Source organism: Podarcis raffonei, chromosome 15, assembly GCF_027172205.1.
Source record: "Podarcis raffonei isolate rPodRaf1 chromosome 15, rPodRaf1.pri, whole genome shotgun sequence".
Taxonomy (NCBI): Eukaryota; Metazoa; Chordata; class Lepidosauria; order Squamata; family Lacertidae; genus Podarcis; species Podarcis raffonei.
This window is the reverse complement of record NC_070616.1, coordinates 7,554,266-8,051,703: the sequence shown is the minus strand read 5'-3', so window position 1 is coordinate 8,051,703 and position 497,438 is coordinate 7,554,266. Positions and strand designations below refer to the sequence as shown.

General features: G+C 44.0%; 1 protein-coding gene and 3 long non-coding RNA genes across 32 annotated transcripts; 2 read left to right on the top strand and 2 right to left on the bottom strand.

The window, feature by feature from the left end:
- Positions 1–31,974: 31,974 nt before the first annotated feature.
- On the top strand, positions 31,975–41,591 carry LOC128402462 (uncharacterized). Its single transcript, XR_008327703.1, has 3 exons — positions 31,975–32,119; positions 38,780–38,935; positions 41,283–41,591. It is a non-coding gene; the product is annotated as an uncharacterized LOC128402462 (long non-coding RNA).
- LOC128402461 (uncharacterized) lies at positions 32,467–42,555 on the bottom strand. The gene is made up of 3 exons (XR_008327702.1): positions 42,459–42,555; positions 39,593–39,723; positions 32,467–33,064 (listed from the first exon to the last, which is right to left on the bottom strand). It is a non-coding gene; the product is annotated as an uncharacterized LOC128402461 (long non-coding RNA).
- MSI2 (musashi RNA binding protein 2) lies at positions 42,076–440,687 on the top strand. 29 transcript variants are annotated; one of them, XM_053366583.1, is made up of 17 exons: positions 42,077–42,236; positions 42,722–42,762; positions 43,328–43,409; positions 44,082–44,166; positions 48,485–48,526; positions 160,169–160,261; positions 254,592–254,640; positions 334,793–334,875; positions 352,156–352,270; positions 366,296–366,370; positions 384,382–384,420; positions 391,287–391,310; positions 393,702–393,761; positions 414,281–414,457; positions 426,831–427,039; positions 429,597–429,674; positions 435,240–440,687. In XM_053366583.1, the coding sequence occupies exons 1-16, from the start codon at positions 42,175–42,177 to the stop codon at positions 429,636–429,638; spliced, it is 1,278 nt and encodes a 425-aa protein (XP_053222558.1). In that variant the 5' UTR covers positions 42,077–42,174; the 3' UTR covers positions 429,639–429,674; positions 435,240–440,687. The 29 variants fall into 29 exon arrangements, with proteins under 29 accessions (XP_053222554.1, XP_053222558.1, XP_053222557.1 ...); XM_053366582.1 differs by having other exon boundaries at positions 393,702–393,818; positions 426,885–427,039; XM_053366578.1 differs by having other exon boundaries at positions 393,702–393,818.
- LOC128402463 (uncharacterized) lies at positions 165,683–171,675 on the bottom strand. Its single transcript, XR_008327704.1, has 3 exons — positions 171,434–171,675; positions 170,190–170,274; positions 165,683–165,931 (listed from the first exon to the last, which is right to left on the bottom strand). It is a non-coding gene; the product is annotated as an uncharacterized LOC128402463 (long non-coding RNA).
- Positions 440,688–497,438: the final 56,751 nt, after the last annotated feature.

Below are 497,438 nucleotides of genomic sequence, written 5' to 3'. Positions count from 1 at the left end.
CGCACAGAAATGCCATTTACCTTCCCGCTGGAGCAGTACCTATTTATCTACTTGCACTTTGATGTGCTTTTGAACTGCTAGGTTGGCAGAAGCAGGGACCGAGCAACGGGAGCTCACCCCGTCACGGGGATTTGAACCGCCAACCTTTTGATCAGCAAGTCCTAGGCTCTGTGGTTTAACCCTCAGCGCCACCCGCGTCCCTCCGTCCTGCACTTTACCTCTCCCTAAATGGTTGGACCAGCTAGACCTGAGGTCCTAACTGACCAACAGGCAGAAGATGATTGCACCTGATTGAATGAGTTATTCACTATACTAAGCAGGTAACATTTTGTTATCTGGTCCTTGACGTTTTCAGAACCGTATCTCCCAAATTTCACTCCTGTCCTGTTTTTATCCTTCATTCCATGTGATTTCCTTCTCCAAGCCTTTTCCCATCTCCCAACGATGCATCAGAAACCGCAGAATTTTCATCTCCCCGGTACTTGTATTTTAATAAGCAAAAGCCACATCAGCCCAGCCAATTTTGCAATTCAGCACATTATTGCAATTTGAACGACAGAGGTATAAAAATGATTGGCAGTCTGGCATTCCACTAAATCTTGGGCCACCTGCTTCCTGTTGCATTGTAACATATTTTTCCTTAAAAATGAGAAATGTGTGTATATATTTACCTTTATCACTTTGCTGGGAGCAGCTATTTCATCATCACCTTTGACTTGCAGATTCCACAAACTCAAAATGGCAAGTCCTTGTCGCTCCTGATGGACACTTCGTCTTCTTCTTTTTTGCTTCCTACTGAAAAGAAGTCATTAACTGTTTCAGAATACATAATGTGCTGGTGGTTGCTTGGCTTAAACTCCAGCCAAATAACCCTGCATTTTACTAGTCTTGCAAATTCTCTTTTTGGGAGAGCAACTCCCCCCTCCCCCGTTGATAAAATAAATAAGACAGCCCCTTAAGGTTGTATCCAGCAAAGTTCTGCTCATAGTAAAACCACAGAAATGAATGAGCCTAAGATAGTCTTGTTGCTTTAAATTAAATTAAATTTATTTAAAAGGCTTTTTTAATATACTGCTGTTTCATGAAACAGCAACATTAAAAAAGCATTTTTTAAAAATACAGAATAATAATCAAAATGACTGGCTAATCAAGAACATTTTATGCAACTGCACAGGCCTGTCTTCAAGAGACACTGGAAAGCCAAAATCCAGGGTGCCTACCAAATCTCTGCTGAAAGAGTGTTCCATTGCACAAGACCAGCAACTGCAGATATCTGGCTTCTGGTTGAGGCCAGTTGGGCCTCTATAACACAGGGGACAACTAAGAGCACTCCTCCAGATGATCTCAGTGATCAAGCTGGGACAAAAGGGCTCAGGTGGTCCTTCAGGTTTCCTGTTGTTCAGGACTTTGTGTATTAACACATAAACTACCCCATAGCAGGTAGGCAGCTAGTGCAAAGCCATTGCCAGTCACTGTCAACAATAATGATGCAGAGGTGTATTGTTCCAGAGTCCTGGGGTTTTTAGACTTCTTACTATTTCTACAGCAGGGTCCCAGCAGGGAGCCTGCCTCCTGCCTCCTAGAGCCACCCAATCTGCATGAAAGGGGATCATTTCAGCCACAGAAAAGGAGTCTTCCCACCCTCTGTGCTGATTGGAGCCCATCGGAGTGAAAGTAGGTGAGTTGGATACTGAGGATGGGCTCCTAGAATCACTCTGGAGGAGGCATGAGGGTAGAACACCAAGAAGGAGTTGTTCTCCCTGCTTCAGAGCTAAACATTTAGGGACACTGAAAGCACAAGGTACTTCCATTCCAAGATGACGGGGTGTAATTTCTGTTATGTACGATGGGACTTCAAAGAAAACGCAACTGAAGTCACTGCAGAATAAGATATTGGAACTCTCCAAATACAGTGGTACCTCGGCTTAAGTACTTAATTCATTCCGGAGGATCGTACTTAACCTTTAACTGTTCTTAACCTGAAGCACCACTTTAGCTAATGGGGCCTCCTGCTGCTGCGCCGCCGGAGCTCGATTTCTGTTCCCATCCTGAAGCAAAGTTCTTAACCTGAAGCACTATTTCTGGGTTAGCAGAGTCTGTAACCTGAAGCGTCTGTAACCCGAGGTACCACTGTAATCTGCTTGTTTGCACAGAAGACAGAAGATATAGTTGAAAGGTAACACACAGAGATCTGCGTTGATCACTACAATGCACCACTAATTATACAATAATCTTATAAAATAATTATAATCTTAGAAGTGGGCATGGTTGTGAGAGTGTGTGGCTGGACTTTCATGAATGGAACCTGCGTTTCTGAATTTGCCACACTACTGGCTTGATGACGCCAGTGGTGTCCCGATAACATCATGAGCACAGATCATGAATGCACAATATAAAGCACATGCCTGTTTCCTTCTGAACCACGAAGCTAACAAGCTGCAGAACCAACTGGGAGTGGAAAGTTAGTGGAAATCCTCATGCATTGTCTCTCTGGTTGCCTCCTGGCGTAATCCAAGCCCTTTGGCCTCCCTCCACCTGCGGAAGGGATTAGAAGCTTCCTAACATCCTCAGAAAAGCTTAAGTGTTCCTGTTTTAGCCTGGGAACAGTTCTTGATGAGGAGCTGCCTGACGGCAGTTGTGCCAGATTTAAGTACTGATGGAGTTTACTGCCTTATTTCTTCTGCAAGTCTGGTCATTTGGGGTTTGCTCTCTTCTTCTTCTTTCTTTCAGTCTTTCATACCTGGTGCTGGCAGGATGTGGAGGCAGAACTTTTGACTATTTTTCAGGCAGAGCCAGAAATGCTTTTAGTCTGTTATAAATGACAGAGTTGAAAGGGAGTTGCCAAACTCTTCTTTTAGAAGTTAGAATTGCGACAATATTATAGCGTAGAATTTAGTTTTGTTCCCACTCCCAGAAACATGAATTGAACACAATAACCTGTTCCTATGGTGGCAAAGCATTTTAGTGCAGTTATTTTTGCAAAGCAATTTTCTATTACATACTTTTTTTGGTTTGTAATCTTCACTAATATATATATATTTTATTGCATATTTTACCTTAGTGTACACATTTAGTACCCTATACTTGACTTACGTGGCTGGAGAACTGCATTACAACATTTTGATAATTTCAAAATTCAATTGATGGCTGTGTTTTAGTTCTTGGAAAGGGTGAATAAGGTAGGTTTGCCTCTAAAGGTGAACTGGATTGAATTTCTTCCCATCCCTAGCTCTTTTGGGTGACTGGATGGGTATGTGCTGTAGAGCAGTATTCCAATGCTCCAGCCATCTGCCATTTTCATTTCTCCAGAATGCCTCTGGACTGGTGCGACCACTGTCAATTGTTTCTTGCTGTCCAGCATCCTTTTTGCCCTCCACTCCCCCAGGCTGTGGGTTCACCAGCTCTGATCCCAAAGTTCACATTTAATGGTACCACTATTGCAAATATTAATATTGCACATTGAAGCAAATGGATGGATAAAAGCAGACTCCTTTTGGACTCCAGCCCTGTAAGTATTGTTCAAAATTTTACTTGCAGAACTTCCTTCTAAGCAGAACATCAACGACAGTGATACATCCAAAATAGTTGCTTACAATATATTGTGCATGTCCAGCATAGGCTCAGCTTCTTACAAAATATGCAATAATTCCAATAGACCAAAAATCAGAGGTCTGTCTCTCCACTAGCCTGCAATACAGCCTAAGGCTGTTCCACTTCTTGAGAGCCATTATCTCATCCTTTTGTTCTCTGTGGCATCCAGAGAAAGACTTTCAGGCAACTCCCTTTATGATGGTGATTTGTAGCTGAATACTTTAATCATGTGGTATAAGGTTAAACACTCACATGTTAGAGAAAAGAACATTCTCAGTTAATCATTAACTTAGTTAAAGCTCAGAGAGCTCTTAATATGCTGCCATGAAGAATCCCCAGTGTTAGCAATACACACCCAGGCATTGTCCATTTCAGTGTCAATTGAACAATTATACTTAAGAACCACTGTATGTATTCTTAAATCCAGTTCAGTGGACACCAGTGTGTGGCCTGGTCTCTTGTGTAAAAAGAATGGAGATTAGTTTTCTGTTCTGCTGCTGTTCCCCTTCTGTCAAAAACCATGTTATTCGTCCTACTCTCCACTGTCATAAAGTTATGGAACTTACGTTATTTATGTTATTAATAATGTCAATTACATTATTCCATCCCATTCATTTCAGTGCAAAGGAGACAATGCAAATGGGGGGAACATAATCAATTGCTTTTCGTTTGCAGACTAAAAGTAATAACAACAGTGAATGCCGATTGTATTCACCGGATTGATGAATAAGCAAACACCAGCAATTTGCCCTCCATTTTTGTCTGAATTTTCTGACATCCCTAGTTATAAAAATCTCTTCCGTTAGATTTCTCAAACAGATTAAACCTAAAGTGGGACATCAGCTTTGTCTGTTTACCCTGATGAGAGGAAGAGAGGAGAGACGCAGAAATTCTACTGATGCCAAGTCAAGCCTGGACTTCAGCAGGCCTGAAATATGTCCTTCCTACAGGTGGGAAAAATACATTTTCACCAGACACATTGGCTTTAAAGCCCCAAAACAGATGAGAAGTGAAAGCACCCAACAAAGGCTCACTATAACACAAGTCTTCTTTAATACAATATCCTTCGTTCTGAGAGTGAGAGGAAAGGAGATGAAGAGAATCAAATGGCTTGGCTGGAAAAGGCTTGACTTTTGAGAAAAGAGTTATAGTCTCAAGTTCATAGCCTCACATCCTGATTCCAGTTCAGTAGCAACGAATGTGGGCAAATAGGTCAATTCTGGTCTCTCATTCTTCCACTCTTAGTTCCATTCTCCACATATCCGTATAATGTCATAAGAATTTAGCAGCATTTCAGTGCCGGTTTCTCCTAATACCATATAGAAATCTTTGGATGCAATTTTGCCAAAATACAATTTTTTTGCAAAGTAGGTTTCCCCTACCGTAATTCATTTTGTATGGTATTTTCACTGACATATGTTTTTATATTCACACTTTACACTTAGCGTATGCGTATTTGTTGTTGTATGTGTTACTTGGCTGAAGAACTGCAGCTCAAAAGTGTGAATTGTTTCAGTTCACTTCAAATTAGTTCAAATTAGGTAGTCAAAATAGACAGTTGGATTTCTCCCACATCCCTAGCAATCAGTGGGTGGTCAGGGTTCTTGTGTAAACAGAATTGAGGGAGGTTCAGTCATATTACCTCAGAAAACTCTGTGGTGATCCTGGGACTGCCATTAATGGAATCTCTCCCCAGTTGAACCTAAAATATTCCAGTCAATTTAACTGGATGAGAGGCACAGAAATAAAAGCTTCTTCTTGCTTAGAGCACCAGTACAAAAGAGGCCCTTTGTGTCAAATCCCACAAGCCCTTTCTTTCTTTGGGTGGTTCTTCATCATTCTGTCCCTCACGCCCACTTGGAAATTCTGGAAGAATCCCTGATGAAGACTTCCATCGACCCACATCCATAGAAACCCGCTTTGCAGCACTGTCATCGTGAGGCGGCTCAAGTCTGGGATACGACACTAAGCACTTCTGTGAACCGGTGGAATGGGCAAACAAATTAAGCCTAAAATAATTACCCAGATATGAGAGAAAAAGTGAGAGACGTAAAGGTCATTTTTTACCTGGAGCACCAATAAAAATTAAAATCATCTCACCTACACTCTAATCTCACTGCTAAAGTAATATCATTCTCTCCTGCTCCACCACCACTTTATATGTGAATGAGGGATGGACTGAGGATTGAATTTCCTCACTTGTGGAGGCCAAATGAGATGTGGAATTATTTATGCCATTTAGGAACTGCTCCCTACAAAACATCCCAACGCGGTTTGACAATTAAAACAACATATGCAGAAAGTACAGATACAGACTAGTCACTAGGGTATAACTCCTCACTTTGAAGGCTTGTTGGAAAGGGGAGAGTCCCCCCCCTCAGCAGGTGCCACAAACACAGTAATGTTGGCAACTTTCTGATATCTAGTGGATGGGAGTTCCAAAGGTAAGGCCTGATTTCTACATTGTATGGATTTGACCTGGTGAGAAGGTATCAGAATGCAATGAACAATAAAAAGATTTCTGGTGTATCAAGGCCCATCTAGTCTAGCTTCTGTTCTCACAATGGGCCACCGGATGTCTCCGGAAAGCCCTTAAGCACAACACAAATGTAGCAGCTCATGATCCCGGCAACTGGGATTCATAGGTATGCTGTCTCTGACACTGGAGGTAGTAGTACATTGGCATCATGACCAGTAGCCCCTAATCCTCCAGGAATTTATCTTAATTCTCTTTTTCAAGCTGTCCAAGCTAGTTGCCATCACCACATCTTGGGATAGCAGTTCCACTATGTGCTATGAGAAGGACATCCTCTTGTTGGTTCCCAATCTACCATTCAGCTTGAATGCCTCTGAGTTCATATTAGGAAGGAGAAAAACTTCTCTCTCTCTCTCTCCGCTTTCTACACACCCTGCGTAATTTTTATACACCTCTTATTGTAATGATGGCAACTTTCTGATATCTAGTGGATGGGAGTTCCAAAGGTAAGGCCTGATTTCTACACTGTATGGATTTGATCTCCTGGTGAGAAGGTATCAGAATGCAACGAACAATAAGAAGATTCCTGGTGGATCAAGGCGAAGGCCCATCTAGTCTAGCTAGTCTCCTCTTGCTCGCCTTTTCTCTAAACTAAAGGTTGATGCCTAAAGAGCTGGAGCTCCATCCTTTAAATTCAGCCAGCCAAAGGCTAAAGCCTGGGTACTCAGCAGTCCCAGACTCTGTTATCCATCTTTAAAATGGGAAGAGTAAAACCGCATCAGTTAAGAGGGGGAAGAATGTTCCTTGGTGCTTTACATGCAGGCTCAATCCCTGTTATGTCCAGGTGTAACTGGGCGTGTCCTCACCCTGAAACCTTGGAGAACTGCTGCCAGTCATTGTAGGCAGTACTAAGCTAGATGGGTCAATGGTCTGACTCAATATATGAAGTTGTTTCTAAGAGGTAATGCATGAGTTGCTGGAATGGCAGCAACCCATTGCAGATGGGGCACACAGGGCCAACAAGAGAGCAGAGAAAGCCAGTACAAATTACCAGCTCCCAGCAGTCCGGAAAGGACGCCGGCGCCCGACTGTCTTCCATATGTTTTTGTCTTTCTCGGTGGTATCATTATTGCTCAATTGTTTTCATGTTCAACGCACACACAATTCTGAATAACAGCTTGCGAACCAGTGCTATGAACTGAGCATTTCCAGTATTTCAGACTCCAAACGAACACTCACTTCTGTGCTTTGACGGGATGATGGTGCAGTCTCATCTTATTATGCTAATGCGACAGTGGAACAGTCTCCCTCGGGAGGTTGTGGACTCCCTTTCCTTGGAGATTTTAAGCAGAGGTTGGATGGTCACCCATCATAGATACTTTAGCTGAGATTCCTGAGTTGCAGGGGGTTGGACTAGATGACCCTCGGGGTCCCTTTCCAACCACAATTTTATGATTCTTTGTGAAATCACATGTGCATGTTTTCTTAAGTGAACACCATGCGGATACAACAAAGTTGTGTGATACACATTGTGATGTGTTACACGTACAAGTTTGACATGTAAAGTGTACGGATAGTTCAGCAACGATCGTGTGGGTGCCTATATTATTGATATTAGTCATTAGGGTTTTAACATTCTTAATATTCTCAACAGGTATGAATATTTTATTCACATAAAAGGTATTTTAAAATTCACATAAAAGGCATTTTAGTAACATAAAAACAAGATCATGCATTTATTTTATATACAGTGTAAATATTTTTAGCTGGTCCACCCTTGCTGGGGGGGGGTCCAATTCCCACCCCCCCAGGCCCAAACCTACTCTCAGTGACTCTGGATGCACAGGGCCAGGTAGAACGGAGGAATAAATGCCGCGCAAGTCCTGTCACTGCAGGCTTTAGCGAGGAGGCGCAGAGGCAACTTCCAATCTGCCTTTATGGTTTGTATGCAGCATAAATTCAACATGGTAATAAAAAGGAGTCTAAATCTTTACTGAATAATTCATTTTCATGCATAAGGAAGGAATAATGGCTTACATTATATCCCATCTCTCACTTAGTAAGTTCTTGAGATTGATTGGCTGCTGTGTCTCCAGAGTCCCGCCGGTCGTCAGTTCAGAGCTGCTGCCTGCCTGCTCTCGCACTCAGCTGCAGTTTGCACCTGACAAATGTTCAGTGAGTGCTGTTATTAAGGGGAAGTGCAGCCAGGAGCTGCGTGGAAAATAGAAGGGGGGTATTTTTGTTTTATTAAATGCCATGATTATTTTTGGGAGCAATTGGTCATGCTGATGTAGGTAATGGAGACTCCAGAGTTGGATGCAACACGACTCCATTTGTGGCAGGGGAGAAAACCAAAAACCTTTATCCAGGGTGGGGTGGGGACTGGGTAGCAGAAGAATTAGAGGGTGCATTTGGCCTATCCTGGTGTTTTCCTCCAGAAAAGTTTTAGAACTGGTGCACCTGTTTCTAGCTTCATCGCAATCCTCTCCTTACCTGAGTTCTGCAAGGGCAATGCATTACCTTTCCCGCCCCGACCTGGCCACAGTGATCCATGCAACGGTCACCTCCAGGCTTGACTACTGTAATTTGCTCTACGCGGGGCTGCCCTTGAAGCTGTCCCAGAAACTCCAGCGGGTGCAGAATGCTGCAGCGAGGTTCCTCACAGGGTCTCTGCCATGGGAGCATGTTCACCCAGTGCTTTTCCAGCTGCACTGGCTCCCGGTGGAGTACAGGGTCAGATTTAAGGTGCTGCTTTTGACCTTTAAAGCCCTTCACGGCCTAGGACCCTCGTACCTACGGGACCGCCTCTCCCGGTATGTCCCACGGAGAGCCTCAAGGTCCATAAATAGCAACAACCTAGTGGTCCTGGGCCCTAAGGAAGTTAGATTAGCTTCAACCAGAGCCAGGGCCTTTTCAACACTGGCTCCGGCCTGGTGGAACGCTCTGCCTCATGAGACCAGGGCCCTGCAGGATCTGATTTCTTTCCGCAGGGTCTGTAAGACAGAGTTGTTCCACCTGGCCTTTGGCTTGGAGCTAATATGATTCCCTCCCCCTCTTTCTTTTTCCTTTTTCCTTTCTCCTCCTGTGATGAGGCTGCATTTTAATATTTTAATGTTTCAATATTCTAATTGTTGTATTTTAATCTTGTTTTTTAAGTTGTATTCATTCAACTTGTTTTTATTATTGCTTGTTAGCTGCCCTGAGGCTGGCCTTGGCTGGGGAGGGCGGGGTATAAATAAAAATTATTATTAAAGAGGAGGAGGAATGTGACAGGCAGTCCAACCCCCTGGGCTAGATGGAAGTAGGCAGGTAGGCAGGTGGGGGCTGGCCGAGGACAGACTGAAGCTGGTGGGACAAAGCCCCGTTCACCATAGTGGACCAGCTTCCTCTTCACCCATCCATGATTTTGTTTATTTTATTGTTAGTTTGTATATTGCCCTTCATCTGAAGCTCTCAGAGCGGTTCACAGCATAAAAATACAAGAGGAAAACACTAAATACGTAATAAAACAAGAACAAAAACAAACAAACCATCAACCCACCCCAAAAACACATTTAAAAGGCCATAGAATATCAATCAGCCAAAGGTTGAAGAGGAACATTTCTGCCTGGTGCCTAAAGGTGTATAATGAAGGTACCAGGCGAACCTTCCTGGGGAGAACGTTCCACAAATAGGGAGCCACCACAGAAAAGACCCATTCTTGTGTTGCCACCCTCCAGACCTCTTGTGGAGGAGGCACACAAAGGAGGGCCTCAGAAGATGATCTCAGGGTCTGGGTAGGTTCATATGGAAAGAGGCGGTCCTTGAGATATTGTGGTCCAGAGCTGTTTAAGGCTTTCTAGGGCAAAACCAGCACTTTCAATTAGGCCCAGAAACTAATTGGCAGCCAGTGCAGTCAGGCCAATGTGATATGATCAAACCATCTGGCCCCAGTGAGCAACCTGGCCACCAAATTCTGCAGCAGCTGAAGTTGCATGGTATATCATGTCATATCATGATACATGACATGGCAGTGTTGACTTCAGTGGCATTAGCTAACTGATTGTTGGCTTGGGTTGTTGTCTATAGGACAATATTGTGTGTTACAGAAAGCACAAAGACACATTTTTAAAATGATGCATTCTGTAGTTTAACTATGAGCTGCGTGAAGGACTATCTTTTATCAGTCCTGAATCTTCAGCTTCATTGGATGCCTATGAGTCACAGTGTTATGAGAGACGGAGCAAAGCTTTTCTTTTTCCGTTTTCTCCATGCACAATTTTATAAATTTTTATCCTTACAGGAAAGTTGCTCTATCCCCTTGATGGTTTTGGTTGCCCTTTCCCGAACTTTTTCCAACTCTACAATATCCTTTTTGAGGTGAGGCAGCCAGAACTGTTAAATTGTTCTTAGCACATGACTAAAAATTTAAATACATGCTGCAAATATACCATGTGACTCAGCACTAAGAAATCAAGGTTATATCCTCTGGAAAGCAGTTGAGCTGTTGGCAGCTTTCAAAGGTAGCCCAGTGGGAATACTATAGCTTGACCTCCTTATTAAAACACACACCTGGATTTCTGCATTAGTAACAGGAATCTATTAAAGTTCTCTTTAATTGAGAGAATCCATTTCATGGTAGATGGCTGTTGGGTTTTTTTAAGATCTGTTTAGTGCTGCTGTATTCTTGTCACACATTCTTTTTAATGTGCTTCTGAATTGCATTTTAATTTGGTTTTATCCTTGGCTTTGTGACCCCGCCCCCTTTTTTGCAAGCTGTTTCAGCTAGATGGAAAGGAAGGATAACAAAATAATTTTAAATAAATCTTACTTTCAACTGTTGCTCAGAGAAGCAACATTTTATAAGGCTAATGGTCTTAGGCCTGGTCTACCTCTGCAGGAGAATGAGGTGATAGAACAAACTAGTTCAGACTGCTGGTGAGAGATGCTAATTCTGAATGCTCCTTCAGTCTCTGGACTTAGAACTGGGCCAAATAGCTCTTGCTAACTTGCTGGCTGGGGCTGATGTGAGTTATTTTCATTTATTTTATTTATTAGTCACTCCCCCTCCCCTGCCACCACCAAATGAACTCAAAGCACCTTATAAACACTAAAACAGATATAAAAACAACCTGAAATACAATAAGACGCCTAAAAGAGAAAATTTAAATCCATCACACGCCTCTAAAAATATGGTGAGAGTTAAGCTCCAAAAACGTTTTTGCCTGGCACCTAAAAACAGACAGTGATGGGATGGCAGCAGGCCTTCCTCCCTGGGGAGAACATTGCACAAATGGGGAGCCACCACTGAGAAGCCCAATTCTCATGTCACCATGCTTCATACTATGAAGAAAAGTTGTAGCGTTTGGCAGTTTTTATTTTAAGGACAAGGAAGAAGTGACGTAATAGAAGTTTATAAAATTAGGCACACCACGGAGAAAGTGGATGGAGAAAAGTTTTTCTCTGTCTCTCACAACGCTAGAACTGATGGACATCCACTGAAGATTCAGGACAGTTTTGTTTTTTGAGATTCTTAACAGTTACAAATTGCCGAAGAATTGATGCTTTTGAATTATGGTGCTGGAGGAGACTCTTGAGAGTCCCATGGACTGCAAGAAGATCAAACCTCTCCATTCTTAAGGAAATCAGCCCTGAGTGCTCACTGGAAGGACAGATCCTGAAGCTGAGGCTCCAAGACTTTGGCCACCTCATGATAGGCAAAGACTCCCTGGAAAAGACCCTGATGTTGGGAAAGATGGAGGGCACAAGGAGAAGGGGACGACAGAGGACGAGATGGTGGGACAGTGTTCTTGAAGCTACAAACATGAGTTTGACCAAACTGCGGGAGGCAGTGGAAGACAGGAGTGCCTGGCGTGCTCTGGTCCATGGGGTCACGAAGAGTTGGACACGACTAAATGACTAAACAACAACAACAAAAACAGTTACAAAAGGGATTCAGCAGCATGCTCCTATTAGCAACTACTGGCAGCCATTGACTTGTTTCCTTAAGAAATGTATATCTGCCTTTTCTTAGAAAGGTGTTCTGCAGCTCTATTTTTAATTGACTGTTGTGGTTATGTTTGCTGTTTTTTAAAATAGCTGTAAGCTGCCTTAAGTGTGTACAGTATTGTGTAGGAAGACATTCTGGAATAAATAAGCACAAACATCCAAGATAAATTGCAGAAATGAAAAGTGTTAGGTTGACACCTAAATATCCAGCCCCTCTTACCTTTCTGCAGGCACTCTAGCAATGGATTTGCAGCAGGGGGCTTAGACTGAAATGACTTTCCAGGTCTAATTCTGACTCACTGGTTCTGTGTGAATCAGGCTTTTCAGGCCCAATCCACTGTGTCCTCTGTCTGGCCAACACCTGCCTAGGGTCGGCGAATCTGTCAATTTCAGTTTATAATTTCTCCTAGATTAGGTTTAGCTCTCCACATTTCCACATCAGCTTGCACTTTTGGTTTGTTTGCTTAAAGGCCTTGTGCAAATTCACCAGCATTTCAAGCTTAATTTCTTCTAAATTTTGTATGCACTTTTGCCTAATGTACATATTTTTTTGCAAGGCCATTTTCCTTAGTAGAATTCATTTACACATAAGAAGAAGAAGAAGAAGAGTTTGGATTTGATATCCCGCCTTTCACTCCCCTTCAGGAGTCTCAAAGCGGCTAACATTCTCCTTTCCCTTCCTCCCCCACAACAAACACTCTGTGAGGTGAGTGGGGCTGAGAGACTTCAAAGAAGTGTGACTGGCCCAAGGTCACCCAGCAGCTGCATGTGGAGGAGCGGGGAAGCGAACCCGGTTCCCCAGATTACGAGACTACCGCTCTTAACCACTACACCACACTGACTCACATGTTGCTTTGACGAATATTCAAACTTCACCGCTTAGTATATGCATTTTTGCACGCATGATTTGGCTGGACAACCATGCTGCAAAATTCAGAGAAGCACAAGTTTCAAAAGATGGCTGCTTTTCAAGTCCCCTTGAGTCCCATCAGGGAAAAAGGTTGGGTATAAATAAATTAATAATAATAATCAGTTCACATATTTTTTTCTGGAAAGTGTGGGTATGGTGGGTTTGCCTTTAAATGCGAACTGAATTGAGTTTGTCCCACATCAGTCCTCACCCCTCTTCATCTTTGCTTCTACCATCCTGAGTCAAACTACATATTCAGAAGGAGCTGTGTAGTGCAGGACCATATCACTTCAGGAAAGTTGCAAGTTGAAATGCTCCTCTGTGTGTAAGTAGGTAAATTAAACAAATCCCTGGAGATATTTCCTTGACAGGCTAGTTTTTAACAGACGGGGGGTTTTCAATCCAGCTCTATCCAGAATTGGCCTGAATATGCCCAGGGGAGGCTGCTTCCCTCGGATTCCTTTCCTGTATTAATACCGCTCCTTTCATTGCTTCCAATCCATTATGATGATAAAACTAAGCTGGAACACCCCCAAAATAAAGACGGATGGTGTTTGCACTCCCAGACTGGGCGATGTGCATGGCATTGAGAATCTGTGGCTTCCTTCGTGATGCATTTGTTTTCTCTCCACAGACAGGTTTTCTTTTTAAAAAACGTGCTGGGTAAAATGGATAGTGTGGATATAACCTGGCATGGATTCCTTGACGAAGCTCCATCTCAATTATCCCCTTTGTGATGGAGTTTAAAAATAGATAGCAGTGAGTTTTACTTTTCCTGCTAAGCCCATATTAGGAAAAGTAGAAATTTGCTTGCCCTACCATTTTGTCAAAACCATTCCATCTCTCCTATCTCAATAGTACTTTATAGATGACCTGTGCTTGTCCTGTACCAGCCTGGATGAGGCTAGCATTGGTGCTGGATCAAGTTGAGGACAATGACCTTAATAGTAGCAAATAGCAGCGTCTAAGCATTAGGTTATAGCTTACAGCAGGCAGGCAGTAGGTTACTATTACCAGGGAGTCATGGGTAGAGTTTTCAGGACCTTGGAGAGATCCCAAGAAGCACAGATGTTGCTCCAATATCAGCTGGACCTCACCACCTAGCATAACTCCTGGTTTCTGGTTCCTCAGCCCCCAACAGCTGCCCATGGGTATGCTCTGAGAGAAATGCTCAGGCTGAGGGCAATAGGTTAGATATGACAGGTAACCCAGAAGACTGGGCACACAGACGGGAGGACCATGTGTCGTCCTCCAGCTAAGAGGTGCCTAGACTGAAGAATGTCAGCATGTTTGCAATCCTTGATACCTCTTGGTAGCATATGATTAGCCATTTGGCATCAGCTGACTTCATGGAACAGGGGGATCAGATCATGGGTCGCTTTAACAGTGTCCCATCTAAAGCAGCCTATAATTTTCTTCCCTTGCTGGAGTAAGCGGCTGAGAAAAACCACAAAGAAGTTGATGGATCTAGGCCCAGGAAGATGGGTGGCCTTTCTGAGTCGTGAGTTTGGTTTCTCTTTCACCTTTTCCTCCTTGCTTCTGCTGCAACCCATAAGAGCTGATATTGTGAACTAAAGGATCCAGTTTAAGCTCGAGGTGAGACAAAAGCCTACTCTGCAACATCCCTGACCGGCAGCCCATCCTTGAGCCATAGCACTCTGGGTTTAAGCCTTGCCAACATATGGCAGGACCACATCTTATTATATAGGTTTACTTTCCTGGCCTTGGGGGCAGAGCCTCCCTCTAAGGCACAGCTCCCTGTGCCTTGGTCAGTCTCATGGGGTGGAGTCCTGAGTCAGATTCATGCACCTCAAGGTCATGCTCATGCACCTCCGAGAGGCTGGGTTGTGGCAATTTGGCCAAGCCAATAATGTTGACTATGAGAGCCAGTGTGGTGTAGTGGTTAAGAGCAGTGGACTCGTAATCTGATGAACCGGGTTCGATTCCCCGCTCCTCCACATGCAGCTGCTGGGTGACCTTGGGCTGGTCGCACTTCTCTGAAGTCTCTCAGCCTCACTCACCTCACAGAGTGTTTGTTGTGGGGGAAGAAGGGAAAGGAGATTGTTAGCTGCTTTGAGACTCCTTAGGGTAGTGATAAAAGCAGGATATCAAATCCAAACTCTTCTTCTTCTTCCTTGCTTTGGTAAGAAGGCCACCCAATCAATTTAAATTGCACCCATTAATCAGTGACTCACAGCATAAATAACCGAACAGTTGGGGTGAAGCCACTGACAAAACACTATTTTAGAATTTTGAGCTTGGGCACTGTTAAGACGCTGATTATTTCCCCCAGGTTGAAAATGATGTCTCATTACTTGCTTGGCTCTCCCGCCTTGCATTGTAAGATCCTCAGGGCAGGCTCTTCAGCTGGAGGTGCTTTGCATTCAGGGAAGGACTCCTCCCGCTGAATGCTATGCAAATGACAACTCATAATTGCCGGTGTTTATTGACTGACCTTGGAGAGTTGAGTGGTTTTGTTTACTTTCCTTTTGTTAATTAAATGCTTCCATGCAGGTTTTTATGTTGTTTGCTGATCTCCAATGCTTTCCTGCTACCGGGCTATGTGTTCTCCCGCCAACAAAATCTGCAGAGGGGGAATCGCTGGTAATGGCTATGATGTTGGGACCCCCGGTGTCGTCATCACAAGAATTGCTTCCATGCAGAGGGAAAGGGGTTCTGTGCCCGGACACTGAGCCACATCAGCAATAGATAACCCACACCCCATACAGGGTTCCATCTACAACCCACAGGAATCAGCAATTTTGTGGCGAGCTACTGACGCGGGTGGCACTGTGGGTTAAACCACAGAGCCTAGGACTTGCCGATCAGAAGGTTGGCGGTTTGAGTCCCTGCGACGGGGTGAGCTCCTGCTTCTCTGTCCCTGCTCCTGCCAACCTAGCAGTTCGAAAGCACGTCAAAGTGCAAGTAGATAAATAGGTAGTGCTCCAGCGGGAAGGTAAACGGCATTTCCGTGCGCTGCTCTGGTTCACCAGAAGCGGCTTAGTCATGCTGGCCACAGGACCCGGAAGCTGTACACCGGCTCCCTCGGCCAATAAAGCGAGATGAGCCCCGCAACCCCAGAGTTGGTCACGACTGGACCTAATGGTCAGGGGTCCCCTTTACCTTTACCTTTACCTTACTGATCCTAGTGTGATGTTAGTTGTAAAAGAACAAGGGGCAATGAGTGGCACAATGCATGAAGGTTAGAGCTTGTTGCTAGCGTGTTTTGCCCTTCCTAACATGGTGTGCTGGCTCTCTGTTAATTCTACATGGTGTCAGCAGTGGGATCTGAACCCCTACCTCCATATGCAACTAGAAGCCCATGGATCTGTGTGGTGCTGCCTTATGTGGTGAGCCACCAGGGCCACAGGTCAAAGTGCTTCTTAAGTGCTAAAGAGTTTCTGAGCTTTAGGGTGACTCTGCCCACCTAAGCCTGCCATTGGCCTCTCCCTAAAGGAAGGTAAAAACTTCCTGTTCAGACTTTGTGTTGCATCCAGCTAAGGTTTACTTGGAGTAGACCACTGAAACCAATGGACCTAAGTTAGCTACGTCCATTGATTTTAACTACTCCAAATATGACTAATGTCGGTGGCAACCCTTTGTCTGGATAACAACAGTATTCATAGTAGCCCAGTTCAGGGCATAATGATCCCATTTCAGCATGTATATCCAGTGGTGTCTTATTGAACCAAGAGCAAACATTGTGCTCACATGCTCCATCTTCCCATCTTCCTTTGCTTTTCTTTCACACTGTAAAGGAAAACTTCTAGGGCTTGTTGAACCCGTTTCCTGTTACATCCAAAGCACGGCTTGCTGTCAGAGGTTAGGCAACGTGTACCCTGTATGCTAGCTGTGTCTGCACGGTGATCTGCTAGAACCACTGTACTGTCCAGTGGATGGTCTGAGGATCTGCTTTGGGTGAAACAAGTGGGCACTGCACATAGCATTGCAGCATGGAGTGTTGCTCTTCAGGAAACCCCCCTTGCAGTGGGTTGGACTAGATGACCCTTGGGTTCCTTTCAACTCTAAGAGTCCATGATTCCCTACCCTCAGTTTTCCAAATCACCAACCCTCATTGGTCTGTTTTGGGAACTTCCACCCTTCCTCGGGTTTCATATATAATTCCCCCCTCCCACCGCATACCTTGGGGCACCTCTGAGCCTCCTATTCCTTCTTGGATACTGCTGTTTTGGCTGCACAAGTTTTCTATGCACCCATAGAATTACAATCACCATGGGTATATACAATCATCTTGCAACTTACGTGTGTTTAGCTTATGCGATTTCAACTTTACGTGGTTGAAATTGCACAAATTAAATGCACAGGAGGCTGAGAGCTTAAAAGCTCTTTTTGCGCAGGGTTTTCCCAGCATGGAAAGAGCTTTTAAGCTCGCTGCCTTGCTTACCGGGCTCTGGGAGGCTCTCACAAGATCTTGGGTGGCCTCGTGAGATCTTGCAAGAGCCTCCCAGAGCCACAGTAAGCAAGGCGGAGAGCTTAAAAGCTCCCTGCCTTGCTTGTGGGGAAGACCAATTTGGCATGCTGGGTCTGGAAAGGAAGATCGCTTGCATGGGGGCCATTCCAAGGGGTGGTTTGACTACATGGTTTTTTTTGTATACGCGCCATCTACAGAATGTAATCCACGCGTAAGATGTGGATCGACTGCATTGCATTGATAACAGCAAGCAAGGGAGGGTGAGATAACAAAAGTTAGTCAATAAGGGGTTTCCATGGACTCCCCTGCCAAAATGGAGGGGGAAAGCTCTTCCTTTTAACACCACCTTGCAAGGTGTATTGAAGTGCCAGCTGACATCAGGTGATTTGACAGTCAAATCTGGTAGGTAAGGAGGTAAAGGATCCCTGGACGGTTAAGTCCGGTCAAAGGCTTTCAGGCCGAGGGAGCCAGCATTTGTCCACAGACAGCTTTCCAGGTCATGTGGCCAGCATGACTAAACTGCTTCTGGCGCAATGGAACACCGTGACGGAAACCAGAGTGCACAGAAATGCCGTTTACCTTCCTGCCGCAGCGGTACCTATTTATCTACTTGCACTGGTGTATTTTCAAACTGCTAGGTTGGCTGGAGCTCGGACAGAGCAACGAGAGCTCACTCTGTCGCAGGGATTCGAACTGCCAACCTTCCGATCGGCAAGCCCAAGACCGGTTTAGACCACAGCGCCACCCACGTCCCTGTTGTCAAATTTGGTGCACAAAGCTCATCCTGCAGAGCCAAAAAGGTCCCCCATCTCTGAGTTAGAGAGATATATTCTAGTTTGCAGGGTATTGATCCAAATCTCCCTAAGTGGAGATGCCAGTGTGATTATTTTGATCAGAAAAAAAAGCTATGGCACAGTGCATTAATGGAGAATAGGTCTATGCATTGGCTACTAGTCGCAATGGCTGTATGGAACCTGGCAATTCTGACACTATATTCCTCTGAGTACCAGTTGTTGGGAAACGCAGTTTCGTTGCTGCTCTGCTACTGATCTTCTCATGGTTTTTGATTGGCTAGTACTGAAGAAAGAGAAAGTTGGACTAGAGAAGCCTTTGGCCTTATCTAGCAGGACTTTTCTTATTCAGGCATTGAATAAGAGGTTCAAATGAATCAGGAATTGAGGTTTTCCCAACAGTCCACACCCAGAAGAGTTTTACCTGCTGGGGTTTGGCCTGCTTTGCAGTTGTGAAAGGGATAGGCACCCTATAGTTTGAAGATGGCACGACTGCATGGCAGCATCACAGAACCGTAGAGGTAGAAGGGACCTTGAGGGCTATCTAGTCCAAACCCCTGCAATGCAGGAATCGCAACTGAAAAATCCCTGACAGGTGGCCATTCCTCCAAAGGGCAGCCTTTTAAATTTCCCCCCTCCCCAAGCTGACCCCAATTCACAGACCCATCTATGAGTGATAAAGGGCTGTGAGAAATTTCATCGTTCTGAACATGCAATGCTGTCTGGTTTGGTTGTGTAGCTTTCCAGCATGGGATGGGGAGGAGAGAGAAAGCAATCCCTTAAAACTCTCCAGAAGAGCAGCTTACCTCCTGCGTGCAAGAGGCAGTCGCTCACACAAGGCAGACCTCGCAGCCTGAATAAGGAACTAAGGTTGCTGTTGCTATTTTGATTATGTTTTTTGTTGTTTTACATTTTGATTTTATTCCATGAACCGCCCTGCGAGACTTCCGGGGTATCGAGCGGTATATAAATTCAACGAATGAATGATAATATAAAATAAATAAATAAAGTTTCTATGCCTCTGCATCCTGTAAGAAGCTTTGGGCTTCCCCACATCTCCAGTCCTCTTCAAGATGCTGCAGGCTTCTTCCCTGGGCTAAAGCATGGTTTCTGCAGAACCAGCAGCTTCAGCACATGAATCCCCCAGGCTTTACCTGGGAATAAGGAACTGAGAACAAAGACTGAGCCATCAGCCTCCTTCTCATCACTGAGTGTGAATCTGGCCCAACCTCCTCCCCTTTTTAAAACCTTTAGCCACAGGTGAGGCACATTCAGAGAGCATGGGAAAGGCTGCCGAAGGGTCCATAAAGCCAGGAGGGTTTGTGCAACCACAAGCCATTTATTTTAAATGCCAGCACTATGTAACTCAAGATGAAATGTGCCCAGTAAATGCATTCGTAACTAGATTAAAAAACACACACCATAATTTAATTTTAACTGCATCATTAGGAAAATGGAGATTAGATAAGCAATGGGAACTCTGCTGAGGGGGAAAAAACACCCTCAATGTTGTTTGCCCACCACAGCCCTGCTTGCTGTGCTTCATTCATTGGGGATTCCAGGCTCTGTAGAGACCAAGCTTTGGCACGGGGCCTCGCAGCACCCAAAGAGGCATAATCCAGTTTCACGCCTTAAGAATGCCAAGGATTTCTGCCAACCTCCCTGCTCCCCGCCACTTTTGCAGCCTTGATCTGAAGTGCACACCCCACTTCCTCACTGCCTTCCCCCCCCCATGAGAGCTGAACAGCAGCTTGGTATGCATTTGCTATCTTAAAATGGGGCAGATTAGCGGCTTCCTTGCACACTATCCTTTAATTAGTACCTTGTGAGAGTGTGGGGAGGGGGGTGGAGTGCAACCAAGCAGTGCTCTGGCTTTGGGGTTTGGCGGGTCTTTCAGGAAGAAGGCGTCAATGGGGACTCCTCCATTGATGCCGAGTCGACTCTCTCAATGCCGTCATCTGCAATTTGGCAACTGTATCTTACCCTTCAAAGAGCGGCAATTCCCAGCAGCCAGGGCTTCTTCCCCCAGCAGGAACTCAGGGGAACTCAGTCCCGGCACCTCTCAGATGGGTACCATTGCCATTCTAAGAGAACAAGCCAGTTCCAGCACCTCTTTTTCTAGAAAAATAGCACTGCTGGCAGCCTTAACAAATGAGTTCCTAGGATTTTTGGTGTGTGTGTGTTTTAAATGTGTGGTGTCTTCTCAGCCTCGTTGGTTTATGCCCAACATTTTCAGGTAGGGCCATTACTGTAAAGACTCCTGCCTGAAACTCTGGAGAGCCACTGCCAGTCAGTGTAGACAGTATTGAACTCTATGGACCAATGGTCCAACTCAGTTTTCCTTTCCGCCTGTTTGCTTGCCAGACAAAGCCAAGGAGCAGACAGGCAGTGGCATCTTACTGCCCACCACACATTGTTTGTTTGCTCATTCGTTTTTGGCCATATCAAAAGGTAGGTGAATAGGGAGGTTGTCCAGCTCCTGCTGGATGAAGGACTTGATCTTAGATCTCATTTTCTACTATAGTCTTTACTGCCTAGTAGAAAAGTAAAGCAAGGATTATCAGCACCATCAGTGCAGGGCATGACTGGGAGAGCTAAGATGTTGGTCCAACAGTTGATGTGCCCCCTGGGCTTGTTATAAAAGACAGGGGTGGGCATGGCTGCAAACTAGTGGCAAGCTGGATGCAGCTTGGGTTTGCACCTGCAGATGGGAACACTGACTTCAGCTGGGTCTGGGCTGTCTATTCATGTTGGTGCTGGCATCTTTGTGTCCGAGACAGTGGAGGAGGTGACAGATAGGTAACTTCAGGTTAACAGTTACATAACTGTAGACTCTGGACTTAATGGTCTCACATGAACACTCCCCCATCTTTAGTAATAATAATAGTAATAATAATAATAATAATAATAATAATAATAATAATAATAATAATAAATAATAATAATATATTATTTATACCCTGCCCATCTGGCTGGGTTTCCCCGGCCACTCTGGGCGGCTTCCAGCAAAATATTAAAATACAATAATTCATCAAATGTTAAAAGCTTCCCTAAACAGCGCTGCCTTCAGATGTCTTCTAAAAGTCAGATAGTTGTTTATTTATTATTTTCTCATTTAGATGGTCATTTGCATTCATGGATGTCTGCAGGAGTTTTTCCAGGGGTTCCAGGAGCAAAATCAAAGTCTGAAATGGAGAGCAGGTTTGGTTTCTCACAAAAACTGAGGCTGAATGCACATGGCTTCCCCCAAAGAATCCTGGGAGCTGTAGTTTATCCCTCACAGAGCCGCAGCTTCCAGCATCATTAACAAACTACAGTTTCCATGATTCTTTGGGGGGAAGACATGTGCTTTAAATGCACACCATGGATGGCAGCCTGAGAAGAGTAGTACAGGTATATTTTGCCTCCCATCTCAGAGTCTACAAAAGCTATAAGTTTATATTCTCTTTTTAAATGAAAGCTGGGGATCTGATCTGGAGGTTATGGTTCACTGCGCCCTCCCAGTGGACGCCTATTCCACTAGACCTGCTAATTTTGGGAGGGACCCTCTGCTCATTCTGCTGCGTGGGGCTCTGTTCATCTGTTGGGATGACCTGAGACCTCCGTTTGTCTCAGCCAGAGGTGTAGTGCTCCAGGGTCACGAGGGGCCAAACACCCATCACTAGTTCTGCAGCAGGGTCCCCTTCTCCAGAGTCCTAAAGCCTCCCGATCAGCATGAAAGGGGAGCTTTTTAGCCACTGAGAATAAGCCCCCTCACGCTTTCTGTTGGTTGGAGCCAATAAGAGTGAAAGGGGGTGAGTCAGGCGCTGAGGATTGGCTTCTGGGATCACTCTGGAAAAGGTACTTGGGTTGAACACCGCAGAGGTTCTTTTGTATGCTCCAAGCTAAGCATTTAGGGACACTGAAAAAACAAGGTTTTCACTTCCAATAGAATGGTGTGTAAGTATGTACAGTGGAACTTCAAGAAAAGCACAATTAAGTTGCTCCCAAAAAGAGAGAGGAGATATTGGAGCACTCCCAATCATTTGTACACCTGTATGGAAAACAGAAGATTTAGCTAAAAGGAGATCTGCATTGTTTCTCTCATTATAATTATTGTATAATTATAAGATTATTGTAACATGAGTTTGACCAAAATGCGGGAGCCAGTGGAAGACAGGAGTGCCTGGCGTGCTCTGGTCCATGGGTCATGAAGAGTCAGACACGACTAAACGACTAAACAACAACAAGAAGATTCTTGTATAACCTTAGAAGATTGTAGAATGTTAGAAGAGAGCGGGCCTGTGAGGGGGGCATGGCTGTAACTATCATGAAGGAACACTGCACATCTGAATTTGCCCCTACACTACTGGTCTCGACATGGTTAAAATTCCGGGCAGCAGAAAATTACAATTTGGAGATCTAGTTTTGGGAATAGTCAGACTCTGGAGTAAACTGGACAGTTCAATCAGAATGATGGAGGCATTCCCTCTTAAGTTTGATTGTGACAGAGACAACATTAGTCCTTGCTGCATCTTGTGAAAAGGAAAAAGGAAAGGAAAAAAAGGACACAGAACTTTTATGAAGATTTATTTCTTTCATATTGTTTTATGAAATTAAATAGAAAAAACATCAGTCTCAAGAAAGGGAAGATGTGTAGCAGTAATTTAGATGTAAACACAATTAAACCACTGGGCACCAGCATATTTTTCCCCATCTAGGCAAGAGTTCAGACAGAAGTCACCACAAGTTTTAAAAGACAAATCTACTCTAAGATGTGAACTAAAAAAAGGAAAGTTCTTCTTTTGGAAAATAACTGTTGCATATGAAATAATGGAGAGAAAACCAAACCATAATCAAATACAGGTACAGTGAAAAAGAGGTATGGATGGTAGCTAGATAAAGGTAAAGGTAAAGGGACCCCTGACCATTAGGTCGAGTCGCGGACGACTCTGGGGTTGCGGCGCTCATCTCGCTTTATTGGCCGAGGGAGCCGGCATACAGCTTCCGGGTCATGTGGCCAGCATGACTAAGCCACTTCTGGCGAACCAGAGCAGCGCACCGAAACACCATTTACCTTCCTGCCGGAGCGGTACCTATTTATCTACTTGCACTTTGAGGTGCTTTCAGACTGCTAGGTTGGCAGGAGCAGGGACCAAGCAGCAGGAGCTCACCCTATCGTGGGGATTCAAACCACCGACCTTCTGATCAGCAAGCCCTAGGCTCTGTGGTTTAACCCACAGCGCCACCCGCGTCCCACAAGTAGCTAGATAATTGCATTTAATACAAGTGCAGATGACAAGTATCTTCTTAAAGGAGGGAAAGGCAGCCATGTTGGCTCATAAGGACAATTCCAAAATCTGTTTCAGTGACATACCATTAGTAGCCCACAAAAATATTATGAAACAGTATGTACACTTTCAACTTCCCCAGAACTCTTCAGGCAGATCCATACCATACATTTAAAGCACATTCAATGAACATTTAAAGCCCCTGTTTTCCCCAAAGCATGTGGGGAATTGTCATTTCCCCATCACAGAGCCATTATTCCCAGAAGCCCTTATAAACTACGGTTCCCGGTATGTAGAAGCCAATCAGTTGTTATTTTTGGATAGCCTTGCTTTGCTTCCAGACTGATAGGCACTCAGCCACTTGAGCTTGCTATTAGAGGGAATTAATGATTATTAAAAAAAATCCAATTCATTTTGTAGTGGACAGCAGGTGGAACTGTGGAAAGGACACAACTCAGATTTGGAATCCAAACCTTCACGGTGAATCTGCCAAGACTTGAGCTTGCTAAATTGAAACTGGCCTGCAATTGATGCATGTTCTGTTGTTCACAAGACCATGATGCACTCGTCAACCTGGGGTCAGTGCCCAAGGTGATCTTATGGTGATGGGTAGGAAGGAAAACGAGGTGCATATCCACCGCAGGCCTTGAAATTCCTGTGCTCACCGGTGGTTATCCTTGAACTTTCTTCTTAATCAATGAAACTTTGACAAAGAAAAGAGACAACCAATTTTGAAAGTTTTTTCCTGATTATAAATCGAAATGGACGGAGTCTCCTGGATGCATTTTTCCTGGCCAGGGCCATTTTGGCGTCATACATCATTAAAGCTCCATCGCTCTGGTGATGTATTAGCGCCATACATCCTCGGAACAATGCTATCCTGATGATACATCACTCTTTTCCACATAATGTCAGCCTCTCTCTATCGTAACATCAACCAACAAGAACACACTGAGGACAGGCAATACGTTTTAATTTATGATTTCTTTTTTGCATCCATCCTCCCCCCGACCCCTTTCCCCAATTGACTTTTGGAAACTTCTGCTTATTTCCAAATGGGGTGATAAATTTTCCCCTCCTTTGGTTTTACAGGAGCTCAAGATCCTTGAAAGGCTCCAGGTAATACCTTCTCCATGCATTTGTCCGGATTGTGACTGACTCAGATCCTAGGGAGACCTCCTCTGAGGAAGAGGCCTGGGAACCCATGGATAAGAACGCAAGATTTAAGAATCTGCTGGATCAGACCAAAGGCCTTTTTAGTCCAGCAACCTGTTCCCAACAGTGGCCAACCAGATGTCTCTTCGAAAGCCTATAAGCAAGGCATGAGAACAGTAGCCCTCTCTCACTTTTGCTCCCCAGTGACATGTATTCTGGGGGCATGCTATCTCTGATCCTGACATAGTGATTGTTCAGCCCTGAACAGGTATGGAGTCCTCAGAGAATGAACCAGACACCCCACAGGTTGAGGATCTTGAAGAGAAGGCAGGACCCCCTGAGTCCAAGGCTGAAGATCCCCTTGAGGAGTCCTCTAGGTTGAGAGTTGATGGAGAACCCCTGTAACTGTCAGAGGAGGCAGCGCCCACCCCTAGCCAGTCCTCAAGAGCACTGATGGCAAAAGCTTCAGGACCAGGCCAAGAGCAGTGACACAGTATGTGTCAAGAACCCCAGAGTTGCTGGTTTACTTGTAAGCATTCTTTAAGACGCCACTGCCAGCAGCTGTAGCTAGAGCATGGTTTAGGAGGCCAGAGTATATAAGGCCTCCGTCTTCAGCCTTCCAGTTGTTGGAAACTAACACAGGTCTCCTGCTAGTTCCTGTTTTGCTGTGATGGACCCGAACTCCTGAGATAGACCACAGACTGCCATCTGACTTTGCCTCTGGATCACATTTGGCTCTAGACCTGCTTCTTTGTGCTTGACTTGTTTGGCTTGCGTTGTATCTGCAACCCTGTCCTCGTTGGTGAGTCTGTTGAGGAAGGTGTCTGTCTTCCGTAACTGGGGCCCTAAGCCCCTGAGAACATCCCCTGACGTGGTCATTGATATGGTGTGATGCAGGATTGGTTTCTAATACAGTGGTACCTTGGGTTACATAGGCTTCAGGTTACATACGCTTCAGGCTACAGACTCCGCTAACCCAGAAATAGTGCTTCAGGTTAAAAACTTTGTTTCAGGATGAGAACAGAAACCATGCTCTGGCGGTGCAGCAGCAGCAGGAGGCCCCATTAGCTTAAGTGGTGCTTCAGGTTAAGAACAGTTTCAGGTTAAGAACGGACCTCCGGAATGAATTAAGTACTTAACCCAAGGTACCACTGTATAGCCCTACAGAGGTGCAGGTGTTTTTGCCTTTTGCTGTTTGACTACTGCATCTTCCGCCTTGTACCCATTTGTAGAAAGTGGAAGGTCCTAGTGGTCGAGGGGATGGCTTGCATACAGCAGCTACCCACAAAGACCTTTACATGATAAAAAGAAAGGCCTTGAGAAGTAGGATCTCAGTACTACAGACATGTAATTAGGACTCTAGCCACTGTTCTGCAATATTTCTCCTTCTCCTTCGTAGTTCTTATGAAAGAAGGCATGTGCATCTTACGACAAATTTTGTTTCTTCTTGGGGTGAACCAGGTGTCAAGATGATTGTACCTTACATAAGCACTTCCGCGTACGTGTGTGTATGTGTATACAAACACACACAGCACTATTATATAACATACATGGCAGGGCTCTCCTTTCTTTATTAGATTGCCTAGCATTTCTTCATAATGCCTTTCCTTTTAATACCTTCTATCATAAGACATCGCCGCAAATAACAGACCCCGATTGCCTGCATCAATGCCCCTGTTGCTGCCAGCCTAGCTTTGTGTCCCTGGCGTCAGGATTAGAAGAAACAGGGCAGTCAGAGGTATCTCTCTCTCTCTCTCTCCCTCTCTCTTTGTGGTGTGTGTGTGTGTGTGTGTATGTAAGTCTCAATCAGCAAAGGAGTTAAGCCAGCAATATATTATTTCAGCACGAAAGAACAGGGGAGAGAGGGTGCTATTTCAGAGTATGTTCAATAGAGGGCAGCAGTCTCTACCTGCACACACTGGATTGTTTAATAATGGGTTGCATTCTGCCCTGGCTAATGTTACAGCTCTTTGATGAAATCAGTTCAGGGTTTTTCTTTATGAGATTAAACTCAACTTTAAGATTGCTTTGAGGAGCATCTATCACCATTTAATAGTTATATTTTTGTTTATCTCCTCAGGCTTATTATTATTATTTTTTTGTTATTAAATTATATACTATATAACTGTTTTTAAAAACTTGTGTAAAAAAAAACCCCAACCTCAGCTAATTTTAGTGACACATCATATGGCCTTTTATTTATTTAGGAAATTGGTACTCTAGTCCTTTTCTCCATATGGAGAACTCTCATCAAGGCAGCTTACAAAGTAAATTAAAATAATCGAAATGGAATAACACGATTAACAATAGGATCAACAGTGGTACCGGAATTAAAGCAATAAGCCACCGTGAGCGGACAAGGTCCAGAAAGGTAGCTTATAAATATTTTAAATAGATGAAAACAAATCCAGCAAATCAAGATTAACATAGCTTGCCAAGGAGGCCCAAGCTCAGTGGAAGACTTGGCCTCTCCCAGGTTAAACGGAGCTCGGGTAATAGGCTTGGGAAAAGGTTCTCCCTGAGGCCTTACTGAACTGCTGCCAATCAGGGTAGACAATACTGGGCTGGATGGGAAGGTCACGTTCAGATAATCGTATCTTGGCTTAACAAGATACGAATGAGCATTGCAGCTTGTATGCTGCCAGCCCCTTCACTCCTTCCTTCATGGGAGCAAACCAACACACTGGGAAGTCTTCCGTTAACTACAAAGTCCTTTATGGCTCAGGACCCCAGCTCCTGTGGCGCATGACACGGGCCTAGAGTTTTCCTGCACGTTTTCCTCTACTGGGGAAAATACCGTCATTTCCTCAGGCACTGGCTGCTCTTCTTGCATGTTCACATGCACCTCCAAATCCCCCTGGCGGAGCGTAGGGCAACGCAGCCTGGGGCGCAGTGGCAGGAAATGCCCCCAAGTGCCTGACCCAGGGTGGAGCTGCCACGTCCGATGCACCACAGCTGAGGAGAGTGTGCGGAGTGTGTCTCTCCGCCTGTGGGTCATGCTTGACCCTGGGGGTGCAGCTCCCTTGGCCGGTGTGCCACAGCCGAGAATGGGCAGCAGCGTTGCTTGATCTGCTGACCTTGGAGTTTCTTGTTATGGGGAATGTTATTGTGGGTGTCTTAGCATTACTGCCTTTATAATGTGTTGAGTTTCAGTGTATTCTAATTGTAACCAGACCCTGGGATTGTACTCAGCAGTGAGGAGGGGCCCACAAGCGTTTTAAATAAGTAATAAACAAGTTGAGTAATAGGGAAGCATTGGCAATATAGTCTTTCACAGCTGGACTTTTAAGTTTAGTCATACTGTACCTGGAAGTACCAATTAGCTCATGTCTCTTAAGGCAGTTTCTTTTTCTTTTTCTTTTACCTAAAATGCCTCTCCATGTTGTAACAAGCAAGGATTTTAAGCCAATTTCAAAAACATGGACGGTTTTATTGGCTCACACAGAAAGACGAGGAAAAGGCCTGTTCTCATCGCCATCAGGCTCATTTATATCTCAGCTTATTAATAAGCTGAGATAGGATCACACAACCATGGCCAAAGTCTGTCTAAAGGAGCCTCGTAGATTCTGGTTAATATTTAGGTAGGCACCTTGCTAATGCAGGCTGTGTATGTACCATGCATGTAAAGCACATGACTCTTGCCCGCCCCGAATCCTGGGAAATGTAGTTTGTTAAGGAATTATAGCTCTCTGAGGAGTAAACTACACTTCCCAGAATTCTTTAGGGGAAAGCCATGTGCTTTAAATGTAGGGTTGCTTACACAGCCTCAGACTGCTGAACGCTTGCATGCAGAAAGCCCCAGGTTCAATCCCTAGCATCTCTGCTTCGGATCTTGCAGAAGCAACTGTCCTGTGTTGTGGAACGCAAGGTGTTACACCCATCCTGGCATTGACCGGTCCCAGCCCTGCTTAGCTAGCAAGGTGGTTGCCTCATGTGCTGTCAGAGGTCAGAAGGAACTACATTAGTCTCGGCCACTGTACCAAATCGGACTGCATACCCTCCAAGTGCCCCTAGTTCCCTCACCAGCTCCACTGCCGAGCTGGGGGAGGAAGAGGAGCTGGCGCTTGTTGTGAGTTGCGGGCAGTGGCAGCTGCGAGAGACCATCCTGTTGCCTCTCCATGGCCATTTATGCCAGCCTCCTCCCTTGAGCAGCTTGTGGCGGCTGCTGGAGTGCAATTGAGGAGGAGAGGCTGCTGCCACTGAGGCCCAGCTTCGTGTGACACGCCAGTTCTGAGGTGCAGACAGGGCAGGGCTGCCCTTGGCTGGAAGAAAGGGGGAGTGGAGCGGAACACAAGGAGTCTTGATTTTTTGTACTTTTAAATAATGCTTTGTGCATCTGCGTCTAATCTTGCCCCTTTCTAAAAATTTATTTGTTGGTGTGCGTTTTTCTTTTTGTAAATCCGCAGAAGAAAAAAGTAAAATAAAACCGTGATTAGGGGGTTTTCTCAAGACAGTGGAGGGTTTGTGTGCTGTGTCCTATTGTTTTCAGTGGTGATGGTGCTCACCCTTCTATTGATAAGTGTTCTGCAGGAGTAGGGAACAGAAAATAGGGGACTGAGAAAGGTCAGCAGGGGGCAAGAGTGAATAATGGCCCTATTTGCATCTGAGGAATGTTGGAGGGTATGGGACTTCAATTTTACTTATTTACATAACTCGTATTTCACAGGGCTGGGCTTATCCCATTGTTTCCACAGGAACATGGACATTACTAAGCAACAATATTCAGCTTCTTGGAAATCTCAAGTTTCACATTTTATTTGAAAGAAAGCAAGTCTCTAGGCCTTATAGATGTGAAGTGGCCTGAAAGTGAAATAGGAATGTTTGTTTAAATCTCAGAAGCCAGAAGGGTGGCTGAAGATTTCCAGGTGTTCAGGAACAAGGATTCCCACAACCTAACAAAACCAGGATAGATCATGCCAGATAGAATCAGAGTAGAATAATTTATGCAAAAGAAGAGGATGCTGATGCAGATTTGGACAGCTTATAAAAATAGTATAAATCAGGTACAGAGCAAAGATGGATTTTAGCTGTTTGTTTACTTGAATTTGTTGTTTTGGGGGCTGATGTTTTGTGAGAGTTGCTTTCTGTGTGTGGCAATTTTATTGTGGATATGTTTTTACATAATGTATTTTTCATGCTGTATGCTGCTTTGAATTTACTTTCGATTTTCAAAAAAGGCAAGATAAGATAAATAAAGTTGTACATAATGGATGCAGAATTTAGCACATGCTTTGGTAAAGTGCGAACAATTCCAGGCTACTTATTGCAACCTGTAGGAGCACAGTTTTCTGTGACTAGTAGATAAACTAGCCTGGGACTAAGCTAAGCACAGATCTTGGGGCATATTCTACTTCCATTGCTCCCACTCCCTTCACTTTCTGTTCTCAACCTCCCACCCCACATCCTGTTGCAAAGGAGGGGGTTAGGAGCACTACTGAATATCTGCCCCTACTGCAACATGCTTCCTGGGGGTGATTGTCTTCTGGTGAACAGAGACCCCACCCACAATGCAATAGCCTCCCACCCCAAGTGCCAGGCCGTTGGTGAAAGGGGTGCCATATTTCGCTTTGATGTGGTGACGGGTGAAAGCCAAAGGGAGGGAAAACACAGCTGCATCACCATGGTGATTTATATTTGTGTTCAATTTACATCCTGCCCATCAATTTAATTGACTTTGACTGAGCATTAGGAAAAATGTATTGATGGTAAAAGCAGTTTACTCCGGTGGAACTGATTGCCTAGAGGGGTAACTGGCTCCCTTATGGGGGGTCTTAAATTAGAGCAGGGATGGGGAAACTCAAGCCTTGTGGCTGAATATGGCCCTCCAGACATCTCTATCAGGCCCTTGAAACTCTTTCCCAGGCTACACCCCTGCTTCATATCTTCCTTGAGTGTTTTTACTGATAATGTTCTCTGATAATGCCTTTAATGAATGATAGAGAGTGCTGCTAGAAACTAGCCTACTGTACAGAGGTGAAATTTGCATTTGTGGCTCCACCCACTTCTGCCTCTGGCTCTGCCTACTGCCGCCATGTGACCCTGTGGCTGAAAAAGGCTCCCCAACCCTGAGGTAAAGGCTGCACATCTGTCTGTGAGAGTCTCCACCTCTGAGGAGCAGGTTGGATGAGATGACCTTTAGATTACCTTACAACCCCCTGCAATGCAGGAATCTCAGCTAAAGCATCCATGACTGATGGCTATCCAACCTCTGCTTATAAACCTCCATGGAAGGAGAGTCCACAACCTTGGAAGGGAGACAATTCCACTGTCCAACAGCTCTTACTGTCAGAAAGTTATTTCTGATGTTTAGTCAGAATCTTCTTTCTTGTAACTTGAAGCCATTGCCTCAAGTCCTACCTTCCAGAGCAGGAGAAAACAAGCTTGCTCCGTCTTCCATGTGACACCCCTTCAGATATCTGAAGGTAGCTACCCCATCTCCTCTCAGTCTCCTGTTTCCCAGGCTAAACATACCCAACTCCCGCAACTGTTCCTCATCAGGCTTGGCTTCCTGAGCCTTGATCATCTTGGTTGCCCTCCTCTGCACATGTTCCAGGTTGTCCACGTCCTTCTTAAATTGTGGTGCCCAGAATTAGACACAGTATTCCAAGTTGGTCTGACTAAGGCAGAATAGAGTGGTACTGTTACTTCCCTTGATCAGAAACTAGACTTCTGTTGATGCAGCCTAGAATAGCACCAGCTTTTTATGCTGCTGCATCACACAGTTGACTCATGGTAAGCTTGTGGTCCGCTAAGACCTCTAGATCCTTTTCACAAGTACTACTAGAAAGCCAGGTGTCCTGCATCTTAGATTTGTGCATCTGGTTCTTCCTGCCTATGTGGAGAATCTTACATTCCTCCCTATTGAAATTAATTCTGTTAGCTTGGGACTGTTCTCCTATCCATTAAGGTCATCTTGAATCCTGATTCTGTCTTCTGCAGAACGAAAACTGTTTCTTAAGAAGTCCTTTTAAAGGGCAAAAGAAAAAAGAAGAAAAATGCGAGAGATCTAGTGTGTGTGTAGTAAATAGGAAAAAAGTAGTAGTTGGTCTCCATTGATTCTAGAATAAAAAGTTGTGTGTACTCATCCTAAAGGTCCATCCGGGGTGCAGTCAAGGCATCACTTGGGGGCTGAGGTCCATGGCCCCACTTAGCAGAATGAGCTGGAGGTGGCACATATTGCTTTACTAAGACCGCATCTGGCCCTGCCTTGATTCCTAGGGTTCCTAGGAGACTATTAACTGTGAAATTGTGTGCATGTTTGCATATATTCAAAGCAGTGCCTTTATTTTGAGATATTTAAGATCAAACCAAATAAAGCAATGAAAGGGTATCTTCCCCCAAATGAAAACGTTTAGTTATTGGCTTTTTTTCCATGTCGTGCCTCTTTCTCCTGCAGGAGGCTTCTTCCAAAGACGTTGAAGTGTTTACTTGGCTCATACTTGGTATGAATGAATATTTCTGCAAAATGTAGGCCACAGTGCCTCAAGCGACAGGATGTGCCACAGGGTGGGTACTTTGCATTCATATTCAACAGCTCTTCCATTTCTTGTTTGCTTCCTTATGTAATCATTCTAATACGATAAATATGTATAGAATCCCATAAAGCCTCCCACTGGAGAGAAACAAACGTGGCAGAGGCGAGTGGGCAAAAGGAGAGCGCGCCTGAGAAAAAGGTCGGAGCAACGGGAGGCTGCGCATGTGCCCAAACGGATGCGCAGTGAATCATCACCCCCAAGGTTTTTAAATTTTTTTAGTGTTCAGTTAGACACAAAATGTAGAGTCGGGGTGCGTGCGGATTTGTGCAGTTGGAAAGCTGATAATATTCATTTTGAATAATGGGGAAATTAGACATGTTAGAAGTATGTGTTTATTAAGCACTTGAATGACAGGCCATGTCAGGAACAGCATGCACGCAAATTATAGAAGGGTTGGAATGCATTCAATTTCCATACTTAAAACGAACTGTCCAAACCATATTAAAGGACCTAATTCTTTTAGCTGGAGTCGTGTCTTCCACACCTTCATCTTTAGGCAGTTTAATGCCTAGTTGCATCCTTGTAAATATTTTTGTACCTGTTCGTTATTGAACTAAGGCAGATTAAAATATGAAATGTTGCCGGGTGGTAGATAAGGCTCCTGTGGAGTACCCCTGATGCAGGCTGTAAACAAGGAGCAAAGCACGCTTTTGTGTTCATTCGCCTATTTCTTTTTCTGTGTCTGACAGGGCCTTCGTGCAGTTGGCAAATCTGTTTAAAAAACCCTGATTACCCCACCAGGGTTCAGTGTGTGCAGTTGAACCAGTGTTCTGCACAGGGCTGAGCGGCAGTCAGTCTTTGCGATTGATTGGACATTGTTTTGGCTGGAAATAACACTGGTGGTACCTTTACAGTTAGCGCTTGTTGGCAGGGCAGAGGTCTCGGCAAGGCTTAAAAGTCTGCTTTGGAATATAGTCTGATTTAAATGGGAAAAGAAAAGAAAGAAAAAAGGGCATTGAATGTTCAAAACATTATAAGATGAGCTCTTATAATAATATGGGAATGTTAACAATACAAGCAGTCAAATCTCTCCCAGGATGAGGGGAAAAGGAGACAAAAGACGTCAAAGGATCATGAAGGACTCTATAAATGCCTGTTTCTGGGACAGTCGACTGGGTCTCTTAAAAGAGATAGCTAAGCCAAACTTTGCGATGTTCTTATAGCCAACGTGGTGCCCTTCAGCTGTTGTGGGCCCCAACTTCCATTGGCCACAGCCAATGGAGCACAAACATCTGAAAGGCACTAGGTTGCCTACAACCAATACGAAGCCGGATGTGGAATATTCAGGACAGACAAAAGCAAGTAATTATTCATGCAGTGCCTGGTTAAACTAAAGAATTCATTCCCACAGGATGTAGCAATTGGTGGCCAACTTGGATAAGTTTGAAAAAGGAGTAGACAAATTCATGGAGATAAGGCAATCAATGGCTGCCCGCCTCAGTGGCTATGTCCTACCTGCACTTTTGGAGGCTATATGTCTCTGAATACCAGTTGATCAGATTCACAAGTGGGGCTATTGGATCTATTGCAGGCTTCCCAAAGTCATCTGGTTGGACACTGTGAAGAAAGGATGCTGGAGATGGGCTTTTGGCCTGATCCACCAGGGCTTATCTTATGATCTTTAGATTGGCCACTGCTGTGACTCTGTAAGGCTGGTTTTTATGCTCATAGATGTTTGCCCTCCAGCAAAATAATTTAGTTATTTATTATATTTATATCCCACCTTTCCCCCCCAAGGAGCTCAAGGAGGCATGCATGAAAGACAGATCAAACATTATAGTTCAAAATGATGCTTGATAACAGTCGCCACCGTGACCTGAAATATTGATGCTTCGGTTGGATAATTACATATCTTCTGTTCTGTGGTCTCAACACTGAATAGACCCACTGAAATTAATGGGCATGAGTAACATTGGTCGATTAATTTCAATGGGTCTAATCTGAGCATGACTAATGTTGGGTATAACCTATAGCATTATCCTGCATTGTGTTGTCCTTATTTTTGGGGGGTGGTGGGGGTGAGAAATGTACTTGCCTTTGAGTCCAGCTTGGCTGCTTATACGTCCTTACTAGGGCTGCAGCTGGATTTTAGCTGATCAATCATGAGGTGTGTGTTGTTGTTTTTTAAAAAATCATTGTTATTAAATAAAAATACTGCCCCATATAATAAATTATAGCAGAAGAAAGAAGAGGAAAAAGGACATAATCGTATCATTTGTATTCTAACATATTATAAATATATACTTTCCCATAAATCTATTTATCTTACATTCCTAAGAAACATCTTAAATTATCTATATGTATAATAAAGGGAAATAGTAGTACCACTCCTATTCTGCCTTAGTCAGACCCTGCCTGGAGTACTGTGTCCAGTTCTGGGCTTCACAGTTTAAGAAGTATACTGTACAGCCAAACTGGAATTCCTGCAGATGAAGATGGCCAAGATGATCAAGAAGATGGAGCAAGCTTGTTTTCTGCTGCTCTAGCAGGTAGTACCCAAACCAATGCATTCAAGTTACAAGAAAGGAGAGTCCAACCAAAGATTAGAATGAACTTTCTGATGGTAAGAGCTGTTCAGCAGTGGAACAGACTGTCTTGCAAGGAGGTGGGTTCTTCTTCATTGGGGGCTTTTAAACGGAGTTCAGATGGCCATCTGTCAGGCCTTCTTTAGCTGTGATTCCATTTCCTACATTGCAGCAGGTTGGACTAGATGCCTCTTGGCATCCCTTCCAAACCTATGATTCTATGATTATGTGAAATACAAACACAGAGGGTTTAAAGGTTGAACCATATTAGTTTTATTCTGTTTCTCAAATCATCTACCCATTAAATTTCTGCATAGGTACTAACAATAGTTTTGAACAAGAAGCGTATTTCCTTTTTCTTTTTAGAATATGTGTGCTTTTAGACTGGGCTTTTAGAGATGGCTGATTGCCTTTCCTAATGTAGTTTTTTTTTCTGGCTTTCTGACTGCCCATTAATTGTTCCTTTTCATGTTATTTGTAATGCTTTTGTGTCTGTTTTAATTACCAACTGTTAGCCCCACTGAATTTTTGTTTTCTAAAGAAAGGCAGGCTATACAGTTTAAATAATAGTCATAATAATTTTTAAGCATGGTGTGAAAACACTTTTGATCCCCCCCCCCCGTATCTCCACCCTATTCATTAAACACCGGAAAGATCTTCTGTTTGGTGCTCATTGCCTTGTGGCCCAATCTTAAACATATATTCAGCAGGCCTTCACCTTCCTCCTTAGTTAGTTTTGCATATGATTCATAGTTGAGAAAGGGTATCTTGCCATGCCATGACCACCTTTGGATGCCATGGCTAGCTTAGGGTTTAACCATGGTTTCAGGCTGAGCACCAAGGCTAACCCCCACCCTCCCACATCATACGTATGCAATGCTCTCAAGAAAAAGAATTATGAATCAAGGACAAATTACTGAGTGCTATTCATTTTGATTGTAAACTGCTTTCAGGAGTCTTTGTTGGAAAGTTGATTGACTGGACCAGATTACCGTGGCCTAGTTAATTTCACTCCTAAAGTCAACTTTAAAAAGATTGCTTTTATGGCAAGGAAGTGAAGAGGGGGAGAGGGAGTTTGCATGAGGGAATATGTAAACCTGTCCTTCCGTATACCTTTTTTGAAAACACCAAACCTTTTTTTTTCTTTTTTAAATGGTCAACAACTTTCTTAGGCGCTGGGAGGGGACGGTAGCCTATGCATTGTGGGCACTATCCAACAGGCACATCTGCTGGCTATCATGCTGAGGGCAGGCAGGTATTCCCATCCAGCCCAGCATCCTGTTCTCACAGTAGCCAACCAGATGCGTATGGGGAAGCAGGATCTGAACGCTATTGTGCTTTCCCCTCCTGCAGTTTCCAGCAAGCTGGTACTCAGAAGCATACTGGAGGTAGAACATATCCATCAGGGTTAGTAGCCACTGATAGCCTTATCCTCCATGAATTTGTCTAATCCTCTTTTAAAGTCATCAAGTGTCCATTGTAGGATAGCTCAATTGGTAGGGCATGAGGCTCTTAATCTCAGGCTCATGGGTTCAAGCCCCACGTTGGACAAGAAGTTCTTGCATTGCAGGAGTTTGGACTAGATGACAACCTTCATGGTGCCTTTCAACTCTAAGGTTCTACAATGCAGCAAGAGGACATACACATATGAATTTTTTTAAAAAATGTTTTATTTTGTTCTTAAGGGGAGGGGTCAGGGCTGCCTGGGAGTGGGGTCCCAGCCAACAAATTGGCTGGGGCAGGTTCCACGGGGGGGATGCAATGGAACAACCGATCTCAGTGATCACTGGTAGGAGGAGGAATTACGCTAAGACCAGATCATGTCATTACCCAGCAGGCAGATTTAGTCATTGTTTGAGGACTATCCCTGCCTCCGGGTCTGGTTTTAACCGGACGGATACTGGAATCAGCAAGGGATACCCACATGACCTGAAGGTGCTGCTGTGCATTGCCAGGTCAATGATTCATAAGATCACTGCCATCCATGACTTGATCATGGATGGAGGACTTGACCTGGCATGTGTAACAGAGACTTGGTTGGATGAAGCAGATGGGCCTGTCCTTGCCGCTGCTTGTCCACCAGGTTTCTCTTACGCACAGCAACCCAGGCCTTGTGGGCAGGGAGGGGAGGGGTTGCAGTGATTTTTAGGAAGTCATTAGTTTGTACCAGGCGTCCTATTGGGAAGACCCAGTTATCTGAGTGCATGTTCTGGAAGTTGGGCAATAGGGGCAGTACAGGATTCCTTTTGGTTTACCGACCTCCCCGCTGCACCAAGGATTCCCTGCCCGAGCTGCTTCAGGTTGTGGCAGATGTTCTCCTGGGGAAACCTAGTTTGGTTGTCCTAGGGATTTTTAACATCCATGCCGACACGACCTTACAAGGGGTCACTTGGGACTTCGTGGAAAGCATGGCCTCCATGGGGCTGTCCCTGAATAAGTCTGGCCCAACTCATAACCGCAGACATGCCTTGGACCTGGTGTTCACCTCTATGGATGTTGGTGATCTGACACTAAGTAAAAGTGAAACTGACCTGGAGGCACAGGTCAACTCTGTGTCCAGGGCAGCTGTTTATCAGTTCCATCTGGTACGCAGGCTGAGACCCTACCTGCCCGCGGACTGTCTCGCCAGAGTGGTGCATGTTCTAGTTATCTCCCGCTTGGACTACTGCAATGCGCTCTATGTAGGGCTACCTTTGAAGGTGACCCGGAAACTACAACTAATCCAGAATGCGGCAGCTAGACTGGTGACTGGGAGTAGCCGCCGAGACCACATAACACTGGTCTTGAAAGACCTACACTGGCTCCCAGTACGTTTCTGAGCACAATTCAAAGTGTTGGTGCTGACCTTTAAAGCCCTAAACGGCCTCAGTCCAGTATACCTGAAGAAGCATCTCCACCCCCATCGTTCTGCCCGGACACTGAGGTCCAGTGCCGAGGGCCTTCTGGCGGTTCCCTCATTGCGAGAAGCCAAGTTACAGGGAATCAAGCAGAGGGCCTTCTCGGTAGTGGCACCCACCCTGTGGAACGCCCTCCCATCAGATGTCAAAGAGAAAAATAACTACCAGACTTTTAGAAGACATCTGAAGGCAGCCCTGTTTACGGGAGCTTTTAATGTTTAATAGACTATTGTATTTTAATATTCTGTTGGAAGCCGCCCAATTGCTATTTTAATAGCAATAACAGCACTAGATATCCCTTGCTGTCCTTCCTCTGGCAGGTGGAGAACCACTTTATTCCAACAGGCTTTTGAGAACTGGCTGTTTTTAATAGTTCTGTGCTGTTTTTACAATATATTTGTTTTTATATTGTTTTAATTGTATTATAGTTTAATTACTTGTAAACATTGTTTATTTTTTTTTAAAATATGCTTTCAGCTTTTCATATTTTGTCCATGTTGTTTTGATTCTGGTAAGCAGCCTTGAGTCTGGGGGAAATGTGAGATATAAAGAAATATAATGACACCATGTGGGAGCAGGAAGCAAACAGAGAATACTGGAGAGAAGTTGAAGAGGCGTAAATCCAAAGATGGATGTGAGATGCGCTAGAATCATCATCATCATCATCATCATCATCATCATCCCCATATTTATGAAGGCTGGAGGTGTCCAAAATCTTTGCATGGGAGTCTTCCATAAACTGGGAGGATTGTGACACATTTTAAAAAATCCTCTCTTGACCTTGAAATGGCACCACATTGTAAGACATTATAAACAGCTCCTCCTTTTCCTGCCTTTGCTCATTTGGAGCGAATTGTCCCTATCCTACCAAGTAGTAGCAGTGTTCTTATTATTTTTGAGGAAGGTGGGGAAATACAATTAGATTTTTTTTTTAAAAGAGAAGGCAAAAATAAGAATTCTGATTAAAAGCACAGTCTCTTTCAAGTTTCCTTCATTTGCAGAATCACCTGCAAGCAAAATTGCCCCTGCGGAGAATAAAGTGAGGAGTCCCACCGAGTGGCATATGGGATCAGGCCTTTTGGGGGACATTTTTTACGGTTGTGATCCGCTACCAACCACTCCAGCCAATGTGATTATATTTAAACCAGGAACCGGAGAGAAGTTGATCGGCATAATGCAATTTGTGGGATTACTTTCTGTCTGTTCCAGGGGCACAAGGGAAGAAGATATGAATAAGGAGAGGTGGAAGATGATGAACGGGATGGAGACCCCCTCCCCAAGGCCTTTATTCAGTGTGCCTTCTGAATGTCTTTTCCAGAATGGGTCGCTGCCAGTCATGTAAGCCAAAGCACAGATTTCATGCAGGTATTTTTATTTTCTTATACCCTACTGTTCCTCCCGTTTTGAGCTACCAGCTCCCATTTGTTGCCAAGGAGCAAACGATATGTTACGGTGCAGTCACGTTCAACAACAAATCCCCAAGGGCCCCCACTTTCTTCCCTACCAAAATAGCCTTGGGGAGGTTATGACTTGCTTTGCAGAAAGAGAGGAGATGGAAGGGGTTCTTAGCCCTGTCCCTGCAATCAGTTTCCCCTCCCCAAAACTCTTCCCCCGGCTGCTTCTGTCAAGGTGCATGTTTATAAGAGAAACACAGCCCCCAAACACACACAGTACCAGCGAAAAGTGAAATTCAGCTGAAGGGTTAAGCACGTTCTGCCTTTCCCTGTGTTCCTTCTCCCCTTCAAAAGCAAACCTTCCCATGGGCACCTTGTAAGGAAGGCTAGAGCCACTGGTGCTATCCTATAATAATCAGATTGTCCCATATTCCCTCTTTAAAAGAAGCAGATTGCTGCTCCAGCCAAATTTTGAGTACCACCCTCACCCTAAGCTGCATTAGAATAAAAATGAAAACATCAGTAGACATCATCGCAGATCTCCCACTAAATGCACTTGTTTACAAGTAGGCAAAATAAATGCAACATTATCAATGTACAAGAGGGCAGGACCCACCCACCCCACAACGATCTAAAATTCAGCACAGGGGAAACCTGGGCTCAGTGGGATCTGCTCTGCATGCAGAAGGTCCCAAGTTCAATCCCTGGCATCTTCTGGCAGGGCTAGGAAAGCTCCTTGTCCAAAATTCTGATAAGCTCCTGGCGAGAAGTTAAGATAATGCTGAGCGATAGGGGCCAATGTTCTGACTTGGTTTAAGGCTGCTTCCTATGTTTTAAGAGGAAGGGCCATAGCCCTATGGTAGAACATCTGCTTTGCATGCAGAAGGTCTAAACTTCAGTCCCCAATGGGGGAGTGCTTAATCATTCCAATTTATTTAACTATGCCTGGCATAGCCTCTGAGCAAACATGCATAGGATTGGGCTCTACATCTTGTACTGGAATCTCAGGATAATCCTTTGCAATAAGGAAAGGCTGCAGCTCAGGGGTGGAGCAGCTGCTTTGCATGCAGGTCCTGGGTTCAAACCTCAATAGCATCTCCAGTGGAGCTGGGAGAGATGTCTGAAACCCTGGAGCGCTGCTGCCTGCCAGTGTGTGGATGACACTGAGCTAGGTGGACTAGGGATCCGATCCAGTATATAAGGAAGGTTTTGTATGCTCGTCAACGGTGTAGCCAGCCCCCACTGGGGACTCAAGCCTGGGGGGGGGGCAGGCAAAAATAACCTGTAAGGATGTGGAGTACATGCTGCACATGTGTGTGGCAACACGATGCCACTATTGTGGCGAGATCAAACGCAGGGGAAGCTTCCCCTCCATCTTGCACTGCGACACAAAGGCGTTGCAAATTTTCTTGCCCTTCCTCCTCACCTTACCCTTACTCAGGACGCTTCAAGTACTTGGGTCACGTAAATTGTAGTAATTTCTAATGTGGCTATTGTGGTGGCTATTTTTTGTATGCATGTGTGCCAATACAGCTCCTTTCCAATGGTGCAAGGGACCCTAGGCACGCCTGTGGCGTCTGTGGGCCTTTTTTCGTTTGCCCTCTATTTGGGAGGTCCGCAGAGGGTGCATTTGGCAACGTGAGAACAGGCCTTTTCAGGGGTCGCTCTCTGCCTGTGCTCTCCCTTGCGAGGCTCTCCTGGCACCTTCATTACATAACTTTAGGAGCCAGGCAAAAACATTTCTTTTCTGCCAGGCCCTTAATCATCTGTGACTTCCTTGACTGGGTGGGACATTTTTTAAAAACAGGACCGTCTTTCAGGCTTTTCCCTCTATGGCTGTTTCAATGAATGGGTTTGTTTGTTTATACAGTGGTACTCGGGTTACATACGCTTCAGGTTACACATTCCGCTAACCCAGAAATAGTGCTTCAGGTTAAGAACTTTGCTTCAAGATAAGAACAGAAATCGGGCTCCTGCGGCGCGGCAGCAGCAGGAGGCCCCATTAGCTAAAGTGGTGCTTCAGGTTAAGAACAGTTTCAGGTTAAGAACAGACCTCCGGAACAAATAAAGTACTTAACCCGAGGTACCACTGTATATTGAGTTACTTTGGTAAAGAAGCAACCAATACGTTAATAATAATAATAATTTGTATACTGCCTTTCATCTGAAGATCCCAGGGCACTTCAGAACAGAACAACAACAATAATAATTACGTGTGTGTTGTGCTGGAGAAGCCCTCCTGCTCATTTTTGCTGACAAGGGACCCTGGGCCGATGCCCCAAGTCCTGCCCTGACAGCACCCGCGTTTTCTCCCTTAGGATCTAAAAAGCACGGCTAACCTGCTCCCACCACGGGAGAGACCCGGGGAGGGGACTGCAAGGTTGTGGGGCTGTCCGGCTCGCCATTCCGTGAGAGAGAGCGAGAGCGCTGTTTTGCCAGGCGCAGGCGGCGCATGTCAGATCAGCCCCAAAGGATCCAGGTCACGGTCAAGCCAGGCTGCCGGGCGGAATCCGGCTGCCTGCGTCCGCCCGGCTCCTTGCGCTTGGAGCGCCAGCGGTGGGCGGGTGTCGGGGCCAAGAGAAGCGGGAGCCGGGGAAGGGGGCGGGGCCTCGGCGGGGCTCGTGACGTCTCCCGAATCGGTTACTGTACGTTCTGAGAACTCCGCCCCACGTGCGTCCCCGGGAGGGGGAGGAGGCGGAGGGGGAGGAGGGGTGGATGGGAGGGAGCAAGGCTGGCTGGCTGGCTGGCTCTGGAAGGGGAGGATGGCCGTGCGCGGAAGGGAGCGAGAGAGGAGAGGGGGGAGGAGGGAGAGAAAGCAAGGAGCTTGAGCTGAGCTAAGCTAAGCTGATCCCACGTGTGAAAGGATCTGGCTGGTTCCCCGGCTTCTCTCTCTCTCTCTCTCCCTCTCCTCCCCTCCAGCCAGTAATATTCGCCGGTAGCAGGAAAAGAAAAGAAAAAGAGGAGAGAGGGGGGGGAAGGGGGGGAGAAAAGAGAGAGGGAGAGAGAGAGAGAGAGAGGGAGAAAGAGGGAAAAGAAAGATAAAAGGAAGAGAAGTGATCAGAGAAAGGGGGCAAAAAGGGGGGGTGGAGAAAGAAAGAGCCAGGGGGGAGGGTGGGGGGTTTCTACAGGGTGGGGGCTATTTTCTCTCTTTCCCCCTCTCTTTCTCTTTCTCTCTCTCCACGGGGTTGAGCCTTCTTCTCGTTTGCAGCCATGGAGGCGGAAGGGAGCCAAGCGATATCTGGGAGCCCCAATGACTCTCAGCACGACCCCGGGTGAGTTGGATCGTCCGCGCGCCCCCTCCCCTCCGCGTGTGTCCTCCTCCTCTCGCATTGCCACTTTAGACTGCTCTCCTGCCCTCCCCCGCCACCTTTTTAACAAAACTGGGTTAATGGGGTGGGTGGGGGGTTGAGAGCGCGCGCGTGAGAAGCCCCCAATGGCTGATCCGGTGCCGGCTCTTTCTGGCTCGCTTTCCCCCCTCTTTCTGAGTTACTCACCTTGGGTGGGTTGCACTGATCTGCCCCCCTCCTCTTCCCCGCTCGTTCCCGGCTTCACCCCTTCTTTTGCTTCTCCACCTCCTTTTCTTCTTCTCTCTTCCCCCCACCCCCCTTGGCCAGACCAGGCTCCCGCTTCCCTCGGCGCCCCCCCCAGCCACCCACCCCCCTTTCCACCTCTGCCTTCCTTTTCGCTTTTGTAAGTTACACGTCAAAATGGCCGATCTGACATCTGTGCTTAACTCTGTTATGTTTTCTTCTTCCAGTAAAATGTTTATTGGCGGCCTGAGTTGGCAAACATCACCAGGTAAGACGGGGGTGAGGGTGCGTGTGCCGTGTGGGGAGAGGTGGGGGGCGCCCCCATCTCCCACTCCCCCCCATCCCTCCAGCCCTGTCTCCTTTGATAGGTCTTTGTTGTTATCCCAGGTCAGTTTCATCGGGTTCTTGCCCCCCTCCTTCCCCTCCAGAACCCCCCCTCCTTTCCAACACTCTCACACAGTCACAGACAGACACACGTTTTTTGTTTTTGTTTTCCCCTTCCACAAGGTTAAGGAGATGCGATATTTTATTTGCTCCAAATAACAGATCCATTTCTCGAGTCCTCTATTCGACCTTAAATTTGCGTGCGCGCACTTTTAAGGGATGGCAGGCTGGGGGGCAAGGGAGGGGGCAGAGCAAAAGAAGCTTCCTTGTGCCACCAAAGAATCCTTTCCCATCTTCTGTGAAAGAAAATAATAGGTCATTCTCTCCCCTCCCCAGTGGCTGGTTTTAAATAATGTATTATTATTTTTATGTTTACGTTTGCTTCTGTGTTTTTTTCCCCTTCCCCCATCTCCTCCTCTCTCTCACTCTCTCTTTCTCCCATCCCACAGACAACCTTAGAGATTATTTTAGTAAATTTGGAGACATTAGAGAATGTATGGTCATGCGAGACCCGACTACGAAGCGCTCCAGGTAAGTCATCTTTCAAATCAAAGTTTTCTTCCTATGGATACTCCTCTCTTTCTCTCTCTGTCTCTATGTGTATTTTATGGAAGCCTGAATATTCTGTCTATGAAGCAAGTGTCAATATATTTAAGAATATATATATACACACACAGTATATATGATTCCTTGGAAGTTTATATATCTTTTTTTTTTAAAACTTCTGGACTACTCCTAGTTCTGACTTATAGTTCTGAGTCTTGTTTGTAAATGCTGATGGACACTGCTTAATTTTTGCTGGTGGGAACTTGTTAAATTATATCCCACTTTATCTCTTGGAGAAACTTGCTTCTGCTGTTAGGTGTTTTGTTTTTTAAAAAATAGTCTCTTTGGCTTATTTACCCTCTTTTTAATAAAGAGGTCACATCCCATCACTTCTGCATAAAGTAAAGCGGAAAGGTCTCTTTATGGGGAGGGGGAGGAATGATTAAAAGAACGGTATATAAAGTCTTCCCCTTCCCTTCCTCGGAACCAAAGTGTATATTTTAAATGAGAGGGTGGTAGCTTCTTGAAAGAGGGCAAGAGAGGATGAAACTCTGTCCATATTTTTTTTATATATTTTTGCCGCTTCTTTTCCAGTGCTGAGTTCACGCTGTGTCCCATTTCCCTCTCCACCTTCTCTTGTTCTTTGTCTCATTTCAGAGGCTTTGGTTTCGTTACATTTGCTGATCCGGCAAGCGTAGATAAAGTATTAGCTCAACCCCACCACGAATTAGATTCCAAGACGGTATGTTATATGATGTGATGGAATTGGTGTTTGTGTGTGTGCGGCGTTTTAATGTCTCCTTTATTTCCTGCAATATTATGACTGTGACAGGCTTATTTAAAGAGACAGTGCCCCTTTTTTGTTGTTGTCGAGTCTGCCGGAGGTTTCTCGTTCAGTTTTTTTTACTCTCTAAAAGAAGCACCAGTCTGTTACTAAGCCTGGAAGTTCTTTCTGGCTTTATGAAATCTCCTAAAATGTTAAATAACTTGCTAGCCACTTCAGTTTTAAACCAGTTTGTTGTGCTTAGTTGTTTTCTGCTAATTGCTACTCAGCTTAAAAGAACTGCATTCTGGTACAACAACAAAATAAGCTTTCTGTTATGTCAGAAAAATGTTAGTTTTGCTCAGTGTTGGTTTTTTTTTAAAAAAAAGTTTTGTTATTATTCTTACCACAAAACTTCAAAATCCTCTTCTTAATGCCCTTCCAGATATTTGAAAGTTATGCTCCCCCTTTTTTTTAACCTAAGAAGGTGTGTTCTGTGGATCTGCAACTAATAAGTTTCAATGGGATCGTAGTCATTGTTTAGTTCTTGTTGATGTTATTCAAAGTCCGTCCATTGTACCGGACTTAAAAAGGCTTGAAGAGTTAAATGCTAGTTTTATTTAAGAGCGTAAGAGTTTCCTGCCATCACCACCTTTCCCAGTACAAGTCCTAACTCATCTGTCGTACCAGAAAAAAGGGAAGTTTGTGCCCTGTTATCTTCATTAGTAATCTTTGAGCAAAATTATAATTAAAGGACACTGGGAAAGGTCACCTCTGCTACAGCAGTTCTCTGTATAGAGTGGGGGCCTCCCCCTTTTTCTTTTGAGGAGGGAGACATCTGATGCAGTTGTCTGATGTACACCCATGACATTTATAAAATTAATGTGAATGTTTTTCTTCAACATTAATAGCGCACAGTCCATTTTGTAAAAGGTGTGTGTGTCTATGTGTCTGGTTCTTTGACGCAACATATGTACTAATGTTACCAAGATCTGTTTTGTAATGGATTCCTTTTAAAACAAAACAAAAAAAGATTTGGAATCAAACTGGGGTTTTTTCCTTCCAATTTCTAGTAATGTGCTTGCATGAAAGCAGGTGGAAATATTTTCGAGCTGTTAATAACTTTTATGTACAAATTCTGCTGGGCTTGCCTGAGCATGTAAGCTGTGCTCAAGTATTTCATAATTTTGGGGATTATTTATTTATTTGGTGGGGTGGTAGCATTTCATGAGATTCGGCTACGCTCCTGGGAAATTGTCTCCTTATGTTTATACAAATTTATTTATTTAGGTGTAAAAATCCAGGCAGGGAAAAAACCTTTTGTAAACGTGGGTTGTACAAGGAATGTACACTGCTTTGGTCATCCTTCCACCTATTGACCATTAATCCCGAGAGTGTATTAATTACCGTTGTCGTTTATACAGTGCCATTAACTATGTGGCATTTTACAGAGGAACGAGAGAGAGAGAGAGAGAGAGAGAGATCTTTGTCCCCAAGGAGCTTACAGTCTAAAACTCACAGTGGGAAATATGGAGGGGAAGGAGAGAAGAGGCTAGCAAAAGATAGGAGAAATTGCTTTTTACATGTATGTAAAAGGCCTGGCAGCCCCAGCCACTTTCTCATAGGGTGGTGTTGGGATGGGGAATCGTATTAAGCAGTTGGTTGCGGTGCATCCACATCACTTAGTTTGTGATGTAAGCAAGGCCAAAACTGCATTTATTTGACTATGATGTCGCCCAAGCACACTCGGATTGGCATGGGGTTACCTGCCCCGAAATCTGTGTTTCTCCAGAGTTAAAAAGAGAGAAAGCTAAGATGGGGTTTCGCTTTATAGCTGCTGACTTCTTAGACCTCTGATAGTATCTTGTCCTGCATAGCATTTGACTCTGTTTCAACGTTCAGCACAGGAAGCAGCTCGGTTGGGTATTGACATGGAAGGCGCCGCTCTTGTTTACAGTTACGTTAAAAGCTTGGTTTAGGTAATGGCCATTCATATCAGAAATAGTACTATTATTATTAGTCATTTCCTAGAGGACTTGTAGATACAGTAAGTAGCATTGTATCTATCTAACTAACTAATTTTTATTTTTAGTAGCCTTTTTTTCTGTCGGCTGTTCTTTTAAATAGTTGACAGGGATACGCAACAGGTATGGATTTGCCGTGTGGGTCATGCTTTAAATCTCCTGGTTGCTTTAGGCTGACATTTCCCCCATTTTGGAGCAGTCAAAAGAGTCACTGTACGAAAGACACCCAACCTTTTGAGTTTAACCTACTCTTTAGAGCTTGATGACTTACATCAACTCTCCCAAACATTATAGTTATATAATAATGGTAGGCCTGTTCTCTGCCCCCCACCCTCCGTCCCCAGACTTTTAGATCACTCAATGGGAAATCTGCACCTGTTGTATTTCTCTGGTAGAAAAGTATCTAGCCAGTGCTGAATATATATGTGTATATATATGTAGACAATGTTAATCTCTATGAAAGGGTTAGCTTTGTAGATTAAGGATTTTATGAGTTTTCTCTTCATGCTTCACGAACTGTTACAGTGGTGTATAGTCACTCATTTCTCAGGTATATGGTTTTTCTTTTCTTGCTTTTTAATTATTATTTTTTTAAAGTTTTTATCGTAAGTGGAGTGTGGTGTGATGACACATGCCAGCTAAGGGACACAAGTTGAATGAAAGCAGGTTGAAAATATCCCTGTTTTATGCAGGCTGTGAATAGGTATTCTTAACCTGCTGAAAGTGACTCTGAGCCAAGGTTTCTCTTAAAGACTCGCCCCTGGTTTGCAAGCAGAACTTAGGCTTTAAAGTGATACGAGTAGCCTGCAGTGAGTAAATCAGCTGACAAAGCTGGGGAGTAAGTTGTGAAAATTATTTTCAGGCCTGCAGTCTTGTAGCCACTTTTGGGGTATGTGTGTGTGAGCCCTGTTGACCTCAGTAGGAAATAGGATTGTGCTTTGTGCATCCTATTAACTTGGTTAATGGAACCTGTACCCCATATCTGCAACATGCTTATTCATGTCTAAGGTTAATTCTTTCATAGGCAGTTTATTAAGAAGCTGTGTCAGTCGGAATCTCTTCTCTGCCCTGTTCTGTCCTCCACCCAAGTTTGCTATGCAGAGGTTCATAAAGGTGTACATGACATTTTTTTAATTAAATCAAGTGATTCAGAAATACTGTATTTTGAGCAGTGTCTAGAACCAAAGGAGATTCGAGACCAATAACATTACCCTGTACAAATTTACTTGAGCGGGGGAGTTAATTCACTGTGGAACTTGCTTCCTAGTGAGTGAGTTTAAGACCGCAGCTTTAGGAATCTGTTTTATTACCTTTTTTTGAGATACCCGTTGACAAGTCACCGTTTTTATTATTTACGTGGCAGCTATAAATCTGTGGTTTTAGCACCTTGGAAGACAGGAGTCCATTGTCAGTTAAAGATATAGCCTTAAAAAATTCTATGGTTTGGTTCAGAGTTTTATTACCTGATTTATTATTTTATTCTCATTTTTTTAGAAGGGTGGGATTGGATGTTATTGAATTAAATTAGCTTTAAAAAATCAAATCTGCCTTAAACAGATACTGATTTTCATATAGTTAGCCTTGGATGTTCAAGACTGTATGTTAGTTGTGGTTGTGGCTTTTTCTTAAAGGAAGTTTTTTCACAGTTAGCGTCCTTTCAGGGTGACCTGCTAAAAGTGAAATTGGGGATATGCAGTTTGGGGTGGAAAAAGCTTTCCTTTCAGGCATTCCAGCTGATTTTTTTTTTAAGCTGGCAGTTGCTGTTTTTGTTCTTTCTTTTAAATAGTTTTCTTAAACTGCAGAGGCTTTAAGAATCCAAAAGAAAACAAACACAAACGGCACGAAGATTGTGTGCATTGAAAGTCAGAATGGTTTGCATTCCCCTCCCAATTGCTCATATTTTTAAATGCATGCAATCTGCAGAATATGCAAATTGAGTCTAGCATCCAGGATTTGATGGTCAAATTAGCAACAGGGAACTCCTTCCTCTACTTAGCTCAAAATCTTTTTTTTAAACAGTACTGTATTTTGTTGATAGCTCATAGAACACATTGTTGGTTCACTTTCTGTGTGTTCTTCCCCCCCCATACGATCATCCCCCCTTATACCTCTGCACCCCGTTAGTAACCCTGCAAAACTCAATGTACCTGAGAAATGAAGGCTTAATCATTCAGTACCGTATCTTTTTGTTTTTGTTTTTTGCCTCTCTGAAGAATCTGCGCAAATTATGTTGCTTTTCATTTTTCTTTTCTCTCCTCCCTGCTCCCTCACAGATTGACCCTAAAGTTGCATTTCCTCGACGAGCTCAACCTAAGGTAAGAAAGATCAGTAATGGGGGGATTCAAGTCATCCTGAGAATCTCACATTGCTGAGCAATGTAGAGTTCAAAGTAGAGAGGAATGGACCATGTTGAGGGGTTGGGCGGGGAGAAGCTAGCAGAATTTGCAACAAAGACTTTTAAGGCTGGAATACCTGGTGTCTGAAGGTTCTCTGAAAACTACCTGGTTTGTGTGAAGGAAGGCCCGTCTCTTGCAGATCCATCTCCTTGTGTCATTGTGTGTTTGGTACAAGTAGCCTTTCATGTCTACCTTGGATCTTAATAATAAAATGACAACGATGTTGAGCGCCTGTGGTATATTGACAAAGTAAAGGGCTCGTCTGTTTCTCTGTCTGCTTTTTGGTGCCTCTATGTGGGGCAGTTCCCTCCTGTTTCGTTTTGCTTCTTCCCAACGTGCCCCCCCCCCTTTTTCCTAGTGCATAACTTTGAGAAGTGCTAGTTCACTCACAAGCTTTTGAGCCAGGGAGTCTCTGGCTGGTATTGGAAGGCCTGAGCTCCTCTGAGCATTGCCTGCGGAAGAAGCGTTGGAACAAAGAGCCTTAAGTTTGATTGGATAAGTGACCTGTTCTCCACCCCCCACCCCCCACTTTATTCAGGGCCGCCTTGTTGTAATGCATTTGGTTGCTTGCAAGGACATGTCAGTCACGTTCAAAAGAGCTTTTGTCCGAAGGCTACCTCCAAAACAAAACTCAGAACCAAGACTGCTCTTGGGGCCAGCTTTTCAGGGTTGGCTCTGTTAGTTCGCAAGGTGGTGGCAGTGGTGCTGCATTCATCCTCTTAATGTGGAGGAAATACTTTCGGCATAGGCGATGTTTTTCTTTCTTTTAAAAAAATGCAAGCTGAAATAGTCCTTCTCAACCAGTACTGGAACATGTAGCGTCAACGGCACGTCCCCTGGAGTGTTCCTGCAGTTGGGTCCCGTTAGTTCTTTCTCCTTGGACAGAAACTCATGGCTGGAATCCCTCTGGTCTGTGTTCTTGGAAGAGGGGGAAAGGTGGACTCAAATCTGTCTGTAAGAGAAAGACGGTATGTCTTGTGCCCATTCTGGTTAGGGAGGGGTTAATGAAATAGTTGCACAGCGCAGGCATGAAGTGGTTAGCACAGTAAGTACAGTGTAAGTTAGTAAGTACGGGGTAGGTTTGGTCTGCCCAAGGTGGAACACACAGCATTACTTTCTTAGAATTTATGAGTACAACTATGAAATTGGTATGTTTGCTACAGTTTGCTGGGCTAGTAGGAAGCCCAGGTTTCTACAGAGTTCTCTTTGACTCTGCTTCTCCGCTGCCCCCCTCTTTTGACTCGGAGGAATCTCAGTTGCCGAACCTTTTTAATTCACGTGGTTTCCACAGCTAATTTATACTGAATTCTCTTGGAACTGATTCTCTCCCTGCCTCGGCACCATTCTGCCCATTTGTTAAGAGGAAGGATGTCTTGAGTGTGATACTGCAGGCACAAGCCAGCAAGGGAATATGTGTCAGAATTGGACCGGGAGAAGCTGTTCAAATGGAACACTTGTTCGTGGCATGCAACTCCTGGCGAGGGAAGGAACTTAAGTCTTGTGCAACAGTGGTGTAAAATATAAAAGGGTGTCTAGAGAAGAACAGCGTGCAGCTCTTTAGAAATAGCAATAGTGGACTACCACCCGATGATGTTGGATTTTAAAACTGTCGGATGACGTTTTGGTGGTAATAGCAGGGAAGGAACCCAAAAGCTGTGGGAGTCCTCTTTCCAGATCTAAATATGTATGTTCCTGAGATAGTGAGATGCAAATATATATATATATATATAAAACCTTTTTGCAAGGGGTTCCTGGAATATGTAGCTGCTTAACAAAATATTGACCCAGACTATTTGATGTATTCAACTTTTAAGTCACATATGAAAATAGATTTGCACCACCCTTCTAAAGCACAGTGGGACGTGGGTGGCACTGTGGGTTAAACCACAGAGCCTAGGGCTTGCCGATCAGAAGGTCAGCAGTTCGAATCCCCGCGACGGGGTGAGCTCCCGTTGCTTGGTCCCTGCTCCTGCCAGCCTAGCAGTTCGAAAGCATGTCAAAGTGCAAGTAGATAAATAGGTACCGCTCTGGCGGGAAGGTAAACAGCCTTTCCGTGCGCTGCTCTGGTTCGCCAGAAGTGGCTTAGTCATGCTAGCCACATGACCCGGAAGCTGTACGCCGGCTCCCTTGGCCAATAAAGCGAGATGAGCGCTGCCACCCCAGAGTCGGCCACGACTGGACCTAATGGTGGTCTAAAGCACAGTAATGAAACTGCTTGGTGGGCCTCCCTAAGGAGGGAATTCTGCAGGTGCAGCTCAATAGCTGAGAAGGCCCTACTCTCTGCTTCCACAGAACAAACTGCCCTGGGTGTGTGCAGAGCTCTTCTGTGGGCTGATAAGGCAGAAGCATAAATAATTTTGTAAACCGCTTCTGCTTATTGGCCTCCCTTCTGCCGGGCAGCTTAAGCAGTGTCTCAGTTTCAGGTACCAAACAATATCTTCCCAACCCCACTCCCCCAGGAAGAGACAGAGGAATATGTTTTTATGCACCTTTTTGCAAGAGTTTGAGGCTCAGCAGCTTGGGACATCCCCACCCACCTTTGTTTGGGCTAACCATGGTCTGAGCTTGCAGTGGGAAAACCATAGCACAGAGTGGCTTGTCTGCTTTAGTGTTCTTGGGCATATATGCTTCTGTCTTCATGGTGCAAATGGCCTCTGGAGTGGAGCCGTGGCCAAACCTGGCGTTTGTTAATTCAGATGTTGTGCCAATCTAAGATGCTTCAAACCTGCTTCAAACTATGGTTTGTCAGTTCAGGCAGAATGCCCAAACCATTGTTAAGCACCCATAATTGTGGTTTGGCATGAACTAAGCTAACGAGTTTGCCCAGATGGAATTATCTGCAAGGCTGATGCGGTACATAAGTTTTTTTTTTAAAGAGAGTCATCTCTGCATTCTATAGCATTGGCTAGAAAAGTTGATGGGCAAAACTTATAAGGATAAATTCTGTCTTTTTTCTGTCTTAATTTTCATGTAAAATCCCAACTGCATATTGGAAATGGTTTCTTCACATACAGGTCCTGAACGTTTCACATTGTAGAGTTTTTGCTCTAGGCTGCACTACAACATCATTTATAAGGTTGTATTCAGGGGGGACTCATTGAAATCAAACTATTATATTCAGTGTTAGCTGTACTCTGAGTAGACCCATTGAAATGAATGAACATAGCTAGCTTAGGCCTATTGATTGAACTTGATTGCATCTGAACCAAGTTCGTCAAGATTACTCTGAATGCGACTTACTCTGATGCTAAAGTGCATAGATCCCCCCCCCCCCGTTCTTGCACATTGTTTTCAGTCCACATTGGATTTCACAGGTTTGAGCATGGTTACAGGAAATGGACTGGCATATATGCATGTCCGATGTGGTAGGAAAAAAGAGTTGAGAAGTGCAAGTGTGTCAATTGCATGCTCTTGCACAATGTGCATAGATATAAGTGTGATAACTCAGTTAACACTTTCTGATACAGAACGAAAGTGAAGTAGATTCCTTAAAAGCATGGTGAATATTTTGTACGACCGCCCAGGTTCTCTGAACAGGATTCAAAATTGCCTGAACAGCAATATGTCATACAAATGCCGCCATATTTTCCAAATTTAGGAGGCTGTACGATTGTATTTCAGGGGCACAGTCCAGCCAAAGTTAAGCACTTTTTAAGTTCCTGATTTTTAATGAAGAGAATTAAGAACCCATTTCATGTTTGTGCCCTACGGATTTCATTGGAAAAGTGCTTAACTTATGATTGGATCTTGTCCAAAAGGTGCCTTTCTCAAAGCTCTGGAATACTCTATTTATACACAAAGCAAGGCACTGCTGTCATCTTCTTTCCTTTTATAAAAGTATCTGGATCATTTGTTTTTTACTCATTGCCTTCATTTGCTGAGGTTCACCAAAATTATCTCGACTTTTCAGGATACCTTGCGATAGCTATTAAAACTTCTTTCCTTGCAGTGACTTCTCTGTAGCTTGGTACAAACTTCTTTTTTTAAGGCTCAAATCGGAAGGTCTGGAGTTTTAGTAACACGAGAATTTCTCGTAAAGGCACGCAACCTAAATCCCCCTTATTTAGAGGTTGGTGTTTCTTCACCCACCCTTCCTTAGTGAGTGTCTCAAAGGTGCAGTGAAAATATTAAAACATATGCTGGCTTCTGTGTTGAGCATGTGGTTCCCCCAGGTGGAAAGCTTGTATTTTTGCCTCGCACCTGCTTTTTTGGATGTTCCTCCCTATTAATCCATTCTAATTTGTTGAGGTTTGGTGTTTTTTAAAAAGGGGCTTGCAATGGGCAGGATGTGTAAAATGATATCAAAGGCGGGCAAAAATCTTCCAAGCCGGAATGGACTTGCAACGTCCGTGCTGTTGCGATCCTCCCTGTGTGGGTTTTTCTTAGCTTCCTTTCTCCCACGAGGCTTCTAAACTGAAAAGTTAATTTTTCACAGTTAAATGGCCAGTGTTTGCCTTTAAATGCAGACGTTCAGCTGAGCTAGTTGACAGTTCTTTCTGCAGAAATGAGTTACTCATGAAATACCTCTTCCGGTGTAAGCAAAGGACTTTAGGACTTGCAGCCGTAGCATCTATCCCCGCTTTGAGCACGGTGGTGATCTTTAACTCCAAGGTTGTTGGCTGTTTTGTGTATGTGTTGATTTGCAATAAAACTTAACTTCCTCTGATGAAGTGGAGCAGGGTCAACGACCGTAGCAAGGTAGCCATCCTTTAAAGTGCCCCGCAACTAAGGATGCCAGAGAATTCAGTCAGAAATTGTTGGGAGTGGAAGTTGCCGCATTTTCATCCAAGGTCAGGAACAGAAATCACACAAGCGAATAAGAGCGGTATTTGCTTTTCACTCCAAAAAACACTATGTTATTTTCTGTCGTCGTTTTTGATACTTCTTTTCCATTTAAATGCATTGAAATTAATTACATAATTATGTTATTTTCATCTGTAGTGGATAGCGTGATAGACATAGGTTTTTGCTGAAGCTGAACTGCAGTGGAACAGAAACCGTGCTGATTGTGATTGTTTAATAAAGGATAATAAATTTCTATACTGCCCTTTAGCCGAAGATCACAGGATGGTTTACAATATAAAGTGATGAATCCAGCAAAGCACGGAAATTGCTGCCTCCTTACATCCCTGCCTAAGATTCTTGGTTGTCTTTTCCGCAAATTGCAATAAAGCTCTTGTTGATACAAAACATACAGTGGAGGGATGCTTCTGTCCCCAAATCTCCCATTCTTGTCTAGGCTTCTTCCCCCCCCTTTTTTTTAACTATCTGAGAAGGCAGCTGTTAGAATTTTTCTGGCCTTTGCTTTGTTCATCTGCAGGAATGCTTGCTTCTTCCTGAAGTGCGAAATCATTCTTTTTGTGCATTTAGTCCCTAACTTGTAGCTGTGAACTGTTTCATGTTTAGTGCAGCCTTGCAAATTAGCCCACAGAAGTTCCTAGCAAGCCTGCAACATGTTCCAAAGCATAGGTGCCAGGGTTTTCATGGGGGCTTTGTGATCTGATCATATAACTTTGATTTTGTATCATCTTCCTTTGTTACCTGTTTTGTTTCTTGGCTCGATTCAAAGTGCTGGAAGGAAGGTGGGGACTCTCGGAGGTTTTATAGCAGAGGTTGGATGGCCATCTGTCATGGATGCGTTAATTGAGATTCCAGCATTGCAGGGGGGTTGGCTAGATGACCCAGGGAGTCCCTTCCAACTCTGTGCTTCTTTAAATTCCTGCATTGCCTAGGATCAGATACCTTAAGAGCTGTTTTCTGCAATATGTACCTACCAGAACCTTAAGTCTGTTTTCAGTGGTACTGATCTGTGTCCCTTTCCTATTAGGAAAACTTGAGAGAATGGGTTTTCCAGCCCTGTTGACTGTGTTTGGACAATCATAGATTAGCTTAATAGCTGGAGACATGACTGAGCCTTGCACACAACCACTTTGTCCCCTTTGTGTGTGTAAGTGAAGAAGCTAGCGAGCCTCATTAAATAAACTCTGTTTTCCCATTATGTTCAGACCAGGAAACTATGGTTAACAGCTTCCAAATGAACCCACCTGTGAAGCCATGTTTTAAAGTTGGCTTAATATCCTGGTGTGTTTGAATGCCATTGACCATAGTTTCCCAGTCCAGACCCACGTGAATGGCCATTAGCAATGGAGGTTAAACATCAACGCTGCATAGTGGTTAGGGTGTTGGATGAGGACTAGGAAGGCCTTGGTTTAAAACCCCACTTGGCCATGAAACTCAATGAGTGACCTTGGGGTCAGTTGATGTTCCTCACCTTACTTAAAGGGTTGTTAAGAGGATAAAATGGAGGAGGCAGGGTGAGAGGAAGCCCGCCTTGAGCTCCTTGGAGGAGAGGCAGGATATAAATTTAATCAGCTGTGTTCCTGGGTTCTGTGTGCATGGCTTAGGAAATAGGAGGCCAAAGCAAAGTGTCAAAAAGATCCCTGCATTGTTAGGGGTTCTTGATTACCTCTTTGCTTCACCTTGGGCCAAGTGACTAACGTCAATGAATCTTCGTCTTTGGTGTGTACAGGTGTGTGGAGTTCAGAATTCGACTGAGAGTGAATTGGTTTAGTGAAGAAGAGCAAGCAGCATAAAGGCAAGGGAATTTGCCTTTTTTGAAAGCGTCAGATTACTGATTCAGAATAGCAACTGTGAATCACTAACCTATGCTATCCTTGATCATTTGGAACGATGAAGTAGCCTCATTTTGAGTCATATTGAGTCATGTCCATGTAGCCCAATCCGTCTAACTGGAGATGCCAGGAATTGACCTTGGGACCATGTACTGAGCTATGAGCCTTTCCAGGAGGTCTTGTAAGCTAGCTCTCTTAACGGCTGCAGAAATACATTTCGCGGCTTTCGTTGGCCCATTGCAGATTTAACAGTGATGAAATGGTCAAGCGATTGGTAGTGGGAGCTTTGCAGCTGTTCATCCTGTGCCATCAGCATCTGGATTCCCCTGTGCCAGTGCAAAGCGATTCAAAGGGGGAAAGATGCAGGTTATAATGACTTGAAAGCCCTTGTGGATCTCTTTTCCTTAAGGTAACCTTAGCCCGGGTCTCCACAGTTGCTTGCTTACAGCAGGTCACATCATTTGTAATCCTAAACTACTTTTGTTGTCTGAGACGACTTATAACGGTGCGCTTCAATAAACTCTGGTTCTCATGGCTTATTGGCAGATGGGTGGGGAATACCTGCAGTATTAGCTTTCACCTGCAGTTACTTGCATGATGCAGAAAGAAAGAGAGAAAGAGAGAAAGAAAGAAAGAAAGAAAGAAAGAAAGAAAGAAAGAAAGAAAGAAAGAAAGACTCTTAATGCCTTCTAAATTTTGTACCAAAGCATTTCTTTGTCTTGCGGAACATTGAGAGCTTTAACGAGTTCTAGTGATAAAATGCATGTGTGAGAGAACACAGACCAAATCCGTTGTGTTTGTATTTCTTCATTTGGACAGGAGTTTCACACTCTGAGCCAACAGAGGAAATGCATCTCTAATTCGGTGAATGTTGCCAGTCTCGGAAGATGTTGTTTTTCTAAATGGTTATAGAGTCTTGGACCTCTTCCTCTTTGAGAGAGGAGAAAGGCTGCTGCCTCATCTCTCTCTCTGTTGTCTGTCTTTTAAAACCAAGATTAACTTTTACCGATGATCTTTCATGATAGCTATTGAGGAATTCCAACAGCAGTTATCTTCATAATCAACTTAGTTTCTCTGCCCATTTTGGCTGCTGTGCAACAGTCTCTGCACTTGGTAGAGTTGAGCCTTCTTGGTGGTGATCCCCTCGTCATGAAACACCCTCCAGAGATACATTTGCCCAGAGCCAACACTTTGACACTGGGTTACTTGAAAAAGGCAGGGTGGATTTTTAAAACTAAATACATACAGTGTTAAGGCTTCCTAGGGACAGTGTTGATTTGTTATGGTGGAAGAGTCTTAGGCATCTTTGCAAGTTTGGGTAAGGGAGAAGGAGGACATGTAAATAAACTTAAGGATGGTTATACATATTAAGTCTGAATCTGTGTTTCCTTTATTATGTTAGTGTTTAAAGCTCTAAATGGTTTGAGCTCTTAATATTTGAAAGAACACCTTTCCTATCAGTGTTAAGATCAGCATCGGGGGCCTTTATAGTTCCACTACCCTCAGATGTTCAGGGTGTTGGTGGTGGCCCAAGTGACGGCATTCTCCGCAGCAGATCCTAGCTTGTGGAATTCCCTCCTTACAGAGGTGTGTCTGGCACCTATGCTATACAGCTTTTGGAGTATGCTGAAGAAGCATCTCAGGGCGGTGGGTTCATTCCCCACGTTGGGCAAAAGATTCCTGCATTGCAGGGGGTTGGACTAGATGACCCTTGTGGTCCCTTCCAACTTGACCATTCTTCAATTCTCTGTGTGTTTTGGGGACCCACTGTGATTTGTTTTTAAAGGCTGAATTTTAAATTGTTGTAACCTGCCGTAGACCCGCTGGCGAACAGTAACTTGAAAAACACTAATTAATTAATTAATAATGGCCCAATTTGGGATAGGCACAGATGATTTGTGTTTTGTTATTCTCTTCTCCTCCGTTCCCCTTTGTTACAGGACAGGGTTATATTTCACCCCCTCTCTAATAGGTAGGGGAGGATATCAAATGTATATTAAGAGGGCTGGGTGAAGATTGGCCTTTGGCCCTGCTGGCCTTTGGCTGTTGTGATGTAGGGCAGGAAGGGGTCCTTTCAGTGCTTCTCTCTGCTTGCCCAACTTTTGGAGCATCTCTGCCTACTGAGCAGCCGTTTTCAGCCTAGGGGTTGGTCTGCTAATGACTGATCTAAAACCATCAAATTCATTTATTTGTCACTGCCACTGACAGCCCAGTTAATGATAATAGATTCTTTTTTTAGCCGGTCGCCTTGTCTGATTCCTTCTCTCTCTCTCTCTCTCTCTCTCTCTCTCTCTCTCTCTCTCTCTCTCCCTGTTCCCGCCCCCTGATATGCTGAGAATCGGCATTACTGAGAAAACGCAGGTCTTATTTTTAGCAAGAGATGCTGGAAATAGCATAACTCACACAGCATGTGCCTTAGATATAGCTTATGTGGATGGGAGTGGAATTGAGCGTCGTGTGTTTCTAGGTGCCATCTCAAATCCTGGCATTCTGCTGGTACTTCCAGGGGCAGATGTGTGAAAGTGCAAGATAGGTGGTAGCTGTGGGAGGAGCACCCTGAAAAGGGTCCATGTGCCAGCTTCCAGCCTGGCTGTGTGTGGCTGTGTGCGCCAGATGCTGCCCCAAACATGCCTTGGCAAGTGCTCAAAGTTGCAGTGAAGATGGTGTGCTAGATGCTGAATTCAGCACATGGCAGAAGGGGTGGGGAACCTTTGGCCCTCCAGATGTTGCTGAGCTCTAACTCCCATCATCCCTGGCCATTGACCACTCTTGCTAGGGCTGATGGGAGTTGTAGATCAGCATCATCTGGAGTGCCAAAGGTTCCCCGCGCCTGATGTATTTATTTATTTATTTTCTATACTGCTTTATATTTTTAATAAAAATCTCAAAGCGGTTTACAGCATATTAAATCAATCAAGCAATAAAACAATAGCTGGGCGATGTTCCTCCGGCCCCGTAAGTTGCCTCTTCAGTAGGGCTGGGTGAGTGTGGGCCTTACCGCCTAGGGCAGGTGGAAAGGGCCTTGTGGGGAGTGGCCGTCATGCCTCACAGCCGGGCGATATTCCTCTGGCCTCAGTGATGTACACCATTAGCTGACTGTGATTTAAGAACATCAAGGGAAAGGTGTGGCTTACAAAATCCAATAGCTTCATCCTGTAATTCCTCCATCTTTGTCAAACTGGCTCCTTCCAGCCTTCTAAAAACACATGCAGGAAGTCAGCTGGGTTCCATCTGTAGCCTGAACACTCCATGTTGGTTCCATGCTTTTGGGCTTCTTGGCCAGAAGGCCTTTTCACTCCTTTCGCTGCTGCTTATTCACTCGTCTTCTCCCTCCAAGGCTGACGATGTTGCTCCCTACCGCCAGCCATGCAAAATACATGAACTGAGCACCATGACCTCTTCACATCAAAGCAACAGCAGACAACTCGCACGCACATGCACACAGCCTCTGGGTGCACAGTGACTACTCAAAAGTACTTGCAGGAGGGTTTTTTTTTAACAGTGATTGTGCATGCACAGTGTGAGTTGTGTGTGGTTTGTGTGAGCTTTCTGCTCTTGCTTTGACCTGAATAGGCCATGGTGTTGAGTTCAAATACTTCAGTTGCAATTGACTGCCCATCTGTTGGGTTGCCCTTGACTCCTCACTTTTACCTTTCCATTCTTGAGCACCACACAATAGTGCTTGGTGCCCGTTGGGATTGGTGGGGCAGAGGAAAGGGAAACTTAAGTTGTTTTAAATTGTTTTTAATACAGTACTGTGTTTTGATGCTGTAACCCGTCCTTGGACCTCAGGGCAGTGTTTGAAATTAGCCAGGCGCAAGGTGCATTTTGCACCTGATTATTGGCCATTTGTGACCAAGTGAAGATTCCTAGCCACCAGAAGGGTGCCTGATATCTCTGCCATCTGGAGGTACATGCCTGGGAATCCTTGGATCTGGACTGTTTTCATACACTGATACCACAGCCTAGGCAGAATTCTATCAGTTATAATTTATCTGCATAATTGGAATGAATTTCAGGAACCAAAATGCTTTTTCTGTGCAGCCTGAGCAGGAGTGGTGAACAACGTTACAGTGGATTGTTGTAGCTTGTCTTTGCTTACCCCTCCCCACCCCACTGCCCTGTTCACAGTTGCGAAGAATATTCTTACATTATGAATGGTCTGTGTCCATTAAGAAAAAGAGGTAGGAATAGGCCAATATATATGTGGGCTGTCCATGGATAAAGTGACCTTTCTTCTTTTAAGTTTTCAAAGTTCTTAACCTAGCTCTAGGTTTCCACTTGAACTAGCCAGATGTTTAACTGAGAACCAATCACAGTTAGTCCATCATTTGAAAAATAAGACTTGAGAGCCATCTTGCCCCAAAATGGCAACTAGAAATTCCGTTTTGGCGGCTGTAACCTTGGTTTAAGGAGCCATTTGGCGCCTAGCTTATATATCCGAGTTTCTAACGCTGCCTCAGGGAGAAGGGCGGGTAGTTAAATAAATAGTAACTAATGATAGGTGGGGCTGAAGAATTACAGGAGCCAGAGACAACTCATTATGGCTTTGTCCCCATTCTTCTCCTGTGCAAAAGACAATATAGACATGAAAGTAGTACATGATTACATGGGAGTAAGTCCTTTTGAACTCACTTGGTTCTAAGAAGACCTACTTTGACTTGGTTCTAAGAAGACCTACATAGGATTGCTTTGCATAGATTCTCCACTATCTGCCTCTCTTGACACACACGATGAATGAAAGCAGGACATGGTGACGCCGATGCCGAGCCAGGAATTAGAGAGCAGAGAATGAGTTTAGTATAGCCAGGTGGGTTGAGGAGAGGAAGGCTGTGCTCAAGTTTTGGACGTGGCCCAAGTTGCCCATAGCAAAAAGCCTTCCTTGTTGCCATGTTTATCTTAAAAGGACTGATCACGCATGGTTGTAGAGCAAGTAGTAGCTGGACTTGAGCAGCACGGCTGTCTATCACTAAAGCCAGCAATGTTCATTTGAAATTGAAATTGCCCTCAAGCAAGTTCTGCAGTAAATATGGTTGGGCTGAACTTGTGTGTTGGGGGAAAAACATGCCTGCTTCACTGTACTTCTAAATTTTATTTAAGTTTAAGCTGTCCTCTTTGGATCCACCCCACACATGTTTTCAACACGTCAATTATGGTTCTGGCAGCTCGTTGGGTTCTCTATGAGGTTTTTTACGTGAGAAACCTTAAAAATCTTGTTCCAGAAATGGATCTGGAAGGGAAAGCCATTAGCGATCTAATTCTGCTCTCTTCTCTTTTTCTGGAAGCCCTACCTAAAAATTATAAGGTTTCCTCACAGGAGAAATTGGGTTTTAGACAGGGCAGGTTTCACACAGTATGTTTTGCACCTTGCTGCTGGACCGTGTTATGATTCATCTGCATCTAAAGGTGAATCATCAGTGCGGCATGTTTCTCAGTCTTGAATCTGTGGTATTTAAAGTAGATTTGCTAACCAATGCTTTGAAGATCCTATAGGCTGCCCTGTGGATGTAGGTTTCTCTTCTCTCCTACCACCCTCCATAAGTAAGCAGACCAGATGGCATTTAAAGTGAAGTGTGTGTCCACTAAAAGTAAACTAAGGTTGTTCAGAAAGGTATAAATCCTTGGCCTTAATGCATTTCCCTTAATTCCTGATTTGGACTCATGGTGGAATGTCAACCCACCTCTTCCCTAATGAGAACAATGTCCTATACCTGTGATGATTGACGGCACGGCAAATCCACAAGGCAACCCCTTCTTCTCTTCTGCCCACACACAAACACAACACATTTCTTTTTCTTTTTTTAAGCCTTCTTAAAAGTGCAGTTTCTGTTTGGAATTCTCTCTGCCCTTGGGCAAGGATGACAGTAAATGCTGCTAGTTGAGCTGTCTTTCCGCCTTCATGATGCCCAAATAGTGTGCTGTTTTTCTTGACTTAGGGAGGTCATTATAAAATGAGTTTGCAAACCTTTGCTGTCAATCCAGTTCGTCCCTATTCTTTGGTAAAGTGAGCATCTTGGTTGTAGTCCTGTGATACAGCAGGAGCTGTGTGTGTTGGGTGCCTTCTGACGCAGCATTGCACCCTTTCCCCCCTTCTAGGTGATGCCAAATGCTTTTCTACTGGTCATCATGAGGACTGGTGCCATGGCATGGCAGTGGCATTATGGATTCTGTTCACTGTGGACTTGCTCTGCTTTATTTGTTAGATGATTAGGTTTTTAAAAATATTGTCGAATAGGTCACTGGTCACATGAGGTTGCATAGGAGAGGACTAGGAAGGGAAACCTAGGAATATAGGAAGCTGTCTTGGTTTATCGAGCTCAGTGTTGTCTGTTCTCACAGCGGTCTGCTCAGATACAAAGGACTTTGCCTGTTGTCCATCAATCAAAACATCGGAAAGAGGGTCAGGTGGGGAGCACCTGGCCTCTGATTATCTTAATTGACAGATGGGGTCATCCTGTTGGAGCTGGTGGTCCTTTGAGTGGCTGCAAGCTATAGAGGTCTTTCAAGGTTAAAACATTTAGAATTGTGCATGAAAATGCATAAGAAGTCCGCAAAACTGTTTTCAAACTAGTGAGATATCTTGCGACCAACAGATTCTGGTCAGTAATGTGGCTGTCATATGCCGACCATATGCACAGCCACGCGCCGTGTCTGGAGTTTCTCTGTGTCTTTCTAGCCTTCCTCTTTGCAACCAGTGACCTTGAACTGCCTTGCAGTGTCCTTGATGTTTCTCTCCTTGTATTCTTCAAGAGTTCCCTGCATCTCTTATCTAGTTGCTGCTAGAAACCGTCATGGTGCTTTGCCAAGCGAAGGAGTGGGAAGCTCTGGCTACTTCAGGCTGGCCTTATTCTTTCATGAGACTGAACAACTTCTGGGAAAGGTAACTTTGAGAATGTTCCCTTTTCTTAGAACAGATGCATCCTTGGCTTTGCAGAACATAACAGCCTACATCCTTTGGACTCCTAGTTCGCACTTCTTTTCAAAAGGTAATCCTAGCTGGTACAAGTTGCGATAAAACATTGCTTTCAGAATTTTTTTTAAATTAAAAGAGCACGTCGCGGTTTGTTTATTTTTAAAATCCTGCTTTTCAGGCTCCCTCTATAAATCCCAGTGATAAAGACAGTCCCAGCCTTCAGGCTTACAATCTAAAAGACACAACACAAAAGGAAAAGGGATGAAGAGGGATGAAGGGCAAAAGCAAGAAAATTTAGGCGTCATTTCTTGCCTACAAAGTTAGTATTATTTTGATTTATTTCCCACCCTTCGCCCTGAGGTCCCAGAGCAGGCCACAACAATTAAAAATATCCAGCTGGAATGAAGAGATTAGAGCCAAAAACGGCAGGTCTTTCAGTATAGCTGAATCCAACATTTTCATCCTTCGGAATCCAAAAGATTTCTGTCCATTCATCCAAATGTATTCAGCGTGAAAGGGCACTCATATGTGGCTGACTAGATGTTGGGGAGACATGTTGCTTGCCTGTAAAAGTTGGGATCTCAGAGGCAAACAGCACATGAATTTGTGTAATAAGACAACTTAAAAAGAAAAGCAACCACTGAAGGCTTTGATCTGAGTGCCATGGGGAGGGGCTGATTCTTTTGGTTACTTTCCTGCTCAAAAACTCCCCCAAGCCGCTTCTCTCTCCTCACCTGCCCAATCGAGACGTTCTACATTGATATTTACCTTTGTAAAGCTCTGTTGCTTCTTGACTTCAATTGGAGCTTCCGAGTCTGCTTTTCATGCAAAATGAAACCACCAGGCTTTATTGTACAAATTTGCATCTGCTGTGTGCGTTGACCTTCAGGTTTTGACCCTGAGTTTAGTATTTAACAGGAGAAAGAGGGGCATGCATTCTGAAATATTGGATGGACTACTTAATGAGTGTCACCCGCCAGCATTGGGCTGCAGGTAGCAAAAACGCTATAAGCAGACAATTCAAGTAGTGCAAAATGGCAGCTCCTAATAAAGTTGAGTTTAAGAGGCCACTGGCGTACTTTGGTGATTGGAAGGCTGCGTACAAGGAGGTGATGCCTGAAGAATGAAATGAGCTGTGACTTCGTCTTGAACTGAAAGAGCTCAGCTAATACCCAGTTCTTGACGCACAGCATGGTATACCTGCTTCGCCACTGGACTTGCAACAGACTTCAAATCCATGCTCACCTGCAAAGTTCACTGGACGGCTTTCAGCCAGGTACTAACTCTCATTCTCTCAGCATAACCCACCTCTCAATGCTGCAGGGAGGGGAGAGAACCGTGTGTGCCAGCCAGAACTATTTGGAGAAATACAAAGAAATAACACGAGTTGTGAATGCCAGGGCTCAGCCCCCGTCATCTAACTTGGCATGCCTCTGAGCATGCGCAGGGTGCTCTGCTTGTTTGCTCATTACTGAGAACCGCGGACACATCGTGTGATGGAGGAGATATAATCTCCAGGGCACCGCCTGCCATTTCACAGTTCATTTCTCTTTTGAGCAAATCTTGGCACCTGATTTTTACAGGAGGGCTACTTTGGGGAGGGCCCACCACAGACACTATTCCTACCTGGGTAACTGGGTAACTTGAAGGGTCCACCTGGTGGTCCTCAGAGCTGGATTTGGCCCTGTGCTTGATGGCTTAAAAGATGCTGGGTGCCAGTTCCTTTTCTCTTACTGGACAGCTGCTTCATGTTTTCTTAATAACCTCTAATTTAGGTTAATGCATATCACTGGAATCCGCGTCTCTTTTGAAAATTAGGCTCTGCACCCCATGTTGGGAGCTTGCATGCAATAGCAAGCTCCTTTAACACAGGAGAGATCAAAGGAACTTTTGCTCTTTCATAATGTTCTTAAAACTGTTTGGCAGGTGCAGCTCTCCTCTTGTTGTGGGTGACTTCTTTTTAGATTTGCTTCTATGGAACCTAACCAAAAAAGAAAAAGAAAAAAAGAGAGGTAGAAGCAGATAACATCACACCACCTGCTTGTTTTTACCTTTTGGCTCTACCTGAGTAGGAATAATTGGAAACGGAGGCAGTTAAATGCCCTTGAAGTGAGCACAGGCTGAGTGCAGGCAGGCGGAAAAGGTAAAACTCCTTAATCCAGCCATGAGAGAATATAAAATTCTGTGTGTTCCTGTTTGCTGCCTGTTGAATCTCAAACTATGTCTGGCTTCTTCCCCACGTTGAGACTCATATTGCTGTTAAAACACAAAAAGCAGAGTCTGTGGGCTCCTTAAAGACTAGCAAATTATTTACAGCATAATAGGCTATTGTGGGCTGGTCTTGTTATGGGGAGGCTTTTTTTGACCCATAAAAGTGTCATGGTGAGGCCTCCATGTAAAATACAGGGCTGTAACTTGGTGGTAGAGATTATGCTTTGTATGCAGAAGGTCCCAGGTTCATTGCACCGTATTGCAAGCTAGAAGATCTCTAGTAGTAATGCTCCAAGACCTTAGATAGTCACTGCCAATCAGAGCAGACATTACTGGGGCCCGATGTACCACTTACCTGACTAGGTATAAGTCTGTGTTCATATTCACCTATTCCTGGACTGTACTATTTCCAGGCTGTTGGAGGGGTTGCATGTCTGAAGACTTATTGGTAGTTTTTTGTTTTGTTAAAAGCGCCTCCTTGCGTGTGGAAAACTTCATTTTCCTAATGTGCTATTTTTCTACCTGAAAGCATCCTTCCAAAACCAAAAGTAGCTATCAGCTACTTTTATTCCCAAGTGGTTTTGTCCATCAACGTTTTGACCATATGATGAATCATTTGTCCAGACTAGGTCTGCATGCAGACAGTCCCTGGTATCTCCTGCTAAAATTAATTCGGGTGGCAGAGCTGGGGAATACCCCGGCCTGTGACCCTGGGGAACAGGCGCTAGAGTGGAAAAATAAATCTTCAAACGTCTCAAACCCAAGAGTGATCTTCAGCCTAAGCATGCATTTCTCAGTTTCCTCTGATGTATTTATGTGATGGTAGTAGTGCTGTTCTTGCAACCCGTCTTGAACAATAGAGGGTCCCGATTGAAGACCAGCTTTCCCCAATTCGGTGCCTTCCAGAAGTTGCTGAACTCCAACTTCCGTCACCCTTTACTCCTGACCATTCAACCTGAGGATGGTGGGTGTTGCATGTGCAGATAACACCTGTAGGGCTACAGCTTCACCATCCCTGTTCTACACACATTGGTTGGGCTTCTTTTTGCAGGTTTGGCCGAAAGTCTCCCCCCACTTTCTTTTCTCCTTTCTCCTTCATTGGAGCTTTCCTGATCTAGATCAGTCTGTTAGGAGCAGGGAGATGGGCGTTGCTCATTCATGTTCCCTCCTGCATAATAATTCCAATGCTAAAATTAGTGCTGGTCTCCCTGGGCCATAATTCTTTCCTGAGATTATGGAGAATTGCGTGACCCAGTGATTTATAGTTTTTCTGGGTCTGGATTCCCCCCACTCTTTTCTTCTTTTATATAACCTTGAGTCCTCAGGTCACAGTCCTTAACCTTTCTTCTCCTTCTTTGTATCTTTCTCCTTCTTTCTTTCATGGTCTTCCCATTCTTTGCCCTTGTTCCTTCCCCATCCAGTCGCTCTTGTATGGGGGTGAACACTTTAGCCATCTTCCGTATTTTTGCCTGTTTAAGCCTCTGTCACTGCGGGCAGATGGCTTCCTTGGGAGCTCTTCTGAAGGTTTTGTAATTGAGTCTTTTACCAGGGCGACAGGATATTATTAACCTTCGCTAAAGCAATTTATTTCATACTCCTTTGTGGGGCTAAGCTTTCTCTCTTTCTACCCCCCTCCCTCCATTTCTTTTTCCCAAGAAAATATGTACGTGGAAAAAAGGTTTTACAAAAGGGAATAACCAAGCCTGAAGCATTAAACTCTCTCTCTGTGTGTGTATTTTTAAATTTGCACGGAGGAAAAAAGGTGTCTGCTGCCTGTTTTTAAAACAACTCTCGTTGGTCCCTTAAAAATGTTTTTAATGTGTGTTTGCATGCTTGAGGGGAAGAAAAAAGCAGCCCTTTCGACTATAAGTAGCTCGTAAAAGGGGGGTCCCATTTCATTTGATGTTTTAATATCCCTTGCTACTTAAAGCAATACAGCATCTTGTTTTCATCTCCTCAATTGCTCCTAAATCTAACTTGGGAAGGACGGGGGAGAGAGGGGAGGGAAGTCTTAGTGTGGTCCATTGGATGGAACTGAGGGAGACACGACTGACCTTGTTTCAATTCCCAGCCCAGTTTGGACTTGCTGGGTGGCCCCGGGCTGGTGGTTCTCTTGTCATTCTTCGTTTCCCTGTCTGCAACACTCCAGTAGGTATTGCGAACTGACTTGAGAGCTTGCAGGGAAGCGCATTTTCATGTAAAAGTGCTGAAGAGATCCCTAATAATGAATTAAACTTCCCTGAAATTTTGCGGCGGCTGTTCTTTGGGGAAGAGGGGTAGGCAGGGAGCTAGCTCTTCTTTAGTGTTGCCCTCCTCTCATTCAGGGATGCTGTTGCAGGGTGGGAGAAGAAGTGGTTCCCCCCCCCCATGTTTTGGGCTATCCCTAAGGAGCAGCAATGTCGCCACTTGCTTGTTCTACACACTGAATGCCATAAATAGACCTGCCTACTAGCTCTATATGCCAAAGGCACCGGTTCTAATGTGCAGATGTGCGTGTGTGATTGGCCTTTGTCGATAACGCTGCTGTAGTTGTGAATACTACGCACCTGCCTTATTTATTTTGTTTCATTTATGAATCGCTTCCTACGAATAATCTCAAAATCATTTCACGATACTGTAAAAAACATATGCAAAACAACTTGAGTCCGCAGGAACAATTAAAGCCAGTGCATATTTGGTAATGACGACAAAAAAGAAAAGAAGTTTAAAAATTAAATAACCATACATAGGAAAATAACTGCGTGTATGAATCAATTTCAAATAAATTCAGATACTGATTTGGATAAAATGCTTGACTTAGAAGGCTTGCTGAAAGGAGGAGAGGCTTCAACAGACAATAAGGTACCTGCCTGAAAGGTAACAGGAAGGAATTCCAAAGGGTTGGGACCACCACTCTGTTGGCCCTGTTCCAACTTCATGTGGAACAGATCTCCTGATAAGATGGTATCTGCAGGTTGCCCTCTCCCACAGTGATCAGTTGGGTGTATAACGGACATGGGTGTAGCCAGGATTTTTTGGGGGGAGGGGAGGACTTTTTGGGGAGGAGCAGAACCAACATGATTGGTCAGTTAGTTAAATATTTCTATTGTTTTACTTGATCTAAGGGGAGGCAGCTGCCCCCCTGCTCCCCTTTGGCTACGCCCATGATAATGGATGAGGCGAACTTTTATCAGGCCATTGGTCCATCAGACCCATCAGTCTACTCTGATTGGCAGCAGCTCTCTGGCAGAGAGGGGGATTCCCCAGCCTCATTAATTGGAAACAACTGACTTCAGAAAAGAAAAGAAAAGAAAAGCAGCAGTTCTGGGTGAGCAGAGAAGTGGCAAGGGGAGCAAGGAATATGCTGTGCACAAATGCTAATATCCAGTGACTGAAAGCTGGGGGAGCCAATGGGATAGACGGAAGTGGGTTTGGGGGGCGGGGAAGCTTCGGGTAATTCCTGACTGGAGATGCCTGGGGTTGTACTTGGGATCTTCCGGGTGAGACACTATGGGGCTCTGTGCCAAGCTATGGACCTTGTGTGTTCTCCTCCCCCTCAGAACTGTAACCACAACTAATGTGCAGTTTAACCTTGAATATATCCAAACTTGTGAACCACTTGTTTATAAATGGGGCTGAAATGGGCATGTGTATTTGGACCACCTGGATACTCAGAATTGGTCCTTTATCTCTCTCCTCTCTGCCCCTACCCCAAGTGGTTGGATGAGATTCCAACCCTTGGATGAGATTCCAACCTCTGCAAAAGAAAATTCATGCACTGTCATGGACCAGATCATGCATGTTAAATAAATTTAGGCAGATATGTACTAATTGGGTCGTTTGAGCATGTAGCTGCTCGATCAAGGAAGGAAATTTCCCTGGTTATTTTCTCCCTTTGGAAATGTGTGTATGTGTATACACTATTTAAAGATTTTATTATTGTTTCTGTTATTATTTATTAAATTTGTATACCGCCCTTCATCCGAAGATCGCAGGGTGCTTCACAATGTAAAAATACAAAATGAGAACACAAAATACATAACAAAGCAAAAACAAAACAAACTTCGTACAAACACATTTAAAAGGCCTTATTTATTTTTTTTAGAATGCATTTGCTTTATTTTAATTCATGACATTTGACAAATTTGTGGAAAACTAGACATTTTAACACACAAGGCATTTGCAATCAGTTCTTTACAGTACTGAGTAATCAATATTTAAGCAGTCTTTATTATCATTCCTTAACAACACATCAACATTACATTTGTCAAGTGCTCAGTTTTAAAACTTCATGTCTATTTTACTCGTCTGTTACCCACCCACACCTTGCTTAGTGAAACATCAGTTTTTGCGCTCAAACTCTTCCAGGTTAAGAGATTTGCTCAAGAAATCAAAACTTCAGAAGAAGAGAATCTAAGTTCTCTTTATTTCCTTCTGTTGTAAAAATAATGAGAGGAGAGCTCAGATCTATTGGCTGTCCCGCTGACAAGAGACCATTTCCAAATGCAGATGCATTTTTTACAGTCTGAACTGTGCTCGGTTTGTTATTTGTTGTGTCACTCTTCCCTTGCGCTAAAGATGCAAGTGGTGTGTGGGGCAATTTGCTCATTCTGGCAGGACTAGAAGTATTTAGAGGAATTTGTGGAGAACATCCCCGCGATCGGCTGCCTAGAATGTTTCTGAAATGAAGGTGGCCGTGGGGAGAGTGGACTCTCTCACACACATTAAGTCTCTCTCCTAACTTCCTTTGGGGTTTGATCCATCACTATTCCTTTCTCAAGGAGTTTCAGTTTTGATTTAGATTCTTGCACAATTTTTTCTACAGCCTCTGTCTTTCGCTCTTCCAGCTGGCGACCGTTGTTCCTTTTCGCTTTGCTTCCAGTTTGTATCTGGATTGCTATCCGGTGAGCTTCCTTAAAAATCTCCACAAATTTCTCCTCAGAAACGGGGCTCCGTGTTAGTTCATCCGCAAGTGGTGATGGAGGAATTGTGTCTTTCGCTGCTTCAAGAGCTGTCGCAATGCATTTTTCTTTATGGCCCATGGGCCCGACAAAAACTTCATCCTCATTTTCACTTAAAGGAGACAGCGAAAGTTCAAAGTCAAATTTTTCATCAGACAGGTGGCGGAAATCATTATTCACACACTCATTGGGTTTGGCTTCTGTCATTTTACATTCTGAATGCAAGGTTGTTTTCCCTTTGTCATCCATGATACGACTGGCTGAAGCGACACTCTTAAGAGGAATGAGTCCGCCATTTAAAAGGCCTTATAATGTTAATCAGCCAAAGGCTTGGTTATAGAGAAACGTTTTTGCCTGGTGCCTAAATATACAGTATGCAATGAGTGCGCCAGGTGAGTCTCTCTGGGAAGAATATTCTGGGGAGCCCCTGCAGGAAAGGTCTGTTCTCATGTTGTCACGCTCTGGACCTCTTGTGGAGGAGGCACATGAAGAAGAACCTCAGAGGATGATAACAGGATCTGGGTTTATATGGGGACCATGATATTGTAGTCCTGAGCCATTTTAAGACTTTATAGGTCAAAACCTGCATTTTGAATTTGGCCTGGAAACTGATTGGCAGCCAGTGCGGTCGGACCAGGACCGATGTAATATGCTTTCAACCTGTCTTGTCTCCGAATTTAAAAATACACAAGTTAAAAAGCAGTTTAAAATAATTTAAAACAATTTTAACAGCACTACTAACAGCAACAGAACCCCCCCCCCAAGTTGCCTAAACAATACCCCAAACCAAGAGTCTGTTTTAGAATTGCTTACATGTTGTAATGTTTCTTACATTCTCGAAAGCCCTTGTTTGATGCATTAGCTGTTCCCATACCTGCTCTCCTGGCCTTTCAGCAATAACACAGTGTTATAGCTGCGAGATGAAAACTGAAAATGGCTTCTTTTTAAAATGTACCTTAATGTGTTAGTGTTGCAAGATGAAATACTTCTAAATTAAGGGACATTATGGAGCACCGTGTGCCATATCTTTGGCTCTGTAGGTGGTCTGGAGTACAAAATGTTTGTTGCTCTAACTCAGTGACATTTTCTATCCTGTCCATTCCTGGTGAATTTACAGTGTGGTTTTCTACTCCAGCCTAATCTTTCAGCAGACTGTTTGAATATATATATATATTTATTTATGTGTACTCTGCAGTTCCCAGCACAATTTAGACTCCAGCACTTATTGCAGAGGTTGCCATTCTGAGAATCTTTTTGCTTAATGGACATTATCCTTCGTTGTTCTTCATTGTTTTTTTTCCTTTATGCAAGTTGGTAGTTCTCATGGTTCTTGAGAGGAGAGTGGAACGTATGGAAGTTGTCTGAGGTTTCATTAAACCCAAGAACACAGAAGAAGAATAGGATTGTGCTGTTTGTACCATTGAGTTAAATGGGACTTACTCCCATATAATTGTGTACAGGATGGCAGCCTTAATCAGGATTGGACCTTTGTTGTCTCCCCCTCCTACCACTGTGCTATTTCCTGTGCTGTTTCCCATTTCGATCTAACCTGCATACCCCATATTTGCTTGTTGTTCACCACTGTTCAGTGTTAATCCCTGAAACTTGAAAGCAGAATTAATTATCCAAAAGAGATACATTCAAGTGTAATTACAGTTTATAATTCTGGGTACAGAATTTGGAGATTCAAAGTGCAAAAATAAAGCTCTCACATACTGTAGGATTTTAGTATAGTTTATACTCGCACACGCACACTCACTCTCTCTCTGCTAATTTAATATCTTATGCTAGGAATTATTTTGCACATGCAAGAGGTAGTGCAATACCAGTGCAATTAGCCTGATGTTTACTGCTGGTGTGATTCAGTACCTCTTAAGTTCCTTTGCAACATTGCCCTCCCTAAACCGAATCATTGGGAAACTGCATGGAAAGGTTGCTTGCCTTTGAGGAAATACAGCAGGAAATACAGCAATCTTCGCCAGTGTTGCCCATTTAAAGTTGGAGCCGTAGTGTGTGAACTGTGTCCTGAGCTTCCTTGGAAGCTTATCAGGAGTTCTTTGAGAAGGATCACTAGTGATGGGTAAGCACCTTTCAAGGCACCCTGTCCAACATTATTGATCATGAGCAGCTACAGTGCTGTCTTTCGCCTACCATTCCTTTGGCCTACCAGCAGCTCTGCCTCCAGAATCCTCTGCAGTCTGCCCTGGGTTCATTGACTAGATACTGTCATGCAAAACATACCCTCCAACATTTATTTAAGATATTTGCAGCCTGATTTTCTGCCTGATAAGAAGACTTCAAGGCAGATAACTTCACTTTTTGTCAATACAGTATATAGGAAATGTAGCATTATTTTTAAAGGCAGTGGTGCCTTATTAATGCTCTGCAGAGACAGTGGTGGAAAGCGCCTATTGCCCAAGCGTTAGAGCAGGGGTCAGCAAACTTTTTCAGCAGGGGGCCGGTACACTGTCCCTCAGACCTTGTGGGGGGCTGGACTATATTTTGGGGGGAAAATAAGAATGAAATTCAATGCCCCACAGATAACCCAGAGATGCATTTTAAATAAAAGCACACATTCTGCTCATGTAAAAACACGCTGATTCCCCGGACCGTCCGCAGGCTGGATTTGGACGGCGATTGGGCCGGATCCGGCCCCCGGGCCTTAGTTTGCCTACCCATGCCTTAGAGCTTCTCCTGGTGTGGTGGTTCTGGGGTGACCCTAGGAGAGAATACAAAGACCAAGGAGACCATATGTTGTCTCTGGGATTCAAAGTATCTCCCCGCCCAGGCAGCTGGACAGTCTGTAACATCTGGCCTGATGAAGATCTGGTGGGACGATGCAGGAAAATATCCACTCCCCCAACTTAGATGAGGGATGTGGAACCTATGGCATTCCAGATGTTGTTGAACTCCCATCAGCCCAAGCCAGCATGGCCAGCGGTTTGGGGTGGTGGGAGTTGGGAGTCCAACACCAGGAAGGCTCCAGGCTCCCCATCCCTGCTCCAGATGCTGCTGGTGGTTGTGTGGCTGTTTCAGTGTTCACATATGGAAAAAAAGGACATTCTAGTAATACCCCACAAGGATTATCGCCCATGCACTTCCTCGGCTGATAACATATTGTTAAAGTCTCTGTACTTTAGTGTAACAGTTTACTTTGCAATAGCACAGTGGTTCTCAAAGGGTGTGGTGTGCCACACTGGTGTGGCAGGAGAGGATGGGAAGTGTGACGGGGGAGATTCAAGGACGATCAGTATTATATTTTGGGAATGATTCATGTTCTTATGTAGCTGCATTATTTGATAATTTCTGGATGTCCCATGATCATATTATAAAGTAGTTGTGTTCTATGTTATAAACCAAGCAGTGCTAGGAGATCCCCCCCCCATGTATTTCTTATCAATAAAATAAAAATAAAAATCGGTGTGGTGCAAGCAGATTTTTGTTCTGAAAATGTGGCCCAGTGAAAAAGGTTTGAGAACCACTGCAATAGCCATTCCTGCTTTGTTTTTTTAACTCCCTCCCTCCCTCCCGCCCTGTGTGTGTGTTAGTGAATATTTATTAGAAAAATGCAGTTGTCTTCCAATCTGTTTTCAACACTTCAAAATGAAATGCATGTGAAAAGGCAGGCTGTGTGCCACATTGTATCTTAATGTTAATGTGTGAGCATTCACATTAATTGCAGGATGTATCTTTCTGCTAACAGAGATTTAACTTCTGTACATGTGGCTATGGTTTTTTTTAATAAAAAAACATTTACTGCATTTATGTCCCACCTTTTTCCTCCAAGGAGACTGACCTGGTTCTCCCCCTCCTCATTTAATCCCCAGAACAACCCTGTAAAATACTTTAGGCTGAGAGGCAGTGATTGGCCCAAGGTCACCTCGTGAGCTTCATAGCAGAGTGGGGATTTTCAAATATACTTGGGGCATATTTTAACCCTGGGCTAAAATATACCCCAAGATAATCTTCAAAAGGGAGGGGGAACAAAGTAATAAAACAACAAAAGTTTCCTCTCCCTTTAATTTTTTTCACTCCTCAAACTACTCTTGTCTTCCCAGAAATATTGCAAAAGGTGGTCACTGAAAATGAGAAACCTGTTGAATAGAAAGGGACCCTTATTTGCCTTCACATAGCTTTCCGTCACCATAGAGATGAAAAAACGCTCAAAATTGCAGTCTCCTCCTGCCTCCCCCCTCCCACTGATTGCTACCAATGGGATGTGGCTACAGGTAGCAGCTGTACTGAAACTGGTTGGGGCCCTTTGGCACTTGTGGGATTGCTGGGAGATAGATGCAGCCAGTTGCTTTGCTGAAAAGGCTCCCAGAGTGTCAATTAAAGCAGGATAGTGCCTGCCTGTGGGCTTATAGTCTTTACAACAAGGCACACAAAGTGAAAGGGGGCAGCAGTGCGGGAAAGGGGGGGAAAGCGAAGTCAGACTTTATCAGGTAATAACAACTGGGCCTAGCGTCATCATGGCAAAACCAATGTCAAATAACTTATCTAGGTTCTCGGGATGTCAGACTTGTGGCCCTTTCTCCGTGCAGGGATGGTCGTGTTGGGTGAATGGAAAACAGAAGCAGCAAAACTGCTCCATGTCAGGGTTTGGCAAGTGTGTGTCTGGGAGTTCATGCTGTGATTTAGGTGCTGAGCCAGGGATGGGGGACCTGCAGCCCTCCAGATGTTGGATTGCAATTCCTGTCACCATGTCAAGTGTTGTTTGGAGTTTGTAGTCCGGCAACATCTGAAGGGCCACAGGTTCCCGCCAACCTTCTTTTAAACTGTGGTTTGGCATGGTGTCTGAATGGAGCTATAACTTCTCTAGCTTCCTGGTGCATTGTGAGGGGAGGGGGGGAGAGCCTAATTGGTTTTTAAAATAAGTGGGTTAGACTTTTGTGTGTGCGCAAGTAACCCCTCTGGAAGCAAAGGGATTAGCAAACTATAAATATAAAGTGTGTGCTAAAATTCCTGTGATAGTTTCGAAGAGGCAGCCACACAGAATGAAAGCGATTTTTCTCTTTCATGGCGCTGGCAGATTGTTATGTTTGGGTTGTATCCAACCGAGTTTTGCTCAGAAATGACCCGCTGAAATTAATGAACGCAAGTTAGTCCTGTCTTTTATTTTTAATAGGTCTGTTCTGGGTAGGGCTACCACTGGATACAACCCATTACAGCCACTTCTTTAGTTAGAACTGTTTCTGTCCCACCTCCTCAGCAGAGTAATCCTGAACACCTTTCCCATGCCATTTTCAGTTCAGTGTGGCCTAACTTCCTAGTAAGTGTGATTAGGATTTTGGTCTAGGAAGAATGAATCACTTCTGACACATGGCCACTTGGCACCTCTGCCCGCCCTCCATTTAAAGCCAGTGCTGGATGGATATCTTCTGTTGGTCCTCTGGCACCTCCCCACCAGACTTAACTATGGGCAGCAGAGAGTGGTGGTGGGGCTGAAAGGAGGGGTAGCTCCAGCCCCATAATGCTTCTCAAAGCCATAGAGTGACACTACATAGGTAAAACATATTAAATTCTCCAAGCAATTTTGCACCAGACTGTTGGCCACTTGTGACCAAGTGAAGATGCCCTGGTGCCCGGATGATGCCTGATGTCTCTACCATCCGGAGATGCGTGCCTGGGGATCCTTTGATCTCATCCTATAGAATTCTATTGGCTATATTTTATCTGCACAATCAGAATGAATTTCTGGAACCAAAAAGTTGTATTGAAAAAATTTGACTTTTGAGCCATCTGCCCCCAAAATGGCAACTAGGTATTCTGTTTTTGCAACGGTAACCCTGGTTTAAGGAGCACATTTGGTGCCTGGCTTATATACCTGAGTTTCTAACACTGTACATAGGAACCAGAGGCATTGTGGGGGATTTCAGATGGTGGCAGGTTCAGCTACCCAGTCTGGGGTCAGTACTCTTAGTGCGGGAACCTAACTTTAAATTTGTTTTTTAAAAATTAAAAAATTAAAGAGGTGCTAGTGTCACCTAGACTCTGTGGGTCCAGGAGATACCCAATGTTCAAGCCTCGTTTAGCCTCCCCTTCCGTGTCTTTGACATGCCTATCTACCTGGCAGACCTTTTGTACCAGTGACTGAGATAATGTATATTGGTGGCTTTACAGCTCTTGGGAGTGTGCTAGGTCAGTGCTAGACTGTGTTTTCAGCTGGGCAGTTTTGTCCTTCGTCCTAGGTCTGCCTTTATAGTGCTCTGGCAGAATATAGCAGCCCTTTTTTTTAACATGAATTTTGCTGAGACAGGTTAACAATTATGCAAAGCCTTTTCATGGTAGAAATTAAGGAAATACATTAAACCAAAGATGAGTAAATAATGATGGTTTGCTGTATTTATATTGTGGTGTCCCGTTGCTTTCATCAATAAAATTTTATTCATTCGTTCAACAAATCAAGATGAGTAAATAGTGACAGACGTGGTGGAAAGTGCCTTTTCCCATGAGGAAAATATGGGGTACTCGCCCCCTCACACTCCTGTAAGGTTAGGCTCTGGCATTGTGTGGCACAAACTGGATCAAACTGATCCTATGTTGGTGGCAGAGTGAAATTCTTTAACTCTTGTAGTTCTGGAAGGTGGTGTTTTTCTTTCCTCCCCATGCCTTAGAAACAGGCTCTGTCTCTGTGTACTTTCGCCCTTGTCTTTTTTCCTTGAGTGTCACTAATAAGGCCTGCTGGCCTAAATCAGTGTTTCTGGGAACCATCGATTTGCTAATTGCTGATAATCAAGTCTTTGCTGCCCGCCTCACACTGAGAGGGCTCTTGTTTTCTGCCGTTCTGCTAAGAATTAGGGGAGAATTTGCCAGTTTTGTAGTCTCCAAAGGAGTGTGTGTATGTATGGGGGGGGAGGAGAGAGAGATTTTCTTCCCTTTTAAAGCTCTCTAATTTCTTTGAGGTAAGCGTCTGCTACATTTTTTGGCCTCCATCAACAAGGGGCTATTATACTGCTGACCTTTCCCGCCAAAATGAAAGGCAAGACTTGAAAGCTGAGATGCAAGGGGAGAGGGAGGGAAAGAGTTGAGGTGGCTTTAAATTCCTTAGAGTCTATTTCAGGTTTGTACCACTTATGGACTAGCCAGGCAATATATTCCCATTTTTTTAAATTTGGAAGGACCTCCTCTGCTTAATATTGGGGTTCAGTCTAGCAATGATTTGAGTCCCTTTTGTGTTTGCTGCTCAGGTGCTTCAGCTATATGTTGCTGCATGTGTGCTCCCAGTGGTCATTCTTCCTCTGGCCACTGCGGTCGAGACAGGACCCGAATGTCTGTCTCCAGGCACTGCAATCGTCTGCAAGGAATTCCCATATGGTGGGGTTAATGCTGATAGCCTTCATGCCCAGGTTTTTGTTGAACACCGATATCGGGCCATTCATGAATTGCCTTGCTTACGGTTGTTCTGCTGTATTTTACTGTATTTCTTTTTCTACATTGCATTGTTTGATGTGTTTTATCTGATTTTTATCCTGCCCTGGGATTTATTTTTATTTTTATGAAGGGCTGAATAAAAATATTTTAAATTAAAAACAACTGTGCGTATTTTCAGGTGCTTTGTCCAAGGCATTGAGGCAAGCTGGGCAGCTTCCTAGGTGCCAGAATTTCAGAGCTGCTTAGCTCAGTTATGTAATTGCCTCGGCAAGACAGAGATACTGGCCAAGTTCTCGCATAATTCAAAGCCAGGGGGTCACCAACCTTTGGAAGCCGGTGGTCACGTTTGGAATTTCGGGGGGGTGCTGTGGGTGCCATTCACAAAATGGCTGCTGTGGGAGTATGGCAGAACACAAAATGGCTGCTGTGGGGGCAGGTATGAGAGGCCAATCCCACGCAGAGAAAACTGTCTCTCAGGCATTGTGGATTTTTACATTGTGAAATTACTGAGGCTTTGACAGGAGCCTTGGGATGTTTACTGGTGGGCAAACTTGGTGCCCATAGGTGCGGCACTGGCAATTCTTGTGCTAAGCACTGTGTGTGTGAACAGAGCCCCGGGTTGATGCAGTTCCTCCTCCCTTCTGGTTCTTTTCAAAACCAGCCACCTTAAAACCATGGGCTATGAAGCTGGCTAACGTAACTACAACTGAAGCTTGCTTCAGACCACAGTCTCTGTTTGTACAATGTGACAACTAAACACTAGCAAAGTCCTTCTCCCAGCTGTGCAGAGCAAGTGAGGAACACACGAACCCGGAGGTTTCCTTGCTTGTGCAAGTAGGGATAAGCCATGGTTATTATTATGTGCAAACCACAGTTCTGCAGTTCTGCAGGAAGAGCACCGTGAACTGGGTTGCCTGACAATAAAGCATTTTAAAATGTGCATCAGTTCTTTTTAATTTGTGGTAGGGGATTATAATGTTGGTATCAGGTGGGCCAAGATAGGTAAATAGGTAAGCTTTTGGGATAAGCTTAAAAATGTTAGGAGATGCTGGAGGTTGGGCAGGAGGAGTGGGGTTGCTTTTTACCAGGAGCCTGCGCTGTGTTTGAGCTTGGCTGCTGGTCACACTGCCTCTTTAAAACAAAGCAGGAGGAACAGATGATGGCTGGGCAGCTTAGGTTACATAATCTCTTTCAGGTTTAGCACTGGGGCTTCCTGAACCAATGGAGGCGTAGACATTTTATCCTATCGGATGCCAGCATTTTCCCATCTAGCTCATAACACTTCTGACCTTGCATTTTTTTAAAAAACAACCCACAAAACTTTTCTTGCTGAGCTCTATTGATGTGCCGAGTTAAGGGGTAGCTAGTGTCTTGTTTGTTTGTTGTTTGTGTGTGCGTGTAATAGTCTCCATCTCAAAATCTTCACTTAGCATGTGTCGACTATGATAACTTCAGCAATGGTGTTTTTCTCTGTTGCTGTCTGTGCATTTCATTGATAAGAGAGAGAAGGGCTTTGTGTGTCTTTCTAAATTTGTGATTCCCGCCTCCCCCCTCCTGAATGATTCCTGCTATTCCTCACGTGCGTATGGCTGTGTTGGAAGCAGAGATTCTGCTTGAGGGGGGTGGGGGAAGACCTGTTGCCAAAAAACATCCTTTTGGATTTCAAATCCTGTTTTTGAAACAGTAGCTGTGGAGGAGTACTGGAGACAGGGAAACTTGTTCCTCTGATCCTTGCTATTGCTCTTAACATTTTTCGTTGGTGTAGCAGAAATAGACTATCCTGGGTGTCCACCGCCCCCACTTGGCTTTCAGAGCAGAGAATTGAGAGCCAGCTTTTGAGTCCTGTGAAATTTGGAGAAGGGAGTACTTCCTGAGCCTTGCAGCCTCTGGAAATCCTCAGATTTTGTGTTTCTTGAGAATCTCTTGTATTTTCACACAGATTTCATATGTGTGCAGGAGTGGAGAAAATCTGCACGGTTTAAGAGGCAAAGGAGAGAGGGCGGCAGCTTAATTAGCACAAAGGGAAAAAAGCCCTTCCTGAACTCGAGTCTCATGACTAGTTTTACATTTTTAGTTCCATGATGCAGTAAACATAAATTTGCATATGCTCGTATTGCATTCATGACCATGGCACTTGTAACACTAATACTACAGTGTTTTTAGGAGGGGGTCCGTTCATATGCTTAAAACTTGAGGAGAAGATAGCCTTCCATTTTTGAGAGTTATTTTTTTCAGTCATTATTTTAGGCTCTTTGCAAGTTCCAAGTTTCCATTCATATTTTTAAGTGCTGTGTTTATTCCTGTGTCTGGAGAACATGGGTCTGGAAATGTAACATTTAAAAAAAAGTCTGTGCTTGAACTGCGAGGGTGGGGACAGAGGAGAATGGTTGGGAGGGAAACTCTGCCCCCTCCTAATTCTAGCCCCATAGCCTTCTAAAAGCTGTCACTCAGGGAGCCATCACAAAAGTTAAGGCAGCCAGGCCTCCTCTCAGCTCCCATGTAATTTGAGCACTGAGAAGAGCCTATGACTTGGACCAAAGGGCATTGGAACTGGTGTGCAGACTTGCAACACATGTGTTGTCCACATGTCTGTTAGCCAAGAGCCACTTCATGTGTGTTGCTTATCTTCTGCATGTCTGTGGCATGGAAGAAACACTGGACTGATAGTTTACACAGTCACCCGTGAGATCCATGTGTGTCTCTATTTTGCCACAATTGCCTGTACTTGGAAGGCACTGCCGTTTGATTTTATATGCAAGGAAGCAGCAGGAAATCCAGAAAGAGATGCCAGCACCATGTGGCCAAGTAGTTCTCTGCAGATCTGACTCTTATTCTGTGCCAGCTTGTAACCTGCTGCTCTAGTAGCTTTGCTTCTGCGCAGTCTTTATCTCTGATCTCAGTACAGTTTGCTTCTCTTAAAAATTAAGAAGACATAACTGGATCAAAGGAGTAAGTTGCAAAGAAAGAGCTTTCCATCTAATGCATAATATTTCCCCCCTCTTTAAGTTGCAGTTTTAGATACGACTTGATACCTCTGCTCTCAAACTCTTCCTCGTCCAAACTACAGCCAGAGTGTGAGCTGGAAGCACTGGGGACCTTCCTTGTTGGCTCTCTGTGCTCATTCAGCGCACCTGATCCTTCCAAGCCACTCTGCACCTGGTGCACATCCTGGGCTGATCATCCTGTTCACCTGCGTACATGGGAATTGTTTACAGGCAGCATAATCCATGTGGGAGAAGGGCCAGGGCTGGCGTGCACTGCCTTGTGCAGCATCACACTTTTCGCTCTAGGTGTGCATGTGTGTGTTGAACCTGGAACCCACGTCTCTGATTTTGCACAGTGCTCCCATGTGGACGTGCCCTTCTGTTCTTCTTTCGAGGCCATATTATGAATGCAACGCTGCACATACAGGAAAGAAGCTTGCTTACCTGTGGGGCATTCCTCATAAAACCTATATCTCATTTAGATAGTGTTCCCGTCTCTGTGCATACTGTGTTAGCATACTAGGGACTGTGGCTAGGGGCTGTGGCTGTGCTGCTGTGCCCATATTTTGCTGTGTGCATGGGTTCATGGAGGAGGAGAAGTCGATTATCCATGGTGGCTAAATGGAATCTGTCTTCAGAGCAACAATGGCAGACGACTACTTTCTTAATGCTGTGCTAGTGGGCTTTTCATAAGCAAGATGCTGGGGAAAGGCTGTAGCTCAGTGGTAGAGCATCTGTCTTGCACGCTGAAGGTCCCAGGTTCAATCTCTGCCATCTCCAGGTATATCTGGGAAATATTCCCTGCCTGAAACCCTGGAGAGCTGCTGCCAGCCAGCATAGACAATACTCAGCTGGATGGATCAATGGTCTGACTCAATAACACAGCAAGTTGTCTTCTACCATGTAGATGGACTTTTTGGTCTTTCCTAGCAGTGCTCTTATGCTTGAATTGGGCCTGTGTGATACTGGGCCATCGCCTTTTGCTATCCGCACCTGAATCTGGAGAAAATAATAAACGTAAATATAAGTAGAGATGAATGGGTGGTCTGAGGGTGTATTTGGAAAACCCACTCTTCCTACTGGAATCCTGAAAGTCCACAGAACGCCCTGTTGACTGCTAAATATTATGTTGAGCATTTTATTCTGCCTTGGGAAGGTTGCTGAGCTGTAAATAGGACTGTGAGCCCCAAATGATTTGTTTTGGAAGCTCTGTGAGATCATGGTGGTTGGGTATGAGCCCTTCCTCTTTGACAGCTCCTTGGCTTGAATGAGATCAAAGCAAACTTTCCTGTACTTCCTCTTTTCATGCCCCTCTGAGTCCTACTAAAGGGTTGCCACAAATAGGGTTGACCCCTTACAAAGTGCTGAAAGGAAGGAATACATAATCTTGAGAGGGCTATTGTGTTTATGTCCTGCTTGTGAGCTTCCCAGAATCATCTGGTTGACCACTGTGAGAACAGGATGCTGGACTAGATGGGCCTTTGGACAGGTTCAGCAGCCAGGCTCTTGCGTTCTCTGAGGACTGTAGTCTGTAACGTAGGACACGCAGCCACTCTAGTGACAAAAAGAAATGCATCCCAGATTTAGAACGTGTGTGTGCTATCTCGGTGCAGCTGGTGACATTATACGACAGAGGTGGGGCAACATTTGGCTCTCCAGATGTTGGTGAACTACAACTCCCATGAATGGGAACTCCAGCATGCATGGCCAATGGCAAGGGATGATGGGAGTTGTAGTTCAGTAACATGTGGAGAGCAGAACTTTCCCCATATTTGTCATAGGGGAAAGCTATGGAAATAGACCATTGATGGGTGGTTTTGACGTATTTAAAAAGGGATCAATTCTCAGGCAGAGAGACTGGAACTGAATTCAGGTTCTCCTTTGGCTAATCCCATCCTAGCAGGTTATTGGTGTGTCTGCCAGTCCTGAAAGCCAGCAAGAATTATTTTTTTACTTACTTATTTTGTATACATGATCTCTCCCTCCAGAGGAGGCAACCTAATTCATTGTGATGTTATTATTGGGGGGGGGGTAACTCAGTGAAATGAGTGACCTAAAGTTAACTGAGAAGCCTAGCGCATTCACTGGGTCCAGGTATCGCAAGATCAAGGCTAATTGTAGCTAGATACTGGCACACACCAAAAGCTAGCAACTGCAGTTGTCTACAGTATACCCCAACCCCTGTGGTACACCGCTTTTTCTGGCCAAGATACCGTTTTTGCATTGATCTTACCACACTGAATCAGCTGTGAGGTGTGAGGTTAGCTGGGTGATAAGGACCCACCCTCCTTGTATATTGGAAGGTCTCCTAGCACTAATGAAGCCTGAGCAATAAATAACCTGGAGGAGATTAGCAGCCGCCTCTTGTAGCAAATTATATTTGATTTATTGCACATTTAATTAAACCGCTTGCACCTGTATATATAAACACAGGACCTTTTAAAGTAGTAAAGAATACCCTCCTCTCTGCAGCACAACAGCTTCTAATTCCTTAATAGGGTTTTAATGAAATAAGTACGGCACACAGCCTTTAGCATATTCAGGAGGGGGAGAAAGACGTATGGCTTCTCTGTAAACATAATGCCACTCTGAGTCGATGCATGCCATAACAAAGTCCGATTTAATATCTTGCTGCTAGTTATGCCCTCTCTGGAGCATCGTGTAATGGCAGCTTCAATAAAACAGCTTGCTTATCTTGTTGTGTTTGTGGCTGTCCCATCTGTGCAGTGTGAAGACTTCAAGGCAGGGCAGCTATGAAAGCTCGAATTGGAAGGGCTCTGGAGTTCCAGTAAATACAAAAGGGGCTCGGGCATCCTGAGTAGGAGTTACCCTAGAAAAGAGTCTTGGTCTCTCTAGACCAAGAGGAATGAAGAGGAAGCTTTTTCAAACCTAATTGCACACTGGGGTGGGCGAGAAAGAGATATTGCCCTTGAAGGGGGAAATGCAAAATCTTTTAACTTGGCAGGACAATTTTTCAAAATGGGGATGGGGGTGGGTTTCAGTCAGTGTTTGAAAAATGGGTAGGGATGAAGCAGATACACATCTGTGTGTGAGAGAGAATCATGTGCAGAGGACTAAGATGGATAAGGGGTAAGTTAAGAATGCAATCATAAAGACATAATTCTGGATTGATTTAGAATAGATATATGATACTCCACAGTCAGGTTAAGTGTTTTGCAAGGAGGCAGCAATGGTAAGGCAAGAACAGGGGCAAGTGCTGTGGGATGTTCCTGAATTAGGTCTCTTTGCCATGTGGAAATGGGTGGTTGTTGTAGTGACAACTGCACTTAACGGGACCTTTAAATGGTGGAAGGCAAGTTTTTCAGAATCCTTGTTCAGGCATAGGTCTTTAGAACTTTTCTTTACAAAAGGGGGGGGGGGAGAGAAATTGATGTTTCATTTCAAGGCCAACACATATTTAGTTGAAGTTTCTTTGATGGTGGTGGAAATGGCCAGTAAAATAAATATTCTGAATGCTGGACATTTCATAGAAGTTGGCAGAAGATGGCTTGATATGCGGTGCTTTTCTTCCCAGCTAATCAGGATGCAGAGTGAACGCCTTTTCCTCCTTGTAATGGGGGTGGTGGAGGAAGATGGCTCTGTGATAACTTCGCTGCTATTACTATATTATTTGTTGAAGCAGAAGGAAAGGTTCACATAGCTGACTAACAAATTTTCCACAAGCTTCCCCCCACCCCCAGCTGTTGCTTTGGCTTGCAACAAAGGGGAATCTCTTTGGCCGGCTGCAATATGTCCTCGAATAGTTCTCCTATTTCTGCTGTGGGGCATTTCTGCGGGTGCATGATGTGGCCTGTCCATTTTTCTGCACCCCAACTTTCCCTTGACATAACCCGTCCTCCTCCAGGAACCTTTTCCATCTGAGGGTGGGTGGCAACAGAGGAGAAGGTTTCTTCCCTAGTTGGATAGTGTGTGGTGCTGATAATTCAAAGGTTGAAGGTTTGAGCCCCATAAGGGACAGCTCCATAAAAGAGCTGCTGCCAGTCAGTGTAGACAATACTGAGCTAGATGGACCTGTACTCAGACTTGATACAGGGTTGCTTCCTATGTTCCTACCTTGCTGCCTTTTGGGACACATGGTTTTTCATTTCCCCAGGCTTTTTAAGAGCTGTCTTAATCATTGTTTTATGACTGTGGTGTTCTTATTCCCTCTTTTCTTGTAGTAGCATGGGTTTTATTGATGGATTGCTGTGTGTTTTTATAAGCCATCCTGGAAATGCTGTTGAAGGGGTGCTGTAGAAATCTGGCAAACAAATACATAAATTTCAGACTCGGAACTACTTTTGGGTAGGGTTTTCCCCCTAAAAAAATAAAAAAGATGTGGTTTTATCTGAGCTGAGGACATTTAAAGGTTTGGGCATCACTGACACAAATCAAATATCTGTTTAACCTTTTTTCCCTTCTTCTTCTATTCTTAACACTGGGCAAGAGTCCAGCTGCTGACTTTTGTCGTAAATCTCAGCTATGTGTTTGCTTTGGTACAGCGTTTCATTTAGTCACAGTTAGGGCTTCCGGTTTTGGGGCTTTAGCAGTTTTTGGCAGAAGCCTCCCGGGAAGCCATGTGTTTTGGGAGACAGCAAGAATTATCGACATGTTTTGCCATTGGAGGATTGGACGGGGCTCTTTGTGTGCAGCGCAGCCTGTGCTTGCTCGATGACCCTTGCATCGTAAATGGATTATGACATGGGAACTGGCACTGGGCCCCAGAATGTGAGTCTGGTTTCCTGAGCTGAACTCTGTGGAGGAGCACCTTGCAATTTGGGCTCTGGGGGAAAATCTTTCCAAATATCCAAATGCGTGTGTGCGCATGCACGCAGGAGAGTATTGATTTCTGCACCACTTTGAGGGTGGTGCACTTGTAGGATTGTTTTTCTTGCTTGGCTTAAATTGGGTTCTCCTGTCTCAGAAAGCACCACGCTTTCTCTGTGCAGTGCAAAGTCCATGCCTTTAGCATGTTCAGAATTAAGCCACTCATGTGATCTTGGCCATTGCAAGAGGGTCATGACTGACCCTAGTAGATTTTCACATCATGGACGAGGAGAGTTGCCAGAGAGGAGTGGCTGTTTGCCAAGGCCAAGGCAGGCAGAGCCACTATTGATCCATCAACAAGGGAGCAGGGCAACTCTATCAAACCTCCTCCTTTTGAGGAGATTCCCACTGCCATCGTGCCAGCTGTCTGAGGAAAGAACTATGTGTTGCCCGAGGGTTTGCTTTCGTAGACTATCAGACAAAGCTCTATATGTTGCAAGATAAGAGTAAGAACAGACGCCTGAGGTTGCTTTTCCTTTCCTCCCTCACACACCCTTTTCCTTGTGTGCCATGCCTCTGTTTAGAGCGGGGCAGTCAACCTTTTTATACCTACCGCCCACTAATGCATCTTTCTTGATGGTAAAATTTCCTTAATGCCCACCAGTGCTCGATGGAAGGAGGATTCAGCTTGTGCCATGGAACCCCCTGCCGCCCACCTAGAATCCTGAAATGCCCACTAGTGGGTGGTAGGGACCAGGTTGACAACCCCTGGTTTAGATTGTAAGCCTAAGAAGAGGGAAAGTCTTACTATTCAACTTGGGAGAATGGTCTCGAAGCCTTCTTTTTTTGACTAAAGGATGGGGAACAAATACTTTAGCAAACCTTCCGAATACAGAGTTGTGTTTGCTGAAGCCCATTTGAAAACGATTCTTTTGCATCTTGCATAAAGAAGCTTGCATTCTGAAAGTCTGTGTTTTGAAAGGCAAGGAAGGGAACAGCGCCAGTGAAGCACTTCAAACAGGAGGTCAGGGGGTCACATCTGCCCAGCATCCGGGGAGCGTAATTTTCACGACTGATCTCCCCCTGCGCCAGACTGTCTTCCAAAGCGGAAGTGTCAAAAGTAGAGAAGAAAATATTGCATGGATATAAACGTGATCTACCTGGGATATGACTCAGGCAGTGTGGTGACTTTTCTCCAGAGAAGAGAGATGTTGGAGGTTGTCTAAGGACAACCAGTTCTCCATCTCTGAAGCAAGCAACCGGCCCAGTAATTGGGCACAAATAAGGATCCACTCCCCCTGTGGGATAAACCACAGAGCCTAGGGCTTGCTGATCAGAAGGTTGGTGGTTCAAATCCCCGCAACGGGGTGAGCTCCCGTTGCTCGGTCCCAGCTCCTGCCAACCTAGACGTTCGAAAGCATGCTAGTGCAAGTAGATAAATAGGTACTGCACCAGCGGGAAGGTAAATGGTGTTTCTGTGTGCTGCTCTGGTTTGCCAGTCATGCTGGCCACATGACCCGGAAGCTGTACGCTGGCTCCCTCGGCCAATAAAGCAAGATGAGCGCCGCAACCCCAGAGTCGTCCGTGACTAGACCTAATGGTCAGGGGTCCCTTTACCTTTACCTTTAAGGATCCACCCAGACCTGGTGTGAAGTTTTGAAGCACAAGAGAGAAGATGAATGCATTTCTGGGGAATTTCTCAGTATGTCTGCATGGCTTTTGCAGCTTCATAACTTCATAGTTCTTGAAGGGGGAATTTGTGCAGTAGAAAGCTAAACAGGCATATAACCCCCATCAATAAAAAAAATCCAAGAACGGCTTTTAGAGTGGATGAGAGTACTCTTAATGACTCTGTTTACAGAGGGAGGATAAAAGATTTGGCCAAGTAGAGCTGGCCAGGATCCCCAATAGGAGCACCTGCGCCTGGCTTCATTGGGTGGCATTTGGGTTGTGTGCCCAGAGCATAATAGACTAGACCTGTTGACTGTGCTGTGAACCCATGGGAAAGAGAGAGGCTCTGAGAGAGTGACGTTGAGCAATGCAGGTACAATTTGTGAGCAAGAGGATGAGTGGGCTCAGTCGTGAATGAATAGAAAAGCTAGGCTTGGCACGCAAAGAAGCAGGGGACCTGTAGTTGAATGGTCTTATTTTGGTGAGAGTACTCACCAGTACAGAATATTGTCATCTCTCTCTCTCCTGCCTCCCTGCCTGTAGCAGCCATTTTGTGTTGATAATCACAACACTTTTACCAATAGATAAGCACCTGTACCTCTTTTTTTTTTTTTACCCCCGAAAGCACTGAGGAGAACACAGGCTTTTGCATGCAGAAGGCCCCGGGTTCAATTAAAGGATCTTCTTGAGCATCAGGTGGTGGTGAGATCTCTGCCTAAGATCTTGTTCAAGCTTGGTCAAAGCAAAGGTCTCCAGTGTGGAATACAACGCTCTAGTTTCTGCCCTCATTTATTTTTGCTGTTTATTTATTGCATTCTATATCTTGCCTTTATTCCATGGTGGAACTCAAGGAAGCACACATTGGGGTTCTTAAGAACAGAAGGCAAACCTGCTGGATCAGGCCAGCAGCCCATCTAGTCCAGCATCCTGTTCTTACAATGGCTGACTGGATGCCTGTGGGAAGCCTGAATGCGCTGCCTGAGCGTAGCAGCCGCTTGGCCCACCAGCAATTCACTGGCAACTGGTATTCAGTAGCAGGCAGTCTCTCAGCCAGGCATTGACTGGGCCCAGTCCTGCTTTGCTTTATCAAGGTGACTCCATAATGTCATCTTTCCTTTCTATCTACGACACGACTGTCCTGTAATTCATTCAAGGGAACTCAGGGAAGTGTTTGAAGGGTGTTCTCCACCCCCCCCCATTTTGTTCTCGCACAAGTGTTGTGGACTAGATTCAGAGACTGTGACTGGCCGAAGGCCACTCTCTGAACTCGGATTTGAGCCTGGGCTGCCTTAGCTAGCCATTGCATCACCATGGCTTTTAATTTCAAGGTGGGTGATTGGTTATTTTGCTTCCATAGTTGGCTCTGAACCCATATAGGTGAATTTTCACCTCTTAAGAATTTTAGGACAGTTTTAATTTCTTCTAATCTCCCAATTTGCCCCCGCCTCCCACTCTTTGTCCTGATCAAAGTTGTCTGCTGACTGAATGCATTGGTTTATTTCACTTTTTATCCCTTTGCATTTTCATCAAAGTTAATTTGTTTCCTTCAGTCTGGTAATAAATTGGAGAAGTTAATAGTGCATGGCTGAGAAGAACTTCCATTTAAAACTAAGGTAGGGGAAGGATTTGGGATGTGGTGCTGGATATTGCCTGTGTTTTTCCTTTATAATTCTGTAGATCTAGCCCCCACCCCCTGGCCCCCAGTAAGTGCCTTAAATTTATTTCCTAAGTTTTAAGATCCTGCTCTGCTTTTGATATTAACTGTGCCAGACATACTCTTGCCATCCAATTTTCTTGATTAATGATACAAGTTACAGTCTATTTAAATCTGCATATGAACAAAAAGTAATCCTGTGCAAGTTTACACGGAAGTCAGTCTCAAGGCCTTCAGTGGCATTTGCTCCCAGTGTGCATAGGACTGCAGCCTGTAGTTCCCAAGCACCAACTAGTTAAGAGTTTTCTTGCCCCAGTGAGATTTTTATGCAACAGTCCCTCATTTTTCTGGCCAGAATGTTTGTTTTTTATGCTGTTTTTTATGTTACGGATGTGTTTTTATAAGCTTCCCTGAGCAGTGCTTAGCCTTACATGTTGCCATGGGCATGTGTGGCAATGCGCATGGATGCTTTGGAATGATGGGAAATGTAGTTCCCCCGGGTCCTGTCCACTCTGTTGGATGCTGCTATATGTGCTCTTGGCAACATTCTGGGTTCCAGACTCGGAGTCTACTGCGCAGGGTGAACTCTGGGACCGTGGCCAGCTGCCTCTCAGTGAGCCTGGAATAGTGTGGGCTGTTGGTGACGCTTTCATGGGGCACACATTGCTGATATGGATCCATTTCAAGTTGGCCTGGACTCAAGCTGGCCTAGATCCACTCCAGCATATATCTGGGGAGAGAGGGCTCCAAGACACCTGGTGCTTGACGACCCCATCCATATTTGTGGATTCTGCTTCCTTCCCTATTAAGAAGAGACGATGGGCAGAAACTCCTTTCACGCATAGTCAGCCAGGCTGCCCCTTTTGCCAACAATGCAGAAGTTCCAATGTGCTGGGGAAGACTAGGCAAAGGAATGGAGGCCAAAGATTCAGAGGGAGGAAAAATAGAGAGAGGCCCATAAAACAGAAAGACTGCATGAGTCTTCAAAGCTCCCGAGTTCATAAATCGCATAAATTGCAGAACTTTTGAGATTACACACAAGAATTTTGTTGGAATCCAGAATGGATTATTAGCGGCCATAATATTTTCCTCACTGTGCCACATGTTCTGCTGGGAGAAAATAAGCCAAGTGGCTTTTTATTCCCCCATACTGATGTATTAACTTGAAGTTTTAAAAAATGGTGGGTGGGTGTTTGCTAGCAGTGCTACGGAAAAGCCATATTGACATTTTGGTTGGTTTGCAGAAGGATGCAGTGAACAAAAGAACTTGCAAGAGATATTTTGTAGAAAACTTTGCTGTGGGTTTCAGAACACTCTTCATTTGCCAAAGCAGGGATCATACAAAAAAAGTGTGACCCTTCCTGCAGACGACAACAACAACGATAATAATAATAATACTTTTATTATTTACATGCAGCCCATCTGACTGGGTTGCCCCAGCCACTCTGGGCGGCTCCCAACAAAATGCTAAAAACACAATAAAACACCAAACATTAAAAACTTTCCTATAGTGTACAGGGCTGCCTTTAGATGTCTTCTAAAAGTCAAATAGTTGTTTATTTCCTTGAAATATGAAAGTAGCCCCTGCTCACAAGTGCCAATGAATGGTGTGTATCAAGGTTTTCTCCATCACTGACCTGGGCAATGCAGAAAATTAAATGGCAGGAATGCATATGCCTCTTGATCTTGGTGCGCGCACAAGTTGCTTCTAATTTTCCTTTATTTTTGAGGGCTGCCACAGGCCTCTGTGGGAGAGGCCCCATCTACGCATGTGGCGCTAAACTCTTGATTGTTGTGAAGCCTGCGTCTTTTCTTTTATCCTCCCGGAAGAGCCCGCTCACCTGGAGGCTCTTTCAGGTTCCTCTAAACAAACAGCCACACTGGCGGAGTTAATAAATTAATCTTCAGGGAGAGATCCTGCTTGGCAACGGAGCCAGGCTTCTCATGGTCCCACCGGAGGGCTTGGCAAATGGGAAAGACTCGAGCTTTCTTAGAGAGACTTTCTGCAGTCTAATTGAAGCTGTGTTGGCTGTGGGGAAATAATTAAGCAGTGTGTGTTTGACACACGATAAGTATAAAAGTCTCTCTCTCCCCCCCCCATCCCCTCCCCGCAGATAGCAGAGTGCCTGTTAATATTTGTGCAGGTTAGTGTGACTGCAGTTGTTAGGCACTACAGAAAATGGCCTGAGTATTGTGGCAAAGTGCGTGGCAGAGAGGGCGACTGTAAGGGACACTGCAAGACCAAATGTTCTTCTGGGATAGCTCAGTCGGCATGGGTTTAACCCCATGTTGGACGAAAGATTCCTGCATAGCAGGTGGGTTTACTAGATAACCTGTGTGTGGTCCCTTCCAACTTTACAATTCCATAATTCTTGAGTCTCATGGACCAGTCACTTTAATTGCCGCCATGATTGAGCATAGAGATGCTGCCACTCATCCTTCCTGATTCCTCTACCTTTTCAAGCCAGGGTGTACAGCTGTGACAGGCAGAACCTGTCACAGGATAGAACCCAGGATAGAACCTGTTGGGTCACAGGTTGACATATAGTTTGGCAAATCAGACATATGTGATCAGGACAGAATTGGGCAGGCAATGATTTTGTTTGACATAGTTAGTACCTCGCCCTTAAGTTCCAAAGAACACCCAGGGAAACTGGCAATTAGTTCGAACAATCAAAATAACCGCTGTGTATTTATAAAAATATCTAGCCATCTCTAGGGAGGTCACAGGTTCCCCAAACTAGTTCAGTGCATGTATCTTGGGTTACCCAAATGAGACTCAAAAAACTCCATTGATCTGCCCTAGATGAGCATATTAAGGCTTCATAAAACAGCAAAATTCCCTTTAGATCAGCACTCTCTCCTCCCCAGTGCTGATGTAACTCCTGGGACACCCCCCTGGAAAAATGAAATCTACCTGTGCATCAGCTTTCTTTTGTTGCTTCAAGTAGCTATTCCAGATTTCAGTCTATTGAGGTAACCTTTTGCTCTAGGGTAGCAGCTGATTCCCCCACTTCTTCCTTCTTTGCTGCGCACACTTTCTATATTCAGTGCTAGGTACTGAAGAGTAAACATTTCTTGCTTTCCCCCTGCCTCCCAGTATTGTAGCACTTTTAAAAGAGAGTGAAAATAAATTTTAATTGGTACAAGCTGCCTGCCAGCTAATATTTCCCCAGTTTCTGATCGGGTTCCAAAGTGGTTGTAAACAATTTGATTCCTGCCCGTGTTTTACAGTGCTGGCAGTTAACCTCACAGGGGCTTTACTCTATTAATATATGTTTAAATGAAGATCACCAAGATAAAAGTCAACTGGGTTTGTCTGCTCCAGAATTTAAACCAGGAACTTAATCATTGGACGGCTCTTGGTGGTTGCCTGTGGCAGAAATCTTTATTCTTGGGAGGGCTGGCCATGTGGCCGTGCCTTTTTACTTGTACAAACTAACTCCTCCATATATAGTCAGGCTCCACAGTAAGGTTGGCTCCACCTAGCAAGGGTTGTAGGTCAGTGATTGAGCAAATGCCATGTCCCAGGTTTAGTTCCCAGAATTTCCAGGGAAAGGAATCTTTTGTAGCCGGGCTGAGGTCACATCCACAGCAAAAAATTAAAAGCATTATTGTACCACATTAAGTCATGGAGAATCTTGGGAACTGTGCTGACTCCACAAAGCTACAATACTCAGCACCCTTAACAAACTGCGGCTCCCAGGATTCTCCATGACTGTTAAAGTGGCATAAGAGTGCTTCAAATGCATGGTGTAAATGCAACCTGAGTGAGAGCTGTTCCCAAGAGCTACTCCCTGTTGGTGAAGGCAACACTTGAGCTGGATGAGTCATAGTTCAGCGGTAGAGCACATAGTTTGCATAGATAAAAAGTCCCTGTTTCAGTTCTTGAGTGTCCTAGATTACACAGGGTTTGGAGAACGATTGGCAGCCAGGCAAGGATTGTCAACTTGCAGTCCGAAAACATCTGGAGGGAAGCAACTCTCATCATCCCAAGCCAGCATGGCCAGTGATTGGGGTGATACTTATTTACTCATTTACTCACTATTTTTCTTTCACTTATTTACCCCCCCCCCATTCTTCCAGGGTGGTGTGCATGAGGTTTCCAGGCCCTCACCAGGAAGGTAGAGCACCTTCTTTTCATGCAGAAGGTCCCAGGTTCTGTCCCCAGCAAGTATTTCTTGGTAGGGCTGGGAGAGAACCCAGCCTCAAACCCTGGAGAGCCACCGCTAGTCAGTGCAGACAATACTGAGCTAGATGGACCAGTGGTCTTAGTATAAGGCAGAGCTACCTATGTGAGCTTTCCAGGCATTGATCAGAGCCAAATTGGCCTCATGTGCCTGGGAGTTGTAGACCAACAGCTTCTGGAGAGCACTGTGTTGGCTACTGTGGTTGGCAATATTGGGCTTAATGCACCTGTGAATGGGCTCAGTGTAAGGCAGCTACACATGTTTTAGAATAAGAGAATTGCAGAGTTGGAAGGGATCCCGAGGGTCACCTAGTACAACCCCCTGCAATGCAGGAATCTCAACACATAACTTTCTAGTACCAAAGACTTCACAGTTATAGAGCAAGTGGCGCTCAAGCACATCACGAAGTGCAAGTATTTACACACTGCAGATATGTTGCATAAAAACCCCAAAAGAGAAATGCAGTGTTAATGTGTGCAGTCTCTCTCTCTCTCTTTCTTGCTGGTACAAGTGTTCCTGTGCTTTTTACCGTACTTTGATTTGAAATTTGGTGGGGCTGCTAAGAGTCAGATTAAATTTCCTCAAGAGGTCTTGACACAGGCTGCTAGATGGCCATCCCTAGCCTAGGGCAACAATTAGCAGGGAGTGGCAACTACAGATGGGAGGTGCCATTTTAACTTTTTGTTGTTATTATTTGCTGAGGATTCCTAATTTGAGCTTGTTTGGTACAGAGCAATCTTAGATATGGTAGCCGGTTTCTTGTCAATACCCATTTCCAGTGTAAGTCAACACAGTTACTGCAAGCTGAGTGACAGAGTACCTATTTTACCAATGCCCAGTCACTGGCATCTCCAGTTAAAAGGATGCCATTTGCTGGGAGGGTTGAGTTGTCAGTAACCTGAGGGTACCGCAGACCCTTTCCGGGCAGCACGAAATGTGTTGTCAGACCACATGTCGCTCACAGGCTGTTGGGTGTGCAACCCTGCTCTCTAAGAGCAATGCACATATCAGTGGAGCCTTGCTGGATCTGACCAAAGGCCCACGTACCCCAACGTCCTGTTCACACAGTGGGCAGCTGGATGCCTATGGGAAGCCTGAAAGCAGAACCTGAGTTGCAGCAGCAACTCTCCTATCCTGCAGTTCCTAGCAACTGGTATTCAGAACCATACTGCTTTTGACAGCAAAGGTATTGTCTTCGACATGATGCATTGACAGGTATGATGGTGGCATAACCATGGATAGCCTTATCCACCATGAATTGGTCCAATACTCTTTTAAAGCCATTCAGGCTGGTGGCTGTTCCTGCCTCTTGTTGGAGTGAATTCTATAACCGAGGTATTCACTGTACTTTCTTTTGTCTGCCCTGACTTTTCTAAATGTTCCAGGGTTATGAAACGGGGAGCTGGTCAGCATGCTCAGGAAAAGTACATGCTACACAGCCCTTCTGGGGCTGTGTGAACCAGAAAAGGTCTGATTTGGGACATTGCACATTTAAAGGCACTGGCCAATCCACATCTCATGTTGTCAGAGACCAGTGGTGCTCACATGCACGCACACACGTCAGATTGCTAGAGTGCTAAGTTAATGTATGAGTAGGCCAGTTGCATGTGGGAACTTGATTTCAGTGTGAACAGGCACACGTGGAAAACTTAATGCAGGTATCCCACGTCCAGTATAAGTCAGGCTTGATGTTGTTGAATGACGCTGTCCATCTAAAATGCCACTTGCAGAGTTCACTAACCATTCACCCATAATAGTCTGCTTCCTGCAAAAACTACGACAGAGTTTTGCAGGATGGTGACAGGATTGCATTAACCTCTTGCCAAGAGCAAATCACAACAGTTGGGAATGAGGCACAGTATAACCATAAATATTTTATTGACATGTTCCAAGCATATTGGGTACAAATTGCGCGATGCGAGCATCTGTTTGGGTGCAAAGCTTTCCTTGGTTGCTCCTCGCACTTGCCTGCACGCTGGTTCATCAACTTGGACAAAAGTCAGCATTTAGTGGTTGGTGGAAGGAACAAAACAGGCTTGTCCCGCACGGCTGAAAGTCCCCTGCAAAGAGTAGCTGCAAAAGCAGGCAGGGGTTGGTGGGTGTTGAAGGCCCCACTTGTAATTGATGTGGATGGAGTATGCCTCAGAATCCTTCAGTGACTGAAGACCTGACATAGAAAACCACCCCCCAAAGTAGAATGTTTTTAAATGCCAGTAGTGTACATGTGAAGCCGATCCTTTATACTGATTTTTGCTCCATCTAGCTCAGCATTAGGTACGTGACCTAGCAGCATCTCTTGAGGATTTCAGATAGTAGTCTTACTTGGTTCTACCTAGAGCTGCTGCTGATTGAACCTGGGACCGCTACATGTGCATTGCTAAGTTACAGCCCTTCCCCCGAGTCCTACCAATTGGCAGTTCGTGGTTGAGACCTCATAGGTGATTTGCATTGTTCAGTCTCTTCTTCATCACCACAAGTTATCTTCTGCCTGGTCCTGTTAATGTTTGCGTGGAAGCAGCTCTCAACTGAGATCAACAGAGCTTCTTCGAATCATAGAATTGTAGAGTTGGAAGGGACCCTGAGGGTTTCTTAACACGAGGTCCCCCACACATTTTGAAACCATACCAGACCGTGCTTAGCTTTGCAAATGTGCTAGTTGTTTTATTGCTGTACTAACCAGGTTCCAGTAGAGAGGCACCAGTCTGGAAGACGGCAAGTAAGTAGTACTACCATCCGTGCTGAAAGGATTGTGAATGCCTTCCTCTGATTTGGAGAGGACCTGCAGAGTGCCTTTCCATTGCTGCTAATTGCAACCAGCCCCCACACATCTGAGGTTAGGTTAACTTTCAGGGCAGAGGGTGTGATTTCAAGATAGACAGGAGCCCCAGGGCCTCTCACTTCAGAAATTAAATGCTGTCACACTTCAAAGAGGTGCAACCCGAACTGAACAGAAGCGGTTGTCTGCCAGTACCTACACATTTCCAGATGTTTTTGGTCTCCATTTGGCAGGTCAGCTAAGGGCTGAAGAGCTTCAAACCACCACAGATCCATGTTAAGTGCAGGCAGGACAGTCCTTGGTTTGCATGGAAATGTAAAAAGAGCTTCACTGGATTCAACCCAAGCCCTGTGTGTTCTTGCGTCCTGTTCTCCATACTGGCCAACTAGAAGCCTCTGCAATGCCCACAAGCAGGGCATATGGGCAATCACTATTCCTGTTTTCTCCCAGCAGCTGGTTTTCAGAGTCCTGCTGCCTCTCAGCTCTCATGACTAATAGCCGCTGATAAGCCTTGTCACCCATGAGTTGGTCTATTCCCCTTTTAAAACCATCAAAGGCTTGGAGGGTGGTGACAAGGGACAGTGGAGCATTTTCAGTTGTGGAATGCTTTCCTAAGTGAGGTCTGCCTGCTGCCTTCATTGACATCTTTTCAGCTCCGTGTGAGTACTTTTCTTTCTCTCCCAGGCTTTTGATACACTGATGTTGTTTTGCTGCTTCTATGGTTCAAAAGCTCCCAGTGGCTGTTCATGGGAGTCGCTTTGTTCTGTTTGTATGGGTTTTCAATGCGTTGTAAGTCACATAGAGACCTTCAGGTTACAAGGGACTAACGAGTCCAATAAATGCTACAACTACTAGGGCTTTGCCTCTTGGCTGCCTCTGTGACTCCGACCTCGGGTGATGCGTTCAAGCATGGCAACGAAGCTGCTTCGCCACAGCGTAACACCTGGTCTAGTTAAAATTCAGGTAGTGATGTTTTGCGAGATGTAAATTTTCCTAATGTTTACTGAATTGTCACAGGAGGAAGATGAGGAATCTGGATCAATTTGTCTCCCACACTTCATTTACTGGCACGCCAGGCATTGAAAGTACCTGTGTCAGCATTGTGTGCTCGTGTAATACATATTCAGGCGACATCTGGAGTTCCCTGACAATATGTCTTCCGTGCATTTTTGTTATTTATTTGTTTATTGCCTATCCCTCGTCATCTTCGGAAGCCATGGTGATGTTTGTTGTTGTTGTTTCAGACAAGCTTTCGTCTCTTGGCTCATTTGGTTATGGAAATGTCCATAAACGGAGATGCTAATTTACTGCATCGTTGCAATCATGCTACCAATCATGGAAATTGGCTTCTGCCATGGTAACCTGCAAACGGAGAGATCCTTCCCACCAAGATTGCTGAGAATATGAGCTTTCGCATTTAGAGATCAAGTTTCTAGCCTTCATGGTAGTGGAGATAAGCAGAAAATGAGAACGCTTTTAGTGACGTGTGCCAAAAGCTCTATTCTCTCCTCCAAAAAAACACCACCACCCCCTCTCAGAGATGAGAGAACATGGTGTGTGGGGGGGAGCAGATTCCGTGGGTCTTGGAATTGCTCAGCATCTAGATAAATAACATGTATCAGGAAGCAATAATGGCATGTGAGTCTCTACTTGCAGTTCCCCCTACTTGTAGCATCAGAGGTAGCGTGCTTCTGATTGCCAGTTGCTGGGGAACAGCTGTGGGAGAGATGGTTGCGCTGTTTGTACTCTTCCCATAGGAATCTGGCTGGCCACGGTGGAAAGAGGCATTCTTGAGATAGTCACATCCACACCACACATTTAAAGTGTGTTGCCTTTCCCAAAAAATTCTGGGAACTGCCATTTGTTAAGGGTGCTGGGAATTGTAGCTCTGCAAGGGGTAAACGGCCGTGACCTTCACTAAGCCTTGGGTCTGTTCCAAGCAGGGCTCTTACATCATTCTCTCCTCAACCTTCCATGTATGAATAGGTTTTATTCCAGAAGAAGGGGGAAGAAGACCCAAACAATAGTTTCTTGGGACTTAGTTCTAAAGTTGAAGTGGTTTCCAGCTTTCAACTTCCGGTGCGTGTTTTCATCATTACAATGCCAGAGAATAGAGGGCTGCCATTTTGTGCCCATTGAGAATCATTGCCGGTGGCCACATGCAGTGATACTCTGGTCTCTTTCTATCTTTGTGTGGCAGCATAAAGATTTAAAGTCCCCCACCCTTCCTGAGCATGCAGCATGTGATTCGGGATGAATTTGGCCAAGGCGTCTAAATGTCCCTATCGCATTTAGTTAGAGTATTTTGAAGTTGTGCTAACTCCATCATTGTGCCTGGATATACATAGGATTCAGTCAGATCAAATCAGAACAATCCTGCCTATATGCAGCTATTCAGAACAGCGTGGCTTAAGCTTTGGAGAAAGCGAGGAGCGTTTGCTTTCTGTTCGGCAAAATGAAACTTCCTAAATCGTGTCAGAATTCAGCCCTCATGAGTCTAGAGTTTCAGCTGATGCTGTACTCTTTGGTCCATTTATGCCCTAATGTTGGGTATGCTCTGGGTAACCTGTTCCCAGACTGCAACTCTCACAGTTCTTACAGTTTTTAATCTACCAACAAAAGTGATTTGTGTGCTTTTGGCCAATTTTCTATTTGGAGGGGTGTGGGGAGGGGGCTCAAATTGAAAGATCAAAAGCAACTCCGGGCTCTTGTAATCTCCTGATGCTCAAGTGCCTCTTCTTAAATATTAGTTATGGAAATATCCCTTTCATTAGTTGAGAGAATAGCAATCCTGCGGGAGCCATGTGTCTGATCTCTGATCCTAGGCTGGACAAAAGGAAGGGAGGTTTTGTTTTCCCTTCTTAGATGTGGCAAAACCTGCTTTCATCCTGAGCCTGAGCTCACTGGTCTCTGATCTGCACCCTTTGCAAAGGCTGGAGAGAAAGTGTGAATAGCAAGTGTGGAGGGTATGCTGCGAAAGGTAAGGAAGTGGCAAGAGGACCAAGGCAATACAATCTCTGCAGTCTAAATTTTGGCTAAAAGCCCTTTAGGGAAAGGGGAATGCTGTCCTGCTCTGTGGCATGGCAAGGCTCAACAAGGATGTAGGGCAAGGCGAGGTGCAGCCTAGACACTGGGAAACAAAGAACTGTGCAGTTGCACTAGCAAGGACTGAGCCAAGCCCTTATAAAGCAATAGCACCAGGTGCAGCCTGGTTGTTAGCACCACCTGTTCTGCAAGATGCTGCTGGACTTAAAGGAGCCCAGCGTTCTCTAGTATTCTCCTACTGCGACAGAGAAGTGAGGATCAGGTCTCTTCAGGATCTTTTGCAGTGGAGTCCTTGGAGTCAGCAGTGCTACATCCTCAGGCCAGGGGTGTATGTCCTTCCATGTCAGGTTCAGAGCCCTCATTTCCATCACCTGACGAAGAGGAGTTTGACTCCTGCCCCCCCTCCATTTCCTGCTTCCAGTTGCCCAAAAATCAGAGTTTGTTTCCAAGGCTATGGCAGACTTCCTTGATTTAAAACTGTTGCTTTGAAAACGCACAGAGCCGTCTTTATACTCTTATCAACAGCTTTTTAAAACATGATAGCTAAATGGAACTTAAATGTACAGTAGCTGGAGATAAGCAGGGAGGGCTGTTGCCTCCAGGCCCTCCTTGCGGACTTCCTGGTGGCATTTGATTGGCTGTTGTGGGAAGCAGGAATTTGGACTAAATGAACCCTTATTCAGCAGGGCTCTTACATTCTCACTGCTTTGTAGTGGAAGAAAAAGTGTGAATCAGGCTACCACTTTATTTTAAGGATAAACTGAGATCAGGTTACAAGTATGGGAGCAAAAGGCTCATTCTTTCTTGCCTCCGAGAGTCCTCCTCATGGTTAGCATACAAAAGAGTCTGCTAGTCTTCCCCTTTGCACATGTTTTAACCATCTGGCCTTGATGCACCCTGTGTGTTAAGGTAGTCATCCAATGAAAGAAACATTAGAATCCTATACATGTGTACTTGGAGGTAATTTCCACTGTGTCCAACTTGCTTCCTGGAAAGTGAGTTTAGGAATGGAGTTGGTTGACTTACATTGCAATCCCATACATGTCTATTCAGAAGCAAGTCCCTTTCAGTTCTGTTGGGATTACTCCCAGGTACGTTGTATAGGATTGCAGACTCAAATTTAGTTCAGATGTTAATAATTTACAGTGAATATATTCATATGCATAAATGTGTATATGAGAAAAAAATAGTTTTAAACCTTTTTTTATGTGGCCACAACAGACATTTGCAGAAGAGGAAAGTGGTGCTGCAAAGTAATCTATACATTTTAATAGATTAATCAAACAGATCTAAACATTGTTGCCCCAACATGTAATATAATGTATACTATATAAGAACATGTTGAAGCTTTATTATGTAGCTGCTGGGCTTTTTGTTGGTGACTACTGAATTTTATCATGTTGTTTTTATTGCAAATTGAATTGTGTGTTTTGGTGCTTTGTTACTGATAACATTGTATACAGTATTTCCTATTAATGTAAGCCACATGGGAAGATTATAGTCTTGAAAGACTGTGTAGGAATATTGCAAATACATAAAATATACTAATATTTATTTCTAGCATACTGTTGGTTGTTTTTTCCTTCTTCCTTATCCATGTTGATTTTGAGGAATAAAAAGGCTGCTTGCATGAGCGGCTAGAATTTTCTGGTGTGTTCCAGGTGAAATCTCTTCTAATGCACTTTCGAAGGTGGGGGCTGCTCCAGTGTGCTGTTTGTCACTTGGCTACATGCCAGGTTAATGAGCCTCAAAGTACATCCTCCAGACTTTGATTCTCTCTCTCTCTCTCCCTGCCCAGTCTCTGATCCAAGCTTTCTTTTTCTCTCTTGCACCCAGAAGAGACTAGCTGCACACGTAGCCTTGACCAGGCTGTCGTCATTAGGGCGATACCTGCTCATCATCTTTGAGCTAACTCTAATGAAGTGTGACAGGAGTTCAAATGCTGGCTGTTGGTAGGAGCTGTTTTGTTGTTTTTTTTAGTTTGTCACATGCACACTGTGTGTGTGTGTGTGTGTGTGTGTGTGTATTCATCTAGGTAAGGATTAGATTGATGCTCGACCTAGTTAACGAATGTCTTCAATTTTTCCAAAAAACAAACCAGCCTACATGGGGAGTGTTTTTAGGTGGCTTTTACAAAGCTAAAGATGGTTCACCAGGCTGAATTTCATTTTTTGGGTGTGGGTGTGTGATGGGTTGTTTAAAGAAACTAGTTTGTTTTTTGCTCCCTGCTCCCCACCACAAATCCCACTCCTGTCTGCACCCGCAGAAAGAGAACCCTGTAGTGTTCTCTTGAAACTCTGCTCTCCGGTTTCCAAAATTTCAAACAGCTTGGCATGCAATGGACTTTCCAAGCTAGAGATGTCTGCGTCTGAAATTGCCTCCACCCCCCCTCCTGCTGCCGGTTGTTATCTAGCCATGACGCGGCCTCCTAGTTTTCCAGGCCATCAGGCTTTGACAGCGCAAAGATCCCTTTCTCATCAGCGCGGATTGCATACAAAGCTGCCTCCCCACCACCAAACTGCTTGGTTTTTTTATGGGAAAGGGTGAAGCAGAACGTGTTTAACTGGTCCCCTGATCAAAGGAAATCTAAAAACGCCAGTCGAATGCTACCCTGTGCCCCACCCTGCTCTCCCTACCTTTTTTAAAAATTGGGATGCCAGCTGGGACTTATTAACTTAAATCCAGATTTCTCATCTTGTTGACCAGCTGCCTCTGGGGGCCCGGCATGTCGAGAAGCTGTCAGGTTTGTCAGTAAGAGACTTAGCTATAACTTACGCCTCATCTAATATTACTCATTCTGTGTGGGTGTGCTGGCTGGAACGTTCCAGTTTCCCCATCCAGTTTCCCCATCCCTCCCCCTCTAAAATTTTTCCTTTTTGAACTCTTTTGGAGCACTCTGTGGAAATGCCTAGCCTGGCAGTGTTTTGGGGGACAGGTTGGTAAACACTGGAGGGACATAAACAGAAAAGGGCTTGGGAGGAAAGAGGTGGTTTGCCCTCCACATGTTTGCATGAGCTTGACACGGGATATTTGGGGTCACGTGACTGTTTTGAGTTGTTGCTCCCTCGCTTCCCCAAGGGTGAGATGTTACATGGGCCCTGCTACTCACTTTGGATCCCTGGAGGCCCCCCCTCTTCAGGCCAAACATGCAGCAATAAATGGGTCTGTCCACCAGCCCCTCCCCCCGAAGACTCTCCACCAATTGAAGACATTTGGATGCTCAAGATTTCCAGTTCAGGAGGACAGGTGATGAACACCGGACTCTGCAAAGTAGGGCATGTGGCAAAGAAAGAAACGGTGAAAAGAGGCAGAAGTTTCTGCTGCATGGCTAGCAGAGCTGAGATGCTGTTGACAGGTTCCAAACAACGTTTATCAGATATGGGACACGTTCCCGAATCTCCCCAGATTTGCACAACCACAAGCACTTTTGAATAGCTGGGGTGGCAAGGGTGGGGGAATATGCATTTACAGGCAAAGTGTATTTCAGGCAGGGCTTTTTTTCCAGCTGGAACTTGCTGGAGCTCAGCTCCGGCACCCCTCAGATGGGTACCATTGCCATTATAAGAGAACAAGGGAGGATAAAAATATATCTCAAATAAAATTTAAATAAATGAATGGAAAAAGCAAGTGGACCAAGGTTGCTCAATGACTAAGAAGTGCTGCCTAGATTCAGTTCCCATCCAGTCTTTAACTGTGAAGGGGGTGTGCTGGGAGTGGAGAGCAGTCTCAAGAGCGGTCTTGGTTTCCCTGTCATCCGAGTCCTGGGCAAGACTAACAGATGGTGATGCATGGAAAAGCTTTAAATCCCTGGCTGCCCCACCCTCTTCTCCCTGGCCTGTGGCACAAGTTTTGGGAGGGGAGTAATTTGTTCACCATGCCCACTGCAAAGACAAGCCCGGGGTGGTTCTGTTGCTCCTCCCCAGCTAGAGCATCATTATTTGCCTGTCATCTAATACTGTTTTCTCCTCCCACCTTCTGTTCCCTAACAAGGGTGCCTCAAGCTCGGGGAGTATAATGTAATATGCAGGTCATTAAAAGCAGCTCAGCCAGTTGAAATGCAGCTTAATTATGCACGTGAGGCTCTTTCTCTGTAGTTCAACCACTTTGCTGTGTGTTTGAAATAATAAACGACTCATCCCTTTACTCCCCCAGAAGAGAATGGGCTCCATTGTGGCTGTGAAAATGGCATGCAGTGTGTAAATACTCTTGCTTCCAGGCCTTGTGACACTTTTGTCTTCACACACTGAAATATCCGAGTCTGGCCCATCATGATGCAAGGCCCTTAACGGGTGGTTCAGTGTGTTAAAGATTCTCTGAGAATGGGTTGAGGCAAGGCCATCGTTCGCCTTCGGCATGGCTGCTTTATCGGAACAATATTTTTCTCGGCACTGAAAATCCTTCATAGCTCTCTTGTAACATCAGGAAAAGATAAGGTTTCCAATAATTTCCCAGCCTGTTTGTTATTAACCCTCCTGCACTTGGAGAAAGCACTTTACTAATCTGGTATTGGGGTCAGGTAGGCGCCAATTAAGTTGCAGTTTAATACATGCGCATTCACATAGCAGTGTCCAACAAATTCATGTAAAAATATCATGAAATGGTATTAAGGATTATTGTTTTGTAGAATACTGTTAAATTTCTAAGGAGGTTTTACGGGCCCCGAACCTTTACTCATGCGTTTTCCCTCCAACTCAAAAGATTGTGGACGACAATGGCAATAATCCAAATGAATGGTTAATTCCTCATCTCGACTGCTGCAAAAACATAAAGTCACTATTCCCTATAAGGAAATACACAATATTTATGTTTTTGTTTTGTTTTTGTTTACAGAACTAAAGTGTGTTTTGTTCCCTAGTAAAATCATTTTGAAAATGGAGTATTGCAGTTAACACTGAAACATAGTTGGCATTTTTTGGGGAGGGGGGGTAGAAAGAAATTGTGTGTGTGTGTGTGTGTGTGTGTGTGTGTGTGTGTGTGTGTGATAGACTCATTTAACCTTTGAAGGCCTCCTGGCTCTATGGCCCTTGGAGACGGGCGCCGCATGGAAAATGTTCTAAAAATAGTGCTCATTTGTTGTTGAATAATAACTTCAGAGGGTTGGATGCGAAGAGTTTCCAGTTCCTTGTAGGCAGCAAACTCCGCAGGAAGCTCACACTGTAAATAAAATGCTCACAGCTGACTGTTCCTGTGTAGTATCCTGTCATTTGGTACAATGATTAATGCATGGGATTGATCCGGTAGAGTTAAATCTCCACCCCACCCTGGTAGTAAATGTTTCAGGACTGCAATATATATGTATGAAAAGGAAGCGTCAATACAGCGCAAGTGGAAGTATCTGCTTTCTTGGTGTGATGCCAGTGCCAAAGGGATATTAACTTTGGCGTCACCTGCTTACTTAACAAGACCTGGCTGCCATAAAAGCAGATGAGGTGGTACACACGGGCCTAGGGAATACCACTGTAGGTAAGGGCTCCTTTCTATTAAAAAAAACTTCCCTTCACATAAAATTCTGGCATGTCAAGGAGAAGGGCACTTGTCTCTTATCCTTGCTGACATAATTTTCTATACGAGGAAACGTGGCTTTTGTAGAGGTTGTTTGTTTGCATTGCCTCCTGTAAGTCCCCACCTGCACTGTGCGAGTGGACTAGCTCCAGACACAAACTGTAGAGCTGCACCTGACATGTGGGAAAGCTGGGTCTACATGCCGGCAACCAGTGTTTAGTCCCATGATTTTGGCTTAGGGGTGCTGTTTGGTGACTTGGGAGTCTATTTATGTGTGTGTGTATTTGTCCTATCCCATCCTCTTGTCTCAGTCAAGATGTACCTATTGCAGGAACTACCTGCATTTAGGTGGCAGAGAGAGAGAGAGAGAGAGAAGTAAAATACACAGCCTGTCAGGACCCCTGAATCTAGCAGTGATCCAGTGATGGAGTTAGAGGCTGCTGGGGCACCAGATAGGAAGCTGTGTCACAATCAGGGCTCAGAATGGACTAGTGAAGATAGGGAGGCCTGAGCTTGTTGGACAGGAGCCTCCCCCTTCCGCCCAAGGAACCATCCAGACCACTGATCCTATTAGCTAGGAATTGTAGTCCCAAACATCTGGAGGGCCAGAGTTTGTCTATGCCTGATCCAGACCACCAGGGCCTCCAGTCCAGTTTACTTCTTCATTTCCCCCTCTCTTTACCCCCACTTTTGACGATTCAGTCCAGCAATATATACCACGAGTGGAGAACAGGAATGACACTCCAGATGCCCAGACAGACAAGATGAGCCTGCGTTTATTTCTGCATTTTGATCCTGCCTTTTGGCTTTTATAATAGAGCCCCCAAGGTGGTTTGCGACTATAATAGAACAGCCAGATATTTGTAGGGTTGGGAAAGGTTCAGAAAAGGGCATCTAAAACAATCAAGGGGAAGGAGCAACTTCCCTGTGAGAAAAGGCTACATAGAGCAATTGCTGCTTTTCAGCTTAGAGAAAAGGCGAGTAAGAAGAGAAACGATAAAATTATGCATTCCTGGTGAGGGGAAAGTGAAGGAATGCCCCTCCACTTAAACTGGGGATGGGGAACATCTGTGGCCCTTGGGAGACCAATGACTTCCAAGTCCCGTCAGCCCCAGCCAGCATGGCCTGTGGTCGGGGACATGCACATGTGTAAATCTCACAAATAACTTTAAAAGAAAATGGAATGGTATATAAAAGGTGAATTGAACAGGAATGAATGCAAAGGACTGAATGCTTCACAGCACCCTCTTACTTATTTATTATAAATTAATTAGGTACTTTTCAGCTAAAACAGTTCTCAAGGAAAACAGCCTCACAGCGATGAAAATGTGCTATTATAAGTGTTTACATGGATTAATATTAAGGTTAGTTAATAACGTTATTTCTGAGGTGAAAGCAGTTTGGTCCTGTAGAAAGTAAAAAAACAACGACCAACAACCTGGAGTTGTCCGGTCGCTAGCAGTTAACCAAGCTAAGCATATTATTGATGTATGTTTGGAGCTTAACTGCTTTTTCTTTGGTCTTTTTTATTTCTGGTTTCATTACTCATTTTCCCTTCAATTTCCATCCATCTCTGAGGCTAGAAGTTCTTTTTATTCCTCATCACTTTGACCCAAATGAGGTGTATTATGAGGGTAGTCAGGCGCAATTGCTTCTAAAGCGTTGATGTCTTGTAGAGAGGACTTGGGAGACTCACATGATTGGGAGAAGAGGATCTTTACATTTGGGGGAGTTGAAGTGTGAGAGAAATGTAGGATGTTATTGGCAGCTGAATAAGCCAACAGCAGCTGGAGTTGGCAGTGCCTGTCAGTGGGGACTGTAAAGTGGGTTCGACTGTCTGGCTTGCTGTTAGGTACCCCTAGATGGCTTTCTTTGCTGGGCAGCAGTGTATCTTGTAGAGCAGTGGTTCCCAATTAGCTAAGCACTGCAGACCTCCTGCTTTTCAAAAGCCAAACCATAGAAGCGCCCCCCCCCCCGCTTTTAAAAATCTTGATATCTCTGTGGTAGTTTTAGTTATGTGAATGGTACCACCCTACCCGCCAGCATCTCCCAGTGTAAAACCGAGATGCATGTCTTCCAGGCTATACTCCTGTGCAAGTCACATGACCCATGCGAGAACACGACACCCAAAAATACATGCTTAGAGGCACCATGATCTCGAACGAGACGTGCATCCGGCTGCAGTCTCGGGTGTTTTGCTCTTGCACAAAAGGGGATGTCCCAAAGAGTTGATGGGTGTAGGCCACAGACCCCTGGGTGAGTTATGTGGACCCCCTCAGGTCCACAGGCCACGGTCGGGAACCACTGTTGTAAAAGTTTCTGCCCTTCTTATTGCTAGACTAGTGCATGCTCTTGAGCAGAGCAGCATCATTGGCAAAACTATTACAGCAGTGTTGGGAAATATACAAAGTGCAGTCAACAAGCTCTGAACGCCTTCTGGAAGAGAACCACCTTTGCTTAGTGCTTAAAAGGCAGCAAGGAGGGAATGAGACTCATCAGCCCTCTTGGTCCAAGTCATGAGAAGGTCCCAACCAAGTATAATTGCCCACCAATCCTCAGATGGTGAGAATGCACGTTGGAGGACTGTTCAGAAGATGGTAACGTTCAGTGTGGAAGAAGGCAGTCCTAGGATAATTGAGCCTCATATTTCACCATTCAAAGCGGGAGGGAGCTGCTGCTGCGTGTTCCTTACTCCATCGGTATTTTATCGATTTGTTTTTATATACAGATTTATATTCTCCCTTTCTGGTGCCTGCACGCTACTCAGGGCAGCAAACAACAAGTAAACCAACCAGAAAGAACAATACAATAAAGGTAAAATGGCAAGACTGAGGGCTTGTGGTTGAGCGGTTCAGGCGTTAAGTCAGTTGCCTGCTCTGGACAGGATGGCATTCTGCTGAAGAATCAGGTACATAGACTGGGCAAACTTCTTGATCTATTATTGCCGCTTGAGGCTCAAGTTTGCCTCAGTGGCAAAAAATGCCTGCCTCTGCTGAGACAACTGCAGTGACTGCCTCAGTAGGCTGCCAGGCCACACTTAAGGTTTTGTTGTTGGTATACCAAACTCCTAATGTGGAATTTGAAACTTTCCCAGCTGCTGCACACTGGGTCAACATCTTCATTAAACTATCCACTGCTACACCAAGGTCTTGTTCCTGGTCAGCCACTGCCGGTTCAGGCTCCTGCTAGTGTACATGTGAAATTAGGACTTTTGGCCTCCGTGTGCATTACCTTACACTTGCTTATAGTGAAATGCTTTTAAAAAACCCCCACTATCTAATAATACAAAGGCCTGCCTAAACAGGAAGCTTCTTGCTATATGGTAAAACGTCATGTAGTATGTTGGTTAACTGAGCCTCTTGGTGCCTAGAGTTCCACAGTTTAGGTGCAGCCGCAAAGAAGGCATTTCCTCTAGTCATCTGAGTCTGCACCATAGATCAGGACATAGAGAAGGGAGCTCTCCATCAGCTCTTCAGGCTTAAGCAGGCTGTTGTGGAAGGAGGGCGTTCCTGGACCTAAGCCAATCATGAGTTTAAAGTTAACGCGTAATAAGCAAATTGGTAACTAATGCAACCCTTGCAGGACAGGTGTAATGTGATCTTGTGTAAACAAGTGCCAGCCAGCATCCCTGTTGCTGCCTTCTGGACCAGTTGCAGTTTGTGAAGACTCTTCAAAGGTTCAAATCCATGCGGAGATGAAATCTGCAGTCCCTTTGCTGTGGGCATATGTTTCAGGTGTGCTGATTCTTCAAGTCTGCTCTGCAAAACAAATTAAGCCAGAAATTCAAGCAACTGTGGGCTGTTTCAAGCCCTGCTGGCTTCAGTAGGACGTCAACCTACGTCCAATTACTTTGTTGTAAATGCTTTGTGGATTGATTGTCTTGCTGTTTTGGTGGGTTTGAGCGGACTTGCATTGGTTCACCCTCTGTCTGGCTTCGTGTACATTCCCGGGCTTGCTTTCATCCAGAGAGTGTTGAATGAAGCACTAGAGATCTGTTATGCAAAAGCAGGCTTTGCAACAAGCATTCATTTCTGTGTTGTTGTTGCTGCCTGTGGAAGAGTTCTAATCAGGTTTTCCCTCGGAAGTGGCTGTCTATGCAAGTCTGTAACGCTCTTCGCTAGCATATGATACTGTAGTAGCATGACATTTCAGATTTATTACGGTTTTTTTGGTGTCTCTTTAAAGCCAGTCAGAATCTGGAATTACAAGAACGCTTTCTTCTCCTTAGCTGCATTGAAACCTCTTCGAGCTGGCATAAATCAAAAATATATTAAAAGGGCCAGCAAAACAGAATAAGGAACTTTTGAAAGGCTCGTGGGCTATAATTTAATGCTTGGCAGAGAAGATGAATTGGCTGTACTTATTTCTCTCTCCTTTTTGGCTGTATTTATAGTTGGAGAATACAGTGTGTTTAGCCTTGGTTTGAAGTTAAATCTGCATTTAGGTATGTTGAAGTTCAGTAATTCAGGGGCTGATTGGGAAATACCCCAGTCCTCTTTCAGATGAATGGCCATTCCTTTATATTGCATAAAAGAGTCATAGGGGTGTGTGTGTGTGTGTGTGTGTGTGTGAGAGAGAGAGAGCTGCTTTCTGGTTGTTTTCTGTGGGAATGCACTTCCATGTCTGTTAAGGAGGGCCTCAAAAGTGGACACTCAGTTGATTGACCTCAACTGGGATGAAATTGAAAGCTGCCTTCGATGGCATAGATGTTGTTAAGTTCCCATCAATCCCAGGCAAGATGGCAAATGATCGGAGTTAATGGAAATTGTCCTACTATATCATCAAGAGGACAGCAGGTTGTCCTCATGTTGTCCTGCTGCGTTGCGAAGCCCTGAACAACTTAGACTCGTGGTACCTTAGGAACCCCCTGAACTCAATATCCCAGCTTGACCCAGATCACCTGCAGCAGTTTCATTGGTCACTCTCCGAGTTGGTGAGGCTCATTTGACACTGATACAAAACTGAGCCTTCGTTGTCATGCTCTTCCAGTAGAGATTCAGCAGGTGTACTAACTTTCAAACATTAGCTGTAAACTTATCTTTGCTGCCAAGCTTGTGCATGCACTTAAGAGAACGTGGGTGGCACTGTGGTCTAAACCACAGAGCCTAGGGCTTGCTGATCAGAAGGTTGGTGGTTCAAATCCCCGCGTCGGGGTGAGCTCCTGTTGTTCGGTCCCAGCTCCTGCCCACCTAGCAGTTCGAAAGCACGTCAAGTGCAAGTAGATAAATAGGTACCACTCTGGGAAGGTAAACAGCGTTTCCGTGCGCTGCTGTGGTTCATGAGAAGCGGCTTAGTCATGCTGGCCACATGACCTGGAAGCTGTCTGCGGACAAACGCCGGCTCCCTCGGCCTATAGAGCGAGATGAGCGTGCAGTCCCAGAGTCGTCTGCGACTGTACCTAACGGTCAGGGGTACCTTTACTTTTACCTTTTAAGAAAACATCTTCTTCAATAGCTAGCTGATGGTCCGTGACTTTAGATTTTTGCATTTTTAAAAAATTGTATAGCTATAATTGTAAATGCTTTGGGATATATATATATATTTAAAATGAAATTGTGGTTTGCATGTATAGTACACATAGCCACATCCTCCATGACATCTATCTATCAGTGGCTACTATTTATTATTGGAGTGTACTGCCTCCAGTATTGGAATCAATATGCTCCTGAATACCAGTTGCTGGAAGTCACAAGTAAGGAGGATGCTGTTGTGCTCAGGTCCTGTTTTTCAGCTTCCCAGAAGCTGGTTGGCCACTGCAAGAAAGATCCTCTCACCCCTTATGGGACCCTACCTAACTGATCACTGTGCTCTGCAAGTGAGGGCTTCTTGCAGATCCCATCTTATCAGGAGGTTTGCTCTCTGTCGTCTTTTCCAAGTCTGCTGGAGATCTCTCTCTTCTAGCAAGCCTTTTAAGTGGAGTTCTCTCCCATTCTGCATTGCAATTGTATTCAGATCTTTTTAATTGTTTTACCTCTTGTGTGTTTGCCACACTGGGCTCCTTTGGGAGGAATATGAATCTAATTAACAGCCAGAAGAAGAAAACAGGGTTGCTCTTAGCTTGCACCTTGCTGCAGTTGACCATTCTCTCCTAAAACGTCTCTTTTTCTGTAGGTGGGTGGGCTGAGGAGTTGCTGGGTGCTCAAGAGCAGAGAAGGCAGGTCTCCCTTTTCCAGCCCGAGTAGGGGGTGGGGAGGGGTTGTTAACTCAGGTTGTGTCCCACCACTTGAAAAGACTGGAGCACTGTACTTCCCAGGGCTGTCAATGTGGCTTTTCTTATGAATACTCTCCAACTTGCACAAAAGAACACATTGTGAATCTGGGCTCTGGTTCCATCTCCCCCCCCCTCTCTCTGCTCCAGCTATTTCCCTAGGTACAATAGTTTTCATAATGTTCCGAGTTGTTACGTCCCTGCTGTGAATGGCGCGACTCGAAGCTACATGTAAACAGCTTTGTTGGCTACTTCTGGCTTCCCTTGCTTATATTGTACACCTTTTAAAAATGTGCTATCTCCCCCCTCCCCCCCAATTCTTTCTCTCTCTCTTTTTCTTTCTCTCTCTTTGGATAATGGCAAAAATCCCTCCTTATGGGAAACGCTGTTGATAATACAAAAAGCTCTTTGAAAAGAGCTTTATCAGAGTACAAAGTACTTGGAATTGAAAACCCCTAGAGGGTTGCTTTTCTTTCTTTGCCCCCCCCTTGATTCACCCCCCCCCCCAAAATCATTCAAAAACTTGCAGTGGCTCAGGATCCGGGCAGCACCCTGCCCTATTTTCAGCTGATTTGCATGTTAGAGAGAAAGGAGTAATTGGTGTTTAACCAGAACAAAAGAGGATCTGTTTGCTAAAAAGAAAAAGGAATTCTTGAAGTAGACCCTAATGCATATACTGCCTTTGTCTCTGCTCTCATTAGGCATTGAATAGGATGCCCTAGTAATTAGAATGAGGAAGGCATTGCTTTGGTTTGAATGCTTCCCACCCCCCAGTCCCGCTCGCCCAAGCTAATTGGTTTGAAAATTATATTTGATGTGGTTCTCTGAGAGATGTTGGCACAACACCTCATTGGACACGGACATCTTGCACCTCCCCATTTAGCCAGGAGAAAATGGGCAGCTCCTTTCTCCCACCCACTACCACCACCTCCACTTTCTTGGTCTCGTTTCCTAACCCTGTTTGTTTTCCCAGCTGAATGCACATGGCAACTGTCAGACGCACTGGAAACTGCCGCCGCTTCTCACCACTGTTAAAGGTGCTTTTAAAAGAGAGAGAGAGAGAATAGTGAACCCAGCCCTAGCCGTTTTTCCTCCAGCCTGTAATCTTTCTAAGAACTTCATGCTTGAGCTGCATTTTGTGTGCATGTTTTGTTTTAGGGGTCAGAACCACACTGGCAGAGGCTGCACAAGGAACACCTAAAGCCCGATGAGTGTATAATGCTTTACTGCAGGCATGCACAACTCAAAGCACTGAGAGGGGACAATTTTTATAATATTATTATTCGAAAGGGCTGTGTATTGCCGTGTTAACACACTCTCTCTCTCTCTCGGCACAGCTTTCCCTCCCTCTTTTCATTAACTCTGTCTCTCTCTTTCTGCACCTTGTGGTTTGTACTCTCTTCTGTACCACCACAGGCCTCTGTTTTGAGACCCTGTGCTAATCCTTCCTCCTCCCCCCACTTTCCTTCCTTGCACTTCATAGCGCCTGCTCTGCAGCCAGGGGGGGATCTGGGCTCAATGGTAGGGAGCACCTCCTTTGCATGCAGAAGGCCTGTGGTTCAAACACCAGCATCTCTAAGTAGGGCTGCCTGAGACCTTGAATTGCTGCTGCCAGCCAGTGTAGACAGTACTGAGCTGGATGGACCTCATGGTGTGACTCTCACTGCAAAGAGGTTTCCTACGTTCTCATGTTCTTCGGTGGTAGAGCACCTTCTTTGCATGCTGAAGGTCCCAGGCTTAATCTCTGACATCTCCAGTTATAAAAGGATAACGGATAACAGGAAATAGATTTTTTTTTGGCCTGAGAACCCTGGAGTGTCCCTGTCAGAGTAGACAATGCAGAGTTAGATGGACAAGTCATCTGCCCTGAAATATAGCAGTTCCCTGTTTTTGTTTTCCTAACAGCTGTTTTCCCGCACAGCCGCAAATCTTTATGCACCTCATCTTTGTTACCATCTTTCCTCCCACCCCATAGATCTTTCTGCACCCCCTATCTGTTTCCCCTCTTTTCTTGCCCCTTTGTATTTCTTTCCCCCTGACCTCCCTTTATTTCTGTCTGTGGTGCCTCTGTGCGATCTATCACTCTGGCTGTGCCTTCTCCTAATAATCTCCATGGGGCTGAAGAATGGAATTGAGATATAAAATTGAATTCAATCATTCAATCCTTTTTGAGGCAGAGGCTCTGCAGGATTACGTGTGCTTACAAGTGGCTGGGCCCAGGACAGTAACTCAGGCAGAGACATAAGCAAGAGACTCTTCTCAAGTCAGATAGTTCTAATTGCTGTTACTTTAAAAACAAAACCTTTCTGGGTGGAGTGTGCTTACATTTATATATATATATATATATATATATATATATATATATATATATATATATAAATATATATATATATATATATATAAAATGGTATTCAGGAATGGGGGAGGGGGAACTATGCCTCAGCTATTAGAGGTCTGTACAAAAAATGAAGCATTAAGCTCATTTTTAAAATTGCCTCGGTGATGTCAATGAGCTGCTAAAGTCCTTTTTGAAGTGCAATCCCACTAGCTGGAACCTGTAACTGCACAATTATGAGTTGATATATGTGTGTGTGTGCGTAAAGCGGATGAATTATTCCAACTTAAATGTTGATCATTAAATTTACAGGATTAGGCTAAGAACTTAATAAAGTGTTGCTGTGTGATCCAATTATTTCTGAAGATTTCCCCGTCTGCCCGTGTGTCCCCCCCTTTTTTTCCTTCCAAGATTTTGTTTTAATTAAGAACTAGCTTAAAGGCCAGCTATGCTATAATAGGGCAGGAGGGAAGGAGAAAGAGAGAGGCTTTGCCTTGACCCCCTCGCACCACCATGGAGCACACCTGAGCACTGCACCCCCCTCCCCAAGGGAAGAACCTGGTCTAACCCCAGCCCTTGCATTGCCTGCCCCAATGGCTAATGTGCAAGAACTGAAGGTCATGTTTGAGCCACAGTGCCATTTGCACTCCTTTATGGCAATAATAGGGGGATTCAGTGTGGTTCCAGGAACCTTTATAATTGCAAGCCGCATTGGAGCTGTCCACTCCCTGCGCCGCTGCTTGTGCCGTTGCGGGGAGGTATCCTAAATGCCGCAGCCACATGGGCCTTACCTACTAAGGTGGACAGCTGATGAATGGCTTGCCCCATGCCTTCCCACCCATTGCTGGGACCTCTAGGACTCTCCTTTGTGGGCTCACACCTCCAGCCAAGCTGCAGGTTTCAATTCCTTTAAAGTGGGATACAGCAGACAGGCACCCAGAGGCCCAAACACATGTTTTAAAAAACGTAAGGAGAGCCCAGGTGTGTCACGCCAATGGCCCATCTAGTCCAGCTTCCTGTTCTCACAGTCGCTGACCAGATGCTTATGGGAAGCCAGCAAGCAGGACCTGAGCATCAGAGCACCCTGCCCTCCTGCTGGAGATTTTCTTCGTCTCTCCTTCCTCTCTTGGACATCCAATGAAGGTTGACTGCTGGACATCCAATGAAGGTTGACAAATAAAAGGAAGTACCTCTTCACACGGTGCATAGATAAAACAATGAAATCCACTCCCACACCAGGGTGGGGTGGGGTGGGGGCAGCGACGACCCTCAATCTGGATGACTTCAAAAGAGAGTTGGACAAATTCATGGCTGCCAATGGCTACCCACCATGATGGGTGCTGTGCTCTTCCTCTTCAGAGAGTAATGCTTCTGAATACCAGTTGCAGGAAACTGCAGGAGAGGAGAGGGCCCTTGTGCTCGGATCCTGCATACGAGTTTCCTACAGGCATCTGGTTGACCACAATGAGAACAGGATGCTGGACTAGATGGGTCCAGCAGGCTCTTCTTAGGTTCTTATGGGAGCACAGCCACAACTCCCTGGAACCGGCTCCTGTGTTGATAGTACTTGAATTATGGGATGAGCACAATACAGAAGCTAACATAGTTGTGTGCGCCAAGAGTTCGTGTAAAATGCAGGTCCCTTTCTGCAAGTGGCAGGGCACATGGCATGAGTCTTGTTTTGAATGTTTGTTAGAATGAACAATTGTACACAATCTGCCCCCGCTCCAGATTCCCTTTTCCTCCAGAGCCTTGCTTATTTAGAAGCTATCCAGGTTTGGTCCTGAAATTGTAAATTAACCATATGGAACTGCTTAGCTTCTAAGCAGTACACCTATTCTGATGATAGCTGTTAAGACTGTAATCCTCCTCCAAACCTGTTGTTAATGACCAGTTTGTTGTTCACTGGGGGCCTCTAGTTGCTCTAAAGCTGGCTGTTAGTTGCTTCAGAGCTACTTGGCTTGCTCTCTCTCCCATGTAAGGATACTGCTGTGACCTGTGCTTTAACGGTCTAATTGTTTTAAATGCCTTTTTATGCCTTCTCTCTCTGTTGCCTTTTCTTTTCATATGCATTGCAAACATCTCAGTTTTCCTGGTGTGTTGATGACTCGTTTCCCCCGCCCCCCATTCTTGTTTCCCCCCTTTATTTCTGTAATTTTAAGCTGATTTAAACTGTTTTTAATATTGTGTAATGTCGTGTTTTGGTATCAACGCTGCATTTTGGTTGTAATAACCTGTCCCGAGACCTTAGGCTGAAGGGCAGTTAATGAATTGTAAAAAGAACAATCCACCTTAAGCCTAAATATATGTAATGAAAGCAACAGGTAAGACTCCCTGGGGAGAGCATTCTACAAGCAGGGAGCCACCACAGAAAAGGCCTGTTCTCGTGTTGCTACCCTCCAGACTTCACATGGAGGAGGCACACGAAGGAGGGCCTCAGATGATAATCACAGGGTGTTCATATGGATAGAGAGGGTCCTTGAGATATTGTGGTCCTGAACCGTTTAAGGCTTTATAGGTAAAAACCACCACTTTGAATTGGGCCTGGAAATTAACTGGCATCCAGCACAGTCAGGCCAGGATTGGTGTAATATGCTCAAACCGTCTTGTTCCGGTGAGCGACCTGGCCACTGAATTTTGCACCAGCTGATGTTTCTGTTGTGGTAATCTAACTTGGAGGTTAGCAGAAGATCCCAATTTAAAGGAAGACCAGAAATCGTCATCTTACTGGGGAAGTGAAATTATAATCTAGATCATTTTGTAGTTCTGTTGGAGGGTGTTTCATAGTGCCCGATCTCATGGTATATACAAAATAAAAAGGATACCAAACTGCATAAGGGATTTCCTGGTTTTGATTTAGCTTGGACATTATTAGACAATTTTACATTCACCTCCTATACGCTCACTCCGTGGGGAAAAACGCAAGAGCCTGCTGCATCCGGTCACTGGCCAATCTCATCCAGCATCATGTACTCGCAGTGGCCCTCCAGTTGACTGGGGGAAACCTTCAAGCAAGACCTGAGCAAAATAGCCCTCTCCCCTCCTGTGGTTTCCAGCAACTGGTATTCAAAAGCGTTGCTACCTCTGTAGAGGAAGAACATAGCCTCCATCATGGCAAGTGATGAAAGGAGGAGAGGACAGAACAGTATCTGAAATAGGTAGATAGATACCTTGACTGTCTGTATGCCGGATCTCCCCTTTATCTGGAGAGGGACTGCGCAACTTGGCACAAGACTGAGAGCCACCCCAAATATCTCCTCACATTCAACCCAACATAAATATTGGGCTATTAACTCCTGTCTCTGGGATGTCCCTGGGAAGACATGGCATCCAAACTCTCTACACTGACTGTGAAATGGTAATAGCTAGCTTCATGGATCCCAGAGGCCATATTTTACCCATCTTGGTATTTCTTTTTAAATGAAAGTGTAAGAAATTAGAGAAAATGTATTCATAGCCCTTGCAGGGGATGGGGGGAGAAGAGGGAGGGGGGATCGTGACCTCGAGGTTAAACGCTTTACCTCCAGATCATAAACTAATTGGGGAATATTAAAGTTAGAAGCAGCACTTAGCTTCTGTTCTAATTTATTTCTCATTTACCTCCCTACATCTTTTTCTTTCTTTTTTGTGTCTTCTGAATGCAAATGTAGCAGCAGCCTGGTTTATGGCTAACACTTAAAAATAACAGTGCAGTAATTAATGGCGAATTGCTGCGGAGATCCTACTGAAGTGCCAACCATCTCCACGATAATTTCAAATAAGCTCATCGTGGTCAACGCTATTATGTTAAATACCATTGAGAGCAATAACTGAGTGAGATTAGGCCATTGCTTCAAGGTGCAGAGGTACTTGTGAGCAGGCAGCAACTGCATTGTGTTAAGAATTGCCAATACGCAGTGCCATGTTGGAAGCAGCTCAGACCTTAGCCATCATTATATGGGCTTTGTGCTAAATGGAGACTCATTTATTTATATAGAGCCTTTGTACCCTGCTTTTCAGTCCAAACGGCTCCCAGAGTGGCTTACGTATGCAGTCAATTAAAACATGGCAGTCCCTGCCTACAGGCTTACAATTTAAAATACACAACGCACAAGGCAAAGGTACAGGGAGGGAAGAGGAAAAGCAGCAGCAGCCGCCAACACAGGCACCAGTTCTTACATAGTGTTTCTTATAATGATCTATGGAAACAGTGCAGTGGTAGGGAGTGCCTTTTGGAGCTAGTCTTTCAGCAAAGTTGTTGGAATGAGGCTCTTGGAAAAGACCAGCAAGAGATCTTGGAGAGAGAGAAAATAAGGGGCTATAAAAAGCTTTAAAAATACCTAGCAGAAAAGGTTAACGGGTTTCCCCTGCTTCTCCTGCCCCCCCCCCATCTCCATCTTGCTGCTCTAGTTTATAATAAACAGCAGGACAAGGTAGGGTTTTTACTTGGCTGGGCTTCCGATCCTATTGATCTTCCACAACTGTTTAAACCTCGCCTGCAGCCGCTGGGAGGTTCTATCAGGAAAGCATGAGGAGCGGAAAGTAGATTCAGACAGCCTGTGGCTCCGGAAGAAAGGGGTCCTCTTTAAATATTTATTGCCCACGTCTCTAAACTTAATTGGTTGACACAGCAAGCAAGCGGCTTTTATTCTTTGGCGAGGGAGGACGTCCCACTGCAACACCGCCCTCTGTTTCAGGATGAAGTGAGGGCCCTCTTTGGCAAAGGCTGAAAGAGCAGTGGGGATCCGCTTCCTTTGGACACAGCTGCCACCACTGTGGGAGGTTGAGAGGTTCCTGGTTTCTTCTCCCTCTATTTATTTTTTTTAAAAAAATCCTCTGGGTGATTGTGGATGACTCCTGTGAATGACATCTGTCCCCTTAGCATTTCTCCCTGGTCACCTTGTGTTCAATAAAAAACATAATTGATGTTGTGTCGGATTCTGTGCTTCCACTCTACTAATGGTTTCGAAACGAGGTGTTATGGAACCGGGTCCTAGCAAGGTAACATTCCTTGTTTGTGGCAGAAACCTGAGCGTGAGATGCGATCAGTTCCCAGGTCATGGTTTTGATGCCCACAATACAGCCACCTTGTTGAAGCAAAGGAAGTCTGGCTCAGGTCAGTGCCTGAAGGGAGTGGTGGTGGCGGCACCTCAGCCCAAGGCGGGGCATACGCATGTCCCCTGGCTGCTCTGCAGCTGCGCACAGTGGTGGTGGCAGCGCCACATGGAGGTGCTGGTTAAGGAGCGCCATACTTTCCTTGTCCCAGGCACTAGCAATCTATGCTATGCCACTGCCTGTAGATGCCATTTTATCAGGAGGTCCATTCTGCACAATATAGCAATTGGCCTTTAGTGTCTTGGGACTGGTTCATTGGAATTCCCTCCCTGTGAATATTAGACCGGCTGTCTCTGCTGCCTTTCCATTGCCTACTGAAGACCTTTGTTTTCCTACAAGGCTTTTAAGTGGAAATCTTTCCCCGTCTGCATCTATACTGGAATTGTTTTAAAGACATTTTTATTGTTTTATCACTTGTTGGTTGCTGCTCTGGGCTCCTTTGGGAGGAAGGGCGGGATATAAATTTAATATCGAGGGAACAGGGACAATAGCAATTTGTGAATACTTTTGTTGCCGCTGCTTTTGTTAGGAGTTTTATTGAAATAATTGCTTTAACGTTCTTGCATTGTCATGTTGTTTTTGTGTTGTAAAGCACCCTGTGGCCTATTGAGAAAGGACAGTATAGAAATGTCTTAATAAAACAACAGACAAACAAATAAAAAACCACAGTGCATGCAATAGGTACAAGATACCAAAGCTACTAGTATTTAAGAAATGCTTAATCCAATGACCAATCAACCCAAAAATGTTATTTCAGAAAATGAGTGTTAGGCAGTATTTCATTATGGCAGAAGCAGTAATTTTTGCTAGATGTTGAAAGGTGCAACCACAACAAAAGCACTCTCACAAAGGGGAAAGATACCTGCACTTGTTTTTAAAATCACTGCTTATCAAAGGTCTACCACAAAATTAAATTAACCATGGTCTCCTGTAGCAATTCATATAATGAATACCAGGACTTAATACTGCAAGGTTAAACTTAATTTAGAATAATTTTTATTTATTGTTACTGCTTGTTGAATTTTATAAATTAACTTTCTTAATTTCTCTTAGCAGTCTTAATGTTTGCATCTTTAATATGTTTAATTTCTCTATTTTTTAAATAAACCTTTCTAGTTGCATAATGAAATTTGCACAATACTTCCCCCGCCCCCCAAAATGCAAGAAGGTATGTTGTCGGATATTCTCAAAAGTTCAAATGCATGTGAGATAATAACAGTTGCCAACGGTAATTGCAATAGGCGATCGCACAATCTTCTAAATTCCCCACCTTTAAAGGAAAATAAACCCTCGGACTCAGTTGAATCCTAGATGAACAGAATATAATTCTGCTGCAGTAATTGCACACCAGAGAGTCCCCTTTTGAATGCAGGGAATACACAGAATGATAATTTCAGATGCCCAATTTCAGCTGGTTGAAGGCGGGGCTGGTAGCTTAGGTCTGTGTACAGCTCTTACCTAGCAGTTGAAGGCAGCTGACTTTAATATGCCAATAGGTAAACAAAGAATGGCAGGCTAAGATGGCTGCTCCAAGCAAGACCTGCTTGCTTCTCAAGAGCCTTTTTGTTGTAAAAGATGGAGAATGTTTGAAACCACTGAAGAATCTTTATCGTGAGGCTGATGTCTTGGAAGAACCTCCTTAGAACAAAGAGAAGATCGCAAAGGCCACTTTGGTCAGGAACTAAACACATGGTTGACCAGTTGTTTGTTATTCACAACGTCATTTAAACAAGCACTTTGAAGCAGGCCTTCAGCCTGTAACAGCTGTTTCTTAAATTCCAATGCTGTGGTCACTTTTCTCTTGTTTTAGTGTTGTATCTGTATGTTGTGCATCCTTTCCTGAAATTGGATGTTGACAAAGCTGCTGGATTTGAGCTAATCGGTGTCTTCATTTGGGTCAGTAACAAACCAAGATGTGCTAGAACGTCTGAGAATTAGCTCTCACTGAGAAAATAATGCAGAGTTCGCGTATGGCGAGAGGTCAGGAGAAGAAGACGACGTCTTCAGCAGATTGGTGGAACTCCATAACTTTAACAAACAAATCTGAAAATGGCAAACCTTTGCCAAAAGTCTTTACAAATAGGTGAATTATGTGAGCATAGAACATTAGCCTTAGTTAACAACTACCACCCTCCAAGCAGACATAGTGAGACACTAATTTTTTGTTACAGTTGCCAATTGTAATGGGGCTTTCTGTTTGTATGATTATTTTTGTACGTAATTGATTTTTAATATTGAAATGCTGCTGCTGCTGCTACAAGCAAACCAAGATGAAGGAAGTTGAAGATTTGGGTTTCCCCATCTCTGAGGTGGAGAGAAGCTTCAATTTTCCACCAGCCTGCCTGGTAGCATATCAGAATATCTACCAGATCTTCATTTACTACATGCTTTGGATCCATAAGTTCCCAGGTTCAATCCCTGACACCTCCCCAGTTTAAAAGGATTTGCTAACACATAATGGGAAATACCTCTTTTCTTAACCCTGGAGAGCTCAAGGCCCATAAGGGATCTGAAACTTTAAAGTAGATCTCAATGTTAAAACAGTAGGAGTAGCTCTCCACCTTCAGAACAGGTGGGCTGTCTTGCCTCAGGAGTGGTTAGGTAACCTTGCTTAGAGGTTTCTGTGAGGGACTAGGCATGCATTTGACTGGGGTTCCTTCAGTAGACAGTGTTCTGCTTGAGAGCAGCAGTGAGGAAACCCCTGACCCACTCAGCTAATTATGCCAGGGATGTAGTTTCCTCCAAATCACACCCACCTGTCCCACACCTGATGTGGTGTCAGGTGTGGCGAGAGTAAAGATGTGGCTGCAAAGGAACAATCAGGAATCTACCCCCTCAGGCCAAAGGTCCATCTCGTCTAGCATCCTATTCTCACAATGGCCAACGAGATGCCTATGGATAGTGTTGGAAACTCAGACATATAAGCTAGGTCAGGGGTCGGCAAACTAAGGCCCGTGGGCCGGATCCGGCCCGATTGCCCTCTGGATCCGGCCTGCAAACGGTTCTGCAATAGCTGATTGGATCGGCGCGTTTGCCACTTTTTTTATAAAAAAAATTTGGGTGCCATTTTTTGCAATTTCCCCCCTCACCCCGGCACCGTCTTCTCCCTCCCTCTTCCTGACTTCTTCCCACCCTGTGGAGGAAGGGGGCTGGGCTTTGATTGGAAGCCTTGCCGCCCACCTGCCGGCCTCTCCCCATGGCTGCGCTGTGGGCTGGTGCTTGGTGCGCCTGCTGGCCCGGCGCCCGGGAAAGCTAGCCCAAAAAGGAGAGGCAGGCAGAGGCAGAGCGGCAGAGGAGGTAGGCAAGGAAAGGGGAGGGGCTGGGGGAGAGAGGGGGAGAAAGAGAAGCCCCCTCCGCCATGTGCCTGTGCGCACGCAGTCCGGCCCGCCACTAGGTCTGGGGAACAGTGAACCGGCCCTCTCCCAAAAAAGTTTGCTGACCCCTGTCCTAGGTTATGGTCGCCACAATGGCATGTTTGTGAATTCTATGATTCTATTATCTCTGCCACATTGCCCGACCGTAGCTAAATCTTACAACAATTCACTTGTCCCAGTATGCAAGAAGGAGAAACACACACAGAGTAGAAATGGAAATGATGTTAACTATGGGCTAAGGCAGAAGTTTTTGAACTGTGTCTTGTTAGCTCCATTGGGGTGGCCTGTGGAAAGGTTGCAGCACAGCCCAATATATCTGTCCTTTGCCCTGCACTTACTTTCCTTGATGTGATGATGATGGACCGCGTGCGAGTCAGCTGGCTCGATGGAGATGTCAGTTGCCAACCTGGTGCCCAGAAAACTGCGCAGCCGCAGTTGGACCCATGCCAGTAGCAAAACACACCCAGTGCCCGGGGAATTTCGATCACGGTTGGGAAGCCCACAAGCAGGACTTGAGCACAACAGCACTCTCTCCACTTGTGATTCCCAAAAACCGGCATCAGTGAAGGTGTCTGGAAGAATGTTGGTTCTCGCGAGAAGTTTCAAAGGAAGTGGAGGCTCGCCAGTGGCTCCAGTCCCAGTCTCAGCACTGTCAGAGTGGGCTTTGAAATTGTCTCCTGATGTCATAATGATGTCCGGTGATTGACAGTTGGGTGGCCTCTCCTGCCTGTTGAAAATGGCCGGCAGATGGTAGGCCAGGTCTTGATCTGAGTCCACCCCTGTGTCAGAGCAAAAGGCCAAACTGGATGGATGTGTGAGGTCTTTTCTGACACTATTTCCTTTACTACCTCTGCTGTTTTTAAACTCTCCAGATCTGAGTGGGTCTTTAAAAGGCTGAGTCATCTTTACTAACACTTGTTCTGTGTCCCAGATAAAGCACCATTGAGTGCTGCTTTTTAGTTAGCTGAAGTTATTTTTCAAAGGCACACCTCCGTATTGTGGAAACCACAAGTAACCGGGCATGTTGGTGGTTTGCTTTTGTATTTTTTGCTTTTTGCGAACACCTGTTTTTATTTTTGTTTGTGGACTCCTGTTCACTTAAAAGGATGGTGGTTTAGGCAAATTGGCTAGTTGGTTTTTTGTTTAAAATGAAAATGAATGAAATTGATTTCAACTTCTCAGAGGCCGGTGGGATAGGATAGATAATAAATGGCCCATGTATTATGGCTTTTAAAAAAATCAAGATGTTCTAGTTTGGGCCTGACTCCCTGCTGTCCTTCCTTTAACTTTGAAAGTAAGTGAGTGTGCCCTCCTGTAAAACTCCTCCTTGTAATATGGACCGTTAAGGAAGAGGCATTAAAAATAAAATCAGGCTGTGCCAAAGGAAGGAGAAGAGCTTGTCAGATTAAATTTGGACTCTGCAGTGATGGCAGCAGATGTGTTTGAGTTGTACAAAAGGGTCATTATTAATGCTGCCACCTTCCGAGGACAGACGTTTGCAAAAAAAAAAAAAGCTCTGTTCACTTTTATTGTGTTTTTGAACATGGGTTTGAAAAATGCAGGGTTGAGAGCGTTAAGGAGGGTTTCAGGGCTGGCTGACAACCGTGGAAGATGCAGTGTTGATTTGAGAGCTATGCTAGTGAATCTGTGATGCCCAGGTGGCCTGATGAAATAGAGTCTGTCGGGGGAGGTTTCAGAATAGAGCTCTATGGTGGTGCATCTGGTTTGCATGCAGAAGGTCCCAGGCTCAATCCTTGGCATTTCCAGGATGGGCTAGGAAAGATTCTCTGCCTGAAAACCTGGAGTGCTGCTGCCAGGCAGTGTAGACAGTTTTGAGCTAGATACTTGCATTCTGACTTGGTGTAAGGCAGCTTCCTATGTTCCTATGATAGCCTCAACTTCTGTTTGTTTACGCCTAAAGATGAGTGCTACTCAAATGGTATAGTGATCAGGAGACCTGTGTTAGAACTGACGCTGTCAAAATGGGCAAAATGGCAATTTGGTCTAAGAGCCTCTGCTTATACGATAGGATAAAAGGCAACGTCTCCTTTCCAGCTTCCTTGGAGATAAGAAATTAAGAAGAGTTTGCTGGATCTGACCAGTTGCCCATGTAGTACCGCATCCTGTTCTTGCAGTAGGCAACCTGATGCCTGCGGAAAACCTGCAAGCAGAGCCCAAGCGCCAGAACACTCACTCCAGTTATATTTTCCAGCAACTGGTATTCCGGAACATACTGCCTCCAAAAGTTTGGTTCAGTGAGAAAAAGATGAATGAGCTAAGATTTACTTCTAAGGATGCTCCTGATGAAGGTATTTCTCCGAAATGTGTTGGGCTGTTTGTGGCACTCCTGAGAACTCTCTCTTGGTTTTGCTAGTAGCCATTGATAGCCTTGCCCTTCATGATTTTGTCCAAAACCTCTTTTTAAGATATCCAACTTGGTGGCCATCCAGGCCTCCTGTTGGAGGGACTTCCAAAATAAACTTGCGCACTGCCTGAATAAGTTTTCATCTGTCCTGGATCTTCCAGCATTCAGCTTTGTTAGATGTGCATGAGTTCTAGTGTTATGAGAGAAAAACTCTCCTCTACCTTCTTTCTGCATGCCATGCGTAATTTTATATCATGACAAACTGTTAACCCCACTACTCCAAGCCTTCTATAGAAATAGGTTTCTGCTTCTTTCCTCTTCCCTTCTTTGTCTGTGGCTTGCAAAGCAGAGAAGGCCTCCCTGCTGCTTCCTTTCCTTCAGAGCCACTTGCAATGCACCTGGGCTTAATCCTCCACAGGTGGTGAGGGTGGAAAGGCAAGCAGCTTCACAGGGCCTGCAGCCTCGCCTCACAATTCTTTGAAAAATAAAGGAGTTAGAGAACCTTATCCACAACCGCTTGTTCCAGAGGGCCTCTTGAAACGGTGAGTGAAAGGTGGTGGAGCATCTTCTAATGTGGCTTCTTGGCCACTTTTTTCACGACAGGTCCCGGTCCATAATAGACTCGGTAGGCCTAGGTCGCAGCTTCGTGGTGGAGCACCTATTCTGTATAAAGAAACTCCCAGGTTCCTGGTATCTCCAGGTACTGCTGGAAAAGACATTTGTCTGAAACCCTGGAGACAGTCTCCGCAATTAGTCTAGACCAAGGTTTCCAAAACTTCTTCAGTTCAGTACTCTTTGGGTTGCATCAAACGTTAGTCATACTCAGAGTAGACCCACTGAAGTTAATAAACATGACGAAGTTAGGTCCATTGATTTCAGTGAGTCTGAACTTCTTTGGGTGCAACCTCTCATCTTTCATGGTCCATGTAATAGCTCTGGGTTGTTATTCTTCCTGTTTTACAGATGAAGAACAGAGCATGAGTCTAGGTTGCCCAGTGCCTCTTACAATATATTCCTGTATGTGTTTACACAGAAGTAAGTCCCACTGTGCTCCTAAGTGTGCATAGGATTGCAGCCTTAGTCATTTTTTAATTTTTATTTTTAGATTAAAAAGACTGAAAGAGGATTTGAACATGCATATCACAAGTCTAGACTTTGGCTAAGTTTGATGTGAAGCGAATAACAAACTTTGGCTTCATGTTAGGATTTGTTTGGAGCGAGACAAACCACAATCCCCAGTTGGGATGTAAAGGCAAACGGGGCTCTGTGGGTTGTTGCTCCTGAGGGTAAGACGGATGCATTCAAGTAGGAGCCTTCTGTGCATGCACGGTAAACCGTTAATTGTGGTTTACTGTGACAAGCAGCCGCCGCCTTTTATACTTTGACATGATGAATGAATAGACCGTCTGCATCCGGTGTTCTGCCTTGGTTGGTGCAAAGGCTCGTGTGCCAGCAGATGTGCAGTGCTGTGCAACAGAGGAACCCAGTGCTACAGTTGCACTAGTGGAAATTCATTGTGCAGCAGGTTGCACAAAGTTGACAACATTCCACTAGCGCAAACCATTTTGCCGGCGGAGTAAGCAGACCGCTAAGGGATTTTCACATTGGATACAAACGCTTAACTTGAATTATTTTACTCCTCACATTGGAGGCTGGGTCTTCCGTGTCAAATTTTAGACATTTTGGACTTTGGGAGCCTGACAATTCACTAAACTGAAATGTGTACTCATTCCACTGTAAAATACCCTCCCCTGTATTTAACACCTTCATCTCCTTGCTTGCTACTCTGAGAGCACCTTTCTTTCCTCTTTGGATGTTAAAATGCCTAGTCATGTGGAAATGAAATATATTCCTGCATGCTGCCCTCCCCCTCCTCCCTAAGCTCTGTTTAATTTTTAAATACTCCCCTTTATTGCTGCAGCATAAAGGAGAAATTTTTAGACTATGGAGAGAAGTGAATGTGACATTCTGTTCCGTATTAAAAGTTAATTTAGGGCAGGATTGAAAGTCAGGACATGGTCCTGTCTCTGTTGCTTCCCCTTCTTGTAATATAATTGACCCCTTCTGCGTGATTGGCAGTTCTACCATGGAGGGCTAAGTACATCGGGGCACCTGCAGCAAGAACAGGAGACGCCGTTCATTACGGGCATGAACTTTATCTGCTTGGGAGAGTGCGCCCAGAAATCTTGTCCTGATTGGGGCTTGTCTTCGTTTGTCCTCCGTGTTGCACTTTGGCACACCTGTGCAACCGTCTCTTGCACTGCTTGGCATTTTGGCCTTGCTTTGCACAAAAAACAAAGCCAACACACCACCTTCTTCTTCATTCTCTTCTCTCTGTACTCTTAAGACAAGCGCTGCTGCATCAGACAAATGGTCCGCACATCCCTCTTCCAGGAAGGCTCTTGTCCCTCAGCACCTTGTTTTCAGAGATACACTGTCTGTGAACATGGAGGCTCTGTTTAGCCAAAATGGATGAAGCCTGAGAATTCTTCTTCTTCCTGAAGAATTCCCTTTTACAGCCTTCTGTAGGTAACTAAGGTGCGTGTGCGTACCCCATCCACTTGGATTTAAGGAAAGGGCCATGCACATATTTGCATGCAGAAGGTCTTAGGTTCAATCAAGAGCATCTCCAGGTAGGTATTGGGCAGACCCTGCTGGAAAACCTGGAGAGATGCTGCCAGTCAGTGTAAACAGTATTGGTCTCACTCAGCATAAGCCAGCTCCCTGTGAAAACGAGGAGCTTAGCACAGAGTTTGCCAGTGTGGTAGCTGAGGGTACACATGACCATTGCTTTAGCTGAGATTACTCCATTTCAGAGGGTTGGACACAGGGTCTCTCCCCTCTAAAGAAGATTTAGGTTTGAAAGAAGCATTGTATTATAACCAGTAGGGGAAATTTGTTTTGTGTACAGTGGCAGTGGGGTGTGTGTGTGTTCCCCATGACCTCTGATTTGCAAATGTGCCCATGACTCTACAGAGTTTCCCTCCTCTTCTTGCTGGCTGCTAATAAAAGTTTTTTTATAGTTTTGACCCTGCCTTCCAGAAAAGGTGTTAACTCCTCTGCTGGCCACGAACACCCCAATTGCCAGCTGCCTCTCCCCTTCAGAAAAGGCATATTATGGGTCATCCTGGCAGATGTAAGAAGAGTCCTGCTGGATTAGGCCAGGGGCATATCCTGTCCTCAAAGTGGCCAACCAGATGCCTGCAAGGAGCCCGCAAGCAGGACTTGAGCACAACAGGACTCTCCCCTCCTGCCATTTCTGCCAGCTGGTATTCAGAAGCATTACTGCCTCTTCAGTCTTTGATGTTTCAAAGTAGTTATGCTGAAATGATGGTTCCTTGGAGAGTGTTACCAGGTTCTGTATTGTTTCGTTCAGTATGACTGTAAATCCATTTTGTACCGTATGATACAAGATGAAGCCATTCCTGTACTTGCAAGGCCAAAATACATTATTTTTAGGAACTTGCTGAAACACATTATTGGTTTGGAGAGGTTTATATTACCTCAGCAGTAAACCTTGTATGGTATTCTTTTTTAAAAAAAAAAAACCAACAAACCCCACATACCTTTGATGGCGCTTTTTTGCAGACAGCCAACTCCTCTGTTTTTTCAGCAAAGGATTATGCATGTTAAACCCTACATAAATATACCAGCAGGTTACTACTTGTTGGAAGTGCAATATCTGGCATCAACTAGTTTTTAATCTAAGGGTTAATTCTGTTAACTATGAAGACAGCTACCCAAGAGTGGGCTGATCTTTGCCAAGGTAGTGCATCCTCTGATTGGCTATGTAGTTCTGAGGGAGTTGTCCTCTGTATGTTTAGTTGTATGTCTCCCTGCTTTGTTCAAGGCCTGAACTAAAAGACATAACTTTTCTGTTCCTTTCTTGTCAGATTAGACACTCTTTTTTGTTCAGTCTGCTTAGTGAAGTGTTATCAGGTATTTTCTCTCCGGACTCCAGCTGCATTACTTAAGTGACTTCGCTAACATTGCTGCCAGTGGTAAGATGCTTTGTTTTGTTTTAAATTTATTCTCGGAAGTAACTACAACTGCACCTGCTTCAGGGCACGTCGTGGTTTTCCTTCAACGAACTTTGCAGATAAATACGACACAGTTTACCAGCCCACGCACTTGCCTTGCCAGCATGTCCTGGAGGAATAATTATCCCGCGAGTGACTAAGGGTGTGAAGGTAGATGCATAATTCAAAGGGTAGCCGCTGTAGAGTCTTCACAACCAATGTGAGCACAGCTTTGCAACCTGGGTTACAAGCAGGTGCACCCCCTCATTCTGCAGTGAAGCGCTTAGAAATCCCCTTTTGCCAAAGGGATGTGTCAGTCCTCAAGTCTTGTTTCTGCAGGAACAGAGGAAGTGGTCTCATGCTGAGTCAGACCATTGGTTCATCTTAGTGTTGACTACACTGACAGACAGCAGCTTTGCAGGATTTCAGGCGGGGCTCTCTCCCAGTACTTCCTGGCAATGCCAGGAATTGAACCCCAGACACCCTGCATGTAAAGCAGACGCTCCACCACGGAGAGAGCAACCTTCCTATTGCCACTCAGCCTTCTTTAATTTTAAAGCCGCACGTTTGCACTTGCATCTTATTTATTTATTAGAGCACCTGCACTTTACCTTCTAGCAGGAATGCACTACTCGGTGTGGCTGTGCAATTTGATAAAAGTTGCAGTTTCATAAAAATGGAACAAAGCAATTACAAAAGGAAAGGGGTCAGCAGTTTAAAAAATCCCATATAAATGAATACATGTATGCTGTAACTCAGAAGAAAAAAGACATTTACAGCCATTTTAATATTTGCGTAATTGCTCTGGAGATCGTAGCAGAGTGGAGGAAGAGAAGCAACCTGGTCATGCCAGGGGGGTGGCCGAGAAGCACCCACCACTCCCTGAAACTCCAAAAAGCCTCTGCCAGTTAGTGTGGAATAATGTTCTGGTTGTGTATATGGCTTAAGCCATGTGTAGTCATTCCCCCTGCCCCACTGAATAGTTTTGTTTTTTTCCTGCTTGCTTGAGACTGCAAAACTAGGGTGGTGTGAATGGGTTATCCAGGATCTGGTGGGCTGCACCTGGCTTGGGGTATTACAGGTTGCCAAGGGTTCAACCTGGGGCCTTCTGCATGCATAGCATGTGCCCCGCCATTTAGCTACAGCCCTGCATTTTTACATTGCTGTTCCACCATTGCATTTTTATGAAGAGATGTGGGGTAGGGGTGAAGGCAAGCCAGTTTTCTTGGGGAGTGGGGGGGGAGAGAAAAAAAATCAGGCATAATTTTTGCCATAACTGTGGAAACGTGGCGAGATCAAACACAGCAGGTGGCGAAGGAACTCAATCTGGGCAAAGCAGCGGTGCTTTCAGCGCAATCAAAGTTAAGTGCAGAAATTTAATTAAATGGAAGCAAAGCTGGCTGAAACTTTCTAGAAGCAGAAGTGCATTGTCAGATTCGACAATTATTTCAAGGAGCACAATCTGCAGATGGTGTCTAATTGATAAATTAAGGTTCTTGGGCTCTAATCTGCCGCTGTATGTGTTAAGGCTTGTGTGTTGTTTTCTTCGAAATCTTTATCCTTTAAGTCGGCATCTGTCTTGGGGGAAACAGTTTTGGATCAAAACCTGGTGCCCTGATCCACATTTGCAGCTCTGCATGAGCAGGGGGCTGGGGGACGTGCATCAGGCCAGGGCATAGCAACATACTTGGCTATTTCCGTGGAGAGGGAACCCATGAGGACCTCCAGTGTGTAGCCTTTCTCAAGCTTAGCTGCACATCCAAGGTTCTGCTCCATGTCCTCTTGACGTCTGAATTTTGGCAGACAGAAATGAGAAGCGGAGGGCATTTGTGGTCTCCAATTCTCTCCCTAGGGAGGCCCACTGGGCTTCTTAATTGCTCAGTTTTCACCGTATGGTGAAAGCCCCCTTTTCTTTTTTTTAGGAAGGCCTTTGGAGAATTTGGCAAGCTGACTGTCTGGTATTACTGCTACACTTTCTTCACTGCTTGGCTTATTTGGGTTACATTGATGTGTTGGCTTTAAAGAAGGTGCATTGTTTTGTCGGATACCGTGCTTTGTTTCAGTTTCTGTTAGCTGCCTTGGCTTTCTTCAGCATCAAAGACAGGATATAAATATGCTGTTATTATTAGTGGCTTTAAGCTGTAGCGGCACTTGCGTAAATGATAATAACAATGAAAATAAGAATAATACTTCTGGCATTGGTGTTAGCAATTGTGCATTGAGTGCTTAAGGGTCCATTGCTGTTTTGACACTTGTGCACCCAATTCTGCATATGGATGTGTTTGGCCCTGCAGAGCCAGCATCTTCCATGCAACCTACCGCATTTTTTGCTCTATAAGACTTACTTTTTCCCTCCTAAAAAGTAAGGGGAAATGTGTGTGCGTCTTATGGAGCGAGTGCAGGCTGCGCCGGTATCCCAGAAGCCAGAACAGCAAGAGGGATTGCTGCTTTCACTGCGCAGCGATCCCTCTTGCTGTTCAGGCTTCTGGGATTCAGAATATTTTTTTTCTTGTTTTCCTCCTCCAAAAACTAGGTGCGTCTTGTGGTCTGGTGCGTCTTATACGTGAAAAATATGGTACTTGAAAAGTGATCAGAACATTTAAAAAGAAAAACGCCCCAGTGAATCTCAGGTATTGTTTTATGTGTTCGTTTGGGATTCTCCTCTCACCAATGGGCAATCTAGATCTACCATTCAAATACTATAGGAACAGTCTGCAAGCTCCGCCCCCCCCGCCCCCGCATACCTGCCATACATTCAAAGCACATTGCCTCCCCCTGACCCAAAGAATTCTGGGAACTTAGTCTGCCCCTCACACAGCTACAAGCCCCAGCACCCTTAACAAACCACAGATCCAGGGTGTTCTTTAAATGTATGGTGTGTACAAGACACTTAAAACCACATCTTCTTAAGGGCAAAAGCAGATAGGCTATTGGCTTGATCCAACAGGTTATCTAGTTCAGCATTGGCTACCCATCACGCACTTGCTGGGAACCCGTTAGCAGGATCCAAGCACAGGAGCGTTCTCCCCTATGTGGTTTCCAGCATCTGGCCTTCAGAAGCATTACAGTGGTACCTCAGGTTAAGAACTTAATTCATTCTGGAGGTCCGTTCTTAACCTGAAACTGTTCTTAACCTGAGGTACCACTTTAGCCAATGGGGCCTCCCGCTGCCGCCGCAGCACAATTTCTGTTCTCATCCTGAAGCAAAGTTCTTAACCTGAGGTACTATACTTAACCTGAGGTACTATACTATACTCCAACCAAGGAGACACAGAGCATGGCCTCCATGGATAACCTTATCTTCCATGAATTTTTGTCTTTTAAAGCCATCCAGGTCGGTGGCCATCACTGCCTCCTTGTCTTACTCCTCCTGTCCCATAGCTCCCCATCCACCCCACACATCTGGAATGCTTGTAATGTCTAGCTCTGTTTATGACACTCAAGAAATACTTAAAAAACAACAACTGACAGACACAGCTCAGTTCAGTAAAAATGAGTAATGCATATTTTTATACTTTTACAAGTGTCCATAAGGCCAGAAGAAGAGGGTGTGTCTATGGGGGAGCGGGGGAGAGAGGGAGATTATGCAGAGCGGGGGAATTAGACGCTCTGTGTGGGAGAGTGAGGAAGTCCTGGGAACAGAGGCAAGCAAAAAGTCCCAGACATCATAATCAGGCCACAAGGGCAGTGGGCAGAGTGGACGGGAGTAAAGGAGGGAGAAATTAAGCTCCATGGGAGGTCAAGTAAAAAGAGAGGAGTGGAGAGAACAAGGAATTGCGCCCGTTAACCATGTTCCTGAATTATTGTGCTGGAGAAGCAATCATCACACTTCATTCATCCAATACCGGCTCCTCCCACCCTGTCACCAGCTATTACAGCATTGCTCACCCCCACTTTCTCCATGATGTGTAACAAACTTTATGAATGATATATAGAGGCGACTGCGGGGATGAAAGCATTGAGCAGCACTTCAGACAAGTTTGTTCTGGCAGGATGCCGTTAATCCCTAAAACCACCTATTTATTATGGTGGCTAACAAAACAGAAATATCAAACTATTGCAGGAAGCTGTTTTGGCTTCTGATAAAATGGCGCCCATCATAGAGCTCTGAGGCGCTCAGTTGTTCCCAAGACCTGTCAAAGTTGGTCCGTGGGGTAGGGATTCTAGAACCGAGGGCATGGGAACCTCTGGCCCTTCGGATGTTGCTGCACTCCAGCTCCCATCAGCTGCAGCCATCCTGGCCCTATGGTCAGGGATGATGGGAGCTGCGGCCAAGCATCACCTGCAGGGCTAGAGGAACCATTCTCCTAAAGGCAGTATGCAATTGCAAATATTTGCAGTTACAGGAAGTGGAGAGTGGGAGGCTGTTGGCTTCATTCCCAGTTTCTGGGCATCCCAGAGGCATCTGGTTGGCCGCTGTGAGAAACAGGACCCTGGGCTAGATGGGCCATATATCTTGTGATCCATTGTTGTCCAACAGCAGGTCTCTAACAGGGTTCATGCTCCACCATGCTGGCTGAGATCATTTTCGCTGGAGATGCCAGGGATTGAGCCTTCTGCCTGTAGAGCATGTGACCTTCCGCAGAGCTAAATCATATGAGCATATGTGTATCATGGTGCCTTAATATATATATATTATTCAACTGCACCATTGGGGCAATTGGGTAGGCATTCAGGGCCCAGCAGAATGAGCAGGAAGGCCCTCAGAGGACTGACATACCACATTTTGATCTCGGTGAGGCATTGCGTTTCATGCCGTCTAATGCGGGGGCTTCCATTAAGTCTAAAATTACCTAAGTGCAACACTACTCCTGCTGGACCCGATCATTGGTCCTTAGGCTCAGGTTGGTCTCCTCTTGGCTAGCACCTGTCTCCAGAGTCTTCGCCAGGGATACTTCCCGAGATCTTCATAACCTTGCTGGGGATGGAGCCAGGGACCATTGATGTATAGAAAGGTGTCCTTCCTTCCTCTCTCTCCAACCTAAAACTGCAAATGGATATCTGTCTGAGATAATGTTCATATGGAGTGTGAGATGGGTGGGGATGAAGACCCTGCTGGAGGCGATGCCACTTAACTTTTTTATTATTTACCATTGCTAACAATAGCCTTTGTGTTTTTATATTTTTAGTTCAAACGTACAACAGTGTCCTCCTCCTTATCTTTCTCATTCCCCCACCCACCCACCCACCCTCCATTTTTCTTCGTTCCCTCCCTCAGGTCTAAATATATCCAACCAGTCAATCAAGTCTGGCAGGCATCAGTGCTATAGCTGTCAGCTTGAGTTAGCTCTGGCTGAGCTAAACTCCTGGCTTGTTTTCTGAGCCTGGAAATGTATTCGAACAGTGGGATGGAAAATGAGACTTGCAAATAAACTACATTCTAGTCATGGGTCCTTCTATATCTATACAGAAAGAGTGACACAGCTTTTTTTTTTAAGCTGTGCCTCAACCCCTTCCTGTGTTTTCCCTTAGAAATAATAAAATACCCACTGAAGTCTATGACTGCTTGCTTAGTGAACACAGATGTGCTTGGATTTTCATTAATCTGGCTTTTCTTTCTGCTTCTGCCACCCTGCATTGGCATAAACACAGTAGAAAAAAGTGGAAAATTAAATAATGCCATGTTGAAGACCTTGCAACGGAGGTGGAGGATTAAAAATGATTCTGCTTAGATCTTGCATTCTCTTAGGTTTTATTATCCCTATGCAAGGAGAAACAAGAGGGAATGCATTATTATTTGTTTTTGTTGTTGTTACTACGGCCTGTTCCCATGTAGGAACAACTCCCCCCCCCCCTTTCAACGCTGGCTGTGTGATGGCATAGCTATTTCTGGTGCAACCTGTCAGGGTAGAAGAGACTGGCTTTCCGGCTAGAGTAACAGCAAGAACAGATGGGGTGGACGACAAGATTTCTGTGGTGGCGTTTTGGGTTCCAAAGCTTCCTTAGTGGGGGATTTTACAATGTTTCTTTAAATTTGTTTTACTGTTTTGCAATGGGCATGGTGTTGCACTTTCCGTAACAGCCAGCCTGAACCGCATGAGAGCAGCAGGAAACTTTTTAGTGGGGAGGAACGGTTTCACCCAGCGCTGAAATGGAGCAGCCCCTGGGAAGTGCATCTCTTGTTTTCTGTTTACCGCAGAGCCTGGCTGATAATATCTGGGGATGTGCCTGGCACCGCCGTGGGAATTCAGTGTCGCAGGAAGCTGCCTGTTTTGAGGCTCTGTGAATAATGGCACTCAAGGGCGATGGATGCTATAGGTGCCACTTGGCACGATTCGAGAATTTGAGTTGTCTTTTTTTACCCAGTTCTGGTGTTAAGGGGGGGGGGAGAGCTGTGACTGGTGGAAATGCAATAGCTGGGGTGGGGGGAGAATTGCTTTGTTGGGAGCTGGAGGAATATCGAACCATAGAGTTGGAAGAGACATAAATATCATCTAGTCCAACCCTCCAATGCAGGATAGTCGGGAGTCCCTGAATTTTTGACAGTGAGAGTTGGCGGGAGACTTGCTTCGACCTTTACCTCTCCCCCCACCCAAGCTGTTTTAGACAGAAGAGAGTTGGTTGACTTAAATGTTGCTGCTGTGGTCCAGGGTGTTGCCCCATGTGCTCATTCCCTCTTTGCTTGTTTTTATTTTTTCCTCTTTTTTAAAAAAATGGCTGTACCTGCTACATTGAGAGAGATCTGGGCACTCAACTTTTTTTGAGAAGCAGATTAACGTGTTGGCTCCTTGTTATGAAGGCTACATTTCTTCCAGTACAAACAACTCCCCGTTTCTGCTCAATCTACTTGCACATGACAGCGCACACGCGCAGTGCTGGGAAGCCGGAAGTGACGAGTGGCAAGCCAGAAAACCCTCCCCAGAGCCCAAAGAGGATGTCCCCTTTGGGCTCCGGGGAGGGTTTCCTTGCCAGCCACAAGGACTCTCCAGGGTGCTCCCTACTTACTTGCATTTCACTTATGAATGCGGGACCCCAGAACATAATCCCTGTGTAAGTGGAGAGTCGCCACATAGCTCTCAATTCCGGTTGGCGGATATCATAAATAGGAGAGTGCTCTTGCTCTCATATCCTGCTTCCAGGGTTGCTTCCATTCTGATGCAGAGGGTACAAATCATGGAGTGAAGACTTGAAGCCAGGGTAGTCTTTCTTTTCTTCTCGGAGGTGGAGAGGTGAGGGTGGTGGCATCTCTCCTGTCTTAGCTAATTCTTGGGATAAAACCAAGTGCTCACTCTTCTCTGTCTGTCAATGAACTTAATTACCAGCCCCCAATTAAATAATGTCTGCCATAATATGCTAATACCATACTGAACTCATGTTAATGTATAGGATCCACTTTCAAATCCCAAAACATAACAGGGTGACTCTGTCTCCTCACCAACCTTGTTTGGGCAGAGTTTGTAAGTTTTATTATCCTTAGTGTGGCCCAGATTTTCAGCAACCATTGAGAAGTTATTGGTACAGTACTTCCTTCTTTTTACAGTTATAGCTAATACATATTCTTGAGGCTGCTAGAAGAGAGATAACAATTTCTTGGTCTTCCTTTAAAATTATGCTTCTTATATGACCAAAAAAGGATCTCTCACAGACCTAATGGAAATTTCTCTATCTATCCACCCATTTTTATCTATTATGTGTGTGATTATATGTTTGCACATATATGAGACAGAAAATGTCCAAAATCCATTGACTATTGACGCTCACATGTGAATGTCTGAAAAATCAGACGTTGTCACCTAAATGTCACAGTCAAAACATTCGCTGGTATATGTCTGAAAAGTGAGGAAATAGATATATCTAATTTCAGAATCCATCTGGGATCGTCAGCGTTCACATGGGAACGTCAACATTCATCAGATTTTGGGCATTCACTGTAACATTAAGAGGGGGGAAAATCACATACATAACCATGGAGTGTCTGTTTTGCTCAAAAGTTCACCAACAAGGTGTCATTTTAAAACGTGAGAAGTATTGACATCGAAGAGGAGTCTGGAGTTTGCATATGTTGCTCATGGACCATGAAATTCAGTTTCTAAAGTCTGAAAAGCTTTGCGAGCCCTAAGCCAGGGCCAGAAAGCCTCTTTATGACATCAGAAAAATGAAAGCTTCCATGATACTGCCAGTATTCTAATAACCCAAATCTTTTAATATTCCATGCTGCGTCCACACTGGGAGTACTTAGTAGACTTCTGGTTGTTCCATCTTGAAAAGTATATTGTTAAGCATTTCTGCCACTGTCTTGATATATAAACCCTATATTTTGTGGTTGTATTTGTTCATTTGACGTTTCAAAAGGGTATTATCATCACCATCAACAACATCATCCCACCCTAGGACCTTAGAGTGAAGAGCAGGTTAATGATGGTGATGGTGAAGATGATGATGAAAGGCAGTTTTAAAGTCTTTAGTGAATAAATATATATAAAAAATAAAAAGCTAGAAGTAGTTCTGGAAAGAAATTGGATCGCCTTGAAGCTATTCCCATTTTCTTGGGAGTAAACCTAATTGAACTCAGCGGGATTACTTCTGAGCAGAGGATTGCAGTGTGAATGGGGAACAGGAGAAAGGTTTATTAAAGCTATGCGTGGTGTAGAGAGAGAAGCTCTCCCCACCTTCCATCTGTCTAATGATGCCAGAGCTCATCCGGATGAAGATTCGGGGCAGACGAGAGAAGCTGTTTATTGACACAGTGAACAGGGCTGGATTAACCATTATTCTAAAATGGCTGTAGCCCGAGGCCCTAAGCTCTCCAGCTCAGCCAGAAATTCCTTGGGTGAACTTAAGCCAGTCACACTCTCTTAGCTTTACTTACTGTTGGGAGGATAAGGGGGAAGCAGAATGAGTCCACCTTGAGTCATTTGGAGGATTGACATTCAGCCAAAGCCAGGAAAACAAGAAAGAAGTTGGGTGATTTTGCATTTTGTTTGACTTCATGATTCTTCTTCTTGCAATATATGATACATGGGATTTAGGCCATTCCCGCCTGTTGGCTTTCAGACCTCACACCTTTAATCTAGGCCTAAAAGTGTGTGGTTTAATTGACTGGAATTTGCTGTTAAATTATGCAGGGTCAAACCCACAACACACATTTAAAATCTTTTACATGAACGGTGAGGGTGTGGCCACAGTGCTGGCAGGGGCTGGCGGGAGTTGTAGTCCCAGACATTTGGAGGGCACCAGGTTGTCGGAGGTGGGCTTAGATTGCATTAAAATTGGGCAAATTCATGGAGGAGGAGAGAGATCTGTCGGTGGGTAGCAGCTGTGGTAGCTAAATGGAGTCTCTCTCTCTCTCTCTGAAAGTCAGTTTTATTTTCATTTATACCTCACATTTTTCTTCCCAAGGAGCTCAAGGCTGAAGTGGTTCTCCTCATTTCATCCCCACATCAACGCTGTGAGGTATGTTAGGCTGAGAGGGAGAGTGCCTGGCCCAAGGTCACCCAGGGAGCTTCATCCCAGAATAGGGATGTGAACCCTGGTCTCCCAGGGCCTAGTCCAACACTCTTACCTACTACATCTTAGTGGTTTACAGTAGCTGAGGCAGGGGGCATTGCCAGTGTGGTGTAGTGGTTAAGAGCGGTAGACTCGTAATCTGGTGAACTGAGTTCGCGTCTCTGCTCCTCCACATGCAGCTGCTGGGTGACCTTGGGCTAGTCACACTTCTCTGAAGTCTCTCAGCCTCACTCACCTCACAGAGTGTTTGTTGTGGGGGAGGAAGGGAAAGGGGAATGTTAGCCGCTTTGAGACTCCTTAGGATAGTGATAAAGCGGGATATCAAATCCAAACTCTTCTCTTCTTCTTCTTCTGCTATATCCTTAGGAAAACAGGAAGTTGCCTTATACTGAATCAGACCATTGGTCCATCTAGCTTAATACTGTCTATACTGACTGGCAGCTGCCCTCTAAGGTTTCAGGGCAGGGGACTGGAGATACAACTGAGGACTGAACTGGGTACGTTCTGCAAGCAAAGCAGATACACTTAGTTGAGCCATAGTCCTTCCTCTTAGTCTTGAAGCACTGAGTGGGTGAACATTTGGGAAGCTGGCTGCTGGACTAGATAGGACTTTTTTGTGATCCAGCAGGGATCTTACCAGAGCAGCCGAGCCAACAGAACTGAGAGAACTGAGAGAGGCTGTGGCAGTTCTTCAATCTCAGGCCTACCCTTGCCTATGCAGAAAAAATGTGCAAGAAACATTTTGGGGGAAGTGGCTGATAATTATTCTTTCTTTCCTCTGTTCCATTATCCCCTCTTGCTGCTGCTGTCCTTGGGTTTATCTTCTGGGAGAGTTCTTATTAGAAGCTCTCTCCCGTTAACTGGGGAAGAATGAAAACAAATGCATGTTGGCTCTTTATTCTCTGAAAATCAAAGTGCCAAGATTCTTTTGAACTGCTCAGATGAAAGGCGCTATGGAAATGCAAAATACCATTTAGTATGTTTATCAGCAGCCATAGGGGGGCGTTCATGCTGAAGGTTGGGCTTCATGCTTTCATAAGTATCTGCAATTCGGATATAGGATTAGACAAATCCATGGAGGCTATCAATGGCAACTAGTCATGATGGCTATGCTTTGCCTACATAGCTGCAAGGCAGTAATGCTTCTGAATATCCGTTGCTGGAAACGGTAGGAGACGTGAGTGCTGTTGCACTTGGGTCCTGCATGCAAACTTCCCATTTGAGGCATCCAGTTGGCTACTGTGACAACAGGATGCTGGACCAGATGGGCCATTGGCCTGATCCAGACAGACTCTTCTTATGTTCTTATAGTGTCCTGAATTGACCTGACCAGTCCCAGTGCAAATACTGAGTCCATGCAAGTCTGTTATTTAAATTGTGTGGGTGCCAGGGCTCTGACAAGTTTGTGGCAGAGGGAAGGGGGCCAGAGACTGACCCAGCGATTTAAGGGGTTTGGTGCCACCCATGCGGCAGGAGCCGGGGGGAGGGGAGAGGAAGGGTTGGAGCATTAGGATGGAGGTGGGGGCTCAGGACATGTTGGAAGTGGAGGAAGATGCTGTTCAGGTGAGGGGCAGTCTAGTCAAATCCACGCCATCCCCACTGTCTCCTGGAGCCAGGAGGGGCTTGAAGAGGAAAGATCAGCAACAACTTCATGCAGGAGAAGTCTCAGGTTATGTGAGCACACTCTGGCATATGAGGGTACATAAGCCTAGGAGCAGGGCATGGTCCCACTGCTGCTTCCATCACTCCATAGGGCATGAACCTGGAAAAGTTAAGGTCAGCTAAGTGGGCGCTAAAGGCCTGTGTCTGTCCAGAGCAGCTTAGGAGCTGCTGTAAGTGCATGCATTTGTCAATAAAGAATTTACCACCAGCCAGTTGCCTTCCTTGGCTAGGTGGGTGCAGGATAACAGAAAGCCTAGATGAGCGTGAACACTTTCCCCTAAATCATGCAAGGCAGAATTTGCAAGGGATGCTGCCTTCCATCATCTAGGTTTTAAGCTATGGCTAGTACAAGACATGGCTTGGTGTGATGTTTGTCTTAACCCATTGCCTTGGCCCAAAGGTGGAGAACCTCTGGCACTACAGATGTTGATGGACTCCCAACTCCCATCAACCCAGGCAGCATAAAAGGGCTGAAACACAGCAATGATTTCTGCACAACCACACATTCGCCCCGGCCCCGGCATTGAGAGAATGATGACTCCTCTAAGTCCATCTGCTGAGTTCAGGGTAGAAGTGTAATTTGAACCAGGCGCAAGGGTCAATGCAGCTCAGCCTTTAACTGCTCTGCAGCACTGTGCTCTCTGTTGCAGTTGGAGTGGAGAAAACTGGTATGTAGTTTTTAACAATTGCCAAAGCAGACAAAAGACCAAATGTTACCTTGTGTACACAGCTGCCGCAGTATCTCTTTATATACATATTCTCTTAAACAAAATGTTGCCTTGGGAGGTTCCTCCTCCTTACATCTATTAATATGTTTTCATCTTCTCTTAATGAGCAGTATGGCTCTTAATTTTATTTTAGCTTTTTTAGGGCAATATTTGGCATGGTTTCTTAAGTTTGTCGAATACCCCATTTGAGCAGCGACATACTGAGCACCAAAACATTAACTATGGAACACTGAGGGCTTGCAACTTGACTAAAAAACAAAATAAAACCTGTCTGAGATGTGTTTTTCCCACCCTCTTAGCAAACATGCAAGATGCAGACCACTTTACTGAATATTATTAAGCAATCTGAGAGCTTTAAAAAATTTTTTTATCAAGGGAATCTTTCAACAAATATTTTCAGCAAATAAATAAACACCATGTTGTATTTGTATGCATCCTTGAGCATTTTAATGCTCTAAATTGGCCTTTGACAACCTGCTACATTCCAGTTGTTTTGGATGACAGCTAGAGTTCAGAAACATCTAGAGGGCACCAGGTTGGAGAATACTGTCCTAAATAAATAAAAGTCAGGCACAATATTAAATACCTTTTCTTTAAAGGGTATGGGTTTGCCGTTTGATTGTTTGTTTTTTAAATGCTAGAATCACATCTTGGGATTTTTTTCCAGATTTTTTTAGTCTTACCTTTTTCTCCCTCCTCCCCCTTTCCCCTGTACAGATGAGCCCTGAAAAGCGTCTTTATTCAGTTTGACTGTTGCTATTATGTGGCTAGGCATTCAATAATAGTTGTGATTTATGATATGTGTGTGGCCTTTGTTGTTCTTTCTTCTGCCATCTATCAGAGAGGGAGAAGCCTGGCTTGATAATTCTTGGCAAATAGCTTTTTCAGTTTAGAATGTCAGCTGTCACGCTGTCGGGAGAGGTTATTTCTCGTGTGTGTGTGTGTGTGTGTGTGTGTATATATATATATATATATATATATATATATATATATATATGGCAGCGATCCTGTTTTTTTACTGTGGCTGGTTGATAAGGAGTACTTGCTGCGCTTCCTGGAAAAGTGTGTTGTACGGTAACCCCGCTTGGAGGATGTGCTTTTAAAGCTCGACTGGAATTGTGCTTCCAGTGGTGTAATATCACTCTATTCAGGTAGGATAGAGCCCTTCTTCACGAAGGCCACATCGGCACTACACATTTAAATACCTCTTCTACCACTTGTAAGAGTCATGCTGTCCCTGCCCCAGCAAAGGATCCTGGGAAGTGTATTTTGTTAAGGGTGCTGAGAGATGTTAGAGAACCCTTCAAAGAACTTAACAACAACTTGTTGCTGGTAACCCCAGCCACTCTGGGCAGTTTCTAACATAAAGAGACAAAACAAAACATCAAACATTAGCAGGGCTTCCTTCAGATGTCTACGGAAAGTTGTATAATTGTTTAACTCTTTGACATCTGATCAGAGGGCATTCCACAGGGTGGGTACCATTACCAAGAAGGCCCTCTCCCTGGTTCCCTGTAACTTCACTTCTCATAATGATGGAAGCTCCAGAAGGCCCTTGGAACTTGGACCTCACTATCCAGGTTGAATGACGTGGGCTGAAATGCACCTATACAAATACTGAAATACTTATGGATGAATGCAGTTAATATTGTATGCAAACATTTTTAAAATAAAATATTTAATGAAATGCTCCTTCAGTTATACAATTTCCCAGGATTCCTTGGATGGGGGAGAGAATCCATGACATAATAGGCTGGAACTCTTCTATTCTGCTATCTACTGACCTGTGTTCAGAGAATGTGTGATGCAATCCCCCCTACATCCAGTCTGAAGTGGGACAGTCCAGGACAGGTTTTCCACTGGATCAGCTCCTAAGGCAAAACCTTACGGTTTCCTGCTGTTTTTCTTTTCCAGCCAACCCTGCTCCCTGCTTAGGTATCTCCCCCCCCCCAGTCCACGTTTTCTCTTGGTTTGAAAAAAGCAGAACAAATCTCCCAAACATTGCCCTGCTGTTTTGCAAAGTATGTGCTTATTAGATAAACTTTGGGTACAATAAAAAGCTGCTTTCATATTTTTTTTGGAAGCTTGAGAGCCTAATTGAAGACAGACCATTAGTCCCAAATGAGACTAAGAGTATTGGCAGGAGAGGAGAGCAATTATGCTAAAGGTTGGTGTGGCCTGTCCCTCCCTTCTGCTTCTCCCCTCCTTATTAGCTATTTGTGGTAACGTATCAAAAACTCATTTGGATGTGGCATGCATTTCTGACATGCACTTGTGCTCTGCATGCTAAACGATTAGTTCTGCTGCAGACGGAGAAGGCACCATCCTTCGGTTATTCCCCTGGGTCTGTATAAGGCCACATCTGCACTATCCATTTAAAGCACTGTGATACCACTTCAAACAGTCACAGCTTCCCCCCCCCCAAAGAATCCTGGAAACTGTAGTTTAATTAAGGGTGCTGAGAGTTGTAAAGATACCCCCTGTTTCCCTCACAGAGCTACAATTCCCAGAGCAAGCTAACAATCAATCCCTCTTCCCAGGGAACTCTTGAGAACTGTATTTCCATGAGGGGAATAGAGGGGGTCTCCTAACAACTTTCAGCACCCTTAATGAAACTGTAGTTCCCTGGATTCTTTGGGGGAAGCAACAACTGTTACAATGGCGTAAGAGCTTTAAATATGGGCTCTGCAAATATGGACTCTTGTTTCCTGACGCTGCCTCTCTCTGAACCACTTCATCTTCCAGCTTTCTTTTCTTGATCTCTCTCATTGCTCAGCCACTACCCTTGTTGGCCAGCTGCCTTTTCCAGGGCCTTCCCTCCTCTTTCCCATTAGTTATTAGGATCTGAGCAACTCAGCCACAGCCTGTGGCAGCTTCCTACGTTCCATTTTGAGAACTGGACCATATCGGCACCATGTATTTAAAGCACTTTGATCCTACTTCAACCATCATGGCTTCCCCCAAGGAGTCCTGGGATCTGTAGTTTGTTAAGGGTGCTGAGAATTGTTAGGAGACCCCCTCCCCAGCTATGATTCCCAGAGTTTCCGAGGAAGAGGGACTGACATGTCAAATCAACATGTCCCAAACTTTTGTATGGCTTTGAGTATGTGGATGAATTGAGTTTTGTGGCCTTGTAGATACATAGGTAATTGTTCCATCTAGCTCAGTATTTCCTGCACTGGCTGGCAGCAACTCTCCAACTTTCCATACAGGGGACAATCTCAACCCTAGTTGGAGATTCTGAGAATTGAGGCCTGGAGCTTCTCCGTGCAAAGTTAGAGACGCTTTATCAGTGAGCTATGGCCCTTCCCTTAGGAACATAGGTAGCTGCTGCCTTGTACCAAGTCAAGACCACTGGTGTATCTAGTTCTGTATTGACACTGGCTAGCAGAGGCTCTCCAACATTTCAGGTAAGCATCTTTCCTATGTCCTTTGTACCTGGAGATTTTGGGGATTGACCTCGGGACCTTCTGCATGCAAAGGCAGGTGTTCTACCGCTGAGCTCCCGCTCTCCCCAGCTGTGACTGTGCTACTGACATCCTTAAAGTACGCTGTGATTTCAGGCGAAAGACTGAAGTGACACCACTCAGCAGCTCCTGGAGCGCTGCAGGTTTAATAGCTCTGGGTACGGGAGAGTGGTGACGAGACCCGGCAGTGCGACAGCAATTGACTTTTAATCCACTCCTCCGTACCAGCTTTCCTTTCCGATTCCTCTCGGGTTCAGCAGGATGCCAGCACGTGTTAGATTAGACAGAGACATGGTGCAGAAGCCTCTTCTGTTGCCATGTGACTTGGAAGCTTTCGAATGCCGACTTGAGGCGGGCAGGTAAGCAGGCCCACAATCTTCTGAGAGGCTGCATTCCCTGAGAAGGTCCACTTGGTTTGCGAGGAGGGCAAATAGGTTGTATAGCCTTTGAATGGGGAGAGAGCCTTTTTTTTTGCTATAAAGTGCAAGGCTGGGAAGATTACGCTGTTGTGGTGTAGTGGTTAAGAGTGCCGGCTCCACCATGAAGCTCAGTGAGTGTCCTTGGGCTCTTGGAGAAGAGCCACGTAGAATAATATAGTTGTAGAGTTGGAAGAGACACCAATGGTCATCTAGTCCAACTCCCCGCAATGGGATGCGGGTGGCGCTGTGGTCTAAACCACTGAGCCTCTTGGGCTTGCCGATCAAAAGGTCGGCGGTTCGAATCCACATGATGGAGTGAGCTCCCGTTGCTCTGTCCCAGCTCCTGCCAACCTAGCAGTTTGAAAGCATACCAGTGCAAGTAGATAAATAGGTACAGCTATGGCAGGAAGGTAAATGGTGTTTCTGTGCACTCTGGCTTCTGTCCCATTGTACCAGAAGTGGTTAAGTCATGCTGGCCTCATGACCTGGAAAGCTGTCTGTGGACAAACGCCAGCTCCCTCGGCCTGAAAGCGAGATCAGCGCCGCAACCCCATAGTTGCCTTGATTGGACTTAACCACCCAGGACTCCTTTACCTTTTTACCTATTGCAAGAATCTAAACTAAAGCATCCATGCTGCCTTGAACTTTTTGGTGGAAAGGTGGGCCTGAAATGTGATAGAAGAGAAATCAATCAATCGATCAATCAATTAATTTCAGTCCAAGGGCTTCGTTACCTCTTGAGCCACCTTCCAGGGGCAGCAGGTCAGCAGTAAGGAGGGCCAGAAGTGAAAGTGAGCAGAGCAAGAAATGTACCCCTAACTTTGTACAACAGACTACATTCCAAACATGGCCAGAGGTTTGGAAGCAAGGCCGCTGCAGTAGTTTGTTTATTAAATTTATATCCTGTCCTTCGTTCAATAGGGGCACATCGTGGCAAACACATCTATAAAAATAAAACATATTTAGGACATATTTGGAAACTTTTTTTAAAAAAAATCTAAAACAAATTCAAAGCTAGATATAACCAAACCATACGTCTGAATGGGTCTGTTGAAACAGAAAACATTTTCAGCCGGTAATGGTACCTAATGTTCCAGTGTTCCAAAGTGCAGGTGCTGCTACATTAAAGGAACAACCTGTACCGAATGGACATTGCACGGCACTTGTAGAAGGGCACAATCAGCAGACTGAAGTGACTAAATTGGCCTGTATGGAGTAAGGTGATCCCTCAAGTAAATTGGTTGACGCTGCCAAGGTGCTGGAGTCCCTGCAACAGATGAAGGATGTTCTTGTGTGCTGGCCTTTGGCCTATCAGGTGCTCGAGGAAAACCAAACCAACGTAGCATGATTCCCCTGTAGTGGCCTTTCCTCTTCCCTATCAGCCACAGTGGGGCTGGTCAGTTCTGCTGCATCCTTGTGCCACCTGTGATTGGGTTGTTCAGGCAGACCTGCATTGCCCACCTGAAGGGGAAGCCGCAGTCTGTGTCTCTATGGGTGACTCATTGCTATGGACCTTACTTCTTCCAGACAGGAATTATGCCCAGGGCTGTTATGATTCACACACAAATCCAGAAGGGGGAGGGGCTTGCCTGGGCAAATATTTCCCTTATAAAACCTAATAATAAAACTTCTAAGGTGCAAGGCTGTTGCAGGGTTCCAATTTTAATTTGGAATTACAGTGGTACCTCGGGTTACATACGCTTCGGGTTACATACGCTTCAGGTTACATATGCTTCAGGTTACAGACTCCGCTAACCCAGAAATAATACCTCGGGTTAAGAACTTTGCTTCAGGATGAGAACAGAAATCGTGCTCCGGCAGCGCGGCAGCAGCAGGAGGCCCCATTAGCTAAAGTGGTGCTTCAGGTTAAGAACAGTTTCAGGTTAAGAATGGACCTCCAGAACGAATTAAGTACTTAGCCCGAGGTACCACTGTAGTGTGTATTTTTCACATGGGGAAAATCCAGACCCCAGTATGTGAAGCTTGTTTGGAGCTTCATATCTGTCAGATGTTGCTAATTTTCTTTCATCCCCAAGATGGGGATGAATTTTACATCCAAATAAATGAATCCAGGATCCTATCAACAAAGGGAGCCAGTGTGGTACCCTCTAGGAGTTGTTGGGCTCCAGTTCCCATGAACTCTAGCCAGTATGGTCAGTTGGTAGGGATGATGGGATTTGGAGTCCAACAACATCTGAAGAGCACCACCTGGGCTTCCCTAACCTATGATAATAAATACAGGAGTGATTATTTTCACCAACCAGCTTCAAACTGCTTTATGATCTTTTGTGGTCAGTCCCCAGCATTTCAAGGCTAATGAGCTGGTTCAGAAGTAGTTTAGCTAAACAAACCATAGCTTATTGTTATGCCAAAACTGTCCTGTTGTGCATTAGAACATCCATTCAGCGGTATTTTATTTAGCTGAAATCCAGCTTTTGCTGTGCAGAATATTAATGATCAGTGTGAGATTTATTTTTTACGTTTTCAAATTTGACAAATATCATTCCAGTGCTGACATTTTTTAATGCCGCAACAATGAAACTGGATTCTACCAATGAGCTCAAAGAAATAATAAAGATTCCTTGGTTTGTGACAGTCTCTTTAAACCTTAAAAAAGGGTGGGAGGAATCATCTAATACGAGCATATAAACAGAAGACTTGGACCTTTCTTTTTTTACTGTGTGCTGTTACCAAGTACTTCAGTTTACAATGCTAACAACTTTTAAAATCAATTCTTCCTGGAGATAACTGATTTATTAGATGACTACTCTTCTGCAGGCAAAGTAATCGCAATTAACAAACAAAGCGGTGTGCAGCAGCTATCGTACTGAGCAATAAATCTTCCAGCATTGGGAGACTCCTTTAATAGGCTTTGAAAGGAAAGCTGAGCGTGCAAGCTGATGTGTGCCTCAAAGAGAGAGCTGTTCAAATGTAATGGGGAAACTTGGTCTCGCATGCCCTCCACTCTGTTCTTACTTTCTTTCGTTCCTGGGAAGAGGAGATCTGTTGCACACAGCGTTTCCACTGGTATAACTGTTGTGCTGGATCACAGAGGCCTTTTGTGCAAGCGGACAAGAGAACATTGGATTCAGTCTTGTGGTTTGTTTAGGGGCAGCCAGTCTGGTGCCATAGCTCAGTGGTAGAGCATTTGCTTTGCGTGCAGAAGGTCCCAGGTTCAATCCCCAGCAGCTCCAGGTAGGACTGGGAGAAACCTCCGCCTGGAATCCTGGAGAGCCTCTGCCGGCCAGTGTAGGCAATACTGCACTAGATGGACCAGTGGTTTGATTCAGTACAAGGCAGGTTCTATGTTCCTAGCTATTGGCCACTGTATGCTTTTGAAGTTCATGTTTCTGCAGTCCGTCAGTAGGTGAACCCAAGCCATGCGCCCCTTGAGAAGTAGTGTTTTTTTAAATAAAAAGATGTGTCCATTTACAAATTATTTTCTCAGTTTACTTTTCATTTAGTCTTTTGATGGTGCAGGACAGGTGTTGAATTTATTATCTGTATGTTGGGTTAATTCATTTGTGGCAGGGGTGGTGGTGTATTATATTCTTCACGCTGCTTTTTACCTCCAGTGTAGGCTGTTTCAAGTTGGAGGACGGGGGTCTCTTGGTTCCCTTGTTGAACAACCCCATAGGTTTTGCTTCCAAGTTCCTTGCTCCCCCCTGGCTTTGTCTGTGCTCCAATAAAATCTTGCTCCAAAGGACCTGTTAGCATGGTTTTCAGCAATGGGGATTATTCCTTGCTGGGTTTTGAAAAAATGATCCGAATGGAACTGACGTTGGTATCTGTGCGCCATCTGTGACATTACACATTTACTTAGGTTTCTACAGGACTTGAGGACTGTTTTGATTGGTGGTGCTTTAACTGCCATCACTCCCCCCTCCCCACTTTCTTGCCACCCTCTTCTCTGGAAGCTGAACTTCCTTGCTGGGAGGATTTATAGGGATGTGTTTCTTAAGTGTGCAGGAAGAAAAATCTGCTACACGGAAACAGCAGTATATATTACTAATCTGATTCAAACGGTTCGAAACAGCATGTGGTACAGTCCTTTGGAGACTGCGCTGCATCGCAATGCAAGTGAGAAGTGGATCGAAAAATTGTAGAGTTGGGAAGGTACCCTGAGAATCATCTAGTCCAACCCCCTGCAGTGCAGGAACATACTTAATAAAAAGTGAAAAAATTCTACGACCTGAAGAGAAACCAGAGTATGAGCTGTGCAGGAATATGCAGCTGTCCCATGTGGGGATTGAACCTGCAACCTTGGTGTTATCAGCACCATTCTCTAACTTACTGCGCCTTTCCCTAACACTCCCTGTATGTAGAAGCCTCAAATCCTTTTCTGTGTTGCACTTAATTTATACATTCCTCAAACTTTTTTCTTAAAAAACGAACAAAAAAACCAACCAACCTTGGAGAAGATGCACACATTCAGTCTTCTCTTGCTTAGAAACATGTTCTGAAGTGGTACTGTCTTGGGAGACTATATCACATTATTTTCCTGAAAGCTTGAATCAGCTCATGGATTCTGTGTTAAAAGGAATCAGAATTAACTGTCTGGGAGTCATTATCACACGGGATGCTCAAAGGCACAGGAGCACCTGCTTCACTGCCAGACGGGGCTGTTGGCAGGGAGGCTACTCAGGAGGAAGGATCTACCCAGGAAAAGGGAGAAGACCCAGCTGCAAGCCATCATCCTGCTGCAGGCTATGACCTGGTAGAGATCGCTGTGATCTGCAAGGAAACTCTAATAACTGTATTGCAGCCCGCAGGTGCCCACCTCTCATTGGTGCTAAGAATGGCTTTCTTTGTGGTGGCCCCTAACTTGTGGACTAATCTCCCCTTGGTGATCAAGTGGGTGCCAATGGTTGGGCACTTTTGCTGGCAATGAAAAACAAAGTTATTCCCTCAATCTTTCCCAGACAGTTAATAGCTGCTCCTGGCCCCTCTGGCTACTATCTTTGATGCTGATAACTTCCACTGTTACCTTTTGTTCTGTGTTCTTGTTTTTGTTGCCATGTAAAGTGCTTTGGTATTTTATTTTTAAAAAACGAATATTGGAATACAGGTAATATTAATAAATAAGTATGCAAGCCCCGTCAGTCTCCTCTAGACTTTTGCTAGGGTGGAGGCTCCCTCCGGAGCTCATTAATTTACCTGCTTCAACTGCATTAGTTTCTTTGGCTCCAGCCTCCACGCTCAGGGCTATTGGTGGGCGTCAAGTTACTTGAAGAACCACCCCCCCCCCCAGGCGAACCTGCCCATTCTGGGTCCTAGCAGCTGTTCAGTGGTGATGCTAGGCTGTACTTTGTAAACCATAGTTTGCTTGTTTGGAGCACACACTTTGGTTTGGCGCCTGCACTACAGTTAGGACAAACCATGGCTTGGCAGTTGTGTCTAAACCAGCCTTTTTAGTAAGGTTGGGTTGTAGCCAACTAAGTTCTACTCTGAGTAGACGCATTTAAAAGAATGACCCTGTGCCAGCCATGCCCATTTATTTCCAGGTGTCTCTTCTGAGAATGACTGGTGTTAGATACAACCGGCATGCTCAGGTTATTGAGTATTTAAGCTATTATCTGATCTGCTTTCCCTATTCAGATCCTGGATATATTCCCCATTGTCTCTTGTTCAGGAGTGGAAATGAGCCTGGCTGCTGGCTGGACACGGATGGGAACTTGCAGCATGCCAGCTTGCCCAGCAGTGGTCTGGCTCAGATAGAGAACCTACATAGTAGTTGGAACCTCTGCTCCTTCCTGGCTGTCAGCTGGACCATGACAAAAGCAGGCATTTACACAGACTTTCTCCTCCTCTTGAGTAGTCCCATAAGATTAGTAGCCCAGTGCATCTAGCAAGTTACATTGCCAGCAGCGCCATAGTTCGTGTTTGGCTTTGCTGCAGTTCTGGGATCTGGCTGGGAGCCCAGGCAACTGTCATCAAATCCTCCAGAGTTGCAGCTTTTGAATGCTGGGGCCTGAAGGCTCTGCAGGAATGTTGGGTCCCTTGGGGTCATGGGCAGCGCTTGGGCTCAATAGGAAGGGAAGTGTCCCTACTTCTCTCCCTTCAGGGTCGGTTTCAAGGTCTTCTGGGTATGGCCAGAGCCTGAGAGATCGTCCCAGGCAGTGAAGAGATGCTCTGGCCAAGCCTGTTTATAAGAAATGGTGATAATAACAAAAGTGTGGAGGGAGAAAGCTTGCATCTCTGGGCCTTTTCTGAGTGCTTGTCGGGGTCTCTTCAGATGAAAAGCTCATCTTTGTGGAAAAAACCAATTGGAGTGTTGCGCAGACATTGGTTTCTCTCGGGCGATTAAGGGAAGACTTGCTCATCAGTGGCTGATTGCTGCAAGCATCTGTATTATGTAGATGAAATTAATCAAGGCTAAGGGTTAAAGTTTTTCCATTTGTTCAGGTTTTTTCTTCTTCTTTGAGAAATCATCTGGAGTAGTTTGGCAGGGAGGAAAATTGCTTTAAACGTTGTTATTTCTCTCCCCCCTCCCCCTTTCCTTCTGAAGTTTTCCAGTCTCAGTAGAACAAGGTCTAGATTCTTAGCAGCGGCGTTGATTGGACAAGGCCATTAGGAAGCTGGTCCTTGCCATTCTGATGATTAGAAGCAGCTGGGTGTTTTAACGTGTCCGGTTGCCACATTGTGCAGGTCGCCAGTGCTTCTGGTGGGGAGGGCTATGGATGTGGAAGTGGAAGAGAGGAATGCATTAGGAGCAGGATGAACATGGGAACTTATGCTGATCTTATAGCACGTCACACTATAATTATCCATCAACTCAGTATTGTCTACTCTGACTGGCAGCTCTTAAGCAGGGGTCTTTGGCATCTCTTAGTGCACTCGGCTGGGGAGAGGAACATAGGAAGGCAGATTATTGATCCATCTATCTCAGTACTGTCTACACTGACTAGCAGCAGCTCTCTAGGGCTGCAGAATATATATCTTTGCATTAGCCCTTGAACCAGAGCAGAATACAACAAAATACCTACATAAAAATTCACAAGTTGCAATTAAAATTCATCCATAAAATGTATGCATAACCCTAGAACAAACAGAACTTACAGAGCAGATAAGCATTACTGTTACAAAAAGGTGACGTCTAGAAATTGTGTCAGTGGTGCATTTTACACTCTCCATGGCACTTTATAGCAATGGAATTCAGGGTTTCATGCAGGATCCTTTTCAACCCCGCCTGGAGCAACTGGGGGTCAAACTTGGGACTTTCTACATGCAAAGCATAAGCTCTGCCACTGAGCTATTGCCAGCACCCTTCTCCTCAAGGAGCTGTGATGATGAATGGTTGGCAGTGGCAAAGTGGGCAAGACAAACATGACTTAGGAAAGTGGGGCCAATTTGGAAGGAGCAGCTTGACAGATGGCAGGAGTCTTGCTCTAGGCAGAGAGAGTGACATGGGCGAAGATGATGGAAATGGGAGTTTAGGAAAATAAACACACAGGGCCACCAGTAGAGAATCCTATCAGCTGCCTAGAGCAGAACATGGTACAAAGTAGGTACACAGGAGGGGATGCACTTGGGCACAAGGAGTTGAAGAGCTGGAACAGCAGGGGTGCGAGACCTTTTCTGGCTGGTGGGCCAGATTCTTATATTCCTGCCCCCCCTCTGGTGGGTCAGATTTGACAGGTGGGTGGGGCCACACACTAGTCACATGCTGTTGTAGGGACATTAGATGTCCCAATTGTTGGGACTTCAAAGCATAGAGTGGGGCTGTTTGAAAGCCCCTTTGCAAGAAAACTCACACTGCTTCTTCCAGCTACAAGAAGCTGAAATATGGAGATGGAGAGACAGAATATGTTTAAGGGGTCTGTGACAGTTCTTGGGGGGGAGGGAAATGCATGTTTACTAGAAGCCAAAAACATTTGTTGTCTTCTGAGACAGCAGTGTGTACATTTCAATACAATATTGATCACCAAGCTTTGACTTCTTGCCTTAGTGTGCAGGCTGAGAAGCTTCAAGAGCACCTTGCTTAGAGTCGGTTCCTAGCCTCTGTACATGTTTCAGCAGACTGACACTAAATAAAAATAAAACCGTTTTAAAGGTAGCAGTCATTGTTGCTTTCCACGGCACAGAGCATTTTGATCTCATTGGGGTCTACTGAACATCTGGAGAACTGGAAAGAAGAATGATTGGTTGCAAGCAAGCAGCAGCCAGTTCCCATTATTTTCAACTAGCACATTTAGATTATTAAAAAATGTTCTAAATGTTTTTGGATTGTTTTAAATTACTTTTAAATGTTTAAAACATGTTTTTAAATTTTTATTTCAAATAGTATTGTTTTAATGTTATGATGGTTGCCTGAATGGGGTCCTTTGGGAGGAAGGGATACAGGTTTAACAAATGGGTACAAGTGGATTTTATTTTTAAAAAATAATGGCTACTGTTAAGAATGTTATGAATATTGCCAGCAAGTTGAAGAAATTCCAGACGTTGGAAATCCTTGTCTTTTGTATTCTGCTATGAGAGCACCGGTAATTCATTTACAAGTTCACTTTTCCCATTAGGGAAGTTGTGTTTTAATCAGATGTAACGTTGTATTCTGAATGCAGAGCACAGTGGAGTATGTAATGTAACTCTGCATATACAGATGGTGATTTCTGCTCCCTTCCTCTCTCATCACTTATAAATATATTTAGAAGACACAAGCACCCATGAAGGATGAAATGTCAAAAGTTGAGATTAAATGTATGAGGCAGAATACTTCTCACTAATATTTCTCTCTCTCTCAAATATATGATCTGCATGAAGGGAAGGCATGGGGGGTGTGTGGAATTAGCTTTAGGTCTAATTAGTTTCCTCTGAAGTTTAAATTAATTTTGGCAATTTGTGATGCAGATTAAAACACTTTACACCTTTTTAGTTCTCCAGACAAGCCCTGTCAAACTGAAGTGCTGGGGAAGTGAAAGCTCAGCAAATGTCATGGATAGTGGAATTGAGATACCAGAAGCTCCCCAACTTTTTTCAGTCTTAAGTCCTTCCGTATCGGAAATGTCCTGAACTCCCCCTCACCCTTTTTGGCAGGCAAAATCAGAGTCTAGTTTGAAACTAAGTCTAAGCCAGAATCAAGGTAAGGATGGTTCAGTTCTGCAAAGTGTAGTGAGTGAGAGAAACTTCTTTTTCCAATCTCCTCCCCTGGCTCCTGAAATTAAAGGTGGATTATTTGTTTTGGCCAGCTCAAACAAAGGCAGCAAAATTTTCTCGCTCATATTTGGCTAAATAGAAATTTCAGTGAACTTTCGAGGTAGCAATACTGTACTCATCATCTTCAACCAGCACATGACGTTTTTACTTCAGTGGTTCTGAATAAACCTTGTAAACCTCTTTGTCTTTTGCGACAGGAAGGCAGTACCAATATGATATTATTTCAAAGGATTATTGAAAGATCTTTTTAACCTAATATTTCAAACTGTCAGTGGTCACCAGTGCCTTTTTTGTCTCCTTGAAGCCCAAGTCATGATTCTCACTTTGAAGTGACTATAGCTGATGAAGATTGCAGTGACTGAGGCACTGAGGTCAGAGAACAGCAGAGAAGAGATCTCAATGCCGCTGAATAAGGGCACTGATCTATTCTGACCCTGCACACAGAAAGCTAGCTCCCCCCCCGTACATGCTTCTTTTCTACATTTGGGGGGGGGAGGGAATGGGTTATTGATTGTTTTAGAGTTCCCCCTTCATTCTGAAGGAGTTCAGGCCTGGAACCAGGTTGTCTTCTGTCAATGGGACTGCCGCTCTAGGCTCGGCCTCGCTTCTCACTCTCAAGGAGGTTGTAATGTATATGGTTTGATTGATTTGTGCCGCGGCTGCAATGTTAACATGAGCAGGATCCTGTCCTCAGATGTGGGCTTGGACTCCGGGCCTATTCCAGCTGTCTGATCCCATTGTTCTCCGCATAGCGGGTTGCTAGGGGCAACCTGGAACACTGACTCCGAAATTCTGTCAGTAAGTTCCCAACTGCCAGGCGAGATGAGAGAGTTGAGCTCGGAAGCTGATGGCTGGGAGGAGTAATGTGAGTTAGCAGTGGAGATCAGGCCGTAGTTCAATGGTAGAGCGTGTGCTCTTCATGCAGAAGGTCTCGGGTTCACCCTCTGGTATTTCCAGGTAGGGTTGGGAAAGACTTGTGCCAAAAGCTTGGGAGACCAGCTGCCAGTTGGTACACACATAGCCCAGGGATGGGGGAACTTGCAGCCCTCCATGCGATCTTTGGACTCCCATCTCCCAGCGTGGCCAGGGGATGATGGGAGTTGTAGTCCAGGGCCACAGGTTCACCACCAACAGCCAATGATTTGCCTCTTGTGGCCAGAGTTGGGCCTTCTGTGCAGCAGGGCAATGCCAGCTGCTTCCTGTGATATGTTAATGGTGCATGCACATTCACCCGAGAGATCGCAGCCACAGAGATAAGAAGAGTTGTTCCGTTGCCTGGAGAGTTCACTTCCTGGTTCGCATGGAGAAGGCGTTTTCAATGGAGCCCAGTGATGGAAGTGCACAGCTATATTGTGCCCCAAACAATTTTTTCACCCGGGGAAACCGCCCCTGTGGCCACCCCACCCCTATGCTATGTCACTGGCACAGGCTGCCTGTTTTTAGAGGACTTCCAGGGTGTGTGGGTGTCCTCTTTTACAGGTGACTCTTTGATTTGGAGGTGTCTCCTCTTTGAAGGGCTGGCCAGCCCGAGTCCGGTTTAAATACAAGGGACCTTAATAAGGGAGCAGTGGCCTTGGAGTTCCCTGTCAACAGTTAGCCCCTCATTACATGACTATTTCCTGCTATGATGAAAATGTGTTGTTTAAATTACAGTGATTAATTCTAAACGTGCATCTATACTTCTAAGCATATGCAAATTTTGTGCAAAATCTGACTCTCTTATTTTTATTTTTATTTTGCATAAGCAGCCACCCGAATAAGTACGTATCTGAATGATTAAGGCTGGAATGCAAGGAAGCTGTTTCATGTGTTGACTTTATTTATAAATGAAAAAAATCACCACACTCTAGCTTGCCTTCCTGCCACCCTCCCCTCAGTTGGTGACACCTCCTTATCTCCGATTCAGAACAAAGTCAAAAGGTTGAAACGTTCAGGGAGGGCTTGGGTTTGTGGCATCACTCGGTGGCATGGTGTTGTGTGGTGGCCGTGGTTTGCACTCGGGGAAGAGGAGGAGGGCGCTGACATCTGCTTAAGCCTGTCATGGTGGAAAGAATTGCTAAGGCAACAAATGACTTTTATTCCCTCATGGAGGGGAACATGTATAACGAAGCAATTGAACTGTCTTTTCAGGAAAACATAGATTGCCACAGTGAGACTTAATTTTGTGCTTTCCGTTTTTTTGCGCCAAAGAGCTGCTTTCTGAAACAATTTCCTGCCTCGCAATGCATCTCCAAGCATTAAAATGTTGTTGCTGTGCGTTTCCTTGTCATTACTAATATTTCTTTGACCAAAGTCACTGAGGCAAAGTGATGTCCCCCCAGCTTCCCCCCTTCCTTCTCAGTTTCCGAAAGGAAGTCACTTTCCTTCCTCCCCTTCTTTCGTTTTTTGAGATGTTGCATATCAAATTGATAATTGCATATGTGTACACACACACACACACACACACACACACACACTCAAAATAATTGCCTCTCCCCCTCCTTTCCCCTGTTCTCCCCCCTCCTCTGTGACACTAAATGCTTGGCCCCATATTAAATCAAACACTGGCGTGCAAAAGGCCCCCTGACAGGCCTGCAAATGCTTTAGTTACAAGGCTGCTTCAGCCAGTTCTTATTTGTAAATGACAATTTTCTACAGCAAAATATATGCTTGGACTTCAATTGTAGAGCCGTGGATTGCAGCCAGGAGAGGAATAATTGAATTTTAATGCTGCTCGGTTTTAGGGTGATTTTATTTAAAATAGAGTGAATTAAGTCACTGAAAGATAGTTAGGCTTGCAGTTTGGGGAAAGGGGGTGAACATTTGAAATTGGACTGGTGTTTAATTTGTTCCATGCTCTGCCTAGGGTTCTTTGGGGAGGCACGGGTTGTGTATGGCAATACTGAAAATCTAAGAAGGCTTTTGATCATGGCTACATCCCAACATGCAATTGTGTCCCTCGTTGTCCAGTGGCGCCTCTTGGCATTCCCAATTCAGTATTATTATTTTTCAGATATTAGGGGTAGATGCAGTGTTAGGACTGTGAGAATGTTCTGGGGCTTGATGCTTGCTGGAATTCTTTCCCATCAATCTCAGGTGCACAGAGGCTGGCTCCGGCACTGGTTTTTGAAAGGTTCTCTGCACATGCACAGAGGCACCAACTATGTTCACACATAGTACTAGAGCAAGCTTTGGTGCTCCATGGAACTGCTGCATTGGGCTCACATGCTCCACCTTCCCCTCTCTTCCATGCAGCTCAGAGGAAAACTTCAGGTGGGGTGTGGGGAATGAATCCTTGCTTCCAATAAGCTCTGATAATAATATCAATGCACACCCCTTCTTTCCAGCCAGGGGGTCTTTGGTCCCATGGCTGCTGATGCACTTGTGCAGCTGGTGGATTTTCTGCTTCCTGTCCCCCCCTCCAACTCCCTTCCTCCAACCTCTGGTGTCCTTCAAGCTCTGTGGATGGAGGAGGGCACTTAGTCATTAAAGGGAAAGTGGTCTCTTGCATCTCCCTCTGTGTGGGTGCCTGTGCTTTGGTGGGGGGAAATCAGCCTCCTTTTCTCTCCTCTCATGCCAAAAGATCTCATGCCACAGCCTCCAGCTCCTCCTTCCACCACCAGGTCAGGATAGTATATTGTGGTACTGACTGCTGAAACTTTTGTTCTTTGTGAAATGTTTGCATCCTGGCTTCTTGTCTTTACTAGTATGTGCCTAGAGCTTACAACTTCCTTTTAATAAGCCATTGTCTTCCATGCCATCTTGGTATGTCAGCAGCTTTTTGATAAATACATGCTCTTTCCTTTCCCTAGCTCTGTCTGGGATTTTCTTTCTCTCTTTTTGGCTGCTGCACTGGAGGGGAATATGATTATGGGGACTCCCAAGAATATATAGAGGGGCCATATGGAGTTTCACTGAAGCTGTTAGCTCAGTAACTAGGGCTGTCATCTGATTTTTAAAAATCGTCTTTTAATCAATTTAAATCTGCATAAATTTGCATTAAGCTGTCTCAAGTAGGAAGGAAATAATGTTTTTAGATTGTGCATATATATTCCATAGTACGTGCCATCCTAAGAGAGGCATTCCTTCCTCGGTGAGATGGAATGAGGAATGCCTCTTCTAAGATGGTGCCTGCCATTCACAGCTTTAATTAGTATTAGTTAAATTAATAAACTTTTTTTAAAGTTGTCACCCAATTTTATTAGGGATGCCTTTTTAGTCTGTTTTGTTTGATTAATTAATTAATTCTAACCAATTAATCAGTTAAAGGTTGCAACCCTGTTCTTTCTTCCTCTTATTGAACACTATCAGTTTGCTCTGCAAGGTCAGAATTTGCCTGGAATCTTAACTGTCTGCCATTTCTTACATGGCTTTTTGGTGTACTCAGGTGTGTGTCCATCATTGGAAAATAAAGTTGCCAAGTATGACAGGTACATTTTCAGCAATTTTCACTTTACAGTATACATAAGAAGGGCCCAATTTGTAGCAAAATCAAGCTAATAAATATCCCCATGCATGGTTGCTTGTGGAAAGTAAAGGCTGGCTCCAGACAGGCAGGAAAAAATCTGTAAAAAGTCTTATGCCCCCGCCATTGAGACCATTGAAAAGCTCCTAGTGGGAACTATATAATAATACATGCTTCCTTCCTTCTTATTTTCCTGGGCTGGTAAACTTTGTAGACTTAATTGCAAGTTTGGTTTAATTGGAATTTGTTGAAAACTGCATGCATGTCTTCTCTGTATAATGTTATGTGCATTTTGAACTGGAGTATCAGAGTTGTGCCTTGGAGTAGATGTGGAGCCAGAATGCCAGGCCAAGTCATCCAGCAAAGGCTTTTATTACCCAGACAAGTTCTAGCCTAAACAGGAAGTCTTTAGAATCCTTGCTGTTGAGGAGAGCCAATGGACACTTGGAGTGTTAGGAGTCAAACCTGTTCTTGGGGATTTGTCAGTGCCCAGTGTCCATATTATAGCCTTGGAGGCTCATCACACCACAGAGCCATGGGTTCTAGGCCTTGCCGTTGCTGAGATTGGGCATGCCTGCCGATTGGACATAGAGAGTGGGGCTTCAGATCTTTGCGTACCCAGATCACAGCTGCCCTCTTGGTTTTCTTCCAGTCTGTTTCCTGTGCTGACAGGAGAACCAAACTACAAATTGCCATTCTTTTTAGATCTAAATCAGATTACATTTCTAATATTATGATAAAAGCAAAATGCATGGGTAGGTTCAAGAAAAACAGAAGAAATCTTTGGACCTGTTGATGCAGGCAATAATCCTGGGACAGCAACCTTTTGGCCCATCACTGGGTTTTTGGAGCCAAGGACAAAGGGTAGTGTGGTTTCCTCCCAGAAAGTTGAAGGTGGTGAATCAGAACCAGCGTTGCTAGTGGTATGCACCTCACCCAGCTATTGCAAATAAGCTTACAAAAGTTTAGGAACAACAACAACAACAATCTGTGGTTCCCTGCTGGTAGGCCAGGCTGAGTAAAACATTGCCTTCTAGCATGCAGATTGGCATTGGAGAGTTTAAGTGAATCCTCCTTCCCCCATGATCCAGCTTTGTATTCCTTCCTCTGTGGCTAGTAGTATGGACAACCAAGTAGGCTGGTGGAGGAGGAATGGAGACATCTGTCCCTCCTCCACCATCACATGCAGTGCCTTACATTCATAGGTGATAGGTCAGAGCTCACCCAGATCTCCATGCTCTGGTTCCTTGCAAATTTGTCAGGGTGTGACTGTGGTATGACTTGTTGTCCCTCACCTGAAAGCTCTTGCGTTCAGGACCAAGGTGCTGGGGTTACCGCATGTGTGTGTTCTCCTTGTCCTGTAAACCCTTTTCTGACTCCTGAAGTGAAGAGCATCCTCAGCTCAGCTAGGGAAAGTTTGTGAGCTTCTGTCGCAGCTAATGTCTTCTAGCAGCACTGTTTGCAGCCAAGGCGTAATTTTCCCCTTGTTGCTTCTCCTCTTGAATGCCTCCCACTCTGAGCTGCCTAAGCCACACACAACACGATCTCACTAAAATTAGTTTTTAATTGATCCTCAGAGTAACAGAATGCTCCCGCGTGCAGCGCAAGTCACAACACATTTGCTGCTGTGGCCAAAAGGCACTCCAAGTTGTTTTGGACACCTGTTAAGATTTTTTAATGCAAATCTTTTGTGATCTCGGGTGAAGTCTTTATTGTTCTTTCCAACCTGCTCTATTCTTTCCCTCCTGCCTCGCCAAGCTTGGAAGCTCTTTGTGGTCTGTGCACAGTCATGCGTGTGGCTTCTGCAGAGCGGCATTTTGGAAACGGCGGAGGCTTCAAAGAGCCATGCAGCAGCCCCTGTCCTCATCCTGTGTGCCTTGAGGGCCCTCCCCTTGGTTCTCTTTTCACCACTGTCTGAACAACATGATGAGGAACTGTCTTTAGAAGTTTTTCCTCGCCTCACAAATATTCTTCGGAAAATAATTTACCTCAGTTTTAATCCATTTCCATCTCCTGTATGTAGTCCCTTCAGAATTCAAAAGGGTGAGAGAGTGTTGGGATTAGAGAGTTGTATCCAACTATATTCTACTTTGAATAGGCCCAAGTTAGTCATGTCCATTAATTTCAGTGGGTTTAAGCTGAGTAGGACCAACACTGGAGACAACTTGGAGAGTTTCCCCTCAAAATTTATGTTTTACCTTAGCTTAATGGACCTTATCCATTGTGTCAGTAGCTATACAGGCTCCCCTCCCCCCTCTACCCCAGTGTTAGAAACCGAGATATGAAAGCTAGGAGCTAAATGGCACCTTAAACCTAGGTTATGGACGCAACAACGGAATGCCTAGGTGCACTTTTTATAGCAATAATACAAAGCTGAAAGTGAATGAACTGCAGCTAAAATATGACGTTCATTTTTCACGTGCTCTGGTCCTTCCCCTTCTCAACTCCCTAGTATTCTTAAGAGGGTCTCTTCTCCAGTCTACAGAGAGTAGCTAGAAGTGGGGAGGCCAAAAAAGGTCCTCCTTTCCTTCCACTCTGCAGTTTTAATCTGAAATCTTAGGCGCAGTACTGCGCCCAGAGCTCGGAAACTGCTCGCGCTGATAAAATTCCCTGTCGCAAAATGTGCCTAGAACAATGGGAGTTCCGAACACTGTATATCCCTCTTGTGTTTTTCAAGAGCTGCTAAAAGTATGTCTGCCCACCCATGTCCATCTTACAGGCAGTGCTCTAGGTCCCCTCTGTTGGTTAGCATTTGTGCAGCACTTTGAATATACTGACTACTTTTGACAGGGCTTTCTGCCATTTTTGGATGTCCAAGTATAAAACATGTGCAACAGGGAGAATGATCCTAATTGCTAGGATCTCTCTCTTCCCCCTCTGCCCCGGGGCAATGTGGAATATTCATTATTGTACCTGTCAGTGCATTTTACGACCTCGTTTGCACTTCATTCTACTGCATGTATAATAGACCAGCCCATTGTCAGAACTAGTAAGGTGTAGCAGTCAGTGATACGGACTGAGTTCAAATTCTTGCTCAGCCAAGAAGCTCACTGGCCATCTGCTAATGCGCTTCATAGTTGTTGTAGTAATAAAAAAAAGTGGGCACTCATGCTGATAATTCCCAGGCTGTGCGCTGGAGCACACCAATGTGACATGAGAGGGTTTGAAGTGCATGCAGAAAAATTAAACCCTTGTTCCTGTATGGGGCAAACTGTAGTCAAGTCCAGATGTTTTGGGACTGCAGCTCCCATCACCCCTGACTATTGACAATCCTGTCCCAGCAACATCTGAAGGGCCCCAGGCCCCCATCCCTACCATATCAGATGCGCCTTTTTTGAGCAGGGAATCCTATGTAGCATTGCTCTTTTCATTCCTTCAGAGTCATACCTGTACTACAGCTGACATTTCTAAGAGATTCCTAGAAGGAGATGCTGGGAGACAGAGTGAATGGTTATATCCAGCATTCTTTAAAAAAATAAAAAGTAGGCCTGGCTGTTATTACTCTGGGAGTGGATTTGAGAAACTGTGAATCTGTAGTTTAATAATTGCCATGGGCTGCCTCTGGGACCTTTTAGGCCAAAATATGGGATTTAAATGTTTTAAATTCAAAAATATATTTTATCAAGAGAGGTGTTCCTTCAGGTTTTAATCCCGGGGGGGGGGGCGTTCCAGGTATTTAAAATTGATGAGGCACCCATCCTGAGCAACTTGGGGAGCAGTTGGTACGCAAGTGTTGATTTGTTTTTAAATTATGGAAATTGTTGGAGGAGGCCAGTGTGTTTGTGTGGTGGGGAGGGGAACTTCTTTTGAGGCAGCAGCCAGGCTGCAGAAACTGTTTGAAACTTGGCTGCAACTTATTTTTGGTTTTGGTTTTTATATGGAGGTGAGGTAGTGGGGGTGAGGGAGCTTTCTCAAAATGAAAATGCTTATTAAAAGAAAATACCCAGTGGGCACTGGGGTTGGTGGCTGCCTAAACCCAGCCATCAAAGCAGTCTTAACCAAACAGCAGTACTTCATATAATTGAATTGAACGTGCATTCCTTTTCATGGGGAAAGAGATTTACCCTTAACTGGATTAAAGGGATAGCATCTGAAAGCTATGTCTATGACATGCATTGTATTTTTGTTTTTCTTTAATAATCTGGGGTAATGCTGTTTTTTTCTTTTTCTTTTCTAATTTCTTACAGATGGTCACGAGAACAAAGAAAATATTTGTAGGTGGATTATCAGCTAATACAGTAGTGGAAGATGTAAAGCAATACTTCGAACAGTTTGGCAAGGTAAGTTCCAGCATGAGTCAACATAATTTACAATCTGAATTTATTTGTGAGAAACATGGTTTTTTCTAATGATGGTCAGTTTTGTGTTAGCAGTGACGCAAGTCAACAAGTGCTGCTTTCAGTATGTTGCCAAAGAGCCTCATGCTGTTGGAGAAGTGGTGATCTTTGCGTATTTCTGCAAGCCATCAAACTAGCATGCTGTTCAGCACTACAGTGATTCCACATCAGGCACGATGATGCACTCTTTTATCTTGCGTAATGTAAGATGCGGAGGATAGGTTTTTGGTTTTTTTCATAGTAAAGTGTGTGCGTGTAAAACACTGAGTGAATGAATGAATTCGTTTTAAACTGTTCAGTTTAAAATGAATTCATTTTAATCTGCTTTCATTTTGAACTGTTCAAAGAAGGGCTGTGGCGTGTCACTGCCATAGCACACATGTTGGAGAAGTTTTTGTGAGATGACTACAGAACTGCAGAGTTAGTTTCCTTTTTCTGTAGGGGTGTGTATCATGGGGGGAGCAGTAGACATCTAGTCTAATATATGGTCCCATGACAGTCAGTAGAGCTCTTTTTGTGAAAAGGCTATATTCCTTCCCCCAAAATGTGGCTGGTCTGGTTTCTTCTGCAGGCTTTAAACGAGTGGACCATAAGAGTTGACTGGGTAGCAGGTCACAACTGTGGGCAGGACGGCATGTATAGGATGCGCTGCCAAAGAAAAACTCTCACTCCTCTCTGCTCCCCTTTTCCATAACCTGTATTCCATATATTGATGTCACCATGGCATGCTTTTCTTTGTTCTTAAAAGTGGAGGCAATGATGTGGATTGGAGGCAGAGAAGTGGATAGCATGATGGCACTTGCATATGGGGAAGTTCTGAACTAAATAGTAGAGTAGAGAACTTGACACGGGGATGCTAGTTTTGGTGCCAGGCTTGTGAACCGGATAATTTATAGCTGTTCCCTGTATGGGACCAGTCCAGTGGTAGTCTATTCCTCAGACCTTCAAACTGGTACACAAGCAGGAGGATTCATGTGATGCAGTGCAATCTTGTGGCCCTCTGAGCCTGTCCAGCTTGGATAAATGTTGAGGGCATGGCCATGCACATAACTTACAGTTGCTTGTAATTGCAAATTATATTTATGTTATACTTGCCTTTATATTTAGACATACACACATACATCTTAGCAACCTGGTGTTGGATAAGCTGATCCTCAATCAAACATTTCTTACATTCTATTGATGTTATCCAACAGACCTCAGTTCAGCCGAAAGGTCCATGTAGGTTATGCTGTGATTCTTTATTTTCAGTCCTGCAACAGCAGCTGTTGATAGAAGGATATGGAAGTATCTGGAAGCCAGATCAATTTCAACATCTTTGATTAAACAAAAGGTCTGAGGGTGGAGATGGGGTCAATTCTTTTGCATGTCTGCAGCTCTCATTCATTTTAATCATAGGTGGCTTTGCCACATTTGCTGGAGATGGTGTATTTTGGGTGCTGACAGATCTGAGCCATGGGATGAAGTTCTCTTGTGTAAGCCTTGTGAAGTATCAACTAGCATTCTTTTCCACAACTTATTTGGAGAAGTAGTGATAGAATGTGCTCCAAGTTAATGAGTGGTAAGGGGGTGCTATTATATTTTGCAGGCCAGCTCTTGATTCCCGTGGGGTCTGTTAAAGAGAAGGAAAGATTCACCACTATTTTTAATATTTATTTTGGGTGTGAGTATGTGAGCTTGGTGCTGTACAAATTACACCAAAGATGTCCCTGCCCCCAGAGGGCTTTTAGGCTGCACTTGTGCAGCTGCCATCCATCTCGGTGAAGTTTTACATGGGCAAGTTCCAGAAATTGTATCCTGTATTTTTAGGGTAGCCTTTGAATGCCTTGTTTTGTGTACACCTTCCTTTCATGGTGAGGGAACTTCTAAATAGTTATTTTGCCGGATTGATAGTTGTTTTGCAAAACCATTCATTTTATTTTTCAATGATAATCTTCGATTCCGGCAGGATGATGTTTACAGCCCGCTGAGCCCTTTATTAAAGGATTATGGCAGCGTTTGAATGTTTCTTCCCTAGTTATTGTCAAATCTGCCAAACTCCTCCATCTAGTTTTGAAGTTAATAACAGTTTTGCCGCATGCATGTTTCCCTGTTTCTCGCATGCACCCTTGAGGAATCATTTTTGTTTTGCCATCTGGTGGCTTCATGCTGAGTCTGAAAAATAGACAACCAGGCTGAGATCATCCAAGCGTTTTAGTGGGTTTTGGTGCCTCTTTGAGATTTCTCTCTGTTAGTCTCTTATAAGGCCCTTTTTCTTTTAAACCATGCCCCCCTTAAAACAACAACAAACAACACTTGTTTTATATTGCTATCCTAATAGCTGAATACATCCCATATCAGCAGACCTTTTGGAAAATACCAGTTTTCAATGCTTTGTTTATAATAAGAAGAAAGGCTGTCACCTGATTACTAATATCTCAGTCTATATATCTTACGAGTTTTTAATTTATCTGGGTTGATTTATTGTGGATCTTCTTTGCCTTTCATAGATGAACACATGTGTTGTAGCAGGCATCATATTAGAAGAGACATGCCTCCCATGAGAAAGGAGAATATATCTTTTCAGATGTGTTTGCCACCTGCCATTTTTAGAAGTAGTTTTGTAAAATGTTTTAAAATGGGTAGCATCTTTCCAATTGATAAAAATTGCTTTATACTGATTAGCCACACTGATTGGTCAGTTTCATGTAGCTGCCCCAATAAATCCTGAACACTGCTGTGTGTGAAATTCTCCCTCCCTGTGGAGCATCCAGAAGTTCACCATTTCACCTTTATTTTAGAACTTCCCCTGTATTATATGCAAAGATTGTCAATCACAGTATGTATAGAGAAAGGGCTACTCGGCTATTATCATCATCCCCTAAAGGATTCCCTCCCCCTCCCCCCCCACCCAAAAAAAAAAAAAGCAGCCAAATGAAGGGGAATGGAATGGAATATGAATACAAATGAAATTTGAATATAAGCAGGGTACACCTGCTGATTTACTGAAACCCTCTCAGAAGTTGAGGGTTGTTTAAATGCTAGCCCTACTCAGACGATATTGGACTTGACTAACAGGTCCATTAATTTCATTCAGTGTAGTGTGAGTAAAACTTAATTGGTCACAACCCTCAGTCCACAGCTCCATTAAGTATATGTAAGTCTTGCTGAAATGAGCTGGATTGTGACCTTCGAGTTGGGGCCTCTTCAGACATTCTTTTTTTATTGACTTGGAATGCCATATCTCAGGCCTAAGATCTTCGTCAGAATTATTATTATTAGCTTTTGCCAGTTTGGGAGAAAAATGAACATGAAACTGAAATGCAGCTCACCTTCCATGTTGATAAAGTAACTGGAGTAATTCTATGAACTTTAATAGGGTTGCTCATTTTATTTGAGAGCTGCAGTTTCAGATACAGCATGGGTATAGCCACAATTGTGCAAGGAATATATGGGAAGACCAGGGATAAAACTGAGAATCCCAGATTTTACTCTGACTTCTCCACTTTTACCTCTATACTTCAACTAGAATACACAGAAGCACTTAAAATTTGCATATATCCATATGTGTATGTGTGTGTAAGTAATATACTGCAATAAAAAAGTTGCCAGCCTCTCCAAACTTGATTAAAGCTTACACTTAAAACATCCTAAGACCTGAATGTTCTGCTTCTTTTAAAGCTGTAAGCTGCTGCTAATAAAAGGGATTGTTATTTTTCCTCACCCCACCCCTTTGTAGGTACCACTTGCTTTCCAGAAGTCCTGTGAAAGTAACCCAGTCCTTATTTTTGGAGACTTGCAATTTATACTTTATATGGTGAGCTGTGTAATTAGTTGGGAAGACTTATGCTTAGTCACTGGTTTATCCTAATCGGCTTTGGCTTTTCCCAACAACAAAGTGAGCTTATTTTGCTAAGCTGAAACAACTCTGCTCCCTTTGTTCCTGTCTTTTTATTGTCTCATTCCTTTCATTCTGTTTTACTGCCAAAAGTTTTGTTTCATTAGGCTTACGAGTCATTTCCAATCCAGTGGGCTGCTACAATCAGGCCTTTATATACCTCAGCTGCCCTGTTTCCCATGTCCTCCTGGGTTTGTGTCAAGATGCAGCCCTTCTTTGTGAAATGTTAACTATTTTTTAATTTTTTATTTTTGCTTCTAAGCTACTTTTTCACCTTACAAGTCCTTGGAAGTTGCTGATCTCAAGCATTGGGATGTTATACCAGAATATTTAGGTCATACATGCCATTTTGGGCAGAGAAAGGTTAAGCCACTGCACACTTGGAATGCTAAAAGTAGCTGGAGTTTCAGGGCCGTTTAATTGTTTGTTTGTTGCTCCGGTCATGCAGAATCTTATTGGAGAAGGGCTGTGTTCAGCTTTTGCAGCTGCAGTCTTCAGAATCGCAAGGTGTACGATATTATTTTTCACCATGTGTAAGCAAGATGGTGGGAATGTAAAAAGTGTGTTGTAGCTGCCTGAACTTTTCAGATCTGAGTGTCTGAGAAGTAGTGATGCATGCGTTAAGCCAACTTAGTACATCAATGCACTTTTCTGTTCTCTGTGTGTAATGGTAAAAGTAGTAATAAAATAAAATATAATAAAATACCTGTACTACATTATCTCTCTTAAAAGATCGAGGATGTTTTAATACTCAATAAAAGACTCCTTAAGCATTTGTTCTTATTCTTGGACTTCAGGCATTTCTCTTGAAAAGTAGCCAGGCAAGGCATGTTAAGTTTGCTATGTGCCTGCCTTAAAAGAGAAAAAAAACCCCTCAAGTGGACAAGGCTTTCAGTGTCTCTTCCCACCCCCCTCCTATCCCAAAGTGAGAGATTGAAGGTGGGATGAAATTTAGCACCCAGTTAAATTGTTAAAGTCTTGAGCAAAGGGTGCTTGGCCAGCAGTGCCTTAGTGTTTATTCATTATGACTTCATTCCTTCAATTGCATTTTGGTGATATACCCCCATTTTGTCATCACAGCACTGTTGGGCTGGGTGATTTGCCCAAAATGAGCTTCGTGATCAAGTAGTAGGGAATTTGAACAGAAGCCTCTTCAGTCACTTTGATATACTCTCTGCCACATAGGCTCCGTTTTTCTGTGCCCCTGGGCTGCTTGAAAAACTATTGCTTGTTTGCTAGTGTAGATCAGATCTACCTCAGTCCTCCTGGCCATAAATAGTTGAGTAGAATGTCCCTTTCAGAGGCAGATTTTTTTTCCTACTGGGTGCAAAGAAGCATGGGATAGCCTGTTCTTTTCAGCTGAGAGGCATGGCAGTGGTTGCTTCCTAATGAAGTCTCTACGGGTGAGGCGAATGCAGGAAGAGACTGTTGCTGTTAGGAGAAGTAGGTGTCTGATCACACCCGTAGATAAGGCAGGAAAGGATTGATTGATTGCACTTATATCTCACCTTTCCTCTAAGGAGCTCACACTCTTGTGTATAGTTTTCCCCTTGCCCATTTTTATCTTCACAACAGCCAGGTGAGATAAGTTAGGCTGAGAATGAGACACTGGCCCACATGGCTGAGTGGGGATTTGAACCCTGGTCTCTCTCAGATCCTAGTCCAACACACTAACCAGTGCATCATGCTGCCTCTCTAAACTTTGTCCCATTAGGTCCTTCCTGGGTGCTTTGAATCTTAAACAGAAAAGAAACAAAGGATTAAACTTGCTGTTTCTTTAGGTGTGCCTGAGCATAGCTTGGGTTTTATGTTGCAAGAATAGTAGAGTGAATGCCAAAGTGTGCTGTAATCTCCAAAGAAAATAAAAATGTACTCGCCTGTTGTTAATGTTTTTAATACATCACACATTTGAATAAAAAGCAGGGAGCCAGCAATGGCCTGTTTAACCCAGCAAATGCGCTTGTGTATTTTCAAATTGTATATATGTGCAATCCGCAAGAATCCCGGGTGTTGAGGAATGTCCCAAAAGAGTGATAGAAGTCACACTATTAGTTGCTTTTTTCAAGCCCTTCTCTTTTGACAGCTGTGGAAATATCACCCCATCCAGACAGGAGATCTCTGCCTCTTTTGGCATGGATACCTGGGTGTGAACAAGTTAATGATCCATTGGAGTATTAAACACTCCAAGGTTTATTTTTCCCTGAGGCCCCAAGGGCCTCTGAAGATGTCATGATAATAGGATTGTTAGCATGAGAAAAGGCAATATTCTCTCCATGGGTTCATTTCAGGGGGATTTGGCAGTGCAACCTCCTAACCTTGGCTTCAGCCTGATGCCAGTTGGTGAGAAGGGTTGTGATCCTCCTAGCAGTGAAGGGTTATTTATTCTAGCATGGGCAGGCAGATGGAATGGCACATTTCCTCTGCTACACATTGAAATGTAGATTTTTTTAGTAAGTAGGGTACACTGAAGCTTTTTTTTATTATTGTTCCTCTATTCAGAAATCTTTTTTTTAAAAAAAATTGACTACTTGTTAGCCAGTTACAATTTTCAGTGCTGCATTTCAAGACACTATATTTGTAAATTAGTTGCATTCAGAGTAATAGAAGGTCAGGTCTTGACTTAATCTGAATTTGTAATAATCAAGAGTACCCAAAAGATTTTAATATGCATTGGAGAAAATATGTTGGTGCATTTTTGCATGTCTGTTGCTAATCTTCCCTGTGCCTACAGAAGCCGGCTGGAGACAAAAACTTGCATCTCATTTTATTGTCCTACTTTGACTCTGGATGTATATTGTCCAGTTAACTTTGAAAAGAAACCCATTTTGAAACAAAATTATTCCAGTCTACTTTAGAAGGCAGTATTTACATATTACCTTTAAGGAATGGTTTATAACCATTTCTGCCATCACCTCCCAAATGCTTGTCCTTTGGTGGATCTTTTTAACCAGTATGAGAGGCATATTGGGATATGGGAACATAACCAGGGATGTGCCCAAGAGTGGCAGTAAGATCATGGTGGGCGAATCTAGTCTATTTCGAAGCTTAGACAGAATCAAGAGAGCTTCCTTACACGAGTAGGTCAGATGAGATGATGTGGCACTCCTTAATCCCTGAAAAAAAGCTTCATGGGTCTGAGCAACTAGGAGTCCTGTTCATTTTGGCTACAGGCTACCTTTGCCATGCTTAGCCCTGAAATTCACATGAGCCAGATGGGGCAAAAGTGACTTTGCATGGTGCTGCAAGATGTCCAGAGGCTGAGATTCCTCCTTGTCAACCAGAACTCCAGAGTTGAAGGCACTAAAATAAAATCTGATACATCCCGCTTTGAACTTTTTCAAGAAATAAGACTTTTTTTAAGGGCAGGAGGGGAAGGAAGACTCTTGTCAAATAATGCATTGTGTTGGATAATGACACAAAACATTGTTGTCACCGTACCAAAAAAATGTTAACATCCTGAGTAAAGTGCTTGTTACTGTTTTTTGGTTTTTTTTAAAGCAGACCATTTTTGGGTCTGAATACTCAGAAGAGCTGGGAAGCATTTAGAATATCCCTGAGAGATGAGTGTTCCTTGGCTGTAAGGAGAGGGGTGTGGATAAAAAGCACTGTACTGCGGGAAATGGGTATAATGACACTTTTTCCTACATGCAAGCAAATGGCCATAAATCGGTCACTTATGACCTGTTCAAGTGCCTTTCTATATACAGTCAATGCTATTGTCTAAGGCTAGAAGGCTTTTAGGCAATTGCAAACATTATCTCCTCTCTGGTAGACCTAGGATGTAGTGCATCAGCCACATGGCTCCATTTGGGGGACCAGCCAGTCTCTGGCAAATTTCATTCCCCTTTTGAGCATTTGTTGTACTTTTATGTCTCTGTCTCTTCAGTGGCTTTATGATAAGACTGTTAGGAAATGTGTCACAGCAGCACACACCACCCTCATGAGGGATTGTAAGAGAAAAGCCATGCCTAGCTAACTCTGAAGGCTCCAGTCTTGGTCACTGGGTTTCCTTCCCCAAATCTGTCAGAACAAGAAAGGCACCAACAGCCAAGAAAACCTAAGCTGCCAACATTGCTGCTGTGATGCAAGCCTTTCCTCTCTTTTATTTCTCCCTTCTGTCTTAGCGTGCCTAGGGATTTAACATTTCTCAGTGGGATGTGAGAGATGCACACAGCATATACACAGTACATACAGACCTGCAGAAAAACAGTGGGTTTGCCAAAGTTGCCACAAAATTTAGCTAAATAGAGGTGGCAGGGGGAGGAGAGAGGACTGTCGGCTAGCAGAGCAGATGCCCTGCCACTGAGCATGTGCAGAGAGGAACAGCAGCAACCTCCTCTTGCCTCTCTTTCTGGGCATTAGTGAGAGGTTGGAGAGAGAATGGCCAGTGTGAACAGTGGCAAGTACGGGGGCCCACATTTAAGGGGGATACACAAGCCCCCCATCCCAATTCTGGAACTCCACACTGCTATTACCTGTGCTAATAATCATGACAGAAATGCACGCATACCTATAATTTGCATGCTTTAAAAAAATCATGATTAATTGTATGCTGATAGGATCATTCATATGAAAAGGGAGACAAGGATAAAGTAGCTCAGGTAGAAAACTGATCAGGGTAATCTAAAGAGAAGGTGGATTAGCTTTCTCTTAATCTGAAACAAGTCTGCAATTCACACAGTCATGCTGGAGTGTCCCAGTCAGTGGATGTGGTCTTTCCTGAAGTTGCATTTGCGCTTAATAGCAGTTAACGGTGCTGGTAGATTCAAATTACTTTTGGACATGTCTCTTTTGGTTTTTGAAAGAGAGTTTTGTTCGGGAGGTGGAGTTTTGGCATATTTTATAGGCCTAAAATTCACATATCCTTTTCCTGGAAGTTGTGGATGTCTTAACATTTCTCTCCTAACTCCATGCTGAAAGAGAGGCAGGTGAGAAATGTTTGGGCTCGTATAGTGAGGTATAAGGGGACTGTGGCCCCCCTAGATGCTGCTGGACTATAACTCACAGTATTATCTGGACCCATTTCTGTCTGGTTTCAGGACTGGTCATGGCCCTGAAATGTCTCTCTGTTCCATCCAGGAGAAGTGCTGGAGGTGGTGATGAGCTGGATTAGGGCCAATAAATAGAAGCGAAATCCTGATAAGACAGGGATGTTACATGTCCTGAGTGCTCTTGACTAAGAATTGACTAAGAGCTTGGGAGATGGCAGTTCTGTGCAGGGTTGCAGTCCCCAGGAGGAGCAAGTCTGTAGTCTGGGCTACTCATGGATCCAACATTATTACTAGAGGCTCTGGTGTCTTTAGTAGCTAGGAGTGCCTATTTCCAGCTCTGGCCACTTTTGGGCAGAGATAGTTTGGCCACTATGCTCCATGCACTCTTAGCTCCCATATTGGATTATTTGCAAGGCACTCTCAGTGGGGCTGCACTTGAAAACAACTGAGAAGCATCGACTGATCAAAAAGGCAGCAGCCAGATTACTGGCTGGGATTTCATTTAGAACTCATATAACCCTCATTTTAAGAAGTTGCACTGGTATGTTGTGTGAAGAAATACTGCCTTTTGTCTTTTCTGCAGCTACTACTATCAGTCAGTTTGTATTCCTTAGGGTTCCCAGATGCATGTTTACTCTCAGGCAGGGAAAGGGCTGCTTTTCCTTAAACCCCCTCCCCTACAAGGTGCATTGCCTTGAAATAAAACAGTTTTGGAGTATGGTTACGGCATACTAGTATTTAGCTTTTTAGGGAAGCTAAATGTGCTCTTCATACAAAACAACATGACAGTTTTGTTGCTGTGTATTTTCCACCCAGATCTAGGACGTGGGGGCGGCCTGTTTGATGATGAACCAGGCTGTTTCAGAGTTCTAACTACACTGTGAAAATGGCTGGCTCCAATATCTCTGTATGCCATATACTGGAGTATATCTAAATGGAATTGTGTTGGCATCTTCAGATAAGTGATCGAAGATCGTAGAGGTTTAGCCTGAAAGTCGCTTACCTTGTGCTTATTTAAAGTATGGCTCATTGTCTTGTTTTCACAAGCTGAAGATTTGCAATAGGTTATTTTACAGTCTGCTTGATGCCTGAAAGAAATGTTCCACAGGTGAAACAATAAGAGAAGCGAAAAATCTATTCCCGCTAGCAGGGCTTTGATTTCAAAGCTGCACTAGCACAGTGAAGATCATGATTTTGTGTCAAACATGATGTTTATTTCAAAATAGACCTTGTAAGCCCCTTGATCTTGGGATGAGCTGAAGCTGATAGGGTTGTATTCTTTGCCAGAGGTGAACACTTAATTTTCTCAACAGCATGTAGTGGAATCAGCTTAAGGGTTAAGTGTTCTTTCCTTTTTTATTTTTCAAGGTACCCAACGTAAAGTAAAAAGGGACATGTGCCCTTTGCTATTGACTGTCTTGTTATTAATTGCTGATAAGATCACAGTGGGCATGATTCACCAGTGACTTCTTCTAGGGAGGCCACTGGAATTTTTTCTCAGGCAAAATGTGAAGCAAATTTGAGGGTCCTCATTGGGTGAAACATCTGCAGAAGTTCAGAAGGCACACTCCAAACGCTTGTGATATTTCATTGTAGTATTGGCTGTGTAATTAGTACACACAGAACAACATAAGCTACAGAAGCCAGGTTTTACCATCTATGTTATGACTAAAATCCACTTTAAAGAGTAGATTTAAGTAATTTGAAGCTTCCATCTCTGTCTGGATAGCATCTGAGAAATATTAATTCTTTCAGCTTCCCTAGATAAGCCTAGAGTTCTTGGGCTCAAGTGGGAGGAGGTATTGCCTCCCGACTGAACCCTATTGAATCTTATTTAAAAATAGGAAGGTTTTGAACAATTAGAAAGTACATACTGAATTTTCTTCATAAGCACACACTTTCCCCACTGTTCAGAGGGTCAACTACTTCCTTGTTTTCCAGAATGGACCCCCCAAAAAGGGCAGTGAAAACTTAAGTCCTCCACCCTCCACAACAGGTGCCTGTCGTCCATCTGAAGATAGCTGCCAACATCTGGTGCAATTGCCTCTCCAAAAGCTGTAACAAGGGGGCCTGCAGTTCAAATGCAGAGAGAGCATCGCCTCCTTAATGATAACAAGCTGTTGGCTTCCCCTCGGAGATGAATTCATCTCACAGATGTTTGCTTAGTTTTGGCAATCTTATCACTTGTAGCTTTGGTGATTATGCTCAACTGGAGACTATTACTATAAAAGAATAGTTTGAACTTACTCCATTTCTATGCTTTTTTGTTGTGTTGTTTGCTTCCAAAATATAATTTATATCAAAAACGGTAATGTTGATCCCATTAGCCAAGTACCCTTTAGGACATCTGCAGGCCAGTAGCTTCTCGACAGTAAGCGCTGGTGAATGTCTTTCATCCATGCTGACATTTTTAATGTTCCCTCTTCAGCAATTCTGTGGTTTCAACCCTTTGTTTAACACTACTTTCTAAGCAATTACTTCCAGCTCCTCCTGTGAATGATCCTTATGACCCATGGTTATATATGTGTATGTTTTTGCAACCTGTGAATCACAAAGGATGCTCTGGCATCATCCTTACAACAAGAAGGCTATTTGTGATGTTGGTAATGGTTATAAAGAACACACGCAGCTCTTTTAACATCAGAAGTTGCTTTGTTTTTTATATTGTTTGAAAACCGAGATAGCAATTTGGTGCCACCTAATAGGCCCTGTTCAGTAATCTTGCAACACTTCACTTTTGAATCTTGCTTTTCAGGGCTCCCCCTCTTACACCCCCCCCCCCATTTCAGTGCAGGCTTTTTGTTCAAGTGCCTGGGTTTTAACTCTAGTAAACAGGACCTATTTTTGGAAGCTTGTTTATGGCCTCTGGTGACTCAGATGCGGCTGAAGAATGTGTCACTGATGGCGAGGTCACCATACATGTAATTTCTTGGCCCATAAATAGATATTGATCCAAAGAGCTGGTGACACCATTTTTGCATTGTAATACATTAGGGAGGGAGAACTGCAGGCCACGGGCTTGTCCCCTGTCGCCCTTCATGTTTCTGCCTGGCCCCTCGCAAACCCCCCAAAGCCTCAATCAATTTGGTATAGTGCCATCCCTGCTGTCAGCTGCAGGAAGAGGTGTTTTATTTATTTATTTTTAAACACTTTATGTATTGCCCTTCAACCTACTAGATTTCAAGATGATTTACAAGGGTATTAGGGCATGACAATTCAACAGTGCACATCACAAACAATACTATCAGTGGATAAAATATATTAAAAAATATAACAATATCAGCCAGCCAAATCTCAATAAAAATGTGCTCTTTTTTTTGCCTGGGACCTAAAGATTAACAATGTAGGTGCCCCACAGATTTCCTTGGGGAGGACATTTATTAACTTGGGTGCCCTGGCTGAACTGTCCTCTCTGACGTTGAAACCTGTCTTATATTGGATGAGAGGCATACATGGAGAAAGGCTGTCAGTCATTATAAAGAAGAGCAAAATAGCATCTATATGTTTAGATGAAATACATTTGTGTGTGCTCAAGGCTTCGGTGCTTCACATTATCTCACTAATCCTTGCAACAATCTTGGAGGGAGGGCCTTTGCTATCGCAGTATTAAAAATGGTGGGCTTCGTCTGAGAGAGAGTGGTTTCTTGGAAGACAGTACAGCAAGTAATAATACTCCTGTGAGATTGGGGACTCAGGACCTCATCTTTTAACCACTACTACACTAAGGTAAGGCTTTCCTTCACGGAAATAATTATGATGTCATTTCGGGGGAGAACGTGAGTTTTTTCCTGAGTATAGTTTAATTGGGGAGGCTGGTACACCTCCTTTGAGCTTGCAGCATTATAATTATGGAGACGGGCTAAATGTTAATGCCCATCATAAAGAATGTGCTGCTCTGAATGTCTGTTACTGATAATTATTTCTGATGAATAAACCAAAAGGACAAGTATGTGCGAAGTTCATATTGCAGCTTTCAGGTTTTATTATATGCTTCTCCTGAAGGGGCAATCATTGTGGTGCACCAGCTGGTTGTTTCTGTGGCCCGACACTCCCAGGAGATAGTTGATGATAATGCAAACTTGAACTAGCAGAAGTGCCAATGTGTTTGTGGGTATATTTATAGATACATTGTTTATCAGGTGAAGCCACCCTCCGCAAGGGGAGGGGGACTTAGCAGCTCTGCACAGAGCCATGAGCTCGTGGAAGGCGACCAACATCCTTTGTGCTTTCCCATTAACACAGTGGGGTGTTGAGCTCCAGGTGTTGCCCTGCCTATTTCTGCTTAAAAGTGAGGAAAGCAGGGACAAGTGTGCATGCTGAAAACAGAAAGGACCTATTGACTACCAAGATCTGCTGGTGAGAAGACTTTTGCCTGCAGGGTTAAAATACATGTGCCATGTGGCATTTGGGAGGTTCTGTTTTTGTATGAGTCGTGCAAAGCCCCTTCTCTTAGGGTGGCGGGTCGTAGTTCCTTTGAACCCTCCCTGTTTCCTTTCACATGTGAACTCTCTTCCCCAGCACACACACCCAGGTCCATCATTGCCCCCAAAACACTAGTATTTTCAGTGTGAGTACTCATAAAACCTGCACCTGCCATCTTTGAAAAAGAATTCTCCCTCCTCTCACTGGAGGGAATGCCTCTTCTTAGACAAGGCCTTCTGTAACACCTGCTTGCTGGCAGCATTTTTTATTTATATACAGATATAATTCATAGAGTTAATTAGTAGAGTAAAATTCATTACAAATTTATCAGCCAAGCTCTCTTTAATCAGGTGACAGCCCTATTCAAAAACCGGGTTTTAGAGCATTCTGAGCCAGGATTATTTGTGCTCTGACATGACATCAGATAGAAGGGGTTGGAAGGGATTTACATTCAATAGTACTGAGCACAGCCCTATGGCATGGTCACTTAACCCTTTGTGGCATTGTATTTTCAGTGGGCCATGCTGGTTGTGGTCTGATAGCGCCACCCTACCTGCTGTGTGAAAATAACTTGTTGGTGGTGTTTTGGATCTATAATTTTGACAAAGGCATCATTACTTATGCCAAGCTTTAAGAGTTGCTTATGGATTCAGTTGTTTTCTATTCCAAATAGCCAAAAAAAATTCATCAGAGTATATGGGGGAAGGAAGGTTGACCGCTGGCATTTGTGAACCTCTCTGAGATCTACAGATGAAGGGCGGCATACAAATTTAGTAAATAAATAAAAATCTATGCAGCTATACAATTCCCTTACTACCCCAGAGCAAAAAACCTGGCTGCTGCTTGTTGCCAAGATTTTCCCAGATCAGGTCCTCTGATGCTTTTAGGGGAGACACATTGATGCAGTGTTTGGGAGAACAAGTCCCATAGATGTGATCATAGGTTTGTATAATTTATGTATTTATTTATGTTGGCAATTATGTACCCCACTTTTTATGCTAAGGGCATTCTCAGGATGGCATACAGCATATAAAAGTAGGGGAATTACAGTTCTGAAAAGAGCAGCAAGTTATGCACAGTACCTGTGAGAGAGCACAATAAAAAATACACCAGGAACAGGGAAATGAAAGGGGGGGCATTGTCTAGGGGGCTCTGGTTAAAGAACGTTCACCAAAATAAAATGCTCTTAAGAGCCTTCTTAAAAAGGGTAGATAAACCTGATTTTTGATGCTGTTACATAATTTAGGCAGCACAATAAAAAGCCCTCTTATCCCCATCTGCATCTTGGCTGGTGGTGGGGTGGGGTGTAAGGAGGAAAGAGACCAAGAAGGACCTAAAACTGAGTGAAGATGTTGAACAGGAAAGAGACTATTCCTGATAATTGGTTGTGGTGTTTTAGAGCGTTCAAACAAGTCACTTCTCTCACGCACACAAGGATATGTCAGCTGTTTGTCTGTCTACCTTTTAATTTGTGGGAAAGTGTGTTTTTTGTGTGTTCTTGCTCATCTCCACTTAAAACCAATGACAGCTAATTTTTGTCTGGCATAATCACGTGTATGTACTAAGTAGAACAGTATTAATGAAATAGTATCTTTACTTAATTTATGTATGGCTGGAACATGGATTATGCAATTTGAGCAGAAAATTGGATAGGTTTATATTGCTTTGCTTTGTTTTTGTGATAAAGAACTTCGCAGACAGAAAATTACTCCCTGTTAAATTTTTCAGGTTTTAACCAAAGATACGGTATGTCTTAGGAGATCCGGTATATATGTTCTTTCTTCTATTTGCATCTTATTATGGATTACTGCTGCGTGCACTTGGCAGACCCACTTTAACTCCAGGCTTAGATTTGCCCATTTATTTCTCTCTGCAGTTTAAGAAACCTTTTCCACGTAAGGCAAGTGATCTAATAATAGGCCATACTGTGGGAGTATTTGGCTGCCAGCAGTTCATAAAATCTGGATTCGTTTACTCCAATGGGTCTCCACTGGCCCCTCCTTGGCTCCCGAGGAGCTGATTGTGTCAGAGGAAGAAGAAAAAGGCAGCGAGAGATTAAATGCACCATGATTGTAGATGCAAAGTGAATCAACACAAACTAGGCAGTCACTTATTTTTATTATTTTGGTTTGGTTTCTGGCGCTCTGGAATTTGACCTTGTCTCTTAATGCTGTGAGTTCCTGACTATCAGTCACGCCTGAGACATTGTCAGGCTGAGCCGCTCCTTTCTGAGGAAGAGCGTTCCCACCACTCATGTGACCTTGTGACACTCATGCTGAAGGTTGAGCATTCCCCAGGATGCTGGTGGTCTTTCCACACAGGGAATTTCAAGGGGAGGGCGCTAAGGCTCACATTGATTCTTTTAAGTGCTCTTTCATTCATCTCTTTTTACCTTTCCTGTGGCTCAGCTATTATTAGGAGGCTCTTGTTTTTGTTTCCATTGGTTAAGTATAGTGAAACCATCCCTACTACCTTAATCTAAAATATATGAGTGGCAGAGAGAGGTGATATAATTGCTTTTGCTCTCATTAATGTTCTAAATTTTCTCTCGTGTTCATGTGTCCTTGTAATCTCCAAAGAGTAAAAATTAACCTTTGCATTTCTCCCTGAAATCTTAGAATTCTGCTGCCAAGAGAATAGTCTGTCACACCAGTAACAGTTCCAATGAAAATTTGTCTTCCTGCTGCTTTCTTTTTCTTTTTTCTAAATTATCCTAAGAGCAGCCTGTGTTTCTCAGCTGTGACACCTAAACTTCTCCTCGCTTTGACCCTGTGCATTTTCCCTGATTGCAGGAGAGGAATAGGGAATCTGCTCTCTTGAACACTGATCCTTCCTAATTAGTAAATGTGGTGGTTATTTGGCCGCAACAGCTGTCTTTGACATAAGGCTCCAGCAAGTTCCAGCTGTATTAGACTTCTTGCTTCAAGCAACTGCTGTTGAATGTGAGAGCTGCACAGAAGTAGTGCTGATCTGCTAGACTACCTGACCTCACCAGTGCATTGTTCTCATACCTGTAAAGCCATTCGTTTTAAAGATTAAGAGGCTCCCTAATTATGGTCCTGGACCCATTGCTGCAATGCAACATAAGTTCAGACGGCAGCAGTTGCAAAGCATTTCCAAGACTGTGTGACTACAGGCCGTATGTGGGGCTTTGTATCTGAAATCGTCCAGCTCTGGAGTAGTCTTACCATTTGATCCTGCTGAATGTATAAAATGGCTTCAAGTCTCAGGAGTGTACTGAGATTTACTTAACATCAAAAATGAGATTTGCTCTAGTAAGCATGAAGACTGCCTGTTAGCACATCTTGCTTTTGTTCTGTTTCCTTGTGACTTTTTGGCTTACCAGATAGTTTATTTTGTTATAACAATCAATCAATCAATCAATCAATCAATCAATCAATCAATAAATAAATAAAATAATTGTAACCTATATTTTGGCTTTTCTTGCACCATGCTGCTCATGTAGTTCCCAAGCCGCCTTTCCATCCTAGCACTGACCAGATCCAGACCTGCTTTTAGCTTCAGAAATGTTGCTGCATCATGTGCCTTTAGCCCCAGACTAGAAATATGGTTATGGAAAACAGATGTGTGTCGAATAAGCACTTTAAATGGTGTACCAGCTTTTAGTTTCATTGATAGGCAGCTCTCCATGCCTTTTTAATCAAGTGCGTTTAAATCTGCTCAAGGGATGGACAAATTTGTCAATTTATGCATTTCTGTGTGCACATATTATGCACAATTTTATAAGTAGTCCCCTCCCCTAATATTATAATGCATTTTTGTGAATTATTTTCACTGATATGCATATTTTTATATACACAATGCCTTTTTGTACTTTTTTGTTGTTGTTGTTGTTGTTGGAGAGCCGTAGCACAGAATTTGGAGAAGGGTGAATCTAGCAGACCATAGCTACATTTTGGTTCATGTATTTATTGGTTTGGGAAGCATGAATTTGTTTGGGAAGCAAACAGAACAAGTTTCTTCCCCATCTTTATTCTGCTGCATAAAGGTAAAGGGACCCCTGACCATTATTCTGCTGCACAGAGATTGGTAATTTCAAGCCACGTTTAGTACAGCAAAACCTGTTGCTTTAGCCTCCCACCCACCTACCCTGATGTGCTTATTTGACTTTCGATAGTTGAATTTGTGGGTTATCCCAGAACATGTGTACCTTTCTTCACTACAACATTTTATATCTGCTAAAACGATTACAGATTTTTTAAAAGACTCCCCTGTCAACTGTGGAGTGTTGTTGAGGGAAAGGCAGCTCTTAATTCTCTCTACTTCCCCTCGACTTTACTCCCTTCTGTGAGAAATGGCCTACTTAGTTGAGGTTCTTTTGATGCAGTTGGGTGAGGTCAGGTCAGGTCAAAACACTCGCAGTGCAAGAAATGCAGGAAACAGCTTTCTGCAGGATCTGAACTGTTTCCAGGCTGTTTTTTAAAAATGGTCTGTCTGTATATGTTAGTGTCTAAGTGGTGTGTGCGTGTGCGTGCATAAAATACATGTCCTGCTCTTCAAAAATATTTTCTCCCACAATGGCATATTTAAAAGTAAAATTAATAAAAACGCCACAACATTAAAGCTCCAAAATAAAGGCATATAGAAGCAGCAGAAAACAAATTTCAGAGGGAGTGAAACTATTGAAGGGTCGAACATTGAACCTGCCCTTTTGGGGTTTTGTGTCTATAACTCCTGTGTAGAAAAGGCTGAACCTGAAGTTACTACTTGTTCGTCTGATGTCTCCTGGATGGTGCTGCAGCTTAATGCCACTTCACTGCAATAGTCTTTTCTCATTATTAATACACATAGGGGTTTTAAAAGATACAGGAGGAAGTGAGAGACCCTGTTGTTTCTCCTCGACCTCTCAGAGACTTTTGTTATTATCCACTATGATGTTATTCTAGTTGGACTACCTGTATTATATATTGTCTGTATTAGGCATTTGTTTCAGAAGGTGGAACTGAGGCATCACAGCTGGTTCCTTGGCATGTGTGGATTTTAAGAGGGTATTATCTTGTCCTTCATTCTCTTTAACATCTGCATGAAACTACACAGTCTACTTGTGATGTGTCAGACATTTGCTGGAGGACTGTGGCATGCAGGGAGCTGTACGCTTGTTGGATCCTCTGCAAGATTTTGTAAGCAAAACTTTTGTTTAATCTTAAGGCCATTTTAACAAATTAACTTGCAGAGGATTTGAGCGCTTGCAAAAGAGTACCATTGTGATTGGTCCAGCAATTTTTTTTAAGATTTGCCAATGTTATCTTGGAAAGCACCAGCAATATGGGAATACTTCAGATGAAAGCAGAAACAAGCTTCAAGGTAGTATGTTTTAGGAGCTGTTCGGGCTTTAATTGAGAAGCTCTGGTCTTGTGCATGTCAACTGTGTGGCCAGCCACCTTGGCTACAGATGGGGTAGGTGTGGAGAACCTGTTGCTTCTTCATATGTTGCTGAAATTCAGTTCCCATCTTTCGTGGCCATTGACCATGCCTCCTGTTTAGGCTGCGTAACTAATGATAGTCTTGCCTGAGTGTTGCCATGTTCTCCAGTTCTGATCTCTTGTTTCTCAGTTCCTGGCTCCTGGTTCCCACTTGGCAGCTCCCTGTGGCTCAAAGCAGTACTGAGGAGGACTGACACAGTGGTGGTTGGCCATTGAAAGAAGGTAGAGTTGCCAATCTCTCTGCCCATTGTTGAGATACACAGAAGGGGGGCGGGTTCAAATAAGCTTGGGCATCCCAGTAAAGGTGGAATGGTCACTTTCTCCCTGTTGACTGCCTTTAATGAAACAGCAGTTCTCTGGTTAAAGCTCTCCACTCCTCTTGCACCACCTGTGCCAAGAGCCACTAACCTCTGTAGCAAACAGTCCCCTGTCCCCTCTGCCCCATCTTAGCAAAAAGATGGTGCTTGTGATAAAACACAATGGCAAGGTGTGTTTTATATCTCCCCTTGTCCCTTATCCACCACTGGTAGGATCACATGCGGTGACAAGGTCTTGTATTTCTTAGATGCAGCACAAGCCAGCCCCCCTCCCCCCCCGGCAGCGGAATTTTAATCACTTAGATGCAGAGCCTTGATAGACTGAATCAATTTAATTTCTGTTGCTTGGGACTGGAAAGAACGGGATGGTGGCACGAGAGAAGGTCAAGGCAACTTACTGAGTAAACAGTTTGGTTTATAAATGTGTCCAAGAGATTCTGTCCCACCCCCAGTCTCCCCCACTCCCACCCCTCTTTTGGTTTTTTTTTGTTCTTTTTTTTAAAAAAAGAAAATCTCATGCAGACAAAACAAACATGGCAATATCCCGAGGAACGCTGAAAGCCAGCGACATGGTTCTTTGCTGGAGGGAAAAGCTTATTAATCAAAGCACCAGCTCCGAAATGCTTGAAATGCCTTTTGAAGCAAAGGTCCTTCTCCCACTGGGGCCTATGGAGTCCTTTGATTTGCTCCCAAGGAGAGAGGCTCCTGTCCCTTTCTATAGGTGAGGGCTTTAAGGTGAACATTTTGAAAGGTTTCCACACTTTATAAATATCACTTGAAAAATACTCATTCAAGTGCCTCGGAAAGGGTTCGGCCCAGCCAAAATTCCTATTATCTAATTGTTTACTATTGTGCTGGATAGATTCTGCTTGGCAGAAAGCATTTATATTGCATTTAAGGTCCTTCTACAAAAAAAGAGAAAGGCTTTGTCCTCATAGCAACCTTGTGAGGAAAGTATCACATCCTCTTCCTAGTGAACAATCCAATGTACTGGACGTTCTTTCAGGATCTTTCAGGGCTGAGGAAGCTCAGTTTGATACTTCTGATTGGAAGAGGCCAAGGTTGGAAGAGGCCAATTACTTAGTTATTCAAACCCTGCATTCGGCAAATATAGTGGGGTTCAAACCTGGGCCTGGCAGAAATTTAGGACTGAGTGAAAATGGAGGAAGACGGGAGTTTTGCAAACACCTTGAAATGCTACAGAGAACCCCCCCTCCCTTTCATTTTTTAGAGGGCTCAAAAGGAGATGAAAGTGTGTGAAGTGGCTACACTGCCCTTGTCCCTAATACATTGCCAAGCTCTGGCAGTAGTCACAGTGCTGGAGGTAGTAGCACACTGATGGAACTGGGGACGGAGCAACCTATGGCTGCTGCAATGGAAGGCAGAACTCTTTGAGAAGTGGGTTGGTCAACCGTCTTAAAGAAGTAAGAAACAGAAGAAAAGACTCCCGGATGTATGGAGTAGGAGTGTATCATGGCTGTGTGTGTACATAAATGTATGTCCTTATCACTAACAGTGCCTGACTGTAGAGGTCAAAATAACTGTATTCATTGTATAGTTGGAAATACCTGAGGAAAGAGAGGGAAGGTAACTTGACCATAGCATGTCCCGCAGGTCATTGTCAAAGCTGGAATAGACTTGGCTTTGGAATCCAGCTTTCAATCTCATTCTGTCGTTGCATGGTTTTTTCCCCTCTGGAACTTGTAAATGTTCAGATAAATGGAATGAATTCTATGCAAATGATTTTTCTCCTTTTAAAAATGGTTATTTCACACCCAGTGTGTGTATTGATCGGCAGAGTCACGCTTTGAACTGTTGGTTTGAGGAGTCTTTACTGTGCAAAATTTATATGCAAGAAGCACTCTAGTAAGATCTCTTAATGTTGGAAGGCCTGGGGAGGCAGCCATATGGATAGCCAAGCCAACCCAGTCCCCTTGCCCTCTGGTCCAGTCCTTTTCACCTCCAGTCTCTTTCCTACAGAGGCATTTCCTCCGCCCCCCGCCAGGTTTGGGCAGGCTGGTGCAATGTTTCAGCTTCCAGATTGCTGTAATCGCCCTGATCTGATGAGCTTTTAGAAGCCTGCCTAATTCTGAAAGGCATGTATAATAGAGGAGCAATGTGAATTAATAAAGCAAACTTGGCCAGCTTTACGGCAAATTTGGTAGCCTGCCATAACCATCAGCCCCATATGTGCAGTTGTAAATAACTACTATGGTTGAATTTCTTTCAAGTTGCCCATAATGATCATAATTATACATAATGAAAGGAAGATTACCCTTCCATATAACCTTAGCCAGAAAGAAATATGGATCCTTTGCCGTTCATATCCAGGTGGATGTGCTGTGTTGCCTGAGAGCTAGCACGGAGCCCTGTCTTAGATCTCAGGCTTGCTAAACTACACCCTCTTTAATTGATGTGCACATGAACTAGTTAACTCTTGTGAGTGTTGGCTATCTAGAAAGGAAAACTATATTTTGTATGGGTAAGACGGGTTGGCTTTAAACAGGATCCAATCCTTATTTCATGTGATCATTGCCTTTGGCTGCACTCTCTTGCTTGGGAGTAAAAGAGCAAAGAGTCTTGTGACACCTTAAAGACCTAACAAATGATTGTGTAAGGTATCATAGGACTTTTTGTTGGTTTTGCTGTGGAAGCCTAACGTGATTACGTCTTTGAAATTTGAATGGAAGCATATCTGTCAATCCTGGACCTCTTTACACAAACAAAGGCATATGAGTGTTGTATAGCAATGATTTGTGAATCACTGCCTTAATTCCTTATTGTTCATGCATATATCATATGCTGATTCTTGTGTGCTCTATGCTTTTAATTTTGGTTTCTTGACAGTAATAATATTGATTGATTGATTGATTGATATATTACATGCAGTAGTGCACTCCTTCCCTTTTCCCATAAAGAGGGTCTCATTCAGTAAAGTCATCTGATGACATCTTAGAATTCTTTCCCTGCTTTCTAAGCATACCATAGCCATCCTCTTGATAATACTAAGTGGAGGATCCAGTAAGCAGTGAAGGGACCCCAGGCTGACACCATGTCAGGTACTCATTGAGGCCCCTGCAGTTGCACACTGCCCAGCCCCTGAACCTGTGACCCTCCAGATGCTTCTGAAGTATAACTCCCATTCATAGGAACAAGCACGAGGGGTATATTTCCCTGCTCACTAAAGCAAACAAAAATGAAGTTCCATTCAGGGGAAGACACCAGTTTCTCCTGCTCTCAGCTTGCTGTATTTCCAGTATGATGGAACAAGAATAAATGAATATTAGGTTTGGTTAAATAGAAGTAATTCCTAGTATGTATGTAGCTTCAGGTAGAGATGATGGACAGTGTCTACTTTGCCCAGTCCAAAATTAATTTTAAAAATAAAACACCTGATTAAGAATATGTCTGAAACACTAACCAGCTTTCTTTGGATTTAGAATAAGGAAAGTATCCCAGACCCCAGTTTCCCCCACTGTACTCATTGGAAGTACATCAAGGCCTATCCAAGGGAGATAGTGTAGAGGACACCATGTGAAATAGAAGGGAATGGAGTAAGCTTGGAGTCCTCTTAGCCCCTTAGCCCCAACATCTTTGGGTATCATAGCAGACCCTGAAGCTTCAGGGACGTCCAGAGCCATTTTATTCCTTTTATCAGGCCTATTTTGGAACCAGTTCACCCAAGCTCCCAAATGGGTGCAGTTCAACTACACCCAGCATTCAGTCCCTGCTCTGATTGAACAGTGGAGGAGTGTGGAGTGTGGTGAACCATTGTGGTGCCCTAGATCAGCATTTCTCAACCGGGGGCCATATGGCCCCCAGGATATTCCAGGGGGGCCACAGTTGAAAATTGCATAAATGGGGGCCCAAGGCACAAGACTAGGGGGCCACAGAGGGAAGTGAGAAGTGAAGAAAACAGAGAAGTGACTGAGAAAAGAAAACAGAAAATAGTGAAGAAAAGTAGAGTGAACAGAGAACTGACCGTGCTTCCCAGTGGATGGATCGCCACGCGAACTTAGCGGCAATGTCGCTTCCTCTTCCTTCTCCCTCCCACTTCCACACTCCACTGCTGCATGGACCAAGTTGTCTGCATCTTGTTTGTCAAGGGCAAGGTGTGTGGCTGCAGAGTGTTTGTGTGTTCTATTTACAAACAAAACATTTAAATAGCTAGCTTTTTACTGGTAGGAGGGGGGCACAGGGAGGAAACAAGGGCGGAAGGGGGCCACAATCAGAAAAAGGTTGAGAAACAATGCGGTGGATTAACAGTGAGGATGTGGGAAACCCTGATTCAGATCTCTGCTCAAGTCTCAGTGAGTCGCTTTTTCTTGTATCAGCATAATGTACTTCAGAGGAGGTTTGTGTTATATATATATATATATATATATATATATATATATATATATATATATATATGAAATTGCGTATATGAGGGGAAATCTCTCTCTCTCTCTCTCTCTCTCTCTCTCTCTCTCTCTCTCACACACACACACACACACACACACACTTACACTTCAAATTAGATAATGGCCCAGCAGAGAACTAAATTTGGCCAGACCCCTGCTCTATAAAGTACTTAGCATAACAGTAATTCCTGCCTTATTCTTCTATAATGGGCCTTGAGAGATTTTTCCTGCCAGTAGCAGTTGGCGCTGTGGGACAGAAAATTGAAGTGGCTGCTCTTGATGCAGGTCAGTTTCAGAACAAACCGGGCTATTTATAATGTTGGCTGAGTGCCATCGTGTTGTTTTTAATGAATGGCCAACACCGTAGACACTTGCATTTTGTATTCTCTGCTGCTTGTGTGAGGATGCTACGCCAAGAGTAATGAGACTCTCTTAATATACGCCCCACGTCAGTTTTTAACAAGAATGTGTTTTGCGGAGAATGTCTCCTTTGCCTCTGAGATTGGCATAGTGAGCTTGTAGGTTCTGTCTCCAATGTGGATTACCTTGGAGCAACTCTGGTAGGAGAGAACTCCTAGTTCCTGTCCAGCTGAAGGGCTGTGCTTGGCTTCTTGCTCATCTCTCCCCCTCCACTTCTTATGGCATGTGATGCAGAAATGCCCAGCGAGTGCGTGGGTGGCCTTCCTGCTCTGTTGCTGTCAGCTAGAACAAGGTGTAATATAAACACTTGTTTAATTGCCACATGTCTCTTTCAGGCGAGTCTTCCAATTTAGAGACAGAAGGTAACATCAGAGACCTGGTTTGTTTTGCTAGCAATTAAACAACAGCAGAAAGAAGGTGAAAAGGCAGGGGAAGCGAATGTTATGCAAAACAGGCATGCGATCAAATTAATGTATGCAAAAGTTTGTTTTTAATGAGAAGCTTCAGCTTGTCATTTGTTTTGCTGTGCGGCACTCACACGCTTGCTGAGGTCTTGCATCAGTGGTTGGGCTCGGAGGAACCTGCTTGAAGAACTGAATAATTTCTTTCCTGGATCAGGCCAGAGGTTGTTCCTTCCCAGCACTCTGTTTTTAACAGCGGTCAGTCAGTGGCTCTTGGGAAGCTCATAGGCTGGGCATGATGACTGTAGCCCACCCCTCTCTGGATCACCCTCAGAAATCGGTATCTGGAGACAAACTGCCTCTGAACATTGTAGGTCTATAGTTTTGTTCTCTTGGCTCAATAGTCCTCTTTGGCCTGGTCTACCTATGCAGAAGGAAGAGAGAAGCAGTAAAATCCTGAAGTGGCACAGCAGAATGCACCAATTCTGGCAGCAGGTTTTTTTGTGCAGTTTTGGGAGCGGTCAAATTTTTGAAGCTTTTGATTCTTGCCAGCTGTTACATACAGTTGTGTAGAGTCTTTGCCTTCCTCCCCATCACATTTGCCTTGACTCTTGAGTAAGCTCTGTAGAGACCTAGTGTTCTACTTGCCTGAGATCTAGATGGGGTTGTGCTACAGTTCAGTCTTTATGGATCTGGGTGAGGCAGCTCCAGCAAGCATTTGGCCGGGGGCAAAGGAGCTTGAATGATGCTGTGTGGGGGAAGAATGAATTGGTAACAAAGAAAGGGGATTGCCCTTCCCACACACCATTCTCCCCATCATAATTGCCTTGTTTGGAGGGTTGAAGGGGGTGTGTGCCTTGGGCAGCCATGAGAGCTGCAGGTTGCCCACATCTGTGCTAGGTGGTCCAATGGAAATTGGCCAGAGGTCCCCTAGCAGATGTCTACTTCCTGCCATCTCTCGCTATATATGTTATTCCAAGCCACCCCAATCCTCCTGCATTCCCTCTTTATGATTATTTGCTAACCTTGTATTGTTTATAACATTCTTGAAATTAGTTTCACCCTCTAAATTTGTATACTTTGGGGACTGCAAACTTTTCAGGGTCACTATCTTGGAAATAAAAAAGGGTTTTCAGCCGTTTTAAGGAAGTGATGAGGGAAGAATGTCTTTAGCCACTTTGAATCAAGAAGCGCTTGAAGGTTCCGTGCAGACGAACTGCAAGGTGTCTTTATTTGAGCAGATGAAACGAGAAGTGTACAGCTCAGGAACTGTGGTAATCAGAGGCTGTCCTAGCCTTTGTGTTAACTGCTGTGTTAACTTTTAAAAGCTGTTTGTGAGATTCCAAGTGAAGGGGTGAAAACAAACGAACTTTCCCTTTTAACATTCAGCAAAGAGTTTTGCCGAATCACCTTGTCGGAAGCTGCTTGAAAGAGGAAAGAGCCATCTGCACCAAGTTTCTGTCCTTTTGCTCCTCGGATGATGCCACGTGTCCAAAAGCAGCAGCTGTTGATATCGCCTAATGAGCCTTTAAGTCAGCTAGCTGCCTTGGCTTCTTTTGAGACACCCTCTTTTGTAGCAACCCAAGATGCTTCTGACTGAATGTACCCCAAAATGTCAGTTAAGGAGTAAGAGGAAAAGGAGCGAGAGAGAAAGAGAACCCCAGAGGGAGTATGTGGTACAGTGGGCTGGAAAAAACACTGTACATATGGTGGATCAGAAAGTGAGGGAAATTTTCTTTTGGTTCACTAACTCTGCTAGGTTGGGGGAATGATGACTTATCAGTGCACCAAATGTGTAAAGTTAAAAACTATTCTGAAAAGAAGTATTGCATGTAAGAAGAATCTGGATACAGTAATACCTCTGGTTGCAAACGCTTTGTGTTACGAGCTTCGCTAACCCGGAAGTTGCTGCTCCCAGTAGCGAACTTTGCCCTGGGATGTGAGCAGAAATTGTGTGCCAGAGGCACACGCAGCAGGAGGCCCATTCACAAAAGCGCGCCTCAGGATAAGAACGATTTCCGGTTACGAACGGACCTCTGGAACGATTTAAGTTCGTAACCGGAGGTACCACTGTACATCTCTTCCAGCATCCCACATGCCACAGTGAGCCACCAGATAGATGCCTCCAGTGTTAGAAGTTAGTCAGGCACCATGTGCATTTTGTGACCAGCTGCAACCGTGTGGAGATCTGTGGGTGCCAGGTTGGCAATTGAGATCTCTGTCTGGCAGGCCCCTCCAGCTTTCTTAAGCAGGTAAGCAGAAGAGCTTATTTACTACCTCTTCTCAGTCTGCTGCCTCTTCTCCCTCTGCCTACTCATCATTGTCCTACCATCAGTGCCCTGGCTCTGAACCCTCTTGCCTTGGGGAAGCGGCCCATGGGGGTCGTTTAACCGGCCCATGGACCCCCACCGCCTGCTCAGGGACCCCCGCTGCCCAGAAATAGTGTTTGCGCGTGTGTGCACGCACACACACTCGGGTCCACCGCTTCGTCTGCGGGACCATGAACCAGCCCAAACCACAAAAACTTTGCCGACCCCTGCTCTAGGAAGTCCACAAGCAGGGCATGAAAGCAATAGCTCATGCTTTTGCCTCCAGCAACCAGTGCTTGAAGACACACTTCCTCCAAATCAGGAGATTTCACATAGCTATCATAACAAATAGTTGTTGGTGGGCCTCTTTCCCTTCATGAATTTGCCTTAATCCCCTTCTAAGCCATCTAAACAAAAAGCCATTGTCATCAGCTCTTGTGGCGGTGAATGCCATGCATGATTTATGCATCATGTTGATCATTTGTTCTCTATGTTATTATTTTTATAATTATATACATCTGTGTGTTTAACGAGATGGCAGTTTAGAAATTCTAATAAACACCAAGAAGCACACTTTCTGATTTGTCCTGAATCTGCAGCAAATCAGTTTTGATACGTTATAAATTCTAGTGCTATGCGAGAGGGAGAAAAACACCCCTCTGCCCACTTTCCCCACAACACGCAGAATTTTATAAATGTCTGCCATGTCCCACCTTAGGTGCCTTCCCCCCCCCTTCTAAACTAAGGAGCCCTAAATGCTGTAGCCATTCCTCATATAGTAGATGATCCTGTCACTGTATTCTACTGTAATAGAATAATTAAATCATGCAGTACTGGCATTGCACATTTTGTGGAACATAAATAAATGAAAGCATGCTTCAAGGATGTCTTGCATGCGCAGTACCTTTAAACAAACAAACAAACAAAACAGCAAACCCTGCATAGGATGATGTAGCAGGATTTTTAGAAACCTGGCACTGGAGCTGCGTAAATAGGGTTTGTCCCTGCCTGCCCCTCCAGGCAACCTTGAAGCCTTCTGTTGGCACCTTCCCTCTTCTGATGTGTGGCAGAGTGGTAGAGATGGGTAGGTGAGGCTCACTGTTGTGGCTGCCGGTGGGATAACAGCCCCTTATCTTAGATCTTCTTTAACTTGGAGGCAGGAGGACTTAGTTTTGGATTGAGCTGAGGATGTGATTGAGAGAAACAGGTGTTTTTAAGAACATCTGTATAGCTTAGTAAACTATATTTTATCATAGGGGGCATTTAGAAAAGACAGTTTTGGGGAGGAGCCTGGAGGATTATTATTATTTTAATGGCAACAGAATCTAAAATGGATAGGAATTTGTAAAGAGGGTCATTCTACCCAGCACCAGATGGGGCTTATGTGGCCCTCCAGATGTTGTTGGGCTCCTGGTTCTCACCAGCTCCTGTCAGCATGCTAAATGATAGGGATGATGGGACTTGTAGATGGGCATCATCTGTAGGGCCACAGGTCCCTCGCCCCTGGGTTAATCCATCATTTGCTCCCAAATACTGTCAGCCACATACCTCTGGGCATTGACAAGCAAAACACAAAGGTGATGGAACCGTGATATGGAGGTTCCATTTAATTGTCTTGACTTTTACTTTTACAGCCATCTGAGAAAGTGTCACATTGCTTTCTGAGGACCAAGTTTGGGAAGATTTTTGGGTGCATGGTGTAATTTGTATGGCATTGCAGTGAATATAGGACAAAACAGTGATTATCAGGTTTTATGCTTAGCTACGCGCTACCTCCCACTCACATCCACCCCTTCTACCCAGTTGGTTACTTGTAGTATTCAGGATCCCCACAGGCTGCATGGTCAGGCTATGTTTGGTGCCTGTGGGTCAAGGACAATCATCTATTTGAAGGGCTGCCTGGTCCAAAACTGGTTTAAGGATGGAAAGGGAGGGGAGAGCAGAAGGGGGCGTTGAAGATGATAATAAGTACTTAACACCTGGGCAGGAGAGCAAGCAGGTACACAGGTCACAGTCTTCACTGTGATGGTTAGACATAGTCTCTGTTTATTAAAATTATAGTAAATGTTTCTATGTACAGTATATATCTATACATATACATTAGTACATATACATATACAAATTTTATGTGGATCCATGTCCCCTTTTTTCTGTGATACATTTCCTCTTTTAACCCTACCATTGTGTAAAAACATAACTATTCAGAGACGCTGCAAAAGTTGCCTGTGCGCATGAATACCTACATCAGAAAAAGCTTTGTTCCTTTGTTTCCTGCTGTATTAATGTTTATAGGGAGCTTAGATGTACAACAGGTGAGCCCTGCAAAGGCTGTATAGCTTTGTTCCACCCCAACCCACAGCATAAAAGTGTTTATGTAAGCGGATCAATTCCAGCTCTTTCCAGTCTACATGTCTACTAGTATTGTGTTTTAATTGCAAGGACTCACCTTCATTAAACCCTTGAAACACTCCATAGAGAAGGTTTCCACTTGACATGAAACCAGACAGCTTTATTTCACATAATGTATAGAGTGTGAGGGACTGATCGCTTTTCTACACACAGTTCTCAGAAAGGATGTAATTTTACATTACGGAAACAATAATGGGTGGGTGAGTTGTTGATCGCTGGAGTTTGGAAGTTGATGCTGCTTTTCCAACCCATTGATATATAAATGTAAGGGGTGAAATGCCCTAATTTTCAGTTTTCTGAGTCTTTTGTCATTTGCCATCACAACCTTCATGCTCCCTGAACACTTTAATTTTTGGAGGGGTATTCAATCAGTTACTCTTTTAAGTGGGCTTAATTGTGTAAAGATTATAATGCATAAGAGAGCCGCCTATAATTAGAATGGGGGTGGTGCTATTAGACAGTGTTTTTAGTGGAGAAAATTATAGTCTTCATAAGCAGTTTAGAGAGTGGAAGCTGCATATATTAAGATGCAACAAGTGTCATGTTATCCAAATGTAGGATTGACTAATGCTCAGTTCAATTATTGCTTCTGGGTGTTGCACCTTTATCCTTAGTAGCTTTGCTGTCAGGCTACTGATGCCCTTAAATAATGTGCAGAGATAGTGCAGGGGGTGGTGTACCTGCAATGCAAACTGCCTGGACAGGTCCACTTAAACACCCAGGGGCAGGTCTCTCTCTCTCTCTCTCTCTCTCTCTCTCTCTCTCTCTCTCTCTCTCTGTGTGTGTGTGTGTGTGTGTGTGTGTGAGAGAGAGAGAGAGAGAGAGAGAGAGAGAGAGAGAGAGACTCTTTAAAGTAACATGTACACTGATGGCATTGTATCAATCATAATTCTCTAGCAAGACTATTTTTTAATGAGTAAATGAAGAAGATGTACCTTCACAATCTACTCCTACTTCTCCTTGGAAGACAACATTAGTCTTTCTCATAAAACTTTGAGAGCATGTCATGACTTGTGTAGCAGGTGCTTGTCTATCTGGATTTCAGAAATGGAATAAAAGGTGAGGTCTCTGTGGTGCTTCTCCTCTCACCTCCAGCTTAGGTTGAAGATGCCATATAAGTGGAACTCTTAACACAATTTTGGGTTCCAGCTAGCCATGTCCTCAAAACGCCAGCATTTTGTACCTACTGACCATGCTCATTCCACACAGGATTGTCTCCCTGCACCTTTAGGATATTTTTTTCTAAACGTATTAGGCTTCAAAAAAACTTGGGAGTGGCTCTAGGCCTGCTGATACCTTCCTTTCGTTCACGAGCAATTCTGTTTCGGCTACATAAGCATTCATACTCTGTTCATGAGTTCACTGTTAGTATGATGTGGCACTTGTTCCAAATGGCTAAAATGAAATAGCACTTCCTGATTTGAAGCGTGGCTTTAGTTGTGGTGTTGCTGTGCTTCCTCTCTGTGCATAGAGAGCGTCTCTCAAACTGCCAAACACTTTCTGCTTAAACAGTCTTGAAGTGGAATTTGTCAGACAGTGTTTCCGCCCCACATGCCACTTCTGCACAATGGCCTGTATGAAATTTGGACCAGCGTCTGTTTACCCAAGATTGTCGCTGGGCCCTCAGGTAAGAAAGTAAACCACTTTGTCATCTTTAGTGTTGATTTCTGGAGCTTCCAGGGCAGTTCCCCATAAGTTCTGCTTAGCCCTACGGCTTGTGGTGACCTGATTGGGGCTTACTTTTATTACAGGCCTGCCAGATAGCTAGGTAGTTTTCCACTGAACATAAGATCTACTCTGCTAGGTCAGACCAAAGGTCCATGCACTACCACACACGTGGAGAACCTTTGACCCTCGAGTTGTTGCCAAAATCTAACTCTCACCATCCCTGGCCATTGGATATGATGGCTAAGACAGATGGGAGTTGTAGTTCAGCAACATCTGAAGGGTCATTGTTCCTGCAGTGGCCAAACAAGCCAAATTAATCTGGGAAGGCCTCAAACAGGGCATGCAGGCAGTAGCCCTTCCCTTCGCTTGCTCCTCAGCAAGTCTATCCAGTGACATTATATTGCCTCTATATATTGGGCCTGAACTTGCTGCTTGTCTGGGTGCCTCTCGGTGGCCTCATTTACGTTATCATGGTGAACTCTGTTGCTTACCTGGACTGCACTAACATGCAGGCTCCCAGAGTGGAGCTTGCACCCACTTTTCTTCTCATCTGTTCCTTTGGCGCAGCACAACACGGGAGCTAAGCCAAAGCTGGGCTTGGCACGTTGTTCAAACCCAGAATCGTGGTTAAGGTCTCCCCTCCTTAAAAACCATCTGTAATCTTAGGACAGGGACGTGGGTGGCACTGTGGTCTAAACCACTGAGCCCCTTGGGCTTGCCGATCAGAAGGTTGGCGGTTCGAATCCCCACGACAGTGTGAGCTCCCGTTGCTTGGTCCCAGCTCCTGCCAACCTAGCAGTTCGAAAGCATGCCAAAAAATGCAAGTAGATAAATAGGTACTGCTCCGGCGGGAAGGTAAACGGCGTTTCCGTGCACTGCTCTGGTTTCGGTGTTCCATTGCACCAGAACGTCTTAGTCATGCTGGCCACATGACCCGGAAAAACTGTCTGTGGACAAACGCCAGCTCCCTTGGCCTACAGAGTGAGATGAACACCACAACCCCAGAGTCATCCGCAACTGAACTTAACTGTCAGGGGTCCTTTACCTTTACCTTTTTAACCTTAGGGCAGACATTGTCTGTAGATCATGCTTAAGGAGGAGAGTACTTTCCCACAATCCCAGGCTTGGATGACATGCTAAGGCAAACCATGGTAACAGGATGCTACTCACCTGCCCCTCTTCTAGCACCAGGTCCTCTACCTTTCCATTGGAGATGCAGGAAGCTGCCTTTAGGTTCTGTGGGTTATTCTATGCTAGGGATTGAGGATTACTAGGAAATGTTCCTTATTCATTACTCTCCTGTTCCATCAGATCTCTCATCCCAGTTTCACAAAACGGGCTTCAGTTCTCAGTACCAGAATCATGGCCTTGCTTTTCATAGAATATTGGCCTAGGGCAGAGGTATTCTTTGCAGAAGAAGAGAATGAATACTGCCAGCCTGGATAGATGGACCACTGGTCTGGATCATTGGTTTATAGGATTGTTATCTGTGATTTGTCTCAGCCTCAGCCCTCCTGTATCTCTTTCAGGTCAGGTGGAGGCTTTATCTCTTTGTTGGTGTTGCCTTGCTAACAATGAAGTGGTGCAAAATAAATGAATGGCGGGGGGAGCTCCTACTTTTGCTGCCTCTGTGGGTAATTTATTAGGGACAATTAAAAGCTTTGAAAAAATCTTTCGTGATAAGAAAAGAAATGGAGGCCTTGAATGTGTGGGATAGTTTGGCAAGGGCCCAAAAGCCACTTGCATTGTGCATTTTTCAACTCTCTTCCTCCCTCCACTCCAACTCCTTGAAATAACATGACACTGGGGGAACATTGATTTCTGCTCTGAGTTGTTAATGAAAAATTCCTCGTTGGCTCCTAGTTTCTGAAACCCTTTGAGACCAGCTGCTGCATTTTAGAGGCTTCAGGAGTAAACATGCCAACCAGTGTGATGTATGACTTTGTGTGAACTTTCTAGGGACAAAAAGCTTGCCTTTTTCATTGTTTGCAAAATGAAGAGCACCTCTTAGGTCGGCAGGTTTTTCCTCCCCACCCCTCTCCGCCTTTCTTGGTCAAATCTGGCTGATTGATCTTATGTAGGGGACTTTAGCAGCACAGGAGGAAGGAAAACTCACAGGGCTTGTTAAAGCTGGATGGGAAAATAAACTTTCATAGTCTGGTAACAGGTTTAGAAATGTAGACCATACAGGAAGAGTACAGTGTTCAAAAAGCAGCTTAGACTGCTGAGTCCCATTTACAAAATGTCCTCCACACATGCAGGATCACGTCCTTGTACACTTCGTTAATTAATCTGGGGAAACTTGGTTCCGTGCCCACAATTCTGAAAGGAATTAGTTGCAATTTTGCTCATGTGTTGAAAAGGTGGTGGTAGGGAAAATCTACCCTTTAATCACTCTGATTGTGGATAGTGCTTGATCATTAAAAGGTGTTAAGGGGCTAACTAATCCACATTAAATGATCTTGAGTATATGTCTTATTAATTTCTAGTGAGATTTGGGTTCCAAAGTCTCTAAATTACTCTTGGGAGTTGTGCCCTGAAGTGCCATTTTAATGAAAGCCTGATTGGAGTGATAGGGTTGGGGTTTTTTGGGTGAGCGCTTTTGTGCATGCTACCAGCAAAATCCAGGCGCAGCCTCGCTGGTGCAGCGCTTCATTCTAGGAAAGCAGACATGGGTTTTGAGTCTGCGAGGAACTCCTCCCCTAGGGTAGCCACTTACACATCCTGAGGGGTGTAAATTTATTTGCATGTGCTGATTTACATGCATAGATGCACAAATAGAAATAATTACTATAATTTAAATGGGAGCACCATACGTCACACCACAGTGGGGAAGATTGTGGCCAGGTGATCCATGGGCCTGTGCAGACTGCTGTGTGGGTTCTAACTGTTGATGGGCAACTTCAAGATACCACCTGGTCTTTTGTGGGTCTTTAACCAGACGTAGACCAAACACAGTCCTTCGAATAGAGGAGTTCCCTCTGTAAAGCAGGCCACATGACCACCCTGCCCTCTTCTCTGCTTGGAGGCCTTTGGCTAGTGAGAGAAATGCACTCTGCACCGTCTGTTATTCTGTAGTTCCCAGAGTTGAGCCCCAGCATTGGAAGCATGCTGGGGCCGATCCTTCACCCAAAGTGAGCCATACATCTTTGGCTTGCAGTCCTTGTTGTCTTAGTCAGGTGACCTGCCTTCAACTCATGCCAGTTTGACTTCACCCTTAAAAATATCTATCAAACAACCTTCACAGATAAGAAATAGTCTAGTCACTCTGGTTGTGGGTGGGATGCAGGTTGGGAGGTTAATAAAAGAATAGTTCTTGTCCTCTCGCTTTGTGTTTAAAAAGCAAAATCTATATGCCTGCTCAATATTTCAATTTCATTTTGTATCAAATATGTATAATATACCCCGCTCTGATATGAACTTCAGCCTCCTCTTCTCGATAAATGGCATTTCTCCCCCCCCCCCCATCTACCCTAGAGTATCAGGGTGAGATTGGCGGTGTCTTCCTTCTCACCCGCCCCCATTCTCCATATGCAAATTGTACACAAATTGAAAATATGCAAATTAGCTGCAGCCCTACAGCTCATGATAGATTTCTGATGTGACCCTTGTTGTTAGATGGGCTACCCCCTTCCTGCCTTGGTTTCAGAGATACAGCAGGGCTCTGCAGCCAAAAAGGCAGCACCCGCACAGATAAAAATGTATTTTATTACCTGCCCATCAATCACTAGCATTTGCAAATTCCCCATCAAGGTGCAGGTGGCAATTAATTGAAACTTCAAGCAAAGGTCGTTTCTGCTACGGAATTGACGCTTGGCCCTCCACTAAACAGAAGACTCACTCTGTTATCTGTGTTCTCATAAGAGCATATTGGACAGAGCTGGATGGAATGCACCGTATTAAAAGCCATCCAGACAATCTCTGAATTTCTAAGAATTTAGAAAAGGGTGTTGCTTTTCTTCATTTTGTGGTGAAACTCTCATCTTAAAAGTGCAATCTTTTTTAAAACATCAAACCAATAAAATAGAACTTAAGAAAAACGGAGTTAGAAACAAGAATGGAAGACAGTTGTGTAAAGGAATGTTCATCACATTGCGATAAAGTAAATGAAAACTAGGTTAGTTTTAGCTGGGTTGTATACTGATAATACATGAAAAAAGCAGAAGGTGAAGGATCCCCTCGCATGGGACAGAATCTGCTCCCTCCTGTTCCCCAAACCTTTGCTTCTCAACAGATGCACATGCTTGGCTCCAAACTGAATGTTTTCCTGCACTCTCTTGCACACAGATCAGATGTTTTGATTTTTGCATTTCAAGTGTCTTCTTAGTTATATGCTTAAATGTTTTAGTCCTTTCCTTTCCTTAAAAAGTTTTATTATGCTGGCTTTTTTTACACTTTAAAATCTGCCTTAAAAAGAGTGGAGAATCAACATAAAGGCCAGACCGATACTGCAGTGCACAGCCCTGGTCTGAGAACAGAGGAAGTGGCTTCATGGTTGATGCAAGGGCTGGCCTATCATCATTGTGCAAATTGAGTCTCTACTTCAGGGGTTGGCAAGGTTTACCTCGCCTGGGCTGGTTCACTCCAGCGGGGAGCCCTCTGTGGGCTGGAGTGCGCGCACATGAATGCACGCAGCCGCAAATTCTGGCGTCTGTGTCTGCGCAGACACGATTTCCAGCACCGTGGAAGCGAGTCCCCACACTGCGCTGGTTTAGCACAGCGGGCGGGGACTCGCCAAGTGAGCGGCTCAGTTCGGGGGCAGCTCATGGGCTGGTTAAATGACCCCCGTGAGCCACTTGTGGCCCATGGGCCTTAGGTTGCCTACCCCTGCTCTACTGCAAAGCAGAAGATCAGTTTTCCCCATAGCCCAAACAGGGAGACAGTTATATGTGGGCCCAAAACATGGTGAGCTCCTTGTACAGCTGCTGCATTGCTGAACATATTTGCACCAGTATGCACTTCTTGAAACATTGGTGTTTATCCTTTTCTGTTTTTTGCATGTTCCCCAAAGCAGTAAGTCTTTTGTCAAGCTTATTTAGCCCACAGACTTGTGCCAGTGGTTTTATAGTTGCTTGTGTTATTGGCCTAGGTCTAGGTAGTCTTTGAAATAATTTAAAGATCATTTACCTTGTGCCTTCTAGAGGTTTTGAACTACAATGCCCATCCGTCCCAGCTAGCACAGCCATATGATGAGGCTGATGAGACATGGGTGTGCTTGCCTGAGGCTGATAGGAGTTGTAGTCCAAAACATCTGGAGGGCACCAGATTGGGAAAAGCTGGCTTGTACATAATTGCACATTTGAGCTCCAGGTCTTAGACTGGTGCTAGCTTTGAACATTCTTCCATCAAATTAGCTTCATGGTACCTACTTTCTGTAGTAAGTCCTTTGATTTCTCCATCATGGTTGAGAAACCACCTGACTACCTCTTAGCAGATTAATAGGAGTTAGTGTTGTAATTGTTGGTGTTATAAATGGCCAACATTGTCATGTGTGTGGTTGCTTCCTGATCCTATCCAGAGCAGTCAGGATGGAAGCTAGGAGGTTCAGACTAAAGAGGAGGGAGGCCTGGAAGATGGCAAATTGTGGGAATTCCTGTCCTGGGAAGAAACACCTGCCTGGCTAGCAACATTTATCCTATTTGATACATTCTTTTTTCAGTTTTAAGCAGTTAATATGAATCAAGCAAACAGTTCAAGTACTGTCCTGTCAAATTCTACTCTCAGTTTCTGGGGCACCTACCAGGGATGCTTATATTGTAGCTCCACTGCCGATGCAACTCAGCTGTTTTCAGCTACATTCTGGTGTCCTTCAAAGTGCCTGAATATAATAGAATTTTGACCACCTTCTCCCATGACCATTGCTGTAGATATGGGCTTTCCAAACGTTTTGCCTCTAATTTTAGACACGAGCCTCTTTAAAGGCTTAACACCACTTTTCCCTCATGCAAATCACTACCCCATAACCTTGAAAAACATCTCACACAGCCAGGATCCTACCCAGCCTTCTGCCTATGTTTCAGGCCAAGAGACCTGCAATGGGTTGTCACCTCCTGGACAGGAGATCTGACAATTCCCCACTTCTGTTCGGTGGCCTGTAATTCACCCTCCTTCAGGTCTTCTATGTGCCAAAGAGCTACAGAGAGAATAGATTAAGGATTGTTCTGGGTCAAGGCCTTGGCTTGTTGAGCCCTTTGAACATCCACTTGACCTGGGCAACTGCCCGGCCTTGTTGGGTGCTGGTGCCAGGCATGCTTACGATATTTGCCCAGATTTGTCATGGCTGTGTTGTTGCTGTTTTTCCTTAGGAATTAGCTTCTGGGCAGCTGCTTTTTCTTTCTGCCTGACCCCCCCCCCTTCTACAGTCAGGTGCTCACTGGCATTCTAGCTTTAAATTGAAAACATCTTTGCTCAGCAGCATTAAAATAGTTTTCATTCCAGCTCCGCCATTGTTGCCTCCTACTGCTCACTTTCCACCACCAGATTAAGAAAACAATGTGTAGACCCTTGAAAACCTATTAGGTTGGCATGGCTGCCATGGCGCCAGTGCCATGAGTATAATCCCATTAACCCCTTACAGGGTACTGGTCTTGCCAGGACTGGGATAATTAGAGTTCAGTTGTAGGGAAAGCACTGAATCAAGGTGTTTCAACTGTGTGTGGATTACAATAATCATCTGCCCTCTTCAGCTGGAGGCAGGTGCTGACTTGAAAAAAGATCTGAAACAATCACTTTGCAAATTTTGGAATCCTTCAGGCTGCAAGAGCACACATACATACCATGCTCACCACTTCCTGTGCAGCTGGTCTCTCGATCCCCCCTTTCCCAAGTCAAAAGGGCTCATCAGTTTCCTCATGTGCTGGTTTTGCATGTTGGGTAGTTGAGAATAATACATGTCTGTTCTATTAGAAAATGCTTTATTTTTCTATGAACTCCTCCACAAGCAGTAAGTTGAGAACAGAGTTTAGTTACAGCTTGTGGTTTATTAGGAACAAGACAAATCACAAGCCCAAGTTTGAAAGTAATACTAAGCCAAACCATGATTTAGCTCCTGGCAGCATAGCAGAAAGAGGAGCACTGGAGGAGTAAGTGAAGCAACCAGTTTCATCGCTGTGTGCCAGCACACTTGCTCATGCCTGTGAAACCATAGTTTTGCTTGCTGTTATGTTCAAACTAGGCCTTAGTCCCATAAGTGGCCGATGTGGAAAACACAGGAATCTAAAATTTGCTTCTACATATACCATAACAGCAGCATAAAGAATTGTCACAGCTTCCCTAAACAGTTGTGTGTTATCTGCTACGGTTTAATGCTATCCTCCAAAATGGGAACATCTGTCAGTGCAAAACCTGTGCAAGGGGGAAGGGGAGAGAGAAAAGTTGCATAAGGCAACATCAGGGTGTCAAATAGGGTAGATGTTCAGAAGGGTGCATGTAAAATGCTACTTGTCATGTTAACTTGCTGTCTTTTCCTTGCACTTGCTTGCACAGGCTGTATGTGCAATTTTAAACAGCTATTCATAGAATCATAGAGTTGGAAGAGACCACAAGGGCCATCGAGTCCAACCCCCTGCCGAGCAGGAAACACCACCAGAGCACTCCTGACATATGGTTGTCAAGCCTCTGCTTAAAGACCTCCAAAGAAGGAGACTCCACCACACTCCTTGGCAGCAAATTCCACTGTCGAACAGCTCTTACTGTCAGGAAGTTCTTCCTAATGTTTAGGTGGAATCTTCTTTCTTGTAGTTTGGATCCATTGCTCTGTGTCCGCTTCTCTGGAGCACCAGAAAACAACCTTTCTCCCTCCTCTATGTGACATCCTTTTATATATTTGAACATGGCTATCATATCACCCCTTAACCTCCTCTTCTCCAGGCTAAACATGCCCAGCTCCCTTAGCCATTCCTCATAAGGCATCGTTTCCAGGCCTTTGACCATTTTGGTTGCCCTCCTCTGGACACGTTCCAGTTTGTCAGTGTCCTTCTTGAACTGTGGTGCCCAGAACTGGACACAGTACTCCAGGTGAGGTCTGACCAGAGCAGAATGCAGTGGCACTATTACTTCCCTTGATCTAGATGCTATACTCCTATTGATGCAGCCCAGAATTGCATTGGCTTTTTTAGCTGCCGCGTCACACTGTTGGCTCATGTCAAGTTTGTGGTCCACCAAGACTCCTAGATCCTTTTCACATGTACTGCTCTCAAGCCAGGTGTCACCCATCTTGTATTTGTGCCTCTCGTTGTTTTTTTTGCCCAAGTGCAATACTTTACATTTCTCCCTGTTAAAATTCATCTTGTTTGTTTTGGCCCAGTTCTCTAATCTGTCAAGGTCGTTTTGAAGTGTGATCCTGTCCTCTGGGGTGTTAGCCACCCCTCCCAGTTTGGTGTCATCTGCAAATTTGATCAGGATGCCCTTGAGTCCATCATCCAAGTCGTTGATAAAGATGTTGAATAAGACCGGGCCCAAGACAGAACCCTGTGGCACCCCACTAGTCACTCTTCTCCAGGATGAAGAGGAACCATTGATGAGCACCCTTTGGGTTCGGTCAGTCAGCCACTTACAAATCCACTGAGTGGTAGCATAGTCAAGACCGCATTTTACCAGCTTCTTTACAAGAATATCATGGGGCACCTTGTCAAATGCCTTGCTGAAATCAAGGTAGGCTGCATCCACTGCGTTCCCTTCATCTACCAGGCTTGTAATTCTGTCAAAAAACGAGATCAGGTTAGTCTGACATGACTTATTTTTCAGAAATCCATGCTGACTATTGGTGATCACAGCATTCCTTTCTAGGTGCTCACAGACTGTTTGCTTAATGATCTGCTCCAGAATCTTCCCTGGTATTGATGTCAGACTGACTGGGCGGTAATTATTTGGGTCCTCTCTTTCCCCCTTTTTGAAAATAGGGACAACATTTGCCCTCTTCCAGTCTGTCGGGACTTCGCCTGTTCTCCAGGAATTCTCAAAGATGACTGCCAGTGGTTCTGAGATCACATCTGCCAGTTCTTTTAATACTCTTGGATGCAGTTCATCTGGCCCTGGAGACTTGAATATATCTAGACTAGCCAAGTATTCTTGTACTATCTCCTTAGTTATTCTGGGCTGTGTTTCCTCTGCTGAATCATTTGCTCCAAATTCTTCAGGTCGGGCATTGTTTTCTTTATCGGAGAAGACTGAGGCAAAGAAGGCATTGAGGAGTTCAGCCCTTTCTGTGTCCCCTGTTTGCATTTCACCATCTTCTCCTCTGAGTGCCCCCACTGTTTCTTTGTTCTTCCTTTTGCTACGAACATACCCATAAAAGCCATTTTTGTTGCTTTTAACCTCCCTAGCAAGCCTGAGTTCATTCTGTGCTTTAGCTTTTCTGACTTTGTGTCTACACGTGCTGGCTATTTGTTTGAATTCCTCTTTGGTGGTTTCCCCCCTTTTCCATTTTTTGTACACATCCTTTTTTAATCTTAACTCAGTTAAAAGTTCTTTAGATAGCCACCCTGGCTTCTTTAGGCACCTTCCATGTTTCCGTCTCATTGGTATTGCCTGAAGTTGTGCTTTTACTATCTCCCTCTTAACAAACTCCCAGCCATCATGAACTCCCTTTCCTTTTAGTATTACTGTCCATGGGATCTCACCCAGCACTTCCCTAAGTTTTATGAAGTCGGCTTTCTTAAAGTCAAGAAATTGAGTCCTAGTATGCTTGGCTGCTCCTTTCCGCTGTATAGTAAACTTCAGAAGAGCATGATCACTCGCGCCTAATGATCCTTCCACTTCTACCCCACTAACCAGGTCATCAACATTGGTTAGGACCAGATCTAAAATGGCTGTTCCTCTTGTTGCTTCTCCCACTTTCTGGACAATGAAGTTGTCTGCAAGGCCAGTGAGGAATCTGTTTGACCTTATGCTCTTGGCTGAGTTTGACATCCAAGAAATATCCGGGTAATTGAAGTCCCCCATTACTACTATCTCCCTTCCTTTTGCATGCTTGGCCATCTGTTCCAGGAAGGCATCATCTATGTCCTCCGTTTGGCTTGGGGATCTATAGTAAACTCCCACAATGAGGTCACTGTTATTCTTCTCTCCCTTAATTTTGACCCAAATGCTCTCACTTTGGCTTTGAGGTTCTAAATCTTGGATCTCTTCACAGGTATACACATCCCTGACATATAACACCACTCCTCCTCCTTTCTTGTCTGGTCTGTTTCTCTGAAATAGATTGTATCCCTCCATTATTACATTCCAATCGTGGGACTTATCCCACCAGGTTTCAGTGATGCCTATCGTGGGACTTATCCCACCAGGTTTCAGTGATGCCTATTATGTCATATTTAGTTTGCTGTACCAAGAGCTCAAGCTCATCTTGTTTATTTCCCATGCTTTGCGCATTAGTGTACAGACATTGAAGTCCATTAATCATTCCCCCGCGTCACTTATTTAAGGATTTTTTCCTCCCACCACTAGGTCTGCGTGCTGTTTGCTCCATTTGGTCTATGACATTTGGATGATCATCTTCATCAATTGATAGACTCCTACCTTCAGGAGCACTGTCTCCCTCCCCCACATTAGTCAGTTCAAAGCCCTCCTGATGAGGTTTCTGAGATTTTTTGCAAAAACATTCCTCCCAACCGTTGTGAGGTGCAGCCCATCGCTTGCCAGAAGTCCATCTTCAAGAAACTGCAGTCCGTGATCTAAGAATCCAAACCGTTCCTGTTTACACCATTTGCGAAGCCAGTTGTTCACTTCCACTATTTTTCCCTCTCTCCCTGGGCCACGTCGTTCAACTGGGAGGACAGATGAGATGACAATTTGTGCATTTAATTGCTTCAGTTTCCTGCCCAGAGCCTCGTAATCTCTTTTGATCTTCTGGAGGCTATTGCTTGCAGTGTCATTGGTTCCCACATGAACCAAGAGGAAGGGGTATTTGTCAGTGGGTTTTATGATTCCTTGCAGTCGTTCAGTTACATCTTGGGTCTTAGCCCCGGGGAGACAGCACACTTCCCGAGACATCTTGTCAGGCCCACAGATCACTGCTTCTGTTCCCCTCAGTAGGGAATCCCCTATCACCACTACACGCCTCCTCTTAGGTCTGGTCGGGGTTCTTCCGTGAACTGTCCGTTCCAAGGTCGCCTGCACATTCCCTGAGGACTGACTTTGCTGCTCGTCTTCATATACCTGATCGACTGTAATGAGGGAGAGATCCTCAAATGGAGTCTGCTCTTCGTCTTCCATGCTAGGGGAGAGGACCTCAAAGCGATTGTGTATTTCTAAACAATCAGAGCGAACCCTGGGCCTCCTACTTCTTTGAGTCACATTTCTCCATATATCTGGCTCCTGTGTTGGTGAACTAGCCACCTTCTCAGGGGAGTCCCCTGTCTCCTCCTTGGTGGAGACGGTGTGCTCTGTTGCTTCCAAGAAGAGCTCCAGCTCTCTAATTCTTTGGAGCGTAGCTACACGTTCCTCCAGTTGCTGGACTTTGTCTTTTAAGAGGGCAATCAACATGCAATTGCTGCAGGTAAAGCTGCCTGCAACCTTTGGCAAGATGGCAAACATTGCACAGGAACCGCAGGCGACTGCAGCTGTTCCCTGACCCTCCATCTTGAGAACGTGTCGTTGGGGGTGACTACAGCGGTCCTCCATCATAAAAAGCGTGAAGACAGGACAAATAACCCCCCCCCAAATCTAGGTCTCCCCCAACAAACGTTTGAGACTAGCTCCCCTAAATCTAAAAGATGGATCAAACTGCGCGCGCTGCTAGGCGCGCGCTGCTGCCCTGCAAGCTCTGATAAGCTCCTCCCACAGCTAATCACCTACCTCAACAGAAACCCTGCCCCCTCTGACCTTTGCACAGGGAGAGCAGCTAATGAAACACACACAAGAAAACCCTTCTTCAGCTGCTGCCCTGCAAGCTCTGATAAGCTCCTCCCACAGCTAATCACCTACCTCAACAGAAACCCTGCCCCCTCTGACCTTTGCACAGGGAGAGCAGCTAATCAGCCACAAGAAACACACACAAGAAAGACACATTCAGCGTTGGCGTAGTGTGATTTATTGTGTTTAAAAATTAACTCTTGCAGCTTGGGACTCCTGTTTATAAGCAATAAGCAAAGCAATGTTGTCACATTCTCACTGGTTCCACAGAATGCACATCCACAGGTGCATTTGGCAAATACTTAACAGGAGGGCACATTGTAGCCTTCTTGAGCTTTATTGTTAAATATATTGACGTTCATTTCAGATAAAAACTACCTTAGTTGACCCAGCTGGAATTAAATTTGTGTGTGTACTGGCAAAAATCCCTGATGAAGTTTGCCATGCCAAAGAAGTTGCATACTGCCTATTGAAGAATAAACCTGCAGCTTTGCTTCTCACAGGCAGATATATTGAAGAGCTGTGTATTCATTGGGCTTGCCCAGAGGTTTTCAGATGGCACCCTACAATGACATAGTATATCAGTTACAGGACAGGGTCTGAAAGAACTGGGGGCAACCATATTGCTGGAGCAAAGCAGGTTTGAGTCTGGCCAGTGTCTGGTTGGGAGACTGCCTGGGAATCCTGGGTACACTGCCTTGAATTCCATGATGGAAAAAGGTGGAATGTAAATGTAATAATTTGTATAGAAGGATTGCTTGTTGCTGATTCCCTGTGGAAATAAAAGTTTTATTCTCTACTGTTGTTTGAATATTCAAGAAACCATGTGGATTCCTTTTATCTCTCTCCAGTTTTGAAATGGATGACATTTCGTGAGAGTTGTGGCCATCTATATTTCCAACAAATTGTCTCCTATGCTGTTTTCCTTGAAAGAGCGAGGCATCTGTTTTGGTTAGGCAGAGTAATTTTGTCATGGGGATAATTGTGCACCCCAGAGAACTCCTTTTGTTGCAACCCAGTTGCCCAGGAAGCAGAGTGCACTTGTTTGGGTTTTCGGTAGTACTGGCAGTTTTCCTTATATAAGCCAGTGGGATTTTGACATTCCCCTTTTACTAATGTGATTTAGGGAAAGTTGAAAATGGTGAGATCTTTCAAGGGATTCAGTAGATGTCACTTGCATTACATCATCATTTATTTATTTATCCTGCCTTCCTTCCATCACAGAATTCAGTGTGGCATAGTTGTGGCTCCCAGGCAGTCTCCCATCTAGGCACTGACCAGACCTTAGTTTGAGCAAGGCTGCAGCTTCCTGGCCCTTCAGACCAAATCTTGGAACCAGGACTTGCAAATTTGTTCTGATGCAGCAATCAGCAGTTACCATTTTGACACATTTATTTGTTGCTAACTTCTAAGGATCAAATTGAAAACAGCATCAGGTGGGCTTTTGCATCCTGATACCGTGACCATACTTTTGGAAGGGTTATCAAGTAGATGCACTTCACCCAGGCTCCTGTTTTGACTTAAATTATGCTGAAGTAATAAGTGGCTGGTGTTATGTTCCAGCAAAATACTGTGGCAACAGAAAGCCTTGGGCAGGTGAGTCTCTGCTCTTTTAGAAGAGAAAAAGCAAAGGGAGGGATAAAAAGGAGGGACCCAGGAAGGAATGTTCGACTCCCAGTCCCCACATTAAAAGTACTGTGCAGCATGGGACGAAGTATAGGTTGATCACTACTGTCAAAGAAGGGGTAGGCCTTCTTCAGTTTCTTACAGTGCTACTGATTTCAGTGGAGCTTGCTCTCAAGCAAGTATGCATAGGATAGAAGCCTTGATGAATCTGAGCTTAAAGAATGGTGCGGAATAGTGGCTAAGTGGCTTTGGCAGCCCTATGCACACTTAACCCTACTCTGTATATTAGGGCTTATTTCTTAGTAGATACGCATAGGATCAGCATGCATGCTGTGAATCAGAAAGCCCCTATTTCAACTCTGCCATGATTGCCATTAGATAGACTCTAATGCTGTTTATTAGCCTTAAAAAACAGCAACAAAAACCCCTCAAGTGCATGTTTCTGTGTCTGCAATTGTCTGTGGTCCAGGAACCTAAAAATAGGGTGGTCATTACCATACGGGGTGAATACATGCGGTAGCCTTACATTGGCCATTGTTAGTGAGTAGCTTCCACAGAGAAAACATTACTTTAATTATGTAGAAAAAAGAAGAAGCCAAAAATATGTAATGCTGAGTTTGGGGCTATAAGTTTCACATCTTTCGTGCAATGTGGACCCAAGAGGGTCCCATTCTGAGATCCTATCTTGAGACCAGAGAGGCCTTTAGATTGCATACCTGCTATAACAGTGTTTGGTATAAAGGCAGGCAAAGAGGAGTGTTTTGCTTCCATTTGTTCTTCCTAAAGATCCGATTTTTATTTCCTTTATTTTGCCACAAAAACTACAATGTGAAATGGAATGGGCACCATCTGATCACGTGGATCACCTTTCTTTGGGGCCTGTTTGCATGGGTATCATACTAGGTTTTCCCACCTGCTCTGTTTAATTTCTTCCTTACGGAGCATGAGGCCATATACTTGTCCCAAGTTGAGATGACAGCAGTGACCGCAGTTCTAGAGAAAGAGAAATTGTCCAAAGTTTTCTGCAAGTGTTCTTCGGGTCTGTCATTCATTTGGCTCTCAAAATTGTTTGCTCATATATAACCCTCTGAGATATTGTGTGTAATTAACTTCTGAACTTATTTTGAATAAGGTGGGGGGAGAGGAGACTGCACTCTTCAGATCTTGGTAGATAGGCAGCGTTTCATCACTATTTTTCTTGCTGATCGCAAGGTCGCTTCCAACAGCTGTTCAGTCGTAATTAGCCAAGCCAGTCTTTGTGGTGTGAACAATTGAAAAATTATAGGGGTCAGTGGCTCAGTTTCCTAAATTTTAATAAGTACATTAAAAAAAACAAAGTGCTGACTGATGAAAAAAAATATTTTGCTAAAGAGAGTAGTAAGCCTTTTTAGGGTGTTGAAAGAACTTTAGTACCAAACCCCCACCCCGACCCCTATGGGGAGGCCCCAGAGGCATTGATGATCCCAGGGGCGGCTGTTTCTAGGGCAGCATGAAGTTCTGGTTAATGGAGGTTGGCCCTTGTTTACACAGGAAGACAGAGAGCGGCTCCCTGCCTGTAATCTCTGCTTTGCCTGATGGCTTGGCTATTTCTGAAAACTCCTCATGAGTGGAGTCTGAGGATGAGGAATCAAGCAGCTGTTGTGTGAGACTTTGGAAGAGAGAGTGCAGGATTTTTCGGAACAACAGAAAAGTTGTGTTAAAACATACAGTGAATTTGTCAGCATTAACATAACCTCAAATATTTCTCCCCTCTCTCCATCCTGAGGGTTTAGCCCTCCATTTATGAAACTTGGTTTTAGAGCTTTCAGCCTCTCCACTTGGAGCTTTCTTCACAAAAGCATTCAACCCTTTCATTTGCACAAGAGCAAATGTAAGAACTTATGGCTGCACGTTCCTTTCGCGCCTTCCGATAAAAACCACAGTGGCTTAACTTGACAAAAGAAGCCCAAATTGCTCTCCGATGCGCGCACTCTATTGCCTTGAGGTGCAATTTTAAAGCAAGGAGCCAACAAAAAGGTGCGAGTGGCAGAGAAAAGACTTCATTTGTTATCTCTCTTCCTTTAGAGTTTCATCTGGCCCCCATTTCCATAGCATTTGAACAGCCTCTCCAGCAGCATTTAGTTCTTTCTCACTGCCCTGTGAGACTGGGCACCTCTCTGCCTTTTGTAGGAACAGAATAGAACAAAATGACCTACTCAAGGTCACACGGGAATCTGGGGCCATTCACACACTACTTTATACCCCTGACTGTAATATCAAAAGGAAATTGCTACACTTGACTGATCTGTAAGCACAGGTGCACTAAAATATGCAAGACCATACTGTAGAAAGGGAAGAGCCTGTTGTCTTGGGAGAGACATAGCAGTTACTCCAGAATAGGTGCCACAAACCAGTAGATCTCATATCTTGGATGCTCCTTGCAATGGCTCTTAGCTAAATGTATGAATGGTCTTTGCTTGAAAAGTATTGGCGTTAGTTTGACTTCAAGTGGCAAATGTGCTCAAGTGAATGGTCTAGTTGGCACTGGAGTTTGCCTGATCAGTTCTTCAGATGGGAGCCTGCTGCAAGTCCCACATAAGAGCAGGATAATGTGTATGTCTGTATCTATTACACCCCCATCCAGTGTCTCCTTCGTATGCGTGAGGACTGATGCATGGCCACGATGCCATGTGTTCAGTAATTGCCCTGTTCATCTCAAGGTGATGGAAATGCTTTGCAAGTATGATGTATACAAAGCCTTGTGCAACACTGAAGTGAATGAGCCAGCCTTTCCTCTTGCAGAATACTGGGGAGGTTTGGATACTGGGTGGATGGGTTTAAATTTAAACAGCTTCTGCAGGATCACATACCTGTGCCCACATATTTTCCAAGCAAAGCTTCAAGACAGAGTTATGTTTGCTATGGAGGCTTGTTGGCATCTTCCTTGGCTGCTCCAAAAACTTTTTGCTGTTACTCAATTATAGCCTGTGTATAACAAATGAAATCTGATTTTATTGTTCTCGTGCTCGTAACCCCTAGGCCGGATGAAGAGCCATCTGCGGCTCTGAAGCTTGCTGAACATCTTTAAACAGCTAGAGTTGGCCCAATAAAAAGGAAATGATCTTCACTTAATCTGCATCTCCCAGATGCTTCATAAAAAGTCACAGGACAAATGAGTTATCCGCCCCTTGTCGTCCATTGTCAGGCTTTGCCAATGGGCATAGTTTTTAGGGCTGTTCTGTTCCAGACGGGAAGGAGGCAGTGTGAAACTCCAGCAGCAGCAACAACAACACCTGATAGGTGCTCTTGGAGATTATAAATATATATATCTACTCCAGCCAACATGGGAACCCTAAGGCACCCCACAGCACGTTAATTTGAGGGGAGGATTGCTCCATTCTGAATGGTTACCTCTCCTTTCTTCAACACCTGGGTAACGTTCCCTTTGGCTGGACTCCTTTTAAAAGCAGTGAGGTGAAAGAATAGCTGGAGATTTATAAAGATGTTTTTAGATAACATTTGCTCAGCTGTGCATTGGCAAAAGATTTTCAGAGTCTATTAGGCAGAAAATGCTCTCGGTTCTTTTGAATCGTAAGATTGATTTACAAAATTGGCATCTAATGGTTTACAACTGGAATAAATTTCCAGAAATTGGGCCACAGAGAGAAACTTCAGAGCAACGCCAGTGTGTCTGGAGCCTGTTCACTTCCCCCTCTAGAAAGGTGCCGCTTATTTCACTCTGCAATCCATTTTTTTTTCTAATTAGGGAACATGGTTAAGTTCAGAGCAAGCTCTATTCATTTCTGTGTTGTGACAAAAAACAGTTTGAAAGGGGAGCGAGCTACTGGGGGGGGTAGGAGAGAGAGAGAAGAGAGAGACTCATAACTACATTCCCTCCCCTTCTTTTTCTCTCTCCTCCTGCCAAGTTTGAAAAGGCCAAAGTCTGAGAAATCCTGAAAAATTAATGGGGTCTCAGTAGGTTCCATACACTTGCCAGTGACCTCTCCTCTCCCAAGCCCACCATGGGTCACAAATGGAAACTTTGTAGCACAATAGCTGCACAGTGGCTGTGCTTTTGTATGTAAATATGACCTAAAGCAATGTGGGGAGCCGGTGGTCCATTGTTGCCAGTGATGGTACGATTTTCAAATAGGCGCACTCGGGGCTTTTCAGAGTGTGCCGCAGAGATAGCGCAAATGTCACCAGCAGGCTTCTTCCCTTGCCAGCTTCCCTGGTTCCTGCCATCTTCCTCAATCACACACACACACACACACACACACACACACACACACACCAATCAGAGTCGCTGCTAAATAATTTAGAAGTTGCCTCAAAGGGATTTAAAGGGAAGCAAGGAAAAGAAAGGGGTCTTTTGCCTTTAGAAAACATACACAGCAGCCCATTGACCTCACTTTTCCAGCTTATGCTGACTGCCTCCTTGGGTCATTCTCTTCCCTCCTCCCCACATTTAAAATATTTGCAAGCATCCCACAGGGTTCAGACTTTCGTAACAGTCAGAATTTTCCTATCTCACTGAGGAGGTTTTTGTTTGTTTTTTAAAGATTTCCTCCCCTTAGTTGAATTTTTCCAGTTAGTGAATCCCAGGGTTTCTAGTCAGCCCTTAATGATGATATAAACTTGAATTGTTAGAGCTCAGATGTTACCAACCTGGGCATATTTTCCCGTTTTGTCTCAACAACAACAGTAGTTTGTGTGTACCTTTTGGGTTGGAGAAGATAGTTTGGGACTTAGCTGGGTTTTGGGGTATATCAGAAGCATTTCTGGCATTTTTACATAATCCTTTTACACATTTCTACAAAATGCGTCAGGCATTTGATAATTAGAAACTTGTTAAAAGTGCTGTATCAGGTGGTTGAGTTCATTCCTCTGATCAGTTGTTCTTGATTCAAATGGATTTGTAATTGTAGTTTTAAATGTTCTTCAATATACAAGTTATTACTTTTTTCTATACTGCTCACATGCTTCTATGCTTTTATTGTATTTTGATAATATAGGAAACTCAGCAAACAGGAATACTAGGAGTGAACTCAGTGAACAATAACAACCCTGATCTGGTTCCTTCTGAGTTAAAAAAACACTAATTCGTATGTTTGCATGGGCAGGACAGAAGTGAGGAAGTGCAAGCAAGAAAAACTGATCATCTGTCTTTCTACTGCCATTCAGAGGCATACTTAGACTCCCTTGCACCCTTGGCAAGGAGCTATTCCTGCCTTCCTCCTGGAAACCCTGAGCAGCACAGGAGTTGCCCAGGGAGCAGGCAAATGGGCAACTACTTTGAGCCAGAGTGGAGAAGTGTGAGTTTTGTGCCCCCCCTGGGCCTGCGCCCTTGGCAGGGGTCATCCTTGCCAACCCCTAGGTTTTCCCCCTCCTGGCATTCCATATAATCTCATGGGAATGCCTTTCTCCATCAGATATTTTCACCTGTAAATTAATGACATTGATACCTGCTGATAGGGTGGAGAAGAAAACGTGGTGTGTGGGAGGAGATGTTTTATTAAAATATCACTCTCACACAGTGCAAAATGACACCTCCTCCCATATTCACAATGGTTTGGGTTGCAAACATCCCCCCATGCACAGCAAATGCAAGAAACTTTAATCTCCCTACGGTATCATGTAGCCAAATGTTATTTGGCTCTGTCATAGTGTGATGTCATCACTCTGATCATGTGATTCTTGAGTGGCTGGGATTTCCTCAGTAAGAAGGCTTTGTGTATTGAACAAAAGCAAACCCAGTGCCTAAGCCTCTGTGAGCAGGTGTCAAGTGGTACATTAACAAGCAGGTGGGTGTTAGCATTGTGAAACTCCTCCATACCCTTTTGCTGGGAGGAAAAAAAAATGGGTGGAAATTCAGCACAGCCTTAGTTGTTGCCATCTGTCGGTAGGTATGCAGCACTGAGGAAACAGTGCTTTTCAGTCCTGCGAATCCAAGCAGTGACATGTAGAGCTTATATATTTATCTCATTGAAGCCTGGCTTTATATCAGAATTTATTATTTCTGTTATGAGGTAGTCCAACAGCATTTAGGAAGCATAGATCGGACATCTCCTGGGGCTTTCCAGGCCTTCAGGATTAATGGCAAAGAATGGCCCTGCTTCACTTATCCTTATGTGAGCTGAAGGGTTCCTTTGGTTGTGCATTTAAAACTGACTATCCCTGCAGAGCCAACCAGTAGTGAAGAGGGCCACGTCGTTCAATCAAATGTGTGAAAAGCTCTTTAAAAATCCAAACGGGAGAGCTAATTATTTTCCCTAACCGCTTTACTCTTTCAAATCTTTTGCCGTAATGGAGATTTAGAATCCATCAGTGTTTAGCTATTATTTCTGTGTAAACAGAGTCATGCCCTATTGCGTCAAGCAAACAGTCAATTTTTTCCATTACGTTTAGCTGCAGATAACAAAGGGTGCGAATGAGCATACTGTGGGACCTGCCATTTCATTTGTTCACACTCACATAAATAATTGTGGAAGGAAAGGGTTAAAGCCTTGGCATGAGCTGGTTCTGTGCTGTGGTTGGAGGCAGCTGTCTCTGTCTGGCTGCCCTGATAATCTTATGCAAGGTCTTGTTCACTTGATGGCCAGATTAGTAATCTCTTAATTTAACCCCTTCCCGCATGATATCTGAAGCTGAACCATTTTACACAGCCATTCCAAAAAGTGAATTATAATCAGGAACATGCACATTTTAGTCTGAAGCACAGAACTTCTTCTCAGAATGCACCTCTAACCTCTTCTGTGTAACCTTCCATTGTTTATAAGGGCATTGGCAAACCAAAATTAAGTTACCTTGAAATAGCAAATCATATTTTATTTGTTGGGGAACTTAAGATGGCATGTCACACTATGTGAGCATTTCACAAGTACAGTCTAGGAAGGGCCACATCTCATGTTGTTCTTCCCAACCTGCATTCTTGACATAATAAGTGGCTTTTGGCATACTTTAGTGAACATGGTATCGGAGACAGTGGTCTCAATTATTGCTTTTAACTGTAAAAGGTGTAGGGGTAAACGGGGAGAATACGTGATTATTGCAGTTACATGTACTTTGACTTTGTTACAGCGTGGAAAGGGAGCTAGGGGGTGGCATCAAACTGTTCACTCAGGAAAAGCAGGAATGCCATTCTAGGCATGCGTCATTCTCCCTTCCCTTCCCTGAATGTGTGGTGTGTAAAGCTCCCATTAAAATTCTGAGGGGAGTCGTGATCCTGGCTTGAATTTTTAGTATCTCGATAGAAATATCCAAATGCAGAAATGTGCATGGGGGTGTTTGTGTATGCGTTGAATGCTTTTTGTCGGGAACCTAAAGCTACTCACCTCTCTCACTTTTTATTTTATTTTTAAAGCAGTAAATAGCATTCTGGCTGTGTAGCATATGGCTGTTAAGAAAAGAGGTTTCCTCTTTATATATAGCTTGTTCCCAGCAGAGGCATTTATTTAAGAAACAAATGCTTCTGGTTAGCTTCTGTATGGATTCGGTCCAGCTTTAAACCACCGCCACGAGTAAAATTCATTTGGCGCAGAGGAAATAAAAACAAATGCTTCCTGACATTGGGTACTTCCGCCCAGGGGCCTCTGGGAGCTCTTTTACCTCCTTGTTTCTAGTTTTTTTTCCCTTTTAAATAACTATTGCATTACTCTAACTTCAAACTTGGCAGCCTAAGGCACTGTAAATATTGAAACAATTTAATTGTTGGATGATACAGTGGGATTCCTAAAATAGATCCTACATACATACAATATATTTATTTCCAAAAGGATTATATAAAGGAATTTGTCTCAATGCTTATGTCATGCAAAGGTCAGGAAATGAGTTTCATAACTTTTGTGTTTCATCATTTTTTTTTAATAGACATTTCATTTGTATTTTACTTTCCCCCTCAGAAGCCTGTATCTTTTAGTGTGTACGATCATAATTATGTGGAGTCCTGTCCAATATGAATCTAAATGCTGTAGAGGGAAGTGAGAGGCAGATGGGGCTCAGAAGCCTGGGAAGGTAGCCCGTCTACGAGAAGGAAAACTCTGATCCTAAACCTCTGCTGCCCAGTGGAAGGAATATCTTTGGGAGAAGAAAAAGCTAAGGAGTAAAACATACCCAAATCCAGAGTGGAGTCCCTAAGACAGTTGGATGGTGCCTTGTGTGAAGAGTTTGAAGAGTTTGGATTTGATAATCCCGCTTTATCACTCCCCTTCAGGAGTCTCAAAGTGGCTAACATTCTCCTTTCCCTTCCTCCCCCACAACAAACACTCTGTGAGGTGAGTGGGGCTGAGAGACTTCAAAGAAGTGTGACTGGCCCAAGGTCATCCAGCAGTTGCATGTGGAGGTTCAGAGGCGCTGATTGCGGCCTCTAAGCTTCGCAGCTCTCGTGGTTTTTGGAATTTAATCAACAAAAGATCGAGGGAATACCCATTGACGGTTATACCAGCCCCGACATGGGAACAATTTCTAAGAAAATATTTCTCCCAGACAGTTATCTCTAACATTCATTCTGATACTCTTTCATGTCACTTGCCCATATGGCCAGATACTGACCCGGAGGAAATAGTTGATTTAATTGCTAAACTGAAAACTGATAAGGCCCCAGGGCCCGATCTGATCCCGGCGGAAGCTATTAAACAACACCCAGCATGGTGGGCCAAAATTCTTGCAAAAATCTTTGATGCAATTAATGCCACGGGCCAGATATCATGGAAGGAGTCCATCATAATTCCTATATATAAAAAAGGACCACCAGAGGACCCAGGAAACTATCGTAATATCAGTTTATTATCAATCATTGGAAAAATCTATACTCGCTTCCTGCTAACTAGACTAACCCAATGGGCCGAAGATTCCAATCTGATAGGCCATGAACAGGCCGGGTTTAGACCAAATCGTGCTTCTATCGACCATGCAATAATTCTATAGCATTTGGCGCGGAAGTATTCTTCCCCCACTCATGGTCTTCTATGTGCCGCTTTTATAGACCTGAAGGCGGCTTTTGACAGTATCTCTAGAGAGCTGCTATGGGAAAAATTGGCAAAGTGGGGCATAGATAAAAGGCTGTTGTGGCTTATGATCAAATTACATGAAGGGACGGCCGCTAGGGTGAGGTTAACACCTGAGGGCGATCTCACAAACTCTGTACCAATAAATAAGGGGGTACGACAAGGGTGCATCCTTGCCCCCTATCTCTTTAACCTCTATATTAGTGACATGAGAACTCCCCTAGTTGAGGCCCAAACCACCATTCATGCACCCAGGCTTGCAGACTATCGCTGCCCCTTACTATTGTACGCTGACGATGCGGTGATCCTCTCATATTCAAGAATCGGTTTGAGGAGGGCCTTTAAGATCTTCGCGTTATATTGCCAAACAAATTTACTTACTATTAACCATTCCAAATCTAAAGTCCTAATTTTTTCCAGGAGTCGTAAATTGTATAGGTGGGAACTCGAGGAGAAGCCAATTGAACAAGTCTACAAATTTCAATATCTAGGAATTTACTTCCAGCATAATATGGGATGGAAAGCGCATATCACATACTTACAAAATAAGGGCAAAGCCCTTATCTACGCTCTATTACGCTTTTTCTTTACAGAGGGGGCTATGCATGTTCCATCTGCCTTAAAAGTTTATAGTGCAAAAGTGGTTGCAACTATGGCCTATGCGGTCCCTTTATGGGGCACTTTTGTAAACCTCATGCCTCTGGTGACATTGCAAAATCTTTTTCTCAGACGCCTTTTGAAACTACCCTCCTGTGTAAGCAACTCGGCTATTCGCTTAGAACTTAAGACCCCCTCCTTAGAGATCCTGATGTGGAGACATGCCTTTAATTACTGGCTGTCCCTTTGGCATAAATTGCCCAATTACCATCTTATTCAGTGCCTTTGGAGAGATGAATTTACCAGCCCATGGGCAACAAAAATCCATTCCAAACTGTTGTCTTATGGAATCTCGCCTTCCGATATACTAAATTTAGATCTAATTACAGCAAAAAAGGTCATCAAACAAAGATTGGAGGAGGTTGATTTGCAACAAAATCTTACTACAGGTGGAGGTACATGTTCCCCGATAAATCAGGGCATTACATTTATGTCCCAGATACCTCGATATCTGTCTACCTTATCGGTTGCGTCGCATAGATTCGCTTTTGTTAGAGCCAGATTTAATGTGTTCCCCTCAAATGTGCTGAGCAATAGATTTTCTAACGGTAAAACCTCTGTTTTATGCGCATGTGATAACAAATCAATAGAATCCCTTTATCATATCTTGTTTAATTGTCCTTTATATATTGTTCCCCGATCAAGGATTCTGAGTTCAATCATTTTGGAAACTGTTGCTAAACCACCTGAATTACATCTAGCCTATCTACTCCAGGACATTGACTCTTATAGAACATTACAGGTTGCCAGATTCCTGAATTCAGTTCTTTCATATAAAAGACTTCATGGAATGCTGCATGACTATTAAAAATCTAGTAAACTCTATCCACCATCTTTATATTCAAGGCCACAATATGGTACATCTAGAGATTGTATGTAACGTGAAGGAGATTATGCGTTGAAATATTTTAGTTGATATTTTAGAATGTAAAATGCTATTTTATTTATTGATTGGTTTTACCTTGTGGGCTTATAGCCGAATAAAGTAGTATCTATCATCTATCTATCTATCTATCTATCTATCTATCTATCTATCTATCTTAACCACTACACCACACTGGCTCTCAGTTGCCTCCTTCTGGCAACTCCTGCAGCCATGCTGATGCCAGGCACATTGCTCTGCTTTCCTTTGGACCATATTACTGAATGTTGTCATCTTGGCAGCCATGGACTCCCATACACAGTGCCCAGACTTGCACTCCAGATAGGTCACTTTGATGCTGCTAACGCAGCAGTTTGACTTCACCCTTTGAGGCACACTCCATTGTCTTTCGAGACAGACTGATGCCAATAACCGGATGACTTTTCACTGAAATTGCATGATGGCTGGTTGATAAAAATAAAATGAATTGGAATAACAAAAAATAAAATAAAATGGGGGGTTTGGAATGAGCCAGCTGGAGGTGACTAGTGAAAATAAACATTCTTCCCTGTCTCTTTACACCCGGGGTGGGAGGATGCCTCTTCTGTGAAGAGTGCTAACGTTAACTGCTTGCTGGAGGAAAAGTTTTGAAATCATAACAGAATGCCAGCAAAGGAGGAGATAATCTAATTTCAAGGGACACATAGCAGGTATCACTACAGAAAATGCCCTTTTTGCACATTGGGATCAACCTTCATAGATTATCTTAGAAAGCAAGCAGCATGGTGCCCTCTAGATGTTGTGTGCAGCTCCCATCAAACCCAGTCAGCTCGCCCAATGGAAACGAATAAAGGAAGTTGTAGTCCACAACAGCAGGGGGCTGCCATGTTGTTTTTTCATGCCATAGGCCGAGGCATCAAGCCTCCAGCACCAGATCTTCCTTCAAGAAAGATTGGAGCCACCCAAAACAGCAGGCTCAAACAATCCAGAAGGATACCATGGTTGTTGGACATAGTTCCAGGGGGAGCCACCGAGAATACCTCTCTCTCTGCCCTCATTTTATCACAATTAGTTCTGCATGTGAACTGAACCCAGTGTTAGTTACTGGAAACACAGATTAAACATGATCTTAGGATAATAGGCATTCTCAGCCCCTTCCAAAATCTCTGAGTTCTGCCCCCAGAACCCTAGCCCCAGGTACCAACATATTATAATGCAACAATTGGAAACCGTATTAGGCAGTAATGAAGAGAAAATGATGTTAGAGAGATGGCAGAGAGCATCATGCCTTAACAGTCCTGATTAGCTCTTGAGCTGCTGCTTCTTCATACTTTTTTTTTAAACTAATGTTGTTAAAGAAAAACAATGCATTTTCTTGGAGCAGACTGTTTGTGCTTTCTCAGCCCCTTTGAATGTTGTACATTAACCAGATGAAATGATTAAAAAGAATAAAAGTAGGTGTAGGGGATTGTATCTACATACTCCCAGCAAACAGTATCTTCCACTTCATCTGTGTCTCCGTTGTGCAGCGCGTCAAAGTCAAAGGCACTTTATGCTGGCTACATCTAAGCACCCCTGTGTGGAGGCACTGCTTCAGCAGGATTGTTTCTGTCTTTCACAGTGATCTGCTTTTTGAGCTTGTCTGGGGTGGGGAGGTTTACCTCCCTCTCCCCTTTGTTTAATGATGTCTGTGTTTTACTGTTGTGGCTCCAGTTACATGGCATTAACCAGAAACCTAAGAAAAACACTGCCGTTAGCTAGTTATAACTCACAACCAGTAGAGGCTACTGACGTGTTATCTGAGAAAAGCTGGATTAAAGTACTCAAGTTCAGTGCCCTACAGAATTGTGAGGCAGTGGTACCTTGTCTATGTGCTTCTGTGGGTGGACAACAGCAACCCATGCCCAGCCAACCAGCCACTCTTAGATTTCTCTAAAGCATTCTGTTCTTCAAGCCGACCGCTTTATCAGTCATTGTAAATCAGAGATGGAAAGACTGTCTCCTTCCATGAGTCCTTAGACTACAGTTCCCATCAAACAAAGAAGAACAGACCTCAAACAAAGATTTGAACACCTGAACAACTTCATAGAACTATAGAGTTGGAAGGTACCTCACAGGTCATCCAGTCCACCAGTTTCCTTGATGCTCACATCTGGCAGCATACTTGAGTCATGACATGTGTTTGTCTTTATACTCCTTTCCCACAGTTACTGCACTCAAGGTGCTTCACAGCAGATGTAAATGTATTAACAATAACATCACTCCCAACTTCCGCCCCATAACAGTAAAGCTCTTTACAAAAACGAATAAGGAATCTAGCTGAGTATTCAGTGGTTTTATTAATTTCAGTAGTTAATACAATAATGCTCAATTCCTAACATAGAATCATAGAAGTGTAGAGTTGGACAGGCCTGTGAGGGTCATTAGTCAAACCCCCTGCAATGCAGGAATCTCAACTAGATCATAGACCAGATCAACCATTTGTTTTAGTAGAATAAATAACAATATGGTAATGACAGCATTACATTCACAGTTCATTCGTTTATCCAAACTCACAAAAACAGTTTAGCATAAAAAGGCCAATAGGCCTATGGCCTAATAAGTTTCTTTCCTCCTAAGAGGCTCCATGAACTCACAGAAAGTCTGCTAACCCTGTTTTTAAAAATGCTCAAAGCTAGACAGAAACAGGCCCCATGAAAAAGGCACTGTCGAGAGGAGCAGACATGGTGTCTGCTTGAACAGGGTTAACACCTAAATGTACAAGACAAGGTGGAGGTGAAGGAAGTCAAAGTGACTTATTTAAGAAGAAAGGTGATGGGAAGCTTTTGGAGGTGGGAGATAGAGCCAGGATTAGAAACAAGGTCTTTGCTCCAGACCAGGTAGGTTATTTTGGTCTCAAAGGTGTGAAGTAAACAAAGTTCCCTAAAGGGAATGCCAAGTACCTTGAAGTAACTTTGTATGAATATGAAACCCGGCCAGGATTCATTCAGGTCTCTCATTTTGTACTAGAAATCAGGAATAAATGAAGACTATTCCACACACGGATAAGCCATGCTAGTGCATCTTTACTTATCACTCCCACTTCACTTTTCTCTTGGTGCAAGCAGAAGTACAGGTCATGAATCCTTGGCTTGATGTTACCCCTGGACCTGGGAATGTGGGTTTCCCCCCTCCTTGCTAGCAAACCATGACCAGAATTTCTTCAAAAGAGATAACAATCTTTGTCATGACTCCAGAGTCCATCCGTGATCAGGACACAAAGTCTGAGGCTACAGTGCTACCAGCTAAGGAGCCAGACCGGGTTCCTTGCTCTGAGCCTCATGTTGTTGAGAGGCCAGCTGAACCTTGAGGTTGGGAAGGCAGGAGCTTGCTGAACCAGATCCCACAGCACCAGGACCTGTGAAACGAAGGGTAGAATATTCACAGTGCGCAGAGAGTGCACTAGGTAGGAGGCCTTAAAATGTTGGCCCTGTTTTCCACAAAGGGGTGGAGCCTAGGAGAGGTGAACTGGGAAGCAGAGCCTCCAAGTAGCTGTGTTTGCTTCCAACCTTTGTCAGAGCAAGTTGTTACTAGGAGTAGTCCTTGGTGAGCAACCTGCCTTGCCCTGGGGGCTCCTCTGTAAGCCAGTCCATCTGGGAAGGAGGAAAGAGAGAGTGATTGGCAGCAGGCACTAGCATGCTACTTCATCCCATTAAGCCATTAACCAAGGCTTGTTGTTATGTGTGAATGAGGCACTATCAGAAGGAAAATAAGAAATGAAAGTCTTTGCACCAAGCCTAGAGCACATGCTTTGCTTTCAGAACGAACTCTCCTTTCTATGGATCTCAGTGTAGAAACTACCACTATTAAGAATACTGTGGTGCCCCACTAGGGGCAACACCGTATAACCCATTCTTCATGGTGGTAGTTTCTATGAGATCCAGAAATCTAACTCATGGTGAGTGGGATGCTCTTGTCTGAAGCCCTGGAGAGCGCTGATGGTTTGGTTCACCTTTTTCTTTTTTCTTTTGCCCGACTCATGTTTATTCTGAATAAACATTTAGAAGTGACTATAAATATCTGCGAGTTGCCCTCAGAACAGTGTTATGAGACAGCTTAATATAGGTATAGTAACAACAATAATAATTGCTTTGTGTTTCATATTAGTTCCAGGGATAGCCAGTTTGATTTCCCTGGTCCAGAGGGCTAGGCTTTCGTGTACAGGAAACCTTTGGTTCACGTTCCGGCTTAGCCATGAAACTCACTGTGTGAAGCAAAACTGCCATTCCGAGATGCCTGGGGGAAAGGGTGGAATATAAAGGTAACCAGTCGTTTAAAAATGTATTCTAATATAGTGTTCCTCCCCTCCTCAAAAAAGAGTCTCACCAGCGAGTGTTTATTTTTATTCTTGACATGTAAATATAGAATTCCAGTCTCAAAGATAACATGCATTTGGCCTTAAACTATTTTCTTTCTCGCTCCCCTCTTTTACCACTGATGTGTATCTTCCCACAGACACAACTGATGGTTAATGGATTAAAAGTCTGGCAGGCTGGTAGAAAAACTGACTGCAAACAAGACAGTCTGCTCTTGAGTACTTGACACTGCTGATCAGAACTGAGTTTCCTTTTAATGTATCTGTTGCTTTGTGTCTCTCTGCTTTGAGAGCAGCGTTGATCAAATACACAAGCAGTTAAACTGGAATCAGTTCTCGCTTTTTCCTTCCTTCCTTCCTTCCTTCCTTCCTTCCTTCCTTCCTTCCTTCTTTATCTTACTCTGCAGCCCTGGATTAGGACCACCTTTTCTCTGTGTTTATTTTATCTCCCTGTAAAGGGCAAATGTAGTTTGAAACCATTGAAAACTTGCACTGGTAAGTTATGGAGATTATTGATTGAAGCCAGCCAAAGTCATGACTATGTAGAGTTGATTTCCTTTCTGAGCATCAGGAAATTAGTCTGGAGGACAAAGTTGACTCCTTGCCTGGCCAAGATGTTGCCAGGGGGGCGCTAGGGAAAGGGCAGCGGAGGCTGTGCACAGTGAATGATGGAATGTATTGTGTGCAATTCTTTCGGCTCAGCCTTCAGAGTCTGACAAACTTTGCTGGTTTAGGGAAAGTGACAAAGTGAAGTAAAGTAGGTGCTGTTAAAAACTCTTCCTCCGTGAGCTACGGGTTGTTTTTCGTGTGGCCATCTGTAATTCTGGAGGTAATACTAAACAAAATGTCTGCTGCATGCTGCACTGGATTTACTGCGAAAGCTTTAAAACACTCTTTTCTGTGTGACCTTGACACCCTCGACATTATATCTGAGTTGAAAACATACATCTTGGGGAGAAAAAGAGGGGAAGAGAGATTGGGTCTCTATGGAAAAAAGTGAGCACAGAAGAAAAGAGGGGAAAGCTGAAGTTGTCAGTTGCCAATTGTACTTCTTAACTGTTAGTTTTGAACAGTGCCGAAAAGCCTGCTATTGCGATGGTAACAATAGCTTTGTCAAAGCACTTCCAGACTTGACTCTTTGACTTGGTGTAAGTGAGCGGCATGTGTTCATAAAACTTGTTGATGCTGAAGAACTTGTTGGAGGTGGGGTTTTTTGGCCATACTTTTGAAATCTGTATCTCTCCTGCTCTGAGTGCTCAAGACCTTTGTGTCATTCTGTCAAGTCCCATATGTCCTGCTTGGGAGTGCAAGGCACAATTAGAAGCTAAGTGTAGAAGGCTTCCTCTGGTTCCTACGTGAGATTTGTCAGGAACCTCAAACTCTGAAAGATACATGGCCAGCTGGGGTTGTCCAGCCTGAAGGCAAGGAGATGAGCAAGCTGATTCTTGATGTTGGGCTGTAAACTAGAAGGCTAGATATCTGGAGTTCTGCAGAGACACCTAGCTGATGGGCTTATGTGGATTGCTGTTCCTGAGTCTGGCATGGGGCATGAGTGGGACAGGTGAAAAACTCTGCATGCTTTATTGGTGACAGCTCTTTAAAAAACCACTTCAGGTTTCCATCCCTAACTAATTTCCATCCCTTAAAGAGGCAGTTCCCAGGCAGGCCAGCAAGCACTTCTCCTTCTTTGGGAACCATCTGTCTGAGCTCTGCAAGGATGTGGCTTCTTGGGATCTGATAGAGGGTGCTTGTCACAAATGTGTCTAGGAAATGTTTTTAATTTAGTTTTGTATCACTCATCTCTTTCCATTATGGCATATTTGTAGTTCCCAGACAGTCACCCTTCCACACATCCAGACTTACTTAGGTTCAGTAAGGTGGCCTCATTCTTCTTCTGAGGCCAGGTCTTGCTTGGGCCCTAGGACAAAGAACTGGCAGGCCTCAGATGCTGCTTACACCAGCTATCAGGATTAAAAAAGATGGATATGGCTCAGCAGGTAGATTACGAGACTCTTAATCTCAGGGTTGTGGGTTTGAGTCCCACACTGGGCAAAATATTCCTTCATTGCAGGGGGTTGGACTAGATGACCCTCGTGGTCTCTCCATGATTCTATGAATGGAGATCTGGTAGATAGTGTTTGTGTTTCACCTTTGACTGGAGTTACCAGTTACGTGTGTGTGTGTGTGTGTGTGTGTGTGTGTGTGTGTGTGTAAGTGTAAGTTCCATTCCTCCAATGGTACTCCGTACCATAGCTGTCAAACTTTCAGATTTGAAAATAAAGGATCAGCAGCCTCGAAAATAAGGGATCAGCAGCCTCACCTGTCCCGGGGACAGTCTATGGGATATCTAACAATCCAGGATAGCAGCGGGAAGCAGCGCTGGAATAAGGGAATTTCCCGCAAAAAAAGGGAAGGTTGACAGCTATGCTCCATAGAGATGTTAAATAAGAGTAACTGGGGGGGGGGGAGAAGTCAGGTCCAGTGGAACCAAGTCAGTTTCTTTTAAAAAACACTGAACCAAATTATTATTTGAGCACTGATAGGCTAGCGCTGTCATTGCTTTTCTCCCTTGAGCAACTGTAACGCATGGGCATTGCTAAAACTAATCTGCAGCCTCCAATATATATGGAATGGAGAGTATCCGTTTTGCTGAAGAGCATATGACAAAAGTAATCTAAACCATTCTACAAAAATAAATAAGTTTGAAAAGAAATCTTTCAATGTATTGTCTTTATAAATATCCTTTAAATTGAGTCTGAATGGTGGTGTGCAAGTTGATGGTATTGGAGAAGCCTGTTGAAATGCATTTCACACTCACAGTTATCATTGAATGTATAGAGTATGTTTAGCTCATGCTTCCAGCCCTCCGTCCCCGCCCCGCCCCCGCCTCTCCTTTTCTCATTCATTTGGTGATTTCAAAGTGATGATTGGCAGATCAAAGATGGTGATATTTCTTCCACAAAAATACCCTAGTTTTGATTGATCTGTGAGAGCAAGCAGTCTAAGGGCAGGACAAATAGCTCAATGGATCGACTATACTCTGGGTTGTTTTAACTGCAATTTCTACTAACTAGGGATGAGTGCTCCCTCGCCAAGGTACAATTTGGAACAATTTGGATCTCTTTTTAAAGCAGATTAATTTGGAGAATGACTGGCAGAAATCCAAAATCAACCATATTTAACTGGTTCCATTTTGAATCAGTGACACGCCCCCCACCCCTGGCTCTCCTAAGCTTCTGCGAGGCACCTGAGATCCCCTCATGGCAATCCCTGGGAGCCTTTCCTGAAAAGCACCTCGTTGCCTTGCTAAAGCTATGGAAGTGGTAGAAGGAAAGAACAGGGAATTGCTGTGATCAGATCTCTTCTGGGCCATCTCAGAACTCCTGAGAGGTCAAACTCCAGTCCAAAAGGAATCTGGAAAGGGAGGATTCTATAAATCTGGAGTTTGAATCCTTTCATCCATTTGTGCCATTTACCCATTCACTAATACCAATTCATTTATGAGCTGTTATGAGGGCCCTCTGGAAGTGGAAAAGCAGTATAGAATAAAAAATAAAAAATATTTCCCCATAATCTATTCTCCATAATCTATTGGCCTTTTTTTTGTTTTTAAAGGAGGCCCTGGTGGAAAGTGATGCTTGGTGAACACTACAACCCCCTCAGTCCGTACTTTATTAGTATATTTTATTTTATATTCTCACAGGGCTTTCCCCTCAGGGTTGACCTCTGATTGCTGCCTTCTTGTACGTATAAAGAAGTTGAGAGGACATGGGAGATAATAGAATTATGAATGGCAAGATTTTGAGCAATCAATAAATGCGTTTGCCTAAGAGTCCTCTCCTTGTGTTAATTTGGTGTTGCCATGGTGTCTCAAAATGGAGGATTGTAGGTCATTCTGCAGAAACAGAGGGCTTGCACAAAATGTGCCGATCCTCATGGAAGGCAGATAATGCATTACGCACAACCTTCAGCTGAATGATAAATTGCCTCTTTATCTGGTGTTGTCCAGGGAGATCCACTGCAGAAAATTGAAAGAGATGTTTCACACCACCAGCTAACGTTATTTTGGAAGTGGACCAAAAATCACACGCTTCAGACTTGAAATGTATTTAAGTGTGTGCAGTGTCATAGGGGTATTTCTTCACTGAAGCCAAATGAGGGGGAGGAAAAGGAGAGAGATTAGTCACCTTAAAATTTAATTCATTGTGTTAATGAATTGCTTTATTATTTCTGAGCACTTTGTGTGTACATAATTAATTGTCTACAAGCATTCTTATTTTGGGTTTTTTAGAAGAAGATAATTATTTATGTATGCTTTCATTTAAAACATTTACTAGCTGCTGTTGTATTAAAATCATATTCAAAGTTTCTTACAACAACAATGAAAATGTGAAAGATAAATGTGCAGGAACAATAAATTATTACCTTCAATCTAAAACTTAAAAGCAAGTGTCAGCTATCCGTCAAAAATAAGAGACATAAAAGCCCTGTCAGACAGATACATTTGAACTTGTCTCTTGAATGATACAAGGGTTGGTGCTTCCTTTACTGGTCCAGGAAGGGCATTCCTCAAATAGACCATCATCACTGTGTAATAAAGTTCATTTCCCAATCACCACCTGCCTGAGTTCACCTGGAGGCAGAGATGTACAGAAGTGCCACTGATACGAATTTTAAACTTTGGGCAGGTTGAAATTCAGGTGGGAGAAGATGATCCTTTAAGTTTTCCACAAGCAAGATACTATATATTTTATTTTCTTATCCTGTCCTTTCTCTAAAGTAGCTCAGGACAGCACACATGATTCTTTCCCTACATTTTTACATCCCTAACATGGATCAGTGGGAATTTGAACCCGCGTCTTCCCAGTCCTACTTTGACACTGTCATCTTACTAGGTACTCTGGAGAACTCTGTTTTATTATATTTTGCGTGTCCTGAATTTGGTTTATGACAGCACGTTCTAGGGCTCTTCTCCCAGTTGTCTTATTCCTGCTTTAGTTGTTTCCATAGTGCTGTTAACTTTGCAAGTTTAGGGTGTGTGGGAAGATGGGTCAAACATTGGGGAGGGATTGTGGACAAGGCTGAAGTGCAATACTTAATGTGGACCTTTACCATACATCTATATTACACAAAAGAGAAGTAAGTAAATATTTATGTATGAGAGAGAATTCTTTATTTCCACCTATGATTGCTTCTATTCTTGAATCCTGAAATGTTGAGCTTTTCTTTTAAGTAAATGCTTAATACTCATGAATGTAGTCACAGGTTCAACATTATGACAGTAAGAGTCTGAAAGAACTGGAATCAAGGAGCTAAGCAAACAGAAGGGCAGATTCATTATGTTCTTTGTTAATTGATCTAGGCATCACCCCATGATGAGTTATTTTCCTTACTTAGTCTTTTTTTAATTCCCTTTTCTTGAATGCACTCCATGGAAAGAACATTCTATTTCTTATAGTTCAGTTTGTTAGACAGAAGAACTTCCGTAACAACAGTGTTTGAGAGAGGAGTGAAGAAGTCTCTGTATCAGTATTATTCAGTTCATGTTTTTCACATTTGGGTTGGAAACAATTTCAGAGCATTGTAAGAATAAGTGCAGGACATCTGCTAACAGTAGTTTTGCATCTGCTGGGTTCTGTGAAAACTACATATAAAATGCAAAGTATGTGCAATTAAAACATTCAAGTTTAGTGTGACCCTCCTGCCTCTGGTTTCTCAAGCAGACGTCAGTTCTGAACAAGTTGTTCACCCCTGATATATGTGGGCTTGTAGCCTCAAGACAGTGAATGTCTTTGATTTATGCTGTAATTAATTAATATGCATTTATTACCAACCCTTAATGAAAGGGCAGCACAAGGCAGGTCATTTTATTCAGAAATTTGAGTTTAAAAATCAAAAGCATAAATGACTAGTACATTAATTTCTCAAGCTGAAATCTGGGATTCCTTTGGAAGTTGATATTTATTTATTTATGTATTTACTGTCCTGCCCTTCCTCTCAAATGAGGGAAGGGAGCAAGAAAAAATAGTCTTGATGGACCAGACTTCCCTGAAAGATCAACTGTTTGCCATAACCCCACGCCACAACAGGCAGTTTACAGGGAAATCCCGGGTGTGATTCTAAGTCTCTCTCTGTGAGGTTCAGCAGGCTGAATCGCATTCTGAGACTTGGTGTGAAACATAAGAGCTAAACAGCGGGGCCTCTTAAAGCAGGGGCTGCAGCCTTGCACTTCTTGGTGGCAAAAAAGACCTCAGACTTCTCCTCCTAGAGGACGGCTGGGGAACCTCTTTCAACCCAGGTGGCTTGAAATAGGAACTTGAAATAGCTAGGAAGTGCTAGTATCCCAGCTGAAAGATGTAGGCTGCCTGCACTTCCCCTCTCCTTCCAAAGGAAGCAAGAGGAGGGATTATGAGCTGCAAGCCCCAGCACTGCTTCTGAAGGAATGCAGAAGCACACTCCAGAGACACTCCAGAGTTCACTGTGGATCATACAGAGATGGGGGAAGCACAGTGAAGGTTTGCCAGTTTTCATATACAAATGTGGGTTGTCAGAAATCAGGAAAGCGGAGAGGAAAGATGGAAGGCAAGAATCGGAAGTGTGCAACCAATATATGTTTTGCTCAGGAATTGATAGTGTTAAATTCAAACATCTTAGTAGATGCTTGCAGCAAATTCCCAAAATGCTGCTTAAAGTCCCAAGTTGCACTGGGGTTCTGCATGGTCAGTGCAAAGAAGAAAACTGGGGTGGGGGGCAGGATAAACAGACATGCACATAGGCAACTCTCATGAAGATTCCTGAAGTTTAATGTATGGCACATACACAAAGAAATGACAGTCTAAAGAAAAAAAAGTCCGAAAGTTACGTGTTATTTGATGTGGGTGGGTTTCAGATTACAGGAGTCAAGAGTTCATTCTGGAGGCCATGTATGTTTTCAGACATCTTCTCTGAAGTGATCTTCTAATAACACTTTTTATATGGGTACCAACATTAGTAAAGTCTAAAGAGACAGATTTACTTACTAGGCAGTACTGACTAGGTGAAGATATATTTTGGCTGGTATAAGGCCAGTTCCTGTGTTCCTTTGATTGCAGCCTCCGTTTTACACACACCCCACCAGCATGAAGAAAGCAAGTATTTGTAATTCTTTAATGCTTCCATTACCTCATGGCCAGCAGATTTGGCCACGCTTTCTGTCTTAATTGGCTGTTGATGTCATAGAACATGGCTCCTTGTCTTCCTGGTGCAGGAAACTCCTTTTTCTTTCCCTGGCTTTTTCCTGTTTGTGTCTGGTGTGAGTTTGCACACGCATGCGTCTAAACAAATCTGGTGAAATTTGCATTTGTATACAGTTAGTTCATGCCAATAAACAAAACCTATTCCCAGTAAGATGTGTTCTTATTTTATGATGATTGGATTTACTGCAGGAAGTATTCTGAAGATTCTCTGTAATTAGAGTCTGGAGGGTTTAAGGAGCTGTTTTTGAAATTTCCTGACACTCAGAGCATGTGTGTTTGATCTTTATAGCCGCCCGCCCCCCTTCTTAGCTTGCAGCTCAATAATGTCTGCGTATCTTATATAAAACACAAGGAAGCCAGAAACAAAATGTGAATGTAGTGTTCTGTCTCTGTGTGACTCTTCCTCAGTATGGACTGGGGCAGCTGTCTTTGCTAAATGCATATGAGCTAAACACTTGTAACATTTATCTCTGTCCTGACGTAATTACTATTTATATCCACATTCTCCTCAAAGTGGGCTGCAGTCACCTGGTTGATTCTTACTTTTCTTTAGAGGCAAGCTTCCTACCTGTCTGACTTCATGGGCATGGATTTTTAAGTTTCTGTGAACAGAGATGGTTCTCAACTTCTTCTCAATTACTGGTGATCATTTGCTGCTATTGTTATCATTATTTTTGTTAATTTGACAAGGAGAAAACAGTATATACATTGCATTTGTTCCTCCCTGGTGTGTGTTCTTTGGGGGGGGGTAGGTGGCATTTATGAGGGTAAGAAAATACATTAACAATTTTATTACAACTTTCTATTCACCCTACGAAGTAGGTTAGACTGAGAAATGGTGAGTGGTCCATTGTTACCCAGCAGCCGTTGTGATTGAGTGGGATTGACGTTCTAATCACCACACCAAATTGTTCTGAATAACCCTCACTGAGAATATCAGAAGCATTTTCGATTCTTATCATGAAACAAGACAGGTTGCTTAGGTAGAGGGGTAGCCTGTCCGAAATGGAAACAGTTTGGGGGCATTTCTATCGGATATAACAGCACTGAGAAGCTTCCCTTCAAGCGGCAGGTCTCCTTTTCACAAGCCCTTTAAAACTAACAAGTTGTTTTGTTTTGAACAAATAACATCTCCCAGAGATTGATCCATAAATAAATTGTGTGTCTATAACTGTCCCTCAAGAACAGTGTTTATGGGGCAATTTGTTGGAGTGACTGACTCAATCTAGGGTGTGTGTGTGTGTGTGTGTGTGTGTGTGTGTGTGTGTAGTATAAAACAGAGATTACCTTTGTAGGTTTAAAGAACACTGAGCTCATACATTGAGGCAGAAATGGGTCTTTCATGCTGATAGGAATTTTGGTTGCTTTAACATGTACTTTGCCTTGCTGCAGAGCATTTCACAAGGAAGAATGAGAAGGGTTAGTTGAGTTGTCAGCGCTCTTTAGCTAAAATATGGAGACCATTTTAAATGTCATTTCAAAGCAAGCCTTTATTGTGATTAACTGGCATAAATCAGTAATGAGTAAATAATGTAAAATATTTATTTTCATTAGCTGTTTGCTTAATGGCATTAATGCATTGGGAATGCCTTCCGGGCTTGGGGGCTGAGAGGATAGAAAAGTGTGTTTATATGTAAAGCATTTCACCTCATCACAGTGGATGGCTTTGGAAACAGCCAAAGAGCACATTGCCATTCAGTTCATGGGTACATAGGAAGCTATCTTTGAGTGGAAGAAAATCATATTGTTCATTCTGACCCTGCTCTTAATATAAACAAATATTGACTGTGGATAGTTTAGTCAGCGGAGCGTGAGACTTGTAATCGCATTGGGCTAAAGAATTATGCATTGCAGGGGGTTGGACTAGATGACCCTCGTGGTCCTTTCCAACTCTACAGTTCTGTGATAGAACTTCCTGATGTTCAACAGCAGGATGGGCTATTTTGGAAGGTTGTGGACTTTCCTTCGTTGGAGGTTTTTAAACAGAGGTTGGATGGCCATTTATCATGTTTGCTTTAGTTGTGGTTTCTGCATTGCAGGGGTTGGACAAGATGTCCCTTTGCGTTCCTTCCAACTCTGCAACTACGCCAGAGGCCTATTCAAGGATCCAGTTGTGCAGAATAAGTGGTATTTCTTTGCCACCGCCACCTAGTGGGCACAATTATGTGCTATAGCACATTCAATGCAAGACATTCACTGTCTGCACTCTACCTGCTATCTTGCCTGTTTCATCATCCAAAGCTCACTGGAAAACAAGGGAGCACTTCATGCTCCACAGTTCCTGAGAGGACACTTAGTGGCAATCGTGGCAACGGTCCTACCCATCTCACCATTTCATAGTTGAACTAGAGCCTCAACAGGAGCATCAAACATTTCAATCAGAAAATCCCCAGAGCATTCAGGAATCCATAGGATTCCACAGATCTCTGTGGAAGGACCATCAAAATCACTCTCCTATCTCTTCATTGGGGTACTGCCACTGTCAACTCAAACTTTACTAAGACATGGTCTGACTGTGTATAAGGCCGCTACTTTCACACCCCCAACTAAGGAATAAACACTACACAAATCCAGAGTAGAGTCCCTAAGATGGTTGGATGGTGTATTGTATACCTCCTTCTGGCAACTCCTGCAGCCAAGCTGGTGCCACACATACTGCTTTCCTTTCCTTTGGACCACATCAGCAAAGCCGAGAGGGTGGTATTGTTGTTTGGGCAGCCCAGGACCTCCATACACACTGTCCAGGCTTGCATCCCGGAGATGTCACTTGGGTGCTGCTAATGCAGCAAAAACAACACGGGAGGCAGCAGTTAGGAGTTACCAGTCCCTGCAGCCACAGCAGGCGCTGTGATTCTCCAGCAGTTTGACTTCACCCCGGAGGCGCATTTCATTGTCTCTCAAGACAGATGGATGCCAACAGTTCTCAAAACAGATGAATCTTTCACCCTCATATATGTCCCATCCTTCCTCCAAGGCATTTGGGGTGCATACTGAGGCCCCTGTCACTTTACTACCCTATGATGTGCATTAGTTTTGAGAGATTAGAACTGTCCCAGGTTACTCAGCAAGCTTCGCGGACCCAGTCCTTCCCAGTTCTGTAGAACGCTGCCACTGGAAATTAGGTGTGTGCCATACTCTTGCCTTAAGGGAGATCAATAGCAATAGCAAAGAGATTTTAAATCCCAACACATTTTAAGGATAAGGGAAGTATGACCCAAGAAGGCCTTTGTTACCACTCTCTGGGCCTTGTGCCATTCATATGGAAATACAGTATGTTAATTGCCCAGGCTCTTTATTTTCCAAAGCATCAAGTTAACAAAATGGTCTGTCTTGTTATAGTCCTTTTATCCTGTAAGGTTTTATAGCTGGCACTCTAGAATTAAATATGAAAGATTTCCATAATACTGATGATTCCTGTTTAAGTGCTCTCTTAGAGGGCGTTGATTTCTGTTGCCAAAATCACAGCTGTGCCCAGTCCCTTCCCTCCCCTTTTCCCTCTTAGTGTCTGCCTGATCCTTTTATTTGGCGTTAACTGTCAACCACCTTTTTAATGCTAGTCTGTTTTAAACTGCCCTTTTGAGGAGGGGGAAAAGAAAACTCCCAAACACCCAAATTTGGGGTGTTAAACTGCTCTGTTTGAAGAAAGCTGCGTATGTCATTTTTTATGTCTTTGAGGGTTTTTTTGTATGCAGAAGCACAAAGCGCAATTAGAATACAGTTATATATTCTCCTAGTTATTAAAGCTTGGATTAACATGACATAAAGTTTTGTCTGGGGAGTTCTTTGCTATGGCTCAGGGAGCATTTCTATGTGACAGTAATAGGCTCCAGTTAATATACTTGAATGATACTAGAATCTGCGTTCTAAGACAGAACAAAGGGGGTTTATTTGAAGCTTGCATTACAAAGGTGGAATTATCATTGTGAAGAATCGACCGAGATCAGGGCTTAATTATTGTACCTTGTGTTCCTTCAATATTATAAAGTGAAATCAAGGGAACAATTTCTCTCCCTCCACCCTGCCCCAAGCAAGTGGACAGCTCGTCAATCTTTGAAGATTGATGATTGGACCTTTCTCCAATCCCTTAACACTGAGGTGCTCCCCTTAGCTTTCAGACAGCTTACTGTGTGACACTGGGGGCTCGCTGTTTGCGAAACAGATCTGAATACTCCTCTGTGTGTCCAGAACTAGTGCCGTTATTTGGATCCCAGCTGAGATGTATACCTTCTGTGGGCAGTAGTGTATAAGTTAGTAGGCTGTAGACATGCTTTGAGTCTACATACTGGACCTTCAAACTGCTCTTGCTCTGACCCATCTTTGAGTGGTTTTGCAAAGCTGGAATGCATCATTGAACTGTGATAATGCATCTTGCTTCCCTGGATAGGGAATGGGGAAATGTGTGTGTTTAGAAACCTCTGCCGTTGCGTTGCTGGAATGTAGCATACTGCAGAAAGTTAATGTCACATCTACTGCTCTGTTTGCGGTTGCCTTTGGCCCTGCCCACCAATGGAAGATCATCCACAGAGCAGTGTGGCCCTTGGTCTCTGCCACTAAGGCGCCTTTTGCTTCTTGGTCACTTTGCCCTTTGTTTCTTTTGCTTTCTCCCCATATATTTCAGACCTCAGGTAAGTGAGTTAGGCAGGTAAGCGTTGGCACAGACCATCTCATTCCAGTCAGGTTTCAATTTACGCATAGAGGCATAACCTCCTGAATTGCTTAATTGCTTTGACAAGCTGTGAAGTTAAAATAACTTGATCTGTGACCTTTGCTCAGATGCTGTGGTTAAAAAGAAGCAGTGCTCTGGATGAATGAGTGTGGGGTTGTGAAGCAGTTCAACTACTCAGATAGTATAGTTGTGTAATGTTACATCATTGTGGCTGAAAGGATTAACTACCGTATTTTTCGCCCCATAGGGCGCACCGCCCCATAGAGTGCACCTAGTTTTTTTTGGGGGGGGGATAAAGAAAAAAATTTTTGTTCCCCCCCCCCCAGGTGCGGGGCTGGGGCGGGGGAAGCCCGAGCTTCCCCCGACCCCAGCCCCCAGAACAGGCTGCTATCCGCAAGCCGTGAGAGAGCTGCGCGAAGCCCGAAGCCTGGGGCGTGCTGAGCTCAGCACGTCCCAGGCTTCAGGGTGCAGGCAGCTCTCCACAAGCCGTGGGAGAGCTGTGCGAAGTCGTGCAGCTCTCCCACGGCTTGCGCACCGTGGTGCGCACCGACCCCTGTCGCTCTCCAGGCTTCAGTGAAAGCCTGCATTCGCCCCATAGGACGCACACACATTTCCCCTTCATTTTTGGAGGGGAAAAAGTGCATCCTATAGGGCAAAAAATACAGTATACACTGGGAAGCCCCTAGTTCAAATCCATGCTCAGCTATGAGACCACAAGGAGACCTTTGGTAAGCTGCGCATGAAAAATAAGGGCAATAATGCTTGCCTCCCTTAAAGAGTTGTCGTAAGGATAACTCTGATTTGAAGCCCTCTCCACATGCTAAAGAGCTACATATGTGAGAGATATCATAGATGCGCTAGATTTGTTGGATGCATTTTTAAAGGATTTCTGAAGCAGCCTGAGAGAGAAGACAGACATAATATTACCCCTGTGCTTTAGGTAGGGTGTTTACCTTTCCATTTCGTAAAGTACTGTGTCTCTGTTTCTCTGTAATCCACTCGTGCTTCTCCTTAATCATAATCATTACTTTCTTGAAAGTGCAAAACTGCCCTGGGGACCACTTGGGAGGGTTTGTCGGTGACATTGCAGGCGCCAGTCGGTCGGTCGGCTCTGTCTGCAGTCAGCTTCTGTTGCACTTGTAAAAATGTTACGTCTGTCTTCACCCTAAACTGACAACAGCCACATCACGTGCAAAGCAAGTAAAGGACGTCAGCTCAAGCCACTTATGGCGTAGTGAGAACAGCTTTCATGTGCGGTTCAACTCCAAGGCGGTTGTTTCAGTCCCTACCCAGCTAAAGATCCTCACCTATTCCCATTTCTGTGCTACACGTTGCTGTTGTTTCTGCATGCGGCGATGCTGGCAGTTTTCAGTGGAAGAGCATCAACACGTGTTTGGCAGCAGCTTCAGGAAAGTGCACTGCTCAAAACATATGTTCTCGTTCTGGTGTTTCGGCACAGCTGGATCTATTTGGGGAAAATCACGTGCATGCAGAGGGGAAATAGATTTGTGGATATCCTCCTCCGTCTCCCCCAAAGCATTGACAGCCTTCCTAAGTTTTCAGGAGTCTTCCCCTGACAATACCCTGTGTAGCTAATGCCTCTTAGTGGAGATATGCCAAAAGTAATAACAATTGCTGACCCTGACTTTCGAAGGTCATCACTGACGTAAATGGTTACAGGAAACTCAGGGCGTCAGATTTCAAATAAAAATAACTCCTTGTGGCTACAGTCCTTCTTCCATTCGTGGCTGGGGGTGGGGTGGGGAATGGGGCAGTCTAAATACCACGAGGACTTTCTGTGTTACTCCAGTGCTAGTGAAGCGTAATTAAAAATTAGCCGAAGTGTGTTGCCTTTTTCAAATGCGTTTTGAAAATGGATAGCAAATTATCTGTCAAAATGATGAGCTCTTCGTTGCTGACGTGTAAAAACTCAATTTACTCACCGATAAGTGCACATCAGAGATCTCCAAGTCTCTTTCAGAAGCAAGTAACACCTGGGCAGAGGCCACTCTGACAATTAACGTTGAACGGCTTGCCTAATCATGCTTGGGTGTTACAGGATGTGGAACCTGGTTATGCGTCATTTGTTGGGCAGCTTTTGCCTTAAACCACACCTGTCCAGCTGCCCAACCTCTGCCGGAGGGCCTCAGCTCCCACTCCCTCTGCCCATACTGCACAGGGAGCCAAAATTCAGGTTACACCTTCTACCCAATCAAACACCCACTTAGAACACTTTCTTTTTAAGTTCTCTTGCAGGTTATTCGGTGAGGGGCCCTTACCTTGTACCTTTTGTTTCATCCCTCTTAGCTGAGCGTTTTATATTTTTTTAACTATAACAAAACACACACACAGTACAATGAACATGGACTGGATTTTTTTTTAGAAAAAACACAACACAGGCAATTTAGCTAGGATGCATAGAGCACAGAACCACAAAACCTTCAAGCTATAATTATTTTCACCTAGTAGGGTCAGCAAAACCTTATAATGATCTGGAGAGGCACGGGTCTGGGGTGTATGATTGGCATGCCGCAGTACTGCACAAAATGTTTCAGGTTTTGCATGACCTCGAACAACCTTTATATGGCGGGTGAGCTTGTTCATTAATAAATGATGGCAAAGCCTCCGAAACCAGGCTAATGTGTTGCTCTTGCCGCTGCTAAATAGTGTAAAATAAAGTATGTAGAGTGGGCTGCAGTTCCTTTGGGGAGGGGAACTGCTGGCATTGGAGTCTTTGTGGTGATTTGCTTGTTCATGTTGATGTTGGAGAGGGTGGCAAGCGACTGATAAATTGATCTACACATGAGTAGTCAAGTCTCCTGTTTTTAGAGTACTGGGGCTGGGAATGATTTGGCTAAAATAGGAGCAGAATTAGATTTAATTAAAAGCCCCCCTATTTTCTCCCAGTGGCCAGAAACAATTTGTGGCTGGGGAGCAGAGTGCAGTTTAATGAGGTTTGTCCATGTTAGATTTTGGAAGGAGAAGTAACAGTAATTTGACTTTTTAATTTAATTTTTTCCTAAGCATATTTCCTCTGAAATAAGTCCTGTTGAACTTAACGGAATCCCCTCTCAAGAAAATATACTTAGAGTTGTAGGCTTATTTTAACTTTCAGATTGTGAGTCAGTTATAATCTGTGTATGAAAAGCACCTTTATTTAAGAAACCTCAGGAAAGCAATGTGGGGTGGTTTGAGATACTTTTCGGGCCATTGGTACTTGTCCGCCCCCCCCCCCCCCGCATCCTCCTGGTGCTCCCTCACACCCACACCAACAACAGCAACATACCTTGTTTCCATCTATACAACACAAGGCCCTGAGCATTTCCCTTGGTTCCCGATCTTCCAGAGCAGGATAAATTCACACAGGGAAGAGCTAGTTCTTTTAATCTCCTCTTTTGACTGAAGCAAAACGTTGCCCTAGGCAGGTCCTTGTGTTCAAAGTACCTTCTGGAGAGCTGAAATTAATAGCGTCCCTGTTCAGAAGTGTGTGTATGTGTATGTTTTTCCCTTCGTGATAAATGCACATTTCTTCAAAACAAATTATGATTTTTATTTATTTATTTAATTAATTGTGAATTGGTTCTCATGAGGCATCCCAAAGCCATTTGCAGCATAATCAAAACATGTAAAACAGTTACATATATAAAAACAGTTTAAAACAGTTGCATATTTAAAAACAAAGTGTGTGTGTGTGTGTGTGTGTATAACAGTTTAAAACAGCAGCAAAAGCACACACACAAAATCCATTCAAATCCAAGACAGACTCTAGCTGGCATAATAATCTCTGTTTAGAATGCTTGTTGAAAGACGTTGTCTTCCTGATTTATAATAGGAGGGATTTCCAGAGAGTAGATGCCAGCACACCAAAGGCCTGATTCCCTCATTGTGTGGAAGGGCCCCTGATAGGATGGGATCTGCAAATATCTGCAGAACACAGTGATCCAGTTGGGTATATAGGGGATGAGAAGATTTTTATAAGTATTCTGGTCCCATGCTGTGTACAGATTTATACATCTATTCCAACACCTTGAACTTAGTCTGGCAACTAATTGGCAGCCAGTGCAGTAAAGAAGGGGCGCACTGTTGCAATCCTGGAAGCCAAGTCGCATATTTGGGACACACACTCCTTGGTGAGAGAACTCCAGCAGAGATTTGACACCACAAAAACATGCAGCAAAGAATAGCGAGGAAACATAGGCTGTAAAACTCCCTTCCAGTGAGTCCCAAAACATCCCTTTTAAAAAGCTCTTTCCAAGCTATCCCACATCCCTAGATGGACCACATGTTTAGTAAGTCATAAAATGGTTTACTTACAAAACCCTTCAAAGGTCAGATTCATGTGCTTTCCCCGTTGCACAGGCAGTAAAACATTGCTTAGTTACAAAAGGTAAAACTTTCTAAACTATTGGTACGGAAGAACACTAGTTTCAGATTCCATTCTGGCATGAAACGAAAGAGGCTGGTTAAAGCTATGCTCAGAGTTCCTGACATGCTGAAAGCCGCATGAAGAGAGGGAGAGGTAACAAAGGCTTGGTCACCTATTTCATTTCAAGGTGAGGGGTGAGAATATAGACTAAGCCTGGCAGGACAGCTTACTCTATAGTTTTAACCCTTTTGCTCACTAATTAGATTTAAACATGCTAGTATTGTGAGAGGTTGGAACCCTGCACACAATTCTGTGTATGGTTAAATACAGCTTCTCATAAGGATCCTTCTAATTCATTAAACATTTCTGTTTTCTACATATCTTTAAAACTCATGAGCTGAAGGGACTCTGAAGCAGGCATAATCACAACACTTAGCTGATCTTGTCCAGATTCCACATTTTTATTTTTATTTTTTCAGTTCGTAATTTATGTACATTTTGTTTATGTCTGACATTTTTTGTTACTGAACACAAGGCACTGTACATGGGCCTTCTAGGCAGTCTCCCATTCAAGCACTGACCAGATGCAAACTTGCTTAGTTTCAATAAGCTTTCATCGTATCATGCTAGACTACAGTTCTGCAACCATGCTGCCTTCATTAGGTCACTGCAATCCTATGGAAATGTGCTGCTGACTTAGAAAAATAATGCTCATGATTTGAATATTTTGGGTGCGCTTGTTTTGATAAATCCATGAGCTAGTCTCGGTTTCTAGTCTGGCTTAGATGGAAAACAATCATTTTAATGTAGAAGGAAGTCTGAGACAGAGGAACGGGGGCAGGGAGATCAAACAGGAAATATAACTAACCTCCTTTTCTTTCCAGCTGTGGGAAACCTAGATAAATTTCTCTCTGCTAATAAACAACACTCTCATTTTGCACCTGAGCCTTTCTGTGAAACTGGCTGTAGCAATTGTTCATTTTTTAATATATATTATTTTTCCGCCAGAACTTTTGTGCATTAAAAAAAGTCCTTCATGCATCAGGAACCAGCGTAATGTAATACTTGTCTTATCTTCACACTTACTCAGCAGGTATTTACAAAAGGGCAGTGGGAAAGTCTTTCAACTCAATCCTGTTAACTCTGCACAGGATGTGTCCGGATCAGATATGCTTACCTGCTTCTCCTACCTTAGGGCCACGCAGCTGCCATAAAGCCTTTGCTTCTTCGCCCAGTGTATTTCCTTTTCTAACAAACCTTATTGACTTCATGCTACTCTATGTCTCAGGGCTGTGACAGCATAATGGCTTAGAAGAGTGATCTGTAAGTCCCACTTGTAGGCTGGTGCTCTCTGATATGATGGAAGTGGCTTAGGTGCAACCAGCTTTCTTCCAGCTGAAAACTGGCACAACCTCATCCATCCTTTGCTGCTTAGCTGGGATACTTAGCAATGCAACCTGGTTTGAAAGCGGCAGCCTGAGCAATGTAGGCTGTGAGATCAGCTCTTCTTTTGCAGTTGGCAGTGGTTACAATCCTCTTTTTGGAACTTATTTTAATGCTCAAATCATTTCCTTCGAAACCTTGGTTTGTATCTTGGGAATGCCAGGGGGGTAACCCCCTTCAGTTCCTACTATGCCTCTACTTTGTCACCTTTAGGGGCTTATTGTACTTGAACTAATTCGCTGTGTCTTCCCCCAATGCCATAATTAATGTTGCTTTTGGTGTACTAGTTGAGTTGAGCATGTGGGTTCTTCAGTTACTGGGACTCAGGGCCCACCCAAGACATTTTGGCACCCGAGGCAAACTATAAAATGGTGCCCCTCGCAGGTCAGGGAAGAAGGGGTGACTGAAGCCTCTCCATCAGGAACAAGGATGTGAGGAGGCAAGGAGTACCTCCTATTTGCCAAGATGCTGCTGTAAAGGTGGCATTGCGGTGGGCTGCCAAGGAGGCAGCAGATCCAGCCTCCAAGGAGTGTTCATTCCTTGGAGGCCGGATCTGCTGCCCTCATGGATCCTGCCATCTGAGGTGATCGCTTCACCTTGCCTCATGAGTGGGCCGGCATGCTGGGAGTTGGACTGAACATGGTTCCCTGGAATCAAGAGCTAGAGGTAACTTGAAGTCATTTAGCAATCACACATGAGATTCAGATTTATATATTTACCACTGCAATATTTACAGTGCAATGTAAATATAGATTTACAATGCAATACTGCAAGGTGTTAAATCACAGGATAATATTTCATCCCAGGAACATATTCACCCTTGGCCAACCACTCAAATCAGTAGGGCATTTTGGGCCAGAAATGCTTGCTTTGGGAGCAAATCAGGCCCCCAAACTGGGGTTGGCCACTCCTGTATTAAATCAGTATAAATACATCAAATCTAAAACTGTCTGTCTGTCTGTCTGTCTGTCTGTCTGTCTGTCTGTCTGTCTGTCTGTCTGTCTAAAATCCACAGCCTAAGATCAGCCATGTGAATGCAAAATAAGCTTTTGAGTTATACTTGTGGTAATGTACAAAAATGTTATCTTCTGTCTAAAGAAGGATGTTCACAGAATCACCTTGGTGGCTAGATTTTACTTTTTACACTCTTACAGTTAAAATGAAAATCTTAGAAACATCTGATGAAAATTAGGAGGAGCTCATCACCATTTCTGCTGGCCAGGGCAGAAGGCAGAACTTTGGTGCTTTATGCCACTTCTTGCTGTCCTTAGCCCCCTCCTCTTCAGCCCCCCCCCATCCTTTTGTCCTTCTATTCCCCAGCTCATGACAATTGGAAAAGCCAAACTCAGGCAAAGTTAAACACCTGCACATTTCCTTTATTTACAGAGTTTTATTCTGATACAGAACTTGGATTTCCGTTTTGCTTTGGTGTGGTGTACGTGCAGATCCATTTAGCAATTGGTGAGGAAGAACAGATGTGTGCTCTTTGAAAAGGAAACCAAAATAAGAATTAGGACTTCTGACCATCTGCCTGGCTTAATATTATCCAGTTCTGCTTCTCACATTTGGCTTATAGGCAGAGACTAGTTAGGGTGAGTTCTGAATAATTAAACTTCATGACATTCGGTACAGCTTGTGTGTGCATGCAATTTTCTTTTACCCTGCAAACGTAAGCTCTATAGCTCTTTTTGCTACAAAATGTGGTGTCTTCCTTTTTGACTTGGGGAGCCAGCAACCTGACCTCACGGCACGACAGTTTGATCAGGACCGGGCTGCAATTAATTATAAAATCCTTTCTGATCGAGACGTTGTGCTGCAGAGCCTCAGAAAGCTGGACAAAAGGTTTTAGGCATTGACCTGTTCCCTTCCCTGTACCCTCCCTTCCCCAATAGCTGTTAATATTAAGGTGTTACGTATGTATGGATGTACAGGTGTGTGTGTTACCTACATTTTTTGTATTGTTTGGAAAAGAAAATAGGTTGCAGTCCTCGTACTGTTAATCTGCACGCAAGCCCCGTGAAAGGAAAAAGAATTATTCCTGCTGACGATGGCTAATGTCCCGTGAAAATAAAAACGCAAGCTGCTTTGCACCTGGTTTCTCAAAGTGCTGAAGGAGCAATGTTCCCTCCAGCCTCTCTGTAGTGGTGTCACCAGAGCTCCTGGTCCAAGGATCAACTCTTCTTTCACAAACAGACTCTTATCCCAGAGTGGTTTGACCAGATCTGGACTGGCTATTATGCTAAGAATGTGATAGAGCAGCTTCTCTGATCTGGTGATGTTCATATGTTTTGAGTTATATCCTCTATTGCTGTGCTGGCTACGGCTGATGAGAGTTGTAGTTCAAAACAACTGGGAGACAGCAGGTTGGGGCAGGCTGTCACAGAATCTGGATTCCCTAAGTGTGGAGGACAATCTGTGCATATGCATGGCTGTGCATGTACATACAGGCAAGTCACTAAAGGGAAGACACAAATGCTGTCCTGGTTTGCTATTTCCTATTCAGAATTTTTTGTCTTTAATAGAACTGAGCCAAAACGATTGTCTTCAGTGTGAATTTGGTGATGCACACACCAGCTTGAAATCCTCCCCAAAATTTGCTTTAAGTATGCTTCTTCTTTGGCTGTTTGCAGAAAGGCAGTAGAAGAAAGCTGATGCTTCTTGTAATTATTTCTGCTGTGTTACGATCCCGGGAGAGAGGCAGTGTTGCCCACTTGCCAAGGCAATGCAGGGATTTTCTACTTCCCCCAAGTTTGTAGCCTGTGCAAAGGCTACAACTTGAGTTTTGTAGAGCTTGAGTTTGGGCTCAGCTCTAGACTTGAATGCGCTGGGCTGCAAAATACTGACCCTGCTCCCCCCCACCTCATCAGGCTAACATGGACAATTGTACACCCAGTGTTTTGCTGGGAAATAAATTACAGTGCTGTGAGAGGCTAAGGAAGAAGCTCCCTCCTTCTCAAGGAAACAGGCCCTTTTCTTGCCTTGTGCTGTTTCCACTAAACATTAACATACACACACCAGGTAGTTCATATGGTACCGCAGAACTGCTTGAGCCCAGATTAAGAGCAGCTTGTTTATGTTTCGGGGTTGTCCATGCAGCATTTTATTCCTGATTTGCACAAGTCACAGTTTTCAGTCTCATTCTCCCCACACTACCAGCTCTATCCAGAGGTAGGCCAACTTACTTGAAAGACAAAAATCCTGTGAATATCTGGCTTAATTTTTAACAAGCGTCCCTAGTCCTTATGGTTACAGAAAGGAAAACTATAAAAACAGGCATGAGAGAAGCTGCTGAGATTGTGCCTTTTTTTTTTTTTTGCCTCATATAAATCTGGCACTGAGCTTAGCATTCTGGCCCCTTAGTCAACCCAGGTCAAGCATTGCACTAGCTGAGGAGGGCACTAACTTTTAAAAGCTTTTTTTTATATTAAAAAATTCCTACCACTCGCAATTGTAGAAAGAAACTTGAAAACATACAAGAAAGAAGCACCTCAACTCTGGCTTTTAAAAAACCTGTATCATGAATACTTAGAGAGAGAAAATCTGGAAACTGGTCAAGAAAATGGCTATGCTGTTTTTTGTTTTTGCTTTTGCTTTTCCTGGTTGGGTAGCGGCCCAAAGGGTGAGCCATTACTTCAGGCTGGCTGGTTTGCTGTCCATCTGCAACAAAGCAGGCAGGAGGGGACTGCTGTGACTTTGTCTCTCTCACCACTGATGCTGGGGGGAAAATGAGCTTGCAGAAGACTGGTTTTGGTTCAGGGCTGAGGGGGTGAACCAACATTGTTCTCATAAGACTAGGGTTTCAAATTCAGCTCGCTTTTGTAGAACAAAGAAGAAACCTTTAAAAAAATCAAGTCCTTGATAAGGAATCCTATCAGGCATCTCCCCCCCCCCCCCGCTTGTTTAGTAGAATAATTCAGCGACATTTTATTTACATAAAGCTGTCACATTTTGGCTAGGATTAGAGGGAAGTAGTACATTGCATGACATTCTGTCAGTTTTATGTTGTGAAGAAAGCCATATTGACACTGATGGCTGTTTAACATCCTCCAGATTTTGTTTTTTGAGAGAGTGCTCTGTTTCGGAAGTGGGCTCAGAGCCCTTCTGCTGCACAGCCTCCTGATCTTGGCGCTGATGTATATCCACCTGTGCTGGAGAAAGAGAACTGAGGTCTGTTTGCATTGAAAATCAGTGCTCTTTGCAAAGTATGTTAGCCACAGCAGTTTCCAAGAATTGGTAACTGCAATTACATTTTTGTTGTACAGACAAAAGAAAGTGCTTATTATAATTGAAGCGGGTCTAACAACTTAGCAGAAACAAAGTTCCATTAAAACAAATTCCCCATTGTAAATCAATAAGTTCGTTCAAAAGCCATTGAGCGCGGTGGATTGGGGCTTGCCTTTCAAGCAAATATGTTTGCGATTCTGATAATTTGAATCAGAGCATGGCAAGATGTTTAATCACTGTTAATCTGACAGCATTAGAGATTATGCATGACAGTTGCTTCAATAGTTCTAAATGCTTAAGTCAAAACACACGGCAGTGACTTGTGCTGAAGGAACCTAAAACTGGTGGGGAATAGAAGTCAATCCAGGCTACACAGCTGATGTGCAGGTGGCATCACATTTTTTTAAGGGAGCGAATGCACATCTTAGCAGTGGAGCACCAGGCTTTGCATGCAGAAGGTCCTGGTTTTCAATCCCTGGCATCCCCTGTAAAAATAAAATATTGAGCGGCAAGCTTGGAGGCCTTGGAGATCTGCTGCCAATCTTTAGAGAAAGCGTTGAGTTGGACAGACTGGTGGGTGGTCTGGCTCGGTATGCTATTACTATTATTTATTATTTATTAAATTTTTATACCGGCCTTCGCCCACAGATCTTAGTGTGGTTCACACCTTTGTATATTTGTATGCAAGAATGTGTCAGGACTTGGGAGTAAAATTGCTTTTCCTTTTCCAGTCAGCTAGTACAATGAAGTTGCAAACTGTTTAGGAATCAAAGAGACTTGGGTGGTGATCCTTCCTATGCTTGGTTTATGAGCCTTAAGGTCCAAAATGGTGCTAAAGAAACACTACCTGCTAAGTTCTAGGCCGCGGCCACCTCTGGTTTTCCTAGTAGAAAGGCAAAAGACATTGCTCCTTTTTCTTTATCACAGTCCCCCAGATTCAGCCTCTGTTTTGAGGAATGTGTTGGCAAACGTAGCAGGTTTATATAATGCATTCCATTCTGCAGAGTAGGAAATACGATCCTTATCAAAACAGGTTGGCATTCCTTTCTTTTAATGGGCCTTGTGTCTTTTCTTCTATACCTATACAGGTCTCTTCATTGTGAATGGAAGGATAGATTTCTCCCGTGTATTGATGGCTTTTGCAGCATGCTAAATTTTGTCTTGGACTGGGATCGCAAAGTGCATCAAACTTGATTAACATACAGTACATGGAAGGCCATAGGAAGCTCTGTAGCTCTGTGTTTTTGATATGTGCACTGCACTGGCTATATGGAGGTGGTACTTACAGTCCAACCCTGGGATCTCATGGCAAGGTGACTGGGGGGGAAATCGCCTTGCAGTGAATTAAAAACATTTTGGTCTGCTGTTTGGCCTCTTAATCAAATGGTGAGTGACTAAGAATAGTGGCTCCCACCAGTGACTCCCTCAAAATGCCCTTGAGCAATGCAACATCTTGTATGTTCTAAGAAAAGCATTGTTATTGCTGCTGGGGAAGGGTAAGGCCAACTCTTGCACCAGTGAGTAAATGTGAAATCTGAGTAGTTTTGGAAAAGATTCCAGACTAGTATTGTTACATGTCTTAGAGCAATATAACATAAATTCTGCAGACCAGAGATCCATCTAGGCCAGTATCTTTCTTTCTACATCAGCCCAAAAGAAGCCTCCTGGGAAGCCCAGAAGCAGGGCATGAGGGTCATAACCCTCTCCTGTTGTTGCTCCCCATCAACCAATATTCAAAGTATGGCTCTGAACATGGAGGTGCCACATAATGATCATGAGTAACAACTACTGATAGTTCTCTTCCTCCTCCATGAATTTCTCTAAGCCTCTTATAAAGCCATTTAAACAAGTGATGGTCTCCCCAGTTTGTGGCAGTAAATTCTTAGAATTTAACTAGCACCTAATCTCTTCAGATGTTACCAGGAGGTTCTGCTGAATGGAGCAGTTCTGCACTTTAGGCAACCCTCGCTAACACCTCTCCAGATATTACCTCTTTAGGTCTTTGCGGGCAGGAGTTGGAGCTGAAGTCAACTACTGCAGGCTTTAAAAAATGTGGCTCAGCACAACTGTCTGGCAATTATGCTTTGGTTTGTGCCCAGGCTTAAGTTGGCATTGTGAGACATGGCTAGTGACTTGGCCCTGACTCCTGACCAGCCAAACCCCATTATTAACAAGCTGTTGGCTCAGCACCCCACAAAAAGGAGCCTATTTGCAGAGGCCAGAGCACACAAGGCCTGCACTGTAGAGACAGTTCAGCCTTGTGACATTTTGAGTAAATAGTCAGTGGTTTATCTTAATTACCAGAAGGAAAGGAAAAGATGCCCTGAGGGGTCATCTTGGATTTTAAAAGCGGTGGGTAATCAGGTTAAAATACTTTGTTTTTGTCCAACTGCGCTGTAATCTAACTGCAAGGCTTGATAAAAATAGGTGCTATCTCCCTCCCACCCACCCCAGCGCCGCCCCCACCTGGCTTTGCAACATGCAATTGTCTTGTTTAATTTATACAGGGGAAAATAGTAAATCTGCAGGAGTGAGTTGCTGGCTCTTAGAGTTTCACTTGGGTATTTAAAATAATAGCACCTGACAGTTTACGAGTAGCTAAGAGGTTTTTTTCTGCTTCAGAAAGCAAAATATTGTATGAGTTGTGCAATGTGTATAAATAATTGGAGGAATTAAGCCAACAGTGCCCAGTATGGTTCCAGAGTGAGAGAACGGAAAGAGCAGGAAAGTTCGCATGTGAGGTTGGGCAAATTTTAAATGCAGCATATATCTGTGTTGTTTGATCTCGTTATTGTTCTTGGACTTTGTCTAAATTTTCAAACTATTGGGGGAGGGAGGTCACACTGTTAAATCCCTTCTTAGCTTTTAAAAGACAAACAACAACAACAACAATCCTGAGCTAAGCAAATCAGCAGTGGTCAAAACAAAAGTGATCTTCAACAGCTCCTTATAGTGATGCTGAAATTAATATCGAATCATAGAACAGGTGAAATGGAAACCTTTTTTCTGGCCCGGTCAGCTGTTCCTAATGCATATTCTTTGCCCCACTGTGTCCTGCTGCAAGATGAGTACTTGTTTGCTATCAGGAACAAACATATATAAGTCTGCAAAGCACATCCTCTTCTGAATGTAATAAACTTGCAAACTGCTTTGTAATTTTGGGCTGTGCCAAAAAATGTCTTATTCTCGCTGCTGGAGATTATTTGGGGGTGGGAGTTCTGAACATCTGTCCTATAAAGTGGACTTTGTTCATCTTCTCTGGGCAAGATCAGGTGATATGTCAGTTTAAATCAAAACAGTCGGGCAATTATTTGCCCCCAGGTCACCCCGAGTGGTGACCTGTCTACTCTGGGCATCTCATTTTAGGCACTCATGCCTGAAAATAAACTGTTGGGTGTAGCAGTTCCCAAGGTGGGAATCATCTGGAAGGCCACACCTGAGATCACCTCTTCTGACTCTTCTCGTTCTTTTGGGCCAGAATTAGCTTGATGAGAAATGAGTTGGGTGTAACATCCTTTCCAGCATGCATCATCAGCAGTTGTGCATAGAAGTGTACATATTGAGGTGATACCTTCAGCAAGTCACCAGGATCCATTCTGGGAAATGGTCCTGTGGACATAAGCTCCAGTCATTTCATTGACCTGCCTTGAGCAAGATGGTATTGGGATTAGAGGGAAAACTTTGAATTTCTGTTCTTTCCAATTACCTTAAGCTTTCATTGTTTCAGTATGGATATTAATTTTGATTTTCCTGCTGAAGTAGACAGAAGCAAACTGAGCAGTGCTGCATTGCTCATCCAGCAAAGCTTCATCTTCCCATGTTCAGGAGACGTAAGCTCAGTTTGGTCCTCTTGCAGAGTAGCTGCATGCTTGGACCCCTTCATGTTTCAGAGTAAGCAAGTTTCACCCCACCGATCACCCAAGCCAGATTCCTCCAGCTGCTTGGCAGTCCCCCGCCCAAAGAGCAATGAAGCCTGGCAACCCTGATGGTTCAGCACTGAGCTTTAATGGAGGCTGCAGAGAGTTTGCTTTGTGTTGTTTTTTCTTTCCCGGTGCCTTATTTCACGGCTGTCACTATCTGTTCTGTACGTATTCGAAAAGATTAGCTTATTGACAGGCTCCTTGATTCAGTAGTAATAAACTCGTTGATTCCACAGAGCCCAAGATAGATCTGTACAATTATCACCTCGGTCAACATTCATTAATTGGGGGTGTAAGTGAATGGTGAATGTTACACTTAATGGCAGATGCTTCTTGGGCAAAGATGCACAGGGGCATGCCTGGGCTACAAACCTGAATACTGACTTTACTGTTATAGTTTCCACTCCAGGACCTAGAAATGATGGTTCTGTAAGGGTGGGTCTAGAGTCAATTTTATTATTGTTGTTATTATTTTTGATGAGATCTGGTGCTGGTGTGTGTGCATGCGCTCCTGTAAACCACCCTGGTAATGTTGATTAAAGGTCAGTCTAGAGATTCTTCAAGTTAATTATAGTCATGCAAGGACAGGTCGCTATCCACTCTGTATTCCACAATCTCTTATTGTTGATCCTTTCCTAACTGGTTTTTGGAAACTCAATAGGTCCCACTCCCTTCTCTGAGCTGAATATGCCTTTCCATTGTTGAGTGGTTGAACAAAGTTCCCAGGAAGAAACTGGCATACAGTTTTGAGTTATTTTATTGCAGAAATGCCATGGTTGTCTTTTTAAAATGAAAGATGTCATATAGATGCAGAGATAGATACACCACGATTAAGAGAGTTCATGGAGACACAAGGAAAATTGTGCAGGCAATATTCTATAACCATTTACTTAATAAGAAGTTAATTTTCCATGATTCTAGACAATTCAAGTCTATTGGGTAGCTGCCATTCACTAATGAAACACTTGTATAAATATTTCATAAGATAATTTTGGTTACTTGGACCTTAGCTTCCTTCTGTTTTGCATTAAAACCCTTCCACATACACACACTCCACAAAGTCTTTATAGGCCTGTCTGTAAAGAATAATATTGCATGTAACCTGCAAAATAAAAAATGCAGTTAGCTGCTTGATCCATTGATGTAGGGGTGGTGGTGGGGAATTGGTGCCGTGAAGGCAGGACTTGGGGACAGCAGGGCTGGTTTTACCACATCTTTAAGACATCCGGATCCCCTGCAATAAGTCTATTAGCTCTAAAATAACTGGAGGGAGGGGAAAGCCTACAGAATCAAGTTGAAACTGTTCTTTCTGATTCAGCCATCTGTTGAGGTGGCAAGTGACAGCAAGTTGTAATATGGGGTTTTAAGAGCAGCAGTTGCTAGTCAAGGAGAGCACAGATCAATGCGCCAACATCAAATGCTGCTTCTGCATGACATCTGTCAGAAGAAACTGTTGCTTCCCCCTCTTCCCCAGCCATAAGTGGCTGATGGTGCTCTTGTCTCTCTACTTGAGTAATTGCCCATCACGGCTCTTTCTCTCTGTCCATTAACTAAACTACCACCTTTCCCCCCATAACCATCCCTGCTGAAGGTGCTCAATGACAATTTCTCCGCCCCAACTCTCTGCTCGCATTGCCTGGGCCAGGATATGGGCATAAAGGGCCTAGTCATGTCTGCTTGCTCCAATTCAGTTGATGTACTTAGACACATAGCAAACACCAAAGTGCTCTAGGCTCTCCTGCTTTTATGCCATTGGCATCCTTTTAAATGACTACACCAGAGAGACAGCATTTACTTGCATCTTATTTAAAGTATATGGTTTAGTGGCAGATGACAGTGCAGCATTAGAGAAGCAAGATTATCTGTCATGGGACTTGATTGGGAGTTGATACCAGATTTCTAAACTGTGCAATTTTGGGGAACTTGATGTGAGCCAGATTTTAGAGCAGGGATGGTGACCCTGTTACCCTCCTATAAGCCACTGTCAGCATGGCCAGTAGTTAACAGGCAAGGGGAGGTGTAATCCAACAACTTCTTGAGAGCCACAGGTTCCCCATGCCTGGTTTATAGCATTCAAACAGGGGCTGGGAAATTGCTCAAATCACAGCTCTAGCTGTGGGTTCCTGTGGAGAGTCTTGGGCAATGTCCCCACATCATTCCTTTGTTCCCAGTTAGTAAATTGAAAGAGCTCTCTCTATACCAGACAAAAATTATTAATATCATGTAGCATTGCAAATAGTTATTTATTACAGTTTTTTTAGACCCTCCCTTTCAGAGCACAAATCCTTCCACTGTAGTGACACCAGAAACACATTAAAAACCATAATAAGTCATATAAGCATATAAAAGTAATCAGGATCCTTCCCACCGGACAATTCCTTTGGGGAATTGAGGTTGTTAGCAGTTGGGCTGGTGCTTTGGAAACTCCTGCAATGACAATTGCTCCCCCTAGTTTAGTGAAAGGCCCATCCGAATACATGGGAGAGGAGTTGAAAGATGTCAACTTAACTTTTTTTAAAGGGTTGTTTTTAAAATTGCTTTTGACCCAAGGCTAGAAGGCTTTTAGGGAGCCTGACTGATGCTCTGCTTCTTGGCAGAAGAAATTGTGGAAGGGCCTGTCATAAGGAGGAGTTACTCAGTCACTGGGCTCTGCCTTGTAGCTCATGGAAGTGGTATCCCAAAGGATAATGACACCCTGCTTGACTTGACTCAAGAGCAGGAATTCACTGGTAGTATAAAATCCCTGTTTTCTCCCTGAGCAGTACTGATTAAAGACAGTGTAGCACTCCCCTTCCTTTTTAAAAACTGCCTTAAGAAGTAAACATTAAATAAACCAAAGCCCATTACTTGAACTTTGTCAGAGAGTAAATTATATTTGTTTGATCAGAGAGAGGAAATGGGACATACCGTATTTTTCGCCCCATAGGACGCACCTAGATTTGGGGGGGGGGAATAAAGAAAAAAAATTATTTCCCCCCCAGGCGCAGGGCTGGCGCAGGGGAAGCCCGAGCTTCCCCCGACCCCAGCCCCCAGAACAGGCTGCCGCCCCAAGCCTTGCGAGCCCTGCAGGACCTCCCACCGGGTGCGCGAGGCTTGCGGACATCTGCCCGAAGCACGGGTCATGCTCCACAGCGCGCCCCTTGCTTCGGGCTGCAGGCTGCCGCCCGCAAGCCTTGCGCGCCCGGTGGGACCTCCCACCGGGCGCGCGAGGCTTGCAGATAGCTTCCTGAAGCCTGGAGAGCGAGAGGGGTCGGTGCGCACCGACGCCTCTCGCTCTCCAGGCTTCAGCGAAAGCCTGCATTCGCCCCATAAGACGCACACACATTTCCCCTTCATTTTTGGAGGGGGAAAAGTGCGTCCTATGGGGCGAAAAATATGGTATTTATTAACTCCTAAGTTTGTTATTGTTTTTAATTTTGCAGCAAATGCTACTTTTCTGTCTACCCTCACCACAGTTTTGAACTGCTGAGACTTTTGAGAGCATTTAGTAATGCCCTGATATTTGATGCTCTTAATTAGTTTGGATTAATCAGTTCTTGTGAGCTGCCATATCGAGCCATGTGGGGATAACTGTTTTTTGTGGTTGTGCTTTGCCTTTTACAAAGGAACAATTTGCACTGGTAAATGCTTTTATTTTGTTCAGTGGAAAAGCTTCTTTGTAGTGCTCAAGAGCTGGGGTGGAGAGACCTGCCTGTAGAACATCTGGGCCATCCCTGAGGAGCATCCATGACTTCTCCTTGCTTGGCAAAAATTGCAGGTAGCCATGTTGGGAGACATAATCACAAGAGAGTGTCTTTATTTGGGACAAGCGAAAAAGGCACAAGGAAGCTGATCCATAAAGAAAGTGTCAAAACTCTTCATCAGGCTATGGCGGGGGGACAGGACAGAAAGGGGTGGGGAGGGGATGTGTTTGATGGACCTTAATCTTCCTACGCGGGGGACGTGGGTGGCGCTGTGGGTAAAACCTCAGTGCCTAGGACTTGCCGATCGCATGGTCGGCGGTTCGAATCCCCGCAGCGGGGTGAGCTCCCGTCTTTCGGTCCCAGCTCCTGCCCACCTAGCAGTTCGAAAGCACCCCTAAAGTGCAAGTAGATAAATAGGTACCGCTTTATAGCGGGAAGGTAAACGGCATTTCCGTGTGCTGCGCTGGTGCTGGCTCGCCAGAGCAGCTTCATCACGCTGGCCACGTGACCCGGAAGTGTCTCCGGACAGCGCTGGCCCCCGGCCTCTTAAGTGAGATGGGCGCACAACCCTAGAGTCGGACACGACTGGCCCGTATGGGCAGGGGTACCAATCTTCCTACACATCTGAAGTTTGTAACAGCCTTAACATGGAGTAAAAAAGATGATAGGTTTTGGCCAGCCTTAATAAAACAGACAAACACACACAATTGAACCAAAGGTTACTGAGAGAAAGGCAATGGCTGGTTTCTTTGTGAAAATGTGAAAACTGCAGCAACTTGAGTTCTGACTCCAGTACTCCATGTTTAGAGGCAGAGGCAGCATGCCACTGAATACCATTATAGTGATACCTCTGGTTACGAACTTAATTTGTTCTGGAGGTCTGTTCTTAAGCTGAAACCGTTCTTATCCTGAGGCGCGCTTTCGTTAATGGGGCCTCCTGCTGTGCATGCGCCTCTGGTGCACAATTTCCGTTCGCATCCTGGGGCAAAGTTCGCAACCAGGAGCAGCTACTTCTGGGTTAGCGGAGCTAGTAACCTGAAGCGTTTGTAACCAGAGGTGCCACTGTACTGGGAAGGCTGTCCTTTCCTTTGTCCTGTCCTTTTGTGTGGGCTTCCTGGAGGGAAATGGTGCCTGTTGTGGGAGGCAGGGTACTGGACAAGATCGATGTTTTGTAAGAGGAATGTATATAAATACTTCTATAAATAAAAAAGATACTTCATTTATTTCACATCTCTCTTTAAAGGCGTGCGTGCATACATGCACTCCTCTTGGTTACACACTCCTTGTAATGAATCAAAACCAAGACAAATGGGATTAACTCCTGCACTATATTTTGCAAACTGCTTCCAAATCTTGCTAGAGTTTCATTAGGGCTTCATGGGCCAATATGACTGGGGGAATGAGAGAGATCAGTTTGCTTAACCTCTGGTTTTCATGCCAGGTACCTTGACTTTTCTTTCCTCCCTTGATGGGAAGGCACAAGAAGCTTGTGTCTTGATGGAACAGACACCCGTGAGAAAGTCCATTCTTTTTAGCTTTTGCATATTCAGATGCCTACTGGTTTCTCTTCAGGCTGTTGTGCTTAGATTTCAGGGGCATTAATGGGACTGACTGAATGAATAACCGCATTCTCAGCCCCTTTACCTGGCAATGATATGATTATATTCTCTCTCTCTCTCTCTCTCTCTCTCTCTCTCTCTCTCTCTCTCTCTGTGTGTGTGTGTGTTTTAAAAAGTTTTTTCTCTTCTAAGAACTCAGCCTTATTCATATTGACCCCTAAACTCCCCCCTTTCCTGTCAACTTACATGTTTTATTTTGTAGAGGCGTTTATAGAATTTCTCTTTCCTTGCTGCACTTTATCTGTTCAGGGGGTATTGAGTAGTGCCATTGTGTCACTTGGCTGCTGAGGAAAGAGGCTATTCTTCTGTGACAATGGGTGCCCTACAAAAAAAAAATCACGTGGGGTGGGGCAAACTTAGAAAGGGCTGAGGCAGAGATAAAATGTTCTGACCTTAGGAAGCACAACAAAAAGGATAACCAACTAGGCTTGGCTTGAAAGGGCATCCTGGCTTTAAAACATCCAGTGGGTATCACCCACTGATAGGTACAAACAAAAAGCGGCGCTTGGGAGAACTTCGTCCAGCTCCACCCAGTATTATAACTCCCAGCTTTGTCTGTCTCTTTTTGTCTCTGCTGAAACCTTTCCCCCCTTCCTTTTTACTGGGCTGTTTTCAGAGCCTAATCCAAAATTCTTGTTTATTTTCCCACCGTCATCAGTCCGAGTTAATCAGAAATGTCATAACCCTGCCGTTTGCTCCTCAGTATGAATGCCCGAACTTTCATCTCATCATCCTGGCATGTTTGAGCACTTTATAGCTGTGCACTGAACACTGGGCACCCCATGGGAGTCCAGGCACCACGCCACCCCAGTCATACAAGGGATAGTGTTCACCACAGAGTGATAAAAGTGTTACAGTAGGGAAAGAAAGATAATCAAAATTGTCCCTCTAAAGCAGGTCATAGCTCTGAAGGAGCCAGTAGGTGGCAGGGCCAATTCCACTCCCCAAGATTGTTCATGTATCAGTCTTCCAAGAATGGCAAGGCATGATGGTGTTATGCATGACAGCGTTTTAATGGAACAGTGCGGTGAAGTGGTTGCGATGTCACACTAGAACCAGAGAGAACTGGGCTTGGATCCTTATTCGGCCATAAATGTATACTTCTCAGTACTTTACAAGGTTGTTGTGAATATAAAACAGGAGAGGGGAACCATATGAACTGTCTGGTGGGATACATTTTTTTTAAAAATCCTTACTGCACCCCACAATCCATACATTGGGATGTCCTGCATATACAGTTACAAATCAATATCTGAGGTAGTAAGGAATCTAATTTATGGTTCGGTAGGGGGAGAGAGCCTTTTTATTGTTGCCATTGTTAACCAATTGGAATTCAACAACAACCTCTGGCGTAAGTCCATCAAGTAAAATTAGATGAATGAATTTTCCAGTAGAGAGTGAGGAATACATTAGTAATGAAGGCATTGGACAATTCCCTGCACCCAAACTTGCTCTTGCAAATGCATGTGTAATACTTTTATGAATCTGTTGCTCAGGTAGGCTGAAGTTTGGTGAGGGGGGAATTCATGTGCCAACTGGCTTGCAGCACCGTCACCTAGGTTACAGCTAATGCGGAGATGACTGCGTCACCGTGTGTGGTGCTCTCCCCTTAGACAAAGAGCAGCTCCCTTGTCGACTGAGTTCCTTGCTGTTTGTTACCCTAGCGACAAAAGTAGCTTAAAGCAACTCTGTGAACAAAGGGACTTCAGAGTGTCTGCCTCCTGGGAACTCGCCGAAACTTTTCGCCATCACGATGAGTTGCATCCGGTTCAAATCAGTTAATGATTCTATAAACTGACTCCGGGGTAGGGGCCAGGGGGCTGAACCCATCTGCCATCAGGGCCAGCGGGAGATGAGGCTGCCTGACTCTGGCTCCTCCTTACCGAAACACACAGTCCATTTTAGCAGAATGAAGTGGCAGAGTCCTGCTGCAGGTGATAAAGCTATATAGAACTATAGAATTGTAGAGTGGAAGGTACTCTGAGGATCATCTAGTCTAACCCTTGGCAATGCAGGAATATGCAGCTGCCCCATGCGGGAATCAAACCTGCAACCTTGGTGTTGTCAGCACCATTAAATGGTACAGGCAGCCTGAGTGGTTCAGTTGGTTAGTGGATGGTGGTGATACTACGTACAGTACTATCCTTCCTTTTACAACAGTGAGTCAAAGAGTACCTTTATACACAATGAGGGGCAGGAAAAGATCTCCCCCGACCAATAATTGTTAAGAACTGCATCTGCTTTAAATGCAGATGATAAAATGATAAATGCAGATGATAAAAAGTTCACAACTTTCTGAGCCTTTCAAGCACTGTTGATGATCAAACAAAGTTGTTGCTGATCTACAGAGCTAAATAAAGCATGACATCCATTCAAGAGGCTTTTATTTATTGCCATCTTGGTTTGTTTGTTTTTTAAATCAGATTCCTTATTAAATCTCCATTTGGTTAAGACTATTATTTTGACTTGCTTCACTTCCAGACAAATTCTTTTGGACATTTCTTTTAAGGGCACAGTATTATGCCAGTGAAACGTCCTGAAAACTCTACAGGGACAGCACGTGGTGATGGTGGGAATGAATGATGTGGCTGAAAATAATTCAGAGTACTGTTTTATCTTTCTGAAAGCAGTACTTTCAGAAAGAGTGTTGAACCTAGGTGTGGCTGTGCAGATTAAAGGTAGGTGGAATAAATCATGCAAATAATGACAGAACTTGAAAGCCATTTTTTGTCACACTTGGATACATTTAGTCAGTCAAGACCCTTCTCTTCTCTGAAGTGGAAATGCCAGAACCAATGCAGATGTAGCCTCCCGCTCCCCCTTTCCCACAATCTCCTGTGGCTTTTCAAAAGGGCTTTTGAATACCTTTGTGGCTGATCAGGTTTCTGCCTTGGACACCCTGTTGGAACCTCTTAAGGTTCAGTGGCTTTCCCCAAGGAAGGTCAGGGCTTTATATTTTCAGCTGAGTCTGTGGGTGTGTCTCTTATGTTCCCCCAGCTGCTGTGGTAGATTGGTAAGGGGGTCAGAGAAGTGGGGGGGGCTTCAATTTCAGGAGGGGTTTTTTGGACAAAGAGGCTTTTGAGCTGGGCAATACTGTGTGTGGTATCAGTTTTATTACGGGTTTTTTTGGGGGGGGAGTAAGTTCCTAATGGTTGTACTTATTTGCTTCCCCGCAGCTCCCCTGAAGGTAGGGACTGTTGGTGAGGTGAGCTGGCAGGGAACTATCTTGAGTTGTATCCAATGTCCACCTTTAAGTTAAAGTCACTTATTTGTTGCGCCGGCAGAATATTGTTGCACAAGGGAAAACACAAGTAGCATTACAAAGATTGTGGTACAGTGTATTGTACAACAAGAATAAGCTGTTGCACTACTTTTTCCTCTGTTACCTTTTTTGGGGTGCCTACATGTTCTTGTGTAATAATAATAACAACAATAATATCAGCTGTTACACAACAAGCTTCCACTAGCACACCTTTTGTGTTGGAGTCCTTTCTTGTGCAGCCTGCCATTTGCAAGTGCAAGGGCTCATGCATTAGCAGGCAGAGCAGGTTGGATACAGGCCCCCGGTTCAGCAGTAGCCTTCTTTTAAAATTGGAACTCTACTTGGATCCCACTCATAAAGCTGTCACAGGGTTGGATCCAACATAACCCACGATGCAGGAACTGTCTGGGGCCAATGGGAAAACCCATGGTGATGCTGGACCTCTTGGGTTGCACTTCTTTTGGGTGCACCTCTGCTGCTGTTGCCTTGAATCTCAGATACCAATGTAATAAAACAATGAAAATGCACATTCATATATTTGTAGGACAATATGCAAAAGTATTTATCAAAAGTCAATTACTACAGATACAACTGTTTGTTAAGTTAAACCACACATAAGTATGCTGATAATAACAATGGATTTGGTATTATCTACATTAAGATTTAATACTATGCACTCCTTGCTTATGTCCTCATCTATAAATGCTCTCTTTTCTTTTTGTCATCAATGCAAATATTTATATGTTTCTGATGTCATACAAAGGAACAGTGGCTTTGGGGACCATCAGCTGCTTTCTGGTATAACTTTAAGCACTTTTTTGAAGACCTTTAAACCAAACTTCTTGTTGTGTCTTGCAGGTAGAGGATGCCATGCTTATGTTTGACAAGACTACCAACAGACATAGAGGTAAGTTGGGGAAACAATCCCCAGGTCTGATGCTACCTTTTCACATTGGTTGGATATTTTGTGTTTAAATGAGGAGTGTGTTGTGAATGGCTTTCTGGGCCAAAGGATAGTTTAATTCCCCAAACAACAAGAGTTCCCCTCAGTTGGAGAAGCACCAATCTAGCTGTGAAGTTGTGAATCTTTCTCTCTCAGTGACCAAGATTCCGCAGTGATAATATTTGGCTTCGGGTGTTTCAAGAGGTTTTTGAAGTTATAAAATCGTAGAATTGGAAGGCACCCTGTGGGTCATCTAGTCCAGCCGCCTGCAGTTCAGGAATCTCAACTCAGCATGCATGACAGATGGCCATCCAGCCCCTGCTTAGAAACCTCGAGAGTCCATCACCTCCCAAGGGAGACCATTCAACTGTCAAACAGCTCTTCCTGTCAGAATGTTCTTTCTGATATTTAGTTGGAATCTCCTTTCTTATAGCTTGAATCCATTGTGTCATATTTGATAAGTTCCCTTTTCAGGCTTTGCTTTGGGTTTCTGTGTTGGTAGACTTGGGATCTGGACAAGTATGAAAAGTGACAGAACAGTTGCTTAGGTTACGTGGTTACCACTACAACTCTACCTGATGTGGAAGAAACCACAGCCAAAGGTGTTCTAAACGTTTGCACATGAAACCTCTCTCTAGTCCCTGACATATTTGATCCCTGGTAAGGGTGAGAGATTGAGTTGTAAACTACATTTCTGTGGCTTCTGTATCCTGTATCCACATGAGAATGTGGGTTTAAAAAAACAAATCATGGAAGCTATGAAAGCCTTGAACTGACAATTTGAGCAGGGAAAATTCCCTCCAATTTGAGGAGGGAAAATTCATACTCATAGCAGGGATGAGCTGCCTACAAAATCTTCATGTAGCGGTGAGAGTTTGCACACACTGTTTTCTGCTACTGGTTGTCACCACCTGAAAACTTTATCGTCCTCACTAGTAGCCTAGTGGAAAAAGGGGAAACTGTTTAAGACAAATCTTCATTGTACCGCTAGACCTCATGTACACTGGGGACTTCTTTTTTCACTTGTATCCCCTTTCTGGAAATACATGGAAGCTTGCTTGAAATGGAGGCTGTAGCCTGGCCGTTTCCCATTGGCAAATGTGTCACCAAATGTTGAACGTTAGTGCACACAAAGGCATTGAAAAGAAGCAAGGTAGGTCTTTGGTTTTGTGTTTTTGCAAATAAAAGCAAATGCCCATAGAGAGGAATTTTAGAGAGGTCTAGTTCTCTCTGTTGCCGTGGTTTTTCTATATGGTGAGTTGAAGTTCCACTACACATTTGCGCTGCAATTGGTCTGTGATGGCCTCCGTTATGCATACATGATTTAATCCCAGTTTCTGAGCCCATACAAAAGGGCCCAGCATTATAGTAGGCTGGTCAAATAAGCAGTGGATATCCTCTACAGTTGGTTTCACACAACTGGCAAAGACATTGGACTGTGGATAGATAAGTAGGGGTTTATAACTCTGTGGAGGATTCAGATGGGGAGTACTGAGTGACCTTGAAGTCTGAAGTCCTCCTCAGCTACAATAGAACCTTGGAATGTGTCTTTTACTGGGCTGTGGATACTAAAACACATCCTGAGAAACATCTGGGGGGTTAATGTTTTAGGGGCTGGATCATGGTCAGCGTTGGGCTTTGGAGGCTTTTCTGTGAAATGTAAGCAGGTGGGGTAACACTGCATGAATAAAACCAGTGGAGTGTCAGCCAAGCGTCTTGCAGGAGATTTTTGAACAATGGCTCCTGTCTACAGAGCTGCCAATTTGCATCTGTGCCCTCTTGATAGATGCAAAGTTAAAACCTTTGTCTCTCTTGCATTGAGAGTAGTGTGCTTTTCCGTCCTCAAGGCCCTCAGGTTCACTACTAATGCTTTCTTTCCAAATCGCTGCTTGACTGTTCACCTCTGCCGTTTGTCCGCTTGTTTCTCCCTGGAATTTTCAGCATGAAAGCATTTTGAAGTGAGGGCACCCATGTTTTGCATTTGCCAGTTAACTGTCTTGACTAGAAATGTCCTTTCCAAGTGCAGCTGAGGAGTTTTGGGGCTTGCAGTTGACCTTGGTGAACGAGCACAGTCAATGCTATCTGTCTTGTGTGGCATTGGCTTATCGGTGCTTGAACAGGTGTGGCATCCACCGTTCTTGCTCCCCGACTGTAACCATGTGCAACATTTCTCACATTTGAATCCAGTTAAAGTTTGGGTTCTTTATTCCCTCCCCCCCTTGAAATCTGATAGCCTGACAGCTTGCAAAGACATAATGAGAAGATGTTCAATAGGGAAGCAGCCAAACAGCCCTGGTGTGGTCTCCATGTGCCATTTCTCTCAGGCAGCATAAAAGGTGGCAAGTTTTAGAATGGAAATAGCGAAGGCGCTTTGGTGTCAAATTCTGGGGCTTGATTTTTCTTGTTAAGGGAGTAGATTTTTCCCTCCCAAAAGGATTTAATTAATGTCCCTGAGGCAGACTACAGTAACTTCTTGTTGGCACTTTTTCTCACCTGTAGCTTTGCTGAAGTGTGAGCAGAGCCAATTCCCATCAGTAACTTCCCCACCTTCCCACCTCTTTCAGATTTTGCCCTCTGGCAATGATCTGCAAAGGGTGCTGTGGGTGAAATTAGGCTGTTGCTCCTTGGTGCTGGACTTCCTGGCAGCTGAGCTCCAGGCAAGCTGCAGCCTGCTTGAGAACAGCTGTCCTAGTTGATAGGAAAGTGTGACGTAGCCTTCCCTTGGGAGCTGCTCACCAACTGCCTCCCAGAATCTGTCTAGATTGGCCAAGCAATGGAAGTCCCTACTGATTGGTGGCATTGGGCATGAATGTTGGCAACATTTCTCTCCGCCTTCCCGCCTTCCTCCCTTCTTTTGGTTTGCATCTAAGCTGAGGAAATGAGAGAACATAGCAAGCTTATCCCTCTGTGGCATCATCTGCACTACACATTTAAAGCAGTATCATACCACTTTCAACAGTTATGGCTTCTCCCAAAGAATCCTGGGAGCTCTAGCTTGTTGAGGGTGCTGAGAGTTATGAGATACCCCATGTCCTCTCACAGAGCTACAGTCCCCAGGATATCCTTATTACTTGGGAAGAGAGATGGATTGTTAAATCACCCTGGGAATTGTAGTTCTGTGTGGGGAATGGGAGACTCTAGACAATGCCCTTGTTCAGAATCTCAGGAATCTTCGTAAGGACTCATCATACCCCCAGATCAACTCACCCGGTTTGCAACTGATGTGCCTGCAAGTGGAGAGGAAGCATATATAAGCACTTCCAGAAGGAAAAGATAATTGAGCTATGTGGTCTTTGGCTGACCTGCACATAGTATATCACAACCATTGCAACGTTCCCTCTGTTTGGCTCCATATACAGCACAGATCAGCCAGAGCCCATGGAGGTCAGTTACCTTACCAAGGGGGCATCAGTTTACACAAGGCCTCCCAGCGATCAGATTGTGTTGTAACCTGACTGTCACCTCTGTTCTGCTGTCTAGGGAGAATAGAGTTCTTGTCATTATGGCGGCATTCTGGGAGTGGGCAGAGAGACGGAGGCAGAGAGACCGATTCTGAATGCAGGCTCCTGGGTGGTGGGAGGGCATGAAATATTCTTGATCTTTCAACCTTGTGTTGGCTCAGAGGGCCTGATTCTCACTGAGGTGAGACAGATCACTTCAGATTGCGTGTAGGAGCTCACATAATGGAATGCACCTACACACTGACACACAAAAAACACGTGTGTGTGTGTGTATGCGCATCTGCGCACACACACTGCACTCAGAAATTTAACATGGTAGGAATTCCAGTCTTCCCCCTGATCTGCTATATTTCTATGTGCAAATATTCCTCCTCTCTTTATTTTCTAATTTGGAGGAACATTTCATTATGTGGCCTAGAGAAGTATAGTGTAGATACATTAGATTTGCTCCAACTCAGTGAGAAATAGGCCTAAAAAATGCATTGTTTCAATACCTAACTCTTGGTATAATGTCGATATAAGCCACACCCACCCACACCATGTTTAACACTAAACCCGATGGCTGAGGTGGAGGCAGATATAGTTTATGGTTTCTGTTTCCAATTGGAAACAGAGCTCCCGAGAGTTGTCCCATCGATTTCTCAAGCACCGAACTGCTTAGTGTTTATACTCTGAGAAAAGGAAGGCATTTCGCCAATGGCTGCTCCGATTGTCTTATAAGCCACAAATGTGTCAGCTTCTTGGAGTAATGTGTGTAGTGAATTTGTTTAGGGAATCTGCCAAACAAAAGTTTAGAGCCTTCGAGTAAAATCAGGGTCTGCTACAAGCCCAGGAAATTTCGCATGAGGACAGTAGCCAAACCCCATTTCCTACAATGCCAAACAGCTGGTAAGAGGAAAGCCTTACCTCACCTTCCACTGTCACGGCAGAACCGGGAGCTCAGAAAACTGGAGTAAAAATGATCAGCTTAGTATTCTCTTAAATGTTTGCATTTCAAATCATGCTTCCCAGAACCCCCATCCCCAATAAAATGAGACCGATTGCAACCTACCTCATAGGGTTGCTGTAAGTGTAATGCTCTATTCTGCCAGCTAAAATGTAAGAAAGAAAAAAGGAATGTGGAAATGTTTTAAAGATGTGTCAGAGAGAGAAGGGGAGGGAGGGGGAAGCAAACATGTTTGTGCACTGCCTGACTAAAGAGGGGGTGGGAGGGACTAGATTTAAGAGGGTCTCATCTCTTTTGATGCTGAACTGCTTGATGCTGGTAGAGGAGAAAAGGTTGATATAAACTAGGGAGTGTGCTACAGAAGATGTATATATCAAAGTTTTAGAACTGAATTGTAATAATAAAAGATAGTTGGCAGCAAATTATTTTATAAATTAATTCCAGACTATATTGAGGTGTTTGGGGTCAATTGGAATCGCTTCTCTTCGTCTCATGGAGTGAGTAGAATTTAAATACCTGTGTGTGCATTCTACAAGGACGAAACTAGATAAAGATTATCAAATACATTGTAAATTAGATACAAAACAAATGATAAAAGTATGGTCGTGCTGTGATTACTGCCAATTGTGTTGCTGTTCTGATCACTGAGAATAGGTAAGGTCAGAAGTAGGCATATTCTGTGACAAATGCGGGTTCTGGGATTAGCCCGTAGTGGGGATATTTACTTATTTGTTCACTTGTGCGGAAACTGGACATTGTGATAGTATGCTCTACGTATCAGAATGCAGTTCCCACCAATGTGCAAGAAAATGAAGGTGAAGCCAATTTGAAAGCACACCATGGGCATGTCCAGTAGCTGCTTTCCCATGCTGTGAACACCAGCCCTACCCTCTATCAGCTACATGATTCAGTGTGCATTTTTGGCATCATTGCATCTAGCTCCCCCCATGTTCACAGTACCTTTCAGAGACACTGGAAATGCAGGGAGTGAATAGCTAACAGCTAAGAGCCACAGCCTTTGTTATTGCTCCTGGTTCTCCCTGCTTCTTCCATAGCCTCTTTCTTCCTAGGCAGCCTGATAGAATACTACTTTTCTCCCTGTCTTTGGCTCACAATCCCCAGGACCGCTAGGTTAAAACCCAACCCGAAGGGATACCTGTGCTTGCTGTCTAATTTCTTTTTCTCATTCTGAGTTCCTTTGTTCCCACCAAGAAATTGGAATAAGGGGTTGGAGTCCAGGCCAGGCTTTTTCTGGTCAACAAGTTCAAAAGTGACTTGTTAGCAGTATGCAGTTCCTGAGATTCAGGCTCTTCTCTCCTCCTGCACAACCAAGTTGATCACTGCCATTTCTGTATTTATTTCAATGTGATCCTAATGAAGTCCCCTTTTTCATGTGCACACGGAGGCAGACACGTTCTGCCAGTGCTCCTGTCACACCACTCCAAACCACTACATCTTTGACGAGAAGCATGTAAATGTTATGCTTTTTGTTTAATTCTTAGAGTGAACTGCAACAAATGCAGGACCCAGAGGGAAGTAGAAAAAGGTGTTTGGGAAACCTGGTGTTATCAGGTGCAAACATGAGTGACAAGCCATCGGAGGGCAGATTCTCCTGTCAAAACATCTTTCCGTTTATCTTATCTAGCACAGAGTTAACGACTGTCGATTAGCGCTGCTTCTACAGAGGACACTTTTGACATCAACAGCGACCTTTAAGGTAAACTGGCAAAAGCCCCTTTGCTTGGAAGCAAGGCAGGTGTGGATTTTGAGGACTTTTATTGGCTCTGGTTTGTTTTATAGCCTCACTTTACGACTGGTCTCGGCAGTGTCTCTGTGCACGTTTAGCATTGTTATGTGAGCTGCATGTGAAAGATCCAGAGAAACAAGGACAAGGAATTCATTCAGGAGAAACGGAGAATTCAGTGCGGCAGGAGTTGTCCATAAGGAACAGGCCTAGCCATGTCTGCGCAACAGGACCTGCTGGTTAGACTAGGCTCATCCCTCTGAGGACTGCAACAAGAAGTTAGCCGTGCGCTTGCTAGCTTCTGCAAGAGACCCATGGAGACACAGCGCCTTTATCAAAGTGTTGCCTGGGGAACCAGTTCGGATCCATTCCTACCAGCAGGGCCAAATATGCTGGCCTTGTCAAGATGTATGAAAAGGGCAGGTCCTTGGGGATGTTTGGCACAGACTTGTCGCTTTTGTCCGGGGCTTGGAAAGGAGGCGCATTTTAAATTTCAATCCATAGCATCTATTTGGGAGCAGAATCATCCCCTCCTTGGTGCATACAGTTACTCAGTTTCACTGTCTCCCTCTTCCACATACCTCAGTGCTATTTTTTTAACACTACTGTTAACAAAACATGTTTTTATTGGTGTGATGTGCTACGAAACGTGTGTGTTTGGGAAGCAGGATTCCAGCTGCTCCTTTGCTTTGCCTCCCTAACATTCACATTGCCCTGCACCAACCGCATCTTATGGGTTATGGAGTCATACTTCAGTACACCAGCACCTTTGACTGCTGTTTTACAATGTCCCCTCCAACCCCAACCCCCAGAAAATCAGGAAGAATAACTTTTCTTCAGCCTATCAGCTTCGGTAGGCTACTGATGTGAATCCTACCACTATAACCAATTGAAATGGCTCCCACCACTGGTTACCAATTACAGCTTATCGCATCTCCATACAATTCTGTAACCTCCATAGGTTAACTTGTGGTTTTGTGTGAGATAAAACTTTAATACTTGGAGACTCAGGCAGAAGTTGAACAAATAAGAAAGATTTATTTTACAGAACAAAGCTGGTAGAACAAATGATGCGTCAGGTAATAAAGCTCTTTCAGGAAACAGTCAATTCTAATTATATTAAATTTAGTGGATGTTACAAGCTTCTGAAAAGTTAGCAAACACACAGCTTCTTTTAAACTTCAGCTACGTATTTTCAATTATTACTCTTCAGTTAGATGTTACAGGTTTCTAGACTAGATGGTAAATGCTTAGGTTCTTTCACATTGTTTCACTTTGGTTCCTTAGACTTAATTGTTGCAGTGTTACAGCTTGTTACTTGGGTTTTTAACAAGGTATTACTTTCTGTCAGTTTCCCAGCCTCCTATGAATCTCACTCCTGAGGTAGATCTCGCAGTATTACAGATCCAGGGGATCACCAAACCCTTCTTAACTGGTTTGGGATTCTTCCCTTTCTAGAAGATCACTCCCTTCCTCACCAAAATGAGACCCAGGTAGAGTGTATCCTCACAGCTCTACTTCTCCTTGCCCAAACTCAGCCCTCCCAGTTTACTCTTGTCTGAATGCTCTCACAAGACACTACAAACTGTCGTTCTATCTAAGCTCAGAAATTCCTTTCTCTTGACTGTAGATGTGGATGAGAGTGGATGTTACACACACCTCAGAACCAACTCTCTAACTCTCCTTCCAGCTCTTTCCCTTAAACTCTCTGCTAAGGTCTCTCTCAACTATCTCCCAACTACCTTGGGAACGGCTCCTTTTATATCCCCACCCAAAGTGCTGGCTCCACCCCACTCTACCAATCAGAGAGAGGCTCCAGCCCTCTGGTGGAATCCTGAGGCACTGCATCCGCAGACTGGCCTAGCTCAGCTGTCCGTTACAGCTTCCCTAAGGCTTTTTGCATGCCTGCTCTCCAAACGAGCTTCAGCTGGCTTAATGCAGTTTTTGTCAATAGGCAGCTTGTGGGTAGAAGCTGCATTACCGACAGGCCTCTAATCCTGGTCGGATTCCACCCCAGCTCCATAAATGATAGAGTCCAAGACCATGTTGCCATTGGCAATATTTCAACCGCTCCAATCATAATTGTGCGCTCACGTGCAAACAACATGCTGCACTCTCTTGCCCCTATCTAAATGAGAACTAGTGTGTTGCAGTACCGTGGTAGAGAACTGACAGTCACCCGGCTAGGTGCTCCCCCAAGGGGCATGCTTGTCTGGCCTGTTGCATCTCCTTCCTGCTCCCTCGCCATGCAATTGAGCTTGGAAATCAGCCTTCTATTGTAGCCAGTTTAAAGCTTTCCCTGAGCTTAATTGTAGAGTGTTTGACTGGGTTTTGGTGGGGGATGGGGGGCTCACAGCTGGAGAAGGAAGAGTTAACCCACCCCTCTCTGTGAATTGCAGTCCTCCCTCCTGCTGAAAACTCCTCTAATTTTCAGATGGTGACAGTCAGAGAGGGAGGTGTGTGGGTGGGTGTGAGATGTACGTGTGTCTGTGGCCACCCCACATTTTTGTCTTGGCCATGCCTACCAGAGGCATGCAGCCCTTGGGCCAAAACAGTTTCCCCACCTCTGATGTGGTGGTTGGAGTGTTGGACTTAGACTGGCAAGACCCTGATTCAAATTCCTACCAACCCACAAAGCTCATTCAGTGATTTGAGGTCAATCATACATTCTCAGGCAGACCTACCTCACCAGGCTGCTGTGAGGATTAAAGGTGGGCTCATGCATGCCACCCTGAGCTTTTTATAGAAAGAGCAGTCTAACGTGGTAGATTGCAGTGGATTGTCAATAGCTTTCTCAGTCAGAGCAGCATTTGCCAAAGGAAGGATAGATCCAATGAATGCAAAAACTTGTTTCTGCTTGTATAGATGTGAAATTCTACATACTGCATTCATATAAAAGGAAGAAGGGGGTATCCCTATGAAAGGGAAAGTTCCCGGTGCTCCATTTGATGTACCAGAATGAATAGTGCTCTGTTGAAGTTATACATAGGAATCTAGGGAGCTGCTTTATGCTGAACTAGATCACTGGTCCATCTAGCTCAGAACTGACAGGCATGATGGCTCTTCAGGATTTCAGACAAGGGACACAATCCACCAGTCAGTTTTCTTGCACAAGTCTTGTTTGGTACATTGGTGGTTGACAGGAGAACTGCCTGCTGTATTGTTTCCTCTGTAATTTGGGAGTTAAGGATAGAGTTTAGCGCTGTTGATAAGTATAGTTTAGCCTAGCAGCTGCCCACTCACCTGGAGCAAATAATGATTCCTTCTGGGTCAGGAACTTGTCAGGCCCACCACTCAAAACACCCATCTGACAACTAGGAGAGTGTAGGCAGGCAAGCAGGCTGGTTATTCTGTACAAGACTGTGATAAAGTGTTCATAGGCTGTTTTTCTGTTTATAATCCCTCACCCCACCCCAAAAAAGAGTTGGGGTGGGGTTAAATAGCGTATTAAAAGAGTTCTCTTGACTCTCTCTAAAAAGTTGATTGAGCCCCTTTTAAAAGTACCAGGATCAATCTTGAAAGGATTAAGTAATTGGAATGGGGGGAAAGTTTTATTTTGTTATCCTTGCAGCCTCCTAGATAAGATCTTAAACTCAGCAGTAGTTATTGATCTTGCGGGCTGGAAAGGATCTCTCAAGATGATGTCCTTCTAACTTCATTAGGTAAGAGAGCTCCAAAAGGCACGCGGGCTCTTGCTGAGCATGCCGAGCAGGTGAGCCAGGCTGGCTTCGGAGGCTGGCAGCGTCCAGCTCTCGCCCAGGCCCATACACTGGCAGAAAGGCTGTTTGCCCCAAGAGCCATTCTTGCTTTTCACAGGGCATCTAAGAAGGTGGGAGGCAGCGTGAAGGGGTTCTTGCTGTGAGGTGAGTGAGGAATCGGGAGGCCCAGTAATCAGGATGGGTGAAAACCAGGGTGCAGGTTCAAGCAGCAGACGGACAAACCAGGAGGCAGGATCAAAGATTAAGCCCACACCAGACTCAGGGAAGATTTCATTGATTGGAACAGGAAGCCCTATTATATCTCTCTCCAGGAGGATCCAGTGGCCTTGGTGGCACTTCACTGCCCAGAAACACACTGCAACATATGTCATGTGGTAGTTCACCATACAGGGTGGCTGTACACAGATTGAAAGCCTCTCAATTTAAGTCTCATCAGGTCCTCACAAAGGACTTTATTATTCATAGAATCCTAGAATTGCAGAGTGGGAAGTGACCATGAGGGTCATCTAGTCCAACCCCCAGGAATAGTCAGGTGAAAGGAAGGTGGAGGTCTTGATGCTGTAGGGATGCAGGGAGGATCAGGCAGCAGGGTCCTGGTCATGAGGAGATAGCCTTCCAAGTTTGGTGGCCCCAGATCCTAGATTGGTATTGAATGTTGCCGTTCCACTCACACAGCAGACTTCCACTTCTGCAACAGAACTACCCCCTCCTCTGCTCTCCCATGCAGGAGCTCCCCCCGCCCCCACTCCCGGCAAAAACTGATCCAGAAAGTTGGGGGAATCTCTGGAGCAGATTTTGGGAGCACACTGGGACAGAAGAGGAAGTGCCATTGCACAAGCGAGACTGCTCACACAGCATTGGATACAACCCTCCCTTTCTACCCTGCTGCACTCGTTTCTCACTCAGGCACTTATTATTGGCTATCTCCTACCTACTTTCTGCTCATTCTCAGCAGTTATGCTTTAAGCAAACTAGGAACACTTGTTCAGACAAGCCCTGATTCTACTGGTCAGTGTGTGTGTGTGTGTGTGTTTGTGTGTGTGTGTGTCTGTGTCTGTGTCTGTGTGTGTGTTGTGTCTCAGATACCGTAAAAGGGAATTTCAACTTAGTTTAGCGGTGTAACCCTTCAGCAATCTCTCTCTGCCCCACATCATCACCCACCCAGCCTCCCTCCCTTCCTTTGGATTTTGCTTTTAAAGAAAGACGAGGAATTTGGCTTCCAGCAAATCTTGATAAATAAAAGTAATTGTCTAGGTATGGCCAGTTGGTGTAATCACTCTGTTTATTGAAGGAGACAGGAATGATGTTGTTGGTGAGATATTGTCTAAGCTCCGGCTCAGGATAATGTTTTTCTAAGGAGAAAAATAGCCTTTCATTGTTCTGTACGGATGCCAGGAATTCACTTCTGTAGCCGACCTCTGAAATTCTAATTGACGTTTTTATCTACACTATATAAAGATGATTAAGAATTGCTGCCGTTGTTTGTTTATTGCTGTCTGGCTCAAGCAAAACAAAGTCATGCATTTAAAAAAAAAATTAAAGAAAGATCCTGCAGAAGTTTACCAACAAATGGATTTAGAAGAGGCAGTTCCATTGCCTAATTTGGCAGTAGCCTTAAGTTGCTTGTGACTGAGTTCTTTCTTGCCTTCCAAATTCTGCTGCTAAATCTCAGGTCTTGCACATACCTTCAAGTGACCCTTGGTTCCATTTAACAGTCACTGGAAATTTAACACTTTCCCACCTTGACCATCCAAGGAGCTGTGCACATGTGGTATCTATGGGATTATTGGTCATCGTTTCTATCATTTTTAAAAAAAATAATAAGTATTTTTTAAATTAAACCAAGCTATTTATAGAATATGTACAAAAAAATCCATTTATTTATTTTTTTAAAAAAACATTTTACACCCAATTCCCCCTTTCCAGCCTCCTTCTTGCAACAAACCTGTGGAGTAGCTTGGGTTGAGGAACCATGCCTTGTTGTCAGAGGCTATCCAGGAAGCTTCATGTCCAAGAGGGAATTTGAACCCGGGTCTCTTCAGCCCTAAATACCATTTTTGGAATGTTGGGTGCTCTGCTGCTTGCAAGTATTAGGGCAAATTCAGAAAATCAATGTGTGCCTTCTGAGGCTTCATTAAGAGGGAATGGGTTGCCAGTGAATGAAGGAGCATGGTTTGGATAGTGTTGTATTGTCTCATAAAGAAACCTGGAAAATGAAGAGTGGGTAAATCCTCAGCGCCTAGGGCTTGCCGGTCGCATGGTCGGCGGTTCGAATCCCCGCGGCGGGGTGAGCTCCCGTCAAACGGTCCCAGCTCCTGCCCACCTAGCAGTTCGAAAGCACCCCTAAAGTGCAAGTAGATAAATAGGTACCGCTTTCTAGCGGGAAGGTAAATGGCGTTTCCGTGTGCTGCACTGGTGCTGGCTCGCCAGAGCAGCTTCGTCACGCTGGCCACGTGACCCGGAAGTGTCTCCGGACAGCGCTGGCCCCCGGCCTCTTAAGTGAGATGGGCGCACAACCCTAGAGTCGGACACGACTGGCCCGTACGGGCAGGGGTACCTTTACCTTTACCTTTAGGAAGCCTTTAAAAATTGCTGTTGATGAGTGGTGGGGGTTTTTGCTGTTAAATCTGATAATGGCACAGTAGGGAGGGGAATAAGGAATCAGAAGGACTATGTAGACGCAGAAGGACCATTAATGAACAAATGGAATTTTACACCTCTCAACAAGTATGCACCAATTGGTATCACCCTCACAAAAGTATTGTGGGCACATCTTGTTTCAAAAACTTATTCATAGAATGTAATTTCAAAATGAAAATGAAAATATGGCTGGAAGTGTTTATACAGCAGCACAAGCTGCTGAGATCCCTTCATATGGCAAGATTTGATATACTATAAATCCTACCTGGGTTTATAGATCTTAGCTTGTGGTTATGCCACCTGACATATTTACATGCACTCTACGCACTGTACAAAGATTAATTATAAGGTATTGATGTAGTAAAGAACTTCTAATGTATGTGATGCTTAGTGGCTACCATCATAAATGCCGTTGTCCAGCAATTTGCTTGTGTATACCCCACAGAAGGTATAGTGGCTGTAGTCATTCCCTGATCCACAGGGAACAGCTTTGTTTCCAGATCAGAGGTGGCAGTGTCAAAATTGGCAGAAAACTCTCTCTTCTCTTGCATGAATAGTGTCCACTGGTTGCACAAGCTGCAGAGAAGTTGACGATTCACACTCGCTCCCATCTATTTCACTATTTAATTCATTTTCCATCAGGGTTGAGAAACCTGGTGCTTTTCATTAATGTTATTTAATTGGAAATTAAGAGAGGAAATTAAACAAGGATTCATTAAGGACTTGAAGCCTTCTCTTGTTTCAGTTTTCTTCACTGGAGAGCCAGTGTGGTGTGGTGGTTAAGAGCGATAGACTCGTAATCTGGGGAACCGGGTTTGCTTCTCCGCTCCTCCACACGCAGCTGTTGGGTGACCTTGGGCTAGTCACACTTCTTTGAAGTCACTCAGCCCCACTCACCTCACAGAGTGTTTGTTGTGGAGGAGGAAGGGAAAGGAGAATGTTAGCCACTTTGAGACTCCCTAGGGTGTCTCAAAGTGGGATATCAAATCCAAACTCTTCTGTTCTTCTTCTTCTGCTTCTTCTTCTTCTTCTTCTTCTTCTTCTTCTTCTTCTTCTTCTTCATGCCAGCCAGACTGGAGTAGCCATCAAGACTGCCTCCCATTAGACCTTTGGTTCTATATTTGTTTTTATATCCTTTTCCTCCTGACCAGCTTGGTCCAATAGCTATCATTACATCATCAATTTCATGTAGGGAGGGAGGTGATGGCTCCCTGCTGTGCTGATGGCAACCATGCACACTATCAGGCCAGCCCTGTGCATTCTGATGTTGCTCCATGTTTAAAAGTCTGTTTGACAGACTTTGGCATACTAGAATTTGGAGCAATTCTCACTCAGGTTTTATTTAAGATTCATAACTCCTTTTCTGTGCAAACTAAAAATCTGGTCAAATGGATATATTTATTATTACATTTATAGCCATTCGTCCCTCCCAAAAGGAGCTTGGCCAAAGTAAATGGTTTTAAATGTGAATGTGGTGACATAAGTTGCTAAAATTACCAGGCACTTTGCTTCTTCCCCTATGCCTTCTGATGTTGCACTGCTGGAAGCTAAGCCATGGTCTGGCTTAGCATTGCATCAGAACCTTGGTTTGTGGTTTGTTTCTCTCCAGACAAAACAGTGAGGTGTAACCTGGACTGTGTGTGTGTGTGTGTGTGTGTGTGTGTGTGTGTGTGTGTCTGTAGAAGAGTCTCATATTTTGTTAACATCTGCATCATGTTTGCTATTCAAAGCGTACACACTTTTCTTGTAAATTTTTCAGATAAAGCAATTGTCCATACAGTCTGTCACCATTGTGTGATATGTAGATGCTCAAGTCCTTTCTGATTTTGTGCTATGAGTAGTCATGCCGCCACCAAAAGAAAAGTAGTAAGTTCCTTCATGGTAAGCCAAACCATGGCTCAGCTCCTCTCAGCACAGCAAGAGCGGAGGAGGATTGACATGCTCCTGGTTTTAGCAGCATGCACTAGCATGCTGCATATTCACCTTTAAACCATCCTTTAATTTACCTGTGGTTTCAAGTGATGTGCACATAAGGCCATTGCAACTACCTGTTTGGTCCTGAGTTGTTAGAATAAAATCTTAGATCACTTCTGTGCAACCTTTCCATGTAAACATACTAAAGACTAATCTGAAGATTAGTGAACATCTTTAGTGATTCCATTCACTTGACCTCTCCCCTCCTATGCTGTGCAGCGCTACCTGGGGTGCAGAATAATTGCCATTTTTCATGTTGGCTGTCATACCTTATTGCTAAATATAAGATCCGTAATGATGGGAAATCACTTCCAGAAATTTGGAGGCATGAGGCAAGCAGGAATCTCCAGAAGGCAGCCAGAGAAAAAAGAATCAATACAGAAACGTTTGTTTTGTTTTTCTAAAGTGATGGTGAGTAAACCTGTCCATAACCTTGCTGGAAACCTTGACATTTTGTAGTTTTTTAAAATAAAAAGTGCTGTCCAGAAACAACCTTAATGTAACTTCTTCCAAGTGTTCTCCAGTATGAAGGATGAGCTTTAAGGGTCTTGTTGCTTAAGATACCAAGAACTGCCGTTTCCATTATCTGGCAGACTTACTTTACTCTTAAGAGGTTTACCAGAAACTGTGTGCAGAATCATAATGAATTACTTCAGGTCCTGCATAGGAAGAATATCCTGTGGTGTCTCTAGATATAAACTGGGACATATCTCCCCTACTAGCTCTATGTTATGAATTAATTCATGGAGCATTATTGCTGTTTGTACCATCTCAGAACTACAAAAGCAGAGATATTATCAGGTTGCGTTTTCAAGTCATGTGGGACGGTTTCAAAACATTAATTGGTAGAAATCCAAGTGCTCACGAAGGGAAAGAACAAAATGCAACATTTACATAGACAGATTTAATGCAGTGAGTGGTATTAAAGATGCCAAGTGTAATAAATCAGCAGGCAGCCTTGAGAAAACAGGCAGATCCCCTCCAGCATCGAGGAAAATGTTACATAAAATATTTTAACATACTGAACAATTTGTTCTACGTTGTCATTTCTGAGTGTGGTTTTTAATGGGTTTGGTAAAAAGAAAGCCGGCTCGTATTTATGTTCTGCAAGCAGATGTGGTGAATCTGCCACCTTTTTTTATTTTTTAAGGGAAATATTGAGGGATAATGGAAGACTTTTTGTCGACTTCCTTGACCACAAAGCAACAGGAGGCGACATTGGAGAAGCTTCCTCATAACAGCGTGGCTCAAGAAAGTGGCCGTAACACATTACAGTAGCTCAGCAGCATGGACTGCCATCATGGTGTACACCAATCTCCACCAATTTGGTGCCCCCCTCATGCTTTGGACTACAGGTCCCATCAGTGTACCCCAAAAGATCTGGAGGATGCCAGCATGCCTTAGGCTGTGCAAGCAGTTTCCGTGTCTGTGCTGACTCTGGCTCTGCAATTACCCATGTTATAACTGCTACATGGAAGTGTGGCTCAGCATAGGAAGACTGAATCTTTCTTCTCTCTGAAGGATACGCTTGTGACAGAGTTTGAGATCCTCTTTTCCTCCGTCATTATATTCGCTTTCCTGATGCTGCTCAATGTTTCAAAAATAAATTTGGGATACAGCAGGAGCTGAATTGGAAAAAGGCTAGTGCTTGCTTGCATGGCTCAAGCCATTGAGCTGTGAAGGAGAGGCTTTGAAGGCTGAGGATTAAAGTCTGACTTATTTCTGTTTCCAAATGTGTAATTTAGAAGTGGCTTTTTTTAAAAAAAAATCCTTCTGTCTCCATGGAGGTCAGAGTCCTAGTATGAATGATGGCATCATTTTGCTACTTTCCGAACGGAACATGAAATAATGTTGGCTCTCAGTTAACAATTGGGTTAATGTCTCTTTGTGTTGATTCCACTTCACCCCCCTAAAAATAACTTACTTTAGAAAGCAGCCTGTTGCATCATTAAGAGAGGCTTTATCTGCGCTATCATTAAGTCAGGTTGCCTATGAGTCATGTCTTTTATTCTTTCTTAACCACTTAGTTTAATATGTCATCTTCGGGTGCAAATAAATGAGTAAACCTGTTCCCACCAGAGGTTTGCTATCCTGTCCCCTTTCCCAGCCCTGCCAATTTTTTCCATGTTTATCAAAACATACCATATGCAATGGCCCTGCATTTTTGGCTCCTTGTGCAGGGCAGATCCCAAGGAGGTTATCTGGTAATTAAATCCCCAAGCTACAAATGTGTTATTGCCACATGGAACGAACCATTTATGTACTACCTTCTGTTTCTTTAATAATGAGCTGGGCTTCTTCCTAACCCTGTTGCTTTTGTACGCTTACATTTTCTAGAAAGCTGGTGCTGTGAATCTTGAAATCAATGTGGCTGCAATCACACACCCCATGAAGTATAGTCCCGGTCATAGAAAGTGTAGAGAACACTACATACACTCAGGAATCTAGCAAGTAAATTTCATTGTGTCTCTTAAACAACAACAAAGCAGGAAACTCCTGACCCAACACAGACACAACTAAATTCAGTGTCATCCAGTAATTAAATAATACTGTACCATGAAACTATCCATGCAGCCTCAGGTACAGAATCCATGGCTATGGAGAGATTATGGGGTGGGGAACTCAGCTTTCAGTGTTTTTTAAAGGAAGATTCTAGTCCTTATAAGAAAACTATGGATAGTGCAAATTATAGAATGGTTGGCTCAAATTCCTGGTCACTTTTCACCTTAGGAGTTTTTCCTCAAAGAAACCTGTTTTTCTCCTCTCACCCCCCCCCCCCCAATCTTCTATTCTTGTTTCGCTTTTAAAAGCTAAACTAATAATGTTGGTAATGCTAATGGTGTGGACAGAAACAAACAGTGTTGTCTGTGTGCGTCATATATATAAAGCACTTTAATGTACTTTCACGCTTGCATGTTGGTAGACATGTCTCTCCCCAGCCCCAATTATGACCCACAGTTGTTGCATATGTTCAGAGTCATCTGATGTGCAAAGCATCTGTTGCTAATACCACTATTTTATTATTTATCAAATCCATTTCTTCATAGAATGGCTAATTTCAGACCCACAGCTGCTCTCGTCATCTTGGTGCAGCTGCTACTTACCAAACAAAGCCAAACCAGTTTCACATTTGTCAGTCTGTCTCTTTTATTGTGTATTTTGAAAGGATTTGAGTACGTTGCTCCAGTGCCACAGGCCAAGATGTTGAGGGCGGGCAGAGAAGAGAATCACGCTTTAGGACTGCAGCCCTATGCTGAGGAGTAAACCTCACTGTAAACATGCATTACAATTGTGCTGTTTAAAATGTATTTTTTCCTAGATCTCTTACCAGCATTGTGTAAATCTGTTCAACTCTTTTGTTTTAATAATAATAATTTTCTGGCCTTTTGCTCCAGAAAAGAATTTGGTAGATTCTGTTTGCAATCCAGTATAACTCCTGAATCTTCTGATTCTGCCAAATACCTTGTTACCACTTTCATTTTTGTGTATTTCTTTCTCGGGGTGCACAAGAAATGTAAATATCCTCTATCCATACTCATAGGGGTGCATATATATACTAGCCTTGTAAAGAATTATGGTCAGCAACAGTTACCTGTTGTCCTTACCCTTCTTTTCTCCCATTGTGCCCATTCCTTTCCCCTACTCTGTGTTTCTCCACACTTCCTGGAAAGAAGGCCAAGATGAAATCCAGATAGGCAGTTGCTGTAGCACAGTCCATCCCATCTTTCCTTCAAGGAGACCAAGGTGGCTTACATAGTCTCTCCCCCACCCCTCAAATTACCTTTAACATTTGCCCTCAACAGTCCTGTCTCTGTAATTAACTTCCACATGAATTTCTGGTGGAAATTTCTACTTGGAAGATATAGAAGGCAGAGCTTGGAATGGAGGGGAAATGGATAGATGTACAGGTTTGGGTATGTCTGCAGAACCTCTTTTCCAAAATGTCCACAATCTATCCTCCTGCGCCATATACCTTATGAACCAGGAGGCCTGTATACATAAGATGTATGTGAATCCCTTAAGTTTTTATGTGCAGTTAAGTGGGAGTGTGAGGCTTGCAGGGGACCTGGAGTCTCTTGCTAAACCTGGAGTCTATTGTCAGCCAAGTGGAAATTGCCATAAGTAATTTCATTCCTAGAAAATTCTGCCACAGAGACTGTTCTATATAAGGGTAGATGAGAGAAAGGGAGGGCTGCGAGTGCAGTGCTATGATGGCTGTCAGTCCCAATTTTCAATAGCTTAGGGCTCTGAAATACAGTACAGTCATACCTTGGTTGTCAAACGCCTTGGTACGCAGACGCTTCGGCTCCCGAACACAGCAAACCTCGAAGTAAACCTTATGGTTTGCGGACACTTTTTGGAAGCCGAATGTACATTTCAGCTGTTGGCATTGTTTCCAGGGACAGTCAGCCAATCAGAAGCCACACTTTGGTATGTGAACGTTTTAGAAGTCGAATGGACTTCCAGAACGGATTCCATTCAACAACCAAGGTGCAACTATATATGATGTTTATGTTATGCAGTGCTCACTGACCTAGTATCCAAACCAATCAGATGCTTGATTAATTAGGTATCACACTGAGGAAGACAGAATGGCACTTTGGTGGATGAACTGTGGAAGAAATCTAATGGAGAGCCAATGTGGTGTTATGATCAGTGTGCTGGACTTGAGCTTGAGGATACTTGGGTCTGAATGGGTCTGAAACTCACCTGGGTGACCTTGGCTGGGCATTCTCATTCGCAGCTGTGCCTGCGTCATGGGGTTGTGTTCTGAGCTACTCGGAGCGGAGTTTACAATACAAATGTGAGAGAGGAACAGAATGTAGTTCAGCCACGTTTGTAACTTCTAAATTCACAGGACGTGGAGCCTGTTGAAGTCCCATTGCAATCATTGGGGCAGTGCATAGTTGACTATTTCGGAGTTTGGTGGGGAAACAGACTTTTTCCTATGGAGTTGACGTAAAAAATTGGATAGAAGTTTAGTGTGATGGTAAAATTAAAAGGCAGCTGGGGTTTAAGGAGTTTAAATTGCTGCCCGTCTGTTTTCCCATCTTCAGTAGCAATGGGCAAGAGAGTTGTGTTTTGCCTAATTGTTAGCAAGCCTTGAGCTGAGTTTTCTTCCTCTCTGGAACAAGAAGAAACCCACATTCATGGCAGAATCTTGCACTCAAGCTCTTGTTCATATCTACACGACGCTTGGCAAACACAGAAGGTGATGTCCAAAGTAAGTTGAAAATAGCCATGGGGTGAACTCCCCTTGTCAGGCTTGGAACCTGTGCTCAGAAAACCAAACTAGCTCCTGTTGTTGTAGTTTCTATGGATTTAAATATATTGCCATAGATACAACTGGTATGATTAGAATGGATATAGTATGGAGTATATTATGGAACTGACAGTGATTTGAAAAGGGAATTTTCTGTTTGTAATATACCGTGTTTGTCGCCCTATAGGACGCACCGTCCCATAAGGCACACATAGTTTTTTTTGGGGGGAAATAAAAGAAAAAAAATTATTCCCCCGCCCCAGGTGCGGGGCTGGGGCGGGGGAAGCCCGAGCTTCCCCCGACCCCAGCCCCCAGAACACGCAACTCTCCGCAAGCCGTGGGAGCCCAGCACCGGGCTCCCGCGCCTTGCGGAGAGCTGCGCGAAGTCTGGGTGCACTGAGCTCAGCGCGCCCAGCCTTTGGCATGCAGACAACTCTCCGCAAGCCGCGGGAGCCCGGCGCGGGCTCCCACGGCTTGCAGAGATCTGCGCGAAGCCTGGAGAGCAAGAGGGGTCAGTGCGCACCGACCCCTCTCGCTCTCCAGGCTTCAGTGAAAGCCTGCATTCACCCCATAGGATGCACACACATTTCCCCTTCATTTTTGGAGGGGAAAAAGTGCGTCCTATGGGGCGAAAAATACGGTACACATCCCTCCCACCTTTTCCTCTGGCAAATAGGCTCTGGAGAGTGTTGTATCATTTTAAAAACTTGCAAAATATATTTCACCTGAGGAGACAGTCAGATAAAATTGTGTTTGTGTGTGTTTACATTTCCATGTGCTCAAGGATCTTTTAGAAAACATCTGAAGGAAGCCCTGTATAGGGAAGTATTTAATGTTTGATGTTTTCTTGTGTTTTTGATATCTGTCAGGAGCCGCCAAGAGTGGCTGGCGCAACCCAGTCAAATGGGCGGCATATAAAGCATAACATTATTTTTAAAATTATTATTATTGGCAAAAGAATTGCAATCTCTCCTGCACAATCCAGATCTCTCCCTCCCTCCCTCCCTCCCTCCCTCCCTCCCTCCCTCTCTCTCTCTCTCACACACACACATGCATACTTGGTTTATATAATCCTACTGTCTGATTTTTTATTGTTTTCATTTGTAAAATACTGTGCACTTATACATTATTTCCCTCTATGACAATTTAGTTGTCTTTTCTTATCTTTCCCTTGAAATCTTTGATAAATGCGCCTGCTCTCTCTCTCTCTCTCTCTCTCTCTCTCTATATATATATATATATAGATGGGTGGTGGTGATGGGGGGAAAGGGTGTTGCCAGATACCATTATAACAGAGTTGTTGCTGGGTGGGGAGATGGTTGTGAGGGTGAGATGGAAGGGAGAGGAAGCGGGAGATCTTGAATGGGTGGGAAAGAACTGCTGCTCTAGTGAAAGGGGGTGGAGGGACCTAGCCAGAGCAAGCAAGGTGACCTTAGCAAAGCTGACAGCAAGTTGGATCATCATTTCTGCTAGGTCTTCCTCAGTTTGTTGCTGGGACTATGATGCAAGACCAGAAACAAAACAAAAGCAGATGGGAGACATAAAGGAGAAGAAGGAAACAATGCCACTTGCTTGATGTGAGGGTGAAGAGTTCCATAATCATAGGTTATTTTTCATGAGTATTGGGTGCAGTGCACCTGCAGAATTTTCTGTCTGCAACTATTACCCTGAAAGGCAACTGCACAAGAGTCCACCAGCATCTCATGCCCATTTCAGTCGCTTTCCCAGTTTGTGTGCATTCTTAAAAGTAAGCTGGAGAGACAGTAAGTCTTTTAAAAGTGGTTTGATAAAGGCATTGCCTCCCACTGGAGGTAGAACTGCATCTCCAGGAAGGCCTGGAAAAATGTCTATCTGAGACCTGATACTAGTCAGTGTTGAAAATACTGAACTAGACAGATCAGTGATCTGATTCAATGAAAGCCCACTTCCTTTGTCTCGTGTGTGGTGAGATAACAACTGGCCCAAGGTCAGCAAGTGAGCCCCAGGATTGAGTTGAACTTTTAATTTGGGTCTCCTGTGTCATAGTCTGACACTCTACCCATTTCACCATTCTGGCCAACTGCATGGGAGGATGTGGCCACTCTTTTGCCTGATGTCTTCAGCTACAAACCAGCCCTCTTTCAAGGGGGCTTTATTATAGCTAGGTTCAGAGATTTGTCTTCTGGACAGCTTTGGGAAGGAGTTGAACCCTGAAGAATTGCAACTCATACCAACAAGTCATTCCCAAAAGACAAAAACTGAGACAGCGAGGGACTGGGAGCAGAAAATGGAGGCTGTCTTTGGTGAACAGGGACAGTTGGAGCATGTGTCAAATACTGAAAATAGCTTGCTAGCACAGAGTCTCTTGGAAGGTCACTCACCCAAGGCCACTGTTAGGGTTGTATTTTTGGTGGTTTGTGGCTGAGAGCAGGCAGAGGCAGAGGAGCATTGTTTCCCTGTGTGCTTTTTGCAGGACGCTGAGCATTTGGATGAGCTAATTCCGAGTTGATTCTGGTTTTGAGCAGAACAAGACCTCTACTGTCAAGTGCTTTAATAGCATTTGTGCCCCTTCCATAAACCAATCTCTCCCACCTTGAGAAGGTGGGGGGAATAAATAATTCACCATCAAAAAAATTGCTGCTTTTTGGAACTGTCTTGTCTCTTTTGAGTTGGGCTTGGAGACAACTAGACAAGCTTCAATGAAAGCGAATAAAGTGACATTACTTTCCGAGCACAATCTTCTGTTTCCAGTCACTTTTCAACAGACATTCAATCAAAATGCTAATAGCCAAGGCAACAGGGGAGTGGGGTTATTGTAATCCTAATTGATAGGCTGCGGGGATGGGTTTTGATAAGTGCCGCTAAAGATTTTGTTTGTATGTGTGTGTGTGAAATTCTCTTTTAATTACAGCCACACTAATAAAAAAAATTACAAACAATGTTTTTGATGGTTACCTGCGTAAATGGGCTTTTGGAGTTTTGTTTAAAACTTCTTTTAAGGCCAACAGAACACCAGATATAATCAAATTTACCTTTAAAATAAAGCCATAGCAGAGGCGGTGGTGAATTTTTCTGTGCTGTGGCAGGGGCTACTTTGCATCAAAATTAAGGCTGTCAGATCTAAAGAGAAGTTGAATAGGGAATCCAATCATTTATTTATACAATAGCCTTTTCATAAAGCCTTTAGCCGAAGCTGCGCAGCAAACCAGCACTGCATTTATATCCTTGGCTTGGGTAATTAGGATCAATTATATCAGTGAGATTTCTATGCTGGAGATGTGGATAAAATATTTGAATGAGGTACAATATTGTTTTTGTTGTTTATAGCCAGGTTTTGGTGACCCTAAAATAGGAATTCCCATAATCTGCGCCAGTAAACAATAAATAATATTAAAGCCTCTACTGAGCCCACAAGTGGTACCAGGAGGGGTAGGAAAGGAGCTGCCCCCACCACCAGCCTTGTGCTGGACAAGTGTGGTTACTTAAATAAAATGTTCCTTTCACACACAAATTATGATTGAATCATGAACTGGAAATTAAAATAAGGCTGCAGCCCTAAACATGCTTCCTTGAAAGGTTAACTCCATCAAAATCAATAGGACTTATTTCAGAGAAAATACATTTTTAGGTGGAGGTCTTAAAGAGAAAAATATTGCTTTTTCCCCTTTCCAAAATCTAATATGTGGAATAACGCCCCCCGCACCACTCAGAAAGACACATTGCCCTTCTGTGCTCTCCTTAATATTTTTTCCTGATGCCGTTACTGGAGCACATATCCCCAGGAGCTTCCCCGTGGTTTCTCTTCATGATCCATTGTTCTGGTCATGTCTCCTTCCAGTTGGATTCTACTGATGATTGATTTTTATTATTGTGATTGAATGATCCAATGTACGCCAATACAGAGTCATAAGAATTACCAGCTTACAAAGGAGGCTGTCCATTGCCTCTCTGTATGACTCCCTGGCCTGGCCCACTTCCAGTCAGCCTCCTCTGAGAATAGTCACTTTCCTTAAGCTCTGCACAGGGTGTGATTGAATCAGTTGGTCACTTCGAATGCTGAAGGGCAACCATTCCTGCTCACTGCTTGAGCTATGACTCTTAGCTTGCCTTCTTCCAAATAGAAGGTATGCTCTGAACATGAATTCTCAGAAAGCAACAGCAGAGAGATTCCTCTGAGGGCAAGCAGCTCTTGCTGTTACATACCCTAGGGAAAGCTTTTCAGATGTGACAATGAAGTGTGCTACCAGTTTTAATTCAGAAAAAAGTGCTTTGCTTATCAGGAGTTTGGGAAATGTTGCATTAATTGCTTTGATGCCTGACCAAATCAAGACAAGTATTAGAAATAGGAATGTCCTTTATTTCAGTGGGAAGGGAGGAAAGGAAAACATATTATCAGTCTTGAGGCTGCGGCGGCGGGGGGGGGGGGGAGAGTATATTCAGGGCTACCTTTTATTCTGACAGTTGTGGGTAAGCCTCTAGCTAAGAAAGGTTATCACATAGTTAGGGTACTTCTGCATGACTTAGCTAAAATTTATTGCAAATGTAGTTCAGGGAATCCTAATCACTACAGAAATCTGGCATTTATACACCTCTCTGAAAAATGGGGTGAGGGCTCAAAGTGCACGTCTACAACTGCTAGAGAATTGAAGTTTGGTGTATGCCCAGTCCAAAATGATTTATTGATTATTAGAAAAGACTGATAGGAGACATTTTAAAATCTAACCTGGGACATGGAATTGGCATGGAATACGGCAAGCCAAATGGCACACAGGCTGGGTCAATGGGAACTCTGTTGCCTCGTCAAACAATACCAGCCTGCCCTGCCAAATGAGGGTGAATTTAGCTTTATGAGTGTGTGTGAACATATGTGGCAAGGGGCTTCTTCTTCTTCTTCTTCTTCTTCTTCTTCTTCTTCTTCTTCTTCTTCTTCTTGTTACATTTTAAAACTGCAGACTCCATTGATGGTCTTAGTATTAGAACTCCGACAGCTGCCATCATCCTGCACCCTTTGCGTACCTTCATGCTCATTGAATTATTTCCCCTGAAATTCTATAAAATGACTTCCCCTTGATTTACCATCCTATTTTATATATAAAACTTAACAGTAAAACAACTCGTAGATTATCCCTGGCTGCTGTATGCCTACCTGAATAGGAAGTCTAGCATTACTTTCCATAAAATTGCACCCCAGGTTTTCACTGTCTTCTGCGGAAAGGGACATAGGAAGCTGCTTTATACTGACTCATATCAGTATTGTCTACACTGACTGGCAGCAGCTCTCCCGGATTTCAGACAGGGAGTCTTTCCCAGGCCTACCTGGAGATGCTGAGGGTTAAATCCGGGGCCTTCTGCATGTAAGGCCGCTGCTGTGCCACAAAGCTACAGCCCCGCTCCTGCTGTAGCTATGGATGGAAGTCCTTGCCTATATGTGAGTGCAAATATGAAGCTATGAGTGAGTTAAGGGAAGCAGATTCAGGAGCAAGAGTTGCTTATCAAAAATTAATAGAAAACTTGTGCACACTTGCCTGTCCACACTTCTGATGAAAAGAAGCCAGGATTAATTTCTTTTTATTGATTGCATTTATTTCCAAAGTATTTTTATTTTTTTTAGAATTCACTGTGCTGTATAAATAAATGCATACTGCTTTGTTGATACGCATTGGCTTGTTACCCATAAAAATTCAAATGGGGGAGCAAAGACCATCTGTGTCCATTCCTTAAAAAGCGCCCTGTGCTTAGATAATTTGCAATGGATTAATTGATAATAAAGTGGAAGGGAAGATCTTCCCTTAGTTAGCGAGGGAAGGGGGCAGGAGAGGCTGATCTATCCTGCCTTTCAATTTGTCAAGCTTTCTCTCAAAGATGTGCCAGGGAAGAAAGGGTAATTAATAGGTTTGGAGTCATTTCCGACATGTCAGTATTTCTGCCTTGCTTCCAAGTGATAATGTTCACTGGCTCCAGGCCTCGAGGGAGCCTTCCGTCTTATTAACTTGTCTAGGAGAAACTGGGGGTGGGGACAGCTTAGTCCGCTGGGGTGATGTGAAGTGAAGAGTTGCAGCATAGTGCGCTATCAACACCAGCCCTCTCTTTGTGCATATGCGAGTGATCAATATTAATATTAATCCGCTTAGAGGTAGCCAATTGTGCTCTGGGCTGCCCTCCCTTGTCGCAGGACTTTTTGCTGCATTTGGATGCTGGGATGTATCCACTATTAGCTTCCTTTGTGGAAACACTGAGGATCAGTGCTGTTTTGGACCTAAGCCAGCCACCATATTTCATCTTTGGAAGTCATTCTCTTTCCTTCCCTCCCCCATCAGCTGGCCTAGTGTCTCCTGGGTGGCCACACACACTTGTGCATGGCTTAGCTCCCGTGCTTAAAGTCATTTGGAGTGACCTGTTCCCTTCTTGTCAGTCAGCCTCTTTATTATTTAACTTTAACTGCTCATCACATAAAACGAGATTAAATAAGGAGTGAAACTGTGACGACGAAAACTGCTGCAGATGTCTTCTTGTGACACTTCAGCCTTGTTCAAGAGACACGTTAGTATCTAGCAAGTGCATGGAGGGGGAGAGCAGGATTGGTTATGCTGGTCTTGCCCCGGACCTCCTTGTCTTCAGTTTGCATGTGCGTAGGCCCTGTGTAAACATTCAGCTGAATGTGCAGATACGGCATGTGCAGGTATGTGCAGGGTCATGCTTGCATACCCTCCAACATTTCTCTGATGAAAATAAGGACATCCTATTCTACACCAGGAAACTTCTCCCACGTCTGATCTCCCCCACACATAGGCATCATATATGCATCTACACCTGTCAACTTCAGCCAATTACAGCCTCTCTCCCGAACCTACCTCACAGGATTGTTGTAAAGAAAAAATGTACCGTGGTACCTCAGGTTACAGATGCTTCAGGTTACAGACTCCGCTAACCCAGAAATAGTACCTCGGGTTAAGAACTTTGCTTCAGGTTGAGAACAGAAATCGTGCTCTGGCGGTGCGGCGGCAGCAGGAGGCTCCAATAGCTAAAGCAGTGCTTCAGGTTAAGTACAGTTTCAGGTTAAGAACAGACCTCCAGAACGAATTAAGTTCTTAACCTGAGGTACCACTGTACAGGGGAAGGGATCATGTACAACACCTTCCACAGACAAATTGAATGAAATAAGAGTTTAACTGTAAGCTGCCTTGACTCCCTGTAAGGGAAAAATGTGGAGGGAAACAACTACATAGAAGAAGAAGAAGAAGAAGAAGAAGAAGAAGAAGAAGAAGATCATCAGAGAGTACAATAAAGAAATAAATACTCCTTCATTTCATTCAGGGATTTTATTTTCAGGATGTAAAGGACTTTGGTTTTGTATCTACACACACAACTTTAATTGTTCTCTGAGACAAGGGGAGGAAAAAGGGAAATAGGAACATTGCAGGACAGCTTCTGTAATTCTGGGACTGTCCCTGGAAAACCGGGACACTTGGAGTGTTTGCATTGACTGTGGACCCCCTTTCTTTCACTTCCACTGAATACAAGTATGCTTACTAAATAGGGGCGACTTTACTAAATAGGGGCGACTGTTCTCTCTCTCTCTCTCTCTCTTTCTCTCCCCCCCCCCAATGTGTTGCTGGTTTTGTAGGAGAGGGTAGGACAGTGGCTTTGCCTCTTACGCTGATGTGCCACATAAATGGAACCTTATGATTTATGGTTATATCTGTTTATGGGTAAATCTGCACACATGCCACACACCGGAAGAACTCAAGCAAGTGTCTAGTGAGAGTGCTTTATTTTATTCTGGAGCCATTGGTTAAGGTCAGTTCAAACTCTGGCTGTTTTCAGAAGGGATGTATCCTTACAATGTCACTAGTCTGTGTTTTGTGCATTCAGATACTAACTTTTTTGTACTCTTAGACACTGGCAGAGGAAGAGGAGTGCACCACCCCCGGCAGCGCAATCCCGACAGGGTGCCATCGCGGCTGCCCCCACAAGCGGTGCACCAGCTGCGCCCCCGCCTGCTCTCCACCCCCCCACCCCACCCCCGGTGCCGGAGCATGAAGCTCCTCCACTGCTCTTAGAAGTTCTGCACCCATAGTTTTCTAGCAAGGGAAAATCCCACGCACATCTGATGCGTATGTAGGAAATACAGTGGACCCTCGAGTTCAGTACCGCTCTGGATATGTAACTTTAAGGTTGCGAACGCAGCAAACCTGGAAGTGTATACTTCCGGGTTTCACTGCGCACGCATGCGCAGAAGCGTTTTGTCGTGCTGCATGCATGCACAGAAATGGCGCCTCCAGTTACAGACTTTTCAGGTTAAGTACAAACCCCCAGAACGAATTTAATTTGTATCCGGAGGGTCCACTATATAGTGAGCAGAAGTGGATAAAGTGAGCCAGTGTAGAAGAGTATCAGACCAGGAACAGGGAGGTGATAGGTACAAAGACCCACTTAGCCATGAAGGTTCCTAGGTGATCTTGAGCCAGCCACAAACACTCCATGTGGCCTTGCTCACAGAGTTGTGAGACTAAAATGGGAGAGCACCTCAAAGAGGTCCAGGGTAAAAATGGAATGGATGCAATTTAGAGAAAGAAAGTACATCTTTAAGGATGCCTCCTGCTTAGTGAAATGAAGTATCCAGATTTCTGTAAATTCATGCAAGTACAAAAATAGCAATTTTCTACATAATTTAGCATAATAAAAAACACAAAAGCCAAGTTTGAGACTCTTTGCTTTTAAATGACTGGGTGCCCACAGATGAAAGAATATGTCAAACAAATGAAAATGCCAGTAGGTGGCGTCCAGGCTTACACTGAACAGTTCTTGGCTTTTGGTTAGGCCAAGTGCGTCAGTCTTTTTGGTGCTGCAAAAGGCCTTTCTGTGCATACATTGATTGACATTAATGTGGCTTTAGAAAGGCTTGAGTGTGGCTGACAAAGGCTGTTTCTGTTGCTGGATCTGCTGTGCAGCCCCCCTGAGGCAATCTGCCGGCACTCCAGTGAGAACCAGCTATATGACAAGTTTGGACAGCAACTGGAGGCTGTGCTTTCTTGGTAATTGCCCCCGAATATTGGAGCCTCCTCCTAGAAGTCCAAGGAAAGTTTTATTTGCTGTCGTCCTTTTGATACCTTTATTTTTCACCAAGCCTTTGGGTAAGGATTGAACCTTCTGTGGCTCTTTGCTTTAATATTTCATATTACTGTGGATTTAAATATAGTTACATTTGCTTTTATTCTGCATTTTTTGTGTAATTCAGATTGAGCTTTTTGGAATAGTGGTATAAAACTGTTCTAATAAAATAAACAGGGAGAAGTAGTCACATCCCACCAGTAGAAGATAGGGCATAGTTTTTGTTAGATGAGATTAAGGCTGTGCTTATGGAACTGACAGTGGGTCCTTGTGGGCATCGTTGATCAAAGTAACAGAAGCATCCTGACTTAGCAAGACAGTAGCATGCCTTTTGGAAATGGTAGCTTCAAGATTTCCAGTGTCGTTAACATATTTCCAGCCTCTCCTCCCCCCCAAAGTTTTCAAGGGGGAGAACTAGTAGAGTTAATGGAATTGCACCCGAGACCAATGTATTTTACTGCCTGAAGTTGAGCCCAAATGACACTCACTCCCTACTAGGTTCAACATTTGAAAACATTTTTGTATATGGTGCAGACACTTACTTCCACCTTCATAGTATCATAGAAATGTAGAGTTGAAAGTGACCCCAAGGGTCAACTAGTCCAACCCCCTGAATCTCAGCTAAAGTATTCATGACAGATGGCCATCCAACCTCTGCTTAAAAACTTCCAAGGAAGGAGAGTCCTCCTTCTCCCGAGGGAGTCTCTTCCATTGTTGAACAACTCTTACTCTAAGAAAGTTCTTCCTGATGTTTAGTCTGAATCTCCTTTCTTAATCCATTGGTTCAAGTCCTGCCTTTCAGAGCAGGAAAAAACAAGCATGCTCCATCTTCCATATGACAGCCCTTGAAATATTTGAAGATGGCTATCATCTCTCAGGAAGGCTTGGTTTCCAGACAGTTGATTATCTTGGTCACCCTCCTCTGAGGGTATTCCAGTTTATCAGTATCCTTCTTAAATTGCGGTACCCAGGATTGGACACAGTACTGCAGGTGTGATCTGGCCATGGCAAAATAGAGTGATGCTATTAGTTCCCTTGATCGGGACACTACATTTCTGTTGATGCAGCCTAGAATAGCATTTGCTTTTTTGTGCTGCTCCATCACACTGTTGACTCATGTTAAGTCAACCCCTAGATCATTTTCACATGTACTACGGGCAAGTCAGGTGTCCACCATCTTATATTTGTGCACATTCTATTCTAGTGCACACTGATCTCTGTGTGTTTGCCAGTAGCTTTGCTACACGGAACCTGAAACAAACGTTCTAGATATCCAGGAATGTTTACTACTGTGGCATGTATCCCTATTGAATTTTTGTGTGTGTTGCCTATAGGCATCTCAGAATTAACATGTCCTATATTAGAGGATGGAAGAAGAATTTACAATGAGAGGTGCTTCTGATTTCAAAAATGATACACACACACCCCTATTGCATGGCTGCTAGATTGCCTGACCTGTGCTTTAATCCATAACAAGTCTTTCTTAACCTGTATTTTGTAGTGTGTATGTGCATTTTGGACAGTTCAGGAGTCACATCCACTTCTGTGAATGCTAAGGGGGGAAACTGCCTCTCTTTTCCTTGAAGCAGAAGTGAGGGTTGCAGGTAGCATTTCTTCCACAGCCCCTTAAGGAATAAAATGTTCTGAAGGGTAGCTTCCTCCCATGTGAACCTACCTTTGGAAGTCCTGCTGTGGTCCCTCCATTGTTTGTGGTACACTTAGATATTGCCCAGAGCAGGGCCTTCTCCACAGTGACCCCCAAAACATGTCACTTAGTTTTAGAATATCCAGACCAGATTCAGGGCAGCAACTGTAAAAGCCCTTCTTCTTGGAGAAGGAGAGTTGGTTTCAAAATAAATGGGAAGTGGAAGCAATGCCTCACTAGCTGCTCTTAAATTTGAGGATGATCCTGTAGTAGGAGGCAATTTCTGAGATACTCAGACTATTTAAGATTTATAGGTCAAAGGCTACAACTTGAGTTGCAGTCTGGGATTTCATAAGACATTATCTAGTCCAAAGTTTAATGTGACTTTGTAGTTGATGATAAGCTTTTGGTTGGGCAGGAGCACCTGTGCATTTTGTTCCTGCTGAAGAGCAGCAATTGACAGGTGAACCAAGTTTGGAGAGAACCATGTTTCCCCACTAATCCCAGGTTTGACTTGGGTAAGGAAAAGGCTGATGTGAACAAGACTGGAGAGATCCAATCTACACAATGCCTTTGTAGCATTTGATCATGATATCTGCAACTCCAAAACTGCCTCAGTATTGCATTGCCTAATTACTTGCACCTTTATACTCTACTTTCTCTCTCCAATCGTTTAGTGTTTAATCAGTTGGATTAACAAATGTTAAAAAGGAGCCCTGATTGATCAGATAGTTTTGTAGAATTAATGCAAGATTTATAAAAACTACAGATGACAGTCACCTTAAAAGGCATCCCCCTTTCTCTGACACACGCAAAATGAATTCCCGGTTTTCGTCATGTAAAAATGACTCTTACGCTTTTTGCTTCAAAACTGTCATCTTGTTAGTATGCAGATTTACGTCATTTCAATCAGTCAGTTCATTGACTAAAATTCATGTGATTAATCGATGGCAATTCCTTAGTGAATTGGCAGCCCGATGATATGATGCCTGGAAGACGATGTGGATGTAGGCAGAGCATGAATGTATGTCAAGGATAAGTGAGACGCTGTCCTGAGATAATCCTGGATGGAACTGATCTAATAATATACCTTGTACCATGTTGATTCTAAGTTGAGGAGCTCCGGCCTTTGTGACAGATGTGAGATTATATAATCACGATGCCCTGTTGATATCTGTATATTTACCCTTCCTTTTAAAAAGTGCATCAGCCATGAAGAAGAAAAATGACATTTCCTCAAGCTGTTGCTTGGTTTGTTCTTTTTTTTGTTTCATTGTTAAAATTGCAAACCTAGTTTTGGTTTTTTGGGGTAGTTATGCACAAGCTGTTTCCCCATTCTGTCTAGTTTCAACAGCACACTTGAAGTGACCAGAGAAATTGGTTAAGGTTGCAAGCATGTGCACACTTCCTTAAGAGTACGACCTGTTGAAAATGGTAGGCCTTAAGTCTGAGTAAAGATGTTCAGGGCTATGACTCTCAACTGCTGAACATCATGTGCAATACGATCCTGTACATATTTTCTCATTGAGCAAATCCCACTGTGTTTTGTGTGGGATTTACTCCCATGTTAAGTGTGTGTAGGGTTGCAACCCTAAATGGTACTAAAATTTGCCTCCCTTCTAAAAAATTAAGTTAATTAATCTACACTTACACATTAGGTTATTCCCCCCCTCCTTTGGCTCTCTGTCATATGCCATCTCTCAGCTCCACAGTGTGCTTCCCCTGCCTGCAATCAGTTATTAAAAAATGTTGCAGGAAAGAGCTAGTGTGAGAGCTAATTAAAACTTCACAATATTCAACAACAATTTAAAACGAGTTTTGATGGAAAGAACACGCGAGTATTAGGCCATTTTCTCCCCACTGCTCTTGATGGCTCATTCAAATGAAAGCGTATTTTGTATGTTCCAAAATAATCGTTTGTTCCATTATTACAATTTAGTTCTCAAATCTAGTGATGAATGTGATATTGGATTAAGCAGAAGTCTGTATGTGTGTGTTTTTTAAATGTATTTTTAAAAGTAAAAAACGAAAGAAGGGGAATTGAGGGGGGAGAAAGAGACTGCAGTGTATTATCACTGTGAAATGATAATTTAGCGTCTGCGGGTTTACTCTCCATCTCATGCACCATACTGAATTCTCCTAGCTAATTGCCTGCTGATTAGCTGAGAGACAGGCATTGCTAATGTCGGCCTTGAGCATCAAATTATCTACAGAGAAGTCTAAGACTTGCATTCTATTGCACAATTGGAGATGAGGTTGAGGAAAGAAGACAGGGACATTGCAGAGAGCAACCAGCGGCCTTACATATTTGGCCAGTTTAAGACATGGAAGTGCAGTAGGTAACCAGAAGACAGAAATCAGCTGGAGGTGAAATTGGAGCTTCCCTCTCTCCCTTCTCTTGTTTAAACAGAGGCGCTTCTGTGCCTCTTCTGTCGCTATCCATTGCCGCTGAGTGCAGGTGTGGAGGTTAATAGGAATAACTATCCCAGTTGACTAGTTTGCTGGGAGGATGCTTCATTGGCCTATGTAAGTTGAGAAGAAAATAAGGGAGGAGGAGAGGTTGTGGATACCCCCCACCCTTCATCCTTGCTTTGAGATGAAGGGTGCTGCCTAGGTCTGTCCAGAAAGCAGCTGGTTGCTCTTTTTCTCAATTGCAGATCAGCAGCGAGAGTGGGGTCCCCCCCCATCCTCCAATTCTTTGCCAAAGTGCAATTATTGGCCCTGCTCATTTATCAAGGGAAGGAGGCAAAATCATTCCACATTCATATTAACCTCTGTGGCTTGTTCGTCGTTGCAACAGGGCTGGGTGATGGAGGCTGTTTCTAAGAATCCACTCTTAACGTGGGCACCCAATGTACCTCATTTCATGCCAGTTCCTGTACATTAGAGATTGTAAATAAGGCAAGTTGTCTTGCTTACGCTGAAAACTGCCTTCACTTCAAGTGAAGGAGGACAGAATCCAGATGTTCTGGGTCCAACCAATGCTTGTTGAAGCTGCAAGATGCAGCTTACACTTGAGTGAAGCAAATGTTGTGGGGTGGAAAAGGGTACACTGTTACGTGCCATTTGAATTGGAGATACAATGTCCAATTAAACAAATTTAAATAAATTTGCCCCTCCTTTTTGCTTTACAAGTGAAGGAAGTGCCTGCTGGTTTTATAGGGGTGTGAAAGAGATATGGGTGCTTAGAGCACATATTTCTTTTCTTGTACTTTGATTTTGACCACCAGGAACCCTGAGAGTAACCTAGTTTGTTTCCCTCTCCTTTCCCCCAGTTCCACTGCATTTATGTTCCTTTTACTTATTTAAAACACTTTAAAGCCACAATTTCGGGTAAATAAAATACAATTCAATCACAGGCATCAAATAATTAAAAGCCAGCCGTGATAATAAAACAGGCATTTAGCTCACAGAGTGGTAAAATCCAATCCATAATTGCAACCAAGAGCCATCAGGAACTCAGTAAATTCTATCTTAAGGAAAAACAGCAAAAACAAGTAGGTCTTGCATTCCTAAAGGCCTGTCATGATGGGGCCTGACAGACACTAAGCTGTCATTCTAGAAGCACGAGAACCTCATGGTGGCCGGCAATGGTGAAGAGCGTTTCATATAAGCTGATAGTTCCTGGCTCAGCTGAGCTACAAATGAAGTGTGTGGCATTCAGGAAGCCAGTAAATCAGCCATCTCACACAATAGCTATCACATGTAGATATAAAACACCTGGCCTGTTTTAGAAGGCCATTTTACAGCTGTTGCTCAGTGGTAGAGCACACCATTTGCTTTCAGAAGGCCCTGGTTTCAATCTCCAGGATTTCCTGCTAAAAGGATCTCAGGTAGCGGAACTGGGAAAAGCCCCGGGGGGGGGGGGAGGCGACTGGAGCACAAATGGCATGAAACTCTCTGTGAAGGCTTCCAAACATGTGCATCATTCAGCAGTGAATGTAACAGAGAGGGTTTTCCTTTTCTGCCTCCACTGCATCTAGAACTTTTCTGAGTGTTGTGGGATATGTCAACAGCTGCCCTGGGGGATGCTGACTCAAAATCACTGGAGTCCCGCTGTGACAAGTTTGTGAGGCACAATGGGCCTAGAGTTGCTCGCTCGCATGACTACTTTAATGCCATTGTTGTTGCAGGTGCAATGCATCATCTGATCTGGTTTTATGGGATCAGTTCCAGCTTTTGTGGACTGAGGATGCCGACAAGGTGCTTGCCAAACCAAACTTCTATGTATAGGTGTGGTGTCGGAGCTCTGTTGTGTCCTGCAAACTGCTCATTGGACAGGCTGGTCTGGGGTTGAAAAGGAAATCCCACCCCTTTATGTCTTGCTTGCCTGCCTGTGGAGATCTTCCACCATTGCCCAAGTAAAAGACTGCCCCACCCCAGAACCACCTGAGAATAACTCTGAGGAACTTTAGTCTGGCAAGTAAGGTAGCTTCCTGCGTTCGTATGTTCAGTAGGGGCAGATACAGATCTGTTGTACAGTAAAACTACCACTTTCCATGCAGAAGGACCTCAAGTTGCCAGACATTTTTTCCCTATTCCTTGGAGAGCTATTCCCAGTTGGGGTAGACCATCTGGCTGGGGCAGATGGGAGTTGCAGTGAAAAACATCTGAAGGGGCACCAGGTTGGTGAAGATTAGAGTAGATATTGCTAGGCTAGGGAGAAATGTATGGAGGGGGCAGACCTCACCTAGGGGGACTAAATGCCGCCTCAGGAAAGCAAGTCCACAGGTATGGGGTGTGAGGGGCCAACTGCTTTGGTGGCTTGGGCTGCAGAGTGTAGATTGATGTCAGAACAGGCTAATAGAAGTTTTTTAAACCTACCTTACCCACCCCCACCCTCTTCCCTCTGTGGAAGAACTTTGCCTCAAGCATTCAAAGCACTTGTTCCTAAATTGACTAGTTAGCCTCAATGGTAAGAATTACCTCACTGAAGTCAGCCAGCACCCTAATCTGGACTGAGTGGCTTTGTGGAAGTGGGGAGTGGGAATGATGAGATTCAAATACCTCCTTTTTCTCTTGAAATAAGTCAGAGATGTTTCCTTTTTAAGTTGTGAGAATTAACACCATTTCCCAAAAGTGCAAAAAGCTGCAGATAGGTGACTCCCCCCCCCCCGCACTTCCTTTTCACCAGCTGTCTTTTTGAACTTGATTTGAAACACACTGAAAATATCTCTCTTTGTGATCTATTGAAAGTTTCCATTATTGACTGGTAGAAAGATTTGCTCCCCCTCCCCTTTTGGTTTTGCTTGTGGGCAAAAGATAATTGTAAAAAGTCCTGTGTTTATCTCAAGAGAGCAGTGTGGTCAAAGTAGCAGAGGGAGGCAGTTGCCTCAGGCCAGCTTTGATTGATGGCTTGAAAACTTTCTTTGCAAATATATATATCTCACCACAGTTTTTATATCAACCATCTTGAGGGGAAAGTATCTTGGTTTTTTTGGGGGGGGTATTTAAGGCAACTTAACTAATTAGGGGACGCGGGTGGCTCTGTGGGTAAAACCTCAGCACCTAGGACTTGCCGATCATCAGGTCGGCGGTTCGAATCCCCGCGGCGGGGTGCGCTCCCGTTGCTCGGTCCCAGCGCCTGCCAACCTAGCAGTTCGAAAGCACCCCCGGGTGCAAGTAGATAAATAGGGACCGCTTACCAGCGGGAAGGTAAACGGCGTTCCGTGTGCTGCGCTGACTCGCCAGATGCAGCTAGTCATGCTGGCCACGTGACCCGGAAGCGTCTGCGGACAGCGCTGGCCCCTGGCCTCTTAAGTGAGATGGGCGCACAACCCTAGAGTCGGACACGACTGGCCCGTACGGGCTGGGGTACCTTTACCTTTTACCTAACTAATTTCAAAAGAGTGAGGAAGGATTGGGCCCAATCCTTTGCATTTGAGCTCTCACAACACACTCAGCCACCCCTGTATCTCAATGGTTTGTTGTTCCTGGTAAACCATTGTTCCTATTTCTTGCCTCTTGGGGAATTTTTTTTTGGGGGGGTCATCATTCTCTCTAAGAGCAGGAAAGTTTTTAACTTAAGGTGTTTCTAAAATTAAAAGTTTTTTTTTCTAAAATACAAAGTGGTCTAATAAGCATCTGTGAGCTTCCAATAGAATATTGTGGTGCCAGTGGGGGAGGAGGAGCAAAAAGGTGGAAATCAACCTGCTCATGCTCCAAACTGCTCATTAGGGGTTTTCAACCCTCCTCCCTGAACTATATGGGAATGTTTCATGCGTGACGCAGCAATAAAACTTCTAGCACGTTTGCAAAGCTAAGCGGGGCTCGGTATGGTTTCATACGGGATGGAGGACCATGTGTTAAGATTCTTGCATTGCAAGGGGTTGGACTACATGGCCCTCGGGGTCCCTTCCGACTCTGCATTTCTAAGTCGTAGAGAGGAGAGCAAAAAGGAAACTGTTCCTTTTCCGCTCTTCAGAATCCACTCTCTTGCCTGCTGTATAGCTATGAAATTCTAAGGCCTGAGCCGCACTCTTAACGCGCCACATCCTGGCTGTCTGCAGCCCCAAACAGCAACACTCATCCTAGCAAGTAGGGATGCGCTGCAACATTTTATCACAGGCACCATGTTTTTAAAAAGTGCAAGTATAGTATGTTTTTTTTATTGGGTTAATGGGAAATGAGTTAGCTCTTTTTGGTGACAGGCTTGTGTTAATTTGCAGTGGGTAGTTGCACCCTAAAATCAAGGAGAAAGTGGTAGCTTTTGCGGGCAGGTGGGGGTGGAATGGCTGAGGCTGCTTTTTGGCTACTGAGGTGGTGAGGACTTTGTCAGCCTACAGGATAATTGCTTTTCCCAACTTCTAAATTATCTCTCTAGAGGCCTGGCATAAAAATTTATGGATGCTTAACAGTTCTCACATATGTAAATAAAGATTGGAAACTAATTGGTCTATGCAAAGCGAGAGGAAAGGGTGGTGCTGAGGCACCAAGAGCTGTTGTAACATGGATTCACAACAATCCATCTCCATGGATTCATTTCACTTAAAATATATTGGTCAGATGTTTTTGTCCTGCTTTGAGGACTAAAAGGTGGGCTGCACCAGCTATTAAGAACATTGCCCTCGAATTGCCCTCTGCTAACGGATTTCTGTAATCCAAACCTTGGAGGCAGACAAAAGGTGGGGCGATTGGATTTACTTCCTCCAGCTCACACAGCAGGATTGCATTCAAGTTAAGGTACTTCAAAACCCTTTAGATGGCTTTCAAAGGCTTTGACACCAATAAGTAATTACAATTACCGATTTCCCCGCCACCTCTCCAAAGTGTTTAAAAGTAATTAAAAATGGTTCTCCTTGGACCACCTCAACTTATGCTACGGCTAGAAATGTAGCTGGGCAGAACTGGCAGTACAGCCCATATTGTGCTCTGCTTATAAAAAGAAAGGGTTGCCACCAAAGTCTACCTGAAGTGGAATTGAAGGTGGATTTGAATCTCCCCCTCCTCCCCATGAATTCTGTAAACAAACATGCATACATTTATCTAACACATTTTTAACCCACTTCAGCCAAAAGGGCTCCCTGAGAGACTTACAAATCACTGTTTTTAAAAGAAGCAGCCTTTGTCCCTCAGACTTACAATCTGAAATATGTGAAGCAAAAGGAAAAGCAGATGGGGAGGGAAAAGGAAAGTGAGCAAGCTCAAGCACTACTTTCTTAGGAGAGCTAACAGAGCGGGCCTGCTTCCCAACTCTCCCCCACTCCCTCAGCATGACAAAATGGCTGCTGCTACTTGACAGCTGAGGAAGAGGCAAATACAGGTGTTCTCAGATCTGCTGGTGTGGCCTGGTTTCCCATCTCTCCTTTGCTCTGTAGCGCAGTGGAATATGACCTGGATTCTGTCTCGCCCGTTAGTGCTTAACTTAACTGTTTTAATGCATCTAGAGTTCTGGGCACTAGAGTGCCCTTGAAGTGGTCTAAACCAGAAATGGAGCCCACCTGCACAACAGCACCAAGAGTCTCTCTAATGCACTAATATTGGATGCAACTCTAGGGGCATTAAATGCTGTAGGAGCTGTGCAGCAGCAACACCCTATCACACTCTGCTGTCAACTCCAGCTTCTTTAAGATTCAGGAAGCCACCTAGGAGCTTGGGGAAATTTCAGTCACACTTGTGTTTGTAAAGAACTCTGGGGTTTTTAAAAGGCAGCCTTGAACCATAACTGCAAACTATGCTGTACTGCTTTTGAAAACAAAAACAAAAAAGAGGCAAAAAAAAACATAAATAGAGGAGCCCTGCTGGACCAGGGCAAAGATCCATCTGGTATGACCTGTTGCTCCTCCTAGTGCCCAATCACAAGCCTTCAAAACCTCACAAGAAGGATGCGAAGGCCTCCCTTGTTTGCCCCCAGCATCTAGTATTCAGAGATGTACTGACTCTGAACCTGGAGGTTTTATTTTGCTACTTTGGCCATTGAGAAGACAGTTTTCCTGTGCAAGAGTCTTAAATATGTCAACAGATAAAGTCCCATTCTGCCGCTGGATATCACTCTTAAAGCATTTTTAAATTCAGGTTGGACTTGCCATCAGGTGACCATTCTGTCTCCCACCCCCTGACATATCCTGTCCCACGGAATCCCTATTAGACTGGCAAGCGGTGAAAAAGAACAGCAGAAGATCAGCCTTTCAGGGAAAAGGGTGCCTCATTTTGCTTGGCATTTTTAATAAAATTCCTGAAGTATGTCAGAATTAGCCGCCTTTTCTAGGACGCTTGGTGATTTATTTTGTTAAAGCGAGGCATTATTCATAATTATGTGGTTTTATGAGGAGTGTGCCGAGCAGTATCCTTCCAGCACAAGGCTGTGGGAGACGGAGCAGTATTTAAATAAGAGCCCTGGGGAAAGGGCATGCTTACATTTCACAGTAGAAGATCCACGCAGTTGTCGTCTCAGCCTATTGAACCACCACATAATTACCCCCATTCAGCACTTTGGCTTGCCTTCTTATTAGCTGTCCATCACGTTCCGATGGGGAGAATCACAATATTTAAAATAACACAGATCGTTGGACAGCACTGAGTGTTGGATGGCATTGAACTTTGTAAATGCAGTTAATGGCAGGTCTTCCAGATATAATGCATGGAGCACCAGCATGGCACATGGGATCAAGTGTTGGGTTGGGAGGCATAGCAAGTCTGGTTGCAAAAAAATATTTGGGTGGACCGAGACAGTGCTCTCTCCGCTGAAATGTTTGTGGGGGAAATGGTGATACATCCTAAGGTGTGATGACTTGTGATTTTAAAGCAACCATAACTGATTTCCCTAAGGGGCTTAACCCAACCTTATATTTAAGCTCTGTGTCAATTTTCTTTTTCAAAATAAGAAGGCAGCGTTGACTGGGAAAGCTCCTATGTTCCAAGTGCTGAAAATAGCCTCTCCCATTATTTTGGCCCTGGGGCTAGAGCAGCAGGTACGCCTGTGGCTCCTGGCTCAATGCAGACTGACTGAAGACAGCTATGTTATCTGTCCACTCATCAGGCCTTCCTTGGCTGTTAATGCTGATGTTTTGTTCAAGTTCTGCAATAGCCACAGGAAAGAGCAGGTGCCCACTACTCTCACTTGGGCTAATGGCAACCAGGGAGAGGTGTCATCACACATTTCTGTCCCTTGATGTGGGGGCATTTCTCTTGCTGCTCCTGCCCCATCCCACCAGCAGTAGTGACTAAAGCAGTCAGAATGTGTTCACGTGCGTTGGCTACTCTCCAACAGATTATACTGTTGTTGCTTCACTGCTGTGGAGGAAAACACAACCCACGGGAAGATCAAGACCAGGCAGTTTCATATCCAGCAGTATCAGGGCAGTGCATTCTCAAGTCATTGCTGTCTTAAGATCAGATTTTCTGACCAAAATAATCCTCCTCCCTTCAGCTTCTAACCCAAATAAGTCCTTCTCTTGCTTCTTGCTCTGCACCCATGGATTTAACTACTTCCCTTTGCGACTCTGGGTTGGAGACTTCAAAACCCAAGATCTAACAATCCTTTGACATGGTCTCTGTAGGGAGTTGCCTTTTCACATTCAAACGTATTTGACAGGAAGTGTGTAATGGCTTCTGCTGTGAGCGAAAATGGAGCCTTATGGGTTCTTTCTAAGTTTGGGATGCTGGGAAGTGCAGGGTCATAGATTTGGGCCTGGGCAAGACAGCACAGAGAAGGCTGTGAAAACACTTCAGGAAGATAGCACTGAGTGTACTCGTAATGTATTCACTTCTCTTTCTGCTTCCCTGCAGGTGATAGTTGGTCTTGTAAGTTGTTCTTTAACTTTGGGTTTCCCCGAAGATGTTCAGTAAATGTTTAATGGAGAACCATAATGAAAGTCAGCTTTATGATCATTGAGCTCAGTAGATATGTCTAATATTATTTAGACTTATAACTGTAGTTCAGGGATGGGGAAATTGTAGCCCTGCAGCTGTAGTTGGGACTTCAGTTCCCTTCAGCCCCAGCCAGTGCCTAACGATAAGGGATGATAAAAGTTATAGTCCAACAACATTTAGAGGGCCAGAAGTTCCACAGATGTGTCATATATAGTTGATCCCACAGAAGCATGGAATGTGACTTCTGATTACTGATGTAGGGTTTCTAGAAAATTTTGAATTGGAAAGTATATCACATAAGTCATGGCAATCTTGTATACCATGTGTTACTAACTCTGTAGGACTTTCAGCCATTTTGTGTTTGGTTGTAAAATCGTTGCTTTTCTTTTAGAGACTCTGCTGCATAGGAGAGTCAAAAGTTCACAGGAAGGTTAAAAGTTAAAGCTTGGGTAGTGATTATTGGGCAGTCCTTGAGCCAAAATCTTGATTCTCCACTAAGTCCCTGATTAGTCCTGAAAACAAAGAACAAAACAAGGTTTGGAGGCAAGGAAACTGGGGTGGTGGTGGTGGTAAAGAAGGGGTCTAGCTAAAGTGTGAGTGACAGGCAGACAGAAAAGCCCACTGACATCACTGTCCATCAAAGGAGCAGCATGTCTTGGAGAAGTGTGGTATGGATCAGCCTCCTGGAAATGTCTGAAAAAGCTGAATTGGTGTGGCATGGAGCTTGAAGCAACCTCCTGGGCAGAATGCTGAAAAAAGTTCACTGTGCTTTAGGGAATAATTCTAACACAGCACCTCCCTGAATGTGAAGGGGACTTTTCACAAAGGGGCCAGACTTAAATTTTGTAATGAACGGCACAGGTGGAGAGCTCCTGAGACACCCTGAGCTGAGTTAATTAAATGTCATGCCATAGGGTGAAATCCTAACCATGGGGCATTTCTGTTTGTTCAATCTATTTCTGGCTCTACCCTTTGCTGAAAAACGAGTGAACTTGGAAGTTCTCTGGAAATATAAAATGGAGTACGCCTAACAGTTTATTAGCAATGGGCCCTCGTCCTTGTTGAAAGGGGACTGGCCTGGACTTGTTCAGGAAATGCAAAAGGATACTTCATTTAATTAGTATGAGGTATGGCTGCTGGCTGATACTCATTTTTACTGGCTGAGTGGAAGGTGTTGCTTCCATTAGACATGGTACTGGATTCTGAAATTAGTTGGAGCATAGTGCAACCTCATGCTTAAAACAAGTGCTGGGATTTTCACACAATAGGGGCTTTCCCTCTCTGCCACAATTATACTCTCAATGGCACAAGCAGTCCTCAGCATGTGAAGTGTTACAGCTGAATCATAGAATTGTAGATTTGGAAGGGTGTACCAGGGGTCATCCAGTCCAACCCCCTGTAATGCAGGAATCCTGTCCACAGCTGTCTCTGGGTGGGCTCCAACCACAAACCTTCTGCTTAACAGCTAGATGCACTGACCCATTGCACCACCAAGTTTCCAAAAGGTGGGAGGGAGCAAAAATAAAATAAAGATGTCCACACTTGGTGGCACCTTGAAGGTAACAAGAAGAGGGGTTGGTTGGTTGGTTGGTTGGCTGGCTGGCTGGCTTCCTGCCCTCTCACAGTGCAGGCTACAAACTGCCCTACCACACCTTATTAATTTGTTACGCAAAATAAATATCTGACTTTTTTCCAGTAGCCATAAATAGATGAACTGAAATATTTGATGAAGAAAATGCATGCTTCCTGGGGAGACTCACCTGGGGGGAAATGTTAATTACAGCTTTGATTTTAGATTTGACCAGTATTGTATCATTTCAGCTTCCCCAGTTCAACTCGTATTGTACTCATTAATTATGTTACTAATTAACTGTGTGACCCAATGCATTCTGAAAACTGCTCTTATCTTGGTTAAATTAATACAGTTTTGACATATGCTCCTCCTCCTTTTTAGTGTACTTCTAAGTTTTTTTTTTGAGAACCATCCAGGTAGCTTTGTTGAATAAGTGGTAAGTAAATGTCAGGTTGAAATAAAATAAACTAAAACTAGAAAACTGTCCTTGGAAAAACTAAAAGAGGGGAAATTTCTGTTCCACAATATTTTCCACCCTGAACCAGCGATTCTTATGCAGAATTATCCCCAAATGTAGAGAATTTTTGGAAACATGTAAGCAGTATATGTTGTCAACTTTGAGACTCAAGGGGATAAGACAGAATTTCCCCCAAGGCTGAGATGTCAGTATCCAGCACAGTTCCTTCCGTAGATGTAGAGGTAACATTTCTGGCTACTTAACCACACTTAAGCAATCAAGAGTGTTAGCCTGCTCCAGCCTTTTTGTCTGCACCCCAGTTGGCCTTTGCTGGCCTCGTGATTATTGGGTTGATTTAGCTAGGTTCAGTTTACTATACTCATCTCGGTTGGGGAATAGTTCAATTGATCAAAGGAGGAACAAATTGGTTAGCTCCCTGTCTGCTGTGAGGTTGCGGCAGGATGAACCTGTCGTATCCGTGGTCTTTGTATAAGACAGACAGCTGAAGCAGCAGGAAGCATCTCTGGGCCGTAACAGCACAGCTCATGTTCGGGGAAAAACAATGGGATCAGGTTCCAGTCGGGTCAAAGCAACAATGTTACAAACTGATTGGACATTTGAGGTGACCATTTGAACACTCCTAGTTTGGATCGCTGCTACACTACCTTGTTTTTCCCCTACAAATGTGATTTCCTATTTGTGGACAGAAGGACAAGCTGCACGGATTAAAAAGCAAAACAAAGCCAAACTTAGTCACTGTGTTTAAACTGCATAGTAAGATTTCTGTTAGTGATGGACAGCTTGATATGAAATTGGCCTGGTTTTATAGGGTTTCTAGGCCAGTGTTTGAGTTGGGTGGGAAGCTCATTTTTTTCTTAAGAGTTCCATCCTTGCTCATACTGTTATTATGTGCACTGATGGTGCCATGCGTATGCAATCATAGAATCGTAGAGTTGAAAGGGACCCCAAGGGTCATCTAGTCCAACCCCCTGCAATGCTGGAATCTCAGCTAAAGCATCCATGACAGATGGCCATCCAACCTCTGCTTTAAAACCTCCAAGGAAGGAGAGTCCACAACGTCCTGAAAGAGACCGTTCCACTGTCGAATAACTCTTACCGTCAGAAAGTTTTTCCACATATTTAGTTGGAATCAAACATTATGAGATGGACAAATTATTACTGCTAACCAGGTCATTGTGAGGTGTAGTGACTCGGGTCTAGTGCTACCATTAGGCCAGCTAAGCAGCCGCTTAGAGCACAGACCACAAAGGGGTGCAGTACTGCTCCTTGAGGGGCACAGTTTTATATCTGTGCTGTGACCTTAGAGCAATAGCTCAAAAGCTTCCAAAATCTATGCTGCTGCAAGGAGTACTTCTCTTCATACTACAACAAAAACTCCTGCACAAAGTGTCTAATATTAGTTTCTGTTTCTCTAAGGATCCTTCCTACATTTCCAGTGTCACGGGAAAGTGGTAAACCCAGTTTCTCAAAGCTCAGACTTATAAAAACTTACATATGCTCAACAGTTTTGCAAAAGAAACTAGTTAGCCTGACAACTATATCAATTGAACATGCCCAAGCATCAGCACTTGACCTGTAGTAATTGGTGACAAAATTTGCAAGGGAAGAGGCACACAAAGCAAGATGTTGATGTGCCTCAAATTGAAACTTTAAAGAGACTTAAATTTTAACATCACAGTTCACAAGCTTATACAAAATGATTTGTGTGCTAAACCATTTTCTTTTGTATTTGAGAAGGATAATCAAATATTACTTATTCTGACAATCTAAAGTGAATTAAGCAGTTTCAAATTTTGTGCTTTTAATTCTTTCTACAATACATCTGTTTCTGAAGTTAGCAATTTTTTTAGAGTGGTGGTGGTGCAAGAGTTAGCCTTGCCTAAACTGCAAAAGAGCCTGGCACCAGCACTGTAGTGACAGATCTTGTTTTTATCATTGCATTCTCCCTCTCCCTTTGCATCCTATTACAGTATTTCAGAGGGAACTTTGACCGTTCCCATCCTTTGCCAGCCTTTTTTCATCTGGATGGATCAGAAGAAAAGTTAAATTGTGTCCAACCAGCAGTTTTCATGGAAAAGAGAAAAAGTGTTGTTTGCCCCTTTCTCTACTTATGGGACTAATTAAAATGGATTAGCAACTATCTCGGCTGGCCTGGGCAAGGAGGTCTGGCCATTATTGTTGAAGAATAGGATGGTGATGGTGTTGACCATGGGTAGACAAACTAAGGCCCGGGGGCCGCATCCAGCCCAATCGCCTTCTAAATCCAGCCTGCTGACAGTCCAGGAATCAGCATGTTTTTACATAAGTAGAATGTGTCCTTTTATTGAAAATGCATCTCTGGGTTATTTGTGGGGCCTGCCTGGTGTTTTTACATGACTAGAATGTGTGCTTTTGTTTAAAATGCATCTCTGGGTTATTTGTGGGGCATAGGAATTCATTCATTCCCCCCCCCCCGAAAAAAATAGTCCGGCCCCCCACAATGTCTGAGGGACAGTGGACCGGCCCCCTGCTAAAAAAGTTTGCTGACTCCTGGTGTTGACTGACATGGGGGACCCAGGAGCCCTGGGTACAAAACTCCTGATGTTTATCGGTTATAATTGAGCACCGAGAAGGATTTTTGTTCAAGGGGAAACTTAGAATCAAGGGCAACAAAGCACATTTTGAAAACAGTGTATGGCTTTCTACTCATGTCTCTGGAAGATTCATATGGCCACTTTTTAATATGCTGAAGGTGGGAGTTTGTTTTCTCAGGATGGATTTTTGCAGTAAAAAGTACCTGTGTGATGTACACCTGGGCATAGTTTGGCACCAGTGCTGATGTGGCTCCTCCTGAAAGACGAGGGTTGAGATATTCCTCATTGGAAAGTTTCATCTTTATGCAGTGCCATCATGAAAGAAAGAGGCGGCAGGGGGAGAGGCTGGTCCTGTTGGAAGCAAACCCTCACTCTGTGACAAAAAGGCCTTTGAAAATGATCACAGGGGCCTTTAGTTCTGTCGGCTTTTGATATAGACATAACTTGGGGGGAGAACAGGGTGCTGCCTTTGTTCAGCAGAAAAAGCAGACACACATTGTTAGTTTTAAGCTTTGGCGATAGATTCTGTCTGCTACACAGACGGCAGGAACGTCTCCGATTTGATTGTATTTACATACATTCCAGTTCCAAACAGATTGTCGCCCCAACACAGATGCCTGAGCTTTCTGTTTGCTAGAGCAGAGGTATATATGCTGTTCTTTGCACTTGCTGACAGCTGCCGAGGAAAGCTGCCTTTTTTTTCAGTGTGCAACCAGTTGCTCTTCTTTTAATACCTACCGGGCTTGCCTGAAAGGCATCCGTTATCTGTTAAAGCCGCAGGAGATTTTTCTTTCCTTCTGACAATCTGACATGGGGGTTGTAAATGGGTGTTTCTGTAATTGGCATGTCTCCCTGAACTCCCCAGTTCTTAAAGATATATGTAAAACATGATTATCTTAATAGAACTTCTCATTTGCTGGTGTTCATGTTAAACCCAGACCTGTTTGCTTTGATATGCATTTAAGGAACTGATGTTATCCTCCTCTTGTTGCCTGTGGCCTTGAACATTAAAGCAGACGCATCAAATCTGATGCTATATGAGAGGCTCACTCCTTACTCCTTAACAGCTCAATTTTCCTTTGAAAATATGGATCAGAAACAAACGTTGGTATGTTTGTGAGTTTGCTCTGGATGTGCGTGTGTGAGTGAAACATCTAAAGCTATGTTGTGTTGCTGCTTGTGGTGTTCGTTGAGGAGCTATTTACATAGAATATATTCTACTTTTGTAAGTGGGTAAGATGAGGGTCTTCATTGATATTCACGTAATATTTTCTTGATGATGCCATGCCAAATAGTTAAAATTATTGCATGTGCCAAGGCTCCTTTTGTGTGTTTGGTGCAGTAGGCCAGTGGCAACCAGGAGAGCTGTAAACAGAGCAGAAGCAACAGCGTCTAAACTTTCCCATCCCATTTTCTACCTTTCTAAAATAGAGGCAACATGGAGGCCCAGTCCACACTCTTCTTGGCCTTCACATATTTGCCCAAAGACGTGCATGGTCAGGCAATAAGCTTTCAGCCCAGCTGGTATTGGATGGAGATGTCAATTGTATGAACTGGCACCTTCATGTGTGTGCATGGGGACATCAGTTCATATAGTTGGCCCCTCCATATCATCCTAACTGGGTCATGAGCCTGCCAGGTGCCGGTCTCCCCCCACTCCTTATGACTGGGCTAAGGAGCATCTGAACCTGCCTAGTGTGTAAATGTCCCAGTCATTAGAATCCCCAAATTCAAGGGGGAATACAGTATAATTAATAACTATGCACCAAAGCAAATGCTTTTCCAATGTCCCAAACCCCTCCTTATTTTACATCTATACTGTGTAAGGGATACTGTTTTCTTTCTTTTTAAACTATAGATAACTCTGAACTTTCAGGAAATGGAAAATGAGTGGGGGATTTTGCTGTATGTACTGGCTGCCCACTCTTGACTGTACCATCTTATGCTTTACATTGAACTGGGCTTGGTGTGGTTCAGTGGATGAATGATATACAGGCATGCAATGCAGAGCAGATCCCACAGAGTTTTGTACAACAACCAGTAGAAAGCCCATAGCAAAGATCTGTTTTCAAGCTCAAAAAGTCCTAAACACAACCAGTCATTTCTTTTATAGCTGCACAAAGTATTGGTCATTCATCTCCCTGATGCCTTACACTCGGATAAAACCTTTGACTGTACAGAGATTATCTTTTTCCCAGGTTAATGTTATATGCCAGTTTATCTTAAGTATTGGGCAGCTGCTGTCTGCCCAGCAATATAGTTGCTATGATTATGGAATGCTGCCTGAAGCGAAAGCCTGAAGGGGAAGAGTTATTACAGAATCAATGGAATTATTATAGCCCAAGGTCAGGTGTGTCATTTTTTTGCGCTTACTTCTCTTGACCACAGTCAGTGCTTTTATTATATCTGCTTTGTGGACTTCTGAGCTTCCAGCTCCCCTATAATGTCTGCCATGCAGAGTGAGTGGAAGGATCAAGAGTTTTCTCCCAAACAAATCAGGGTTGAAAGGAACCTTGGCCTGTTTCCTGTCACAGTGCCCCTGTCTTTGGAACAACACCCAGTGCAACAAAACTCTTTATCCTATAAAAACATCTGGGCAATTAGACTTTTTTTTATTTAAAGTCCCAACTGGAATTGTGGCAGCCCCACTTCACAAGGCAGGCAGGCTAGGGCAGCCAATGATCTGACCTTGGAAGACAAGGCCTCTTGGGACACTGTAAAACCACATGCACCCTTCAAAGTGACCAAATGCTGCTGCTGGTAGCTGTGTTTTCTCTTTTCTCGGCATGATTAAAAAGACACATGAATATCTTTGTGATTAGAAGGACATATGATTTTCTCCTTCACTATCCACCCTGATTCTTCCCTCAATAACCAATCACTTAGGAGTCACCTTGAGCGCTGAGCCTCAGCTGTTGAGAAAATTCCCCCATGCGAAGTCAGTGCTGCAGACACGTCATTGCTCTTTTGCTCTGTCCTGCAGCTGTTGATCGCCTCAGTGGAGTCTGGTGATGAGAATTAAATAATTTCAGTGGCAAGAGCGGGGAGGGCTCTGAGTAGAGGCATTCTTTTCCGGCTTAGCTTTGGTAAATGGCCAATGCTGCATTTTATGCAACGTATCAGTTCCCACCCCCCTTTCCTGAAACCAGATGATGAGCCACCCCTAGAATAGTTGCTCCATGCTTTCTTTGCTTTCTTTCGCCAGATGCCGATGATTCCCAGGAGGTGTGTCGCCTCCTAATTGATGGGCCTAAGTCAGATACATGGTAGTTTGGACTGGTAGGATTTGCGGCTTTATTCAGGTGCATCGGAGGCAGTTCTAACAACCAGTGCAGCTTAGCTCCAATATCTGATAACTCTGGCTTAAATTTCTCAGTTACATCAGACATGCAGCTATAGCCAAATGCTTGCCATAAAGTAGAAGCTTTATTAACATGTAAAATATGGGACTGGGTACAGATTTAACTTTCCTTAAAATCTTGTGTTTCCTTTAAAAAAAAAGAAAAAAGAGTGACTTTCTAGTGCTTCTGGGAGTACATTGTTAGCCAAAGTCACATAGGGGGAGGGCTGAGAGTTCCAGTGGCTTCTCTGCCCGGCAGATAGTCCTTTACCCTACCCTAGACAAACAAATCTGGAATCAACAAGGCAAACTGATAATAACTAAGGAATAAGTTGTGCAAGATAGAACTTACTCAAATGTACTTGCGCAACTTTTGCATAATTCAGCTCTCCTTGGTACAAGATTTTAATTGCCTGGATATTAACCTTTTTATTATTTTATTGATTTTTACGTACGGTAAAGACAGAAAAGAGCTTGCAGTTTTCTTGGTCTTTATATGAATGCACCTTCCTTGACATAACAGAAATTCATTTATATTAAAAAATTATTATTATTATTTGCTGTAAGGAGATTGTCAGTATTGTTTTAACCTTTAAAGCCATTATTTATTTATTTAAATAGTTTTTATAGCACCCTTTAAGCTGGAAGTCACTAGTTATCATACAACATAATAACTTAAAGCAATCCAGTGAGACGCATTAAGCATCATGAGCCTATAAATGTTTACATCTTCCATATTTCAGGAAGAATAAAAAGTGGTAGAGCACGTCAAAAGTCCAAGACGGCCTGTTTCTTCTTCTTCTTTTATGGGTAGTTTCTGGAGTTCGTCATACTTAAGAGTAGGCCCACTGAAAATAATGGACCTAAATAATTTGGGTTCATTAGTTGAATACAACCCAATGATTGTAAACTGCTTTGGGGACTCTATATTGGAAAGTCTGCATATATTTATCTATATTCCAATATTTATCAATATTACAAATATTTATTGTAATATTTATATGTTGCCTCCTTGTGCCAGGAAATATTCAATATCACATTAAAAAAAGTCTTTGTTTTTCCCCCAATAGCACTGCTTTGTTCAGGGGTGGGGAGCTTGTGGTGTTTCTGGCATCCAACTCCCATCAGCCCCAGCCAACATTGCCAGTGGTCAGGGATGATGGGAGTTGGAGTCTAGAAGCATGCAGAGAGCCCACATGGTTCCCTATCCCTAGCTTAGTTATAACCCAGCAATTTAATGGTATTTCTTTTGGATAATATAGCAGCCTGGGTAACAGAGAAACCTCATGATGAATTGGAGAGCCCTTTTGCACAAGCAAGTTCCTTCCTTAAGGATGGAAACAAATATGAGGACTAAGATGTGTTTCAGCTCTAATGCAGGCTAATTCATTTTGGCACTGTGCCACGCAGGGTGATTAAATGTCCCGTGAAGTGCTACAATATCTTGATAATGTGCGTTCTTCGTTTGATTATGTAATCAATTATGTTGTACCTAATAAAATTTCAAATGAGTTACAAAAGCGGCAAGGAGATTGTGCCAGGTCGGGACTCATTTGGGTGCATTCGGAAGTTCTTGGCTAGTCTTCAAGTGGCAACGGAGTCTTTCTCTAGTCTTTCTCTACAAAGAAGCCTCCCAGGGGGATGTGTCACCTGGTGAGGTGGGAGGAGCCTGGCCTGATTCCCTCCTGACTTCAGCTGTCATCAAAGCAGATGCTTACTGGTCCTGACTATCAGGAGAACTTTTGCACGTGCTTTATAAATACTTGGTTTTTATTTGTATAGTTAAATTGTTTAAAGAATGTGTATCTGCCTTTCTGGGATGCGGGTTGTGCTGTGGGTTAAACCACAGAGCCTAGGGCTTGCCGATCAGAAGGTCGGCGGTTCGAAGCCCTGCGACAGGGTGAACTCCCGTCGCTCGGTCCCTGCTCCTGCCAACCTAGCAGTTCAAAAGCATGTCAAAGTTCAAGTAGATAAATAGGTACCGCTCCGGCGGGAAGGTAAACGGTGTTTCCGTGTGCTGCTCTGGTTTGCCAGAAGCGGCTTAGTCATGCTGGCCACATGACCCGGAAGCTGTACGCTGGCTCCCTCGGCTAATAAAGCGAGATGAGCGCTGCAACCCCAGAATCGATCACAACTGGACCTAATGGTCAGGGGTCCCTTACCCTATACCTTTATCTGCCTTTCTACTGTTACTTTCCCACATCAGTAGTTTATAAAGATTTGTCAGTATCTGTAACTGAAATGCAGAACTGTTATAACTCAAATTTGAACAAAAAATGCACAATTTTGGGGGGGTGGAGGAATGGCACAAAACTACCTGGAAGGAAGGAGGCTTCTGATAATTAAATGTCCCTGTTGTTATAGATCTGGGCATCTCTGTAATTGCTACAAATCCAGCCTATTTTCAGTCAGAAAAGCATGAAAACAAAGGAGTGAGACTGAAGATGGAAAAAGGAAAATAGGGGAAGGAAGGAAGTGCTTATATATCATTTGGGCATATCAAGTTTTCAATGTGGCTTACAAATAATAATGAAAATAACAATGATGAGAATAACATTAACTCCAAAGTAAAAACAAAACAAAACTAGGGGTTGTTGTTGTTTAGTCATTTAGTCGTGTCCGACTCTTTGTGACTCCATGGACCAGAGCACGCCAGGCACTAGTGTCTTCCACTGCCTCGCAGTTTGGTCAAACTGATGTTGGTAGCATTGAGAACACTGTCCAACCATTTTGTCCTCTGTCGTCCCCTTCTCCTTGTGCCCTCAATCTTTCCCAACATCAGGGTCTTTTCCAGGGAGTATTCTCCTCTCATGAGGTGGCCAAAGTATTGGAACCTCAGCTTCAGGATCTGTCCTTCCAGTGAGCACTCAGGGCTGATTTCCTTCAGAATGGATAGGTTTGATCTTCTTGCAGTCCATGGGACTCTCAAGAGTCTCCTCCAGCACCATAATTCAAAAGCATCAATTCTTCGGCGATCAGCCTTCTTTATGGTCCAGCTCTCACTTCCATACATCACTACTGGGAAAACCATAGCTTTAACTATACAGACCTTTGTCGGCAAGGTAAATGTCTCTGCTTTTTAAGATGCTATCTAGGTTTCTCATTGCTTTTCTCCCAAGGAGCAAGGTGGCTGCTGTCACCATCTGCAGTGATCATGGAACCCAAGAAAGTAAAATCTCTCGCTGCCTCAATTTCTTCCCCTTCTATTTGCCAGGAGGTGATGCGACCAGTGGCCATGATCTTAGTTTTTTTGATGTTGAGCTTCAGACCATATTTTGCACTTTCCTCTTTCATCCTCATTAAAATGTTCTTTAATTCCTCCTCACTTGCCGCCATCAAGGTATTCTGCCATGCGCTGGATTATGGAGAAAGCTAGAGACTTCCAGTAAGACATCTACTTCTGCTTCATTGGCTATGCAGAAGCATTTGACTGTGTCAACCACAGCAAACTATGGCAAGTTCTTAAAGAAATGGGAGTGCCTGATCACCTCGTCTGTCTCCTGAGAAATCTCTTATGTGGGACAAGAAGCTAAAGTTAGAACTGGATATGGGACAACTGATTAGTTCAAAAATGGGAAAGGAGTACGACAAGGCTGTATGTTGTCTCCCTGCTTATTTAACTTATATGCAAAATTCATCATGCGAAAGCCTGGACTGGATGAATTCTAAGCCAGAATTAAGATTGCCAGAAGAAATATCAACAACCTCAGATATGCAAATGACACAACTAGGGGAGAGGGGTCCAAATAAAGACAACACAACAGCTATGCATGTATATTCAGATATAACATGGTACATAGCTTATCTGAGACCGAGCACACAGTGTCCCTCAGAAACACCCTTCAGGTGGGGGAGGTACCTTGCAAGCAAATTCAGACCCTAATTCTTCGTACAGTCCTGTTTTACAGCCAGGTAGGAACAGCTACTGAGGAAGACAGTTTTGGACGCAAGAACATAGGAAATGCCCTCCCTGCTGGATCAGACCAAGGGCACATCTTGTCCAGCATTCTGTTCTCACAGTGGCCAGCCAGATCTCCATGGGAAACAGAACCTGAGCCCAACAGTGCTCTTCCCACCTGTGATACCAAGCAACTGGTATTCAGAGGCACACTGCCTCTGGCAGTGGAGGGAGAGCGTAATAATGGCTAGAGGAGAGGAAGAGCTAAATAGCCGTTGGTTTCTGCGAAGCCACGTCTAATATGTGTGTGTAAGTTTAGACCTATACAATGTGAACCTATATACCTGCCTTTATCATCTGTTCTGGCTGGCGGCAGTGCTGAGGTCTCCCTAGGGAGAGGGGTGCCCTTCCCTCCCATGAGATCTTCAACTGAGGCATCTGTGGCCCTCCGAATGTAGTTGGATTCCCAATATCCATTGGTTCCTCCCCACTTGGCCATCGACCAGAGTTGGTAGGGCTGGAGAAAGTAAGCTTTAACTGGAGAAAGTAAGAGTGGCTAGGACCCTCCTTAGGACTAACTTATGGTATCTCCCCAAAGACAGATGGCTCAGGGAAAAAATGGAATTTCATTCTTGTCAGTCGATAAGGGAAAGAGAGCACCTGACGGGTAGGCCAGCATTTGAGTTAGGAAGCATTTTTATTTCATTGCCCTTCTTATTTTTATTTGGAGCTTTGTAAGTAATTTTGAACAAATGAATTGTTCAAAAAGGCAGTTAATGACTATTAGCCAGAGGTTTGGTTAGATGGAATTTCTTTCTATTTTCAATTGCTTTGGCATTGCAAGGTGAATGTGGATAATTAGGTTTGCTACTCGGGAGTTGTTTGAATCAAATCAGACATGTTTATTTTTTAACGGGATTGCAGCTTTTATGATGTTTGTTTCCCTTTTCCTGTTTAAATTAATAAGAGTGGACACAATCCGCTGAAGTCTTCCCCTTCGTATGACTCGTGGAAATGAATGGGCGCCATCTTCTGTTCAATACATCTTTTAGTAGGAGAACTTCCCAGTGGACTGTGCCTTTAGGAATAATTTTCTCCCCTAATTACTGTGTTTGACAGAGTGGATATTGGCTGCCGTGTACTGATAACCTTGAATCTACTGAGACTCGTTATGCATCGCTATTATGCATAATATTTCTAATTCTCATTTTTGTACAAGTTGGGCCTTTAGGATCCCAAACTGTTCTCTGAGGTGCTATTTGGCTCTCACATGCTACTGCCAGGCCTATTTTGGGAGTGAAGAGCTGCAGTTGAGGCAGGTCTCCTCTGGCAGCCCGTTGATGGCATTCCCATAGACAAGGAGCCAATTTTGAAATAAGTGGATCCCACAGACAAGCTGTTGTCATTTTCCCCTGCTTTTGTTTCATTTTTAAAACGTTGCTATCAACCAGTTGGAATATGGGCTGTGAGTATCGCAGGGAGTAATCTAATTAGTATGAAGTCAATTCACTCGCTCCTTTTGTGTCTCGTGATTAAATAAGTGGGAAAATGGCTTGAAAATTAGGTGCTAGAACGACCCAATTACATTTCTGTAGCTTTTTGTATTCAATTTCATAAACAATTTTGCTCTTCACTGGTTAATCAGTGAATGTCTTTTTTCAGTTTGAAAAGCACTTTTGAAATTATAATGCAATTAAATTGTGTACGGATGTTCTGGCATAGTGAATGTGAAAGCTCTGGGCCTGGCAGGCCGCCATATTGTACCTTGACAGTTATGAGTTCCCAGGCTTGGCAGCTTGTGTGTGTCATCCATAATATTGGCCATGCTGGACTACTGTGTAAAGTACAGCTGCTTTGACCAGTTGTCATCCAAGAATGCCATATTCAGTCCCCTGTCTCTACATGCCACTTTTCTTGTGACCATGTATGCGTTGTGCTAACATGGCTTCCAACACATGTCGGATGAAAAACAGGTACACTTGTTTCACGATCCATGAACCTCTCGGACAAGTCCCAAACAGGAAAAAAAACCATACAGGTGTACATGCTTGTATTCACCTAAAGACTGTTTTGCACATTGTGCACAGCCAACCCCAGTTTACCACTGTCTATACATTCAACAGCAAGTTGCAGTTCTCCAACAGTTCTCCAACAGGTCCACCTGAATGTGAGGTAGCCAGATCTGTGCACTATTATTTTGTAGGCATACACCTAAGATGTGTTAAATGTTTACCTGTGCATGAAGCAAACCAGTCAAGTAACTAATGACACGACTGTGTTAAGGGAACTGCAGTTTATTGTAATGCGGAAACAAGTAAGCCACTTTCATAAGTACCAGCATCTTGCACACCTTCTTAAACTAACTTCAAAATGTGTTTATTCTTCTTGAAAGTACTTTTTCTCCTACCAACTGCAACTCTTTCCCTTGTATAAGCCTAGCTCCTCAAAGACTTTAAAATTCAAAAGAAAGACACTAGCAAAGATATCATGCCAGGTGGCAAAGCTGCGTATGGGTACACTGGAAAAGATACTTCCGTATTAGGTATGCTTTGGGTGCACATGGGAAACTGGAGCAAATAATTAGAAATTAAGCTCCCCTTTTTGCAGAATGAATACCTTTGTGAGCATCTTATCTACATATTTTAAACAATAAGGACATTGTTGTGCAGCACCAGCATTACCCAGCAATATTCTCCCAAAATGCCAAAGCCACTCTATGGCTAGATTTGCACATACTTTTTGTTTGGGCAAATTTTGCCTGGATTCTGGCCATGCCACCTGATGCGAGTGTGGCCCGTTAGCTGGCCAAGATTTTAATCTTTCTTTCTGTCTGTCTGTCTGTCTGTCTGTCTGTCTGTCTGTCTGTCTGTCTTTAGCTCCTTTAGAATCAGCGTCATCAGGCAGAATGTGTGGATAGTATTGTGCCCAATCATAAACGAGCCTGTGAGGGAAGTTACAATTAGGATTGGCATCTAAGTGAAGGAGCAATATCCATTGATATAGGGTGGTTCTCAACTTACAGTTCAATTGCCAAAGAAGCTCCATCTTTCGAAGCTTAGGTTATTTCATCCCCTGGGATGGAAGTGAGAGCTGCCCAATGGAAAAATCCAGGATTTTAGCATTCTTGTGGTTGGGCAGCAAAAATCATCGCTGATGCACTTTCTTACCGAGGTCTCATTTCACAAGAGAAACATTTTTTCTTTTAACGAATACATTTTAAAGTACTATGCTAATGCAGCCCATTATCCACAGTTGTAAGTGGCGGCTGGAGGGGGGGGGCAGGTTTGTGGCAATGGCTCTCTGTGTGTATGCTGAAGAGCAGTAGAGGCTTATGACTGTCTTGTAATGTAATCCACTGTTAATATTGCCGGACAGGATGGGACGACTGGAGACAGTTTAGATTTCCCTTCAGCAGCATCCAGTCTAGTTACATTTCTCTCTGCAACCCTCTCCCAGCAAAAACAAAGCACTTAGAAGCCTTGTGCTCCATTGACTCGTGTGCAGACAAGTTGCATTTTTAAAAGCTTAAGAACGAAATAGATACGTTTCATACAAAATAAGAGTAAAATTTACCTAATTAGCAGAGAGAGAGAGAGAGAGCAGAATGCAATTTAGGCTGCATCAAGGCAGAGAACTTGAACGCGGCAGCATGTCTGCCATCTCCCCACATTCCCTGAATATGCCCAGCCTGTCTTTTTGGCTGTTGGTTGGTTTCTGCTCAGTTCCTTTCTGCGCATGGGGTACAGGTAACTCGCCAGTCACCTGTTTGGCTGGAGTGCCACAGTGTGGGGGTCTCTGTAGAGTTTTGTTTTATATGTTTTGGTTCGCACCATACTTAGTGAGCTGATTTAAAGTGTTAATTAATCTAAGGGTTATAATAGATAAATGAGTATATTCTGTCTCCGTCTTGCTCTCTCTCTTTGCAACTCGTGTTTTCAGTGGAGCTATCTGTACCTTGTGTTTTGGAAAGGGATTATCGTGAGGTGGGGAGAGCTGAATCTTAATATTTCTCTACTGCTTAGGAAAAAAAACTCCGCTTTACGGCATGTCAGATATATAAAACTATATCCTTGCAAATGCACAGTATAGTCCGCTAACACTCAGTTATGATTGTCACTTCTGCAGTTTGATAGTTCATTAATCACAATTTGTGATCATACGTAAGCTATGCACACTGCAAGTGATGCTTCTTTTCTAGGTCACCATCTTATTACTGTCTTTCAGCATGAAAATCTATTCAGATTTTGCTGGCCATAAAGCCATCTGACCAAGCATACATCCTGTGTGTCTCAGCAGGCTTTATACAAAGGACAGTCATGCACATTATGGACCTGGTCTTCCTCCATTGCTGTGTTGCTGTATCTCCTAAATTCCACTGCAGCACCCATCGGTTGGAGATGATGAGCATAAAAACCTTTCTGCAAGTTGCAAGATTTCATATCTTAAAGACAGTAAGGTTGACTAGATGACCGATTAATAAAAATGAGAGATCTTAGCTACGTAGCTATTTGCCATGCTGTCATGGCACCTGGTATGCACCAGCAGTCTGACCTTCAGAGTTGCCTTGCCTTGTAGTAAACATTTGCTTAGTAAAAATTCTTAAGTGAAGCTACTGGAAAGGTTTAATGGGACTTTGATCTGCATGATCAAAGCCTATGCAGCAGAGAACCCCAATGACTGGGATCACACTACAGCTGTCTAAAGACCAAGGCCGGCCCAATACGTTTTGAGGCCTGAGGCGAACTACAAACTGGAATCTCTTTCCTCACCAGGGAGGAAATGATGAGTGAAGATCTACAACAGGAACAAGGCTTGGTGGTGGGAAAATAAAGATCTAAATTGGGATCTGCTGCCTCTTTGCATCCTGCTGCTTGAGGCAGTCATCTCACCTTTCCTCATAGGTATTCTGGCCCTGGCTCAAGATCTAATGAGTTTGTATTAACCAGGAATCACAGGTTTCTCACTCTCTCGCTGTGTGTGTGTGTGTGTGAGAGAGAGAGAGAGAGAGAGAGAGAGCGCAAACCTTGAAATGAAGCACAGGCAGTTTTTGCAATAAAATTATATGAATATTGGTCAGTCTAACAACATCATTATTTCAAGAAACGAGATTTAAATGAATTGTTCCCAAGATGGTAAATGTGTTCTGGATTGGTAGTGTTTAAGAAAGGAAGCGTTAGAAATGCAGACATTGAAATAAAAATTATATTTAAATAATAGTTTCTGATAAAATAGTATTTAATTAAGTTTTTTAAATACATTTTATTGCTTTTTTAAAAATTGTCAGCTTATTGTGGAAATGGGATAGAATTGACATGTGAAATTAACATGAACTGGAAATACACTGATGTATTCATCCCTATTAAACACAGACTATACTCTAAAAGTCTTTCCTCCTGCTGCTATCCAGAAACCACACAGGCAACCAAGACCATGTGCCTGTTGGACTGCAGCTCTTGTCAAAGAGTTAATAAATTTAATTTGTTCTTTGAATGATTCACAGTACAATCATATACATGTGTACTCGGTGGTAAGCCTAATTGAAATCAATGTGGATGAGTCTCAAATAAGTGAGTTATGATCTAGGGGTTGAAGCAATTCCTGCATCTGGAAAAGCCTTTTTAATTTGGGGAAGGGGGAAGGCAAGGAACAGTGGGCAGGGGAGAGATGTATAAAATTATGCACAGTGTGGAGGAAGTGAATAGACACAAGGTTTTTCTTTCCTCTCTCTTAATACTAGATTTAGGTCAGTCAACAGTAGGTACTTATTCCTGTAGTATATTGCTAAACTATGAACTCCACTACCATAAGATGAAGTGATGGGCACCAAACTGGTTGGCTTTAAGAGCAGATCAGTCATGACAGCTATATTACCTCCAGCCCCAGAGCCAATATGCACTGGGTACCAGTTGCTGGGGAATATGAGCATGAGGGTGCTGTTACACTCAGGTCCTTCTGGCAGGCTTCCCTTAGGCATCTGGATGGCCACTGTGAGAATAGGGTGCTGGCCTTTGATCTAAATCAGCAGCCAGACTCTTATAGAACTGTATCTCATGAATCATCTTCATGGTGGAATAGCTGTGCCCGGCCATTCCTGCGGCAGCTGGCGAGTTTTTTCTCCCACTCCCCTCCAAGCTTTTGTGAATTGCAGTCATTTACATCGGGAACAAAAGTGTAAAAGCGCCATCATTAAAGGTGAAGAAAGTGGTTATAGAAATAATGACTTGCTTGGCAGCTTTTAACAAGTCAGCTAATAGAATTGGGTGCCCTTGGCTTAGGACTCTAACCTTCTTTAAGTGATCATTACCGGACTAATAAAGACCCCTGGAACAGGCCGTTACAACTTAATTGAGACATAGAGTCCTGTTGGGCGTGTGCTGTGCCTCCATCTTTCAAGAGGCAGGATCTGTCGCCAATTGGTACCTTACGAGAAATGGGGAGCAGCTTTAATAAGCAATTGGCACATCTGCTCCATCTTGTGCCAGATTAGCTCATGGTGGCTGTACATGTCACTTTGCCTTTAGCTCTTGGCTGCTTGTTGGTTGTGTTTTGATCTGAGGCAAAGCTGTGATCTGTCAGGGCAGGGGGTTGATGGAAGGGGAAGGGGGTGCCATTTTCTAGCTTGTTGCATTAATATGTCTCTCTGACACATACATTTTTGGCAGTTGATTCAACAAAGAAAAGGACAAGACTCCTGGGAGGGTGGCCTTGACCTAGAGACTTCTTGCCTTAGCACTTAAGTATGAGTTCATTTTGAGTGGGACTATATTATGACCTCAGCATATGTGAGACCAACACATTCATATCTCATTCCCTTCTCTGATGGCGCTCCCTTGAATTTGCACCAAGAGAGACACTTTAAGTGGCTGCTCTATAATTGTTGAACCCCCTTCCTTCCCATCTTCCATAAGACTTACTTTTTTTATTTTGCACTTTGGTTTGGTGGGCAGGGGTCCCAAGACAAAGATTTATCTACTGGGTTTTTGTTATACCTTAAAATGAGAGGTTAAAATTATTAAGCCCAGCATCTTCTGTTTAGTTACTTTCCTATGCTCTTTTTGACTGAGCTCTGCAGCTTCAGAGCCTCACTTTCTGTCTAAGATGGAAATTTGTAACAACCCATCAGATGGGAAATATGCTGAATTGCATTATATTGATTGCTTTCTCCATTAGGTACCTCAAAGAAGAGCCTAACTCATGATTGATAGATGTTGTGAGTGAACCTAAAAGTATGTGGATTGTCCCTTCATTTCACAGTTTGGTTCCAGCAGAAATTTGGCTTCAAAATCAGATCTGGGATTTTTTTTTAAAAAAGGAAAGAAAAGAAAAATATTTCCAGGTGGGCTCTAAATATAAGGCAATATCCCCCCCGCCCACTTCCTTTCTCTTTGTTTGGCATGCCAGTTTTCTAGGTAAAGAAAAGAAATTTAATATTCCCTGGCTCCCAGTACATTTCTTGAGTGCAATTCAAAGTGCTGGTTCTGACCTTGAAAGCCCTTAAAGGACTGCCTACTCCCACATGAACTTTCCTCTGAGATCATCCACAGAGGACCTCCTCTGTGTGTCACCTGCCTCCAAGTGTGTCAAGAGGGTGTTTACTGGAGAGGGCCTTGTGTGTAGGGGCAACCAAACTGTGGAACTCTGCTTCGAATAGAGATGGGCAATTAAATGAATAAATGATCTCCCACCTGCAGCCTGAAGCAGACACAGCCCTGAGATTAACTATACCAGTGAATACTAGTTTTAAGCATAAACCCACCTTAGGGTGCTCCGGATTGATATTCCTTTCATGTGATGGTTCTGAGGCATTTGGAGCTGGAGTTATGAAAGCAATGGGAGATTGAGGAGAGATGAGTTCATGTGGAAAAGGGCCCCTTGATGGTTATTGCTGAGGATCAACCAGTGGGTCACAGCTTTGATATTTACAGTGGTGCCTCGCAAGACGAAATTAATCTGTTCCGTGAGGCTCTTCGTATAGCGGTTTTTTCGTCTTGCGAAGCAAGCCCATTGACAGCTTAGCGGATTAGCGCTATTAGCGGTTTAGCGGCTTTTAGCGGCATCAGCTTAGCTGATCAGCTGATAAGAGGCTTAGCTGCTTAGAAAAAGGGGGGGAAGGGGGGGAAACCCGCAGGAACTCGCAAGACATTTTCGTCCTGCGAAGCAAGCCCATAGGGAAATTCGTTTTGCGAAGTGCCTCCAAAACGGAAAACCCTTTCGTCTAGCGGGTTTTCCATCTTGCGAGGCGTTCGTCTTGCGGGGCACCACTGTAACTTGGATGCATTCTCCATCACTTGCAACCAGAATGCTTCTCCCTTGGGTGGCGGCAGGCCTCTGTAATAGAACACATGCCAGTTAGTTTGCTGTGTAAACCTTAGCTGCTTACCACCCTCAAAGCATAATATGTCCACCAACCTAACAGTTACCTCACCCAGTCCACACTTTACCAGCTTCTTTGCAACAATATCATAGGGGACTTTGTCAAAAGCCTTACAGAAATCAAAATACACTACATCCTCAGCATTCGCCTGATTCACCATGAAGGATCCCCTTTCCTCACAAGCCCATCTCTCCTCAATTTCTCATTGCTTTCATAACTCCAGCTCCAACTGCCTCAGAACCATCACATGAAAGGAATACCAATCCAGGAACTCTATGAAAAAGAAAGAAATTGTAGAGTTCTACACTCAGTCCCCCATCCAATGTGAAACCATACCAAACCCTTAGCTTTGCAAATGTGGCAGCAGTTTTATTGCTGCACCACTAGGTTGTAGTAGAATAATAGAATCTTAGAGTTGGAAGGGATCCCAAGGCTCACTTAGTCCAACCCCTGCAATTCAGGAATCAACTAAAGTATCCATGAGAGATGGCCATCCAACCTCTGTTTAAAAAACTCCCAAGGAAGAAGAGTCCACCACTTCTTGTGGCAGTCTGTTCCACTGCTGAACAGCTCTTACTGTCAGAAAGTCCCCCCCCCCCCAATGTTTCATCGGAATCTCCTTTCTTGCAACTTGAAGCCATTGGTTCGAGTCCTACCCTCCAGAACAGGAGAAAACCAGGTACAGTGGAACCTCGGTTTTCAAATGTCTTGGAAGTCAAACATTTTGGTTTTTGAACGCCGAAAACCTGGAAGTAACTGCTTCAGTTTTCAAACGCTTTTCGGAAGTTGAACATGCCACACGGCTTCCAGAAGTAAATGCTTCGGTTTTCAAACATTTCGGAAGTTGAATGGTCTTCCAGAACAGATTACATTTGAAAACCAAGGTACCACTGTAGTTACCTGGGTCTTCTCTCTCTCCCCCCCCCCTTTGAAGATGGGGACAACATTTGCCCACCTCCAGTCTATTTTGCTCCTCAGGAATTGTTTAAAAGCTTTTTCACACCAGCACTGGGATCCAGGGAAAAGTTGCCTCCATTTCGTATATCTCTTCCGCCTTCTACGGCTTTGAACATCTGCCCCCTCCATTTATTTTTATTATTTTGTTTGGTTGGGGAAAATGAGCATTTCCACCCCTTTTATCTGAGAGATGTTCTGGGTTAAGACCCTGAGTTATGCTGAGCCACGAGCATTAAAAGCATGCCAGATCAAGCGCAAGCATTTCTGATGGAGTAGTTTGGGCTCCCCCCCCTCCTTTAGACGCTTTCCCCTCTAAATGTAACATAATCTAATAGGCTTACAGTTGTTCTGCGCAAATCTCTGTAGCAAATGAAAAAGCTTAAGAGAAGCATGAAATGGCCTTGATTGTTCTAAGAGGGACACTTTAAAGCCCTGGGATAAAGTGTAAATCATCCATCCTTTGGTTACAGAAAGTCTCGGTTCAGGGTTTATTTTTTCCACTGAAAAGAAGAAAATAGCTTCTTAGGTCTCTCCCTTGCATTGCTGCTGAAAGAGTAATGCGTTTCATTTCTCTCAAAGTGTCACTCGGGATGTTAATATGCCAAAAAGGTATATGGATAGGTAGGCTGGGACTTGTTTTGAACAGCAGAACCTGCTGCTGCTTATGGGGCTTGTTGTTTATCCAAGAAAACTAACCCTGTGGCCCAGGTGGAGCCTCTGCAAGGCACTTACGAGTTGCTGACATTCTCTGGTGGGTCTTCTGTGCCTTCAACAGTTGTGTGCCAAGTAGAAAACAACTCTAGCCATGTTCAGGTTTTCCCAGCACTGAAATATATTGATTGGGAAAGATTCATCTGTCGATTTGATGTCTCACACAGAACTGCTAAAGGCAAAGGTGTCCAGCCAGAAAACATGTGCTGCAAGTCCCTCATGTTTACAAAGGCTTCATTTGTACTAACACTAAGCCATGGTTTGTTTTAAGCATGGTTTGTTTGATTAGATGAGTAAAATAATTACAGTTTGTTTTGCCTAATATTGGTTTTATTTTCTAATTAGACATTCATGGGGGAGCACTGAGGCAAACTAGAGTTAATCCAGAATACTATGTTTGGATGAGAAACCAGTTAACAGAAGCAAAGGTTAACGTTCATAAGTCAACCTTAACCAAAATTTCATTTTCTGGTTTGTTGGCCACAAATTAACCATATTTACTTGAGTTGGTAGGTTCAGATGTACAAACAAACCATAGTTAAGCTAAAGAAACCATGGCTTAGTGTTATTTGGGAAGTGAGACAGAGAAGGCTCCCTTCCTGCAGTCTAGGCACAACCAATTGCCATTTGGCTTTTCCATTCCCAGAACTATCTCCTGCAATTCAGTTAATGCAATTCAATTCCTAATGAAAGACCTTGTGCCCACAAGAGGTTCTCACACCAAAGAAATAAAAGAAAGATTGGTTTATTACATGAAATTAAAGTGACAGAACAGATAGTTGCTTCAGGCAGCAAAATTACAATTTAAGCAGGCAGCAAATCCTACAGTACATATACACCTTGATCTAATGACTGAAATAACCTCTTAACTATTCTCAAAAGCTTACAGAAAGTGTGCATGACAATTTTGCCACAGAACCCATGCTAATAGTGATGCAAAAAAAAGGGGGGGGAGGTATATGTGTCCTGAAGCAAAGCATGGTGTGCCAGGCAGGTCTCTGCGAGTGTAGGGTGAAAAGGGGCTTTCTTGAAGCTTTGAAAGCCAGCCAGCCATTGAAAATGTTGGGTTTAGGTACAGATTTGAGTTGGTACATTTTAATGGAGAAGGGAGGGGACCTTGAGATAAGCAATTCTTATAAACTGAATGAATATAATTCTGGTGACCAATGACTAAACTGCTGCTTCTTGTTTGTTTCCTGTCTTAAAGTTATCTTACTATTTGTCTGTGCGGCAACCATTCTTTAACAGGAGTTGTTCAATAGATTTTGCTGGTAACTATATTGCGTGTGTACTGATCTTTACACAAAGTATTAGGAGCTCAGGGTGTTTCCTCTGTGCCTTCCAGGACACGTTAGAGGTAAGACTCAAGTTCATAATGGGAATCTCTTTTCATATTAAGCTATGCCAAACTTTGCTCATGCCATGATCTACAGTAATAAACCATAGAAAAAATTCAGATTGGTACACTTCTGTTCACAGTTGGTGCCTCAGTTGTACTTATTTTTTTTCTCCCTTCCTTTATTCCCTTTTGCATTGCAATCCTAAACATGTCTACTCAGAAGTAAGCCCTGTCTAATTCGCTGGCATTTACTCCAAGATAAGTGGGGTTAGGATTGCAGCCTTAAACACTATTATAAAATATGAGTTGCCTTATTTTGGCAGAAAGGCATTATATAAGCATAGTAAATAAATGTTCTCTGCTCTTTCTTAATTGTTACAAGGTTGACAAGGCTGATGTTAGACATTTACTGGGTGACCCGGGGATGGACAAAAGCCTTCTGCTGCTACTGCCCAAACTTTGGCTATATTACAGTCTTTATTCTTCCTCACTTTCTGGACTGGTCATTTTGGAGAGTTCTTTAGAGTCTGAGGAAGAAACATTCACTTCCTTGGATTGGGAGCTTTTGCAGACAACGTAGGCCTGTTTCTTTGTAATCTCTCTTTTATATCATTGTGTGGATAATCTCACGTTTTCAGTTTCTGAATATGGTTTGTGCTTCCCAGTTTCCACCTTTTAATTGGTGGTGGTTTAGTTTAAAATTGGGAGAAGGTCTGATGAGCACTTGGACCAGAGCCCTCACAGCCTTCTCTTGCATCAAGGAGATATTCTGGGATGGAAAAGGTGTGTTTCTGTGGAGCCTCAGCTGCCCTTCCCTTTGAATTGCTATCTTTAAGCCTTCACTTAGAACTCTGTATATTGCTGTTTTACCTCTACTGGGCCCATTTTGAACATCTTAATAGCTCAGTGTGCTAGTCAGGAGGTCATGCGCCAATGAGATTAAAGCATGGATTGGATGGTGCCCTACCCTTTGTTTTCAATATTAGGTTTCAGAAGCCAGGTTACGATAGCCGAAAGTCATTAGAAATGTGTTTGTGAGTAGCCCGCTGATAAGCCCTTCTTTTCAACCAAAGAACATTTCCCATTTAGACTGAAAGTGAAGTGTCATCTACTTGCAGTATTGTTAATCTGTTATTAAGCCACTAAAAAAAAACCACCCTAGCCTGGGTGCTTCATTGCCTCTTTGCTTAGCCGTGAATAGAATTATGCATCATGAATAAAAAGTGCTGTCAACATACATCGCTTTCAAAACACTCAAGCATATGGTATGTGATTATCTGTATTGTCAAATGCAATGAAGTGAGTTTGGCTATAATAAAAAAATGTAATATTTCAGAAATTTGGTAATAAACTGTGGAGAATTGACAGCAGCTTTCTCAGGGCGGGCATGACTTTGCCCCCTCCCATCCTGCCCTTTCCCCACTCTCCCTCCCGCACCCCTTTTTGGGAACGTAAATAGGAGATATGCAGTCTCAGCTCCAGTTTGGTCAAAGGGCTAACGCAGGTGGGTCCAACATATGGCCCTCAAGACCTTTTTGTGCGGCCCCCAGCAACATTTGACACCGCCTCCGCACAGTCCTTGCACTGTCTTCCCAAAGGAGTAAGCAAGGCAGTGGGCTTTGGGAAGGAGGCGTGAGGCTCTGACAGGGTCCTAGAGTCCTCCAGCCTTCTTCCCAAAGCCTAGTTAACGCTTTCTCAGCTCAGGAAGGAGGTGGGAGGACTCTAGTATAAGGTTACCAGACCTCCCATTTCCCAGGATTTACAAACCAGTCCCCTGACAAAGTTGAAAAGTGTCCCAGGATTCATTGAAAAAAATCTGGTAACCTTATTCTAGTACCCTGCCAGAGCTTCATGCCTCCTTACCAGAGCTTGGCACCTCACTTAGCTGGCTTTTTAAAAAGGCAGCTCAAAAGCACTGTGGGTGGGTGGGTGGTGGTGGGTGTGAAATTATGGCCTTGCTCTCTCTCCCAACTGCACAACAAGGTTCCACGTCAAAGTACTCTTGCAGCCCACTGGGTATGAAAAATTGGACCGCCCTGGGCTAAAGGGGGGGAAATGTCCCTGCTCCATTTTGAACCTCTTAATTAAATATGATGCTTCGAGACATCAGCCAAGGACTATAAGTTTAGATGGAGCTTGGTGTTAAATACAAGGGTGCAGTTTTTGAAAGTGCTTGCATGGCATTTTATTTCGTGTAGTTCTCCATTAGAAATACATATTTTGCCAAAGGGCAAAATAGAGTCCATAGCCCAAGCTTTCTGCAGCAATGGGCTGTGCAGTCAAGTTTCCCTGGAGGGATTGTTTGTGGTACAGGCTAATATTGATTGCCAAAGCATCATAGTGTTTCTTTAGACAGAAAGGATTGGCATCTCAAGATTTTGGAAAAGTAGACTGCTGTTATCTCAATATGGCAATGTTCTACAACAAAAATCAGAAGGAAGCAGAAACTCATCTCCATTTCATGCTTTGCAAGAATTAGAGCTAGAGCCTTAGCAGGGTGTGATTGTTTAGCTCGGATCATGCTTGCTGCCGTCTTCCTCCTGCTCTGTGTGCGCTTTCCACCCCCCCCTCCCTCACACCTTTGAATGAGCTCTCTTGCAAAAGCCATCCAGGAGAGGGGAAGAGAATTGGAACAAAAAGAATTGGAGCAAAAGCCAGAGAATATTGTTGCCCTTTTATCCAGCTGTGTGACTGACCTCAGCTCTCTGCTTTCCTGCTGTGTTTGTATTGAAATGCTAGCACCTTTTTCTGAAGTTCTCGCTCGGAGGCACTTGTCTGCCGATTTCAGTTTTTGAGAGCTTACTCTTGTGGCCGGGGCTGTGCATTTGCACATCTTAGTGGCAGTCATACCTGTGTCTGTCAAGAGAAACAGGAGCAATGTGTTTCTCCTCCCCCTCCCTTCAGACACCCTCGTGCACTCACCAAAAAGCACCTGCGAGATAATCTTTTCCCTTGACAAGTGTCATTCACAGACTCACTGTTCAAGAGCTTTAGAATTAAATGAGGTTGGGATTTTCTAGCTTTAGCCACAGGTATGCTTTTCTACCCCCCTCCCCTTCAGCTGAGAACAACCAGGGGTGAGATTTAATTCACATTGGGAATACACCTTTCAGATGCAATCTTTGGTGTTCTAGGACCATGGTCCTATGCTTGGAGTATACATGTGCTTCCAGGCCCCACTATATACCTGGCATGGCTGGCTCCAGAGTTGAGAGGTCACTGGAAAAGTGTTCTCCAGTTTCACTAACCCTCCCCTCCCCAAAGTGCAACTGAGCCTCCTGTTAAAAAAAACTTACACTGCATTTAACTGGGGGGGGGGGGTACATTGAGCAGCTTTTGGCCACCATGGTTTTTTGCAGGGTGGTGCTTCCTCCTCCACCCCAGGCAATGGCTCAGAACAATTTTTTCCAGGGCACTGGAAAGTAAACCAAGATGATGACTGGAAGCTGAGAAGCATCAGAGCAGTGGAAAACAAAAAACGAAAGATGTGTAATTTTGTTAAAAGGGGGTCCTAGCCAGTCTTCAGCTGCTCTTTAAGGTGCTAAGTGGCCAACATTTACTTGATGTTTACCTTGATGCCCAGTATCCGGTTCAAACTGTGTTATTTGTTATTTTACTCTTACATATCATAAAGAATCAATGAACACAGCTGAGGTTACTAGTCCTTAAGATCCTGCTCAGCTGAAATTGTGACTTTTCCATTAAAAATGGGTTGTCTGCTGGGGCTTTACAAACGCAAATCACCTCATGTGATAAAAGGACGTGCAATATCCTGTCCCCACCACTGTCCAAAACCTCTTTCTGCAGTTTTGAGCTGGATAATGAAGAAATATTACTCCCCTGTTGTCATGCCCTTTCATATGATTTCTTGCCAGGTGATCTTTTGCAGGTCTGTATTTACTTTGTCTGTCCCGTTGCCTGCACTTAAGTTAGTTCAGCTTGCGCAGGAAAGAAATGCTGTCTTTCTGCTGCCCCATTATTCATGCACCTGCTTTCTTGTTTACACCGCTAGCTTTGGCAGCTGGCTGCTGTAAACTGTAATAAAATGCCTTTAAAAAAATGAAGAAATGTGACCAGACAAGCTGGGCATAATAATATTAAAGCCAGCGTCAATTAATTTTTTCCTCTCCTTGATAAACGAGCCCCCGTTCCATCCATTAATAACGAGGGAAGCAACAAGAAAAGTTGACACTCTTTTAATTTATTTTCTCAACTTGCCTGGTCATATTCTTCCCCATTGCAAAGCTTACTAGTGCTGCTGGGAATTGCAAGTGGCTTTCGCACAGTCGATGCATAGATTGGTGTGAATCAATATGGCTCTGCTTTATTCACACATTCCCCCGTAATCAGGAGGGGAAACCTTACTTAGTAAGCTATCTAGCAGCTGAAGCTGTCAAGCTGCCTTCTTATAATAATAATAGTAGTAGTAAGAGATCCTGCACGTTGCATTGTTATTGGGGAGGAGAAATTGGGAGTTGTCTGTGCTTTTCTTTACCTGCTGCTTAGATCCAGAAAAAATCAAGATGATAATGATGTTGGCAAGAAGGTTGTCAGAGCAAGCAGTTTGGAATTTCAACACAGCTTTTACAGTAGGAAGTTTCATCTGGTCTGAGAAAGAGCCCAGTTTGCAGCTCCATCCAGTTCAGTGTTGGCCACACTTTCTGCAGCCCCTGTGCATGTCAGAGGATTCGAGGAACTTTTCTAGGGCAGGGCATGGAAACCACTGGTCAGTCCTGCTGAGAGTATAAGAAGAGCCTGCTGGATCAAGCCACTAGGCCAGGGGTGCCCAAACTTTTTTCAAAAAGGGCCAGATTTGATGAAGTGAACATGTGTGAGGGCTGACCAAAGTTCTTGAGCTCTTTTTAGGATTTTACCCCAATAAATAAACTGCCACAAGGGCCAGATAGAAACAGCCAGGGGGGCCGCATTAGGCCCCCAGGATGGACTTTGGACATGCCTGCACTAGGCAATCTACTCAGCTTCCTGTTATTGCAGTGGCTAGCCAAATGCCTATGGGAAGCATACAACCAGGGCCTGAGTTACCGGTAAATTTTTGCTGTTGTAATTGTTGCTCTGCAGTGCTTGGCCCCCTCACACAGTCTCAGGTAGTCAAATCTCTGCATTGGAGAAGAGGGGCATCTTGTCTGAGGTGTATGTGCGCATGGCTGTGCTCCCGTGTGAACGTTAACCCATCATGCAATACACAGCCTGCCAGCTGCTGAGGTATTGAAATAACATTTACCTGGCTGCCAGAGCGGCTTACAAAAATCAGTAGTAAGACAGTCCCTCCTCTCAGGCTTACACTCTAAAAGACACAGCGCACACAAGGAAAATAAGAATGGGAAGGAAGGAGGGGGAAAAGCAAGCCCAGGCACCAGTTCTTAAAGTTACAGTTCTTATAAAGAGGGCAGTTGTGCTTTTTGGAGTGAAATTTTAGCTCTTCATAATTGTAGAACTAGTAGAGTAATTTGGAATAAATTGTAAAAAAAATGTTCTCTGTGTGGATTTCTATCTGCATCCAGTGAGAGATGGTGCAGGGTGGCGGAATACGTGTTAAGATATGAGTATCAGCAACAAGATTAGAATAAGACAGCACCAGACTTGTGCTTCTGGTCTCCATTGGGGACAAAAACCATCCTGCAACCCTGGCTCCGCAGCAGTCGAGGCACTGCATGAATCAGCAGAGAGAGTGTGCTCTTGGGAGGTCTTGCTGCTGCTTAATTAGCTGGGCTGCCTGGGAATGATGCTAAGGGACTTGTGCACCAGTCTCAGCAGCAATTTCACCTCCAGGGCTAAATTATTCAGTTTGTTATGGTTTCGTTGCTCAGCACAGTGCACACCACTTTTCCAGTACACACCAACCCAAAACGAACTGTCTACAGTCTGTGAGAAGGACCTCCCATGTCCCCACACTATGTTCTCACATACTTCATTGCAACTGGTAGCCATCAGAGAACTATTGGGGGGGCTACTTAATGCTTCTAGAGATAATCTATTCCCAACACTCTCAGAGTAAGAAGTTGGCATCCGCAAGGGGCTTGCACAAGCATTCCTTACCTACTTTGAATTTCCTCCCCCCCCCCCCCCGCTTTTTGAAGTATTAAAATATTTAGACTAGTTTTTAGAAAATTGATTAAATGGGATTTTGCGTTTGAACTGAGTAAAGGGACAAGGCGACAATGCCCTTTGTTTTAGCTTTGGAAGCTCTTGCAATAACGGAAACTATTAAGATAACTGGGGTTTATAAAAAAGAAATAATGTAAATAAAATTGTATGCAGATGATATAGTGTTAACTGTTATAAAACCTCTCAAATCTCTGAAAGAGTGAGAATATTATTGAAATATATGGATCATTAGCTGGATATAAATTAAACAGAGATAAAACTGAAATATTAAGTATCAATAATAAAACCAAAAACAGATAAGAGAGATGTTTAGCTACAGCTAGAGGACAAAACCGATTAGGTATCTTAGAAGAAAAATAACAAATAAGAAAGATAACAAATAATATTTCATTAAATAAACAATGGAAGAAATTCAATTTATCCTTTTGAGGGCAGATTTTCTGCAGTAAAAATGATATTACTACTAATATATGTTACACACACACACACGTTTCAAATCAATTTCTTTCCATTACAATATCTACTCAGCAAATTATCAAACGGCAGTAATGTTTGTTAGAACTCTTAAGAAACCCTGGAATTACATCTATTATTTTATAGGATCATTCTTCTGGAAAAACAGTGGGGCATTCTAGGGAAGAGCATCTGGCAGCAGCAGGGGACTGAGAGGAGCACCACTGAGCACCAGCCTCCTGCTATTGAAATTTGCCCCTGCTCCCTGAAAAAGCTGAAATCCCATCCCTACCCCACTCGGTTCACAGCAGGCAAATAGGGTCATGCATCCCTGATTAAGTAGGCTACTCTGTAGTTGAAAGCCTGGAAGCTGAGGATACACACACACAAGTGAAGTGTGGCCTTGGGGCTCTCCCCAGGCGACATTCTCTCTTCGCACGCAGCAGCCCTCACTGGTCCTATTCCTCACTTTCCCTGAGTGGTTTCACTGTCTCAATTGTTCTTGCTCTGTGATAATGCTTCTTGCTTGCCTGGATGGGATGGAGAGGAGCGTGTTTGTGTTTTCAGAAACCCCTGGCTTTTCATGGTGTAGGAATGTAGCCTACTTTAGGCATCTCCTGTGCACTTCTGCCTCTAGCCACACCCTCCACTAAAATGGGCAACCAGAATATTGCTCATGGTGGAATGCTACTCTCAGGGTGAAAAGGGCACCCCTGCTTGAATGTTTCGGAGCTCTGGGAAACAAGCTGTCAATGTTTTTTAATGTATTTATGCAAGTAGATTCATCCACACCACTAGAGGGCATACTGGTTCCTGCAGTACCTTCTGTAGTTTACCTCCTTTGTTGAACGATAATTGTGCAGTGAATTATTACCAAATTTGTTTGCTATGCTGATGTTGTATCTGTTACAGTTTGCTATTTTATTACCACTGATAGGTTGTGTTTGCTGTAAATTGCCTTGAGCACACTTTTATTATGGGAAAGGTGATATATAAATGCATTTGTTAGATTGATTGTTTGTAGAGGACCAGGTTAGTTAAACAGTACGTTTTGGGATAAGTGGCTCATGTTGTTTTGTGCTTACACAAATAATACCTGGGAACTTTTCACCATCAGTTGAAAGCTATTCAGGACAGTTAGTGGGAGCACTGGTGCTGTGATTAGGGTATTTTAACACCTTAGCATATGCATTACCATAGAACAGGTGTAATGGAATGGAATTGTTAACTTTGCACCACTTTCCAGATTTGACTCATCCTTTTCCTCATGCTGCTAATAATACTTTAACGAGAATTGAAAGCAGCCGTTGCCAACCTGTTGTTCTCCAGATGTTCTGGACTACAACTCCCATCAGCCCCCAGCCAGCTTGGCTAGGAGTTGTAGTCCAAAACATCAGAGGGCACCCGGTTGGTGAAGACTGATTTAAATACATAGTAAAGTATTAAAATATTTAAATGCTTTAAAAAAATATTTTAAGATGCTGTTTCTATTTTTACTATTTTAAAGCATTGGTGGCCTTATAGTGGATTTTCCATGCCACGTCTTGCTTGGCCTTATGCTGCTGCTATGTGTGTGTGTCCGCTCTCACACAGCTGAATAGACGTCCATACTGCGTGTGGTTCAATTACCAGTGTGTAGACAAATAAATCCTGCCAGGTTCAAACCACTCACTGCAGTGTTTCATGGCGGTAGTATCATCCAAGCCATATTTCTGCTAACCTAATACGAGGCCTCTCCAGCAGCCAATGCAAGTATGAAATATAGCTATCTTTGAGAGGGGTGGGGAAAGCCCACCAAAACTCAGCATGCAGAGGCATAATTTTCCCAAGCAATTGGTGCTTGGCGCCTTTGGCATTCCTTGTTAACTTTATTTATGGCTTCTACCAATTTCTTTAATTGTTTTAATCATGTGTGGTTTCAGTCATCTGCCCTCAACAGTATATCTCTTATTGGCAAGCCTCTCTAACTGCCTGGTGCTGTCAAGGTGGCCGGAAGGGTGGGAGGTGCGGTGGCTAACAGTGGAGCAGGGTTGGAAGTCTTGCTGTGGGATCAGCAATATAGACTCAGCAGCAGCTTTTCCAGACATTCGTAAAACCTTTCCAGAGAAAACTGAAGTTGACATTTCAGATGGGTGCTTATATGTTGATGGATCCCACCATACATGTATGATCTCCAGTATGTGAGTGTTGATTTCCAGAAAAAAAGTGCTGTTTTTATGGTCAAACATGAAAAGGATGCATGATCAGGAAGGAATCCTTTCAGCTGTGCTGGAAAGCAGCAAACTTTTTATAGTTGGGGTGCCAGCTCTGGCCCTGACACCTCTCTAATTTTGGTGGCAGCAGCAAAAAGAGAAAATAAAAGATAAACAACCAACTCCATGTCCTGATCCAAATCTCTTCCATCCAAATCATCAAATTGATTGTTTCATGAGTGGGGAAGGGACCATAATCTCCCCCCAATCAGCTGACCAAATGGCCGTCATTTCTGGTGGTAGTATTATTTTACCAATTGGGGGGTGAGGATGGCTGTTTAAGCGAGTCAGTGAATAAATTAAAACGTGATGGTCACAGTTCTGGGGGCAAAATGTGGGCAGATTTGTGCATCTCATTTGTGCATGCTTAATCAGAAGTGAATCTCGTTGTGTACGATGACCTTACTATTTCTATGTGCAGAGATTTGCAGGCTCTGTGAACGAAGCAGCCTCGCAAGGCTTCACTGAATTGGGATACTACACTGGAGTATAAACCCAGAGATGTCAAAAGAGATGACTCTGGAGTGAGTGCTTTGAGGACTTAAGTTCCCACTCTTAGACCCAAGTTCATCCTCCTTTAAAAGGGTGACTCTGAAGGTTGCCATGCACTTGATCTGATAATGAGGCCGATGCCGAATGCCTTTGGATCATAAAGCAATATAAACAGCTAAAATAGTGCAGAGTACATCAGTCAATTTCCTGGATGATTCACTGAGTTTCAGTGTCCCTCAGGGGCTATTGACTTGCTTCTGAATGAGATGACTTTTTATATATTTCCAGAATTGTTTTTGCTTGTATTTGCTTTTTTCCCCCTTCATTTTTTTTAAAACCTCCACTTCATGTATTTCTGCCTGGGTCTCTCCTTCAGTGATTTGGCTTGGCTCAGATCACCACATTTTAGGAGCTTTTTTGTCTTTGCTTCCACCCTCATTATCCTCCCTCCCCTCCCCCCCCACATTTCCTTTTATTTTTTCCTCAAAAAAGATTATTCAAATGTATATGCGGTTTTTCTTCATTTGAATAAAGAGGGAGGGGAGCCACCCTGTTTGACTCTGTTAACCGCTTATCTCTTAAATAGAGCTTGTTAGCTTCCAATAATAGCTTCATTCAGGAGGATGCAGTATAATTTCATTTTAAAAATGCACACTCCTTGACAACCAGATTCCTATTTATGTCACCATTTTAAACAGCCTCTTTTGTTTTGTGTTAATCTTTCTCATACACTTTCGGTGGAATGGGTTTTTCTGTTGTTGACTCTTTGTACCACTCATAAGAAACAATTGTCTGTTTAATCCAGAAAGATTTCTAAGACTTGAAGTAATTTAAAAATGAGTGTGTATTCATTACCTTGACTAATGGGGCATGAAGAAAGGGAAATACGTTTTTTGGGTGTGTGGTATTTTTTGGCATACATTGTACTTGTGTTTCTTAGATTCTGGACAGATGCCTTCCCCCCTAGTTAAGCGCATCCTGGGTTATGATGTTTCCTTTCAGATTAAGTTAACTGTGTAGAGATTCTGGGCTTTAGGGGGAAATTATTCAGTTGGGTTGCATTTTAAATTCCGAGAGATGTGGGGACCTTGAATCAGCCAATTCTTTGTGGAAATTTTAATAAAGCTTCATTTCAGGTTAAATGTTATTGATAGTTAGATTGCCAGAAAGCTCTCCTGCACAGGGCATATATATGGGCCTTGCCTGCAGGGGAGACAAGCCAAAGGAATGGGATTATGAAAGAGCAAAGACTCAAAAAGAAAATCTTCTCCTTATGTGTCTGTTTTGCAAGTTGGACCTATGAACATAAAAAGATCGTGCCAGAAGCCCCTCTAGAGGCCCCTTCTCTGCCCCCCACCCCTCCAGCTCTTCCTCTCCTTGGTGTCTGTCCAATGCCAGTGTCCCTTGTGAACTCCGATGGATTTTATCCTGTGGTCAGCACAGAACAGGGAAGCCTCCGCAGACGTGGGCAGCTAGCAAGGAGAGACTGAGGGCTTGTCTGCACTTGCCTTTCCTCTGCACTTTCTGGACACGATCCAAGCTTTGGAGCTCTGTGCCTGAGCACCCTTCCCCCCCACACACACACATAGGGCTTTCCTTGCAGAGGCCCACTCTTTGGCAATCTGGGGTGAACCTGAAATGCTGTTTGCTCCAATTTAGCCTGGGTGGGGGGCGTTTCCACAGGGAGAGCTCTGTGGGGAAGGGGAGTGGGTCATACACAGTGCTTTGGGGCATGGACCTGTGCCTGGAGGAAGTGGGGTGGTGGGTGGGAGTGGGATGGGTAAGCCCTGGGACAGCTACCTCAAACTTAGACTTTGAATGCTGTTCTGAGTACATGTATATGTGAGGAGAATGGAGAAATGGTTTTAAGTCAACTGTAATGTGGACTAGTCCTGTATGATGGATGTGTATGTGTATTTTAATGAACTGAAGAGGCTGATCAGAGTGAAAGCTTATTCATGGGGGGGGCGGAATGGTGTTTGTGTGTGTGTGAATGTAATAGTGTTTAGCTTATTTTTGTTGTTGTTTTGTCAATATTGTTTTATAGATGATAAATGCTGTATTGATGATTTGTTAATTATATAATGGGACTTGCGCTGTAATTCTGATGTTTAGCCTTAGTTGCTGGTATGCTAATAGTGTTTAATAGATGGTTTAATAGATTGATGTTTCATTAATTATATGATTTACGCTGTACTTGTGATGTTTTATTATGTCATTGTTATTTATGGTGTGTAAACCGCTTTGGGATTCATGGGAATGGAAAGTGGCATGGAAATTCAGTCAATCAGCCGGATGCTGTGCATTATCAGTCGGTGCTCCATGCTTTAGGTTTGGATGGGGAACCTGTGGTCTTCCAGATGTTGATGGATGACACCCACCATGTAGTGGCCAGTTCATACATCTGGCATGATGGAACCTCCATTCCGAGAGGCAATACACCATGGACTGCCAGATGTTAGCAGTAAACTATGACCAACATTTTCTGCTGCTCAGCTTCCTAAAGGCACCTTGGTTAACGACTGTTGTGAAGACAACACTGGACCTTTCCCCCGAACTACCAAGGCAATTTCTTTTGTTCACATCTTGCCAAGTAGCTACTGTACATACAGCCTTTCAGGTGCAGACTGTCCATGCTAAGCTTTGTATCTGTATTGTGTGGGTGTTTGAAACACCACATCTTTGTCCATCTATTTTTTTAATGGATTGGTTTGCTTTTTAATTGTTTTTTACGCTTCTCCATTTAGAAGTACAGCAAGCTTGCTCTGTGCTCTTGAGGGGGAGAGACTGTGTCTTCCATTTACCTAAAGGGCTCCCACAAATAGAAACAGAAAGAGATCACTGTGTAGCCTTTAAGACTGTTGTGTTGCATTTTAGAAATAGACACAGATTGTTCAGGACTATGGCTGGGTAGCTGAGAGCGGCTCACATGCTGTGTAACCTGTAACAAGCTACATTTTAGGAGCAGCATTTAGAAGTTGCTGTCTCACATGTGCTGCCTTTGCTCAGAACCAGTTCGGTCTATTAGCCAGGTGCACAGGTTCAGAAGTGTGACCAATGTGTTCTCCTCAATCTCTGCACCTCACATAGTGTGCAAAGCAGGATCAAGTTTCTATATGTTTACTGACCACAGACCCAATGTTCTAGCCCCCGAGCCTGGTAAATACTCTCCTTGCCTTTGCCTTTTGAAAGTGCCCATTTAAATTTATTTTAATGTGAATTGTCCGACTTGTCCTCTCCAGGGAAGCTAAATCTGTGGTGACGAATAGGCACCTTTTTTCTCTAGTGCCCATGTACAGTATGTCCATGATTGCACACCAGACACACACGTTGCCATCTATTTTACATACAGTAGCTTCCAGTGTATGTTTTGAAATGTTGACAACCTAGTGAGGTATATAGAACAGTGGTTTGTTCTAAAGTGTGCAAAGGAGAGAGGACGGCAGAGTCTAAGGAATGAGCTGTGCTGCATTCATGATCACCTGCGTCCTGAAGGGAGAACCTCTGGCCCTCCAGATGTTGTTGAACTCCCATCGGTTCCAACCAGCTTGGCCACTGGTCAGGGATGATGGAAGTTGTAGTCCAGCAACATCTGGAAGGCACAGATTTCCCATCTTGAACCCAAACCATGAAGCATTAACACTGATAAGCTGCAGAATGCAGAAGGTCTGGAATGCAAAACAATCGCATAATTAAAGAGCAGACTGTGTTCTTTTTGAGTCGTGGCTCTTTCACAAGTCCATAAGTAAACACCTTTACATGAGATCAAGTTCAGTTTCCCCCCTCTTGTCAAACCAGGCAACCAGATGTGCTTGAAATGAAGCTGATCTTTAAAAAGCTGAAAATGATTGTTTACAACTTTTGTTGTTGATGATGCTTGTTTTCCCTGAATAGAGTGAGATCTGTACCTGTCTGTACCTGTCTGTACTAATGTCTTCTTCAAAGAAGGTGTTTTTTCAGGTCTGAGAAAATAGGCCAGGCAACACAGATGTTTTGTTTTGGTTCATTTTAAAGAGAAGTCTGAAACTGAAAATCTGTGTCACAGGGATCTTTGAAAGTGGTTCAGTGGTTCCCATTGTATGTCAGCCTGAAACTGGATTCCTGAGGTGGACACTCAATTTACCATTGGCTGTTGTTTTTCCCCTCCCTAACCCTTCCGAATGTCAGTAGTACAGAACACATTGTTTCCTGAGTGCTACTCAAGTGGTCAAAGGCCACTGTACAGATGAGCAGCTTTGTCCTCAGTGAGGGTTTATGGGTTGTTAGGGAGGCCCCTCCATTTGAGTAGACTATTGCAGATGCTTGTCAGATAGTGCTGGGCATTGAAATCATGCAGATAGGTCTGAGAATAGGGGAGGGAGCTGGTATTACAATTGCTGCTGTTTGTGAGTGATTTTTACGTATGTAGAAACATTGCTATGATTTTCTCTTATTCTCCTAAGGGGAAGAAGCATTGGTGGGTGTGGGTATTTGGGTGTGTATTCCCCATAGGTGGGAGGACACAGTGGACAAACCCTGGCTATTAACCCCTGAGCTTCCTAATGGTGAGTCAGGAGAAATAGGATGATGGATTTGTAAATAGGAAATGGATTTATTGCAAATCAGTCTGCTAAAATACCAGCCCAGTTTTGTTTTATTCTATTATTTTTAGTTAGAGACATAACTTTTATAGCAATTTGTAGACCATCAGTGGCTGAAAGGAAAACCACAACTGGCTCCCTTCCCGTTTACAAAAGTGTTGCTGGAGGAAGAGCCTTGCTGTCAGGTGACCTGATACAGGTGACTAAGTTACAGAAAAGTCTTGAATCTCTTTAATCAGAAATAAGTTCCAGTCATTTCAGTGGGCTTCATTCCCAAGCGAGTATGCTTAGAATTGCAACATTAGCTTACAGCCTTTGTCCCAGATCTCCTTGCAATATCCTCCTAATGCAGATCATGAATGTTTGTATTTTATTTTACCAGTTGAGAATTCAGGGAGAGAAGCCCCAAGTTCCTCACTGAACTCCCTCACTCCAACAATGGGAGAGGGCTCTTGCCTTCATGCCCTGTTTGTGGGCTGCCCAGAAGAATCTAGTCAGTCCCTATGGAATGTGAGTCTGGGTGATCCTATAGCAGAGTTAAGCATTCAGACTTGGAACTCCGAACCCAAAGTCTTCTTTTCTACCTTCTGTATGTCACTGACTGTTTTAGGTTCCTTCTCGTGATTTGGGGGCAATTGGCTGCAGACGGTGTCAGCTTCCTTAGAACTGGCAAGGTCTTACAGTCTTCCCGCATAAACATGACTGCCAAGTTTTACAAACTGCAAAGGGACAGTTTGTCAATTCTATACATTTACATACCTTCATTCCAAATCCCACACACGGGTTCAGCATATGTGATCTGTTTACTTTGCCACCTGCAGCTGGCTTGTGTGCGTAGTGCGAATTATGTGGATCGTATCGCCATAGCCGGAGTTTTATTTCCCAAGCCTGTGGTTGCTGCCTGGAGCAAAAGCCTTCTGTGTCTGTTGTTGTGTGTTGAATTTCTATCCTCTTAGAAGCTGCCAAGTCTCTTGTGTCACTATTTTGGGAATCGGGTTCTGTTCTATAGGTTCACTCAGGGAGCTGTCACTTTATTTTAATGGGTTTCTATATTTATTCGTCCATTGAGCGGATGCCAGAAACATGACGGTGGATTCCTCTCCGCCCCCCCCCTTGCCACCCGCTCCCCCGAAGAGATATGTGTGGGAATCATTATGTGGTGGTGGAGCATGCTGCCAAAAATCTTCAGCTTGGTTTTGCCTGGGTTGGTGAAGACCTGACAGGGTAAACACAGCGTATAGCTGACAGGCAGACAGCAGGCATCAAACGACCTTAAACTGGCCTGAATCAGAAGCTGCGTTTGAAGTGGCAGTGCAGAACAGATGAGTGATCAGATGAGAGGCCTGCAACTTTCATAGTTCCTTCAAGGCCTCAGGATATCCTGATGAGGTATTAGAGGAAGTAATTCAGGAAGAAAAGAGACAAATAACCACCTCTGGATCTTGGCTGACCCGTAGGGCTGAACTGCCGCAATGAACGGAAAGGACAGCCTGGGACCTGCAGAGATCCAAGGAGCGCTTATTATACTGCCTGCTTTCTGGGGAGAGCAAAGCTGGTCTCTTTAACCCTGATCAGTAACAGGCGGCTGGATTTTCCCCTCCCTTGTTTTCCAGGAGGCAAATGTACTGCAGTGTGTTTGCAGAAGCATTGATACGTTTGCCCTCTTACTGGCAGTGTGTGGCTGATGATTCATGATTATTCCTTTTGTACTACTGACCCTTCCCCACCCGCCCCTTGCTGCTTAATGAGACATCCATAATAGGAAGAGTCCCGTAGGGTTTAACTCTACCTGAAGCCAATAGGGCTTCATGGACAGGTGGGAAAGAATATAAGGACAATTATTCCTCAGAAGCTATCGTGTGCAGCTGAGATTTATGTCCTTTTTATGTCATGTACCTTTCTCCAGAAAAGCAACTGTCTATTTAAATGTATAGAAAGAGCGTGGAGAAAAAAATATAGACACAGCCCTTGTTTTCAGCTCTAGCAGTCCCCTGTTGATTTAATCCATCAAGAGTTTTTCTTTAAAGGTTTGATGAAACACACTTTGATTTTTGAATGCATATTTGTGTGGTGATCTAACTGAGGTGCCTTAAAGTCATTTGCTTTGTAAGCAGCCGAAAAAAAGGTAAACATATTTTTACCATGATTAATATTCCTTTCTTTCTTTTTAAAAATAGGATTTGGCTTTGTAACTTTTGAGAATGAAGATGTGGTGGAAAAAGTCTGTGAAATCCATTTTCATGAAATCAATAATAAAATGGTAAGTTTCCCCAGCGGGTGCATCTGTTTTTGAGGAATATCTGTCTCTTTTTCATAGGCATGGTGGGGTGTCTCTCAGTTGTCCTTGAGGGGGTTGTTGTGACATTTATTCACAAATCAATGGTGTCTCTGAGCATGCTTGATCAGAAACTTTCACTTACTATTAGGCCTGCACAGAAGTATTTAAGGCTCCAACTGTCACTATATACCAGGAGGTGTATTTGTTTTTCTGGTACAGGCCCTTGATAAATCGAGTGTTTCTGTTTTGCCTTTTCAGGAGATGCTGGGGTTCTTTTAAATAATGTTGCTTGTGTGTGCAGTGGCTTCTCTTTTATCCTTACAAATTTAGTGTTCTGAAGAGCGAATGCTGATTAATGTGTTTTTGAATGGCAGCTATTCTGCAATAAAGTACTGACTTCACTTTGAGATTAAGCATAATTTTACTGAGATTTTAAAAGGGGGGGAAACAATCTGTTTCACAGTGAGCATAACTATCCTGGCTTGCTTCTAAAGTCAGTCCAGAAGAGACTGTTGAGGAGGGGCAAATAGCCATGGAAGGGATCCTAAGCTTAGTGGTAGAGTACCTGCTTGGTATGCAGAAGGACCCAGGTTAAGACCCCAGAAACTGTGGATGGGAAAGACGCTCTGCCTGAACCCTGGGGGACTGCCAGCCAAGTAGACAAGACTGTGCTCGATGGTATATGAGCAGGGTGTCAGTGGGTGGAACAATACCAGCAATGTGTAAGAGCGGAAGAACCTTCAGGCAGCAGTTCTTTGTGTGAGAACTGAGGAGTGGGAGTGGCATACATACACAAGAGCGTTGTTATTTTTCATCTGTGAAATGAAGAAGGCTATGCAGTATTGATAGTAGCCATTAAGACCCAGGGCCCCACAGTTCTGTGAACTTAAAGCATCTTAAAGAGCAGGGCTCCCCAACTTTTCATACCAAGTGGGCTGCAAGAGTACTACAACATGGAACCTGTGGGCTGAACACTGCCTTGTCATGGGGGGGGGGGAGGCAAGGCCAAAATTGGATGCCCCCACCCCCAGCCCTCACGCTGTCTTTCCAAAGCCGGCTAAGCAAGGTGCTGGGCTTTGGGAAGGAGGCATAAGACTCTGGCGAGTGTCTTAGACCCCTCCCACCTCCTTCCCAAAGCTGGGAAAGTGCTAACTAGGTTTGGGGGAGGAGGCAAGATGTCTCTAGGACCCTATCAGAGCCCTCAACTCCTCCTTCCCAAAGCCCAGTGCCTTGCTTACCCTTTGGAAAGCAGTGCAAGGACTGTGGGAAGGGGGTGTCAGATGTTGCTGAGGGCTGCCAAAAAAGGTATTAAGGGCCGTGTGTTGGACCACTCTGATCTAGAGGAGCGGTTGCTGTCCAGTGAAGCTGACATGGTGTCTGTGATGCAGCCAGCAGTGCTGAATTATTGGGATCAGGCAAGGCTGTAAAATGAAATATATCTTCTGTCAGGGCAATTTTGCCAATTTACCTGAGTGTACATTTTATCCTGCTTATTAAAGGATGACTTAAAATTGAGCGTCCTCACACTTCTCAAATCTAATACCCATAATACTCTCTCTTTCGCTTATGTTTTACTGTGCATTCTAGAATTAGGGAGCAAAGTATTTGACCTTCTCTGTTGCAACTAAAAGCTCTTTCAGAGCAAAAAAAGAGAAAATGCCCCAGGATCAAGACTTTTCAGATACAGGTTCTGTTGTTTGCAGGAGCGGTTTATGTTCCACACATGCTTTCTGAAGTAGTAACAGGCCTGAGAGGCCTGCGCCTTCTCTGTAAATTGACCTGAGGATGGTCAGACCACTTGTTTCGAAAGCAGATAGTAAGACGTCTCCTGCAAGATTCACTGAAGAGAAATACCTAAATGTACCTCAAATGGCCAGTGCAGTGTATGTACTTGGTGACAGCAGCCTTCCCCTTATGCCCTCTAGATTATTCGGACGCCCAACTGCCATCAGCCTAAGCCAGGTTAGAGTGCTGAATATAGACCTGGCAGTCTTGGGTTTGAATCCTGCACTTAGACACACAGCTCATTGTGTGACTTTGAACTAGTCATTATTTCTCAGCCTAACCTTGAGGTTCCCCCCGCCCTGCCCCAGCTCCCTGCTTTATTACTTCATAACTTGAACTCTTTCTTTAAAAGTTTCTCTCTCTCCTAGTCTTAGGGATAGGACCCGCTCCCCTTCTTTTCTCTTTCTCTCTGCTTTTGCCTTGGAAATGGACTGCACCTTCCCTTCAATAAAGCCATTTGGCTTGGATTATTAGAAACAAATCAGAAAAGGGCACCTGTATTTTAATCAATGCAGTAACTGATATTTTCAGCTAAAAGATTCTCCCCCTCCCCTTTTGTCAAAACATCTTCTGCTTCTCAAACCTATATTCAGATAGGCTTTATATATTGGTCTGATATGTGTTCACAGACTTTAAATTCAATAATGGGGCTTTTAGGCTGGATAAGATCAAAGCAATCTCCTTAGCATATGCTAGAGGCTGATTCAATATTTGACTTGCTAATTTTTCCCAGGGCTCTGAAATAATATCCCTCACATTGTTCCTCTCGGCACAATATGCATCAGAAATGAAAATAACAGGTCCTCTTTTATGCTCTGTGTTGAGATGTCAAGACTGGACTTTAAAAGGGTGGCTACAAAAGGAGGTGATCCTGAAGCAGAGGCTTCCATTCACGTTCACAGACTGAGCTTGAGCTGCTCTTCTTAGATGACTGACAGGTTCTTCATTTATATTTGCTCTTCCCAGATGACTGACAGGGTTCTTCATTTATATTTTCTTGCCACAGACTAATTTTCCCCCTATAACCTCCAGTGAGACTTAATAATATGGATAGAAACAAATTCAGCCTGTATTATTATTATTTTTAAAAAGAAACCTCTTCCTTCTCTTTTATTAAATATGCAGGCTGCATAGGATGTCCTGCTTTTTTTTAAAAAAAAAGGCACTCAGGTTCTGCTGCCAGAATACCCAGATTCTTTTTCGGGCATATTTATTAGTCAGAAAAAGCTGTGCAGACAGGGACATTGTGGGAAAAGTTAAAACAGCCAATTTTGGGTTGAATTCAGGAATACCGCTGAGAAGACCAAAAACTGTTTGTGCTTTTTTTTGTTTTTCTACAGAGGCATTTCTGTTGCTTCCATTCATCCCACTTTGGTCTGTGGTAAACACATTTGGCAGGTTTTTGTGTTTTCTCCCAAAACCTACTAAAGCTGTGTGACTAGAGGGACAGAACTAGAACAAAAGAAATGTGTGCATGTTAAAAGAATTTATATCCTGCTTGTCTGGTTGTTTTGAATGCTTGAGACACCAAATCAGGTGTCTTCCCAGGCCTATTGAAACAGAAAAGTTTTTAGCAAGTATATACAAGAATGCAGTGATGGTGTCTGCCTGGTACCAGTAGGCAGGAAATTCCAAAGTACACATGCTGCTACACTAAAGGAATGATTCCTTACAAATGCAGACTCAAAAGTTGCACGGCATGTGTAGAAATACAAGTTCTGCAGATTGAAGTGATTGGCACCTATGTGATCTCTGAAGTAAACTGGTCCCAAGCCATTAAGGGCTTTATATACTAATAGTAATGCTTTGAATTCTTGCCTAGTAGTGAACGAGAAGACCATAATGGCCAGGCAGGTTCATGTGGGAAGCAAAATACACCTTAGTCTCAAGTCACTGCAGCCTAAAGTGCTTTATAACACCCATATTAGAGCAGTGTTGTCCTCACAAGGAGGTGCGATCACCTGTAATGTTTGTGTGGGAGACCACCATGCAGCAAACAAGGCAAAGCCAATTGTACCCATAAGGGGCATTTAGCAGTTCCAAGTGATGGAATTCCGTTTCAGAATCTTCCTTGTTTTCTTAGCTCTGTTGATATGGATGCTGGTCCTTGTAGAGCAAGGAAATGGGATTTGAGTTGCTGGGATGTGAGGAGTGGAAGATGACAGTGTGAGAGATGTCAGCTTCTGTGCGACCTGGCAGAAAACGGCACGAGAATCTACCTGTAGCCAGAAACACTTAAACTGATCTATTCCTTTGGGGTGAATGTCACAGCTGTTTCAGACTTCCTAACAAATGTGCATCCGAATGACTCAGCAATGGGGATTGATGTCTTGGGGCAAGAAGAAGAGTCACCATCTGTGGCCTGGCTGTTTCTTTCTGCCCCACAGTTGCTTTGCCTCCTCCCCAGCTCAGCCTCCACTTCTATCAATGGTTAGAGATTTAATCTGCATAAACTGAAATGAGTTAGCACATATAGACATTGTATGCTCTGTGGGATACAGCATTCCTAGGAGTCAATGGAAATGTTTTCTCCTCTTGAAAATTCACAGTGAAAATTAGGCCAAGGACTCTGGTAGAGACCCAGTCATTATCACTAGCCTTTCCTTATTACCTCCTTTTATCCAGTGCAGGGGCTAAAAAACAACAACCCAAAGACCTAACCCCATCCTAACCAAAAACCTCACCTAGCACCAATTTCCTTCCCACTCCTCACCTTCAGCAAGGTTTGCCCTGTGCAAGTGAGGAGGAGCTGGATCAGGGATTGCCAATTTGGTGCCTCCATGAAGCCCATGAGCAGGGCCTGTTGTTGCTCCTCCGCTGCTGCTATTCTGCCTCTGAACCAGAAGCCAGTGAGCCAGTGTGGTGTAGTGGTTAAGAGCAGTGGACTCGTAATCTGGGGAACCGGGTTCGTGTCTCCGCTCCTCCACATGCAGCTGCTGGGTGACCTTGGGCCAGTCACACTTCTCTGAAGTCTCTCAGCCCCGCTCACCTCACAGAGTGTTTGTTGTGGGGGAGGAAGGGAAAGGAGAATGTTAGCCGCTTTGAGACTCCTTCGGGTAGTGATAAAGCGGGATATCAAATCCAAACTCTTCTTCTTCTTCTGTTGTTGCTCCTCCGCTGCTGCTATTCTGCCTCTGAACCAGAAGGTTCCATATAGTCATTATGACTATTAGCCCTCAATACATATATCCTATCCTCCATTAATTTGCCTAATCTTCATTTAGAGACTCCTCATTTGTGGGATGCTTTCCCCATACCCTTCAATTGTCACTATTTTGCTGGTACACACACTATCACACTTCAGTAATGGATTCTGCCTTTAACACAGAAAGTCCCAGATTAAGAGATCTCTATTCTTTTGTATTTCTGTGGTGCCTCACCGCCCTGCCCCCCCCCAATAGCACTACAGGGATTTAACTCCCAATTATGATCTCTCTGTTCCAAGCTCTATGGTGCCCCTGGCCTCTCCTACCCTGCTTCTCGCCCAATTGCTGCCCTTCCCTTCCTGTACAGCTTCATGGAAAATAGGAAGTGGGTGCTGGGTATGGCTGAGCTGGGCTAGGTGGCACGCAAGAGATGTTGCTGACGCTCTCCGGTGCTGGGTCCCACCACTGGAGCAGGCCCTGCCCTCCTTCTCCAGCCACCCTGTCCCAATTTCCTTCGCCCAAATGCCTGGCACCAGCATCACCCTCTTCTAGGCACTTGGGCTGAGACATTTCTGTAATACCTAGGCTTTCGGACTTTATTTTAGATTACACTGCAATATGATTTATGACTTGTTTGTGGTGTTCATCTTTTAGTGGGGTGGGGTAGGTCTCATGTTTTTATACCTGTTGTTGAATGAACGCCTTTAGAAAATTTTGTTTTCCTGAAAAAACTGCACTGACTGCCAGTGAGCTATCAGGCCCAATGTAAGGTGCTAGCATTAGTATACAAAGCCCTAAACGGCTTGGGACCCTGAAAGAGTGCCTCCCCCAATATCAATGAGTTCAGGCCCTGTATAAATATTTAAATAAATCTGGAAAATAAATAAGATCTCACTGACGCTAAAGATTCTACGCATTAGTGTGCCCTGCTGTGTGAGTGTAACCTCCATGAAAACGTTGTGCGTCCAGAGTCCCTTCCTTTCCCTCCCACCTGTGGAAACCTCATCTCAGTATCTGCCTTCCGGGAGGTCATGATGTGTGATCCAGGCATGGGGTTGACTCATCCCTTCAGGAAGAATGCCTGCAAATGGATTGCTCAGCCAGTAGAGGAGTTCTCAACCCAGCATGTGGGAAGAGAAGCTGGCACAGCTGGCCAGAGGCAGCAGCCAGACTATTGTCTTATCACTGACTGGAGAATGCTTAGCAGCCGTGGCAACGGAAAAAATCCATCCTCAAAGGGCACTTTCCTTTTTAGACTTCTAAGTTGAGGCTCATCATTCTGAAATCTCTCTCAGTGTCTCCACAATATTTATTGTTCCCTGAAGTGGTGATGGGGAGGGAGGGAAAGAGTTGAATTCCACTACTGTGTTGGTGGACCTATTTCCAGCCTCCTTTTCACGGAGGAGCTAATTTTAGAGTCTCTGCGCCACTTTTGTCACCATTTATAAAGCTAGAATGTCAAATGGCGTATTAAACAGGCAGCATGAAAGAAGCAAGCAAATGCTAGCGAGGCGCTGAACGTGAAACCCACTATTGGTGTGGGAGTGAAAAGGTTCTTGCCAGGCATCAAAGAAAACACAACAGGCACCCTAAAAATAACTTACCTACGAAACGGAGGTGTTTCAAAAATAGAAACAGCGTGCGATACTTTGTGTGCGTAGTGAAGGGGGAGACTTTTCCTGCAGGATAATTCAGGGCAGCAGTAAAAGGCAGCCTGCAAAACCATGGAGTGTTGCCTTCCAACTGGTTTATTTTCAGCTTGGCCCTCGCCTCTCCGCGTCCCTTTCCACCAACATCACTTGCTCTGTTGTTGAGGCGCTCTTTAAAATGTGGTGCTTAAAAAGTTTCCCCACTAAAGATGCCAGCCGCCAGGAGGTGATGCAAAATACCTAAAAACTGCAGAAGCATCCTGCAGGATCAGGTCGAAGGTCCAGCTGATACCACACCTTGTTTTCCACATCGAATGCACATGAAGGCAATAGCCCTCTTTAACTCCCCACAGGATAGTCTGTTTCTAAACCTGGAGAGGCTGATTTAGCTCTCGTTGTTAGTCACACCTGCTAGGTCTACCAGCCACTCAAGAAGAGGGCACACAGGAAATCCAGCCTTCTTCATCTCCTCTCTGCACCCATCACAACCAAGGCACACACACACATTTGTCCATGTGCAAATTTCCTTCAGAACATGCACTGACTTAATCGAGTCAGTGTTTGGGGGGAGTTGTGGGGGGCAGGAGAATTCATTAGCAGGCTCACAAATTTAAGATGCACGTAACAAAGACGGGAAGAGGAAGCAGCAGCATACGGCATGTTTCAGGTGCTCTTATTTCCAGTGTTTGTGCTCTTAGAAAGTTACGTGTACACATGGACACTTTCAAGAATCTGTGAGTAGACACAGTGGTGGGAGGAAGGGAGGCAACTTTCCTCTCCCAGCTTTTCTCTCTCTGCATTTCTACTTGTTTTTTCCCCTCAATCTGCCTATCTAGGTTGCTAGCTTAGGGACCCAGGAACGCCGTGGAACAACTGGAAGCTGCGTTATATTGAGGCACACCATTGCTTTCTGCCCTGACCAGTTGTGGCTCTCCAGGGTTTCTGACAGTGGCCTCTCCCACTCCTATCTGGAGATGCTGGGGATTGAACTGGAGACTTGCATGTAAAACATGTGCTCTACCTGTGAACCCCTCCCCAAATAAATCTATACTGGCATTGGTGGATACTATGAGGAAGCTTCCATCACTGCAGTCCATTTGACCCAGAAACTTACCAGTTGGCAGCACTTAAGTGCATATGCTTGAGCACCGGGTGTGGGTGTGCGTTTGGGTGTGTGCGGCCTGCACCTTCCAGCCCAAGACATTCCGGTTAATTGGATAAAGGTATAAATAGCAGATCCTGTAAAATAAAACCCTTGGGGAATGGTTTGCAAGACCAGAGGGCTCTCTGTTTTCATTATTTTTTATTTATTTACGATACTTTTCCTCCTGGTGTTTTGATGCAAGCAGGTGCACAAAGTGGCTCTACAAAAACAAAAATTCAATGACATCCGCCAACACAGCAACAAGTAGCAGCAACAGTCAGATTAAAGCAATAAAAGCAGACTAACAAAAAAATATTTTTTAATAACCCAGAAGCCACCAGCAGTTGCTACTAAATCCCAAGCCCCTTCTGAAATGAAGCTGCCATTACCCAGTAGGCCTCCATAAGACAAAATGGGCCCACCTGGAACATCAGCCCCACCGCTGAAAATGCTCTGTCTTGTGCCCATCCTATGGGGGCAACTCTATTTGACAAGAGGACAGCCCTCTGTTTCAAAGTGGCATTTATCCTAAGGCCATTCAGTCTGCATCTGGTTTAAAGATAAGGAACCCTAAAAAAAGAAGAAGAAGAGGAGAGCAGGTGAACTTGCTCATCACCAGATAGTAGCACCTGATCAGCAGGCTGAGCTGGCACCTGGTGTCTTCCTCACTCTGGTGAGATGCATTGCATTTCTATTTAAATTGTAGCAATTGATTTTAAGCTTACATCCATACATATGAATTCCAGTATGCAAATTGGTGTCCTCTTTCTGTGATGCAGATCTTCATTTTTTGACAGTGCGTAACTGGCCGCCCTCCTCTTGTGGCGGACAACTAAATAGCAGGGCTTCAATTGATGACCTCTGTGAGTGGGGTAGGTGGTCAATACAAGGGAGTGGGGCATTGCTTCTGCAAACTAGCTCACAAATGTTGACCTCCCTCCTTCCTCATCTTGGGGACACTGCCTTCCTATAAGTGTCAGCTGGGAAGGCATATTTTCATTCTGCATACTAAGATCCACCTCTCTCCCATTGCTTATGTAACCCAAACAGCACTCCAGCACACAAAGGGAAAGTCATGGTATGCTCAGGTGAGTGCAGATTGAAAGATCAAATATCCCCAGAACAACTCAGTGAGTATTGAGTATCTCCAGTGTCCATTGAGTATTCACAGATGAGGGAGAGAAAGAATGGAATGGAGTATCGTAGAGATGGGCACGTCTGATTAGCTGGAATGCTGAACAGGGAGAACTCACATGGCCACATTTTGTGAGATGTGCTCTGTGTATCTTCAGTTGAGTTTGCTTAGTGCTTTCAACTGATACTGCCAAACATGAGGAATCATTTTGGCTGTGTATAGAAATGAAACCTCTGTGAGTGTCGTCCCGTCCCCCAGTGTAGTTAGCAGGCAATGGTAACCAATGTAGAATGCAGCTGTTTGGAGGTGGCCTAAACAAACAAGATGAGGTGGGCCAAAACAAACAAGATGAATTTTAACAGGGAGAAATGTAAAGTATTGCACTTGGGCAAAAAAAATGAGAGGCACAAATACAAGATGGGTGACACCTGGCTTGAGAGCACTACATGTGAAAAGGATCTAGGAGTCTTGGTTGACCACAAACTTGACATGAGCCAACAGTGTGACGCGGCAGCTAAAAAAGCCAATGCAATTCTGGGCTGCATCAATAGGAGTATAGCATCTAGATCAAGGGAAGTAATAGTGCCACTGTATTCTGCTCTGGTCAGACCTCACCTGGAGTACTGTGTCCAGTTCTGGGCACCACAGTTCAAGAAGGACACTGACAAACTGGAACGTGTCCAGAGGAGGGCAACCAAAATGGTCAAAGGCCTGGAAACGATGCCTTATGAGGAACGGCTAAGGGAGCTGGGCATGTTTAGCCTGGAGAAGAGGAGGCTAAGGGGTGATATGATAGCCATGTTCAAATATATAAAAGGCTGTCACATAGAGGAGGGAGAAAGGTTGTTTTCTGCTGCTCCAGAGAAGCGGACACGGAGCAATGGATCCAAACTACAAGAAAGAAGATTCCACCTAAACATTAGGAAGAACTTCCTGACAGTAAGAGCTGTTTGACAGTGGAATTTGCTGCCAAGGAGTGTGGTGGAGTCTCCTTCTTTGGAGGTCTTTAAGCAGAGGCTTGACAACCATATGTCAGGAGTGCTCTGATGGTGTTTCCTGCTTGGCAGGGGGTTGGACTCGATGGCCCTTGTGGTCTCTTCCAACTCTATGATTCTATGATTCTATGATTCTATTAGGAGTAACACAGTCCACTTCCCACGAGAGTTTTATCTTTGTTAATCTTCACATTATAGCCTAATCCCCTCCCTTGTTTTTAACAAAAGCAGTATGGTTAAATAACATGAGCTGTATGAAATGATAATGGGGCAATAAATATGAGAAAAGCACTAGAACACCAGGCACAATGCTCATAACGTTTGGCTGCAACCGTCGTTTATCCAACTGAAGTCAGTATGTTGAAAGTGCCTAGTGGGAGAGCAGGATATCAGCTGCCCGTTGCAATCCTAAACATACATGTCCCACTGGGATTTACTCACAAGTAAACATGCTTAGGATTGCACTGCACTTCTCCAAGACTCACTTGGTGATACTCCAGGAGAGTTTAAGGCAGCCACAGAGATAAAACTGGGTTCATTTCCACAAGTGCTGAAACTTGTATTTATTATTATTATTATTATTATTATTATTATTATTATTATTATTTTCAAAAGCTCTGTTAAACAAACAGCAAACAAGAAAAGCAACAGTGCATTAAGCTGTAAATAAAATTAGTCAGATCCTTTGGGACAGGCAAAAAAAAAAAGCTGCTTGAAACTTGGATTCTTGAGAAACTCCACTGTCAAATTTTAAAAGCCATTAATAGACTAAGTTTCTAGTGCCCAGCTCTAGAGAGATGTTTCAAAATGTGTGTCAGGAAGCCAAGGGGACCTGTGCCAGAGAAATGAGTTGCATCAGGCAAGGTAGATGTAGATGTGTTTTGTGAGGGGAGCTGATCTTTCAGTGACTGCCACTTCTTACTTCCTGCACCACTGCCTGCCCTATCTCTGTTTTCTCATCTATTTCTTTAACAAGGAAAAAATGGATTCCTCAACAAACCCAGTTATTGCAAGTTATGCTGGATAATGCAAAAGCAAGTAATTCTGCATAATTTTCATTACAATATATGAATTTCATTGTGGCAGAATGTTTGGTTACAGGATGTAACAGGCTTGCTTCTATTACATTTCCTGATGCTCCCTGGTGTAGGAATGAGACTCTCTGCATTTGTTAGCAGATATAGAATAGTATGCATTTTTTGTATTTTTTAAAAGAATGATTACTTACTGCTCTGGGTTGGTTCCCGGTACGGCAAAGGAAAACGTAGCTCTATAAACCATGATTCTATGTAGTTTTGCTATGAGTTGTTGATTGATTAAAGCTGGGGAGGGGGAATGCACGTCAGAAGAAAATTACTAAAAAGCATACTTCCTTTGTTATGTGTTGCAGCCCATATCCTTTTGGAAGAGACATTCTCAAATTTTCACCCAGGAGGGAATGTCTCTTCTAAGACAGCATTTGCAATCTTCAATTTAAGTACTTCCATAAAAAAATAATTTTTAAAAAATTAAATATCTACTGCTCTATTAATTAGTGTACCTTTTTAGTCTGTCAAAATGTTTCTGATTATCTGATCATATCCATTAATACATTACATGCTGCAGCCCTGTCCGTCCCCCGTCCCCCAATATATATCAACTGCTAAACTATTCCTTCTCAGATAAATGTGTTTGGGCTGCCTCTAAACAATGCTCAAGGGCAAATGCTCACCAAACTGCCTCCATACAATGCTCAAGAGTTCCAAAACCTAAGAGCAAACATGTGTGTCCACTATTCAGATCTGAAGCAGGAAGGATGCTGCTTTAGCTGGGTTATGGAGGAGGCGGTAGTCTTTACCAGATGAGCTTTACAAGGCACAACTAGCACCTCAAATTTCACCCAGAATGGGGGGGGGGGCTGACCTTGGAGGAGTGTTCGACAGTGGAATTTGCTGCCAAGGAGTGTGGTGGAGTCTCCTTCTTTGGAGGTCTTTAAGCAGAGGCTTGACAACCATATGTCAGGAGTGCTCTGATGGTGTTTCCTGCTTGGCAGGGGGTTGGACTCGATGGCCCTTGTGGTCTCTTCCAACTCTATGATTCTATGATTCTATGAGAGCCATAGATACAGAGTCATGGGCATTTTGTAACACAGAGAAAATACGTTTTACCAGACCTGTCTGCTGAGAGTTGAGCATCCTGAGGATGCTTCTGTTGAAAGGTGGGATATAAATCGAAAAAATAACTATATAGAGTTCTTTTTTGCAACTCCGGCTTAAAAGGTAGGTTTCCTTTTGTTTCAACTCAATTGTTTTATTGCAGAAGCTAATTATTTAGCTTATTGTTTTAATAGTACTAATCCAAGCTTCATCGTCACTTTTAATGGTCCGTGTCAGCTGGCTTGCTTCTTTTTACAGTGGCACCTCGGTTTAAGAACAGCCCTGTTTACAAACTATTCCGTATAAGAACTCTGCAAAACTGGAAGTAGTGTTCCCGTTAGCAAACTTTACCTCGGTCTACAAATGGAAGCTGAACGGTGGAAGGGCACCGGCGGCAGGAGGCCTCATTAGGGAAAGCACGCCTCAGTTTAAGAATGGCTTCAGTTTAAGAACATACCTCCAGAACGAATTAAGTTCGTAAACCGAGGTACCACTGTATATTGATCTGAGTGACTTGAAATAGACATGGCTAGGAGATGTAACTGATGACCCCATGGCATACAAGCAGTGGGCAGGTGCAAAAGTAATACAGCTCAGGTGTTAATGGATACACCTCTGCTGATCACTCCAGGATAATTTGCTTTGAAGAAAACAACTTCAGCTGACTAGGGCTTAGTATTCTCAGTTTAAAATAATAAACAGAAAGTGTGTTTTGCAAAAGTTTAGCTTCTGGTTTCCAGAGAGGACGTTGCTAGCCTTGAATTGGTCAGGCCAGCCGCTGACACAGGGCATCCTTGAGCAGCTACCCTGGTGCCTGCCAGCCCTTGGGCCCAGGGCTAAAATTCTGGGCCTTGGCAGAGAAAATATTGAGGGTCACCATGTTTTTGTGGCATCTGCCATTTTGTCCCCTCCACAAACATTGTCCTAGAGCATCGTGATAGAAACAAAAATAGCTTATGTCCAAAGGAATCTTTGTCATGCATTATGTTTCTTCTATAAGGGAAAAGTCTGGTGCTCTCTCATACCAGGAGACGCACACAGAGATGACAATGAGGGGGTACCACCCACCCAAAAGGAGTGCTCTTTGCTAAGGTCCTGCTCAGACCTGGAGAAGAGCCTGGTGTGTTTGGTATAAACCAGACCTACTTAACTGAAGTACTTGTAAAAGTTGTCTTGGCTTTTCTCCAAGTAGTGCAGGACAGCACAAATGGTTCCCACGATTTCCCACTCCCTCTTTAAATTCTCATGAAGACATTGTGAGATTGTTTAGACAGGGAGAGGGAGAGATTCATGTCTGAGTACAGATTTTAGCCCAGTCAATATCTGACCACTTTGCCCACTGCACCCCAACAAAGATGTGTATGTTTTTCTGCCATAAGTTAGCCTGCACATATTCACAGACGACAGGCCTCTCTTGGGTAGCTGAGTGGACCTGCTGTCACCTGAGACATTTACTAGGCCACCCAACACCTATTGCTACCTGCAGGAACCAACGTTGTGGGGCCAGCTGCTGGGTGGTTGCTGATTATTTATTTAAGTACTTCTAAAGCACCTAAAATGTTCTAAGCACTGGAATGAGGAGGGAAGAGGAAAGCAAGCATTGGGACAGCTGCTTCATTAGCTGACAAAAGGAGCCATGTTGGTCTCCCTCTTGCCATCTGTTGTGAAGCAATCACCTCTGTTTGGGGAAGGGGTGAAGGTCAGTGGTAGAGCATCTGCTTTGTATGCAAAAGGTCGCATGTTCAATCCCTGTCATCTCCAGGAAGGGCTGGGATAGACCGCTGCCTGAAACCCTGGAGAACTGATGCCTATCAGTGTAGTCAGTACTGAGCTAGCTGGACCAGTGGTCTGGCTGAGTATAAAGCAGGTTCCTGTACTCTTATATTCCATAGTATTCTTCCTGAGAGGCAGGGGGTGTAGCCTCCCAGCACCCCTGGTTCTCCTGACAGTGTGCCTCTCTTTAGCTTCTGCAGCTCCTTCGATTCGATGGGCCATTGTGGCTTCCTCCTTCCCACTCCCTTATTTTCCCTCCCAACTGGCTCTCTTCCCACCCAGCAGAGTAAGCTCACCTTGTTCACATTACCTTTGCATGGCATGTCCATTGGTGGAGCTTGGAGGTGTTTCTTTTCTGACATACCAAAGGTTGTGGCAGAGCAGTTTGCACGAAACCAGTATTTTGACAGTTTGCTGGCAGAATGGAAGCTTTGTTGCTCTGTGAAATGTTGCAAGCTGAATAAATAAGATATGCCGTGAGGTTTTGCAGCAGGGCGGTGGGTTAGGGTGGGGTGGGAAGAGAGAGAGGGAGGGAGAGAGAGAGAGAGAAAGAGAGAAAGGGTGGGTGGTTTTGTTTAAAATACTCCCATTTACAGTCAGTTAACCTTTACGTTACCTAAATGAAAATTGTACAAACCTGAAATTTCCTCTGATCGGGTTGCCTAGGAACAGACGGTTGGTTACCATAAGACAATGGATGCACTGTTACTGATAGGGCTATTAGAAATAGAGCCAGTTAGCAGCATTATCCTACATTGCCAGTTCTGTCTCGTGTAATTACCTGTTTTGCACCTCCAAAGTACCGCCCACCTTTCCTTCCTCGCTCCGATGGCAGACTTCGTGTGCAAACAGTGCCGAAAGAAAAAACGATCTCTGCGGGATAAGAGATCCTTTGAGATATTTGGCAAATTTGGATGTTTTTGCCCAGTGGTGAGTTCAGGTGCTGTGTTATGAAGACTACGTGGCCAAGATGGCGCTACTGAGAAACCAGAGGGAGTTATCAGGCTGCCTGCAGGAACCCTAAGACTTGCAGAAGTAGAACAATATTTAGGGAAGTATGCTAAGGGGCAATCCCCCCTCCCCAAAAACAGTCCAATGAGGACGGAACAGGCCCACTAGCCACAGAATGCTGATTGTATGTGGCGGGGGGGGGGGCAGGCAGAGGGCCTTCTTGGTAGTGGCACGCACCCTGTGGAATGCCCTCTGACGTTTAGAAAACATCTGAAAGCAGCCCTGTTTAGGGAAGTTTTAAATGTTTGATCTTTTATTGTGTCTTTTGTATTCTGTTGGGAGCTGCCCAGAGTGGCTGGGGAAACCCAAATTATTATTATTATTATTATTATTATTATTATTATTATTATTATTAATCATCCCACCCCCGCTGGCCAACTCTGACAGGAGCAGGGTTATTTTCTGTCAATCATCTGGTGTCATGATGACATCAGATGACTGATAAGTGAGCTGTGGGTTGGGGGGGGGGTGTTGCTTTGCAGGAATTGTGCTTATGAAACAGCACCAGCTTATGAGCAGAGGTTTCAATCCTGCTGGCTTTGGGGAACATCTTGGCGAAGCAGCACCCAGCAAGAACAGAAGCACCCTTGGTCATCAGCTGACGTCATCCACTGATGTCAGCTGATGGACAGGCAAGTGGTGGTGTCCACCCCTGCTGTGACCTCTTGTTGCAGGTCTCTCTTCAAAACCAAACCCAGGATGGGACTGTGCAAATGAGGTGGTGCAACCATGCAGGTTAAGACTGGTTTAGTGCTATCTGTTTCTTGAGATGTTGGGGGGGGGGCAGATTTTGTGCCAGCTCAAAGTTGTCCATGACAGCTGTGGCTTCTCTGCTTTCTCCAATATGATTCAATGACTGCATTTCACTTGAACCCCAGTAGCTTTCAGTTCATTTATTAGGAAGTGGATGGGGAAGGCAGGGGGTACGTATGCTGAGGATATTTATGATAAACTTTGCAGGGCTACAGAGAAGGAACTACATATTTTGGCAAGTTTATTACCAAGAGTCAAACTAGATAATATGTGAATTTCATGATTGCATTTCATATCTTCTTTTGTTCATTAAATATCAGCCATGCTGGAGAAGGCAATGGTCAGAATTGAGACGGGTGGGGGCATAGCTGTTTCCTTTCACTAGAGTTCTAACTAAAATCCCTTTTAAACAGCTTAATGCTGCAGTCCTGGTCCTGATCATCCCCCCTCCGCCATGCCTTCTGTTTAACAAATCAGAGACCTGAAATGCAATCACACTTGCCTAATTTGGTCCTAAGTGGTGGTCTAAGTGAAAAGTGAGGTGAAAATCAGACATACCTTTTCCACTCTGTCTCTTTCACATGTGGTGGCAAGCCTGAGATTGGATGCTCTAAATTTTCTAGTTTGCACCTAATTGCCAGAACACTTCCTTGCTCCTGGTCTGTTCCCTGGCTCACATCAAAGCACCTTTTCCCTCCAAGCATCCCACCTGGTTTCAGCAGCTAGAAATAGTTCTTAGTTTGACCTTGTGCCCTGCCATTTACTTTTGGCCATCGTTGGCCTTATGCACTCTTCAAAGGTTATTAATAGCCAGACCCTTGCAACGTGATGAAAATGGTATTAAGCTTCCAAAGGTACCAGGAATAACCCTTTATTGGTACATTGTACAGAATCCCAACCCCAGCACAAATAGGAATTTTCTTCCCGCACAAACCCAATCTGTTGGCAATATTTGCTTGTAGAAAGTTACCGCTGAATTGCTTTGCAATAAGGTTGTGTTGGCAACTAGCCTTTGATTTCTCCAGAACAATGAAGTGTTTTGAAAGGAAGAGCTAATCAATCAAAACAACAGTAGGAGAGACAGTAGGAAGTTACTGCTGTCAGGAATTTGTGTGTGGAGATAAGTTAACCTTGCTGGTGGTCCACTGTGTATTGTTTTGTATGTCTACACGAACGCTCATGCTTATAAGTGTTTAAGCAGCGGACTACTCAACCAGCAAATAACTCTAACCAATGTAGTCCTGGGTGGTAAAGTTACAGTACTTGTTTTTGGTGTCACAGGTATTATCAACAGGTGTCTGTTGCAGTCATTCTCTGTACGGCAATTGCATTAGAAATGATAAACGTAATAGCATTTGGAGTGAAAATAAGCCTGGTTCTTGTACAACAAAACAGCAATAGCTGCATGTTTATTTCACAAAGAAGTAACCACTTAGAAACACACTAAAAGTTAATACAGCCTAACTTACGGACTGCAGCTTTTAGCTGTGTGACCTATCCACACATTATCTCTGCCTTAGCTGGGTTTGTACTGCCTGCTTTCTGAAGTCACATTACACATATTTACTCTTTGAAAATCACTTTACACCGCTGGCCTATTTTTAAAGTTCACATTTTACAGAAGAGCAATGCTAAAAATAACCCCCCTTCCCCCACAACTTAACCAGATCAGTTCAGCATTTGACATTTTACATGAATTCATTTGCATCTCATTTGTACATGTTTCTGCTTAATAGGTGGAATGTAAGAAAGCACAACCTAAAGAAGTGATGTTTCCGCCAGGGACGAGAGGAAGGGCTCGTGGATTACCATATACCATGGATGCTTTTATGCTAGGGATGGGAATGTTGGGTAAGTGTGCAATAGATGAGCCATCGACAAGAATGTGTCTATGTTTTCTGTACGTGTTCCAAAGCTCAGAGCTGCCTAAACTGTTGTGTACAATAGATGAGCAGTCAGCAAGAGCCTGTTCCAAGATTCGGAGGTTCAAAAATTGCATGACTTGTGCAAGATACAGCGGTATGGACGATGGGGGCTCAATTATCCTTTCTGTGCTAAAAGGCGATCACATGCACACTCTGGAATACCCAAATTTGCATTTAAATGGATATTTTCAGTGGGCCCTTCCACACACATTCACAAAAGCAGAATTATGCTTAAAACTGTTCTCTTCCTCCGCCTCTTCCCCCCACCCCACCCCCAAAGAATTGAGTCACACATTCTTAAAGGTATCTTTGACAGTTCAGCACAGATAATTAAAAATCTTCATGGCTTTAAATGGCACAGAAGATGGAGAAAGCCCAGCGAGAAACATAATAGCGTGGTTGTAGCAATAATTAGAAGTTCCAAGGAGAGAGGACGGTATTTGAGCCCAGACCATTGTGTCCAGAAAGTACTAATTAAATGGGATAAATGGTATTTAATGCTGAAATTCTATTTGCGTGGCAGGTCATCTTAGTTATAATTGGCTCTCATTTGTTTCTCCTTAGCTGTTCTTCCTATATTACCTGACAACTGCTTGATTGTAAATATATATTAAAAACTGGGGAGAGATAGGTCTACCCCAGCGGAGATGCTGATTATCCACCCCACTACCTCCCATCCCTTAAATGTTAAATTGATTCTCCTCACCTCTTTTTCCTTAATATCATTGAGGTAGTCCTTGGCCACTCTTCTGTCTGAGCCCTGAGTATTCTAGCTAATCTTGGGCTTTTCCTTCCACAACCTCTGGGAAAGTCCTGGGCCTTGAGCACCTTATTATAATAATACAGTGGTACCTCGAGTTACAAATGCTTCAGGTTACAAACTCCACTAACCTGGAAGAGTTACCTCGAGTTGAGAACTTTGCCCCAGGATGAGAACGGAAATTGTGTGCCTGCGGCGCAGCGGCAGCAAGAGCCCCCACAAGCACGCCTCTAGTTAAGAACAGTTTCAGGTTAAGAACGGACCTCCGGAACGAATTAAGTTCGTAACTAGAGGTACCACTGTAACTAGATTAATATGAAACAATTTGAATAAAAGTATATTAGCTTTGATATAAGCATTTCATTTTTTCTTTGTGTTTTTGTGAGAGTGGAGAAAGGAGAAACTGGGAAAAAAGAAGGGAAGACAAAATGGTGCAGTTCTCAGGTCCCTCTGTTCCCATATGTAAGCTCACAAACTGTCACAGGGACCGATCATGTGAAAGGCTTTGCAGTACAGGGTGTGCAACCTCCAGTGCCCTCCCGGCATTGTCGCATTCCAGCATCCCTGATCATTGTCTATGTTCTGCTGGAGATGATGAGAGCTGTAGTCTAGCAAGACTTGTAGAGCATAATATTGGTAACTATGTGCCCACCAAATGTTGCCGGACTACAACTCCCATCATCCCTGACAACTGGCCATCCTGACTAGGGCTGACAGGAGGTGGAGTCCATCATGTGGAGGCCCACAGGTTGCCCATCCCTGCTTCTGGAAATAAATAAACGTAAAGCCTGGCAGATGTATATAGCGAGAATGCAGCAACACTATAAATAATATCTCACACGTAAATACTAAAATAATATAAATGATTTAGTTTAGTTCTAAGTTCGCATGGTTCAGTGGTCAAAATCGCACCATTGTTTAGGGGAAATGTGATGTGATCAATTGATTTAAATTACCCCTTTTCTTGCTCATTTAAATCATTGATTACTATTATTTTATTGCTGATTTAAATCGCCTTAAACCAATCCACACTCCAAAAATCTGGAAAGGGTATTCAAAGCCAAGTTTACCACTGTTAATCAGAAGAAAGGTTTAACCCTGAGGCATATTTATGACTCAGTACTATTTGGGTTAGCTCTTGGATTATTTTAGACATTAAAATAGAGCTGCTTGTTGAAACTGCAGGCTGGCACCTCAGTTGAAAAGAAATGGCATGTATGGGTTTTGGCAGATCATCTCTTGCCGCACAGGTGCCTGTTAGTGCATGTAGAGTGCATGGATTCATTAAGAGATCCAAATTGGTTCTGTTCCACTGGTTTTTGCAGGGTGACTCCTAATGTGATCTTATTAGATTTTAAATCACCCTGACTTGCTCTGAATGAATGATTGATTCATGATGAAGGCCAGATGCTTAACTATCTGCTCCAGTTCTTCTCTGGCCCCCTCTATCCCCTTCCCAGCTCTTGGTTATTGAGGTGGCATCATTACGAAGCCGCCAAGTTGCAGCAGATAAGTCTGAGTCTGTCTTGTCCATTATGTGCATGTATCCCTAGTTGCCTCCAACAAGTCAGCTTCAAGGTCGACGGCTGTCAGCGGATTCTCAGCATGCAATCAAAATTTTCCATTCCTTACTCGTCAGTTGCACAGCAGTGAAATCCCACCCATGAACAGAAGAAGGGTGTAATTAACTCATCAAGCAAAATTAGCACAGGGAGACTGTGATGTGGCCTGATATTTAGCCAAAGACCTTTAGTCGCACAATTGCATTGCTGATTCTCGGAGAATGAAACCAAGTATTTTTATTTTATTTTTTATACCCTTGAAAGCATTGTCTCCAGGTTGGCAGCCGGCTTCCTCCAAAGCTGGTGAGGACTGGAGCCCATACAGCTTGGCCAACCTGAGCTTGGATTAAAAAGCAGAATCAGTTCCCAGGATTGCTCTTCAGGAACTAACATAGGTGACCCATTCTGACTGAATGCTTTTCTAGGCAGCTACTTTAGGAGTCATTCCAGAAGCTAGAGTGTAGATACAAAACATTTAGTCAGAAGGTGCCTGTAGAAGAGAACATTTATATCAAAAGAATGGCTCTGGTACTCAGCAGCTCTGCTGGTGACCCACATGAGCTGTGGAGAGTTTTCATACAGGATATAAAGTCAGGGCTGCCTGAAATTATGCTCATTTGGGAGCTTCCCCCAACTGGGTCTTGGTAGACTAGCCATGGAGACTTGTATCAGTGTTCAGTGCATAGGCGCCATGTCTAGGGGGCCCTGGGTGCCAGGGAACCCACAAAAAATCTGGGTGCTTAGCATCCACAACACGGGGCTCCGACGTAACTTCCAGTTACCGAAAAACGTGTTGGAGCCCTGATGCAGCCTCCCAGATGATGTTGGAGGCCCTGCCAGGCCTCTGAACAGGATGTAATCTCCGAGACCCCATGAGAAGAGCCGCTGCGCCGCTGACTCAATGTGATGTCATGATGTCACGACATCATGTTACATCACAGGTGCCATTGGGCACCCATAACCTGGGGCCCAAGTCAGCGCCCCTGCTTCAGTGTCAGCAACTTGGATGAAGAAAGGCAAAATAGCATGCCAGTTTGATTAGCCCCCCTCCCCCATGTCAGATGTGAAACTCATGGCTTGGTTGCAATCAAGCAATAGGTTAATTATCTGGGAGATTTGTCCCTGTGTCTGGTCTCTGTTGGCACTCTGATTGTTACAGGGACCATGTGATATCACACCGATGTGAGTTACATTTGACTCTTTGAAGTTACATAGTGGACCAAATTTGAGCTGGTGTCTGAAGGATCTGGGCTGAGGTTCAGAGAGGTCGCACTTAGATGCACATCGGTCCAGTTCTGATCTTACAGCCAACAGCTTTTCATAGTGGTCTGTTTTAGTACGAAGTGTATTTGGCATACAGTTTGCAGGGATGTTGAAACCAAGCATGGCAGCCAGTTTGCAGGTGTGGATGTACTTTTGTACTGCTTTCAGTTGTTTAATCAGATGGGGAAATGCATGAATGCCTACTTTACTTCCTACTCTCTAGAGTCCTAGCACATTGAAATTTGTTCAAGCAGCCTCTCCAATTCCATAGGGGACTGTAGTGGAACAAAATAAAAAGTTATGTTTGGTTAATCCTTCATGAAGATAAGGCCTTAACTTGAGACAGGTCTTATTTTTAAAAAAGTAATGGACCCACATCCCAGTCTCAAGGTGTCCTTTGAGCGTGTGATTTTTTTATATGCCACGCCTTACCAAGACAAAAACTTAGGGTTCCTTTCTTTTGTTACCCTCCCCGCGCCCGGCAGTGGCAGGCATCTTAGCTGTGACCATCTGTTAAATACAATACCTAAAGCTCCTAACTCACCACCTCCTTTCCCTCCCAGGCTACAAAAAAGCTCAGCCAGTAAAATTTATATCTCTGGACCACTGAAATACTACCTGATGTGAACGTCTTAATTCCAGGAAGTCTCTGACTGACTTTTTAATATTGCTGCGGGAGCCAGACCACAGCTCCGCAATAGTGCACACGTTCAATCTAGCTGGGCTGCATTCATGCATAAAAGAGGCTTGTGTCCTTCAAAGAAAGTCATTCTTGTAGAGGAGATACTCCTTAAGAGAGAAAGCAAAGGCAAGGGTGGCATTGGCACGAGTACACCAAAGGCTCGATGCCTTGAAGTCCCATTAGAAACCATCTCAGACACCCAAATCTTAGCTTTTAGTGTTACTTCCAGGTGACATTTTTTGCAGAACTGGAAATTGGGACAGTGGCTTGAGCTAAGACAAAGGAAGGAAAAGGCTGAGTAGAAGAGAAATCTCTCTCTCCCCCTCCTCCCTTTTCTTGGTCTTACTTCAGGAGTATAGTTTAGGTGATTAAGATGGCAGGGAGGATGGGGTGCCTCAGGCACTTGAAGCATACTCTTGAGGTTCATTTAAAACACGCAAAGGGTACATCTAAAAATCTGAACATTGCAAACCCAGTTTCGCTTCAGCACCTGAGATTTAATTTTTGGGAAATGTCACAAGGAAGCAGTTTTCTTTCCGAGTAGATGGGTGGAAGATATGAGGTTCTACTAGCTTGGGAACTCAGAACTGCAAATAAATCACCATTTCACTGTAACCCCAGGGCCAGTTCAGCTGGCCATTTTTCCCAGGACAAAGGCTCCTCCTCAGCTGTTGCCTCCTTGTGGCATTGCACATTGAGCATTTTCTTTAGAGAGGGTCCAGTAGACAACCCCTCCCATGGCCCCTTAGATTCTGCAAGATTTAGCAGAAACAGTGCAACATAGGAAAGTGCCTTAATCAAGATGTGGCCTTGTGAATAGTGTATTAGGTACCATGATTCAAGAAAAAAATGCTTTTACTAAGCAATTAAGGCTATGTCTTGTGCACATATACTAGGGATTAATTCCCATCGAAATTAGTGGGACTTTCCACCAAGTAAACATGCATAGGCTCTGGCTGCTAGTTTTCCCACTCCGGGAAAAAAGCTTGCAGCAAATTGAAAGGTAAACTAACTCAGCTGTTAAGTTTGAAAGGGTCTGGACATGTCAGGCTTCCGATCCTTGATTTCAAAATCGATACAAGCAAATTATTCTTTCCTTGACAAAACAGAGCTGGTACTCTCGGCAGTGGAGCTGCATTCTTATCTGAATGAGAAGGCGGATAGAGGGGAAGAGTTGATTTTCCAGGAGCCAAATGTTGAACACTCACGTTCACACTGGGGAACTCTGGCAGCCGTCCACTTAGCAAAGCATTATCATGCATCCTGCTGCCTCGGAGGGTTGCCCCACAGGGGTGGCATTTGAGATCCAGGAAGTCTTTCCAGATCTGCTTATTCTCCCTTTGCCCCAGCTGAGCAGGAGGCAGGGTGTCTGAGAGAGGGGCAGCAGAGTTGGGGTAGTTTTTGAGCCCTGCCACCTCTTTCTTGCCTGGTGTGCAGCAAGGACCAGACTCCTCTTCTCTATTTGAGCTGGCTGGAATTATTACTGGGGCCACACATGGGCACACAATCACACAGCAAAAGGTCAGTGAGAATCAGGCAATGTGCAGACACAGCCAGTAGCACCTGTACAGGCTTTCTGACTGCATCTGTGCAGTACTGATGCACACAACCCTTTTACAACCAGGCTTCTCATTATGGTTGGGCAATGGTGACCGTCATGTTGCAAAGCTTATAAAGATCCTCCTGTCTGTGACGGAGAGTTCCTCTCGTCTGGAAACGGATTCCTTATGCTTTGCACTCTCACATCAAGTCCAGCATTTTGGGGACATTTGCATCATGTTTAATGCTACGCAGTCCCCGATTTAGCGGCACTTCCCAGAATTTTCCCACTTTCTTCTCAGGACCACTTTTCAGCTCCTCTCTCAGACATTGTGTTGAGCTTTTGAGTGTGCCAGTGTGCCTCCCAGCAGGCTTACCTGCTGGCAGCAATGGGCTGGAAGCTTCCGTTTTAATTTCCCACTATGCTGTATGTTGGGCTGGTTGTAGTGGGCAGTTTGAGAAGCTTCTTGCTGCCATTAACTTGGTGCTCGAGTCACTTTAGAATGTAGCACTACAAATGGCAGAAGTCTCCTATAAAAAGGGACAGTAAACTTGTATTGAATCCTAAGACTTGGCATTTCAGGGGTGTCAGTGGTCCCCAAGTTCTAGGGAACAGTGCCAGTGTTGGCTGCATGCCCACACTAGCCTGAAAATCTGCAGTGTTTCCTATCAGGCATCTGAAGAGCAGGATTGCCCCAGTGTTTCTGTCTCTGGCCAAAGGAGAAAGAGTGGAGAAAGAAGTTGTGTTGTGAAAAGCATGTTTGATTGTTGATTTAGGTCTCTACTTTCATGGATAGGAAGTTCTCTCTTCAAGGGAGGTAATCGAGGCAAAGCCTTGATTTTTCAGTTTAGTGACAAGAGATAATTACTGCAAGATTGATCATTCGCCAGAAGTACTGAAGCAAATAAATTGCTCAGTACCCATTGCAAGGCAAGAATGGCGCCTAAATGGGAAATGGCGGATCGGCCTGCCTGCCCATAATTTGGCTTGATGAAGCATCCACATGGGCATGGTGTTAATGTGCTATTGATATTCAGCCAGCCAATTTCCCCCCGTGCGGATCAGGCTCTGACTCGTTAGAGCAGAGCTGGGCACTGCAGCGGCAAATGAAGAGGAAAATTGAAGTAATGTTGTATTATAAATTTATGATTTCATCTGCCTGACCTCGAGAAATGTTCTGTGATGGGATATATGGATGAGAACCACTATCCAGTCAGCTGTATATTTTGTCTTTGTTGTTGGAAGTGATGCAGTTTCAAGGAAGTATGAAGCAAGGGGCTGATGGGAGGGAGGGGGGAGTGACACAGGTGTGCTTGTGGTTATTCGGTGATCCTGGTTGATTGGTTTTGAGCCTCTCTTTCTCTTTTGCTTTTAAATTGAAGGAAGTCTTGTAGTCCGTGTGTTCTGGCGCAAGATTTTTCTTACTCTGATCATCTTGCCACCTAAGGCTCATAACAGATAAAGTATACCTGTTCCCCTTTTCATGTAGGAACTGAAGTTGGGGAGCCGATTCATAAAACACATGGCTGTGTCCTGCACTCTAAGAAAATGCAATGTGTGAGGACCAATCTAGGCATTTGGTTTTGTAATGTCCCTCCCATTTTATGTAGTTATTTATTTCATTAAATTTATGTGCTGCTCAACTGTAAAAACAAACCTCAGAGCAGTTTACAACGAGGTAAAGCAGTAAAATCAAGAAAAATATACCACAATAGGTTAAAATATACAAAATATACAAAAAGTTAAAATACTGAAACATCAACTTTCTAAGCATCTGGATAAAGGTAAAGGGGCCCCTGACCATTAGGTCCAGTCATGGCCGACTCTGGGGTTGAGGCGCTCATCTCGCTTTATCGGCCAAGGGAGCCGGCGTACAGCTTCCGGGTCATGTGGCCAGCATGACTAAGCCACTTCTGGCGAACCAGAGCAGCCGTTTACCGTAAACGCCCTTTACCTTCCCGCCAGAGCGGTACCTATTTATCTACTTGCACTTTGACGTGCTTTCAAACTGCTAGGTTGGCAGGAGCAGGGACTGAGCAACGGGAGCTCACCCCGTCACAGGGATTCGAACCACCGACCTACTGATCGGCAAGTCCTAGGCTTTGTGGTTTAACCCACAGCGCTACCCGCATCTGGGTAAGCTTGTCTAGCCGCCCAGAGTGGCTGGGAAACTCAGCCAGATGGGCAAGGTATAAATAATAAATTATTATTATTATTATTATTATTATTATTATTATTATTATCTAAACAAGAATGTTTTTCATAAGCACTGAAAATAATACAGTAAAGGCACCTGCTTGATATCAATAGGCAGCGAGTTCATTTTAAGCAAGAAAAAGCACTTTTAGAGAATTGATCAGAACCAGAGAATGTTGGTCCTCACCTATTGTTTCTAGATTCTCCCCAACACCACCTGTGGCTTTTTCTCTTTGCAGAGTCAATGAAAAACATGTGTTTCCCCACAGGAGGAAAAGGCACTTGGGGAATAGCAATTTGGACCAGGAAAGGGGTTAACACTTACCGTCTTGCCATTCCTTCAATTCAGGTTGCCCCTCCAGAAGTTTTGTACTTGTAACATTACAGTACAGTCGTACCTTGGAAGTCGAATGGCATCTGTTCCGGAAGTCTCTTAAACTTCCAAAACGTTTGGAAACCAAAGCATGGCTTCCGATTGGCTGCAGGAAGCTCTTGCAGCCAATTGGAAGCCGCGGAAGCCCCGTCAGATATTTGGCTTCCAAAAATAGTTCACAAACCGGAACAGTCACTTCCGGGTTGGCGGTGTTCAGGAGCAAAAATGTTCAAGAATTAAGCTGTTCGAAAACCAAGGTACGACTGTATCTCCATGTAGGTTGGCCTTGAGGGTGATTCTTAATATTGTTTCCTCATGTTGTTGTGTTGTCCCCCTTTCCTTTGTATTTGTGCACATCACATATTCCTAACTGGCTCAGCATTTGTTGAAAAACCTGTAAAAGTGGATTGGAGGACTCAGGAGTCGTGCTGAGCCATGACCTGCACATATTACTAACCCTTTGTAAGGCCAGTTTGACATCTGTATGCTGGAAAAGTCAATCTGCAAACATACTCAGAAATGATGAGGAAAATGTACCTTAAAAATGTCTCTTCATGCCAACCTTCACACAACATCCAGCTCTGGAGAGTTGAATGGAAGAGGAGCAATACCTTATTCTCCAATATTTCACTTCTGAAAATATGCCCAAACCATCTTCTCACCATCGTATTACAGCACTACTCTGACTGCTCTTGTTTGCTTTACAATTATTTGCCTGCACTGTTTTAAAAGCTCAAAGGCTATTTGTTAGTGAAAGGTTTGTCAATGGTAGAGCATCTGCTTTGCATGCAGAAGGTCTCAGGTTCAATCCTCAGCATCTCCAGGTGTGGCCGGGGGAGAACCCTGCCTCATACCCTGGAAAGTTGCTGCCAGTCAGTGTAGACAATACTGAGCTAGATGGACCAGTCTGACTTCAGTATAAGGCAGCTTCCCATGTTTTGTGGGGGTTAGAATATAATTATCCTACAGTTATTTATCAAGGCATGCACAATGACAGGTCGTGTCCTCTATAGCACCTTAATGTTCATGTGCCTGCATCTACACGCATGTGCTTTAGAGACAAGATGTAGCTTCATAACTCTGAGAACTTGGGGTGGAAGCTGAACCCTAGAAAATAACAACTCTAAGAACACACATTAATTACATTTGACACAGTATTCCCGAAAGGCAAAAAAGGGACATTTGCCAGAGACAGGTCGAAACAAACAAAACCAGAAAATAAGCCAGGTAAACAATAACAGTTGGAGCAAATGCTGTAGATATGGATTCCATATTTGCACAATATATTTTCATAGGGATCACCCACAGGAGCAGTTTGGTGCTTGGAAAATTAAATATGTGAATCTGCCCATGAACTGTGCTTGGGACAGTGCTTGTATGTCCCACCCCTTTACTTGTTGTTGTTGTTTAGTCGTTTAGTCGTGTCCGACTCTTCGTGACCCCATGGACCAGAGCACACCAGGCACTCCTGTCTTCCACTGGCTCCTGCAGTTTGGTCAAACCCATGTAGTAGCTTCAAGAACACTGTCCAACCATATTGTCCTCTGTCGTCCCCTTCTCCTTGTGCCCTCCATCTTTCCCAACATCAGGGTCTTTTCCAGGGAGTCTTCTTCTCTCATGAGGTGGCCAAAGTATTGGAGCCTCAGCTTCAGGATCTGTCCTTCCATTGAGCACTCAGGGCTGATTTCCTTAAAAATGATAGGTTTGATCTTCTTGCAGTCCATGGGACTCTCAAGAGTCTCCTCCAGCACCATAAATCAAAAGCATCAATTCAGCCTTCTTTATGGTCCAGCTTTCACTTCCATACATCACTACTGGGAAAACCATAGGGAGTGACTATATTGTTATGTGGTCCAATCGTTAATTTTTAGAACGGAGCGCCTCAAATTCAGTGTGACAAACTCATTACTCCATTGACCCTGAAGTGAGCCCTCATTAAGGAGTAAAATAGTATCTGGTTTCAAAACAGCACTTTACTATGAGTTTTTTTGTTCCTGGTGGATGCTGGTGCCTTGGTCAGAACTGCATTTTATCAATATTGTTATTCAAAGAGACGGTTTGCAAAACTTACCTCTGAACGATCCAGTAAATTTCTGGCAGGATTTGCATTGTGAAATGCATGTTAAGGAGACAAACAGGGTGTTCGCGTGCATTTAAAGCCAGAGTGCCTTGTTTGGCCATTGCTATTTTGCTTTGCGTGCACAGATCCATCCCGTCATAATTAGTAATCAAAATTCATCCAAGCGTTTAATGTTCCACCTCTAAATGATGATTAATAGCAAACAATATGGACGTCTAAATCTCATCTGAAATGGAGGGGACATGCTATGTTGGCAAAATAATTGAGCATGTTGCATTGCAGTGCAACAGCTCTGTAAAAATGAACACAATTGAAGGGATGAAACCTCAGCGAAAGAACAAAATTTACATTTGGTAACAGGGCACTCTACGAGCTTGATCTCAGTTAAAACCAATGGAAAGATTTGCCCAGATAAAACGCAGAAAGCACTTTTGCAATAAACCCCTGCTCTCAAGAACAGAGGTTGGCTACTTTCATCTTTAAAAAGTGTGTGTGTTATCCCAGGACAAAAGTTCTCACACTGTCTGCCGGAGCATGACAGAAATACTAGTGTGCTACAAGGAATTAAAGTTCTTGTCAGGCCAAAACACCCATCAAAGTGCTGCTGCTGCCCAATTCATTGTTCTGGCCTTGGTTCTTCCAATTTGCCTGTGCCAGGGGCAAGCCATTCTATACCAGGCATCAGGGTGGCCTCAGGGTGGCAGGCTCCTGTGGGCTCTACTGCCATTGCACACCCACCAGGCTCTCTGGTCAGAGTATCGGAAAGCTCTCTAGTAAGGCCAGCTCCCATCAGAAGCTAGTTTTGAGTGTGCAGTCATTTAATCACTATTTTTGATTAGTTGTTTAGTCGTGCCCGACTCTTCGTGACCCCAAGGACTAGAGCACGCCAGGCATCTGCCATCAGAGCAGAAAAGTGAGGTCCAGGACAGCTTCTAAAGAAAGATGGGTGGGTAGGAGGAAGAGGGGGATCTTAACCCTTCCCATGTCTGTCAGTTCTCCCCATCAAAAATCTGAGGCTCTTTCCCCTTACCAGGCTCCAAAATGTATTTTTCGCCCTATAGGACGCACTTTTCCCCCTCCAAAAATGAAGGGGAAATGTGTGTGTGTCCTATGGGGCGAATGCAGGCTTTTGCTGAAGGCTGGAGAGCGAAAGGGGTCGGAGCGAGAAGGGTCGGTGCAAAGTCGCGCAGCTCTCCCACCGCTTGCGAAGAGCTGCCTGCACCCAGCTTCGGGCTTCGCGTAGCTCTCGGCAAGCAGTGGGAGAGCTGTGCGAAGTCGCGCAGCTCTCCCACCGCTTTGCGGAGAGCTGCCTGTTCTGGGGGCTGGGGTTGGGGGAAGCTCGGGCTTCCCCCGCCCCAGCCCCGCGCCTGGGGGGGGAATAATTCCCCCCCTTATTTTCCCCCCAAAAAACTAGGTGCGTCCTATGGGCCGGTGTGCCCTATGGGACGAAAAATACGGTAACTACTCAAGAGAGGGGAACCATGATACGTATACAGTGGTACCTCGGGTTACATACGCTTCAGGTTACAGATGCTTCAGGTTACAGACACCGCTAACCCAGAAATAGTAACTCAGGTTAAGAACTTTGCTTCAGGATGAGAACAGAAATCGGGCGGCAGAGGCACGGCGGCAGCGGGAGGCCCCATTAGCTAAAGTGGTGCTTCAGGTTAAGAACAGTTTCAGGTTAAGAACAGACCTCCAGAATGAATTAAGTACTTAACCCGAGGTACCACTGTGTAGGAACCTTGCAGATTCTCTCTGTTAAATGTCCCCAGGTCCTGATTATTAGCACCACGAGGGATATATGGGAGCCTTGTGTTTCTCTTGTAATGGTTTAATTTCACTCTTACAGAGAGTGTGTGTGCTACAGAGATACACTTTGCGATGTTGCAGGTGCAACTGCCTGTGTTCCATGAAGGCAACTTGTGGTCCCTTTGTTGAATTCCAGTTTCTGGTCAAATTAAAATCTCTTGGTCTTCCCAGCTCCTTGATCTTGCTGCCTCTGACTCTTGGCTGCGTTAACAGTTGTCCTTCACACTCTCGGGATGAAGCATTACTAGTACCTTAATCTCCAACTGTCAATAGTTCTGAAGCAAAGTACATTTGTTGTAAGCTCTCCAAATGTCAGAGCAAACCTGTGTTATGTGCTTAGCCTAAGCGTTTGGCATTTACTCTTCCCAGCTGAGAAAAGTAGGCACAGTCCTTGGACTTGAGCTACTCGAGTGCATTTTAATTATGAGTAGCAGGCCTCAGACATGGAGATAGGCGGGGGGGGGGGTGACCAAGAAAATGATGCCAGTCTCCCAGTGTTTCATTTTTGAGGGCTGTGGTTCGGTGTAGAGGAAACATTTGCTGCAGGCAAAGTGGCAAAGCACCAGCCTCCCTTTGCCACCTGCAAGATGGGCAATATAATATAGAACAGGCCTACTTTACAGATTGTTGTAAGGATTATTCCGATATTATGTGTGAAGCACTTTGAGTACGCTGACGTCATATATACCGTATTTTTCGCCCTATAGGACGCACTTTTCCCCCTCCAAAAATGAAGGGGAAATGTGTGTGCGTCCTATGGGGCGAATGCAGGCTTCAGGAAGCTCTCCGCAAGTCTTGGGAGCCCGCGGGAGTTCCCGTCGGGCTCCCTAGGCTTGCAGATAGCAGCCTGCATCTCGAAGCCTGGGATGCGCTGCACAGCGTGCCCCGGGCTTCGGTTCCCCGACCTGGTTTGGAGGCTGGCGGCGGGGAGAAGTGCGCTTCTCCCCGTCGCCAGCCCCACAAGCTCGGGGGACAGCGGGGAGGCGGAGCACCGCCATCCCGCTGTTCCCCGACCTGGTTTGGGCTTCAGGCAGATATCCGCAAGGCGTGGGAGCCCGGCGGGAAGTCGCGCCAGTCTCCCAAGGCTTGCGGAGAGCTGCCTGTTCTGGGGGCTGGGGTCGGGGGAAGCTCGGGCTTCCCCCGCCCCAGCCCCGCGCCTGGGGGGTGGTGGAAATATATATTTTTTCTTTATTCCCCCCCCCAAAAAAACTGGGTGTGTCCTATGGGCCGGAGCGCCCTATGGGGCGAAAAATATGGTAAATGCTGAGCATTAACTTGTTATTAATTCTGTACAGGAACAGTAATCTTGTAATGTTTTGTACGAAGTCAGTTTTCTCTCCTTCATTGGAAGTTTGTAAGCAGAAGTTGGGTGGCCATGAGTCATGTGTTCCTGCATTGCAGGGGGTTGGACTAGACGGTCCTTGGGGGTCCCTTCCAAATCTACAATTCTATGATTCTATTATTCTTCACCTGTCTTTGGTGTAATTTGACTGTATCCAGTGCTAGTCCTACTCCGAGTAGCCTCATTGAAAATAATGGGCATGACTAACTTGGGCCCATTAATTTCAGTTGTTATCCTCTGAGTAAAACTTGGTTATATATAACCTGTTGGTATTTGTGCAACTTAAGATCCAGCATTTAAATCATATTCTTCTCTCTCTCTCAAACACTTCTACATTCAAGGTTATCCGAATTTTGTCGCGACCTATGGCCGAGGATACCCTGGATTTGCCCCCAGTTACAGTTATCAGTTCCCAGGTACGTGAAATTTTAATATGTATAATTTAATCAAGCAAAAGAAAAGAAAATTCCAAACACATCCTATTAGGGAACTTACTCATGAGCAAAGCATGCATAGGATTGCACTGCAAGTCCATAAGTCAACTGAGACAACAACAACAACAAAGTCTCTAAATGGAGGACCTTTTGGTAGTGCTCAAGGTGTCATTTTCTTTCAGGTTTACTGAAATAAATGGGGGGGGGGGAGAACCTGATTTCATTTTGGGTTTTAATTGGTACTGGTTATTTGTAAACAGAATTCCTTTGAAACAGCACACAATTAGGTATTTTACTTCCCTTTTGTAAGGCACGTCTTTCTCCCCGCCTGCCCCCCAAAGTTGAGTTTGTTTGTAGTGCTATGCAGAAGAGTCTCTCTCTCTCTATCTCCCTCCCTCTCTCTCTTTCTCTCTCTCTTTTCACTCTGCACAGAGATGAGGCTTCACCTAATACCTTCCCTCTTGTTTGTTTCTCTTCCCCTCTTCTTCCATTTTGTGCAGCTGTCAGATCTGCTGCTTTTAGCAATCTCTGTTCCGTCCGTGTTTAATACCGCCAGTCGTCACTTTGAGAACTCCTGAGGTTTTGAAATGGTAGGCTGGCTGGCTTTTAAACATCCCCTCCTGCCGATAATGAGCAGCCCCTCGCATTTCATCTCTGCCACTATCAACAGGCAGTCACTGAAACCAAACGCCCTGGATTTTGTTTTTATGCCAGCAACGCTTCAAGCTTAAACTGGAGATTCCAGAAAGTGTATGGTGTCTGCTCCCCCTCCCCCCGGCATCTTATCCACCTCAGGATAAGTAGGGCTGGGGAGCCAATTTCTGACCGGTGAGCTTGCTGCTTGCTAATAGCAAAGGCCCACCTGGAGACCACAGCAAGGAAACTGTTGCACCGCATGTTAAATTCATTAATGCGGGTCGCAAAGTGTGAGGTTATGCCACCTTGCCCTGCATTCTGTAATTGCGTACAAGGGAAATGATGGGGAAACAGCCTTTCTAAGGTTAATTAAGAAAACCAAGTTTAAGACAGCTTCATTTTTTAAAAAAAATCAATAGAAACCAAAAGAAAACAAGGTCTTATGGTAGAAATATTTTAGACCTCGAGGAAGCAAGTACAGCCTTAAAAACTACCTAGGATAATCTATACTGCCAGGTTTATTTGGTTAACCATTCCTGAATTCTAAAGAATTGGGAAAGCTTCCCACCAATTTTTATTCTTATAAAACAAGGCCTCTTAAGAGTATTTTAGATTTTCCCCACTGACAGAGGCCTGTCACATTCACTGTTGCAACATTTTCCAAATGTTCTACCATTTCTGTCTTCATTTCCATGTCTTGCACAAACACTTTTAGGCCCTGGCAAGATTAAATTATGGAGACCCATGATCAGATCAGTTTCTCCGAACAGGACAAATAGCAGCCGGATATAGGATCATTTTCGGAGGGGGAAATGGCACTGAAGGAAAGGGGTAACCCCATCTCTCCCCCACGGTTGTTAAGGGTGGTTAAAACAAAAAGGGATTCCAAGCTGCAAAAGGACCCTCTCCAAAGGATCTCTCCAAAGGCAAAGCATTTGTTCTGCCACTGAGTTGAATTCTCTGAAGTGCCACAAACAGTAACCTTATTTTGCATATTTTCAGTACCGTACATTGCAATGCAGTTGTGAATGTAATGATAGTTATGGTACCAACTGCATGTTGCTGGGGATCCTCTTCTGCTCCCATTTGGAAGTTCCTATGTGATCTTGGACAAGTCAGTGAAGATTACTACTGTTTGACTCCTTGTTTTGTGAAAATTGAGGGTAGAGGAAACATTGGTCATAGGTGTGAGGTGGGACAGACTAGGTTAGAAACTGAGGTGTTAAGGTGCTTTCAGAAGCCCAAATGGTCAGCTTGTCCATTTTGTTCTGTTTCCATTAAAACAACAACTGTGATTTGTTGGTATGTTTTGCATTAGCCTTGACTGAGAACTATTACCTTTTCATTCTGACTGACCACAAGTTCAGTGTATCTTTAAAAGCTTGCATACTCTTACACCAGTGGATGCATAAAAGCTGTTTTTTAAAATCACTTAAGTGCAGATTCTTCAGCTTGCAATAAAGAAACCCAAATATTTCTGCTCTAGACTTGGTGGCTGTCAGCACCAGCTGCTGAATGTGACTCAGCGGAGCATTTACTGTGAAATTGAAGCTCTCACTGATGGTAGCTTGGCCTGCTAGCCTACCATGGACAGTTGGGAATCCATATTTTGTGGCAATTAACCTGGTTGATCCTTTGCTTGGTCTGTGCATGCAGCTTGACACTATTGTAGCCAAGATCAGTAAATATTTGGTTAAGCAATTGCCAGAAATACTACTACTAAAAAGGAGTGAGTGGGTTTGGTTTATGCTGGGCCAAGTCTGTCATCCTACTGAGCGTAAGTAAAAAAGGCAAAAATTGAGATCCCCGCCCCCGCCATTTCCCCTGGGAGATGTTGATGTCAGTAAGACTTTACCATAGCTGCTTCCATGTGTTGGATGCTGCCAGTTTAAATGACACAGCATCCAGGCATGGTCCTCAGACCTGGGACTAGGTGGGAGGCAGCAGGGCACTTGCACACCTTTCCTCCACTCAGAGCACTGACTTCTAGGTTTTGTTTATTCTTGCCGTTTCCTCTATCTTCTGCCAGCCACCAATAAATGGTATCATTATTGTTGTTTGTATGCCAGCAGCAATGCTGTGCCTGGCATTTTACAAAGACTGAGGTGACAGGTGCCTTCCCTCAAGGAGTTTACCATCTAAAATAGACACAAGAGAGTCAATAGAGGAAGGGAAAGGAACTGAAGACAGGGTAAGCAGGGGTACAATAAGTGTGTGTTTCTGTTATGCAGGCTTCGTTGCAACAGGCCTTTTAGCTAGGAATACTCAATGATCTAGCTTGGTTCACATTTTTCAGCAAACAGACAAGAATTACACTTCCTGGGTTGATACATCAAGTCAGAATACAGTTGTTTCCTTTGGTTTCTGCATTTCTTCAGACTTGACAATGCAGCTGTCAGCTTTAAAAAAGGACTACAGTGCATATTAAAATATAAATGCATTAAAAAATAAGGGGAATTGTTGTGCAGTTTAAGAAAAAAAACCACAAATTCATTCAGAAACAGGATGGAATGGACTTAAGCTTGAACCCATGTGAAAGGGATACAGAGCAGAAATAGGTTATTCATGCCTGCATGTAGCTAACAGGATGTATTATGTGTCTATCAGAGGATAACTGGTATCTGCTTCTAGTTTTACTTCTGGGGTCAGCCTTAAGATACGATCTAATTTAACCTGGGGGCAAATGCTGTGTAAATGAAATGTATGAGCAGCATACATGACAAGCAGGTGTGAGCTGCTGCTGGCTTGGAGCTGGGGAGAAAGCCAGGGGCTCATTCCCATTGGCTTGGAGTGCCTTCCCAAATCAGCATGGTGTCAGCCTGCAGGGAGGAGTGGGGGAGTCACTGGTGAAGACAGATTTTGACTGGCTGTCTCCAAATGGGTCTCTGCACATTAAGGGGCCTTCTGGCCCCCACAACTGTTAAACCTTATATCCAGGGGATATAAGGCAGGATTGGAGCCATCCAAGTCCCTTGGAAGTAAATTGGGGGTTATTCAGAAACAGCAACAGCTAGGATGCAATAAAGTTGGGTTTGATTGGATGCGGCTTTCTCTAACCATTCTCACTGTGTGTCAGAAGTATTCATTACAGTGCAGTTCCTTCGTCAGTTCCTGTTAACAGTAAAGGTAAAGGTAAAGGGACCCCTGACCATTAGGTCCAGTCGCGGACGACTCTGGGGTTGCGGCGCTCATCTCGCTTTACTGGCTGAGGGAGCCGCCGTTTGTCTGCAGACAGCTTCCGGGTCATGTGGCCAGCATGACTAAGCAGCTTCTGGCGAACCAGAGCAGCACACGGAAACGCCGTTTACCTTCCCGCCAGAGTGGTATCTATTTATCTACTTGCACTTTGATGTGTTTTCAAACTGCTAGCTTGGCAGGAGCAGGGGCCGAGCAACAGGAGCTCACCCCGTCGCGGGGATTCAAACCGCCGACCTTCCAATCGGCAAGCCCTAGGCTCTGTGGTTTAGACCACAGCGCCACCCGCGCCACCTGTTAACAGTATGGAACCTAAATATAGTATGGATTTTCTCCCCAAAAAAGTTTTACTCAAGAGTAGACCCATTGATGTTATAAAAATAGTATGGTTCTGAAGTCTTAACTAAACTAAGAAACGTCTGCTTACCCTGAGGCATTGCCAGGTTTCTCCCTTGCATTAAACTGAAATATTATGCCGTTAAGTTACAATTGCAGAGAACCCAGGACTGCCGTTGGTTTTTATATTTTGATACCAGCAGACCCGCCACTAAGTGCTCTCTTTCAAATTTGCTTTTTGTTTGCTTGCTTTTTAAGCAAATAAAATGCCAGTTGACACTGCATGGTAATATGATATTTACTTTTGTCAGGTGAAACAATGCTGCAATCCACCTATTCTATTATGCGTGTTTGTTTTCATTATTTGAGTAGAGGGGAACGTGGGTTTCTTTTGGGGGGAGGTTGTTTGCTTGTTTTAGCTGCAGCCATTTTGCTTTCTTTATGATGTCGCCTCTGTGGCATGTTTTTAAAATAATTTTTGGATAAAATCTCTGGCATCTGTGTCAACTTGGCCTTCTCAGGGGTGACAGTCTCAACCCCAGGAGTCATTGGCTGCCTCTTATTGCTTGGATGAGTTTCCATTATTGAGGACTGAGGATGTGGAAAAGGTCTTTGGGGCGGTTGATATAACCACTTGTGCTCTGAATTCATCTTCCTCAGTGCTTGATACCTGCTGGCAGTGAAGTAGTGTCTGAAACTGTCAGGCTTATAGGCTCTTCTTCGCAGGGAGAAGTGCTCTCCAGTGCTTACCAGTTTCTGGCGAGGTGCCTCTAATCTTAATTTATTGGGGAAGGTGATCATGTGGTTGGTCATCTCCAAGTGCTCTTAGATTATCTGGACACATTTAATCTGTTTTCAGGCCTGGCTTTGTGGCAAAAATAGTCTTGGCCATGTAAGCACCCTTTATTGCATGGGGGGCAGAGGAAGTGTGATACTATTGATTCTCTGCTTTTCAGTATCTGTCGGTACCATTCACTGTAGTGTCCTTCTGGAATAGACGACAAGATTGGGAATAGGGAACGCTGCCTTGCAGGGGTCCTACACCTGACTTTTGCGTTAGTTTCAGGAAACAGGGAGAGAGATGGACTTCTAGCGCTATTCAAGTGGAGGTATCTGTTGGGGCTGTCCATAGGGCTCTGTTCTGTCTGCTCTGGTACTAAACGTCTGCATGAAACCATTGGAAAGAGGTGATGTTTGGATCTGGAGTAAACCCAGCTGCCCTTTCCCTTTTCCTCAAATCCTTGCAATTGTGGCATTCTTGAGCAGAGGTCCACAGAGTCAGGGCTGCAACAAACGATTATTGGCAATAGGTGGATCACCATCTGGGAGTAGGCAATTAGTCAGTCTGCACCTTAATGAGTAGCCATTCTATAGAAGGAATAGATCCACAGCTTTGAGGGGGTGTTTCTGGTTGCTTCTTGGGTGTTGCTTCTGGCTATGTGGCCAGAATTTCTTTTTCAAGCTTTACGTGTGGCGGTGTCTTCATAATTCTCCTCGATAACCTCTTGGCAAAGCTCCTTTAATTTCCTTTGCATGAAGTTGACCTACAAGTGGTCCACAACGGCATTGGCTGGACTCTTGGCACGGAGTGTCTCCTGGGGCTGTGTTACATTTGCACTGGTGGCCATGAGTTGTTTTCTTGGCACAGCTGAAGACATTGCCATTGATGGTTAAGCCCTACTTGGTCTAGGTAGGCCCTGGTCACTTGGAAGAATGCTTACCCCCGATACAACCCTCTCCCAGGGTATCAAGATCAGAGGAGCAGTGCCTCTTGCAAATACCCTTCCTCCTGAGAAATTAAGAGAAGTGGCTCCCAAATCCATGACCTCCAAGTGGTGGAACATCACCTGTCTGCCTCTCCATCTCTCTCTCTTTCCCTCTTTCTTCCTTCTCTGTGCCTTTAGGAGGCATGGGGGGGGGCATTTCCCCTTTTAAGGTGACTATTCATGCTGCAGTCCTAAGCCTTGCTTGTTTTGACTCTCCTTTCTATAATGTGTCACCTTGCCTGTTTTTATTTGATTTCATTTCTATTTTATGTTGTGGTTTTATTGCTTGAATTGTGAACTGCTTTGTAAAAAAAACATGTCAGAAAGTGGTATACACGTTTAGTATATAATATATAAACCTTGTCACTTGCTCAATAATTCATGGGAAGAAATGGTGTCTGTCACTTTCTGGGAAGGTGGAAGGAATGCCACGCACTTTGACAACTAAGGTCGCAATCCTCAGCATACAACTTGGGAGTAAGCCCCATTGTACTCAATGGGACCTTCTTCTGAATAGACATGGATGGGATCAGGCTGCACTTCTAGGTTTCCTTACCCCCCATTATGCTTTTTGAAACCAATTGAAATTGCTCGCTATCCTGTTTCCCCCTTTAAAAAAAAGTTCTCGGACTTATCTTTACAGTTTAATCTATTAATTTCTGTTCTTATTTCACTTTGCAGACTATTTGCCGATTTCACAAGACATAATTTTTATCAACTAGTTCTTAAAGATGCATAACAAATTAATCGGGGTTTACTGCAGTGCTAATGAGAGAGAGAGAGAGAGAGAAAGCCTGGGTGGTCTGTACATTAATATCAGTATCCACTGGAAAAAAATATGCTGCTCTTACTGACTCCTTTGGCTGACTGGACTCTTATTTTTTAAAAAAGAAAATCTCCATATCTTTTTCCTGCTTTTTGATTTTTCCTTCTTTTTGTTCCCCCATCCCCTGCTTTGTATGAGTTTTTTTTTTTTTAATACCCACATGGAATGTAACTCACATCAGGGTTGGCTGCGGGTGAAGGCATTGCAATTTCTCACAAACTTTTAGGGACAATTCTCTTGTCTTCACTGAGATGTGTTGTTTGACCCACCTTAAAAAGTCCGGAAGGAGATTTCGGCTGGCAATTATTGCTATACATCGCCTCTGAGACGCAACAGCAGCTATCCCTTGTTGCCGTTCAGAATGGTGGTTGCTACAGCTATTGGACAAATGAGGAGGATGAATCTGATTAAAATTAATCCGGTTGGTGGAGGTCACTTTTGGTTTGGAATGGATCTTTCAGTAGCCATTATGCTGTGGCCTGCTCCGCACCACCACAAAAGCCATAAACACTGGTTCAAATAACTGACCAAGAGCTCTGCTTAGAGAACTCAGTTGTACTCCCTCTTAAATGTGAAGCTGCCTTGCCAATCAACTCATGGACCTTGGTGTTCATCGTACGACTGACACTGAGTTGCTGCCGAAAGCAGAATCCCTGATGCCAGGTCATGACACGTTTCCTGGCTAGCAGCAGCCCGGCCCTTCCCAGGCTTAATTGAGTGAACTGCTGGCAGCCAATTTGGCAAACTAATCTGACTTGTTGTGATGAGGCCTGGTTGGCCCTTGAGGTGGGTGGTCCATCTGTGCAAGGGGCTTACCACCTTCAGACATTAGGTCGGGGCTGCCGTGATAGAATCCTTTGCACAGGGCCATTCCCTGCACATAGAAACCTGGATGGCTGAGTTCCAACCTAGCCTTCCTCCTGACATGCTAGCTCTCTGTGTGCAGAGACCGAAGGAGCATTCTGTTTTGTGAGCCGCTGCCTGCAGTTCAGACAGCTGGGCCTCACTGTCACTGCTCTGTGGCTTTGAGACTTCCATGGGAATTGGCTTTCCAGCTGTATGACAAGTCTGGGCACCCTCCTATACTGATAATGCAACAAAGAAAACAGGCCCTTCTACTTATTTCCTAAGTTTGTGAGAAATTGGCTGCATGCTTACAGTAGGACTGTGATGCATTTTTAAATATATGTTTAATTCACTTGTTTAAAATGTCAAAGTCACTGCAATCGGAGTTGTGCTGTTCATTTAATAATGGTGCTTGATGTAATAACTGTTTAGTTTTTCTCTTTTTTACCTTTTTTGCAAGCTATGGCTTTTGAAACCTGTATGGCTTTTTTAATTATTATTTTGCGGGGGAGGGTTTTTTGCTATTATTTGCTTTGCATTTGTGATCTTGTCCTAGAATGCATGATTTTGCAGACATTTAACTGTTGTATGATTTTTTTTTCTTAATTTCTTTGGTTTCTTTTGTAAGTAGTTCATCTGTGCTTTTCTTTGCTTTTCTTTTTTGGTAAAAAAAAATCCTTGTAGAAAAGGTAGAAAAAGTGATAATAAATTGTTACAATAGACAAGCTGTGTTTTTGCTCTCTTAGCTTGCACTTTCAATTCGGTTGCACCAAATAACCAGTACCAATAACAATGTAATGAAATAATACATAAGTTAGTAAAAAGCATGGCAACTCTTTTCAACATGCTTCAAAGTTTTGCTGCAGATTAAATGTTGCATTTTAGTTCAATATATTTAAATGAAGGTATAAAAGCAATGGGAATATGTAGATTACTGGTGGGTTGTATCTTTGTTGTTATGACAGCACAAAGAATGGGCCATGCTGACCTCTGAGTATCCTAGCTGTCCATGTTAAACAAAAATAGGCTTCATGGGCACAAGAATATTTTAGAGCAACAGCAGCTAACTATTTCAGTCTGAAAATGGGCCACGTTGACTCATAGTAAACCCATACTAAGAGTCACACGTCAAAGTGGGGGTGGTCAAAAGTTGTTGTGTCGTTTTGTTATTAAGGTCCGTTGGTTGGGGGGGCAGTGTCACAAAACCTTTTGGCATAACAGCAGGGGACTGGAAGTATAAAGTAGTTTTTATTTTATTTTTAAAAGATAATGGTAACATTTCAATGAACAAATTGGTGGTCTGGGTCCTTGGAGAGCCACAGTGAAGCTTTTGCATCACAGAATCACAGCAGGAGATCTATGGAGCAGTTAGTGAAAAAGGACTATCTGGGGAAAGGAGGTCTAAGGGGCACCAAAGAACCTCTTTGGGGCTGGATACGTCCTGCAGGCCATGGGTTAACCACCCCTGTTTTAGAGACTGGGATGACGAAAAGCCCGCTGAATCCATAAACAAAGAAATACTCAGAAGGAAGCTCAGATCAATCGTGGACAAGCTCTTGGTTTCCAGGTCTATTCTGGAAGGTATTTGAAAAGTGTTTTTCGATGAGTTGTTGGGGTTGTTTGTTTATTAACACATGGGAGTGAGTAGCACTCTACTGTAAAGTAAATGCAATTCGTCCATCCACTGCAGTTTGCTACCGGTCTCTCTAAAAAAGAATGACACACAAATCACATTAACGCAAATCACATGCAAGAATAAGAGTACAACATTGCTGGGGCCTTCCTTCACTTCATGCCTAATTTCGCAGGGCTCTGACCATGAAATTATTTAGGTGCTAGTTTTTCTCAGCTCATGAAATCTGCCCTGGTTTGGCCAAGCTAGACCTGTCTGCAGTGTTGGGGTGTCCATGCATGAATGCGCACACACATAAAATGAGTAAATGAAGAGGGTGATCAAATGGAGTTTTTACATCCTGACTTAGCTGTGTTCAACCCTGGGTAGGACCCCAAAAACTTATTTAATTCTGAAAGTTGCAGGTTTCATCAAAATTTGTGAAATCTGTCAGACTGCAGTTCTGATGAGACTTCCATCTATTACTTACTTACTTACTTACTTACTTACTTACTTACTTACTTACTGAATCATTACGGTCCACGACAGAGAGCATTCTTGGTTGTATTGGTGTACAGCTCAAACCCCACAATTGAATGACACCCCACCTTAGCTGGGTCACATCAGTGGCACCACCGTCATTTTATTCCGCAAATAAAAAATTGAAAAGGGAATTTTAAGTCTATACCGGGGTGGTGGAAAGTATTTTTAACTCAACCACAGTTGGTTTGACTTGTTTTAGAAACATGGCTTTAATCTGAGTTTAAAGGCACTTTGCAAAAATGGAAAGGATCAACTGGATTTGTGCATACAGTTTGCCCCTGCTTTCAGTTTGTGTCACGTTCCCCCACCATGCAGACAGGTATATGGCCAAACAGGTAAATTGTGTGTATTTTCACTGGGTTTCCCTGGATTCCATGCAAGCAAAATGAAATGGCAGCACAAACGGACTGAAAGACGCATCCATCGCACAGATGAAGAATAATTAAAATTCACAAGACAAAAGCCACCTTGAACACGCATTTCTTTTAAAGGTCATAGCTTGGGCAAAACAGTGACCTTGCTTCTGTTTTTGTGTTGAACTTTGGGAGAGCAGGAGCCTTTCCAGATAATGAAAAAAGTAATACATTTTAGTGCTTTAATAACATTGGTCATGACTGTGGCCCAAATTTCCATCCCCTTGGAATGCTTTTTGGGGTGTGGGGGAGGGGGAGTAGATACTCTTGTTTTTGTTTTAAAGGGCCACACCTGTGCTCCAGCACTTGAGCATGGAAGAGTTTGGCCTTTACATTTTGCTTTAAAAAAAAATCACAGGTGGAATAAAAAAAAAATCAGAAGTTAACAAAGTAACAAGGGAATGAAAAAGGAAAACAGTTCAACTTGTCATCAGTCTTCAGATGCATCCTTAGTCCCTTTTTCCCCCTAAGCTGAAGTCCTCAAATGCTTTAGCCCCATCTTCCCCAACCTAGCACTCTCCAGATGCTACAGGCCTACAAAACCCATCACGGCTGAACATGATAGGGGCTGATGGAAATTGTAGTCAAGAACATCTGGATTGCACCCACTTGATTGTTTTGGTTGGCCTTTGCCAGCTGTGGTATATCCCTTTGAGATGGGGCAACCTGGACAACATGCAGTATTTATTTTTACATTGAATGGTAGATAAAATGTTGTTGCATAGGTATCTGCTGGACAGTGTTTCTGACCTTTCTGGTATAAACATCACATTCTCCTTGCTTTATGATACTAGAACAGGAGGTCATCAAATGGAACTAACTGGCAGTAGGGTCAGGACAGACACACAGGGCATCATTCACTAATGCAAGACAGGACATCGCCCGCTAGCTTAGATAATTTTAAAAGAGAAATTTGACCAGTATATGAATTATTAGTCTATATGTGTCTACTCAGATTCAGAGCTTCATGGCTCCTTCATGTTTAATGGCACAAAAAGGGAAATGTTTAGTGGCACAGACAGCTATTTCCTTATTGGCATGTTAGTGGGCTTCCCAGAAGCATCTGGGTTTGGTGATCTGATCCAGCAGGGCTCTTCGTTTGCTTTTAAATCTCCCAGCTATATGTTTTCCCAGGGACAAAATTCTGCATCTGGACCATTGGGGTGATGTGCTTTCCACACAGCAGAAGCACTCCCTTAGGAAAAGATGTCTGAGTCCTACACACCCGGGACAAAGGTCTCCTGCACAAGCATCCCTGAAATTTGTGGCAGTAGCACAAAGAGCACGACCATCCATGTTGATTTCAGTTGGGCTGGCTTGCAAAGGGCAACTTCCCTGGGGATTCTGACCTTATTGTGGTCTGCAGCCTTTCCTCTGGCTAGCAAACAATGGCAGTCTGCTTTGGTTCTGCAGCACTTGATCTGTTCCTCCCCCCCCCTTCCCCCCCAGCTCATGCTTAGCTCTTCAAATTGTGACCTAATCCTTCCAGCTCTGTACCCACTTTGTTTACCCAAAAGGTGCCGGCAACATCTGCATGGCATAAAACATCCCCCCCCCCTTCCAAAGTGCATATTAAATCAGCCAGAGTGAGTTTAATTATCATTCGCCAGGCCCTTCCATTTTAATTTTCATCAGTGTGAAATGATATGGCACAGCCTGGATGCCCTCCATAAACATGCACACACACACACTTCTACTCGCCTCCTGTTCTTTAATCAGTTCTAAAACTTTTGTTTCTCTTTGGCACAAATTTGTGAAAACAGAACATGGTGGGCATTCAAGATGTTGTTTGCAAACCATGATGGCATGAGGAGGGAGGGACCAGCTGCTGCCATTTGTCTTTATTTATTTAAATTTGTAAGCCTTCCCTTCATTGTACCAGGACAGGTTACAGCAGAACATCAAGCATCAAACAATATAAACTTAAAACAGCCACTCAAGCCATCCTTAGTACAGCATACAATACTAGTGTAGCAGGTGAACACACAAATAGCAGCTGGCAACATTGCCTAACCTCCTCCAAAAGCCTGGATAAAAAAAAAGATTCCTCTTTAACAGGCACCGAAACTCAAGTAGGTTCAATACCAGAATCCTCTCTAAATGGTCTTTCTTGTGCCAGTATGCCATGCACTCCCCCTTATGGTGGAACCACGAGAAGAACTTCTCAATCTGATCTCAGTACATGAGCAGGTTGACAGAAAGGTGATCCTTCAGGAATTTGGGTTTTAAGGTAAAAGGCTTTATTATATGGCAAGGTTAACATGTTGAATTAGTTTAGAGAAGAAAAGAAAAGACTGAGAGGGGATATGATGGCCTTCTTCAGATCTCTTAAGGGTTGTCATGTGAACGATGGAGCAAGCTAGTCCAGAGGGTAGGACCTGATGCAATGGATTCAAAGGAGATTCTGGCTAAACACTAGGAAGAATTTTCTGATGTTAGGTTCAGCAGTAGAATGGACTACCTACGAAGGACTCTGCTTCCTTGGAGGTTTTTAAGCAGAGATTGGATGGCTACCTGTCAGGAATTCTTTAGCTGTGATTGCAGGGATTTGGACGAACCTTGGGGTTCCTTCCAAGTCTTTGAATTGGGATCAGAAGCATATAGACAACCAGTACAGGTTCTTCAGGACTTACGTTCTATGGTCCTGACTATTGGTAGTAGTCAGCAGTCTTACAGCTGCATTCTGGACTAGTTAGCAGCTTCTGGACAATCTTCAAGGGTAGCCTTACATAGAGCACATTACAGTCTTCCAGTCAGGAGGCTAGTAGAGTGAGGATTACTATCCAGGAACAGCCAAAGCTAATAGTAGGCACTCCTTGCACAAAGGTCACTCAGGCTTCCAGTTAAAAGAGTTGGCTCCAGGAGCACCTCTAGACTACAAATCTGTTCTTTCAAGGCAGGTGCGACTCTATCCAGAACATACAATCTATTTTATTCCTGGATCAGAGACCTACCAATCCACATCTGTTATGCAGGATAGATTAGGCTGGTCTTCATCTTCCTGTCTCCATGCAGTATGGGCATTATAGGAATTCAGGAAGCTGTCTTCTAGCAAGTCAGATAATTGGTCCATCCAGCTCAGTATTTCCTACACTGACCGGCAGCAGCTCTTCTGGGTTTCAGACAGGAGATCTTCCCCAGCCCTTTTTCAGTCCATAGGCAGCATCCTCCACAAGCACAGCACTGGGAAAAGTCTGTCGCTCCTGAGCCTTGTAACGATAAGGCTTCCCCACTCAGCTGGTCATTCATGAATAAAAATTAAAGCACTTAAAAATACACACATTTGAATGTTTCCCTCTCCCTCCTTCACCCTGCCGTGACAAGGGGAGGATTTTATGTTGTCACATGACTGGCTTCAGGCTGTCCTGAAATGCCCTGGATTAGCCCAGTCACATTTGCTGGTATTTTGACTTATTGTATACCAGGTTGAACAGATGTTTAACCAGTTACTTCCAAGGCGTGATGGCAACATTATTAAATGCTGAGCTGTTGAAATGGTTGGGAAGAAGTTTGGTTGCCCTACTAAAATCTCACGGGTAGTCATCTCACTGGGAAGAGGGGGAAGTTGGGACCTCCCACCCACTCGGGGATGTTCCAGGTCCGCTTTTGGAGTTTTTAGATTTAAGTTTAAAAGCAAAAAAACCAACTTCCAGGACTCATCATCATCAACCTTTTATTCAACCGTCAGTCAGAAAAAAGTACATTTGTCAATACACAGTTAAAACATCCAGGAAGATTTTAGAGCTTAGCCAACACTAAAATGGGCTAAACAGATAGCCCCATATCAATACAGTCAATTATAGTCTTGCGACGCTTAAAAGCTAAAAAAAGAAATTTGGCCACCAAGGAAGGTATAGCTCTAGTGACATTATTCAGCAAATGTAAAACCTGGTTTTCTCCTGGTAGGAAGCTAAATTGACATAGGAGTGGGTCTATAAAATTTTGTCTAAGCTCTGCATAAGAAGGGCAAGTCAAGAGAATGTGTTCGGTGGACTCAACCACACCCATGGCACAGTGACAGGTTCTCTGGGCGTATGGTACTCCCCTGTACCTTCCCCACAATATCGCAGAGTCAAGGACATTTAATCTAGCCGCTGTAAGAAGTCTGCGGTATTCCACATAGTGGATTTCTGCAAGGTAGGGGGCTGGTATGGTCCGATAAATCTGGTCCCCTAGGAACATCCCTGGTTTTACCTGGGCTATGTCCTCTTGTCTGGCAATGTCACACAGTCTCCGGGAGATCACAGCTCTAGCTTGATTGTACGCCATAGACTCAAAGTAAAGGTGAGACAATCCGCAGGATTGAACCTCGTTAATGACCTCCCTTTCCCACGATGATTGGAAATCGTCCCTCAATATCAAGGGGGCAATACTAAGGGAGGACTTGATCCCCTCCCTTAGCATCTTCAGTCCCGATTGCTCCCTTAAGGCCACTGTAATTGTTTCTGCTGCGCCCATTGTGCAGCTGGGCTCATTAGTAACAGTGCTGAGGTACCAGTGACAGATCCAACAGCAGACAGTAAGGGTCTCTCTCACATACCAGCCTGGTGGGCAGATGGGAGCACAGCTGGCGCGCATGAGCCCAATGAAGGGCAGGTACATGAAGCGGACTTAAATGGCCCTAAGCTGGGGGGGGGGACTATGGGTGGAAGAGGAAAGGTTGGGCTGAGAAACACAAGACTCACCACTAGCTTCTTTCCCAAGGGAGGAGCCCCTCACTCCCACTAACCCAGCCACCAGGGGTTCTTGACTTTAAGCCTTGTGGTGCCAAGGCTGAGGAGAGACTGCAGCTACCCAAAAGCCTCATAGTGAGAGACTTGAAGTACCCCCTCAGGAGCTCCAGTTTCCAGGTAAAGATTCCTAAGGAGTTAACAGACACCATCTTTCTGCAGAGACAGACATTCAGACGGTCTCATGGTCACCAGAAGGGGGGGGGGGACCCACCAATAGGGCAGCCTGCCTGGACCCCGAGGAGCCACCCTGCGGTTCTGTCACGTGGAAGGTTGCTGAACCAAGCCACAAAGTGGGAGGGATTTGGCGTGAAGACAGGGAAGCTGGAGCAGCAGGTGCCATGGACTTTTTAGGCAGGGGCAGCTATGTTGGTGCTTCAGTGAAGCTGCCAGTTTAATTTTTCTGTGCCCTTGAAGACTGGGGTGGGAAGGGACATTACAAATATTCAGGTAAATGGAAATGCAGCTGGTGGGGCTAAAGGGGCAGGATTCCGCGTCATCCACTGGGTGGGCGTTCCATCTAGTCAGGATTTGGTTAAAGAGTGCTTTACTTGGAGCAGTAGAGAAACTAATGAGTGATTTCAAATGAGATTTGCACAACCCTGAGCAATTTTGAAAATCCTCCTCCTTATTGGTTCTGATTAGTTTTCTGTGCTGTTCTTCAACTACCCATGTAAGTGCTTGTTAAGTTTTCCCTAAATGCCCAGGATTGGTGGTAATAAGAGGTTTTACAAGCATTTTCTGCTTAAGCCTTTTATAGCTGCCTGGCAGCTTGATAGGAAATTTCCCGTAGCTGTAAATGCAACATCATTAAAAGCTCATAATATAAAGGGTTATCATGAAATAAAAGGTGGTAGTAAATCTCTGCACTAAATCAAACTGTTGTGTGGCAGGCTTTGATCTTAGACGCCTGGCTGTTCTGGGCCCTAAATCAGCCTAGTTAGCATCAAGCATTTGTTGCTGGTTGTGTGTCATAGGCTGGCTCTTACAGTTCTCTTTGGCCAGAACTGTATGTCTATGACCACAAAATGTGAAACATGAATTCATTGTGGCCGGTTTCCCCACTTCCCCCACTTCTCATTGACAGTCTCAGTGATTGGGAAGAGAGATGGGGAGATGTGGGCCTTCTCTCCTTTGCAGCAGCTGCACATCATCTCTCTATCCACTCAGGGTCTGATCCTGAGGGTCTTCTGGTGATCTGCAGATCAAATCAGGAAATGTCCTAGAAGCGACATCTAGAAATTTGCACTGTCACCAGATTTTGTATTACCTGGCTTGGAACTTCAGTATTAGGAGGCCAGCAATCTGAGTCCTGAAAGTTCACCTTCAGTTTGGTTAAAAATCTGCGCCAGGGAAGAATTTCAAGTTCTTCTTTCCTAACCCATTCACCCACTTTTCTTCCTCGATACTCCAGGTGTGATGGAATGAACGGAGGGAGTTCCTTCTAGCAAGTGGGATGTTGCCAATGGCTCCATGCCGGGCACTGGGAAATCTTGTCCCTTTCCCCATAAGCTCTTGCTGCCTTCTTCATACCCTTTCATAATGTTGCCCAGACAAGGAAGGGCTGCAGTTATCATCCCAAGAGTGTAGAGCAGGCTTCCTCAAACTCGTCCCTCCAGGTGTTTTTGGCCTACAACTCCCATGATCTCTAGCTAGCAGGACCAGTCTTCAGGGATGATGGGAATTGTAGTCTCAAAACATCTGGAGGGGCGAGTTTGAGGAAGCCTGGTGTAGAGGCTATTATCAGATGTGTGGCTCCTTTGAATCTGAAGCAGGCTCAGAATTTCAAAGGGATGCATTTATATACATTTTTGGACTTTATTTCTAAATTTCTGTTTTTTAATTTGGCCCATTCCAAATGGGGCCAGGAACAGTCCACCCCTCATTTCTCCTCACAGTTCCTTTGGAGGAATCCACAGGTGCAGTTGCTGGGAGACTTTCCATGAACTATGATTCACATAAGCCAAGCAGCACAAATGGAAGCACAGGTGCATGGCGAGTGGAAAGAGGGTTGTCCCACTGGAGGACTGGGGTCAAATGAATTGCATGGCCAGCCTGTTTTGCTTCCAAGGCATCTTGGTGCCTCTGAGTGTTTGCTGTTGCCTGGTGTGTATGTATAGAGCAATTTCCAAGAGCATTGCAAGTTGGGCAAAATCTATCAACAAAGTGCCAGTGACCCTTGCTAAGTGGCAACCTGTTATATGGAACCGTAAATAGCTGGTCAGGGAAATGGTCCAAAATGTGTGGTGGAGGTGTTTTTAGGCTGCAAATATCTGACATGGGCAACTGTGAGCCAGTGGGCTAGAAATGTTAATGGCAGAAGCAGATAACTTTTCTGTCCAGCTGTTCACCACAAAACAATGTTAAATAATATTTAGGCTACCTGTACTATTTATGCTCTGGCTGTTGTGCATTGGTTTCCCCAACCCCTGTTAGGAATTTTCACGTTTTTGGCTATAGTTCTTCATAGTCTGAACCTCCACATGCTTCCCAATTGTTTTCTCCCTCAAACCTGGAAAACCTGGGCAACTGCTTTTCAGTCCCCATGGGCCATCTACTAGTGAGAGGGTTAGAGAAAAGGATGTGGAAGCTGGGAAGAAAACCCCCCAACCCAACCAGACCCTAGGGGATTCTTGCTTGTACGCTCCCTTCTTTTGAGGCCTCTGTTCTTGTCAGCCCCTGTGCCTGGAATACCAGAGTAGGCTCTCTAATGATGACCTCATTATGCGTGCCACTACTGAGCCCAAAATGCACTAATTTCCTGACCCGGTGAAATATATTTTAATAAGCTTGATCTAGAGCAGCGTTTAAAGACAAAGGGAAACACTTAACGTGGCTGTCAAAATAAAGCACTCTTGGGCAGATGTTAAAAATGTTAATAGGATTAATCTATCAGAAGCACCCAGGAGAGCCTGCCCTGTTTGTATACCTCTATTTGGCATTTTAAAGCACAGGGTTAAACTATTTCTTTGGAGAGAGAAAGAGAGGGGGAAATGGGTTAAATTTTGAGGTCGTGCAATTTTTCTTAAATTAGTTTATAGCTTGCTGTGCTGCCCAGTAATGCCTATATTTGATTCTATGGATTTTTAGTGCTTACCGTGGGATCTTCAATCAAACCCAGTTACCCAGGCAAGTTCATTACACTTAAAAGTTTTTTAAACCACCTCTTCCTCCCCCCCCCGAACTTTTTAGTAGAATTCTGTCTCTCTTGATGCAACGATGGACATCTCTGTTGTGCTTTTAATAATCTCTGTAAAACATTCCTGGCTTTGTGTACTTTTGTTTCAATGGGAAATGGAACAAATACTCACCAGGGGACTAGGAAGATTTGCGCTGACAGCATCCTTTTTTTGGTTGTGACCAAAGTGAGATTTGCCATGGGGTGCATCTGTGACATACAGCTGCAGAATGCAACGAGAAGTTCCATCGTGTCATTCATGGTATTTAGCATTTCATGAAACGGCTGGATGAGATCATCCAGACGTGCAGTGTCTGGAGTGCGGCATCATCTGTAGATCAGTCATACCCAATTCTAACTCCCTTTCATCTGACCCTGGGAAGACAGTGTGAATTCTAAATAGGGGCCTTAAGTCAGCCATGAATTAGATGAGTGTGAGCAAAATTTGAAAAGACACATGTATTGTTAGCTGGGAATCTGGCTGATGCTGGAGATATGTACCTTTATTGGGCAGGGTTGTACTTCCCCTAAAGCAGAGCTTCCAAACTTTTCATGTTGGTGACATGCTTTTTTAAGATATGCATCATTTTGCAACATAGTACTTCAGTTTTACTAGCAAACTGGAGGTTAACCTAACCCCTTTCCAGCCCAGGGAGGAGCATGGGGAGCGTTCGCACAACAGGCCTATACAAAGCAACTGGCACACTAATGTGTCACAATGCACAGTTTGGAAAGCTCTGCCCTAAAGACTGGTTTCCAGCTTATATGTGATTTGGGTTTGGCAATGCACTTTGACGAAGGATCATAAGCTCACAGGTAGGAATATCTGCTTTGTGTGCAAAAGGTCCCAGGTTCAAACCCTGGCATCTCCAGGGAAGACTGGGAGAAACCCCGCTCTAGTCCTGGAGAGCTGTTGCCAGTCAGTGTCAAAAATAGTGACTTGGATGGACGCAATGTTCTGACGCAATGTTCTGACGGAATGTTCTTATGCCAGATGCCCCAGTAGTGACTTTGGCCAATACTGAACTCTTTCCCAGAGAGGATTGACCTAGAGCCATGGTAATTCATGCTTTGGTGACATCCAGATTGGATTTGCAGCATGCTCAGTGTGGAGCTGCCCTTGAAGACTTATCAAATCTCCAAACTAGTTCAGTATTTAGCTCCCCATGTTGACTGGGGAAGGCCCCCGGAGATTGCATTATGCCAGTTTTGAAACGAGTTGATTAACTTCTAGTTGGCTTCTTGGCTCAATGGAAGGTGCTGGGTTTGAACTTTAAAACCCTAAACCAGGGGTGGGAAACCCCTTTTCAGCCCAGGGGCTGGATAAAGAACTGGCTCACCCTCCGCAAGCTATTTTTGACTGGGTTCAGGCTTGAGTATTCATTGATTGCCAAAATGCAGACCTTTCAGGCATCCTCTAACTCTCTAGTTTATCTTTCCCCCTCCTGGTGCCCATCATTCCCAGCGAGCACAGCCGTATTGGCACAGGCTCATGGGATTTGTAGTCCAAAACATCTGGAGTACACCTAGTCCTGCTTTAGAGGCACCATGGTCTAATGAGGAGGATTTCATTTGTTTATTTACATTTCTGTACCACTCCATAGTGAAGCTCTTCCAGCAACATGCTTGTAGTCAAACCTGAGAAAATCAGATTTTGAATTGTAGCTCAACTATGAATTCTCTGGAGAGTTTTGATCAAATTCATGCCTTCCTGGCCTTTGTTTCCCTTCTGTACCATGTGAACAGCTACCTATCTCTGTAGATGATAGTTGGGATGGAAGAGGCAAGGGTTCTGTGTGTTAAAGCATAGCCACAGTCCTTGTGTTACATGGGTAACTTCTGTGAGGAGTGCATGCATCACACGCCATAGTTATTAGTTATAACTCTTGCAGTGGCAGTTTTAATATTACATCCGCAAAAATTTACAGCTCTTCTGGAGCTGTGTGGATTACTGATCTGGGGGAGAAAGAAACCAGCAGTGGTATTTCATGTTCACCCAAGGATTGTAAATCAATATACAAGTTTTTAAAGTAAATTGCTCATAATAATATTACACCCCAGACATTTCCTGCTTTTGCCTTTTCCAAACGTAGCCTCAGCCTGGCCCAGTTAAAGGAATCATGAAAGAGAGTCTCTATTTGCAGGAACAGCTGGGAGCCTCTTAACTCTTTTTGCAGGCTGATCAAAGGGATTGGAAACTATGTTTGGGGGGAAAAGGTTATCAAAATTTCCTTTTGCTTTATTTCTCTCTGTTCAACCTGAAGACAGTTGTTGAATTCTTGGCTTTACAATATTTTGACCTAGGTATTGTGTGAACCTAACCACAGACTTGTATTTTGAAGACTACATATTCTGCAAAGGGAGGGGAAGTGCTTTTTAAAAGGATAAAATCAATGATACTGTTGGTGCTTTCCTCATCCTTGTGCATCTTCCTTTAGATGAACTTTTAGAACACTTTTCTGAGCATTGTCTCTTCTGGTTTCTTTTCATATGGCACCTATGAAAGGCCTTAGGCTGTGAATTCAGTACATCACATTCCACTTTGCTTAATTCCCTTCAAGCCTATTGGTCACTAAAGGGCAATCCGAACTAAGCCACAGACTTGGCACTTAAATTGGGCACACGTAAAAATGATTTGCTCTTTCCATTTTTCCTCCTGAAGCCCAAGCCTGTCTGAATGAAACCTTTGTCATCACATTTAATCCCTGTTTGAGAACATAATGGCAAGGTAAGTTTTAATGCCATACAGGTGTTTTGCCTTTTTAGAGCCAGCAATCTAGTGCTTTTGTTCAGTCCCCTGTTTGTTGGGCTTTTAAAAGAATGGAATTATTAAATTACCACTCCCTCAAACAAGCTGATAAAAAAGTGACTTCATAACACATCTAAAGGGGTGATGGGCTTTCCTTCACTGGAGGTTTCCTAGAGGAGAGCTGTAGCTCTTGGCCACCTTCCTCCAGCAGCAGATCAGATGAGATGACCTGTAAGAACCCCTTCAGCTCAAGAAACACCAGACACCACCCAGCCAAAGTTCAGCACAGTCAGTCTCGGTGGTTTCAATGACATACTTGAGCATTTGTCTAAATCAGGGAGTCAATTAATAATGTTTATTAAATAGTCCAAAAGAAGATTTTTTTTACAGTTTTTCTTGAAAAGCAACAGCCTACCACCAGGCAAGCATTGCCCTGTTCCAAGTTCTTTTAAACCTGTCAAATTAAATGTGAGGTCAGAAGTGAATTAATAATGTTAATAATAATAATCTGTCCGAAAGACTGCTTGCCTTCCCCTCATGATGTTGTTTGCACTGTGGAGAAAGCACTTGCTCGAACAGAGCCTCTCACCAAATTGGGGCCTAAGGGCTTCTTCGTCAAAACCAGATGTGTCCTTCTCCTCAACATGGCTGTTCAAGTAGTTAGGGAACCTATTGATGCAGGAAGCATGGGGGGGGGTAGAATATTATCTGTGAAAAATTGAACTCTAAATGCCGGCTTTAGCTCTCGCTGACAAATAAAGGCAGCATGAAATTGATCGGAATCCTGGGGGTTTTCTTGGGCAGCGCTGGAACCCATTCAAAACATTAATTGTAAAATATCCACTAATTGGAATGCCTAAATCCACTTTAGTGCTTTTGAATGGCTCTGGCGTCTTGTTTTTCTCCAGGCAATTAGAAGTGCAACACAGACAAAGGAGCTTGAGAGATCTGTTCAGCAGGGACAGGAGTGTCTGGGCCTTTTGGATAACACACCAGGTTGCAATGGAGTCTCAGGTGTCCTCCTTCAAACTTTAATAAGCTGGCACAGCACAGGATCTGTAGGAGGGAAGTTCTTGATCAGTACTGGCTCTGCTTCCCATCCTTTGAGGGCCAGCCTTGAAGTGACAGCAGCAACATTTACACATGTCGTATCTGGGGGAGAGGTATATTTTCCTAGAAACAAGATGCTGTTTTTCAAGTGCTTGGAAATTGTGTCCCCCCCAAAAAACCTCCTTATGTCCAATAGAGTGTAAAATCTGGTTGTGCCATGCTATGCGTTAGTATTTGGGTGGGAAACCCATAACATACAGATGTTGTTGATGTAGGATAGTGGCTTTCGAGTTTGTGCCAAATTTTTTACACAATTGTCCGAATGACATATTGAAAAATAAAGTAGCATCTGAGTTTTTGAGTGCAGCATTTGAATTGATTTGAGAAGAACATCATGGTTCATAAAAGGGATGCGCTCAGGATGAGGTATGGCTTTAGGGCATGGCATTTTGGGGATAAAACTAAATTTTTCCAAATTTCTTCAGAGGCGTCTTTAAAATATATTCTTGGGTGTAAGGAATTAAATCTGTTCCTATTTTTGTGATTGGATAACATTTAGCTTGGTAGGTCTACATTTGTCAAAGAAGCACATAAACTGCTTTCAATAATAATAATAATAATAATAATAATAATAATAATAATATCATCTAACCAAGTACTTTGCAATCATTTTTAATGATTTCTATGCAATTTTACACACATTTTACTTACCAAGTGGAATTTGAAAGTTGAAAAATTCAACACGCCCTAGTACGGCAGCCTGTGCCCCTGGATCCATTGGGCTAGGGAAGGGAATGTAGCTCAAACCAAATTGTGTCCTTTCTTGCTGTAGGCCGCAGCCTTTCCTGATGACTCCAGTCATAACATTCTTAATTTTATTGAAAGGAACACCTGAAATCATGCTGAGGGTGACCTACAGGGTTTTTTTCCTCCCCCAAGTAAAGGCAAGAAGCCAGACTTGGGAAAACATTTGACTACCACCCTCAAGCCTGATCTATATCTCTGATTTATATTCTTCCAGCCTGTGCCGCAAGAGGAGCAACATGGTGCTAACTCCCATCAACCCTACCCAGCATGGCCCAATGGCCATGATATACGGTTTCAAATATATAGCCCTTCCTTTCTTCCCAAGGTGAGCCCAGGGCGGTTCACAATAATAACCTTTACCATTTGAAAGATAACTTTAATGCATTGCAAACTGTGGTATAAAAACTCCATAAAGCTATTAGCCAAAACCTGGATTAACATTGACAATTATAATGAAAGTCTTCTATGTGTTTCTGAATGCAGAAAACGCCTTAGTGTGATCCATAGCTGGGGTGCCTCCACTAAGAGTGCCTTATCTTGTGTTCCTGTCCCTCATGCTATTCCTATTGATGAGACCACAAGCAGGACCTTCCCCCCCCCCCCGGAAATTTTGAAATGGATGGTACTTTGGTCCCAGGTCATTTAGAGCTTTGTACCCTAGTACACCTTGAACAGAGCTGGGCAGCTCACAGGATGAGAGGAGTTGTCGTCCAAAACATCTGGCGGAACCTTCATATTACATATTATGTGCCATATTGTGCCTTGCCATTCTATTAAAAGCATGACGCTTTCCTGGTTTGTAAGCAGCATTTAATAAATGTGCTACCCAGCCAAGCACTCCATGATTTTGGAAGGCTAGCACCATATTTTATATTAAGCTTTGATGATGGTTTCAGAGTGCCACAAATACCAACGGCTACACTGCTTATTTGGAGAGCATCTAAAGCTTAATTATTTGGTGGGAGTGCAGATACAGCTGTTATGGGCAGTACGCATTCACTGCACCTCAAGATGTGAACTCCTTGGAGTTGCAAGTTGCAGGTGATGATATCACACTAGGAAATGACAATTGAAAGAAGCGTTCTGTGGTGAAGTGGGTGCTATCTACTTTCATAAAAACAGTTCGTCTCGTAATAAGAACTGCACAAGGAAGTGTGCAACACATTTGGAGCAGCTGTATTCTTAGGTGTGCAAGGGTGTACAAAGCAGTGTGTAAAGGCAAGGATAGGGCAATAGACTTTACTAAGTGATTTCAGGCAGAGTTTCTGTATCTTAGACTAACCTGCCTCACAGGGTATAAGTGAAAGGTGTATTGGGAGCAGAGGAAGACCCATGTCTGCTGCCCTCAGATCCTCAGAGGAAAACATTCAAAAAAAGTAAGAAGTCTATAAATGCAGTCTGATAGGTGTACTCCGAGGCTGATATCATAGAGGAGTCTTGGGATGTGTTGTGCCTCCTCTTGGGTGATGAAATGTCTCAGGCAGAGGTCTATGAGCAGCAGAGAATCTGAGTCACTGTTAAAAATAATCAAGGCCCCCACCCCCACCCCCAATCTACCTTTGGCTACACTACACAACCCCAAAATGGCATCATGGCAACCAGGAAGTAGAGCTGTTGTATAGGCAACCTGAGGGGCTGGTGCTATGATTGGCCAAGGATTTGTTGGAAGGGACAAGGGAAAACTTCCTTAAGCTTCCAGTTGTTCAGTCCAGAAAGTAAGCTGTTAAATTGCTACACATCTTTGCCTTTCAGTAGCAAACATCCAGACAAACTTCCTTCCTCTTCCATTCCTGCTGTTGCTGACACCCATCCTATCCCTCTATTGTTCAGCCTGATGTTGTACACAAGTGACATAAGAAAACATGATCGCTAGATCTGGGGGGGGGCAGCCTCTGGAAGCAGGTATACTTGATAGGTGACCCGCATGCCCATCCCAGCTGACATGGCAGCCAGGTGTGGACATACTGAAAATGATTTCGTTTCTGCACTTGCTTGGGTCTAGTCTCTGCAAGCAGTTTCTCTTTTCTTTCCTGCCCAGCCACTGCAACCTTGATAACCACTTCAGCACCACAATTGAAGAGCATGCCAATTAACCTCTACATTTAATGAGAATGGGGCCTAGCTTTTCTTTGAGCAAATGTTTTGTGTATGGGGGACGGGCTCCGAGGACAGCTGCATTTATTTACTTGGAATGTTTTTTTCCTCCAACAGCCCTATTACCATATTTAAATGCAAGTATGTCTCTCTTAATTCATATTTTGCAGTAGTTTAGAGACACTTTAGCCTTCACTTCTGTTCAGTTTTTCCCTGTTAGCAATACATGCAGCTACGGTGATAGAACTAGAGCTAGCAGGCTTGTAGTTGGCTGAGTTCTTTGGATCTCTTTTTCTCTCTCTTATCTTTTCCTCTGCTTTCCGAATCCTCTTTTTATTTTCTTTGCCTCTGGCCTCCATATGGTTGTCTTCATAATGAGGAACTATGAGCAGCGTAATCACTGGCTAAGAGTGCCTCCTGTCTTTTGTCATCACAACCAAAATTGGCAATACAAATTAGAGTTCTCCAAAGCTCACCTCAAATTAACTCTGAAATTACTTGAGTTCTTTGGGAAAAAATGGAAGGAACTTGGGTGATTTTTCTGAGCCACTCTGAGGGCTGAGAGAAATTATTGGCCTTTCTGCCTTCTCCTTCCTTTAAAGGTCTCCCCACACGCTCCCAGTTTCATGATCTTCATTCTGAAGTAATGGTGGTAGCAGTGAAAGCAAACCAACATGTTAGCTAACAACCTACCGGCCCATGGGGAACTGTGACAGATGTAGTTCTCTGAAGAGCCACTGCCCTCATTTAAGATCAAATATGGGTGGGTATATGGATTCTGTAGGGGGAAAGCAACTACATCTCCTATGCTGTCTTCTTCCCCAGAAGGCTGCTCCCACTGGATGACAGAAGTAATGAGAGAGGGTGAAAACCCTCTCCTCTCTTTGCTCCATGTACTTGCAACTTTTGCTGCTGCTGCTGCCGCCACTACAACTTCAGTGGCCGAAGTGGATTTAGGGCAGCACGACCGGTTCCCCCACACAGGGCGCCACGCTGAGGGGGTGCCTTCCAGCCTCCTTTCCAAAGCCTAGTAAGTGCTTGCCCAGCTTTGGGAAGGAGACAGGAGGACTCTGGGACCCTGCCAGAATCCTCGTGCCTCCTTCCCAAAGCCCGGCACCTCACCTACCAGATTTGGGGAAGGCGGCACAAGGGCAGTGTCAAATTTTGGCCTCACCCAAGGCATCGTATTACCAAGATCCGCCCCTGTCAGTGGAAGGGAAGGGAGGAGAGTGTGTTCTGAAATGGCTGGCAGGAATAGGCAGGAGAGAAGCAAGCTCACATTCTGATTAAGGCCGGTGGGGGGGAATTGAGGGCTTTTAAAAGCTCGCCCCTCATTTGAGCTTGTTTCTGAACCCAAGCTCAGAGGACTGCACCAGCATCCCTGAACAAAATTTGACAAAGGGCAGAAAACCCTCCCAGCATCTCCTTGTCCCTGCAGCCCAGGGCATCTTTGATTACCAGCTCCTTATTGCTTTTGAGAAGCTCCTCTTCCTCAATGGTGGCTGGTCCCTATCGTGCAGCCCCAACTGCTGTTCTACAGATCCTTGACTTGACTGTCAGCACTTACAGACTCTTGGCCTGTAGAATTGCCTTCCTCACAACCTTCTGCCCTGCCCTGTCTCAGCGGACCTATCTCAGGGTAGCCATATTCAGGAGTCTTCCTCATTCACATCTAAGCAGGGCACTGGACCAGCTCTAGGTATGAGAGGAACCCTCAACAATGATGGGCCTTTTGGGCTCCCTCCCACATCAGTGACCTCCCTGTAGCCTTACCTGGTGGCAGCGACACACAGCAGCAGCACTCTGAGGAGTACCAGGCAGTTGTGTCTGGGGGAGCTTCCATTTTTGTTTCCCACAGTGCCCCTTCCATAGCCTCCATTCAGAGCATTGTGGAGGATTAAAAGGGTGTCCCTCACTCAGCAGGGTTCCAGAAATACTTTTTGAAAAGTGTGTGTGCTGTGCATTGATGCTGGACCTGGTGGGGGCTTTGATGTTCATTGCAAAAGAGTGCAGGGCTTGGCAGGAGTTGAAGCTTGCTTCCTCCCCCCGCCACACTCATCCCTTCAAGCACTTTTCTCCTGCAGCCCAAACCACTGGATCTAAGGCTCACCGCCTGCCTTCTGCTTTGACCCGGGAGTTCCATTTTGTGCTGCTTCAGTGGAAGATCCACTCACATGTTGATTTTGAATTTTTGCACAAAATAAGAAGGAATATAGGCTCCCGTCTCTGCTTTGGCAGGACCACCGGCTGCCCATTCACAACTGTGCTGAATTGCTCTGAATTTCCCCGTTATTATGTCCCATGGGCAGCTGCCACTTTTACCTTGCAGGAGAAAGGGAATTGCATCAAAGCGCTTCCACTCTTAAGACCCACCCAAAGTCCTCTGCAGTCAGTGCTCTCTCATAAATACACACACACAGTTGTTCCCGCTCATACTCGCCCTTAACCTGCCTCTTTTGTTGTGGCCGTTATAAACACCGGCTGTCCGTTGCACCTTTCTTCTTACCCCTTCTTGTTTTTCCCCACGGCCAGGTTTTCCGGCAGCAGCCTACGGACCAGTAGCAGCGGCAGTGGCAGCAGCAAGAGGATCAGGTAGGGGGGGCCGTGGAAGAGGCGGCTACATGGCATACCTTCAGAATGCAGGGCCAGGTAAAAGCTCTGTCGGTATTCTATGTGGCTGCAGCTGTCCATCCCTTTCTCTGACTTTTCTCACAGTGATCTGGGGGTGCGGGGATACCCACCAAACAAAACCAAATACTACAAGCAGAGCCCATAAGACTCAGAGCAGAGCATAGGCTGTAAGACCAGATGGTCTTTGCGGATCCACCCATTACAAAGTCCACCCTACTGGGAGTTGTCAACTGGACCTTTTATGAAAATGTCAAGGACGACAAAAGTTTTCATTTCTCCACAGTTTGCACTGGGCTAACAATGCAATCACACTCACACCCACATATACACACACCTGTTAATTCCTCAACTTGTTAGGGCAGCAACCTGCATCTCCAACTTTAATGTTTGGGACGAATGCAGTGAGTAAGTTACTCTCAGTGGTGGCCCAATCCAAAGCAAGAAACTACATATCCATTAATATCAGCAAGGATTCCAAATTATGGTGTTTAGGAATGCTCTATCAAACTTTGATCTATGGAGGATACCATGATCAACCTCCTACAAATCAGCTTAGCATTCAGCTATTTAGTAAGTTCCGTTTATTCATCTGTCTCGTGAGAAAAGGGAACTATAGTGTGTGTCCCTGCCCTTTGAAATGGTGGCACTCCAGATCTGGCCAATGCGAACAGGTCTAGTATTATACAGAATAGGGTAAGCAGTGCAGCTTGCCTTCTCTCGTGCCATTTTTAGGTGGCAAGTCTGGTCAGCTGGACCTGGATTCTAGAAAAATAGTTCTCCCCAGTTACTTCGTAGTTCAGACATCTCACTAAAATATGGTTGGGGTGCTTAAGCATGGTTCTGGTGTGATGTTTGAATTGACAAAACCATGGTTTGCAATTGGCCAACAAACCAGAATCTGATACAATGGTGGAACTGGATTTTGTGCTAACTCTGGTTTGGTGTGATATTGATAGCCATTGTTTGACCTCCAGAAGCTGTACCAAAAGGGAGATGAGAGTGATTTGATGGACTTAGGAAGCTGTGTGGCAGAATACAACAGCAGACAAGCTGTTCTAAACTGTAGTCTGCTAGTATGTTTGGAAGCTCATACCAAGGTTTTGGTTCTAAACTAGGGTTAGCACAAACGACGACATGGCATGATGTCTAAATTGCACCATAGTTTGAAGTCAGTTGCAGTTTTAGGAGTGCAACCTAAATCAGGGGTGTTCCACCTTGGCATAAATTAGAATGGCTCTCTGAAGAGTATAACCTTTTGCAGACATCTTTAAAAATACTTTTTGCTCTTTGAGCTTGAATATTGTTCCATCTTTTGTTACCTGCTGCAAACTCTGGCTCCAGTTTCATGAGAAATGTGTGCCCACCTATAAAAAGCTCCACTTCCGTCCACTCTGTTCTCCAGTGCCCCTCCTGCTAGGGGAAGTAGTTAAGCCACTATTACATCCTAGCATTCCAATTTAGGGGAAAGTGAATTATCCCTTTGGCATAATTGAGTGAAATCATGAGTGGGCTGCTAAGACTTACCAGTGCCTCTCTTTTGCTGTATTTGCTTGTTGGCTGATACCTTGGTTGTGCCTGAAGCCATTCTGAACCCTAAATACAAAGCAAGGACAAAGGGTAGACTGCTGCTTTCAGTGGGTTTTATTGCTCCCCAATCTATCTTGCTTGCTCATCTCTGTGTACTGTCTTGTGCGTTTATCCGGCCGTTTGTTCTTGCTAATATTAACTGGGTTTATTGCACTGGGGGTGGCGGTAGGGGCAATTGGAGACAACACGATTTGGCCCAAATTCCCCAGCCAGATTACACGTTGAGACATGTAGCAAACAACTTGGAGGTAACTGTTTTATTCAGCTCTCTCATGATGAAGCTTGTTTTTGACATGGAAATTTCTACACTCATTAGCTATAGGCCTCTTCAAACCGACACAAAACAAATGGTCCCAGAGGTGGGGGAAGTGCTGTCAAGCAGCAACACACACACCGCAATAGACTTTGGCGGGGGGGGGGGGGGGGAGACTGAATTATTTAGGGTCCAAAGTGGGATGTTTGGAGAACTCCGTTCCATGCAAACTGGCACTGCTTGCGGGGCTACAAAGGATTCATCCGTAGCAGTTTATCGTTGTATGTAGGGAAAGTCCAAGGGTTGGTTTGCTCAAAGATAGCAGAGAGATTTTTTTTTCTCCTTTCCTTTTCAAAATCCTTTTCTGAAAAGGATTCCACTTATTATTTGAGGAAGAATGGACAGTTTCCCTCGATCCTTACCTACACTTTGGGCCCATTTGGTTCCAGTTTAATTTTAAATAGAGATGATCAGTTTTCCCACAGAAAGGACAAGGGTTCTGCCAGATTAAGTCTGATCTTCACTGTTGTCCTGTTTTAATCAGAGTGTCCCATCTCAGCTGAACTGAGTGTCAGCCAATTTCTCTGCTTGATATCATTTGGTTGGTTTTTTTGTTTTGGTTTTTTGTTTTCAATTTTTTTGGATTTTTTTTTCTTTTTAAAAGAACAGATTAACTTTGTGATACCAAAAAAAGGGGAAAAAAGAAAATTCTAACCCTGAAATTAACACCAACAAATATGGCAAGTTTAAAGAGCAGTATGGTGCCCTGTATATATTTCTTGTGTGTTTTTGAAAAAAAATCTCTGCACTTGCAGATCTACCCTAGTGCTCCCTCAAGGAAACTGTCTGTTGATGTGCAGAAGTGGTTTCCATTGACAAAGAAGCCTCTTCGGCTCAGGGACAGCATTCCATTTGCAGCCATTTCCATCAAAGGGAATAGCATTGATAGTGAAGTGTATTTAAGAGCAATGGAGTCAGCTTCATGTTAATGGCACTCAGGCCTGATTCATTACAGAGGGGGAATGACAAATGGAAGTAATTGGCTTCAATATTTTGATGATTAGAGCAATATCACTCGAGGCACACTTGCAAGATGACTTAAGTGACTACTAAAGCGAAGACACACCTGTGTCTTAAGATGTACGAATGTTAAATGTCTAAACCACAAGACATCAGTTCAGTGTATATTTATTGATCTCTCACTGCTGAACAGATTTTTGTTTGGGGGGGGGAGGTCTGCACCCCTGCAGAAGTTTGTAGTTGGGCCCTGTGATTGCAACACTGCCGTACACACAATTATTATTATTTATTAAAATAGTATACCACCCTATACTCTCAGGTCTTAGGGTGGTTCATAACATAAGAATTTGTGTGTTCATGGATCTTTAAACCACACTTCATAAGGCTGGCTGTTGGATGTAGAGAATTCTGTCCTCACTCCCCACTCTGGCCTCTTGTGCATCCCGTAAGGGTACTCTACTAATTACAATCCACAGGCAGATGACCCCTTCCTGGATCAAGGGCCTATGCTTTTAATTCTGGTGGGGAAACATTTGTTTTATTTTTATTTTTTATTTACTAAATTGCTATACTACCTTTCATCCAAGGATCACAGGGCGTTATTAGCCTGGGAGCTGGGGCTGTATGTTTCTTCGTTCATATTTATAGAAACATTTATATACCTCCTTTCAGCCCTGAAAGGTCCCCCAAGGCAGGTTACAACAGTGAAAACACTTCTGTAATTACAACTGGAGAGCATTGAGAGAAGCCAAGATAAAGCAAATGAAACCAGCCTCCCAACACAAACTAAAAGTTTGGCAGGAAAAAGAATGTATTGACCGCCGCCTACCTAAATGGCATTGTAGAAGGGGCCTATCTTATCTCCTATGGGGGGGAGTTCTGCAGCTGTGGGACTATCACCAAAGAGGCTCTGCCTGGTAACTGTCATGGGCAGTGCCCATGTGCCAAACATTAGCCCGACCGTTATTAAAACCACGCAATTGTTGAGGACATTGCAACCCTCCATATAAGCCAAGCCTTTACACCCACCTTGACAACATTTCACTTTCCGCTTATTATGTTATTGATGAATCAGGACCTGGGTCACATTGGCATGACGGTCTGCATCTTGTAACAAACTCTTCCAATGCACAAGTTTCACTATCAATACCACATTTCTGTTACGATTCAGAGCATGTATGGATTTCGTGGGCAGGCTTCTCCATTCAGTTTGATGGAGGTGGCAGCTTGATGCACAAACCTCTTTGCCTGTTGGCAAAATCCACTTGTAGGGAAGGGAGCCATTGGGGCAGAGTTTACTGGAAAGGTATTGATGGTTTGAGGTGATTTTTTTCCTCTGGCATATTTAAAGCACCAGTGTTTAGTGTGCCCCCCCCCGCCCAGTTCAGACACTCAACCAAGCATCGTCAGCAGTCCATGAAGTTGGTGGGAGCCCTTCTCCTCCCCCATGGGGGAGCTCTGTGTATCCAGTGCCCTGATTCATGCAATTCTTCCTGCATTGGGCCATCATGCATACAGGCACCTGCATGGAGCACCCCTCACACGCTTTATTTGGATAGATGGTGGAAGACCACCATGTCCGTTCTTCTACCCTGTTAATAGTACACTGAGCCGATTTCACCCTTTCCTGAAAATGCTGTTTGCTTCTTCGTTTCACAAAGGTGAAGTTGAGGAACGGGGTTTTGCTTTGTTTTTTAAAGGAATATACAATTTGGCAAGTAAAATGCATTCGCCAGATAGTTCTGTGGCTTTAGTTTCTTCCCTCATGGCTGGAAAATGGGATGGCCAGTGATTCTGTTGCTTGGCCGTGGGGAGGCACCAAAGTCTACTTGCTTGACCACTTGTGAGTGACTGCACCAAGAAGGAAGTGGTAAAACCCCCAAACAGAAAGATCCCCCAGAGTTCCTTCTTGCTCCCCTCCACCTTGGCCAGAGTCCTGCTCCTACTTCTGAAATCCTGAGTTCACCAGTCCCTTACTGTCCTTTATACTTGCCAGCTATAACCAATCTCATAACATGAGCTACTGACCTTGATGGTGAGTGTGAGCAGTTATGTTCTTGTTGTTTTCTCTCTTGCTTGGTTGGGGCTGCTGTGAGAGAGGGTGTCTCTGAGGCATTCTTTCCGGCCTCTCTTACACTGGGACGTGCACTCCTCTCAAACACTCTTCTGAGCACGCTCAGCAGGAAGGTTTGTCCACACCTATTAATCCTCTCTCTGTGTCCAGCTTCTTGTTAGTAGCAGCTGGTTGCATGTTTTTTTTGCTTGTTCAGATGAAACGGTTTAAGAAACGACTCATATCCAACTCTTGAAAAATGTCTCTCTCTCTCTCTTTCTCTCTCTTTTTAAAAATATATATTTATTTTTGTTTATTTTAGTACACTTTCTCTCTTTTGGTTTTTTTAAAAATTACTTTCCCTTACTTAATAAAACAAAACACTTGTTGTTCGTGAAACATCTCACATCTCCCCTTGCCTGTTCTTAGAGTGTTATGTATCTGTGGGACTGAACTAAATGCATGCACTTGTTGTAGTTGTAACCGGTAGCAGTAGACGTAGTTGTAGAACATGCATTGTTGAGTTGATATTATAGGTTCTTGTCGGCTCGAAAGAGCATGGCAGTTGCAGTGTAGCCGCGGTTTGATTGGAAGTGTAGGTCAACCTGTGTAGAGCAATGCTGAACACCTGGATGCATAATACAGTGATCATTATCTCCCAAACTTGGGCCTACCAAATTCAATCAGGACATTTTATTATTCTGCAAGGGCCCTCGGTGGTCTGGCGGGGGGTAGTCAATTGACCGTTGTAAAAGGAAAAAAGTGACCCTTCTTTTAATTCTAAATACACTTACTTGTGAGTAGTTCCCACTTAAGCCAATGGGAGTTACTCATATGTAAGTGCTTTATGATTTGATGCCAAGTTTAATTTCAGCAAGCATTGTACACTCAAGGCTTCCTACAGAACATTAACCTTCTTAATATTCTGCATTAGCGCTCCGAATCCTTTTTGGAGGCCTTAAACCAGGCCGGCAGAGCAGGAAAGCCGTCCATTGGAGACCTAAGTCATGGAGAGTATGTACAATGACTAACCGTCAGAGTATGCAGAGGCACAAGGGAATTGGTTTTAGATCCTAAAGTGCAAATTTGGCTACGCCACAAACTTGCCACTGTTTGTATTCATTCCCACATTGCCAAGTTTTAGGATAATGTTTTGGTTTTTCCTCCCCTCAAGCACTACTGAACATTTCATGAACAGTCAGTATTAGGTGTCCCAAGGCAAGTCTCATCATTTCCTCATCAAACCAGCAAAATCGTCTTTTGCTTCTTCTCCCTCCCTGCATTTCTTTCTTTCTTTCTTTTTTGCACCTAGTTTTCTGTACTTGGCTTCTCAAAATTGTTTTCCAAATGAGCAGCAGTGGGTAGGGTTGGCAGCTGGTAATTCAAGTCCTGAATGCCACATTACATTTGGTTTGTGGCTGCTACTGTTTTGTCAGCACATATCCTGCTGAGAGTAGATTGCGTACATCACCGTTCCCCTCCCACCCAGTTCGACATCTTGCCTGAAGATGCACTGCTGGTTTGGAGTGTGTTCAATTTACCGAGCATGCTCAGTGTAGACGGTTAAATCCAAGCAGTTAACTCAGCATATGTTACTGGAAGAAATAAGGTACGCTAAATATTATTTCATTGTGCAGTTAAGAATATTGTTCTAACAGATCGTAAAACACACAGACTCCCCGCCCCTCCAAATGTTGTTGACCCAGATGACAAGTACATACCCTTCATTGATTGAAGGTGTCCCACTTCCCTTATCGTGCCAGTATAGTTGTAAATCTTACGCACTTGAGGTATGATTATATAACTTGTCTCTTAAGCAGCAAATCTACTACAAGGAATGGGGCCCACTGTTAAATGTGTGATGCAGGAAAATTAGATGGGTAACGTATCTAAAAGTTAGCAAAGCGGAAAATTGCATGGGAAGTAGCAATCCACGTCGTACACTTAATTCCAGTACTTTCAAATATTTAGTCTTGTCATTAAGCACCTCTCTTGTTTGCAAATTGCAGTAATAAAAAAAGAAAAAAGATGGGAGCAACAGTTGGTTTGTGTACAGAGAATGATGATGGGGAAATTTGTAGCAACAATGTTGGAACAGTTTCAATAGCCACTTGTGTTTTCTTCACAGTCCAAGGGATAGACCTTGAAGCAAGCCCTAGATGCTTAAATGTATATATATTACTGTCTAAAAAGTGTATAACATTTAATCCAAGTCATGTAGTCAGAATGTTAACAAGCACCACCTGGGGGATAGCAAGTGGTTTTCGAATGTCTTTCTCCTCTGAAAGACCCAATAATTACAACTGGAGCCCTAGACAGCTGATGCAATAGAAAGAGAAAATCTTAATGCATCTTAATGCACCTACTAATTTTCACTCTATAGTGTGGTAAAAAGAAGATGCTTCCATTTGCCTATCCCTATAAATGCTTCTGTTTGCCTAGCCAGCAGAATGAGACTGGAATGATTTGTCCATAAGTTCAGAGCAGGAGGGTTATCCAGTAGACCAAATATTAAGCTAAGGCTTAGAAGGGTCTTTTAATGTAAAGAATGACACTACAACCTAGTACGCCCTTCCCTGCCTTGTGCTTCCCATAGTAGGTTGCATTCAGAGATAACTGTGTCCATTGGTTTTCTTCATTCTACCACCGTATCTATGCTCTCCTTTAAAAGCAAGCACTTGAACTAGCATATATAACTCATAGCACTTTGACATATTTGAATGGCTTTTGCGTCCCCCTGCACTTCCATTGCCTAGTTCTACTTGTCCACTTTTGAACCACCAGAAAAAAATTATTATCCTGGTTCCTTAGGCATGGTTCACCCCAGACTGGACGGTCCTCAGCTCCTGTCAGTTTCCTCACATTTAAAAGCTGGTCTGCTAACTTTTAAGCGCCAGCTATCTGGTTCAGATGGAGACGATCCTTTTCACCCTGGCCTGGCTTGTCCCTAAACATTCCCCAGTGCCTAAGAAACCCAAAGCCCTCCCCCTGATGCCACGGTCTGATCCAGACATTGAGACTCCTCCGCTCAGCCTGCACACAGCCTCTTCTTTACCTGTCCCGCAGAGAGTCATGCATGTGACTCAGGTGGCACATCCCATTTCTCCACTTGAGGGATAATGGGAATGCACTGCCCTGCAAGCCTTCCTTACTTGTGTGGCATGGTGGCAACCCACAGAGCATCAGCTTCTGGCAAGGTCTCGCCAAAATCTTATGAGATCTCATACTGCACAAGAGCTACCTCCTGAGATATTGCCAGCTGCCGGTGCTACTTTTCTGCTGCTTTGGGTGCTGCCTCTTTGGCTTCTACCACTCAAGGCAACTATCTGACTCCAGTCAGTCCGGCCCTGATGTGGCTCTTTATGTAGTACGCTGGAAAGCTCTCAAACCCCTGCTGGCTTTCTGCCTGCATGCCTGCTGTTGCTACATATTGAATTTGTTTACTTGAAAAATTGTGCTTTGATAGATAAAAAGGTGAGACATTTTGCTGCCCTGGTGTTCTCGCCCTGCTGTCAAACTCACTTGTTACCTTTATGCTTTGTCACTGGGGCTCCTTTCTTGCTCAAAGTGCTATGTGGCTCTTTTAGTAGAACACATACTCTGGATGCAGAAGGTCCCAGGTTAAATCCCAGGTAGGACTGGGAAAAGATGCTCCCCCTCAGTCCGAAACCATGGAGAACCTCTACCAATCAGCGTATATAGTCCTGAACTAGATAGGCCAATGTGTTGGCGTAAGGCACCTTTCTCTATTCTGTGCCTGAAAAAGTGTCATGGGGAGTTTGCTTTGGCTAACTTCATTGAGGATTGCTGCTTGTTTGAGAATTCTTTAAACGCTGCAGGGAAACTGTCCATGGATCCCATTCCTCAATCAGCCAATCAACCCTCTTTTTAAAAGGGTTGCAGCAAGGCATTGTGAGCCTGGGTGACACATCAGTAGAGAAAAATAAATTGCAGCACGTGCCATCACTAGGCCCCTGAAGGCTCCCTTAAGCAGGTAGAATGAGAGAAAGAATTCTAGTGATGCTGATTTGCCCCTCCCTGTTATACGTACAATTACTCTCCTGCAAGTAATGCTTTCCTGCATTATTTTTCAAAAAGAACTTAAAGCAGAATGATTTCCATTCAGCTTCTGGAGGTGCTCACTGGAGGAAAACCCCTGCCATTATAGAAGTTGGATACCTGTGAGCCTATTCTGGGATGTCCACCTGTACCCCATCCATTAATTTTCTCCGTTCAAGAGCAGAACATTCTTTCTTAGTGAAGCACTCACCCTCCTGCACACTGAGGAGTTCTGTGAATGCTGCGGCCAAGTTCTGACTCTGGCTGCAGTAATTTTACTTGATTCTATTGTGGGTAAAATGTATTAGCTTTTAATCACTTATTTTGTAATAGAAAATCCAGGGCACTTGATAAATCATCTCCAGCGCAATTAGTGACCAGCTCAGGAGAGCAGGCTTAAGTACGGTATAAGTTAATCTGTAATGAATGTAGTCACTAACTTTTAATGGTCTTCTCAATCAGTGGAATTATTTTCAATGGGCAAACACTCTTCCACGGAACCCGCTCTGACTTGCAGGGTGCCTCACTTCACTCCTGTGATCCAAACAGACTAATCATGTGTTCAGAGGAAAGGGGGCTCTAAAAGGTTCTTTCCCTCCATGAATGAATTTTACTCCACTCTTGGCAAGCCCTGGAACAGGCACTTCATGTAACTCAATTTTTCCCTGATGGAACAAAGCTGAAGAGTGAGGTCTTCTCTTTCTCTTTCCTGCAATCATTATCCATTTTCCATTATAATAGTCCCAGGAGGGCTCTGGCAATCTAAAAGCTATTCAGGCACTTCTTCAGATATAGGCAGAAGCACAATGATGGAGAGCCAGGGTAGACCAAGTGTTGGATCCATACCTCAAAAGACTTGGGTTCAAATCCCTCAGGACACCGGGGGATCAACTAAGGTAATGTTTGAACTCATGCAAGTTAAAACTTAGCAGGCCACACTTTATAGATTGGAAACCACTGGGGAACCACAGCACAGCTGCCCTTAATCTTTCTGAGAGAGTGTCAGATACAAATAACTAGGTTTGTGAGATGGCAAACTGCTGTCTCTCAGTCTCAATTTCCTTAGGCTAAGAATAGGGGTGCCTTACCTCATAGAGATGCAATAAGAATGAAAAAGATGAAGATTGGAAGACTCCTTGCACATCCCAACAGTTTTGCATGCACAGTTATTAGTTTAATATGCCTTTTCTTTGCAGAACGCAATCCTCTGTGCATAAATGTTGCCCATGTGAATATGAGTGCAAGCTCACCTTTTTCCTGCTATTTTTCATATTAGCTCAGCAATGCAAGAGCTATATATTAGAGCCACAAATAATCTCCCCTTCGGATGCAGAGTCATCATTTGTCATCTTTCTGCTTATTTCTTCCAGGACCATTGATAATTCCTGGGTCCAAACAGTGCCTTCACACATTCAGGTTTTATTTATTGTCCACAGCAAAGAGTAGCACCCTATTAAAGGTAAAGGTAAAGGACCCCTGACAGTTAAGTCCAGTTGCGAACGACTCTGGGGTTTCGGCGCTCATCTTGCTTTACTGGCCGAGGGAGCTGATGTTTGTCCGCAGACAGCTTTTCTGGGTCATGCAGCCAGCATGACTAAGCCGCTTCTGGCAAAACCAGAGCAGCACACAGAAACGCTGTTTACCTTCCTCTTGGAGCGGTACCTATTTATCTACTTGCACTTTGACATGCTTTCGAACTGCTAGGTTGGCAGGAACAGGGACCAAACAATGGGAGCTCACCCCATCGCAGGGATTTGAACCGCCGCCCTTCTGATTGGCAAGCCCTAGGCTCATTGGTTTAGACCACAGCGCCTCCCACTTCCCAACCATAAAAATATTGGGGAAACTTCAGGATCTTTTTTAAAAAATACTGTTTTCAAGTTGTTGCCCTGTTTTACTATGTAAACCCTTTTTCGAACTTTTTGCTGAAAAGCAGTATATCTAAACACCCCTAATAAATAATACCTAGTGGACCACAGTGCATTTCAACAAGTGACTTTTCTCTTAAAACCATGCCTGGACAATGACCATTCTGACTTAAATGTGAGGTTAAGTCCCGGTTTTATTGCAATTTGCCTCTTTTTCATATCTGTAGCTGCACAAAAGGCCTCAATTTAAAATTAACAGGAACAATAGCCTATTAATGTGTTACAGTGGGAGGCCAGAGTTTCAGTTGCCATAGCAATGGAGTTCGGCTCATTTGTTTTGTAGATGAATAATTACTACACAATTAGAGTAGGCTAAAAATAAAGGGCCCCTTTCTTCCCAGTCACTCATTAATAAAAGGCCTGTCCAGGCTGTGGTAAACAATTAATGCAAATCTGGCCACCAGTGGTAAAAAGGTAGCAGTAAAAGACTCATTGCTAAAACGAGAGTGAAAAAGTAAAAGTAAGAGAGATTATTCCATTCCTTTGGATAAAAAAGGCAAATGATTTGGAAATGATTCTATATTGACCCAGGATGGGTATATTGTTGTATTGCTTATAATGGAATGGCCGCTGTGCTTCTGAATAGAGCTGGACAACAGATATATGAAGTTTTCAGAGTTAGTTCATATGGAGGCAGGTGGCCCTTGAGGTATTTCAGTCCTGAGAAATATAGAATATAGAAAGCACTGTTGCCATGAAGGGCATTTTTACACACCAATATAAAAAAAAAGGCAGCAACCTGCCCTCAGCAGCTTCCTCAGTCTTTTTTTTTTTCCCCTCTTCTTTTTTTCCCCCCTCTTCTTTTCTCCCTCCGCCATCCTTGTGGCTGTGACTTTGCACTGGAGCATAAAGAACATCCTCTGTGTTGCAGGTTCCAAAATTTCATCATAATGAGCAACAACAGAATGTCCAGAGCCTCTCTTAGTTAGGGCTGCCGTATTTCAAAAAGTAAAAATCCAGACACAAAAGTTGTTGAGCAAAATCACAAAAAAAGAAAACTTGAGCTATTTTTAAGGAAATTCGCCAAAATCTACACGTAGGATATGGGTTGCCATATGTCTGGATTTTCCCGGACATTACAGCAATTTCCTCCCAGGCTCTGTTTACAAGGGCCAAACTCTGGCTATGTCCGGACATATGGCAGCCCTACTCTTAGTGAAACTAAGATAGACACTTACCTTGGAGGGCCCATATTTGTCCTCAACACAGCAAGCAAAGCAGGCAAAGAAAGATGAGGTAGTTGGGTTTCAGATGAGGGATTATATAGAGAGTAATGGCAAACAGATACCTGGCAGCAGAACAAACCATGTGAAGGTCTAGAGCACATCAACTTAGCTTTATTCTGCTGCCTTCTAACCCAGTGAAGACATTGATTGGGGAGATATTCCTTGGAAGCACCTTGGGCCTCACCTGGCACCTTCTTCCAGAAATTCACACTTTTTACCATGCTGTATTCCACTGCATGCCACCACCAGCTCATTCCTGACTTTATCAACTTGTGTTAAAGATCATGTAACCTCTTTGTTCTGCCCACTGTTTTCAGTGACTCACTCACGATCAGATAAGACATTCAAAATATAAGTATTCTGAATATTCCTTTCTCCTCTTTATTCATTGGACGAGCTCCTTGGAGTCCAGACTGCTCTCAAATGCAGGTGTGAGATAAGGAGCACATGCTATATATTGTGGCTTCATGAGTAGCTATTTTTAGCAATAAAAATTCACCATGATAAGAATATGACCAGAAAATCACCAGCTTCTATTGCTGTAGGTGAAGAAGCTACACAGCAAAATGCTTTATGATATAGTGGCATCAATCGTCATGCAGGTGAATGGCAAAAAAACTAAAAGTGAAAAACAAAAAAGGGAAACGAACAGCTCAAAAGGGGAACAGGTAACCAGTGGTTGAAGTTGCTGTCAAACACTGACTTCTTCCTTCTATTCCAAGAAAAAAAATGGCTGACCAGTTGATTGGCATGGTCAACTATTTTGACAGGTTGCCTTGGAATCCCCAGCCTCTATGATTGTTGTCTTCTCTCTCCCCCCCACCCCCCCACTCAATAATAATAATAATATCTGGACGAGATGTCAAAATATGGTGCAGGCTTTTCCGGGGGGATGGTTATCTTCTGCCCTCCAAAACTATGTAACAAAAAGAGAGAGAAATGTAGCACAGCATTTGAAAGGTCGACATTTGTTTGTTGTTAAGGATCTAATTAGAAGCCTGAGAGGGAGCAGACTGGCTGCTTGCTTGGCTAATTAGTGACATGCACGAAGACCACTTTGAACTTCAAGGACACAGAGCTATTAGCACTTACATCAAAAATGGATTAAACTTCTGTGCTTTTGTAATGATTAAAGATGAGCCCCTCAAGTGGAAACTCTTTTGTCAAATGCTGCAAGAAGAACTGGCGCCCTGATTGCCGTTTCTTTTGGAGAAGCTTTGCACGGCCTCGCATGTGATGGCACTGGCCCCATCTGAAAATGACACTGCGTTTAATTCGCAATATGGGAGATTTTGATTAGGTTATAAATATTGATTGCTCATGAAACATCACAGCTAAGATGAGAAATGTATTTATTTGCCTCCATGAGCGAGTGCTGGATTTTATTTTGTGAGGGGTTTTTTTTATATACTTTGCTGTGTGTCAAGTATTTTGTTAATCTGTTCCCAATCACTTGTCGACAATCCTTTATCAGTGTGCAAGTTTAAACTCAGATAAAACAGCTATTAAGGATGCAGTTGTTTCTAATATACTTATGGCTTTGGACGGGTGGCTAATTTAGATGTCAAAGTGCCCCAGCCTTTCGCCATTTTAGTGGCTTTAAAGAAGTTGTCTAAATGCCCCGGTGCCTCATCTGTCTGACACGGCAAAAGAGCAATTCCCCCACACCATCTCTACACTACAGTTGCTATGTCCCTTGCAGAACTTTGGGAAAGAGGAAATCCTTCCTATCTTATGACAAACCATCTTGAGGATTATACTGATGCAAGTTGAGAGGTGCACATCTTTCCTGCTCTCCTGAGTTCTCATTCTGGCCTCTCTGTAGGCCACAACAGGCAAGGCTTGTCAACCTGGAACAGGAGTATTTTTGGCCATTTCTGCAATTCAGCACCATGTGATCTGTGCAAAACTCTTTGATGCACCATCTCCATATAGAAACCAATTGCAAGAGACCGCTCTTTTCTTTATCATATTCTCAACCCATCAGCAATATTTGCAAACTGCACTTCACTGTATGTATTCTGGATTCAGTCTTTGCCAGTGTTCCTCCATTCCTCTGTCCCATGTATCCTCTTGTTGATGCTCCTCTTAAGCTACAAATGCAACTGGTAACACCACCACCCTTTCTGACCACATTATGCAGCAATAGATGTATGGCATTTCTCCTACATCCACTGACCCTTTTGAATTGTATGGATTTCAGTGGGATTTGATCTTGCTTAGCTGTCGCTGGCTTGTGTCCATATTCCACAAAGCAGGATGCTAAAGCTTGGAGATTGCAGCTCTTTTTATACATGCCATGGGGATTTAGCTTCTACAAATGTATCCGAATATCTTTTGAGCTGTATCATGAACCCAGCTGCACAATGGCTCTTTGAGCTGCATTTAACCTCCCTTGTGATTATGTTACCCAGTTATGTTACATGAAGCAATCAATATGTTCCAAAGCTTGCAGAGAGGAATGTTCTAACCTTTTGAACAGACTCTAAAATCCAGGTGGTCTTCATTTTGTACAGGGACACCAAGACTATTTCCTATTTAGAGCAACATTGTGGAAGTGACACCAGTAGGACACACCTCTTAGATCTTAGGTTTAGTCATGTTGCATTTTGTAGCCCTCTTGCTCGTTTTGCTGAGTGGGGCTCTGGTCATCTGCCCCAAAGTCCAATTCTGAGACCACCATCATGTAGCAGATGAGAGATTTAAGACTAGAATTTTTACAGGCCCTTCCAGCATGATGGATGTTTGCTTTTAGGCAGTGGGTGGGCAACCTGCAACCAAACCAGCCTAATGCATGTTGCCCTCCGTCTCATCTCATGGAGCCCTTGGTCTAATGTCATGCTGGTGGGGAAAGTTGAAAGAAAGAGGAGGTTTGGAGGAGGAAGAACCAGGGGAGAAAGCAGAGACAGAGGGAGACAAATGAAAGAAGGAGAAGAAAGGGACACTGCAGACCACGGGCAAGAGTGATCTGCCTCTCCCCGGTTGCCCATCAGGCAGGGGATGAGAAGGGGTGATAGAAAGAGAAAATGAGTGGTCCCTATGCACACACTTTGTATCTAGCTTCATCCACTGCTCTCTTTGGTTCCGCCACCACTAGCATTCAACACCCTCCCCCAGCTGACCCCCAAAGGAACGCAGCCCGCAATAGAACAAGGGCTCCTCACCTTTGCTGAAGGTGAAGAATGTACCCTGTTTTCTTCAAGTTGTTTCAATGCCCTGCCCTGCTGCTGCTTAGCTCATACGTTTATAAAAAGAGACAACCCAGAGATGAGCAGATTTTTAAGAGTGTGTTCAGGTGGCAAAGTGATACACAGAGTGCCCCATGATATTGCACTTTCCTGATACCTGGGAACCCCTTTTACCATTTTTTCGAATGCCTATGGGCATCAATAGATGCTTAGCAAGATAAAGGTTCAACTTGATTATGTTTCAGAGAGGAAAGTGTTTATTGTTTATTGTATTAGGGTTTTTTATTGCTTGTTGGTTTAGGTTTTCTTCAACTTGCAGTTAATTAATTCACAGTATTTGTGGTCAGAAAGAATCACTGCAATTATCCAATTTGATTTATTGTAGCAGGGGTTTCCAAAGCATCCTGCCAATGTTTTTATCCATTCTTAAGTTGATGAATTCTTGTGGTCAGCGGGTCAGCAGCAGTTCTCAACTTTCTAAGATTTGAAAGCACCACCAAATTTACATAAATGTGCTCTTAGTGGCATATAATCCTATATAGTTTGCTTTCAAAGACACTGAGCCCCATCTGCTTAAGAAGGCCTTTCTGCCCTGTGATCCAATCAGCATTCCAGTTTTGCAGGTCACTTGGCTAAAGCTTTAGAGAGTGACCTGCACAATTGGCATGATGACTGGGCAGTTTATAATCCCATGGCAGATTGCACAAACACAATCCCAAGAGCCAGTTTCAACTAGACCTAAAATCTGAAGGCATCTGATGCATCAGGCTTGCTGAAGCTAAGCAGGCCTGGCTCTCATTAGGGCCTGGATGGGAGACTGACTGGGACCTCAACATAAATCTCATTGAGTTCTATTGAAGAAAGACAGATTCAGAAAAAAAAGAAAATCAGTCAGATCATCTTTGGGTAAAGTCTGACAGTGGTATTATCTCCCCTGGGCAGGCGAGTCTTGTCTGTCTGTCTTGTATCCCACCTTAAAATGTAAGAAATGGTGCCTGCATGATGTCTTAGAATAAGGCTTTCCATTGAGTAATGTGTAGAAACATCTGGGGGGGGGGTGCAGCTAGAATGTTTGCAGCAGGTGTTAGGGGAAATTATGACACTTTCTTCCTGAGTCTGCAACAAGGAAACCTTTGGTAAAGTTATTGAGGGCTTGCTTGGCAAAGCAACTCAGTCACACTGGTCGATCATGACCACTGCTGAGGAACTAGAGATTTAAGCAGCCATGTACTGCACTCACCCTGCACCAGGGATGGGAAACCTACAACAGCTCCCACCTCTGACTTACAACTCCCATCAGTTGAACATTATCCATGCTGGTTGGGGCTCATGGGAGTTGAAGTCCAGCAACATCTGGAGAGCCACAGAATTTTTGGTATCACCTGGCTTCCAGGACCAGGAAGATGCCAGTTTGCAGAGTGGTAGCTTGGCTCAAACTGCCTACATTTCCCTCTTCCAGCCAGTCAGGGGGCTAGGTACCTGGCCACAGGGCTCATGGCAATACCTGACCCTTGTCAATCACAGAAGGCACAATGGGACATTTTTTGCCAAAGTATTCTGGCGTTTCACACTTGTCTGTTTCTACTTGTTTACAAGCATTTCTAAACCACTTAATATTTAAAATCTCTGAACCATGTAGAAAATTACAAACATAAAAACAGTGAAACTGTATAATAAAAAGAGATAAAACCAATTCTAGTAAAAACAGGGTCCAGTCTTATGGGTCATGGAAACTCTAGGCAAGAGGGAGTGGCTGAAGCAACGTCTGGCAGAGGAAAGGGTAATCCATAAGGCAGAGGCAACAGTGGAGAACTATGATAGTCTGTAGAGTATGGTGCCACAAGCCATTTCCTTCCAAATTGTCTAAGTGTCCCTACAAGTCTCTGTAGCAGCAGTCTTTCAGGTAACGTGGCTTAGGGTTGTCCAAGGCTTTATTTGTTAATAACAAGACTTTGAACATGACACAGACACTAGCTGGCAGCCAGTCCAGGTCCCTCAGCACAGGTGGAACATGTGTGCGTCCCGGTGCTCCAGTCAACAACCTGGCAGCTGCATTCTGCACTGCCTGCAGCTTCTCTGCCAATCTCGAGGGAAGCCCCACACAGGGAGCATGTCTTATTGTTGGGTCCTTCCAGCCTTCCAGTTCTGAAACACGCTTTGGACCTGTTTAGCTCCAACGTTGTACGTTGGACCTCTACTAGCAACCCAAATTAAGCAACGTCAAAGAACAGCCGCTGGTTTTTGAAGTATAAAAGTTGGAGACGGTAACGGCAGGTTTCCCGTTGGCTTCTATGCCCAGCGCTACATGTGCTGAGTGTCGGCGCTCCTTGTTCGACAGCGTCTCCCTGATGTACACATTACTACACGCAGCTTCTGCCTCCACTTTCATGTGTATCGGCAGCATTAAATATTATTATATCATTTACTCTCTCGAGCAGGAAAATGATGTTTGGCAGCTTGTTCTATGAATTTTTCATAAAGATAAAAAGCGGCCTAATCTTGTGAGCTTTAACTCTCAGTAGCAGTAATGGCTTTGATTTAAAGTGTTTTGTCTTAATGATAGTTATATTGAAAATTTCCTGCTGCTTTCAAGCACACACGGTTATTATCATAAACACTGATGGTGCAAACGGCTGCCAAATTGCGTGTGGCTGCTTATGGCAAGAGAGGAGAGAAAAAGAGAGACAGGGAGCTCTGTCGACAGGTTGCTGTCAGTGAGACCTTTCAATCTTGAGAGCATTTTGAGTCTTCCCGAAGTTTTGCTTTGACCTCCAGAAGTGACTTTTGGGGTTCTCTTCACTTCTCAGCACTGTGGTCCACAGCCAGGCAAGGATAGCAAGATGAAGCAGAATCTCAGGCAGTGTTTGCACAGCTGTTCTTCTGGAAAGTACCCTTAATAAAGGAGCGTTTACACATGCTGCCATCATTCTGCGCTAAAGTCGGAACACACAGTTGTTAAGTGTCCTCTGGAGGGCCAAGGCCCTCAATAGAGACCAATTATTTACATCCACTTGGGCAGAAATTCCCCATGTTGTACGATCCTGCAGAAAATGGCCTACAAACAGATTTGGGGTCACTTCCCAATGGCTGATGCACTTGGAAAGAGAAAGAGTTGGAAGTCCAGGGTTTGTCAGTCCTGTAAGGAACACCACACCAAGGGGAATTAGTTGGCATGGAAATTAATTCTGCATGAGTGAGTTCTGCTTTGAATGTCCTTGTGGGGGAAATCACTTCCCCTCTCATTTTTCTCGGTGTGCATTCTTAAGATGTGTGTTGAGAAACAGACATGCATCGTTCCGTCTGGCTTCTGGGAGATCTGCCATACATGTCTTTGGGACCTAAATAGGTAGCTATCTGACCCTTCACAAGTTACAAAGGCACAAGGCAAGTGGCTGCTTTGCAGCACATATTTAAGAGTACTGGTCAAACCTCAAAAAAGAAATAAACTCAGTAATACAGGTGCTTTATGCTACGATCTAATGAGAAAGAAACTATCACAAAACTCTGTAGAGATTCATGGAAGTTTGGAGCAGAAAAGTGATTTCCTGAGAGTTATTTATTTTCCCCTGTTCAATTCTTTCCTGAATTCACCATCTGGAGGCTCTGTTTTCATAATGGAGTGATCTATTTTGGTGATACAGTTGATGCCGAAAGTAATAAATAAATAAATCTTCCTTTCTGTTTTATTTAAGTTCATCCTTTCTGTCTTGCAAGTTCAGACCTGCTCTTGCCTTTTGCTGGAAGGCAATTATGAATGTGGAAGAGCAAAAGTCTTCCTGATGCTGGCGCGGGGGGGGGGGGTGTTCTTTGCTGTTAGCAGCGGCTTACAACACAGATATTAAAATGTACCTCTAGTCCACTTGGCTTGGGAGAATAAATGTGTAGACTGGTTTGTTAAAATGCATGCAGACTTTTTTGCACCAACAAATTTGAGAATTGCTGTCCTTTAAAGGATGCCCATGATGTGAAATAAGAACAAGCTTAATATCCCAAATCCCAACCAATTGTGAAGTTCACTCACTGCTTTGGTCAAACTCGGCTACTAGCCATGATGGCTATGCTCTGCCTCCACTATTTGGAGACAGTATACTTCAGAATACCAGTTGCCGGAAACCACAGAAAGGGAGAGCGTTGTTGCCCTCAGCTCCTGCTTGCAGGCTCCCCATTGAAGCATCTGGTGGCCACTGTGAGAACAGGATGCTGAACAAGATGGTCCATTGCCCTGATTGAGCATGGCTCTTAGTTCTTTTGAGATTCCCCCTGCTTAGCTAGGTTAAATGTGGAGTAGATCAACTATTTGTGATACTTGCCTATTAATTAATTTTTGTTACTTATACTAGTTCTCAGTCCAAAGGTTGTGACGAGGTTTAATAGAAATCAGCTTCTGTTTACTTCCTACTGGGACCCAAACTAACTGAAATCTACAAACTGCCTTATTAAAGCCATAGCTTTGTATGGTGTGAGACTCACTCATCTTATCTGGGGCTCTGTGGAGTTCAACTTTTATGGCCAGGACATTAACACAAACTCCAAACCTTGCGCTATGCAGTACTAAAATGGAGGTGGGGGTGAGAGTGATCTTGTAGGATCCAGTACAACAGGAAATCCAGGTAAGATCAAATAAGGAACATTTCTCAATAAATACATATAGTTATGCACACGCACACACACACTTTGTATACATTGCACCTGGTGGTTGGGGATTTTTTTGCTTTTTATGAGTTTGGGGAAAGGGACTTCATGTGGATGAACCCCTGTAGCTTTGCAAGGTTAGGCCCAGTCAGCTTGGTTCGGCTTTTCTCTACACTTCTCAGTAATGTATTGCATTGGTTGTCATTTTAATCAGTTGGGGCTCTGTGTTTTCATACTTCTGTTCTTGTGCCTGTTTTGGAAAATAATATATAGTACATCAGATGGTGAGTTTATGTTTTTTTGGTTTTTTACAAAATCCGGGCTCAATGCCTCTGAACCTATGAGTCTAAGTAAGGACCCTGGAGCGTGTATGATCAAGCTGCGGTCCACTTGCTCCTCAAAATCCTACATACATATATTTTTGCTCTTGTTTCCGTGATTTGTAACTGTAAAATAATAATAATAAAGTACAATTTAATATTGAAAATAAGAACCAATCTAGTATCCACAATGATAGAGTCACTGTATCTCCAGGGATCCCCGATTACGGTTTCTATTCTCCGCCCGGTGACCAACGGGCTCAATTATCGTACGCGGACTATGGTTCCATGGGGCCTCGGGTGGCTCAGATGCTTCGTAGCGAGCACCCTGCTTCAGCGAGTAACTCCCCCCTTCACCACCTTCCCAGCCCGGACCAATTTAAAAGCCCAGGTTTGTATAGAATTTCATTCATTTGGGGAAGCAAAAGAAAAGAAAAATGGCAATAGCATCACATATTTAACAATGCACAGAAAGAGATCTGCATGCTATGTATGCCACTTAATGGTTGGCAATCAAACTTCACTCCATCCTTTTACTCAGTTCTAGAGTTTTTGTCGACTTTGCTTCAGTTGTGAAGGGCACAGTTTTCTTTTAGGGGCTGTTCCAGATCTGATCAAATGTCAATCAAAACCTTTTGTAGAGGCATGACAGCAGAGAGTGAAGTAGCTCATTAGATGTGCAGGGCAATCTTATTCATGTCTACTTGGAAGTAAGTCTTGCGCTTAAAAAGTGCATTCCCTCTTAAGATGGATGTGAATCAAAATTTAGCTGTATTCTTTAAAGATTAAATAAAGGACCCTAATAATTTGTGTTGATTTTTTCAAGATTCTTCTTAACCCTAGAGATTTTGATGCAAAAGGTTTCAAACTGCATATTCTGTTGAAAGTTATTATTAGCTAGGTATTTGACCTGAAAGAGATGCTTAGAATAAGGTGTGTGTGCTTGTGCATGAATGATACTTCATCCTCCTGAGAATCTTTTACTTTGCTTCTTCCAGAAATTTGTTTCTGACATTTGATGAGCTCTTTCATTAGCAATCTGATCCTAAATACCTCTTCAGTGCACCTATCTTATGCTGCATAAGCTTCATGTAGTTTATCATTTCAACTGAACTGGGAACTATTGTTAGATTTAACTGTGGTTTCTCCAAACAATCCAAGATCAAATTGTCTTTTCTGATCCTGACTTGTTTGGATAAAACCATTGTTGAAATTAAATGAAAATCCTGGTTTGGATGAAACAATAAACAGTAGTTAGTTGAAAATGCTTTTGATTTGTTCTTTGTGGCTATAACAGGAAAAGAGGGGAGAGCAGGCCAAGTCAGGCTCACTAAATTACAACTTAGTGTTATGTCCAAACCTGGTCATTGTTTTCTACAAGGATTCCACAAATGTATCTATGACTTAGATTTTTAGCATATTCTTTCTTGAAACAGACAGTCTTCTCAGGGCCCCTTCACACCTGTTTTTGAATCATCACCAAATGCAGATTCACAAATTCTGCATTCCACCTAGAATGAACTCTCGCAATGAACCCTTGGTTTACATTATGTGTTGAAAGAGTTCCTACTGGTCTTAATGTTTAAATAAGAGGAGGAATGTCTTGCTCTTGCTCATAGGCATGTGATGGCTTCTAAATATATACTTACATAGAGTTCACCACTTGAATGAGTCAGCCATCACCTCTCCCCTCCCCACCTTGGAAAATCCTACGTAACTAGATGGCCTAAATACCTGTACATGGGGTTGATTTTTTGACAGTCTTGTAAAATTGCTTAAGTGCTTTTGCCTTGAAAATAGGAAGCCATCATTTCCTCCTCACTTTGTGAATCCACCTCAGTATAATGCGCCATATGCTAAGGCAGATGTCATAATGAATCATGGCTGGAAATTCCTCCCCATTTTATCAAAGAGAGTTTATCTTTCAGTGGTGACCTTTCTTGTCCAGAACTGGAGTAATTTGTGTGCAGGCTTTGTGTTAACATGCCAGTTCATAGGACAAAGTGCCTGATAAGCCAGCCTTAGCTCTCACTTGTCAGCAGTGCCAGCAGAATCATGCTCTGGGCTCCTGCCACACAAGCACTCCTTAAGGCAGCCTTCCCCAACCTGGTGCCCTCCATATGTTTTTGACTACAGCTCCCATCAGCCCCAGTCAGCACAGTCATGGGGCCTGTGGCTGATCGGAGCCGTAGTAAAAAACAGATGGAGGGCACCAAATTGAGGGAGGTGCTTTAAGATTTCACCATTTGGGCTCCTCACCTTGCTTCCAAATCATTCAGTAAGCAGAATAGTAGATTCCCCTTTGTCTCAGGAGAGAAAGTCCTGTTTCCTGTTTGCATATGTTAATTCATCAAATCATGAATTAAAAATCGGCCAGCATTGAGGCGCACCTAAAACTATTTTAGATACAATAGTTTAAAATCAGCAAGTAGGAACACTCAAGCCAGGATCAAAACAAATGGTGGGACTAGTTTGCCTGGTATTTTGGATAGCTCAGTTGATTAGTGTTTGGTGCTGATAATGCCAAGGTCACAGTTTGATCCCCATACAGGAAAGTTGCATATTCCTGCTTTGAAGGGGGTTGGACTATATGATCCCCAGAGTCCCTTCCAACTCTACAATTCTACTATTCTAAGTGAGCTTGCAAAAGTGCTTTGAACAGTGAGGGGGCTCTAAGGATCATTGCAGAACAGCCAGAATGTACATGCAGGTAGCCTTTTATGTTTAAAGGTATTTAATTGCATTATGTGCTGGTGAGCCATCAGGTAGAATTCTGCTTGTATTCTTTTCATTACATCACCTTATCCTGCAGATTAATAAAAAACTCACTTTTTGGATTAAAAACACACATACGCTCAGGCCCCGCTGTCAGAATGCTCTATATCTGAAATCTCAGTTATCTGAACACAACAAATTATATCCAAACCTTACTACACAAACGGCTGATTCAGATATCTGAATAGCCAAAGTTTGCCCACTTCCTTACTCTTTTGTCTTTTGCTGGTCCGCAACAGCCATTTTCAGTGGAAACCACAGAGGAAGGGTGAGATATCAGACAAATCAGAAAGCAGGAAAGATTGGACAAATCAGTTATTCCTTCCTTCGCTTTTGCTGATTGGCTGCAGGCAGAAAGCATGAAGGGAGAAAGCATGCATTAGACATGTTCCCACAGGATATAATGGATATGATCATCTCGTTTTGTGAATACTCGCCAGACAATATATTTTCTGGGAATGAATCCTGTTCGGAAGGCGAGACCTGTGTGTACATGTTACGTTGCACATTGTTTTACCGAAGAGATGCTACAGAAATAATGCTTAAAATCTATAGGTAGAAATGTATAGGTTTAGGGTGCAGAAGTGTGTGAATTTTTAACACATATATTGAAACAGTTATGTCCCTAATGAAGTTTGGAAATGAAGTCCTCATAGAATGAGGACGCTGAATATGAAGGAGATGAGATACAGCAGCGAAAAGCAGGAGGGATTTATATTAAATGCCACATTCCGTAGCAAGGACCTTTTTAAAAATGTTTTTTAAATGTTTGATGTTATATTATGTTTTTATATGTGTTGGAAGCCGCCCAGAGTGGCTGGGGCAACCCAGCCAGATGGGCAGGGTATAAATAATAACAGTAGTAGTAGCATGAGCCCCTCCCTCCCCAGCCAGATTTGATACTGCAGTAAGCCTTCACAATCCACAGCAACATGTGGCACCTTCAGTGTGCTGTAGGAAGAATAACTTTTCATATGTCTCAGTCTTGTTTCATACCCACCTAACTTCCTCCTGTCTCAGAAGAAAAGAAAAGGAGGGATTAGAACTTGGACTCAATATGCACCTGGTGAGGTAGAACAGAGTGAGTTTTCTTGGTGCCAGTGCTTTTCTTCTAGAAAAAAAGGTGTCAGTAGTACTGCGTAGCCTTGAGTACTCCCAGGAAAAAAAGCACTTGTCTTGGCATCAGTGCTGCCTTCTGTACTCCCTTCTCCAAGACTCTCCCCCACTGAGCTCTTTTACTTATTTGCCCTTTGGGTGATAATTGTCCCGTTTTTGAAAACCAGGGCTCAGTGTATTGTAATGTTGGATACAGACTGGGGACTCAGGTTCCCCTTGCCCCCAACTGAGCCATGGGCCTCACTGGGTGACCTTAGGCCAGTCACCACCTCAGGCTATGCTGCCTTACAGGGGTGGAAATGAGACAGGATGATAGATGCCACCTCCAGCTCCTTGGAGAAAACATGAGTTACAGATATTTTTATAGATACATAAAAAAAGAGCTTTCAGTAAAAAAGATGGAGCAGGGGTGTCACAGCGTTCCTTTACTGACAGTCTCCTGAGCACCTTTTAGTACTTCCTGAAATAATAGGGTAGTCACCAACTCATCCAGAATCATTTCATTCAGCCTGCTGGACGTTTTGCTAGCTTGCTTAAACAAACCTGTTAAGTGAGTGGTCTCTGTTTTCCCTGCGATGTGGAAGGTGGTATCTTAGATTTCTACAAGCTAAATCTCTTGCCATTTCTTAGGGCTACTCTACCTGCTATTTGTTTTAGGTGTACATCAAAAAATGTAATGTGCAAGTGAAGCAAACACATGTACTATTCAGGTACGGCGACTGGCTGTGGTCTGTAGTTAAAAGCTCACAGTACCAGACTCAGGTTTGTCTTGGTTTAATGTGCAAAATGGCCTTAAATGATTCTGGGAATAGTTCTCTCTTTATGGCAGTCCCAGTATTTACCAGCCCCCTCCCAATCTTCTTTTCTCTGGGTTCAGCCAAAAAGCTATCCCTTCAGTTTCTCCCCTTCACTCACATCTGAAAACATTCCATTTCTGCTTTGATCCTCTCAATCCTATTTCCTCCCACCTCTTGTTTTGAATTATGGTAGCCCAACTGGACAAAATTGGTCATCGGAGACTCGATCAGCGTGATGCTGTTGTTTTCCATTGCTTGGATACATCGCTTTCTCTAATGTGCCCCCCAAGGGGCTGCGTTTTAGGTTGTAGGGCTTTCCCCCCCTAGTTTGCTTTTGAACAATGCATTATTGCTGACTCACACTCATCTTGTTCTCTCTATTAAGCAGCCGGAGGAACTGAGTCTGCGACGTGAAGTGCATGATTGCGAGTCCATGTCATTATTTTTAGCTCCTAATTGAATGTGAACTTGCTGGACCTCTGTGTGTAATCTAGGTTAATGGGCACACAATGTGGCATTAGAGCTTCCCACACTCGTTCCTGTTTGTGGCCCAGTTCTGTTGTCTGAAGGGGAAGGTGGGAAACAGACTTTTACTACTTTATTAGTTTCTCACCAGAGACTCATTTGGGAGCTGCAGGCTGGCGTTGACAGGAAGGTTAGATCCACTGTCCAATAAACCTGGAGATTACAGCTGCTTTTACCACTATATTCCCCCTCCCATTGCAGTCATCAACCTGCATGACCCCAATTTAAAAAGAGCCCAAAATAGTAATCCATCACTTTTTGTTTGTGCATTTTTGTTTTTACTTGTTTCAAAAATATTGCTTTGCCCTGTACTTCATAAAACTTCATGACCGCGAAATGGAATTGACTTATTCCATAGCTTTTCAGTGCAGAGATCATGTTTTCATCTCAAGTTGAATGGCAAGGATGTTACCGCTCAAATTGCTCATTTGCACAAGATACTGGGCAACCTGAAAATTAAGAGGATGAAGAGAAAGCATTGTGCAATGGCCATCCATCCGTAGAAGAGTATTCCTTTTTATTCTTTCCTGCCTCCCACCCCAGACTGCTCACTACAGCATCTTTTGCCCAGCATTGAAAATAGAACCCATAAACTAAACTCATAAGGGTCAACTTTAGGGATGGAATTTTCTGAAAATCACTTTTTTTTTCTCATTCCAGCCTCAGTCCTGAAGGGAAGCAAGTTATTTTTTACTGGTTCTGCTTAAACTACAGATAATTGCCACATATTATATGCATAATTATATGTATAATATTAAACACATATTACATATGAATACATTCCAGGTTTCCCAAGATAACAGATGCATACAACAAGGCATGAAAAAAAATGTATCTAGTTTTATATGTTTCATATTTATAAAATCACACTAGCATAGCATCAGAGAACACACCCAACTTGCTTTTCCATCCTCCTTCCTGTTGCTTTTCCCTCATGTGATTCCTTTTTTCAGATTGCGAGATGTTTTTTGTAAGCCGCTCAGAGCCTTTTTGGTTAAAGGGCTGAATATAAATACAAAATATATAAATGCTGTGTAAAGGAATAATGTAGTGGCAAGAGGAAACCAATCCCTAGCTCCAGACCTGGGGAGCCAACACCAGATCTAAGGCCAACCTGGCAAGGGTGTCTTCCTCAGGCAGGGAGTTGTTTGGAGATCCCCCAGACATTGTTAGTGAAGACAAAGGACAAAAAGAAGTCTTTGCCCACCACTCTGGGAAAAAAGAAATGAGACGTCTGTTTAAAGAAACATGGTCTTCTCACTCCAAGACCAGCTCTCCCTTCAAGTTGCACACCTAGAGACCCCAAGCCCAGATAGCCACAGCCCTCAAAACATCAACCCAAACCTGGACCCTGACATCTGGCAAGAATCTTCCAGTGGCAGAAGCAGTGCGAGAAGGCTGCACACTGGAACTCCAAGTAATCCCAAGGGACAAGTTTGTGCAGACCCAGTCCTCAAAGAACCCCACCAGACACCCAAAGACTCCAGGCAGTCAGCCTCTTCAGATCAAGGCCATTGCACCTGTTTCTCACAGGGATTCTCTTTCGCATCCCTCTTTGTGCCACTGCCTCCCCCCCTCGGCCTGGTTTCAAAACCCCTTAATTTTATTTTCAGTGTTCTTCTGAACAAAACAGCAGCAGGTTCCCACTTTTTGTTGTCCAGTCTAAATAAGAAAGTTTGAGCTAAAAAATTACACCCTGCAAGTTATACATTCTCTCTGGCACTTCAAATAGGTTTTTAAGCTTTTAGATTTGGCGTGTTCTCTGATTTTCCCATCACCTCCCATGCTTATTTAAGATTTGTTTCTGAAATACATTATCAGATGAGTACTCCCTTCCTTTTTGATACTTCACGTCTAACGCAGTATTTTTTAAGTCTTACAAGGATGCTTGTATTGGAGAAGTATATTACAGCAATATATTCTGATTAAAAGCCAGTCTCTGCAAGGTGCTTTTTCTCTGTGGCAGTTCCAAGACCTGTCTTCTCTAATGTGTTGGGTCTACTGCAGACTGCCAGCTCTGTAACAGCTTTTCCAAACGCTCCTCTGAAGTTTTTGCAACTCGCTGTTTTGTAGGTCATGAACAAAAAAGGAGCCGAGACATCTTCTACTCCTCTAGTGTATTTGCAAGATAATGTCCCAGTGGGCGTGCTTTTTATGCTTTGCATTTCTCCTGTAGTCAATTCTGCGATCACAGCGAACTATCAAAATGATGTTCAAACAATGGGAAATTACCCTTGACTTTGTATAGTCAACAGTCTTTGTTCAGACTTCACAAGCAAATCCTGAATGTACAAACAGTATCATTCATATGTGTGTGTGTTTAACAACTGTGAAAAGATACATTTCAATATGTTCTGGTGAATTCAGTTGGTTGGTTGCAAGGCTACTTGGAGGGGGCAAGTGTTCCTGAAGGTGTAGGGGCGCTGCGGGGGCTTGCTCCTGTTCCCTAAGCTCCTGCAGTCTAAAACAATTAGGCCCAAAATTGTTGGGCAGAACACTGAGAAAAAGTCCCCAACCTCTGGAATCTGATAAGTTTGCTCACACTTTCTTGCAAATTGTCTGTTTTGCAGTTGTTGTTCCCATTAAGAAGGACATTTCCCCCTATCGGTATCTTCCAGAATTCCCCTGGCAGAGTGAGCTTACTTGGCTCTTTCCACTAGCACAGCAGAGACCAGTTAAATGTGCTCCCTAGGTATGAGTGCAGACAGTGGATGTCATTTTGGAGAAGGAAAAAATACTGCTCCATGCAACTTGGCCTTGTGTGCAGTTGTACATCTCTACTGGTGTGCAATCAGTTGAGGCTAAACTGTTGACATGGCCCTGTGGGCTTGGTGCGCTGTATTCAGGCCCACCCTGGGGGTGGGTGGGTGATGCAACACCCCCTTTCCCCTGAGTAGTGTTGAATGTTTGACTGATCAGAAAAGATTTGGTTAACTGTCACATAACAGTCAAGAATTTTCAAAGCACTAACTTTTATGATGACAACAAACGCTATAATCATTAGATCACTGTTATAGGGAAACAAGGCCATTATTATTATTATTATTATTATTATTATTATTATTATTATTAAAATCTAATTTTGTTAGGATACCTGGCAAGGCATCTATAAATGCAAACAATTCACAGGTCCTAAAATCTTTTGGTCCCAGGCAGGATTCCTATGAACTTTAGGAAGCTTCTGAGAGTAGAAACAGAGATCTCATTTTTGGATTCCCCCTTCCTGCTGTGGAAACTCTGCACTACCAATATGGCAGCTCAGACATCAATAGGGCTGAGAAGGTGTAGACCTGGGGAAGGCTTGGATCTAAAGCCTTCCCAGTCCTCTGATACACCCCAAACTGAAGATTAAACCCCAACAATGGAATCAATGCTAGGGGTTTTCAACCTTTTTGAGTCCATGGCTCCCTTAACCAACTACATTCTTTCTGTGGCACAACATTGGGCTGAGGAACCCAGTTATATCACCCCCTGCCTGCAGAGTTGGCAGCCTCTCACCCTTTTTGGAACACCCTTCCTTGTGGAGGGTTCCCTCAGCCTCCTCTCCTCTCCCCTCTCTACTTGGGAGTCCTCTGAGCAGCTGCTGCTGCCGCCCCCGGCCTCTAAGCTGCCCCCCACCCCAAAGAGAGGGGCCTCCAAGAGGCACCATTCACCTGTGGATCTTATAGCCAGGGCTGCTGCAATAAACAGCTGTGCAAGCCTTTGGGAGGCAGAGATGTGAGAGGGCATCAGAGGAGGGAGGGAAGGAAAGAGGGGTGGAGGCCTGTGTTGCCCGGGGCACCTCTAACCATCACTCAAGGCACCCCAGGGAGCCACAGCACCCTGGTTGAAAATCACTGATTTAAACAAAGGTTTAAAACCCTAGCCAAGGACATAGGCGAGCAAGAGTGAACCTGCACCCTCGTTCCTTCCCTGCCGGCAAAAGCCCAACAGGTTGTTGGATGAGGTATATAAGCTGCCTTTGGCGCCCACCACCCTCCCCTCCCCAGTTTTAGGATTTCAGCCTTGGTATTCTATTTGGATTGTATCCCAGAATTGGAGGGTGGGCCTGCAGTTGCAAAACTGCATGAAAATGAAAACAGAAAGAAAGCAAAGTACAGTACAGTACAGTTAAAAAGCCAAAGCTCCCTTTTTAAATGCAATAGTGCTAGGTAAGCAGTGTTCCCTCCAACAGCAGCTGTTTTCTTCTTTTCCTCCACCATCATAATTATGGAATCTTAACCACTATAGGCAAAGGGAGCAAGAAGCCCTTGTTCCTTATCGTTGCTAAGAAAGGAAGCATCATAAAATAAAGCAGGCATTCCTGGAATATTTATTCAAGCAGTTGAGACAAAAACAGTCCTTGAAACTTCCTACTTCGCAATACTTTTACAGTATTGGACCACCATTAAAGAATAGGTGGTCAGGCTGCCAAATCTGACAGATCAGTTGACTGGTGTGTCAATCCTCCCTCAGCGCTTTGGGTCCCCACAGACAGGTTTACTTATACCTGAGTGGAGATGGAGGGGCTTGTCTTTTATCTACTGAGAATGTTTTGTGTGTTTAGCTTTGCATCCGTTTTTCAGAAATGCACTCATTTTGGTATCTAGCCATGAATCCTGAGCCAGCAGGAAACACACACAAAAGGGAGCAATGGAGATAACCGTGGGCAACCAGGAACACAGTTAGAAGAGGTCAGGGAACCATATTGCTCAAGGCAGGACCATCTCTTCCATCAGTTGCCTCTTCCCAAACACACGGCAGCTCCTTTGGTGCACAATCCTGAGACAACTAAAAATTATTATATCCCTTCAAGGCTCCTGTGCTTCTTTGTAAGCACATTGAAATAAGGAGACCCCTTTGCTATCTGGGCAGCTCCCCAGCAAGGGCCTCTACATCAGAGGCGGATTTAGTGCAGTGTGAGCATTGCAGCTGCACAAGGCATGCAAGCCAAGGAGGGTGCCTTTTCAAAGCCAGGCAAGCGCTTGGCCGGCTTCAGGAAGGAGGGAGGAGGGCTCTGGCAGGGTCCTAGCATCCTCCTTCCCAAAGCCAGGCAAGCGCTTACTGGGCTTTGGGAAGGTAGGAGCACTCTGGGACCTTGCCAGAGCCCTCTTACCTCCTTCTCAAGCCCAGCATAAGTCGGCACCGCGAAGGCTGCAGGGAAGGCGTCCACTGGCCTTGCACAGGGCGTCCTATTACCAAGGCCTGCCCATGTCTGCATGGTGGCCATTTTGAGCTTCCCTTGGATGCACCCATCCTGCCAGGACTCCTCACCTTACCAGGACAGCCACCTCTGGCTCACACGAAGGCAGCCCCCATCTAGCGTGATTTAAAGCCACTTCCACGTGGAGGCTCTGCATCACTCACTTCAGAAGCCTAAGCATTTATTAGCCTGGGTAACGGAGGCTTTCTGGTGAGCTGTCAGCAAGGCCTGTATCCACTTTACTGAACTGGAAAAGAAAAGTCTGCTCTAGCAAGTTAATAAAGGGCCTCTGAATATCTCAGCTGGATGTTTTTCTCCATGAGTGAGAACGCCAAATGTTAGCTTGACATTTAATCTTTAATATTTTTTTAAGTACTTTGTTTTGCCATTTCAGTCCAGCACAATGCAGTTACTTTCCTAGATCTTTCTCCCCAGCCTCAGTCCTGATTGTGGTCACCTGTCCCCCTGCCAAACACTAGGGATACTGCTTCATGCATTCTCTCCATGCACACAGACCCCATTTTATCTCTGCCAGGTTAATACTTATAATATTTTGCTATGGGAGGGGCTGCACATTTACAGCTGGCCTTTATTTTAGGACTTTGCAGATCTGTGTTGCTCAAGATGTACCAGATTTGTTTTTCAATTTATCTATTTTTTAAGTATGGGTGTTTGTTAGAGGTGGAAAGATTCCCTTTTGGTGTGTGAGGCTTTGGGGAAAGCCCCTCTTTTCCAGGAAATGTTGTGGAGTTTTCTGTAAATAGACAAACAGCTGTTTTCCTCAAAAGTGTGGAATCTAGCAAGATGCAGAAAGAAAACTAATGTGAAATGCCCAGCGGCATATTACTCCCAGATAGTTTTTTTCTCCCAGCTTGGGAAAGGGGAGGCAGGATTCCCAACTATACCTCCAGGCAACATGGCATTTTGACCTCTGGGGAAACTTACAAGCTTGCATCTTTGGTGGGCTGAAAGATTCAAAGCTATGGTAAAGGCTTTGCAACTTCCCATTTCACTCTGCCTAGATGTATAGAGGGAACGGTGCTCTGTAGTTCGTTGTCAGAGAGGGCAGGCCCTGTGTCTTTTTGCTATTTAATCCTGTTTCTTTCTCTTTTTTTCTTTAAAAGCATTTTTCAGATACTTCCACCAATTATTTTACATATCAAACATCTCTAGACAATGCAAATAGACCAATAACAGCAAAGGTTTATTTAATAACAGCCTTCCTGGAACATCATTTTCTAGGTTTGCATTATAGTCAGAGCTATTTGAGAGCATCTTGTTCAGTATAATTAAGCAATAGATTTTAAAAGGTCAAGAATGATCAGCTCAAGAAATAGCACTGCTTGCCTTGATATAGTCATGAAGGCAGGTGGATGGTCTCAAAGCATAAAGCTGGCAGTTCTCTCTCTTTGTAGCATACTACTTATGGTTGGGTCTTTCTCCTCCTCCTCCACTAAATCTGCTAATTTCACTTTTTCTACCAAATAGTTGACAAAAAGAAATGCATCGTGCTTTCAGCTAAAGGAGCTGACTTCCCTATTACTATTTACATTTTTCCCTCCCTCCTTCCCTCTCTGGAAATAATTAAGATTATAGGATTGTTTCTGCTTCTAGCTACTCATTTCTTTGTGCATTCCGGTAGTGCCCAAATAATAGTTTTGGAGATGGAGACAGACACTCATTATTAGGGGAGGAGGAAAGGGAAACCAACCCTCCTCTGGTACCTAAAACACCCCAAATGTTCCATTGCATATCATTTGTTTGTTTGTTTGTTTGTTTGTTTGTTTGTTTTAAAGAAAAGCATTTCAAACCTCCCAATCTTCATGTACCTTGAGAGCTAAAAAGTGGGTGGGTGGACAGGACATATATTTCATCTGAAAGTTTTCAGTGGATCCAAAAAACGGTTTTCTTTCTTTGCTTATCAACATTTAATATCAATATTAACACAATGTGTAGTCTAAAACTAGTTCCTTTGTAGTTTGCATGGGATGTGAATGCTGTCTCGACGTGCCCAGATCTAGAAAACTCGTTTTACTACTGCATGAGCATCAAATCAGATGTTGAAAAATATATATTTTTGTGATAATTTGGTGAAACTGAGCACCTACCGTCTCTGGTTGCAGTAGTGTGTTGAATGGTTTTTTTTTTCCTTCTCTCTTTATACATATTTCTATATATTTGGAGCTCCAAGCTTCTTAGTAGTATGGGCTGACTATTATTGAGTACTTGCTCTCCTATCGCATGGCCTTGGTTAAGTGTTAGAAGTTGGACCTAGGCTGTTTTCTTTTCTTTTTTTAGTGTTTGGCTTTGTAATAACTGTGCATGCTCGGCTTCTGGCCTCATACCCAGCTTTATTCTCTGCACACCAGTCTTGAATAGCTACAGTGCTCAACCGAATTTTGGCGCACCCGCTTCCCCGGCAGGCTCCAACCCAGCCCGGCCCGGAGGATTCCCAGGGGCGAACAGCCCGGGTCCCGTTGCAGACCTCTACGGTACAGCCAGTCAAGACTCCGGTGTTGGTAACTACATAAGTGCTGCCAGCCCCCAGCCTGGCTCCGGCTTTGGGCATGGAATTGCTGTAAGTAGTCCTCTTTGTTTCCCCGTTTCTCCTCCTAACGTGTCCTGGGCTCTGAAATGAGCAGAGTTAGCTGCCAACGAGTGCAGTCCCTCCCACTGCTGTCAGGGTAGGCTCCTGTTATAGAAGCTGCTACTCCACTTTCTAAATAGGCCTTCAAAGCCACACAAAGCCAGGACTCCTGCCTGTCACGTGTATTAGAAGCTAAATTGAATCTATTTGTGTGGCTCTGCCTTTGCCCCGGCATCCTCTATGGATTCCATATATCTGAAGCTTCACTTTCTTTTGATTGTAACAGCAAACCGTTACACTTCCCTTGCAAGGTACAATAAAACTTCATTCAGCCAGACCACATATTCAGATATTTTGCCAGATACTGGACTTGCATTGTGCTCCGTTATTCCAGATAAACATCAGCTGCTGAGAGGTGTCCATTTGACAGAAGTTGCACTGTGTATTTATTTCTGTAAAGGAAGGGGGGGAGGTTTCCTCTGATCCATCAACCTGCACAGCACACCAAGTGTCTTTTTTTATTTTAGCAATGTGTGTGTGCTTCTGTTTAAGGAAACCTGTTAAGTTTTTTTCATAGCAATCTTACCCAGGTGAGAGATCTCACTTTAGTGCTCCCACTCAAGCAGCTGAAAGATAACAAATGCCACAATCCTACAAAAACAGGAGTGCTTAATTTCCAAAGGTGTGCTCACGTTTTTTTCTGGCTATAAGCCACCCCACCCCACCCCCACAAAAATGCTCACATGAGCTAATTTTGAGTAAAAGTACTAAAGTACAGGTAGATCTCCACTTACATGTTATATTCCGGCTATTGTGCATATAAGGAAAATTGCACAAAGGCAGAACGATCCCCGGAACAGCTCTGCACAACCATCCCTCCCTGTCTAAAGTCATCACTGAGTGGACCTTGCCCCCCCCCCCAACCCTGGAGGGCTCCCGTGAGATCTCACAGGAGCCGTTGCATAACCTTAGACGGCCTTCCTGGGGGTTTTCCCTGATCTCCCATCCCTCCTTATTTTAAATTTTTTTCTGTGATCTGTGTAACGCTGGAATCACGTATGTAAAATCAGTGTAAGATGAGATCTATCTGTACTCCTCCAAGCAACTTCCATATCCCAAAAGTTATAAAGGTTGATAACTCTGCTCATGCTCCCAAGAATCTGGGAGCAGCTCCTTGCACCCTAACCCTTTGTCAAAAGTAGATTTATGAATATGCATAGGAGCAATTTGCAGGAAGACTCCTATAACCTTAAAACAGGAAGCAAGGAATGGCCTGTATCACTTTTTTAAATTTTAGCTGGGCTAGAAATGAACTACTGATATAATAACACTTAGCATGGAAAGTTGCCTTGCTCTGCACCTTACCAGCTACTTATGAGTGAATGGATTCACATCACCAGAACAGGGGCTTCTTGCTGTGCCATTATTTCGTATTCAGTTTTAAGATCTAATCCGTTTTTGGAAGGTGGAAAAAGCTTGCATAGTGTGTGGGTGGAGGAATGGTTATGTGAATCCAATTTATAAAGAACTGAAGTTGTTGCTTTAAATCTGTTCATCTGCAAAAATGTTAGCAAGTTTTTAACGTATTTTTTTCCTCAAGTGAATACAAGATGTTTTAGTATTAATGTGGTGTGATTATTAATTTGGAAGCGGAAAATTACTAATTTTCGAGTGGAAATTTTGCTCAACAAATTTGCATGCAAGTCCCCCCCTCCCCCCATCTCAATTCTACTGTGTTCAATTGTGTGTGTTAGCATGAATGTCTGATGCTGTTTAGTGACCAGTTAACCAAATTATTTTAAGCCAAACGGATTATTCCTGTCCATTTTCTTGTATCTGGAGCTATATCCTAAATAACCCAAAGTGCAGACAAAGTTCCAAAAGTGTTTTACTGCGTTAAAAAAGTTAACACCCAGACATGTATGGTTTTTGTTTTAATTCCATTCCCCTTGTAATGTCAGCTGGGTAACTTGCAAAATCCCATTGGATCAGCTGTACAGTGAAAGACAGATTATTATTCTGTTAAGACCTACATCAATCTAAACTGCCATCTATCACCACTTTGCAACACCCCTCATTTCCATTTTTCGCCTAAAGAAAGAAAAGATCGGGTTGTTCTTGAAAACGTGTGCGCTGTTGACCTTTTGCAGCAGCCTGGCTTCCAAAGAATAATACAGCACTCAGCATTGTGCTTTGTCTGCACTAATGTGGCCTTTAAAATTATTTTGTGTGTGCCTGCACACAGCTGGCTCTTTAATTTTACGTTCAATAACATTCTACAGAAAGTAGCTGCCTTTTTAATACCTTTCACGCCATCCATTTACTAACAGCAGCTTAAGAAATTTACTTTTCAGATGTGATCTTGGAAAAATATCCCTAGAATTGAATCCACAGAGATGTTAGCAGGACTAGATTGCAGCTTTTCTAAATATTCATGCTGGCACCACACACACTTGAGACTTTTGATAAATCCATGCAAAAAATAAATAAAAATCACAATCTCTTCCCATGTATCACACTGATGACATTAACAATTGTACAATTTTAGGGGCCTTTGATTGCAACGGCTTTTACAAATGGATACCATTGAAACGTTACACAGGGTTGGTTGCCATCTCACTCAGAGGTATTCCAGTATATAGCATTTATATTTTCAACTATGTCCCTTATATTTTGTCATTTTTTTTACATTCTTACACTTTTCTTTCTTCCTGTCTTTAAATCCTTTTTTCCTTGTAAGATTATTACTATTATTATTATTATTATTATTATTATTATTATTATTATTATTCAGTTTTCTGGGATGGAAAGTGGAAAGGGATCCTGAGCAAATTTTGCTAAGTGTCTTTACATTAATTTCATTTTTATGCGATCGATTTGTTTATTCAGATACAAAGAGCTGTTGAGGAATCCTCAACCTTCTCTGAGCATTTTTTTTAATAAGTACCATTAATGTGGACTAGAGACTTGTGGAAAAAGCAGCATTCAAAAGTGCAGTGCTTCACTGCTTCAAATCCACCTCTAAGTGCTATGTCAAATCCCGTAGCACAATAAGGACTGCTAGTACTTTCAGAACAGCTACCTCACATTAAAACTATCCACTTACTAATGTCCTATCTGGATCCCTGCCTGTTTCCTACCCTTCAACTGACCACCCCCAATGTGGGGTCTTTGCATATCAAATTATAAATATTTAGTCTAAAGAGTAAAAACAACTCCTAGAAAACAGTCCATGACCAGCTTATATACATATATATCTAAATGTGGTAAAATGCTTTATTTTGCTGCTAATTGCATGCCTTCTAAATTCCAAATCAATGCATGGAATTAAAATAATGATTGCTGAAATTAGGAGAATTTGGCATGATGCTTGTGAAAGGCTTTATGAATGTCAGAGGGGTGAATAAGTATATGGTGGTGTGGTTTTAAGTGACCCAAGGTTTTTCGACCATGAACAAATGAGTTCTTAAAAAGGTTCTCAAGGATGCTAAGGCATTTGAGTTGCATCTGTTTCACACACAACCCCCTTGCAAAACATATAACAATGCTCCATGATTCTCATCGGGCAGCATGCTCTGCATCACTTAATGAAGGCTGAGTTGCTCCTTCATACCCAGAGTGTGATTTGAGGGCATGCGATAAAGATACCTTGCTGAAACTAAGCAGGTCTGAGTCTGGTTAGTGCCTGAGAATCCCATATATGCCAGCTTGAGCTCTATGGTGGAAGAAAGACAGGGTATACATGTACTGAAATAAATAAATTCTGTACTCGTCACTAACCTTTAGAACATAATTCAGTGGTCAGGCATCTGCCCTGCAAGCAAATGGTTCCTAGTTCCATCTCCAGGTAGGGCTGGGAAATAATTGCCCACCTAAAATCCTGGGGAGCTGCTGCCTGAGGTGGATGCACCAATGGTCTGACTCAGTATAAAGCAGTTACATGTGTTTCTATGGAGTATGATCTCAGTGACTGGCAGTGAGATACAACAAAAAGAAAACCAGGACACCATTCTAGGTGAATCAGGGTCTCAAACTGGTGCCATTAACGGTTGCTTGCTTATTATGTTAAAGTTACTAATAGCAACCAGGTTCAAATGCAGTCTTGCTACTCACAGAAAAAAACACTACATGAGCAATTAAAAATGGTGTTTTGGTGCTAACAAGTGTTAACCAGGTAACCATACAGCATTAATTCACCCAGTACCCACATGAGCGCTGTAACCGCCATTAACAAGGCAATAAGCAGTGGCTGAAATAAGCCCATTTCAAATGAAGAGCATCTCTGTAATTTGTGTGCCATGTTTTCTTCGCTCCACTAGGTATCTTCTGCTGTAGCTTCAGAGACATCTAGTCCTCTGTGAGCCTTGTTGAGAATACCTTTTGCGGCAATCCTTGTTTCTTCTTGACAACCACACAAACACACATCTTCAGGCAATAACGGGCCCTGGATAGCCTTTCCTAACCTGTTCCCAATTACAGAAAGGTTGTACCATTTGGTCCACATACTTCTGCCAATCATTATTTTTATGCTTAACATTGGAGTCCAGTGAAGTCCTTCGCACACAACATTTCAGTAATTCTCACAACAGCCCTGCCTGGTAGGTAGGTAGGAAGAGCTGCAGATCGGAGTTGAGGCAGAGGTACTAGCATAGCTCAGTTCATGGCTGAGCTAAGCTTTGAACCAGGATTTACTGGTTCATAGCTTCCTCTCCAACCTGTATTTTTCACATCTCCCCCTAAACACCAAGACCACTAAGAAGGAAAGAAGCTTGGGGATCAGAAGCTCAGAGGTGTCAGGCTGTGCTACCTCCATCCACTGCAGCTGCCTTGTCTGACAGCTTCCCATAAGCCTATTGGAAAAGCCAAGCTACTCAAGACGTTTCCAGAGAGAGGCCTTGCTTGAAACAGACCCAGAGCCTGATAGCTGAGTGGGCACAAACTGGCAAAAAAAAACTAGCCATGGCTAATTCCTACTGACACCAGCATGATTTGAGTTAGCTGTGACTCAAGTTTCGCTCTGTTGTTTTCAAGTAGGACTTTGCCACAAATGACTTTTGCTGCCTTAAACCCAGGGCCTTGCTCTGAGAACGTCTTCTAGGGAACTTCTTGATATGTGAGGCCTGATTTCAGGTGTGTTGGGAGAAGGTATCCCTTCTGGCACCAGGCCAAGTAGAATGAATAAAGAGCTTGGTGGATAGAAACATGAAGTTAATTTTTAGAGAGGCAGTGTGAACACGCGTTATTTAGTTGTCTCATTCTCACTGATTATATTGGCTGAAGCCAGTAAGAAAAATAAAAAACTAGGTACCAGTGGGATTCAATAACAATCACTTCCATATCCAAGTCATTATTACAAATGCAGCATGCCTCTTTCTTAACTCCACCATGGCGCTTAGTTGCACGCCACTCTCTCTACCCTTGTCATGTCACACTCTTTATTTTTGCCCTTCAATGCACCCACCACCACCTCCATCAAAGAGCACAGGTTCACCTTCATACTTGGTTTTGAAGTCCTGTGAAGAGGGCCTGTTTCAGAAAAAGGAAGACTTTACATCAACTATCGGCATGCTTTTTCATCCAAGTTGTTTGCCAAGCACATCTCTTACTTTTCTAAAAAATGTGTAAATGAAGTTCCCCCACAGGTTCCTGGAGAGCAGCCATGTGTCTGGGATGGCTCCTCCCTCTGGCTGGATCCAATTATGGTCCCAAGTAGATGAGACTACCAGGGGGAGGGAACATCCTTCTCACCAGACCTCCCTGCCTCATGAGCTGGATGGTTGGGATCAACTTGAGCTCCTAGCTTGTCTTCTGTATTTTCTTCTTCTGTGTGTTTCTCTCTCCCCCTGCCTCCCCTTTCATTCCCCATCTGCTGTTAGAAACTGGGGGCATTTGGGAGGCTGCTCCTGTAGCACAGGAGGTTTGTGGTTCACACTGGCACAATTGCATGGAAGAGGAGGAGGTAGAGAAAGAGAGGAGCCCCAAGTGGGACGGTGGAGAACATTGTGCCCAGATGGCTGAGAGGGTTGGCGCAATTGCTCATCACAGCAAGCAGGCACCATGAGATTCACTGAGGTGATGGAGAAGCCTGCAGAGCCCATTTGGATCTCTCCCCACCCGCATCTCAGCCTTGGCTGGCATCAGCAGCCAAACCCCACAGCAGGGCAAAGTCACCCTCAAAGGGAAACGTGTTTTAAGAACCAGAGGCCTCTGAAGCAGGTGAACAGGATAGCCCTCCAAGCCACGTCCAAGGAAGGCTAAAGCCCTGGGCTGCAAGTGAACTGTCAGTGGAGGGGGTTAAGTCCTCTCAATACTGCGTTTGTCTGGGGAAAAGGAATTCTGCCAGGTCCACACCAGCAACAGGCCCTTCCCTACCATTGCAGCCCCCCTGTCCAGGACTGGAAAGGGGTAAATAAGTACATAAGTCCCATTGAAGGAAGAATGATGCACTAAGTCAGCATTCCTTCTGCCCTCTTCCTCTTCTCCCTCCTCTTTCCTATTCTCCATCTTCTGGACACAAGTGGTCCATCTTAGTGGCACATTCCATAAGGCATGGAACCAGCAAGGCCAGCTTGTTCAAGAAGGCATACAGCAGGAAGTCAGAATGCCTAGGGCAGAGGCTCTCTTGAGTGCTCCCTCTCCAGAGAGGTCAAAGCAAGGAGGCTCCTGGAACTGCTGTAAGAAGCCAAAAGCTGCCTTTCCAGACCAGCGGCACTGCATGGCCATGCATCACTCTCCATGTTCAAGAGTTAGGAAAAGCTGAATGGGGCATACCAGGAAACATAAACCATCACACAGACTAGTCAACAAGTGACACTACTTCCTGCCTAAGGTGATGGGAAAGCTGAATGCACCAGCAGTAGATCCCCCAGGAATCCATGATAAACATGCAGGGGCAGGTTGTGGGTGGAGGAGCTGGCCAACAGGGATGATGACTCCAAAGCCCATAAGGATGGTATGAAGAAAAACTCTTTTGGGGCAAGACGCAGTAGGAGGAGCCATCTCAGACACATGACTTCCTTCCAAGAACACCAAGGAAACAGAAGTTCTTCTCACTCACAAGTAACTCCAACCTATAAAAATTTTAAAGGGTTTGCCTTGAACTCTAATTTTGAGGACCTTGTGGCTCCACAGCGCACGACCTTAAAAGGAAGACAACACTTGGAACATAGGGAGGCGCCTTATACTGAGTCAGACACATTGGACCATATGGCTCAGTGCTATCTACACGGGTTGGCAGCAGTTTTTCAGGGTTTCAGGGTTCTCCTTACCTGGAGATGTCAGAAGTTGAACCTGAGACCTTCTGCATACAAAGCATGTGTTCTGCCACTGAGCTATGGCTCTAGGACCAAGTTATTGTCAATATTAACATCCCTGGCACTTAACACCCTGGTTTTTTTGCATGGACCTAGAAGCAGAGAGTCCCTGTTTACAGCATTAGCTCCCTGCCTGTTTCTGTTTTAAGGGTAATTCATATTATGTGTAAGTTACCATCTTAGCTCCCCTTGTAGGTCATTTGCCTAAGAGTCTCAATCACCCCAGTTCCTCTTTCCCTATCACGTTTCTCGGCAGATAGGTGCAGTTACCACATGAATAATAGACTCTATGTGTATGCTGCGGTGCCACTAGAGCGGCAGAAAGCTGGAGAAATTGATATTAGCCACCGAAATCAGATTCCCTAAGAATTTCAGCTTTCTTTAAAAAAAGAAAAAGAAAAAAGATTAAATTCTAACCTTATACCTGGAAGCCGTGCAGAAGTTGGGTGTGGGGAGGCTAAATCTGCTTTCCACCAGTCAGGGGAGGGGACTCGTGCACGCTGAATAGCTCCCTGTGAATCACAGAATAAGGAGGCATATGACATAATTGCATAGTGTATGTAAGCACCAGAATTCCACTTTCCCTGTTTCTGAACTTGAGCTGATGTGGTGCAGCTTTTTGATACTCTTAACACGGTTGGTTACACACAGCTCTGGATATCAACATGCATAAGTCCCTCGCCCTTTAACACAAACGTATGGTGGCCTGTTGGGAAACAAATGTGACACCCCAGGTACACCACATTCAACGTGTGACCATAAAAAGGCCCCTAGAACTAGTAACATGTCTATGAAGTGTTGGCTATAATTGTTGCTGTTTTTATCTATTCACACACACTCTCTCTCTCTCTCTTTCCTTTTCAAAAAACGCACTGTAGAGTATATCTGGATGTCCAGGCAAGACAGGGCGAAGTTTCTGAATGGTTCCATGTTTAGGTGATACATCATCAATCAGACTTTGAGCATTGCATCATCACCAATAACCCACACAAACTGGAGGTGGCATTCAGCGGACTTGGGTTGTCCACAATCTCTATCATCTCACGAACCTGCTGTACTATATAGAACAACAGCTTTTTAAAGAAAAGAATATGTGTATATATATATAATCCATTTTGTTCATTTTATTATTTTTCTTGATGTTTTTTCCCCTTTGAAATCTATTTTAATCACTCTTTTGTAGTATTTTGACATAGGCTTGTAGTCACGTAGACCTACTACTTTGTGTATTTAGAAAAAGCCTAACCATAATATAACTGTTTATATATTACGAGGATTTTTTTTTTTTTGCTTTGCTTTTTAATAACCTCCCACCTCTTTATTTTGTTTTATGTACTTTCGTCGCTTAAAAGAAGCTGAAGTGGTAACACGATTCTCAGTTGACTGGTACCAATTCTGAAGCTAAAAAACTTTTTTCAGGTGGAATTTAGCACACACTGAATTTAGAAGTAGAGCAAGCAAGACAAGTGAGCGGACATATTCTATTTATGCTGTATAGGGAATGGGAGGCTGGCTCAGTAACAAGATCTCTAGCAGTTCTTTGTATTAGTTAACCTAATTATATCTATTTTCGGCAATAAGGCAAGGACTACAAAGTTTTTTGTGCGTCCTTTTTCTATAAGTGCATTTTTTTTTTGTTGAAAAAGAGGCGATATAAGGTTTTTTGAAATTGTGATTTCTGAAAAAATAATAATACTGTAAATACAATTCCATTAACTTACATATAAACTATTAAAAAAGAGAAATGCATAATATTTTTGTGATGGAGTCAGACTAAGGCAGTTTCTGTACTGAACGGAAGAAAAAGGCTAAGATTAGGGGGGGCCGATCTGCTGGAAGCTTCTCTTCCGCAAGTGCTTTGACGTGAACAGAAGAGGCCCAAGGGCAGGGAACTGCCCTTCCTGGCTCCCATTCATCTCGCCAGCACACGGAACGGCAAAGCTCCCAGTGGGTTGCACCCTGACATTTTTAAACGTTTGAGATCGACTGCCAGAGCTGGCCCATAGCAGTTAGATCAACACTGTTTAGCTTGCTCTGTAGGTGTTAGACCTTATAACTGTACTAGCGTCATACCAGCATATTAACTAGACATCTGTGCACAGCTTATAAAGTAACAGTCTAGTTACATTTTTAAGTTAAGAAGGAAAAAAAACTGCTTTTCCCAAGATTGAAAAAGCTACAAATATAATATTTAAGACGGTATTTAAAAATCCAAGCACACTTTTTTTAACCATTCTTTAGATCACCTGACTGACTGTCCATCCATTTCAGCCACCCTGACGCCTTCTATAGCTCTCTGGCCAAGCGAGTCCACTTGGAAGCTCCCACGCTGTGGGCAGGGGGTGCAAATTAAGCCTTGCATCTTCTCACCTCATCCATTCTTTCCTATATTAACAAATTAGGGAAAGCAAAGTTTTGTTTTGTTTTTTAAAAAAAGAAAATATTGTTCTGAATACCTCAGTGCTACAAGTTTATCACCCTAGACGCAAGAGAAGATTTAATTTATTGTAGATGAAAACAGATTTGAAAAAAAAAATGTATAAAAAACATCATTGCACTGTGACTGGTAGGGAAAAACTGACAATTTCCAATTTGCACATGTTTAATGTTTGGCTGTTATATATATGGTCCTCTGCTGGGGAGGAGTCTTATGAAGGATATTTTTTAATTTAATTTTTTAAATATGGGTCAAATAGGCCAGCAACAGCAACTCGAAGTACAACACAGTAGGTGATATTACAAGCATAACTATAGTGTGGATATATTCTTTTTTTTAACATTAATATTGACAAGGTTTATTAATATTTTTTTAAATTGTTACGTTTATAAATTTGGTACTCTAGGTACAGCCAGAATAAGACACTGAATGCGACATTTGTTAAGAGAAAAAAAAGCTGCTGCGCTCCTATTTTTGTAAAACTTTACTAACAAGTAGGCTAACATAGTTGTTCAATAGACAAGTTAGAGCAAAGCATCTTTGAACACTCACCGAGGCACCATAATGCTAACCGTAAGGAGGGGGGAGGGTCTTGTTTTTAAACAACAAAAAACATGGGTTTCTTTGTTTGTTGTTGGTTTTGGGTTGTTGTTTTTTTTGTTTGTTGGTTGGTTGTGTAATGTCTTTGGTTGTATTATTATTATTATTATTTTCTTATTTCAAAACAACCAGGTTTAAAAGCCAGAATGCTGGACGCTTTTTAAAATTGAGACTTGATCAAGTAGTACACTAAATAATAATAATACTATTAATAATAATAAAGAAAGAAAAGTAATTAACTGCAAACCAAATTCCCTGAGAGTCAAGTGTGTAAAAAAAAAAAAGTCAGGGAATTTTTTTTTATTACTCTTTAATCAATGTAGATGACATCAGAGTACCACCTATCAGGGACGACTTCTCTGAAGGCTCCTTTCAAATGATGTCGAGTTCTCCCTCCCAGGAGCTCTGCGCAGCTCCCATTCATTTCAATGGAGCTTTCCTGTCAGGAGTTCCCGGGAGCGTGTGCCTGTACTGTATACTACCATGTGTTCCTCCTCGTCATTCATTCCCTGTCACCTCATAGCAGATTATTTGATCATTGTTGTATGTTAATAATGTATAAAAATGACTATCTTGTAAGAGTGCTGTCCTGATGCTAGTGTAGTGACAACCCCCAACCCCTTCTCTTTTCTTCTCTTTCTTCCTCTTCTAGTACATATTGGTAGTTGTATCGTAATTAAGGTTAAATACATAGATGTAGTTATTCAGATTTAGGACCAGTAAGGATAGAACTTTCTCTTATTTAAGACAAAACGAAATGCTAATAATTTTGGGCAGGTGTTTTTTTAAAACTTAAATTTTCTTTTTGTGTTTTTTTCTTTCTGCTGATCTCATGTGGTTTCAACTAACCAAAGGTCTCACAATGTTAAAAAAAAAAAAGAAGAAGAAGAAGGAAAAAAATGCTAGCAAAACTGCTGCGGCATTTTATAGATTCCCCCACCCTTTGACTTTTATAAAGAGGGTGTGCCATACTACCTTAAATGCTAACGCTAGATATGCAAAACTGGATTTTTTTAATTTATTTTTTAAAATAAAAAAGAGGGAGGCATGGTATAATAAAATGATTTTACTAAGAGAAAAAATATTTTTTTAAAAAAGAATGCTCAGAAGAAAAAAATTGATAACCTGTGTGAATATGTTTTAGATGTTTCTATACCTTTTGAAAAGCCCCAGTGGCCCATAGCACAACTTGTGTGGAACCTGGTATGTTTCTGAAGTGGCTTCCTAGGCTAAGGTTCATTTTAGTTCCCTCACTCATCTAGAAATCTGTTTCAAAGGATTTGGGTTCGTTTGTTTGTTTTTAAAAACAATTAATTTTAGCACAGAAGGCTCAGCTGCATCTTTATTTTAGTCAAGGTGAGCAGGCAACAAGCCCCATCTTCAGCATCTCATCATTTTGTTCCAAACTTCCCCTTCCAAACAATGCCTTGGAGTTAGCAAAAACCAAAATGTAGGAGCAGAATGGTGTAAACAGGGATTGAAAAGCACCACTCAAGTACTGTGGTGGATTCTTTACACACCTCCATGGAGAAAGCATTGGAAAATGCTGCTTTGTGCCTCAAGTTAAAAGTTAATTTTTAAAAACAATCTTGTGAAAACCAGAGACCAGGAAACTCTATGAGAAATTCTCTGCTTGTTTCCGTGGCGTTTGGATGTCAAAATTGATCTAAAAGTTTGGAAAGAGCTTGGCATGAAATCCTGGCATACTTTTCTTTTTTGCTACTGACTTGAACAGAGGGCCAGAATTTCATTCATGGGATATTGGGAGTTTTTAATTCACATTGCCTGTTTCTCCTCCCGCCGAAGGTGGGGAGAGGGGAAACAAAACACACCCATCCAATCTTAACTTGATTAAAATGAAGAGCAACCTGTCCCTTTTTTGTTTCCTATTCTACATAATGTTCATTTTAATTTGAATTTGTAGCTTGGACTTTAAGGTAGCATGGCTCTGTTGCTGTAATTTTTTTCCCCTTGTACAGCAGTATATACACAAGCTGATGAATGTTACACATCTTGCTAGGCTAGTTGAATCATTGGGTAATTGTTGGTAAATAATAATGACCTGAAAGGTGTACAGACTTTTTTTAATTTTCTCTTCTCCATCACCCAGCTATTAACCCTGTACGATTCTTTCAATCTTGAGTGTGAATGAGGGCTAGGGACTCCAGCCACCAAACCACCCTGTTTCATTTGCCATCTAATTCAATGCAACATAAAACAAAACTAAAGCAATATAGTTTTCCTACATTTTTTTCTTGAAGGTCAGCCATGGTTGTGTAATATATATATTGCATATGAAATTGTTTACAAAAAAAAAACACTAACTACTTATTTTTTACTCTTGGGTGTATTTGTTTTGAAAGGTTTCCTTTTTGTTTTGTTTTGGGTTTTTTTCTGAAAAGCAAAATGGTTGGAAGAGCAAACTGAAGCTAGTCTAACTATGTTTTGAGTGACAGGGGGCCTTAGACACACTGGCAGATTCCCAAAAAATCTGCATCAATACACTGTAGAGTTTCATAAAGTGCGCAGAATCTAATTCCAATCCATTTTCTCACTGTGTGCAAGCACTACATGAGATTCTGCAAGCTAAGCAATACTTTAATACTGTAATAAAAAAAATTACCAAAAAATAAAAGGAATTCAAAATCAAAGTGATCTGTTTGCCAGTTACCAAACAATCAGAATGTATTGTCTTGATAGAATTTTGTTTCAGACAAAAACAAACAAACAAAAAAAGAAGTCACCCGTGCTATAGAATAACCTGTGTTTGTACATATGCCAACACCACCACACATGTGTGGGATGTGAGTGTCAATTGAATTCTAGTGATAGCAAAATAATCTCACTGTATATGTTGTACATGTTTTGAATTCCATCAGTAAATCCAATGCAAAGTCTCAGCATTTTCAGGTGGTTCTAAATGTACTTAATCAACAATGACACAGTGGCCAGGCCTAGCCCCTTCCTTTTATATTTTAGTATGAACTGATGCGAACTTTGGTAGTGACTTTTTATATACATATATAAATATATATATACATACATATATATATATACGTGTATCTATATATATCAAGCATCTTTCAGGTCTCTGTGTATGGCTTTCCGAAGCCCTGTTGTAAAAATATACTACATGGATGGGGGTCTCTCACATCACAGATGTGGAAAGTATAATTTTATATTTGTATTTTCAAATAAATAAGTTTGTGAAAGGTTTCCATCCTCTACTGTGGTCCAGAAAATCAATGTGTTTGTCTCAGAAAAAAATAATAAAAAAATCTGTTTTGAACAGTGTTGTATGATGTGTCATTTGCATTAATCGCTTGACACCTAGCTGTTAATGTCTATTTTTCCACTTCCCTTACCTGCATTCATCTCAAAAAGCTGCCCATATGCTCTGGTTAGTCAATCATCATTTCTTAATTACTCTGTTACAGCGGACAAGGTGTTCTACGCATTTCCACATCTGCTAGGGAGGAGACATAAACCTACCTGGCATGAAGGTTCTTTTCTTGATAACTAGATGCCCCATTCTTTTAATCATGCTTGTCTCCTGCGCATCAGAACTCTGAAAGGCAAAGTTTCAAGAAAGACTTCAGAAGGATGTGTGTGACATCATAGCTCCCAGGGATTCATGGATTATTTTCCACAGTCCCCGCCAGGTGGGTGCTTGCAAAAAGAGTCACCGGGACTCTTAAAAACTAAAGCATCAAACCATTTATCAAGCCACCACCAACTAGCATCAACTTGACCATTATGGTTTTGGCTAACAAGAGGTGTTTAACTGTCCGTCGGATGCAATTGCCTTGGAAACTGGGGCTTTCCATATTTTAAATGACTAATTTTTTTTTTTTTTACTGGCTATTTTAAATTGAGGGAGTTGAGAAAGGCTGGCATGGCTTGTACTCTCGTGAGCTGCACCATGGTACTAATTATTAAAAACCAGCCTTCTGCATCTCTGATTCAAAAAAGCTTATCACTCTTTTCTTTTACAAAGAATATTAGAGCTGCCTGAAGAGGCGCAAGGACCTGATAGCATATAGTTCTTTGCCAGACTAGGCTTCAATGTATTTCTAAATTTGTATGGGGGGGGGGAATGCAGTATCACTCTATCCAGAGTGATATCAGAAATTAGTCTACAAAGGTTTGCTTCAGCCCCCAATTCAGGCAGAACGTCACTACCACTTTGCATTCACCACAAGGGTAGGGGTATTTTTTTTACTGGGATGGGGAGCTCTTTCCCATCTGACTTACTGTTATCTACACCATGAAGATAACAGCTGGTGGCTCCTTGGGGCAATTAATTCCTAGGGCTAAAACCAAGGGGGAATGATTCAACAGGTGTGGGGAGCCAGGTGAGGGCAGAAGTGCTGTAAGGAGAGCCCTGCAGCTGGATCAGACCAAAAGCCCTTATTTATACCAGCAGCATCACAGTGGCCAATCAGATGCCTTTGGGAAGCAGGCAAACAGGATCTGAGCACACCTGTACTGTCTCTCCCCACTTGTGATACCCAGAAACTGGTATACTGGTTCAGGGTCAGTTCCAGCACCTTTTTCTAGAAAAATAGCACTGCATAAAATATAATAAAAAATCAATATAAAACACTGCTTTAAAAAACAGAATAAAAATGAATACACCATGGATAAAACTGAGTAGTACACAAACACACACACTTCTTTAAGAGGCTTTAAAGCTGATTACCAATCTCCGCCTCTCAAATGCTGAAGGGGGAGCCATTCCAAGGGTGGGTGCCACTTTTGAAGACCCACTTTTGTGTTGTTACCAAGCGAGAATCCATCAGCTGCAGAATGACCAGCAGACTTTCCTCAGAAGCTCTTACTGCTCAGCTTGGTCTGTACTGGGGAAGTGAACAACCAAACTTTTTGCTTGTATCAGTAGTTAATCTGCCTCTTAACACTAATGTAATATAAGCAAACTGGGTGCCCCACTGAGTATCTTGAAAGCTGCATTTTACAGCAACCAAATCAGGCACAAGGGTAGTCCCACGCATAGTGCATTACAATCTAGATGTGAGGTTACCAATGCATGGATCTACATGACAAAGCTATCCCTGTCCAGGAATCATAGATGATGAACCAGCTAGTTGGGAATGGGTGCTCTAGTGACAGTGACATATCTAGGCACAGCCCAAAATATACCACCGATCCTTTGGAGGCAGCATATACAATGTGCTAGCTGATAAATGACAGTAGCATAGAAAATTGCATTATATCAGGAGAAACTTCTTTGCAAAAAAATAAGGGAAAACTGCATACCAAAATGTCTTTATTAGTAGAAATTCACACCCTAAAATTCTGATTAATTTTCATTAGAATCTTGTATTATTAATTTTTAATCACAAATTGTGACAGGAATGTTGGGAACTGAATTTAAGATCAGAAAAATGAAGAACTGAAAAGTGACAGTTCCATTCATCTCTACACACCCCTAACCAGAAACCCCTCAATGAATCAAAGATTGAAAGTTATAAGATACCTAGCCTTTCAGATGAGCTGGAACTTCACATTTAAAAAAAGGAAATAATCTAGCTCCTAGTTTCACCTTAGATGGCGACAAGGTAGGAAAAGGAAATTGGGACGGTGGAGACTCCACAAAGGTCTCTGCCCCCTCTAAGGGCACTTCTTCCATTGCTGAAAGAGAGACCTCAGCACTCAGGTTGCTTAACAAGAGAAGATGGACTTGGGGCTGCTGCGGTTGAAGGTCAGCGCCCTGCTGACGACGGGATGGCCTCGTCTCTGGAAAGCAGTCAACCCATCAAAGCCTTAATGGGACTGATGATTAGTGAGGTGCCGAGGGAAAAATTAGATTAGAAAAACAAATGAAAATCATTTAGGAAGTGGGGCTTATTCGCGGTGGAAGGCTGCTGCTGTATCAAGGCAGGCAGGCAACAATTTGACTTCCATCCAGGAGAAGGAGAGCAGGTCTGGAATACATTAGTGTGGTGGGAGGCCGGGAATAGCAGCCACTTAACCCTGTCATTCAGCAAACATTAGTGAATTATGAGTGTGTTACTTGTTGGGTTATGCGCTTGCAAAATGCCCAACGGCCTCCTATATCTCAGCTAAAAATATGCTCGTGTGCCTTTGGTGTCAACAAACTGATTTTTATTATTACAGACACTCCACACACAGCTACCCACTCTCCAAATGATCAGAAATAAGTTTTCTGTTCCCCTTGCAGCTTCTCAAAAACTTAAATCAGAATCCCAGGCCAAGCCTGTGAAAGAAGCCTAAATTTCCTCTCCTTGTCAAATTACTACCCTTGATGAAGAAAGCAAGTCCTAGAAATGCAATTTAGGACCTTTTCTTCATGCCATAAACAATGGTGGTAGATTACAATGGGTTTAAAATGCTGTTTGAACTGTTCTTACCATGTAACCTGAGCTGCAGATAGGTGCATTGGGGGTGGGCAGAATGATGGGAGAGGGAAGTTGCTTTTTGCTAATAGCTGTGGGGTGGAGCTTGTCACAAGAGTAAAATAAGATCCAATATTATTCAAAGGCTGTTCAAAGGCAATTCTTCTATGAAGAGGGTTGGTTGGGGGTTTGCACCTTTTGTTCTATTTAAAAATCCATGAATGGGTGCTCTGTGCCCAAAGGCTGAAGACCAGCTAACTAGTTTTCAGCCGAGTTGGAGGTGGTATGACAAAGAAGCCATTTCCTGTGGTGTACCGGAGGCCTCTGATGAGAAGCTTCTACAGGTTTGTGACGTATTGCCCTTTGGGTTGTGTCAGGGAACTGCCATCGCAGCCAGGAGTGGAGGAAGGGCTCCCAAGCGATGCCGGAGAAGGTCCCAGCAGGAAAAGAGGGGACTCAGCGAGTGGGGAAGGAAATCAGCGTTACACCAGGGAGAAAGGCGGGCAGAGGCGGGCTTCGGAGAGATGGCTCCAGGACTCTTCGCCAGAGACCAGCGGGGAGAGCACAGGTCCTCCACTGCCCACACCCACCCTGCGCAGAAGACTTCCGCGCAGGGAGGCTAGGCGGAGACTATCCGTCAAGGAACTTTTATGTTGGAAGAAGTTCAGGAAACACCCACTGACGGATTCTGCCAGTGACTGAGACAGACGCGGATTCAGGACTGTCCAGCCAAGGGAAGGTTTATCCAGGCAACCTCGCCGAGAGTGGCGGCAACTTACGCACGAGCAACCCCCCAATTCCCATTACAGGTTCTGTAATGCCTCTGTTATGTCCTTCATGAACTCTTTCAGGAAAACAAAAAAACCCCAAAACATATGCCTGTCTCCAATCAAAGCAAGTTTCTAGATCTCATGGTAGGAGGGGATGGATAGATCAGCTGCCACACAGCCCCCCATAACTTGAGGGTTTTTTAAACTGATGATTGACCTTGGTTCTGTCTGCATGCAGAGCACACACTCTGCTATCCATTTGTGGACTCCTGCCTTTCCTTTTCCTACAACTCATTTCCTGACTCAATGTCCTTCCATCTCACCTACGATTCCTACATTTCAGTCCTGAACCCACCCGCCCCAGTCTTTAAGAAGCTGCACCGTGGAAGCAGGACAAACAGCACAATTATGCAGCTATGAGGGTTGGTTGAACAGTTAGGCACAGAGAGACAACCACTGCAGTGGCAGCCCCACGCGGAACAAGAGGTGTGTCTGCCGTGTGGCCTGTCCTGGCCCCCTAAACTGGCTGCTGCCCTCAGGTGTGGTGGAGGAGGAACTTGGGAACCTAGGAAGCTGCTCTGTACTGAATCAGAACACTGGTCCATCCACCTCAGTAGTGTCTGCACTGACAGGCAGGGGCTCTCCAGGACTTTAGGCAGGGAGCATTCCCAGCCCTGTCTGGAGCTGCCACTGGGGACTGCCCAAAATGTAGCAGAGTCAGGGGGTGGGGCTTCTGGATCGCATTGATGGCCCTTACCATTCCCTCCACAATTCATGTACAGAGGCCAGCAGCCTCATAGTTAAATACAACACTGTTTGAAACCCTATCTATAGTCCAGTGGTGGCCGACCTATTTTGTTCTTGTTGATTATTTGTTTACAGTCGTGCCACAAATCCAGTCCGAAGTAGGAGGCAGGCCATTTTTGTGTGTTCTGTGACCCATTGAGTACATTCCTTTGGCACTGGGGAGGTCAGCACAAAATGCTGGCCTTATTCCATGTCCTACCTAGGTTTGTGGGCGTCCCTGTCCAACGTGTGCACCCCCAAATTCCTTCGAACACTACTGCTTTGGGCACCAATACCTCAGGTTGCCCTCATGCGCTAATCTGTTGCTGCTTTCCCTTCTGCAGGGATATAAGCCAACACTACAGCTGGTCAGGCACCATAACTAAAGCCATCTCTGTACGTCGTGCTCCCCAGTCTGTAGGATGTGCAACAGTTGTCTTAGAGCCAGGGGCCTGGCTTCTGGTTGTTATTATTATTAAGTTCTTAACCTGAGGTACTACTTCTGGGTTAGCAGAGTCTGTAACCCAAAGTGTTTGTAACCCAAAGTGTTTGTAACCCAAGGTGTTTGTAACCCAAGGTACCACCGTACAAGTTACTGATTTTGTTTATCATAAACTGTCATACAGTTTGCATCCAGAGAGGGATGCTGTAGGATAAACAAATTAAAGCTACTTTGAAATAGTTTTCTTTTTAGGTAGGGAAATGACCCAACCCAGCCAAGATGGTACAATTTTTGCCATAGCTGAACTTTTGCTGAGCTCACCACCTTACCTCATGTTCCTAACTGGAGAACAAAATAACTCCATTGTGTTCAGCAGTTTCTGCTATAGTAAAGGTAAAGGTACCCCTGCCCGTACGGGCCAGTCTTGACAGACTCTAGGGTTGTGCGCTCATCTCACTCTATAGGCCGGGAGCCAGCGCTGTCCGCAGACACTTCCGGGTCACGTGGCCAGTGTGACAAAGCTGCATCTGGCGAGTCAGCGCAGCACACGGAACGCCGTTCACCTTCCCGCCAGTAAGCGGTCCCTATTTATCTACTTGCACCCGCGGGTGCTTTCGAACTGCTAGGTTGGCAGGCGCTGGGACCGAGCGGCGGGAGCGCACCCCACCGCGGGGATTCAAACCGCCGACCTTTCGATCGGCAAGTCCTAGGCGCTGAGGCTTTAGCCCACAGCGCCACCCGCGTCTCTGCTATAGTTGCTTGTTAATCTGCAGCGCTCTCTCTCTCTCTCTCTCTCTCTCTCTCTCACACACACACACACACACACACACACACACACACACACACACTTTCAGCCTCCTCCCTCTGCCGCTGGAATGAAGATCTAGCCGCTATCAAGCCCACTCATGAAAGCTGTTTAGCAGCGGAAACCAAAACCAGCATTTATTAATTATCAACTTAAGTGCCTCCTTTCATGGATATTTTCAAGGGCCTCCTTATTATTAATAAGAATAATAAAACAGAGTGTGCTTATTAAAGCTCATTCGTTATACAGCATATTGATTACCGACGGGGGGGGGTGCACCAATTAAAAATGCACACGTTATACTTGCCACCCCTGCATGGCATTAATTTTGAAAGCTGTAATTCAGACTGATTATTACCCTAAGGATCTTCCTTTTTCTTTCTTTCAAAAATAGAAATTTTTCTATTCTACTCCTCCCCCCACCACACACACAACCCTCACACATATGGAGAAGATCAAATAACTGCCTTCTATAATGGTCCAACCAACAATTGACTCCTATAAACATGGTAAACAAACTTGATCAAAGTGAATCATCTCTTCCACTTCCTCTAGGGAATTAGCTTTTATTCTAAACTATCAGATCAGGGTAGCCAAGAATTTGGAATTGACAGATGTGGGTGCATTTTCACTTTATATGCTTGAGCCCCTCCAGAAAAGTTTTTTGGGGGCGGTTATATTCTACAACATGTCAGTTACACAGTAATGGTGCAATGGTAGTGTCCACACATTCTGCTTTTTTTATAGTGCAACAAATGTGCTATAGCACACATCCACACAGCTCCCCAGAACATTTCTGATATGAAAAGTTATAGGATTTCAGCAGGAAGCTATGGGATATGCACCAATTGGAAACAAAGCTATATGCCTGCCCTGAAACTTTTGCAAGAGCAAACAGGAGTGAAAGTGGGGTTGTTTTTAACTGCCCCGATACCAGCATGAGCACAAAACATTGTGAATGTGAAATAAAAAAAGATGTCTGGAAGGGCTTTAAATGCGAACTGAATCCAACTCCTTCTGTATCCCTAACAGCTGTTGCGTAAACACGCATGGGATTGGGCTGCCTAAAAGATGGTGCTCTCCCAGCTAGGATAACAGTGGCCATTGATTAGTAAAGGTGATGTTATCCCCAAAACAAATTCGGAGATCTAAGCACTCCAAGCACCCAACACCATGCCACGACAAGAGGAGGGTGAGGAGCTGGACACAAATGCCGCCCCCCTAGGAGCCAGTTGCAGAAGCAAGTGTGAGAGTCAATGTTGCTAAGCAGCTGGTCCCTGGGGTTCACCGGTGCATTAGAACCACCTGACACCCAGCAGCAACCTTAAGATTGCTGCGTTGGGAGTAGGGATGTCAGAGAATTCCAATGAAAATGGGAGCAGAAGGTGCCAGGGTTTCCTTATTCATCCCATATCTGGAATGGAAATTGATCCAGTGAATACGATCGGTATACACTGTTGTTGTTTTGAGTCCGCAAATTGATAATTGATTAACACCCCACACAAACAAACACATCTGCAACTGGGTTTCCTTTTCTCTGAAATGAAAGAGTGGAATAATGTAATGGTGATGTAATTGCATAATCTATGGAATTAAGAGAAACCTGCAGGTATAGGGTGCTATATAAATTTAATCAATCAATCAATTGCAAAAACTACATAAGTTATATAATTTTGCCACAGTGGTGTGCAAGACAAACAACCTAGTTTTTGGCAGAAGATGACCTGCAGCGGAATGGAAACAGTGCTGCATGTGACAAGTGCAGAGCAGAAAAAGAAGCCTTATTGCATCCCTAGTTGGGAACCACAGGTGAGTCATATTCTGTCCTAAGGAAAATCATGCCTTATTATTTACAAGGAACCAGGCAGAGGGCCTTCTCAGTAGTGGCACCCTCCCTGTGGAACACCCTCCCTCCAGATGTCAAGGAGATAAAGAACTGTATAACTTTTAGAAGACATCTGAAGGCAGCCCTGTATCAGGAAATTTTTAATGTTTGATGTTTTATTATGTTTCAGTATATGCTGTAAGCCGTCTAGAGTGACTGGAGAAACCCGGCCAGATGGGCAAGGTATAAATAAAAAAAATACAATAATTATTGTTGTTGTTATGCCACTGGCCTCACTACCACTTCCTTGTTTATTTCAAAAATCTAATTCATTCTATTACACACACACACACACACTTAACACTTTGGTATGTTGCATTCAAAGCAGCTTATGACTTAATCAAAACAAAAGAAGAGTCAGACATCAAAAATCAGTAATTCTAACATAAAACAACACGACAATGAAACACGGATAGCGGTGCCAATTTTACAGAGCAATCTTCAGAGATTTAAAGCTTGCTGGAACAGCGGCAGCAACAAGTCCTAACTGCCGACCTAAATGCAACAAGCAGAAATCCTGGAGGGCATTCTGTGATCTAGGTAGAACCACTGAGAGATGCCCACCTGCATGATGGAAATAGTCCACTCCCCATTGTGGCTCCCCAGCTTCTACTAGTGGCATAATATACTGCCTTTGAAAATGGAGGCGGCATAGAAAACTCTCCTCCATGAGTTTGCTTATGTTTTCATTGTACAGTCCCATATTCTAAAGTGCCACAAGGAAAACCAGGTGTTTTGGCTCACTTAATATATCTAGCTATCTGTATCATTTAACATGTCCCAAGGATTCACTCTCATTTTTAAAAAGTACAGAAAGGGGGCTAAAAAAGTACAGACTTTTTACCTCCAGCATTGTTGAATACAGGGCCCCCACTGAGTCAAGGGTTCCCCCAATTGTTTCCTGACATTTGACCCCATTTCCTGTATTAGTTTACTGGTGGAGAAACAAAACCTTTTACAATCTTGTGTGAAAAATGTGAACTCTAAGAGGCAATTTCTCAGGCAGCCAGGAAGCCCTTATTTTAGCTTTTTAGTGAAAGAAAGCAAAAGGGCTGTTTCCAAGAGGTCCTGGCTTTGTTTGGTTCCCTCCCCCCTTTTTTTTCCAGCAACAGCTGCTGGGCTAGACAGACCCTCTTTGATATCATGCCATGAATCCACTTACAGATGCTTTGTCATGCTGTCATCTATGCTCATAAAACAGTCAGAATTGGCTATTCAACAAACACACAATCCAGGGGTGGGGTGGGGGGAGCCTGAGGCCCTCAGCAGTAGAAAAGACCCCCACAAAGAGACCCATGGCCACAAAAGATCCAGCGCAACCCTGGCATGCCCTTTATCTTGCCTGGACTACAAAGGATCTGCAGTGAGGAGATCTAAACAGCTCCCTGAAGCTTTTAATAACCTTTAGCAGACTCTGTTACCACAGCCACTGAATGAGGCAGAAGATTTTGCACCTGCCCACCCTGAAAGACATCTCAGGCTGAGACTCCTTGCCCAAAGGCACCAAACAACTTCCTGGCTGAATGGAGATTTGTATTAATCATAGAGATATAATAGAATTGTAGAGTTGGAAGGGACCATCTAATCCACCCCCTTCAATGCAGGAATCTTTCACCCTTCGTAAGACTCGAACCCACAACCCTGAAATTAAGAGTCTCATGTTCTATCAACAAATATCTAGCCATTAAATGGAGCTTTCAAGCATTATCTTGTTAGAATCCTTACAGCAACCCTGGAAAGTAGGCTGGTGTCATCAACTTAACAAGAGAGATGGGGCGCCAAGATGTAGCCAAAACGACTTGCCTAAGCCGCCTGGTCACTTTGTGGTGGTGGGTAAGATTTCTCTGCTTGTAGTTCAGTCTCTTGGCCACATATGCAGCCACAGTTCACAGAGATGACCCAGCAGATCCAATAACTTCTCCCAACAGCTCACAATCTGTCTCACATTCAGTTATACAGGTAGAACAAAAAGGAACACAGCCACCCACTCACCCAGATCCCATTGGGCCACACACGTTTTTGAAAACATACTGACTTTCTGAGAAGGAATGAAGGCTGAGGCGCCAAATTGACAAGAATAGAAAATGGCTTCCCTCACCTACCTTGAGGGGGCGGGCTATTGCTGGAAGGACAAGGCGCAAGGCCTAGTGACGCTCTTGCCACCATTTCTAATTCTGTTTCCAAAACTTGTTACACGCCACCTATTCATGTCCAGTAGTACACAATTGACACCCTCCAGGAGTGATGCTTCCACACCTTCCACATGCACTGCTTCAGGAAGATTTTGGGCAGGACAGAGTCTCAAAGAAAGATGCGCTCTCGCAAGCCCACATTCCCAGCTTGGTCACTCTCCTGTGGTCATTTCCACAGAGTGGAAGATAGCAGGATCCCCAGAGATGTGCTCTACGGGGAGCTGGCTTTAGGCACCAGGCCCGTTGGCAAACCAACTCTGCGTTACAAAGATGTCTGCAAAGTGACATGAAGGCTGGCAACATCAGCCCTGCCGTGTGGGAATCCCTTGCAGATGACTGCAGTGCCTGTAGACAGACAGTCAGGTCCTGTATCCACAGCAGTCACCAGAGAGGAATGACCACTGGGAGGAGCACAGAGAAAAGTAACACCGTGGTGCATCTGCAGCAACACAACCGGGCGTTGCTCCAGCTGCAATAAAACATGTCTCTCCCATATTGGTCTCTATAGCCAAAACAGGCACAGTAGCTCTCCAACCATGTGAATTGACCCTCGAAGGTGCACTCTTCTATTATCTACCGAGACTGACCGATGCCAACCACCAACCATACAGTACACAATAAAATAAAGAACCTATCAACTGTATCTTAAAATATTAAATGATGACAATAATTATGGTTGAAAATCAGTGTATCAAAATGGTAAATGAATGATAAATAAATGGTTGGATCCCCACCCCGTCCCCTTCAGTATTTCTGTAATGTGGAAGGTATTTCGGACCTCGTTTTTCTCCCTTTGCAAAACAGCCCTTTTGTTTGCCAATCCAAGTCACAGAGGCAGCTGCTAATTTGCTTTTTTAAAAGCATGGTGCATATCCATGGCATCTTGTAAATTTGCGACTCTGTGAAAGGGAAGCCATCTGCAAAGGCCAGAAGGAAAACTCTCCTCTTGTGTTGACAGACACAGTGATGTAAACAGATCCCTTTTTATGTAGCAAAGCTGTTTGTGTCAGATCCACACAGACTTTGTTTCCAGGATATTGTGGCAATAGCACCATAAGGACGTTCTCTTAATTCGGGGGGCGGGGCGGAATGAAACAGTAAATCACCTAAATGAAGCCCCTTAAATGTGGATGCAATATCCTCACTGACTTCTGGTGTTCCACAGTGGCTTAGGGTAACAGCTGCATGAGAATCTTGGCTCCGACAACTATTAGGACATGGCAGGAGGGCGAGGATGACAGAGAGAGAGGGATAAGTAAGATGGACCTTGGACTGGTGGGGAGAACCCTCACTGCCAGTGGGAGAACCAGGAAAGGGCTTAGAACTGATAGGATCATTGGTGAGGTCATTGGTAACATGTTCAGTGAGAAGAGAATAGCAGGAAACAGCCCTGATCATCGCCCTGGAAATTATGGGAAATGTATATGGGACCCCACCAGCTCTAATTCAGAGACCTTCTGCTGCCACTGCTAAGTAAGCTGCCTGTGGGCCCACCGACAAGAGCAGGCACGGCACCAGAGGGTCTTTGACAAGAGACTTCTCAAATCTGTCACTGTCGAGGAGGGACCCCCTAGAGCTCTAAATAGGACGGAGCTGAGGAAGGGAGGTTCTTTTTTGCCCCCATCCTGCTTTCCATCCGAGTTCATGGGGAACCACCATGGACACTGAGCGAAATGATACCTGCTAGTTTGCTGTGCACTGATACTGAAGAAGAGATGTGAGCCATCTTTTTTATTTTTACAAAATGCTATTTTCACAAACGCCCATTATCACAATATCGGACCCGAATTTGTGCTGCCGCAAATTCAGCCACATGTCAGCCCAGCCCAGTGTGCATTGGAACAAAAAGTTACAAGAACATAGAAAGAGCACTGCTGGATCAGGCCAGAAGCCCGCCCAGTTCAGCATCCTGTTCTCATCGTGGCCGACTGGGTGCTCCAATGAGAAGCCCAAAACAGAGCACAACAGCACTCTTCCCGTCTACAATTCGCAGCAAGTGGTATTCAGATAGCGTTCAGACCTCCAACAGTGGCATGGCCTTGGTCCAGTATATCTGAAGGAGCGTCTCCACCCCCATTGTTCTGCCCGGACGCTGAGGTCCAGCGCCGAGGGCCTTCTGGCGGTTCCCTCACTGTGAGAAGCCAAGTTACAGGGAACCAGGCAGAGGGCCTTCTCGGTAGTGGCGCCCGCCCTGTGGAATGCCCTCCCATCAGATGTCAAAGAGAAAAACAACTACCAGACTCTTAGAAGACATCTGAAGGCAGCCCTGTTTAGGGAAGCTTTTAATGTTTGATGCATTACTGTATTTTAATATTTTGTTGGAAGCCGCCCAGAGTGGCTTGGGAAACCCAGCCAGATGGGCGGGGTATAAATAATAAATGATGATGATGATGATGATGATGATGATGATGAACATGATGATGAACCCTATTTTAAAGCCATCCAAGTCAGCCGCCATCACTACCTGAATGTAGCTATATCGGTGCAAGGCACTCTGCACTGTCACTTAAAGGATGAAGTGAAAATAATCTCCGACAGAAGGCTGGGAAAAGATCTACCTCTGCCAAAGACCTTGGGAGAGTTGATGCTGGCCAGAGTAGACAGTGTTGGACAGGATGGGCCTGCAGCCCAACTCCATATGAGACACCTCATGTGTACGTCATCACAATAAACCTTGCAGCAACCCCTTAAGGTGGGTGAAAGCTATACCCCAATATCACAAGTTTCTGGGGAGGCAGAAATGCATAGTAGCATAATAAATCCTTGCCACACGCAGCCTATATCGATGCTCTGGAGAAATGTTGCTTCCCTTCTCCATTTGTCCCGTCAACTCTTTGCTTTCATGATGCATAACTCAACTTGGTGCAACATCTGCTTTTCAGTAATGAGCTATCATTCTCATCCTTGAACAATTATACCCATTAATACGTGTCACCTATCTATCCAGGGGAAAAAGAAAAAAAATCTCAGCCCTTTATTACTATAAAGCCTACGTATTTGGGTATTCTTTTATGATAAAGCCGCATTATCCAACAACAACCAGAACAAAGTAGCAGATAGATTGTTGGACAGATGAGATAGACCAAACTCACTTTTGCAGGTCACCTCAGATCCCCAATTATGCTTATATGATAAACTTTCAATGGTCTAGGAGTGATTCCCTCTATACTGTACCAAAGAACCCTGTGAACTACCGTTTAGGGCTAGGGATGTATTTAGAAGGGTACGCAGCACACTCATCAAACTACAGTGGTACCTTGGGTTACAAACGCTTCAGGTTACAGACTCCGCTAACCCGGAAGTAGTACCTCAGGTTAAGAACTTTCCCTCAGGATGAGAACAGAAACTGCATGGCGGCGGCACGGCAGCAGCGGGAGGCCCCATTAGCTAAAGTGGTACCTCAGGTTAAGAACAGTTTCAGGTTAAGAACGGACCTCCAGAACGAATTAAGTTCTTAACCAGAGGTACTACTGTACAATTGTTATGGGAGGAATCATTATAGATAAAGCACTGGTTAATTTTTAGCAAAAAGTGGTGTTGGGGCTCACTCCTGGATACAGAATTATTTGATCTAATCCCTGATGTACAAGGACACTCTCTACTTACTTAAAATGCACTCTGAACATCTCCAGGAGCATAAATCAATAAAAAACAAAAAACAGAAAAATATTCTAAAGAATCCACCATTAAATCCAGAGTCATGCACTTAGTAGATCCCAAGATGCTGTCTGAAATTAAGTCTTTACTTGAAATCTAAAATCTGATTAAGAAGGGGGTAACATGAGTCTATTGGAAGAGCAAGTTCCAGCATGTTGGTGCCACAGCTAAAAAGACTATATTGTATCACTATTAGTGATGGGTGAATCTGCCAGTTTTGGTTTCTCTCAGTTTCTCCATTTTCCTGTCTTAGTTCAGTTCTCCACATTTCCACATTTGTTTTTTTGTTTTTTAATGTAAAAAAAAATATCTTCCTGAAAATTCACCAGAGTTTCAGTGTGCATTTATACACATTACTTGACTGGTGAACTGCATTGCAAATTTCAGAAAACTGCAGATTTTGGAAGATGGCAACATTTTTAGTTTGCAAATTGTTTTGGAAACTGTGAATTAGGTACAGCCACCTTTAAATGAGCACTGAATCAAATTTCCCTCCATCTTTAAGTTCCCCACCTTGTATTCCCAGACTGTGGAATACTACCTCGCATTCCCATGTTTAGGAAACTGTTCCACGAGATGAGGGAGTGGAATTATTTAATTGGTGAAATCCTGCATTAAAACACAACAGTACTCGAGGAAAAATGTGCTTTGGGGAAACAGTAATACAGCGATACAGCATTTTCTAAGAGCAAGCCAGTCAGAAAGGTAGCACAAGGTAGAGCAGCAGGACAGCAGGACACAGGGGTAAAATAAACAAGAAAAAAACTAATCCCAAAGAAGGGCAATGTGAGAAAATTATGGCACACAACTAAAATATAAGAGGGCAAGCTTGTGACATAACCAGGAGGAGGGCAACATGGATATTTATGTGCATGTATTTGATGTGGTAACAAGCTGGACCACAGAACAGTCCAAGCATCTATCAGAATAGTGAATACACAAGTGCACTGGGAAGCAGCACAAATTATCACCAAAACTAACTTATCTTAACTGAAATGGGAATCTAGGTTCACTTTCTTATTTGCTTTGGTTGCAAGCAAACCCAAAGGCACCGGCATTCCTTTAATTTGCACAACTTAGCTGTCCTGGCCTTTCCTGCCCTGAGATGCCTGAGGGGAAATTGCAAATGTGAGTGGAGGGAGGGGGAGATTCCCCACCGCACTCCCCCAGGTTGATCAGACAGACAGGCTAGTTATCCAGCTGCCCTCTGCTAGTGAGAGATCCGGCGCTTCCTGCCAGCCCACGCACCGCGGGCTAATTGACATGACATATTGACTGGCACTCTTCCGGGGAAGCGGGCAGGAAGGACTGCGCATACCATTCCAGCTCGGCAATAATTACTGATTAAAAACTAGTTAAAAGGCAATGAAGACTGAAACGTACATTAAACCAAACGACCCTCATCTATAGCAAAGCCACAGATAGATTGGCGCGATTATGAAATCATCGCTTAAAATGTCTACAAACATTAATGGCTGTTTGAATTTCCCAGAGATTTATGGGGAGAGAGTGGCTAATTTCACCTGGGCTGCTGCTTTCCCTTCCTGTGCTGCTGCCACAGCCCTTGATGCAAAACCCACAGACAGTTGCCTTTGTTTGTATGCATGTCTTGAATCCCTGGGCCTGCAAAATACACCGTCTTCTATTTTTAAGCCTGCATAATTAAATCCTTTGCTTCATTGTTTTGTAAATGGAAAATGACACCAGTAGCAAAATTAATAACTTTAGAGATGTACCAGGAAGCCAGTGTGCTCTCTGTGTTTCTTGCCGCAAGTGAAATGTTCATTAATGCTAAGGGTATAATAAGCTGCTTCTCCCCTCTGAGTCCCTCGCCCCCTCCTTCTTTCCCCATCATTTAGGAAGTTTTAGTGTTTGTGTGTATAGTATCTGGCTAATTTGGGGTCATTATCTCAGCAGTCACTTTGGGGCACCTCGGTGCCTTGATTTGAGACAAGCATTCAATCTTTTCTCTTCCTCCAATTTAAAACACAGCGGTGAACAAAACCTAAAGAGCCCTCCTGTACCAGTGTGTGCAATCAAATTTAGTCGAAATAAACATTCAGATGACTTGGCCAGACCGGCTGGAACAAAGGCTCATCTGCTTCCACATAGCTCGCACTCGGCACCAGTCGGGTCAGCCCCACCCCAGGAGCAACAACTCTTCGTCAAATCAGATCAAGGTAATCAAGGTAACTAGAAAGCTGCGAGGCTTGGTAGTTCAGAGGTCAAACTACAAGCAAGCAACGCAAATCTCAACTCTCTGCTTTTTAAATAGTGGTTTGAGAGAGATTTCACCCCTATGGTGCACCAATCTTTCTTCTGTCCCTATAGCCTATCTCAGACAGCAATTATCCAGAAACTTAGTACAGTGGTACCTCGGGTTACATACGCTTCAGGTTACATACGCTTCAGGTTACAGACTCCGCTAACCCAGAAATAGCGCTTCAGGTTAAGAACTTTGCTTCAGGATGAGAACAGAAATCGTGCTCCGACGGCGCAGCAGCAGCAGGAGGCCCCATTAGCTAAAGTGGTGCTTCAGGTTAAGAACAGTTTCAGGTTAAGAACGGACCTCCAGAACGAATTAAGTACTTAACCCGAGGTACCACTGTATGTGGATGGCGTCCTGGGTTCACCTCAAGGACCACCTCTCCCCATATGAACCGACCCAGACCCTGCAGTCATCATCCATGAGATGTCCGGAGGGTGGCAATATGAGATTGAGCCTTTTCTGCGGTGGCTCCCCGTTTGTGGAACACTCTCTCCAGAGCAGCTCACCTGGCTCCTACATTACCGATTTTTAGGCACCAGATGAAAAGGTTTCTCTATAGCCAGGTCTTTGGATGATTAAACCTTTTGGGGCCTTTTAACTCTACAGAGGAAGGTTATTGGTTGGTTTGTTTTTATGTATTTTGTGTGGGGTTTTTTGTATTTTTATGTTGTAAGCTGCCTTGTTGTCTACAGATGAAGGGCAGTACACAGATTTAATAAATATATAAAGGAATAGGCTTAAGATGCAGATTGTGCATTTATATTTAATAATCAATTTTTAATAAAAGAAGAGGCATATAGCAGCTTCCTCATGAAATTCTGAGCAGGCAGGTCTGTAGAAGGCAAACTGGCAACATCTGATCAGCATATAGAAATTGCAACCCAGATATCGTTTTTCCATGGATGGTAATCTTTATTAAGCGACTCACTGCCCTCTTTACAATCAGCGAGGAAAGGTATCATTCAATAGCTGATTTGACAGACAGGCCTGGTTTGCATGCAGCGCCAAACTACGGTTTAATGCAGCTGTAGGGAACCTTTGGTGCTGAATGATGGTGCTGAATTACAACTCCCATCATCCCTGGCCATGAGCCACACATCCAGAGGCCGATGGGGATTGTGGTTTTAGAACAAAGATTCACCACAACTGTATTAAAGGATCATGGTCAGACCTGCAGAGACTTTGGTCCTTCTGATTTTGCCCATCTCAAACCCCCATCAGCCGAGCCAGAACAGCTAGTGGCCAGGGATGATGTAAGTCATCACTGGGAAGACTGAAAGTTCCCCATTCCTGGCTTTTGTTACGTGCACGAGCATCTAGTGAGACAAAGAGGAAAGGATCAGAAGTGTTCGTTTCCATTTTTAACTACCCATGGTTATCTGCTGTGACCGAACTGAGGACTGTAGTTATTTTACTACAGATTAGAGCACAGAAATGTGGCTAGCAGTACATTTTGGGTGTGGGGGGAGCCAGGATCATTAACCATTGTTTGAAGTTTGCTTGCTTGCCAAAACTAAAAGTAGGGAACATGTGGCCCTCCAGATGTTAGACTCCAACTCTCATCAGCTCCAGCCAGCGTAGCCAGTGTTCAAGGATGATGGGATATGTACTCCAGCGACATCTTAACTGCCCTAGGTCCCCATGCCTGCCCAAAACCACAGTTAACATAGTTAATATTTTGACCAGGTTCAAACATAACAAGTAACCATGGTTATGGGATAATGAACCTTCCTGCAGGCTGTTCATCAGAGGAGGAGAGAGGCGTGCTCCTCTAGAGCCAAATTATGATTTAGTATTACCTCTCCATTCTTAAGGAAATCAGCCCTGAGTGCTCACTGGAAGGACAGATCCTGAAGCTGAGGCTCCAATACTTTGGCCACCTCATGAGAAGAGAAGACTCCCTGGAAAAGACCCTGATGCTGGGAAAGATGGAGGGCACAAGAAGAAGGGGACGACAGAGGACGAGGTGGTTGGACAGTGTTCTCGAAGCTACCAGCATGAGTTTGACCAAACTGCGGGAGGCAGTGGAAGACAGGAGTGCCTGGCGTGCTCTGGTCCATGGGGTCATGAAGAGTCGGACACGACTAAACAACTAAACAACAACAACAACATTACACTAATTGCTTTGAGCAATCTATGGGACTTAGTCACAATAAACTTAAATCCCATTTATTTCAGTGGGACTATTCTGAATATGACAAAGTCTGGATCTGACCCAAACTGTCTGTAGCAAACAAGTTGGATGGATAGTCAAACACTTCTCAACCAACTTTATTCTCAGCTTGGTATCAGGAGCGGGGGTGAGCGTTCATCTCTCCCTCTCAAGCTATTATGTGGGTGTTGTCACATTAGCAATGTCATCATCTTACCCTGATTAATTGCTGGCCAGTTTCTTTACTGCACAAGGGGAAAATATACATTAGGAATAGATACCACTTTAATATACATGCATTCTGCAGCTGTCACATTGGGGAAAATGAACTTGAAATATATCATTTGACGTCAAACTGGAAAATTCTGCTTGAAAATTCCTGTAGCACCTAAACTGAAATGTCACAATATTCAGTCTCATCCACACTCTGCTTCCCCTAAAATATCCTGGGAACCGCAGTTCCACCCACTGCGCTATAATTCCCAGCGCCCTTAACCAACTAGTTTCCTTGATTCTTTGGGTGCTTTAAATGTATGGAATGGGACCAACCAGAATTTTAGTGTATTTACTACTAAATTATATAGCAGAAGTAGGAAGGGGGGCATCCTGGAAATTCTGTGATGGTTATAAATGCAGGCAGTTTGTCAAGTTTCTGAATTAAGACATAATCATGGTGGCTTATAATTGCTAATAAAAAAAAAGCCACCTCAAAGAAATTAGTGGATCCCTATAGGACAAAAACGATGCTCTTCTCAAACAGTTATTCCCTTGTATGTTCTTTCCCCCTGCAGAACATGCCATCATGATTGATTGACTTGAGCTCTGAGAATATCCATTTCCCATTACTTCAACTCACACACGTTCTTGCTCTGAATAGGAGGGGAAGGAGAGGTTCCCCCCTCATTGCACCCCTCCTGCCTGGTGCTGATATATTGGGAAGGAGGAAACTGGGAGAATAGGGACTTGCTCTAATGATAAAACTATAGCAATTTGGCTCTTCAGAGGATAATCCCCTGTTCACACTTAACTCAAGGTTGCCACAGTGAGAGAGAAAACATGACCCGGTTTAGAGGCTCTCATCCCCCGCCCTTCGTCTTCTTCTTGAAAACTACTGTATTTGATAACCAACCCAACAAGGACACTACAGTAGGCAGCTCCCCTGCTGGAAAAAGGAGAGAGAAGTGTGCCTCTCTCTTACACTGTAATTTACGGACAAAGAGAAAAGAAAAGGATTGTGCTGTACAGTTTGTCAAATTGGCTCAAATGAGACCATTTTTGTTTTCTCCCTCTCTCTTAAAAGTTAATGCGTCGGTGCCTGTTTTGACAGAGGCTGAACTCGCCGCTGGCTTCCATTTGGCTCCTCGCTCAAAGCTAATTAGGACGTCTAGGTTGGCCTGCGTTAAGTGCTCACACAGTTTTGGAGGTACTTAACCTGGCTTAGGGATTCAATCAGGGGTGACCCCTGGGGCTGGCAACGCGTCCCATCTCCCTGGCAGCAGCCTTCCACTGGCTGCTCAAAGAGACACAATCCTCCCCAAACCGCTGGCTTGCTGACACTGATATGCCTCACAGCCACACTACTGCTGCTGCCACAGTCTTTGCGGCACAAAGGTTTCAAAGGCCGGTTAACAAGGCCTGGCAAAACAATCTGGGTGATTTGGTGGGCACCCAGCGGACACACTATGTCTGCGCAGCTTTGTAGGCACGAGTAAGTCTTATTTTTCCTGCCCAAATATCAATTTCTTTGCCTCGGCAAACTGTTTTGTTTTCAAGGTTGACCAAAGACTCCTGGGAGGATGTTCTAGGCATCATAGGGCTGACTGGATCTCCTCTCATAGAAACAAAGGAAGTTGCTGGTTCAGCTAGCTCAGTATTGTCCACAGTGACTGGTAGAAGCCCTCCAGGGTTTCAGGTACTTCCAGCTGTACCTAGAGATGATGGGGATTGGAACTGGAACCTCCTGCATGGTAAATAAGATGCTCCGGCATTGAGATTCCCCTTCTCCAGGACTGGAGGAAGACCTGAGATCAGAGCTTCAATGTTGGTATGGCCAAAATGGAGACATAATGGGGCAGTACGGACAGAAGACAATTCTGTGGGATCAGGCCAATGGCCCATCTAATCCACCATCCTGTTCTCTTAGTAGCCAACCAGATGTTTGTGGGAAGCTTGCAGGCCAGACATGAGCACAACAGCATTCTTCTCACCTGTGATTCTGAACAGTGGGAGTGTAGCCCTTGTGGCCAGTAGCCATTGGTAGTCTTGTCCTCCTGTGAATTTTCTAATTCTCTTTTAAAGCCATCCAATTTGGTGGCCATCACTGCCTCCATTGGGAGTGAGTGCCTCAATTTAACTGTGCTGAAAGGAGAACTTTCTTTTCTGTTCAAAAACTTCTAATGTCCAGCAGTTCAGAGGCAAGCCAGGGGAGGACCAGGAACTTGGAAGCAATTTGGATCTGAAGGATTCAACTGCCCAAGTTCCCTGACCCAACCCTAAACCAGGATGAAATTTCGACAGGCTCAGAAACATGTCTCAATCTCTCACTCCTTTAAAAAGCCTTTTAAAAAAATTAATACAAGGATAGTTTAATCACAGCATGGTGCAGGATTTTCCCACCAAAGTACATTTGAATTTTGTTTCCCACCTGCCAAATAAAAAAACCCCTCACTTAGGATTGCAGCTTAAGGAGCCTAAATTCTGATATTACCTCTTAAAAAATACCCCCATAGCTGGTGTGAGTGGGTGTTAAGGTAAAGGTAAAGGAACCCCTGACCATTAGGTCCAGTCGTGACCGACTCTGGGGTTGCGGCGCTCATCTCGCTTTACTGGCCGAGGGAGCCGGCGTACAGCCAGCATGACTAAGCCGCTTCTGGCGAACCAGAGCAGTGCATGGAAACGCCATTTACCTTCCCGCCAGAGCGGTACCTATTTATCTACTTGCACTTTGATGTCCTTTCGAACTGCTAGGTTGGCAGGAGCAGGGACCGAGCAACAGGAGCTCACCCCATCGTGGGGATTCGAACCGCCAACCTTCTGACCGGCAAGTCCTAGGCTCTGTGGTTTAACCCACAGCACCACCCGCGTCCCGTGAGTGGGTGTTACTACAGAGCAATTTCTCGTCTCAAAAGCTGTTGAGATTCTTGTGCCTTCTTTGCAATGAGTTTGCAAAGATGTAAGATGATGTAAGAACTACAAGGGTGAGCAGGCAGCACTGACAGGAACACACCTCACCAATACACACTTTTATTGCAGAGGAGAAGCAGGAAGGATTTCAGAGAAAGAAAAAGAAGATTTCACCTCTTTAGCCTTTCAAAATGGAGATCAGAAGAAAACTAGCAAACTTCAATATATAAAGCAAGGGCCAAGGCCTTTCACAATCACTGCTTCTGTGCACTTGCTGGAAAAAAAATGGCGACTTCAAAAAAACCAACAAAAATATAGCTAAGTGAGGTTCTTCTGCCCCCCCCAACAGAAGGCCTGTCCCCTCCCCCCCAAAAATCCTACTACATGTTGGGTCTACAGCTGTCTTTGGACTACAACTCCCATCATCCCTAGCTAGCAGGACCAGTGGTCAGGGATGATAGGAACTGTAGTCGAAAAACAGCTGGAGACCCAGGTTTGGGAAACACTAGTCTAATCCTATATTTTAAATGCCGTCTAAACTGGTGAAAATTAGGAAGCTTATACCAAGCCAGGCCATTGGTTTGTCTAGCTCTGTGTCATCTACCCTGGTTGCCAGCACTCTCCAGGGTTTCAGACCAGGGTCTTTTCCCAGACCTCCCTGGAGCTGCTAGGGGTTGAAACCTGGGGCCTTCTGCACACAAAGCAAATGCTCTCCCACTGAGCCATGTGCCTTCCAGCTCCGTTTGAATGATAACGTCCTTTGCTGGTGGCTGCAGGACAGCCAGGACCCACACACGGCTTACACAGGAAAATATATTACTGCTGAGGTTTATAACATACCACAGCCACGGCCGGAGAGATTTATGCACTGCCTCTATTGAGTCTGTAATCGTCGAAAGGTGATGTCAAAATAACGACGAGACCCTGATTTATGCTGACAAAAGAGCCAGTAAAATATCAGTGTGGCAGACAGAATGGGTGTTCGGGGCTGAGGCTAACCAAAACAGACTGGATCCTATTGGTTTGCCTGATGTATTAATAACTGGAGTAACATGCAATCACAATCCGCTACGCCACTGCGTGTGAAAACACTGTCTGGCAGAATCACCACCTTCACCTATGTGATGCAAAGTATTCTCATTAATTGACAGATATAGATCGTCATAACCACCCTGGCCCAGCTGCCACCTGGACCCCTCCTCTCAACGTAATCGACAGCCGAGCAACAGCACTAGGCAAAAAAATACTGGTGATGAGGGGGAGAGAGAGGTCAAAGTAGATTTCACCATGTGTGTCTTTGTCCCACATGAGAATTCTGGAAACCAAACCACCATATATTTTACTTCGACACTCCTGCTGAAGCACACCCTATTGATTTTGATGGTGTTAACTTTTCAAGGAAGCACACCTAGGATTGCTGCCTTATTATTTCTGTCTGGTTTATAATCTGTTTATCATTCACATATTATAAAAATGCATTTCTTTCAAGTAACCTCAGGGGTCCAACCACAGAGTCAAAGGCCCAAATACTTTCAGGGGGCAGTTTCCCCACCCTCCCAAACACAGTCCAATGAAAAGTTAAGCACTCTGATATCCCAGTGATTACAATGGGAGAGGTTTCAGTGTCTGCTTAACTTTTGCCATTGATAGTAACAGGGTTTTTTAAAGCACATGTTCTGACTGGATTGTACTCTCCAGTTTTGAGTATTTCTAGTGAGAAAAGTACCCCCCCCCCACACACACACACTTCAAATATTAGCACTATTGCTAAAGCATTCATTCAGAGTGGATCACCAACCACATTTATTTATTCATTCATTCATTGTTTGTTGGTTGGTTAACAAAAGTGAAGAAATTCAACCATTCCCCTGCAAAATAATCAATCCCTCTTTGCACAGTCCCTGACAACTTTCAGATTATAAGTATATAAACTCCATCAAGATCTCCACCAAGGCTAATCTCCATCCACAAATCTTTCCCAAATCTAGAAACTGTTAAACAAGCAGCCATAAGCAGTTGTCTGATGAATTCCTTACATTGTACAGCCAACTACCATTTCGTGCGAGGGATCTGTTCTGGCCCCTGTGTGTGTCATTGGAGCACTTATAAACATGTCCCACCCCATTCTGCCCTTTTTGTGATGTGTTGAGTAACGTTTTGGGGCCATTTTTAGGTTCAGCGCTGTGTGCGCATCTTGCAACAGTTTGCAGCACATGTTCCAGCACAGGGTCTAGACCAACCCCAATCTTCTATTTCCATACCAAAGTCATTTCCCCATAACACTTTTAAAACTTGATAACTCACCAAAATCCTTGTCTAGCAAAAAAGAGTGGAAACTAAACCCTTCAATACTGAATGAGCAGATTCAATTAGCTTTTTAAAAAAGGTACGTTGCCCTCAAGCCTGCTCTTCTATGTCTTTTTTTTTTTTTGCTAGAAATACAGTACAGTGGTACCTCTGGTTACGTACTTAATTCGTTCTGGAGGTGCGTTCTTAACCTGAAACTGTTCTTAACCTGAAGCACCATTTTAGCTAAGGGGGCCTCCCGCTGCTGCCGTGCCGCCGCCACGTGATTTCTGTTCTGTTCTGAAGCAAAGTTCTTAACCCAAGGTATTATTTCTGGGTTAGCGGAGTCTGTAACCTGAAGCGTATGTAACCTGAAGCGTATGTAACCCAAGGTACCACTGTACTCACTTGTCTCCACTGAAACCAGTTTAAAGGTAAGTTTCCTATTATTACTTTCATTTACCAACCACATGTAAACATTCAGCTTTTAAAGGGGAATGGGGGCTGCTAACTATGTTGATCCCACACACACACACATGTACCTCGGGTTACATACACTTCAGATTACATACGCTTCAGGTTACAGACTCCGCTAACCCAGAAATATTACCTCGGGTTAAGAACTCTGCTTCAGGATGAGAACAGAAATTGTGCTCCAGCGGGGCAGCGGCAGCAGGAGGCCCCATTAGCTAAAATGGCGCTTCAGGTTAAGAACAGTTTCAGGTTAAGAACGGACCTCCGGAACGAATTAAGTACGTAACCAGAGGTACCACTGTACTGTATTTACTCGAATCTAATGCTCACCTTTTTTGGCCAAATTACATTGCAAAAATTAAGGTGTGCATTAGATTTGATGGCACATTTCCAATCGCCAGCAAATACTTTTTTTGCTTCCAAGGTTCTGAAAATTGAGGTGTGCATTAGATTCGATGGCGCATTAGACTCAAGTAAATACAGTACAAATCCCTGGTGGAATGAAGATAGTCCGAAGAGCAAAATATTACAGCAGTATTTATATCAGGGCAGAGGTAGAAAACCTTTTTGAGCCTGAGTGTCATCTTTCCTTCTGGGAAACCTTTCAAGGGCCACATGCTGGTGACAGGTGGAGGCAGAGGAAAAAGTAGAAGGGGCAAGTAACATAAATGTTATCTTTGCACCATAGGCTAGTTTCTACACGCATGTATCAGAATCAAGGACTCATTCCAGCCAGGCAAAAACACTTTGGGTTTGAAGCAGGGTCACTGAAGTATGTGGCTTGAGGAAAGTGCTGAGGGCCAGAGAGAAGCATGGGAGGCCAGATTCAGCTCCCCATCCTTGCCGAGTCAGAAGGAGTTTCAAAACCAGGACCCAACACATCAGCCTGCCACAGACTAACCCTCTTAGATTTTCATAGAGAAAGGCAGGGATGCTTTGTTGACTGAGTGGATTTTGGCTAGGGACAAAGTCTGGGAGCTCAACCGGCACAGGCTGGGATGATGGGTCAACACAATGCCAGGCCAACAAAATCCAGACCCAAATGAGCTTCGAATATGGCAGTAACTAAAAATGCTGAATGATCAAAAGTAGATGGTTCCAGATGACAAAATCACTGAAGTGAGCTTCACTACATGGCATGTAAAATAAAATATGTTTGGCTCATACCATTTTAAGGGTACTGGCCCCACTTCAAAGGACTAGCCAGTAGGTTCGTGGCAGAGCTCTGATGCAGAAATAGCAAAGAAAATGGTGCACCTGCGCATACACAGAGGGCTTTCTCACTGCGGTCTTCCCACAGAATTCAAGAAAGGCTTACAGAAGTGATCATATATCTGCCACACAGATTAAAAAGCCCAGCACCTCCTCTATTGTTTTTTAGGAATTCAGCACTGACGCCCCGCACCTCTACTAACCAGCAAGCTAGAACCAGAGGACACATTGAGAGAACATTCAATAATTCTATACCGTTCTCTTTACTACCGGCCTATTTCCAATCCTTTCCCAACACATTTTCAAGACGTGGGGCTACCTTTGAAGGTGACTCAGAAACTACAACTAAGCCTGAATGCAGCAGCTGGACTGGTGACTGGGAGTGGCCACCGGGACCATATAACACCAGTCCTAAAGGATCTTCACTGGCTCCCAGTACGTTTCCGAGCACAATTCAGTGTGTTGGTGCTGACTTTTCAAGCCCTAAACGGCCTCGGCCCTGTATACATGAAGGAGCATCTCCATTCCCAATGTTCAGCCCGGACACTCAGGTCCAGCTCCGAGGGCCTTCTGGCGGTTCCTCACTGCAAGAAGCAAAGTTATAGGGAACCAGGCAGAGGGCCTTCTCAGTAGTGGCACCCTCCCTGTGGAATGCCTGCCCTTCAGATGTCAAGGAAATAAACAACTATCTGACTTTTAGAAGACATCTGAAGGCAGCCCTGTATCAGGAAATTTTTAATGTTTGATATTTTATTATGTTTCAATAGATGCTGTAAGCCACCCAGAGTGGGCAGGGTATAAATATTATTATTATTATTATTATTATTATTATTATTATTATTATTATTATTATTAAGGCAGCCCTGTTCAGGAAAGTTTTTAATCTGTGATATTTTAGTGTATTTTTGGTTTCTATGGAAGCCGCCCTGAGTGGCTGGGGAAACCCAGCCAGATGGGCGGGGTACAAATAAATTATTATTATTATTATTATTATTATTATTATTATTATTATTATTATTATTAACATTGTCTCTATAAGGACTAGAAACTTAGTTTTCAAAAACAAGAGGCGTTGGGGTTTGTTTGTTTGTTAACCTGTACTCACAGGCTTTTTACAAAGTGCTTTGGGAGTTGCAATTCTTTAGTTTGTATTCTTTAAGGCACCCATGAGAGCAAGGATATTTCCCAGTTAAGATCACCAGAGCCGCATTTAGAAAGAGACCTGAAGATATGTATTATAGCACTTGAATGATCCAACGCCAGATTTCTTTGTCCAAGGAGCAGCTGTTTGAGTTATAAAAAAAAAAAACCTGTGACAAGCAGCTCCCTCTGTGATGCTGAGAACACCCATTCAGCTGCCAATACGGATCATCAATGACATTGTATAAATGCAACATCGACAGAACACCCCGTGCCAAGCCTCTATCGATCAAAGTGTGCAGGAGATTAATCTGATTGGCTCTTCAGCGTATCATATGACTTAGTCTATTAGTACAAGTGGGTCAAAGAAAAGGTAAGGTCAGCGATGTAGTGCACAGACAGAGAATGACAAAGCATGACCTTTCATTGTGAGAACCCGCTTACGATGCAGCCACATTTATTTCTCCCGGCTGATGGTTAAAAGCTCATCTTGCATATCCTTCCTTGTCCGCTATGGTTTGTATCAATCAAAATAAAACTCCAATGCAGTCCAAGTTCTTTCTTTAAAAGAAAAAAAAAATAAGAAAAAGACAAAAGATATTCTACTTAGCACCTTCAAAACACATCGCTTTTAACAATACGTGGACCATTAGCAATCAGCCTGCCATTCTGGTCCGTTTCATAGAAAATCAAGAGGCAAAATAATTGAGTCAATAGGAATACAAAAGGGATTGCTTCTCCAGCCCTGTTCTTCTGTGACAGGGTTGAAAATGTAAAAGCTCAGGGAGTCAAAAAGAAGAAAGGGAGAATTGATTTGATTCACTGCTTCAGCAGAGGCAGAAATTTAACACTGGGTTTTTTGTTTTGTTTTTTTGCATGCTCTCCTATAAGGTGTTGCTTTTCTTTTGGGGGGGGGAAAGGAGGGAGAAGAGGGTTACACTAGAGACAGAAGGGAAAAACACCTTTGATCAGACTGAAGGCTTGAGACAAGAAAGGAGTTGGATATTCCTGCATTTGATCCAAGTTCAACATGGAAAGTTGCAGTTTCAGATTCCTAGATTGAATGTTTCATATAGTGGATCTTGCTGTACTTGGGGCGGAGCTTAATGGCATCTGGCATGTTAGGGTGCTCCCGGTGGCTAAGAGTGAAGTCTGATTAAACTGAGGAGCAGGGGAGTTCATACACTAGGGGTGGAAAAATTTGCCTGGTCCACATTGTTAAGCAAACTGACCAAATTTATGCTTCCCTAACTAGTACATAAAGGGACGCAGGTGGCGCTGTGGGTTAAACCACAGAGCCTAGGGCTTGCCGATCAGAAAGTCGGCGGTTCAAATCCCCGTGACAGGGTGAGCTCCCATTGTCGAGGTCCCTGCTCCTGCCAACCTAGCAGTTCGAAAGCGCACAGTGCAAGCAGATAAATAGGTACCGCTCCGGCGGGAAGGTAAACGGCGTTTCCGTGCACTGCTCTGGTTCGCCAGAAGCGGCTTAGTCATGCTGGCCACATGACCCAGAAGCTGTCTGCGGACAAACGCCGGCTCCCTTGGCCTATAGAGTGAGATGAGCGCACAACCCCAGGGTCGGTCACGACTGGACCTTTACCTAACTAGTACATGGTCCAGAACATGATTTCATACTTCTCTGAACTTTGCAGTACAGTTCTCAACTAAATGACTATCAAAACACATTAAATATACATATTTTAGGGAAACTTTTTAAAAGAAAAAATATGTTTAGAAATTCAGGCACCGTGGTAAAGGATGGTATTCAACTAAATTTTACATATTGAAATTAATGGGCCTAACTTAGGACTCAGCTACACTGTTGCAAATAAAATGTTTTAAATGTGTTGTAAAGTGCAATACACAAATGTGACACTAGATGGTGACAGTGAACTATGTAAAATTCAATGTATTTTTAAAAACGTTTTTTAAAAAAGCATTTTCACAGCGTTTTTTATATGTGTGTAAATTCCACTTTAGTGGTGGTCATTCAGTGGGTGTACCCTGAATAAAACTTAATTGCATACCACCCACAATATACATTTCAATACGTATATTCTAGTAAAATATATATTTAAATACAAATCTTCAGTTCGTTTTAAAAAAAAAAGCAGATTAATGCAGAAATTGGAACAGGCTTATGAATGAACCATATGCAAAATTTGCAGAGACTGATCTGTCTATCCCTGTTCATAACGAAAACTCCCTCAAGCCAAGCAGGGGAAAAACATACATCCTTGGTCCTAGTCCCTCACCACTGAATGTTAGAGACCTTCTGCTAGAGACTCCAATCTGAAATTTTTGGTCAACCTCCTGAGATCTGGCAGTGGTAACCTGGAGTCTGCATTCAACAGGAGTGAGTGACTGGCAGTGCCTTGAGAGACATTTTCCTCCCTGCTATAAGAGAAAGCATCACCCAACCAGGTGTTTGCAGGGGTGTGTGGTGTGGACAGATTGGCTGGAGACAGACAATAAATCCCAAAGAAAACTGAATGTTTTTGGGATAAGGCTTTGCTTTACGGCCTCGGTCCTGTATACCTGAAGGAGTATCTCCACCCCCATTGTTCAGCCCGGACACTGAGATGCAGCACCGGGGGCCTTCTGGCAGTTCCCTCTTTGTGAGAAGTGAGGTTACAGAGAACCAGGCAGAGGGCCTTCTCGGTAGTGGCGCCCGCCCTGTGGAATGCCCTCCCTTCAGATGTGAAGGAAATAAGCTGCTATTTTCTCTTTAAAAGACATCTGAAGGCAGCCCCGTTTAGGGAAGTTTTTAATATTTAATGCTGTATTGTTTTTAACACTTGATTGGAAGCCACCCAGAGTAACTGGGGAAACTCAGCCAGATGGGCGGGGTATAAATAATAAATTTATTATTATTACTATTATTATTATTATTATTATTATTATTATTATTATTATTACATGGTGGACACTAGCCCCAGTTATGGAACAGCCTTCCCAGGTAAGTTCACCTGGTACCATCTTTTGTGACCTTTTTGGCTCCAGGTGAAGATCGCTCTGGTCACACCTAGGCCTGATGAAGTCTGCGCCTCTCAGTTATTAAATTTGTGTTTTAACTGTGGGGACACAACGTCTCTGGTTTTTGCTGCATTTTATGTTCTTTTTGTATTTATATGGCTTTCTTACTCATTGCAAGCTGCCTAGAGAATTTAAGAGGTGGAATACAGAGGCTGTAAATAAAATACTGAAAAATTGTTCAGGTCCTAAAGTTTCACCTCCAATCAAATATGTTTGAAAGGTTTTTGAAGCAATACAAAAAGACTCGTTTGGCCAATAGCAAAGGTGGGGTGACTATGCAAATAATTATAGTGATAATTATCATCATCATCACCATCACTCTCTCCTGCTCAAAGTACCCAATGCAGAAGGTTACCACAAATGATATTGCAGATTTCAAAAAGGTGTAACAAAGTACAACCAAAATTATTAAGGAGCTGGATCAACTTTTCTAGGAGTAGTTGGAGGGTTGAAGGTGACAAGAGAAGAGGGTATGATGATAGGTTTATAAAAGTATCCATGGTATGTGGAGAAAGTGGGTGGAGAGAATTTCCCCCTCCCTCCCCCATAACCCTAAAACTGGGGTCATCCAATGAAATGGATGGGCAGGAGATTCAAGACGGTCAGGAGGAGTTACTTAACTGAAGTGTTTCTGCATTACAACTCCCATCCTCCTTGCCAGCTAGGGCTGATGGGAGCTGAGTCCAGAACATATGGATGGCCACAGGTTTCCCACCCCTGACGTAAGTGTGCAATTCATTTAGGCTGCCTTAAAGGTACAGGTAGCTGCTAGCTTAGTTAGCTTTTAAAGAACAGTAGCAAATTCAAAGAAGTGGGGCGGGAATTGATCAATGGCTGCCAGTCACAATATCTATAAGGAACTTCCATGGCAGAATGTAGTGCACCACTGGTTATCAGCTGCTGGGAGGAACTGCTGCTCCTGCCCTCTCTTTGTGGGCTTCCCTAGAACCATATGGTGGGCCACACTGGAAACAGGATACTGGACTAGATGGGCCATTGGTCTGATCCAATAAACAGGCTTTTCTCACATTCTTATGAACTATGGAGAGGGACTTCAGTGGGAGGAAGGTGTGAGTTATTGTCAGGAATAAGTAACTGTCATAAAGGTAAAGGTAAAGGGACCCCTGACCATTAGGTCCAGTCGTGGCCGACTCTGGGGTTGTGACGCTCATCTCACTTTATTGGCCGAGGGAGCTGGCGTACAGCTTCCGGGTCATGTGGCCAACATGACTAAGCCGCTTCTGGCGAACAAGAGCAGCGCACGGAAACGCCGTTTACCTTCCCGCCGGAGCGGTACCTATTTATCTACTTGCACTTTGATGTGCTTTCGAACTGCTAGGTGTGCAGGAGCAGGGACCGAGCAACGGGAGCTGACCCCGTCACGGGGATTCGAACCGCCGACCTTCTGATCGGCAAGTCCTAGGCTCTGTGGTTTAACCCACAGCGCCACCAGCGTCCCTGAAACTGTCAAGCCTGGGGCCAATTGCAGCACTCCAATCCTCCCTGTCTGGTTCTCCTCACAGACCCACCCCTCCCTCCTTAGATGCTTTTGCCTGGCTTGAATGTGTCCTTGATCTGTGATGGTGCCTCTTGCTGGGCTGGATGGAGAAGGGTGGGTCTGTTTTTGAATCGCTGGAATATATCCTACCATGTGAAGTTAAGAGTCACATCCACTGCTTGCCCATTTTTCCTCTGGCCCCCCCACACAACTGGCATGTGGCCTCTGAAAGCTTGCCCGTGAGGGAATGGGACCCCCAGGCTGAAAGTGCTCCCCACTCCTTGCCTTAGGTGATGTAAAGGTAACCGTCAGTGCATGACTGTTAGTAGGTTAGTAAGGTCTGTGAGCCCAGTGGAGCAATGTCTTTGGGAACCTTGGCCAAGTCACATTATCCCTGACTTTTTGCAGGGGGAGCAGGTTTCTGCATTGCCACTAAATTGCTGAAGGAGATGTGGAAGGCTTCTTTTGCAAACATCCCCTCCTAGATAGGAAGGCAACGGCTGTTGAGACCCTTTTAAGAGCATTAAGCTGTACATTCAGCAACACACAATAGCGCTTAAATTAAAGTTGGGGCGGTGGCGATGCCTTAAAGGCTGCCATTACATTCTTAATGAAGTCCGTATGCTCTCTGCTGACGCAGTGGGGACATTGAAATCCACTGCTGTGGCAGCTGATTTGATGTGTTGACGAACGAGCCACACTGCTATAATAAGAAGTGTTTATTTGAATAATAAGGTCAGGGAGTTAAGCAGTTGGTATTCCAGTCATATGAAGCCGTTTGCACAGTGTCACTAATAATTAAAGCCTATAAAATTGGGGGGGGGGGAGCCCTTGTCTAAATGCTTTCCCCAAATATACTCCACTATCTTGAAGAAACTCATCAGGGCAGCCAAGTGATCTTCGAGGCTTATTAATCGCTTCAGCTCCACAGCCAGGGCAAATTTATTTGCTTGAATTAGCATGTAATATACTTACAATAAAGCCGCCACAAGTCCCCACTTCAGAGATACAGTTTATTTAATAGGAAATTAGACCCAGGTATATATATAGCAGCAATACCTGTGTTGCTTACAAGGCCAAGCAATACCTTGCTGGGTTTCATGATACACTGGCTGAGTTGGGGGGGGGTAGAGACATGGGATGCAGGAAGTGCAATTCTACCACATGAGCTTTGGGAGGGGCTTTCTAATGCTCAGCCAAGGCTGAGCCATAGGCAAGTGTTGTAGGTGAAGTGATGAGCAAGGAAGGGGAAGAGCCAAGATGAAGGCCCCCATGGGATGCAATGGAACACACCAGAGCAAGGAATAAACACTGTTACTCATGCCAAGTCTTAGGTGGTGGGAGGGATTCAACTGTGCACTGGAAATTTAGGTTTCTGCAATTAAAAGTGGAAGAAAGTGCTCTGCTGCAACAGTACCACCTAAAAGCAAGCCGACGGTGGACTTTTTGTGGTTAGGAAAGTGACTGGGAAATGCTCTAAAAATGGGCTAACCACTTTTGGACAGGATGAGGGATAACCTCCCTGTAAACTAGGGGTAGGCAAACTAAGGCCCGGGGGCTGGATGCGGCCCAAGCGCCTTCTAAATCTGGCCCACGGATGGTCCAGGAATCAGTGTGTTTTTACATGAGTAGAATGTATCCTTTTATTTAAAATGCATCCCTGGGTTACTTCTAGGGCATAGGAATTCATTCATTTGTTTTTTTCAAAATATAGTCTGACCCACCACATGGTCTGAGGTTCAGTGGATGGGCACATGGCTGAAAAAGGTTGCAGACCCCTGCTGTAAACCAATCAGAATGAAAGCTCAATTAAAAGTGGACATAATATAGCCTCTGTGCAAGCTTTGCACAAGCAAATCAGGATAAATTTTCAACAAACAGGTTGTCTGGAGGAGCCATTAACCTGCAGCGCTTCCTGTCTAGGACAGCTGAATGGCCAGCCTGAGTTGGCAGGATTAGTCCACAGCCAGACAATTCTGGACTGCATGGAGGAATGTTGTACAAAAATGTCTTACCCTCCATGGATGTGTCTAAACTGCTTTTAAAGTCATCCAAGGTGGAATCTACACACATGTAAAAAAACGTTCTGAAAATGCTTTTTGTAAAAGCGTTTTTAAAAATACATTGAATTTTCCATAAGGCTCACTATCACCATCTAGTGTCACAATTGTATATTGCACTTAAAACACACGTAAAACGTTTTATTTGCAGCTGTATAGCTGAGTCACAAGTCAATTGGCAGTCATCATGGCCTCTTGTGGGAACGAATTCCTTAATTTAACTGTGTGCTATGTGCTATGTGAAGAAGTATTTTCTCTTGCCTGTCCTGAACTTTCCAAAATTCAGCCAAGTTCTAGTATTATGACATAGGAAGAAAAAAATTCTATCCTTTTTCTCCACACTCTGCATCATTTTATACACCTTTGCCATACGCCGCTCTCTTACTTGCCTTTCCTCTGAACTGAAAAATCCCCCAATGGTCCTTTTGCAATAACATCAGGAAGCAAGCTGAGGATGCTGTCAGATGGGGCCCAGTTGGGAGAGAGGTAGCATTGTGTTCTTCACAACATACAAAGCCAAGACAGAAGAACATATTGGCTTGGGGGAGAACCAGGAGCTGTAAAGCCATTGCAAAAACGGGAACAAGTGATTTGCGAGGAAGAGCGATATCCTTGGCATTCAAAATCTGCCAGGGCCAGCAGGGGCCAATAGAAGGGTAAAGCCTGGCAATAGGATGAGAGACAGTGATGCATAGTCTGCACCTGTGCAAGAGGGACTGATTTGCTTTGGTTCCATATAGCAGGCCGTTTCTTGCACATAATACATCCTCTCCCACCTCTTCCCAATCTTCAAACTGCAGGCGGTGGCTGAACAAGGACAGACATCACACAAGACGGCAAAGTTCACCCTGACAGGGAAGAGTTCACTGGCACCACTCTCTCTTCTCAAACTTTATTATTCACAGTCTGAGCAGCAAATAATTCCTCTGTTCTTTTCTCCCGCTACTCAGCCACCCCCTGCTTCTTTTCCTCCTTTGCCAAAGCTGTTCTCTATTATAGGAGGGCACAGGCATGCGCCAGAAGTGTCAGAGGCGTTAGACAAGGTATTAAGGAGGTGTCAATGGTAGAATAGCAGGGATTACAGGAAAGTCTAAATAATGTGTAAAATAAAACCAAAAAGGTGATAAAGTCGTTTGATAAGAAAGGCTGGAGAGAATAAAAAAAGGGGAGTGCAATTATTTTTTCATTTCGATTGTTCAGGCTGAAAAGCACTTTTGCGACTTAAGTGGCATTTCTTTCTCCTCCTCCACCTCTTTTGGTGCATCATATTCCTCAATAATCACGTTATGGTTGCCAGCATTTTCGCAGCACAAAAAAAAGCAGGGCGGGGGGAGAGAGAGAACAGCAAGACCACTTCACACAAATAATCCTCTTCGCATCTGAGCCGGCCCCATTGTGCTTTGCATCCCCAACAACATTTCGCACCGAGTCCAGCTTTGCAATCGTCGCCAGCATTTTCGCAACTTGGAATTAATAGCATGACACCCTTCCCTTTTCAAGGACTAGCAGGGGAGGAAGACGGGGTCCAGCGATGGCTGGAACTGGCTCCCTTCATAAACTTAAGGCCTTTCCAATGCGAAGAGTGTGTTATGTGCAAGGAATGTACAGCCTCTGCTCATACCTCCCAGATCAGCTCCTTCAATTGATCCTGCCCACTCGCTAAGATCATCAACAGAGGCCATCCTGTCAGTTCCAAACCCACATTTTGTTATAATAACAGAGAGGACCATTTCTGCCACACCCAAATTTTGAGAGTCTCTATCTAAAGAAATATTCATCTTGCCCCATCCTTGTTGGTCATTCATTGCAGCTTCAAAACCTTCCTATTTAGAAAGGCCTTTGATTTTTAGAGACTGGGTTTTATCACTTAACTACCATACCAATATTATTTATTTCCTTATGAATGGTATTTCATATAAATTATATCCAATCCTTCTGTTGGTGCTTTTTTTTTTTACTTTTTAAAATCTGGTTATTATTGTGTTTTATATGACATTCCTTATTGCAACATTTAAAAGTTGTTTGATTGCCGGATTTCACTGTATTCTGTTCTTTTTATAGATTGCTATTTGAGTGCATTTGATTATACTTGCAAACTGCATTGAGCTGTATGAGAAAAGGCAGGGGATAAATTTTTGTGTGATAAAGGGGCATCCTGGGGAAGTCTCTTTGAAGTGTAGGATGATATACACACAGTATGTTAATGTGTATATGTGCACGAGTGTATTCAGTCATCTTTCCACAAGATAGTGTGAAGACACATTTTTCCGCTGCTCAAATGACAATATTTTGTCCCTAAGAAAAACCAATTCTACCCCAAGCCAAAGCATGCATCAGATTTTGCTGCAATCAGGCACACTAGATTTATTCAAGAAGACCCCACCAAGAGATATCTCTCCAGACTCACTCTGACTTCCTGAGTCCTGTCAGTACATCCAGTAAGCTATGAGCAGCATCTGAAACCAGATTACACAAGTGTCCTGGGCGTGCACTGGGCGGTGTTTATGACATCACTAGCAGTGCTGAATCATAAGAAGCGCCCCACTCAATCAGGCCAATGGACCATCAACATTCTGTTCTCACAGTGGCCAAACAGACGCCTTTGGGAAGCACAACAGCACTCTCCCCTCCTGCAGTTTCCAACATCTGGCATTCAGAGACATACTGCCTCTTACAGCAGAGGTATATAACACGGCCAGCATGACTAGTAGTTGCTGATAGCTTTATCCCAAAAGATAACACGGGGAAGGGTTCTAACGGAACACTTGTTACTTGACGTTTTATTCTCACAACAGTCCTGCGAGGTGGACTCTGTCTTGTCCTCTGCCTCTGAGCCCCAGCATCTAATTCATATGGTGCGCCAGTCACCCCACTCAAGGGGGAGCCCTCAGTACCGTCTTTTACATTGTCCCAGCCTACGTATGTGGGTCTGCTGCCATCCACAGAGCCTGAGGATGATTTCTCTGCAACCTTTTCCATTCTACCCTACTGAGGAGCGTGTGACTGCAGACCAGATTACTGGTCCTATAAAATTGGCAAGCAGTTCATTAGCAGGGATAGGCAGGCTTTTGCTGAAACAACATCTTTCCAAATTCAGCTAGCAAGACTTGCTGGGAACTGTTCAGGTTCCTGATTTATCTTGTCTTGTACCTGCCCTGTGAGCCGCAAGCCTCGGTAGGTTAAGGTGAGAGGGGTGACTGGTCCTAGGTCAGTGAGCTACATGACTGAGCAGTGACTTGAACCTGGGTCTTCACAGTTCTGGTCTGACACTCTAAGGCAGCCCTTCTCAACCTGTAGGTCCCCAGATGTTGTTGAACTGCAACTCCCATCACCCCTAGCTAGCAAAGCCAGAGCTCAGGGATGATGGGAGTTGTAGTCCAACAACATCTGGGGACCCACAGGTTGAGAACCACTGCAAGCGTTACATCACAATGGCTCTGTCTGCATGTCACAGTAAACCATAGTTAATGGGAAAATGACAAAGAGTCTTGTGGCACCTAAATAATAGCAAATTATTGTGGCATAAGCTTTTGTAGACCGCACTCCATCAAATACATGTTTAGGGAAGCTTTTAATGTTTGATGCATTACTTTATTTTAATATTGTGTTGGAAGCCACCCAGAGTGGCTGGGGAAACCCAGCCAGATGTGGGTGGGGTATAAATAATATATTATTATTATTATTATTATCCTAAGTTCCATGTATATCTGTCTACAAATTGGTTGCTGTTGCTGATGGGGATTGTAAATGCTGGGATCAAAAGAAAGGGAAATGAAGCAAGGTGCAGACAGCAATAATTGCATTATTAAATATGGAGGCTACAGACACACAGAGAGTTGTTGATAACCAAGATATACAAGGGTGAGACACTTAGCACATGTAGTATAAATCTAAAAACCTTGTCCCTATTCAAGTTAGAACACAGATGGAACACACAGGGGAGCAACACACCATGGTCCTGGCTCAGCATCATGTCCAAACTAGCATTGTGGTTTGTTTAACTCCAAACACAGGACAAAGTGAAGCCACAATATCCAAGGGGAATCTTTATTATATTGTGTGTCTTGTTAATGTTTGTGCTTTGGCTTCTAGAGACCCTCATTATTTTACCTTGTCCTTCAAATGGCTTAAACCAGTCTTTCCCAACCTGCTGCCCTCCAGCTGCCTCGTACCCTGGAGGGCACCAGGTTGGGAAAGGCTGTCTTAAGCATTGAATGTAAGTGAAGGTAAAGTAAATACGGCATTACAAATTAGGGAGGGTTTTTTTTTCCTTCCCCAGTGTTGGTGGGAGATATTATTCCAATGAATTCCTCAGGTATAAAACACAAGGGATGAATCAAATGAGAGGATGTGAAGAGTTGTGTATGTTCCTGGGAGGGAGAAAAAGGAACTATTAATGCTCCTGAGTTATCTAGATGGCTTCAAGAGCCCATCACTGATCCATCTACAATCTTCACATATTCCACAGAGACACTTGACCTTCAATTAAAGCGAAATACTGCTTATTTTTGCAGCACCTTGCAGATACTGGCGTTGAAAGATTAACAAGTGAACCACAATTATAAAACCAAGCGCTCTGACGCACAAGAGGGCACTGCAATCAGATAAGGAACTTGTTGAAGCCCTGCTTTCCTAGAGTCTCACGGCAGTCAGTCTCCACACACATGAATGAGAAAGGGAAACCTGTGGGCATTCTGTTTCAGCACATGACTCCGCTTGCCCTGAGAACAACTACATAAACTTGCCATAGGATAAGTAAAGATGTGCTGGTCTGAAGCCACTGGGGGAAGACACATTAAAGGCTGTCGTTTCCTAGAGCAGCGGCACAGAAATCTTTTTCAGCCCATAGGCAACTTTCCCTTGAAGAACCTCCCAGGGGCCACCTGCCAGTGGTGAGCAGGGCCTGAGGCAAAAGTGGCCAGAGCCAAGAATATAAATGTTACCACTGTACAGTAGGCTGCACACTCCTCTCTATCAAAAGGGACGCGGGTGGCATTGTGGTCTAAACCACTGAGCCTCTTGGGCTTGGCTGATTGGAGGGTCGGTGGTTCGAATCCACATGACGGGGTGAGCTCCCGTTGCTCTGTCCCAGCTTCTGCCAACCTAGCAGTTCGAAAGCATACCTGCGCAAGTAGATAAATAGGTACTACTGCGGTGGGAAGGTAAATGGCGTTTCTGTGTGCTCTGGTTTCCGTCACAGTGTTCCATTGCACCAGAAGTGGTTTAGACATGCTGGCCACAGGACCCGGAAAGCTGTCTGTGGACAAACGCCGGCTCCCTCAGCCTGAAGTGAGATGAGCACCATAACCCCATAGTCGCCTTTGACTGGACATAACCGTCCAGGGGTCATTTACCTTTACATCTCTATCCAAGAGCTAGAGGACTGACTCTTTCTAGCAGTGGCATCTGGTAGCCCCCGACCTGGAAGGGTGGCATGGCCAATTAAGCCACAGAGGTGTGGTCAAGAAGGTGGCTGAGTTAACACTATCAGGAGCCCCAGCGTGGTGTGGTGGTTAAGAACGATAGACTCGTAATCTGGTGAACTGGGTTCGCTTCCCCGCTCCTTCACATACAGCTGCTGGGTGACCTTGGGCTAGTCACACTTCTCTGAAGTCTCTCAGCCTCACTCACCTCACAGACTGTTTATTGTGGGGGAGGAAGGGAAAGGAGATTGTTAGCCGCTTTGAGACTCCTTAAGGGGAGTGAAAGGCGGGGTATCAAGTCTAAACTCTTCTTCTTCAGCAGCAGCAGCAGCAGCAGCTAGTATGGCCAATTATCAGGAATTATAGGAGCTGGAGGGCCAAAGGTTAGCCACCTGTTTTGAAGCCTCATTGGTTTCAGTGGAATTAAGTTTCCTTCATCTCCTTATCCCTCCTCCTGTGTAGAACTTGCTGAAACGTGGGAATCCCAGTCCCAGATCCTCTGCAACCACAACTGGGAAGGCAGCCAATGGGATGTTAATCCGGACTGAGTGCCTGAACACCTGCTAGCCTATCACTGCTATTCAAATCAAGTGTCTGAACCTCCTCCTTCTCCACCTCACAGGGAGCAGACTTTCCTCCAGAAAACACAGGCAGTTACCATCCAAAACAATGTGACGTAAAAAAAAAGAACCCAGAAACATCATTTATACCTTTCCTTCCTCGTTAGTCATTGCCAGGCCAGCTTCCCGATTCAGCTTTTTGCTACAGTGAACGCTGAGGCAGCAATCCACCACACAATCTTTCTTTTCCACTTTGAAAGTTTAGGGACATTGTGAAACCATTCCACAATATATAGCGGGTCACGCCAAGGAGTTGGCATCCATCTTTGCCATCCATCTGCTGCCTAAACTCCATTGCTGCTTTTGCTGAGATTTCTCTCTCGGTCATCACATTTATTCCTGACTCATCTTCCCACCAACACTCCTGGTGGTTCCTACAATTTTTGTTCTCAGCCCTTCTAAAACCTTCTTGCTGGGAACTGCAAAGACTTGCGCACTACATAGTTAAAGCACTGTTTTACCACTTTAAACAGTCATGGCTTCCCACAAAGAATCCTGGGAACTATAGGTTGTTTAAAAGTTTCAAGAGTTGTTAGGAGACCCCTAGTCTCCCCATAGAGCTACAACTTACAGAGTAGTTTAATAATCTATCCCTCTTCTCAGGGAGCTTTGGGAATTGTTGCTGTGTGAGGAGAATGCAGGTCTCCTAACAACTCTCAGCACGCTTTACAGAATTCTTTGGGGAAAGCCATGACACTTTAAAGTACTATAAAAAGTAAAGGTAAAGGACCCCTGACAGTTAAGTCCAGTCATAGACGACTCTGGGGTTGCGGTGCTCAACTCGCTTTACTGGCTGAGGGAGCCGGCGTTTGTCCACAGTTTTCCCCAGTCATGTGGCCAGCGTGACTAAGCCGCTTCTGGCGCAACAGAACACTGAAACCAGAGCATTGCACGGAAACGCCGTACAGTGCTGATGGAGCCACATTCAGGCAGGAGACTGGTTATAGATTTTCTTCAGCATATTGAAATTGGTAGGACCAAGTGTCCAGCCAAGTCTCTTGGACACCGGCACAATTCATATCGTACCAAACCATGGTTGCGAAAGCTTTAACTATGGTTTGTAACTGGCCAGCAAACTAGAATCCAAAAACATGGCTTGAAATTAGATAGCTAACTATGGGTTTGGCATGAGGACTGAACTGAAAATCCATAACAAGTGGTCATTTCACTGCCTCCCAAAACTAGCTGGAGCTTAAGAGATGGGATTGCTAAACAGATGGAAAGGCAGTTCTAAACCATGTTCTCTGAACGTTTAAAAAACTCAAACCATGGTTTGACCCAGTGCTTTTTTTTCTGGGGGGACGCAGGGGGACACGTACCCCTAAACATTTTTTTGAATCTAAGTTTGGCCTCAGTGAGGGGCAGTACTTCAAAATGAGTAAGAAAATGAGAGTACCCTTAAACATTTTTTTAGAAAAAAGCACTGGTTTGACCTATAAGGTTAGTATAATCTACTATTTTACTCCATGTCTGAACTGAGTCTTCCCACAATGCTGTATACCATATCTGTATTTAAAGACGCAGCCACCTCTTCCAACAGTTTTGACTAATATGCTCACCTCTTTTCCCTTTATTTCCATTTCCCTCGACTTTAATTCTTCCCCTTCTGCCACAATTCCTGTTTTCTTCCAGGGCTTTCTGCTTCCACCCTGCTTTTCTGAGCTGCCTTGAACAATCTCATCGCCCATGTTTTCCCCAACTACCAGGTTTGTGAAGCTTCTATTAAAAATGAACTCCTGATTGGCTCCCCCAACATTCTGTTGGTCACTGTTGCCTCATAAAGGAAGGCAACATTAGGGACATAGGAATCTGCTTCACATCAGGTCAGATATATTGTCTGGTCTGGATGGAAGGAGCCCTTCAGAATCTCCAGCAAAGGACTTCCTCATGCTCTGATCCTTTAGGATCCTAAAACCTAGTGCCATCCAACTGCTTTGGATTACAAATCCCATCACACGGGTGAATGGGAGCTTAGTCACCTTCATACCATACATGTACAACACACTTAAAACACATTCTCCAAAGAATTCTGGGAATTGTAGCTTACCCTTCAGAAAGCTACAGTTCCCAGGACCCTTAACAAACGACAGTCCCCAGGATTCTCTGGGGGATGCCGCGTGCTCTGAATGAATGGTATGCGTGAGATCGTAGTCCAAAACATCTGAAGGACACTGCTTTAGAAAACTTCATTTTTAATGTAAGGTGGTGACCGGGTGTTAAAAAAACTTAAGGTTGGTGGGGTGGTGCCCTGTTCACCCAAATGGACCAGCCTGCACTGGGTGGGAAGTCAAACTATCTCCCGGCCCCAGGAACGCCACAGCACAAGGTGCAGGCAGCCACCTGTGGTTCAAAGGTATGTGTGACTCAAGGGTCCTTGGTAGTAAGAGAGCTCCTGAGAAATAAAGACTCTTGAAGGCTGGTCTAACCAATTGCTGCTGGGTCTGGGAAACCAGGAGCATAGGAAATATACAGAGTCAGGCCCTTGGTCCATCTGCCACTGAACTGTGGGCCCTCCGCGTGCTACATGAACTCTCCACCGAATACTGTTATTTGCTGGAGCATTGTAGGCTATTGGGGTTGCACTGCTGGTTTTGTGCTACTAACCCTGCTAATATCTTGCTTTTGGAATCCAGCTGACCAGTGTTTGACTTCAGCTCTGTGCTACTAGGTCGTGCCCACTCTTGCACAGCCTTGCTGGGCTTGACCTCCGCTTCCCCTGAAGACCCACCATTCCTAGGCAGGACAACTAGACCTAACCAGGGCAGCCACATTGGCAGAGGAAGATAGTGGCTGTTGTGAAAAACAGGTGCAGATTCTTAATCTTCCAAAATTTATTAACTGCCCTTCACCAGCAGGGTGGGTTACAGCAATATAAGATATAGCATTAGAAAGAGTTCTAAAAGAGATGACACGGGAATAGGGCGGGTTCTGCAAACACACATCTCCGGAGTCAAAGGCCAGTGCATCTTCAGCATTCACTGAAAGCTGTACAGCAAAGGAACCAGGTTCACCTCTGTGGGGAGGGAATTCCACATAGAATCATAGAATTGTAGAGTTGGAGGGGAGACCCTAATGGTCATCCATTCCAGCCCCCTGCAATGCAGGAATCTTTTGCCCAACACAGGGCTTGAACCCACAACCCTGACATTAAGAGTCCCATGCTCTATTTACGAAGCTATCCCAGTTGTTCATACTGGATTCTCAAATATGAAATTCCTCAGGCAACAGCCAATGTCATTGTGTTTTGGGATAAGAGCCACTGACTGCCACTGCCCCACCCACATTTGCCCCTGGCCCCCAGAACATTATGCAAAGGGAAATGTGGCCCTTGGTTTGAAAAAGGCTTCCCCACTCCTGTACTACATAGAGATGACATGACACCTGTAGAGCACCGCTCACAGAATAGAGCTTCATTTTTGCAACAATCATCTATACTGTGGTTGGATTTTATTTTGTGGTTCCTGTTTCCTCTCTCTTCATCCTTCTGCGTGCACACTTTTAAAAGGTGTTTCTATCCCCACCCCACCCCCGGCAAACAACTCAGAAGCCCACAGGGGTCCACCAAAGCGCACAAAAGCCATTAAAGTCCATCCATGCTGTCGTCGCTTTGACGCCAAAGCTGCGACTGTTTTCGGTCTGAAAGAGTTCTCTCCTAAACAGGCCTCTCTTCCCCACATTGCCATTTAGTTACAGTCTGTCGCCCGAAGGTCAAGCAGAAGAAGAAGAAAAAGCCCAATGCATTATTACAGAGGTACCTGACAGAAACAAGTCGTTCTGATATTGTTTTGGCCCCTAAGAGCTGTGGGACGACAGCTGCTGCTCACCTCCCAAGAACTGAAATCCTTGCAATACAGAGCCTGACATATTCTTGGCCTTGCCTATGAAGGAAATTGTCTGCATTCACTGCAACGCAAAAGGGCTTTGCGACCTGGCAGCCAAATTTAGACCCACAACAACCCAGTGAGCTTAGGCCCAGTTTTTAGGGTTAGGATCTGAAGGATTACTCCTTGTCAGTATCAGATGCCAGAGCTGCAGTCGAGGTCAGGGTGCAAGTCAATTTCCCGAAACAGCAGCTGTGGGGAGCCAGAAGCAGGTGCTGTCCATCAGGCAGGCTTGGCCGACAGGCAGTTAGGCTTCGGAAATCAGAAGAACAGGTAAAGCAACATAGGGGTGTGGAATCTCGGGCCTAGGAGACGAATGTGGTCCTCCAGACCTCTTCATCTGGCCCTCTTACCTCTCCCCAGGCTACAAACCTCTCCAGTTCTGCTCTGCACCCAGAGTGTTTTTGCCAGGCTGGGATGTGCATTTGACCTCTTCCTTGTCTGGATGGCAGGTACAATAGGGGTGAGCGAGTGTGTGTAAAAATTAGCCTACTTCGCAAAGGTAAACATTTGCATGTGTTGCTCCACCCGCTTTTGCCTCTGGCTCCGCTCATCACTGGCTCACGACCCCTAGTTGATTGCTGCTCATAAGGAAAAGTGGCCCTCAGGGTGAAAAGGGTTCTCTATCCCTGCAATCTAACACGTAGCTCAGGCTAGGATTGCCATATTTGAAAATCCAGATACAAAAGTTGCTGAGTTGTGGTTTTTTTGCAAAAATAAAATATGAAGTTTTTTAGCTATTTTTAAGGAAATTTGCAAAAACCTACACTTCCGACATGGGTTGCCATATGTCCGGATTTTCCCAGACGTTTCAGCAATTTGCGCCCGGACACTGTTTCCGATGGGCAAATCCTGGCAATGTCTGGGAAATTCCAGGCATATGGCAACCCAAGCTCAGGCTGGAGAGCCAAGCTCAAATCAGAAGGCCAGCAGCACCTGTATAGGCTCCCTAGGTCAACTTAATCCGGCTGGTCCAACAAGCTGTAATATCTCTCTCATTATAAGGGCTTTGCAGCATGCCACACGCAGAGGAAGCACCGGGTCAGGTTATTCCCTATCTAGTCCAGCATTACCTAAAAGAGCACAGAAAGGGCGAAAACAGCACCTAGCAATCCCACGAGCCTTTGCAAGTGCAATCCCATGAGCTCTTGCACCAGCTGTTGAGGACTGTGGAGAGTTGGAATTTGAGGAAGCAGATTTGGAGGGAGTGACTGCGTTGTTTGCAAGCTTTTTCAATGGCGTTCCCAATATGTGCGATTTCACTTAAACGTGCGGGGCCTCGGAAGGTAACCCCTGTGTAAAATGGTTGCTGAATATGCACTTGTTCAGTTTAACCAAAAAAGGTGGCTGTGGAGGGAATAATGCACCCTTGTTTAAAAAACAAAAATGGAAAAGAAGAAAGAACCTAGTTTAACCTTGCAATGTCCTCTGCAGCTCAAGAGGGTTTCTGTCATTTCCAGCTGGCTTTGTAGCCCTAAGGCTAACGGCAGCAGATGACCGGCTAACCCTTGGGGATCCCCCTTGTGGCCAATTTCTAACCACAAGACAAATTGAGGGGAGCTCCGTGTGCAGACAAGCTTTTGACCGATCTGTTCAGCACTTCGCAAAAGCATTCAAATATCACAGCCACAGCAAGAGAAGGAGCGGCAGGCAGGGAGAGGCAGGAGCAGGCGAGAAACAAGCCAAGACAGACAATATATTCACAATTAGGCCAGATAATTTGCTTGCCTTGCGCTATCCAACCAAAAGACACACACAGTCCTGACCTACATGCTCCATTTCTTTCCTTTGTAAAAATAAAACAATAACACCCCCCACCCACCCCAATTCCAGCTCTTCACTAAGACTATTTGCATGGGGAAAACGCCGGGCAGAATTTGCTATGATACATAACATTGCGCCCCGCTGTTATTTCAATCTCATTACTGCATAAGCAACGCCGTATGAGAGATTAAAAACCATCTTCTCCTCTCAGTACTTACTAACAGCCTTCAATTTCTTTATAGTGTTGTTGGGGGTATATTTCCACACACACACCCCTTTCCCTTAATGCTATTAAAATGTATTTTGAACAAGAGGCTGACCAAATAGAAGATAGCAAGGAATTATACGAAAGAGGTGGAAGGGGGGTGAAGTACAAGAGGAAAGTGGTGTTGACAGCTACTCGGGAGATTTGTACCGAAATGAGCAAAGCAGAAAACGTCCATGTTTCACCCCCTCCTCAGCTTATAAATGACACTCAGAAGCCACCTCGAATTTGGCAGGTGTGCGAATAACATTCATTAGAACCGATGTGACAGTGAAAGAACGCGTCGGTGCACCGATATACAAAAGTACAAGGCAGAGAAGCTGGAGGCTGGCCATTTGTTCTGTGTCATTTCCAGCTTGTGCGCACGTGTCAGACCCGTCCCCAGTTGAGCTCATCGTGTCCCCTGCCGGCCATACGTTCAGCCATCTGAACTGGCCCCTACAGGCACACAGCGCATCCAAGTAGGGAACAGGGGTGAAATGCAATTCATTTTGCACTTTCCAAAACCTTACAGTAGTACCTCGGGTTACAGACGCTTCAGGTTACAGACTCCACTAACCCAGAAATAGTACCTCAGGTTAAGAACTTTGCTTCAGGATGAGAACAGAAATTGTGCTCTGGCGGCGCGGCAGCAGTAGGAGGCCCCATTAGCTAAAGTGGTGTTTCAGGTTAAAATCGGACCTCCAGAACGAATTACCGTAAGTACTTAACCTGAGGTACCACTGTATGCGACCTGAAACACATCCATCCTTCAAAATTTGCACTTCTCTGAATTTTGCAATACAGCTCTCCATCCAGGTAATGTGTACCAGAAGGCTGCATATACCACGGTAACGTGTACATATAAATACATACATTCGTGAAAATACATACAAAATGCATTGTGTGGGGGGCAATTTGCTTTGTAGAAAATGCATACGATGCCATGCGTATTCAGAGAAAATTGCACTAAGATGGTGATTGATTTTCATGAGGACTTAAAAGAAAAAGTCATCGCAAACTGATGTAGAAAGGTGCAGAACTGAAGAATGGAAAAGCGAGAAACTGAGAGGAGCCAAGATTGACAGATTTGCCCATTGCTACATCCACGTGAGAGGGAGCCTGAATGATCCAGGATCAGACAGAAGAGGCCCAACAAACGTCTATTGGAGGTAGCTGGTGTGTGAAGAGGAGGATATTGCTACCAGGCAGGATATGCACATCTATATGAGAGGGGTGTTCATATGAGCAACCCCTACTATTGCACCCTAAGTTGGTGTCTTCTCATAGGTGTGGCCAATCAATTCCAAGGCTCAGTCAGATTTTTATCTTTTGTAGCCAGTAGCCTTGAGCTTCTTGGAGGAAAAATGGGGTATGATTAAAGGGAGGTATACAATGCTAGTTCTACTCCAGGTAGACACACTGAAGTGAATGCATATGACTTAAGATCTATTAATTCAAATGTGTCTACTTGCAAGATGAGGGACGCGGGTGGCGCTGTGGGTTAAACCACAGAGCCTAGGACTTGCCGATCAGAAGGTCGGTAGTTCGAATCCCCACGACGGGGTGAGCTCCCGTTGCTCGGTCCCTGCTCCTGCCAACCTAGCAGTTCAAAAGCACGTCAAAGTGCAAGTAGATAAATAGGTACCGCTCCAGCAGGAAGGTAAACGGCATTTCCGTGCGCTGTTCTGGTTCGCCATGGTTAGTCATGCTGGCCACATGACCCAGAAGCTGTACGCCGGCTCCCTCGGCCAATAAAGTGAGATGAGCACCACAACCCCATAGTCGGCCACGACTGGACCTAATGGTCAGGGGTCCCTTTACCTTTACTCGCAAGATGACTTAGTTGAATACCACCCAATGTCATCAACTGTACAAGCCTGTTTTAGGGATTAACACTGAGAGATCCGTTACGGATTTTTATAAGCTGCTCTTTTACGAGCAAATGCATATAAAGTTTATATCCAATGCTAGTCCAACTCAGACCCACTGAAATTGTGTAGACATTTCCAAGCTGGATGGGACAATGAAGTGGTTCAGAACCAGGCAGCTTCATTTGTGTCCGTGGAAAGAGCTGGCAGAATTTGCAGAGAGCTACCGTAGCTCAGTTCAAAAGGTCCACAGGTCAGTCCAGGTAGAGCCGGGAAAAGAGACCCATGCCTCAATCCCTGGAGAGCTGGCTGCCAGTCAGTGTAGACCAGCCTTCGCCAGCCTGCTGCCCTCCAGATATTTTGAGCCACAACTTGTAAATTGCGTCATACAGCACTCACGAGTCTAATAAAGACCAGGAACCTCAGCTCCCATCAATGTCACCTGTATGGTGCTGGGGCGGGTGGGAGAACAGCCTTGCAAGCCGGGGCTGATGGGAGTTGTAGTCCAAAACCTCTGGAGGGCAAAGGCTACTGTAGGCAGGACATGAATCAAATGGGCCAAGGGCACAGCAGAAGGCAGCTTCCTGTTGTGGATGTGAGGTCAAAATGTCAGCTGCTCATTTTGCACACAGCAAGGCCCGTGGGAAATGTGGCCAAATGGCACGTTTCTTCGCTCCTCTCCACCCCACGTCGCATGTGCGTGATGAGTTGCCCTCCTTGCACAGGATGGAAGTCAGCAAGCAGCGCCCGGGGGCAGGTTTGACTCTTGCACAAGACTTGTATGTCCCGGCGATCAATAATATCGCTGGGCTGGAGAGAGAAAGGAAGGAGTGGTGGGGAAGGTTAGGCAAAAGGAACTTATTTTGCTTGTTTCTGTTGCTAACGTTTCCTCGCGGGCTGTCTCCGGCCCTGGACATTTAGCAATCCAGACAGGAGACATTACTGCTTAATTAGAAACGAGACAAACCGGGGGTGCACGTGGGGGTTGGCGGCTGGGCGGCGGGCGAGAGAAGGAGAGAGTCGCCATTTCGATCGTGTTGCCGAGGTAATTTGAGCTGTCACATTCAGCTGTCAGGAGTGGGTAATGGAGGCAGCCTTGGGGGGAAATCTCCACGGGGGGAATGCAATACCTCGGATTAAAGTAACCGGCCACAGTAGATCAATGCCTCTCCCTGCCAAACGCAGCTGCGAGCACATTTATCGGAGTGAAAGTAACGCCACACGGAGAGGCGGCGGGGAAGCGGAGCAAGTTTCCACCGGCGAAGGATATTATCCAAATTAGCCACTCAAGTATGAAGTGCTCAGGTTTTTGAAAAAAGGTTTCCAGTGGTGTTGGAAGGGTTGTTTTATTTCTTATTTTTGGAGCGGGGTGGGGAGCTTTCACACACACACACACACACACACACACACACACACACAGAGACATCAACAAGAAATATGCATATGACACAAGCAAGCAGTTTTGTAGAAGCCGCACATCTGCTGAATTTGCAGCAGCACTTAAGAAATAACCCCCATGATACAATGAGTGTGGTCTGCCCCCACCTCCAGTATCTGGTTTATTTATATTTGTAAGACACACTGCTCAAGAAGGCTCAGGAGAAGTTCAATAGGTATTGCTTGACTCCCAAGTAAAGTATGGGGAGGACCACAGCCTAACAAGCATTTCACATATATGATTATGCAGGACAAACCCAGGTCTCCCAGAGTCTCATAGATATCTCACAGAATCATAGAGTTGGAAGGGACCTTGAGGATCACCTGTAATTCAGGAAAATGCAGCTTTTCCCTTATGGGGATTGAACCTGCAACCTTGGTGTTGTCAGCACCATGCTCTAACCAACTGAGCTATCCAGCTATCTGCAAGGCAATTGCAACCCCAAACAGGTGAACCTGTATGATGGGTTCCCAAATGGTGGCCCATGGCCCACTGGTGATCCATTCAGGTGGTGCACACAAACAGTGGGCTCAGTGGCTGTTCTGCATTATGAGAACCTGAAACAACCAGAGGAGGAGGGGCTTGAAATGAGTTGAAAGCATTAGCAGCAAAATTAATGGAAGGCTAGAATTAAGATGTTCCGTGTTAATTCAACTAAAAATAAAATAAAAAATCCATGGGGGAAAAGATTTGGGAATCACTGTTGTATGACACAGGTGACTGCAAGCAGACATTGGACACCTTCACATTTTTAGCTGTAGTCTTTTTATTTATTTAAATAAGTATTATTCCTCTTTGTGTAATGGTGCCTAAGGCAGCTAACAGTAAACACAACTGTAAAATATTAAGCAGTGCATAAAAGTAACAGGCATAGAACGGATCAATGCTATATATTCTGATTACAAGTGAGGCCTATTCAGGGCTTCAGATAGCCAGTCAGGCCTTCCTTGAGGCCACTATAACTGCAGATGTCAGAAAATCCCTGGAAAAACAGAAAAAAAGGAGCAGAAATTGCTGAAGGTGACTCAGGCACTTGGTGGCTGAAGTACACTATTCCTGGCAACCCTGAGATCACTGGTGGTGATAATGTTTTCAAAGAATTTTTTTTTAGATTATTAGTTTTAATGTTTTCACACTGCTGTGTCTGCTGCCCTGGGCTACTTTGGGAGGAAGGGAAATATATAAACTGAATATTATTATTTTTTAAAAAAACCCATTCATTTCATGCCTGATCCCAGTGAATGTGATTGGCATTCATTGTTGTCATTGCTTTCAGTCCGCAAACAATATGTAATTGATCACATTTTTTCCTTCATTTGCATTGTGTTTCCTTTGCACTGAAATGAACAGGGTGGAATAACATAAAACAGCGTACACTGGCTAATTTTGTTCACATAGTTAATTTTGTAATTTCATCGCAACACTTGTTGTTGTTTAGTCGTTTAGTCGTGTCCGACTCTTCGTGACCCCATGGACCAGAGAACGCCAGGCACCTCTGTCCTCCACTGCCTCCCGCAGTTTGGTCAAACTCATGCTGGTAACCTCGAAAACACTATCCAACCATCTCGTCCTCTGTCGCCCCCTTCTCCTTGTGCCCTCCATCTTTCCCAACATCAGGGTCTTCTCCAGGGAGTCTTCTCTTCTCATGAGGTGGCCAAAGTACTGGAGCCTCAGCTTCACAATCTGTCCTTCCAGTGAGCACTCAGGGCTGATTTCCTTCAGAATGGAGAGGTTTGATCTTCTTGCAGTCCATGGGACTCTCAAGAGTCTCCTCCAGCACCATAATTCAAAAGCATCAATTCTTCGGCGATCAGCCTTCTTTATGGTCCAGCTCTCACTTCCATACATCACTACTGGGAAAACCATAGCTTTAACTATACGAACCTTTGTTGGCAAGGTGATGTCTCTACTTCTCAAGATGCCATCACATCACATTGCAACACACAGCAGCACAAATAAGGCAGGCTTTGGCGGAAGACAAACTGCAGAAAAATGGAAGCACTCCCCTCAGCCAAGCAGTTAAAAGATCCCCCAGCACTGGCTCCCACACAAGTGGAGTGGGGAACCAAGGATTACTCTGCTGGAGATTATGAGCCCTCCTCCGCCCCAGCTGAGCCATGCAAACAAGCTGCGTTGTCCCAGCTCGCAAGGCACTAAGGTGAAACCACCTTGGCTCCTACGGTGAGAGCTGTGGCAGGCCATTGCCTCAGGCCACTGCAGCTTATTTTTTCATCATCACGGTATATCGCCTGACCGCGATGTTTGGCTGGTGATATACCATGATGTTGAACAGCTGGTATCGCCCAGCCCTACACCTAATCCACTTTAATAGGGGCAACCTGAATTTGTCAGCATGCCACTGAATCTTGCCAGCGACATAAGCAAATCTAGAAACACTCTCAATGACCTCCCGCCCAACAAAGAAAGATTGTGTACATACTGCAGTGTGCACAAGAGCGATTGCGGCCATATCAATGTGTGCAAATTTTTCACCTTACGTGACAGGCATAAATCATGCATCAAAGTCGTGAAATGAACAAATAAATGTAATAATGGAAAAGGAAGATATGGAAATGTTGAACAAATGCAGGGAGGTGCCAAATACCCTATTTGCTGGGGGTGCCACTTAGTCTAAAGGTAAGGCGAGGGTGAGGAACATACCCTCCAACATTTCTCAAATGAAAACAGGGACATTCCATTCCTTAATAATAACTTTACTACAGTGGTACCTCAGGTTAAGAACCCCCCGGTCTGGGGGTCCATTCTTAACCTGAGGTGCCACTTTAGCTAATGGGGCCTCCCGCTATTGCTGCGCCGCCACCACGCGATTTCTGTTCTCATCCTGAAGCAAAGTTCTTAACCCGAGGTACTATCTCTGGGTTAGCAAAGTCTGTAACCTGAAGCATCTGTAACCCAAGGTACCACTGTATATATACTCCACACAACTTACTAGGTTGCCCCAGCCACTCTGGGCAGCTGCGAACATATATAAAAACATAATAAAACATTAAACATTTTTTTAAAAAAACCTCCCTATACAGGGTTGCCTTTAGACAGCTCAGGGGTCAGGTAACTCCATACCCTCCGACATTTCTCCAATGAAAACAGGAACATCCTAAGGAAAAGCGGGACATTCTGGGAACAAATCAGAAACTGGGATGGCTTCTCTAAATCAGGAAAATGGGACACCTGGGGGGTGTGGAGGAAGGAAGCCAGGTCCTGCGGTCAGCCTGTACATTCCACCACTTTGCCACAACAAACACTTCTGGTGCTTTCATTAGATATCCTGCTATCTCACAAGGGGATCTGAGGGAAATCCGATTTTAAAAGACAGAAAAACTGGGAAGGCACTCCATCTCACAGGGAGCAAATCGAAATCTAATCCTGGCTCTCTTTATATACAGTGTTGCATGGAACATTTCTCTTTGCTTAACGTTCAAGCGCTGAGGAATAAGCTCGCTGAGATTGCTGTATCTCGTTTCCAAAAACCATCCCACAGGAGCCTGGGGGTGTTTAACAAGACGAAACCACGATATTGTACCACTCAGATTTATAAAACATTCTATCTTTGGCTGAAAAGTGTGTGTGTGTGTGTGTGTGTGTGTGTGTGCGCGCGCGCGCGAACACACACTGCCAGGAGTTAGGAGACCAAGTCAGAACAGGAAGAAGAGCAAGGAAGCAGCAGGTGACCCCAAGGTTGGCAGGGCATCTTGCCTGCAACTCCACATACACACATATGAGAGTAAGCTCCATTGAAGACAATGGGGCTTGCTTCTGAGTAAAATGCAAAAGATTAGGTGTTCAGACCCAGAAACCTCCCCCCTAAATAAATTCACACTTGACTCAAAATTTTGGTTCTGGGTTTTGGCAGAATTTAGGCCACAACTTTATTGATTACAGAAAGTGACTGGTTGCATAGGCTCTGGTTCGACTAGCTCCCTGCCATGCAGGTAACGCTGACCGAGGGTTCCAGGATAGGTCAGCCAAGGGTGAACACCCGGATAAGCCGAACGCCGGGAATGGGCTAACTCCACCACCCAAATGTCCCCCTAGACTCAGGCACGGGCACAACCCCCTCTCAGGGGTTGACCAAACCATCAAGTCCCTGGATTCCTTTAACAGAATACCCTTCACATAGGGATGGCGAGAGCGTTCTCCCATCCCTATCACCTGAACCAGAGCCTATCCACCACCTTACAAGTAGTGACGATTTGCTATGCGGCAGGCAAAACCCAAATGGCAACAGCCAATCAGCCAAGTGGGGGAAATTCCTGCCATGCCCCTGTACCAACAACAGACGACACACGACGGCATAGCAAGGTCAAGCGCAAAGCCCTAAAAGTAGGGAGAAGTGGGCGGGTGTTTCGAATGCATGCGCCGAAAGAGGAAGCTCTGGGTTACGTGCATGGGCATAAATAGGTCCCTTGAACCGTTTGGACTGCGTCCCATTGGCCAGATTGCACCCAGCTTCGAGGGACCTACCAATCAGGTATTGTGGCTGACCAATCGTACCCACCCACAACACAGGGTGTTGGTTTTCCAGGTCTCACCGCAATACATGCCCTCTTTAAGGGAGGACCCGATTTATCGCCAAGCTAGAGTGATGCAGGCCCCAAGTGGAGAAGCAGACGTAGCAGAGAGTGAATGAGCATATGAAGTTGGGGAAGAACTATCAGCATTCCCACTGGTGCATTTGCGAAGCCCCAACAGATGCAGATGTTGGGGGGCAACTTCACACACCCCCACTGGCCTCAATGAGCATGGTTCCTTAGTTTTGCTGGAGCACCTGTGAGAAAAGTGCTAAGCCATTGCCCTTGCCCTTCTCAGTGGCATTAACAGAAAAATAGTACAGATCCAAAAAAATTTGTTAAAAGCTGTACACAAGCTTATTTACTGGCACTGTTTTCTGAACCTGCCAAACCCATTCAGCTTGTAGCATGAGGAGTACTTGCCCCCCCAAAACTTGTCCAACAGAACTGAGATGTTGCTTTACCCAACTCTGCACACTCAAACAACTGGGAAGCATGGCCTTTGCTGGGAGGCCCTGGGAAGATGTTGCCCACGCTTCCCACCAAATGCTTCCTGAGCTTCCATCACACGTCCATCATGGTGGGAAAGGAGCTAGGGCTGGGTTGCTTAGCCAGTTGGTAATGCAAACAGAGGTTAGCCTTAATGATACACACACAAGAAGTTATCAGTTTAAGTTAAGGAAGAAAATCAGTGTTATCCAAAAAAGGGGGAATTGGGAAGATCTGGCTTCTTAGAGTCATAAAGCTGAAGGGATCTAGTCAAATCTCCCGCAGTTGAAGGAAACGAGCGGGCTGAATTGCTGCTGTGCTTAGGTCCTCCTTGTGGGCTTCTCAGAAGCATCTGGTTGGCCACTGTGAGGACAGGATGATGGACTCGATGGGCTGCTGGCCTGATCCAGCAGGCTCTTCTTGTGTGCTCATGTTTTATGGTGTGTGTGTGTGTGTGTGTTTTAGACAGAAGCCAGAACACCTAGCTCTGAACCTTCCCTCTGCTTCCTAAAGGCATCCTAACTCTAGGCAGGCTCCAATACTGGACCATAGCTGTCAACGTTTCCCTTTTTGTAAGGGAAATTCCCTTATTCCGAATAGGATTCCTCACAAGAAAAGGGAAAAGTTGACAGCTATGTACTGGACATTAACTCAGCTTAGAAGTCACAGCCAGGTGGAAGCTTCAGCAGATGCACTCCTCTGAACCTTTTACACCCTCACATCTGGCAAGAGACCCCAGACACCTGCCTCCTTAGACAGGTGTATGCAGTGCAGGGTCAATCCTTGTGCAACCCTAATGATGACCAGAACCCAGCTTGCAATGGTCTGGCTGGCCTCTGCAAGAACAAGAGTCTGAAGCCGCTGGTTCCATCTACTGATCTAGCAAGGCTTTGCTTGGGTTCTTATGAATGGTTTGGAGGCCCACTTGACACCACCCACACAAGTTATTGCAACCTACACTGGTGGCTTCCTGTTTTTAGCCTGGTGTGTCCCTGGCGGATTCTTTCTTCATGGACTTTTCCTCTGCTCCCAAATCTAACCCAATGGCATCTGTGGTGCAGATACCCTCAATTCTTTTCTGTGCGAAAGAAGAGCAGAAAATCATTCAAATGTTGTCAGGCTAAACCAGGTTCTGTTTAGGGAAATAAATGAAGTGGGGGGCTTGGATTTCCCCCTAAGGGCATCCGAGTTTTAAATAAAACATCTAATTGCCATTCCATATTCATGAAGCAGGTTTCTGTCAAAATTACACCTGTCATGAGATGCGTCTGCTTTGTTTTCTTGTGGGGGAAGATTGCTGTTCTCCATTATAGGCAGTTTGTTTGTTTCAGCCTGGCTTTCAATATATTTTGGGGAGAAACATACATATAATTTATGAAAAGCTCCATTGTTGCCATATGTTGTGCTCGTATCTTTGTACAGGAAATGAGTAGCCTTTAATCTGTATAATTACAGTAAAGAGGAAAGAATAGCTTAGTGGCGTAATTATATTTAAACTGAGGAAAATAAGATTAATTTCCTCACCTGTAAGAAATGGAGTAGTCGTGGCAAATCTGAGTCAGTGCTGTATTTATTCTGGGTTTATTTGGAACTACGCAAATGACAGTTAACGGATGGGCTTGCAATTTAAAACACACACTCGTGCGACTTTCCCTTCCATGCGGTTGCAAGCAGAGTTTTGCACGGGCCTGGCAGGGCCCCCAGAGCCAGCCATCATCTCCTCTTATAATCAACATTTACCCAAATTAGTCCACTATGGAGCTCAAGGCCGATCAATGCACTCCAAGACCAATCAATCGGAACAAGGAAAATAGAATTATACAAAATGATGGATCTGTTAAGAACTGCGGTAGGCGACACACAGCCCACAGGCAGGCAAGCAGGCAGGCAGTCCCCAAGACACCCACGATGCCTTGCCAGGATCTGAAATATCCCCACTGTCTCCATTACATTTGTAGTTCATATAGTCATAGAGTTGGAAGGGACCTGGTGGATCATCGAGTCCAACTCCCCACAATGCAGGAATATGCACCCATACAGGGATCAAACCCATGGCCTTGGCGTTATCAGCAGCATGTGAGAAAAGGGACTGTGTGGGCACAATTCCCACCTGACAAACCACAGTTTATCAGACCAAGATAGGAAGATCTGAACTGGACCCATTCTACATGTTAACAACATGCTATAGTTGAAGCATATAGTTGAAGTAGGGACGCAGGTGGCGCTGTGGATTAAACCACAGAGCCTAGGACTTGCCGATCAGAAGGTTGGCGGTTCAAATCCCAGCGACAGGGTGAGCTCCTGTTGCTCGGTCCCAGCTCCTGCCAACCTAGCAGTTCGAAAGCACGCCCAAGTGCAAGTAGATAAATAGGTACTGCTCTGGCGGGAAGGTAAACGGTGTTTCCGTGAGCTGCTTTGGTTCGCCAGAAGCGGCTTAGTCATGCTGGCCACATGACCTGGAAGCTGTACGCCGGCTCCCTCGGCCAATAAAGTAAGATGAGCGCCGCAACCCCAGAGTCGGTCACGACTGGACCTAATGGTCAGGGGTCCCTTTACCTTTATAGTTGAAGCATAGGGCACGCCCATTACCTAGAAATCTTGAACTGAGCAGCACTATAAAAATGGCTTAGAAATGACTGTGCCGAACTGTAAGCCCATCTAGCTCAGTAATGTCTACTCTGACTGGCAGCAGCCTTCCAGGGTATCAGATAGGCAGAGGCCTTTGAAGTAGAATAATGATCAATTTTGAAGACTGTTCATCCTAACAGTGGTCATGGCCACACATGATCCAGCCCATCAAAGAGCAGCAATACACAGAAGAACTGCAACTGAACTTCATAGTGCTTACTTCCGGATGGAAAACACACTGAGGTTTAAACAAAACGACCTTTAACCACCCGAAATGCAAACTTTTAAAGTTTTAAGTAGTAGAGCAAATAATCTTGCAAGGAACTGTTAAAACTGCTAGTGTGAACTAAGATCCCCATCAAAGAAAATGAAAGAGTATTCAGTCACCACTTTTATTATCATTTCCAGGACTCTGGCTTCCTCTCTATGCTAATCTATCACAAACAAAGATGAAAGCCTCATTATCACCTCATTCACTTGCCAAAGCCAGAATAAGCCATCAATTACCCTGGAAGTGTGGCTAGAACATCATCACTTCCTGCTCTGGAAAAGAAAAGAAAAAAGACACCCCCAGTCCCCCCCCCCCACTATAGTACTGGGGTTTCCCCATCACCAGCCACCAGATCCCTTTTACTGGAGATATTTATTAATTTATTAAATTTGTATACCGCCCTTCATCCATAGATCTCAGGGACTGAACCGGCATGCAAAAGCAGATAGTGAGCTAAGGACTCTCTACAAATTCTGACCAACTCTTTCACAGAAACATAAGCTACTTTAAAGCCAAGTCAGACAATCAAGTCTACCCAGCAAGATAATATCTGAATACCTGAACAGAACTCCAGGTTTCAGACAAAAAGGCTGAACGGAGATCCTCTTGCAGGGAACTGTACCAGCACTTGGAACTCATACCTTACTCACAGACTTCCTACCACTCAAAGGTTCCATTTGAGTCTGCAGTGTGAACCAAGTTACAAAGTAAGGGAGTT

What these genes read in the sequence shown, in the direction of transcription:
- MSI2 (XM_053366579.1), top strand. Translation starts at nt 42,175, where the DNA reads ATGGAGGCGGAAGGGAGCCAAGCGATATCTGGGAGCCCCAATGACTCT. An exon ending in GAGTTGGCAAACATCACCAG is followed by an intron (nt 42,763 to 43,327) that starts GTAAGACGGGGG and finishes CCCATCCCACAG; the next exon opens with ACAACCTTAGAGATTATTTT. An exon ending in GCTAGGGATGGGAATGTTGG is followed by an intron (nt 352,271 to 366,295) that starts GTAAGTGTGCAA and finishes TCTACATTCAAG; the next exon opens with GTTATCCGAATTTTGTCGCG.